The sequence below is a fragment of the Furipterus horrens genome, unplaced genomic scaffold, assembly GCF_987537825.1.
Source record: "Furipterus horrens unplaced genomic scaffold, mFurHor1.1.pri manual_scaffold_13, whole genome shotgun sequence".
Taxonomy (NCBI): Eukaryota; Metazoa; Chordata; class Mammalia; order Chiroptera; family Furipteridae; genus Furipterus; species Furipterus horrens.
This window is the reverse complement of record NW_028327183.1, coordinates 32,632,979-33,116,822: the sequence shown is the minus strand read 5'-3', so window position 1 is coordinate 33,116,822 and position 483,844 is coordinate 32,632,979. Positions and strand designations below refer to the sequence as shown.

General features: G+C 45.9%; 4 protein-coding genes and 3 long non-coding RNA genes across 22 annotated transcripts; 3 read left to right on the top strand and 4 right to left on the bottom strand.

The window, feature by feature from the left end:
• Window positions 1-1,698: 1,698 nt before the first annotated feature.
• LOC149994424 (uncharacterized) lies at window positions 1,699-14,756 on the bottom strand. Its single transcript, XR_016507702.1, has 2 exons — window positions 14,573-14,756; window positions 1,699-2,436 (listed from the first exon to the last, which is right to left on the bottom strand). It is a non-coding gene; the product is annotated as an uncharacterized LOC149994424 (long non-coding RNA).
• A 405-nt stretch (window positions 14,757-15,161) lies between these two features.
• Window positions 15,162-260,584, top strand: ANKRD11 (ankyrin repeat domain 11). Of its 4 annotated transcripts, none has more exons than XM_090260379.1 (13): window positions 15,162-15,261; window positions 101,541-101,624; window positions 207,207-207,351; window positions 225,530-225,668; window positions 237,285-237,455; window positions 237,654-237,857; window positions 239,476-239,618; window positions 241,961-242,108; window positions 242,579-249,177; window positions 253,394-253,492; window positions 253,578-253,721; window positions 256,664-256,756; window positions 259,630-260,584. In XM_090260379.1, exons 3-13 carry the CDS (start codon window positions 207,265-207,267, stop codon window positions 259,813-259,815), a joined length of 8,013 nt encoding a protein of 2,670 aa, XP_090116505.1. In that variant the 5' UTR covers window positions 15,162-15,261; window positions 101,541-101,624; window positions 207,207-207,264; the 3' UTR covers window positions 259,816-260,584. The 4 variants fall into 4 exon arrangements, with proteins under 4 accessions (XP_090116505.1, XP_090116504.1, XP_090116507.1 ...); XM_090260378.1 differs by having other exon boundaries at window positions 207,204-207,351; XM_090260381.1 differs by lacking the exons at window positions 15,162-15,261; window positions 101,541-101,624; window positions 207,207-207,351 and adding an exon at window positions 236,731-236,824 and having other exon boundaries at window positions 225,578-225,668.
• Window positions 234,835-283,870, bottom strand: LOC149994422 (uncharacterized). 2 transcript variants are annotated; one of them, XR_016507727.1, is made up of 3 exons: window positions 283,120-283,870; window positions 257,404-257,620; window positions 234,835-236,806 (listed from the first exon to the last, which is right to left on the bottom strand). It is a non-coding gene; the product is annotated as an uncharacterized LOC149994422 (long non-coding RNA). The 2 variants fall into 2 exon arrangements; XR_016507726.1 differs by having other exon boundaries at window positions 283,777-283,870.
• A 101-nt stretch (window positions 283,871-283,971) lies between these two features.
• Window positions 283,972-289,039, top strand: SLC22A31 (solute carrier family 22 member 31). 3 transcript variants are annotated; one of them, XM_090258978.1, is made up of 9 exons: window positions 283,972-284,417; window positions 285,981-286,084; window positions 286,179-286,333; window positions 286,636-286,804; window positions 287,009-287,154; window positions 287,251-287,359; window positions 287,482-287,696; window positions 288,105-288,216; window positions 288,692-289,039. In XM_090258978.1, exons 1-9 carry the CDS (start codon window positions 284,040-284,042, stop codon window positions 288,963-288,965), a joined length of 1,662 nt encoding a protein of 553 aa, XP_090115104.1. In that variant the 5' UTR covers window positions 283,972-284,039; the 3' UTR covers window positions 288,966-289,039. The 3 variants fall into 3 exon arrangements, with proteins under 3 accessions (XP_090115104.1, XP_090115105.1, XP_090115106.1); XM_090258980.1 differs by having other exon boundaries at window positions 283,974-284,051; XM_090258979.1 differs by lacking the exon at window positions 287,482-287,696 and having other exon boundaries at window positions 287,251-287,355.
• A 258-nt stretch (window positions 289,040-289,297) lies between these two features.
• CDH15 (cadherin 15) lies at window positions 289,298-310,244 on the bottom strand. The gene is made up of 14 exons (XM_090258981.1): window positions 310,121-310,244; window positions 303,137-303,295; window positions 302,794-302,949; window positions 301,528-301,672; window positions 295,982-296,142; window positions 294,999-295,127; window positions 294,428-294,613; window positions 293,357-293,610; window positions 292,553-292,695; window positions 292,151-292,387; window positions 291,668-291,907; window positions 291,399-291,535; window positions 291,023-291,190; window positions 289,298-290,012 (listed from the first exon to the last, which is right to left on the bottom strand). The coding sequence occupies exons 1-14, from the start codon at window positions 310,160-310,162 to the stop codon at window positions 289,812-289,814; spliced, it is 2,358 nt and encodes a 785-aa protein (XP_090115107.1). The 5' UTR covers window positions 310,163-310,244; the 3' UTR covers window positions 289,298-289,811.
• A 20,959-nt stretch (window positions 310,245-331,203) lies between these two features.
• On the bottom strand, window positions 331,204-408,184 carry ACSF3 (acyl-CoA synthetase family member 3). 10 transcript variants are annotated; one of them, XM_090261203.1, is made up of 11 exons: window positions 408,125-408,162; window positions 402,580-402,777; window positions 400,908-401,613; window positions 399,410-399,565; window positions 386,452-386,606; window positions 384,328-384,476; window positions 376,797-376,909; window positions 350,504-350,630; window positions 336,809-336,943; window positions 335,873-335,984; window positions 331,204-331,577 (listed from the first exon to the last, which is right to left on the bottom strand). In XM_090261203.1, the coding sequence occupies exons 3-11, from the start codon at window positions 401,571-401,573 to the stop codon at window positions 331,430-331,432; spliced, it is 1,761 nt and encodes a 586-aa protein (XP_090117329.1). In that variant the 5' UTR covers window positions 401,574-401,613; window positions 402,580-402,777; window positions 408,125-408,162; the 3' UTR covers window positions 331,204-331,429. The 10 variants fall into 10 exon arrangements, 5 of the variants coding, with proteins under 5 accessions (XP_090117329.1, XP_090117328.1, XP_090117330.1 ...); XR_016507872.1 differs by lacking the exons at window positions 402,580-402,777; window positions 408,125-408,162 and adding exons at window positions 335,510-335,634; window positions 405,845-406,237 and having other exon boundaries at window positions 331,512-331,577; XR_016507874.1 differs by lacking the exons at window positions 402,580-402,777; window positions 408,125-408,162 and adding exons at window positions 335,518-335,634; window positions 405,845-406,237 and having other exon boundaries at window positions 331,514-331,577.
• Window positions 408,185-438,256: 30,072 nt separating this feature from the next.
• On the top strand, window positions 438,257-475,605 carry LOC149994418 (uncharacterized). Its single transcript, XR_016507696.1, has 4 exons — window positions 438,257-438,585; window positions 471,662-471,821; window positions 472,414-472,533; window positions 474,447-475,605. It is a non-coding gene; the product is annotated as an uncharacterized LOC149994418 (long non-coding RNA).
• The last annotated feature ends 8,239 nt before the right edge of the window (window positions 475,606-483,844 follow it).

Here is a 483,844-nt window from a genome sequence, read left to right as displayed (position 1 = left end):
CTAGCGACCCGGCGCCGAGCCGCTGGTGGGGAGAGATAGGCTGCAGCAAGCTCCGGGCCATCGACTGGAGCGAGGAAGCCGAGGGTTAACAGGAGCAGACAGAGGGTCTTTACCAGGGGTGGGTTATGAGGAAGAACGTTGAGGAGGGTGCGGAGTAACCCCGGCGCCGGCAGAAGTCTGGAATCTTGCCCTACAGGTGTTTAATTTTGAGTATACAGCAGTCTTCTCAACTAGTTATTTTCTGGAGGCACGCTGACTCGTTTCTGAAAGTCATTCCCAGGCCAAGTGGGCAAGATCACCTCCCGGACACTAGAATCCACTCGCTGCACCCAGGGAACCAACAGAAGTCTTGTTTAATCCGCAACTCAGGCAGTGCACGTGGGAGGGCCTGACCTTGGCCGGCTCCTTCCTGACATTACCCACCCCTTTCCGGCCCACCTTAGCTCTGGTTGAATGCTTACTTCTGAGACTGCTGAGAGCTGAAAACCTTGTTAAGCAGGAAAAGCAAAAACTAAGGTGGATGTATTATAGAGGTAGGGTTATAGTGACATACTTGTTTCTGTGCTTTTCTGTATTCCCTGAATTCCTAAGGACGAATCATAATAACCGTCTTCCTGAGTGCTAACTAAGTGCCTGGCTCCATATCAAACACTCATTAATATCTATTTTACATATGAGGAACAGATTCAGAAAAATTTAAAGTAACCTGTCCGAAGTCACATCTAAGAACTAATGGCACAGAGTTCCAGAGCTGGGCTCACTGGTTTCTAGACCACTCACAATTATGCCTTAAGTATCACAAAGTAACAAGTATGACTAGTATATCCTTCCCCTCCCTAGGGACTTTTTTTTTCCCTTTAATTAAATGCCCTGATTATTGGTCTTTGGCTCTCTGGCAGCCACTGGTTTTGCAGAGGTTTTCATTTGTGTTTCGTTGGTGGAGCAAGCAACCACTAAACCCAGGACTGCCCCTGATTTATGTGACTGAACTGCCTTTCTTTTTGGTTCTCCCGTCCTCTTACAATTTTCCTTCACAGATAATCCATTCTCTCGTTTCCTCCTTCACTATTTTTTATTTTCCTGGTTAAATTATCCCACCCACTTTCTGCCATCCAGCTCTCTGTGTCCTGTCCTCACTTTCTCCCCATACCAGTCCTGTGACTGTAACCAGACTTTGACCAGAGTGGTTTTTTGTGCCTTATGGACACTGTGACAGGAAGTGACCAATCTTCCCACCCTCAGGCCTGTTCCCTCATCACCCAGTTCAGAGGATTTGTGATTCAAAGCCTCTAACAAACTTAAAGAGTATAAGATGCAATCTCACCAATATTGTTTGAAATAAAATTGTTACTGTGCTTCCACCTCTTTGCCTGGTGATTCATTTGTAAGCACTGCAGGGTGATGGCAGGAGGCCAGCCTCTGGGGAAAAAACACTGGCTGGCTTCTGTCTTTCTCGGCCTATGACTTTGAGCATGTTATTAACTTCTCCAAGCCTCAATTTTCCCATCAGTAAAATGGGGATGATAATTATCTGTCAAATGAGGCTAATACCAGCCTTGTGTCTCCCACTGGGTTGTTGTCAAAGTAAAATATAATTATAGTATGTGAAAGCAACTTGTGAACCAGGAAGGCATTCATATCCAGAAGTTATTCCTAGGATGTCGTGGGAAATGAGGTTCTGGGAAAACAGACTACTGATTCATTTATTCAAACATTTATTTAACATGTGCTTTGAAGGCTGGCTGTGTGCCAGGCCTCAGGTAAGTAGTAAATCATGACTTTGAACCCCACCCTGCTTCAGTCCCACCTCTGCAGGGGCCCAGAGCAGAGGCTCCTGTGCAATAGGGATTTCCTTTACAGATTCAGGTGCCCCATGCCCTGGACCTAAAGGAGAGGGCTCTGTAGGAGAGACTTGGCTCACAGGATCTAACTTGGCTCACAGGCCCTACTTCATCTCCCACCAGGACATCAGCCTCATTTTCCTCTCAGCCATTTCCGTCACTGCAATCTTTATTTATTTATTTATTTTTGGTACTTTACAACTTCTGTTTACTAATTCGTACTTCCTCAGTTCTGAACTCTGTTCATCAGGACACTTCAACGTGGCTTCCCTTAATCTTCTGAGAAGCAATCTCACAGTGAGCTGCCGGTTTTAGTCAGGGTATATCCTAGGTCTCTGCACTGCCTTCCTGATACCACAAGCCATTTGTTCTAGAATCAGTTTAAGATCCATGAGCAAAATGAGCCTCAGGAGTTGTGGAAGGGCCACCCTTTCAACCTGGGCTGCCTTAGGGGGAGAGGAGCAGAGAATGCATCTGTCTTACTCCTATCCTGAGAACTCCACCTTCTCTGTTCCTCTGCATGGTAGAGTCCTTGCTCAATATTAGCTGAAGGGCTTCAGGCAAGCTGCTCTTGGAACATCTGTTGGTGCCTTGCCTGTAAAATAGGAATAAGACCTCAGTATTCTGGAGACAGAAGTTGACCTTTTTGGGTTTAAGATCTAGTCTACCTTATCAATACCAGAACAAATAATTACTGGCTCCTTTCCAAATTAGTCAACTTGGCAGCAACTGAACTTCTAAACATTTTTTTAAAGCTCAGTTGCTCTCACACTTACCCTGGCCTTTGAAGCCCTTCGACTGTTGCACAATATAATTGCTGCACTGTAATCAGGAAGGTGAGCTCATCCTTCTAAGGCTAAGTCCCACAGCTTTGAATGATCTGGTCTACAACCAGTTATTTGCCAAATATTAGGGTGTCTTCCATAAAATATACTTCCTTGTGGAATGTTTGAGTAAACTTCTTTATCTCTGAATTTTGGTAAAGTTTGTTTTTGAACTAAAGATCTGTCTTAGGAAACTTTCTTCTCATATCACTTGTTAACTGGGTTTTACTCATCACATATGCAACAAGATTTCATAATCACAGATTTCATTCTTCTTGAAATGATGCAAATCTATTTCTACTAGCAAAAAAACCTGTACGGGAATTTGTATTTGACTAAATAGCTACGTGTTCCTCAATATTTCTTAAGACTATTTGGTGTGGGACTTTCGACAGATATTTAGGAGAGAGCTTGAAAGGGCAGGGTCTGTACCTTCTCAAAATTTTAACTCTCATACCTGTGGACAGTACTTATTGAATTCATTAATTTAACCACTTATTCTGTTGAGTGTATCAGCTATCCATCACTTTGCAACAAATTACCCTAAAACTTAGCAAGTTCAAACAAGAGTGTTTATCTTATACAGTTTCTGAGGGACAGGAATCGGGGAGTGGTTGACTGGCTAGTCCTGGCTGCTCAGGGTCTCTCATTTGGGTGCAGTTGAACTGACAGTGCTACAGTCATCTGAAGCTTGTCTAGCACTAGAGGATGGGCTTCCATGGTGAAACTCTCACCTGGCTCCTCACCCAGTGGACTCTCCATGGGGCTGCTCACATGACATGGTACCATGTGGCAGGGATGACCTAAGGGGGGAAGGAGTCATTGAGGGTCAGCTTGGAGGCTACTGACCATAGTGATGATTATAGAAGATATCTGCTGTTCAGACCTGCTTAGCAAAATTCCCCAGTCATGTGATCCCAATCTTTCACAGTGTCACATTAATGGCACATTAATTGGTTCAGGAATGGGAAAGTCAACTGTGGATTATAGAGTGGAGATACAGCCAATCAGATCATGGCTACAGCCCAGAGAGGTCCTTCCTTGGGACTTCTATTTGAAAATGGAGAAGGGACCTTGCTTTTGGGGTCATGGAATAGAAGGATAAATCCAGAGTGCTGCTGGCACCTTTCCCACCCCTGGGGAGAAAGTCAGCTATGATTGGAGTGAATTTGGTCCACATGGAAAGTAAAATAACCAAGGCTACAGGCAAGAATTGGAACAGCCCGTTCGAGTCCCTAGATCCAGTCACGGCAAATGGGATCCCTCTTCATTTCCTTGTTATGAGTCTACCCCCTTCTTATGAGGCAAGTTTACATTGGCTTTTCATCTGTTCAAGTTAGGGTTTGCCTGTCCAGGTCCATTAGCCACTGGGGAGTCACTGCTAAGCAGTGGTCTAGGGTTCCTTCTCAACTCCCCATTATGAGTTCAGAAGCCTCATCTAGGTTCAGCTACCAGTAAAGAAGGACCATGTCTGGGTGTCCAGTTTATAGCCTACGCCTAAAAGTTACTAGCCAGATAGCTCTCTGTCCCAGGTATAAGATATTTGTAGCAAGAAAGAGTTAGCTTGTCAGTATATGGTCTCCCAACAGTTTTCAGTTGAATGTGTCAATGTAGCCAAAAGGATTCTTCCCTATGCTTGCCTCTGGGATGTAGCCAGTAATCAGATTGGCTATATCTCCACTCTATAATCCACAGCTGGCAAATGTCGGCAGAGCTGCTCCATTTCAACATGTGGAACAGGGTATGCTGTCTCCCTAAAGGGAAACAGTCCTAGGCCTTTGTGCCTTTCCACTAAGGCACAGAGTATTCACCAGCTGGCTGGGCCTGGATCCTAGAGGTCTATGGTCATTATGTTTTTTTTTTGCAGCAAATCAGTGGTGGATCTGTCTCTGTAGAAGTTCCCATGAACCACATTGAATTTGGACAGCCACAGCATGGCAGGGAAAAAGACTCAGTGAAAAATGAGTGTTCACAGACATCCCTGCCTTTTCTGCCTACCTGCTAAAGAAAATCTTGCTTTGTCCATTTAGAACTTCCTACTCCCTGTCCTCAGAGACCGCTAATCCATTCCTGGATGTTTTGTAATGCAGAACAAAAAGAGAAAGGATAAAAATAAGTAAAAAGAAAGGAGACATGCAAAAGGATGGAGGAAAGACACACCAGAGCTGTTAAGGTCCCAAAGTAAAGATGATGGATAGAGTCGGAGAAGGAACGAAATGGACAGGGCAAAAGAATTTCATGGGGTGAGTTTTGGGGGAGATTGGTGAGAGGCTCCCAAAGCAATTACAGAGAATGAATGAAGAAGAACTAGAGAGAAAAGGAGATTTTTATTGAATAAAATGGAATTGTTTTTAACACATATTGACTATGTAGCCATGTCCTAGGTACTGCAGACACAGCAGTGAGGAAAATGATGCTTATCCTCGAGAAGCTTCCCTTCTAGTGACAGGGGAGAAACAAAAGTAAAATGAGTCAACAAAGCACATATGAGAGAAGATTGTAAGAGGTCACAGAGACAAAGCCTGAGGTAGGGTGGGGTCTGGGCAGGCTTTGCAGGGAAGGGGACTTTTTGAAAATTGTGGTAAAATATAGGTAACATACAATTTGCTATTTTGAAAGGGGACGTTAGAGCAGGAGTGAAGGGAAGAGTGTCTTCCCAGAACAACTGGGAATGTGCTGGGATGAGGGTCAGGTGTGGTGGAGGGAGTTTGGAGGAAGTGGGAAGGGCTGGAGTCAGGCATAAGCTGGAGTGGCCGATGGTGCTGGGTTCTGCTGCTATTGGTGGGACCCTGCCTTTGTGCTTGAAGTGGAGGGTGTGGAGGATTTTGAGCAAGGACTGATTGGTCTGTTGTAAAAGCATCATTTGGCCTGCTTCACAGCAAATAAAGTCAAGAGGTGGGGAAGGGGATAGCAGGAAGAGGCTGCAACAAGGCGAGAGAGAAAGGTCTGGATGGAGGTGATGTGGGGTGAGAGGAGCTGGTCTTTAGAGGCACAGGAAAGACTAGGTGGCTTCATGTTTACCCTGGTGGCTGGCTGCTTTGCAAGACCCACAGCCCCATGGAGACAAGGCCAGCTGGCCACAGTGTCAACAGGACATGACCACCCAGCCTGAGCACCCAGATAAGCCACCCTTTCTGACAGACTGGCCAGGAGCAGCAGCTACCAGGTTCAGGTCTCAGAGAACAATTTCAGGCACTGTCTCCTTTTCACTGTAATTCACAGGGTTGATTTGACAGAGGAAGAGGTGGCCACTTCTACATAGAATTCGAATCATAGATCACTTAAGCCACTCCCCCTGACCCCCCTGGAAAAACATACACACTAGCAGATCATGGCTAGGCACCAGGATCTCCCGTGGCACATTCAGCAGTTTTCCCCAGAGGATCCTGTGTTTCTAAAATTCATGGCCAGCTGTGGTTGGAGGAGGCTTGAGAACTCAGTGAGTTCAACTGGAGATGATTTGAAGACAGGATACTTTGGCTTTATACATGCTTAAAATCAAAGCATGCAGTTTGGGTTTTGCCATCTCCATCCCTGCTGTTTTGTTTTATTTTCACTTGAGAGTTTGTTACTTGGGCTCTAAGGCAATCCTATCTGAGGTTACAGTTGTGTAAACAGAGTAAATAAAACAAATCCTGTGGACTATGTTTACAGTCCTCTCTATTGCAGAAGGGAAGAACTGAAGCACATGTCTGGGAGGTCTAGGGAAAGAGGGTGAGGTAGCAGTTCCACTGGGGCCTGGTGAAGCCAGCTTTGCTGGCCAGCATGGGTGCTGTGCTGAGGATCACTGGAAGATGATTTGCAGTATTCAACACTAAAATGCAGGAGCGATCCAGGGCATTTCAATATGAACTTATATGAAATCTATCTTTTTATTTTCTGGATAGTTTAAAGTTGCAAATTAAAGCTCGGTTTAGTGACAAAATATGTTAAGTCCTATACTACTGAGCACCTGTGCTGTTCCCAGTATTATATTATAGTGTTGCAAAAGGTATATGCACTCATAAAATCCTGTCTCCAGACCAGGGACCAGGTGAAGCAGGAAGGTGTTAGCAGTTCTCAGGCTCTCTGCTCTAGGAAAGTGCTAGTGACTGATGTCCAGGTTCCTGAGCCTGGACCTGGACCAGGGTGCATCATCTCCCACAGCAAACCCATCACCAAAGGTCTCTGTTTCTTACCATCAGGTGCATAAGCGACACATGGGACAGCTCTACTGGCCACGTGCCAGCTCACAAAACAGTAAAGCCTGGCCATACTCTACCTTCACACACGATCTTTTACCATTTCCCCCAAACTCCCTACCACCCTACTAAGCTGAACCACTCTTCTCCTCCTCATTGAGTTGTCATGTGCCTACCACTTGGTTTAGTGACACATAACTTCCAGACCCCAGGGCCCTGTATCATCTTTTGAGAACAGCCATCCTTGCTGGCAGACAGCAGCCATGCCCTCCAAACTGCGGGAGCACTGTATCCATTCTCATGCCCATGCTTATCTGTGCTACAACCCTCACGACTCTCCAAAAAGCTAAGGTAACAATCTCTTTAGTTCTACAATAAGCTAGCACTCATGTATACTACATGCCAAAGACAGTTCTAACCAAGTAGGAGGTGTTAATCTGCATAAAAGTCCTACCAGGTAACTGATCTCATTTAGCCCCATTGCAGGTGCGGAAACTGACCCTGAATGGTGAGTATTTTTCCCAAGGTTACAGTCAGGGCAGAGGTGGTCCCAGAATGTATGCTATTGAAGACTGTGTTATCTTTGGAGAGTTGTGCATGGGGCTTTGTCTACAAAAAACTGAGTTCAGATTCCACAGCCATGGTCTTTTTATTTTAAAGGCTTTATTTATTTATTTTCAAAGACAGGGGAAGGGAAAGAGAAAGAGAGGGAGGGAAACATCAATGTGAAAGAGAAACATCAATCAGTTGCCTCTCATACTCCCCCAACCAAAAACCTGGCCCACAACCCCAGCATATGCCCTGACCAGGAATCGAACTGGCGACTTTTCAGTTTTCAGAGTGATGCCCAACCCACTAAACCACACCAGTCAGAGCTATAGCCATGATCTTATTGTTTAAGTATTAAATACAGATTACACATAATAAAAAATGTGTTTATGTTCATTGGGGATGAACCTTGGTATAATTGCCATTTAGGTGGTGCTGTGCTTCCACATTCACAGCTGCACAGCCTTTGGAGGCAGTAAGCCTGAGCAAATAGGTCACAAACCATTTCAGGACGACTTAAAAAATATTTTTTACTTATTGATTTTAGAGAAAAAAAAACATCTATTTGTTGTTCTACTTATTTATGCATTCATTGGTTGTTTCTTGTATGTGCCGTGACTGGGTATCAAACCTACAACCTTGGTATATCTGGATGAGGATCTAATCAACTGAGCTACCTGGCCAAGGCTAGTCTCAGGACGTCTTTAGCCTCATAAATATGTCAATCCTACCCAGGGGCCCTAAGAGCTTTTGTTTAAGTCAGTTGCAATCTACTTATATTTACCATGTTAATATCAAAACGGAGAAATGTCTAAAACATAAGATCACACATTCTTCAGTTGTCAGAGCTATAACATCATCCTATGTCATACAGCTACTGAAAAATTCCATGTACATTCCTGAGGAAAGTGAGTGAAACAGATTAAAGATTATCGCCTGTGAGCTTTATCTGCAGCTAAGACATCTTAAAGTACCTAGGGACAATTTGGAGAATATGTTTTTAACTCTTTACTGAATTCAGCATTAGTAAAAGGTTCTGAATTGACCATCCTGGAAAAAAAGCTTTGTAGTTACTCACAGAACTGGCACTAGCCAGAGGGCTGCTGTCCCAATCAGTGCTACCAGCAGAGCTCAGCTGGATTCTTAAGGCTAGGTTCCAGGGATGGAGAAGGGCAGAGGCTCTATGCTGGTAAATTTGTGGTTCCTTTGCAAACACAAGGAGAGGGGCTACAGATGGGTGTCTTGTTAACTCACTGAATATGCCCATCCACCAAAGTTTCTGGTATGTTTTACACTATTTACATAATCACAACATGGTGTTTCAAGTCCTCACTATTTGGACTGTGAGCATGTTTGAGAGATTTCTGTGTTTTTCTCTGCTTTAACAGTGTCCAGCACACAGAAGACACCCAAACATTTGTTGAATGTTATTCAGTTGAGTAAGGCCACCGCTTTTTGTAGGCCGAAATTCATTACAAAAAACACATTATGCAATATGATAACAGCCTTACTAGGAAAAAATGTTAGGAAGACTTATTTTAATTTCACTCTAATTGGATTTATGGTTATTTACTGTAATTAAAGAAAATAATACATCACATATTTATACTTTAAAATGGCATCAAAACTGGTAGAACTATAGGAAAACCCTGGGTACAGTTTTAACTATGGGGGTGGGTGGGTTTGGTGGTCCTAAGGTCACGGGCCTTAGGAATATATGAATCTTGTTTCATGCCACAGTTCCTCCGTCCCTTGATATTTGGGAGGGTGATATACCACAGAGCTATGGTAACTGGAAAGTGAAGCATGTAATAATTTATTGTGAAATGAGCTTGGGTTCCAAATTCTAGTGCTAAGAATACGTACTTGTGAGCTGGGGCTAGGCCCAAACCCAGATGTCAGTTCTCATCACACAGTCAGGAGGGAAGAGGCAGAAGAAGGTGGCCTGAACATGGGCCTGCTCTGGCCAATTCTGCCACTTTAGTAGAGAATTCTAAATATGTTAGAATTGCCATGAATGACTTAGACGACTGGTTCCTAAAGAAAGCAAAGTGGCTGGGCTGCCTCCTTTTTATTAGTGACATCTGGCTGTTCTGCAAGGGTGAGGAGAGCCCCATGCCCCATGAGATCTCAGCAAGCTCCATAATTCCTTCAGTCCACAGTAGAGGGGTAAGATAGGGGGAGTGGGTGTGTGGAGAGGTGCTTGGAGGGTCTTTGCTTAGGGCCAGAATGAAGTAGAACATATTGTTTCTTCTCTGCGAGGGCATAAAACACCACCCAGACACTGGACTTTTCTGGAGACACATGTAGCTTAAATTTATTTTTATTTTATTATTAAAAAAAATACTTTATTGATTTATTTTTAGAGGGAAGGGAAGGGACAGAGAAAGAGAGAGAAACATCAATTATTTGCCTTTTGCATGCTCCCAACTGGGGACCTGGCCTGCAATCCAGGTATGTGCCCTGACATGGAATACAACCGATGACCTTTCAGTTTGCAGGCAGGCACTCAATCCACTGAGCCACACCAGTCAGGGCATGTGTGGCTTACATTTAATCAACAATTAGCTTCTTTTGATTCTAGGGAACACAGAAGGTAAGAGAATGTAAGTTGCTTTGGCAGGAACTTGGTTTTGTTCACAGCTAAATCATCAGTTCCTAAATTTGTGCCTGACAAATTAGTAGGCCCTGAATAAATGTTTGCAGGATGAATCCAAGACCTTTGGTGGTGGGGGTGGGGGAGTGGAGTGAGCTACAATGAACACCGAATAAGCACAGGAACCCGTCAAGGCCAGGCCTCGCAGACTGGCCTGAGGGACATTCTGAAGTTGGAAGATAGCCCTTAGGTGCTGCTCTAGATCTCACTCCAGAGCTACAGAATCTCTGGATGGCCTCAGGTAACTAACTTCATTAAGGAAAACAGGCTTCCCAGAAAAGTATTGGAGAACCACCCCTTAGGGATCAAGATTAGGAATTTGTAAATCTGATTTTTTTTTTTTTTTTGTCCACACAATGTTTGATAAATTGATTGCTTTTTACTGAAATGTCCTATAAAAATTTAATTTCAAATATCTATGGAAAAACTGGAAGATGTGGCAAAGTTGGCTCTCTGGCAGCCCCATTCAATTCCCTTCCTGGCCCAGCAGACGCTGTTTGCCACCTGACGCCACTCTATCATCTTCCCCTTCACTACTTCCTCATTGCTCTTTCTGTTTCTCTTTCCTCTGGAACTATTGGGACAGCTTCCCACCTGGACTCTCATCATGTTCTTGCCCTTCACACTATTTCAGGAGCAATATTTTAAGACAGGACTCTGCTCCTGTACCTCCCGATGAAAGCCCTTTACTGGCTGGTGCTGCTCACAGGCTGAGAATCACTCAAGTGCCCTGCCCGCAAAGCCTTGCCTGGCCCTGCCCATTTCATCTCTGTTGCTGCCCTCCTACCTAGTGCCCTATATTGACCTATTACCCCATGGAGACCCAAGCATCTTGGACTTAACTGTACAAAACTAAATTCCCAGTTTTCAACCCAAACTTGTACCTCCCCAGGATCCTTCAGACTAATGTCAATTATATTCTGGACCCTTCTCTTTCTCATACAGCCCACAAAAATCTTGCCAACACTATCTTCAAAACACATCCCAGAGCTGAGTGTCTCGTAAGTCCAGATATCATTTACTACCTCACATCACCTTTTCTATGCTCTTGTCATCTACAGAGTGATCCTTTGATTCTTTAAACAGGAGGTCGGATCATGGTCCATCTCCTTGTGATCCTCCAGTGGCTTACCTTTCCACCCAGGGTGAAATCCCAACTCTGAGTCCTGACCCTCGCCCAGACACCTCCCTCAACTTGTCTACCCCAACTTGCTCTGTCGTTGTGGGGTGCCTTCCTGCTCCAACCTGGGTGCTCTTCCCCAAATCCACATGCCTTGCTTCCTCACTCCTGATTCTGCTCAAAGGTTATCTTAAGTTAGCACAACTCCCTCCATTACCCCATATTTAATACAGGCCTTAGCATGGTGCTGGACACACGTGGGTACTTAAGAAACCTTAAATATGTGTTGAATGAAAGAATGAAAGAGAAGCCAACATGCCTCTCTTCACCTTAAGGACATCACTTAGATTGCCCCTTTGCCCAGGGTGGTCCAACAAAAACCAAATGCAGCAGAGTGTCATTTAAAATTTCCTAGTAGCTTCCCTGGCTGGTGCGGCTTAGTGGATTGAGCACCAGCTTGTAAACCAAAGGTTGCTGGTTAGATTCCCAGTCAGGACAAGTGCCTGGGTTGCCTGCCAGATCTCCAGTTGTGGGTGTGTGAGAGGTAACCACACATTGATGTTTCTCTCCCTCTCTTTCTTCCTCCCTTCCCCTCTCTCTAAAAATAAATCAATAAAATCTTTAAAAAAATTAGCCCTGGCTGCTGTGGCTCAGTGGATTGAGCACTGGCCTGTGAACTGAAGGGTCTCTGGTTCGATTACAAGTCAGGGCCCATGCCTGGGTTGTGGGCCAGGTCCCCCATTAGGGGCATGTGAGAGGCAACCAACTGATGTTTCTCTCTCACATAAATGTTTCTCACTCTCTCTTTCGCCCTCCCTTCCCTCTGTCTGAAAATAAATAAATAAAATCATTTTAAAAATAAAAATTTCCTAGTAGCTATGATTAAAAAGAAACAGGTAAAATTAATTTCAACATTGTATTTTATTCAATTGTTCAAAAATATCATTTCCACATGTAATAAACACAAAAAATTTACTTATGAGATTTTAATTTTTTTCTTCTTGGACCTAAGTGTTCGAATATTCACAGCATATGTCAATTTGTGCTTGCCACATTTCCAATGCTACACTCATATGTGGTTAGGTGCTATCTCACTGTACACAAGACCTAGAATGCCCTCCCCACTGTATCTTAGTTATTTAACCCTTCCTCAACCTTCTGTCAGCAGCTCAAGTGCAAATGCCTTAGAAAAACCTTCTGCAGGCCACTTTCCAGACTAGACCTGATTTTCATTCATTGTTTTTTTACAACTCTGTATACTTCTCTTTCAAATCACTTTTCACAGCTTGTAACTAGGTTCTTCTGTTTATTTGATGAACGTGTTTTTCCTGCCTGGTAAAACATTACAGGCTGGTAGAGACTAGACCCTCTCCGTTCCTGTTGAATTCCCAGTCCTTGATATAGTGTCCAGTGGATAGCAGACACTCAATAACGTTAAAAAAAAATTTTAGAGAGAGGGGAAGGGAGGAAGGAAAAGAGAGAGAGAAACATGGGCGTGAGAGAGAAGCATCAATCGGTTGCCTCTGGAATGTGCCCGTACCAGGGACCAAACCTACAACCCAGGCATGTGCCCTGAGGGGGGGACTCAAACTGGTGATCTTTTGCTTCACTGGATGACACCCAACCAACTGAGCCACACTGCCCAGGGCTGAATAAACATTTTTGAATCAATTCATTAAATGACTTAATTCTTTCTCTTTATTTTGCATTTCTTTATCCTACAGCATACTTTTTAGTTAGAGCAGCGGTTTTCAACCTGTGGGTCGCGACCCCTTTGGAGGCTGAACGACCCTTTCACAGGGGTCACCTAAGACCATCAGAAAACACATATATAACTACATATTGTTTTTGTGATTAATCACTATGCTTTAATTATGTTCAATTTGTAACAATGAAAATACATCCAGCATATCAGATATTTAATTACGATTCATAACAGTAGCAAAATTACAGTTATGAAGTAGCAACGAAAATAATTTTATGGTTGGGGGGTCACCACAACATGAGGAACTGTATTAAAGGGTCGCGGCATTAGGAAGGTTGAGAACCACTGAGTTAGAGGTTCTGCTTCTGTAGAAGTTCATTTTGCTTTTACCTTTGTATATTTTCATATTCTTTCCAAGGCAAATTGCCCCCTCATTCATATTTCTGACTTAAATTTCTGGGGAGAGATTTGATTGGCTAAGGTCAGCATTTTTCACATTTTACCAAGGATGAGTATGGTTAGGGACAAAAAACAAACAAACAGAAAAACCCCAAAACAAAACAAAAAAATCCAAAGCAAACAAAAGCCCCCAAACAAAAAAACCTAGTTTCTAATTTCTTCTTATTTAAAACAGATTGATAAAATAGGTGGGTATGGTGCCTGGAGTCTAAATTTTTATCAATGTTACCAGGTAATTCTTTTTTTAAAAAATCCTCATCGGAGAATGTTTTCATTAATTTTACAGAGAGAGGAGGGGGAGGGTCACGGAGGGAGGGTGATAGGGAGCGAGGGGCGGGGAGGGGGTAGACAGAGAGAGAAAGAGACCTGGAGTCTAACCCACAACCTTTTGGTATGTGCGGGTTGGCGCTCCAACTGACTGTGCCACCTGGGCAGGGCAAATTTCTTTTTAATTAAAAAATTAATTAATTAATTTTAGTTTACTTTTTAAAAGATTATTTTGAGAGAGGGAGAGGGAGAAAGAGAAGGAGAGAAACCCAGGTATGTGCCTTGACCAGGGATCAAACCCACAACCTTGGCATACTAGGAAGATGCTCTAAGCAACTGAGCTGCCCTGCGAGTCCTCACCAGGTAATTCTTACAATGTGGCAAATATAGGTACTTTTGCCTCATCTTTTCATGGCTGCTCGCCAGCCTATGCATGGTTGCAGTTACTGTGAGGTGTCATCCCTCATCCAAGGAAATTACTGGTTTTAAGTGGAAAGAGCAGAATCTGGCTCACCAGAGGAGTCTGAAAGACTGGTTATAGCACAACTACTATTTCCACACTTTGCTAGGTGGCAAGGCCAGCACTTAATATGGTGCCAAACAGCCCTGGCCAGGTAGCTCAATTGATTAGAGCGTCTCCCATAGTCAAGGTTGTGGGTTTGATCTCCGATTACGCACATACAGGAATCAGGCAATGAATGCATAAATAAGCGGAACAACAAATTGATGTTTCTCTCTCAAAAAACAAACAAACAAAAAACCACAAGCAAACAAAACTAAGAGTGAGTCCTGACCCAGCCACAACCAAATCACCACCGCTCAACCCCATCGACCGCTCCGCGCTTTGCGGGCTCACAAGAATGAGTGAACTATGCATGGCTCCGCGGCAAGCAGTGCCGACACTTCTCTCAGGCTAGGACCAAAGGCCTCCAGTCCCAGTGGAGTGCGGGCTCGGGCTAAACAAACTCACATTCCGTCTTCCGGTTCCTTAAACACCCAGTCCTGGTTCTCCACAGTTCCTCGCGTCGCTTCCGGCACTTGGAAAGGCCAATTGTCACGTCCGAGAACTAAAAACCTACCCTCCCTGTTAGTGACTCAGGCAGCCAATACAGCTGCTTGCTACTCCAAAGTCCCGAGCGCCTGAACGCACGACCTTGACCAATCCGTCCCAGGACGTCCTTCTGGTCCCGCCCTAGGTCTGTCACAAAAAGCTGTCAATTGCACCGTCGCCCCTTCACCCCGCGCGCACTTCCTCCCTGACGTCGTGACGTTAGCAGCCCTTGCCCAGCGCAGCGGGCCAATGGCGGTGACGGATACGGCTGGCCAATGGGCGGTGGCGTCTCATGAGGCCGGCACCCGCCGCAGCCGCCGCGGGTCCCGGAGCCAGAGGCCGCCCGAGCGGGATCGCTATGGAGCGAGGGCCACAGGCGGGCAGGCGCCGCCGCAGAGCGCGCGGCCCAACGCCCCCTCAGTGAGCGCCCGAGCCGCTCCGGCGCCACCGAGCTCGGTCGCGCCCGAGGGGCCGTCTCGCCGGCCTCGGAGCCCGTGCCGCCTCCGCCGCCTTCCCGCGCGGGCCGCGGGCCGGGAGCCGGGTCGGGGCTGCATGGCCTCGCCTGCGCGCCGCCGCTGAGCCCGCGGAGCCGCGCCGCCTAGAGCCGGGTGAGAACTGCCGCCGGGGCGGGAGTCTGGTGGGCGCCAGATCGTGGGACGGTCTTGCGGCCTGCAGGCCTTCCCGGCCGGGCAGAGCATCTCGACGGGCTCTGGCGGGCCTGGGGTCAGAGAAGCTGTGAGGGGCCGACGGGGGCTTCGGGTGGGCCTGGGGACCTGGGGCAGCAGTGAAGGGCTGATGAGGGATTTTTAGCCGGGCCTGGAGTGTTTGGAGCAGCCCTGGGGGGCTGAGGGTGGGCTCCTGGTGAACCTGGGTGGCCCTGAGTAGTCGTGAGTGGCCGACGGGGTGCTTCGGGTGGGCCTGAGGGCCTGGGGCAGCCGTGAGTGGTTGATGGGGAGGTGTAGGCGAACCTGGGGGGTTGAGGAAGCCCTGAGGGGCCGTGGGTGGGCTCCGGGTGCGTCTAGGGGGCCCGGAGCAGCCATAAGAGGCCGGCGGGGGGCTTTGGGTGGACCTGGGGAGCTTGGGACAGCCCTGAGGGACTGAGGGTAGGCTACGGGTGTGCTGAGAGGCCCGGAGCAGCCATGAGGAGCCGACGCGGGGTTCCGGGCGGGTCTGTGGCTTCGGCGAGGGGCCGATGGGGGGGCTCCAGGAGAGCTTGGGGCAGCCGTGAGGGGCTGAGGGTGGCCTTGGGCGGTCCAGGGCAGTCGTGAGGGGATGAGGATGGGTTCCTGGCTGACTGGGGAGGCCCGCAGGGTCTAGGTAACAGTGAGTAGCTTTCGGGGGATCTCCAGGGCGGGCCCGGGGATCCGGCCAGCAGCGAGGGGTCTACGGCGTACTCCAGGGTGGGTTTGAGAGTCTTACGGATATTCCGGTTGGGCCTGGGGAAACCGTGAGGGGCCAACAGTGGGCCTGGGGCCCGGGCCGCCTGAGGGGCTGAGGGTGGGTTCCGGGGTGGGCCTGGGGGCCCGGAGGGAACCGTGAAGGACTGAGAGTGGGTTCCGGGGCGGGCCTAGGCAGCCATAAGGGGCCGACAGTGGGCCTGGGGGGCCTGGAGCAACCGTGAGGAGCTGATGGTGTTGGAGGTGGGGTTGGGGGGCTCAGGGCAGCCCTGAGAGGCTAAGGGGTGGGGTTCGGCGCCCGAGGCAGCTTTGAGGGCCTGTTGGGGGCCGCTGGGTGGGTCTGCGAGGCCCAGGCAGCTGTAAGGGACTAGGGTGGGCTCTGGGGGATCCAGGGCACTTGGAGAGCGTGGCGTCGACCTCTGACCCGCGGGAGGGGCGCCTTCACGGTAGCGGTGGTGGTTGTTATTCCCAGTGTCCCTATTATTATCGCTGTTTTGAAATGGGAGCTGGCGGGTTTCGGGCTCAGAGCCGGAGAGGGCGGGCGAGCCAAGGGCCTGGAGGGAAAGTAGGGGTGCCCGGGTTGCAGGAGGCGCGCGTGGGCTCGCAGAAGGGCAGGAATTCGGGGCAGCAGCTCTGGGGGTGTTGTTTGGGGGGAGGGTAGGCGGGACTGGGGGGCGGGTGGGAGGGAAGCAGTGGCGGCTGCAACAGCAGCCCTTGGCCTCCAGGAACAATGTGAGACGTTGCCTGAAATGTTAATTTCCGTTCCTCATTTCATCATCCCCTGGCAGGGCGGTGGGGGGGGGAGGGGTAGTGTGTGTGTGTACACCAGAGAGTGTGTGAGTGAGAGTGTTTGTGTGTGTGTGTGTGTGTGTGTGTGTGTAGTAGAGAGAGTTGAGTGAGAGTGTGTGTGTGTGTGTGTGTGTGTGTGTGTGTGTGTGTGTGTGGTTGGCCCTGCCTCGTGGAATCAGTCCCCTCTCAAAGAGGGATTGTGCTGTTAAAAATGTATCCCCGCCATCTTGGGGGGAGTCTTAATTTTTTGAAGTCTGCTCTGTTCCTGGTGCCCCATCAAGGCTTTCTGTTTCTGTTATATTTTTGGAAAGCCAGTCTTGTATCCCAGCTTCCAAGGAGTTTTGGAGGAGGTTTTTGGAAGACTAAGCTGGTCTAAGAGGGCCCTATGCTTTGAAAACCATCTTTTTTCCTAACATACTTAGGTTTCATGGTTTCTACAAGTTAGAGACATTTTATATCTGTTTGCAAGAACAGGGTGGTTTTGGAAATTTTTCTATAGAGAAATCAAATTTCAGGCCCTCTTGTATTGTGAATTTCCTAAAGTGTTTTAAGCAATATCCTTAACATTCCTTTTCAACTGAGTAAAAGTGTACATGGTTGTTGAATTGAAAAGCTTAGAATATCTTGGTCCTTTTGGTGGGATGATAAGATGAATTCAGCAAAACGATGTAAGATGATATTTCTTGTGGAAAAATGCCATTGAAACAGTTACTATTTTTGGTTTGTGCAAAACCAGTCAATGGCATAACTTGGATAGTTATAAATCAGAGACCCTGAGACTGTTTATTTGATGCCTTTGAGACCTTGATTTCTCTTAATAAAATGTTGGCCATCCTGGAAGACCTAGAGTTCTGTTTGTCTTTTTGAGAATGATTGCACAAATATTCTGGTATTACTTTGAAACTGTACTTAAAAAAAAGGAAAAACATCTTGCTCAACTTTGATTGTGACCCTGGAATTGGAGCTCTATCTTTGGTGTTTCTTCCCCCACCCTCCATTCAGCTGTTGTTCTCTTTCTGTAGTTTCACGCTTAAAAGCAGGATCTCATTTGATAGGCTGGGCCTCTTGAATGGAATGAGATGGGAGGAAACAAAGACCAAGTTGCTATGACATTTTTCTGTGTTCTTTGTGCATGCCTCTTGAGTTAGTTAAAAAGCTACCCAAAGATATTGCTAGATTTGATCCAAATTGGAAACTTTAAGGTTTTTTTTTCTGAAAAGTTTTTATTGTGGTAAAATATACATAACAAAATTTACCAGAAGTTAGTTTTTAAAGGTGTCATGTAATTCTGAATTCCTCATTTGCAGTTCTTACTTTGTGTCAGCTTTCTTACTTGGGTTGCCACTGTCAGATGTTTTTCTCTAGACCCTCTGTGGACCAGCCATGTTAATCACACTGCACCAGCAGTGTGCCTTTCATCTCTCTGAACCAGATGGGCTGCTTATGACTAGTGGCTGTCATGTTAGCTATAATTACAGTGTTGACGCAGTGACAAGTAGAACTTTCTACAAGTCAGGTTAAGGAATATTGAGACTATTTTTCAAGAATCCTTGTGTGCCTTGGGTTTTTAAGTATATTTCACATAGTAAGTTTGTGTTTCATCACATATCAGAAGAGTTTTTTTGCATAAGGACAATAAGCCCATGACCAATTAAATAACTTAGAGTGTCAATAAATTCTGGTTCAGAGCATAATCTGCATTTGTTGCCAAAAGAAGTGTTTTGATCTGTCTATAACCCTGTATAAGTCCCTTCATCGCTCAATGGTAAGTGTAATAGATGAGTTTCCCTCAATAGCAAGGTATTTGCTACTTAATAGGTGAAAATGATGATCTATTGCTTGTCTCACCACATGCTGTTCGTTTATTATTGCTGTTTAGTCAGTGCTCTGTGTGGATCGAGCTTGGATAGTTGATAAACTTTGTACAAAAATTGAATGAACTCAACATTATTGTCTTGAAGTGTTTTTAGTGTGTGTTCTTTTCATTTGAATTTCAAGTGGAATTTTTGTGCAGTTCAACTTTTCAGTTTTATCTTAAAGCTATGTACAAGAAGGGGTGTCAATCCTCAGTTCTTGGAACTGGCAGTTAGAGACAATCAACATATAAAGCCTTTTTAGGTTTAGGAAATGATCCATTTTAACAACTACTTTGTTAATTCTCATAAAGATGTTTCTGCTCCTAAGTGGCTCTTTTTTCTTATTGTTTGGTGGATCTTATTCATGCTATCTTTTAAGCCAGAACTAGACTCAGCCATGTACTTAAATATCTTTTTATATTTTTTTAGCATTTTTAAGAAAATGAATATTTATTGATTTTATAGAGAGAGGAAGAGGGAGGGGAGAGAGATATATCGATGTTGCCTCCTATATGCACCCCAACTTGGGATTGAACTCACAATCTAGGTATGCGCCCTGACTAGAAATTGAACCTGCGACCTTTTGGTGTATAGGGTGATGCTCCAACCAACTGAGCCACACTGGCCAGGGTCATATGCCTTATTTTTTCATGGCCTTGACTCCTGCAGATTTTTTGTATGGACCAGGGTTCTGATGAGTGTCCCTCCTTACCTCCCTTGCAAATCTCCCCCCACACCCCAAATCTCCAGAATAACTCCTGCATAATCTCTGGGTCTTAAATATTGCTTTCTCTTAGAGAGTCTTCTTAATCATCACTCCCAAGGAAAATGGCCACCACACCTTGTTACCGCCACATAGAACTTAACACAAGTGGTTAAATATGTAATGATTGGTTTACCCTGTCCCGATGATAGAAGGACTGTAAGCTTAATGATGATAGGGATAGTTTCTTTGGTCACCTAATGGCCCAGCCTAGGCATGACACTAGTTGTAGAATGTGCTCAAGAAATATTTCTTGAATTGTTTAAAGCCTATATAAGGAAGTATTTGAGTAATTTTGACAGGTGAAACTTAGTCATGAACTTTCATTTATTTGATTGACCAGGAATTATGCTATGTGCATATCAGCCATTTTCCCACTTGTTTTCATTAAAGTTTGCCTTTACAGTTTAGATAAAGGTATGGAACATGACTTTTAAAGCTGGCACACAACAAGAGATACAGGAAAATAATAAAGGAAAGTGAGTGCAATTTTAGTAGGACTGGTGCTTTTGGGGTCATAGTCCAAGTCTCACCGAGTGTATAGTTCGTTGCTGTTCCCGCTCATAGTACTTAGGTATTTTATCTAGAATTTTGAGCACTTGACCACATGTCATATAAATGGTGGTTTAGATTTCTAGTACTTGAAAGTTTTAGCATCTTATTGTTTGTTTATTTTTATACTTTCTGACTCACTCTATAAAAAAGTTCCTGGGTGTTGAGGCCAAAGCCTCCGTTTAAATATAAATTCCCCAGAATGGAGGTGGCCCCTTAACATTTCCCCTTCTTACAGTTTTATTATTTTAATAAAGAAAAACAACAACAATGTCTTTGGAGGGAAACATACCAAAATGGAATTGTGTGTTATATTTTCCCATTTATGTTTTACAAAAAAATAAACCATTATGTGACTGACAAAATGGCTGCTTTTGAAAAGACTAATTATGGGCATAATTTAGGTGATAGAGACTTGAGTTCTTCGTTTGGGTATAGTGAGTTGGATTTGTGTGACTTAACTTTTTCGGTAATAAGGGACAAGAGGAATTGGTTGTGGTTGAAACCACTTAAAGACACCATTCTCGAACTTGCTGGCTCTGTAAATACAGAGTTAAGTGAGTTTTCAGTGTGAAAGGACTGAAATTCCTCTTGCTGAGCCAAGGCTTCTTTGATGCTATGTGTCCTGATCCATCCTCATCCCTCCGCAGGCCAAAGTTGAGGTGGTTGTCAGGGGACCTATGTTACAGTGTCTGTACTGCCTGGCTGAGGGCAAGACCCAAGTTTCCATTTCTGCCGTTGGCATGTGTGCAATGAATTATTTATTATCCTGAAAATCTGTAGGCACTCCTTTTTCACTTGTAAAGAAACCAATGTGCACCTGTTTGCTGTATAAAATTGTTGGCCTTGACTCGACAAAATGTTTTTGACCAATTAGATCAAAGTTTTTTGTCAAGGTTAAATAAAATTCATAAAATTTTCTTCTTCCCCAATGACTTGTTTAGCTCTAAAAAAACTGACCTTTAAGAGTGGCTGGAATTGCAATTTAACTTGTAATACTAACTTTCAGGTTATTTTTTTCATCTAGATTTCTTTTCTCAGCGCATGGGTAATGTGTCCCTTCCTTCCCTCCCAGTGGTGGTCTTCAGACTGAGAATGCTAATATCCTGGTATAAAGAATATTTCCATATAATGAGAAGATTGCATAGGCTGCTTGGTTCATAAGCTTTTAGCTAAAGTTATAACTATTTTTTCCCCTCACTGCATTCATATACAGCAAAATAAAAAAACTTTCATTTAATTTTGGGCAATAATGTAAACTTGAGGTCATTATGGTTATACTGTCTCAACTTATCTCAAATAGAGAGGATGAGAGGAGCAGTGAGGAACCTTATTTCTCTTAAGTTAAGCCTTGCCAGTATGTACCACGTTTCTAAATGTGGTTTTACATCCTGTAAAACAGGAAGTAAAAATTAAAAAAAAAAAGAAACAAAAACAAAAAAACCCCAAAGCAACACTCTTGAAGGAATTAACTTTAAAAAAACTACTGAAATGCCTGGCTAATTAAAGGACGTGCAGAACACCTGAAAAGAAATAATTGCCTTTTTGGATGATTACAAAGAAGAAAACCTGGCCTTAAGGGGTCTGAAACGTTGAAGAACTTGCAGTATTAGGTTAATATTCTACAAGCTCTTGGGTGATTCTGATTTCAGGAAATTTGTATTTTTTATTTTATTTTATTTTTGAAAGATTTTATTTATTTATTTTTAGAGAGAGGGGGAGGGAGGGAGAAAGAGGGATAGAAACATCAATTTGTGGTTGCCTCTCGCTCGCCCCCAACCAGGGACCTGGTCCACAACCCAGGCATGTGCCCTGATGGGGAATCGAACCGGCGACCTTTTAGCATTCAGTCCACTGAGCTCCAGCAACCAGGGCTAAATCTTTTTTTGTTAGATTTTCATATAGTTTATTTTCTGATGGTTTTGGTTATTTATTTTTCAGATCTGGTTGTAATTCTTTCTGTGGTTGTTGAGGAGGTGAAGCTTGTCTACTACGCCTCTGTATTGACCTGGAGTCTCTTTAAGTAATTCTGAAGTAACATCAGCAATATCTCCCCAGCTCACAATACTTTTGTCTCTCCTTTAGAAACCCTGGAAGCCCCACTCCTCTCATGTCCATAACTGGACACTTGATCCCAGCTGGGCCAATGAAACTCTCACCCAGGATTTTGGGTTTGAACAGACAGCCTATCAATCTCAGTGGTGGGTGCAATGGATAGTGGGTAGATCTACCCGGTAGCTCCCCACAGCCCTGTCCTGTCATACGTTAATGGAAGTGAGAAAGCCGTCAATTCCACAAACATGTATAAGCTCTTCCTGTGGCTAGATCTGGGATCCAAGGATAATCTGATAGTATGCGTGATCTTGGCCTTCCAGAACTGCCATCTAGCCGAGGAGACAAGACATGCTTTCAAATCCTCGGTGCCATGCTGGAGAAACTATGCTAGTAACTGGGAGGGCTGAGACTGGCACTTCCCACTTGGACCTCAGTTTCTCCTTCTGGATAACAAAGTTCCTCTTCCAGTTCTACAGCCTGTGGTGCCAGGAATTGAGTCAGCTACGATCTTTACCTTAGACTTCCCAGGCTCCAGAACTTGAGTTTCAGTTATTCTCCCTGCAAAATGGGTATAATGATGTTCACTGCCATGGACCCTTTCCTCTAGTCTTAAAGCCAGCAATGTTGCATCTCTTTGTCCTTCCAAAGCCACGATCTCCTCCACTACTTTTGCTTCCATCTTCTACTTTTAAGGACCCATGTGGTTATATTGGGCCCACCTAGATAATCCAGGATACTCTCCCTGTCTGCTGATCAGTGACCTTAATTCCACCTGCACCTTGATTTTCTGTTGTTGTGTAATCTAAAGTATCCACAGGTTCCAGGGATTAGGATGTGGCCCTCTTTGGGGGCATTATTCTGCAGACCACACTGGGATTCCATGAATTTTGTCATAGCAGATGAGATTGAATCTGATCACTGTGCACCTGGCTTTGGTGCTTCACTTTGGTTTACCAGAATAGTCTTGACTCTTGGAAAGCCTCAGTGCCATCTGTCAGCCAGTGTTGTCTGGCATTGATGGGTCATCAGTGAGTATGGTGGAAAATACTCACCTTGGACACAGTTTTGTTTTGTGTAAAGACACTTATTTTGGAATAATTTTAGTTGCACAGAAAAGTTGCAAAAGTAGTGCAGAGTTCCATATTATATTCTTTATCCAGTTCTCTAATGTTAACCTCTTACATAACAGTGGTAAGGTTCTCCATGCTAAGAAATTAACATTAAACCCCAGACTTCATTTGGAATTCACCTGTTTTTTCTCCTCCATTCTTTTACTGTTCCCAGGATCCCACATCGTATTTAGTTGTGATGCCTCCTTACTGGCCTTCTGTCTGTAATAATAGTTTTCAGTTTTTCCTTGTTTTTCATGACCATGGCAGTTTTGAAGAGCATGATCTTTGTTATTTTAATGTCTTTGTAACCATTCACCCTTTTAGCACAGTTTTAAAGCATTGAATAGCTGACATCTGGCTTATCTTGACTATTTTTCCAAATGTAGACTGCTGTGTAGTGGAGGAAAAAATTTTGTCTTTTTGCAACTGGAATGAGTTATATATATATATATATTTTTTCAGATTTAATGTGTTTTATTGATTAAATTATTACATTTGTGCCAATTTCCCTTCCCTCTGCTCCCCTCCACCCGGTGGTCCCCCTCCCTCCAGTTGTCCCCCCCTTTTAGATTATGTCCATTAGTTGTGCATACAGTTCCTCCCAACCTCTCTCTGTCTATTCCATTCCCTCCTACCTTGATCCCCAATTCCTATATCATCTCCCTCCCTTTCCCCATTCCCCCTCCCTGTTGACCTCCCCCCAATATGCTTCCCGTACCCACAGTTCCTCTTCCACTCTCGTTGCCTATTTAGTTTGCCTTTGTTTCATCTCCCTAGCTTCTGTTTTTTTTTTAAACCAGTCCCTTTAACATCTCATATAACAGTGGTTTGGATCTAATGAACTCTTTCAGTTTTATTTTGTCCTGGAAACACTTTCTCTGTCCTTCTATTCTGAATGACAATTTCGCTGGATAGAGTATTCGTGGTTGTAGGTTTTGGATTTTCATTACTTTGAATATTTCTTGCCAGTCTCTTCTTGCCTGTAGGGTTTCCCTTGAGAAGTCAGCTGATAGTCTAATTGGGACCCCTTTGTACATTATTCTTTTCTTCTCTCTTGCTGCTTTTAGGATTCTCTCTTTATCTTTAATTTTTGACATTTTGATTATAATGTGTCTTGGAGTGGTTCTCCCTGGGTCCAGTCTCTTGGGAACTCTCCTTGCTTCCTGGACCTGCAGATCTATTCCCTTCCCCAAGTCTGGGAAGTTCTCCTTTATTATATTTTCACTCAATTTTTCAAGTTCTAGTTCATCTTCCTCATTCTCTGGCAAACCAATGATTCTTATGTTGGGCCTTTTATAGCTGTCCCAGAGGTTTCTGGTCCTTTCATTGTTGCTTCCCATTTCCTCTCGCTGCATTGGTTGACTGCTTGTTCCTTCTCCATATTCCAGTTTGTTGAAATGAACTCTGGATTTTATTTCCTTTCCTTCTGTCTCGTATGCGGTTTTGTTCCTTTCGTTATGAAAGTTTTTCGCTTCTTTCATATCTTTTTCCTGCTCTTTTGTGAATTCTGTAAGCCACCTGATAACAATGGCCCAGAACTGAGCCTCTGACAGGTTTCTTATCTGTTCATCTGTCAGGTTCTCTATCTGCTGCCTGGTGAGTTGTGTTACCGGTATTTCTATAGTTGCCTGCCTCATTTTGACAGATGCGTTTTGTTTTCTTGGGCTGGCTGTCGGGGGCAGTGCCTGTGTACGCGTCACAAATTAGCGACCGGCGCCTGCCTGTCCGAGACCTATTTCGCAGCCCTGTGGTGCTTTCTTTGGGGGCGGGGGTCCAAGATGGATTCACACAGTTATTCAGCTAGGAGACCGGGATCCGTCCTCCCGCCCCCCTGGGCCTCACTGTTCAAGGCGATGCGGCGGCCGCTCTCCCCAGCGCCGGAGTCGCGCAAGCCAGGGGCTTGCGCAGCCGGGATTCTTCTCCGCCCGCCGCTCCGGGTGCGACCGCAAACAGCACTGCCCACTTTAACTCTTACCTGCCCAAATGGCACCGCTGGTTTATAACTTCATATGTTGGACTTCCGTGTAGTTTTATTTTCTGGAATTTCTAGTTATCCTTTGTTTTGAAGTAGTTGTATTCCTCTCTAGTTGTAGAGGGAGACCTAGCGTGTCCGTCTAAGCCTCCATCTTGGCCCTGTGTCGAGTTATATATTTTATGGAGGGGGCTTCTAGGACTAGACAAACTTAAGCTTTTTCTTACTTATACTGATTTAGTTACATATTTATTGGTTGCTCACTGTGTGCAAGGCTGTGTTGTAGAGACAGATGACTGAGACATAGCCCTTCCCTGAGATTGGGGAGAAAGAGATGCACTTGGGTACTATGAAAAGAGGAGAGAAGGCGTTTCTGGCTCTACAATCTGGGCGATGTAATGGAGGAAGTACTATTTAAGAATTGGTACAATGTCAGTGTGCAGAGAGCAGGGTGAGGCCATTGTAGACTGGGAAGGCTCTGGACAAAGGCTGGGAGATGGGATGTAATGTGAGAATGTCAGCTAGACCTGTTTGAACATGGAGCCCATGAAAGATAATGATACCAGATAAAGCTAGAAAAATGGACTGGAGTCAAATTGTATGGGACTTGGAACGATGATGCTTGTACTTGGTCTCTTGGCCTGCTGAGGAGGAGGCATTACATTGCCTGAGGCAGGACATGATGTGTCAAGAGTCTTACAGTGGTGGACAGGCCAGATGAAAATCAGACTGGTGACTGGAAGGCTTTGCAGTATTCCAGTGCCTAAACTTGGGATGTCAAAAAAGGGGTGGCTTCTAGAAATATGGCAGAGAGAAGCATCTCAGGTTGGCACTGCTATGAAAGGAGATGAATGTAAGGTCATTGTTTTGTTTTCTAGTTTGTACTTTTACCCTCACCATTCTATGCTTTTAGATAATAGCAGGTTTAAAATGTGTCTCACTAGAGGCATTATTATAGAAGGTAGGAACTTGCTGAGAAAAAATGTAAAACAACCAGTTAGAAATGGATGAAGGGGTTTAAAATTTGCTGTAGGAATAGTACTTGAATTCAGATGAGTGGCAAAAATGCCCGTCCCAGAAAAGTGACTGAGGAGTGAAGTGCATATAAGAAAACCTGACCCCTATCAGCGAGGGAGGGATGTCTCAAGCAAGAGGAGGAGGATCTCGTGAGAAGAGCAGTGTGGGCTAACAGGTTCCTAAGAGGATCCAGGGAATCTTGAAATGGTGAGGGGACTCTTAAAAGTGGCCTGCATGGGCAAGTTGTAACAACGTAATGGTGTTTGCTAGCTAACATTTATATAAAAATGCTTGGAAATGAGAGGGTAAGTTGATTCAGAGTGGATAGAATGGGGCAAACAACTGATGAACAGGTAAAAAAATTTTTTGTATTTTTTTCCATTACCATTTAGTCACCTTATTACCCCCCACCCCCCCACTCCTGCAATCACTGCCACCGTTGTCCGTGTCCATGAACACCCCTGATCTTGTGATGCTTGCATTCTGGAGGGAGAAACGGGCAGCTTGGTTGGGAGAGGAAATGCTGTCTAGGGAAGTCAGGCAAGCAGACACCAAGAGCCTGGAAATTCCCAGATGGCAGTTTTTAGCTCAACAGACATTTAGATTGAACACCTCTTGTGTCCAAGACAGAATCTGGTCCTTGGTCTCAAGGAGTTTATTTTAGACAGTATAAACTGCATGTCAAGATAGTAGTGTTGGGTCCATATAGGAGGGGCTAAAGATTTTGGGGTCTGGAGAAGTAGTCTGCTGATGGAGGCTATGTGGAAGGAAGAACGGATATCTTGTTATTTGCCCAAATTCATAGTTAGGCTTATCTTGAACTTGTGTTTATTTTGTACCTCCATAGTTCTATGCATATATCAGTAGATAGCTAATTAATGTTTGCTTGAAAGATCAATCTTAAAAGTTAAAAAAATATGGCCTGAGAAATGAGTGCTACTTGGCAGGAAATACGTAATACTCTATACAAGAAACATGTAATACCTTAAGTCTGTGCCATACATATTAACTAGTGTGAGAGTTCGTGATTTGCCTCTAGTCAATAGAATGTAACCTTTATCCTCTATCATATCACCATTTGTCATGCCCTGTGATCCGAAGAATATTGTCCTTTGGCGTGTCTGTGGGCGGGCACTGGTAAAACTCAGGCTCCTGGCTTAGTTAGGGAGCCTTTGGTTGGTGGCTGTAGCTGATGGCTCTGCTGTCTATGGGGGCCCTGAATTGCATATAGTTTCATGGCAGATGTAGAAATAATTGGAAAACAAAAGTAAATGTTTTGGTCAGCCTGATCTTTACAGTGCCCAGTGCCAGGTGCACTTGAAGGGAGTTGCCTCAGGGCCAGGCCTGTGTGTGGTGCACTAACTTCCTTGTGTTTATTTATACTCTCACTCTTCACAGTTCTGCTAAATTCCTTTTGTTACCAACCCCTCCATAACATTAAAGCATTTTACCTTTCATTGGTTGACAACTGCTGTTTATCTGGAGGAGAGGACTAGTTGTACAGTTGTTACACTGTCACACTTCCAATTCAACCACTGTCCTTTCTTTTCTTTAAAATTGTCACCCAGGGATATGTTTTGATTTTAGAAAGAGAGGCGTGGGGTAGAGGAGGGGAGAGAACATCAATGTGAGAGAGAAACTTGGTGATCAGTCACCTCCTGCATATACCCCAACCAAGGTTGAATCCCCAACCTGTTGGTGCACGGGACAATGCTCCAACCGAGCAGTCCGGCCAGGGCAACCACTGACCTTTCTTGATTAGCAGCAGAGCACATTTATTTAGAAGCTACAGAGTAGTTCAGTCTAGATTTGTAAGTTACTGGCCCCTGAATTAGCTGATCACTGCATGGATACGGCAAAGGACTCAGGGAAAGTCTCAGGCAGGGGTCATGGCAACCACTGCACTTCTGTTTGAATTTTATAAAAATTTATTTGAGCCAAATAGAGTATCTGAGAGGTTGACTTGTTATTGTTTCTTTGTTCAGGATGCTTTAGAGGGCTATGCTTTCTTTTCTTTTATTATATTTTAATTTTTTTGACTTATTCTTTATTGTTTTTTTCGTTACCATTTAGTCCCCTCATTACAACTCCCCACGCCCCGCTGAGGGCTATGCTTTCAGTGAATTAGGTTACATAAAAATAATTTTAGCCCTGGCTGGTATGGCTCAGTGGATTGGGCTCCAGCCTGCGAATTGAAAGGTCGCTGGTTCCATTCCAGGTCACTGCACATGCCTGGGTCCCCAGTTGGGGGCATGCGTTTCTCTCCCTCTCTTTCTCACTCCCTTCCCCTCCCTCTAAAAGTAAATACAATTAAAAATATAAGATCAGTATGCTAATCAAGGCTATTTGGTTTCTTTTTAAAAAAATACCTATTTATTTTTAGAGAGGGAGAGAAACATCAATGCGCCAGAGCTACATTGATCAAGTTGTCTCTCACGCCCCGAAATGGGGACCTGGCCTGCTATCCAGACATGTGCCTTGACTGGGAATCAAACTGGCAGCCTTGCAGTTTGCAGGCTGGCACTTAATCCACTGAGCCACACCAGCCAGGCGGCTATTTGGTTTCTAAGTGTTTGCATTTACGGCTGAAGTCTGCCTGTCCTGGGCTTTTGGGTTTAAGGTGAAGGGAAATACTTTGTGTCCCTTTTCATCCTCACACTGTGCTCTTTTAATGGAGTTGTTTGCTGGCTACAGTCTATAAGAGATTTTAAACCATGGCATTTTAAATAATAGATACACAGGTACCAGATATATACTCCTGTGGTTCCAAGCTTTACTTGTTTTTTAAGATGATAGCTTTAGACCTTTTGGGGAATCTATAATTTGGTTGCCGGCATATAAAGGAAGGGAGGGGTTGAGATTCTAGCAAACAGAATAATATTAACATGTGTTTATTCTATGCATGGTCTGGAATGGGCATTTTAATACCCGCCCACAATTCCATTTATAAGGTTTGAGAATTGGAACTAGAACCTGTGTTTTTACCACCAATGTAAATATTTGTTATTGGTTGCTAAATTTCCTAAGTAGCTTTTACTGCTGAAATTGTATTTACTTTTGTCATCTAGTAAGATTTAGAGTTGATAGACAAATTAGACTTAGTTCATGTGATTTTTCCCCTGAATTAAATAAATTCAGTTTGACCTGGTAGCCTAGACCTTCATTATTAATAATTGATACAGTTTGATGATGTTGATTTCCATGAATAGATTCTTCTGGTATTGCCCACTGCATCTTGGGAGAAAAGGTCCTTCTTCAGCCAGTGATTCTCCCTGGCTCCCATCATAGGGGAGAGCATGCCAGTTTCCTTGCCTAAAGACTGCAGTGTATGGCAGATAGGTTCTGCCAGGTAGAGCATGGTATGGGTGAAGCAGTGGTTTTAGGTTTCATCCCCACATAGGCTTATTTCTCAAATGTTCCAATTTAATTAAGTAAAATAAAAATTATTTTTTGGAATGTAAAAGTCAAGTTTATTCCAGCCATTGGTGAATTTCTATTAATGTTTTATTGTTAAAGATTGTTATTATTTGTGTTCTTTCTCCTTGTTTCATGTACCTTTCGTTAATAAGTTCATGCACAGCAAAAGCAATCAGCAACAAACTGAAAAAGCCAACAATGAGAAAAAATATTGGCAAATCATGTATCTGACAGGAGCCAAAATATTCAAAATTATAAAGAAGTTATACAACTCTATAGCAAAAAAAAACAACCCAGTTAAAAAGTGGGCAAAGGACCTGAATAGACATTTCTCCAAAGAAGATACATGAAAGACCAACATGAAAAGATGTTCAACATCACTAGTCATTAGGGAAATGCAAATTAAAACCACAATGACATATTACCTCACACATTTTAGAATGGTTGTCATCAAAAAGATAAATGTTCTCTCAATTTCTTTGCATTTTAACTTTGGTAAAATCAGTTTTACAGTTTTATACAATAAATATAGTGCTTTTTAATTTGTGCTGTTACAGAAAGTTCTTTCCCAAATAAAGAGAAAATATTCAAAATGCTTTCTTTGATTTTTCATGTGTCCAAATTTTTGCATATATTAAAATTTTCAAAAATTTATTGATTTTGAAAGAGAGTTTTTGTTGTTGTTCCACCCATTTATGTATTCATTAATTGGTTCATATATGTGTGTTGCAGCCAATTGAGCCACCTGGCCAGGGCCTTACATGTATTTTTAAAAAAATTCTTCTGCAATATATTAAGTTTCCAACACAAAATATTTTTTATATTTCAATACTTTCCTCCAAACTTAAGAAATTTATAAAAATAGAATTTAAATGAGTGGGCAAATAAATATAACTTTAAATAAATTATGCAAATCATTCATTTGGGGGGAAAACAAATGCTTACCTCATGCTATTTATAAAAATGGATTTAACATGGATATTTGTGTATTAGGAAAATATTTTTATCAAGAAAATACAAACTACCAATGTAGCCCTTGATTCAAGGAACTAGTATAAATGACCCATGGGCATGAACAACGGGGTGGGATTGACTGGGAGATGGGAGAGGTGGGTGGGCAAGGGAGAGAGCAATGGGGGAAAAATGGAACAACAGTAATAGAAAAAAAAAATGTAGCCCTCGGATAAATACAAGGCAGATTATCTACACCCAGTTTGCTAACATTGAATTAAAGTGAAATAAATATAAAATAGCCTTCATCATCGTGATACAATATTGATACAGTATTTACATACTATTATCTATATCTACAACTGTGGAATCTTTTTTACTGTTTATGAAAGTTTCTCTAAAGGATTTGGTTATATTTGATTATCCTTACTAGGACTCAGCTATATCCCAAAGTAAGTTTTTTTTTTTTTTAAAGTATATTTTATTGATTATGTTGTTACAGTAATCCCAAGTTTTTTCCCTTTGCTCCCCTCTGCCCTGTACCACCCCCCCATTAGTTCATGTCCATGGGTCAAGCATATAAGTTCTTTGGCTTCACCCTTTCCTATATTATTCTTAACTTCCCCCTGTCTATTTTGTACCAACCAAATTGTGCTTCTAAATCCCATTTCTCCCCTGTCCCCCTCCCAGCTGATAACCCTTCAAATGATCCCAATGCCTATGATTCTGTTCCTATTCTGGTTTGCTTAGATGGGTTTTGCTTTTAGTTTTTAGATTCGGTTGTTGATAGTTGTGAGTTTGTTATCGTTTTAATGTTCATAATTTTGATCTTCTTTTTCTTAAGTGAGTCACGTTGACTATCCATATAATAGGGCTTGGTGATGATGAACTCCTTTAGCTTTACCTTGTCTGGGAAGCACTTTTATTTGCCCTTCCATTCTAAGTAATAGCTTTGCTAGATAGAGTAATCCCGGTTGTAGGTTCTTGCTTTTCATTACATTGACTACTTCTTGCCAGCCCCTTCTTGCCTGCAAAGTTTCTTTTGAGAAATCAGCTGTTAGTCTTATAGGCACCCCTTTGTAGGTAACTGCTTTTTTCTTGCTGCTTTTAAGATTCTCTCTTTATCTTTCCCCTTTGGCATTTTAATTATGATGTGTCTTGGTGTGTTCCTTTTTGGGTCTAGCTTGTTTGGGACTCTGCGCTTCCTGGACTTACATGTCTATTTCCTTCGCCAAATTTGGGAAGTTTTCCTTCATTATTTTTTCACATAAGCTTTCAATTTCTTGCTCTTCCTCTTCTTCTGGCACCCCTATGGTTCGGATGTTGGCACGTTTAAAGTTGTCCCAGAGGTTCCTAAGCCTCTCCTCATTTTTTTCAATTCTTGTTTCCTCATTCTGTACTAGTTGATTTTTTTTCTTCCTTATGTTCCAAATCATTGATTTGAACCTTGTTTTTCTTCCCTTCACCATTGGTTTTGTGTGGCTTTTCCTTCGTTTTATTTAGCATAGCCTTCACTTCTTCCATTGTGCATTTGCTGTACCTAAGTATATCTGTCAGGCCTGTGAGCATCTTTTATCACCAGTGTTTTGAATTCTGCATCTGTTAGGTTGGCTGTCTCCTCATCCCTTAGTTCTCTCACTGGAACCTTGATCTGTTTTCCCTTTTGGGCCATACTTCTCTCTCTCCTCATCTTGGCAGGCTCCTGTGTGTGTTTGCCTCTATGTCTTAGGTAGAGCTGTAGCACCTGTTATGTTGTAAGGGGCGGAGCCTTAGGGTTTTGTCAGGACAGGGTGACCTGTTTCACCACGTTGTGGCCCTGTATGTGGGGCAGGGGTCTGAGAGGAAACAATGCCGCTTTCTCAGCACTCGCCCCTTTTCCAGGCACCTCTCCCACTTCCGCACCAGAGTGTTGCCCCTCTAGTTGTTGCCCTGGCTGTCATTCCCAGAGTAGATGGGTCTGTGGACGTTCTAGTACCGTGGGGGCCCTTTTAAACAAGGGGACTCCGCTGAGAAACTGGCAGTTTCTTCCTCCGCCCCAGCCCCCTCTGGTTTTCACAGTCAGAAGCAATGAGGCTTTATTTTCTCTGGCATTAGGACCGGGAGCTGTGTGGTCTGGTCTGGTGCTGGGAGCGCTCCCCAGGTGTCCCTTCTGACTTTTTAAAACGTGTGACTGCGCTTTTTGCTTGCCTGCTGCTGCCACCACCACCACACCACATCATCTCTGCCCCTCTTACCTGTCTGGATGAGTATTTCTTCTTTATTCCTTTGTTTGTTGGACTTCCATGCAGCTCGATTTTTTGGAACTTCTGGTTGTCTTTAGTTTTGAGGTAGTTGTGTTTCTTAGTTGTGGAGGGAGACTCAGCATGTCTGTCTAGGTCTCCATCTTGACTGGAAGTCTCCAAAGCAAAATTTAAGAAAAAAAGATTTTGTTTGTTTAATTTTAGAGAAGCGGGAGAAAGAGAGGGAGAGAAAAGCCAACATGTTATCCATGTGTGGAGAGATTGCCTCTCGTATGCCTCCAGCTGGGGACCTGGCCCGTAACCCAGTCATGTGCCCTGACCAGGAATGAACTGGCGACCTTGGGTTCATGCCTTTGAGTTCTTAGACGGGCAGCACTCAATCCATTGAGCCATGCCAGCCAGGCCAAGATTTTTATTTGAATAAAACATGGCCCAGTCCTGGCCTGTGTGGCTCAGTTGGTTGGGCGCTGCCCTGCAAAGTGAAAGGTCTCTGGTTCTATTCCTGGTCAAGGCACATACCTTGGTTTCAGGATTAGTTCCCCAGTTGGGGCGCATGCGAGAGGCACCTACTTGATTTATGTTTTTGTCACTCATCGGTGTTTCTCTCCGTCTCTCTATCCCTCTCTAAAATAAAATCTTAAAAAATGACCCATGAGTTGAAATAACAAATACAGATTTACATTTATGATTAATATAAATATTAATTTATATTACATGTAGGTGTAATTTATATTACATGTAGGTGTCATGGAGGTGGAGGAGAAAATACAACACTATTTATCATGAGTTTAGTTCTCTTTTTTGCAACACAAATAGAACACAAGTGCTCCAACTGCTGTCCATTTCACTATGCACCACACACCTGGGCTTCCCTTGTCATGTGTCTTGAGGCTTTCACTGCCTCGTGCATCACATATTCAAAATTATTACATTTGTAGTAACATCCTCAGTGAATCAGGATCTCATAAACACCTAGATGGCAAGGGTAAAATGTGCAGTGCAAAACAAAAAGCTAAATGACGAAAGATGAGAATAAATGAACAGTGAAGATACACGTAAGAGGTTTCACTTTGGTGGCAATAAAATGCCAAGGAAAACAATTAGTAGTAGCCTTTTTTCCATCAAATGAATTTGTTATTTGTACATAATTACTGTGGGTGGGGGTATATAAAGGTGGCAGACTGATACAGTCCCGAGGGAGTGTAAATAACTACAACCTTTCAGAAGTCAATTTCAAGTCCACCCAAAATCTTCAAAATTGTTATAACCACAGAATAGACAAATGTTTAGTCCCTAGTGATGTAAATAAAAATAAAACGGAGAAAGTACATATCCTTCCTTTAGTAGAATCTTAATAAATGTAGAAGGAAGGATGGAAATAAAATACTAAATGGCAAACACACAAAAAGAAATAGATGCAAAGATGTAGAGATACACTGATGGTGGGAATTAAATTGGTGCAGCTACTATGGAAAACAGTGTGGAGGCTCTTTAAAAAATTAAAAACAGGTTTATAGTTATGAGTACATGAAACAGTTTATTCTTGTGTTAGTGTAATCATGACCTGTGTGTCTTTTCCATATGAGCAGTTGTAAACCTACTTTTGTCCACTCTTGTATGATCCAGCAATTCCACTTCTGGGAATAGTCAAAGGAAACAAAAACACTAACTCGAAAATATATCTGCACCCCCATGTTTATAGCAGCATTATTCTTAGTAGCCAAGACATGGAAATCATCTAATTGTTCATTTATGGTTGAATGGATAAAGGTGTTGCGGTATGTGCGCACACAATGGAATATTATCAGCTATAAAAGAGGAAATCACCATTTGTGACAACATGGATGGACCATGAAGACATTATACTAAATGAAATAAGTCAGAGTAAGACAAATACTATACGATCTCACTTATATGAGGAATCTAAAGCAAAACAAAGCAAAAAACAAAAAAACAAAAACCAAAAAACCCCCAAAACATCAAACTCAAAGAGATCAGATTTGTAGTAACCAGAGAGATGGAGGATGGAGGGAGGGGGAATTGGAGAAAGGGGGTTATAAGATGTGTACTTAAGTTGTAAGATAAATAAGTCCTAGGGATGTATTGTACAACATGATGACTGTAGCTAATACTGCTGTGTAGGAAAGTTAAGAGAGGAGATCCTAAGAGTTCTTATTACAAGGAGGACATTTTTTCCTCTTTTTTTCCTTTTGTTGTGTTTATATGAGAAGGTAGATGTTCGCCAAACTGCTATTGTGGCAGTCATTTCACAATAAATGTAAACCAAATATTCATGCTTTTTGCCTTAAACTTATACAGTGATGTAAGTCAATTACTTTTCAATAAGACTGGAAAAATTTTTCTTTTAAAATTACAAGGTTTTAACTAGTCGCTCACTCAGTACCAGAGTGCCATTTAAAATACTGCATGGGGTGGGGGGTGAGCATTGGGTTTCCCTCCTCCCTTGGAGGGTTTTGGCAACCTCTCCCTTTGACCACTAGGCTCCCTCCCCTGTCATTGTTTCTGGAGTGTTAATCTGTACATGCTATTGCTTTGAAAGGGAATTTAAAAGGTAAACACATGTCTGTTAAACTAAATTTATTCAAAGACCAGTATCAAATGCTGATTAATCAAGGGAAGTAGGTTTTTCAGGCTGCTTTAAATAGCCCTCAGTTTTATTAAAAGTAATTTCTGAGTAGTGAGGCATTTTTCAACATCAAGTCACATTTGTTTTATACAAAAAGCAAACCTGCCTTATAGTTAATGTTTTTCTAGTGGTTACACTTTCCTGAGATCCGTTATCTGATGCCCGAAACTCTTTCAGGACCATGATTCTCAAGGGACTGAGTGTTGGGTGGGAGACTCAGTGGAAACAGAGGACCACACTGTCCATGAGGTTATCAAAGGTGGAATATTTACCTGGTGTTGGGGTCGTTTTTATGTGAGGGCCCAAGTGTGTCACTGTAGATGGCTCATTTCGGGCACGTTTAGCTTTCCAGACTACCTCATCCTGAAAAATTTAGGAATAGTCAAAGTTTCATTCTGTTGCAGTGTGGTTCTTTGATGTTAGAGTTAGGGGAATAAGGAGTTTTTATAAATCATCAATAATTGTTTATGAGAAGTCTTAATGAGAAATGTCATAGGCAGACGCTGCCTGTTGTAGCTAGATGATGCAGGAAAGAGCTTGAGAATGGCTTTCCCGCAGCCAACACACGGAAGTGTGGCCTGAAGGGAGGGTAGCCTCCAGCTGGTGCATGACTGTTGAGCAAGGATGAAAGGAACATGTGGATGCTGTTTGACTGCTTATGTGAGTAGGAGATCCAGGTTGCTTCTGGAGGGCAGTCATTCTGTGAGACCTGAGACCTGATTTCTTTAGGATATTGTGCGCTGACATGGCTGGGGGAATGTTCATGTGTGGGACAGGGACATCACATTGTGTTGGTTAACATGTAGAGGTCTTTCTTTTCTACTGAGGTGCTTGGAATAGGATGTCTAATTTTTAGTTTGGCTTTATCTGCCAGTTTTTGTCTCTTCCCCCTTTTTTTTTTGTTGCCATCAGAGTGTCTGGTAGGTTGATTGTTTCTGTGTACATTCCGGTTTGTCAGACCCTGGCCTTAAATATAGGGTCCTCAAGTCATGGGGGTGCCAGCCAGCCCTGAGGGCCCTGTGTGTGTGTTGCTGCCAAAGTCCAAGTTCAGATGGCTGAGCAGGCCTACTGCTGCTTCTCTGCACTGGTCCTTTGTATCCTCACAAAGACTGAAGTTAGGAATTACGTATTCCTGAGAGTCAAACAAAACCAACTTACTAAGCATTATTCACATTAAGCCATTTTTTTCCTGTTTAATTTTTTTTTGGTTTCTATTGAAGCCATAATAAATAGGAAATAATTGATACCAATAAACAAATATGAGATCCAATTCTTAATAAAATCCTCAGACCGAAGATATGTTTTTTAAAATTGATTTTTATAGAAGAGAGGGAGAGAAAGAAACAGATAATGAGGGACAAACATGGATCAGCTGCTTTTAGTACATGCCCTGTCCAGGGATTGAATCTGCAACCTAGGTATGTGTCCTGACTGGGAATTGAACCCACAACCTTTTGGTGTATGGAATGATGCTCCAACCAACTGAGCCACTTGGCCAGAGCGCAGTCCAATTTTTAACATTTAAAACTTATCAGTCATTTAATATTTCCAAAGCTATTTTACTATGACCTATTTTTTTTCATGAAGTACAATTAATCATATCCAACGATATACTGTCACCTGTGTTCTGAACACCTGGTGGAGAAAGAGAACAGGTGTACATTAGGGACAGAGAAAGGTTGACTGGCCATATTCTCCCCATAGCTTCTCTAAGGCTCTGCCATTCAGTGGGGCCAGATCACAGGGTGATGAGGAAGAAAGGGGATCAATTTGAATCCTCATCAAGAAAATTTCATATTTCCTGTTCATAACTTAGCACTTATATCAGGCATGTCAGTTCAATGGAGGTATTTCCAGATGTAGTGGAAATAAGCTAGTTAAGAGAATGGTGATTCTTTTCTTAGAAAATATAATATCCATGTTTTCTAGGAATGCTTTTGAAAGTTTTTCATCACTGTGTTGATTTTGCCTTTTACTCGTTCATTTTTAGCTAGGGCCCTGTTTTTGTTGCAGAGTTGGGGATTGTGATCTTGAGTTATGTATTCATAAACTCTTCTGGTTTTTCTTTTTGTATTTTTTATTGTGATAAAATATAAATAACTTAAATGTTACCATTTCAACCACTTTTAAGTGTCCAAAATAGTGGCATTATTCACATTGTTGTAGAATCATCACTACTCTTTCTAGAACCTTTTTAACAGTAAAAAGAAACTGTACCCATTGAGTAAAAACTCTTCATCCCCCTCCCCTCAGCCCCTGGTAACCACCATTCTACTTTCTGTCTCTATGAATTAGATTACTCTAGGTATTTTGCAATGTTTGTCTTTTTTGTGTCTGGCTTATTTCACTTAGTATATTGTCCTCAAGGTTCATCCATGTTGTAGCAGAATTTTCTTCTTTTTTAAGGCTGAATAATACTCCATTGTATGTAAATACCAGTTTTATTTATCTCTTGATGGACACTGAGTTGTTTCCATGTTTTGGCTATCATGAATATAGTGTTGTGAACATGGGAGTGCAAATATTTGTTCAAGTTCCTGCTTTCAGTGCTTTTGGATGTAGACCCAGAAGTGGAATTGGTGGATCATATGGTAGTTTTATGCTTAACTTTTTGTGGAACTGCCAAACCTTTTTCTATAATGGCTGTACCAGTAACTTTAAAAAAAATTTTTTTAAGGAGCATTCATTTTTGACTTTTATTATAAAATAGAGAAAAGTAGACAGAATGGTAAAATGAGGACCCTGTCCTGTATGCATCATTTAAATTTAATAGTTAATGTTTTATCATACCCCCCCACCCCTTTTCTTTTGAAGTATTTAAAAAAAAATCCACAAAAACTTCAGTTGGGCCAGTTTCTTACACAGTCACACTACCTTTGTCACACTTAACAGAACAAACAATAATTTTCCTATATCTAATATCTAGTTTAAGGAGTAGTTCTAATAATTGATTTTGTAAGCATGTGCTGGTTTGGCTCAGTGGATTGAGCGTCGGCCTGCGAGCTAAGTGTCGCTGGTTCGATCTTCCAGTCAGGGCACATCAGAGAAGGAAAACTCTGATTCCAAAAAACCTCCGCTGTCTTGCGGCATACCTCTTCAGGGGAAAGGCTAAGGGAGTAAACCCCGACAGAAAATCCGGAGCCGGAGTCCCTAAGGCGGTTTGACATTGTAGTCAACACTGGCAACTCCTGCGGCGCACCTGAAGCCAAGCTGTATTGAACTCCGTCTTTCCCTTGGATCCTTCAGCTGCGAAGAGAGGGGGGGTCTGCTGCATGGGCAACAGCAGACCCTCCATATCACCCTGCCCAGGCTCTGTAGCTTCAGCTTCACTGGAGAGGACACTCCAGCGTCATCGCAAGATGTCGATTCAACACGGGAGGAGACAGATACCGTGTCACTCCCGAGTCGGACTGCACAGCCATTCTCGGCAGTGCAGATAGACTCTTAAGAAGCTACACCATCGTCTCTGAGGCTCTGTAGCTTCAGCTTCACTGGAGAGGACACTCCAGCATCATCGTAAGATGTCAATTCAACACGGGAGGAGACAGATACCGTGTCACTCCCGAGTCGGACTGCACAACCATTCTCGGCGGTGCAGATAGACACTTAAGAAGCTACACCATCGTCTCTCGAGACGGACGGCTGTCGCCGCCGCCGACGATTAGTCCAGTAAACTTGAGAGAAAAAAGCAATGTGTTTTTTTCCCTCCTTCAGTTAATTTTTAAGAATCCTAACCAGATGATATATTTTAATTGGTTTTAAAGCTTTTATTTATTTATTTTTAGAGATAGGGGAAGGAAGGGAGGGAGAAAGAGGGAGAGAAACATTGATCGGTTGCCTCTTGCACACATCCCAACTGGGGACTGGCATCGTAACCCAGGCATGTGCCCTGACTGGGAATGGAACCGGTGGGGGTTGCCTCCCATGCATGTCCTGGCCAGGGCTGGAACCCACAACTTAGGTGTGTACCCTGACCAGAATCAAACTCACAGCCTTTCGGTGTACAGGATGGTGCTTCAACCAGTTTAGCCACCTAGCCAGAGCCCTCCTTCAACTTTGTAGTATGAAGAATTTTAGAAATATGGAGAAGAAAAAGGAAAAGCACAGTGATCACTCATGTGACTACCATCTGGATTCAACCCTTGTTAACATTGTGCCATATTTGCTTTGGTTTCACGTGTGTATATGTTGTCTGGCAATTTGGAAGTAAGATATAGACCTCATGATACTCCATTTTATAGACATCTTCATAAAGTGATCGTCTTCTGTGAACTGCAGATCCGCATTGCACCTAAGAGAATCATATCCGTTAATTAAGTTCTTAATCAAACCCTGGCTGACCTAAGCGTGCCTTTTATTTGGTTGTCTTTAGTATCTTTTAATGTCAAGACATCCCTCCCACTTTTGTTTTTTCTTCATGAGTCCAGATCACTCATCTGAAGATGGGAGTGCATTCTTCAGTTGTCTGGCTTTTTCCAGGTTGTGTGGTTTAACTTGTTCCTGTGTTGCGTCTCCTGTAAACCAGAAGTTAGGTTGGAAGGATTGATTAGAGTTTTAGTAAACATTTTTACCTTGAGAGGTGAATTTTTTTGGTTCAGAGTATTCGCATAGTGACAGACCCATAGATTACTTCTGGGTTGCAGAGGGACATGTGTATCTTTATAGTGTAAGAGACTTGGTGGTCCCCATCTTAACCAAGAGATCAAACTGAGCATCACTAACACTGATTTACAGCATTATTTATAAAATATTCTTACATAATGTATATCCTTAGTCTGTGTTAATGAGCATATGCAATGATGAAACCTGCTTGGACCCTGGTTTGGAGGGAGGGAACAAAATTGTTTTTAAACATGTTGATGTTAGCCCTGACTAGTGTGGGTCACTTGGCTAGGCATGGTCCTGCAAAGCTAAAGGTCGCTGGTTTGATTCCTGGTCAGGGCACATGGCTGGGTTTTCGGTTTTGTCCCTGGTCACTGGGTGACGAGAGGCAACCAACTGATGTTTCTCGCCCTCTCTCTCACTCTAAAAAAATAAAAATACAATATTTAAAGAATGTTTATCTTAGTTATACCTCAATTAAAAATGTTTTGGAGACCTTTGGATACTTAAATATGAACTATAGCAGAAGATATTAGTCAGTATGTAATTGTTAATATGCTTAGGTGTGATAATAATTTTGTGGTTTTGTAGGAGATTATTCTTTGCTCCAGCAGTATCAACAGAGAGGAGATAATGTGAACCTGTGAGTCTGGGTGAGAGGCTGACCCATGTGCCTATGTACACTATGCTAGTTTGTAACCTTTTCTGCATTTCACATTTTAATGGAAAATGGAAAAATACTTTGTAGGTAATGCGTATATACTTCATTTTGCGATCTGTTCCCTTGGATGTAAATTTGACATGCTAAATTATTTCCCTCTATTGATAGATGAGACCAAGGAAGACCAAATAATTTTTTCTCACTTTGTTTCTTAAGCTATTTGTTTTCATTAACAGATGCTCATGAAATACTTTTACCCATTTTCCCCTTTTCCCCTTGACTAGTTCCAAGCCTAATGAGCTCCATGTATTATAGATTGACAGCTGTGTTTTGTGTGCTAGTCTGTGTACATGTGTGTGTGTGTGTTGTGTGTTCTCTGATACAGTGAGATGGGTCTGTCCAGACTCTGTAAGTCAGTATCATATCACAGCTTTTCTGATGCCTCCCAGAAAACCAGATTCATAGAGAAGTTAAGAGAGGATGTGGTTTGGGGGAGGAGGGAAGTCGTATACTTAATGTCTACTTTGCAGTGAGTGCATGAACACTAGGATTGTGGTTCCAAATTGAGTTAAAGACACTTAAAAATGTATATGTAAATGACTTAGGTCTGGCACTTTTATTATAGATGTAAGTCACTTGAATAGTAAAGATCTTAAGATTTGATAGATAAAAGTTGGCTAGCATTTTCAGATTCCTCCTTTGGACTATTAAGATTACGTGGTAATGTAGTAGATTGAGTCTGTTGTGATGACTAAAATTTTACATTCTCTTCACACAGTTCAATTTTATTTTGTTTTATCTTTATGCTTACTTTTTCTATAGAAAACAGTGATTTTCTTTGTGTTGGCTGGCATGGGAAGTCCTTGCTTCTGGTCCCCAGCTTTCTTTCCATACCTCAGGTGGCCTTTCAGGGATAGTCCCTACATGCATGTACAGCATAAGTGGTTTACACAAGTAGTAGATAATATGCTGCTTCATGATTTTCCATCATTGTGATATGAGTATGCCACAGCTTATGTAACTTGTCTGTTACTGATGGACATTTCCTTGTTTCCAGTGTTTTGCTGTGACAGAATAACATCCTTGTGCATACTTTTGGACAGGTATAAATATCTGTTGGTTATGTTTCTAGAATTGCTAGGTAAAAGGTTATGCATATTTTGATTTTGATTTTTCCAGATTGCTTTTGGTCGAGATTCTACTGGCTCACACTCACCAATGATGTGTGAATGCTTTTGATTTATTTTTAAAGACCATTTTGTCTGCTCTTGTTCTATGTATTTTGAAGTGGCCTTAGTCAGAAGCAGTAGAATTCTGATCTTTGGGAGAAGTGTCAAAATGGTTAGTCTTTTTTAATAGGTTTCACAAAGTGAGGGACTGGTGTTTGGGGTTGTATTTTATACAGCTTTCTCTATTTCCATGTAGAAAAAGCTGAAGAAGTTACTGGTTGAATAGTTTATATTATTAAATTTTGTTGCGATTTTAGTTTTTAATTTTGCATAGTAGCATTTGCACGTCAGCCTGGCAAATAACCCTTTTATTAGACTGTAGAGGAGCATACCCATGGTGAGTGCAGTGTTGTGAGGTTTGTCCCCTCTTAGTTTCAGTCATCTTCAAAGCCAGTGTAGACTTCCCAGCTGAAGCTCACCTGTGAGGTCTGGAAAAAGGGGAAGTGTCTCTTGGGCTGTATTTCCTCTGAGAGTGAAGGAGTTTCCAGAAGCACAGGTGGATTTGGAGGAGGAATACCAAGTCAAGGGAGATTGGTGGTGGGTCTTGTGTTTGAGAAGGGAGGGGCTGATGGTGGCTCTGACCTCTCTCCCACCTGTCTGCTGACTGGCAGCAGTCTTGGTGGAATTGGCAGGAATGAGGCGCGAGAGCCTCTTTCTGGAAGAACCAGTCACCCCAGTCAAGCTTGAGATCAGGGAGAAAAGTCTTTTTTTGGCAGCTCAGTCTCTGGGGCTTGAGGTCTAAATGTCTGTAGCTGCTGTTTGAAGAGCCGCGCCCCACTGAATCAAGACCTACCCACTTGCCCAGGCTGGTCAGAGGCAGGTGTGGGCTGTCGAAGTCCAGACAACTCTCCTGGTTTGGCCAGATTTGGGTTGTATTTCTTTCGTATGTTGATATATAAATAATACTTTTATTGTTACAAAGCAAATCAATTTATTGCTCTGTGAACCACCTAAGAATAGTAGACAATGTGAAATATTAATGTTCTTCCAGTGAAGAGTTCTGACTACCTTTTAAGGACAGTAATATTATCCTGATTGTGATGGGTTAGTAAGGTTTGTGACAAGTAAGAGTTAGCTTGAAGACACGGTCTTTTGAATTTGATTCCACTTCCTGAGAATGGGTAGATGGGCCTGAATTTGGTATTTTGACATGAAAAGATATTGGTTAAAATTATTTTGGCCTCAGAATTTGAATTATTGTTTTGCTCAGCCTTATTTATTTATTTATTTATTTGATTTATGATTGACTACTCATGGATGTGTATTTTAATAAAAATAATTCTGCTCTCCTGTTTTTATGTTCCTAATCTCCTTTCAGACTTCTGAGGGCATTTCTTGGCCTGTGTTGATATTAGAGCAGAGGTCAGAACTTTATTTTATTCATTTATTGACTTTAGAGAGGGGAAGGGGAGAGAGAGGGAGAAACATTGATTTGTTGTTACACTTATTTATGTATTTATTGGCTGATTCTTGTATGTGCTGTGACTGGGTATCGGACTCTCAACCTTGGTGTATTGGATGATGCTCCAAACAACTGGGCTACCTAGCCAGGGGCAGAACTTTGATTGAGTTTTATTTTTTTTAATTTTATTTCTTTTTTAGAGAGGGGAAGGAAGGGAGAAAGGAAGAGAAACATACATGTGAGTGTGAGTAAGAATCATCGACTGGTTGCCTCTAGTACATGCCACCACAACCCAGGCATGTACCCTGAGTGAGAAACAAACCAACGACCTTTCGGTTCGCAGGTGGGCGCTCAACCCACTGAGCCACACTGGTCAGGGCTGATTGATTGTAATTTTTACACTTACTGACTTCCTCTTGTATTTTTTGGCATTGTTTCTTACTTTAAAAATGGAGGATACAACCTACTTTATTTGCTAGTAATGTTTAGTGCTCATAAAATAGCTTTCAGACTTCTAGTATGAACAATATAAAATTATTTTAGAATTTAAGGAAAACTTGTTTGGATGGTGAGTAAATAATTAGTATTAATACTATTGATGTTGTCTGCCTAGTTTTTTATCAAAAAGCTTTTCCTGACTACAGCATTTCATTGTAATAAAGAATAATTTTCATGTAAAATTGGTTGCTTGATGTTTTCTTTCTGGTTGCTATAGAAACAGTTCAGTGTTGTAGAGAGTGCTAATCAAGTGCCAGGTTACCCAGGTTTCATCTGTAGCTCTCAGCAGCTGCAGCCTGGCTTTGTCGGGTGGGCCCCAAGTTGTCTCTTACTCCTTTTGGTCACAAGAGCATGAGGATCTGGATGATTAGAACAGTGTGATTTTCTTTCGTTCCAGCTGAAGTTCTGGAGCTTTTGTTCTTGGAGTGAGTGGTCATGAGTTTCCTCCAGTCTGTGAGTCTCTGTGCAACCCTGCTGGCTGTAGATGACCTTTACAGTCTCTCTGCCTGTCCTGTGAGCTTGTCTTCCAGGAAGCAATTAGGAGGGTCTGTTGAAAATTACTTCTTGAACATGAAATGTTAAAATTTGTCCTGAATTGTCAAAGTCCCCTCTGCCAATCCTTAATTGAGGTTTTCATCTCACTGTACCAGGAGGGCAGGAAGGGAGGGCAGGGATGGCCTTTCTCGCTGCTGAGGGGAGAAGAGACGATACCCAGTCACTTTTGTGTGGGACCACCAGCATGACCAGAGTGGAAGATTTAAGTTAGATTTCTTTTGTGAACTATATAGATCAGTGCATTTTAGTCTAGTATGTGCTTTTCTGGGGTTAGAGTTGGTGAGAGACTTTAACCTGGAAAAGGCATTCTTTTAAATTATAAAAAAAACTTGTAATATAGTAATTGTTGGAAGCTATGAAATCAGTTTTAAGGAGCTTGGTTTCAATGTGCTGGATGTAATCTCTTTGAGTAATAGATTGTAAAGAATTTAAGAGTTCTGATATTCTTCTATTGGACTTCACATATGAGAGGCCTGTGTACCTTTTAGCAGCCTGTATATAGCCAGTATTTGTGCTTGTACGGAGGAGTGCAGATGGGATATTTGTGTACCACTGCATAACAAATGACCACAAATCTGGCAGCTTAAAACACACATTTATTACCTTGCACTTTCTGTGGATCAGGAATCTGGCCCATCTTAGCTGAGTCCTCTGCTCAGGGCTGCACTTGGTTACAGTCCAGGTGTCTGTGGGAAGGAACTTTAGTCTCAGCAGAGGTTGGAATGGGGAGTGGTCTCCTTTTAAGCTCTCTCAGGTTGTTGGCAGAATTTATCTCCTTGTGGTTGTGAAGTCCTGTTTTGTTTTGTTTGTTTGTTTTTTTGCTGGCATTCACCTGGAGAATGTTCTTGGCTCCTAGAGGCCTCCTGCAGTTCCTTGCCATGTATTCTTCTCACAAGCCAGCAATGAGTCTTATGCTCCAGTCTGCTAAGACTGAGTCTCATATAATGCAGTCATGGGATTGCCACCACACCAGCTTTGCCACATGTTATGCAATCAAAGAAGAGATATACATTAAAAATTTTTTTTGTCACTCATGATTTTCTAGGCCTCCTAAGGTCTTACGGGTCAAGGCAGGGAGTGTTTTAGATCTTACTAGACCAGCAAGCTTTTTTATTTATAAGTTGATTTGAGAGAGAGAAAAAAAACATCAATTTGTTCCACTTATTTCTGCATTCATTGATTGGTTTTTAAACAATGTTAAATGTATTTTTAGAAAAGGAGGGAGAGAACCATTGGTGTGCGAAAGAGACTTCGATTGGTTGCCTCTTGCACAACCCCAACTGGGGGCCCTTCCCGCAACCCAGGCATGTACCCTGATGGGGAATCCCACTGAGTCACACCAGTTAGGGCAATTCTTTTTTTTTTTTTTAATTCTCACCCGAGAATATGTTTATTGATTTTCGATAGGAAGGGGAAGAAAGAGAAACTTCGATCGGTTGCCTCCCATATGCGCCCTGGGAATTGAACCTGCAAACTGGTATGTGGCCTGACCTGGAATTGAACGTTTTTTAGTTGCATGGTCAGTGCTCCAACCAGCTGAGCCACCTGGCCAGGACATTGGTTGATTCTCGTATGTGCCCTGACTGGGGATCAAACCTGTAACCTTGGTGTATTGGGATGACGCTTTAATGAACTGGACAACCCAGCCTGGGCCTCCATTGCCATATTTTGTTGGTTAAAAGCAAGTTACAGTTCCTGCACTACAGGGAAGGAAATTACATAAAAGTGTGGACCTTCAGAGGTCTGGTCGCTGGGATCCCCTTAGGGTCTGTCTGCCATCTGTGATGTCCATTGGAATGGGGTGCCCTTTAGAACTCTCATTCCCCGGATTCTGACAGACTTGGGGTGGCATCTCTCATCTCTCCCCTACTGCTCATCTATTGTCAATGCACTGTGGGACTACTGGATGTGAGGAGAATCAAGACTGAGCCACAGGTTGGGTGGAAAGAGGGCATGGATTGATAGCACATATGTTCTGCAACCTTATGGTGTTTACGCCAAAGCTTTGTGTTCTCAGGTGTCCTGCCTACCTTGTAAGTTTGTAGCGAAGATAGATGAGACAGTGGGTGTGGTCAGTGAGCCAGCTGGGCATGGTCTGTGGAATGCTAGTCTCTGAGCCAAGTGAAGTGCTGCTTCAGGCAGTGGATTGGCTCTTTGCAGGAGAAAGTATAGAATTGTCAGTTTGCTATAGCCTCTCCGACCTCCTGTTTCTCCAGCCTGGGCTCTATGGAGTGTATTGGACCTTTTGTGGGGGGTGTTATCTGAGGCCACTGTTCATTATGCCTCTTAAACATCTCACAGTCTGTCCATTATGTCTCTCCCCATTGTTACTCCCTTATGGCTGGTCGTCCTTTCCCTTTTAAGGCATCAGCGCCCTAACTGGTTCCTCACACTTCCACACAATTACCAAAATGATTTTTTAAAATGAAGTTCTGATTCTATTAATCTCTCCTTTAGAGGAGAATGCCATCTTCAGGTCTTAGGAGGTATGCTTTCTGCCTGGAGCTCCCTGCTCCCCACTTTCCCTTGGGGATGTCTACTCATTCTCAGACCTCAGCTTCCCAATGAGTCTTCTTTTTAGTTGTTGTTGTTGCACAGCTAATTTATTTGTCATTGTTGACATAGTACATGGGAGGTATCCAACACTAACTGATTAAATGCTTTAAAATTTTTTTCAGTTACAATTAACGTTCAGTATTGTTATATTAGCTTCAGGTGTACAGCATAGTGGTTAGACAATTATGTAAATTATGGAGTGATCCCCTGGATACTTCTAGTACCCACCTAGCACTGTATTTAATTATTATAATATTTATTATTAACTACATTTCCCGTGTAATACTATTTTGTAACTACCTATTTGTAATTCTTAATCCCTTTACCTTTTTCATCCAGTGCCCCAACTTCCCTCCCATCTGGCAACCCTCAGTTGCTTTCTGTATCTGTGAGTCTTTTTGTGTTGTTTGTTCGTTTATTTTGTTCTTCAGATTCCATGTTCAAGTGAAATCATACAGTATTTGTCTTTTTTCTCTCTTGACTTATTTCACTTAGTATGATACCCTCTAGGTCCATCCATGTTGTTTCAAATGGTAAGATTTTATTCTTTCGGCCAAGTAATATTGCATTGTATATGTGTATCACATTGTCTTTTTTTTTTTTTAATTTATTTATTTTTAGAGAGAGATGGGTAGGGAAGGGAGAAGGAGGGGAAGGGGAAGGAGAGGGAGAGGGAAAGAAACATTGATGTGTGAGAGATACATCAGTTGCTTGCCTCTCACATGCCCCGAACCGGGGACCTGGCCCCCAACCCAGGCATGTGCCCTGACTGGGAATCAAACTGGTCACCTTTTGGTTTGCAGGCCGGCACTCAATCCACTGAGCCACACCAGCCAGGGATCACACCATCTTTATCGGCTTGCCCCTTAATGGGCACTTGGGTTGCTTCTGTAAATTGGCTATTGTAAATAATGCTGCATTGAACAAAGGGGTGCATATATCTTTCCCTTTTTTTAAGTATATTTTATTGATTATGTTGTTACAGTAGTTCCAATTTTTTTTCCCCTTTACTCCCCTCTGCCAAGTACCTCAACTTCCCTCCAGTAATCCCACCCCACTTAGTTCGTGTCCATGGGTCGTGCATATAAGTTCTTTGGCTTCACTCTTTCCTGTATGATTCTTAACTTCCATATGTCTATTTTGTACCAACTGATTATGCTTCTTAATCCCTGCACCATTTCCCCATTTTTCCCCTTTCCCCCTCCCTGCTGATAACCTTCCAAATGATCCCCATACCTATGATTCTGTTCCTATTCTGGTTTGCTTAGTTGGTTTTTGTTTTTATTTTTTTAGATTCAGTTGTTGATAGTTGTGAGTTTGTTGTCATTTTACTGTTCATAATTTTGATTTCCTTTTTCTTAAGTCCCTTTGACATTTCATATAATAATGGCTTGGTGATGATGAACTCTTAGCTTTTACCTTGTCTGGGAAGCACTTTATCTGCCCTTCCATTCTAAATGATAGCTTTGCTGGATAGACTAATCTTGGTTGTAGGTCCTTGCTTTTCATCACATTGGATACTGCTTGCCAGAGTTCTTTGTTGCCTGCAAAGTGTCTTTTGAGAAATCAGCTGATAGTCTTATAGGCACCCCTCTGTAGGCAATTCTCTGCTTCTCTTGCTGCTTTTAGGATTCTCTCTCTATCTTGAAACTTTGGCATTTTAATCATGATGTGTCTTGGTGTCTTGGTGTCTCCTCTGGGTCCAGCTTGCCCGGGACTCTCCATGTCTGTTTCCTTTGCCAAATTTGAGAACTTTTCCTTCATTATTTTTTCATATAAGTTTCAGTTTCTTGCTCTTCCTCTTCTCCTTCTCGAATCCCTGTGATTCAGATGTTGGCACATTTAAAGTTGTCCCAGAGGTTCCCAAACCTCTCCTCATTTTTTTTCAATTCTTGTTTGCTCATTCTGTACTGGTTGACTTTTTTTCTTCCTTATGTTCCAAATCATTGATTTGAACCCTGGCTTTCTTCCCTTCACCATTGGTTTTGTGTGGATTTTCCTTTGTTTCATTTAGCATAGCCTTCACTTCACTTCTTCTCTCTCTTTTTTAAGAAATCTTTTGTTTTTATTGTATTTTCAAGTGGTTACAGTTTAGTTGCAAAGCTGTTTTATTTTTTAAATATTGTTTTTATTTATTTTTAGAGAGAGGAGAAGGGAGGGAAAAAGAGAGAAACATCAGTGCGTGGTTGCCTCTCATACACCCCCAGCTGGGGACCAGGCCTGCAACCCAGGCATGTGCCCTGACTGGAATCGAACTGGCGACCCTTTGGTTCACAGGCTGGTGCTCAATTCACTGAGCTACACCAGCCAGGGCTTCAGTTCTTCTCTTAATGTTTGCTATACTCAAGCATATCTGTCAAGCCTGTGAGCATCTATCACCAATGTTTGGAATTCTGCGTCTGTTAGGTTGGCTTTCTCCTCGTCACTTAGTTCTCCAACTGGAACCTTGATCTCTTCCCTGTTTGGGGCCATACTTCTCTGTCTCCTTATCTTGACAGGCTCCTGTGTTTGTTGCCTCTCTGTCTTAGGTAGAGCTGTCGCTCTGGTTATGTTGTAAGGGGTGGAGCCTTAGGGATTTGTCAGTATGGATTGACCTGTTTCACCATGTTGTTGTGCTATATCTAGGGGAGGGGTCTGAGAGGGAACAGTGCTGCTTGCCCAGCACTCGCCCCTTTTCCAGGCACTTCCCTCACTTCCGTGTGGGACTGGCGCCTCTCTAGCTGTTGCCTTGGCTGTTGTTCCCAGAATGGGTGGTCTGTGGATGTTCTAGGACCGTGGGGGCCCTTTAAACAAGCAGACTCTGCTGAGAGACTGGCAGTTTCTGCCTCCGCCCCATCCCCCACTGGTTTGCACACTCAGAAGCAATGAGGCTTGATTTTTCCCCAGTGCTGTGACCGTGAGCCGTGTGGTCTGGTGAGGAGCTGAGACCGCTGCTCCCCGGGTTTCCCTCCAGACTTTTTAAAACGTGTAAAACTATGTTTTCTGCTGACGTGCTGCTATCGCGGCAGCCACCACTGCTGCCGCCACCAGCAGATGGTGTCCTCTCTGCCCTGGCTCCGCCCCTCCTACTGTCTGAATGAGTATTTCTTCTTTATATCTTTGTTGGACTTCCATGCAGTTTGATTTTCTGGAGCTTCTGGTTGTTTCTAGTTTTGAGGTAGTTGTATTCCTTTAGTTATGGAGGGAGACGCAGCGTATCTGTTTACACCTCTATCTTGGCCGGAAGTCGTGGTGCATATATCTTTTTGAATTAGCGTTTTGGATTTCTCCTGATACATGCCCAGAAGTGGAATTGCTGGGTTCTACTTTTGACTTTTTGAGGAACCTCTATACTGTTTTCCATAGTGGTTTCACTACTTTGCAATCCCACCAACAGTGCACAAAGGTTCCGTTTTCACATTTTTGCCAGCTCTTTGTTGTTTTGTTGATTTATTGATGATAGCTGTTGACAGGTTTGAGTTGTTATCTGATTGTGGTTTTATTGTGTGTTTCCTTGATGACTAGTGATGTGGACCGTCTTTTCCTATCAGCCATCTGTATGTCCTCTTTGGACAAGTGTCTGTCAGGTCTCTGCCCATTTTTTAATTGGATTTTTTTTCTTTTTTTTTTTTTTGGTGTTCTATGAGTTTTTAAATAAATTTTGGCTATTAACCCCTTATCAAATGTATTACCCAGTGAGCCTTCTTAATCTTATGGTTTAGCGCCTTTGTTGCATGTGTCTTCTTTCTTCAGTTGACTAGATTCTCACCCTCTGTTTCCTTTCTGGTGGTAATTTATTGTTCTGTGTTAAAATTGTCCTTTACTTAGCTGTCTTTCCACTAAATGAAACTCAAATCTGTAAGCATCAAATACAAGGCTTGGCATGCTCATGGTGGATACCTAATAAAAGTGTCATTGTACATCACAGCCTTTAAATGGGGTGGAGAGGGATGTGACGCATATGTGACTCTGGTCACTCTAGTTACTGCATCTATCATCTGTGGCTGTCTTGACCCACCTGGCTTCGCATTTTCTTCAAGTGTCAGTAATTCTACTTATTTATTGCTGGATTTATTGTGTGATTCTGAAATGATTTCTTTCTTTTAGTAATTTTTCAGATCTCCTAAATATTGTACCTAACTTAGAGATATTGGTACCCTCTTCCCATCTTCGTGCAAAAATAAAAGCATAGGTGTCACCTGGATTTGGAACATGGAGAGCATATTCTTGCTTGTCTCCTGTTCTTCTGGTTATTTTCTTAGCTGTGTTTATGCCTGGAGTGTTCATTTGGCAGCTTTGTCATCAATTCTACAGAAGGTTCAGCCTTAGAAAAAGGATCGGATTTAGAAATCCCGAATGTTATGTTTCTGTCCTGGATCCCAATATTCTCTTCTGCTTGGTTTGGAGTAGCTGTATGAGAAGTAACCTGGATGTCAGAGCTGAGGGAGACCTTATTTGGATATTTGGCCTCTTGTTTTATTGAAATTAATCCTGTCAGTAGGAGCAATGATTTATGCCTGATAATTGGGAAACAGTGTTAATGATACTAAGTTTATTACTGAGGTACCTGTTGACAGAGAGTGAAAATAGCTTCTAAAAAATGAAAATAAAATGGCATTGTAGTCTGTCAAGGCTGCATTCACTAAACCTGGCCTGATTGATAGTGAGGAGACAAGTACAATACTTAAGATCAGTTGCTAGATGAGTGTTTTCCTTTCCCTTTTTTCTATGCAGTGTTTCATTTGAATTGAGAGCCTGATTTGGATAGTCATTCAGAACTTACATATCTTTATGATGGCTTCATTCATGACCTGAAGCTTTTGCCCAGAGCAGCTTCCAACAGAGAGCCACTTCTTGTTGGGCAACTGGGTGAGTTCTTGCTGCCTTGTGAAATTAAATTCATAGTTTTTCTTACCTTGCTTTAATCACCCCATTTGAAATTTGTATTCCTCAGGGGTATGAGGTCATGTTGCAGGGATTCATGTTAACTTTCTTTTAAGTTTTGTGTTTAGCTGCTCAAAGTCTGTGATATGGAAATTGTTAGAATGTCAAAATAGTATATAGTTTGGGCTTCAATGGTGCTTCTAAATGTAGGATATGTAGGAAATGTAGGATTGGTTTTCTATGCTTTCCTGAGATTTTTTCCTGGCTAATACTCTTTTTCTCCTAAATCTATCATATTAACCCATTTTCCCACCTGATTTAGCCTGGACACATGACGTTCATGGCTGCCTGTCCTCAACCTGGCTACTTACACACCCTGTCCTGAGAGTCGCTTGACTTCAATTGATGTGCATGCTTTCACTTTGCAGCATTCATACCACATGGCACATCCCTCCTTAGCCGTTTTCATATAGGGCAGGAATTGTAGAAAAGGTTATAAGCCTTAACCATGGGTAAATTACTTAATTTCTCTTCTATTTTCTTAAAAGAATTGGGATTATTCTCTGGCTAGGTAGCTCAGTTGGTTAGTGCTGTTCTGATATGCCAAGGTTGCAGGTTTGATTCCTGGTCAGGGCATGTATAAGAATCAACCAATGAATGTGTAAACAAGTGGAACTACAAATCAGTGTCTGTCTCTAACTCTCTCCCTCTCTTCCTCTGTAAAATGAATAAATTTAAAAAATTTTAGAAAAGAACTGGAGTTTTATCTGTCTCTTGTTGTTTTTGTCCTGATTAAACGAGCTATTGGCTATTAAGCAACTAGTACAGTGACTAGCACCTAAGTCCTAAATAATAATTATTTTCCGCCTTGCTTTCCTTGCCCAAGAGTAATGTTTGATTCCTGATAACTGCTGTTTTTTTTAACCAGCTTTATATTATTGGCATACAATAAACTGTACTTGTTAAAGTGTATAATTTGATAAATTTTGGAATATGCATATACTACAATACACTTAAGATAATTAACATATCTATCATACCCCTGAAGTATTTTTTTAGGACCTCTTTATAATCCCTTTCTCCCACCCTGCTTTTCCTTGCCCCAGTATGTTTTCTGTCAGTATAAGAATACTTTGCATTTTCTAGAATTTTATATAAAAGGGAGCCTTTTTCTTTCATTACTTAAAAAAAAAAAAAATGATTTTATTTATTTTTAGAAAGAGGGGGAGGGAGAGAGAGAGGGGAGAAGAGAAACATCGATTGGCTACCTCCTGCATTCACTTAGCCTGGGACCTGGCCTGCAACCCAGGCATGTGCCCTGACTGGGAATCAAACTGGTGACCTTTCAGTTTGCAGGTCAGCACTCAGTCCACTGAGCCAAACCAGCCAGGGCTCTCATTGCCTTTTTATATTTTAAAAACCAGTTGTCTGTGGATGGGCCTATTTCTGAACACTCCTCTACCCCTTTGTCTCTTGGTCTGTCTTTGGGCCATAATACAGTGGCATGATTACTTACTGTAGCTTTATAATAAGGCTTGATGTTCGGTGGTGGTAGCCCTTCAAGCTTGTTTTGGTTATTTTAGGTCTTTCTCATTTCCATATGAATTTTAGGATCAATATGTCACTTGCACACACACAAAAAAACCCCATAGGGATTTTGAGTAGGATTGTGTTGACTGTATGATAGAGGTGAAAAGAATTGATATGGTAACATACTGAGTTGTAAGGCCAGTGAACATGATGTATCTTTCTCTTGATTCAGGTGTATTGTGATCTCCCTCTACAGCGCTTCAAATTTCAATGTTGCAATCTTGCACATGTTTTGTCAGCTTTATTCATAAAGTACTTAATATTTTGATGATGCTGTAAATGATCTTGTTTCTTAAGTATTGATAATTTTTGTACTGGTATAGATGTCCATTTTTTAATTGATTTTGTATATAGTATTCCCTCACTTACCGTGGGTATTATGTTCTAGACACCCCCCCGCAATAGGTGAAAATCCGCGAAGTAATAACCTTACATTTATTTTGGTATTTATATATATTTTAAGGCTTTTTAAACCTTTCCCACACACTTAAAAACCATTCCCAGTCCCTTATTAACCTTTCCCACTCCCTTATTAACCTTTTCCACACTTTATAAACACTACTTATGTTCTTATATTCTACATTCTTAAACCTACTTATGTTCTTATATTCTACACTCTTAAATCTACGTAACTTTAACAAGATAAGTATACAGTAGCGCAAAATCCCATGATATACGAAAAGTCTACGATAAATAAACATAACATTTTTAAAAATCACATGATACAGTGAGGCCGCGATAAGTGAACCACGATATAGAGATGGACTACTGTACAACCATACTATTAAACTCATTTCTTTCTTTTTTTAAGTATATTTTATTGATTATGCTGTTACAGTTGTCCCAACTTTTTCCCTTTGCTCTCCTCCACTGAGTACTGCCCTTCGCTCCAGTAGTCCCACCCCCCATAGTTCATGTCCATGTGTCGTGCATGTAAGTTCTTTGGCTTCACCCTTTCCTATATAATTTTTAACATCCCCTGGTCTATTTTGTACCTTCCAATTATGCTTCTTTATCCTGCACCATTTTCCCCTTTCTCTCCTTTCTCCCTTCCACCTGATAACCCTCCAAATGATCCCCATACCTATGATTCTGTTCCTGTTCTGATTGTTTGCTTAGTGTGGTTTAGTTTTTATTTTTTAGGTTCTGTTTGTTGTCATTTTAATGTTAATTGTTTTGATTGTCTTTTTCTTAAATAAGTCCCTTTAACATTTCATATAATAATGGCTTGGTGATGATGAACTCCTTTAGCTTTACCTTGTCTGGGAAGCACTTTATCTGCCCTTCCATTCTAAATGATAGCTTTGCCGGATAGAGTAATTTTGGTTGTAGGTCCTTGCTTTTCATCACTTTGAATACTTCTTCTCAGTTCCTTCTTGCCTGCAAAGTTTCTTTTGAGAAATCAGCTGATCTTTTTATGGGAACCCCTTTGTAGGTAACTCTTCTTTCCTCTTGCTGCTGTTAAGATTTTTTATCTTGAACCTTTGGCATTTTAATTATGATGTGTCTTGGTGTGGTCTTCTTTGGGTCTAACTTCTTTGGGACTCCTTGCTTCCTGAACTTACGTCTCTTTCCTTCGCCAAATTTGGGAAGTTTTCCTTCATTTTTTCACATAAGTTTTCAATCTCTTGCTCTTCCTCTTTTCTTTCTGGCACCTCTATGCTTCAGATGTTGGCACGTTTACAATTATCCCAGAGGTTCCTAAGCTTCTCCTCGTTTTCTTCTATTCTTGTGTCTATTCTATTATGTACTGGTTGACTGTTTGTTTCTTCCTTATGTTCCAAATCGTTGATTTATACGCCAGCCTCCTCCTTTTCACCATTTGTTTCCCGTGGATTTTCCCCCATTTCACTTAGCATAGCCTTCTCTTCTGCGTTTGCCATACTCAGTCATGTCTGTCAAGTCTGAGCATCATTATCACCAGTGTTTTGTACTGTGTGTCTGTTAGGTTGGCTATCTCCTCGTTTGTTAGGTTGGTTGTCTCCTCATCACTTAGTTCTCCCACTGGAACCTTGATCTGCTCCCTCTTCTGAATACTTCTCTGACTCCTCAATTTGACAACCACCTGTGTTTGTCTCTGTGTCTTAGGTAGAGCTGTCACACCTGTTATGTTGTAAGGGGCAGAGCCTTAGGTGTTCATCAGTGCAGGGTGACCCATTTCACCAGGTTGTGGCACTGAATGTGGTTGAGGGGTCTGAGAGGGAACAATACCACTTGCTCAGCAGTCACCCCATTTCCAGCCACTTCTCCCACTTTCCATATGGGACTGGCACCCCTCTAGCTGTTGCCCTGTCTTTGGTTCCCAGGGTGTGTGGATCTGCGGATGTTCTGGGACTGTGGGGGCCCTCTAAACTAACGGACTCTGTTGAGAGATTGGTAGTTTCTTCTGCTGTCCCAACTCCCCACGGGTTTTTGCAGTCAGAAGCAGTGAGACTTTTATTTTCCTGGCGCTGGAACCATGAGCTGCGCGATCTGGTCTGGGGCTGGGATTGCTCCCCAAGTGTCTCTCCTGACTTTTATAATGTGTGACTGTGCTTTCTGCCCATTGACCATAGCCCCTGCCTGCTGCTGCTGGCATACCACATCCTCTCCACCCCAGCTCTGCCCCTCCTACCTGTCTGGATGAGTATTTCTTCTTTACATCTTTGTTTGTTGGACTTCCATGCAGTTTGGTTTTTCTGGTAGTTCTGGTTGTTTTTAGTTTTGAGGTAGTTGTATTCCTTCTTATGGTTGTGGAGGGAGGCGAAGCATGTCTCCCTACGCTTCCTTCTTGGCTAGAAGCCCCTAGACTCATTTTTTCTAGTTACTCTTTTTCTATATTCCATTGTATTTTTTTATGTGGATGATGATATTATTCACAAATGAGGTTAGATTTACTTTTTCCTTTCTCATCTGGGTATCTTTTTTTTTTCTTTTGCTCTAATTGTCCTGACTAGAATAGAGCTTCCAGTGCAAGCTCTAAAAAAGTGAGTTTGTCTGAGACTTATTTTTGGCTAGTAGTGGGAAAGCATCACTTTTTTACCATTTATTATGTTAGCTGTAGAGTTTTTATAGATGCAGTTTATTAGGTTGAGGAAATTTTTCTTTCAGGTTTGTTTTGATCAGGAATAGATACAAAAACTTATTGTATTTATTGAGTTGATCATATCATATATTGCTTTTTTGTTTGTAAGTATTTTGGATTACATTGATCCCCCACCCCCACCCCCCGAATATTAAACCAGTGTTATATTCTGGGGCTAAATCCCATTTGGTTTACTTGTTGCTTGGCTGGTTGATGTGGCGATTGGGCTGTATGTCTCTCATCCCCTAGCAGTTGGGCCTGGCTTCATCATGGCAGTGGTGGCTGCCATTTAGTGGAAGAGCAAAAGTAGCATCTCTATGATGTCCAGTCCCAGAGCTTTCAGCTTCACTTCTGCCTCATTTTGCCCATCAAAGCAAGTGTTAAAACCAGTCCAGGTTCCAGGTTTAAGGAATGAGAGAGATTCTACCAATTCAGCTTATGATGGGAATAGCTACAGAGTCACATAGTGTGAATAAAGGAGGGCAAGAATTTGTGCCTTGCTCACAGTCTGCTGTGGGGCACAGCCTTTTCAATAGCTTGCATCCAAATCCTCTCAGTTTTGCTGTAATTATTTATTCTAACACCTGTTTAGTCCTTTGCCTCGATTTTTCTTAACACTCACTAAATTAACAGATTCTGCCAGGTTTCATGATTACTTACAGTGTCTGAAGTCTTAAAAGAACATGGATAGTGAGGAACTCATTTGTTTTTTCTGAATTTAAAAACATGCAATATTATCCTATGATGTCTTGCTTGATGATGTATCTGTGTATGCATGCATGCGTCGATGATGGGCTGCACTATGTGAGTATGTGCACTGTTACCTCTAATCTGGTACCTGTTTTTTGATGACCGGTATTTATTGCTATCAGAATGTTAATTGAGGGACTTGTTTCAATAGTTCTAATAAGCTTAGGGAGCAGTTAAGCTTTTCATTTTTTCTTTTGGTGTTACTGTGATTTCCAAAATTTATTTAGTTTTTAGCCAATAATCTAATGTTTTTCAGGTACTGGTGTGGGTGGGTGGCAGGTGGAGCTGAGAGAGGACACACACTCTTGCCGTTCACAATGAAAGTTTTTGTCTTTGAAGTCTGCAGCAATCTTGACTTTGCTCTTTTCTTCTATATAGTTTGTTCTGCAGTTTTGTTAGACTTGAGTTATTTATCTGTGTCTGACCTGATCAGCTACTGGTATATCCATCTGTTTTCCAATGCAGTTATGGATTTATTTTTTTCAAAATGTTTGCCACTTTAAGAAATTGTAGACAAAGAAATAGATTCCACCATTATGATCTAATAGTATTAATGTTTTTGTAAACATAATTGTACTCTGGGCAGGAAGCACTTTTACCATATGTGTTTTGACTTGTAGAGAAGAAATGAATTTTTACTTCCTGTAGTGGTTGCTTTAGGCTGCATGGTATATATTGGGTTGGCCAAAATGTCCATTCAGTTTTTTTCTGTAAGATAAAAGACACATTTTTCCTTTTCACCAATAATTATTGATTTGGGTATTTTGACTATGTCAGCTGTCTCCCGCTATTGGCTTCTAGTGAGTAGAGACCAGGGGTGCTGCTAAACATCTTCCTCTGCATAAGACAACCCCACAACAAATAATTACATGGCTAAAACGTCTGTAGTACCAAGAAACTTTGCAAATCACTTTGACACGTTCTATCAGTCACAGAACCTTCTCCATACATTGCCCATATCCTTTTTTGCGTTTCAGTTGCATTTTTATTTTTCTTGAAAGAATAAAGAATATGCCAAAAATAGTGCATATGTTCTTTCATCTTCAATATTAAAATGGCTGCACAAAAATCCACTAATTTTGATTTTTTTAAATGCATGCTAATATGACAGCTGTCACAATACTTTCAAACAAAATTATTTTGAATGAAATTAAAGCACAACTAGAGCCATTGTATGGAAGTAATCTAAACAAACTTTTTGGCCAGCTCAATATCTTTAACTTACCGCAGCCTTCTTCAAAGTATACTGTATCTTGCACATATAGTTTAAAAAACTTTACGGTAGTAGTACTTGCATTTCTCCTCTCTGAGTCTTTGTGCTATTATTTGATACATCCTCTACATGTTATAAAATGCTAACTACATTATCATTTTTACTTTAAATGGTCAGTTTTCTTCTAAATATATTTAAATAATAAGCATGTTTTTAAAGATTTTATTTATTTATTTATTTTTAGAGGGATGGGAAGGGAGGGGGAAGGAGAGGGAGAGAACCATCAATGTGTGAGAGATGCATGTGCCCTGACAGGGAATTGAATCAACAACTGGTGACCTTTCCGTTTGCAGTCTGGTGCTCAATCCACTGAGCCTAGGTTTTTTTTTTTTTTTTAGGCTAGACTTGAAGAATTAAGGTAACCTACACCATGTGGTATAGTTAGCAGTTCTATAAATTTTAGGATAAAACTTGATAAATCTTTTAATAAAACTGGATAGTTTTTATTTTTGTGTTCTTCAATTCCTTTGTGTAAATACAGATTTCAACTACTATTTTCCTCCTCTCTTAAGGACTTACTTTAGTATTAGTTATAGTGGACTGCTGGCAATGGATTCTTTCAGCTTGTGTTATCTTAAAGTGTGTTTATTTTGTCTTTTGAAAGGTATTTTTGCTGAATAAAGAATTCCAGGTTGACCATTTTTTCTTTGAGTATTTCAGTCATGGTGCTCTACTGGGCTCTGACTTGGCATTGTTTCCAACTAGAAGTCTACTGTCATCTTTGCCCTCATACCTCTGTATTAATATGTATTTTTCTCTGAATTCTTTGAGGATGTTTAAGCTGTTTGATTTATGATGTAGCTTAGTGTAATTATTATGCTCAGGTTTTGTTGAACTTTATGAATCCCTGGGTTAATAATTTTCATCAGATTTGGAAAGTTTTTGCCCAATTTTTCTTCAAATAAGTTTTCTGTCTTTCCCTTTTCTCTTTTGGATACTCCACTTATATCAGATTGTTTAAAATTGTTGCACAGAACAATGATACCCTGTTCATTTTTTCTTTGTCTTTTCCCCCCTGTGTTTTATTTTGAATAATTTCTGTTTTTTCTCCAAATTCACTACCTCTTTTTTCTGTAATGTCTAATATGTCAAACATTATTATCTTGAAAAAAAAATTTTTTTTTTTTTTACTTCTCGCCAACATGGAGGCATAGATAGACACGCTGCATCTACCTCCACAACTAAGAAGGAATACAACTACCTCAAAACTAGAGACAACCAGAAGTTCCAGAAAATCAAACTGCATGGAAGTCCAGCAAACAAAGACATAAAGAAGAAATACTCATCCAGACAGATAGGAGGGGAGGAATCAGGGCGGAGAGGATGCGGTGTGGTGGTGGCAGCAGTTACACGTTTTCAAAAGTCAGGAGGGACACCTGGGGAGCGTTCCCAGCTCTTCACCGGACCTCACAGCTCACGGTCCCAGCACCAGGGAAAATCAGGCCTCATTGCTTCTGACTGTGCAGACCAGTAGGGGTTGGGGCAGAGACAGAAACTGCCGGTCTCAGCAGAATCCACTTGTTTAAAGGGCCCCCACGGTCCTAGAATGTCCGCAGACCCACCCACTCTGGGAATGATGGCCAGGGCAGCAGCTAGAGGGGTGCCAGTCTGGTGCGGAAGTGGGAGAGGTGCCTGGAAAAGGGGTGAATACTAGGCAGGTGGCATTGTTCCCTCTCAGGCCCCTCCTCCATATATAGTGCCACAACATGGTGAAACAGGTTGCCCTGTACTGACAAATCCCTAAGACTCCGCCCCTTACAATGTAACAGGAGCAATAGCTCTACCTGAGACACGGAGGCAAACAAACACAGGAGCCTGTCAGTATGAGGAAACAAAAGTATGGCCCAAAATGGGGAATGGATCAAGGTTCCAGTGGGAGAACTAAGCGACGAGGGGATAGCCATCCTAACAGATGAGGAGATAGACAACCTAACAGACGCAGAATTCAAAACACTGGTGATAAAGATGCTCACAGGCTTGACAGATAGGCTCGAGTACAGCAAACATAGAAGAAGTGAAGTTTGTGCTAAGTGAAATGAAGGAAAATCCACACAAAACCAATGGTGAAGGGAAGGAAACCGGGGTTCAAATCAATGATTTGGAACATAAGGAAGAAAAAAACAGTCAACCAGTGCAGAATGAGGAACTAAAAATTGAAAAAAAATGAGGAAAACTTCCCAAATGTTGCAAAAGAGATGGACATACAGGTCCAGGAAGCACGTAGGTTCCCGGGCGAGCTTGACCTAGAGGGGACAACACCAAGACATATCATGATTGAGATGCCAAAGTTGAAAGATAAAGACAGAGTCCTGGGGGCAGCGAGAGAGAGGCGCGAGAGTTGCTTCCAGGGGCCTGCCTATAGGACTATCAGCTGATTTCTCAAAAGAAACTGTGCAGGCAGGAAGGGACTGGCAAGCAGTATTCAATGTGATGAAAAGCAACCTACAACCAAGATTACTCTATCCAGCAAAGCTATCATTTGGAATGTAAGGGCAGATGAAGTGCTTCCCAGACAAGGTAAAGCTAAAGGAGTTCATCATCACCAAGCCATTATTATATGAAATGTCAAAGGGACTTATTTAAGAAAAAAAGATCAAAACTATGAACACTAAAATGACAACAAACTCACAGCTATCAACAACTGAATCTAAAAAATAAAAACAAATTCCAACTAAGCAAACCAGAATAGGAACAGAATCATAGGTATGGGGGTCATTTGGAGGGTTATCAGCTGGGAGGGGGGAGGGAGAGAAATGGGGAAATGGTGCAGGGACCAAGAAGCATAATCGGTTGGTACAAGATAGACAGATGTTAAGAATAATATAGGAAAGGGTGAAGCCCAAGAACTTACGTGCACGACCCATGGACATGAACAAAGTGGGTTGGGATTGCTGGAGGGAAGTGGGGTGCTGGGCAGAGCGGAGCAACGGGGAAAAAATTTGGAACTACTGTAACAACATAATAAAATATTCTTAAATTTTTTTAAATTTTATTTATTTTTAGAGAAAGAGGAAGGGAGGGAAGAGAGGAAGAGAAACATCAGTGTGTGGTTGCCTCTCACACACCACCAACCAGGGACACTCCTGCAACCCAGGCATGTGCCCTGATTGGGAATTGAACTGGCAACCCTCTGGTTCACAGGTTGGCACTCAATCCATTGAGCCACACCAGCCAGGCTGGTCTTGAAAATTTTTACCTCATATTTTGTAGTTTCAATTTTAAGAAGTTAATGATTTGAGTCCTTTTCACATTTTCCATGTGTCTAATTAGCATGCTCAGTGTTTAGTTTCTTGAATATATAGAAGCTTTCATGTTATTGTCTGTTAATTGTTTCATCTGTATCACTTCTGGTTGGTTGATTGCTTTTTCTCATTGTTGTTCATATTTTCCCCCCTTCTTTGTATGTCAAGTAATTTTTGATTTCATGCCAGACATTGTTAATTTTACCTGTTTGTTGATGGATATTTTTGTATTACTATAAATGTTCTTGGGCTTTGTTCTTGGATGTAGTTAAACTACTTTGAAACAGTTTGATATCCCCGCCTCAGCTCTTTGTTAGATGATATCAGAGCAGCATTTTGTCCAGGGATAGTTTCACAGATCTTTGGAATTCTTTCCTTGTGCAGTTCTCTCTTATTATGCTCTCCCTGCAAACTAGCTGCTTTGGCCTGCCTGGAATCCCAGCTTCATTCTCAAGTCTGGAAACTCTAGTTGGTAAGCTGTGACAGTTGGAAAGCTCACTTGGTCTAGTTTTCTTCTCTCAGGGATCACTTTGCTCATTGCTTGATGTCCAGTGTCTTGTAAACCATTGTTTCCTACTTTCTGTCCAGGTTTAAGAGGGGTAGGAATCCATTCCCTTTGTTGTATATTGGTCAAAGTGGAAGCTGGGATAGAAAATTTTCAAAAATTTGTTTTTCTTGAAAGCTCAGATTTTGTAATTGGTAACAAATACTGATAGTTGTTTACTTGAGTAACTATGGTTTGTTAGTTATTCATTTAAATAAAATTGAGGTTTTCCATAAAATTTCAACTCATACAGTTGAACAAGTGCTCTTTGTTTTGAGAACCATTTGTACACCCATCTCCAGTAGATGTATGCTTTATGCTCTCTTTGGTTTTGTCACAGAGTATTAACACAATATGTACTGTAGTGTTGAAGTATCATAAAATTAATTTTTACTGATTAATCCTGAACTGTCTTAAGTGACACGAACATTTAAAAATCATGATTTTGTGACAATAAAGAAGATGGTACTTAGGCTACGAGTGCTGAGGTGCCAGCACTTTTACCCTCCTTGCAAATGTAGACTCTGTGAAGAGGACAAGTTATTTCTTAGTATTTTATGACAATGGTTTTGGTCTCACAGGTCCTTCTTGGTACACTGCTTAATAGAGGCAGTAATTGGTGAAAATGAGTAAGTGCTGATGCTACAGTTTGGTGTTGGATGAATTTGAGATGTTTTAGGATATGGAAGATAACATTGTAGACCTATTTCCCTTTTGGGGAATTAATATCAAGTTTTGCTACCTTAGGTAAGACAAGTTTGGATGTTGTTTAAAAGAACGCTGTTGAAGAAGCAGCTACTTTGTAGCCAGCAGCTTTGGAGAGGATTAATGAAAGATGTCTGAACATGCCAGGGTACTATTTAGACTTCCAATGGAATTGTAAAATAAATGAAAGTACTGCAAATTCTTTTTTTGTTAATGTGCAATCTGTGTGTCCTAAAAAATGGCATCTGCATATCTCAGTCACAGAAAATATGTGCTAAAGTAATAAAGGACAGGAGTATATATTTTAAAGAAAACAACTGATTGAATTTTATTTTGAATAAACTTAAAAATTACATCATTTCAGAAACCTTTTTCTTTTGTTATCGCTGTTTTCCCTTGGCTACCCCTCAGCAGCGTGTCACTTGAGAACAAGATCCATTGGTGATGGGCTTTGTTTGAAGAAGGGAGGGTCTCGTTTAAGGCTCTGGTCAGTGTTCTTTCTGTGGTAAGAGCTCATTGTTAGGGAGAGCCTCTGGCTTTTAACTTGATCTGAATTTAACAGTTGTGTATGGTTTCTCATGGTCCATGAACTCTGTGTGTGTTTCTTTTTTATTTTATTTATTTATTTATCAGAGAGGGAGGGGAAGGGAGGGAGAGAGGGAGAGGAGCATCTACGTGCAAAGAGATGCATTGATCAGTTACCTCATGCACTCCCCCAGCTGGGGGCCCGGCCTGGCATGGCCCCCAAACCAGGCATGTACCCTGCCTGCTAATTGAACCAGCAACCTTTTGGTTCTCTGGCCAGCACTCTCTCCACTGAGCCACATCAGGTAGTCATTATGATAATCACTAATATACCTGTGATTGTTTTAGTGACATATAGGTATACTTTAGATAATAAAAATACCCATTCTGAAATCTATAGTTAGACAAATTTTGACAGTTGTGTTACCCCATATCAAAGTACCCATTTTGAAATCTACAGTTAGATAAATTTTGACCGTTGTGTTACCCCATGTAACCAACCAATAGCAAATTTTGATATAGAAAACTTCCAACACTCCAGGAAGTTTCTTTTTAGCGCTTAACCACCAGCTCCAACCCCACCCCAAGCAACTACTGATTTACTTTTTGTTATAGATTAGTTTTGCCTCTTTCAGAATTTCCTATGAATGAAATCACACAGATGTACTCTTAGTTTCATATCATTCCCACAGCAGGATATTTTTTTTGATTGAGATAAAACATGTAAAAATTTTACCATTTTAACCATTTTATAAAGTGTACAGTTCTCTGGCCTTTCATGTATTCACAGTGTTGTGCAACTAGTAATACTGTCTTTTTTAGAACATTTTTATTACCCCCAAAGGAAACTCTGTATCCATTAAACAGTCACTCCTTGTGCTCCCCTACCTTCCCTGGAGCCTCTCACAACCACTAATTTACTTTGGTTCTCTGTGGATTTGCCTATTCTGGACATTTAATATGTATGGAATCATGTAAGATTGTTCTTTAGCATTTAGCTTCTTTAACATAACAGGATATTTCTAGGGCTCACCCCTGTTGTAGCATGTATTGGAACTTCATTCCTTTTTCTGATAGAAAAATATTCCATTATATATATGTACGCATTTTGCTTCTCTCCTCATCTGCTGATAGACACGTGGGCTGCTTTCACTTTTTGGCTACGGTGAACACTGCTCCTATGCGTATAAGGTTTTGTTTGAACAACTTTGGGTATATACCTAGGAGTGAAATTGCTGGGTCATGTGATAGATAATTCTATGTTGGACTTTTTGATGAATCATTGAACTCTTGCACAGAAGTTTCACAGCTCTTCCCCGACAGTTGTATCTGCAAGTCAAGGTTCTTACACCTATGGATTGGTGTCCTGATGCTGGACTAAATGTTGGACTCATAGCCATTCCTTTTTCTTTCTTTCTTTTTTTTTTTTTCACTTGATGAGAAGAGAGAGAGAGAGAGAGAGAGAGAGAGAGTCATTGGTGTGAGAGAGATACATCATCTAGTGGTTGCCTTTCACATGCCGCTAACCAGGGATCAGTCCCACAATCCAGGCATGTGCCATGACTGGGAATCGAACCTACAACCTTTCCGTTTGCAGGGCCACACTCAATCCACTGAGCCACACTAGCCAGGGCTATGCTACGAGCAAGTTTAATGAATTATGAAATCAACCTAATAATTCAGTTTTAGAACATTTTTGTCACCTAGTAAGATCCTTCACACCCATGAACAGTTAATTCTTGTTTCTGTCCCTATCCCCAGGCAACAACTAGTCTGCTTTCTGCTTCTATAGATTTGCCTTTACAGAAAATTAAATTTTAAAATAAAAACACTTAAACACTATTAAAAGCAGCAGCACCATACCCACTTATCTAGCATATGAAGACACACTTTATCTTTGGTCGAGTAAAACTTTGGGTTCTGACATAGGCCGGGGGTTGGAAGACTTTCTGTAGAGGTCCAGATAGTAAATATTTTGGACTTTGCTGTTAACTTAGAAAATACCTGTGGGTATTTGGTAATAGAATGAGTAAACCAATTAGACTTTCTGTAGAAACCAAGATTAGACTCCACAGTAGCTACATTTCCATCAGTCATTTTGATGACTGATGTAAAGCAACTTACTGAATTTCTGGGTGATAATAAAGATAACTAGGACAGTAAAGCTAGAATTTAGGTTGTTCTGACAATTCAGAGCAATTAGGAATTGGGGAGTGCATCAATAGTAAGTTTTAGAAAAGAGTTTGGGCATGATAAGAAAGGATTTGGGTTTTGTAAGATTATAAGCAAACATGAGCAATGAGAATGAAAATGAGTGGGTTTTGGATGTAAAGTAAAACTTTTTAATTTGAAATACTGATCAGTTATTTTAAAGTGGAAGAACAAATGATTTCTAGACCATCAGGTGTGTGCTTGGTCCTGATGGCCTACCTCTTCTCTATTGGGGCACTGTTAGCATAAAAGTTGTCTTTACAACTAACTGCATTCAGACTTATTCCTGAATTGTTTCTGGGTCTTGAGGTTTTTTTTTTTTTCCCTTTTTTTAATCCTTACTTGAGGATATGTTTATTGATTTTTTTTAAAGTATATTTTATTGTTTATGCTGTTATAGTAGTCCCAATTTTTCCCCCTTTGTTCCCCCTGCCCAGTACCCCTTTCCCTCCAGCAGTCCCAACCCCATTAGTTCATGTCCATGTGTAGTGCATGTAAGTTCTTTGACTTCACCCATCCTGTAGTATTCTCAACATCCCCCTGTCTATTATATTGTTCCTATCAATTATTCTTCTTAATCCCTGCACCATTTCCCCCTTTCTCCCCTTCCCTTCCCAGCTGATAACCTTCCAAATGATCCCCATATCTATGATTCTGTTCCTATTCTGGTTTGCTTAGTTGGATTTTGATTTTATTTTTTAGATTCAGTTGTTGATAGTTGTGAGTTTATTGTCATTTTAATGTTCATAATTTTGATCTTCTTTTTCTTAAGTCCCTTTGACATTTCATATAAATAATAGCTTGGTGATGATGAGCTCCTTTAGCTTTACCTTGTCTGGGAAGCACTTTATCTGCCCTTCCATTCCGAGTGATAGCTTTGCTGGATAGAGTAATCTTGTTTGTAAGTCCTTGCTTTTCATCACCTTGAATACTTCTTGTCAGCCCCTTCTTGCCTGCAAAGTTTCTTTTGAGAAATCAGCTGATAATCTTATAGGCACCCCTGTGTAGGTGACTCTGCTTTTTTCTTGCTTTTAAGATTCTCTCGTTATCTTGAAACTTTGGCATTTTAATTATGATGTGTCTTGGTGTGTTCCTTTTTGGTCTAGCTTTTTTGGGACTCTGCATATTTCCTTCGCCAAATTTGGGGAGTCTTTCTTCATTCTTTTCTCACATAAGTTTTCAATTTCTTGCTCTTCCTGTTCTTCTGGCACTCCTCTATGATTTGGATGTTGGCATGTTTAAAGTTGTCCCAGAGGTTCCTAACCTCTCCTCATTTTTTTCAGTTCTTGTTTCCTCATTCTGTACTGGAGGACTGTTTATTTCCTTATTATGTTCTAAATCGTTGATTTGAACCCCGGTTTCCTTCCTATCACCATTGGATTTGTGTGGGTTTTCCTTCATTTCATTTAGCATAGCCTTCACTTTCTTCCCTTATGCGTTTGCCTTACTTAAGCATATCTGTCAGGCCTGTGAGCATCTTTATCACCAGTGTTTTAAACACAGCATCTGTTAGGTTAGCTATTTCCTCGTCACTTAGTTCTCCCACTGGAACCTTGATCCGTTCCCCCTTTTGGGCCATACCACTCTGTCTCCTCATCTTGACAGACTCCTGTGTGTGTTTGTTTCTGTGTAGTAGGTAGAGCTGTTGCTCCTGTTACCTTGTAAGGGGTGGAGCCTTAGGTATTTGTCAGTACAGAGCAACCCATTTCAGCATGTTGTCCCTGTGGTCTTTTCTTTATTTTACTTAGTGTAGCCTTTATTTCTTCCCTTATTGTTTTGCAGTCTTCAATGAGTTCTGTGAGCATCCTCATCACCAGTGTTTTGAACTCTACATGATAGGTTGGCTATCTCTGTTTTGCTTAGTTCTTTTCCTGGGGTTTTGTTTTATTCTTCATTTGGGCCATAATTCTTTGTCTCCTCAATTTGGCAGTCTCCTTGTGTTTGTTTCTGTGTATTACGTAGAGATGCTTTGACTCCCTGTCTTGGCACACCTATTAAGTTGTATGGGGCAGAGCCTTAGGTATTTGCCAGGGCTGGGCGACCTGCTTCACGACTTTTTGGCTCTGTATGTGGGGGAGGGGTTGGAGAGGGGACAGTGTTGTTTCCTGGCTGCTGGAGCTTTGTTCGGCACTTACCCCATTCCAGTCACTTCACCCCCTTCCCGAATCCTACTGGTTCCCTGGTGGTGGTTCCCAGAGTGTGTGGGTTTGTGTAAATTCTAGGACCATGCAGGCCCTTTAAAGGGATTTTCTCTACTGAAAGTCAATTCCTTCCATCAGTGGAACCCCCACTGGTTTTTACAACCAGAAGTTATGAGGCTTTATTTTCCTTGCTGGAACCTTGGGTTGTGCAGTCTGGCCTAAGGCCTGGATCACTGGCTTCCAAGGTATCCCTTTTGATTTTTATCCACCATACATGAATGTGGGAATGCCTGTTTTGCTGGCCACCGCCACCACACGGCATCCTCTTTGCTTCTGCTCCTCATCGCCTCCTTTCCTACCTGTCTGGATCAATATGGCTTCTTTAAATCCTTGGTTGTTGGACTTATATGCAGTTTGATTTTTCTGGCAGTTCTGGGTGTTTTTTGTTTTGAGGATAGTTGTGATCCGTTTTGTTGTTGTGCAAGGAGACGAAGTGTGTCTACCTATGCCTCCATCTTGACCTGAAGTCTGTTTATTGATTTTGAGAGAGAGAGAACCATCCACTGGAGAACCATCAATTGATTGTTTCCCATATGTGCCCAGACCAGGGATGGAACCACAACTTAATTAATAAATATGCCTGAGGACACTGCAACTAACTGAGCCAACTGGTCAGGGCCTGAGTCTTTTAAGTTTTTGTTTACCATTTTACAGAAGGAAAAATTTCTTTCTCCAGTTACAAAAGTACTGTGTTCTGAGAAACATTAAGGTTTTTTTTAGCAGGAAGTGGCAATCCACATGTATCTACCAACTGTGTAGAGTACTACTGTGATGGGTTTGTTGTATCTTCTTATGGAACCCTCAGTGCCTCTCCTAGGTGTATGAAAATAGGTGTGTCTGTATTTTAAAATAAAAATTTTAAAATTTGAATGGAAACTATATATTGTTTAGTTGTATGCTTTTCTCAGTCAGCATGTCCCAGACCTTTGGATGCTAAGACATACTGTTTTCTTTTTCTTATGTCCTCCTATTTTCATCACATCTTGAATTTCTAGGCATTCAACGGGGATATGATAATAGAATATAGAAGTTTCCCAGGATATTATTAAGAATAGGATGGGGGGTTTTCTTTGTTTTGTTTTTTAATGGATTTTAGGGATTGCAGTGTACCTGTGCCATGCCACCTGTGCTCTGGGTTTCTTCCTCCTCACTGCATGATATACCTCTCCACCGCTATCACTTTGCTTAGAGCCCCAGTAGTGGATTCCTCCGGGCCTGGAAGGTAGTAGGGGAAAGAGAAATGTTAATTATTGGTGCATTGACTCCTGCTTGCAGGCAGGGCTTATAGACCAGGAATTGGATACTTGAGGAGGCCTCCCGTAGCCCTTTGATCTTCCACCCCCACCTGACAGTTCCTGGAAAACAAACCATGGAGAATGACCACCTGCACTTTCCCAGATTGTGACCTCTTTGTATTTCCTTCATGTAGGAGTGTATTGGTGAAACATTTATAAAGAAGTTTTCGGTGAAAGGCTAAAGTGAAGTGATAACAGTATATATACTGGGATCAAACCCAAACTTCTGGGGTTCATTGTACCCCTCCCCCCATATATCATTTTATAACATTATGTTTCTGGGCCATGGACTTTATTTTTCCTTAATCCCTGCATTTCAATCTCGAGAGAATGTTTAGAGGACCTTGTATAAGCCAGTTTCCATTTTGTGACTAGTACCATGGGTTCCTCTGTGCTTTATTTAAGCCCTTCTGCATTAATGCAGTGTTGGGTAGGTTTTGGGTCAGTTGGTTATGTACTGTAGAATTGAGATATGCTTTCAAATTTTCTGAGGCTTCTTTAGGGGCAGAATTTAATTATATTCTTGGGTAGTTCAAATATTTTAACTTTTCCCTTCTGATAAGTTGTTGTCTTTAAGATATAAAGGAACTCCTGGAAGATTAAATGATAAACTAGATCAGTTTCTTATATAGCTGGATTTCTGTAAAAATACATCAGTAGTTATTCTGGGTACCTTCACTGATTCTGGCTGTCTAAAAGTAGAGCTTTTTGAGATGCGTACACTTCCTGTAGGTCCTTTAGCCTTAATCAGCATCCTTCCTTAGAACCCTGGATGATTTTCCTTTGAAGACAGCACAAGTTAGGATGATGTTTTGTGATTACTGTCAGCACAATAAGATGGCAGTAACAGTCAGTGAACTGGAGATAAATTATGTAGAACTAATAACGCTAGAGAACAAGAAAGTGATTCATGAAGTTAAAAAGTAGGTTTGACAAATCCTGAAGTCTGCTCATGGCCCTACTATATTTGTAATAAGCTTGAGTTTAAAGGCATATGTAGCAATGTGGTTTTCAGGTAGAATTTTAAATACCTAGAAATGACTTAAGCATGTCCCTTAGGTAGAATCTGGCTTCTGGAATTTTTGAGATTGCTTGGTAACAGGTAAGATGGGCTGGCTTAGTGCTCAGTTAAGCTCTCGGTGAGAGATCTGAGGTAATCAGATGTAGGAGACTTGGGAATAGAGGTAAAGAGGAAACAAATCAAGTCAGAATTGTTATACTGTATCGTTAGCTATTTTCCCTGTAACAGGGAGGGAAATAGGACACACTTAACAAATACATAAATGTTTACAAATTTTGGAGTCAGATGCTCCACATGGAAATAATTAAGCCTCTATAAGAAATTTAAGGCTAAAAAAAAATGCCATTTATTAGTCACACAATAAAGACATGGCAGGAATGACAAGGAGTCACATTGGGGCGTGCAGTGTTGTGGAAGGAGCAGGAACTGGTAACCAGGAGGACTGTACTACTTGGTTTGGCTCTGCCCTGTTCTTGTAACTTTGAACTTGTCACCTGTTCCTTTTATTTCGGTTCTTGACTAATCTTGCTCAGGAGACACTTGCAGTGCCTTAAAAGGTACACATGTCTCTTCAAGGATGAAAGAATGCAATATGTGTGTGAATATTTATGTGTAATATGTGTGTATAAATTTTTTTTTAAATAACCAATTTTAAAAGATTCTTGTTTACACTGGCACCATTATAGCTACCTTCCTTCCATTGTTGTGTTTCTATTCTTGGATTTTCTCTTTCGTTTATGCATTTGAAGCAACAAAGAATTGAAATAAGCTAGCTTATGATGGTTGATAGCTGCCTACAAGAACTAAAAATGGTGATATGGGCAAACTGAACATAAACAGATGGCGCATTAAGGCAGGACAGGGCAGTGCGTTTTGCTTGTGCTCACAGAGCAAGCCAGAGGTGGTGGGTGATGAGAGCACTTAGTTGGCTGCCGATGTGCTGAACTGCTAGCCCAGTAGCACCTAATCTTTAACTTTGCTTGTAAATGTTAAATTCATTGGATTTGTGCAGTTAAATGTTTGCTTTTGCCTTTAATAAGGTATACTTGAATATTATTTGGAAGATATTTTTGTATTTGTGCCATATTTAAGTTTTATATTTTTAATTACAACTTTTGGTTTAAACATTTAAGTAATATGACAGGCTAATTTTTTTTCTCTTGTTTTAAGATAATGAGATTTGTTTCAGATGCTACAGTAGGTTTGGTTAGGCCAAGACTTTGAATGCTTTGACAGCATTGGGAACTCATAGTGTGAATTCTTTTTTTTTTTTTTTCCTTCTAGGCCTAATTTTTTTTTAAAAATTTAATCTTTATTTTTTTTTCCCATTACCATTTAGTCCCTTTACACACCCCTTTCACCAGCAATTACCACACTGTTGTCCACGTCCATAAATCCTTTTGACTTAATTTAAAAAGAAATTAATCCTCACTTGAGAACATATTTATTGACTTTGAGAGAGTGAGAGAGACATAGACCTGCTGTCTCCCGCAACGTAGGTATATGCCTAGACAGGGATTGAATCTGCCACCTGGGTATGTGTCCTGACTGGGAATTGAACCCATGACCCTTTGATTTATGGGCCAATGCTCCAACCAACTGAGCCACACAGGCTAGGGCAACTTGTCCTTTTAAATTTTAAAGGAAGTATTTGATTTTATCTTTAGACTGAGTGTGTTAGTTTTGTGGTTGAGAACTCCTTAAAGAAACTTTCTCCTTTGTATATTCTATGGGAATATGCACATATTTGCTAATGTAACCTGTTCAGCTTAGTGTGCGTTTCTGTGCCGACTGCCTTCAAGGGTGAATGTGACAAGGTCATTCCCTCTTGGCAGGCAGCACCCAGTCCTGGTCACGGAACAGGTCTGTGCCATGGAGCTTTCCCTGGACTCATTCAGCAGGGGTGTCACGCCCACTGTGTATCTGACTCCATACCTCACTGTTGTGGCCACCGAGAAGAAAGGCACCGTTCTTGACCTGGAGGAACTGGCTGCCTGCCTGTGGAGACAGACTTGACAACAGACAGTGAGAAGTTTTGCGAAGGATTAGAAAGAGACTGGGCAGAACTGAGTCTTATAGGCGAGCATGAGCTTGCCATACTTGTGCAAACATGTGGTGATGGTGATTTGAATGGGTTGGGCACAGAGGCTTTTTTCTGTTGTGCAAGAGAATTTCAGCCCTCCATTCTGCTTTGCAGCTCTGGAACATGCTGTGAATTCTGCCAAAGTTGGAAGGTAGGCAGGGCCTGGGTATTCACATAAAGGAAATGGGAAGGCTCATAGGGGTTGCTTCCAAGTAGGGGTGAAGCTCTGGCTCTGAAGGTGAGGCAAATGGCGCATTTTAGGGTTATGTGTATGTATGGAAAATGGTTCTTATTTTCCATTATTATAGTACTCTTATGAAAGGGACTTTTTTTACTTAAACAAGTATACAATATTATGTTAAAATTATTTTTTCATTTAGACAAGTAAACAATGTTCCATTGAAGAAAATATATTATAGAAAATACTAGATAAATGATGGTAGTGAATGCATGATTATGGCAAAAGCTTAGGAATATAGTACCTAAATTAATGAGTTTGGCAAACATTGGCTGGTTGGGGCAATAGATATCACAGCAGAGCAAGTCTTGCCAGCTTCTTTTTAATTTAAGGAAATAGCATAGAAAACATAATGTATCATACATACCCTATGGAAATACTATCTCTGTATATTTTTGTTTTGTTTGGATGTGATATATTCTGGGCTAAGGTGTAAATTGTATTTCTCACCATGTATTGTGTTTAGAAAAGTATGGGAACTCCTAGCCTGAATGACCTTGAAAGGGACTTTCCACTTCTTGAGATTCTGGTTTGCTTTAATTTTTCAGCAAATATTTATTGAATGCCTACTTTGTGCCAGGCCCTGGGTTAGAATGCTGGGTATAGAAGTAAACCAGATACTCTTGGCCCTGGCCAGGTAGCTCGGTTGGTTAGAGCATTGACCTGATACACCAAGATTGTGGGTTTTCTCTATCAGGGCACATACAAGAATGAATCAACTATGGAACAACAAATTGATCTATTCCCCCCCCCCCCCCGCCCCGCCCCACTTCCTCCCTACCACCCTCTCTTCCTCTCTCTCCACCCACAGTCTGTCCCTCCCTCTCTTCCTCTGCCCCTCTCCCTTTTCCCTCCCCCCTCTAAAAGAAGAAAAAAAATAAAAGAAGTAAACCAGACACTGAAGCCCTGCCCTTAAGAAATTCTTTGCCTGAGGAAAAAAAGTTGATTTTAAAGAGAGATAGGAAGGGGGAGAGAGAGAAACATGGGTTTTATTGGTCCACTTATTTATACATTCATTGGTTGATTCTTGTGTGTGCCCCATCAGACCCCCTTTGGAAACAAGGCAAGGGCTGCTCTCCACTTTCGTCTCTCTGTCCCCATAGCTCATTCTTTGAAAAGATGCCTAACAAGGATTTCTTACTTTCTGTATGAAATGCAGTTGGAAAGAGGTCCTTTTAAAATTACTATGAAATTGTAAAAGCCTGTTCCTTAAGGCACTGGTTTAAAGTGGATCACTTTGAAAAACAAAACATTCTTTTTGCTGTTCACTTGTTAAAGAATGTGTGCTAAACTAATGCTTTCAAAAATCTTTCTTAAAAAATACACCTGTTTGTAATGGGTATTTTTGTTTCCCATAGTTGGAATAGCCTGGCAGTTTGGATGAAGTGGGGAGTATTCCCTGAGAGCTCAGGCACTGATCCCAGGAGGATATTTGGGGGGTTAAGGTTTGAGGATGGTAGTGGTACTTATGAAAGGTAGGACATTGCTTCCATGGGCAGGATCTTTTGGCTCCATGGAGATGGTCTCCTAGCTTCCCCAAAACCCAGAGAGGCTGCCTTGATGTGCCGAGTCAGTGCTGGGACTTGGACTATGGGCTGGTCTCCTTTGGAGCCTTCTGCTGATTGCCTCCCTTAATGACACCGTGTGTCCTTAGCTTTTCCTTTCATTGGTCAGAGGATCTCTACTGGCTGCTGTGTGGTGCATTTTTCCCACTTCCTGTTCAGTTGGATCATTGTATGTGCTCATGAGTTCAACCACAGAGGCAGTGTTCTTGTTGCCTGCCTCAGGTTGGAGGAGATGTGTCCTGGGAGATGTTCACCGCAGTTCATAGGTAGCCTGAAAAGGCAGCTGCAATCGAGGTGTGTATGTTGCAGAAGCTTCTGTAGGTCTGACTACACTTCTTTCTGATGTGAGCATTGACAGTAAACCTGGCATTCACATGACTCAGGTTGCAGAGCAAACCTGTGCCAAAGTCCCCTTATCTCTTCGCCTTATCTGCCAAGGGGAATGAGCATCAGATGGTGGAATCTCCCATGAGGAGGTGCTGTGAGGATTCAGTGAGATTGAATTGGTAAAGCACTTAACAAGAACCTACCACTGTAGCTGGTGTGATGTGTGTTTGTTACATAAACAGCTCTACTCCCTCCCCTCTACAATACTTGATTAATGCTACATCCAAGCAACCTGTTTTCTTTCTATAAACAAGCTACACAGATAAATTTTTAGCTTTGTGGGAAGGAATCAGCCGTTAATAGTTACCTCCGCTGAGCTGGACCTGCATTGGAGAGAAGGGGGTTCGGTACGCCTGGTCCTGTCCCTTGGAGGACAATAGAAACAGGCCTGTGAACTTCCCAGGATGGGTTGGTGCATGGAGATGCCATGTGGGTCTGAGTGGCTCAGGGTCCAGCAGGGTGGTGGTGCTGTGTGTGCCTGTCAGCCTTGGGGGCAGTGTCCTCTGTGGGTTCTTTGCTTTATTTAGATTCCCTTAAACTCCCAGCAGTCCAGCCCCTAATATACTTTCTGCAGAGACTGGAAGGTCTGTTGGTTGGTGCTTCATGTTCATGTTTTATTTGTTAGAGTTTCTAAAAGTAGCCTTTTATACTAGTAAGTCCTGAAGTGGTCCATTATAATTTTATATCCACCAGCCTTATTTTACTTTTCTTGTTTTTAGGATAAGAGGCAGTGGATTAAGTGTGATAACTTGTTGGTTCCTCTGGTGCTCTGATCTAATTGGATTTCAGGTGCAGTCCAGGGATTGACAGGGGTCCAGGGGAGGAACCAGTCGCAGTAAAGCTGCTAATGCTGACAGCTATTTCCATCCTGTGTCCCCTCCCCAAAAGTAGGCAGTCTGGAGAATGAGTGTTTTCTTGCTAATGCTCTTCCCAGCAAGTGTTTCATGCACAGGGAATTCCAGTAAGCAGCCACTTATTCAAAGTATTCTGGGCAGGGAAACTCTTCTTATTGATAAATTCTTTTGTTCACTGGTTTTTTGATATGGAGACTTTTTAGTAAAGTGTGTTGTTTATTTTGCTTGTAATTTTAAAAATTGAATGTAATATTTATCTGTTTTGAATCTTGTTACTATTTTATGCAGGAGCATAATATTTGTTTAACTACTTTCCTTGCTAAAACATCTCAATGAGTTATTCTTGATTTCAGATTTAAACTTTTCATCTACATTTGACTCAACCTTGGTGTTTGAATGTTTTACTCATGGGTAGCTCTTGATCCTTGGACTTCACTGCCCTGTTTAGCCTGACAGGGTGCTTTGTCCTGGTATATGTCTTGTACCTAGCCATTAACACATTGGCACAGGTTTTGTTCACACTGTCTTCCAGGGACAGATTTCTGTTTTTAAATTGGGTTCACTCTGTACCCATTTTGGCTCTTGGTCATTTCTTACATGTGTGCAAACTTGCTTCTTAACCTATCTGGGTAATAGGTCATTGCCTTTGCCCCCACTTCTTAATTTATCCCATTCATATATCTTTGCATGTAAAAAAGGGTGTTCCTAACTGATAAGTACAGTGTCCCTAATAAATTCATTTCTCTTGCTTGCAAAACCTGGTTGGAAGGGCCTAACAGGTGTGGTAGCCTCTGGGCAGGGTGGGTGTTGCTTAAAGAATTTTCCATGTGCAGGAGGCAGGTAGGGTGGCTGGCGTTCTTACCCACATGTGATGTTGACTCTCAAGGCAGTGCAGGGTGGTGCTGTGGAAGGATGTTTGTGTCAGGAATCAGAGCACTCTCTGTGTTTCTTACCTCCTCACTGACTGGAGGGCAGCTGATGCGCTTGATTGCAGGCTCCTGTTTGTTTTTGCTGACTAAGAACAAGTTAATTTCAAATACTTAACATTTGACAAATTTCTTGGCTAGAGGAAAAATTCATATTTATATTTCTCATGAAAGAGGTAGGGGGGCTGGATATTGTAGTGAAGTGCTCCGTGGCAGAGGGCCAGTTAGAAGTAAGTGATGGTCGTGCTGGAGGCTGGCCAGGCTGAAAGCTGGCCACCCCAGCGAGCGTGGGGGCTGTGATGGGGACTGGAGGCAGGAGTGAAAGTACCAACTTCTGTGCTGCTAAATTAACCTTTGGGGCAAGCCCAGGAAAGCTGCAGAGAGAATTCAGCAAAAGGGTGTCTCGCTGTAGAAATCTGGAACCTTATCAACATTCCTGGTGCACAGTGGGGAAGAAAGAATTGAACTAGCTATCTGCCTTTATAAGATTTAGGCTTCCTCCTTGTGCCACTCACAGATCTTTTTTCAGGAAATGAGTTTTAGAGGTGTAGAACCATCTGTAAATGACAATCCAACTGGTAAAACATTGATTTGTTTTGGCCTAAAACATAGAGAATACAGGAGACAGACAGACAGAGATGGAGACAGACACCCCCCCCCACCCCCCACCACCAAATAAAGGTGTCTGGACAAGCTGTTTCTAGAGAGAAGTTTCTAGAGTTTTCTGTGCCTAGGATCAGTTTGGAGAAATTTAATTTTTGTTAACAGACAGCTTTCTGAGATAGTTTCCAAAGCCATCTATCACATCCAAAAACATAGTTTCTGATTGTTTTAAAAAGTTGGAAACATTGTAGAATATATTGAAATTAAGTCCTTAGTGAGAAGAAAATAAACATTACCTGGCAGTTTCCACTTTATAGGGATTATAAGTGTTCCACCTTAAAGGGATTAGAAGAGGCAGCCTAGTGAGTCATGCTCTTCCTTTCCCCACTCCTGTGAAGCTGGTCTGGCGTCTGTCTTTTATGATTCTTGCATTCTGTAGTGTGCTCTTTGTATACACCAAGGTAATTTCAGACATGTCCAACTCTTACATACTGATGAATTAATGCTTATTTTTTAAGAAGTGTATTTCACAACCTGATATTGATTCCAATACAGGGATTTTTAAATTTTTTTATTTTCTGACTTTTAATTGGGAGTTTTTTTTAACTAGAACAGAATGTTTTTGAAATCTGCCAACAATTGCACTGTTAGTCTGAGATCTTGGATGACTTCAGGAAAGCTTATTTATTTATTTATTTATTTATTTATTTAAGGAAAGCTTTTTGCAAAGAGCATACAGGGAGGCAGCTCTCTGTGACTGGCTGTAATTGATTGGCACTTGGGATCACTATGGCAGTGCTAAGTTACATAGCTACATGTAGCTTCTATTTAATTATGCAGGGTAGGTTTAATTTTTTAGAATGAGTTTTGCACATCTTTGATATAATTCTGTTTTTGAAGAATGATTTTTTATGACTTTGCATTTGTTATTGGGTGGCGTAATACATTCTGACATTGTCTTAGTAAGATCTTAAAAATTAGTCTGTGTAATAGAGCCTGTTTTGAGAATTTCTTTAGCCTTTTCAGATTGAAAATTTATTTAAATATTTTAGGGATTTCTCCCCATAGGGATTTAAGCACTTGCATAGTGTAGGGAACTTTTATTTTGTTCCAACTATGCTCTAAACTGTCACTTTTGCTTCAACTTACATGGCCACACCAAGACTCCTACAAGGACACACTACAGCACTGTCACAGATATGCCTGTTATTGGCACCACATGGATTCCTTTTCTGCTCTAGCAAGAGTGGTGGAAGTGCCAGTGGGAACTCTCAGCTGTTCTCCCCCACCCCCTACCTTTCCCCCATGGATGTTTTTTTCTTTCTGGCCCCAGGCAGTTTCTTCAGTCCTCTGGATGGCTTTGCCCACAGGACTGCTTGGGTCAGACTTTTTTGGTCCCTTTGTTTGTGCTTGACAGTTTCCAGTTCTCTTTTTTTCGTAGTTCTGTTATTATTTACCCCTCCCTCATGGGAACAGTATTTTTATACTAATATATTTGTAAGATATTATTGTTTAATACTAGCACATTGAATTCTTTGAAGGAAGCCTGTTGATGTGAATCATTCCATTTCCCCTTGAAGAGCAGAGGGTAAAAAGAGGCAGGGAGAATGGTGTTGGAGAAAGAACACAAGACTGGAAGCCAGGATAGTTCTGTGTTTTAGACCTTGCTCCTAACATGCAGTGATGTCCTTCTGTGGCACTTAACTCTTTGTCACACTGCTTGAGAGTGAAGCCATAGTGGCTCAGGTTCCAAATCAAGGAAAAATGAAATAACGTCTGCTGTGGTAGTGTGTTCAGAAAGCTGTGCATGTAGTAGACGCGGAGCCTTTCCTTCTGGAGGTTGGCCCTGTGGTCTAGATCAGCACTTTTCAACCTTTTTCATCTCATAGCACACGTAAACTAATTACTAAAGTTCTGCAGCATACCCAAAAATATATTTTTTGATTTGACAAAAATAGTTATAATTTTGATTCATTCACACCTAAATGGCTTTGATGTGTTGACTGTTGTCATTTTTTATTTAACATTCTAAGGGAAAAGAGGTCAGTGCTCCTGACTGAATAGCCAGGTATTGCATGTTTTAAAAATTCTTGTGGCACAGCAGTATGCCGTGGCACCCTGGTTGAAAATCACTGCTCTAGACCCTAACTGAGCTGCTTGTTATTAGTGTTTAACTTAATTACCGGGTCCATATGTGATTATTTGGAATGAAAACATTTTTCATGTGTCTAAGGTTTACAGAGATTTGTTTAGAGCACCTTTGGTGTTGCATGCGAACTGTGTAGGTGCAGCTTAGAACAGGCTTTTTTTTTTGTTGATTGTGTGGTCATACTATCCTGGTTACTGAGGCTCTCATGTTTCAACATCTCCTTAACAATCACATTGCATTTTAGATAGATTTTCTCACCCACTTCTCTAAATCATTGTTTTACATGGAGAACTTTGTCACTTCCTTTTTCCCTTTGGTGCAGTTTTTAGCACTAAAAGGGTATATTTGATTTTATTTCTAGAAGTAAAATCATTAACTCAATGTTGCTGGCTTTTAAATTTGTATATATTTAGAGGTCGTATACATCTGTGCTTATGACTCATAAAGTTATTTATGCTTAAATGCTGTGTGTCTTTAAAAAAACTTTCTGGAGAACATCTATGAGGTACTTATCTTAGGAAAAATAATTAATGAAATATAAGCTACATTAAAAAAACACCTTTTCTGTTTATCAAAAACAGTGGGGCATACTGAACCTTCATTGCTGAGTAGGAAAGGTAAGAATTTCATTAAAATTGTGCATATAGTTGCATTTTGAACAACATGTCATGCATCAGGATAATATTCTGTTAGGATATTTACCTTTGAGAGGAATTGAATCCTTTTATTTAGAAGGGACCATGACCTGTTCTCCAGGACAGTGTTTTCTAAACTGTGGTTCATGACCCATTATGTCTTATTTAGGATAGTGTCTTATGTCTCCTGAAATTTTTGTACTTTGCCATTTACATGTAAGCCTTTAATCTGCCCAAAATTGATTTTTGTGCTGTGTGAGATAAAGAACTGATTGTTCATAGTTTTCCTTGTGGATACCAGTTTTCCATACGTCATCTACTGTGACTGTATTGTTCTTTGCTCACTGACCTGTAGTGCTACCTGTCATGAATCAGGACTCCTGCTTTGTGCCTGAGCTCTTGTGTGTCACACCATTGGTCACCTCATCTATTCTTGTGACACTCACCTGTCTTTATTATAGATGGTCCCTGACTTATGGTTTATGATTTTTCGACTTTATGATGGTGCAAAAGCAGTTACATTCAGTAGAAACTGTACTTTGAATTTTGACTTTTGATCTTTGATCTCTTCCTGGGCTAGTGACACTACTGTCCTGTGTTGCTGGCCAGCCCCAGTGAGCCACAGTTCCCAGTCAGCCACACAATCATGAGGGTAAATAACTAATACTCTACAGTGTATTGTGTTGTCAGCATTTTTTGGATATTATATTTTGTGTTTTCACATCCCTTCATGTCTACAAAACGCCCATCTGTGTCTCCTGATCCTGGTGAGAATAGAGGAAGGCAATTACTCTTGATATGAAACTCAAAACAGTTGCCCAGCTACGTGCTGATGTAAGTGCTCTGAGCATGTTTAAGGTAGGGTAGACTAAAGCTATGATGTTCAGTAGATTAGGTGTATTAAATGCATTATCAACTTCAGATATTTTCACCTTACGATGAGTTTATTAGGATGTCAGTCCAGGAACATCAGTATATGTTCTGCTGTTGCTGGTGTCTAGAAATGCAATGGACTTGTGTATATTTATTTTATATTTTGTAACTAGTAACTTTTCTTTCTACAGATGAGAAGACTAAGAAGGATACAGTTTAATAGAGTTATTAGAACATACCCAAGATCACTACCAGGACAGTGGCAGAGACAGAATTTTAACCAGTGCCCATCAGATTCCACAGTCACTGATCTTAGCCCCACACTGATCATCAGAAAAATTAAACTTGCTACTACTGCATAGGAGGTGCATTGGAGGGTGGGATTCACAGTGGCATCAGGAGCAGTAGAGGGCCATAGAAGTAGAGCAGACACCCTGAAGGTGTGGAGGTGTGGCCAGGACAGCGCAGCCTAAGAACAGAATGGGGAGTCAGGAAGGCCTGAGTCTGATGCGCTGAGTTTGGACAGCCAGTTGGACATACCTAGGTGTAGAGTAGGAGTGGGATCTCATGAGAGATCCAGCCTTGAGGTAGAAGATTTTGGGGCCGTTTGCTTAGAGATGACTGTGGCAGATTAGGGAGTGAGTGAGTCACCAAGTGAGAGATGGGCGGGGAGAGAAAAGCAGGAAAAAGGAAGAGATGAATAAGAAAAGACCTGTGTGGAGGAGGGGAGTGGGAGGAAGAAGGAGTAGGCCTGTTTGCCCTGCTGGTTCTTGGAAATAGATGAAGAAGTCAGGCATTAAGATAAGCAGTGTTCTATTCTGGGTGTATAATTGAAATCTTATTTTTTCAGCTTTTTTTGCTTTTCTGTCATTGGATATGTATGTATCATTTTAAAAAAGGATTTTTTTTTTTTTTTTTTTTTTTTCGAAAGAGGGGAAGGAAGGGAGAAAGAGGGAGAGAAACATCGACCTGTTGCTTCTCGCATATGCTCCAACCCGGGATCAGGCGCAGAACCCAGGCATGGGAATTGAACTGGCCACCTTTTACTTTGCAGGGCAATGCTCAACCAACTGAGTCACGCCGGTCAGGGCTATCCAACTTATTTTATAGGGAAAGAGTAATAATAATTTTGTCAAGGTGGGTAGTGAACCTGGATCAGTGATTATTAGATTTGCTGGGGAAGCATTTTAAAAAATAACATTTCTGTAGTCCTCACCCCCAGACGCACAGAATCTGAAGCATCTGTAGAGGGTAGGAATATGTAGAAGACAAGTCACGAGTGATTCAAGTCTGTGAAATATTGTGGGCATATTCTTCAGTGCCTATTTGCAGCTTGGGCGGCTTGTTTATATCTAATGGGTGGAATAGGCTGGGCAGTGGTAGGGGATAACACACAATAGAAGTGATGGTAGCTGGAAACTTTTGCATTTGGAGGCCAGTGTCCTGTTTTATCTCTTCTCTAAGATAGTTTGGTTAAAAACAAACAAACAATGAATGTTACTAATCTAACACATACAGTATATGTAGCTGTTTTTCAAGTGCCCTTTCACTGTTCCCTTATGTGGTCCTTATAGGCTGAGGGAAGATTGCATTCCCCTTTCTCTCCATATCTTGCTCTCTCTCTCTCTACCTCCCCTCCTCCTTATTTTTGAGGGAGATCTGTTAATTTGGGAGTTGAATCTTGCTTGAATTGGGACTAGTGAGCACTATTTCCCTTCTATTTGGTAAAAATGTATTTTGAAAGCTTTGTCAGTGGTAAGTAAGGTGGAGGAAATAAATGGGTTGTAACTTGGCATGCAGTTAAAAAGTGTTCCATTGCTGTCAGGAATTGGTGACTCTGGAAAGGAGAAAATGGACACTATTCATAGAAATGTATTCCTTTGTAGATGAGGTGGAATGAAAGGCTCTGAAGAACCAATATATTGTGCCAAAAATCTTGAATTACTTGGGGAACATTAGCTGACCAAGCCTGGCCACTCAGCTGGTGCTTGTGGTAGAACTCTGGATGGGGAGGGCTGCTTAATTCGTGTATTCTTAATTTCTAATTAATTTTTGTCTATAAACTATATTTATTTGAGGTGAATTTTTGCCTGTATCAAATAATGATTATAAGCTGGATGGATCGAAAGGGCAGAAATGCTCAGATGAAGGGAGGAGAGCTTTATTGGGACAGTGCTTCTCTATGAAGTGGCCTCATTTCTATGCTTGCTAATATCGTGGCTAGTTATGCATTGTCATGTTCTCTGAAGATTTGGGTTTTCCTCTGCTCTCTGTCTTATATGTGCATGTGTATTAGGTGATCAGGGTACAGTGTTGGCCTCTGAGATGAGATCCTTTACAAACTGGGAAGACAAGCTCAACGATTGTACTATTACAGCATGAGTTGGGAGGGGTGCATGGGAAAGGTTTCCTGAGTGTGGTGGTGACACAATATAAAACAAAACAATACATGTTCACTTTAGAAAATTTGAAAAATATTCACAGTATTGCCCTTGCTGGTGTGGCTCGGTTGGAGAGTCATCCCGTAACCAAAAGTTGCAGCTTTGATTCTCAATTAGGGCACACGCAGAGGTTGTGGGTTCAATCCCTGGTCCAGGTGCATAGGGGATGCAACCAATTGATGCTTCTCTCTCACATTGATGGTTCTCTCCCTTCTTCTCTCCCTCTCTCTAAAAGTAATGAAAAACTGTCCTCAAGTGAGGATAAAGAAAGAAATACAGTATTAAGGAAGAAAGTCAGCATCTGAGTGTGATGTTGAAGGATGAACAGCAGCTTGTCCACGTGGGTGGAGGGAGCCTCTTCCAAATGAAATTTGATCTTTTCAAGAACTGGAAAAATGAAATTGCTGAGGAGGCAATGCAGGACAGCATCATTCAAAGCCTGTGTTCCGCTACCTACCTTTTCCATTGGAGGGTTGCAACATCAGTGAGTTGTGAAATAACTTAGTGGGATGCACCCACAGTGAAAACCAACCAACACTAGCAGCCAATCTAGAATATAATAGAAAACATTGAGGTAACTCCCATGTAGGAAGTTTGTTCTTTGAAGCCTTTTCCTCAGTTACGTATTTGTATGCATGCGTGTACTGCATCGTGATATAAAATGTTTCTCTCTGTGGATTAGAAGTTTGAAAAACACTAATGGCTTCCTCGTTAGCCCAGAGACTATAGGTGAGAGTGAGGTGTAAATAAGAGGTGATTCAGATATGCCCCGGTCACATCTCAGCAGTGTGGGGAATGAGTTGGTTGGTGTGTGTGATTGGAAGTGGAGATAATTAAGTTGTTACGATAACGTAGCTGAAGAAATATTGAGGCTGAATTAGAGTAGTGGCAGTGGGGAGGAGAGAGTGATGTTTAGAAGCTGGAATTGATGGAACTTGTCAACTGGCTTTTGATCGACAGAGAAATGGGGACAGTGGGTTTCTGACTTGGAGGATTGTCTTGACAGTGGTACCCAGAACCAGGGCAGGAAATACAACGGTCAGACTTGAAGGTCTCATATGTGTTTATGGGCATGTCTCTGATATGGGTAGACTTTATGAGTTTCTTTGAGAGTTCTGAGTTGGAGACTGGAATTGGGATTTAACAGCATGGTTATTAAAGCCACAGAGGCAGATAAGATTGCCCAGGGATAGTGAAGGAAACCACGTTTAAGGAGCAGGTGTGGGGGAAGAGGTAGCCAGTGAAAGGAAGTGGAAGAAAAAGGAGTTAGCAAGAGAGACTGGAGTGTTATGAGGGAAACCTGGGAAAGAGAAGGGTAGCTGGTAGGATGACTACTGCTGAGAGGCCAAGTCAGGGATGAGTCTGTTATGTTCCTCCTGGTTTGATGGAGGATGGACTAATCAGACTTATCTCATCATAGCTGCCAGCATCATGTCAATATTTGGGATTGGGGTGGGCTTCGTCAGTTTTAGACTTAAAATGCTTTCTAGGGACTGTGTATGCACGGGAGGTGTGTATTGTGTGTGACTGCTGCATATACAGGCTCTAAAGCCTGTGTTTGATCCTGACTCGGAGGTAAATGATTCAACCTGTCAGAACCTGGTTTCTCATCAGAAAGATGGAGGTGATCCTGTTACGCTTAGGGTTGTTGAGAGGGTTAAATGAGATAGCGAATGGACATTGGTGCAGGTCTGTGGTGGGGACTTGTGGAGCTGGCAGGGGGCTCCCATTTGGTGCCAGGACCTTCCAGACACTTGGATGTGTCAGAGCTTACATACAGACAGTAAATAAATACATTATATATATATCAAGTTACACTGGCTTGGGCCAGCTTGCTTTTACTTCTGTACTTCACATTTGCTACTTGAGAGTTCTGTAAATAATTCTTAATAAAGAGGCAGACTTTGAGTGGCAGATCCTGGGCGGTGGGGGGGCTGTTAAAGGATATGTTGAAAGTTACTGGGAGGACAGAGTTGGCTGTAAACTGCCTGTCAGGAAAGCTTTGTTGATTAAGTGAAGACTTTGTGGAAAGGCTTGGATAGAGCTTAGGTTGACTTCACAGTGGGGTCACTTCTCTTTCTCAGCTTCTGCAACGACTCCCAATGGTTCCAATGCTCCATTCATGAAGCAAGAGAAAGTAGAGGTGGAAGAGTACAGTTATTGCTAATGAACATTATGAGTTCCAAATAGAAATTGGAAAAGATACCATATGTAAAATAAACTCCTGCCTCGGCCGGTGTGGCTTGTTGGTTGGGCATCATCCTGCAAAGCAAAAGGTCGTCAGTTCGATTCACAGTCAGGGCACAAGCCTAGCTTGCAGTCCCTGGGGTCCCTGGCTGGGGTGCATATAAGAGGCAACTGATTGATGTTCGTTTCTCTCTTTTCCCCTGTTTGCCGCTCTGTCTTAAAAAGAATAGCTTCCCTTTTGTTTGTCTTAAAGAAGGTTACAGTAATTTATTTGGTGATGTTTCATTCCAGTGTCTGGGCATCAGGATGCATTAGTGAAATTAGAGAATCAGTGCTTTGGTATAGTGGTCATACCCAGCAGGGCTGGAATAGAGCCTGCAGTGAGGAACACCTGTTAATAAGTCATTGATTGAACAGACACTTTTAAACATTGTCCTTATTACATGGAAACAGTACAGTTGCTACTAGAATGTCTGAACATCAGAGTTGAGAATTACTTGCTTAGCTACATTTAAGTTGTGTGATGTCAAAAGTTGTGCATCCTACCTGTTGTTGCCTCCTCCCTGCCTCCCACATTTACAGCTTACTCATCACATCTTAATTGTTAAACTGTACAAATAATTGCTGTGGATTTGCATTTCAAATGAAAAGAGCAGCACACCTTTAAGGAAAGTGATGTTATTATTTTTTTTTTTCAAATTTATTGGTTTGAGAAACATTATTTTTTTGTTACATATATCCATGCATTCACTTTTTTTAAATTTTATTTTTAAGTTTATTTTTTAAGTATATTTTATTGATTATGTTGTTACAGTAGTCCCATTTTTTCCCCCCTTTGCTCCCCACCACCCATCACCCAGTACCCCCCTTCCCTTCAGCAGTCCCACACCTCTTGGTTCATGTCCGTGGGTTGTGCATATAGGTTCTTTGGCCTGACCCTTCCTATATGATTCTTAACTTTCCCCTGTCTATTTTGAACCAACCAATTATGCCTCTTAATCCCTGGACCATTTTTCCGTTTCTGCCCCTTGCCCCTCCCAGCTGATTACCCTCCAAATGACCCCCACACCTATGATTCTGTTCCTATTCTGGTTTGCTTATCTGGATTTTGTTCTTTTTAGATTCAGTTGTTGATAGTTGTGAGTTTGTTGTCATATTTATGTTCATAGTTTGGATCTTTTTCTTAAATAAGTCCCTTTAACATTTCATATAATAGGGTCTAGATGATGGTGAACTCTAACTTTACGTTGTCTGGGAAGCACTTGATCTTCCCTTCCATTCTAAGTGATAGCTTTGCTGGATAGAGGAATCTTGGTTGAATCTTGGTTGTAGGTCCTTGCTTTTCATCACATAGACTACTTCTTGCCAGTCCCTACTTGCCTGCAAAGTTTCTTTTGAGAAATCAGCTGATGGTCTATATAGGCACCCCTTCGTAGGTAACTTTCTGCTTTTTTCTCGCTGCTTTTAAGATTCTCTCTTTATCTTTGACCTTTGGCATTTTAATTATGATGTGTCTTGGTGTGGTCCTCTTTGGGTCTAGCTTGTTTGGGACTCTGTGCTTACTGGATTTGTATGTCTATTTCCTTTGCCAAATTTGGGAAGTTTTATTACTTCATTGTTTTTTCACATAAGTTTTCAGTTTCTTGCTCTTCCTCTTCTCCTTCTGGCCACCCCTATGATTCAGATGTTGGCACGTTTAAAATTGTTCCAAAGGTTCCTAAGCCTCTCCTCATTTTTTTCAAGCCTTGTTTCCTCATTCTGTACTGGTTGACTTGTTCTTTTTTCTTTCTTATGTTCCAAATCATTGATCTCTGAACCCTGGTTTTCTTCCCTTTACCATTAGTTTTGTGTGGATTTTCCTTCCTTTCATTTAGCAGAGCCTTCACTTCTTCCCTTATGCATTTGCCATCCTCAAGCATATCTGTCAAACCTGTGAGCACCTTTATCACCAGTGTTTTGAACTCTACATCTGTTAGCTTGGCTATCTCCTCATCTCTTAGTTCTCCCACCTTGATCTGGAACTTTAATCTGTTCCCTCTTTTGGGCCATACCGCTCTGTCTCCTCTGTGTGTATGCCTCTATGTCTCAGGTAGAGCTGTCCCACCGGTTACATTGTTAAGGGGCAGAGCCTTAGGTATTTGTCAATATGGGTGACCCGTTTCACTACATTGTGGCCTGTATGTGGGGGAGAGGTCTGAGAGGGAACAATGCCGCCTGCCCAGCACTCGCCCCTTTTTCAGGCTCTTCTCCCACTTCCATATGGCATTGGTGCCCCTCTAGCTATTGGTCTGGCCGTTGTTCCCATAGTGGCTGGGTCTGTGGACGTTCAAGGACCATGGGGGCCCTTTAAACAAGCGAACTCTACTGAGAAACCAGCAGTTTCTTCCTCCGCCCCAACCCTCACTAGTTTTCAGTCAGAAGCAATGAGGCTTTATTTTCCCTGACATTGGAACTGTGAGCTGCGTGGTCTGGTCTGGTGCTGGGAGCGTTCCCCAGGTGTCCCTCCTGACTTTAAAACGTGTAACTGCGCTTTCCACTGGCCTGCCGCTGCCGCTACTGCACCGTGTCCTCTCTGTCCTGGCTCCGTCCCTCTTACCTGTCTGGATCAGTATTTCTTCTTTATATCTGTTTGTTGGACTTCCATGCAGCTGATTTTCTGGAACTTCTGATTGTCTCTAGTTTTGAGGTAGTTGTATTCCTTCTTAGTTGTGGAGGGAGACACAGGGTGTCTGTCTAGGCCTCCATCTTGGTTGGAAGTCCGTTGATTTATTCCTATATGTACCCTGACCAGGGATCACATCTGCAACTATTGGCGCATCAGCACAATGCTCCAACCAACTGAGTTACCTGGCTACGGCTATTATTAATTTTATTTTTAAATAATTTTTTACTTTTCAATTACTGTTGATGTACAATATTTTATTAATTTCAGGTGTACAACCCCATTATTAGACATTTATATAGCTTATGAAGTGATCACCCCGGTAAATCTAGTACCCATCTGACACCCTATATAGTTATTACAATATTATTGACTATATTCCCTATAATGTACTTTTCATCCCTGTGACTCTGTAACTATCAGTTTGTATTCCTTAATCCTTTCACCTTTTTCACTCATCTCTAACCCCTCTCTGACCTGGCAGTCATCAAAATGTTTTCTGTATCTGTTACTGTGTTTCTATGCTGCTTATTTGTTTATTTTGTTGTTTCAGATTCCACATGTAAGTGAATTTATATGGCATTTGTCTTTCTCTGTCTGATGCATTTCATTGAGCACAATAGCCTCTAGGTCCATCCATGTTGTTGCAGATGGCAAGATTTCATTTTTTTAATAGCTGAGTCATATTCCATTGAATGTATGTGCCACTTCTTTATCCGTTCATCTGTTGATGGACAACTAGGGTGTTTCCATATCTTGGCTATTGTAAATAATGTTGCAACAAATTCAGTTTAGTGTTTTGGGTTTCTTTGGATAAATACCCAGAAATGGAATTGCTGGGTCCTTCTTTGTCTCTTTTTATAGCCTTTGTTGTAATATCTCTGTCTGGTATAAGAATTGCTACGGCGGCTTTTTTGTTTGTTTCCATTTTCATGAAATATCTTTTTCTATCCCTTTACTTCCAGTCTGTGTGTGTCTTTCCATATGAATTGAGTGTCTTGTAGACTGCATATGTAAGGATCTTGTTTTGTTATCTGTTCAGCCATTCCATGTCTTTTGATTGGAGCATTTAATCCATTAGCTTTTTAAATTTTGATAGGTAATGAATTAATTGCCATTTTATCATTTTTAAAATCCTCACCTGAGTTTGTGTTTATTAATGTAAGAGAGACAGACAGAGAGACATCAATTGTATGTGCCCTGACCAGGGATCAAATCCATAGCCAGGGCTATTCATATTTTTTATCTTTTTTTTTTTTTTTTTTTTTTTTCCCCTTAAAGAAGACCCTGAAGAAGACTCTTTAAACCCTGACCTGTGTGGCTCAGTTGATTGGGTGTTGTCCTACAAAGCAAAAGGTTGCCAGTTCAATTCCTGCTCAGGACACATGCCTGGGTTGTGGGTTTGGTCCCCAAATGGGGACGTGCGAGAGACAGCCAACCGATATTTCTCTGTCACATTGATGTTTCTTTCCCTGTCTCCCGCCTTTCCTCCCTTCTCTCTAAAAGGATAAAATCTTGCCAAAAAAAAAAATATACTTTTTAACATTTCCTTTTGTGTGTGTCTGTGGTTTTATAACTTTATTTGAAAATCAGCAGTTAGTTTTCATCCACATTAACTATTTGTAGATTTTTGAAAAGTGATGACAGGATACACAGGTGACCAATGTATAGAGCTTGTTTGGTGAATCTTCATCCTCATTATGTTTTCTTTCTGGACAACCATGCCTGGATATGTTATGGAACATTTGTTATTCCTTTGGCCCAGACAGTTTTGTTGAGTCTCGTGTCAATGTGCACATCTAGAGTTCCTATCTCCTCCGTGGAAAAACTTCTGGATCTCTTTGCGTGCCCGAGGGGCACACTTCTTGAAACCATCTCCATGGCTGCGCTTATGAATGTTGATGGTGTACTCTCTGGTCACTACTTCATGGATGGCAGAATGGCCCGTCTCACCACCAGTCTTTGTGGAAGCCATTATGCCAGGCCCAAGTTGGAAAGAAAAACCCTTTGAAATTTCTTTTAATAATGGTTTGGTGGTGATAACTCCTTTACTGTAGTTCTGTTCTTGTTTGGGAAGTTCTTTATCTGTCCTTAGATTCTAAATGATAGCTGTGCTGGGTAGAATAATCTTGGTTGTAGGTTCTTGCTTTTGACAACTTTGAATATTTTATGTCAGTTCCTTCTGGCCTGCAAACTTTTTGTTGAGAAATCAGCTCACAGTCTGTGGGAGCTCCCTTGTAGATAATCAATAATTAACTGCTTTTCTCGTGCTGCTTTTAAGATTCTCTCTTTGTCTTTAACCTTTGGTATTTTATTATAATGTATCTTGGTGTGGGCCTCTTTGGGTTCATCTCGTTTGGGATTCTGTGCTTTCTGGTACCCTCGTGATACAAATGTTGGTATGCTTAAGGTTATCTCAGAGGCTCCTTTTTGTTTTCTTTTTCTTTTTGCTGTTTGATTGGGTGTTTTCTCCTTCCTTATCTTCCAAATTGCTAATTTGATTCTCTGCTTCATCTACTCTACTGTTGATTCCTTGTAATGTATTCTTCATTTCTGATTGGTTCTTTATGTTTTTTATATCTCCATTTTTATGTATCTCATCTCTTCATTGAAGTTCTAAGTTCCTCTACTGTTCCCCTAAGTTCATTGAGCATCCTTAGTCAGTGTTTTGATCTCTGCATCTGGTAGATTGCTTGTCTCCATTTTCTTTATTTCTTTTTCTGGAGTTTTGTTCTGTTCTTTCATTTGGCACATGTTTCTTTATCTCTTCATTTTGGCTACCTCACATTGTCTGTTTCTGTGTTTTAGGTAGAGCTGCTACATCTCCTGATCTTGGTAGAGTGGCCTTATGTAGTTAGTAGGTGTCTTGTAGGGCCCAGTCATTTAAGAGGGCCATTTCAGGCTTCCCTGTGGGGATTACAGCTGTTAATACTGGCCCGACCACTGTTCATGGAGCAGGACTCACTTCAGTGGGGCTCTGGTGCCTGCTGAGTCTGCCCTTTGTAGAGATGGTTGGGGGGTGCTTTGGTGTAGTCTGAAGCTGTTTGCTGGTGCACTGGCTCTGGGGCTTCCCGGTGTGAGAAATGCTCACAATAAAAACTGGGACACAGGACTTAAACAGGAAAGCGAGGCGTTTATTCGAGTCTGCAGAGCTGGGCGCACCCTCAGCCAGGAGAATGTGCACGCCAAGTAGACAAAGATGGCTGGTTTTATATTCTTAGCTTCCCCACCCTGAAATTGCCAACCTAAAGTGAAATTGATTAGCTTCCTGCCCTAATGCAATTAGGGCCTCCCCCGCCCCTCTCCTTCTTCCCTGCTTCTCCATTACTGGTTACTCCGGAGTTAATAATCTAATGCGATTATCTAAATGCCCCTATTGTGATTTCTGAATATGCTAATGCTGTCAACTCTCCTCTCAGAGACCCTTTAAGTACATTTGCCCTTTGTTATTACTGACTTTCTACTGGTTTGGGAGTCACTATGTCCTTGTTTCTTACAATTACCCTACCCTGTCTCTTTTGGAAAATTGACTACTCAAACCATTCTATTTATCCCTTCAAATTTGAGGAGGATTTCTTGACTTTCTTCCTCATAGTTAGGATTCCCCTTTGACCTCTAGGAGGAGGAGATTATGGAAAGTTGCTGGCATTTGTTTAATGCAATCTCAGTTAGTCTCTGAACCAGACCTCTGACGCATGGAATACAGCAACCTCTTAAAGCTGTGAGGACGCCTGCTACCACTACGAGGGATACAAGAGCTGATGAGATCATTTCTTTCCAGTTGCCAAACCGATTTTCTAACCATCCTGTTATGGGATTGTCAATACCTGAGTTTTCCGCTAGCTCATTTGCTAAGGTAGTTAGTCCCTGCAGAGCCTTAGTGATAGATCCATAAGGGGCTGTATTATTAGGGATAAGGGTGCAACACTGCCCCCCCCCCAGCATTGCACATACACCTCCCTTTTCTGCCAGCATCGTATTCAGTGCCATCCTGTTCTCCCAAGCCACTTGACTGATGGCATCTAATTGTTGAGCAAATTCCTTCTATAGCATTCCTACTATAATTGATAAACCTCTGTTGGTTATAATAAATATGGTTTATCCAATCAACATTTTTATTAATGGTCGACCACCAGAAGAGCGCTGACTCAAACCCTGTCGCTATCTGACTTCTAGCTTTAAACTCATCTGGAACTCCTCTGGGGACCCCAATGGTGTCAATATAGATATGAGGATCGAAGGATCCACCAGGCGCCATTGACCTCTTTTTCCTAACAGGGGCAGTCTGGATTGGTTTTGGAAATGCTAGGGTAGATGGGATAGCCAATTGAACCAGGGCACAGGTTCCACTCCACCCGTCAGGTAGGATTTTCCAGAGACTCCTCTGCCCACAATACCACCAGACCATCTGCTCTGGGGATTCAGAGGGGAATATAGTCGCCAGCCCCACTGTGAAGGTGGCTCGCATTTCTGGTATGAGTGCATGTTAGGAGTTCTTCCACAGGGGTACCCGAATTTGCTTCCCACCTAGAGAGGCAAGGATAATTCATGGGCCCTACTGAGTATGGAGGGAGGGATTGAGTCCCATTACTCCTTGTAGAGGGAAAGAGGAGAGACAAGCTTCTGCAGGTCTCATTTCCCCATGCATTCTCATCCTGGTAGAGAGCGAGCATACAGGCCATTCCCGAGGGGTCAGAATCCCAGCCTAGTGGAAATGGTACAACCTGTGCCTGGGGTCTCCCTGTGGTGCAAGCGTAACAGGTGCTTTTATTCAGGGATTTAACAGTAAATTTGACCCATTCTACCCAAGCATTTGCGTCTCCTTAGCCAGTCTCTATCTCTAAGGTTTGTCTGAGATCTAACACTTCAAAAACTTTTACATTGGCAGGATCATTCTGAGGCCTTTTCTGAGGTGTTTCTGAGGTCCGGGGCGGGGTGGGGAGGGGGAGTTAGATTTTCTAGGGAAGGAGTTGTGTTGCTAAGTGAAGACCTAGCCACCCTACTGGATTTATGCCAGATACATCAGCTCCTAGGCCGTAAACCCTGGTAGCCACATGGGGTTCCTGACTTAAGGTCTGTGGCTGGTTCAGTGTCAGAAGAAGAGGGTTGCACTGGAGAGGCTGGCAGTTTGGGGGAGGAGCTCCTTTGCTGAAAGTTATTTTAGGCAGGAGCAGTTTTACTCACTCAGGGGGAGCGGCTGTTTGCCCACTAGGGTTAGTTGTCCACCAAATGTCCTCCCATGTAGGACAAGGGCCGTTCCCTAAATATGTAAGAATTCCATTGTTTTCTAGATAGGGACAGAGATACTTCTCCTGGGATGACAAGCAGCGTTGACAAGTAAGGTACGCACAAGATGAAACTTGGCATGCATCAAACTTCAGAGTTTGGGGATTTTTACTTTCAGCTACATTAATAATTAGGGTTATTGGCCTGACCCAGCCCAGAGTGTCCTGGAAGGAGACGGTTATTCAGCAGAGCATTATAAAGGGCCCACATCCCCACCTGGGGAACATGACTTTTTTCCTGAGAGTTAACTTAAGAGGGTCCCTCCCCTGCTCTGAGGTTACTTCCCACTTAGCCTCTGCCTTTTCTTCTAGGGGTCCCTTTACCTAGTGTAATGAGTCTACCCATTTTAAGCAGTTCTCACGGCAGTCTCAGTGGTCAGGAGCACCTGGAATGGTCCTTCCCACTTGGACTGAAGTTTCTCTTCTCTCCAGGACTTGATCAGGACTTTGTCGCCAGGCTGGAAGCGGTGAACCGGGAACTCGAGTGGTGGGGCCTGGGCAAGGAGGCCTTTCACCTTGAGAGAGGCAAGGGTAGATGAAATAGCCAATATATATTTCTTTAAGAACTGATCCTTGGTCTCCAGGGTGGGTAGCTAAGTCCTCTCTCCTAGGAAAGGGAGTCCATATAGGAACTTGTAGGGTGTTATCCCAATATCCTTCCTAGGAGCTGTCCTGATCCTGAGGAGAGCCAATGGAAGACACTTGGTCCATGGTAACTTGGTCTCAAGATCAATTTAGCTCATTGTTTCTGTAGGGTTTAGTTCATGCGTTCTACTCGGCCTGAGGAAGGAGAGTGCCAGGGGATATGATATTCCCATTTGATGTCTAGACACTTCATAATACCCTTTAGCACTTGGGAGGTAAAATGACTCCCATCGTCTGAGTCAATATTTTCGACTAAGCCAAATCTGGGGATAATTTGTTCAAGGATTATTTTAACCACCTTGCTTCCTGTGGCTGATGGAAGTGGTAAGGCTTCCAGCCACCCAGAGAAATGATCTACTATAACTAAGAGAAATTTTTGATGACCCACCTTTGGCATTTCAGTAAAATCAACCTGAATGCTCTGGAAGGACCTGAGTCCTGGTGTCCTTCGCCCAGCTGGCATCTTTCGTACTGCCTGTTTGTTCACCTTCTGGCATATGAGGCAGCCATGGCAGATCTGCTTAGCTATACTGTAAATTCCAAATCCCCCATATTGTCTGAGGACCGTGTCACAGAGGGCCTGAGGTCCCCAATGGCTGCCTTGATGCAGTGTTATCATAATTTTCCTGAGGACCCACTTAGTCAGCATCTCCCTCCCATCTGGGAGTTTCCACTTCCTCTGTCACATCTTTCAAGGCTCCTATCTGAGTTAATCTCCTTATTTCCTCCAAGGAAAAGGTAGGAGCTATTGAAACAGGGGGAAGGCGGGGAACCAGGTAGAGGACTTTACTTTCTCCCTTTAACGCAGCCTGCTTTGCTGCATTATCGGCCAGCCTATTTGCTCTAGCTTCATATGATCCCCCAGTTTGATGCCCATTGATGTGGACTATAGTGACTTCTGCAGGGAGTAAGAGGCCATCCAGGACTGACTTGACTAGTCTTTCATGTACTAGTTCTTTTCCTCCTGCTATTTACTAGTCCTCGTTCTAGCTAAATTTTTCCAAAGGTGTGGGCTACCCCATAGGCGTACTTAGAGTCCAGATAGATGGTTCCTTCCTGATCCTTTAGTAATTTTAATGACTGCCCTAAAGCATAGAGTTCACATGTCTGTGCAGACCAATTATTAGACAGCCTCCCTCCCTCAGAAAGCGCTTGAGAGTCCCCATCAATAATGGCATATCTATCCATTATGCCTTTTCTCATTGATTACTCGGGAAGAGCCATTGATGAAGAGGGACTGTCCATCCTGTAAGGGCTTTTCTCTCAAATCTGATCTGACCTAGTATGGTATTCTATGACACCAAGGCAGTTATGCTCTAAAACCTCTTGAGTCCCCTCTTCCCCTGCCCAAAGGAAGCTAGCAGGGTTCAAACAACTTTTCCACAGACCTTCTGCAACATTCACAAACTTTCTAAATACCCTTTACTTCTTTAGATTTAACCATAACATATTTCCAATCCTTGTTCTTTTCCACATGTTGAAGGACTATACTCAAACTCAGTATCTGGCACCTGAAAGTTCCTAGATTTGCAGAGATATCCTGCAGCTTTTTGAAGTTCCTGCTTCTCCTCCTCTCTTCTAACATACACTTTCTGAGCTTTCCTGAGGAGTTTTTCAATTTCTCTAATTGGCCCATTCATCTACCTTCTGCAATTTCTTACACATATTTGGCCAGTTTCTGTTACAATGGTGACTTTTAAGAGTCCCTGTCCTATAGTATTTGCTGGATTTAGACCAGAATACTTCCTCATCTGGTCCTTGAGCTTCTGTAGGAATCTGATGGAGCTGTATTTCAAATGCCTTGGAGACATTCTGTGCTTGGGGAACGGACTCCCTGATTCCCCTGATGATGAGGCTCCTAAGGTCTCTCATTTGAGCCCTATCCTCCGGCCTGTTATTCCATTCAGGGTCTATACTGGGAAACTATTGTTAGGCCGGGACAATTCCCTGACCGGGAGGATGTTCCCTTTCCCATATCCTCATAGCAGCCCATCTGATTACTCCCTTTTCTTCCCCACTGAAGATGTCTAGTATAGACATTAATTCCGTCCACATGTATATGCTGGGTCCAAGGAACTGATCTAATTGTTCTGCCAATTGCTTCATATTGTGCTTGAAGTTTCTAACTTCAGTGCTTGTTGAAGGAGCATTTGACATATCTAATATGTCTGGACCCATGGAGACCTCCCTAAGGGGAAACATTGGCTGCTCTGAGGGAATGGGGAAGTTCTTTAGGTCTTGCTTACATTGTTCTAATTCCTTTCTTAATCTAGAATAAGCTCCCACCGGTGGGTGCCGTAGGTATCATGGGGGCAAATGCTGGTGGGGTATCTCCTAGGTGTTCCTGGCTTCTTCCGTCTGAACTGTCTGTCCGCGGTTCCTCCGCCCAGTTGGCCGCCGGCTGGCAAGGGCTATAAGGCAGTGTGAGACAGGACAGAGGGTTCCAGGCTTTATATTCTTTCTCTTTTACAGGGAAGAGACCTGCATATCTGCTGGTAGGTGGTGATCAGCAGAGAGCATATTCCCTTTCTTCCTTAAAAACTGATGCCTGGCCCTGGCTGCTGTGGCCCAGTGGATTGAGTGTCGGCCCGCGAACCAAGTGTCGCTGGTTCGATTTCCAGTCATGTTAGAAACAAGGACATAGTGACTCCCAAACTGGTAGAAAGACATTAGTAACAAAGGGCAAATGTAATTAGAGGATCTCTGAGAAGGGAGCTGACAGCACTGGCATATCTACAAACCGCAGAAGGGGCAATTAGATAACCAACCGTGTTAGATTGTAACTCCGGAGTAACCAGTAATGGAGAAATGGGGAAGGAGGGGAGGGGGAGTTTATTGCTCTCACTTTAGGGCGAGGAAGCTAATCAATTTCACTTTAGGGTGGCAATTTTAGGGTGGAGAAGATAATCACTTTAGGGTGGCAATTTCAGGGTAGGGAAGCTAAGACTCTAAAACCAGCCATCTTTGTCTACTTGGCACGCACATTCTCCTGGCTGTGAGGGTGCGCCCGGCTCTGCAGACTTATGAATAAAGGCCTCGCTTTACTGCTCAAGTCCTGTGTCCCAGTTTTTATTGTGAGCGTTTCTCACAGTCAGGACACATGACCAGGCCGCACGCCAGGTCCCCAACTGGGGGTATGAGTGAGAGGCAACCACACAGTGATGTCTCTCTCACTCTCTTTCTCCTTTCCCCTCTCTCCAAAAAGAAACAAACAATCCAAAAAAAAGCTGATGCCTGATCACTCACATATAAGACCAGGGCTTGACAAACCCAACATTCATCAGACCCAAATTGGGGCCAGAAGACAGATTTCCCCTAAATGGGTTCCTTTGGCCAAAGGAAACAACAGTAATTTACCATTGTCTGTTTTTCCTTGCTTTTGGTCCCGGGATCCTCTCCCCAGTGCTCTAACATTCTCCCAAATGGACTGTTGAGTGGAATGTCTGTGGGGCCTTCCTTGGCCCTACCCCTTTGAATTTCCCTAGGTCTAGAATTTCTATTTCCCATCCTCAGGTGATTCCTGTGGCTGAATCCGGCTGTGTTCTCAACCTCCTTCACCAGAGATCTATTGAACACAGACCCCGTGAGCTCAATCCCCCTATACCGGAGAACTTCTACCCACGCCCTGTATACTCAACCTCCCTTACTGGAAGTTTCTTGTATACAGTCCTGTGTGCTCAACCCTCTTACAAAGACTTTGCACACAGCCTTAGATGCTTTGTCTGCCTCTGGCCATTTTCCTCATGGGAGAACGGACCCAGCGGAGGGGCACTTGACACTTGCTTCGTGTCTAGAGACACGTACCAGCCACACACACACACAATTAGCTTCCCGAGGATGCCCAACCACCAAGGCAGTACTTAAATCCAATTTTCTTACCTTGGTCTGTACATGAGGTTGCGTGGTTGCCACGGTGTTTGCTTTTGTTTCCTGCTGTGTGGATCAACTGCTGTCCCGACATAAGTCTCCGGTTGTTTCCGGCCACTGTGAGGTGGGTGGATGGGCCCTGAGACAAGCAAGCCACCCAAACGTGGGTAGGACGCATCTTCCCGCCTCGGCTCAGAGCCCCTTCCTGCACTCAGGTGGAGGATTCCGGATGAGCCCCCAAATTGTGAGAAATGCTCACAATAAAAACCGGGACACAGGACTTGAGCAGCAAAGCCAGGCCTTTAGTCACAAGTCTGCAGAGTTAGGCGCACCCTTAGCCAGGAGAATGTGCGCGCAAAGCAGACAAAGAAAGCTGGTTTTATAGTAAAGTGCCCCACCCTAAAGTAAAATTGCCACTCTAAAGTGAAATTGATTAGCTTCCCCACCCTAAGGGGATTAGCTTCCCCCACACCTTTCCTTCTTCAGAGTTTCTCCATTACTGGTTTCAGAGTTACAATCTAACATGATTATCTAAATGCACCTATTGTGATTTGCAAATATGCTAATGTGTCAACTCCTTTGTCAGTGATCCTCTAATTACATTTGCCCTTCAGACCCTATAATTACATTTGCCCTTTGTTACTAATGACTTTCTACTGGTTTGGGAGTCACTATGTCCTTGTCTCTTACAGCAGCACCCCTGGTCTCTACCTACCCACAAGAAGCCAAGCCATTAGCGAGAGATAGCCAATATACCCAGAATATCCAAATTAATAGTTACTGGTGAAAATGAAAGATGTGTCTTTTATTTTACAGAAAAAACTGAATTGAAATTTTTTTTTTTTTTTTTTTTTTTTTTTTTGTATATTGATTCTGTATTCTGCAACCTTGCTCTGTTGCACTCATGGATTAGTTCTAATAGTTTTGTGTAAATTCTTTAGGGTTTACATCCTTTTTTAAAGGTGAATTTTCTAGCTGGACTACCAGTTTAGTTCATGCTTTATTTGTGTACCACTGATGGTAGGTTTTGATTTCCTGACTGTGTCCCTATGTGGATGGTATATTGCTTCTATTAAGTTATGTCATTATCAGTCTTGCCTTGGATTTTCAATGGGAGGGAATGTAGATCACTAGCAATGAATTTTGTGAATAAGACTTGTGAAGTCTGTGCTCCTTGGATTATAAATTTTGTAGAAATAAAACAGATGAGTGCTGTCAGAGGTTGCAAATAAGTAAACAGTTGTTCTGTAGGCACTTCATGCTAATGAAGGGAAATAGCCCAGCAGTGATTTCTGTTATCTTGTGTATTTCCAGTGTCCATGACCTTGATCATAAAATGGTGAGGCAACAGTGCACACTAGAGAGAGACAGACTACAATTTATTTATTTATTTATTTATTTGATTTTTTTGAGGTTTACCTTTAGAATGTGATGCTAATTTGGAATTCTATGAGTTTTGCTATGAGATGGAGATATTTGTAATTTGTTTCCTCACTTAGGGCCCAGGAAAAGTCATTTTATGCCTGTTAATCTGGATTTCACATGTGTGTGTTGTCTGAGAAACTGTTCCTTATTGTGGTTTATTAGATTGAGGGTGAGTTAGGGAGTCAGGGATCCTGTTAAGAGTTGTGGATTTACTTCCTCATTGAAGTTCAGCACTGATTAATATTTTATGGAGTCAGGACACTGGGTATCAGCCTGTCTTTTGTTAAACAGCAACCTGTTTCCCCTGTTTTTGTAGTCTGCTCCCAACCCCTTCCTCTAGTTTGATTTTGCATTTTAACCTCCTAATTTTCAGGAATTTTCAGTCTCTGTTCTGTAGTTACCCTTTTTAGGTTTTTCTTTGTAGCTATGCATCTTTATTTTTTAAATAATACTGTAGTATAAATTTTTCCCTTTTTTTACTGCAGTGTTATTGTGTTCATATGGCAAGTCTACAGTGGTCACTTGGTTTATTAGATTTCTTATGTACAGGAAGTTTCAGAGGCTTCTAAATAAAATCTTTTTAATTTTTTTTTTTAAGTTAAAAAAGTACTTATTTATTTTTAGAGACAGGGGAAGGGCGGGTGAAAGGGAGAGAAACATCAATATGGGAACGACACATGGATCGGTTGTCTCCCATACACCCCTCAACCCAATCGAATGGGCATCCCTTTGATTTGCAGGCCAGCACTCAGTCCACTGAGCCACACCAGCCAGGACAATAAAATCTTCTTTTATAGTTATTTTGCAAGATTGTATATTGTCATTTGTTTTTTTTGTTGTTGTTGTTTGTTTTTTTATATTAAATTTTCGGTTTACCTTCAAATTGTTGAAATTTCTACATTTTAATGTAAAAATATTTGGTGAACAAAAATAAAGGTTTTAGTTCTCTGTATACCCTTAAATTCTTAGTTGTGAATGGTAGAAATAAATCATTTCAGTTAATCACAAAATGGTAGAGTGACCAGTTGTGCAATTTAGGGACCAGGGATCAGCCTAGCTTTTATGTGATATGGTCCTTGCTTTGCTTTCTTCTCCACTCCCTGTCAGTGGCATTAGAGGGAGTTAGAGGTATACAGCCTTTGTCACTGTTGACCTTTTGGAATACTATAGTTAGTATATCGTATGAGCTGCAGGGGTTATTATGGTAAAAAAATATGAAAACCAGCTCTTTATCCCCTGTTCCAGCTGACCCTGCTTTACCTATGTTGTTGAAACTTGTGGGTGCACTTCCCAGTTAGTGTCCACCTCCTGCCCCTAAGAGGAAGCAGCACTCTTTTGAATTTTATATTTTATGATTATTTGCTTTTCATTGATGTTTTACTGTATACATAATAAATCCAATATATTGTTTCATGTTCTTTTGAAAGTCACAAATGTGTTCAATATAGTCTTGCAAGATCCTTTTTTCATTAATTTTACTGTATTTGAGATTCAGTTATGCTGACATGTGTAGTTGCAGTTCAGTTATTAATAAAGAGATTGTTTATGTCTGGACTCCTAGGTAAGGAGCCTCTGCTTCCTGAGCTTCAGCACTATGTGCTTGCCACCCCCTAGGCAACATTTCTTAATCACATTTACAAAATGTTCAGGCCCTCTTGGGGTTTGCCCTGATCTTCCTGCTTCCCCTGAGTTGTTTGGGAGAAACTCAAACGCATGTTAGGAGGCAGGAATCACATTTCTGAACTGGAGTCACTTGAAGCACTTTGGTCCTGAATTATAGTCCTTTTTCTTTCAGATTGGATTCCTAAATAGATTAAGGGAGAGATTGGGTGGAGTGGGTTAGATTAAGGGTGGTCAGGAATGTCTTGCTGGGAGGGACCTGTGAACAGACAGAATGTGAGCCGTGTGTGTGTAGGGGGAAGTGTCCAGTTAGTTGCCTTATAGAACAGTGTGGTGGTGGTGCGGTGAGGCAGGGCCTAGGGGGCTGTGGAAGGGAGAGAGGTCGGCCCTGAGGGTTTTGTGAGCCAAAGGGAGAGTTTGGATTCATTTTGAGTGTGAGGGAAAGTCTGCAGAGGATGCAAAATGCATAACTTTGGCAAAGGTTTAATAATTGTGAGGTGTCTATCAAACTCCATGTAAAGAGAAAAGTTTGTGATTGGTCCCTCCAGGGCCCCAGTCCTAGGTCCCATCTCAGGGGGGAATGACACTTGAGTGTTCTGTCTTCAACCTGTCCTTCCCAGCACTGCTTTCCTGGAAAAATTACTGAGAACAGAGAATAGTGTCCTAAAACAGATTGTCAGGTGTGAGCCTCTTTCCTGGGCTTTCCTCTCTCTTTGTAACCCAAAATGAGACAAACATCTTAAAAACTTTTTGCTTGTCCGGTTGTTAAGTGAAATGAAGCAAGGTAACAATAGAATAAATGGCTGGTCCAAATGGAGAGACAAATTGTAAACAGAATTGAAGTAGAAATGATTATTTACATGAAATAATTTTATTCTCTGTTTCAGAATATACACCGCACTGCTCTGGACACACCTCTATTGGATTTAATATACGGTCCTTATCAACATCGACTTTCAGCTATGGAATCGGTAAATATTTTATTGCATTGCCTCTCATCAGTTTGTGTTTTTCTTTCATTGGTTTGTAGAGAGGAGTGTCAAAATAATGGTTAAGTCTCCAACTTGGTTTTCTTCCACTTGATAGAGTTCTGGTTAAGTGTTTCTGAATTTTGTTCTGGATTTCACTTAGATGAGAGTGTTTCAATGATAGTGGTAATGAGCTCTGTGGAATGAATAAACAGAATTCCTGGTGTCCCAGTGAGGAATTCTGCAGAAAAATTAAACAGGTTAGTAGCTGGGCCTGAAGGAAGTTTGTTTCTTCTCAGCTTCCTTTATCTTATTTGTTTCATCTCCAAGTAGTCTGTAGGCTACCAGGACCCTGTGCTCACTCAGTTGTGCTCTCTGTGTCTTGCATTAACACTTTGCATGAAGGAGAGCTTTTCTAGTCTGAGAATTGTTGCTTCTCTTCTGGGAGAAGCAGTGAGGCCTGGCTGTGCTCTGGTCTGGTGTCCTGTGTATCTGGGCAGCCAGTAGCTGCTGGTAGTTTTCATAGCTACTTATGTGGTATTCCTAGAGGCTTGAAGCCTGGATGTGTATGTGTGTGTTCCATGGGTGAGGAATGGAATTTTTTTTCCTAGGTTGCCCTGACTCCTTGCCTCCTTCTCGGAATTACTGGCAGAATTTTTGGGAGGAGGGGTATCTGTTTCCTTAGAGACTCTGGTCTTGGGTCTGACCCAGCATTTGTTGCACCTGAACAAAGTGCTTCTTTGGGAGATGTCACATTGGCATAGACTTTATCTCTGATATGTGGATTGGTAACATTTGGAAAGAAAACTCTTTTGGCTCATTTTATGCCATGGCCAGGTGTTAAGTGTTTTTTAAGCACACAGTCCAAAAGTGTATTATATATTTTGTGTTCTTGTTCCTAGAAGACACGAAGGAAACCTTTTCTTATACTTCTTTGCAAGTGTTCTTAATCTACCAGAACCTGTCCTTTTATGTTAGCCATCAGTGAATCAGGCCACTTTGAAATGCACCAGGCTATTTTTGTTGACTTGACTGAACTATATATTTTTTAAGATTTTATTTATTTATTTTTAGAGAGGGGGTAAGGGCAGGAGAAAAAGAGGAAGAGAAACATTGATGTGTGAGAGAAACATCGATTGGCTGCCTCTCGCACATGTTCCAGCCGGGAACGGGGCCCACACCCCAGGCATGTGCCCTGACTGAGAGTCAAACTGGCGACCTTTTGCTTTGTGAAAGAATGCTCAACCCACTGAGCCGTTACTGGTCAAGGCTTAACTGAAGTATTTTCTTGGAAATGGGGACAAGGTTTGATGGAAAAGATATCTCTGACAGTAGGCCTAGAATTGTCTCCTCTTAATCTGCAGGATGATTAGCAGTTAGAATAAGGCATCCTAGCAGCGGGTGGTGGTGGTGGTGTTGATGACCAGGTAGGATGTGCATGTGGACTCAGTTTAGTTTTCATAGGTAGTGGCGCAGCCATTGAGAGACTAGGTCTAGAAGAGATCCACACCTGGAGTCTGAACTTTGCCTTTGTTTAGAAACTATAATATTGGCCTTAATTTGTAACAAGGAAAAACAAAATGCTGTTTAAATTAGGTTCTTAAGTATTTGGTGATTCCTGATTAAAGGAAAACAAGTTAACTTTTCACTGACAGATTCTTGGGTTGCCCTAATTGGTCTGGTGGATTAAGAGCAATGACTGTTAATGTTTAGAATTTTCTGACATTTGAAGAATTGGCTTTTTTTTACTGTAACCACAATAATAGTTCAAGGTGTCTAATGCCATTTATCACTTGAATGTACTATAAATATTTAGTTAATAAAAGATCTTCAGTGTTTGGATTAAATAAAGGTTCTTATTAACATGAGGTGCTGATGTGACTGCCCAGCAGATGGGTCTCCTCCTGGGTCAGTGACCCTGTTGTGTGAGAGCAGGGTTCAGGGGTCAAGGGCTGTAGCAGAATGTGCAGCTTACAGAGGTCTATCCTCTATGACCTTTCCTGGCATCAAAAGACAATTAAAAAAATAAAATTTTACAGTGTCTCTAATCTTTTATTTTTATTTATAGTCATTACTTTTACCTTTTATTTTGACCATTTAAGGTAGACTGAGTCATTTAGATTAAAATCAAAATTTTTATTTATTTATTTCATAGTTTTGTTAAAGCTCCTTTAGTGATTTTTGGGTGAATTATGGGTTGGTCCTGCTCTGAGATGTTCCAGGTGTGGCTCTGGTTGTCTACAGGGGTCTGTGGTGACTGGTACTAGCTTTGTGACCTGGGCTTGTATCTAATATTTTGAGCCTTGTTTCCTCCTCTACGAAGCAGCAATGATGATACCCATTAAAAAGGTTTCTTTAGAGATTAAGTGACACTGGTTATGGAAATATAGCTCCCATGAAAATATAGACTTTAAAGTAATTCCATTTAGTTTCGTTTTTGTTTTTTTAAACTCTAGCATAGAGTTCTAGTTTTAGCTAACAGCTGGTGTAATTCTCACTTTGTTAACATCTTTCTTGGTTTAAGCAGAAGGGGCAAGGCCTTTTCAGAGAAGTGATGAGATAGAAACAAATGGCTCTTACACACATTTCACCAAGTTTAGATGAGTGTAGATATGAGAGAGTGATTGAGGCCCGGCTACTGATGAAAATTGTTTTCTGGCACTGACTGACCTCCTAGATGGCATATATGAATGGTACATTCACACTTTATGTCAGAAATTTTGAATTATGTTTCCAGAAACAAAGTGGATTCTTTTGATTTTTTTAAGTATATTTTATTGATTATGTTGTTATAGTAATTTCAGTTTTTTTCCCTTAGTTCCCCTCTGCCCAGTACCCCCTTTCCCTTCAGCAATCCCACCCCCCTTAGTTCATGTCCTTGGGTCGTGCATATAAGTTCTTTGGCTTCACCGTTTCTTATATATATATATATATTTTTTTTTAATGTATATTTTATTGATTATGTTGTTACAGAAGTTCCGATTTTTTTACTCTTTGCTCCCCTCTGCCCAGTATTCCCCTTCCCTCGAGCAATCCCACCCCCCTTAGTTCATGTCCATGGGTCGTGCATATAAGTTCTTTGGCTTCACCCTTTCCTATATTATTCTTAACTTCCCCCTGTCTATTTTGTACCAACCGATTATACTTCTTAGTCCCTGCACCATTTCCCCATTTCTTCCCCTCCCCTCTCCCAGCTGATAACCATTCAAATGATCCCCTCACCTGTGATTCCGTTCCTATTCTGGTTTGCTTAGTTGGATTTTGTTCTTATTTTTTAGATTCAGTTTTTGATAGTTGAGACTTTTTTGTCATTTTAATGTTCATAATTTTCATCTTTTTCTTAAGTAAGTCCCTTTGACATTTCATATAATAATGGCTTGGTGATGATGAGCTCCTTTAGCTTTACCTTGTCTGGGAAGCACTTTATCTGCCCTTCCATTCTAAATGATAGCCTTGCTGGATAGAGTAATCTTGGTTGTAGGTCCTTGCTTTTCATTACCTTGAATACTTCTTGCCAGTCCCCTCTTGCTTGCACAATTTCTTTTGAGAAATCAGCTGATAATCTTATAGGCACTCCTTTGTAGGTAACTCTCTGCTTTTAATATTCTCTTTATCTTCACAACCTTTGGCGTTTTAATTATGATGTGTCTTTGTGTGTTCCTTTTTGGGTCTAGCTTGTTTGGGACTCTCTGTGCTTCCTGGACTTGTATGTCTATTTCCTTTGCCAAATATAGGGAGTTTTACTTCATTATTATCTCACATAAGTTTTCAATTTCTCGATCTTCCTCTTCTCCTTCTGGCACCCCTATGATTTAGATGTTGGCACGTTTAAAGTTGTCCCAGAGGTTTCTAAGCCTCCCCTCATTTTTTTCAATTCCTGTTTCCTCATTCTGTACTGGTTGACTGTTTTTTTCTTCCTTATGTTCCAAATCATTGATTTGAACCCCGGTTTCCTTCCCTTCACCATTGGTTTTGTGTGGATTTTCCTTCATTTCATTTAGCATAGCCTTCACTTCTTCCCTTATGCATTTGCCGTACTTAAGCATATCTGTCAAGCCTGTGAGCATCTTTATCATCAGTGTTTTGAACCCTGCACCTGTTATGTTGGCTGTGTCCTCATTTGTTAGGTTGGCTATCTTCTCATCGCTTAGTTCTCCTACTAGAACCTTGGTCCGCTCCCCCTTTCGGCCATACTTCTCTGTCTCCCCATCTTTACAGGCTCCTGTGTTTGTTTGCCTCTGTGTCATAGGTAGAGCTGTTGCTCCTGTTACGTTGTAAGGGGCGGGGCCTTAGGTTTTCTCGTCAATACAGGGCAACCTGTTTCACCACGTTGTGGCCCTGTATGTAGGTGAGGGATCTGAAAGGAAACAATGCTGCTTCCTTAGCACGTGCCCCTTTTCCAGGCACTTCTCCTTCTTTGTGTGGGACCGGTGCCTCTCTAGTTGTTGCCCTGGCTGTCGTTCTTAGAATGATGGGTTTGCAGATATTCTAGGACTGTGGGGCCCCTTTAAACAAGTGCACTCTGCTGAGAGACCGGCAGTTTCTTCCTCTGCCCCAACCCCCACTGGTTTTCACAGTCAGAAGCAATGAGACTTTATTTTCCCTGGAGCTGGGACTGTGAGCTACGTGATCTGGTCTGGAGCTGGGAACGCTCCCCACGTGTCCCTCCTGACTTTTTAAAATGTGTGACTGCGCTTTCCAGCAGCCTACTGCTGCCACCACAGCTGCCACCACGACATCCTCTCTGCCCCAGCTCTGCCCTCCTACCTGTCTGGATGAGTATTTTTTCTTTATATATTTGTTTGTTGAACTTCCATGCAACTCGATTTTATGGAACTTCTGGTTGTCTCTAGTTTTGAAGTAGTTGTGTTCCTTCTTAGTTGTGGAGGGAGATGTAGCGTGTCTGTCTAGGCTTCTATCTTGGCCGGAAGTCTTTAGTCCAAAGTGGTTTCTTAAAGTGGCATGTTATATTCAAAGAAATATACATCCCAGACTTTTGAGGGAGAAGTCTGTTTCTTCTTTGATATAATTAAAATTTTTTTTAACCAAAAAATAGTATTACCTCTCACTTCTCCACCAAGAAAACAACTGATAGAAAAGAAATACAATAAAAATACAGCTTAAGGTTTTAGGAATGAAACACATAAAAGAGTTTGCTCTCAAGATACAAACCACCAAGAATAAGAATGTATTTTCAAATTTTCTTGATTTAATAAATATAAAGAAAATTGTGTATGATTTGATTTGCAATAGGAATTCTATAAATTTAGAAGAGGGAGACTACCAGATATAGAATTAGTTATTTTAGTTAATACTTCATTATAATATGTCCCCAACAGTGTGAGTGCTTTGAATACTGTGGAGTATGAGTACCATGTTATTAAACTAATTTTCAAGTAAATGTATTAGAATCTAAAAAAAAAAGTGGCATGTTATAATGATAAAGGCAGTGTTATTTTTATGAAGAGGCTTAGATTTAATGGTTAATAGTTTTAATTGAATATCTCTATTTAAAATAGAAAACTGATCACTTTTTGACTTGCTGAAATGTTGAACTTGCAAGACATATGGAAGAGTGATGTTCGTAGTCTCTTGGTGTCCCTGGATGTGATTCTGAGCCAGAGCACTCTGAACAGGTTGTGCTCACTGTAGAGAGGTGTGCGGTACTGACGCTTAACCCTGTATCCCTGAGAGCTGGAGGAGGTCTTGTTAGCAACAGAACCAAGTCCTGCATGAGCACCAAGGTTGAAGGGGCCAGAGCGAGGGGGAGGGGTCCCGTCCTTGGCACCCTTCCTGACAAATAATGTTTTAAGCAGAGAGAGAAGCTTTCCATAAGCAGGTCTCCTTGCACCCGCTTGTATGGTAGGACTGGTGATTCTTCCCACCCCTGGTACTAGTTGGTCATTAGGTGCCTTCCTGGTTAGGCCATTTGCGGTTGCTGGCTGGATTGGATTTGCAGGTTGTAAGGAAATGTGTATGCCCCAATGCTAATTCATTTGCCTTTTTAACAAAGAAATTTTTTAAGGACTTAAAATTAGATAAAGCACACTTTGCTTCATTATCAAGGAGATATGCATAGCTTATTATGTCAGTATAATTTACTGAATTTTTTTAATATAATGAATTTTTATTGTATTTTAGGGTTCTGGGGGATATTCTTTGGCTATGTTCTCTTCAATTGCATGCAATGTAGAGAATATTAGATATCATTTAAATTAGGTTTCATTAAATCCATCTTTTTTGTTAATATAAAAATAGGCAATTGCGTTCACACTTTTCCCCAGAAGCTTTTGTTCCCCCAGCACATCCCTTATAGAACTTTGGTCCTCTTATTCTAAGATATTTGAATTGCTGGAGAGTTCACATGCTGCAGAAAGGGTTTGGAAAGTAGGCGCATCAGAGCACAAGGGAAACCTCATCCCAGCAGTGGGTAAGTGCTGTAAGTGCTGGCTGTTTGACTTTTCTTTCCGTCTAGATGTTTCTAGCTGGAATGAGCCTCTGGGCTCTGTTATCCCAACTACTTGGGGGTGGGAATATATATAGAGGTACCTGATGAGGACAGAGAAGGGTTTGTGGGCTGTTTGTAATCCCTCATTTGTTGGTTATAATATTGTTCTGTTTTCCTTTCATTGTTAACTATAGGGACTGTCATTGAACCATCAAATTTTAAAGCAAGCTAGAGTGATTTCTTCCATGTTTTATATTTGAGGGTGAAGAGATTTGCCTGTATCTTGACTTAGAGTAGATGTTCCATGAGTTCTTTTAAAATTGAGCTGACCGCAACTGCTGGAACAACACCTGAGACACATTTCCTTCCTGTGGTGCCTTGCTGAATGTAACTCAGGGAGGGAGGGCTGTGTGCAGCTTGAAAATGTTTTCTACAAGGAGTTTCATATGCAACCCACTTGATCTTGGTAGGAGGAAGGTGGTGGCAGGAGGAAGGCTGAGTGACAACAGGACGATGTCTGGTGATTGGCTGAGACAGTCAGGTGGTGCCTTCATGATGGGACTGCTGAGAATTTTAATCTTTTCTCCACTCTAGAATAGGTATCTTGATTGTTATTTTTGTTACCTAGTGGTAGAAGGGATTTAGGATATTCATAGTGTCCAGAAAAATGGGTGGTTATGGGTTTTGTAGTGTACACTATTCTGAATGTGAGGATGCTATGTTTGGTCCAGCCAGGTCAATCTGAACCATCTTAGTTGCCACAGAAGTTTCCCCCCTGCTGTGTAAGGGATACTAAAGATGGAGCTGAGTGCTGGCCAGGGTAGGAAGTCTGAAAGGGAAGCAGACCAGAAAGGTGGTTCAGTTCTTGGGCCTGTGATTGTACTAGCCAGTACCAGAGGTCAGGGAAGACAGATGGCCCTGGACATGTACACAGCATTTGCTGCAGCAATAGCATGGAGTCCTGAACCTTTGGCCAAGTGACTGCCACCCTTCCTCTGTATCTCACTTTCAGGAAACCAAGTGTGGAGGCTGGGTGGCCAGAACATGTTGACTTTGGCAGTGGGAGCTGCCATGTCTTGGCTCACAGTGTGATCTAGTATGTAAGGCTCTACTTAGAAACACAAATGCACACACATGCATGCGCACACACCATTTTCTTTCTCAACACTGACCTCTGGTTCTTCCTTATTACTTTCTGTTTAAGCTCAATCCCTGCCTTGGGGTTGGTTTGAAGCTCCTGTGGGCTCAGTGGATTCTCTGGCTGAGCAACAATAGAAAAAGAGGTAAAGAAGGGAAATGAAAAGGGTTCTTTGGAAATCAAATGTCAGTCTTTTTTAAAACCTTTTGACTTTGTTGACCTTTTGTTAAGGATAGTTAACTTTATTAGAAAAAATAAGGCCCAAGGCCCTTGTCCACAATCTGAGGAAGGTAGCAGGAAGGTAGCAGCCACTGTCTGGATACTGGGTATTTTTGGAGGGTAGGAAGGCAGAGAGCTTAGAGGGGTGAGTCAGGGGCAGTGTTTTCCTTCAGTGCCTGGTCTCTGTGGGAGCAGATGCTCGGTTGATGGAAGCCTTGGCTTGGTGGGGCATCTTACATCTGGTATGTGGGCCTAGAGACTCACACCACCATCTTTTATGAGTCTTCTCCTTTGTCTGTTTCCTTCATCTCCTGGATGTGGTCAGACTCTAAACTTATTCATTTTTTGTTAGTAGAAACCAGCATTCTAAACATTGCATCCTAGTGACTGACCCAGTGCCACCTTTAGAGACAGATGACCTCATGAGAATATCATGTGACGATAGGGTGACTGTACCCACACGACTAGGTTTCATGAAGTTCCTGTCTTCTGTTGAATTCTGCCCTGTAGCAGAATAGCAAACAGTGTTATACACTTAGACTGAAATTGAGAATTGAGCTGAAAGATGCCAGTTTAGATGTGACCAGATTTTATTAAAGAAACCCTACAAAATCCTAGGGCATTTTAGCATGGTAATGCCGTAATTTAAACTTCACTGTTATAATGAAAACTTCAATTAACATAAAAACCAATTCTTCTGTTCTTTTGAAAAGTTTACTGTCTTACCTCTCACCATGGACCCTCTACCCCCATGTATTTTCCATATGGAACTGGACAGAGCAGTACAGAGGATCCATAGGAACACTGGCTGCAGCATCTGGAGAAAGAATGGAGACAAGGTGTTGATAGAAGGTCTCTAACACAGTTGTTTGTGAATTGGATGCTGGAGTCGAATTTGGGCTTTATTGTAGCCCAGAGACTAGTCTAATACTATGATCTCATAGACAGTCTTTGAACCTTTGAATTTTATGGAGATGAACTAGGGGTAGACAAAGGTTTGCCATGTAGCCTGTTTCAAATATTGTGAGAATTACCAAAATGTGACAGAGACACGAGTGAACAGATGCTGTTGGAAAAATAGCACCAATAGACTTACTCAGTTCAAGGTTGCCATAAGCCTTCAGGTTATTTAAAAAATGTAGTATCTATGAAGTGCAATAAAATGATATATGCCAAGGAAAAAAAACAGTCAACTACTCTTGGGTTCATGGTGAAGCCTATTTTTTAAAAAATATGCTTTAATTATGCTGTTACAGTTGTCCCAATTTCTTTTCCCTTTGTTCCCCTCTACCCAGTTACCCCCCTTCTTCCAATTGTCCCCCTACCTTAGTCCATGCCCATTGGTTGTGCATATAGTTCTTCTCAACATCTTCCTGTCTACTCCACTCCCTCCTACTATGCTTCTTAATTCCTGTACCATCCCCCTCCTTTCCCCTCTTCCCCTTCCCCGCTGACCTCCCCCAATAATGTTCCTCATACCTATAATTCTTTTCTCACTCTCGTTGCCTACTTAGTCTGCCTTTGTTTCAATTCTCTGGCTTCTGTGTTCGTTGTTGTGACCAGACTGGAGCTCTGGGCCTCAATTTACCTATGTACTATGATTTATTTATTGGCTTCTTCCAAGCTGGCTCCCTTGCACTGAGCTTGGCTCCCTGAAACACACAGACCCTCCAGGAAGCCAGATCAGGAGAGACATGGTCTTAAACTTGGTTGGGACTTTCAGCCTCTGAGTTCTTGTAGGGTCATGTCAAGAACAGACAGGAGTGAGGCCACATAGTGATTCTATTTCCTTTGCCAAATTTGGGAAGTTATCTTTCATTGTTTTTTCACATAAGCTTTCAATTTCTTGCTCTTCCTCTTCTCCTTCTGGCACCCCTGTGATTTGGATGTTGGCACTTTTAAAGTTGTCCCAGAGGTTCCTAAGCCTCTCCTCATTTTTTTCAGTTCTTGTTTCCTCATTCTGTACTGGGTGACTTTTTTTTTCTTTCTTATGTTCCAAATCATTGATTTGAATCCAAGCTTCCTTCCCTTTACCATTGGTTTTTTGTGGGTTTTCCTTCATTTCATTTAGCATAGCCTTCACTTCTTCCCTGATTCGTTTACCGTACTTAACCCTTTGAGTGCCATGCGTAATTCAAAATTTGCATCAGCATGAGAAAAATTGTATCAGTATATAACCCGAGGTATAAAAAAAGAGAACAAAACATAAAAATATGAATTATTCCATTGTTATTTACATATATAGCCATTGAAAAGAGTCACTGGGAGTGACGCTGGCACTTTTGGGGAAATCTGTCAGGGTCACTCTGCAATGTTGGCATTCAAAGGGTTAAGCATATCTGTCAAGTCTTTGAGCATCTTAATCACTAGTGTCTTAAACTCTATGTCTGTTAGGTTGGCTATCTCCTCGTCACTTACTTCTCCCACTGGAACATTGATCCATTCCCTCTTTTGGGCCATACTTCTCTGTCTCCTCATCTTGACAGGCTCCTGTGTGTGTTTGCCTCTGTGTCTTAGGTAGAGCTGTCGTACCTGTTAACGTTGTAAGGGGTGGAGCCTTAGGTATTTGTCAGTAGAAGGCCACCCGTTTCACCACATCGTGGCGCTGTATGAGGGGGAGGGGTCTGAGAAGGAACAATGCCAAATGCTCAGCACTTTCCCCTTTTCCAGGTCCTTCTCCCTCCTTTGTATGGGACTGGTGTCCCTCTAGCTGCTGCCCTGGCCGTCATTCCCAGAGTGGGTGGGTCTGCAGACATTCTAGGATCATTTGGGCCCTTTAAACAAGTGGATTCTGCTGAGAGACTGGCAGTTTTCTTCCTCTGCCCCATCTCCCCAACTGGTTTTCACAGTCAGAAGCAATGGAGCTTTATTTTCCCCGGCGCTGGAACCATGAGTTGTGCGGTGTGGTCTGGGACTGGGAGTGCTCTCCAGGTGTCCCTCCTGCTTTTTAAAATATGTGACTGCGCTTTCTGCCGGCCTGCTGCTGCTGCTGCCACCACACCACATCCTCTCCACCCTGGCTCTGCCTCTCCTACCTGTCTGGATGAGTATTTCTTCTTTATATCTTTGTTGGACTTCCATGCAGCTGATTTTCTGGAACTTCTGATTGTCTCTAGTTTTGAGGTAGTTGTATTCCTTCTTAGTTGTGGAGGAAGACGCAGCGTGTCTGTCTAGGCCTCCATCTTGGCCTGTAGTCTTTCAGGACTCACTCTTGGTGGTGTGCACTGAAAGGGTTCATTATATTATCCTATAGAGTAGTTTCCAGAGAAGGAAAACTCTGACTCCAAAAAACCTCCGCTGCCTTGCGGCATACCTCTTCAGGGGAAAGGCTAAGGGAGTAAACCCCGACAGAAAATCCGGAGCCGGAGTCCCTAAGGCGGTTTGACGTTGTAGTCAACACCGGCAACTCATGCGGCGCACCTGAAGCCAAGCTGTATTGACTCCGTCTTTCCCTTGGACCCTTCAGCTGCGAAGAGAGGGGGGGTCTGCTGCATGGGCAACAGCAGACCCTCCATATCACCCTGCCCAGGCTCTGTAGCTTCAGCTTCACTGGAGAGGACACTCCAGCGTCATCGCAAGATGTCGATTCAACACGGGAGGAGACAGATACCGTGTCACTCCTGAGTTGGACTGCACAGCCATTCTCGGCGGTGCAGATAGACTCTTAAGAAGCTACACCATCGTCTCTCGAGACGGACGGCTGCCGACGACGACGAGAGTAGTTTCACTAACCTAAAAATCCTCTGTGCTCTACCCGTTCATTCCATCCCTTTAAATCCTGGCAATCGTTGATCTTTTTTACTGTTTCCATAGTTTTGTATTTTCCAAAATATTGGTTGGAATCCTTCAGTATTTCGCCTTTCATATGACTTCTTTCACTTAGTAAATACGCATTTAAGGTTCTTACATGTCTTTTCATGGCTTGACAGCTAATTTTTTCTTTTAGTGCTGAATAATATTCCATCACGTGGATGTCCCACAGTTTATCCATTCACCTACAACAGGTACAACAGAGCGTCTTGGATCACTTTCATTTGCCTCTCTGGTCCTCTCTGATGGAGAAACAAACAATAAACAAAGCCACTTGCTTACATCTGAACTCAGTTCTGACCTCTCTGTGAACTGCCTGGAAGAGAGGGGCTGTTCCTCCTGTAAGCTTATGTTGTGTTGTGCCTCCAGCTGGTTCCAAGAGCCCTGGACTGTGACAGGAGGACATTGCTCAGGAATGATGTAGCCCTCTCTTCAGGGAAAACCTGAAACACCTTGTGTGGAAACTATTCCCACAACACTTAGACACTGCAGAGTTGGTGATATGAGAGAGAGAGAGCGAGAGCTTGCATGAGTGAGCAGGATGGCCTTCAGCTGTAGTCTCTCTGGGGTGTCTGAGGGATGCATATCCAGTTCAGAGACGAGTGAGGCCCTTGCTGGGATTCCTGGGGAAATGTATACCACTGTGTCCAGCCAATGTGCCTTTTTTGCCCACACTTAATTTTTCTTTCAGAGACTAGACATTTTTTTTCTTTATTTTTATTTTTAATCCTCAGCTGAGGGGCGGAGAGAGAGGGAAAGAAACATCAATGTGTGAGAGAGAGATATTGACCGGTTGCCTCCTGCTTGCTTCCTTACCCAGGATCAAACCCGTAACCTAGTCATGAGCCCTGACTGGGGGTGGAACCTGCAACCTTTTGGTGTATGCAATGATACTGTAACCAACTGAGTCACCTGGCCTGAGCTAGACTAGTAATTCTTAACCTGTTTTTAGAACACTTAAAGTATATTGGGGATTTTTAGCTGTTTCAAAGTGTCATCAGATTCTTCAAATAATTTTTTTAAATTCTTATCCAAAGATATGTTTATTGATTTTGAGAGAGCGAGAGACAGAGACACAGAGAGAGAGAGAGAGAGATCAATTGGTTGCCTCTTGCCCTGGCTCGGGATTGAACCTGCAACCTAGGTATGTTCTCTGATCGGGGATCAAATCCGCACCTTTTGGTGTGCGGGACTGTGTTGCAACCAACTGGGCCACCTGTGCAGGGCTCCAAACACGGTTTAATTTTACTTACTAAGTCACCACACACAGGGCCTCATGACCCTTTTTGGTTAGTTTTGAAAGTGAGTTCTGCACACTATTCAGCAACAGAATTGCTGCTTAGGAGCCCTCGCCCCATCTTGTCCGACACTGGATCCTACCCAACAGTGTAAAAGTCCAGAGGCAAAGGACTGTCCTGGGCTGGTAGCCAACCAGCTTGGGAAGACTTGCAACTGGTGCATTCAGTCTGCTACTGCAGCTTACCCTCTAGGCTTTTATCCTTGTCTTGTGCATAACATGATTCTGGATCTTTTCATTTTGACGTTCAGGGGCCAGTACTGATTCTGAGTCTACAAAAGGAGGCTGTGAAATATGAAATAGAATGTCTTGCTGAGCCAAAGGGACAAAGTCCTGATCATGCCTCAGCTTGAGGAAAACAGGCCTCATGTGTACCTGTTCCCATTCTATTGGCTAACTGGACACACTCTGCTGGTCTTCACATATATCAGTCAGAGGTGACTTTATTTCCTTTTCCTAAAGAAGAATATGGATAGCAGAAAAGTCCACCCGGTGCAGCCTGCTTCCGTTCCTGTGGAACAACACTGTGCTGGGCATCTGGAGTTACTCCAGGAAGATGGTCAGAAAACCAACACTTCTTTGGGGGAGAAATGCTCAGATTTTGTATATGTATATCTTTCCTCTCTCCTCATTTAGTTGACAGCATTTATGGTAGGGTCCATGGAGCAGGCCACACAAATTGTCATGTGTGAGGTCTTGGCAGGGTCTGCGATGTAAGTGGGGTCCTGGACTAGCCATCTTTCTTGCCACACCCATGGGTCCTGGGCCCTGTCCTCATACTTTTTCATCTAAGGAACTCTTTATTGATTTTAGAGAGAGAGTGGAAGGGGGAGAGAGAGGAGAACAGGAGAAAGACATCTATTTGTCATCTTTTTTTGTTTTTTTGTTTTTTTTACAGTCTAGGATTTTACACCAGGTTTATTGAAGGAAGGGAGGGAAGGGGGTTGGAGGTAAGAGGAAAACTGGACCAAGTTGAAAGCCTGTAGGAGCAATGGAAGGGGGAAGGGGGATGGAGGAAGGGAGAAGGAAAGGGGCGAGGAGACCCCCCCTGGTCACCCAGCAGGACCCATAGGAATTGCCTCAAGAAAGACATCTATTTGATTGTTCCACTTATTCATTCATTGGTTGATTTTTTTTTTTTCCGCTTAAAAATTATTTTTATTTTTCGCCTTGACTGGTGTGGCTCAGTGGATTGAGTGCTGGCCTGTGAACCAAAGGGCCACTGATTTGATTCCCAGTCAGGGCACAAGCCTGGGTTGTGGGGCAGGTCCCCAGTTGGGGGCACACGAGAGGCAGCCACACATGGATGTTTCTCTCCCTCTCTTTATCTCTCCCTTCCCCTCTCTTTAAAAGTAAATAAAGTATTTTAAAAATATTTTTATTTCTCAGTTACAGTTGACATACATTATTAGTTTCAGGTGTACACCCCAGTGATTAGACATTACATAATGTGATCATCCCGATAAATCTTGCATTACACATAGTAGAATATTATTGATTATATTCTCTATGTTGTACTTTATGTCCCCATGACTATTTTGTAACTACCAATCTGTACTTCTCAGTTCCTTTACCTTTTTTTTTTAACCTGTCCCCCCAACCCCTGTTCCCCAATCTGGTAATTGTCAAAATGTTTTCTGTATCTGTGAGTCTATTTTTGTTTTTGGTTCTTCATATATTTTTCTTTTTAGATTCAGTTGTTGATTGACATGTATTTATATTGCCATTTTATTGTTCAAATTTTTTATCTTTTTTATTTTTTCTTAAGACCCTTTAACATTTCATATAATTCTGGTTTGGTGGTGATGAACTCCTTAGGAGGAACTGCTTGGGACTCCAGAAGTCCTGCGTCTCTCTCAGCCTCAATCCCCACTGTTGTTTTTTTTTTACAGCCAGAAGTTATGGGAACTTCTGTTCTTGTCACTGGAACCCTGGGCTGGGGAGCCTGGTATAGGGCTGGGACCCCTCTCTCCACAAGGGAAAACTCCACAGCCAAGATATCCCTCCCAATTTTCATCTACCACACGTGGGTACGGGACCAGTCCATTCTGCCTCTCCACACCCAGTCTTGATGTGGTTGGCTGCTGCTTTAATTCCCTAGTTGTAGGACTTCCATTTTGTTAGATTTCAGGCAGTTCTGAATGATAGTTGGTTTGTAGTTTAGTTGAATTTTGATGTGGTTGTAGGGGGAGGTAAGTATCACAGTTACTATGCCACCGTCTTGACTGGAAGACTGAACTTGTCAATTTTTACAGAAATGCATGCTGGGAATTGGGAAGACCTGACATCTTAAAAGTATTGAATGGTTTAACTCAGAAACAGAGTGTGTTCCTCCATTGGGTCTTCTTTAGTTTCTCTCTGCTCTGTTCTTTAATTTTTAGTGTATGGGTCACATCTTTTTTCAGGTTTATTTTTAAGTATTTTCATTTATTTTGATGGTATTATTTTTTAATTTAATTTATTTTTTATTGTATTTTTTTTTTCTATCACTGGTTGATTCTTATATGTGACCTGACTGGGGATCAAACCTGAAACCTTGGTGCATTGAGATGATCCTGCTTGGCTGGGGCTGAGGGACTCTTGTAAATATTGAGGAGTCCAAAGAGTTTTTGTTTATGTATATATATCTGTTGATAAAATGTTTATTTACTAATAAGAATAATAAACCCATTGCATATTACTCTGAAAGAACACATTTTTACTAAAAACTATTTTCCGAAACAAAAAATTGGCGATTGTCATACACTGTATTGCTTTGGCTAAAGTATCCAAAGAAAACATGTAGAAGAGTGTATTTGAACAGCTTCTTGACATAATTTGGAGATTTTCTTTACTACAACAGCAAAACACAACAAATGGTCACTTGGGGAAAGGTGAGTGGCAGCCTGGCTTTTCCTTTTCAGCTACCTCTAAACCTGCTGTCTTTCCTTGCATAGTGAGATAATCTTTCACAACTGTGTTTGGTTTCCTGAGTTATTTAGATCTTCCAGATGCTGATGTACTTACTTTACTATGACAGAAAATTACTTTTGTTTCTGTTGCCACCCTTTTCATCAGAAGAAACTTTAAGTCGCCAGAAGCTATCTGCTGACAGTGGAGAGTTTTTCAGAATTTTAATATCTGACTGAATGTTTGAATTTTAGTATTGACAAGTTAATGTCAGTTATTTTTGTTGAACTGATAATTTGATTTGTTCATTTTCCAGAAATGATCTGCCAGATATCCATGTCTGAATAATTGGAGTTTGTATATCAAGTCATTTTTTTACAGAAAAATTCTGTTTCCTGAAGTGGTGCTTTTGTTGGAGAGGACTGTTGTATTTAGTACAGAGTAGAAATGCTTAATGCACACTCTGTAATTTATCATAGGATATGAAAAATTATGCAAGGCTAGAGTTTAATGAAAATAACAAGTTATTGCTTCATCATGAAGATTGTTAAGCAAATTGAACCATCACCTTTGCATTATCAGTACAGATATCACCCCAGCTAAAAAGGAAGTGTTATTATGAAAAAAATTTCAAAAGAGTTGCAGGTATCCCCAAGGGTTCTTGGGCAACACTTTGGAAACAGCTGTACTAAGAGGAAAAAAAAAAATGAAGCTGAAAAAATTACGTCAGCCTAACTGCTTATGGATAACTAAACATTTTACAGCCTTAGGTGAATCTGATTGTGTCTGTTCCCTACCCCCAGTCTATAGGTCACAAATTTGTGTGCATTTTCAGAGGGGACCCTTGGCAGTGAGCACTCCTCTTGCAGTCATGGAAATGTAAAAAACTGGTTCCTATTTAAAGTGGGTCTATGCATCTGTCCTGAGTGTGTGCTCATACACTCAGCATATCCTCAATTGCAGATTGGCTCACTAGATGTTTGTCCTTCCTTTGATATTATTTTTGGTTGCCTAACCAGTAGCAAATGGGCTGAGCCCCACAGTGCGGGCTGGTTCTTGAATGATAGCCTGGTTTTAGGGTTGGGTAGGTTGTTGGGCAAGGTCCACCCCATTCCTCTGGCAATCAGCAGCCTTTCCTTGGGGCTCATCCAGTTTACTTGCTTGCATAATTCTTCCTTTTAAGAAGCTGCCTCAAAATTGATAGTGCATCTCATATTTTTAAGACTTTGAGTCTCTTAGATTATTTCAATTATGTTGTCTCTTGGCTCACTTTAATCTTGTCTTTATAGTTCAGCCTGGTCACATGATTTAAAAAATTGTCTTTGCTTTTCCAGATTTTACAGATCTTTTGAGATGATCCAGATTGCAGTGGCTTGAAATATATTATTATATATTTGCTAATTTGGAGAACTTTTTGAAGTTATGGAGTTCTGTATACTCAACTTTTACTAGTCATTAATTTGCTACCTCTGAATCGGCTGCAACGAGACCTTGAAACAGACTTCCTAATAAATGCTAGAGCTAATTTGCTTTAATGGGAAGTGAGGACTCTGGGTTTTTTCTTTCAATAACCTCTTTAGGCCATTTATTATGAAATTAAGACATACAGTCCTATAAGCATCTACTGGAGCTCTTCATCATATATGAAAATGATCTTTTTCAGGTTTTCTTGAGATGAGGAGGAGAAAATACTTTTCATTTTCTGTCAGAGGTATTTTCATATTAAGAGAAGTTTCTTGATTATTGAGAGTGGTATGGCAGGGTTGGAGGCCATTTGTTTTCCAGTTACTTGGAAGCCTGATTGGGATTGCAGTCTTAGGATATGCTACATTGTGGAGAGAACCAGTCTGAGAACTCTTGTCTTCTGTGGACCTTTTGACTTGCTCTCACCTCTGGATCGGATTGTTCACATAGCTGCCAAGTACTCTCTGTGGAGGTTCACTCTGCATCTGGGACATGGTGAAAGAGGCTGAAGAGGAGCAACCCTGTGAATTGCTAGCATTGCTGGGTTTGCTTATCCAATAGTGGGTCAGCAACACCTACTTCCATTTTTGACAGGTGATGTTTTTGAGCTGTCCTTATTTGTAGCCCTCAGAATTAAATCAATCTCTATTATAGGAACTTTCTTTGTGATTCTTTTTTGGCATACATTTTTAAAAATAGCTACTCATGTAAATCAAAATAATAATTCTCACTGTGTAATGTATTTCCTTCTGTTCAATAAATATTTACCACTTATGTACAAGATGCTGTGTTTCCAGGATGAAGAGTAATGGCTCCTGGAATGCTTACTGTTGGAAACAAGGACATAGTGACTCCCAAACCAGTAAAAAGTCATTGGTAACAAAGGGCAAATGTAATTAAAGGGTCTTAAGGGCAAATGTAATTAAAGGGTCTTAAGGGCAAATGTAATTAAAGAATCTCTGAGAAGGAAGTTGACAGCATTAGCATATTCACAAATCACAATAGGGGCATTTAAATGAACGAGTTAGATTGTAACTCTGGAGTATCCAGTCATGGAGAAACCGGGAAGAAGGAGAGGGGAGGGGAAGCTAGTTGCGTTAGGGCAGGGAAGCTAATCACTTTCACTTTAGGGTGGCAATTTCACTTTAGGGTGGGGCACTTTACTATAAAACCAGCTTTCTTTGTCTACTTGGGGCACACATTCTCCTGGCTGTGAGGGTGCGCCCAGCTCTGCAGACTCGTGAATAAAGGCCTCGCTTTACTGCTCAAGTCCTTTGTCCCAGTTTTTATTGTGAGCATTTCTCACATTACTGTCTGTCAGCATTGGGCCAGCTGCTTCACCTTTTGACCCTTTAAGATCCTCTGACCTAGGCGTTATTATTCCAATTACAGAAGAAACCTGGAAGTTTAAAGTTTGCGTGGGACTTCACTCCTGCAGACTGAGGGCATGCTCTTCACAAGGCCATGGTGTCACTTGTGAGCACAGGCGGATGAGGCTTGCCTTCTGCTCTTAAGGCACTTACAGTCTTGCAGTAAGATTCAGGGCCCACAGAGAGGTCAGCAAGATGCTCCCGTGAGAGGAAGTATGCAACGGGAAGGAGGAAGACTCCATGTCTCTGGAGGGTTGGGGTTGACAAATGCTCCACCAGGGCGCTAGCATTTGGGTGGGTTTTGACTAATAAGTAAATTAAGAACTAATGGCCATGGGGATTAAAAAGTAAATTTTGTGTTGTAAGAAATAAGGAGATAGTGACTTCCAAACCAGTAGAAAGTCATTAGTAACAAAGGGCAAATGTAATTAAAGGATATTAAGGGCAAATGTAATTAGAGGATCTCTGAGAAGAGAGTTGACAGCATTAGCATATTCACAAATCACAATAGGGGCATTTAGTAGAGGATCACGTTCCGGAGTAACCAGTAATGGAGAAACGGGGAAGGAGGGGAGGGGAAGGGGAGCTGATTGCTCTCACTTTAGGGGAGGAAGCTAATCAATTTCACTTTAGGGTGGCAATTTCAGGGTGGGGAAGCTAAGACTGTAAAACCAGCCATCTTTGTCTACTTGGCATCCACATTCTCCTGGCTGAGGGTGTGCCCGGCTCTGCAGACTCGTGACTAAAGGCCTCGCTTTACTGCTCAAGTCCTGTGTCCCGGTTTTTAATGTGAGCGTTTCTCACATAGGCAAAGTTGTATTGTGAGACTAAGGAGTGTTCTGAAAGGTGGTGAGCAGAAGAAGGTATTGGAAGAGGGATCGGGGCAGGAAGCTCAGTGAGACAGGCATGAGGCCTTGTCTCCATGGCTACCGTGGGATGGAGGGCTCCAAGGAGTGTGGGGTTTGGGAGGCTGGGCAACTAGATCCGTGGGGCATGGTGATTAGAAGGCTGGCAGTGTTTCTGTGGAGACAGGAGACAGAGAGAAGGCACTGATGGGAGAAGCTGTGGTTTGGGCACCAGTGGGAAGTGACTGGATACTCAAAAGGCAGCTGAGAGGGACATATAGGACTTAGGAGATAATTCAGGACAAGGAGTTTAGGCCTGCAGTCCCCCATTGGGGGAGGTGCGTGCGTACACATTCAATTTTTAGATTTAAGATAAAAAAACTAAGCATCTATAAAAACGATTTCTCCCATTGTAACACTAGTAGATTTCTTTGAATGGATAATGTGTTATTAGGTGATTTTCCTATTTTGGGAAATAAGGTGCCTTATGTTCGAATCTGTACATTATTACATATTTAAACCTCATAAGTATAACACACAGGCTTAATGTTACTTTTTCCTCATGCAATTTTAAGGTTTTTAAATGGTCTAATGAAACAATAACAATGATGTGTTTTAGACTAAAGCCTTCTCAGAAGAGCCCAGAATACCAAATTTAATTTCCAGATACTTGTGGTGAGGTTTAAGGAGTTTGAAGTCAATGTTATTTAGTAGCCATTTTTGTTTGAACTTGAAACACATCTTTAATCTTTTGTCAGCCACCCTGCCTCACCTCCTGTAAAATTAAGTTCCTTCAGTTTTGTGGTATAAGTGTGAGAAACGCTCACAATAAAAAAAACCGGTACACAGGACTTGAGCAGTAAAGCGAGGCCTTTATTCACGAGTCTGCAGAGCTGGGCGCACCCTCACAGCCAGTAGAATGTGTGCGCCAAGTAGACAAAGATGGCTGGTTTTATAGTCTTAGCTTCCCCACCCTGAAATTGCCACCCTAAAGTGAGAGTGATCAGCTCCCCGTCCCTAATGCAATTAGGTCCCCCCACCCCTCTCTCCATTACTGGTTACTCCGGAGTTACAATCTAACGAGGTTATCTAAATGCCCCTATTGTGATTTGAAATATGCCAATACTGTCAACTCCCTTCTCAGAGACCCTTTAATTACATTTGCCCTTTGTTATTGCTGATTTTGTGCTGGTTTGGGAGTCACTATGACCTTGTTTCCTACATAAGGAATGGGACCAAAGGAGCGAGAACACAACAGAATAAATGAATGCAAGGAGTGGAAAGGTTGCACTTTCCTCTTTGGCAAGTAGGACTGAATGGTGTTAAATCTTTGTCCCCTGAAATGCTGGAATCTATAGGTTTATTCTGGATCTTTCCTGGGCTGCTGTATCAGGAAGTTGAATGGATGGCTAACAGAGCTAACCCACCTCATACCCTTGTTATCGTGGCTCTGACGTTTAGGGGAAATCCTTTTTCTAATTCACTTGACAGATTTATGTGCCACCAAGAACAGTTTTTTCCAGACCAACATGGGTTATTAACAATCTCACTCCTCTTTCCCGATTACCCATTCCATGATACTGGCTTAAACCAGAAGGGTGAGGATTGGTTGCAGGATAGCAGGGAGAAGTTGTTGGGATGGATATGGACTTATGCTTGTCTGGTGCTTCAAAATAATTGTGAAAGTTCTTCAAAGTTGACATTGAAATGTTCTATGAATTAACTGGTTTTAAGGTTTATCAGTTTTAGGGGAGAGGAGTAACTTGATATTCAAGTGCAAATTGGGTGAAGTAAGCCATTGCTTAATTCAGATGATAGGCAAGATCACTGGTGGTGATTAGACACTGATTCACTCTCCAGAGTTTTTTTTAATTAGATAATGGGATTTGTTAAAATTTGTTCCCGGTACCCTTTTTTTTCCCTAACAGTGTTTGTTCAGAGAAAAGCAGCCTTGAGTTTTCTGTTTCAGAAGTTTGGTGATTAAGAAGCACAGGCTCTCGGTTTATTGGAGGCCCTGGACTTGGTACTCTCAATGAGCCTGTCCATATTGTTGGTTCATCTCTGTTAATGTGTGCTCTAGATTAAATATCAGCTCCTGCAGCTGTATTCTGAGGTACAGTCAAGACAGGTTTGTTTCTAATGCAGCCTGCCCAGTGTCAATGCTCAATAAATGTTGCCTGAATTAGGAACAGATCTCCTAAGCATCTTAGGCTGTGCTCCACTGCTTTTCTTTAGCTTAGAAAATGGACCAGGAGGTCCATTGTGAAGTGTTCAAAAAAGGGGGTAAAGTCTACCTTAAACCCATCATCCTGGCAATGTGTCTTATTAACTACCCTTCAGTGGTATGCAATCAGTATCCTTACTGACTTTCTGTGTACCTGTTCTATCAATTACAGTTAGTTCTTTGTGTCTATAGGTTCTGCATCTATGGATCCAACCAACCACACTCACCACAGATGGAAACTATTTAGGAAGAAAAAGTTGTTATTGTTAACAGGTACTATGTACTTAGGCCTATGATGGTTTCTCTATATTGAACATGTACAGACTTTTTTGTCATTATTTCCTAAACAATATAGTATAACAGCTATTTACATAGCATTTACATTGTATTAGGTATTATAAGTCATCTAGAGATAAGTTGAAGTATACAGGAGGATGTGTGTAGGTTACATGCAAATACTACTGCATTTTATATAAGGGACTCGAGCATCTGCAGATTTTGGTATCTGCGGGGAGTCCTGGAACTAATAATCCCTGAGGCTACTGAGGGACAACTGCTTTCAGAAAAGCGTATTGAAACATCTGATGATGTATGTGGTTTTGTGTATTTTTCCTGCAGCTTGGTTTTACTTCATGTATTTTGAAGCTCAATTACTAGGACTATAAGCACTTAAGAGTGTTACATCCTCTTCATAAATCTGCCTCTTTATTATTATGAAATGACCTTCTTATCCCTGATGATCTTCTTTGTTCTGCAGTCTGCTTTGATATTAAAAATAGCTACTCTTTCTTTTGACTAGTGTTACCATGATATATAGTTTTCATCTTTTTAAGTATAAACTATTTGTGTTTATATTTAAAGAGGATTCTTGTAGGCAGCCTGGAATTGGGGTATTGCTTTTTAAAGAATCCCAGTCTGACAATCTTTCCCTTTAAAAAAAAGAAATTATTTATTTGTTTGTTTATTTATTTTATTTTTAGAGAGAGGGGAAAGAGAGGAAGAGAAACATCACTGTGTGGTTGCCTCTCACTTGTGTCCCCAACTGGGGACCTGACATGCAACCTAGTCATGTGCCCTGACTGGGAATAGAACCAGCGACACTTGGTTCACAGGCCAATACTCAATCCACTGAGCCACAGCAGCCAGGGACTAATCTTTCCCTTTTAATGGGTATTTAGACCATTTACGTTTAGTGTGATTAGTGGTATGATTAAGTTTAAATCTGTTGCTGTATACCACTTTTATAGTATAAGAACCTTAAAATAATGTATATCCATATCTCCCTTACTAGTCTTTCTGCTTTTGTTTTTGTTTCAACAGTTGACTGTCTATAAAACAAAAAGTCTGATGTATCTGCCTGTACCATTGCCATTTCTGGTGCTCTTCATTTTTAATGTAGATTTTTATTTCTATTCAGTTATTTCCCTCTGGCTGAAGAACTCCGTTAGGATTTCTTGTAGTGCTCACAAGTTCTTTCAGTTTGTTTCTGAAAATTTTTTTATTTTAGTTGTGTATGTGTGAGTGTGTATATGGAATCACCTTTATTGAAATAATTCACGTATTTAAAGTGAATGATTTTTAGTGTATTCACATGGTCTTTGTTTTTGGAAGAATTTCAGTGGGTGTTGAACTTTAGGTAACAAGTACTTTTCTTTCAGTTCTTCACAGATGCTGCTCCCTGATTTTGTGCTCAGGTTGTTCCCATGAGAATCTGCTGTCATCCTTGTGTCTGTTCTTCTCTGTGTGGCCTTTCTCTTTGGCTGCTCTTTAAGATTTTCCTTTTATATCTGTGATGTACCTTGGTCCCTTTTTCTTCATGTTTCTTTAGCCTTGGGGTTCATCAAGCTCCTTGGATCTCCATGTTTATAGTTTTCATCAAAATTTGAAAACTTGAGGGCTTTATTGCTTCAGATATTGTTTCTGTCTCTCACCCCCTGTGGGAACTCCAGTCACACACATCTGTTCATTTGCTTGCAGTTGTCCCAGTTCACTGATGATGCTGCGTTCATCTTCTCTCACAATCATCTATTCTCTCTCTTCAGCTTAGGGTAGTGGAGTTCACTGATCTTGTCCTCTGAATTGCAGTGTGGTTTTCATCTTCCATGGTGTGTGTAGTTTTCACCTCTACAAATTCATACTTAACATGTCTCTAGTTAAGATTTTGCATATTGGGGAACTCAGTTCTAGTCACTGTGTAATGGCTGTGTCTGTGAATTTTGCCACCTGTGTTGATTCTGGGTTGGTTTCAATTGATTGATTTTTCTTATATGTTATATTTTCTTAATTTCATGCCTGGAGTTTTTTTCAATATACTTTTATTTTGGAAAAATTTTAGATTTACAGAAAAGTCGTAAAGTTAATAGAGAATTCCTGTGTATCTGTCATTCATCCTCCCCTGATTGCTGATGTCTTACTATACCATAGTACATTTGTTAAAACAAACCAGCATTGATTCATTACTATAAATTTTACTGCAGACTTTATTCATACGCAGTTCTCAGCGTCATCGCAAGATGTCGATTCAACACGGGAGGAGACAGATACCGTGTCACTCCTGAGTTGGACTGCACAGCCATTCTCGGCGGTGCAGATAGGCTCTTAAGAAGCTACACCATCGTCTCTCGAGACGGACGGCTGCCGACGACGACGAGAGTAGTTTCACTAACCTAAAAATCCTCTGTGCTATCTGATGCACCTTTTCTGTCCCAGGAGTCCATACAGCACACTCTACTACATTTAGTCATCCTGTCTCTTGTCTGGGACAGTGTTTCAGTCTTTCCTTGTCTTTTCTGACCTTGACAATTTTGAGGAACACCATCCAGGTATTTTGTAGGATATCCTTCATTTGGGTTTGTCTGATATTTTCTCCTTAAGACTGAGGTTTTGGTTTTGGAGGGAGATGACCACAGAGGTGAAGTGCCTTGTCATGACATCCTGTCAGGGTGTGGGTTGTCACCATGACATCTGGTGCTAACCTCAGCCATTTGGCGAAGGTCCCTACCCTGTGTATTTATTGTCCTTCTCTCCTTTTTAAAAAAGATTTTATTTATTTTTAGAGTGGAAGGAGGGAGAGAAGGAGAGAAACATCGACATATAAGAGAAACATTGATTGACTGCCCCTCACATGCCCCAAACCTGGGACTTGGCCTGCAACCCAGGCATGTGCCCTGATGGGGAATTCAATCAGCGACCTTTTGCTTTGGGGGATGACACCCAACCCACTGAGCCACACCGGTCAGGGCTACTGCCCCTTTTCATTCTCTGTCCTGCACTAAATCCAGAGCACATGTGAGGGGAAGGAGGGGGACTGTTTGTGGGGAAGATTCCTCTCTTCTACTCATTTCTTTGTTTAGTTTTTTATTTACATCAGTATAGGTTCATGTATACTTATTTTATACCATACATTTTTTCCACCTCTGTTTTGCTCTTATTGTTTCAGCTAACATACTTGGGAATATCTGGAAGCCGGACACTGATATTTCCCTCACTGAGCACTGCACAGTTCTGCATTTCTGTAAATTTTCCTGAGCTTTGCTGTGGGAAGCAGACTGCTCCTTTCAGGTCTTGCTCTTAAGGTTTGTGAAACAGATATGGTTTCCTCAGTTGTGAGCTAATGCTCCTCTGTCTAGGCCTTTCTGACCTTCCATCTGTGCCATGATCTGGCCGATGGAGCCTGGCACAAACTCCTGGTTCTCTACCTGCCTGTGGGTTTGTTCCTGCTCACTGAAGACCCAAGGGGACTTCTGCAGATCTCTGGATAATTTGATGGTGGGGGAGGGAGAGAGAACAGAGGATTGGGGTGGGGGGCAATGGAGATGTAGCATTCGGCCTTTTTAAGCATCTTGTGGGCTTTTTTATAACTCTGTATATGACAGATCTATGTGCAAAGTAGAAACTGCTTCCTCTGTATTTCATGTTATTTAAAAAATTTTTTTTCAGTTTATATTGTTAAAAAGTAACCCATTTAAGAGGACAAGGAAACATGACCCCATGCACAGAGTGGGTCCTGGGCCAGAGCAAGGAGGGTCAGACTGGAGTAAGGTCTTTGCAGTTGTTCACAGCATGGTGTCATAGGTGTTTGGAATTAGATAATTTTCTTGTGGTTACAATGTAATGTTGACATTAGGGGAAGCTGAGTAGAGGGTATATAGGAACTCTGAACTTTTTTTGCAACTTTTTTTTTTTTTAAGTTCAAGTAGAGTTTTTTTTATTGTAATTTTTCCATTACCATTTAGTCCCCTTGTACTCCTTCCCCTCTGCAATCACCACACACTGTTGTCCATGTCCATGAGTCATTTTTCGTTTTTGCTCAATCCCTCTACACTCATACCCGCCTCGCCCTTAGCTGTCATCCTGCTCTACATCTATGAGTCTGTCTCTATTTTGCTTGTCAGTTCCGTTTGTTCATTAGATTCTACATATGAGTGAAATCTTATGGCATTTATCTTACTCTCACTGGCTTATTTCACTTAGCATAATGTTCTCCAGGTCCATCCGTACTGTCAAAAAGGGTAAAATTTTCTTCTTTTATACTGCTGAGTAGTATTCCATTGTATAAATGCCCTGTAGTTGTTTTTTCCACTCATCTTCTGGTGGACACTTGGGCTGCTTCCAAGTCTTCGCTATTGTAAATAATGCTGCAATGAACATAGGGGTGCTTATGTTCTTTCAAATTTTGGGTTCCTTCAAATGTATGTATTCCCCAGAAGTGGGATCTCTGGGTCAAAAGGCAGATCCTTTTTTAATTTTTTAAGTTATCTCTATACTGCTTTCCACAGTGGCTGCACCAATCTGCATTCCCCTTTCTCCACATCCTTGCCAGCACTTATTGTTTGCCATTTATTGATAATAGCCATTCTGACAAACATTGTGGTTTTAATTTGCATTTCTCTGATGATTAGCGATGTTGAACATCTTTTCATATGTCTGCTGGTCCTCTGTATGTTCCCTTTGGAGAACTGTCTATTCAGGTCCTTTGCTTATTTTTTAATTGGTGGTTTTTTTGGTGTTGAGTTTTGTAAATTCTTTATGAATTTTGGATATTAAACCCCTTATCAGATATATCGGTGAATATGTTTTCTCATTTTGTGGGTTGTCCTTTTTATTTTGCAACTTTTATGTCAGCCTAAAATATCTTAAAACGTTTTTTAAGAAAGAATCCAGTAGATAAGTACAGTCTTCCCCTACCCCCCATCCCCACCCCAGTGGATGTTCACAATGTTTCACAAGATGAGTACAGATGAAATAGAAATTACGAAATCAGAAAGCACCCTTCTTTTTCCCTCTCACCACCACCCTGTCTCCTAGACAGGAGATGGCTCCCTCCACTGTGTTTATATTGCACTCGAATTACTCAGCAGAGTGAGTTTTGTTTTGTTTTTAACTTGGTGTTAACTCTTAGGGATCTTTTCTGCTGTATACTCTTCCTTAGTTGTGCTTTTGCTGTCTTAGTTCACCATCACCCTGTTGGTGATTGGCACTGTCTGCCTCTCCTGGGTGGCCACACTTATTTTTACATGTCCAGTGTACAGGCTTCATGTGCTCCCACACGTCTGGAATGCTGTTTGTTGGCTCTTTGCAGGGCCTTTAGGCCCTCCCCCTCTCCCATACACACACACACAGCAACTCTGTGGAGGGCTCTTGGCTCATGACTATAAGTGGCCTCAAGTTCTCAGAGGGCACTGGGAGGCCTGGTGTGGGATCCCCTCTTTCTTTCACCACAGATGCACATTATTGAGCCCTTGTTCCTTGACCTGGGATGCTCATGACACAGGGAGTAATTCTAATGCGTCTTGCTGATGCCTGGGGTGTGTGTTTCAGGCACACCATAATTAGTGATTAGACATCTACTTGCTTGCAGGTCAGTTAGTGATGGAATTAAGTTGTCAGGTTTCCATTTTATGAAGATGCTGTTTTAAAGTCAATGTAAAACTGAAAGTGACCCTGTGTGTGTTTTGGCTTTGTGTAGTCTTTGCTTTCAAGGCTATTATTTTCTTTAAAAAAGAAAATTGTAACTTGTGAAAGTATCTGCTTTCTCCACCTGCCAGAAGAGAATTTTACTAGGTCAGGATTTGCACTTATGTCACTACTTGTGTCCTGAAGGCTTCTTTTAGAAATACTGTTCCCTAATAGGTATCTTTTAAAATAAAGGGCCAGTGAGCCCATGTTGGCAGCCCTAAACTGCATCCCCTCTCCCCTTTTCCCACAGTTGCAACAGTCCTATAAAGAGAGACCATTCCCTGTGGTCTTCTGGGAGTCCTTATCTCTTCCTGAGAGCTGTGCTGTGTTCTCTGTTCTTAGCCATCACAGCTGAGAAAAGAGAGCCCCTTGCTCAGCAGTGAAGTATTGGTGAGCTGTTGTTTCCATGCAGCTATGTTGGCTGCACTTTTTCAGTGTTTCTGATCTGGAAGAACAAGTCTCTCATGAATAGGGGCAGCAGGGAGGAGCACGATAGGTTTTCTGGGACTGTCATGTCATTTAAAACCTGGTTGTACTGCTATAAGAAGAAAAGTTTACATGAATTGTCTATCATAATCATCAAACTTTTAAATATATGATTTTTTCTACATGAATTTTTATATTTAGGCATTATGTTAATAGAATATTTTGCAATACAGATTTTCTTATATTTGATTCACATTAAAAGTAGGTAAAACTGTTCAGTGTAAGTCCAGCATTATACTTCTTAATCGGTAAGAACTTTACTTGAAAAACCCTGGCAGCCGTTCTGTTTCTTTCATAGGCAAATATGACAAAACTAGTAATTGTTATTTTCCATGAAATTTGTTTAGATTGTGTTTCCTTTTTTAAAAAGATTTTTAATACTGATTGATTGATTGATTGATTGATTGATTGATTGACTTGGGAGGTGTGGGAGAAAGAGAGGAAGAGAAACATGGATGTATGACGGAAACATCAATTGGTTGCCTCTCATATGCACCGTGACCAGGGACCAAATCTGCAAGTTCTGTCTGGTTTTGGCTCAGAGTTAGGTTTGCAGACACATCCAGCAGTAGTGTCAGTCCCTTCCGTAAGCACTCCCTTTTTCAGGGTTTGGAGGGTGGAGTCTGGAATAAGCCTGAGCTCCTTGGGAAGAGAGTATTCTCTTTCCTGAAGGGAGTTTAGAATTCATAGATGATGTTTTAGATTCTTCTCTTGCCAGTTGCTTTTTCTCAAGGGCCTCCTTAAGTGCAAGCTGCAGATATGAAATGCCATCACATTTCACCTCTCAGCATGGACACTATATTGGGTGGTAGAGGCAGCTCTCCAGGGTCCAAAGGGAACCAGGCATGTTGCCCATTTGGTGCCAGCTTCTTGGCTTTCGTTTGTCTGGCTCTCCACCTGCTGCATTTGGATTCTGTATGACACTTGACCACCCACAGGGCTTCAGCTTGCTTTGGCCTTTAGACTCCAGCTGTTCTGGTGCTGCTTTGTTTCAGGGTGACTTAATTGACCTGTCAAGAGTCTGTATGGCATGACACTAGGTTTGGAAGCAGACAGAAATCAGCCCTTCAGAAAGAGTGTGTATGTAACGTAACATTGTTTTGTCCATGATGTTTTACCAGAGTTTGACAATATCTGTTGGAAGAATAGCGGCAGTTGATTTCTCCTCACTTTGTTGCTCAGTAAGCGGTTATGTGGGGGCTGTTGATGTCATCCCACAGTAGCTAGGAAGTCATGGCAGGAAGGAACTTTTGGATGTCCCTGGGAATCTTAAATCTCATCACTCTTGGTGGATTTTTATTGTCTTGCAACTTTCATCCACAAATTCAACATTTTCTTCTGTGGTTCTTCTCTATTTATATCCCAGGTAACCTTGGTGCCCATACCTATGTCTTGCTTCAGTGAGCACTACAGGCATCTTTTTTTGCCTTAGGTCATAGGTACTTATTTCCAGGTGGCAACAGGCTGCTGGTCATGGTTTAGCAGCTTCCTGGAGAGAGTACAAAGCCAATGGGCTGGTCTGAGAAGAAGAGCTTGTGATACCCTGTGTTCCTCTCACTAGGAGCTGTACAGGGGGGAGTTTACAGATGAATCCTGATGTTAGAGCATTTTCAGAGGTCGTCATTATGTGTTAATTATGTGGGTCGTGTCCCACTAGACAGTGAGTGACTGACAATATAACTCGTGTCCCTGAATGAGGTTCTATGAGACAAGAGGTAAACACTGTCTGTGGCACCTTGGGATGAATTCTTTAATTTTTGCTCTTCTGTTTTTAAACTGAACTGAATAATGGGGGAAAACACGTTAGGATTATGAGTCCTTGCAATTTTATAAATTAGTGTAGAACCATACATAGATTTGGGTAATCAGTCATATGTTTCAGTGTTAATTTAGGGAAAGTCTGCTCATGAGCAACATTGTACTATTTTTTTAAGATTTTATTTATTTTTAGAAAGAGCAGGGAGAGAAGAAACATCTATCGGTTGCCTCTCACATGCCCCCATTGGCCTGCAACCCAGGCATGTGCCCTGACTGGGAATTGAACAGGAGAGTTTTCAGTTCGCAGGCTGGTGCTTAATCCACTGAGTCCAACAGCCAGGGCACCATTTGTAATCTTAAATAGAGAGGTAGAGGATGTTGGTTTTTAAAAAGTAAGTTACAGAACAGTAGATCTCATTTTTGATGGAAAAATATGTTGTAATGTTTCACTGGAGACCTGGGTGGTAGGGATTTGCCTCTAGTTATTTTGTTTTTTACTTTAAATAATTTTATTTATTTTTAGAGAGAGGGCAAGAGACGGAAATAAAAATCGATGTGAGAGAAAAACATCAATTGGTTAACTGTACATACATGCCTCCAACTGGGGACTGAACCCAGAGTCCAGGCGTGTGCCTTGACTGGGAATCGAACCAGCAGCCCTTCATTTTGCAAGTTGATGCCCAAACCAGCTGAGCCACACCAGTCAGGGCTGTCTCTAGTTTTCTTTCTTTTTTTTTTTTTTTAATAATTTATTTATTTGTTTATTTTTTATTTTTAGAGAGAGGGGAAAGGAGAAAGAGAGGGAGAGAAACATCACTGTGTGGTTGCCTCTTACTTGCACCCCCAGCTGGGGACCTGACGTGTAACCTAGTCATGTGCCCTAACTGGAAATCGAACCAGCAACACTTGGCTCGCAGGCCAATACTCAATCCACTGAGCCACAGCAGCCAGGACTCTAGTTTTCTTATAGTGTGTTAGTATTATCTAAAATTTTTTACCATGAAAATGTACTGCTTTTGTTTTCACATTTCCTCTTCCTTTCTTCAAACCCCTTTCTCCAAGCCAAGCATAAGCTTCTAGTGTTGGTCCTGGGGTATGGGAGAATCTGAGTGAGGCCTGGGTTAATGTTTTACGTTGAATGTTTTTAGTAACTGTTTTAATAACTTTAAAAATAACTGACAGTAGTCCTGGCTGGTGTAGCTCTCGGTTGGAGCATTGTCCCATAACCGAAGGGTTGCATGTTTGATTCCTGGTCTGGGTACATACAGGAGGCAACCACATGATGTTCTCTTTCACATCGATGTTTCTCTGTCTCCCTTCCACTGTCTCTAAAAGCAATTAAAAAAAAAAAAAAAGATGTCTTTGGTTGAGAATAAAAAAACTGACAGAAGTTTGAAAAATCTAGACAAAAATGAGCAATTTAAATGGCATAGCTGGGGAAGAAAGTGGGACAACTGTAGTAGAAAAACAATAAATGAAAAAATAAATGGCATAGTTGAATAAATGTTTATTAAAAATTATACCTTTTTTTTGCTAGGTGGTAAGGTTGGGGATAAAATGTTTATTTCTAGATTTTGGGTAGCCTGACTGTCTAGTTTCAGGTACAGCAGGGGCTCCAGGGGAAGAGATGGATAAGAATAGATCTGTCCTGAGATGTGGGGATAAGGGGTTAAGGGTGTGAGAGTGGGCCTTTTCCTTCCCCAATCTGTTCCAGGGGCCCATCCCACTCCTTGCTTCCTCTGCCTTCTTCGGGCCTGTATGGTAATGCTGGTAAAGCTTTTTTACTTGAAGGATCTCTAGTGCCCTGGGAGGGAATAGAACAGATGTGATCTGAGCGCCATGGGAAGGCTGTGGTCCAGAGATCTTAAATGGCTGCACTGTAGTCAACAAGTGAATGACCTATAGCTGGCTGTCAGTTATGTTCTTAGAGATCTAATCTGGCCTTCTCTATCACATCCATTTGTGGGGCTAAAAATGTTCACTAAACATGATGATGTAAGTAAATTTAGTATATATATCTGACAAATCCTCCAGCCTGAATCCTCCAGCAGAACGACATTAATTTCTTGAGGTGAGAATTCTAAAGGTCCAGTTCTGTGGATCACATTTCCTAACAAGCCTGTTGGTAGGGTTGTCTGGGTTTGGGTTGTCTGGAGGCAGAGCTGTGTAGACCATCCTGGGGGGCTCTTCATTGTGTGTAATTTACAACCTGAGTCCATCTGGGTACATTCAGTAACAATTTACTGGTTCATGGAACTCTGTAATCAAGGGCAGAGGGTATAGGTTCAGGTGTAGCTTTCCCCTCTTGCTGAAAAGATTTCTTCCAATAGAGTCCTAGGCCCTGCTTCTTAGGCCAGCTGAGCATTCATGTTCACCTAGTACATGCGAAGGTAAAGGCACTGTGGAGATTCCAGGGGTCTGACTTGGAGCCTGTCCATGCTGCTCCCAGCATAGCAGCTCCCCTGGACAGCCTGCCCAGCATCTGCATGCTTTCCCTTGTTCAAGATGGAAGGTAGCACTCTCTTGAAAGGAGGGAGGATGCAGCATGGGAGGGTTCCAAAGTCTCCTGGAACACAGAGGGTTGAGATGGTTCTTAATGTGACCATCTCATTCCAGTCACCTTCAGTGAAGGATTAACTCTGTTTTTGTGTTGGAATATGTGTCATCTCATGTAAGTTATTTGCATAATTACAAAGTCATCTAGTCTGTTGTATAAATTAGAACATTTGCCGTAATTTGACTTTTTGTTGATGATTTGAGATTGGGGCTTTTACATTGTGAAAGCTATTGCTGCAACCTTTGGAGAGCAAGCCTAGACTGACAGGTGTTGTCATATTGGTAGTTTCTTGGTGTCTTTTCTTTGTGCAGGCTCCTCTCTGTTGCCTACCCCTACATTCACTTTTTGGATCAGTTGTTTACCACTTGCTCAGGGCCTGGGCACTGGGACCTGTCAGAACTTTGCCTGATGTGTTAGTGCAACAAGCTTTCCTCTGGACCACAGAATGTGGAGGACCCTTGAGGATGTGGGTGTAGCCAAGTGGTGCACTAGAGTAGTTTGCACAGACAATACCTGAAGGTTCATGGCACTTAGCCAACTTAAGAGAAAAGAAACTAAAAATGGCATCATCATTTTACAGTTGGGGTGCTAGTAATAAGATCTTTTTACAGTGAATTTCTTGGCAGAAAGAAATACACATTTATATTAGGACCTGAATTGAAGCTGGCGCAGTTTGGAGACGCAGAAATTAAGAATGTTTGGTGAGTAAAGATGAAGGTGTATGTTTTTGAAAGATGAGGGTTCAAAACTGTGAAATGGTAGGTTTCTGCAGCAGGTTATTTCTTTCTGACTTCTTCATTTTTCTGTATTTTCAAACACTTTTAATTGAAATTGTATTTCTTTGTAAATTATTGAAAACAATCAAATGGAGGTGACAGCCTCATTTGCCCTCCACCCCCACCCCAATTCTTCTTTAATCCTGAGAACACACAAGTCTACCACAAATTGAACCTAAACTGCTTCTTGTGGAGCTCTTGCATTTTATGAGAGAAGTGATAAAGCAGCACAGTTAAGAGTTCAAGGGGAACCCAGGAAATCCATTGGTACCTGTTAGCTGCACCAGCTGGGTTCTGGAAACTCGGCCAAGGTCTGGATGCACAGTCAGTTCATCCAAGCTGTGCCTCTTCAGTCTGGTGGCATACTAATCCCCATGTTCAGTTTTCAAGGCATATTGAAAGCCCTGTTAACTGTTTACACTTGATTTGAGCTTTAAAAATATTACATTACAGATTTTTTTTCCTCCCACCTAGAAACCAGTAGAAGGTCTATGTCAGAAATTCTTAGATTTTAAGAGATAAAATACTTGACTGTGCCTTGTTTGCTGGGATGCACACCAACCTCCTTCCATACTGTGCTGACTGCAGATGGCTTCTCCAGCAGCTTCATGGATAGAGCCGAGGCTGTCCTCACCTTCCCGTGACCAGTCAGGCTATCCAGACATGTTCTAGCTTCACGCATTTTTGGGCCAGTTTTTTTTAGGAACATTGGCGGGCACAGGTGACCCCATGTGCTGCCATGTGTGTCTTTCTGTTTGTTGGTCAATCTCAGGGAGTACCACTGTTCTCAGTTCTGCTGTCCAGATGCAGAGCAGCCTCTCGGATCCTGGGCTCAGCCACGGCTACAGGAGAACCCTTGAGGAGAACCCTTGATACTCTTAATTTGCCATCTCTGTCCTTTATAATGATCTGCTCTTTAAAGTACTTTCAGCTTTACAGAATTCTCCTCACTGCCAGTTCCCCCAATTCATCTCATAAGAACTGCAGGTAAGGAAAAAACAAACAAACAAACAAATGCCTGTGAATTTCTCCTTAATCTTTCAGACTCTGCCTGCATCTCCTCTCCTCTGTATTGCCTAGTTGTGCTTCTCACAGAAATGATTCCTAACTACAACAGTGTACCTGTGCATCAAGGTCTTTGACAGACATGGTTCCTACCATTTGCATGGGAAGTGGGGGGTACTCCTGTGAGAAATGCTCACAATAAAACCTGTGACACAGGACTTGAGCAGTAAAACGAGGCCTTTATTCACGAGTCTGCAGAGCCGGGCGCACCCTCACAGCCAGGAGAATGTGTGCGCCAAGTAGACAAAGGAAACTGGTTTTATAGTCTTAGCTTCCCCACCCTGAAATTGCCACCCTAAAATGATTATCTTCTCCACCCTAAAATTGCCACCCTAAAGTGATTATCTTCTTTGCCCTAAAGTGAGAGCGATTATCTTCCCCGCCCTAATGCAATTAGCTCCCCCTCCCCGCCCCTCCTTCCCCGTTTCTCCATTACTGGTTACAATCTAACACGGTTATCTAATTGCCCCTTCTGTGGTTTGTAGATATGCCAGTGCTGTCAGCTCCCTTCTCAGAGATCCTCTAATTACATTTGCCCTTTGTTACTAATGACTTTCTCCTGGTTTGTGAGTCACTGTGTCCTTGTTTCTAACACCCTGGGTGTTGAGGTCTATCCCCTCCTGTGGGCCAGGAGAAGTTCTTCGGGCTGTTAAATCCAAGCCCATTGTGTCATTATAACATTTGATGGAACGTAAGAGATCTGGTACGAGGGTGTGAAAACATCCTCAGTCATGTTAAGGCAAAGTCAGTTGTCTTTCATTGAAAGAAGAATCTTTAGTACTATGACATTTTAACTACAATTTTGAAAAACTCTTCCTTTGGCTTGCTAGAAAACTAATTGGAGACCCTAACTTGTAGTTTGTCATCATACTGCTCTTGCCTCACCAGAGGTTGTCATGGCCCCAGCTCTGGCAGCACAGTATGACCACGGTCTAGAGGTTGCTCAGACCACCACTCTCCTGGGTGAGGATGACGACCTGTGAGAAAGGGAAGATGGAGCCCAGCGTCAGAAGTCAGTTTTACAGACAACTGTCCCGTGATACTGTGAGAAACGCTCACAATAAAAACCGGGACACAGGACTTGAGCAATAAAGCGAGGCCTTTATTTAGGAGTCTGCAGAGCTGGGTGCACCCTCAGCCAGGAGAATGTGCACACCAAGTAGACAAAGATGGCTGGTTTTACAGTCTTAGCTTCCCCACCCTGAAATTGCCACCCTAAAGTGAGAGCGATTAGCTTCCCCTCCCCTCTCCTTCTTCCGTGTTTCTCCATGACTGGATACTCCGGAGTTACAGTCTAACACGTTCAACTAAATGCCCCTATTGTGATTTGTAGATATGCTAATGCTGTCAACTCCCTTCTCAGAGATCCTTTAATTACATTTGCCCTTTATTACTAATGACTTTTTACTGGTTTGGGAGTCACTATGTTCTTATTTCTTACAATATTAGTGGTGCAGTGTGTTTGCCACTTCATTGTATAGCTAAGCAGAACCTGTGCTTGATCTTTGGGATGCTGAAAGAGATGATAGGGCTTCAGAGTGAGTCTGGCAATTAAAAGATGCCTTTATTATTTTGAATCTGCATGTTTAGGCTCTTTTGAAACCAATTCTTCCCTTATTGGGTTTCAGCTATTAAGACTGCAGCATTTTCATCACAATATTCAGTGGTGAAACTTTGTTACTGTCATTCCCATTCCATTCCATTTAGAATCAGAATAAAGTTGTATTTCAAATATCTTTTTTAAAAAACGAGTCAATCAATGAATGCATAAATAAGTCGCACAACAAATCAATGTTTCTTTCTCCCTTTCTCTCTAAAAATCAGTAAGTTAGTTTGTTTTTTTTAAAGAAACAATTGGGGCTAAACACACTGTAATCAAGATGGTAGGCCTACATGTTGTTCTGTAGAGGAGCTTTTCTCATCTAAGTGGCTGCCTAAGAGGGTGGGCAGTGAACTGTCAGAAAATGACTTTCATGGAGCCCCTGAGACACAGCTGCTTTCTGACTACTTCACATATAAAGTTAGTTTCTATTTAGCCTTCCATTAGGGATATTCCAAACATTTACAATATTTGAAAGAATGCTGCCCTGTCTACTTTTTTTCAACAATTACCAATATTTTTTCAGTCTAGTTATATCTATTTCCTCTCCCGATTGTTTGTCGTTGTTTTCTCTTTTTAAACTTTTTAATTTTAGTATTTTAAAGTAAATCTCAAACCTTCTATCATTTTACCCGCACACATTTCAATAGTGTCTCTAATAGTTAAAGTCTTTGTTCTTCTAGCCATGGCTAGTTAAACCTCTGTTACTCATGATTCTGTCTCTGACTCTGTCCTTCTCAGACCTGCTGGCAGCCTTGCTGCAGGCGGACACAGTGGGTGCTCCAGAACAGGTGGCTCCCTCTGGGTGGGCCCGTTGCTCAGTCTTCCTGCAGATCCCTTTGACTCCTCTTATTGTCAGCTCCCTCACCCTTTCCATGGAGGATGTGTGGCTTTTTTCTAAGATTTTGAGTATTATAATATATGTTGCGGTATGCTTACTTGTTTTCCTCCTAAGGATGTAAACTCTCACGGTAATTTTTCATAGAGCTGAGTTTTTAAATATTTATTTGTATGAGAATCGGGTAGCATTATCAGTGGTCTTTGTGATCTTTCAGTTCACAATGGGAATCAGTAAGCAGGACCCTTGGTTTCAGTGTAGACACTCACTCCTGTCTGCATTCTTGAATTCATCTCTTCTTTGGGTCAACCTTTAGAGCTCTGGTAGGATTTTTTTTTTTTTTTAAGGGATTTTCAGTGAACCAGCCTTTGGCATTGTGTAGTGGACCTGTGTGTAGGATATGGGAATATCGATGCAGTTGCATACTGTTAGATATACTTTCTTTTCCAGTTAGCATACCTTCAGTTGAACATGATTCTTTGGTTTCCGTGGAAGAGCTTGCCATGAGTGTCACAGGTGGAGGAATGGGTCTGACAAGGCCATGTGACAGGGTGCTGGTTCTCCTTGAGCACTTGTAGTTTAGCCCTCTCCTTCTGCATCTTGGTGCCAGCTGTTAGTGCCTCAGTGTGGCTCTTGTCAGTCTGCACATACTTGGTCATCTTGGAGCACTCTCCCGGGGTTGGGGTGCACTGCCCTACCTCTTCCTTGCTACCAGAGAGAAGTTCTGCAGACTTAGATGGCACTGGATTTGTGCACTAACTTCCAGGAAACCTCTGCTTTGCAACGATCCTACTGGTGGGCTCACCTGGGCATGCTGTGTCTCACGTCATGAGGGGTGGCTGGATTCCAACTGTACCAAACTCTTAAAATTGACACTGGCAGTGTTAGTTTGTTTCTTGGAAATAGCTTGGTTTCATATGTTCAACCTGCCCTCTTTGTGACATGTGTCTTTCTTAAGTGAGTATTTTTGAAGGAACTTTGGGTAGAAATGGAAGTCAGTCTTTCTTCCTGGTACATCACAAAAATGCACAGGCACTGTGCTCTGTTCTTCTGTGGCAGTTTTTAATTTTCAGTGAGTCTCATTTGTCATGGAATAAGGTGGCCTGTTACATAATTACCAACTATATTTTTCTGAAATAGGGAAACTGAGGTGTAGAGCTGAGTCATACAGTCACAGCAAGCAGAGAGGTTGTCAACTCGTCCTTCTATGTTTGTGCAGAGCTGTGGGGTAAATAGGAGTGGGCTGGGGGGCCATGCAGGCTGTCTTAGGAGCCATGGGGCATTGCTGCCACACTTGGTGTAGTCTCTTTAACCCAAATCATTGAAACCTTACTTGAAATGATGGTCTTCTTGATTAAACCTCAGTGCTGCATTCGAGTTCTGCATGGAAGAAGGTGAACTCAGGTGAGTGCTCCTTGAAGGGGCCTCTGCTGTCATTCTCAGCTGGGGCCCTCTGGGCTTTGGATGGTTCATTTTCATTAGTGTAAGAAACAAGGGCATAGTGACTCCCAAACCAAGAGAAAGTCATTAGTAACAAAGGGAAAATGTAATTAGAGGATCTCTGAGAAGGGAGCTGACAGCACTGGCATATCTACAAACCACAGAAGGGGCAATTAGATAACCGTGTTAGATTGTAACTCCAGAGTAACCAGTAATGGAGAAACGGGGAAGAAGGAGAGGGGAGGGGGAGCTAATTGCGTTAGGGCGGGGAAGATAAATCATTTTAGGGCGGGAAGATAATCACTTTAGGGTGTCAATTTTAGGGGGGGAAAGATAATCACTTTAGGGTGGCAATTTCAAGGTGGGGAAGCTAAGACTATAAAACCGGTTTCCTTTGTCTACTTGGTGCGCACATTCTCCTGGCTGTGAGGGTGCGCCCGGCTCTGCAGACTCGTGAATAAAGGCCTCGCTTTACTGCTCAAGTCCTGTGTCCCGGTTTTTATTGTGAGCATTTCTCACATTAGTAGTAGGAGTCTTAGGAAAAGTGGAAATTGTGCTCAGGGTAGAAACTACCTCCTGGTCTTCTCTGTGCCTGGTTCAAGTAATTGGCTCCAAGGCTCCTGGGTATCCAATTGCAGGAGCCTTTTGCCATTTGCCTCACGTGGCAGTTGAGAGGTTTCAGGGGTCACTGCTGTAGAATCCACACTGGGTAGATGGTATTACTGAGGCTTCAGGGTGATGACAAGGGTGGCCCCGGAGAGGTGTTGGCTGGGCTGTATAGGACTCTGCATTGTTCCCTGGGCTGGGGTGCCCCACGGGATGCTTGCCTAACTCAGACTGTAAGATGAGACTTCTGGCTTGCATGGCGGTTCACCCCTCCTTCTGGAAACTTTTCTATGTGTGTTCCAGATCATACTTCCCTAGGACTGCTGTCATGACACACACTGGCTATCCCAGAACGTGTGGTCTCCTCAACCTGAGCTGAGGTGCCTGGGAAGAAAGAGCCATGCATACCCCAGTACACACAAGAATTCTTGGAAAGGAAAAGAAGTTGGTTTCCTAATTCTAGTCGACCTTTTTACCATGCCTGATTGAAATGGCTCATTTCTTCCCCTGCTGATCCTGACATACGAATCTAGAGAAGGTTTGCCCATGGTCGTGTGAGCATGGGCTGTGCCTGGGGGACAGGTCTCTCGCTCCTAGTCTCTCAGAGCTTTGGTCCTCAGCTGGGGGTGGGGGTTGAAATGGGCTGGCTCACCTGGTTTGTGTTTGTTGTTTTTCTTGAGATAGATGTAGATTCACATGCACTTATAAAAAATACAGACGGAGAGGCTTCCAGTCAAGATTGAGACATAGGTGGACATGCCTCACCTCCTCGCACAACCATTAAGTTTTACAACTATCTCAGAACAAAGAAAACAACCAGAACTGCCAGAAAATTGCACAGTATGGATACCAAGCAACCAACAATTTAAAGGGAAAGTGTTTATCTAGATGGGTAGGAGGGGTGGAGCTGGGGAGCTGGGGTGGCGAGGACATGTGTGGCAGAGGAGGTGGCAAGGCAGAGGCAGTGGCCAGCCGGCTGAAGTGGTCTCATGTTATAAAAGCCAGGAAGGACACCTGGGAAGCGATCCCAGCTCCAGTCTAGACCAGGCAGCTCACTGTTCCAGCACTGTGAAAATAAAGCCTCATTGCTTCTGGCTGTGAAAAGCAGAGAGGGTTGAGGCAGCGAAAGAAACTGCCTGTCTCTCAGGAGAGTCTGTTTAGAAGGGCCCCCAAGGTCCTAGAATGTCTGCAAACTCACCCATTCTGTGAACCATCATCAGGGCAACAGCTAGAAGGGTGCCAGTCACATATGGGAAGTGGTGAAGTGACTGGAAACGGGGCAAGTGACGAGTAAGCAGCATTGTTCCCTCTCTGACCCCTCTCCCACATACAGCCCCACAAAGCAGTGAACCGGGTCCACAAGCACTGACAAATACCTAAGGCTCCATCTCTTGCAACATAACAGGTGCAGCAGCTCTACCTAATACACAGAGGCAAACACAGGAAGGCTATTAAGTTGAGACAGGGAAATAGGGCCCAAATGAAAGAATAGATCAAAACTCTAGAAACTGAACTAAGTGAAAAGATCACCAACCTATCAGATGCAGAGTTCAAAACACTGGTAATAAGGATGCTCAGAGAAATGATTGAGTAAGGCCACAAAATAAAGAAAGAAGTGATGGTTATACAAAGTGAAATAAAGAAAAACATACAGAGGCCCAACAGTGTTGGGTAGGAAGCCGGGATTCAAATCAATAATTTAGAACATAAAGAAGAAATAAATATTATTCAACCAGAACCAAAGGAAGAAAGAAGAATTTAAAGAAATGAGGAGAGTTTAAGAAGACTTTGGGACATCTCCAAAAGTGCCAACATCTGAATAATAGGGGTACCAGAAGGAGAAGAGGAAGAGCAAGAAATTGAAAACGTGTGTGAATAAAATAATGGAGGAAAACTTTTCTAATGGGGCATACAAGCTCTGGAAGCACAGAGTCCCAAACAAGTTGGACCCAAAGAAGACCATACCAAGTCAAAGGCTAAAGAGAAAGAGAGAATCTTAAAAGCAGCAAGATAAAAGCAGAAAGTTACGTACAAAGGAGTTCCCTTAAGGCCATCCATTAGCTGATTTCTCAAAAGAAACTGCAGGCAAGAAGGGACTGGCAAGAAGTATTCAAAGTGATGAAAAGCAAAAACCTACAACCAAGACTACTCTATCCAGCAAACCTATCACTTAGAATGGAAGGGCAGGTAAAGTGCTTCCCAGACAAGGTAAAGCTAAAGGAGTTCATCATCACCAAGCCCTTATTATATGAAATGTTAAAGGGACTTATTTAAGAAAAAGAGAAGATCAAAACTATGAATAGTAAAATTACAACAAACTCACAACTATCAGAATCTAAAAAATAAAAACAAAATCCAACTAAGCAAACCACCAGAACAGGAACAGAATCATAGGTATGGGGATCATTTGGAGCGTTATCAGCTGGGAGGCGGGAGGGGAGAAAGAGTGAAGTGGTGCAGGGATTAAGAAGCATAATTGGTAGGAACAAAATAGAGGGACATTAAGAATAGTATGGGAAATGGAGAAGCCAAAGGACTTACATTACATGCAGGACCCATGGATATGAACAAAGGGGGGATTGCTGGAAGGGTTGGGGGTACTGGGCGGAGGAGCACAAAGGGGGAAAAATTGGACCAACTGTAATAGCATAGTCAATAAAATATACCTTAAAAAAAAAGAAGAAATACAGAGAGAGCCATGTACATTTTGCCTAACTTCTTTAATGGTAACATTCACAGCTGACCAATATCACAACCAGGATAAAATATCAGCATTGATAAAATCTTGATTGCCCAGATTTGCTCTCACTTAGTTTTTATGTATGTTTACTTCTGTACAACTTTATCACCTTTCTAGCTTCCTGTATTCAGCACCAAGTCAGGAGGCTAGAACAGTACTTTGACCACAAGGATTGCCCCTTTGATTTTTATAAGTTCCAGCACTAATCTCCTTTCTGTCTCTATGGATTTGCCTATCTTGGACGTTTCACAGAAGTGGATTTACACACTATGGGGCCTTTTGTGTCTGACATCTTCTTCTGAGCCTCGTATTTTCAAGGTTCATCCATGTAGGGTGTCAGTATTTTCATTCCTTTTATTTTTTTAATGTTTTATTAATTTTAGGGAGAAGGTAAGGGAGAGAGAAAGAGAGGGAAAGAAATATCAATGTATGGTTGCCTCCAGTGTGCCCCCAACTGGGGGGACCTGGCCTGCAACCTAGGCATGCGCCTGACTGGGAATTGAACCAGCAACCCTTCAATTTGGAGGCCAGCTCTCAGTCCATTGGTACACACCAGCCAGGACTCATTTCTTTTTATAGTTGAATGATATTTCATTTTGTAGATGGACCACATTTTGCTTATCCATCATCAGTTGATGGGCATCTGAATTGTTTCCTTTTTTGGTGATTATGAATAGTGTGGCTGTGACCATTTACATACAAGGTTTTCTGTGAATGTGTGCTTTTGTTTCTCTGAGGAATGGCTGTACAGCCTTTTTTTGTTTGTTTGTTTTGATTCAAGCTTTTGGATATGAGAGAATTTTATTTTCTCTTTTGAGAGAAGCTATTGAGGTTGGGGAGTTTGTGGCTTTGATCTTGAGTATGTGCCTGTTCTAGAGTAGGTTTCCAGGGCTGAGCTGATAGTGACTAGTCCATGCTGGGGACAGCCAGCTCCAGGCTCAAAGGAGGAAGAATAGACTCTTGGTGGGAGTGTTCCTTTCCCATTTGGGGCCCCCATCCTGATTGAAATTGCAAGTGACTATACAACTGTCTGCTTACCTTAAAGGGGAAAACAACAACAACAAAAAACAAGAGGACCTTCTGTTACAGTCTCACCACCTCCTTTTTCTGTGGTCTTTTATTGTGCTGTATTTTCCTTTAGAGGAGGAAATCAGTGTGAGAGCAAGAGAAAGTGCTACAAAGAAAAGCCTTGAAAATGCATTTGAATAAAGTATGGTGGAAGCTGGTTTGACTCAGGACTTATTGTTCAAACCACTAAACAGTGTAGGGATTGTGAACAAAACTAGAAACCAGGTAAATGCAGCCTCCTCAAATAGATAGTTTGATACAAAAATGGTTTCTTATAGAGCAGATATTTAAATTTGATGCTTTCTGTTGGATCCTGAGGAGGATTAATAACAAAGAGGCATGAGAACTTAACATACATATGTTAAATCTGTTTCCTCATATTTAATAAAACAAAAAGGGAATCTAACAGGGCTCTCTTTGCTTTTAATTACTGTTTTAATGTCATTTCCCTCGGCTATAACTGGTTTTAGTCCAAAATAGAGAGTGAACAGTGGTGAACAATGCGTATCTAAGAAGTATTTAAAAGCATGAACCCCTTTCTGAATCACTTTTCTTTGGGGCTTTTGGAGGTGGTGCCTGCCCACAGCAGTTCAGGACGGGACTCTGCCAGCAGTGGCTCAGGAGGGCAGCAGCACATATATCCGCATGGTCTCTGGACATAGTAGGGATGGCATATGTGGAACTTGACCCAGGGCTGTGAGCACACCACTGCTATGCCAGCTGGGTTGCTTTGGAGGCCTTTCCGATGGAGAATTTTTTGTTCCATGGAGGATTTCTGGAGGCCTCTAGAAAGCAGGTGGACCCCTCAGGCTGAGGAGGTGCCTGCAAGGAGGAAAAGGACTGAAGGCAGTCTCGAAGGCTCTGCAGTTGCAATGGGCAACTGCACATTAATGGGGATTGTTCGAAAGCTGAAGCTACATCTGGTTTCCTGGAGTTGCTTTGCTCACTAGTCTTAGGTTTGACTCCCTGGAAGCGGAAGTGAGCAGCCCCATGCTTGTTCTGTAGAGTAGGGGGCCCCAGGCGCTGTTGCCCATCAGCATTGAACCACTGCAGGCACCTGGGCACTCAAGAGTTGTGTTAGGTGTGGAGGAGACACATAGGCCTGTGTGATTTCACTGTTTCTGCACACAGTGATGGGCCTGCTCCTTGTTCTTGGAGGCAGCAGAGGGTAGACAGTGGGCATTGGGTGGAGGGGATTGAAAGAGAAGGGAGAAGGGCCACAGCAAGGAATTTGGGTTGCATGTTGGTTTGAGCACAGGCCAAGGGGCTGGCAAACTGTGATATGAATTTATATGACCAGATTGTTATGGGTGGTTTTCGCATTTAAAGAGTTGTTTACAACAACAAAGCCTGCAAAGGCCATAGAGTTTGCTTTCTGGTCCTTTCCAATCAGTCTCCTGGAACCAGGCTTGTTGTGCTCCATTGAGCTATGCTCCAAGGACTGGCTTTGTAAAACTGAAGTCCTGAGTTCTATCCCATAAGTGCCTTGCCTCTGACTAGAGTATTTCAGTCAACCGTTGGAAAATACAGGAAAGTTGTGAGTTAGGAGGGGTCTGCTGGTTGTAGGCAAGTTAAAGCTGATGTGTTATGAAGACAGGTTTCTGTTGAAAATTCTCCTCAGTGCCACCCTGGCATGTCTTTGTGGATACAAGCAGTTGTGAGCAGCCTGTATATGTAGTTGGCTCACGGCTCTTCACTTTCTCCAGTGAGCTTACCTGCTTCTCTCCTGTTAAAGCAAGCATGAGATACAAGAGCTTGTGAAAATTGCGAAAGCAAGTTTCAGAAAGTCCCATAGCCACTTCTGTATTGCAAAGTGTTTCTCTAGTGCAGTGAAGATTACCTGCCCTGACTGAGGGGCCCAGGAGAAACCCCCTCCTCTGTAAGGCTCAGCCCACCCTCTGGGCATTCTACAGCACCCAGCCTGGCGTCATAACCCAGATGCTCAGATATTCTTGATCTTCTTTCTGAACTGAAGAGTGGTTGTGTACTTTTTGTTTTGCATTTTCCCCATAAATAATCAGCTTTATGCTCTCTAACATTGAAACTCTGCGCAGGTCTTGCATGAACCTACTGAATTCTGATGGAAATATTAAGCAAGTGACAGTGGCTCTCTACATATAACATGAGGTGCTCTGGGGTTCACAAGTTTGTGTTATTATCAAGCGGAATCTGGGGTTTCTGAAGTTCCGTTTAGAGATCACATCTCCAAAAACCAGTTATCTGCTCTGGAACTTCCCCTCCCACCAAGTCTTTCAGCCACTTCAAGAATTCATCTCTCCAACCAGCCAACAAGACTGTCACCCTTGCTACTGTTTTCAAAGAATTGAATTAATAACCTCTTAGAAAGGATGACAAACAGTGTCTGTAATGGGGAGGTTTGGAAAAGTTTGGAAAAAATCTTGGAATGTGATTTCCATGCTAAAATTTTGAGAATTTACATAGTATTGTTCACTTTAATTCATACTAAAGGTTTGATTCATACTAAAGTGTTTCACAAGTATTCAGCATTTGGTTTTACCTTTTCCCTGGGCCATCTCCATGCCAAGCATTTTGAGTATAATAAGGAAGCACTGTGGTATAGTTGACAGGTGATTCTTTTTTTTATTTTATTTTTATTTTTTAAAAATTTATTGATTCTACAGATAGGAAGGAAAAGAGAGAATCATGATTTGTTGTTCCACTTATTTATACATTTATTGGTTGCTTCTTGTATGTGCCCTGACTGGGGATCAAATCCGCAACCTTGGTATATCGGGATGCATTCTAACCCACTGAGATACCTGGCCAGGACCAGGTGATGATGGGTGATTCTGATAAAGGCTTTTACTTAAGGAGCTACATAGGATTGTGTCACTTGAAGTACTGTTTGCAGTTTTACAAGGGGAACACTGGTATGCTTTAGGGCAAAATGGAGGAAGGGGGTTTGGGGAAGAAAAATGGTTCAAAGTTTAAATATGTGTTTGACCCTGGCTGGTTTGGTTCAGTGGATTGAGCGTCGGCCTGCGAGCTAAGTGTCGCTGGTTCGATCTTCCAGTCAGGGCACATCAGAGAAGGAAAACTCTGACTCCAAAAAACCTCCGCTGCCTTGCGGCATACCTCTTCAGGGGAAAGGCTAAGGGAGTAAACCCCGACAGAAAATCCGGAGCCGGAGTCCCTAAGGCGGTTTGACGTTGTAGTCAACACCGGCAACTCCTGTGGCGCACCTGAAGCCAAGCTGTATTGACTCCGTCTTTCCCTTGGACCCTTCAGCTGCGAAGAGAGGGGGGGTCTGCTGCATGGGCTACAGCAGACCCTCCATATCACCCTGCCCAGGCTCTGTAGCTTCAGCTTCACTGGAGAGGACACTCCAGCGTCATCGCAAGATGTCGATTCAACACGGGAGGAGACAGATACCGTGTCACTCCCGAGTTGGACTGCACAGCCATTCTCGGCGGTGCAGATAGACTCTTAAGAAACTACACCATCGTCTCTCGAGACGGACGGCTGCCGACGATACACAGTCTCCATTTTTTTTTTTTTTTTTTTTTTTTTTTTTTTTAAGTTGTGAAAAGTCTTATTACTTACATAAAAAGGCTTTCTGAGGATTTAAGGGCAGTTTCCCAAGGTGATCTGAAAATGGCTTGAGTGAGCCAAGAAAGGAGACTAACTTGAAGTTGTTGGTTTTTTAATTGACATTAGGATCTGAGACTAGGATGAGGGTCCTGGTGTGTGGGCAGGGGCTTGCATGGTTTGAATTTTATGTCAGAGCCAAAAGAGAAAATACCAAACTTTCTAATCAGCTATCCTAAATGTGGAGCTCAAGGGAGACTTAAGGCTTAATAGCTGTCATCAGCCAAACAACAAAAACTGAAGTCAGACTTCTTATTACTTTATGAAATACATTATGTCTCATTTACACTATTGGCATAGCCTTCCAATGAGTCTCGCTTCCTCTAATATATGAATCTTCCAGTCCATCTTTCCCCATCATGTCATGCTTGTACATTTGCAAATCTGATGATGCTATGACCATGTTCAAAGTTCTTCAGTGGTTCTGCATCCCTGAGCAGGAATTCTCATGGAGAGTTAGAGAACAGAATCTTGAAGGCAGAGGGTTACTCAAAGTGGTTCACCGTCTGGGTGAGCACCACTTCTTTGTAAGTTCATACATTGGACTTACATTTGTTTTCTGGAACTTCTGGTTATTTCTGGTTTTCCAGTAGTTGTATTCCTTCTTAGTTGTGGAGGGAGACGGAGTGTGTCAGTTTAGGCCTCCATCTTGGCTGGAAGTCTCCTCACATTCTCCATATTTTAAAGTAGATCTTAACCTGAATGACATGTATATTAGTTATTTATTGCTATGTAACAAAAACACCCCAAAATGTAATGTTTTTAAAACAACAATGATTTATTAAATCTTATAATTCTTATTTGGGTGGTTTTTCTGGAGTCACACCTGGAGTCGTGAGGTGACAGTAAGCTGGTGGATTGACTGAATCGTTTTCTGGTCTGGCCCAGACTTCCTTGTGTATGAGTGCAAGAAAGTTCTAGGAGGGCCTCTGGTGCCCAGATGCTAGGAAGGGTAGGCTCCCTCCTCAATGGAGGAGCTGGGGATCCTGTGGTCTGTTATCCAGTCCGCTTAGGGCATATTTGTGCAAGAATATGTCTAGTGTGCTTGGTATGTATAAGTAGTGAGTAAGGCTTGGTAAAAAGATTGCATCTGAATTTAATAGAATGAGAAGAAAATCTGGGTTGATTTCCCTAAATTCTGACACAGAATTATGAGTTACCGGTTTTTCACTTTAGAGTAGCAACTGATGTGTCACAGGAGGCACACTGGTGTGCTGCAGAAATTTTTAAAACAAGAGTACCTGACTATTTAGTCTGGGGCACAGACCTCTTTTCCCTTAGACTGTAAAATTTAAATAAAAAAGGAAGCACCAACACAACAATAGCCTTCTGGTGTGAATGAATCCAATTTTTACCTAATTTTTGACAGATCAGCAAAAAAGTATAGTTTTTGGTGTGCTGCAGAATTTTAGTATTTAGTTTATGTGTACCATGAGATGAAAAAGTTTGAAACTCGCTTTAGAGATTTCAAAACTTTGTCAGACTAACTCTTAGTGTTTGCCTGGTATTTAAGCATTAATAGCAAATTTGTATGCATTGTCAAATTAATGGGTGAATTTAGAGAATGCTTCAGATTATAGAGTGAATGAAAATATAGGAATGAAAAGTTATATATTTGTGACCTGAATTCTTTAGCCTGGAAATAGCAGTGTTTTCAAATACAGTAGTCTCCCTTACCTGCAGGGGATATGTTCATGACACTCAGTAGATGTCTGAAGCCTGGATAGTACTGAACCCTATAAACTGTTTTCTTCTCTACATATATATCTATGATAAAGTATAATTTATAAATTAGGCATAGTAAGAGATTGACAATAGAATAATTATAACAATGCTTTATAATAAAAGTTTATGTGAACTTGGTCTCCTCTCTCAAAATAGCTTATTGTACTGCACTCACCCTTCTTCTTTTGATAATGTGAGATATTCATTGCCTATGGGATGAGTGAAGTGAGGTGAATCATGTAGGCATCATGATGTAGTGTTAGGCTACTATACAGGTTACTTAAACAGAAGCACTGGGTTGCCACAACAGTTGAGCTGATAACCAAGATGGCTACAAAGTGACTAAGTGGCAGGTTGCATATCCAGTGTAGATTTGCTGGACAAAGGTATGATTCACATCCCAGGTGGGACAGAGCAGGAAGGCATGATATTTCATCATACTACTCCTAATGGTGTCAATTTAAAACTTATGAATTGTTTATTTCTGGACTATTCCTTTTAATATTTTCAGACCACAGTTGACCATATGGGGAACTGAAACCGTGGAAAGCAAAATTATGGATAAGGGGAAACTACTGTAAAATATCTATAGATATGTATTTCCAACTTGGATTTGGGTTACATTTACTGAGTATGTTTTATTCAGGCTTCAGTATTGTTTACATCATTGGTAACTATACATTTTAGATTTTGTTTTAAATAGATGGGTAGATACTGCCCCCAGGGTGCTGGGGCTGAGCCTTCTTGTGATGGGGCGTATCCCAAATGACGCCCTGTTGACCATTTCAGATTTTAGCAATAAGCAAAGCACATAACACTTTTTCATGTTTTTGTGATGCATAAATAAGCTGAACCAAACCTTCAGTTTTAGAGTTGAATTGTGACAAAGGTGGTTACTGGGCCTGAATGAGCAGCTCATTGCTCTGGGGTTTTGCTGACATGGAAAGAAGTATAGTCGGTAATTCTCCAGCAGTTCCTGTGCCCAAGCCAAAGAGGCCTTAGTCCTGAGTCACACCTGTGCCTGCTGTCCTGGGTGGGCCTCCTGGGAGTTCAGGAACAGAAATTCAGTGGAGTATTCCTGAGGAGTGCGCAGAGGTAGTGCTTTAGGATAACAGAGAGCTTTCCACCTGTCTGGAGCAGGTTTCACTTTGAGGAAGAATGGCAAGGCCAAGGGAGGCAGCCAGGATCAGGAATAAGGGGTCTTCATGGGGAAGTGGGGAAGTACTATAGCAGTATAGGCAGGGCCTAGTCTTCCAATAATCCACTCTGTGACATGGAAACAGAAAGGGGGTGCATTCTGCGGTGTGGATCTGGACAGGATCTGGACAGGAGCTGTGAGGAGCCCGTGACTCCCAAGAACCCATGGCAAATGGCAGGGCTGCAGCTGGAGTCCAGATACGAGGAGGCCGTGGTTGTGTGGAGGCTGGAACACCTTGCCTACAGCTGAGGGATTCATGCTGTGACTGAGCAGGATATTTTACTGCTTAGTTCTGTCTTGTGGGCACTCAGAGGAGTGCTGGGTGAGTCTAAATCTTTTCCTCTTCTCTTTGTGTAGCCCACAACATACACATGCACACACATGAAAAAGGAGACCCCTTGTATGATAGATGAAGTAGCTGTCCTAGAATGCTGTCATCGTTGACATGAATGTTGCCTTTGTATTCGGAAGGGACGTTAATTCTTGAAAGCATTAACATTGGATAATGCAGGTAATAAAAAAGGTCTGCAGGTCTTTAATCTTTTAAATATTTTAAGATTTAAGGTATATGATTTCAGAATTTCATCACATAACTTAAAAATCATCATGGAGGTATTTACCAGCTGATCAAACAATGTGGTGTTAATTTTGGAATCTATCACACTGTACAAGAATGTAGTGAATGCTATTTTATCTTTCTGCATCACTTTCATTCTAGTGTAGACAAAAATGCAAACATCTCACACCACTGGATATGGAAGATATATGAAGGTGCCTCTTGTGAAACTATATTCCAGTTTCAGGTTCTGAGAGGTGGACTATAGCCTTTGTGGTTGTAAAAGAAGCTAAAATGAGAAGTTTTTTATGTGTCATTAATAATTCTTGTGGCTGGCAACCAAGGCTGAGTCAAATTAGGACTAGCCAGAGCAGTCAAGACTGCTGGATCAAAATGAGGAGGCAGGAGTAGCCTGAGAAGCCCAAGGCTGCTGCCAGGCACAGGCTAGGTGGTCTCTGCTGGGCCTGAGGAAGTCAGCCTCTTGCTTCATAGGGAAGCATTGCTTAAGTGTTTATGGCATTTGAAGTATGGAAAATGACTTCTGTCGAAATTTTACTTGGTTTCCACTAAAAATAAAGCGGCGTTTTTTTCTTTAAAAATTTCATTAAATTTATTGAGGTAACATTGGTTAATAAAATTATATAGACTTAAAGTGTACAATTTTGTAATACCTCTTCTGTATATTGTATCGTGTGCTCACCACCCAAAATCGTCTTTCATTACCATATATTCCCTGCTTTCTATTCTTCTACCTTCCTTCATTCCCCTTTCCCTCTGGTAATCATTGTATTGTTGTCTGTGTTTATGAGCTTTGTCTTTTTTTTTTTTTTTGCTTAATCCCTTTATCTTTTTCACTTACTCCCCAGCCCCCTGCCCTCTGACAGCTGTCAGTCTGTTCTCTGGGTCTATGAGTCTGTTTCTATTTTGTTTGTTAGCTTTGTTTTGTTCTTAAAATTCACATATACGTGAAATCATAATGGTATTTGTCTTTCTCTGGCCGGTATTTGTCTTTCTCTGGCTGGCTTGTTTCACTTAGCAAATAATAGTCTTCAGGTCTGTCCATGCTGTCACAGCAGGTAAGATTTCTATCTCTTTTTCATGGCCAAATAGTACTCCATTGTGTAAATGTACTACAGTGTTTTTATCCACTCATTTATTAATGGATACGTTGGCTGGCTCCAAATCTTGGCTATTGTACATAATGGTATAATGAACATAGGGTTGCAAAAATAGGATTCTTGAGCTCTCTGCATTATTATTCTCTGAAGAATATTTATTTTTCTTCCTTCAGTAAGGCAGATTATTGACTAATCACTTTGAACCAGTGGATTTGTTTTTATACTTTTTAAGGGCAGGTCTGCTTTGGTTTTGCCCTTTTTCTTAGAGCAATTCTTTAATCTCGATCCTTTGCTTTAAAATTAAAAAAAATTTTTTTCAATGACAGTTGGCAAACAATATAGTACATAGACATTTATGTAAGTTACAAAGTGATCACCCTGGTAAGTTAAGTATTCATCTGATACTATACAAAGTTATTACAATATTATTGGCTATATTTCACATCCCCATGACTTTTTATAATTGGCAATTTGTACATCTTAATCCCTTCTCCCTTCTCACCCATCTCCCCAAACCCCTTCACATCTAGTAGTCACCAATTGTTCTCTATATCTGTGACTTCGTATCTCATTTGTTTGCTAATTTATTTTGTTTTTAACTTCCACATAAAGTGAAATTATACGGTATTTGTCTTTCTCTGACTTTTGTGGCATAATGCCCTCTAGGTCCATCCATGTTGGCGCAAATGGCAAGATTTCATTCTATTTTTATGGCTGAGTAATATTCCATTGTATATATGTACTACATCTTCTTTCTCTTTTCGCTTATGGATGGACACCTAAGTTGCTTCTAGCTCTTATAAATAATGCAGAAGCAGGTCATTAGATGAAGACATTGGCAGTGTTGCTTGAAGGATTTTGGAATGCTAAAATTTGAAGCATAAGAGAGCTTTGCTCAGTAAGTAACTGGCAATATGGACATAAAAGAAATTTGTTCTGAGTGAAGGACTTGGATTTTATAATTGTTGATAACCAGCTCCTTCTGCTTTGTGAATCATTCAGATATTGCTTTACAAATCAAAGGTGTGTGATGGTTGCTTTTGCTTGTGAAATTAGCACATTCCAAACTTGGGCATAGGCTCCCAAAGTTACTATTCTTTGCTTGTGTCGTATTTGATCCATGTGTAATATTATGGAAAGGTAGTTTATGAGACACAATAAAACATAGTTAATGGCATCTCTATCTTTATTGAACTATTTGTTATAGTCATTTTTACTAGCACAAGTTAAAATGGCTATGAATAAGATTACAGAATCTTAGGCAAAAAAAACACCACGAAAAGCAAAACACTAAAGCTAAAACTAAAACTTTAAATGAGACACGTGGAATTTACTACCATGAGGGGGATGGTATCCACTGACAGCCATATGGTCTAATCTCTGCCACAAGCCCCTGTCTCAGGTGCAGGGCACAGTATCTAAATTGTCTTTGAAGTTGGCTGCAAGCAGCACCCTGGGTTGGAATAGTTGAAACTCTCATGCTGTATAAAGGATAACATTTTGGTGTCATTCGGGCTATTCGGTTCTTCATTGTCTAAGGCCTCCATATCTTTTTCACCTTCAGCTCTAGAAGCATGACCCTCTGAGACATGACTTTTCAGGGTCTGTGAGGAATGAGTGTGCAGCATTTATAAAGCCACCTTCAGAGACACCCAGGCAAGGGCCTCCCAACAAGGATGCTCTGGAATCTGCTGGCTCTTTCCTTAAGAGAATGAAGTTCAGAGAACATATGTATAGATTTCCTGTTGTTCAGATAGCAAAATCGGCGAAAGGTCAAGTGTTTTGGTTTTATGTGTATTCTGTATTTTTCTTAACACCCATTTAATTTAAACAGAAGCTCTGAGTAAGGCCAAGGACCTTGAAGGGAAACCCTCACAGAGGTCATTTCCAGGTGTGTGATGATGAACCCAGCATGTCAATTCAGTACCAGAAACAAAGGCATTTGTCTGCATTGCTCCTTGCATTGTTGCTAAGCTGCCTACGTTTACCAACATAGAAACTTGCATAGATGATATGAAACTCCTGCCAGAGACGTGCAATTGCAACGTGGGTGTTGTAGAGAAAGAGCTCACCTAGCTACTCTGAGGATTAGTCCAGGCCATTCCCAGTGTTTGCTCTGCATGTGGCACATTTATCAAGGCCAGTTGGGGTGTGTGCTGCAGCCCTGTTCAGTAATAGTGGTCACTGCATTGACCTGTAATATTGGGTCAAAAATGGAACCTGATGCTTTGGTTTCTGCATTGTTAAAACTATGAAGAAAGTCAGTCTTCCCAGGACCCAAAGCTATAGATGTGGGCATTCCTGGAGGTGCTAGGGGAGGTACATAGGGTGCCCAGATGATGTGGCCCGGAAGGGCCTGTGGAGTCCCTGTGATTGTGAGAAGTGGGTGTAGTTTCATGAAAGGAAAAAGACCTATTCATAGGATAATTTTTAAAGCTAGGTTTTAGAAATCGAGTGTAGTAATTGCACCTGATTTGTGTTTTGAGGGACTTACTACTGTTCATTATTTTCATCCCAGTGTTCTTTCAAAAATAGAAAATAAAATAAAGGAAGAAAGGAAAGGAAAGATACACCTGAAAGGATCAGCCAGTGCTCTTGCCCCTCTTGTATGCTTCTGAGGGACCAGTAGAGTTGTACTGGTGTCCACCTGCAGGGACAGAAGATGGCCCTGCTGTACCAGGACTGGGGATGTCTGGCAACCTCCCCCTAGGGCTTCTCCCCTTGAATTCTCGTGGGCCTCAGCTTATACTTGTTTTGCCTTCTGACCTGTTGCTTACCCGCTGCCCCCCAGATCCCACACCAACAAACACAGGCACCCCTGCATGGCCATCACAGGCAGAAACCGTCTGCTACTTAGAGTTGGCCTTAGGCACTTCCCAGAGATTAGTCCAGAAGGGGCTGACCACAGTGCCATTGTTACTGTACATTCTTGAGCTCTGCCTTTCCCCAGCTTCTTTCAGGAGTCACCTTGGTGAGTATCTGGGGCCAGAGTGCCAGGTGTAGGTACAAGAAGGCCTTGCCTGGTGTGTGCTCCTGCTGAGAGGAAGCCAGGTCAGGAAAGGGCCATCCTGTGGGAGGAGGAAGACAGAGAGGAGAAGGCCTGAACAGGACAAGCTGGGATGACCAGTGATTTATGAATGACCCATGGTCATCCCATCTATTCTGTGTATATGAATTTGACCACTTTAAGTACCTCATGTAAGTGGAACCATACAGCATTTGGCTTTCTTGAGTTAATTTCACTCAGCATAGTGTCCTCAAGGTTTATCCATGTTGTAACATGTGTCAGAATTTCCTTCCTTTTTAAGGCTGACTAGTAAAATATTCCATTGTATGAATAGACCACATTTTCTTTATCCATTCATTCCTTGATGGACACTTGAGTTGTTTCCATATCTTGGCTATTGTGAATAATGTTGCTGTGAATATGGAAGTGCAAGTATCTTTTTGAAACCCTCCTTTTTTTTGTATGTGTACTCAGAAGTGGAATTTCTAGATCAAATGCTAATTCTGGGTTTAGTTTTTTGAGGAACTGCCATACCGTTTTCCACAATGGCTATATAATTTTATATTCTTAGCAGCTGTGCAGGAGGGTTCCAGTTACTCCATACCCTCTGCTGTTTTCTTCGTGTGAAGTGCCCAAGGCCACTGGCAGGTGTCGCCAAAATTATGCCATAGCTTCTTTTACAGAGCTAGCCATTTGAACCAACAGTAACTCCTTACTGCATCCTGATGCTGGTCTCATTCTGTTTTCTTCCACCTTCTCAAGCTTGTTACAAGCAAGGTCAACTGACATCCGTCTTCCTCCCTTCAGTCAATGAGGATCTATCATTGAGGAAACTGTTAATTTCTGAAACTTTCCACTTTACCCCCTTAATTAATAAAATGTCTCATTTTTTAAAATTGAATTTATTGGGGTGATGTTGGTTAATAAATATAGGTTTCAGGTGTACAATTCTATAATACATCATCTGTACATTGTATTGTGCTCACCACCCCAAGTCAAATGGCCTTCCATCATCATTTATCTCTACCTTATGCCCTTTTCTACCTCCCCCTTTTCCTCTGGTAATCACCATACTGTTGTCTGTGTTGAGAGAAAGAGAGAGAGAGGAGATTGCTTAATCCCTTCACCTTTTTCACCCAGCCTTGCAACCCCTTTCTCCTCTGAAAACTCAATTTGTTCTCTGTGAGTCTGTTTTTATTTTGTTAGTTTAATTTGTTTATTAGATTTCACATATGAGTGAAATCATATGGTACTTGTCTTTCCCTGACTGGTTTATTTCACTTAGCATAATTCTCTCTAGGTCCATTCATATTGTCACAAAATGGAAGATTTCCTCTTTTTTCACTGCCAAGTAGTATTCCATTGTGTAAATGTACCCCAGCTTTTTTACACAGTCATCTACTTCTGGTCACCTGGACTGTTTCCAAATCTTGGATATTGTAAATAATGCTGCATTGAATATATAGGGCTACATATATTCTTTTGAATTAGTGTTTCAGGTTTCTTTGGATAAATTCCCAGAAATGGAATCACTGGGTCATATTGCAGTTCCTTATTTATTTATCTGTCTGTCTTTATCTATCTATCTATCTATAAGTTATTTATGATCCTAACCTGAGGATATGTTTGATTTTAGAGAGGGAGGAAGGGAAAGAGGGAAAGGAAAGGGAGAAGAATGAGAGGAAGAAAGAGAAATATTGATATGAGGGAGAAACCAATTTGTTGCCTCCCATACGTGTCATGACCAGGAATCAAACCCATAACCTTTTGGTGTACAGGACAATGCTTCAACCAAGGCTGTTTTTAATTGTTTGAGGTAATGTCATACTCTTTGCATAGTAGGTTCACCAGTCTGCATTCCCACCAAGGTTCCCTCTCCACATCCTTGCCAGCTGTTGTTACTGATTTATTGATGGATAGCCATTCTGATAGGTGTAAAGTGATATCTCATTGTGGTTTTAATTTGTATTTCTCTGATGATTATCAACATTCAGCATCTTTTCATACATCTTATTTTTCCCATCTGTAGATCCTTTGCCTGTTTTTAATTGGATTGTTTGTATTTTTGGTGTTGAGTTTTATAAGTCCTTTATAAACTTTGAATATTAACACCTTATCAGATGTATCTCTGGCAAATATGTTTCTACATTCAGTGGCTTATCTTTGCATTTTGTTGATGGTTTTTTTCCCCATGAAAGCTTCATGAGAATTATTTATTTTTGAGAAAGTAAAGCTGTAAACATAGAATTAAATTATACGAATGTTAATAGCATTATTCATATTACATTTTAGTAAAAATGGGTGCTATATCATTGTTTTCTATTTCTTATCACTTGCTGATTAGGTGCTCTATGAATCTCTTGCTTTTACAGTTTTTTAAAAAATATATTTTATTGACTGTGCTATTACAGTTGTCCCAATTTTTCTCCCTTTGCCCCACTCCACCTGGTACGCCCATTCCCTCCAGCAGTCCCCTTTCATGTTTATGGGTCATGCATATAAATTCTTGGGCTATTCCACTTCCTGTACTGTTCTTAATATCCTCCTGTCTATTTTGTACCTACCAATTTGTACTTCTTAATCCCTGCACTTTTTCACTCATTCTCCCTTGTCCCCCTCCCAATAATCTCCATAGCTATGACTCTGTTTCTGTTCTGCTTGTTTGCTTAGTTTGTTTTTTAGATTCAATTGTTGATAGTTGGTGAATTGCCATTTTAGTGTTCGTTTTGATCTTCTTTTTCTTGTATAATTCCCTTTAACATTTCATATAATAAGGGCTTGGTGGTGATGATCTTTGGCTCTACCTTGTCTGGGAAGCACTTTATCTGCCCTTCCATTCTAAATGATAGCTTTGCTGGACAGAGTAATCTTGGTTGTAGGTCCTTCCTTTTCATCTCTTTGAATACTTCTTGTCAGTCCCTTCTAGCCTGCGAGGTTTCTTCTGAGAAATCAGCTGACGGTCTTATGGGATCCCCTTTGTAGGTAACTCTCTTCTTTTCTCTTGTTGCTTTTAAGATTCTCTCTTTGTTTTTAACCTTTGACATTTTAGTTATGATGTCTCTTGGTGTGGTCCATTATGGATGTGGATTGGTGTGCTCCTGTTTGGGACTCTGCTTCCTGGACTCGTATGTCTATTTTCTTCACCAAATTAGGGAATTTTTCTTTCATTTTTTCAAATACATTTTCAATTTTTTGCTCTTTTCTCTTTTATTTCTGGCATCCCTATGATTTGACTGTTGGTATGTTTGAAAATGTCCCAGAGGCTCCTTAGCCTTATTTCAGTTAGTGCAAACTTCATTTCTGCCTGGGTGGTTTTTTACGCTGTTGAAGTACCTAATGAGTTCCTTGAGCATCCTAATAACCAGTGTTTTGAACTCTGCTTCTGATAGATTGCTTATCTCCATTTCGTTTAGTTCTTCTGGAGTTTTTGTTCTGTTCTTTCATTTGGGTCATTTTTTTGATCTCCTTTTGGCAGCCTTCCTGTGTTTGTTTCTGTGTATTAGGTAGAGCTGCTATGACTCTGTGTCACAGTAGTGTGGCCTATTGCAGAAAAGTACACTGGTATGTTGGGTGGGTCATAGCCTTACGTAATCACCAGGGCAGGGCAACCCTGTTTCCTCTCTGTGGCTCTGTGTGGGGGAAGGCTCTGAGATGGGACAATGCCCCTGCTTAGCCTCTGGAGTTTTGTCTGGGAGGAAGCTGTTTCTGGCTCTCGCCCTGATGTCAGACACTCCTGTTTCTCCTTAAATGCCACTGGTGCCTTTCCAACTGTTGCCCTGGTGCTGAAGGCCCGAGGAAATGATTCTGCATTAAGTCCTAAGTTCATTGTGGGCCCTTTAAGAGGAGACTCCTGAGAATCCTGCAGTTTTTCCTGCTGCCCTAACCCCCACTGGTTTTTACAGCCAGAAGTTATGGGGACTGATCTTCCTGGTGCTGGAACTCTGGGCTGGGTGGTCTGGTGTGGGGCTGGGATCCCTCCCTCCTGATTTTTATCCACCACATGTGGGTGTGGAACGGCCTGTCCTGGGTCTCTGGGTTCCCGTGTCTCCACGTCTCCACCCCTCCTACTTGTGTGGATGAATGTGGCTTCTTTAATTCCTTGATTGTCAGACTTCTATACAGCTCGATTTTTTCATGATTCTGGGTGATATTTGTTTTGTAGTCTAGTTGTAATTTTTGCTGTGGTTGTGTGAGTATGTGAGCTGTGTTTACCTATACTTCCATCTTGACCAGAAGTTCTGTTGATGGTTTTTTTTGTTTGTTTTTTTTGTGGCTTGTTTTGTTTTTTGTTGTTTTTTTGTTTGTGTTTTGTTTTTTGCTGTGCAAAAACGTTTTAGTTTTACATGGTCTCATTTGTTTATTTTTTCCTCTGTTTTCCTTGCCTGAGGCGATATATCAGAAAAAAAAATATTGCCACCTGAAATGTCTCATTCTTTCCTGTCTATATTATAGGATTTTCATGGTTTTGATTCTAATATTTAAAGCCTTTAACCCCTTTTGAGTTTATTCTTGTGTATAATGTAAGAAAGTGGTCTAGTTTCTTTTTTTTTTTTTTTTTGCATGTATCTGTCCAATTTTCCCAACACCATTTATTGAACAGACTATTTTTATCCCATTTTATGTTTTTGCCTCTTTTGTCAACTAATTAATTGACCATAAAAGCTTGGGTTTATTTCTGGACTTGCTAGTCTATTTCATTGATATATATGTCTATTTTTATGCTAGTACCATGCTGTTTTGATTATGACCTTGTAGTGTAGTTTGATATCAAGTAGCATGGCTATTTCTCCACCTTTGTTCTTTTTCCTCAAGATTGCTGTAGCTATTTGGGATCTTTTGTGGTTCCACATAAATTTTTGTAATATCTGACCTAGTTCTGAAATACGCCATTGATATCTTGATAGAAATTGCATTGAATCTATAGATTGCTTTGGGTAATATGGAAAAAGGTGTCTCATTTGGACTTGTGGAGAATCAGTAGTGAATTTTTTTTTTTTTTAATTTTTTGATTTTGAGAGAAAGAGAGAGAGAGAAACACATCAACTTCTTGTTCCACTTCATTATTCAGTCATTGGTTGATTCTTGTATGTGCCCTGTCCATGAATCAGATCTGTAACCTTTCTGTATCAGAATGATGCTCTAACCAAATCAGCTACCTGGCCACAGTCGGCAATGAATAATTTTTAAAAACCCACAACAGATTGTGCATTGTTTGTAATCTATAAATACTATATCTTAAATGATAAGTTTCAGAAATTTGAGAATAAAAGAATGCTGTGCTTTGACAGTGAAAAGCAGCAGTTCATGGTAAGGTTTTCAGAATGCTTTCATAATCATTTATTTGCTGTCTCCACTATAATGTGAGACAGCCTTGAAGTATTAAAAGCTCATCACATATGCTTACATTCACGCCATCACTCTATCACTCCAGTGGATAGGAGTCATCTCACTTTGGGCCTGGCTCTTGGCCAGGACAGCTGATGCATTTTCCTGTGTGCCAACCCCCCCTCTGCTCTGGGCCAGCACTCGCCAATGACACTAGCTCTAGGGTTTGGATGATTTAGGCAGGAATTGAAGGCAGAGGCTTTTATCCCATTTCTTTTCTTTTTAAAAAAATTGTATTGGGGTGACATTGGTTAATAGGATCAAATAGGTTTCAAGTATACATTTCCGTGATACAAGATCTGTGTATTGCACTGTGTGCCCATCACCCAAAGTGAAATCATCTTCTGTCATTATGTATTAGACTCCTTTCACCCCCCTTCTGCCCCCTTCCCTCTGGCAACCAGCACACTGCTGTGTGTCCACAAGTTTCAGTTTTATATGGTTCTTAGCTTTTTCTGCCTGACTTATTTCATTTAGCATAATATTCTCAAAGTTTATCCATGTTATTACAAATGGCAGTATTTTGTCTTTTCTTATGGCTGAGTAGTATTCCATAGTGTATATGTACCACATCTTTATCCATTCCTCTATTGAAAGGCACTTTGATTGTCACCATGTCTTGGCCAACAGTGAGTAATGCTGCAGTGAACACAGGGGTGCATGTATCTTTGCAAATAAATGTTTTCAAGTTTTTAGGTAGATAATCCAGAAGAGGGATTGCTGGATCATATGGTAACTCTATTCTAAAATTTTTTGGGAACTGCCATACTGTTTTCCATTGTGGCTGTACCAGTCTGCATTCTCACCCAGCAGTGAATGAAGGTTCCCTTTTCTGTACAACTTCTCCAACACTTGTTATTACTGGTCTTGTAATAATAGCCATTCTAACATGTGTGAAGTAGTGTCTCATTGTAGTTTTGATTTCCATTTCCCTAAAGCTAATGAATTTAAACATCTTTTCAGGTCATCTGCCATTTTTAATTTTTCTTTTTAAATCCTTACCTGAGGACATGGTCATTGAGAAGGGGGTGAGGTGAGGAGAGAGAGGTCAGTTGCCTCCTGCACATGCCCCAACTGGGGATGGAACTGGCAACCCTTTGGTGTATGGACAGCACTCCAATCACCTGAGCCACCTGGCCAGGGCCAGGGCCCTCTGCCCAATTTTTAATTGGATTGTTTGTTTGGTGTTGAGTTATATGAGTTCTTTATATGAGTATATTTTGGATATTAACCCAGAGTTCCATTTCTTATGATATTGGAACATCACTTAACATTTTTGATCCTTGGTCTCCCTGACGACAAGATCAGAATAATCATGTTTCCTCTCTACTTATTTCATGGGGTTATTTAATGGTTCCACATCCTGTTAAGCAGAGCACAAGCACTTATTATAAATAGATGATTGCATGCTGAAGTCATTAGAGGAAGCTACTCGCTCGCGCCTTAGCGTATGTCTGTTTATTCTAAGATGAAGGAAAAATAAGCATCTTCCTTTTTATTTTGTTTATTAATGGAGCAAAGGCTTTGTTTTTAAATACCTTATTTTAATACAGAGATGCTGTGATTTAAAGGTCTGGTTTTGCGTTTATAGTGATGTTTGATGTCATAGCTAGTTAATTTTCAGAAGGAGAACATGAACCTTATACTGAATAGTTTTGAAATTTTTTACCGAGCCGTTAACCTTGATTAGGTCTTTCAGGCAAAACAGTCTGGCTAATGAAAAGTTTATCCCAGAAATGAGAATGCTGGCTCTTCCTTTTCGTGATTGCCATTGCTGTGGTTGCTCACGTGACTTTTGTCCTTGCAGGAACTCCTGTGGCCATTTGCCCATGTTCTGAAGGCCTGCTTTGGCTAAAAGTAAGTGGGGAGTTTAGCCAGTGGGTAGCGTCTGTGGCCACTTGCTCCTTCAGAACTGGCACTGGCGTGGAGGTCAGTGGCACTTCACACACAGCCAGTGGCCGTGGGCCCAGGAAGAACTGGTAACATTTAGATTTTTTTCTGATGTTTCAGTATTTTTTCCCAATGTTTCAGTTTTTCTTCTTGCATTCTAGTGAGTCTTTAGTCCCTCACTCTGTGAACTCTCCTTGGGGCTTTGAGAAATTCCCTTCCCTCCCCACATTCCCCTCCTGCCTTTAGGCTTTATCCTTCCTGAAGGAACTAGGAAAACAGAACTTGCCACATCATTCCCGACCATTTTATTGGAAGCACACTTTAATGATAGAATACCCACAGATGAAACAGATCTCTGATTTCTGCAGCCTTGAAGCAAGTGTCCCTGTCCGCTAGGAGCAGTCGGCTGCTTGGGCATATCTTCTTTTCTGCCCGACCTTGTGAGGGTTCCAGCATTTTTGGTGACAGATTGCTGGTGCAGGAGGCTGGCTGGCTTTTTACATGGTTTGTTCTGCTCAGTGAGATTACACTTGCTGAAATACTGATTTTCTTAAGCTCTTTATATTTGGAGACTTGTCTAATATTCATGAAGTCAATTCTGAGTGAGGAGGAAAAGGAGACTTTGCAAGTTCTAGGGTGAGATATTTGCTTCAACAAGATTTTTTTTCTTAATGCAAAATTTTTGTATCACACAGAGTCAATTTGTGAAGATGCCTACCTCAGAAGATTCAAGTGAGTCAAGGCATGTTTTTCAGCCACTCATGCAGTGAATTATTTAAAAGCAATAAGATGACATGGCTGGTAGACCTTGAGAGTGGGAATAGTAGTGGGGCTGTCTTGGCTCCCTGGTAGGGGTAACATGCCCACTGGATGGGGCTCCTGTCAGTCATTGCATACAAGGGACACAGAGCCTGTAGAGGTCTTCACTGCCCCAGGTCTGCCTGTGGTCTCCCTCCCTGGCGGCCTGGGGAGCATATGTTCAGCTGCAAGGACTTGATCTCTCTCTATCTCTCTCTTTTTTTTTTTTTTTTGGTGTCTCAGTACTGATGGCTGTGGTGTTGTGTTGGCTACGTGTCAGAGCATTAGGAATGTTACATTATATAAATATGTGACCAGGTCTGTTGCCTGAGACTGGTATACATTTGTAATGAACTTCTCGCCAGTGTTTCAGGTTCTCCCTTTGAGATACTCTATAGAGACAGGTAGAAGTTTCCTGTTTACTCTCTTTGTGTTGTAATTTTCCATCAGTGTTAGGTGAAGTAACTCAGACCCTATAAGGTTAATATTTAAATATTTAAGGTTTAATTATTCCATACTCTTTCTTCAAACATGGGATTTTAGAAATAATTCTGTTGTAATGGGCCCCTTTGCTTAAATGTGCCACTGAGTAGAAGAAACAGTGAATGAAAGAGGTCTGGGGGTTCATGAAGCAGTGTTGAAAGACATGTGCCTGCTGAGCTCTGTGTTATCAGTATTTGGCACAACTTGCACTATGTACGTGACATGTTAAATAAACTTGCTTAGCTAAGCTGAAGACATTCCTAGGGACAGCTATGTTGATGGGGTTTCTTAATGCCTTACTGGGTCATTTCGTGGACAAGGGCCAGCCACAGGATGCTTTTGTGCTGAGGAGTGGTGTGGCCAGAGCTGCAGTATGTGGTCTGGACGGGCTGGAGCAAGAGGAAGTGGCTGGAGCATAGGCCTTGCCATCCATGTGAGAGCTGTACACATGGCTGTGTTTGTTCTTTGCAGAGTAGCTCTTGTAACAGTGCAAGATCTTTCTTTACATGTCCCTCCCTGCCCATCCAGTGCCCTGCTTCCCACTGATCAGCAGGACAGAACAGTTGGTTGGGTCTTAGCTGCACATTTTTTCTAGGGGTCACACTGAGGTGTGCTGTGGAAGGGCTGTGCTGGTCTGGACACCTGCTGCTTATCCTGGCCTTGGGTGTAGTGCTTGCTTGGCTATCACAAGGCCCACTTCTGTTGATAAATTCTATCATTTACCCAGCAGTCCATCCCTAGGAAACCCTACTTCATGCTTTAAAAAATATATATAACAGCTTATCCCTGGCTGGTTAGAGCATCATCCTGATATATCAAGGTTGAGGGTTCAAGTCCTAGTCAGGGCACATACAAGAAGCAAGCAATGAATGTATAAATAAGTGGACCAACTAATCTCTTTCCTCTCCCTAAAAAAAAAAAAATTCAATAAATATAAAAATAACAGTTTTATTGTGATATAATTAACTCACCATACAGTTCAACCATTTAAAATGGTTTTTATTACATTCACAGACATGTGCAACCATCACTAGAGTAGAATTAATTTTAGAACATTTTCATCACCTCAGAAAGAAACCTGTTCCTTTCTGTTACTCTTCATTTTTCCCTCCCCAATCCTACGCAAACCACTCTCTATGGATTTGCATATTTTGGACATTTTGTATAGTGGAATCAAACACTACGTCACACTACAGGAAACCTGTGCACACGTGTATGTGCATATGTCAGGAATGCCCATGGTAGCATTGTTTGTAATGGTAAAAACACAAAAAGAACCCATATGTCCATAATTTAACTTACAGACATGTTAAAGGGGTTTTTATCAAATGTTTCATTTTAAAAGTTTGATATGGTTCTAGTTAAGTGAGACTGCATGTATACACATATGAGAGTTATTGCACACATTTTATTCCTAAGTACATATTTTATTCCTAAGTAATTCATTTTGGGGATGCTATTGTAATTGTGGTGTTGTTGTTGTTGTTGTTGTTTTAAATTTGAACTTCCTATTGTTTGTTGGTAGTACATAGAAATACAATTGATTTTTTAAAAATAGTGACCTGTCTTGCAACTTTGTTAAACTCACTTATAATAGTAGTGGTTTTTTTAAAAAGATTCCAGAGTTTTCTACATAGATGTTTATGTTGAATGTGAGTAAAGCCAGTTTTACTTTTTCTTCTCCATTCTGTATACCTTCCATTTCTTTTTCATGTCTTTTTGCACTAGGTAGGACCTGCAGTTCAGTACTGAATAAAAGTTTTGAGTCTTTCACAATTAATGTTACTTATCGAGTTTTAGTACCTTCTGTTTGTTTGACAGTTTTCATCTTTTCTTACTTTTTAAAAGTGTGAATGGGAGTAGAGTTTTGAGTTAAGCTTTTTGTTTTATCTATCAAAATGAAAATTTTTAAAAGTGCAATAGAGAAAAGTCAAAGGAACCAAAAGTTGTTTCTTTGAAAAGATAAAACTGAAAAATCTTTAGCCACATTTAATCAGAAAAAAGGACATGAAATTTCAATGTCTGGCACAAGAGAGAGAGAAAACATCACTATGATTCTATAGTTTAAAAAAAAGAAAGGCTAACAACTTTATACCAGTAAATTTGACAATTCAGATGAAATAGGCAAATTCCTTAAAAAACGCAAACTACCTAAGCTCAATGTAGAAGAAATAGATAACCTGAACAGGTCTGTATCCATTAAAGAAATTGAATTTTTAATTAAAATTCTTTACACAAAGAAACTTTCAGTACTAGGAGGCCTCGCTGGTGATTTCTATCATCCATTAAAGCATAGGTAATGTTAGTTGTACATAGGATTCTCCACAGCACAGGAGGGGACACATCCCACCTTGTTCTATAAGGCAGGATTGCCTTGATACCATAATTAGAGAAGGTTATGATGAAAAAGCAAAACTGTATGTTAACGCCCACATGAATATAGCTGTAAAATTCCTAACTTTGTAGCAAATTGAATTTAGCAATATAAAAAGATAAAACATCATGAGAACGTAGGCTTTGTATCTAAACATTTGATTTAACATTCAAAAATCAATCAGTGTAATGTAACATATTGACATAATAAACATTCCATATCCATTTATGATAAAAAATACTTTGCAAATTGAGAAAAAAGGGAACTTTCTCAGTCAGATAAAGGACATTTTAAGAAATACCTATAGGTGACTGCCATTGCATTTAGAGGTGAAAGAAATACTGAATACTCTTTCCCTAATATCAGTTATAAGGTGGACTCTTTTCTTCTTTTTAAAAATAACCTTTATTACTAAAGCAATACTCTGCATTTTAGAAAATTAGGAAATGATGATGAGGAAAAATAAAACATAAACATCACGTACTGCCTGCAGAAGAGATAGGTCTGTGTGTTCACATGTGTGCATGCAATGCATGTATGCACACGTGTGTGTACACATGTGACATGGGTCAGTTCAGTGGATTGCTCTGATTAAGCTATAGTGCTAGTGTGGTTATTGCTGTGAATTTGTAGATGTGTGTACAATCCATGATTATTGATTGGAGTAAGGCAGAGCATCCCAGGTAATATGGGTGACCTGATAATATATCTGTTTAAAGACCTTAAGAAAAACAGAGCTGAGGCTTTTACCCCAGAGCTTGCTTTGTCAATTTCAGACTTGATTGCCAGCCCTAACAATACTGTAAGCCAGCAATTTTCAACCAATGTGCCTCAAGAATTTTAAAAAAAATTTTTTAAATTTATTTTTAGAGAGAGGGGAAGGGAAGGAGAAAAGAGAGGGAGAGACATCTCTGTGAGAGAGAAACATCACTGACCTCTTTTCCCTTAGACTGTAAAATTAAAATGTGACAACAGCCAACACAATACCCGTCCATTGTGAATGAATCTAAACCATCCTTACTTTTTTTGGTCAGATCAATGAAAAATATTTTTTGATGTGCCACAGAATTTTAGTAATTAGTTTATGTGTGACATGAGATGGAAAAGGTTGAAAATTGCTGCTGTAATCCCGTTTCTTGCAATAAATTTCTTATCTATTGCCTGTTTAATATACATCAATGTCTCTGGTTAATTATTTACAGATATGCATATATAATATATATTTAATAATTTTATTAAACCTTAACCTTTTTTTTCATTCAGTGATTGACACCTTTTTGTTTTAGTAAGCTTCTATCTCCTCTAATGCCCCACCAGCATCTGGTCCATGAATTGCATATTGGTTACCTCCCTTAGGTCATTTTCATCCAGTACTAGACCTCTACTGACCTCAAAGCCCTCCCTTTCTCATTTTCATTATTGCTTTCCTGTTACATCATTTAGCTTGTTCTATATCATTTAGCTTGTCTATTTTATGGGTCATTTAAAATAAAAATTCATCCCTGGCTGATGTCGCTCAGTTGGTTGGAGTTCCGTCCCATGGACTGAAAGGTTGTGAGTTTGATCCCTGATCAGGACACATGTCTAGGTTGTGGGATCATCCCCAGTTAGGGCACGTGTGGGAGGAAGCCAAGTGATGTCTGTCTGTCTGTCTGTTTTTCTCTCCTTCCCTTCCTCCCTTCCTTCCTCTCTCTCTAAAAGCAATGAAAAAATGCCTTTGGGTGAGGATTAAAAAAAATAATAATAAAACAATAAAAATTCATCTTTGGCCAGCCTCTGTTGTATATTTGGGTTTTTTTGTTGTTTATTTTGCGTTTTTCATGGCCTTTTCCATCTATGCTTTTGGGTGTATTCTGATTTTTAAAGATTTATTTATTTGTTTATAGAGAGGGAAAGGGAGGGAGAAAGAGAGGGAAACATCAATGTATTGTTGCCTCTCGCACGCCCCCAGCTGGGGACCCGGTCTGCAACCCAGGCATGTGCCCTGACTCTGAACTGAGCTGACGACCCTTTGGTTCGCAGGCTGGTGCTCAATCCACTGAGCCACACCAGCCAGGGTTGACATTCTGATTTTTAAAACCTCTTTATTGAAATGCCTTTTGGAGATAGATTTCCCTCTAAGAACCTTTTTACTTGGATTTCCCAATTTACTGTGTAACAGTTTGTCATTCCCAATTTTGAAGATTTTTAATTCCCACTCTTAATTTCCTCTCTGACCCTTATACTTAGCAATGCATTTCTTTACCCTGGCTGGTTTGGCTCAGTGGATTGAGCGTCGGCCTGCGAGCTAAGTGTCGCTGGTTCGATCTTCCAGTCAGGGCACATCAGAGAAGGAAAACTCTGATTCCAAAAAACCTCCGCTGCCTTGCGGCATACCTCTTCAGGGGAAAGGCTAAGGGAGTAAACCCCGACAGAAAATCCGGAGCCGGAGTCCCTAAGGCGGTTTGACGTTGTAGTCAACACCGGCAACTCCTGTGGCGCACCTGAAGCCAAGCTGTATTGACTCCGTCTTTCCCTTGGATCCTTCAGCTGCGAAGAGAGGGGGAGTCTGCTGCATGGGCAACAGCAGACCCTCCATATCACCCTGCCCAGGCTCTGTAGCTTCAGCTTCACTGGAGAGGACACTCCAGCGTCATCGCAAGATGTCGATTCAACACGGGAGGAGACAGATACCGTGTCACTCCCGAGTCGGACTGCACAACCATTCTCGGCGGTGCAGATAGACTCTTAAGAAGCTACACCATCGTCTCTCGAGACGGACGGCTGCCGACTCGACTCGACTCTTAATCCTCAGATTTAAGGTGCTCATGGTCATCCCCTCCCCAATCTAAATTCAATTGTGGTGTAACAAGGGTCTTTAAGATATTCTAAAGTCTACTCCTGTGATTGTGTCTATGTCTATTTTTCCTGTTCTGTTCTGTAAAAAAAATATTTTTAAAATTCTAACCCAAGGATATGTTTTATTTTGTTTTTAAACTATTTTAGAGAGAGAGGAAGGTGGACAGTGAGAAACATCAATGTAAGAGTGTTACCAAGCAAAACAGTGCCCATTCACATGGTGCCTTGGTGTATGACCCAACAATTAATGTTGAGAAAAACAGGTCTTTGTTTACAATATTTCAGCCTTGGTGGAGCTGGGAGCACTTCAGCTCGGAGCTCTGTTCTCCCACGAGGCCCAGCACTTCCCTTGCTCCCCAAAAGGCTATAATCCAAAACCAAGCCAAACAGTTTCCCATTCCTTATCTGTCGGCCGTCTCCTTCAGGATCTCGGGTACGTTGTCATCAGCCTATGTGTAGTAGTCCAGAAAAGCACATGCTGTGTTATGTTGGATCCTGGTGAAGACCAGGAAAGGCACAAGTTCTAAGACTGTATCCTCTCCATATGTCCTAAGTTCCAAGAGTCCAAATAGAGTCTGGGTCTGCAAGGTGGAGTCCTTGATGGCTCTGGAGTCAGCTAGAGTGGACACGATCAAAGCAGCAGCATACCTGCTTTCTTACTAGCCCAGGTCACATGGCCAAATCCTACAAACTGCATAGCTATTTCTTCTCTATAGGCAGCAGGGCTGAATCCCCTTTCGTCTCACGGCTCCTTCCTCAGGGCTACTCCTTCTCTTCTACACTCACTCCGCCTGCATGGCCCTCTCCCATGGTGGGCCTGCTCTCCTACAAAGCTTCCTAGTTGCTAACCATGGCTCTCTTCCTGCACACTAAAGCTTGAAGCCAGTTCCCATCTACACCCTTTGTACGCCCTTTCAGACTGCGTGGCTTTTGTCTCTCACCTTTTATCCTCATAGCTCTCCCTAATTTTAAATGTTGACCCAGGGCACCACAGGTCATTGTTATTAACAGTACTTAAGCCTATCTATTGGCTGCCCTTTTGCCCTGGGCTGCAGCACAGCTATTATGTAGTTACCAACTTGCTATAGATATGCAATTAAAAGGTGTATTATCCCCTTTCCCCATCCCCAAAACCATGAGCTGTGGGAACTTTAGCTGTGGGGACTTTGGGGACCCTTCCTACTTGGTTACAAGAGTGAATCATTAATTGGTTGCTTCCCATTTGTGCCCCACCTGGGGGACGAACCAACAACCTGGGTATGTTCCTTGACCAGGAATCTGACCCGCAGCTTTTTGGTGTATGGGATGATGCTCCAACCAGCTAAGCCATCCAGCTAGTGCTGTTCCGTCAATTTTTGCTCTTTACTTTGAGCTATTGTGGGAGAGGAATTAAGTTTCCTCTAGCCTCAAGGTTCATTTGGCTGGTCTGATCATCAAATAGACATGAGACAGATTAGCAGGATAAAGTAACTAAATTTAATACAAACATATACGTGGGAACCCCACATACATGAGAGAGACTTTACGTGCATGTGAGGTCAGAGATAGAATGGATGGATTGAGGTATATAAGACATTGAGTAGGGATAAGTTTCAAAGGATCATTGCAGGACAATTTGAAGAATAGATGTTTAGTAAATAGAAGTTTGCCCTGCCATATTATTGTTGACAATATTTTATTATGGGCAAGGCCCCTTATTCAAGTTTTCTAGGTAGTTAAAGGGAGGGGCAGAATTTCTCTTGAGCCTGAAGCTAACATTGCCTTTAGCTCAAAGTAATTGCATACCCTGGAGATACATCTTGAGGAGTCTCATTATTCTATTATGTGGATAAATATTTGAAACCATCTAATCTCTCTGGTGAAAGGAACCTTTTGTTATGTTATAGGACTGACTTTATCTGGTATTGTGTTTTGTCTCAAGCCTGTATCCAATATTCATGCAATAACATCAGCTCTTCTCTTCAGTATTTACCTGGCATATCTTTTATTTCCTTTTCTCTATACCTTTCTAAATTTTTGTGTATTAGATATCCCTCCCTTATTCAGAGGTAGGTAGATTACTGTCTCCATTCCACTGTGACAGACTTTGTCTTTTACTGGATTTCTTAGTCCTTTTACTTTTGTACTTAATAAGCATTTAGTGCTAACATATTGTATTGGATTTTCTATTCCGACATCTTTTTTCTCTCCTTTTCTGCTTTTTAAGTTTTTAAAATTTTTTTTGATTTATTGTTTTTCTATTACAGTTGTCCTGCTTTTCCCCGCATTGCTCCCCCCCAGCCCACCCCCTCTCCCACAGCAGCTGCACCTTGTTGTCCATGTCCATGGGTCATTTATACCAGTTCTTTTACTAAATCCTTCCTCTACTTTACCCCCCTTCTCTCCTTTTTTTTAGATTTTAAAATATAAATTTGGAAATTAATATACTTTCTTTTTGTGGTCAACTTCAAAGTTAGAGTGATATGTGGCAAGCCAGCCTTTTCCTTACTTCCCTGGTGAATGTTCCCAGATTTTGAAACCTGTGTAAGATTTGAAGCAGTTTTTCATAAGGTTGTAGAGAATGATCTTAGCAACTTTTTAGACCGCCTGGACCCCCCAACTGTGCTTTTCTTCATGCTCCTTGTCCACTCTTATTATAATTATATTGCTTTATATATTTTTTCCTATGATTTTTATTTCTTTCAAACTATTCTTTTTACTGATATTTCCCATAAGAAGCCTCATAATGAAACCTGAGAAAATGCAGTTTGATGTTTACTCAATGAAGATAAAAATTTTCAAAGTTGTTCAGTTTCTCATTTCTATATTTGTTTTCCTTTTCATTTTTTTAAAAATCAAGAGCAGTGTTGCTACAAGAATCACCTTTCCTGCCCTTATATTTAACCCTAATACTTGTGAGCTCTCTCCCTGTTAGTGTGAAGGCCTCAGTCAAGTTTTCCCCAGGAGGGTGAGCCCTCACTCATGTTTGTTCTTACATCCCTGACCCTTAGTCCATCAGTGCTCTCTGTAAGAAACAAGGTCATAGTGACTCCCAAACCAGTAAAAAGTCATTAGTAACAAAGGGCAAATGTAATTAAAGGATCTCTGAGAAGAGAGTTGACAGCATTAGCATATCTACAAATCACAGTACAGGCATTTAAATGAACGTGTTAGATTGTACCCCAGTATCCAGTCATGGAGAAACGGGGAAGAAGGAGAGGGGTGGGGGAGCTAGTTGCCTTAGGGTGCGGAAGCTAATCACTCTCACTTTAGGGTGGCAATTTCAGGGTGGGGGAAACCAAAACTATAAAACCAGGTTCCTTTGTCTACTTGGGGCGCCCATTCTGGCTGTGAGGGTGTGCCCAGCTCTGCAGACTCGTGAATAAAGGCCTCGCTTTACTGCTGAAGTCCTGTGTCCCAGTTTTTATTGTGAGCATTTCTCACAATTTGGGGGCTCATCCGGGATCCTCCGCCTGTGTGCAGGAAGGGGCTCTGAGCTAAGGCAGGAAGACGCGTCCTACCGGCTTTTGGGTGGCCCGCTTGACCCAGGGCCCACCTACCTCAGTGTCCGGAAACAACCCGAGACTTCTTGTTGGGACAGCAGTGGATCGACGCAGGGGGAAACAAAAGCAAACACCGCGGCAACCAGGCAACCTCGTGCACGGGCCAAGGTAAGAAAATTGGACTTAAGTACTGCCTTGGTGGTTGGGCATCCTCGGGAAGCTGATTGTGTGTGTGGCTGGTACGAGTGTGGAGTGCCCCTCGGCTGGGTCCGTTGTCCTGTGAGGGAAACGGCCGGAGATGGACAAAGCATCTCGGGCTTGAGCACACAGGACTGTATACAAGAAACTTCCAGTAAGGGAGGTTGAGTATACAGGGCGTGGGTAGAAGTTCTCCGGTATAGGGGGATTGAGCTCACGGGGTCTGTGTTCAATAGATCTCTGGTGAAGGAGGTTGAGAACACAGCCGGATTCAGCCACAGGAATCAGCTGAGGATGGGAAATGGAAATTCTAGGCCTAGGGGTGGGGACCAAAAGTAAGGAAAAACAGACAATGGTAAATTATTGTTGTTTCCTTTGGCCAAAGGAAGCCATTTAGGGGAAATCTGTCTTCTAGCCCCGATTTGGGTCTGATGAATGTTGGGTTTGTCAAGCCCTGGTCTTATATGTGTGTTCAGCCTTTTTGGATTGTTTGTTTGTTTGTTTGTTTTTGGAGAGAGAAGAGAGGGGCATCGCTGTGTGGTTGCCTCTTGCTCGTGCCCCCAGTTGGGGACCTGGCGTGTGGCCTGGTTGTGTGCCCTGACTGGGAGTTGAACCAGCGACACTTGGTTCGCGGGCTGGTGCTGGGTCCACTGGGCCACAACAGCCAGGGCCAGGCATCAGCCTTCAAGGAAGAGAGGGAATATGCTCTCTGCTGATCACCACCTACCAGCAGATCCGCAGGTCTCTTCCCTGTAAAAAAGAAAAAGATAAGGCCTGGGACCTTCTGTCCTGTCTCCCACTGCCTTATAGCTCTGGCCAGCCGGCGGCCAACTGGGCAGAGGCACCGTGGACGGACAGTACAGATGGAAGAGGCCAGGAACACCTAGCAGATACCCCACCAGTATCAGCCCCCATGACACCTAAGGCGCTGGTGGGAACTTACTCTAAATTAAGAAAGGAATTGAAACAATGTAAGCAAGACCTAAAGAACTTCCCCATTCCCTCAGAGCAGCCGATGTTTCCCCTTAGGGAGGTCTCCATGGGTCCAGGACATATTAGATATGTCAAATGCTCCTTCAACAAGCACTGAAGTTAGAAACTTCAAGCACAATATGAAGCACTTGGTAGAGGACCCCTTTGAATTGGCAGAACAATTAGATCAGTTCCCCGAACCCAGCATATACATGTGGACGGAATTAACATTCATACTAGACATCTTCAGTGGGGAAGAGAAGGGAATGATCAGACGGGCTGCTATGAGGATATGGGAAAGGGAACATCCTCCCTGTCAGGGAATTGTCCCGGCCTAACAAAAATTTCCCAGTATAGACCCTGAATGGAATAACAGGCCGGAGGATAGGGCTCAAATAAAAGACCTTAGGAGCCTCGTCATCAGGGGAATCAAGGAGTCTGTTCCCCAAGCACAGGATGTCTCCAAGGCATTCGAAATACAGCTCCATCAGATCCCTGCAGAAGCTCAGGGACGAAATGAGGAAGTATTCTGGTCTAAATCCAGAGAATGCTGTAGGACAGGGACTCTTAAAAGTCACCATTGTAACAGAAACTGGCCAAATATTTGTAAGAAATTGCAAAAAGTAAATGAATGGGCCAATTAAAGCAACTGAAAAACTTCTCAGGAAAGCTCAGAAAGTGTATGTTAGAAGAGAGGAGGAGAAGCAGGAACTTCAAAAAGCTGCAGAATATCTCTGCAAATCTAGGAACTTTCAGGTGCCAGATACTGAGTTTGAGTGCAGTCCTTCACCATGTGGAAAAGAACAAGGATTGGAAGCATGTTATGGTTAAATCTAAAGCAGTAAAGGGTATTTAGAAAGTTTGTGAATGCTGCAGAAGGTCAAAGAAAAGTTGTAATGATAAAAAGGAAAGTTATGGAAGCTTTAAACCTGGGAAAAGGAAACCTCAGCTGCTTGTGTTCTGTTTATGCTCTGAATGGAAAAATTGAGGTTTCCCAGGGAAATTTTAAAACTTCACATAAAACGAAGGGAACCAGGAAAGGTGTAAGGCATGTAAATAAAAAGGTTGGTTAGAAATTTATAAAGGTTTTGAGAAGAAATTGTATGGTTTTAGTAATAGAAGGTATAATGCATAGAAATGCAGTTTTGAAGGACAAGGATTTTCCTTCACGGCTTTATATTTTTCTCCCTACCGGAACCCTCCAGTATTTGGCATTGTAAAGAAGTAAGAAGTGACATAAGGTTCCTTTGCATAAAACTAATAAGACCAGTTGCTAATGATGGTGATGTCAGCCGAGAGGCTTTGACTGGAATGTCATGCCTGAAGGAGGCATGCCTAGGCTAATGAAAGCCCATAAGGGAAAGGCCTAGCACCATGGTTGGTTGTGCGGTCCATGGCAATCTTTCTAGGGAAGAAACAGAGGTTGCTTCTCTGATAAATGGCTAGGAGGAAACTTAAGGCACAATGGAAAGCTTGAAGAACTTGTAAAAAGCATGGGTTTTACAGGCAAGGCCAGATGGCAGGTGTGTGGCTCAGCTTCTGCACCCAGAGGGCAGACTGAAGGTCAACCTGAAGGTTCTTTGTGTGAGTTCCAGCAAAGCAGACTTAAAAGATTTATGTGATCAATTGCTGCTCTTGTTGTGTTTATGCAAATGAACAAGCTAAATTAAAACTGGACTTAATGCAGTCCCTTTAATAACAAGGAGGGTAATCTCAAGGAGAAAAGTCGTGATTTGAGGAAAATCACAATGCTCAGTGGTAGACTATAAACTAGTGCAGCTAACTGTGTCTATAATGTTTATGTTAATTGAAAGTTTGTTTTCATTTGAAAGTTAAGCCAAGTCTGTGACATCAATAATGCTTAATTTACAGGCAAGAAGAATGTCAAATGCCTTGCAACTGGATGTCTTCCCAATAAGACAGTCTTGCAAATTTAGAGATTGGTTTGTGAATTGTGTTGTGTCAACATGTGTGTGTTCTTTCTGTTTTCATAGGGTATAAGCCTATGATCTCATTACCTGAGTGATTGTCTGTACATAGAAGCTGCACTTAAGAAGCCCATCTGCATTGCCGCCCCCTGAGACTCAACAGTTTGGCTGAACTAAGTGGTTGGGTTGGCGAAGTATGGGTTGGTCAGTGGGCTTCACTTTAAAACCGGTCTCTCTTTTGCCTAAAATAACTTTCAGCAAAGGAGCTCCTCCCCCAAACTGCCAGCCTCTCCCGTGCAAACCTCTTTTTCTGACACTGAACCAGCCACAGACCTTAAGTCAGGAACCCTATGTCTCTGCCAGAGTTTATGGCCTAGAAGCTGATGTATCTGGCATAAATCCAGTAGGGTGGCTAGGTCTTCACTTAGTGACAACTACTCCTTCCCTAGAAAATCTAACTTCTCTCAGCTACACCTCAGAAACACCTCAGAAAAGACTCCAGAATAATCCAGCCAAGGGAAAAGTTTTTAAGGTATTAGATCTCAGACAAACCTTAGAGATAGAGACTAGGTACAGAGACGCAAATGCTTGGGTAGAATGGGTCAAATTTACTGTTAAATCCCTGAATAAAAGCAACTGTTATGCTTGTACCACAGGGAGACCCCAGGCACAGGTCGTACCATTTCCACTAGGCTGGGACTCTGACCCCTCGGGAATGGCCTGTATGCTTGCTCTCTACCAGGATGAGAATGCATGGGGAAATGAGACTTGCAGAAGCTTGTTTCTCCTCTTTCCCTCTATAAGGAGTAATGGGACTCATTCCCTCCCTTCATACTCAGTGGGGCCCATGAATTACTCTTCCTGCCTCTCTAGGTGGGAAGGGAATTCGGGTACCCCTATGGGAGAACTCCTAACATGAACTCATACCAGATATACGAGCCACCTGCACAGCGGGGCCGGCGACTCTATTCCCCTCCGAATCCCCAGAACAGATGTCTGGTGGTATTGTGGGCAAAGGAGTCTCTGGAAAATCCTACCTGACAGGTGGAGTGGAACCTGTGCCCTGGCTCAATTGGCTATCCTATTTACCCTAGCATTTCCAAAACCGATCCAGACTGTCCTGTTAGGAAAAAGAGGTCAGTGGCGCCTGGTGGATCCTTTGATCGTCATATTTATATTGACACCATTGGGGTCCCCAGAGAAGTTCCATATGAGTTTGAAGCTAGAAATCAGATAGCAGCAGGGTTTGAGTCAGTGCTCTTCTGTTGATTGGATAAACTATATTTATTATAACCAGCAGAGGTTTATCAATTATAGTACGAATGCTATAGAAGGAATCGCTCAACAATTAGATGCCACCAGCCGAGTGGCTTGGGAGAACAGGATGGCACTGGATATGATGCTGGCAGAAAAGGGAGGTGTATGTGTAATGCTCGGCGGGTGGGGGCAGTGTTGCACCTTTATCCCTAATAATACAGCCCCTGATGAATCTATCTCTAAGGCTCTGCAGGGATTAACTACCTTAGCAAATAAGCTAGCAGAAAACTCAGGTATTGACAATCCCATAACAGGATGGTTAGAAAATCGGTTTGGCAACTGGAAAGGAATGATCTCATCAGCTCTGGGATCCCTTGTAGTGGTAGCAGGCATCCTCATAGCTTTAGGTTGTTGTATTATTCCATGTGTCAGAGGTTTAGTTCAGAGACTTAATTGAGACTGCACTGACTAAACAGATGCCAGCAACTTTTCATAATATCTTCCTGGAGGCCAAAGGGAATCCTAACCATAAGGAAGAAAGTCAAGAAATCCTCCTTAGATTTGAAGGGATAAATAGAATGGTTTTAGTACTCAATTTTCCAAAAGAGACGGGGGAGGGGGGGGTTGTAAGAAACAAGGTCCTAGTGACTTCCAAACCAGTAAAAAGTCATTAGTAACAAAGGGCAAATGTAATTAAAGGATCTCTGAGAAGGAAGTTGACAGCATTAGCATATCTACAAATCACAATACGGGCATTTAATTTAAATGAAGGAGTTAGATTGTACCTCTGGAGTATCCAGTCATGGAGAAACGGGGAAGAAGGAGAGGGGAGGGGGAGCTAGTTGCCTTAGGGTAGGGAAGCTAATCACTCTCACTTTAGGGTGGCAATTTCTGGTGGGGAAGCCAAAACTATAAAACCAGGTTCCTTTGTCTACTTGGGGCGCCCATTCTCCTGGCTGCGAGGGTGCGCCCGGCTCTGCGGACTCGTGAATAAAGGCCTCGCTTTACTGCTCAAGTTCTGTGTCCCAGTTTTTATTGTGAGCGTTTCTCACACTCTCTCAGAAGCATTCCCTCAGACACATACTTTGAGACCTTGAAGAAATTACCAAGAGTTTATCCTCAAAACTCTGAGGCCGCTTTTAGACAAGGGAAGTGTGAGAAATACTCACAATAATAACCGGGACACAGGACTTGAGCAGCAAAGCGAGGCGTTTATTCACGAGTCTGCAGAGTTGGGGGCACCCTCAGCCAGGAGCATGTGCACACCAAGTAGACAAAGAAAACTGGTTTTATAGTAATGTGATTAGCTTCCCCCCCCCCCCCCTTTTCTCCATTACTGGTTACTCCGGAGTTACAGTCTAACACGATTATCTAAAAGCCCCTTTTGTGATTTGTAAATATACTAATGCTGTCAACTCCCTTCTCCCATTTTCCCTTTGTCTGGTGATGACTGTCTTTCTACTGGTTTGGGAGTGACTATTTCCTTGTTTCTTACAATTCTCCCTGTCTTCTCTTGAGAAATTGACTACTCAAACCATTCTATCTATAGTTTATAGTCTACCACTGAGCATTGTGATTTTCCTCAAATCACGACTTTTCTCCTTGAGATTACCCTCCTTGTTATTAAAGGGACTGCATTAAGTCCAGTTTTAATTTAGCCTGTTCATTTGCATAAACACAACAAGAGCAGCAATTGATCACATAAATCTTTTAAGTCTGCTTTGCTGGAACTCACACAAAGAACCTTCAGGTTGACCTTCAGTCTGCCCTCTGGGTGCAGAAGCTGAGCCACACACCTGCCATCTGGTCTTGCCTGTAAAACCCATGCTTTTTACAAGTCCTTCAAGGTTTCCATTGTGCCTTAAGGTTTCTCCTAACCATCTTTAAGGAAAGCAACCTTCATTCCTTCCCTGGAAAGACTGCCATGAACCACACAACCAACCAAGGTGCCAGGCCTTTTTTTTTTTTTTTTTTTTAGCTTAAAAAGTCACGTCCAGTTCCTCAGGGCTTTCTGGTAACAACCAGAGCCTAACCATGTCTCCTTCAGGCATGTCATTCCAGTCAAAGTCTTGGTTGACAAAAAAAAAAAAAAAACACCATTATCAACTGGTCTTATTAGTTGTATGCAAAGGAACCTAATGCCATTACTTGCTCTTTCAAATTGTCAAATTCTGGAGGGATCCGGTAGGGAGAAAAATATACAGTGTGAAGGAAAATCCTTGTCCTTCTAAACTGCATTTTCATGCATTATACCTTCCATTACTAAAACCATACAATTTCTTTTCAAAACCTTTATAAACTTGTAACAAACCTTTTCATTTACATGCCTTACACTTCCCCTGGTTCCTTTTCTTTCATGTGAAGTTTTATATTTCCATTGGAAACCTCAGTTTTTCCTTTCAGAGCATAAACAGGGCAATAATTCAAAAGAAAGATAGCTAGGCTCTCTCTCTCCAATATGTCCACTGGCCTCCTAGAGAGACGTGCCTTTGGCAGAGACATGCTCACTTACCCAGGCTGGAGCACTCAGCAGCCCTGAATGACCCTTCCTGGATCCTGGGTGGCAAAAGGAATTTTTGCCAACTGGTTTACAGACAACCTTTCCTAGGTCTCATTGGTCAAAAACAGATGCAGAGAATTCCACAGCAGAACAAAGAAGGTACGCTTTTATAAAATCAGAACACAAGCAGCTGAGGTTTCATTTTCCCAGGTTTAAAACTTCCATAACTTTCCTTTTTATCATTACAACTTTTCTTTGACCTTCTGCAGCATTCACAGACTTTATAAATACTCTTTACTTCTTTTAGATTTAACCATAACATGCTTCCAATCCTTGTTCTTTTCCACATGGTGAAGGACTATACTCAAACTCAGTATCTGGGAGCTAAAAAGTTCTAGATTTGCAGAGATATTCTGCAGCTTTTTGAAGTCCCTGCTTCTCCTCCTCTCTTCTAACATACACTTTCTGAGCTTTCCTGAGGAGTTTTTCAATTGTTCTATCTGGTCCATTCATCTACCTTCTGCAATTTCTTACAAATATCTGGCCAGTTTCTATTACAACAGTGACTTTTAAGAGCCCCTGTCCTACAGTATTCACTGGATTTAGACCAGAATACTTCCTCACCTGGTCCCTGAGCTTCTGTAGGAATGCTGATGGAGTTGTATCTCGAATGCCTTAGAAACATTCTGTGCTTGGGGAACGGACTCCCTGATTCCCCTGATGATGAGGCTCCTAAGGTCTCTCTCATCTGAGCTCTATCCTCCGGCCTGTTATTCCATTCAGGGTCTATACTGGGAAACTATTGTTAGGCCGGGACAATTCCCTGACAGGGAGGATGTTCCCTTTCCCATATCCTCATAGCAGCCCGTCTGATCATTCCCTTCTCTTCCCCACTGAAGATGTCTAGTATGAATGTTAATTCCATCCACATGTATATGCTAGGTCCAGGGAACTGGTCTAGTTGTTCCACCAGTCCAACGGGGTCCTCTACCAAGTGCTTCATACTGTGCTTGAAATATCTAACTTCAGTGCTTGTTGAAGGAGCATTTGACTTATCCAATATGTCCTGGACCCATGGAGACCTCCCTAAGGGGAAACATCAGCTGCTTTGAGGGAATGGGGAAGTTCTTTAGGTGTTGCTTTCATTGTTCTAATTCCTCTCTTAATCTAGAATAAGCTCCCACCAGTGGGTGCCGTAGGTGTCATGGGGGCGGATACTGGTGGGGTATCTGCTAGGTGTTCCTGGCCTCTTCTGTCTTTACTGTATGTCCTGGTGCCTCTGCCCAGTTGGCTGCGCGGCTGGCCAGGGCCATAAGGTGGCGGGAGACAGGACAGAGGGTTCCAGGCTTTATCTTCTTTCCCTTTTACAGGGAAGAGACCTGCATATCTGCTGATAGGTGGTGATCAGCAGAGAGCATATTCCCTCTCTTCCTTAAAAACTGATGCCTGGAGCTGGCTGCTGTGGCCCAATGGATTGAGTGTCGACCTGAGAACCAAGTGTCGCCGGTCTGATTCCCAGCCAGGGCACTTGACCAGACCGCACACCAGGTCCCCAACTGGGGGCATGAGTGAGAGGCAACCACACAGTGATGTCTCTCTCCCTCTCTTTCTCCTTTCCCCTCTCTCCAAAAAGAAACAAACAAGCAAACAATCCAAAAAAAGGCTGATGCCTGATCACTCACATATAAGACCAGGGCTTGACAAACCCAATATTCATCAGACCCAAATTGGGGCCAGAAGACAGATTTCCCCTAAATGGGTTCCTTTGGCCAAAGGAAACAACAGTAATTTACCATTGTCTGTTTTTCCTTGCTTTTGGTCCCGGAATCCTCTCCCCAGTGCTCTAACATTCTCCCAGATGGACTGTTGAGTGGAATGTCTGTGGGGCCTTCCTTGGCCCCACCCCTTTGAATTTCCCTAGGCCTAGAATTTCTGTTTCCTATCCTCAGCTGATTCCTGTGGCTGAATGCAGTTGTGTTCTCAACCTCCTTTACCAGAGATCTATTGAACGCAGACCCCGTGAGCTCAGTCCCCCTATACTGGAGAACTTCTACCCACGCCCTGTATACTCAACCTCCCTTACTGGAAGTTTCTTGTATACAGTCCTGTGTGCTTAACCCTCTTACAGAGACTTTGGACACAGCCTTAGATGCTTTGTCCGTCTCTGGCCGTTTCCCTCATTGGAGAACGGACCCAGTGGATTGGGACTCCACACTCGATTTGTGTCTTGAGACACATCCCAGCCACACACACAGTCAGCTTCCCGAGGATGCCCAACCACTAAGGCAGTACTTAAGTCCAATTTTCTTATCTTGGACCGTGCACAAGGTTGCCTGGTTGCTGCGATGTTTGCTTTTGTTTCCCCCTGCGTTGATCCACTGCTGTCCCAACAAGAAGTCTCCGATCGTTTCCGGCCACTGTGAGGCGGGTGGGCCCTGGGTCAAGTGAGCCACCCAAAAGCCGGTAGGATGCGTCTTCCCGCTTTGGCTCAGAGCCCCTTCCTGCACACAGCCGGAGGATCCCAGATGAGCCCCCAAATTGTGAGAAATGCTCACAATAAAAACTGGGACACAGGACTTGAGCAGCAAAGCAAGGTGTTTATTCATGAGTCTGCAGAGTCGGCGCACCCTCAGCCAGTAGAATGTGCACGCCAAGTAGACTAAGAAAACTGGTTTTATAGTAATGTGATTAGCTCCCCCCCGCCCCCCATTTCTCCATTACTGGTTACTCTGGAGTTACAGTCTAACACGATTATCTAAATGCCCCTATTGTGATTTGTAAATACGCTAATGCTGTGAACTCCCTTCTCAGAGATCCTCTAATTACATTTGCCCTTGAGACCCTTTAATTACATTTACGGTTTGTTCCTAATGATTTTCTACTGGTTTGGGAGTCACTATTTCCTTGTTTCCTACAGTGGGAAGGTTAATAAGGGACTGGGAATGGTTTATAAGTGTGTGGGAAGGGTTTATAAAGCCTTAAAATATATATAAATACTGAAATAAATGTAAGGGTCCTACTTCGTGGATTTTCACCTGTTGCGTTGCGGGGGGTGGGGTGGGGGTGGGTCTAGAATGTAATACCCGCGATAAGTGAGGGAATACTGTACTTTGTGTTTTCTCGCTGGAGTGAAATTCTGAACCAGATTCATTCTCTAGCAGATGGTCAATCCAAGAGGAGACATTGGTATGTACACTTCTCCCTCCACTGTCAGTGTCCCCTACCCCTGCCCACATGTTTGGGAATGCCTGTGTACTCTGATTTTGTTAAAAAAAGATTTTATTTGTTTTTAGAGAGAGCAAAAGGGAGGGAGAAAGAAAAATATGGATGTGAGAGAGAAACATTGGTCAGTTGTCTCTGGAACACACTCCGACTGTGTGCTAAACCCACAACCCAGGCATGTGTCCCCACCAGGGATTGAACCATTTTGTAGAAGGACGCCTAACCACCTGAGTCACACCAGTCAGGGCTGTACTCTGATTTTTAATAACGTTAACATGAAATGACAAATCTGAATTTATTTTATTTGGAAAGAATTACACAGATGAAAAATTAAAATGTTGAAGTTTATAAATGTTGATTTGTATTTGTTGAGAAAGTTAGACATTATTTAAACAAAATGCACTTAGGTTTGCGAACAAACATGAGTACATAATTTTTATTAGTTTTGCATCCCAAGTTCAGAATTATAAAGTATCTTAGTGATGTCTTTTTCTGTACACCTGATGTAGGACTTCTCTTCTTTCACATCTTTGCTTTCTGCTAGTTTTTTGCTATTTAGGGGTAAATTGCTGCAGAAAGACACTGAATAGACAGGTCTGATATAGTAGACACCCTTATCCACAGGGGATGTGTTCCAAGACCTGCAATGGATGCCTGAAACTGTGAATAGTACCGAACCCTGTATATACTTTTTTTACTATACATACATGCCTGTGATAAACTTTAATTTATAAATTAGGCACAGTAAGAAATTAACAACAATAATAAAACAATGGTTATAGTAATTACTGTAGTAAAAGTTACGTGGATTTGGTCTCTCAAAATATCTTTTGTACTGTACTCACCTCTTTACTTAGAGGAAACACACTATGGTTTCTCTTTGGCATATCCAAATTGCCAGCATCACTACTCTTGGTCCTTGGGGCCATTATTAAGTAGTGTAAGCGTTACTTTGAACACAAGCACTGTAGTACATTGGCAGTTGAACTGATCACCATCGTGGCTGCTGAGCGACTAATGGCATGATTCATGTCCTCAGCAGCACAGTGCAAGATTTCATCACGCTACTAATAATGATGCTCAATTTAAAACTCATAAATTGTTTCTGGAATTTTCCTCAGAATAGTTTTGGACTGTGGTTGACCATGGGTAACAAACTGCAGAAAGCAAAACCTCTGATAAGGAGGGGCTACTGTATTCTATAAAAACAATTTCTCAGAACATTCTTTTAAATTAATTTTTATCGATTTTATTTTATTTTTATTATTTTTATTTGTTTTGAGAGAGAGAGAGAGAGAGAGAGAGGTAGACAGAAAGAGAAACTTCAGTTTGTTATTCCACTTATTTATGCATTCATTGGTTGATGCCTATATGTGCCCTGACCAGGGATTGAACCTGTGACCTTGGCATATGGGGATGATGCTTTAATCACTTGTGCTACCCAGCCAGGGCCTCTCAGAACATTTTTAACATGCAATTGTGTATTTCCTTGGACTATTTAATATTTAATTTTTTCAGTGTCCATAAATAGTGTTTTATTTGAGAACAGCCCCACTCATTCTTTTCAGGATATATTAGCTCCCTTTCAGCTACAACTGTAGAGTTTAAGTAATTGTGACTAGACTGTATGGCCTGCAAAGACTAAAATCCATAGGTCTTTACAGAAAAAGTTTGCTGACCCCTTAAAAACTACCAGTGTTCCTGTCCCATTTGGAAAGTCCTCGTACCCTCTGACGGGAGCATACTTGGTTTGAAGAGCGCTGGTCTAAAGTGAGGCCCTTGGGCAAGTCCTTCCTGTCCGTGGGCCTCAGTTTCCCCCGCTATAAAAGGGGGTTAGATGCAGTGAGCTTTGGGGACCTGCCTAGCAGGAGATCAAATCAATAACGGGATTTGGGGCTCCTGGAGGGCAATGACTGGGGTAGATGGGGACCCGGCTAGCGTGCACAGGGGTTTCCATCTCCGTGGGCGAACTCAGCACCCCAGGAGGCCCAGCTTTCCTGGGGAATTCCTGGAGGTGGTGGGCGGGTGCCGCCTATAAGGAGGGCCAATTAGGGACCGTGGCCACTAGCCTGTGCACCCTTTCTGGAATGCCTTACCATGGCCTCCGCCCGCCTCCTCACACTGCTGCTGCTCCTCCTCTTAGTATTAAATTTTAGTGACAACTGTATTGAGAAGTGTACCTGTAGGGGCCCATAAGTTGATTTTTACAACACGAAATATCAAATTTGTTTTTTCTCTTAAAAATGTCAGCTCAAGCTTGGGGATTTATTTTGCCTAGTTTTCTGTATAGTGCTTTCAAAAAATATTGTAGAAAGGAAACAAGGAAAAAGCATGTTTTTCTTTACATCATATGCTGGAAGAAGATTGAAGATAGGGTATGGACATTTATGATCCTTACTGATACAGTAGCTGGGTGTTACTATAAAATGTCAGTTTCTCTTCTGTTCAGTCATTCCTCACCCCCTTCTATTTCGCTCATGTCAGGCCATCTCTTTGCAAGTCTGGTCCAGAATACACCTATTTATACTATACTATACTATCACTGGTTTATCTTAGACTAAATGATTTTGTTCCAAGGTCTTGAAAGTCTCCAGGGAATTCCACGCTTCCTTCCACAAAGATGGGAAGTATGTTTTGACACTGATATCTTGGACTGTGTTTTTCTTTACCAGGAGCCCTGTGGTCTGGCCTTGACCTTCTCTGAGGGGCTGCTTTCCCCAGGCCGCAGGCCCTCCACACCATTTTCTCTTCTGTTGTGACTTCTTGGTTTGTGGAGCTGATCTATCTATCACTAGTGCCCAGGGCTTTGAAGCCAGGTGCTAAGTCACAGGAACCTTGGGATGGCTGGGCCTGAGAGGGGATCAGGTGGGAATAAGGAGATGGAGCCAGCCATCTGGGATTCAGCAAAGCGCAGATACTGGTGGGCTGCAAATGCTTCAGGATCATTGTTGTGTACCACACACTGCTATCTCATGGCCACTTCATATCCATAAAGGAGTTTGCACAAAGATAATTAAGGGCTTCATTTTGCTTTTTGTAGGTACATAATTTTGCACAGTGGTATATCCAGAGGATTAAAAGGACACTTGCATACATGGATTTGCTCTCCGCTGATACCATTGGTAGGATTTAAGGCATGGGTCAGGTACAGAGCGGGGAGGGGGGGGGGTCCCTTACTTTAAGTTGGAATTTTTGATGCTGTTATCCACTATTTACAGCTTTCACAAATCAACTGGTGTCACTGTACATATGTTTAGAGCCGTTGCTACAGTGATGAGCCTCAGTCTCACCACCCACACAGTCCTTCTGGAAGGTGGGGACACCTTGGTGGTGTCTGTTCAGAGTGTATCATGGGTGCATGCTGCAGATTGTCCTGTTTCAACTTATGTTTTCTTCTTCCTTTTAACTTGATTGCCTGTTTACCTAATAACTTAAAAGGAAAAATCCTGTGATGCATTTAATATGGAGAGAAACAGAATTCAAGCATTGTTATCATGTCTTCATGTCATGGTTGCAGCAGAACTTCATTGTTTTTAGTTGCTATTAACCTGTCTCATTCTCTTTCAAAACAGAACTGTGGCCTTTACCGTTGTGGCTTAGTTGATTGGGCGTCATTTTGCAAACGAGGTCATTGGTCAGATTCCTGGTTGGGGCATACGCTTAGGCTGCAGGTTCGGTCCCAGATTGGGGCACCTACGAGAGGCAACCGATCCTGATTTCGGTGTTTCTCACGTCAGTGTTTCTCTCCCTCTCTTCTCTCTAAAAATAAATAAGTAAAATCTTTAAAAAGAAACAGAACTGTAGACTTAGGCTTTAGATGTTCCTCAGTGTAAATCTCAATTTTTAAAAAATTTAGAATATTACATATAAACAGTATTAGTCATGTGACTTGGATTATGATTTATGGATTTTTTTCTGGGTTAAGGAAGTCATTTATATTACTCCTCTGGATTTGATGGTACATTTTTAGTCTGGAAGTTTAGATTTGGAAAGTAAAAGTGTTCTAGTGCTTCACTTGGGTGCTATCTAATATTCACTTGCTATGTTGCTGTATACTTTCAGGAAAAAAACAACAACTGTCTAAACCTTTTTTAAACCATGGACTCCCTTAAAATTGGATAAAAGCTATGAGTTCTCTCCTGAGGAAAATGCATACATTTTTTTCCTGTGTGATTTATGGAGTCTCAGAGCTCACTGGACTATTGTCCTCTTGTCTCAGCTCAGGTGTCCTTAAACTTTGTCCTTAAGATGTTTGCCCAGGAGAGCCTCATATTATCACTTGAGTTTATTGTGTGTATTTAAATGAAAGTTCTTGATTATGAACTCTTTTTTTTTTTTGTAGAATGTACTCTTGTTCCACAAAAGAGTCTCTTAACATGCAGAGTATCTTTTTCCCTTTTCCATCTACTCTCTCTTGATAATTTTACAACATGTTATATATCCTAATCAGAAGTTAAAGGGGGCATATCTGTGAATGACTACACAGTGTGAAGCTTCATTAGATTGTTAAAAGCATTTACAGTTACTTTCTTTCAGTTCTACTTCTAGTTGTAAACCTTAAAGGAAATTCTTAGGTATATAAGGTCTGTCCAGAAGTTATCCTGCCATGTAATATGAAAAATAGAGACATTTATTGAAGAAGATAGAAGAAACATTGTACATAGGGCAATGATACCTCAGCCCCCTTCAAAGTAGGCACCTTGGGACCTCACACAGTTTCCCAATCGCCATCGCTGCTCCATTGTATTTTCCTGAAGTTTATTGAAGGTCTGAAATCTCTTCCCTTTCAAAGGTGATTTTAGTTTTTGGAAAAGCCAGAAGATGCAGAGCACCAAATCTTGGCTGTAGTTGGGGGCGGGGGGGCGGGTGTTCGCTAACTCACCTGGGTGATTTGATGTTTCACAAAAAAACTTTGTACAAGACATGATGCATGAGTGGATGTGTTGTCATGATGAAGCTGCCAATCACCGCTTGCCCATAGCTACAGCCTTCTGAATCATCCGAATAGTTTCTGCGGAGGAATGTCCAAGCTTAATACAAAATTTGATGCAAATTTGTTGCTCTACTCATTCGTTTTGAATGTGACGGCCACACAGTACACATGCTCACTCAACGGTGTCTACTGCCCCCACTGACTAGTACAGTGAAGTTATATTGTTTATGCATGCACATTCCAGTCCACTCTCCTTGGCTGCCAGGTGACATTGATGTCATGCAAACTGTTTTCATTGTATAAACAATGGCTAGACTTTTTCTGAACAGACGTTGTGTATCTTTTGGGGTGGAGGCTACCGTACAACCCTACTGATGCTTTCTCAAGGTAAATGTATATTTTAATTTTTTTCTCTTTTTAAATTTAGATATAATTTAGACATGAATAAAACGCACAAGTTTTTAATGCACAGTTTGAATTTAAGTGTATACACTCATATGTAACTCCCACTTTCTTCAAGATATAGACCATTTCCATGGGTTCCTTTGCAGTCAGCCCACCTTCTTTGCTGAGTGTCTGTCACTGTAGTGTAGTATTGCCTGTCTAGGCCTTCACCTAAGCAGAATTGCACTGTATGCAAAGTGCATACACCCATCTATGTCTGGACTTTCCTTCAGCATTTCTCCCTGGGATTCATCCATGCTGATGTGTATACAATAATTCATTCTTATTGCTGGGTTGTCTCCCATGGTATGATCACTGCACAGCTTGCTTATCCATTGATCTATTGATGGACACTTGGAGTATTTGCACTTTATGGCTGTTATAAATAAAGCTGCTTTGCTTCCTTCCAAAGGAAGTAGGGTATTTGGGTAAATGTACAGTATTTGAAATATATTCTCTTAGTTAATGCCCTCTTGAATAATGAAAAATAATTTCTCTAGACATTTTGCTGTCTACCTAGGAGTAATCTTTTACTTGGTTTTGCAAACATGATCAGTCTGGGATTGAGGTTTTTGTTATGTCAGGCTGTGGTCAGTGCCTTTGTTGCATCCTGAGCTGATGATGCCAATGTCTTAGGAAATGGTGGGGTACAGGAGATCTGCCTGAGGTGTTCCTAAAGAAACAGGGAAGTCCTGTGGCATTGCAGGACTTTACACTCACCTCTTCAACATAGTCACTGCTACTCACCATGCTGTTGGCAGCCAGGAGACAGGCTGTGGCCTCCTGGGAGCAGTCTCTATGGCTCTTCAGCTTGTCAGCCTGTTTGCCTTAAATGTTCAGCCAAGTTCATGCCAGGCTCCATTCTGGTGAAGTGATGCAAGGCAAACCTGGAAGTATCACAACATTGTCAGGCACACCCCACTTTTGATTCTGCACCTTCTGTCTTCACAAAGGCAGGCTCAAATTTATTCTCTTAACCACAAGAACAGTAAAAGAAACATTCTTGTTGACCATCACAAACAGGTATTTAGACTGAAATATTTTGTCTGAAATTATTTAGTTCTGGTGTTTGTGAGACCTGTAGTTAAAAGAATATAGGGGATGGTGGGGAGAATGTTGATTTGTGCATATTGTCTATGAGCAATTACCCAGAATGTTCTTCTGGTCAAGTTCAAAGGTTAGGATCGAAAACTAGTGGCCACTGGATCTCTTCCCAGTTTTCATAAGTTACTGAGTCTAATGAGACTTTGGGTGATAGGCCAATTGATGGTGGCTTCATCATGGGTTTATTTCTGGATGATTTAGTTGTTTAACTAGTTAGGCTTGTTTTACTCCTAGAATCAACTTGGCAAATCTTGCAATTAAAAGAGGGAAACTACTTTTTTACACTGTTGATTAACCATAAGGAAAGCAAAGATTGTAGGTTTTTATTTTTTATTTTGGTAGCTTTTTTTCTACAAAAGGTCTTCCGTTTTAGAAAACTAAAGGAGTATTGTGAAGTCAGCATTTGTCAGTACCCTCTGTAGTAAACATATGGCTGTCTTGGTTTGGTTTTGTCCTGGGGGACATTGCTGTGCAGCACCGAGGGAAGGTCACGCAGGTTGCAGCCACTCAAAGCACATATGGACAAGGTGAGTGCCTTGGTGGTACTTGGAATATACAGGTGGATGTGCAGCGCTTCATGAGAGTGGTATGTTGTTGTGGAACTGCAGATGTGCCCACCCCATCCCAGTGGAGGATGTATCTGGGGGCCTCACCCACAGTGTGTGTCCTGAAAGTTAGATAGGTCTCAGCATCCAGTGGTGGACACGGAGAAGGGATGTGGCAACATTGATGCACCAGGAGGTCACTGATGGCCTTACTTAGTGTTTCCCGCATGCAACAGTGAGCTTGGGAAGGCAGGGATCTCACGCTCAGCAGGTGTGTCTTGCAGGCTGGGACTGGACACAGGGTTGAGCACAGGTCCAAACTTAGTTGGTAGGCTGAGAACAAAGGGAGGAGGATAAGTCATTACTTTGGCTTTGATGATTCAGGTTCTACTCTGGCTGGTGTTATGCACTGGGACACCTTCACTCTCCTAGCATTGGTCAAAGGCTGAGCTATAATTCTTTTTCTAATGTACTCTTAAGTCAGTATATAACTATTAAAATGAAGAAATGCGTGCCAACTGGAACCACTATGCCTGCACCCAGGGGAGCACAGCCATTATACAGAGCAGATGACTGACTGAGGGGTGCACGTGGTCAAACAGGAACACACGCATGCAAACAGGCAGCCACTCACACCAGGAAGATTATGTGGGCCCAGTAGGTTGATGTTAAATTTTTTAAAGCAGTTTTGACAAGGGTGTGGGGGAATTGGGTGCCCCATGTGCTCCTGATGCGGACATGCACAGGGCAACCTTACTGTAGATCACTTGGCAATATCATGTAAATCTGCCCCCTAACTGCCTGCTCATTTCTGCCAAGAGATTGGTGCAGGAATGTGGGCTTATAAATGGGGGATGACAACATGGATGAGGTGGCGAGACAGGAATGCTACCATGGGTCATGGCTGCAGAGCAAGACACTGAGAATCCTGGTTTCCTGAAATGCCCATGTGTTCAGAGCTGCCTGTGCCTGCACACTGGGCCAAGGCCAAAAAGGGAGGTGACATACACATTATCTTTGTTGTTGGAGCATATATTGTTCAACAGAATGAAAGATAATGAACATTGTGCAAGTGTCTTATAGCTGCCTAGGGAGGCCCAACACGTGTGGCACTTGCTGTGTCTGATCATGTGTGATCAGGAATCTGAGCTACTAGTTATGTCTCCTCCTTGTAACATTTAATGGGAGTGCTCTGCTTAATGTCTTAACCCTTTGTCTTTTGTTTTGACATTTGAATTTGCAGTTTTCTGTTTTTTGATATCTAAAATGTTGCATTTGTATGAAACCCTTTTATCATCTCTCCTTTGGTTTGTTCAGCCATGGAGTCATACCATCCTGGGGGTGGCACAAGAGTGTTGATGGTTGCACAGAGTGGAATGAACCTTGGGGGCATGTCAGTTATGTCCCCCAGGAGGACCTACTCCAGCAGGTGGCTTCTGTCCCCCTTTCCTTGGAAGGCACCTCTTGTGAATAAGGCACCTCATGTCTTGTGGAAATTCTTGGTTCCCATCATTGTTGCAGAGTCAGTAGTTATTGTCTGAACCTTGTAGGAACATGCAAGGAATTTTCCTTGCAAGGACCTGGAAATCCAGTCTTTAAGGGTTTGTGTTTATTCAACAAATGTTTCTTGTTGTTTTTTTTTAAGTTTATTTATTGATTTTAGAGAGAGACATCAATTTGTTGTTTTACTTATTTATGCATTCATTGGTTGATTCTTGTATGTGCCCTGACTAGGGATCATACCTGCAACCTTGGTATATTGGGATGATGCTATAAACAACCGAGCACCCAGCCAGGACGCAACAAATGTTTCTTGAGCGCCTATCCCAGCCAGGCTGCTTCAGGCTCTGGTGAAGGTAGTCATCAAAATAAACTCTTGCTCTTGCCTTAGCCCTGGGCCTTTATCAACCATGAAGACAATTGTTCTGAGTCTCCAGATCTCCTGTCTGTATGGTCACGTGGCTGAAAACTTATCAATAAAGTAACAGTTACAGCTTTTCAAACCAACTGGCAGGAAAAGTGTCTTAAGTTGAGTTTCCTGTGATGTTGGCCATCATTTCTTAACTTAAAAACTCTAATAAAAGATCTACCTGAGAGTCATCAGTCAGATTGAAGCATGTCCCATGTAGTGTCCTGCCACTAAGCTGTTGTTTGTCTGTTCATCACCCTCTAGAAGCATGATCCTAGAGAAAACTCAGGAGTGCTTCTTGGGTGAAATGACAAAACAAACATGAGAAGAGCAGCTCCAAGGTCTCACTCTCTATAGAAACTTGCTCCTGCTCTGTAGGCCCACAAGTAGGGTTTGCATATAGGGCCATCTCACCTCTGAGTCTGTATGTGTGAGGGACTTCACAAACAGGGCTGTACATCAAGGTGATGTCACCTCGTGTGTCCTGTCTCAGGGTACTGGGGTGGCACAGAGCTTTCAGAGGGGTGGTTTGGCAGGTAGGGTAGTGAGGGGGCCAATATGTCAAGTATTAGGTGCAGGGTCTTGGTGTGGAAGAACCAGTCTTATTTGAAGCTCCAGGGTGGCAGTGACCCCTGAATGCAAAGGCCTCATGTGCCAATGGTGGTGCAGTAAATGACAGCCACCTTCCCTGTGCATGAGGATGGGTTGCATGTTACATAAACCCCACCCGTGCAACCACCCAAAAGAAGACAGGGAATTGTGCTTCTCCCTGCCTCCATATTCACTTGTAGCACCATGGGAAATTTAACCACAGTGTGCTTTCATGGTGCCACCTGGTTCATCTGCTTTCCTGCTGGGAGACCTTTGGGCTCTTCGCAAGCTTGCATAATGCAGTGACATTGGTGGTCAATGCATACGTGTCAGTTGGGGGTGTCTAGAATGGTAGCTGCAGTGGAGCATGGGCAGAGCCTAATGCCCACCAGTCTTTGCTCCCAAATCAAGTCCTGGACTGTCCACCCTGGCCACTTCTCACAGGGATCCCATAGTTTGCTGAGTACCCAGCTAGGTGGCATGTCTGGTCCCTTTCTGTCAGCTATGGCTCTTTGCCAGCCTGCAGTTGGAAGTGGCAGGACCTCACTGTTTGGAGGATAAAAGTTATGAGAGGAGAATGAGTCCTCAGAGAAGGGGAGAGCACATGTGCTCACTGAGAGTTCCAGATAAAAAGGGTTTTTCCTTTTTTTTTTTTTTTTTTTTGAAGTATATTTTATTGATTATGTTGTTACAGTTGTCCCACTTTTTTCGCCTTTGCCCCCCTCTGCCCGGTACCTCCCTTCCCTCCAGCAACCCCCCCCCCACACACACACACACCTTAGTTTGTGTCTATGGGTCATGCATATAGGTTCTTTTGGCTTCTCCATTTACTATTCTTAACGTCTCCCTGTCTTATTTTGTACCTTCCAGTTATGCTGCTTGATCCTGGCACCTTTTCTCCATTTCTCCCCCTTCCCCCTCCCCACTGATAACCCTCCATATGATCTCCATATTTATGGTTCTGTTCCTGTTCTAGTTGTTTGATTAGTTTGTTTTTGTGTTTTTAGATTCATTTGTTAGTAGTTGGGAGTCTGTTGTCATTTACAAAGTCTTTTTTCAAGATAAGCACTTAAAACATCATATTCAGGGGTCACCATTCTCAGCTTCCCCTTCCCAGCTTGAGAGGTAGATGGTTAGTGAAGGATCCATCATTGATTGAGCTGTTAATATGAGAAGGGTTCATTTCCATATTTATAGATCAAGAAACTTAAATATATGACCACAAACACAGGATTCTTTACCAGTTAGGAAAGTGTTTCTGAAATGTCCTAACAGCATCCCATTGTGAGAAAAAACTCTGTCTCTGCCCTCAACATAGTGTACACACACACACGAGACATGTTCACCAAATAACTTTCTTCATGAGATGGTATATGTGGTCCATCTGCCCCCCGCCCCGCAGTATTGTCTGTCATGTGTTACTTTTATGAAAAAATGGCTGTTCAACATGCTAAAATTATTCTAGGATTGACCCTGCTTTGGAAACACCTTAGCAGGTGATCTACACCTGTATAACACAGTTTCCAAAGTTACTGTTTAGTTTTCACATCTATTTTTTGGTGAAATGTCTGTTCATGTCTTTGTCCAGTTTCTAGTTGGATTGTTTATTGTTGTTTTGATTATTTAGTCTACATACAAGTCCTTTGTCTGACATTTGATTTGCAGATATTTTCTGCCCAGTTGCAGCTTGTTTTTTTACCCTATAAACTAGGCCTTTCACAAATCAAAGTTTTTAATTTCATTGGGGGATATTTTTTTTAATTTTTATTTTTTGGCATTGTGCTTTTGGTGTCATGTCTGAGAACTCTTTACCTAGCTTAAGGTTTTGAAGATTTTCTCCTGTGTTTTTTCTAAAATTTTTATAGATTTTCTTAAGAGTTACACCTAAGCATTTCATTTTTATTCAGAGCAAATTGTAAATGGCATTGTGTTTTTATTTCATTGCAGCTTTGTGGAAATACAGGGGATTTTTGTGTGCTGATCTGGTATTTTGCAACCTTACTGAACTAATTTTAGAAGTTTTTGGTAAATTTCTTACAATTTTATAGATAGATAATCATGTCTTTACCAAATACCGTCATCACCCTCTGTATCTGCAGGTACCGCATCTGCAGATTCAATTAACCATAAATTGAAATATATTTGAAAAAAAGTTATATTGTTTCTGAAGTATACTGTGTAATGAAGCCTATCATAGTTGTTGCCTCTGTACTGAATGTGTACAGACTTTTTTTTTTCTTCTCATTCCCTAAGCAATACAGTATAACTACTACTTATATAACATTTACTTTGTATTAGGGTAATGTAAATAATCTAGAGATGATATACATACAGGAGGATGTGGGTAGGTTGTGTGCAAATACTGTACGCCATTTTATATAAGGGACTTGAGTATTCATGGATTTTCGTATACATTGGCTGGGGTGGGGAATGGTTCCTGGAACCAATTCCCTGTTGGATACTGTGGGACCACTGTAGAAAGTTTTACTATTTTCTTTCTTCCATCCTAATCTACATGCCTTTCATTTCTTTTTCTTGCCTTATTCCTCTGGCCAGTACTTCCAGTAATTTGCCCATTTAGCGGTGCTGGGAGCAGATATCATTGCTTTGTTCCCAGTCTTGGGGAGAAAACATTGTTTTTTTATTGTTAAGAATGTTGGCTAACTCTGTCTGCTGTGGCTCAGTGGATTGAGCGTCAGCCTACGAACCAAGTATCGCTGGTTTGATTCCCAGTCAGGGCACATGACTAGGTTACACGTCAGGTCCCCAGTTGGGGGCGCGAGTGAGAGGCAACCACACAGTGATGTTTCTCTCTCTTTCTCCTTTCCTCTCTCTCTAAAAATAAATAAACAAATAAATAGTTTTCTTTTAAAAAGAAATCCTGCTCTAAAGAAATGATTCAAAAAAAAAAAAAAAAAGGAATGTTGGCTATATTGAGGATATTTCCCTGTACTCCTGTTGTGCCAAGATTTTTTATCATGATTGTTGAATTTTGTTAAATACTTCTGCATCATTCGTAATAATTGTGTAATTTTTCTTTAGCCTCTTAAAATGGTGGATTGCATTGATTGAATTTTGAATGTTGAGCCAGGCTTGCATATTTAGTATTTGTTACCATAAGCATTGCTATACCTCCCTTTCTAATTGTCTTCTTTACTTGATGATAATATGGAAGTCCCTCCACAGTGATAGATTATTCCCCATTTTCCTGTTCCACAGTGTAGAAATTCCACATGACCTGAGTGGCCACCTGGTGGGTGGACTTTGTGTCCCAAGATCTCCCTAGGTAGTGTTGCAGTAAATTGCCCTGTGCCCACCTTTTCCTCTTTGTTTGTACATCTTGGGGGCAGATCTAGCAGTGGGACGGCTGGGTTACAGGGCGAGATGTACACGATACTTCAGGATACTCCATAGCCCCTTTCTTGAGGGCTGTCCTCTTCTGCATTCCCAGCAGGCATGCATGACTGTGCGTGGGTCCTCTTTCTGATCTTTCTCTCCACTTGTGTTTTTGTCTAGTCCTGGTTACCTCTCTCAGTTTATTTCTGTAAGGATCAGCCTTAGAAGATATCTTGGACTTAATCCATCCTTCATTCAGTGCTTCATAGCCATTACTATTTTTAGTTACTTGGTTTTGTGCCTTTCAGGAGTCTGTCTGCATGTCTCTGTCTTGCATCACGTTTAGTCTCTCTGTATCTCAGTTCCTTCTGTGTTTTAAATTATTTATTATTTGGGGGAGAGAGAAAGGGGGGGAAGAGAGAGAAATATCAATTTGTTGTTCCCACTTATTTATGCATTCATTGGTTAATACTCTGACTGGGGATCAAACCCACAACCTTGGCGTATCAGGACAACTCTATTAACCAACCTAGTTACCCAGATAGGACTCTTAATGGTTTTTTTCAGGCCTTCTTTACCTCCTACATTTTAGAGTTCTCTGTTTACCTTCAATTTATCAAGGTTTTCATTTTTCATTCTGTTCTGCAATTACAGTGGCTTGTGCGTAGATTGTGTTCACTCCAAATGTTGGGAAGCCTTGAACTGCTATCCCATTATGTCTGCATAACTACAGTTCTCAACAAGATCACATAGGGTAATGCGGCCACCATCCCTCCCAGGACTGGCACCACCTGAGAGAGACTAGCCCTGCAACAAGGTCAGAAAACCAATCTTCCATTTTCTAAACTCCTTCCATAGTATAGTGTGTACCACGTTTTGAATATACCCAGCGTTTTAAACCTTATTTATTGTGAAATGCAACATAACACCTAAAAGTCTGTAGAGTGAAATTGTACAATTCACTTATCGTGGAGAACACACAAGTGTACCCCTTCACTTAGAAACACCCTTTGGTCAGCCTCCCAGTCACTGTGCTCCAGCCCCCACCATTCTCCAGACTTCCGTGACAATCATGTCCTTATTTTTGTTATGTTTATGTCACCCAAGTATGCATTCCTAAATACTGTAGTTTAGTGTTTTTGGAAATTTATGCAAGTATATAATGTACTTTTTCCCCCTCAATATTATTTGTGAGACTCATTCAGGTTATTTGTGTATTGTCACTGCTGTATAGTATTCCATGTCATCATCACAGTATCATACTACCAGTGTGGGCCTCTTACATATGTTGCTGTGGTACAAATTCTTGTACCTGTGTCCTGGTGCGTTTGTGCTTGCATTGGGTTTGGATGTGTGCCCAGAAATGCTAGATTGTAGGATATGTATATGTTCAATCTGAGTGGATAGTGCCAGACTTGTTGCATTGGTTCACACTCCCATTAGAATGTATTAGCTTCTTTTGTTGTAGATCTTCCCTGATACCTGATACCGTATTTTGATTTTTGTTTTCATTTACTTGATTATTAAAGAAGTTGATAACTTTTCATCTACTTACTGGCTCATATCCCTTTGTGTATTAGATGGTTTGTCTTTTTTATATTGATTCATAGGAGCTCTTTATATATTTTTTGGATGAGCTGTTTGTCAGGTGCATGTGTAGGAAATATTCTGTCATTTTGTGGGAAGATGACCTTTAATGAACAAAACTTGTTTTCAGAGTGTCAGAATTTTCAGACTTTTCTGATTAAAAGAACTTTGTTTATCTTGAAATTGTGAAGCTGTTCTTCTATACTACTGTCTAGTAGTTGAATGGCTATGCCTTTTACATTTAGGTTTGTAATCTGTCTGTAATTGGTTTCTGGGTAATAGGGTAAGGTGGGAATCATGTCTAGTTTTTCCATATGGATATCTAGTTGTCCCAGAGCCTCAAGGACAAAACAATCTTGCGTGTCTTGTAGTCCCTCTGTGGTTATAAGTTTAGTGTCCAGTTATGGGCACTGGGTTGTTTCTGGTTCTGCTCTGTTGATCAGCACTTTGTCAATGTTGTGCTGTTTTAACACTGTTGCTTCAGCTTTTAAATAACTGGCTTTAATTTTAAGATTCTTTCAGTTTTAAGTATTTGCTTGAGTTTTTTATTTGTCTTTTTCTTTAAGACTTTTTTCTTGTGACAGTTCGGGTTTCTGTGCAGTAGTCATTTTATCACTTTCACATCACTGCTCTCCTAGTTTAGGTTTGTCCAAGTCTTGCTGCCCTTGTACTTGCAGAGGTCCCCAGATTTCTTGGGCTTTAGGATTAATGAGGACCTCACAGAGCTTTTGTTGTGTGGGTTATAGCTTTCAAATTATTGTATTAAAACATTGTCTTAAAAAGTATTACAGAAAAAATTTTAATATTTAGTTCTTTGAAAGTGTTACATATAAATATAAATAAACTTACTGAAAGGTAACTTTTACGAAAGAAGTCACAAAAGTTTAGTGAAAAAACTATTATTTAAATAAAAGACAGTTGGACACTGCTGCCTGTGTCTGTACTCATGTCTGTTGCATTCTGCTGTTTTGTTTAAAGCCTCTCACAGACATGTAGTAGGAAAGGGACACATTGGGAGCCTTCTCACATGCTTGTGGGTTCTACTTTGACAGGATTAGTAGCACAGGCTGTGAAAACCCTGTTGGTTCAGTGTTGGCACTGTAGTCTCATTGGTGTGTTCTGCACATGGATGGGTCTTTCCTTTGTGTGGTTTTGTAATATCCCATTTTGGCCATTTGGAAAATATTGGTTCACTGAATTATGCATGTATCTTTCAGATGTTGACATGTTTTATTACACATTATTTTAAAAAGTAACCTTTTTATTGGGAGGCAAACAAATACAGGAGAATTCCGACCATGGTGAAGGCCTAGACTAACCCCCACTGCGCTCCCCCCCCCCCCCAAAGTAACCTTTTTATAGCATTACCAATCTCATTAAAATGTCTTTAAGCATTGGGATGCTGTCAAGTTTTCCAAAATTCAGATTTTACTTGAAAGTTCAAATTTTATTGCCCCAGCTACTATTAATTTACCTTGAAGTGATAGGCTCAGTTTGTTCATTTTTGATAAAGTAACTGCCAGATACCCAGTTCTTAATAATAATAGTTTGCCGGAAAGAGTCTTTCAAGTAAAATTTGTGTTCCATGAAAATGCAGCCAGTTCAGCTATCAACTCACATATTTATAGAAGCTTTTCTTCAGAGAAGTGTTATGCTTTGATATGCAGCAGAAGTGCTTCACACATACTTCCATCTTGTCACAGTATTGGAAGGACAAGGATTCAAGGTTTACAGCTTAATAAAATTTATATTTTTTGCTACTTTATCAAGGAGAGTCATAGGTGGTAACACACTGGCTTGTTCTACAGGAACTGTGAAGAACTTAACTTTCTTCTGGAGCATGGTGTGTGCACCTTGGCACAGGCAGGTAGTTGGCTCTTGGCATTATTATGAAAATTGTTGGTCTCACAGACCCTCTCAAAAGGGTCCAATTGTTTTCAGGGCCCATAGACAACACAGAACTACTGCACTAGAGGGGAGCCAGGGTATGAAATGCCTCAGTGCTGTGGGCTGTCTGGTCTGCCTACCCTGACAGAGTCAAGACTTCTGAAGACCAGGGCTGCAATCTGGGCATGACTGAGGTCCAGTAAAACTTCATTCATTCATTCATTCATTTATTTGTTCATTCATTCATTTTCCTTAAAATATTTTAATTATTTATTTTCTGAGACGGGGAGGGAGAGAGAGAAAGAGGGAGGGAAAAACATCAATTGATTGCCTGTTGCATGCTCCCAACTAGAAACCTGGCCTGCAGCCCAGGCATGTGCCCTGACTGGAATCAAACCAGTGACTTTTTCGTTTGCAGGCTGGCACTCAAGCCATTGAGCCACACCAGCCAAGGCTGATGAGAATTCTGATGCAATCCAAATCTCACTCCCTTATGGGGACCTTGGTGCTGCTGATTACTGAAGGCTAGGCAAGGTTATGACTCAGTTCATTCCTACTGTGCACCCTCAGAATCTTTAACGAGGCTTGCCTTGGCTGTTCTCTGATTTCTTTGGTAATGTCTTTCACTTTTTAAGATGGTGGGCTTTGGATTGATTCTCTAGAACTTACATTTTATCTTATTTTTAAATTCCTGACCTTTTATTCTCTCTCCTTGAATTTTTCTGCTCTACTAATATCAAGATTGCTTCTAATCCTTTGTATCTTTTACTTCATTATTTTTTAAACCCTCACCTGAGGATATGTTTATTGATTTGAGAGAGAGAGAGAGAGAGAGAGAAATAGAGAACTATTGATTGATTGCTTCTTATACGCGCCCCAACTGGGGATTGAACCTGCAACCTTTATGGTGTACAGGATGGCGCTCCAACAAACTGAGCCACCTGGCCAGGGCTCCTTTGTTTCTGTTTTGTAGCACCTTGTTTTGTTCGCTATCTGTATCTCCTGCCATGTAAGTGGGGGTTCTCTGCATTCTCTGCACGCCTCCTGTGGTGTGTGTGCTTGTGCATGCTGGTCTTCCTCTCAGGCTGCCTATCTTCTTCCTGTGGTTGCAGTCCAGCCAGACAAGGTGCCCTGGAACCTAGTGGGTCTTCCTTGACCACTGTGTGTATATGTGGCCTGTAAAGGCAGCCAGGGCTGTTAACCCTGCGTCCTGTTTCACTGTGTCCTCCCTGGAAGAGCTGTTCCAGCTGGCTGGGTGCACAGGACCCCTAGTGCCTTTGGGAACTTGAACAGGACTTTCCCACTCAGATTCCAGCTCTGATCTATTTTACATGAGGCCAGTAAAAATGCATTCTGATTCCCCATAGTTTCTTGCTGTTAGCTTGATACTTAAGGGAGGATTGGACTAAAATTCGTAGAGTTTTTGCTAAGCTGCAGGCATTGAAGTAGGTAGTGCCTGTCACCTTCTTGCATTAGGTTTTTTATCTTGGATGAGCCTCTTTCACACATGCTGTGTCTCCTGCCCATAGACTTGCAGTGTGATGTTGTGTGTAAAGAAGGGAAGACAGTGTGATATTTAGGATGGTCAGCTTAGACAAAGGTCCTGAGTGTGTTCATGGGGATATGAGTGGGAGCTGGGTCTGCTGGCAGCTCTCACAGTTGAAGGCTGTTCAAAGTACTTTTGGGAAGCAACACACCTTGTCATCCTTGTCCAGAGGCCTCTTGTCACGTTTTTCCTGTCATCCCTTTGAATGATTGTCTCTCCAAGCCCAAAGATGCGAGGTCCCGTGACAGATGTGAGGAGATTTTGCCACAGGACACATGGAGTTTCCGTGGGCTATAGGCCACCTGCAGTGCATAGGTACATGGGTGGATGGCTTTTGCTACCCTATGTGACCATAGGTCAGGGGCCTGTCTGCAGGCAGTTGTTGGTTCTCTCCAGGCTAAATGGATTTTTGTTTGGGCTCTGACATGTCCCTGCTAGGTAATTGGCATATTTCTTGAGCCAACAAGAGAGGCACCATGCCTTGTTTTAGGGAATGTGACTCAGGAAATGTGACAGCGTTTCTTTTTAGAAAACTTACTCAACTCCGTACTGTTAGAAACAAGGACATAGTGACTCCCAAACCAGTAAAAAGTCATTAGTAACAAAGGGCAAATGTAATTAGAGGATCTCTGAGAAGGTAGCTGACAGCACTGGCATATCTACAAACCACAGAAGGGGCAATTAGATAACCGTGTTAGATTGTAACTCCGGAGTAACCAGTAACGGGGAAGAAGGAGAGGGGAGGGGGAGCTAATTGCGTTAGGGGGGGGGAGCTAATCGCTCTCACTTTAGGGCAAAAAAGATAATCACTTTAGGGTGGCAATTTCAGGGTGGGGAAGCTAAGACTATAAAACCAGTTTCCTTTGTCTACTTGGCGCGCACATTCTCCTGGCTGTGAGGGTGCGCCCAGCTCTGCAGACTCGTGAATAAAGGCCTCGCTTTACTGCTCAAGTCCTGTGTCCCAGTTTTTATTGTGAGCGTTTCTCACAGAACTCTCTTCAGTGCTTTCCTGAATGGTCTCTATGCCTGACAGCCTGTGAAGCTGGAACAGCTGCTGTTCAGTTTGGAGGTGTAGAAACAGGGCTTGTATCCAGCAGCTTATTCCTGCACAGGAGCTGGTCAGCGGCCAAAGCAGGGCTCAGGCCAACTGTGTTGTCTTCAGCTACCTTTGTACTGTGCTGCAGACATTTCCCAGGTGTTCAGCATCAAGTCTGTGTGTGTTCCCAGTGTGCTATGGAGTGCTTCATTTTAATGTGGACCAGAATGTTTCTGAGTTTACGATAGACTTTTTCTGTTACGGCAGATTCAGTGAGAATAACTCAGAGACAGTGGATAAGGAAAACAAAGGGTTTATTGCTGGTGGCTAGGCCAAGACCAAGTCTCCGAAGTGGCGCCAACCCCGAATGGGGTTTAGGGCAGGGTTTATATAGGGTGTTTTCGTTGGGAGGGAAAACGACCCTGGCAGAAAGTGGGGGTGGGGCATCTGCAGGTAGGTGTGTACGTGACATCTGGCAGCAACAGGGTCAAGGTTTACGGGGTTATCTTTAGTTGGCTGCTTAGCCGGATTCTCTGCAGGACAGACAGCTCTGCAAAAAGGCCAGATTCTCTGCAAGAGAAAAGCCTCAAAGAGGCAATTACTTAATGCTAGCAGCAGACACTTGCAAATTTTTACAGGCCTTAGGCAGTGGGGCCCTTAGGGGATGACTGGAATTCCTTACAAGGAATGGCTGAAGCACCTACACTTCTAATCCTGCAAGCAAGGAGATTTGAGCTGCACTTAAAAGTATTTTTGCACAGTGACTGCCTGGTCACCTCTAGGAAGAAGATGGATGGTCTTCCAGGGTGAGGCTTATTGGTCTCCCATTGGGTTGTGGTCAGCTGTGGAGCATGTTGATCAGAAAGCCCCATGGCCTGGGTTCAGACAGCCTCTGAACTGTGTAGAAGGGAGGATTGCCAGCCATGAAAACTATCTCCGCTGTGAGCAACTGTCAGGTGGTCCCAACCTCTTCCATTTAATAGTGAATGTCCAGCTTTGAGTTGGGGAGGTCTGGGCTTCACAGCAGTACGCAAGAGCCTGTCTCCTGACATGGCGAATCAGCCCCTCTAGGAGGCTTCACAGTGTTGACAGGAGTTGCTGCTGGTCTCACTTTGTCTTCATCATTCCCTTGGCTCGCATGGCCACTTCTGCAGCCAAGGGAGAGCGAACCAGGTAGAAGTGCACAAGCTGGTGTGGAGCTTCTGGGATGGTCAGGATGACCAAGCATATGAGTTTTTTTATTTCCATCTATTGGGTCAGCCAAAAAGTTCGTTATGTTTTTTCCATATAATGGATGGCTCTAGTAGTGCTTAGTTATCTTAACTTCACTCAAAACAATTTTGTTAGATTGTATTGTGCCAGCTGTCATATCAGCGTGCATTTTTTTAAAGAACATCAAAATTGGTGAATTTTTGTGCAGCCATTTTAATATTGAAGACAGAAGATACGCAACATTTTCAGAGTATTATGCTTTATTAAGAAAGGTAAAAACACAACTGAAACGCAAAGAAAAATTGCAGCGAATGAAAAAGGTTCTGTGACTGAACATATCGAGTGGTTTGTGAAGTTTATTGGTACTTTTGACATTTTGGCCAAGTAATTCTTTGCTGTGGGGCTCTCTTATGCACTGGAAGATGTTTAGCAGCCTGCTGGCTTCTACCTACGAGAAGCCAATAGCAGGAGATAGCTGACCTACTCAGAATATCCAAATCAGTAAAGTTACTGATGAAAATGAAAAAAATGTGTCTTTATTTTACAGAAAAAAACATAATGGACTTTTTGGCCAACCCAATAGTTTGTCATGAGAAAATAACAAAATTAGGCTTGATCCGGGAACTCACCAAATGGGTCATGTGAACAATGGGGTGGAGTGACTCATGCATCTAGCTCTCCTAGAAACTCAACTGGAATGTGTCCTGGCAGATCTGACTTCTGTCTCTTTGTCACTAACAGCCTTCCTGAACCTTATTTCAATGACTGCTCCTAAAGAGATGGGTCTAGTGTGCTGGGATGCTCACCAGGTCCTGGTTTTCCTAATTGGTACTGAATATTGAGGTGTTTGCAACAAGCATCATGCCCAAACACGAGGATCCTGGGAGTGAGGTGCATAGATGGTTTTGGCTGTCATCATGAAGGTGGGCTTGGGAAACATGTTACTGAAAACAGTATTTGGGATGACATTCCTGTCCCACCTGTGGTGTCTCCAATACTTGTAGGAGGAGTGGGGTAGAGTCTTGAGGTCAGTGGCCTTTTCAGGTGTGAGTGAGGCCCATGGGCCAGCACAGGGTATAGCATGCTTGGCCAGCTGCCAGCATGTAATAACCCTCAGGCTGTCCTGATGAGCTTTGGACCTGCCCTCACTCTGTGTTAGATCACACAGAATTAGCTGGTTGGTTGTTCACAAAATGAAAATACTGGCGAGTGTCTCCTGGTAGCAAGGGACAGATGCCTGTGGCAGAGGATCATGTGTCAAAGTCTAGGTCAGAGGAATTGGACCCAAAGACTTGCATCCTAAGGTTTCAGTGTTTTAATTTTAACACTAACAATGACAGCCTGCATTGGTGGACCACTTCATGGTAATACAGTACTCAGAAATAAGCAGTACACCTTTCAGGGCCACCAGTTTGTGGACTCAACCTGTACTTTGAAATGTCATCTCCGTCATGGGTCCTGGGCCATGGTGAGCAGAATTCTTTCCCAGTGTAGCTGGGTGTTATCTCAGAAGTCAAACTATTTATAATGCCAGCTTGTGAAACACCTCCCCCTCTGGTTTCTGAGGGCACTTCGAAAATGGAAGAAATCCTGAATGAGCAAGCTCAGAACTCATAATCACCCTTCCCCTGGCCCTGCAGCCTCTGTGGTTGTTTTAAAGATAATTACGCTTTGGAGCTTGGGGGTGTTGTTCTGGAAACATCATATTCTCTTCATGCTGTCTGGTAGCCCTTGTGCTGCCTTTCCCAGGACAAGGAGGTAGGAGTGGGAGGAGGCAGGTCTTCACAGGTCAGTTCAGGGGCCTCAAAATTCCATTTTCATTTGGGAGACCACAGCAGAGTGAATTCAGGGACACTGAATGAAATCAGTTGTTTGAAGAATGATGTGGTTGTCCATGTGCTCTCCTGGTCAAGATGGTGTGACGTGAGCAATGAGATCAGAGTCCAGGAACTATGGGGTCTGCACTGCAGCTGTTCCAGATGTTTTTCTGAACATATTCCACAGATTTCATGTGTTCACATCCAGGATCTGGAGGGTTGAATATCCCATGATTACTTTGCTCAGTTTTTCCATCATGACAGCAGGCAATCAGAATTTTTTTTTTTTAATGTAACTTCTGGATAATCTTTAAATTTGTACCTAAACATTGCTGATGAGTTTCTAGGCAGTACTAAGTTTTAATAGCCATTCCTGAGTCAGGTTCTAAGATGCCATTCCTCTAGGCTGAGATGTTCCAGTTCTGTAGGGGAAAATTAGAGACGTTAAGATTTTATATATTTATTTTTAGAAAGAGGGGAAGGGAGGGAGAAAGAGAGGGAGAGAAACACTGATGAGCTGCCTCCTACATGCCCCCAGCTGGGGACCTGGCATGCAACCCAGGTATGTGCCCTGACCAGGACTCAAACCGGCAACCTTTCGGTTTGTGGGACAACGCACAGCCCACTGAGCCACACCAGTCAGGGTGAGAACTCAGAATTCATAGTTTCAAGTTGAGATGGAAAATGTCATTTCTGGCTTTAGCCATGAGAGCATGTGGATGGAAATACCCTGTTGACCTGCATTGTGTGCTTGGGAAAGAAGTGAATAAAATTGGTCAGCTGTGTTCCTCTCACCAAAATAAATTTAGATCTATTCTTAGGTCAGTTAAGCACCAAGAGGATACTTTGTGAAATTTCATCAGTTAATATGAGAAAATTAAACAGGATCTCTAGAAGACATGGTGAAGGGCAGATCGATCTTCAGCACATAGGGAGCAGGAAGAGTAGGGAACTGCCATTTACAGAATGCTTTTGAACATGTGTTTCAAAAGCTACACTTCATACATAATAGGCTGTTTAATTCCAGGTGAGTTAATTATAAAAATTACTCATCCAAAATGGATAAGCACAAAGGCATGTGACTGGGAAAAGGAGATGAAACAGTGCATGTGATTTGGTTTGTATAGTGTTTTCTAACTCTGACAATGAAAATAACACACAAAAAGGAAGCTAGTGGCTTTTAGGAAGATGTATTTTTCTCTGTTCCTCCTGTTATGTGCAGCTAAAACTCTGGATGTCATGTATGGGACAAACATAGAAGGACTGGGAAGTGGAGAGAGAGGTGGCCTGTATTGTAGGAACGTCCATTCAGGTATGTCAGGTCAGGTCAGCGTGGCCACAGGCAGAGATGTGAAAGCAGGTTGATTCTTCACATAGGTCCCAGAGAGAGGTTACTGTTTGCCCTACAGAACCACCAGGGGAAGCACCAAGGTGGTCAGGAGCGAGAGGAAAGGCTTGGTTAAATTTTTGTTGGGGTTCCTGTAGGAAGGCAAGGCACGGCACAGCAGGGTGAGCAGTTTAGGACTGGCTAATTTGAGTAATTCTACAAACTGGGTTATAGGGTGTTCTGTATTGCCTGGTGGCTGGGATGATTTATGTTAGGGGAAATAATTTGCTTGTGTGTGGGATAAGGGTTGATTGGTAGTTTTGTGTATGAAAGGCATGCCCATTTCAGGAACCCTCTGCTTTTTTAAGAAAGGGCTAGTCCTGGGAAGAGCACTCTCCCAGGTAGCAAACTTTTTAAGGTGTCAACACATCAGAAATAAAAACATCATGAATACAGCATGTATGCCGGGATTTCCTGGGAAATGCTGGGGCTGGGGCTTCAGGCTCCTGTGCACTGTCTGGCTCAGTAGCTAAGAGTTGTCTGGCATTAAAGTTGCCTGGATGTTCTCTGAAAAGTCCTTCAGGGGCGTCACATTACTGCCTTCTGAACATTTTACTTGGGAGAAGTTGGTGAATTGGGTGTTCTTGGTGCTTTCTGAAAAGAATAATGATTCTCATCTGACCTTCTGTCTGGGGGCCAGTGTGGGAATTGAGCTGCTTTTCTATTTGGTGACTGGTGTTGAGGCCATGACCCAGAGGATGGTGGACGAGATCTGTGACCATGCCCATGTGGGAGGAAATGGTGGGGTGGGGTGGGGGACAAAGAGCATGTATGGTGCCCAAACCTAAAGAGCAGGGCCAGAGCTGCTGGAACCTAGCATGCAATCAGAGGTTCAGGTATTGGCCACCAGCGCCCAGAAGCATGGCCATCACCTTTGCAGGTTGATCCTTTCTATAGCTGAGAAGTGCTTCCTTGCCCCCACTGTGTTCTCCATAATGTAGTATAGACATTGTTCCTGCTGGTATTGACCAGCTGGGTAAGTGGTCTCTTCCTGGGTATTGGTCAGAAGATCTGGGCACTATGTTCATTTGGTTCGTTCTGTCACAAGTTTGAGATTGCCTCAGTTTTGTCTTGAGTTCAACACATTTTAACCCGCTTCCTCTCTTTTGAAGCAGACGGTTGATGACGAAGCGATGGCCGTATAAATGAAGATCAAGTAAGGGGAGAAGAACGATGCCCAAGAGTGGGTGTTCTAAAACACCACAGCAAGAAGAATTTTCTCTCAGCAACGACATGGTGGAGAAACAAACAGGGAAAAAGGTACCACTTGGCCCAGCACTTCTCTTCTTTTTTTTTCTCTTTTCTTTTTCTTCTCTTCTTTTTTTCCTCCTCACTTCATGTTCTTTCTGTGCTTCTCCTTGTCTTCCTCTTATCCTTACTCTCCTCTCCTCTTTACCCTCCTCATTTCTCATCCTCACTGCCTCTCATTCTTGCACTGCTCTCCTCCTCCCACTTACCTATCCTCAGCATATTCACTGTGTCTAAACAGGTATAAGGGCTGAGAATGTCACCTTTCCCGCAGCAGTCATGTGTTTTCTTGATCCTGTCTTTGTTGGGCCTCCCTCGGCAGCTTGCAGTGGAGAAGGCACAGTCAGACAGATGGGTGTGGAGAGTAGTGATCTTGCCAAAGAGGTCTTGCTTTGTTTCAAGGATGTGTTTATTATTTGGGGACCAAAGTTAATATTTAAGTAATAGGTTTATGTTTGAGATAACCTCAGTTTGGCCTCACGCTTCTGTCCCTCGGGGACCACAGGATTCCTCTCATGGTTTCAGTATGACCGAGTCTGACATTTAACCATATTTGAGTTATCCTGACTGAGTCCACTGCTGGATAGTTTAAATTCCAATTTGGCTTGTTCTCAATATGAATAGGAAAATAGAATGTAATTCTGAAATCCTTTTATCTTACTAATGTGCTGATAACACTGGGCTCTGGGGTATGCACTTTTTGTCCTACAGTGTGGGATGATACTGGGGTCTGGGACACACACTTCCTGTCTTTCCGTGTAGGGTGACAGTAGGCTCTGAGGAGTACACTTCCTGACCTGCAGTGTGGGGTGACACTGGGCTCTGAACAGAGTACACTTCATATTCTGAAGTATAGAGTGAACTTGACTTTTGGGTGTTTGCTTTCCGTCTTGCAGTGTGAGGCTACCCAGTGAGCATGGACTTGGAATCAGAAAATATCAAGCTCACACTTCGGGATGTGTCCCTTTATGACTGAGCAAGTCAGTTGCCTGCCCTGAGATTTGGTTTCCTAATCTTCACAGTATGAACAAGAGCATCTTGGGCAGTTGTAGTCAAGGTGGGATAACAGTGCTGGCCTGCTCATGGGGTGACCACCCTATCATTACCATTCTTGAATCCTGATGTTTCTTGTCTTCTTTCCCTGTCTCTTTAGATGTACATGTGGTAGGCCATACGTACTAACCAGTCTGAGTCTCAGCCCCAGGCCTCAGTGCTCATGGGTTACCTGTTAGAGCCCCATTACTAGTCCTTCAAGCTGCTTCTTCCTGCTTTCCCACCAGCCCCCCTCTGTCCTAACACTTGGGAATGAACAGAAGTTCTGGAACTGCTTCTTGCCCACTCTCTGACAGTGCTTCCTGCTGCTGTGTTAGTTCGTGCCAGCATCTCTGATGACACCCTGGGTTTGGTGGGGTGTGAGGTTAGCATGTTTTCCACATACGAAGATTAGCAAGGTTTAACATGAATTAGTTTGTGAACACAGACACACTTAGGTGCTCATCAGAATGACCAGGCAGGCCTCTGAGACCCTAATGTCTCGGCAGCTGTGCCCATGCATTTTATCCCGTTTGCTCTGTCCCTCAGTGCCTCTTGCTGTGTGCAGGAATAGGTGGGAGCTGCAGCATGGAGCTGCAGATAGGCTGAGACTTGAGCTTGGTCTGAGCACACATGGGGAGGTGCATGCATCTGTGAGGCCTATAGACAGTCTGGGTTCATGCTTCGGATGGAGGAGTGCTGCTACGCCCATGAGGAGATGCAGCCAGTGGGGCAGCGTGCCCTGGGAAACGTGGCAGCTCCCACTCTGGTGGTGAAGAATCCCGACTGTTGGGATGCTTTCACACAAATGGCCAGGCCACCCTTGATAGTGTCACAGTTCCCAGGTTTCTGTATGGATTTTCCTTGCAAGAGGATTCCGTAGCTGGGGTCACAGGATGAGGGAGAGACCCACCTGTCCCTCGCTCTTGTGCCAAAGGTCTGTGTAGCCGCCTCCCTCCTGATTTCTCTGCCTCTATGCTGGGTCCTTCAGAGCTCCAGACTGCTATCCCCACTGGACCAGATCTACACAAAGTGGAATTGTCCTGGGCCTGCCCAGAAGGACTTTTTACTCAAGGCCAAATTGGAGAAGGCACCCAGAGTCAGCGACCGCCTTGGAGATGCCAGTGCATGGGCCCTGTGGGCACCTAATGCAGGGCCTGCTGGCAGGCATCCTGTTCACTTAACACAGGGCTTGTTCTGGGCTGGTTTACACTGTGTTTCTTTTACTTGAGGAGAACAGAGACTCAAGTGGACTGAACTGTCTCTGGTATGGCTGGTTTGAGCAGCGTATACACACTTGCCTCAGGACGTGTGTGAATTTTTTATTTTTCTCAGTAAGGTAGCTTTGTGCTTCTTTTTAAATGACCCAAGAAGAAGCCAGACATTTTCTCCATGGAGACAGACAAATTCTAACACTAAAGATGCCACCTAATGGAGCTAAGACCTCAGTGCTACAGGAGATTTCTCAGCTTAAATGGCAATGAATAATAGAATGCCTGGGAAGATGCACCTGGTGGCAGTTGTAACTGGAAAGTGCCTTTCACCTTATGATGCAAGGATCTTGGGATGGGAGAGCTCAGAGGCACCAGTTCTGCTGTTGACGTGTGGCTGAATTTGTTCTGCTCTATTTTCTCTCATAAACTTTTCTTCAGCTACAGATCCATGTTACCAAGAGCAAAATATTTTTAGATTCTTGCAAAAGAATCGTGATATAAGTTACACATTTGTGAACAGTGGAGAAAGGGCCCACAGCTCTTGGCAAGAGTCCTCATGCCACATTTGGTCATTTCCTGGTGTTCTTTTGGCATGAGGTATTCCTACATGGACTCTTTGGGGAGTGTGGGCAGCTGCATTGCAGACAGGCTCTTCCTTGGGGCTTCTTCAGGATTCCACTCACAGCAGACCCCAGAATCCTGAGACTTCCAAACAGGAGGGAGCCTGAGAAGGAACCAGTTAACACCTTTGTTGTTGAGGGTATTCTGTGCAGAAAAGCCAAGGGCTGCTGTGACACCTGACCCCCAGGCCGGGCCTTCTCACACCAACCCTTCTCCCTGTGCTCATCACACACCACTCCAAGGAGACTACACAGTAGCTCAGGGTTACTCCAAGTTTACATGGTAATAAAGTTCATTTTCTTCTGTGCTAGACAAGTGGTTCTCAAACTGTATTCTTAAACCAGCACCATCAGTGTCACCTGGGAACCTCTTAGGAATGCACAAGGAATCAGAAAGGCTGAGGGTAGATGCCTGCCCTGTTTTAACAAGTCTTTCTAGGACATGGCAAGTGCTTGGGTCCAAGCACTGTACATGCACCATGCATGTCACAAGCTGTAACATCCAGTGTTTCCTTCACACTGTTCTTAGAGGAAACCCTGAAGTCTGGTCAGTAGATGTTATACTCATTCTTCTCAAAGGCCAGCAGGCCCATCTCTTCCTGAAGGGTGGGTCTCATCTTCAAAAGTGGCCTCGTCAGTGTTGTGGATGGGGCATGGTTGAAGTGGCCTTGGCTTATGGCTCCTTTGTACTATGGCTTTTATGGCAATTCTTGGGCAAGGCCTGTCATGAGCAAAGGAACATCCCCAAAAGGAGTCACCCACACACAGTTGTGTTTCTCCATAGTACCAGATTTACTAGGGGAGACCTCCCCTAGAGTCACATGCAGCTTACACACCAGTGGAGGGCCTTACACGACAGAGCAAGCAGAGCAAGATTTTGGCATGAAGTCCTGGTCACTGGCAGACACCGCAGATGCAGAGGCAGGAGTCCGTCTCAAGCCAGGTGGCTATAATGGAAGCACATGTATGGTGGAGTGGAAGTCTTAACAAGGCTCCGAGTGTGACATGTGGGCTAGTCAAGCTTGAGCATTGAATAGTCAGAGCTCTGAGTTCTTTTTAATTTTTTGAAATGTATTGATTGATTTTAGAGAGAGAGGAAGGGAGAGAGGAACATCAGTTGGTTGCCTCCCATACACGCCCCAACTGGAGATAATACCCACAACCTAGACATGTGCCCTGACCAGGACTCGAACCAGAAGCCTTTCAGTTTAAGGAACTATGCTCCAGCCAACTGAGCCATGCAGCCAGAGATGGAGTCCTTATCCAAGTATCCAGATTGTGGTTTGGGGTATTCTGGGCCACTCCAAAGCACATTCCTAATATCCCCCATTACCTCAGTTTTGACATACTTGATATAACTGTCATGGCTGACAGTGATTTCATATTGGATTGTCAAAAGCGTTCATTTAAAAGTCTGAATTAGGACAACTGTAACTGAAAAACAATAACATAATTTTTTTTTTTTTAAGTCTGCTTTACTCTTGCTCTATACAACGCCACAGTAAACAAAGTCTGCAGAGCTGTTGGTCTGACCCCATGCTCCTCCTGACACTGGGGATCCCTGGGAGTACCTGTTCTTACAAATCAAAAAGAAATCCACTGAAGAAAGAGTAAGAGTTTATGTCCTGATAATGGAATCAAAAAAATGATGATGGTGGGTAGGGTTTTCTTGGATTCCAGGCCCCTGAGAGTATTGGCTCTTTTAGACTTCAGATAAGTTCTGGTGGCAGCGAAGTCAGGTAATTGTCACAGATGCACTCCTGCAGTCTCTATTGCATGGAGAGTCTTGGCTGTTGGGATTTGTGTGTGTCTCTGTCTGTTTTGTGGGGCAGAGAAGTAAATAGAGAAGAACCACACATGAAATGAGACATACCAAGCTTGGGTCCCTTTTGGCTTCCAGACTGTCCTAGAGCTGGAAAGTCACAAGTTTCTGTTCACTTAGCCACAATGGATTCCCCAACTGCTGATTCAAATTGAGCAGCACCAGCCTGCCCTGCATCCACTCTGCTCCTTAAACTATGTGATCCTTCTCTGTATGTAGCATGTGCTCCTCTCTGACATACCTACATTTACTTGTCTTGTGATCCCCTCCCATAATAGTAAGCTCTTGGGAGGAGCCTTGTGTTCTCACAAAACTAGTGCAAATGCTGACATCCTCAGATGCTCAACTCAGATTTCACAATTGAAGGCAGGTCAGGCCTTTGAGAAGTAGGAGACACACAGATTGGAAAGGAAGGGGTAAAGTTTTTTTTCTTCACAGAGGACATGATCATCTACAGAGAAAATCCTAACAAATTTACACAAGACTTCTGGGCATGATGGAGATGTAGGTAGACATGCTTCGCCTCTATGCCACAACCAAAAGAAGGATTACATCTACTTCGAAACTAAAAACAACCAGAACTACCAGAAAATCACACTGCATGGAAATCCAGCAAACAAAGATAAAAAGAAGTAATACTTACCCAGACAGTAGGAGGAGTGGAGCCAGGGCAGAGAGAACACGGTGTGGTGGCAGTGGCAGTAGTAAGGCAGTGGCTGTGGTGGAGGAGGCAAGAGCAGTCTCACATTATAAAAGTCAGTAGGGACACCTGGGGAGTGATCCCAGCCCCATACCAGACTGCACAGCTCACAGTTTCAGTGCTGGGGAAAACAAAGCCACATTGCTCCTGACTCTTGAAAACCAGTGGGAGTTGGGGCGGTGGAAGAAACTGCCAGTCTCTCAGCAGAGTCTGTTTGTTTAGAGAGTCCACACAGTCTTAGAACATACGCAAACCCACCCACTCTGAGAACCATCCCCAGGAAAACAGCTAGAGGAGTGCCAGCCTATATGGGAAACGGGTGAAATGCCTGGAAAAGAGGCAAGTGCTGAGCAAGCAGTATTATTTACTCTCAGACACCTTCCCCATGTACAGCACCACAATGAGGTGAAAAGGGATGCCCTGCACTGACAAATACCTAAGGCTCTGCCTTTTACAACATAACAGGTGTGACAGCTCTAACTAAGACACAGAGGCAAACACAGTAGCCTGTCAAGTTGAGGAGACAGAAGTATGACCCAAAAGAGGGAACAGATCAAGGTTCTAGTGGGAGAACTAAGCGACGAAGAGATAGCCAACCTAACAGACACAGAGTTCAAAACACTGGTGATAACAGTGCCCGCACACACTTGACAGACATGCTTGAGAATGGCAAATGCAGAAGGGAAGAAAAGAAGGCTATGCCAAGTGAAATGAAGGAAAATCCAAACGAAACCAATGGTGAAGGGAAAGAAGCCAGGGTTCAAATCAGCAATTTGGAACATAAGAAAAAAACAGTCAGCCAGTACAAAATGAAGAAACAAGAATTGGAAAAAACACAGAGAGGCTTAGGAACCTCTGGGACAATTTAAATGTGCCAACATGAATCATAGGGGTGCCAGAAGAAGAGGAAGAGCAAGAAATTGAAAACTTATGTGAAAAAAATAATGAAGGAAAACTTCCCTGTTTTGGCAAAGGAAATAGACATACAAGTCCAGGAAGCTCAGAGAGTTCCTAACAAGCTAGACCCAAAGAAGACCACACCAACACACATCATAATTGAAATGTCAAAGGTGAAAGTTAAAGAGAGAATCTTAAAAGCAGAAGAGAGTTACCTACCAAGAGGTTTCTATAAGACTGTCCTCTGATTTCTCAAAAGAAACTTTGCAGGTAAGAAGGGACTGGCAAGAAGTATTCAGAGTAATGAAAAGCAAGGACCTACATCCAAGATTACTCTATCCGGCAAAGCTATCTTTTAGAATGAAATGGAAGATAAAGTACTTCCCAGACAAAGTAAAGCTAAAGGAGTTCATCATCACCAAGCCATATGTATGAAATGTTAGAGGGACTTATTTAAGAAAAAGAAAAGATCAAAACTATGAACATTAAAAGACAACAAACCCACAACTATCAACAAGTGAATTTAAAAAATAAAAACAAAAACAAACTAAGCAAAGAACCAGAATAGAAACAGAATCATAGGTATGGGGATCATTTGGAGGGTTATCAGCTGGGAGGGGGCGGGGGAGAAATGGGGAAATGGTGCAGGGACTAAGAAGCATAATTGGTAGGAAAAAAACAGCAGGATGTTAAGAATAGTATAGGAAATGGAGAAGCCAAAGAATTTACATGCACAACCCATGGACATGAACTAAGAGGGGTGGGATTGCTGGAGGGAAGGGGGGTACTGGGTAGAGGGGAGCAATGGGATAAAAAATTGCGCAACTATAACAGCATAATCAATAAAATGCACTTTTTAAAAAAGAAATCTATACAAAAGCTCTAAGAAAAAGAAGTGAGTGTAGCAAGGCTGCATAATACAGAGCCAGTATGCAAAGCATATTTCTAAATATTATGAAAATTTTTAAATATATTTATGGCAGTGTCAAAAATATGGCTGCTAAAGGATAAATTTGATGAAATGTGTAAGACCTGTATCCTGAAAGCTACAAACATTGCTGAGAGAAATTAGGCAGGCCTGGCAAATGGAGAGTTACACCATATTCATTTTTCAGAAAACTCTAAATATTATTTAGATACCAACTCCCCCCAAATTGATCTATAGATTCAACATAATGCCACTAAAAATTCTTGTAGTTTTTTAGCAGAAATTGATAAGCTGATTCCAAAGTTAATATGGAAATTCAAAGGACCTAGAATAATAAAAATGAGTTTGAAAAAGAAGAAAAGTGTTGGAGGACATAAACGAACTGATTTCAGTCCTTACTATAGAGCAGCGATTTCAACCTTTTTCATCTCATGGCACACATAAACTAATAACTAAAATTCTGCAGCACACTAAAAAAATATTTATATATATATTTTTTGCTATCTGAGAAAAAGTAGGTATAATTTTGATTCATTCCCACTGGACAGCAATTGAGTTGGCTGTTGTCATTTTTTTTATTTGACAATCTAAAGGAAAAGAGGTGAGATATTTCATGCTTTAAAAATTCTTATCGCACACTGGTCAATAATCGCTGCTGCAGATTTACAGTATTAAGATAGTGTAGTATTGGCCTAGTTCAGGCATATCAGTGAGTGGAACAGACCCCACATATGTATGGTCAATGCCTTTCAACAAAGATGCTGAGGCATCTCAGTTGGGAAAAGGATAGTCTTTTCAACAAATGGAGTTGGAAATATTTGATTGACATACTTACGCTGTTTTTAGTGGCTAATATAATTTTTGTTCTTATTGGATTCTTTTGCTGTTGGTTATTTATAGATGAAGTAGTTAACCATAGTTAAAGGTGAATGTGTCAAGTGGACCATGACTGTCTTCCAAACAGTACTATAGCTTTCTGTCCCCTTTGTGTAGAAAGCAGTGTGGTGGGGACTGCAAGCTGGACTTCCTTTCTTTGTACATGATGTGTGTGGAACCCCCTCCTCAAGTATATTGTGAGGATACGTGAGATGACAGTGGCCAACTGGGTCACCATCTGGTTGTCCATGCCAGCAGTTACCACCCAGACAGTTTTTATGGCATATCAAAGTCTGACATAGCAGTGGCTGATAAGGTTGAATTTGATGCTTTAAGAATATTCTATTAGCATTTAGGAAATGAAAAAATGTTGTAATACAGTATTGCCCTCACTTATCGCGGGTATTACATTCTAGACCCACCCACCCCCCGCGAAGTAGGAACCTAACATTTATTCTGCACTCTTAAACCTATGTAACTTTAACAATATACGTATATAATACCCCCAAATCCCACGATATAGCGAAAAATCTGCGATAAATTAGTATTTTTTAAAATCCCACTATAGAGTGAAGCCACGATAAGTGAACCACGATATAGAGGGAGTACTGTATTTCTCTCCCTCTTTTCACTCCCTTCCCCTATCTCTAAAAATAAGTAAAATATTTTAAAAATATATAAATGCACATAATATTATCTATTCCATTTTTAAAACTGGGAATAATCTCCATCCAGATAAAAATAGTCCAGCATTGCCAGTCTCCTGAGAGCCTTCCTGTGCAGTCTGAAGTAGCACTCCTGACCAAAGTGAATTCTCTTCTGACATCTATCACTGTAGACAAGTTTTTACTGTTGAGATTTAATGAGAAGAGCAGTAGTTCACCATTACATCTGATTTACAGGCTTTTTCTTAGCAGCAGTTCACTTCCTCTTGCTTTATACTATTCCATTGTATGAATGTTAAGCAACTTGTTTATTCATTCTTCTGTGACCATCTGGAGTTTTTGTAGTTTGGAATATAACAGTAATGACATTAACATATATGTACATTTAGTTTTTTCCACAGTGGTAGATATGGTTTAATAATTTGTCAAGCCCTGGCTGGTGTAGCTCAGTGGATTGAGTGCCAGCCTGTGAACCAAAGGGTTGCCAGTTCGATTCCCAATCATGGCACATGCAAGTCAGGTCCCCAGTTGGAGGTGTGCGAGAGGCAACCACCCACTGATGTTTCTCTCCCTCTTTTTCTCCTTCCTTTCCCCTCTCTCTAACAATAAATAAATAAAATCTTTAAAAAATAATTATTTGTCAAAGTTTACTATATCAGCTCTGTAGTCCTGAAAGCTGTGAGAGTTCAGGTTGACCCACGTTCTTGCTAACACTTGGGGTCAGTTTAATTTTAGTCATGATGATGGGTGTGTAGTGGTATCCCAAGGTTTTATTTGTATTTTTATGTTGTTTATTGGTCATGAAGATGCCATCCTGTATCATCTTCTAAAAGCTTTCAATCTGTGGGTTGTCTAAAATTAATTTTTGTTTTGTAGTATAACATAGGGGGTCAAGGTTTATTTTCTTCCTTTTGGATTTTACATGGTCATTGTTACATACTGAAAAGACCCCCACCCCACTCTGTTGTAGCAGGGCCTTTGTCACCAGCCAGGTGGGGTTCCAGCTTGTAGTCTTTGTTCTGAACCTTTGATACTTGGTCCAGGACCACCTGTTGTGATGACTGCAATTTTATGGTCTTCATCTCTGGTAGTTTAATTTGCTGAACTTTACTGTTTTTCAGAATTGTTTTTACTATTTTTGACTGTTTGCTTTTCCATGTATAGATAAATATATAGATATAGATTTGGAATAAGCTGGTTGATTTCCACAAAAAGCCTGCTGGGATTTTGACTGGATTGCCTTGAATGTAAAGATCAGTTTGGGAGAATTGCCATATTAACAATGTTGAGTTTTCCTACCATGAACATATCCCTCCGTTTTTGTCTTATATTATCTCTCAATAATGTTCTCTCAGATATAGAGGTCTTGAACATCTTTGGTTAGATTTATTCCTGTGTATTTGATGTCTTTTGATATTTTGTATAAGTGATTTTAATGTCATTTCCTAATTGTTTATAGTGAATAAAAATCAATTACTTCCTATATCTAACATCTTTAATTTACATACTATTTGAATCTTTAATTGTATATTCCTTTGGATTTTTCAGGTATACAGTCAATCATCTTAAGATTCATACTTTGTTATCCCTCAGGGGAATAAAAAGGTAAAAAAGAAATCAAGCCAAATCTGATTCCAGAGGGAATTTTATTTTTGTGGCCCAGAAGTGTCATGATATGATTATTGATGCATCAACATTGTTCCTTAGAGGTGTCACAGAAGACTCATCCATGTTGTTGCATGTACCAGTACTTTGATTGTTGTAGAATGCATTATTTCATTTATTACTACACTAGAATTAATGTATGCATTTGCCCATTATTTTTATTTTATTTTTTAACGTATATTTTATTGATTATGCTGTCACAGTTGTCCCAATTTCATTTCCCTTTGCTCCTGTCCGCCCAGTACCCCTCTTCCCTCCAGCAATCCCACCCCCCTTAGTTCATGTCAGTGGGTCATGCATGTAAGTTCCTTGGCTTCACCCTTTCCTATATTATTCTTAACTTCCCCCTGTCTATTTTGTTCCTTCCAATTATGCTTCTTAATCCCTTCACCATTCCTCTCTCTCCCCTTTCCCCCTCCCAGCTGATATCCCTCCAAATGATCCCCATACCTATGATTCTGTTCCTATTCTGGTGGTTTGCTTAGGTTATTTTTATAGGTTCTTTTGTTGATAATTGTAGTCATTTTAATGTTCATATTTTTTATCCTCTTTTTTTTTTTTCTGATGTTTTAAAGAAAAGATTTTATTACCCAGTAAATAAAAGTCTTCAAACGTATTTTCTACGTTATTTATTGTTAAGGTGATCAATGTTAAATAAAATATTTATTTTCATCCCTTGCTTCAATTCATGTCTTCTTGACCAATTCTCCTTCCCTCTAAAATGCCAAATGCCATACCTAAGGCAATAAAGTATTTTTAAGTACCACAGCTAAGAACTTGAATGTTCATTCATCTGCAGCTACCTATAATGCTTGTTACATGCAGTTGTACTCCTAGGGGTTTAGTCATCCTCTGTGGTAAGTTTTTTGGAAAACATTCATTATGACAACCTTCATTCATCTTCAACTCATAGCTCTGTTGCATCTGTCTGGGTGAGTATTTCTTCTTTATATCTTTTTTGCTGGAACTTCTGGTTGTTTCTAGTTTTGAAGTAGTTGTATTCCTTCTCGATTGTGGAGGGAGACGCAGTGTGTCTGTTTATGCCTCCATCTTGGCCAGAGGTCTGATCTTCTTTTTCTTAAATAAGTCCCTTTAACATTTCATATAATAGAGGATTGGTGATGATGAACTCTTTTAACTTCACCTTGTCTGGGAAGCACTTTCTCTTTCCTTCCATTCTAAGTGATAGCTTTGCTGGATAGAGTAATCCTGGTTGTACGTCCTTGCTTTTCATCACATTGAATTTGAATACTTCTTGCCAGTCCCTTCTTGCCTGAAAAGTGTCTTTTGAGAAATCAGCTGATAGTTTTATAGGAACCCCTTTGTAGGTAACTCTCTGCTTTTCTCTTGCTGCTTTTAAGATTCTCTCTTTATCTTGGACCTTTTATTTTTTTTAATTTTATTTTTATTGTTTTTCTATTACAGTTGTCCCACTTTTTCCCCCATTCCACCCCCCCCCCCAGCCTACCTCTTCTCCCACAGTCAATCCCCACCCCATTGTCCATGTCCATGGGTTATTTATACTAGTTCTTTTGCTAAACCCTTCCCTTACTTACCCCCTCTCTCCCCCTCCCCCTGATAACTGTTACTCTGTTTTTTGTTCAGTTTTGTTCACTTGTTTGTGTTGTTCATTAGTCTCCTGTATCAGGTGATATCATATGCTATTTTTCTTTCATTGCCTGGCTTATTTCGCTAAGCATAATTCTCTCTAGTTCTTCCATGATGTCACAAATGGCAGGAGTTCCTTCTTTCTTTCTGCTGCATAGTACTCCATTGTGTAAATGTACCACAGTTTTTTAATCCACTCATCTACAGATGGGCACTTAGGCTGTTTCCAGCACTTGGCTGTTGTAAACAGTGCTGCTATGAACATAGTGGTGCATAAGTTCTTCTGAATTGGTTTTCAAGATTCTTCGGGTATAATCCTAGCAGTGGAATCACTGGTTCAAAACACAGTTCCATTTTTAGTTTTTTGAGGAAATTCCTTACTGTTTTCCATAGTGGCTGCACCAGTCTGCATTCCCACCAACAGGGCAGTAGGGTTCCCTTTTCTCCAGCCATTCTGACTGATGTAAAGTGGCATCTCATTGTGGTTTTTATTTTCATCTCTCTGATGGCGAGTGATGTTGAGCATTCTTTCATATGCCTATGGATACTCTGTATATCCTTCTTGGAGAAGTGTTTGTTCAGGTCCTCTGTTGTCTTGAACCTTTGTCATTTCAATTACAATATGTCTTGGTGTAGTCCTCTTTGAGTCTTGCTTTTAGGGATTCTCTGCACATCCTGGACTTGTATGTCTTTCCTTCCCGAAATTAGGGAAGTTTTCCTTCATTATTTTTTCACATAAGTTTTCAATTTCTTGCTCTTCCTTTTCTCCTTCTGGCACCCCTATGATTCAATGTTGACATGTTTAAATTTGTCCGAGAGGTTCCTAAGCTCTTCTTTTTTTTTCAATTCTTGTTTCCTCATTCTATGCTGGTTGACTCTTTCTTTCTTTCTTATGTTCCAAATCATTGATTTGAACCCTGGCTTCCTTCCCTTCACCATTGGTTTTGTGTAGATTTTTCTTTGTTTCACTTAGCTTAGCCTTCTTTTCTTCCCTTTGTGTTTGCTGTACTCAAGCATATCTGTCAAGTATGTGAGCATTGTTATCACCAGTGTTTGAACTCTGCATTGATTAGGTTGGTTATCTTCTCGTCACCTAGTTCTCCCACTGGAACCTTGATCCATTCCCTCTTTTGGGCCATACTTCTCTGTCTCCTCAACTTGACAGGCTCCTGTGTTTGCCTGTGTCTTAGGTAGAGCTGTCATACCTATTATGTTGTAGGGGGCAGAGCCTTAGGGATTCGTCAGTGCAGGACAACCCATTTCACCACATTGTGGCACTACGTGTGGGGGAGAAGTCAGAGAGGGAACAGTGCCACTTCCTCAGCACTCACCCCTTTTACAGTCACTTCCCCCACTTCCCGTATATGACTGGTGTCCCTCTAGCTATTGCCCGGTGATGATTCTCAGAATGGGTGGGTTTGCAGACGTTCTAGGACTGTGGGGACCTCTAAATAAATGGACTCTGCTGAGAGACCAACAGTTTCTTCTGTCACCTCAGCCCCTACCGGTTTCCAGTCAGGAGCAATGTGGCTTTGTTTTCCCCAGCCCTGGAACTGTGATCTTCGCAGTCTGGTCTGGATCTGGGATTGCTCCCCAGGTGTCTCTACTGACTTTTATAATGTGTAACTGCGCTTTCTGCCAGCCGCAGCCACTGCCTTGCTGCTGCCACCTTTTCCACACTTCATCCTCTCTGCCCCAGCTTCGCCCCTCCTACCTGTCTGGATGAGTATTTCTTCTTTGTATCTTTGTTTGTGTGACTTCATGCAGCTTGAATTTCTAGAACTTCTGGTTGTCTCCAGTTCTTTTTTTGTTTTTTTTTTTTTAATATGTTTAATTGATTATGCTGTTACAGTTGTCCCAATTTCTTTTCCCTCTGCTCCCCTCCACCCAGTAATCCCCCTCCCTCCAGTTGTCCCTCCCTTTTAGTTGTTTGTGCATATAGTTCTTCTCAACCTCTTCCTGTCTACTCCACTCCCTCCTACTATGCTTCTTGATTCCTGTACCATCTCCGTCCCTTCCCCCTCCCCCCTCCCTGCTGACCTTCCCCCATAATGTTCCCCATACCTATAATTCTTTTTCCACTCTCGTTGCCTACTTAGTTTGCCTTTGTTTCAATTCCCTCGCTTCTGTTGTTGGTTGTTGTGATGCAGTTTTCATTTTAATGTTCATAATTTTGATCCTCCTTCTTCTAAACCAGTCCCTTTAACATCTCATATAATAGTGGTTTGGGTCTAATGAACTCCTTCAGTTTTACTTTGTCCTGGAAGCACTTTCTCTGCCCTTCTATCCTGAATGACAGCTTCACTGGATAGAGTATTCGTGGCTGTAGGTTTTTGATTTTCATTGCTTTGAATATTCCTTGCCAGTCCCTTCCTGCCTGCAGAGTCTCCTTTGAGAAATCAGCTGATAGTCTAATTGGGACCCCTTCGTACATAATTCTTTTCTTCTCTCTTGCTGCTTTTAAGATTCTCTTTATCTTTTAATTTTTGACAATTTGATTATAATGTGTCTTGGAGTGGTTCTCCCTCGGTCCAGTTTTTCTGGACCTGTAAGTCTATTTCCTTCCCCAAGTTCGGGAAGTTCTGCTTCATTATTTTTTCACATAATTTTTCAATTTCTAGTTCTTCTTCACCTTCTGGCAACCTTGTAATTCAGATGTTCACTCTCTTATAGCTGTCCCAGAGGTTTCTGAGCTTCTCATTTTCCTCATTTTTTTGTTTCCTCTTTATGCGCTGGTTGGCTGTTCCTTCCCTATGTTCCGATTTGTTGATTTGATCTCTGATTTTCATTTCCTCACCACTTGTCTCATATGTGTTTTCGTTCATTTCAGTATGACTAGCTTTCATTCCTTCCCCGTCTTGTTCCAAATCTTTTGTTAATTCTGTAAGCCACCTTATGACTATAGCTCTGAACTGAGCCTCAGAAAGATTTCCTATTTGCTCATCCATTAGGTCCCTCATCTGCTGCCTGGTGAGCTGCGTCACCGGGATTTCAATCATGGTCTATTTCATCCTGACAGTTTTCTATTTACCTTTGCTTCCTCGGTGGGCTGTAGGGGGTGGAGCCCCGTGCACTGGGTGACCAACGACCTTTTTCACTGCTCTGTGGTGCTTTGTGTGGGGGCAGGGGTTTAAGATGGATTCCTGCCATTACTCTCAGCTGAGAGACCGAGACCTGGAGCCTCCTTCCCCACGCCCTCTGGGCCTCACAGACCAAGGCAACGGGGGGTGGGGGAGTGGGGGTGGGAGTCTGCCTTCCTCAGCGTTGGAATTGCGAACTGCTGGGTCTCAACTGCAGCCGGGATTGCTCCCCTGACATTTCTCGCAGTCCCGCCCCTATCCCCACTGCTACTGCAGACAGCACAGCCCGACCTTTCGGTCCCGATTCCAATTTCGCCCCTGCTACCTGACCAGATTAGCACCGCTGGTTTATAACTTCATGTGTTGGGCTTCCGTGTAGTTTTATTTTCTGGGATTTCTGGTTATCTTTTGTTTTGAGGTAGTTGTATTCCTACCTAGTTGTGGAGAGAGACGCAGCATGCCTACCCACGCCTCCACCTTGGCTAGAAGTCCATTTACCTTTTACTAGGCAATTGTTTTCTTTCTCTCTCTTTCTTTTTCTTTCTTTTTTTTTCTTTCTCCCTCCCTCCCCTTCCTTTCCTCCTTCCCTCCCCTTTTCCTCCTTCCCTCCCTCCCTTCCCTCCCTCCTTTCCTTCCCTCTGTCCTTTCCCTTCCTTCCTTCCTTCCCTTTCTTCCCTCCCTTTCCTTTCTTCCTTTCCTTTCTTTTCTTTCTTTCTTTCCTTCTTTCTTTTTTATCATTATGAACAAAACTGCTGTGAACATGTGAGCAGATGCTCTTGTTTCATTAACTTCAAAGTGGTTTTGTCATTTCAGTCCCTTCAATACCACCTCAAATTCTAGTTTATCTGCCACATCCTTGTCAACATTTGATACTGTTAGTCTTTTTTTTTTTTTTTTTTTAAGTCCTCACTGGAGGATATGTTTATCAATTTAAGAGAGTGAAACATCAATCAGTTGTCTCCTATATGTGCCTTGACCGGGGATCAAACCCACAACCTAGGCAGTGCTCTGACTGGGAGTCAGACTACAGCCTTTTTTTGGTATGGGGCGACACTCCAACCAACTGACCAAACTGGCCAGGACAATACTATTAGTCTTTGTTATTTTAGCCACTCTAGTAGAAGTATTTAGATTTCCTTGTGGTTTTAATTTGCATTTTCCTAATGCAAAACAGCTTTCCAAATGTTAATTGGCTTTATGGATATTTTCTTTTGCAAAGTGCATACTCATATCTTTTGGCCATTTAAAAAATGTTTTGCTTTTCAATAGATGAGGTGATTACAGGCAGCCTTGCTGAGATGCCTCCCACCCCCCTTCTCAGGGCAACAGCCAGACTTTTGCACTTTAGCAGAAGTGTCCTGGGTCCCTTTTGTCAGGTAGAGGACTGTCCCTACCCCCATATGCTGAGACTTCATGTCAAGATTAGAATGGAATTTTATCACCGGCCTTTTCTGCAGCTGTTGAGATGATAGATGACATGATTTTCTTCATGTGGTGAATTACATTGATTTTTTAATTTCTTGCATTCCCAAATAAGTTTTATTATTTGTATGATCTTTCTAATATATCCATAGATCAGATTCAATAACTGGGCCAGGAATTTTCTTGGGGTGGTGGTGTGAATATGGCGTTTTTGCTAATGGGTTCCATTTTTCTCCCAGTTCTGTGGTGGTGGGTGCAGGTAGTAACAGGTGTGTCTGTGTCCTGACATCCCAGGTGCACTGTGGGGTGAGATGGCATGTCTAGCATCTGTGCAGCTCCACCTTCCAAGTGTCCTTACTCACTCCAGTAGTGCCTGTTGGCCCCTCTTTGTACTCCAGATGCCCTTGGAGCTGGCAGCATGTTCTTGCAGAGATCTTCCTGGTCTCTTGGGGTTGTCTCTCATTAACTACTAAGGTTAATGAATGCTGTGGCTGTCTGATCAAACTGGAGGACCATTTCGTCCACAGGAGGAGGGAATTCAGTGGTGTTCAGTGCTGGGAGGTAGCTCCTCCTGGGAGCATCCCTATCTAGGATGGTGCTGTCCACTGAGGGATTGGATCCAGGGTAACCAGCTGCTGTAGCTGGCAAAGCAGGGACTCCTGTCTCCACACAGTTCTTGCTTTGTCAACACACACACACACACACTGCATTTTGGGATTGGGCTGTTCTCCTCTTGTCTCCCTTATTTCCACATGTTGACCTCACCTCATGTGGTATAGCACTGCACGGTGAGCAGCTGACTTTATATGCCCGGTGTACACTAAGATCTCCATTTATCATCTTCAGCTGGGCACTGCTTTCCATTCCACAGGTGATGACACTGAGGCAGACACAGTGCTAGACTTGCCCAAAGTCCGCAAGCAGGTCAGGGTGGGGCTGGAATTTGGGCTTAAGAGTCCTTACCCTGCAGGACAGACCAACCCTGAGACTAGAGCCAGGAAGGGGATGATAAGGACATGTCCTACCTGCTCTCCAGCAAGCTCTGGCTTTGGGGTGGGCCATCTGCACTCAGATATGCAGCTGTGGGCTCTGCTTTGGGACTGATGCCTTGGTCTGCAAGATCTGTTCTGAAGGTAGTGTCACAGGCCTGTGTTGATGCCAGAGACAGGATGAGTACTGGGGGTCATTCGAGGCCATGTCGGACTATGCAGATGTCAGACAAAGGAGGAGGAAAACCCAGCCCGTTCATGGGAAGAGGGGAGTGTAGCCTCTAGAGGGATGGACACACTCCTGGCCTGGTCAGAAACCTAGGCAGGAAGGGTGTCTGGGCCCCTTTATTCCATAGGAAGAATTGATGGTAGAAATCAATATTCCACTTGTCCACAAATCTTTAAATCTTTTTAAGGCTCTTGTACCTCAATTTTGGGAAAACGAGTTTGGGGGCAACTGTATCTCAGAATACTCTGCTTTTTTCACACTCATGAGAATATTTGTTAGCCACAATTTCTCAAGACTCCTCTGCATTCAGGGGCCATGTGGGATCATGGACAGGGCTCAGCTGCAGATGCTTTAACTGGCACATAAATGAAACCATAGTGGATGTAAGGGTTTTGAGACTTTGATTTGGGAATGTTGTCTGAAAGTGTTACTTTCTTTTCTAGGATAAAGATAAAGTTTCTCTAACCAAGACTCCAAAGCTGGACCGCAGTGATGGAGGGAAGGAGGTGAGAGAGAGAGCAACCAAACGGAAGCTGCCCTTCACGGTGGGGGCCAATGGAGAGCAGAAGGACTCAGACACAGGTACCAGGAGCCCGGTGCAGCCTCTGCCCCTCCTGCTATCTTCTGTCCCCTTGCTCCCTTCTGACTGCCTCCAGGTCATCCTCACCTGGACCCTTCCCACGTCATACCTGCCAGACTCTTCTCTTCCACAGAAAGTGTCCTTGACCTCCATATTCCAGGGTCTGCTGACACTGGGCCCCACCTAGAAGGTGGTTCCAAACCCATTTGAGGAGTCCTGCTGGTGACCTAGGGGATGGCCCGGAGCAAGGCCTCATAGCTCCTTCTCCTCTTTACCTGATGTTCAGGGCTACTTGGAGATGATAGGAAAGATGAACATACAGAGAATTCATATAAGTGTACAAGGCAGAAATGCTCCCCCGGCCCCCACCATGCCCAGGGGTCCTCTCATTATGTGTTCAGTCATGAGGCTTTGAGGCTTTCAGGCATTCCAGGCTCTTGTTAATCCCCTGAAAGTTTTTCCTTGGAGGATTAACATGTTTTTCCCTCAGGGGTACAAAAACACATAAATTAAATTCAGTTATTTGAAAATAAAAGCCAAAGGGACCACTGAAAGCAGGACCCAGTGCAGTCTTTTTGTGAGTGCAGGTTGGCCCTGGGTGTGATCTTGTGTGTATGTGTGTCTGTATGTGAGTGTGTGCATGTATATGTGTGTGCATGTGTGAGTGTGTGCACACATGCACGGGAGTGTATGTGTATAAGCATGTGCCTGCACGTAAGTGTGTACATTGTGTGTGTGTTGTGTATGCATGCACATGCCTCTGTGCCTTCAAGTGTGTGTGTGTAAGAGGTTAATAATACTGAGTGTGTAAACTTTAAAGTTGGTACCATCTTAAACTGCTCACTGAGACCTGTGCTGTGTCCTGGCAATAACGCAGCCTCTGTCATGCTGACCCATACTCTCTTCCTCTTGATCCTGGTGTCCAGGGGCCTTCCCAGCCTTCTGATGATTGACTGCTCTGCAGACTTGCAAACCAGTGGCAGGCCAGGGGTATAAAGGACACTGAGCACTCAGAGCTGTGAGGGGGGCCTTGGCTTTCCCACAATGCAGCCATAGGACAAGGAGCCAAAGCCTTGCCAAGGATGAAGCATGGGTGGGGGCTTCCTGCATGTTGGGGATATGTATCAGGTACTGAAACAAGATAAACATGTAAGAAAATTGGGAGAAATAGCAGAGGGAGCAGCCTGAAAAAACTTTGTGTCAAAGCTTTTATTCACAAGGTCACAATTCCCTCACCCACACTGTCCTATGCAGGTACTCCTCAAGTGAGTGGGTTCATAGTAGCTGGGCAGAGACTTTGGTTAGTAAAAAGCCAATGAAATGGTTTGGTTTTGCCAGCTGGGATATGAGGAAGGTGGTTTGGCTCCATGGGGTCCTTCACAAAGACTGGACCAAGCCCATGGCTTCTGTCACTGAGCAAGTACATTGGGAATGGGCAGGGATGGGCGTGCTAGGGGAAGGGCCAATACTCCACAGAGCAGTAGAGGAAAGGCAGCATGTGGGTATGTGTGGACATGGGGGTTCGGCCAGAAGAAAGGGGTGCTCACAGGGATTCTGTGACTCGGGCTTTAGGTCCGGAGATCCGACCAGGCCTGATATCCTCTCCTGTTTTTGGTGTCCATACCAGTTGTAGTTGTGGAGGGTGTGCTGTATCTGTTGGTTATTGGCTGCCTGGATGCTGGGGGTATAAAGGTTGGCGTCAGACCTCTGGACCAGTCCTGTGAGTCCCCAGAGCCTTGCTTGCAGAGAGTGAAGGAGACAGTGTTAGAGCTTCCACCTCCTGAGAGAATGTGCTGCCTGAATAGCTGCATTCCTGCAGAGTGTGCCTAGGGGCGGATGTTCTTGGCTGACCACTGTCTGGTTGGTAGGATTTCTTTGAGGGCCCATTTTATTTATTTATTTATTTATTATTGAATTTATTGGGGTGACATTGTTAATAAAAATACATAGGTTTCAACGACCCATTTTATCTTAACAGTGGCTTCTTGGGTCCATGTGCTCCAGCATGCCTCACAGATAAGTCTGTTGATAGTTAGCATCTTCTTAGCAGGAGATGTACATACTGTTTCTCTTCAGGTGTCCAGAAGATTCTTGGGGCACTACAGGAATGCTCATGTTTACGCTCTGTGACTCAGGACCCAGGTGAGGGCAGGGAGGAAATTACCATGAGGTAGGAAAAAAGTGAAGAACATTTAGAAAATAGAATTTTCCAAGCAAGGTCTGTGTTATAAAAATCTAAATACAGCTAAAATAAAGTATTTGTTCTTCTATGTTTATTTTCTATTTGGGGGCTAATCTTAGTAACTTTCATATACATATGCTCTGATAATATGACAAAACTAGATTTTCCAGTGAGATGATTCTGGTGCATGGGTGTGTCAGATATCGCATGTATTAGGAGCCTCTAAAACTAGCTGATGTTTGTGTACCATGCACGGCAGTGGGAGGCCCTCTGCCCAGGCCCTGCTGGCCCTGCAAGCCCTGATTAGTTACCTGTTACTTGTCTTCTTCCCACTTGCACTTCCTGGTAAGCAGGATATGTTAGCTGGGGCATTAACTCTGCTCTAACTATAGGAGCATTTCTTGCTCAGAAATGGGGTGAGATAAGAGTGAGGCCATTTGTCTTGAGAGGCACAGACCTCTGGCAGGTGCTGCCCCCACTGCAGGTTTGTGCCAGAAGGAGAAGCCACATGGGAAAACTATTAACTCCGATGAGTGACTGAGATAGAATCTGGTCCCTTAGGTCTGAGGGAGGGTCCTCAGGAGTGACTTACCGGAAGGAACACTAGGTGCTAGGCTGCCCTGCATTCTGCTCCTGCATGTTCTTCCTGCGCCCTCTGCTGGGAAGATGTGATTTGGCACTCTCCACAAAGGGGGAACACAGCAGAAGACTCCAGAAGTTGAGGCTGAGTGGCAAATAGTGAGTTTCCTCATCTGTGCCCTGAGTGGACAGAAGCTGCTGAGCCTCCCCAAGAGACCACTGAGATGCCTAAGAACCTTCTTCTGTTTCCTAGATGGTCAGGAACTGCTGCATGTGACCTAGCCCACGGGAGGCCTGTCTGCAGCACTTAGGGCTGGGGGCGACTTGCCAAGAACAACACCCGTCTGTGGTAAAAGCTGGAAATACTCTGCACATCCAAACCCAATCAAAGGAAATTCACCCTGACATGGTTTGCCATTTTAGCTGCCTGCATAGCACCCTGGACAGCTCATGTTCAGGTGAATATGGACGCATGTCAGGAACTACTTACATGTCCTTTCAGAAGCTCTGGCCAGAGCGTGTCCCAGAGCCAGGTCTCTGTTACGGTTGGATGCAGGCGGCACGTGCTGCATCCTGGCCCCTCTGGCTTAGGGCTGAAGCAGGTCTAGCTATCTTTCTAGGAAAAACAAGCAGGCCACTCTAGTGGGACAGCCTTTCCCAAGCAGGGCATCTGAGGAGGCTCAGCCTGCCCGAGAGCCTGCTGCTGACTCACTGCTGGTTTTGGTGTAAAGCATTTTACCACTTAGAGTGTTCATGATGGCATTATATGATGCCACTGCTTCAAATTACACTGTTCTGTTTATTTTTTTATATGTTTAAATTTTTCCACAACTTGAAAAAATCTTAAATATTGTTCAGATTGATTTAGATGAATATCTACCCTCTTCAGGCTTCCTACATAAGCCTTTTAATCCATTATAGTTTTCCATCCATTAGTCTGAACATTAGCTTGCCATTTCCTACCTGGAACCACAGGTGGGCCCTGCTTGTTCTCAGAGGCCACACAGGCTTCCCCTCGAGAGCCTCTCTGCCAGAAGCATGAAGAACTGGCAACTGCCTAGTCTCAACACTCGAATGTGTTTTTGGAATGAGGAAAAATTAAAGTTTTCTTATTTTGCTTTTACCTTATGAATAATCTGAAATCTAGGGTGTGCTGAAATGTGAACGCATTCATTCAGTGTTCGAGGTTTGAGGACATTTACTGTGATCATGATCACCTTGGTTCTGTAAGATGGGAAAGTTACTGGCTGTTGTGACTTCTCAGGGGCTGTCCCTGTTTGAAAGAAAGACATTATCTCTGCCATCTGCAGAACTTCTTGGAACTCAACACCATGCCCTCCTGAGCACTGGAGGTGACTTTTGCATGATAATGAAGGGGTTTCTGCTCACTCACTGAGTTCTGGACTGTGGCAGCGGGAGAGCAAGGTGGTGCCATGGGAAATGGGCACCACTGTGAAACCTCTAGCTGTAAAGGGCACATGCCACCCACAGTGTGACCCTAGGAGCTCTCAGGATTTAGCTAATGCATTATAAGATTTCCAAAGCTAGAAGGACTGGGATAGGATGCTTTAGCCACATGCAGCAGTAAGTCCTGCCTCAGTCTACCTTGAGCACTTGATCACCTCCTGTCTCATGGTGGAGTTGAGAAGGACAAAGCCAGGCCCACTTCTCTGTGGCTCTCTTCTCTCACTGTGTGGCTAGACTTAGGTTCTGCCCATTTATGACCCACCACTACCGTGAAAAAGAGATGAATTTTGTTATACAGTAAAGAGATGGGATGCTACAGGGCAGAAAGTAAAGGGAGCCCAGTACCCATTCCTCTCATGATACTCAGAGATCAAGGGTAAAGACCCCATTTTTCTGAGGAACCACATTTGGTCACTCATAAAGAAGCATATATCCAAGTAAAATAGTTTCAAATAATTAAGAATTCCTTTGGTCAAGCTATTTCTCAATCATTTTTCCTCTCTAAACTTGAACTGTCTTTTTCTTATACAAAGATGAGTTTGGCCCAGCAAAGGAAGGAAGGTACTTTATATTTAAAATTTTCTATTTCCCTCAGTTGTAGAAAAGGTGTTAGGGCCCCTTACAGGTACACTCCAGCAGGTAGCCAGGCCCATGCTGTCAACATAGCATAGATGAATCGGCCCCATGACCACTCCAGCTTCAGTGATTTGCTGAGAGGACTCCCAGGTCCCCTCGTGTAGTCCTTCTCTTGACCATAACCAATTACAGTGACAGGACACAAAGCAAAGGCAACTTCTAGTCCTCCCCACAGAATCTCAGGATTCTTTACTTCCAAGAGTTGTGAGGACACTCAGGAGTGTAGTCAATCAGAGAAGGCCATAGAGGGGAGGCTCAAGGGGGACACACAAGCCTGTTTGGATGCATCCTGGTTAGACACTTAGACTTTCAGTGTATTTCTTAACTTCTCTGTTGCTCAGTGTTTTCATCTACAAATGTCTAAACCGCGAGGAGTTTGTGATAGTGACGTATGAAGCTGTGGGCGAGGGGGTCTCACAGTGAGCATTTCAGTCAGCTCTTGGGAGGAGTCTGCTTCAGGACATGGCCTCTCCACCTGTGTTGTTCCCAGGATTGCAGTTGAAGACCTGTGTAGGCAGGCCCAGGGACTAGTAGGATTGATGATATGGTTAGGCGTGGTTATAAGTTTGAATTCGTGACTTTTTAAGAAAATCCTCAGTGTACATTGGTATAGTGAAAGAGATGGGCAGTAGTTGGAAGACTGTTGTCTTGGCCCTTCATGCTGATATTACTTTCTTGTATTCTGGCTTGCTGGTCATGATAGCCTTCATTGAATTCCCATGAGCAGTCCAAACTGCACCCTTCTTGGAGGGAGACTAAGACCAGAGGAGAAGGGACCTACTGAGTCACACAGAGCCCCTCTTTTTAAAATGAGGGAAGATAGTAACTTCTAAAAAAGAAAAAGAAATTGATACAAATCAGGGAATCAGAAGGAGTAGCCAGTCACAACTGCAGCCTAAATATTAGACAGTGCTCTACCATGCTGGTTAAGCAGGAGAGCATTCTGCTGGAGACTGTGGGTCTTTCATCTTGCTGTGTTTGAAGAATTGGAGTGTAATGCTTAGGTAAACGTGACAATCCCTCACGCAACTCATTACCTGGCTTTTTTTTTTTTTTTTTTTTTTTTAAACTCATTACCTGATTGGATCATCTGTCTAGTGTGTGGACTGTCCATGAATCAGGCTTCTTGGTGGGAAGTACTGTGTTTCATGACTTTGAACATTAAGGCTAGGTCACATGTTTGATATGGAACGCATGCTCTTGAGGCCACGGAGACACAAGGAAGCTGTCAGGACATCAACTTCCCCAGTACTATATTACTCGACCTACTGAAGACCTAAATTTTACCTGACATCATAATGAACTTTGTGATTTCACAATAACACCTCTAAATGCTTTCCCATGCAATAGAGTCAAGATGGTATTGACATCTTAGGATTTTATGATGGGTCATAGAAATGACAGATTTCTCTGGGCAATTTGGTAGACTATGTCTCCTCAGAAACCCCGCTGCTGGAAAAGCCTAGGAATTAGAGATAGTGAGTGATAAACATAACAGATGAGTACCTGAAGTCCCTGCAGCTGAGAACAGTGAGAGTTGAGATTCATCTCTGCCCTGGCCACTGTCCTCAAGTCTGCTGGGGCGGCAGTGGACAGGCCAAGGACCTTAAAAGGTCAGGCCAATGAGAGCCACACCTGTAGACACTTCAGACCAGGCGGCACCATTCCCCAGTTAAGGCACTTGTCTCTTCCAGCTGGGGAGGGGCTTTTTGAGAAGTCTCCTCAGAGACTAACCTACCCTGCCCTCTCTGTAGGGCTGTCACTTACATATGTGCTACCTTATGCCATTGGAAATACCTTGTGCTTCCTCCAGTCCTAGATCAGAGACGGGCATCCGTGCACCTTCCTGGGACCCAGAGTTCAGACCAACATGAGTTCCCAGTCAGAACTACAGACCATGATGAAAAAACCCATCCTGAGAGAGTTTCAGCCCCAGGGACTTCATGCCTTTTGACGATTAGAGAATGTAATAAAAGAGAAAATTGAAAACATGAGCAAGGAACAGGACACTGTCAAAAAAGATCATGCACATTTTTTAAAAATATAAAATAGAACATATGGAAATGAAAATACCACTGAAATTAAAACTCAATAGACAGATTATATAGTTTATCAGATATAACATAAGAAAGAATTAGTGAATTGGGAGTTATAGCTAAAGAAATTGCCTAGACTGAGGCATGGAAAGAGAGACAGGAAACATGAAAGACGTTATCAGATGTACATGGGCAGGGGGGAAGGGACTGAGGCGCAATGTTAGCATCTAATCAAGGAGAGGAGTGAGGGTACTGGTGCTCGGAGAAGCCAGAGAACTTCTCATGTCTGTGAAACGGGAGTCCTCAGTTCAGGTAGCATAATGCATTATGCACAGGGGAAAATACTTAAACATATACGTATTTTGAACAGCACAGAAGAATTGTTAAAAGTGGCCAAGGAGAGGAGACATTGCCTACACATAGCAAGCCAACTCCCAATAATATTATGGAAGCCAGCACCACCCCACAAAACTGGATACTTCTGACTGGTTCTAATGGGCAAACCTTCCCCTAGATGCTCACTCTGTGTCCTTGCTGCCAGAATTCACTGTAATTCAGACAAGTCTTTTCTCTGGTAGATGCATCTAAGCTCAGTTGGGGAGGGAGACTCAGTTGCAGGGGGTGGGCTCTGGACACTGACCCCTGCACACAAAGGTCCCCCAGAAACACCTGCCCTTGGCAGCCCTTAGTTCCCTGGGAAAAGGCCCCATTCTAGTCAGACAGCTGCAGTAAAGAGTGCAGGAGTGTGTTCCAGAAGGGCTGGGATAAGGAGGAGAAAGGGCTTTAGTAGGAAACCCAGTGACGGCTTGGGGACGGTGTGGATTCTTGCATTTGCTACCTGGGTGACCACATACCAAGAAAGCCTAATAAAATGTTCACTGACTTCAGAAACTATAGGTGAATGTGCACAAGAATATAGGTACTGTAGGGATACAAGGTGCTGTCATATCACCTTGTCTTCCTAAGATGATACAAGGGAATTGCCCAAGCTCATGTGAAACCATTTTTCATTCATCAGCCTAAGAGGAATACCACAACTAACATTGGAATACCAGGAACACAGAAATAATGAGGAAGACAGCAGGCAGACTTGAGGGAACCGGAAGTAAGAATCCAGTGAGAAGGCAGCCCTGCTTTGGCTCTTGGGATCTTAAGCCCACCTGTTTCCCACCCATGTTTTCCGTTACTCTGCCTTCCCTGGAACTCTGTCTGTGTCACTGGCCCTCGGAGCTCTTAAAAGCATGTGGAAGTTGCAGACCACAGTCCCCACTCTACAACTCTACCCCGTCACCTCCAGTCTTAGCCTGGGGGCATTTCATTGACCATTGTGTTAGAACCATGCCCTTGACGCGCACTTGCTGCTTGGCTGTCACACAGAACTACCAGTTTTCTACTCTGCACTTAGCAAATGCCATTTGGAATTCATATAAGTTCTGCTTTGTTTCCGGTTGGATATTACAAACAAAAAATTAGAATGCCAAAAGAGGTTGCCAGTTACCCCAAATGTTCCTCCTCTTGCCCTGTACCCTGCATTGTACTTGGTGGTAGGGTGCTGACTGGAAGGGGCACATTGCCCATTTGGGGCAGGAGGAAGATTTTACAGGCCTCCCACCTCTGAGGGGTTAGTCTCACCTGGGTTGGCCCTTGCCAACAGGACACAGTGGGCTAAGGGGTCTAGAAGGGGTGTAGTGGGACTGCTTCTATAGCATGCAACAACAACCATTTGTGTGTGCCGGGCCTCAGCACCATTGCCTCATTGAGGCTGGGCAAGCATGGAGAGGCTCCCTTTTTATAGGCAGGGCTTCCACAGGCAATCCCTCCATCCTGAAACTCACAGCCTGCTCACACCCCTCTAGATACTGATAGCTTTGTGTGCTTGCAGAAAATATTCTGGCATTGAGAAATTGGCTTATTAGATCTGATAACATTTTAGGATTTTCCCTGTGTTAGGAAACATAAATATCCAAATTAAGCCCAGGAGGTCTCTGTGTGAGAAGGCTTCTCTCTTTAGCCACATTCGGGGGGAGAGTGTCTGCACCGTTCCTTCAGCATCATTGAGAATGCTTACAGCTCAGGGCCATGGGAGAGAGAGAAGACACAATCCTGCCTTTGCTGAAGCTCAGTGACAGCAGAAGCAGAGAGAAGGGGGTGGTATAGGGTGTGGTGTTGAAAGAAGAGGCACCAACACGCCACACATGGGCTATCTCCACATTCCACCTCTGACCTTTGTCCCTTCCTCAGAGTGTAGGCTGTGTGCCGTTGGGTTCTACTGTGCAGCTGGGGTCAAATTCTGTTGCTGCAGAAAACCCTCTTGATAAAAAGCCACAAATTCTCAGCCACCACTCTCAGGAAGTGTGGGGTGAGCTCCTGAAGGTCCCTCTCCCCCTCCTTGACTCCTGAAGAGTCCACTGCCTGTCCTGGCGCTTGAAGAGAGTGGCTCTGGTACCTTCTGCTTGGTTTCTCTGGCATCTTAAAGTCATTGTCACATTTATCCTGAAGACATCCCACTCAGACCCTGGCCTTACCTCCCCTGGCTCCACCCAGCATCCTCAGCATCTGCACATAGCAGAGAAGCAGCACTTTTACCTCTGAAGTTATTCGGTGTAATTAGCAAATGTCACCCACAATCAGGAGTTCTCTACACTGCTTTTCTCGGGTTCTGCTTTCATTCTCTTCCCACTGAGCTTCCTGTCTTCACAACTAGGTGAGGGGGAAGCAGTGGGCCTCTTGAACTGTGTATTCTTAATGGGGGCATGGTGAACTAAGAGGCTGGATGCTGAATGTTTGAGACCAAGCAGTGCTTCCTGGGAGATTGGGCAGGTTGTGGGGAGCATGCATGTGCCTTCCTTCTTCCTACAAGGGGATTGCAGTGGACACTGAGGACCCTGTGCTGGAAACACCTTTTCGGTGGTGGGGCATCACCACCCTGGTTGGTTTGTGCCTGTGGAGAACTGCCGAGGAGGTGGGTCTGGCCTTCCCACTGGTCTTTTTTCCATCGTTATTTGTACCTTTGCAATGGAAAGCTCCATCATCTTCTTTATCGGAATGTGTCACATAAGCAGCAAATGGCGAAGTGGGAAAACAGAGAGAAGGCAGGCAGAGCATGGGTGTGGGCAGAGATTGAAACACTAGCTGTGTAAGGCCGAGTGTTTAAATCAAGTGCCCAATTTGGATACCATGGCTTCCAGTCAGTTAGAAAGTGGGGTGTAGCTTCTTGGAACTTACTGGAGTTACTGGGCCAGAACTAGTCTGTCAGCCTGTGCAGAAGCTTCCTTGAAGGCCCTTGCTACTGGAATGTACCATGAGGCCCTACTGCTTGGAAAGGAGGTTGTAGGTAGAATGGGGGTGGTGCAGGTGCACTAAGCTACGGTCATCAACAGAAAGCATTTTTTCCTGGAATTTACTTCCTTTCTCTGACTTGCGCTTATGGATTGGTTTAAACTGTTGCTGGTGATGGTGACCTGCGGTGCCTGAGTTATCACCTCAGCACATGAGTCAGCATTCTTACCAAATCACTTTAGTTTTTAAAAAGGCAATTTAAAATGCTTAAAGAAATAGCAGTTTATGGCCTGAGGTGGTGAATAGTAAAAGGGATATTGTTCTGGGAGGGAGCGGACAAGGTGGATATGTGATCTGTTTAGTCATTGTTTCACAGACATCACCACCTCTCTTGGGTCAAGCCCCAGGCAGGGGCCAACTGAGTGACCTCAAAAGAGGGGCTCCTTGGATGTGCTGAGTGGGAATTAAGGAAAACACTTCTCAGAGGAGAGTTTCAGAGACCCACGTCTCTTTTTGGGCCTGCAGCTTTGCATCTGTGACCTAGAACACCCCGCAATATCTTGGCTCTGAACAGGGTCTCCACCCGAAAGCATGGGCTTGGGGGAGGTGCGATTCTGAGGCTCTTGATGGACCCCAGATTTCCCCTCAACAGGAGGACAAGGTGAAGGAAGAAGGCAGGCTTTTGGCTCCTGGAATTGGGGGTATCTTTTCTCTCCCTCAACCCCTGCTTTTAAAAGGAACAGCACATGCATTTCTGTTCAAGGTTGACAGGGTATTTTATAATGGGTGAGGTAGGTGGAGGATTTGCTTGTTATGAGGAGGCTGAGACGGGATGGCCGCGCTGTTCCATCGTGTCTTGTTAGTGCTCTGTGTTGATGCCTTTAGATGCCTCCAGCTCAGTCCATGTCGTGGTTCAAGGCGGGTTCGCTCCTCAAAGCGCCATGGCATGAAATGGAGGTGCCTAGAAGCAAGAAGAAAGGTACAGTACTGCAAGTCGGCCTTGATCTGTTTATGTATTTCTAAACTATGTTTGCCATTTTATGTCTGTACTGTTTGGAGGCGGGATGGGAAGGAGGACTTGAATTACAGAAGTGTGTATTTAATAGATGGAGACCTGTCCTGTCTGAGCCAGGACATTGGTGATCAACTGTCCCACCGCCTTGCACATAGTGGGTGGTCTGGGAGGCACCTGGAGCCGAGTAAATGGTTGGTGGGGGCCACAGCTTAGCAGGCTTCATTGGCTAATAACAAGGTGTTGGAATTGTGTCTCATGTTTACTGCTAGAAGAGGTGATGATGATGGGCAGCAGGAGTGCTGCCAGCTCTGTTCTTGCCCTTCCTGTGAGGTGGAAGGCAGAGGCTCTGAAATGCCAGCAAAGACTCTGGGTTCTGAGGACTCCATGGCATGAAATCTCCCCCCTCTCCTCCACCACTTCACAGAGAAGCAGGGTCCTGAGCGGAAGAGGATTAAGAAGGAGCCTGTCACCAGGAAGGCCGGGCTGCTGTTCGGCATGGGGCTGTCTGGAATCCGAGCCGGCTATCCCCTCTCTGAGCGCCAGCAGGTGGCTCTCCTCATGCAGATGACAGCAGAAGAGTCTGCAAACAGCCCAGGTGAGCCCCCAGGGTAGCTGTTTTTTGGGACTGGAGAGGCTGTCTACGTGGAGATGGATACTTAAGCAAAGGCATCCTCTTTCCCTTGTGAGGATGGCCCAGATTCTGGAGGTTTCCACAAAGCAGGGACACCCTCAGGCCCAGCCACACTCTCTCTACCCCTAGTAATGCACTCTCTGTCATTTCCTTGGCCTGCAGTAGATACAACACCAAAGCATCCCTCCCAATCGACAGTGTGTCAGAAGGGGACACCTAACTCTGCCTCAAAAACCAAAGATAAAGTGAATAAGAGAAACGAGAGGGGAGAGACCCGCCTGCATCGAGCTGCCATTCGGGGAGATGCCCGACGCATCAAGGAGCTCATCAGTGAGGGGGCGGATGTCAACGTCAAGGACTTTGCAGGTGAGAGCTCACAGCACCCAGGAGATGGTAGGGCAGAGGGACCCTGCAGCAAGTTAACAGGAGGGTGTGAGGCTGGCCTCCCCAGAGGTGTGGAGTCCTCTGGCCAAGTGTCATCATCCTGGCAGTAGTAGCCTTGCACCTGGGATTAGCATGGCAGGAGCAAGAGCCAGTCCTTGGGCCCATGTGGTTCTGTGGTCCATTCTAGGTGCATGGGGCAGACCCCACTCTTAACACCAGTATAATTTGCTGTTTCTGAGATGGAGGAATTAGTGTTTCTTGGAAAGTATTTCAAAATAAAACCATTTTGTTTTTCATTATTTTTAAGAGAATTGAGGAATTTTTACCTATTACTCTGCTGTGGTATATAAACCCCAATTCTTCACAAGAGGATTCATTCTTCCTGGCACCTCAGTTGGGGGAGGGGTGTATCTGGGATATTTAGGAAGAAGTTATGTTGCCCAGGGACACCTTCCCACCTCCCATGAAAGAAACATCACCCCACCACTCTCCTTTTAATATAAGACAAATAGCACACGTCTGTAACTTGACACAGGCTGAGGGAGGGCCCTGTTAATCCAGTTCAGTTATTCCTTTTTTGTATAAAATACTTCCATTATGCCATGATGCATCATCAACAGATTTGAGTTGTTTCTTAAAGGTGAATGAGAAGATAAGATCAGCAAAGCAGTCTTGATTCAGAGTACTAGGATTTTTTCTATTGCCCTAGTTGATACTTATCTGACCAAAACTTAACACCGTTTTTTTAAAAAAGCAATTTTCCTAAAGCAAGATTTTTTTTCAAAAATATCCATAACAGTTTTATTTTTTATAGCAGGAAACTGAAAATAACAAAAATGTCCATCAATAAGTTAATGCATAAAAAATTTGTGGTATATGCTATGCATATAATATTTCAGTAAAAATTCTAAAACACACACAAAGATTGTTATTCTAGTTGGATCATTAAAGTACTTCTTTAATTTTCAGATTTAATTTCTTTAATGTAACACATGACATTTTCCTATAATACATGACTTTATTTCTAGATCCCATTGCTTTGTTGTCTGTTTTGTTAGCACATTTTCCAGTACATAGTTACAATCTGCTTGCATTCAAAAATTTTTGTTGTACTAAATCAAGATTTTTTTCACAGCACCCGAATTTTGTGTCCAAAGGAGCAGGCCCTGTTTATACACTGCTGTGTGTGGCCACTCTACCTGGTGGCAGATAAGAGGCTCTCAGCTACCACCAGGAGATTCTCCCTGTGTGACTTTATAATGTTCTAAAATGGGAGTTTTTTCTCCCTATGTGTTGATGGATGAGCCAGGCTGAGGCCTCTCATGATGCTGTGTTCACCAGTCCTCCACCCTTTTTGCTCAGGATTAACTCTGCAAGTGGATAATCAATCTGTAGGGTTAACAAGCCAAATCTCCCTGAGCAAACAAGAGGCACCACAGTAAAGCACATTCAGGGTTTCCCTAGACCTCTATAGCCTTTCAGTTCAGAGCAACGCCTTCCAGGGCTTTGTCCTGTCATCAGCATCCTCAGAGTGTTGCCTTGAGACAGGGGTAACATTCCTGAGGATTAAATAACATATGTCCTAAGTGTCTGTTTCTAGGCTGGACAGCGCTGCATGAGGCATGTAACCGGGGCTACTACGACGTTGCCAAGCAGCTGCTAGCTGCGGGTGCAGAGGTGAACACCAAGGGCCTGGACGATGACACGCCCCTGCATGATGCTGCCAACAATGGGCACTACAAGGTGGGTCTCCCATCTGACTTCCATGTCATTCTGTAGCTCCGGTCTCTGTCTTCGTTGTCCTTCATGTTTGCTGGGTAACTGAGAAGTGAGTCTTCGCCCCTTGCCAGAGCTGTCCTCTGACTACCCCAGCTTTCTCATGCTGGGTCAGCCCCTAAATAGCCTCTTGCATTTCTGACAATCAGTATCGTCTTCAGTGTGTGTGAAAGGCTCCTGCTTTGGCCGTGCAGGTGTAGTTGGATTTTAGTAGATGAATGATCATACCCATAGGAAGGGGGACCCTGCTGGACCCTTTCCTTGTTCCTGTGGTCCTGTTAGACTAGGAAGGCCTCGACTAATGTGATCTGAGAGGTGTAGCCAGTTCAACAGCAGTGAGTATCCTACTGCATGGTTTCCCCTAAGAGTTCTCAGCCTCCTTGGGGAAATGACTGCCTCTAGGTCTGAAGTAGATGTATATGATGTACTTGGTGCATCTTGTGCTGCCAGAAAGCAGGGTGGCTGCAAAGATGAGGCGCTCTTGCTGTAGTCATCACCTGAGCCATCTTGAAGAGACTCCTGGCCAAAGATGGCAGAGTTGACCATGGTGAGGATGATGACACCAATAGACCAGAACGTGACGCGGCTATTGGAATTCATAATGTTCCTCATGGCAGCTCTGCCTGGTCACTTCTAGAAGGTACCAGGGAACCAGTAGTATCAAGAGTATGATGAATATTATTTGACAAGTCACTTCAAGGGAGAGAGATTGGGAGGGCATTTTGAATTAAAAGATTTCTGAGACAACTGGAGAAATCTGAACACTGATTATTTGATGTTAGTAATTCTAGTTAACTTTTTAGGTAAGATAATGGCTTTATAGTTTCTTGTTTTTTAAGGACCCTTTTAGAAAAATACACTGAAAAAATTAATAAAATGTCTGATTTGCTAAAAATACATGGAGGAATGGGCAGTGTGGGTGAAATGAGGTTGGCTGTGAGCTAGTAGGTGATAAAGTAGGGAGGAGGGGGGTCGTCACTTGAATCTGTGTACTTTTGTAATTGTTGTTTTAAAACTTTCTATTATGGAAACTACCAAAGACTGTGGAAACATGGTGAGGGAGGCAGAATAATGGCCCCCAAAGATATGTCCATCTGGATCCTGGAACCTGTGACATGTGACCTCTTACATATGGTAAGAGGACTGTAGGTGGGAGATGATCCTGGATTACCTGGGCTGACTCAGTGGCCTTCAAGGGTCCTGACAACAGAGACCCTTTTGCGGCCCGATCAGAGCTGCAAGCAGAGGCAGGAGGGAGAACATGAGGGAGACCTAACCTGCACTGCTGGCCTTAGAGTCAGGGGCCATGGCCAAGGAATGCAGTGGCCTCCAACAGCTGGGATAGCCCTCAGCTGGCAGACAGCAAGGACATGGAACCAGAGTTCCCCCACTGCAATGAACCCTACACTCATGGAAAGGAAGGAGCCGATACCACACATCAGCTGGGTCAGCGGGACTGATTATGGACTTCTGACTTCCAGGACTATAAGACGAAGGTGGTGGTGATTTGTTAGAGCAGCAATAGGAGACTGTCTTGATGAAGCAGTAGAAACTGTAACTACTAAATGAAAATTAGAGTATGTGAGTAACAAGAGTTTATATCAGCCGTTTTTAAAGATTCTTCGCATGCTCTACTCTGACTGGACTAAAGTTGAGACTGAATTTAATATTTTACTTGAGTTTAGTGAATCAGCTGTCTGAGCATATGAAGCACAGATTATAAACAGTTGAACAGAGCTGTTGAAATGTCACCTTGAGTGTTTCTGTCATTCATATGACCATCTTTACCCATGTAAAGTCAATCAAGAGATAATCTTATTTTCTAAAATAAATGAAAACATAAAATAAACCTACTTGCAGAAGCTTGGTCTGTTTCCTCTATTCTGTAAACCTCCCCCCCAACCCAATAAAAATCTTCCCCCTAAACTGCCAGAACCCTTTCATGACCACTGGTCCCTGCTGGATGGTAAGCTCTTTATTAGCAGGAGGGTAGCACCTGTGTGAGAAGATTCCGGGAAAGTGGTCAACTCTTCACGAGGGAGAAGGCCTTCTGTGGGAATTGGGACTATTCTACCTGTTAGAGAGCCTGAAAGGGATGCCAGGACTCCATTAGGGTCCTTCCTATGGAACAAGACATGGTCTAGAGACTATACCAGAAAGTGCTGTGCACACATCTTCTGGCCCTAAGTGTGGGGCTTTTCTGTTGTTAAGCTCAAGGTCCTCTAAACAAATTACAGTTTTACACAGGCACTATAGCACAGTCAGTGTTTCTCAGAACACATCCTCACACACCTACTACTGTCTTACAGGTGGTGAAGCTGCTGCTGCGATATGGAGGGAATCCTCAGCAGAGCAACCGAAAGGGCGAGACACCGCTGAAGGTGGCCAACTCCCCCACCATGGTGAACCTGCTGTTGGGCAAGGGCACCTACACATCCAGTGAGGAGAGCTCAACTGGTCAGTGGCTGGGCACCAGGCAATGAATGTTCAGGGTGGGGGCTGTGGGGTAGGATCAGGGTGTATGAGACTGTGGGGGACAGGCCTCCCAGTACTGCTATGATGTCAGAGGCAATGTTGGCTTTCATCTGCAGATCAGCACACTGGGTCCCAGGTTCCTAAACACCTGGCACTTAAAGGAACTTCTAGACTCTGAGGACCTGGTGTTTTAGTACCAAAAAGCCTGTAGGCTTATCCTAATATTCCATCTTGTCTGCACAAACCTCTCTCTGGTTTCCTTTGGCCCGTGGTTGGCCTCAAGAGTTCACTCAAGTGAAGTGTTTCTCTGGGGGTCTTCCCATCCCTTCCTAGGGGTGACCAAGTGCTTAGCGTGGTCTTTCTCCAGGTCACCTCTCCATACAGCTTTCCCCTGTCCATGTCTGCAGGTGTTTCGAACCTACCTCTGACATCTTTTTCCTTGTTTCCAACAGAGAGCTCAGAGGAGGAAGACGCCCCATCATTTGCACCTTCTAGTTCAGTTGATGGAAATAACACGGACTCTGAGTTTGAAAAAGGCCTAAAGCATAAGGCTAAGAATCCAGAGCCCCAGAAAACTGTGACCCCTGTCAAGGACGAGTATGAGTTTGATGAGGATGACGAACAGGACAGAGTTCCTCCAGTGGATGACAAACACTTACTGAAAAAGGAGTACAGGAAAGAGACTAAATCAAATAGTTTTATTTCTATACCCAAAATGGAAGTGAAAAGTTACACTAAAAATAATACGATTGCACCAAAGAAAGCTTCTCATCGCATCTTGTCAGACACCTCAGATGAGGAGGACATTAGTGTCACTGTGGGGACAGGAGAGAAGCTGAGACTCTCAGCACACACAATATTGCCCAGTAATAAAACACGAGAGCCTTCTAATTCCAAGCAGCAGAAGGAAAAAAATAAAGTGAAAAAGAAGCGAAAGAAAGAAACAAAAGGCAAAGAAGTGAGGTTTGGGAAAAGGAGTGACAAGTTCTGTTCCTCTGAGTCAGAGAGTGAGTCCTCAGAGAGTGACGAGGACGATGGGGACTCAGTGGGGAGCTCTGGCTGCCTCAAGGAATCCCCACTGGTGCTGAAGGACCCCTCCCTGTTTAGTTCCCTGTCTGCCTCCTCCACCTCGTCTCATGGGAGCTCCACCACCCAGAAGCATAACCCCAGCCACACAGACCAGCATGCCAAGCACTGGCGGACAGACAATTGGAAAACCATTTCTTCTCCTGCCTGGTCCGAGGTCAGTTCCTTATCAGACTCCACGAGAACGAGACTGACCAGCGAGTCTGACTGCTCCTCCGAGGGCTCCAGTGTAGAGTCACTGAAGCCAGTGAGGAAGAGGCAGGAGCATAGGAAGCGGGGCAGCCTGCAGAGCGCTCTGTCAGAGAAGAAGAGCTCCTTTCACTCCAGTGTGGATGGTGCCATTCCCAAGCTAGACAAGGAGGGAAAAGTGGTCAAGAAACATAAAACGAAACATAAACACAAAAACAAGGAAAAGGGGCTGTGTTCAGTTAGTCAGGAACTCAAATTGAAAAGTTTCACTTACGAATATGAGGACTCCAAGCAAAGGTCAGACAAAGCTATACTTTTAGACAATGACATTTCCACTGAAAGCAAGTTAAAAGTATTAAAGCATGAGAGAGACCACTTTAAGAAAGAAGAGAAGCTTAGCAAAATGAAGTCGGATGAAAAAGAATGGCTCTTTAAAGATGACATAATAAAGGTCTCCAAAGATGAAAAGTCACTCAAGAGAATCAAAGACACAAACAAAGACATAAGCAGGTCTTTCCGAGAAGAGAAGGACCGTTCAAATAAAGCAGAAAAGGAGAAATTAGTGAAGGAAAAGTCTCCAAAAGAGGAAAAACTGAGACTGTACAAAGAGGAAAGAAAGAAAAAGTCCAAGGACAGGCCCTCAAAATTAGAGAAAAAAAATGATTTTAAAGAAGACAAAATTTCAAAAGAGAAAGAAAAGACTTTCAAAGAAGATAAAGAAAAACCCAAAAAAGAAAAAATGTACAGGGAAGATTCTGCTTTTGATGAATATTGTAACAAAAGTCAGTTTCTGGAGAACGAAGACACCAAATTTAGCCTTTCTGACGATCAGCAAGATCGATGGTTTTCTGACTTGTCTGATTCGTCCTTTGATTTCAAAGGGGAAGACAGTTGGGATTCTCCAGTGACAGACTATAGGGACATTAAAAATGATTCTGTAGCCAGACTGATCTTGGAAACAGTAAAAGAGGACAGTAAGGAGAAGAAGCGGGAAAATAAAAAACGAGACTACAGTGAAAAACGAAGTGACAAAGATGTTTTCTTTAGAAAGAAAGACAGGGACTATCTGGATAAAAACTCTGAAAAGAGAAAAGACCAAAGTGAAAAACATAAAATTATATCCAGCTATCTCTCAGAAAAGGACAAAAAGAGGAGAGAGTCCGCTGAAGGTGGGCGAGACAGAAAGGACAGGGATTTGAGTGACATCTGCAGAGATAGGAAGGACACTCTGGAGAGTGCCAAGGAACGGAAAGAGGGCAGAGTGAAGGCCGAGGAGGCATACAGGGAGGACCTGAAGGAGTATGGCTGCGAAAGCGTATTCAAGGACAGGTCTGACTGTGACTTTGGGAAGGGTCTGGAGCCTTGGGAAAGGCACCATCCAGTGAGAGAGAAGAAAGACAGCCTTGAGAGGGAGAAAAAGGAGAAAATAAAATTAGAAAAATATAAAGATAAGTCCAGTGACAAAGATAAAAATGAAAAATCTATCCTTGAAAAATGTCAGAAGGACAAAGAATTTGAAAAATGTTTTAAAGAGAAAAAAGATACTAAAGAAAAACATAAAGATATACATAGCAAAGAGAAGGAAAGAAAAACATCTCTTGACCAAATTAAAGAAAAAAAGGAGAAGAGTTTCCCTGGAATTCTATCAGAAGACTTCTCTGAAAAAAAAGATGAAAAAAGAGGTAAAGAGAAAAGCTGGTATATTGCAGATATATTTACAGATGAAAGTGAAGATGAAAAAGATTATACAGCAAGTGGATTCAAAATTGGAGAGGCCAGTGAAGTGCAGAGGGTGGACAGCCTCCAGGAAAAAGATGACGGGAGGGAGCCATACCCCTCAGACAGACACCGAAAGCACTCTGCTGACAGGCAGCACTTGGAGAAGCAGAAAGATAAAGAATTCAAAGAAAAGAAAAAGGAAAAAGGAGCCACAGAAGGGGGGAAAGACAAGAAAGAAAAAGCCTTTGAAAAGCACAAAGAGAAGAAGGATAAAGAGTCTACAGAAAAATATAAGGACAGGAAAGACCGAACCTCAGTTGATTCTACTCAGGAAAAGAAAAACAAACAGAAGCCCTGCGAGAAGGTGGAGAAGAAGCCCTCTGCTGAAGACAAGGCCAAGAGCAGGCACAGGGAGAGACCAGACAAGGAGCACTGCAGAGAGAGGAAGGTGTCAAAAAGTGCCGAGGTGGAGAAGAGCCTGCTGGAAAAGTTAGAAGAAGAAGCTCTGCATGAATACAGGGAAGACTCCAACGACAAGATCAGTGAGGTGTCCTCCGACAGCTTCACGGACCGAGGGCAGGACCCAGGCCTGAGTACCCTCCTGGAGGTGTCCTTCACAGAGCCTCCAGAGGAGAGGGTCAAGGAGAACTGCCCACAGGAGAAGCTGAAGGAGAAAGAAAGGCACAGGCACTCTTCATCCTCATCCAAGAAAAGCCATGATCGAGAGAGAGTCAAGAAAGATAAGTCCGAGAAAAAAGAAAAGAGCGAGGACTACAAGGATGTTGGCAGCAGGAAGGACTCTAGCCAGTATGAAAAGGATTTCTTAGATGCTGATGCTTATGGTATTTCTTACAGTACGAAAACTGACATAGAAGACGAATTAGATAAAACTGCTGAACTGTTTTCTACTGAAAAGAAAGATAAAAATGATTCTGAAAGAGAACCTTCCAAGAAAATAGAAAAGGAACTAAAGCCTTATGGATCTAGTGCTATCAACATCCTAAAAGAGAGAAAGAGACGAGAGAAGCACCGAGAGAAGTGGAGAGATGAGAAGGAGAGGCACAGGGACAAGCATGGGGATGGGCTCCTGAGACATCACAAGGATGAGCACAAGCCAGCAGCCAAAGACAAGGACAGTCCTCAAAGTTCCTTTAAAGATAAGTCCAAGGATGAAAGCCTGAAACTCTCCGAGACCAAACTGAAGGAGAAATTCAAGGAAAATCTAGAGAAAGAAAAAGGTGACTCTGTAAAGATCAGCAATGGAAACGATAAGTTACCGCTGTCCAAGGACCCAGGCAAGAAAGATGTCAGGCCCAGAGAGAAGCTTCTGGGAGATGGTGATCTGATGATGACCAGCTTCGAGAGAATGCTCTCCCAGAAAGACCTGGAGATTGAGGAACGCCACAAACGGCACAAAGAAAGAATGAAACAGATGGAGAAGATGAGGCACAGGTCTGGAGACCCTAAGCTCAAGGAGAGGATGAAACCGGGTGAGGATATGCGGAAGAAGAGTCTGGATGTCCCTCCAAAGAAGCCACTGGGGCTGGACCCTGCCCTTAAAGACAAAAAGCTCAAGGAGTCAGCTCCTGCTCCTCCAGTCCCAGAGAATAAGCCTCACCCGGGACCAGCTGTGGATGCCAGAGACTGGTTGGCAGGACCTCATATGAAAGAGGTCTTGCCCGCTTCCCCCAGACCTGACCAGAACCGGCCCACTGGGGTGCCCACCCCTGCGTCTGTGGTGTCCGGCCCCAGCTACGAGGAGGCGATGCACACTCCCAGGACACCATCCTGCAGCACTGAGGACTACCCTGACCTCATATTTGACTGCACAGATCCTCCGCCAGTCTCCAGCACGGCCGCCAGTGCCTGCTCCCCCTCCTTCTTTGATAGATTCTCTGTGGCAGCGAGCGGAATTTCAGAAACCCCAAGCCAGACGCCTACGAGGCCTCTGTGCACAAACCTTTACCGTTCAGTCTCTGTCGATATCAGGAGGACTCCTGAAGAAGAATTCAGCATTGGGGACAAGCTGTTCAGACAGCAGAGTGTCCCTACCGCATCCAGTTATGACTCCCCAGGGCAGCACTTGGAGGACAAGGCCCCTGTGCCCTCAGGTCCCCCAGAGAAGTTTGCCTGCTTGTCTCCGGGGTACTACTCCCCAGACTATGGCATCTCTTCCCCCAAGGTGGACACTCTGCACTGCCCGTCCACAGCTGTGGTCACCACCACCCCCTCCCCAGAGGGTGCCTTCTCTGGTTTACAAGCAAAGTCCCCCACTTCGCACAGAGATGAACTGTTGGCCCCATCCATGGAGGGGGCCCTTCCCCCCGACTTGGGCATTCCCCTGGATGCCACAGAGGACCAGCAGGCCACCGCCGCCATCATCCCACCAGAGCCCAGCTACTTGGAGTCCCTGGATGAAGGCCCCTTCAACACTGTAATCACAGAGGAGCCAGTTGAGTGGGCTCATCCCACTGCCTCAGAGCAGGGCCTCTCTTCCAGCCTAATGGGGAGCACCCCTGAAAACCCTGTCAGCTGGCCAATGGGGTCAGACCTTATGCTTAAGTCTCCACAGAGATTTCCAGAGTCTCCAAAACATTTCTGCCCAGCCGAGTCCCTTCACTCTGCTGCCCCTGGGCCCTTTGGCACCACAGAGCCCCCTTACCCAGTCTCTGTCGCATACCCTCTGTCGGTCCCTGAGCCAGGACTGGAGGAAGTCAAAGATTCCTCAGTGGAAACAATCCCAGCCGCCATCTCCACTGCAGAAGAACCAGCCCCTTTCACACCTTCCTCCAGGCTGGAGTCCTTCTTCAGTAACTGCAAGTCGCTTTCTGAAGCACCCCCTGATGTGCCCCCAGAGCCTGCATGTATGACCACTGTGACTCAGGTGGAGGCTCTGGGACCTCTGGAAAATAACTTCCTGGAAAATGGCCACAGTCTGTCTGCTCTCAGCCAGGTGGAGCCAGTGCCCTGGCCTGATGCCTTTCCCAACTCCGAGGACGATCTGGACCTGGGGCCCTTCTCACTGCCAGAGCTTCCTCTGCAAACTAAAGATGTTTCTGATGTTGAAACAGAACCTGTAGAAGAGAGTCCTCTTGTTCCTCCAGAAAGTACCCCTGCAGGGGCCCCTGTGGTCCTGAACAGTGGGGATGTGGCTACATCAGCTGCTGAGGAACAGCTCCTGCTGCCTCCTGACCAGGCAGCTACCCGGCTCCCTGCTGAGCCAGAGCCCTCACCCTCAGAGGGGCCAGTGCCAGACATGATTCTGGAAGCTACAGTGGAAGCAGACGCTATGTTGGAGGGGAGGGCCCCTGAGGCCTCCGACCCCAGCCTGGGGCTCACACCAGCACCCCCAGAGCAGCGTCCATCAGTTAGTGGAGACGAGGCAGAGGGCCCAGACCCCTTGGCAGCATCCCACAGTACGCCTGAGCCCTCTGGGGATGGCCCTGCACAGGCACAGGTGATGAATGGGGCTGGCCTGCATGACAGTGCTGGGCTTGAGGGGCTTCCAGGAAGTGGCCAGCCTGAAACTGCAGAATCGGAACCTAGACCCACAGCTGAAGCCTCAAAGGCCCCCAAAGTGGAGGAGATCCCCCAGCGTATGACCAGGAACCGGGCTCAGATGCTGGCCAACCAGAACAAGCAGAGCTCACCTCCTTCTGAGAAGGAATCTGCTCCTGCCCCCACCCCCAGAGTGAAGGGTAGAGGCTCCGAGGAGGAGGACCCCCAGGCCCAGCACCCACGCAAACGCCGCTTCCAGCGCTCCAGCCAGCAGCTACAACAGCAGATGAACACGTCCACGCAGCAGACGCGGGAGGTGATCCAGCAGACGCTGGCTGCCATCGTCGATGCTATAAAGTTGGATGACATCGAGCCCTACCACAGTGACAGATCCAACCCATACTTTGAATACTTGCAAATCAGGAAGAAGATTGAGGAGAAGCGGAAGATCCTCTGCTACATCACCCCACAGGCGCCCCAGTGCTACGCTGAGTATGTCACCTACACAGGTTCCTACCTCCTAGACGGCAAACCGCTCAGCAAGCTGCACATCCCTGTGGTGAGTGCCAAGGTGGGGCCCCAGTCTGCAAGGGTGCGAGTCATCTGGGGTCAGAACCCTCTTTGCTGTGTGTGAATGCAAATGCCAAGCCATTGGAATGCCAGAGCTTGGGGTGGGTGTGGTGCCATCATGGGACCACCCTCCAACATAGAGGTCCATGTTGATAGTCCCTCTGGGTCAGGAGAACCACTTACTTTCCTCTGTCATTCATCATTTTTTCTATGTCAGTTCCCCATCCAGTGCCTGACTGGGTCACTGAGTGCCCACACCCTCTTGACAGTCACCAGTTCCCTGTGTGCTGTGGCCATGCCCCGCATACCTCCATCTGGAGCTAACACTAGTGCTGCTCAGTCCCTGGTTTCCCCAATATCCTCCTCACCTGGGACTGTGGCTGACCAAGGCCCCCACCTCCATGTCAGGTACTTCTGCACAGCAATCCCCCCTTTCTGTAGCTAGTGTCTCTTCTCAAACCCCCCCCTTTTTTTTTTCACATAAAGGTTCTTAGTTTATTAATCCTCTCATGAAAAATCTGTACAATCACCACAGATAAAGTCACTGAAGAACCTGGACTCCTTTTTGCCAGCACCAGCATTGGCCTTTGCAGTTCCTGACCTTTCTCATTCTGTTCTTGCGTTCTTTTCTGTTTTCTTGAGGTCCTCTCATACAGGCCATGTCTTGCAGGTCTATGTTTAGATTCATTTTTATTTGCATACTCCAAAGAATTATAAATCATGCCACAGCCAGTTGTCTTGCCGCCATCAAAATGGCTTCTGAAACCAAATACAAAAGTAAAACCTGGTGTGGTCTTATATATTTTGGCTAGGTTTTCTTGAACTTGTCCCATGGTGAAGGATGTCAATGACCATTTGTTTCCACTGAGGTAATCTGTTGTTGATCAACTTCCTGGTCCAAAGAGTTAACTGTCATTCATGATGGCAGCTGATCTTCAAGCAGTCAGGGAGAAAAAGCTCCTCTTAACTCGTTTTAATAGCCAAGGCCTCAGTGGGGATGTACGATCTGGCTCCAACCCCAGCCCCTCACCCTTGAACCACTCCACACCTTTTATCCTGGTTTCCAGTGACTCCTTCTTACTGACCTGAAGCCAGGCCTCAGCTCTTCTCACACAGGAGCCCTCAGTGACCCTGGCACCTTTGCTACCCCCTCAAAGCACACCCTTCTGTATGCTTCCAGGCTTCTATACTCAACAAGCCTATCCTCCGTCAGCACCCAACCTACCTCTCAACACTGTACCCGGGGCTTCCATCTCCTTTTATCCTGCCCCACTCCTATGATAGCTGATTCTCCACCTCAACCTTAAGACCGTGTCTTTGCAGATGTGACACATCTAATCCCCACCATGCACACCACCCTCCACCCTCATCCTCATGCCCGTGTCTAGGCAGTCAGCAAATCTGTTCGTACAGGACTCTGCAGGCCAGCACCTCCCATGTCACTGCTTGTGCCACTCCACCGTCTCACCTCAGCTGGCCCTGCTTCCCCTTGGCTACTGGGGTCTGTTCTCAGCACAGCAGGCAAGGAGGTCCTTTAACAGTGGGGCCAGCCCTCTACCCATCTCTGCCTTCCTCCTTGACCCTCAAGGAGCCCAGCCCACTGTCACCCCTAGATGTCACCTGTTCACACAGTGTGCAGTGGACTTACTTCATTTCTTTAACCATTCCACCGCCTTGAAGAAAAGCTAGAACTTCTGTTTGATTTGTCTCCAGTCACAGCTGTTGAATGAATGCCGGTCAGGATGAGCAGATTCCCCGGGGCCTGGGGAAGGCCCGAGCATGCAGCCCACACAGCCAGTCTTGGAGGGAACTTCCTGTCCCAAAGGAGTCATGTTGGATGCATGTGTTCTCTCAGACTTTGGTACTCCAGAAGTCAGTATATCTGCTGATTCTCCATCAGGCATAAAGCTCTGCCAACAAGGAGTGACACCCAGAGTCTTCTGAATGATGGGGTGTAGCTGTGAGAGCTGGGTTCAATGGCTGAGGCTGAGGCATAGGGGCACAGCCTCCAGGGCCACTGCCCTCCCCATTTAGCCCAGTAATTTGTTGCCAGGGAGCAAGGCTAGCTTTGAGCCCAGCGGGATGTCATCAGCATCACTCCCCCTTCTGTCACTCTAGGGAGGGGAGACTGAGGCAACCCTGCCCTTGTTCAGCCTGGGAGGATCCAGCTGCCTGGCTTCATCTGGATCACTAAATTCAGAAAAATCTGACCTAAGATTTGTTGTTTGGTGGACTTTTTGTTGTTTTGTTGTTTAAATTTTAGTTACTAAATAAGAGTACCACAACCACCATACAAAGTTTAGAAAATAAAGAAAACCGTAGAGGTCACTGTACTCCTACTACCCAGGGTTCACCCTGTCAGTGGTCTGTGCATCTCTACTTTTCTTTTACTGGACTCATGCCTTTCTAGGTGTTTTATTTACTGTTACCACATAATTGAGCACCTGGGTCAAGCAGAGGTCAAACTCTCCTGTATTTCTCACCAGGCCATAGGTGTGGAGCTCCCATCATGCCACCTGAGGCTAAGGCCTTCTTCCAGCAGCTTTGGCACCAGGTCTTGGTGCTTTCTCTTAAGGATCCAGAAGTGGTTTATCCCTAGGTGTGCCACTGTATTCATGCCTGCCCAACTGGTCCCACCTGTGGACAACCCAAGTAGTGTCAGAAAAGGGAGGCACACCAGGGCCCCGTGGGGCTGAGTCCTTTGAGGCCAAGAGGGGATGGAACAGGGCCTGATGGGTGACATGTGCCACTGAAGAAACCAGCTAAATGTTCTAATGTCTTATTTTGAGCTAATTTTAGAGTAACAGAGTTAAAAGCACAGAGTGTATGTGTGTCCTTCACTGGATCCTGAGATGTTGCATCTCCTCTTGGGTCATCCACCCCTTGTCTTCCTTGAAGGGCACAGTTTGGTGACACTTTTGAGGAATATTGACCAGTTGTTTGGTCTGATGTTTACGACTGGACTGAGGGACATGTTTTTCGTGAGAATTCACTGCTGTGATGTGAGGTCTTAGTGCATTGTGTCTGGTTCTTGTTGTCAGCAGCTATATCCTGGCAACAGTGGCCCAAGTCTTGTGTCCCCACTTTGTAGTTACTGTCTTTCCTTTCATAGTTGATAAATATCTTGAGCCCACTGATTTTGGTCTTCTTAGTGGATCTTGTCCACAGCAGTTATTCCTGTGATGTTGGCCTAATGCTGATGTTGTTTCCCCTCTCTTTATGTTTAATAATTGGAATTCTTCTGTAATCAAACATAAATCACTCTTACTTACTTCGTGTGCAAATCGTTCCAGCCTTGGCCATTAGGAGCTCCTTCAAGCTGCCCCATCTTTCTGAGCACACTGTTACTTTACAGCCCCACAACGTGTTCAGCCAAGCCCTGACATTAAACCACATGGTCCCATCTAATGGGAATGGTGTTTAGAAACCATGGCCTGGGTTCAAGAAGTGCTCACTGCCCTGGGTGACACAGCCAGGGGAGGTGTGTTACTCCATACCCCTTCATCTGTTCAACATTGAAATTTTGACTTCATCCTGTGCTTGCACCTTCCTTCTTTGAGAGGGACTTGGTGCTTCCTACTTCCTATGTGTTCACTGGCCTGTTCACTCCCAGTGTATGTGTCTCATTTCACAAGCACTGGCCCACCCGTGAAACGCCTACACTGGTTAGAAGATGACATCTGTGGGTGTTTCTTCAGGTCTTTTGCCTCATGATGTCTTTTCCAAAGTGACCCAGGTGTGTGCTCTCTTCCCCTATGATCCCCAGTAGGACAGTCAGGCTTTGTTGTTGTGTGTGTTCCATGTTGGCACCTGCATCTCCTTTGGTGTCAGGGTTTATTTTGGGGGACGTGAAACTTCAGTCTTAAGGAAACAGCCCTGGGTCCTCCTCCTTTCCTTGCCCCATCTGCTTGCTCCTCTACCATCTTTGTCATTTCTTCTTGCACGAAGAGTAGCAGTATAGACACTGTACTTTGCTTTTTACACTTCACACTGTCTCTGGAACTCATTCCCCCTCATTCTTTTCATAGCTGTGTAGTACTCCTTCAGGGCCAGAATCCATGCCATGTTCATTTACCTGCTCTCTTGTGTACAAGCATCTAGTTGTTACCTGGTGTGTCTGCATCTTCAGGACAGACTTGGTCAGTGTTGTTGGTGGAGATTCCCAACCCTCTACTAAACCCTCCTCTCGCCCTTTGTGATTGCAGATTGCACCCCCTCCCTCCCTGGCAGAGCCCCTAAAGGAACTTTTCAAGCAGCAGGAGGCCGTGAGGGGGAAGCTGCGACTACAGCACAGCATTGAGCGGGTAAGAAGAGGTCTCAGGTTGGGGGCCTGGGCTCAGAATATATCTTGCCCTGTTAGGATTGGCTCACATGGTTTCTGTCCTCCAGGAAAAATTGATTGTCTCCTGCGAGCAGGAGATCCTGCGGGTGCACTGCCGGGCAGCGAGGACCATCGCAAACCAGGCAGTGCCATTCAGTGCCTGCACCATGCTGCTGGACTCTGAGGTCTACAACATGCCTCTGGAAAGCCAGGTCAGTGGTCACCAAGGCTGTGCACTTACACTTGTCTCCCAAGAAGAGGTGGGCTTTCCAGGCTTTGGCTACACACAGACAGGAGTAGGAAACACCCACATCCCACAGACTACACTGATCATGTGAGCAGATCTGCCCCTGGGACAGGGGAGGCAGGGGTGCTCAAACAGCAGCACTTGTAATGCTGATGTCATGAGATGCTACATGGGCTCTTCAAGGGCCCGTTCCAGGGTCCTTATGGGCACAGGCTCTCAGATCATTGGGTTGGGCTGTGCCTCAGTTTCAGTCACTTGAGTTACTTAAATTTCTTCTAGAACATAGCTTAGGATGAGCAGCACCCAGAGCTGCTGCATAAATAACCTTCTGCAGCAAAAGCCCCATGGGAGGCTGTCATGGTGGGGACAGTGGTGGCCTTGCACCAGCATGGTGACAGTGGTAGCAGGCCTTGGAGTCAAGGGCCAAGCAAGAGGTGTGGGAACTTGGAGCTGCTTAGCATAGCAGTGTCACCCCTCCATGAGCACATGGGCCCTGGGGTCCTGTTAGAACTTAACAGATCGTCTGGTGCAGGCTGGACAGCAGAGCCCAGAGCACTGCCCATCTGCCCTCCAGCACAGCCCTGCCTTGTCCACTCCAATTAGTCATCCTGGCTCTCTTCACCCCCAGTGTTAGATTTGTCCCATGTGGTCATACACATGCTTACCCCACCCAGCATGACCTATCACTAAAACATTTGGGCATGGGCGTCCAGCCCCCATGGGCCTCCCTACCTCTGTCTGCTGGATTACAAGACTGTAGTTCAGTGGCTCTGCCTTCTGGCAGCCCCCAGCTTCAGGAGTTTTTACCTGCCTCTTGGCCTGTCCATGGACATGGCTAAGGTTTAAACTGGACACAGTAGGCTATCATGTCCCCCATTGTCCATCCTCAGCCTGGCTGTTTTTCTCCTACCTCCTGCTGCTGCCACACTCAGGCCTGGCCTCTGAGGCTGGCTGTCCTAGGTTTTACTCCCCATAATTTATTCTCTTCCCCAGGAACTGTGAATTTTTTAGAAACAACCCAGTGTACGTCATTCTGGGCCTGCCCTCTGCTTCTTTGCCCCATGCCCCTGCTCATGTGGATTTTCCCAAAACACTGTTGTTCTCTTGGTCCTCTCGTGCTGCCCCCTTCACTGTTCAGGCCTTGATGCCAGGTGCCCTAGTGACAGATGCTCCTCCTGGTCCCCTGGCTGGCATGAACTTTTGCTGTCAGGATCATGTGGACCCCTGGGGTTCTGAACAGCATTCCTAGGTTGGCTGTGGCTGTGTGGAAACATACAGTGGTTGAGTGATTTTCAGTTAAAATTTTTTTATTCGTGCATTAAGGATTTTCCATTCACTTAATGTATAGTCTTTAAGGATATATCTTTAAAAGTTTCCTCATTTAACATACTGTGTATCACAACAAATTTTTTCTAAAGCAGAACATTTAGTATAAATGACTTGGACAACAGGGCAGGGACTGACTGTGGGAGGCAGGGGTGGGGGGCAGTGGAGAGCAACAGGGGAAAAACTGGGACAACTGTAATAGAACAACAATAGAAAACAAATACAGTCTTAAAAAAATAAAGCAAAACATTTGTCAACAAACTATAAAACAAAGTACAGCATTCCCTCACTTATTATGGGTATTATGTTCTAGACCCCCCCTGCGATAGGTGAAAATCCGCAAAGTAGGCACCTTACATTTATTTTAGTATTTATGTATATTTTAAGGCTTTATAGACCCTTCCCACACACTTATAAACCATCCCCAGTCCCTTATTAACCTTTCCCACTCCCTTATTAACCTTTTCCACACTTTTATAAACACTATTTATGTTCTTAAACATATTCTACACTCTTAAACCTACGTAACTTTAACAACATACGTTTACAGTACCGCAAAATCCCGCGATATAGCGAAAAGTCCGCGACAAATAATTAAATATAATATTTTTTTAAATCCCGCGATACAGTGAAGCTGCGATACAGTGAAGCTGCGATAAGTGAACCGCGATATAGAGAAAGGACTACTGTATTTGTTTGGTGATAAACTGGATTACTTCAGGTTAGGTGTTTGAAAGTTTTACATCTAAAAGAAAAAGACAAGGAATCTGCTGATCTTTAAGGGATTTCCTGCATTCCTTCTGAATGTCAAAGGGCGTAGGCTGCAGTTTCTTCCCCTCAAATATGTTTGGTGGTGTGGGGCCTGGGCTCAGCCACCAGGTGGTCAGTCATGCATGTACCTGTGGCTGACTTTCACATGTTCTCCCTAACATGCTGATCATCCCAACAACCAGGGAGAGCCAGACAGCAGGAGTCTGTGAAAACTACCTGCTCCACTGTCTTCTGGTCCCTCCTAAGACATCCCTATTTGTAAACCACAGTCCATTGCAGCAAAGATACTACTGTATTTGAGGATGGTGACATCAAGGTAGCATTCCTACAGAGTGAAACCAGGAAGCTGGCCCTCAGCCACCTCAAGCCTCTGAGACATCCTTTACAAAGAAAAAGATCCTTTACAAAGAACACTACTTTTAATGTTCACAAACAGAAGAAGTTAAAACAGTGTGGCCTCCAAAAGCAGTGCAGGCCAGAGTCGGAGGGCTTCCCGATTGTTTTCTCCTTGGGCATCATAACAGACATGCAGACAGCCCTCATGGGAGGTCCCAAGTCACCCTGAGAACAGCTCCACCACAGGTAGTATCCAAATAGCCCTACAGCCTCCTAGGTGTGTATTACAAAAGCCATGTGGGGAGGAGGAGGACCAGGGGTTACACTGGTCTGTCCTTGAGCATGAGTGCGTGTAGATTCAGGAATGAGGTTGAAGCTTTTGTTCTTCACTTAGGAAGGAGGATTTTGAAGCACCTTCACTTTGCCTTCTCCCATGTTCCCCCATCAAATGCCCATATTTAATTTCTTCCCCAGGGTGATGAGAACAAGTCCGTGCGAGATCGGTTCAATGCACGCCAGTTCATCTCCTGGCTCCAGGATGTGGATGACAAGTACGATCGCATGAAGGTGAGGGCTCTATACTCCCTGCAAACTGCACCTGGGCTGGGAGCCACCAGGAGTCTACTGGGGCAGGGGGAGGTTGCTGCTGGGTCCCGTGTTTGGAGGTGACAGTTCCAGACTCTTTCCAAACCCAGGTCATACTTTCAGGGTCTCCCCACCCCCATGTTGCCTCCTTAGAGTATCTTCCCTCCTGTCCAGGTGTGCGGGGAGCAGCTCCTGTCACCAGCTGGCAGTCAGACCTCTGTGGGACCCCACCTTGAGCCCTCCTCAAAGGTCACAGCATACACCTATCACCAGTGCTCTGGACGTACTGACCAGTGCAGCAAGCCAGAGGATGGGTGGGAGATAGATTAGCAAGTAAGAAGCAAATCATTATCTTCAGTTGCTAGAGTTGCACATGGGGTCACTCATAAGAACCAGCCGTAAAACTTAAACAACAGTGTGCCAGCTAACATAATTAATGCACAAGTCAGCACAACCCCAGGAAGCTCCATGAGGCAGGGCTGAGTGGGCTGTGCCTACTGCTCTTCCCACTGAGAGCTACAGAGCTGATGCAGGGGAAGCCAAAGCTCCCCGATCCCAACCCTGTGATAACTGTACTTAGAGAGTAGGACAGTTGTTTCCAGGATGCCAACCTTAGCCGGGCCCCTTACCTCAGCAACCCATGCCCATGGTGCCACATGGAGTGGACAGAAAGCCCAGAGCAGAGAACAGTGAGCCCACGTGACATTTCAGGCCCCAGCGTCTCGTCACGATGCAGGTGCAGGTACAGCTGAGGTGAGGCCCATCTCCAAGGTGATGGTGCAGTCACACCATTGCTCTCTGTCCACCACCAGCCAGGCTTGAAGGGGGAGCCACAGGGAAAATTTTCTATAAAAAGAGAAATAATTTTTAACCACATTAAAATTAGGCCTTGTACACTAAAAATGCCACTAAGTCCAGTTTCCATAACATACAAAAGAACTTATAAACTAATAACAAAAAAGGTGGATAGAAACAAAGATGAGTGAAGGATATAGAGCCATTGCATGAAAGAGATAAAGCAGCTGCATCTTCATGAGTCCATGTTTTGTGTGACCGTTTATTTCAGAACCACAAACTAAACTAGATCCTATTTAGAAGAGAGACTGCCAGCCTCCCCTGCCTGTTCCTGCAGTCGGCACGCAGTTTTGTAGGGTAAACTATATCAAATTTCACAAGTGTTTTGGCCATCTAACTTAGCAAGTTCACTTCAATTGTTTAAAACTCAGGGATACGTAAAAAAAAAACTTCATTGGAATGAACAACCCAATAAAATGAAAACCCAGAAGCCCATCAATAATTCTGTGAATTAATGGAGTGTGGGAACATCTGAAGATTAGAATACTATAAAACATTTTCAATTAGGCAAACACAGCCTGACCTATGAGGTTATCTGAGCTGCTTAACGAAGAGGGTCCATCCTGAGGTTCACACACATGCCAGCATACATGTGTGAAGACAGTTTAGAGATATGGCTGCTACAATGTAGCACACAGTGGTTATTTCCAGAAGACGAAAGATAGCGGAAGATTTGTACTGTATTCCCCACACCATCAACACACTTTTTAAAGAATTATTTTAAAGCAAATTATGCATTGTGATATTCCATCCCAAATATTTACTTGTGTGCACATCTAAGAAAATAGGATTGTTACTGTACAGTCAGTGTATCATGGTCAAACTTTGTTAATCTAAAGTATGGTCTACTACCTGGACCATCTAAATCCCCTTTGTTCCCAAAATGTGTCCCACCCTGATCCACATGTGCTACATCTGGTTATGTCCCATTTCAGTAATCCAGTGATTCATTATTTCAGTTTTTAACTTTGTACCTACTTAATGGATTGAGCGTCGGCCTGCGAGCTAAGTGTCGCTGGTTCGATCTTCCAGTCAGGGCACATCAGAGAAGGAAAACTCTGATTCCAAAAAACCTCCGCTGCCTTGCGGCATACCTCTTCAGGGGAAAGGCTAAGGGAGTAAACCCCGACAGAAAATCCGGAGCCGGAGTCCCTAAGGCGGTTTGACGTTGTAGTCAACACCGGCAACTCCTGCGGCGCACCTGAAGCCAAGCTGTATTGACTCCGTCTTTCCCCTTGGACCCTTCAGCTGCGAAGAGAGGGGGGGTCTGCTGCATGGGCAACAGCAGACCCTCCATATCACCCTGCCCAGGCTCTGTAGCTTCAGCTCCACTGGAGAGGACACTCCAGCGTCATCGCAAGATGTCGATTCAACATGGGAGGAGACAGATACCGTGTCACTCCCGAGTTGGACTGCACAACCATTCTCGGCGGTGCAGATAGACTCTTAAGAAGCTACACCATCGTCTCTCGAGACGGACGGCTGCCGACGACCTACTTAATATGATTTATGTAATAATATACCCATAATGACTAAACACTTGAATACTAAACCGTAGATAACCCTTTTTAAAAATTAAGTGTACTTTTAAAAGACAACATTTCTATTATAAATGAAAATGAAATCAGTGTTACTGCTCATATAAAAGATAATTACAAAAGAAAAAGAAAATTAGTTGCAAATTCTAATCAGATGCTGTTGAGAAACACATGGAGGGTGGGTGCAACAGAGCAGGGTTCGACTCCTCATGTGGTCTGGTCAGGAAGACCGCTCGGAGGGCAGGATGAGAAGGCCAGGGGGCAGTGCTGTGGGCCATGCACAGGGGCAGGCCGTCCTGCGGCCAGAGCTTGGCGCCGCTCCCTCAACCCCATCCTCCCAGTGGGGATGGCAACAGGGTGAGTGGGCAGTGGGGGCCTAGGCCTAGTCCTCTTGCTTGTGCCCCACAGGGATAGGCTAGGGTCTTGCCTTCACTTCCCTCACCTGCTGTGCTTTCCATGCAGACATGTCTCCTGATGCGGCAGCAGCACGAGGCTGCGGCCCTCAACGCTGTGCAGAGAATGGAGTGGCAGCTGAAGGTCCAGGAGTTGGACCCCGCTGGGCATAAGTCCCTGTGTGTGAATGAGGTGCCCTCCTTCTATGTGCCCATGGTAGATGTCAACGACGACTTTGTGCTTCTGCCAGCCTGACACACACAGGACAGCCGCATAGGACACAAGCAAGGGCCACATGGGTCAGCCCAGCGCTGCTGCTGAGTCCAGGCAGTGGAAGGAGACCTTGTCCCTCAAGTAGGAACACCCAGGGAAAAACCTGCACTTTGCCCCCTGGAGCACAGGTTTTTTTATACCAGCTGCCAAGGGAGGACAAGGAGACCTCGGGGACATGGACACGGCGGCCTTGCGGTCTGTTTTCCAGCCAGCTGCACGGGCATTTCAGGAGCTGCAGAACGGATTGTTTTTTTAAAATTCTTGTTCCATTCTGATCAACTAAAGGAAATAAAATTAAGGCGTCCACTCCTCACAAACTGTGACCTTCGGGCCAGAGCAGGGAGAGTGCCATCCTGGCTGCAGTCCTATTGCCATGGAGCTGCTGATAGCCACAGGCCTCAGACTGGGGCTAGGACACTGTGCCGCCCACCTGCCTGCCACAGAGGGACACAGAGCCAGGACTCGCCAGTTGTGTTTTTAATGGAGTCAAATCCACGTGGTTTGTATATTTTTTCCTTTAATCTTGGGCATTTTGTTTCTCTTTCTGAGAACATAACTTGAAACACTACAGAGCCAATAATCATATAAAAAGTGTACCCGTAAACGCTGTACAGTTTTATACACATTCACAATGTACTTTTGCTGCCTTCTAGATAATTTATTTTGCAACACATTACTGCACAGTTGTAAATAACTTATGTACTGTAACATCACTTCAGTTATGTGTAAAGAAATAAATAAATTAATTAAATGCTCTTTGTACATGACAGTCCCCTCCGTGGGAGGGGCCAGTGTATAGGACTGTGAGATGAGGGGTCACTCCACTGGAGAACTCCACTCTCTTAAACTTTTTTCCTCCCAAATGATGAGCTCTTAATTTTGAAACAAATTATACAGTTGACCCTTGAACAACTAGTCAAAAATCTGAATATAACTTTTGACTCTCTCAAAACTTTACTGGACTACTATTGACCAGAAGCCTTACAGCTAACAGTTGATTAACACATATTTTGTGTCCTATGTGTATTATTATTGTATTCTTATAATAAAGCTAGAGAAAAGAAAATGTTAAGAAAACCAAATGGAAGAGACAATACATTTACAGCATTTATGGGGAAAAATGTACATATAAAGTGGACCTGTAGAGTTCAAACCCATGTTGCCAAGGGTCAACTGTATTTTCCCCTCCTTTCCTGCCCTTACTGGGAACTGGAGGGCTGTCCTCTGCTGCCCCAGGAGCTGCTCCACTCACGATGGGGAGGAGTTAGCTGGGGAGGTCTGGTGTTGGGAGCCATCAGCTCCTGCAAAATGCTGGGGCTTTCTCTGCTGAGGAGACTGAGGGCGCGGGGAACATAGAGAGGACCAGCCTTTGGCTGCCAGAAACGTAACAGCACGCTTGTGTCATCTGTCCCGAAGGGCCTGTCAGAAGTAGGAAGGAAACGAGCTGCTGCTGGAGCAGCAGGTTCTCTGGGCATTGTGGCCATGAAGAGACCACTGTCCAGGCCTAGCCAGCTCTCAGGACTTCCTGGTTATACCCGCTCCCTGTGCTGAGAAACTTCCACTTGGGGCTGAGTCTGCACTGCTAACAGTTTCTCCAGTGAGGCAGCAGCTGGTGTGGGGTTCCCAGTGTTAGCAGAAAACCAGCTCTAGCAGCAAGAGCTGGAGGTTTGAGCCCTGCACATCCCAGGAGGAGCTGGGCCTTGCACAGAGCACACAGGGCATTTTCACTCCATGCTCTCCAAGGACACCTGCAGGAATGGGTGAGAGCCAGCATGGTGGCTCCACGGTGCGCCAGATCTGTCTGTGGGTGCTCCCCAAAGTGGTATTTTCCCCTAGACCACCCTTACCCCATCCTGTCTACAACTCCTATTCTGACATCTGGCTTACAGAGAAGTGGCTTGCCCAACACCTGCAGTGCTGCAGGAAAGCATAGTGTGTGGTCGGGACAGGTCCAGGCAGCAGAGTCTGGGTAGACATTTTCCTCACTCGTGTCCTGGGATCCCTCACCCTCTTGTCCATGCTTCCTGTACCTGGTGGGGGCAGCAGGAGCTGTAGAAATGAGCCCACGTGCCCAGCTCTGCCTTTGTTCTGAGCACAATTCCTGGTGCCACATCTATGGCACAGCAGCCTGCCTGAAAGTATGCCACAGACTGGCCTGAGGTGGCCTGTGACCATCTCCTCCTCAGGACAAGCAGGATTCCTGGGCCTGCCCTGGGCTCTCCAGGAGGCAGTCCATGGGCAGGGCCTTGGTTTCCCCAAAGCACCTGGTGTGACCTTGCAGGGTCTGTTCCTAGAATAATGGGGATGCGGCGCCCCCTCTCTACAACTCTCTGATCTCCCCTTCATGCAAATCTCCAGGCTGGTCTTAACCACTTGTGTATCAGAAGGGGCACAGAGATGCCAGCAAAACTCCAATGTATTTTCCAGGCAAAAATTAGTTGTTTTTCTAATCATAGAACTTAGATCACAATAACACTTCTTGTAACCCCTGCTGCTTTTTTAAACAACATAAATTAACTTGGGCTCATTCCCATGGACATGCATTGACATCAGTAGCTTGAGGCCACAACAGTGAAAGTCCTGGAACCCCTAATCCCATGCATGTGCCAGCATGCACAGCATGGTGGGCATCATTGAGGTGCTCTGTCCCCCAGAGAACGTTTATAAATAAAGTTAAAAAAAAAAAAGGCTGTCTGGTTCTGCTCCCAGTGTTCATCTGTTGGGGCTTGAGGTATCAGTGCAGGTATTTTTAGAACACCCAGGAGTCCAGAGTTGTGTCTGGTCTGGAGATAACTGCTGATGGTCCCTGAGGTCTGTGCCTGCAGGTGTAGGTGTCAGGCTGCCTTCAGGAGCATCTGACGAGCTGGAGGAAGGCAGTGCTTGTACCATTAGCCCCCTGCTCCACACACCTGGAGCCACCCTGACTGCAGCCTGGGGACATAGCTCTGGCACAGATGGGTGCCAAATTCCTCACTGGTGAGAGGGTCCACCACCCCATAATTCAAGGCCTCTGCAGACACTTCCTGATCCCTTGGCCTTCAGAGGCTTCAGAACCTTATCAGTATCAAAAACAAACTAGAGAAACACCCAGCCCCCAGGTGTCCTGTCAGTCTAGACACAGGGTCCTTATGTCAAGAAAACTGGTGCCTTGTGCAGGGTAGCCCCCAGCTTAGATGAAAACAAAAGAAATGAAGATCTTTTCCCAACCTGCAGAAAAGAATCTGATAGCAAAAGAAAACCCAAATTTAGGTCTAGAAAATAAAAGTAAGCAAAAAGAAAAAGCTCAGTGTATAGATTAATATTAGAATGTTAAAGATACAGGGAACTTGAAGAGAGGTCAATATAAAGTATTCAATCTGATTACAAAGTGAAAAATAGACTTTTTAAAATGAACAGATCCTCAGGTACCTAGGGGACACAATGATCTAACATTCATGTCGTCGGAGTCCCACAAGAAGAAGAGAGAGGATGACGGTGAAAAAATCTTGAGAAAATAAAAGGCTGAAAAATGCCAAGTTAGGCAAAAATATAAACCTATATATTCATGAAGCTAAGCAAATCTAAAAGGATAAACTCAAAGAAATCAATACCTAAATAAATCAAACTACTGAATGCTAAAGAAATAGAAATGAACAATCTGAAAGGAAAATTACAAAAAATTTCATTAATAACAGCATCACAAAAATTAAAATACTTAGGAATTAACCAAGGAGGTGAAAGACTTAAGTACACTGAAAACCACAAACCACAGCTGAAAAAACATTAGACAAATAATGAAAATACGTTTCATGTTCATGGATTGGGAGACAATATCGTTAAGATGTCAATACTACACAAAGCAATATACAGATGCAATCCAATCCCTATTGAAATCCCAAGGACTTTTTCTTTCCCAGAAAAAGAATAACCTATTGTAAAATGTATATAAAATCTAAAGGGATCTCAAGATAGCCAAAACAATTTTGAAAAAGCTGGAGGACTCACGCTTCCTGATTTCAAAACTTACTACAAAAGTACAGTAAACACAGACATATAGACGAATGGAATAGAATAGAGAGCCCATGAATAAATCCTCACATATACGGTCAAATTATTTTTGACAAGGGGGCAATGACCATTCAATGGGGAATGGACAATCTTTTCAACAAACAGTGCTGGGAAAACTGAATATCCACATGCAAAAGAGTGAATTGGACCCATAATACCGTACATAAAAATTAGCCAGAGAAATGGCAATGCGAAAAGGACTTGGTCTGATCTTGCTAGTTCTGAAGAGAGAGAAGTGGAATAGAGAGCCAAGGAATACAGGTAGCCTCTAAAAAGAGGAAAAGGGAGAAAACAAATTCTCCCCTAGAGCCTCCAGAAAGGAATGCCACCCTAGAAACCTGGATTTTGCCCTGCGAAACCCTTTTCAGTCTTCCGATCTCCAAAAGGGTGACTCCAGAGCAATGGCAGCATGAGAAATCCCCTTGGTCTCTTCCCTTGAAGTTTCAACAACTCGAACTACTATGACTGCAAAGGATTCCCTGCTCAACCCACCAACATGCCTGAGAGATCTGTGCATTAAAACATCTAAAGGTGGGCAAGTGGGAACAAACGAGGGACAAAAGAAAGGAGAAGGGCCAAGATGATCCATGGATGCAACCCTGGAGCCAGGAGCTCACGGCGGGGCTCAGCCGGAGAGGGAAAGAATCTAGTTGTGGATGGTGCTCCCCTCAGCCAGGAAGAGCAACATTTGGTAGGCATTTCCATAGCAGTGAGCAGCACAAGCTGTGGCTGAGCCCAGAGACCTGGGCAAGGACATAGCACAGAAGTGCAGCTGCGGTTGTTGGGCAGTCAGTATTCCACACACACAAATATAGCCATGCATCCCTGCTGCCCCCTAGCCTCCCCAGAGCTCAACTCCCTTCACCCTTGCTGTCAGGCTATGGAATACATTATCCACAAACCCGAGAACTGGTACTACAGAATCACATTTTTCCCTGAGCAAAGGGTGCACTCTGTGACCGATCCTGGGTTTAGGGCACTGGGGGGAATCCCATAGAGGTACAAGGTCACCATTACTAGGAGGGCAAAACAAAGAAGCTGTTCACTTTCCACCCCCATGTAGTACAGCTACACTGACTGCAGCATCACTGGGATTTCACAGAGCTAAAAAAAACAAAAAACAAAAAATCTTGTGATTCAGTGCTACCTAGTGGAAAGGAATAGAAAGACCTCTTTGTATGAATCTGCTAGAGAAGTGCCACTCACATAGATGCCTAGGGAGAGAAGGGATCCATCAAATACCTGAATATCTGACATAGTAAGGCAACTCAGAAAAGAAAATGAATCTCCAGAAAACGTACTTAAAGACAGGAAGTATGACAGAAGTCAAGATTGCAGTTCTGAAAAATAACAAGAAGTGAGAAAATACAGACAGGCAATTTAATGCACTCAGAAGACAAATCAAAGAACAAAACGAGTACTTTACCAGAGAGATTGAAACTTTAAAAAAGTACCAAACAAATTCTGGAGATGAAGAGGTCAATAAAAGAGATCAAAATGAACTAGCAAGCACAGGAATTAAGAGCTGACCAGATGGAGGAAAGAATTAGTGATATCAAAGACAGAAATATAGACATGATGCAGAGGGAAGAAGAGAGTGACTTGAGCATATAAAAATGAAAGAACTCTATGAGAGCTATCTGACTCCATCATAAAGAGTAATATACGAGTAATAGGCATACCAGAGAAGAAGAGAGGGAGAATGAAACAAAGAGCCTATTGAAACAAATAGTTGATGAGAACTTCCCAAACCTATGGCAAGAGCTAGATCCTCAAATTCAAGAAGCAACAGAACACCTAGTTACCTCAATCCAAAGAGGCCTTCTTCAAGACACATTGTACTAAGACTGTCAAAAATTTATTTATTTTTTTATTTATTCATAGAGAGAGGGAAAAGGAGGGAGGAAGAGAGGAAGAGAAACATCACTATGTGGTTGCCTCTCACGCGCCCCCAACTGGGGACCTGACATGCAACCGACTCATGTGCCCTGACTGGGAATCGAACCAGCGACACTTGGTCCGCAGGCCGACGCTCAATCCACTGAGCCACAGCAGCCAGGGCTAAGACAGTCAAAAATTAATGATAAAGAATTATCAAGGCACCCAGGGAAAGAAGGAAGTGACCTACAAAGGAAAGCCCATCAAGTTTTCATCAGACTTCTCAGCAGAAACTCTACAAGCATGACGAGAGTGGAGTCAAATGTTCAAAGTACAGAAAGAAATTACCAGCCAAGAATAATATATCCAGCAAAGTTATCCTTTGAATATGAAAGAGAAATAGTGACTTTTCCTGACATCTGGAAGCTGAGGAAATTTATCACCAGAAGACCCCCATTACCAGAAATATGCAAGAGAGTTATTTGACTTGAAACAAAAACCAAAAGGTCACAAGACTACAAGTAAGATCAGCAACAAACTTATAGCACAAACAGGGACAATTTGTAAAGGAGGATGGAGATCAGACACATTTCAAAGAAAAAGGACGACTGTATATATGAAGCTTTCTTTTTCATAAATCTAATAATGGTACACACACACACACACAAAGAAAAAAAAAAAGGAACTTCCAGCCAAGATGCAGACATAGGTAGAAATGCTTCACCTCCTTGCACAACCATAAGAAGGATCACAACTAACCTCAAAAACAAAAAAACAGTACTGCCAGAAAATCAAACTGTATGGAAGTCCAACAACCAAATATTTAAAGGGGAAGTGTTCAACTAGATGGGTAGGAGGGGCAGAGCCAGGGAGCTGGGGTGGAGAGGACTCAGTGTGGCCGCAGTGGCAGTGCAGTAGATAGCAGTGGGAAGGCAAGTTGTGGCCAACCAGCTGAATGAGGGGTCCCACATTATAAAAGCCGGGAGGGACACCTGGGGAGAAATCCCAGTCACAGGCTAGACCACACACTGCTAACAGTTCCAGTGCCAGGAAAATAAAGCCTTGTTGCTTCTGGCTGTGAAAACCAGAGGGGATTGGGGCAGCAGAATAAACTGCCCAGCTCTCAGGGTAGTCTGTTAAGAGGGTCCCCATGGTCCTAAAACGTCTGCAAACCCACCCACTCTGGGAGCCATCAGCGGGGCAACAGCTAGAGGGATGCCAGTTGCATACGGGAAGCAGGTGAAGTGCCTGGAAAGGGGAAGAGTGCTGAGAAAGAGGCATTGTTCCCTCTCTGACCCCTCCCCCACATACAGAGCCACAAAACAGTGAACCCAGTCACCCGGCACTGAAAAATACCTAAGGCTCTGCCCCTTACAAAATAACAGGTGCAGCAGCTCTACCTAATTAATACACAGAGGCAAACACAGGAAGGCTGTCAAGTTGAGACAGGGAGGTTTGGCCAAAATGAAAGAACAGATGAAAACTCCAGAAATACTTAAACACTAGTAATAAGGATGCTCAAATTAATGATTGAGTAAGGCCACAAAATGAAGAAGAGAAAGTTATACGAAGTGAAATAAAGACAAATATACAGGGGACCAACGATGAGTAGGAAGCCAGGATTCAAATCAACAATTTAGAACATGAAGAAATAAATATCCCACTGTAACAAAATGAAGAAACCAGAATTTAAAAAAAAAAAAAAAAAAAAAAAGAGTTTAAGAAGACTCTGGGACATCTCCAAAAGTGCCAACATCCGAATCATAGGGATGCCAGAGGGAGAAGAGGAAGAGCAAAACATTGAAAACACACATGAAAAAATAATGAAGGAAAACTTCCCTAATGTGGGAAAGGAAACTGACATACAAGTCCAGGAAGCACAGAGAGTCCCAAACAAGCTAGACCCAAAGAGGACCACACCAAGACACATCATAATTAAAATGCGAAAGGCTAAAGAGAATCTTAAAAGCAGCAAGAGAAAAGCAGAGAATTACCTACAAAGGAGTTCCCATAAGACTGTCAGCTGATTTCTCAAAAGAAACTTTGTGGAGCCTACAACCAAGATCACTCTATCCAGCAAACCTATCATTCAGAATGGAAGGGCAGAGAAAGTGCTTCCCAGACAAGGTAAAGCTAAAGGACTTCATCATCACCAAGCCATTAAATGTTAAGGGACACATTTAAGAAACAGATAAAAACTATGAACAGTAAAATGACAACAAACACAGCTATCAACAAATGAATCTAAAAAACAAAAAACCTAAGCAAACAACTCTAACAGGAACAAAACCACAGGTTCAGAGATCATATGGGGAGGGGGGAAGGGGAGTATGGAGGGAAAGGTACGGGGATCAAGAAGTATAACTGGTAGGTACAAAATAAACAGGAGACGTTAAGAGTAGTATAGGGAATGGAGAAGCTAATGAACTTATATTATGACCCATGAACACAAACTAAGGGAGAGGGGCTATTGTTGGAGGGAAGGGAGGTATCAGGCAGAGGGGGGTAAAGGGGAAAACATTGGGATAACTGTAAAAGCATAATCAATAAAATATACTTTAAAAATGAAAGTTAAAACTATAATTACCATACAATCCCACAGTTCCACTTCTGGGTATATACCCAAAAGAAGTGAAAGCAAGGTCTTGTAGATGGGTCTTTGTACACCCATGTTTATATCAGCATTATTCACAATTGCTAAAGCGTGGAAGTAACCCAAGTGTCCACTGATGGATAACTGCATAAGCAAAATGTGGTACATACAGACAATGGAATTTTCTCCAGTCTTAAAAAGGAAAAAAATTCTGACACATGCAAACCTTAGGACATTAAGGTAAGTGAAATAAGCTAGTCACAAAAAGATTAATACTCTGTTATTCTACTGATATGAGGTTCTTAGAGTAGTCAAAATCACACAAACAGAAAAATACAATGGTGGTTGCCAAGGACTTAGAGGAGAATGAAGAGCTATTGTTTAGTAGGAACTGAGTTTTAGTTTTACAAGATGAAAAGAGTATGGGGATGGATAGTGATAATAGCTGCACAAGAACGTGAATACCACTGTATTTAATACCACTGGTTAAGGTGGTAAACTTTATTTCATGCATATTATCACACAATAAGGAAAAAGGAAGCCCTGGCCAGGTGGCTCAGTTGGTTGGAGCATTGTCCCAGACACCGAAAGGTTGTAGGTTCAGTCCCCAGTCAGGGCACATACCTAAGTTACAGGTTTGATCCCTGGTCAGGGTGCGTATGGGAGGCAACTGATCAATGTTTCTCTCTCTGTCATTCTCTCTCACTCTCTCTCAGATCAAGAAACACATCCTTGGGTGAGGATTAAAGGAAAGAAAAAAGAAAGAAAAACATAAAATAAAGACATTTATGTAATATAAAAGTAAAACTAATATCAAGCAGACCCACATTACAAGAAAAAAAGGAATCCTGAATTATAAATAAGGTTTATGAAGGGGAAAAAAAGAAAAAAGAAATCCTGCAGACAGAAAGAAAGTGATATCAGATATAATTCTGCACCTACATAAAGGAGTGAAAGTCTTTAGTACTGTTAACTACATGGTTAAAAAGATAAGATTTATTTCATATATTTCTTTAAAACAATTGCCTGTTAAAAAATATAACACAAATGTGAATTAGGGCACATGTAAAATAAAATGTATAACAATAGCATACACAAAAGTACGGAAGAAATGTAAGTATGCTACTGAAGGTACTTACATGTGAAATGGCATCCTATCACTTGCAGGTAGACTGTGGTAAGTTAAAGAGATACTAAAAACCCTAAAGCAAAGAAAAGAAGAAAACTAAAAATTTACAGCAACAAATATGACAACAATGAAAATAAAATGGAATCATGAAAAATAATTATTCCAAAGGCAGAAATGGGGAGGGGGGAAACAAAGAAGAGATGGGACAAGAAAAAGACAAATACCAAGGTGACAAAGTCAAACCTAACCATATAAAAAAATCACGTTAAGTGAGAATGTTCTGAACATCCCAACTAAAGGCAGAGACTGTCAAATTGGCTTGAAAATCAAGACCAATCTATATGCTGCCTATAAGAAATACACGAGCAGGTTAAAAGTAAAAATATGGAAGGAGATATACCGTACTAACACTATTCAAAAGAAAGCCAGAGATGATGGTATGGAGTTTACAGATCTATTCTTCTTTTAAATTATTTTTTAGTATATTTTATTCATTATGTTGTTACAGTAGTCCAAATTTTTCACCCTTTGCTCCCCTCTGCCCAATACCCCCTTCTCCCAGCAATCCCACCCCCCTTCATGTCCATGGGTCGTGCATGTAAGTTCTTTGGCTCCACCCTTTCCTATATTATTCTTAACTTTCCCCTATTTTGTACCAACCAATTACGCTTCTTAATCTCTGCACCATTTCCCCATTTCTCCCCCTTCTCCCTCCCAGCTGATATCCCTCCAAATGATCCCCATACCTATGATTCTGTTCCTATTCTGGTTTGCTTAGTTGGATTTTGTTTTTATTTTTTAGATTCAGTTGTTGATAGTTGTGAGTTTGTTGTCATTTTAGTGTTCATAGTTTTGATCTTCTTTTTCTTAAATAAGTCCCTTTAACATTTCATATAATAATGGATTGGTGATAATGAACTCTTTTAGCTTTACCTTGACTGGGAAGCACTTCATCTGCCCTTCCATTCTAAATGATAGCTTTTCATCACCTTGAATATTTCTTGCCAGTCCCTTCTTGCCTGCAAAGTTTCTTTTGAGAAATCAGCTAACAATCTTATACGCACCCCTTTGTAGGTAACTCTCTGCTTTTCTCTTGCTGCTTTTAAGGTTCTCTCTTTATCTTTCACCTTTGGCATTTTAATTATGATGTGTCTTGGTGTGGTCCTCTTTGGGTCTAGCTTGTTTGGGACTCTGTGCTTTCTGGATTTGTATGTCTATATCCTTTGCCAAATTTGGAGAGTTTCCCTTCATTATTTTTTTCACATAAGCTTTCAATTTCTTGCTCTTCCTCTTCTCCTTCTGACACCCCTATTATTCGGAGTTGGCACGTTTAAAGTTGTCCCAGAGGTTCCTAAGCCTCTCCTCATTTTTTTCAGTTCTTGTTTCCTCATTCTCTACTGGTTGACTGTTTTTTTTCTTTCTTATGTTCCAAATCACTGATTTGAACCCTGGTTTCTTTCCCTTCACCATTGGTTTTGTGTGGACTTTCCTTCGTTTCACTTAGCATAGCCTTCACTTCTTCCCTTATGTGTTTGCCATACTCAAGCATATCTGTCAAGCCTGTGAGCATCTTTATCACCAGTGTTTTGAACTCTGCATTCTGTTAGGTTGGCCATCTCCTCGTCTATTAGGTTGGCTATCTCCTCGTCGCTTAGTTCTCCCACTGGATCCTTGATCCGTTCCCTCTTTTGGGCCATACTTATCTGTCTCCTCATTCTGACAGGCTCCTGTGTTTGTCTCTGTGTCTTAGGTAGAGCTGTTGCTCCAGTTATGTTGTAAGGGGCGGAGCCTTAGGTATTCATCAGTACAGGGTGACCTGTTTCACCACATTGTGGCACTGTATGTGGGGGAGGAGTCAGAGAGGGAACAATACCCCGCTTGCTCATTACTTGCCCGTTTTCCAGGCACTTCTCCCACTTTCGTATGGGACTGGTGCCTCTCTAGCTGTTGCCCTGGTCATCATTCCCAGAGTGGGTGGGTCTGCGGACCTTCTAGGACCATGGGGGCGCTTTAAACAAGTGGACTCTGCTGAGAGACCAGCAGTTTCTTCCTCTGCGCCAACCCCCACTGGCTAGCACAGTCAGAAGCAATGAGGCTTGATTTTCCCCAGCGCTGGAACCGTGATCTTTGTGGTCTGGTGAGGAGCTGGGAACACTCCCCAGGTGTCCCTCCTGACTTTTTAAAATGTGTGACTGCGCTTTCCACCAGCCTGCTGTGGCCGCCACTGCTGTCACCACCACACAGCATCCTCTCTGCCCCGGCTCCGCCCCTCCTAATGGTCTGGATGAGTATTTCTTCTTTATATCTTTGTTTGTTGTACTTCCATGCAGTTCGATTTTCTGGAACTTCTGGTTGTCTCTGGTTCCTTCTTAGTTTTGGAGGGAGACGCAACATGTCTGTCTAGGCCTCCATTTGACTGGAAGTCCTATAGATCTATTTTTCTAAGTCAAAGAAAGTTTAAAAATTCAAAATTTCTTACCTGCAAAACTCACGAAATAGTTTATTTACAAGAAAAGAAAAATGAAAGCTATAATGGCTATTTTAATATCAAACAAGGTGAATTTCAGGAAATAAGCTCACTTCATAATGACAAAGGAGTCAGATAGTGACAATAACAACTGACAAAGCTATGCACCTAATAGCAATTTTTCAAAATACATGAAGCAGAAACTGATAAAATTGCAAGGAAAAATAGACAAATGCATAATTTCATCAAAGATTTGACTCTCTCTCTCAACAATAGAATAAGTAGGTATAAAATCAGCCAGGACAGTAAATCTGAACACTATCAAATAAACTAATCTAATTAACATTCATAGAACACTTCATACAACAAAAGAAGAATACATATTATTCTCAAGTACAGGGGACATTTACCAACATACACTATACTTTGGTCATAAAAGAAGTCTCAACAAATTCAAAGGATTCAAGTCACATAAAATATGTTTGCATTCATAATGGGATTAAACTACAAATCAATAAAAAAAGATCCTTTTAAAATCTCCAAGTATTTGGGAATTATATAATATGGTTCTTAAAACCCATGGATCAAAGAATAAATCAAATGGGAAATCCAAAAGCTGGTATTGGGTTGGCCAAAAAGTTTGTTTTGTTTTTTCCATATAATGAAAGAAACATTTTTTTCATTTTCACCAATAACTTTATTGTTTTGGATATTTTGAGTATGTCAGCTACCTCCCACGTGGTATAATGTTGACTGTTCTCCATTAATGTCTCTATTTAATCCCTATCAACTTCAACTGGTGTACCCAACTGTGGAGCATTGCCCAGTGAGAAATCTCTAGCACGAAACTTTGTAAACCACTTTTGACACGTTCGATCAGTCACAACACCTTCTTCAAACACTTCATACAAATCTTTTTTTGTTTCAGTTGCGTGTCTACCTTTCTTGAAATAACAAAGCATAATATGCCAAAAGTGTAGCTTATTTTCTTCCATCTTCAATATTAAAATGGCCACACAAAAATTCGCCAGTTTTGACAAGTTTTTTTAAATGCATGCTGATAAGACAGCTGTCACAATACAATCTAACAAAATTGCTTGTAATTAATTTAAACAACTAAGCACTACTAGAGCCATCTTACAGGAAAAATAACTTTTTGGCCAACCCAATACTTTGATAAGATCAGTAAAATTGGTCTCTAGCCAAACTTCCATAAAAATAGTAAAGACATACATTATCAATATCAGAATGAGGGGATGTTGTTAAACATCTTCCAGATATTAAAGAGATAATGAAGGAATGTATGAACAACTTCTATAGCAATAATCAACAACTTAGATGGAATGGACAAATTCCCTGAGATACAAATTACCAAAGCTCATCCATAAATAAAATGCATAACCTGAATACTTCCATAGCTATTAAAAACATTGTATGTGCCCTGGCTCGTGTGGCTCAGTGGATTGAGTGTCGGCCTGCAAACCAAAGTGTTGTCAGTTTGCTTTCCAGTCAGGGCACATGCCTGGGTTGTGGGCCGGGTCCCCAGTTGGGGGTGTGCTAGAGGCAACCACTCATTGATGTTTCTCTCCCTCTCTTTCTCCCTCCTTTTCCCACCTCTCTAAAAATAAATAAATAAAATCTTTAAAATTAAAAAAAATATATTGACTGTGTAGTTTAAATTTAATTTTACTTTGTTTTCAATTACAGTTGACATTTAATATTATATTAGTTTCAGTTTTACAGTACAGTAATTATATAATTTATGAAGTGATCCCCCCAATAAGTATAGTACCCATCTGGCACCATACATAGTTATCACAGTAATTTTTTTCATTTTTATTTATTTTTCTGGAGTCAGTTTTCATGATTCAATACATTAAGGAGAGATAAATAATGAGTACATTTTAAATATTTCAAATACAAATAAAAAACAGCTAAATAGGCACTCTGCTGAATTTCTCCCAAACAAATAAATGACTTTAGAACCCATCCAGAACATGTAATCTTTTTTTTCTTTTTCTTTTTTTTCATTTAATATTTTTCTATTAGTTTCAGGTGTACAGCATAGTGGTTAGACAAACATATACTTTACAAAGTGGTCCTCTGATATTTCCAGTATCCACCTGGCACCATACGTAACAATATTATTGACTATATTCCCCATGCTGTACTTTAATTTACATCCCTGTGAATGTGTACTTTTAAATATTTTCATTAAAAAAAAACAACTTCTAGTTCCTGATAGCTTCACTAGCAACCAATCGATGTTTCTCTTCCTCTCTTTCTCTCTTTCTCCTTCTCTTCCCCCCTCTCTCTCTCTCTTCAAAAACAAACAAACAAACAAAAAAACCTGAAAGAGTTTCTCATCAGTAACCTGCTTTCCAGAAATACAGGAGTCCTCAGCGTGAAATTGAAAGGACACGATATGGTAATTCAAAGCCATAAGTAAAAATAAGGAACACCTATGTCTCAGTCAACTTGGCTGCCATAACAAAATACCTTAAGCTGAGTAGTTTAAACAACATTTCTCTCACTTCTGGAAGCTGGGAAGTCCAAGATCAAGGTACCAGATTTGGTGAGGGCCACTTCCTGACTTGCAGACAGCCAATTTCTCATTGCATCCTCAAATGGCAGAGAGATAAAAAGAGATCTCTCTCTTATCTCTTCCTTTGAGGGCACTAATCTCATCACAAGGGCTCTACTCTCAAGACCTATTAATCTCCCAAAGGCTCCACCTCCACTGGTCCCTTCCAGCTTGCCCTGGTGCTGAATGCCAGGAGTGAGTCTGCGCAAGTCCTAAGTCCGTTGCAGGCCCTTTAAGAGGATTCTCCTGTGAATCCTGAGTTTCCTCTGAAGCCCCAACTCCCACTGGTTTTTACAGCTAGAACTTATGGGGACTTATCTTCCCCAAGCTGAAACCCTGGGCTGGGTAGTCTGGTCTGGGGCTGGGATCCCTCGCTCCCAAGGTCTCCCTCATGATTTGTATCCACCACTCGTGGATGTGGGACCAGCCGCTGTCCCGCATCTCTGCTCCTCTCTGCATCTCTGCACCCTTCCATGCCTCTCTGCACGTCCCCATATCTCCACCCCTCCTACCTGTCTGGATGAATGTGGCTTCTTTAAATCCTTGGTTGTCTGACTTCCATACAGCTCTATTTTCTGATGATTCTGGGTGATATTTCTTTTGTAGTCTAGTTGTAATTTTCGCTGTAGCTGTGTGAGGACTGAAGGCGTGTTTACTATGCCTCCATCTTAAGTGAAAGTCTTATATGCCTAGTTTTTTAAGTGCTTTTAATCATGCGATATGTTGAATTTTGTCAAATACTTTTCCTGCACTGATTGAGATGACTGTGTTTTTCCCCTCCCTACTAGTAATATGGTATATTACATTGGTTGATTTTTGTATGTTGAACCATCCTGATATTTCTGGGATAAATCCCATGTGATCATGTTGTAAAATCATTTTAATATGCTGCTAGATTCAGTTTGCTGGTATTTCCTCGAGGATAAAGAAATTCAGCAAAGTTGTAGGCTACAAGATCAGCATTTTAAAAATCACTTGTGTTTCTATGCACTAGCTATGAGCCATCTAAAAGGAAAGTTTACAAAATAATTCTACTTATAAGAGTATCAAAAAATAAAATAGGAATAAGTTCAATCAAGGCAGTATAAGACTTGTTTACCCAAAACCACAAAATGCTTCGGAAAGAAATTAAAGACAACCTAAATAAATGGAAAGACAACTTGTATTCAAGGATTGGGAGACTTAATATTGTTAAGATGATAATATTTCCCAAAACATTCTAGATATTCAAAGCAATCCCTACCAAAATCCCAAAAGGTTTATTTTATTTTTGCGGAAACAGAAAAAAACGACACTAAAATTCATATGGAAAGGCTAGTACCCCAAATAGCAAAAAAATAAAAAATAAAAAATCTTGAAAAAGAACAGAGTTGGAGGATTCACACTTCTCAATTTCAAAATGTACTACCAAGGTACAGTATTAAGACAGCATGGTACAGTATTCCCTCACTTATCACGGGTATTACGTTCTAGATCCGCCCCCGTGATAGATGAAAATCCACGAAGTAGGAACCTTACATTTATTTTAGTATTTATATATACTTTAAGGCTTTATAAACCCTTCCCACACACTTATAAACCATTCCCAGTCCCTTATTAACCTTTCCCACTCCCTTATTAACCTTTTCCACACTTTTATAAACACTACTTATGTTCTTAAACATATTCTGCACTCTTAAAACCTACGTAACTTTAACAACATACATATACAGTACCGCAAAATCCCACGATATAGCGAAAAATCCGCGATAATTAAATATAATATTTTTAAAAATCCCGCGATACAGTGAGGCAACAATAAGTGAGCCATGATATAGAGAGGGACTACTGTACTAGCATAAGGACAGATATATAGACCAATGGAATAAAATTGAGAGTCTAAATATTAACCATACAATTGCTTTCATCAAGAGTGCCAACATGGAGAGTAGACTTCCAGTCAAGATGGCGGCATAGGTAAACATGGCTCACCTCCTCATACAACCACATCAAAATTACAACTAAAATACAGAACAACCAACACTCAGAACCATCAGAAATTAAGTTGAATGGAAGTCTGACAACTACAGAATTAAAGAAACCTCATCCATCCAGACTGGTAGGAGTAGTGGAGACACATAAGGAGCTGGTCCCACATCCATGTGTGGTGGATAACAATTTGGGAGGTATATTTTGGGAGTGAGGAGTCCCAGCCCCAACCCAGGCCCCCCAGCCCAGGGTTCCAATGCTAGAAAGATAAGTCCCCATAACTGCTAGCTGCAAAAACCAGTGAAGACTGCGTCAGTGGAAGAAACTTCTGGAGTCCCAAGTAGTTCCTCTTAAAGAACCCACACATGGACTCACCCTCTCAGAGTTCTAGCATCGGGGTAGCAGCTTGAAGGGCACCAGTGGCATATGGGGAGGAATTGAAGTGTCTGGCATTAATGTGAGAGCTGGGGGACAGTTTTCTTGCAAACAGAAAGGTGGGCAGAGGCCATTGTTCCTTTTATCAACTCTCCCCCCATAGAGTCACAGAATCAGCAGGCAAGTGCCATATCTGAGACACCATCAACCTGGCTAACAGTGTTTGCCCAGCCCTCGAAGCACCCTGAGAGTCCATCCCACCCAACTTATGGGCCCACCCAAGCTGTTAACAGTGACTTTTCCATATAAATGGCTGGTCTTGGCTCCTTCACAACTTCCTAAATCCTCTCAAATAAACAACAGCCAGCCTCAGCTAGCCCCCATCCCCCATACCTCTTGCTAAGTGGACCCAGGCCTGGCACTAGCAGTAGCCAGCCTAGATTCACAGCTTGGCTTCACCTGGGAATCTCCAAGCCCAGCATAAGTAGCAGCCATCTCAGATTGCTTTATAGTTCATGCAGGGTGGCCTGGGGCAGAACACAGGTGGGGGCTGACCTTGGCCTATACCACCTGGGAAACCTCAGGGCCAGCACACCCAGTGGACAGCTATAGACCATGCTGGAGCAATGTCACCCTGTCCCTGCACAGCTGATCCTCCATGTAGGGCAGAGGCTGCTGGTCAGTGGTCACAGCCAGTCCTTGCAGCTGACTGGCCTGGGTAAATCCCTCCCACTGACCTGCCAACAGCAATCACGGCTCAACTACAAGAGAAGCATGTGCTCAGCCCACACAAAGGGCACACCTCAAGACCCAACTTGGATGACAGGGGAGGCTGTGCCACTGGGCCCTACAGGACAGCTAATACATTAGGCCACACTACCAAAACAGGGACTCATAGCAGCTCTACCTAACACATCGAAACAAACACAGGGAGGCTGCCAAAATGAGAAGACAAAGAAACATGGCCCAAATGAAAGAAAAAATCAAAACTCCAGAAAAAGAGCTAAACAAAATGGAGATAAGCAATCTCTCAGATGCAGAGTTCAAAACACTGGTTATAACGATGCTCAAAGAAGTAGTGAGGGTCTCAACAGCATAAAAAAGATCCAGTCAGAAATGAAGGATACACTAATTGAAATAAAGAATAATTTACACAGAAACAATAGATGAATGGATGAGGCTGAGAATCAGATAAATGATTTGGAACACAAAGGGGTGAGAAAAACAACCAGTCAGAACAAGAAGAAGAAATAAGAATCCAAAAAATGAGTACAGTGTAAGGAGCCTCTGGGACAACTGCAAGCATTCCAACATTTGCGTCATAGGGGTGCCAGAAGAAGAAAAGAAAGAGCAAGAAATTAGAAATCTATTTGAAAAATAATGAAAGAAAACCTCTCTAGTTTGGTGAAGAAAATAGACATGCAAATCCAGGAAACACAGAGAGTCCCAAACAAGATGGATGCAAAGAGGCCTACTCTGAGACACGTCATAATTAAAATGCCAAAGGTTAAAGAAAAAGACAGAATCTTAAAAGCAACAAGAGAAAAGTAGTTAGTTACCTACAGGGGAGTTCCCATAAGACTGTCAGCTATTTCTCAAAAGAAACTTTGCCGGCTAGAAGGGACTGGCAAGAAATATTCAAAGTCATGAAAAGCAGGGGGACCTACAGCCACGATTGCTCTACCCAGCAAAGATATCATTTAGAATCCAAGGCCTCAACAGCAAAAGATGCTCTTTACCTCCCAGACAAGAAAAAACTAAAGGAGTTCATCATTACCAAACCATTATATGAAATGTTAAAGGGGCTTATTTCAGAAAAAAAAGATTAAAAATATGATCAATAAAATGGCAAAAATACAAATCTATCAACAATTGAATCTAGAGTCTTGGGGACTTCGAAGCAACGGGGAGTGCAGTTTCAGGTGACAGCTAATAAGCTAAGTGATCAATGCATGGAAAAAGCTCTTGTTCCAGGAACTGGAGGTGTGACGCACCTCGACACCAGGAGACCAGAAGCAGTTCCACCCTTGTGCCTCAGGAGGCCTGCAGGCAACCAAGATGGTATCTGAGCCACTGTGCTCCAGAGTGACCACTGCCCAGGGCACAGAGACCACATCCTAGGACACAAAAGACCACCTCCCAGGACACAAAGACCACCCCCTAGCACACAAAGACCACTGCCCAGGGCATGGAGACCACCTCCCAGGACACAGAGACCACCTCCTAGGACACAAAGACCATCACCCAGGACACAAGGACAATCGCCCAGGACACAAGGACAACCGCCCAGGGCGCAGAGGAAAGAATGCTGCAGCTTTTATCTGATTAACCTTTTCCCTGAATTCCAAACTCCTTACCTACACTTTTCTTCTCCTTATCAAAAGGGCCTGTTTATAATGGAATTTAAGACGGTCTGTTAGGGTACAAAAGAAAAAAAAAAAAAAAAACCCACGAGAACAATTGAATCTAAAAACAAACTAAGCAAACAAGAAGAACAGAGGCAGAATCATGGATATGGAGAGGGTTTTGTTTTTGTTTTTTTAAATTAATTTATTTATTAATTTGTTTGTTTTTAGAGAGAGGGTAAAGGAGAAAGAGAGAGAGAGAAACATCACTGTGCAGTTGCCTCGCACTTGCGCCCCCACTGGGGACCTGACGTGCAACCTAGTCATGTGCCCTGACTGGGAATCGAACCAGCGACACTCAATCCACTGAGCCACAGCAGCCAGGTGGAGAGGGTTTTGATGGTTGTCAGATGAGAGGGGATTTGGGTGAGTGGGTGAAGAGGTGAGGGGATTAAGAAGTACCAATCGGTAGTTACAGTATAGCCATGGGATGTAAAAGTACAGCATAGGAAATGGAGTGGCCAAAGAACTTATATGGAGGTGCAGACAGACACGCTGCATCTCCCTCCACAATTAAGAAGGAATACAACTACCTCAAAACTAGAGACAACCAGAAGTTCCAGAAAATTGAACTGCATGGAAGTCCAACAAAGATACAAAGAAGAAATACTCATCCAGACAGGTAAGAGGGGCACAGAGAATGCGGTATGGTGGCGGCAGCAGATGTAGTGGCGGTGGCGGCAGGCCGGCAGAAAATGCAGTCACACATTTTAAAAAGTCGGGAGGGACACCTGGGTAGCATTCCCAGCCCCAGACCAGGCTACACAGCTCACGGTCCCAAGCACTGGGGAAAATAGAGCCTCACTGCTTCTGACTGTGCAGGCCGCTGGGTGGGGCAGAGGAGACTGCCGGTCTCTCGGCAGAGTCCACTTATTTGAAGGACCCTCACAGTTCTAGAATGTCTGCAGACCCACCCACTCTGGGAACTACAGCCAGGGCAACAGCTGGAGAGGTGCCTGGAAGAGGGGCAAGTGCTGAGCAGGCAGCATTGTTCCCTCTCAGACCCCTCCCCCACACATAGCTCCACAGCATGCTGAAACGGGTCACCCTGTACTGATGAATATCTAAGACTCTGCCTCTTACAACATAACAGGAGTGACAGCTTACCTGAGACACAGAGGCAAACACACACAGGAGCCTGTCAAGATGAGGAGACAGAGAAGTATGGCCCGAAAGAGGGAATGGATCAAGATTCCAGTGGGAGAACTAAGCAATGAGGAGATAGCCAACCTAACGGATGAGGAGATAGCCAGCCTAACAGACGCAGAGTTCAAAACACTGGTGATAAAGATGCTCACAGGCTTGACAGATATGCCTGAGTATGGCAAACGCATAAGGGAAGAAGTGAAGGCTATGCTAAGTGAAATGAAGGAAAGTCCACACAAAACCAATGGTGAAGGGAAAGAAACCAGGGTTCAAATCAATGATTTGGAACATAAGAAAGAAAAAAACAGTCAACCAGTACAGAATGAGGAAACAAGAACTAAAAAAAAATGAGGAGAGGCTTAGGAACTTCTGCGACAACTTTAAACGTGCCAACATCCGAATCACAGGAGTGCCAGAAGGAGAAGAGGAAGAGCGAGAAACTGAAAGCTTATGTGAAAAAAATAATGAAGGGAAACTTCCCAAATTTGGCAGAGGAAATAGACATACAAGTCCAGAAAGCATAGAGAGTCCCAAACAAGCTAGACCCAAAGAGGACCACACCAAAACGCATCATAATTAAAATGCCAAAGGTAAAAGATAAAGAGAGCAGCAAGAGAAAAGCAGAGAGTTACCTACAAAGGGGTGCGTATAAGATTGTTAGCTGATTTCTCAAAAGAAACTTTGCAGGCAAGAAGGGACTGGCAAGAAATATTCAAGGTGATGAAAAGCAAGGACCTACAACCAAGATTACTCTACCCAGCAAAGCTATCATTTAGAATGGAAGGGCAGATGAAGTGCTTCCCAGTCAAGGTAAAGCTAAAGGAGTTCATCATCACAAGCCATTATTATATGAAATGTTAAAGGGACTTATTTAAGAAAAAGAAGATCGAAACTATGAACACTAAAATGACAACAAACTCACAACTATCAACAGCTGAATCTAAAAAATAAAAACAAAATCCAACTAAGCAAACCAGAATAGGAACAGAATCATAGGTATGGGGATCATTTGGAGGGTTATCAGCTGGTGGGGAGAAGGGGGAGAAATGGCGAAATGGTGCAGAGATTAAGAAGCATAATCTTAAAAAACATTAAAAAAAAAAAAAAAAGAAGCATAATCAGTTGGTACAAAATAGACAGGGGGAAGTTAAGAATAATATAGGAAAGTGTGAAGCCAAAGAATTTATACGCACAACCCATGGACTGAACAGAGGGGGGTGGGATTGCTGAAGGGAAGAGGGGTACTGGGAAGAGGGGAGCAAAGGGGAAAGAAATTGGGACTACTGTAACAACATAATCAATAAAATATACTTTATAAAAACCTCTAAGTGTAAGAGGTGAAACTAAAATGCTCAGAAGGAAACACAGGTGTTGATCTTCATGATATTGGTAATGGTTTCTTACATATGACACCAAAAGCATGAGCATAAAGAAAAAAAACTGAACCTTATCAACATTAAAATCTTGTGAAAAGATTTTCTACTGGATGGCAGAAAATACTTACAAATCATATATCTGATAAAGCCTAGTATCCAGAATATGTAAAAAATTCTTAAAACTGAACAACAAAAAGGCATGTAGCCCAAGTAAAAAAGAACAAAAGTTTTGAACAGTTATTTCTCCAAAGATATATACATGGACAAGCACATGGAGATTTTTAACATCATTAGCCACTAAGGAAATGCACATAAGAACCACAATGAGATACTTCACATTCACTAGGATGAGTGCAGTTTGTGTGTGTGTGTGTGTGTGTGTGTGTGTGTGTGTGTTTAAGGGAAGATAAGTGTTGGCAAGTAGGTGGAGAAATTGGAATCTTGTGTATTGCTGTTGGGAATGTAAAATGGGCAGCCGTTGTGGAAAATTATTTGGTGGTTCCCAAAAAAGTTAAACATAGACTCACTACTTGACCCAGGAATTTCACTTCTATGCATACACCCAAAAGATCTGAAAACAGGTATTCAAACAAATACTTCTACAGTAGTAACTCCTCATTTAACATCATCCATAGGTTCTGCGGCTAAGCGAAATGACATATAATGAAAGCAGTTTTACCATAGGCTAATTGATATAAATAATAAGTTCCCACATTTCATTAACGTGTGACCAAATAATGTTATTGGAGAACTTGCTGTACACCAATGTTCATAGCACTATTCACACAGTAGGCAAAAAGTGGAAACAACCAAAATGTGCATCAACAGATGAATGGATAAACAAAATATGACAGGTCTACATGATGGAATATTACTCAGCCATAAAAAGGAATGAAGTCCTGACAGATACCGCAATGTAAGTAAACCTTGAAAACATTATTCTAAGTGAAAGAAACCAGACCCAAAAGACCACCATACTGTATGGCTAGTGGTTGGGGGAGTGGGACTTGGTGGGGGGGAGGGATAGGTACTGACTACTTAATGGATACCAGGTTTTCTTTTGTGGTGAAAATATTTTGAAATTTGATAAAGGTGGTGTTAGCATATTATGTGTATTTCACCTCAATAAAATAGTTTCAAAAAGCCAATAACATCCTTTGATGCAAAAACCATGCCATTTGGAAAATACAATGCAAATCCAGTCCCTTCACAAAGCAACAGAAAGTAAACTAGTTAGGAAATTTTAGGCATAATCTATAGGACCTACTGTAATTTTCCTCAGTGCGAAAAACAGAAGTTGAAAACAGATGCGACTTACTTTGTTCCTGGGTGGAAGCCTCCACTAGGGTGACGATGTCGGTGCCCCTACTTAATCCATAAACGCAACGCCATTATGAGCCAAGTTCACAAAAGGACTCAGAATTGGACAAAGTAACTGAAGCACGTTTTGCAAAATAATTACGATAATCCTCAAACTTCTGAGAACGCAGAGCACCAAGCAGGTTCTCTCCTCACTGGATACCACACTCCGCCGGGGCTGCAGCAACGGCGGCCACGCACACCGGCCGGGGCTGGACACGGGAGCAGGACGGTCCCAGCCATTTCCTCTCACGGCTGCAGCGCTGCGTCAAGCCGCCGGAGGGCAGTGGCAGCCCGGGCTCGGTAGGCCCGGCCCGAGGCCGGTGAGGGGTCCAAGATGCGTCTGACCCCCGACCCCCAGCCGCCCCACGGCCCTAGGGCTCTCAGACCAACGCTGGGACCCCTAGGCCTCAGAGAAGCTTGAGGGAGTGTCCGCCCGGATTCCGCGAGGACAGGCCTAGCCCGGCCTCCAGCGTAGCCCGGAAGCCACCCGGACCACGCACCCCAGAGCTCTCTCCGACAGGTCCCAGCGCTCGGACGCCCTGATGGCGATGCCCCAGCAGGTATCCCTCCACAATACCCGAGGCCCCAGGGTCCCAGGAACGAAGATCCTCACCTGCCTTGCCCTCTGGGGTCCCTCTCCTGGCTCCGCCCTCTGGCCTTAGCCTCTTCAGCCCCACCCTGCCCCCTTTCAAGATGCCCACCAGGGACCTGCTCCGCCCCTATAGCACCGCCCCTTAATGGCCACGCCCCCTAAGGCCCCTCCCCACCGTCTCCGTTTCCCCACCTGCCAACCGCGCCCATAAGGTCCTGCATGCAACCTGTCTCCTCCCGGCAGGTTCCGCGCCCTCAAGTTTCGCCCAGGCTCAGAGGCCGCGGATGGAGCCAGAGGTGCGGGTGATGCGTGCGGCAGGAGGCTTCGGCCGTGCCCGGCGCCTGCTGGCCGCCGCTTCGTGGCTGCCATGCGTGGTGCTGGGGCTGGCACTGTGCTCAGATTCGCTGCTCACCGCGCTGCCTGCGCATCACTGCCAGCCGGACCCTGCGCTGCTGCCCCCAGCGCTGCGCGCCCTGAGTGGGCCCGCGCTGCTCGATGCCAGCGTGCCACGCCTGGGCCCTGCGCGCGCCCCGAGCCCCTGCCTGCTCCTGCGCTACTCCGAGCCCACGCCCCGCGCCCACCCCAACGGCACGCGGTCCTGCACACGCGGCTGGCACTACGCGCTTCCCGCCGCAGGCCTGCTACGCAGCCCGGTCACCGAGGTTCGAGATTTGGGAGGACTGCCTGGGGTCTTCTACACCCTGCCCCCCACCTCTCTCCCCTCGTTCCTACACCCCTTTTTCTGTACCCTCATTCTTCTGTCCCCCGCCCTTCTTACCTCATTTCTCTGTTCCCCTTCCTTCGGTGCCTCTCTGCTCCCTCTTCTCTGTCCCCCTCCTTTCTCCCCCTTTTTCTAATCTACCCTCCTCTGTCTCCCTTCTCTGTTCCCTCTCTTTTCTCCCCCTTCCTCTGTCTCCTCTCCTCTGTCCTCCTTTCTCCCCCTTTCCTCCGTTCCCCTTTCCCTCCCCCCTTGCCCTCTGTCCTTGCTCTACTGAGACAAATGGCGCAGCTGATGCCCAGTTTATCAGATTGTCAGGCCTAATGGCAGAGTATGAGGGCCAAGGGCTGCCAAGGTGGGTAAGCAGCCTGGGGGAGGAGGAGGGGGAGTCAAGCTGAAGCCATGACCAGCCAGGTAAGTGCCAAGAGTTCACTTCAGTGCCTTGAACGTTTTGAGCAACCTGTAGCTCTGGGCTATGCCGAGACTGGGTTTCCAAAACAGAAGGTCTTCAATCAAGGGAGCAATACAACAGTCAGTTCGATTTGTGAAAGGCAGACCTCCCACCTGTGAGGCGTTTGCAGGTTGGACTAGAGGCAGGGGCACCCAAGGAAGCAACTCAGGGGTCTGGGTGGGAAGAAATAGGGAGGGGCAGCTGGTACCTTTTGTCCCATCCTCAGGCCTGCCTCCTTTTGGCAGCCTCAGTCCCACAGCTGCACCCCCCAGCCCTGGGAGGAGTGGCCCCAGTGTGGAAACTGGAGCAAGGTTCCACATCCCTGCCAGGTCTGCCTGGGGCCCTCTAACCGGCAGAGCTTCTCTTCTCCCACCCATTCTGTTCCAACACATACCTGCCCTCCTGTTAGTGTGCAGATCAATCAGTGCTCCACCAGCTTTCACAAGTGGTTGGATTTTAAAATAAAAACTCTGACATAGTGTTACCCCATCCAGTATGTTAACCTTGTAAGAAAAAAGACACAGGTCCTTGGAAGGGAAGGTGGGGAGATTTGGCAAAACTGAGGTCAAGGACCCTTGACCAGGAAAACCAGGTGAACACAGCCCTGCACTCTATTCCGGGAATTGCTCTTGAAGTGAGTAGAGCAGGGGAGAAGTGAGGGTGAGGCCCTGGGGGCCCTGCTCACAGCAGGTAGAAACTAAGATCAGCTGAAGTCCAGGCTCTGAGGGAGAGTGAGGGCTGGAGGGGTGGGGAGGTGAAACTCCATCCAGAGAAAACGGAAACCAGACTTGAGCTCCATGTGGGTACTCTGGGGATCCCAGGTCATTACCCACTGGATGCTCAGACTAGGTAGTGTTTCAATTCCATGTGAAGCCCACCAGAATCAGGAGACCACACTGTGCAACTTTAAGGCGATCCCTTGCCCTCTCTGTGCCTCAGTGTCCCCAGGGAGGAATAAAAGCAGGATGTCTAGGGCCCCCTCCCAGCCTGACAATCTGGGGACTTCAGCAAGGTGTGGGGGCCTAGCTGGATGACAGGTGATGGTGTCCCCTGCAGTGGAACCTCGTGTGCGAGGATGGCTGGAAGGTGCCACTGGAACAGACGAGTCACCTTCTGGGCTGCCTGTTGGGCTGTGTCATCCTGGGCATGGGCTGTGACCGGTGAGGTGCTCCCCCCCCTTGAACCCCTCAGGGCCCCACTAAACTCCTGAGCTATCCTGACCTGCATCCTTATGTGTCCCCCACTGCCCACCAGGTTTGGTCGTCGGGTTGTGTTTTTGGCCTCCCTGGTGCTGGCCACAGGCCTGGGGGCTGCTGAGGCCCTGGCTGCCAGCTTTCCTGCCCTGCTGGCCCTGCGGCTGCTTCATGGAGGGGCTTTGGCAGGGGCCTTCCTAGCCCTCTACGTGGCTCGTGAGTACCATGGGGGACTGCAGAGGGGCACCCACTCAGGCTAGGCCTCTGACCCCACTGAAGGAGGATGTCAGTGGCATGGGAGGACTCTCTACTCCTGTTGAGGGCTCTTCTCAAGAAGATGGGTGGGTACTGTTTGCTTTGTGAGCTCTGCTGTTTGCGGGCAGGCTCAGGTGCTGGAGTGGGCAGTGAATTGGCCTCAGATGTCCAGCTCCTGGACAGGTCAGCAGTTGGTCCCCACAGCCCTGGACAGAGCAGCCCTTTCTAGAGGACTTCGCTTCAGGCCTGCTGTGTCTGCTCAGGCCTGGAGCTGTGCGACCCCCTGCACCGCCTGATGTTCTCTGTGGGGGCCGGCCTCTTCTCTGTGGTGGGCACTCTGCTGTTGCCTGGCTTGGCCCTGCTCGCACAGGACTGGCGCCTTCTGCAGGGGCTGAGCGCCCTAGCAACAGGACTCCTACTGCTCTTCTGGGGGTAAGTGTGGCGGGAGACAGGCCAGTGGCCTCCATGGAGGCCACATATGTCACTTTCCTCAGCACCTCCATGCAGCACCAGGCACATGGGTGTGGGACAGAGACATGGAAAACCACTTGATATCCTGACCCTGGGTCCAGGGAGAAAGGGCCCCTGTTATCCCTGTGGGGAGGATCTGAAGGCATCCTCACCCCATCCCTGCAGGTTCCCAGCCCTGTTCCCTGAGTCTCCCTGCTGGCTGCTGGCCACAGGGCAGTTGGCCCAAGCCAGGAAGATCTTATGGCACTTCGCTGAAGCCAGCGGCGTGGACCCTGAGAACAGTCCTGAGGAGGAGAGCTCCCTGGCTATGGGTAATGCACCAGCCAGGAGAAGGGAAGCCTGGATGCTGGAGGAGGAGAGTTGTCACCCCTACATATGCACCCCCTCATGTTTTCTCCTGTCCATAGAGCTGGATGTGCTGTCTGCAGGGAGCCCACAACCCCAGCACCACTGGGTCCTAGAGCTCCGGCACACCCGCATCACCTGGAGGAATGGACTCATCCTGGGCTTCAGTTCGTGAGGAGGGGAGGGTATGGGTGGGCTAAGAGAGAGGGACTTGTGCCTCGCCCCCTGTGGGGGTTCAGTCCCCAGAGTCCCCAGGTCTGGCTGAATCTATAGCTTTGCCCTGTGCCTCCTAGGTTGGTCGGTGGGGGCATCAGAGCCAGCTTCCTCCAAAGACTGGCCCCTCATGAGGCGGCCTTCTATGGGCCTTACTTCCTCGGGGCTGGCCTGGAGGTGGCAGCAACTGTCTTCCTGCTGTTGACCGCGGATCGCTGGGGGCGCCGCCTAGTCCTGCTGCTGAGCACCTTGGTCATGGGCCTGGCATCCCTGCTGCTTCTTTCAGGGGTCCAGTGTGAGTGTGGGGCTCTGCAGGTTAACAGGACCATCCCGTTTGGCTGAGGTCAGCCTGATGGGATGGGGAGAGCCCTGGGATCGGCCCCCTCCTGGGGTCACAAGAGAGAAGCGTGGTGTGTTGGGATGAGACCGCTGTTCTTTTACGTTGCTCATCTTCTCACTGTGCACTCAGGAAAACCAAGGCCCAAAGAGTTAAGGGGCTAAAAGGATCTATGTGAAGGGGCTAAATAGAAGGGTCTGGTCTGGACAGGGGCAGCCTGGAACACCTGATGCCAGACTCAGAGTGCAGGTGCTGGGGTGGAAGGTTGGTTGGGGCAGGCCCAGCAGGACCCCTGAGATGTGCGTGAGGGGAGGCCCTGAGCAGCCTGGTGTGGGCAGTGAGGGGTCCCTCTCTCTTCATCCCCAGACCTGCCGGGCTGGACCGTGCTGTCCCTCTCTGTCCTGGGGCTCCTGGCCTCCTGGGCTGTGTCCATCCTCAGCAGCCTCTTTGGGGCTGAGATCTTTCCCACAGTGATCAGGTGAGCTTCAGGCTGCCCAGCCACATAGCAAGACACAGGGTCCTACCAGCCCAGCCCCAGAGCCCTCTTGGGATCAGATACCCCTGTTTCCATTCCATCACAGCCAGAGTTCAGACTGTCTTTTCCTGTGTGACACAGGGTACACTGGTGTAGAAAGGCCTGGACCACAGCTCAGGAATGGAGGGGCAGAAATGAGACAGCCCCCAGAGAGGGTAGAATTTCAGGGGAAATTTTGTTTTCCAGTTTTCTAATGAAAAGAACAAAACTTGTTCCAGGGCAGGGAAAAGCTTTTTCACAAAACTGTTTTCAGTTTCATTTACCTGGAGCCCCCACACCTCTGGCTCTGCTGGGGGCTGGCCCCTCCCTGGCATTGGACCTCCCTGGGAGCACTGAGTCACAGGCTGTGTCTACCTGTCCAGCTGTTGGGGAGGGTGGCCACCCACCCAGGCTGCCCACACTGTACCCTCTCCTGCAGGGCATCAGGGCTGGGCCTTGTGCTGGGTGCCGGGTTCCTGGGCCAGGCAGCTGCCCCCCTTGCTGACATGCAAGGCCGGCGGGGCTTCTTCCTGCAACACGTGGTTTTCGCCTCTTTCGCCATCCTCGCCCTGCTGTGTGTCCTGCTGCTGCCTGAGAGCCGTGGCCGGGGGCTGCCCCAGTCGCTGGAGGATGCGGACTGCCTGCGCCGATCACCACTCCTCCGGGGCCGCCCCCGCCAGGACCACCTGCCCCTGTTGCCACCCTCCCACTGACAGGCCCAGACACCGCTATTTCAGGAGGGGTGACTCTGGCTGGACAGACACACCTCCCCTCAGATGGCCACATGTCAGTGTGGGCAGAGGGGTCTCAGAGAGGAGCTGTGGGGTCAGTGTAAAGCAGGAGGCCCCTGTCGGGCCCCTTGTTCCTGGGGGCCCTGCCCCCCACCACCACATGTGAAGGATAAAGGCATCCATGAAACTTGGCATCCTCACTGGTTCTTCCCTCAGACCCCATCCTGGGGCTGGAGGGGGCTCCCCACTCCAGGTTCCACAAAGCAAGGGGGCCTGCAGCCCCTCCCACTGCCCCACTGTCAGGGGCCAGCCCCCTGCTGCCACTCTGGCAGGACTAGGGTGGAGCGAGGCCTTGCAGGGCATTGTGCAGACCCAGCCCTGGAGAGACAGCACATTTTTAATTCACATTTGTCGGAGAGCTACTTCCTTCCACGCAAAGATGAGACCTGCACGGGGGAGGCAGAGCTGGGGATGAGGGTGGCTGCTCCCCCATTGCAGGCAACTCAGAGCAGTGCAGTTGGGCCCTCAGGGCAGGAGGGGCACTTGCTCCCCACAGCTCTGCCCCAGGCTCTGGGTGCTGCTGGGGGACTCCATACGCCCCTGGGAGAAGCAGGCTGCCCAAAGGCCCCTAGGCGTGGGGCCAGATGCCCGTAGCCACCTCCATACAAGCCAGCTGGTCCTCCAAGCTACACAGCCAGCTGTTGGCATGTCCGGTCAGACCCCCATGGTCAGGCTGCCCATCCTGGTAAGCGTGTCCACCCTCTGTCCAGGTGGCTGTGCCCTCAGCAGTGTGGGTGCAGAAAGCTCACGTCCCTGTTCTGAGTGGCCTTAGAGGGGGCCATACAAGTCGGCCAGCCGGGCGAAACGAGGGCCCCAGTCCTGGAGGCAGCTGTAGTCTTGGTCCTCATCACCCAGACTGGATAGGATGGAGCTCAGTGTCCCTGCCATGGACCCATCCCCTTCATAGTCATAGATGAGAGCCGTATCATAGGGCGGGACGCTGAGGTCATTGTCTGCAGCTTCCAAGCCCTACAGAGAAGCCCCAGGAGTTCAGAGCCCTTGCACACACAGCCCAACTGCCGCACAGGGTGAGGTCAACCCAAGGTATGGCACCAGGAAGGGACAGAGGAAGTCTGAGGGTAACCAGGGTCTCAGGGAGCAGCCCTGAATGTGTGGACATCATTGGGAGCCCCAGTCCCAGTATTCAGATTTGAACAGAAGGTTCCCTCTGGGCGGCCTTCCTTCCTTGGGCCCAGCCCTCTCAGAAGATTGTGTTCTGCCTGAGGCTTACAAACACCCCATCTGGGAGAACAACTGTTCTGCCTGTTAAAGGTTTGGCAAATGGTCTGTTGCCTCTGCCTGTGCTTGTCACCTTGTCTACGCACACATCGGCTCCTGCGGGGTTGCAGACCTAACCGGGACCTGCAGCTGGGTCTGCCCCTCTCCAGGCATCTGCCAGGCCTTCTCTGAGCCAGGGCACTAAGTCCATGGGCAGGTGTGGCACCTGGCACGCTACTGTGAAGTGTCTGCACGCTCCTCACTCAATTTGATTTCCCATGTTCTGGGCACCTCCAGTGTTGACCTCAGCAGGTCAGTGACGCTGTGTCCAGAGGAGCTACTATGGACACTTGGGTTTCGCTGGCAGCTGCATATCTACCCACGGGAGTAATTAAGTTTCCTCTGCCAGTGCTTGGTGGACAGCGCTGCAGGGAAGGCTCCAACCAACCCCAGCTCAACTAGACTCACTGTGCTCCTGTGCAGGGGTTCAGCAGCCTCCTCTTGCTGTGGGCTCTAGTACTTACAGCCCTCTGCTCTCTCAGCCTCACTCAGCTCTCAGGTCTTCAGGAGCTTCCTAAAACCTCAGCCAGGATTCCCCAGTAGTGACCCTACTCCCCGCAACTGCATTCATACAAAGGTATACAGAGGCACCTGTACGTGCTGTGCATGCATGGGTATATGTGTGCATGTTTGTGCACGCACATAGGTGTGCATGCATGTACATGTGTGCCCCCTGCCCTCCCCGCCCCTGGGGGACCTACGTCATTGATGAAGTCTGCCATGTCTGCAGGGCTGGTGGGCAGTGCGCGGGATGGTGGGGGGCGCACTCGGCTGAACGGGGCATCACGGCGCAGTGGTGGCCGTCCCAGAGGGGTGTTCAGGGCTGCCAACTTGGATGGGTGGCGCAGCTGGCTGATGTCATAGGCATCCTGCAGACAAAGTGTGTGGACTTAAGCCTAGATGGATGACAGGGTGGGGGTTCTATCCTAGGCACCTTCCTGAGATGGCACGATGGGCTTGGGGTAGGGAGAGGATCTAGGGAGGCCCCTGCCCTTGGAGCCTAGGTGCCGGCTCACAATTCTTCCCACAGCTTCACATTCTGAACCACCATGCCCCTCACCCCACCCCTGCACTTACCTGGTCTTCCTCCCCACCCCCTTGCTCATCATAGTTGAGGATGTTGTCCCTGAGGTCGTCCTGTAGTCCCTGCAGAAGCCCCTTGTCCCACGACGGCTGCCGCAACTGCGTGAGGAGGGCCACTGGCAGGACAAGCACTGCCAGTGCAGGAGGACAGGGTGAGGTTGGTGCTAGGTGTGGCTGTGTGGGGGTGTGGCAGCGGGGAGGGGTGGGGAGTGTCCGGAGGCTCCAGGGTCTGAGGTCAGGGGTCTCAGGGCATGGGCACTCACAGAGCAGCAGGATGACGCTGGCCAGCACAATGACCAGGGCGCCCAGACTGATGCCCGTGCCCCTTGCCCTCAGTGCAGTGGCCCCCTGCAGGCAGGCACCGTCCTGGCCACAGTGGCACACAGTCACATTCAGGGGCTGCTCGCGCTGCTGTGGCGGGTGCCCCGAGTCCCGGAGCAGCAGGCTGAGGCGGTGCAGCCCCTCCTGGACCTGGTGCCGCAACCGCAGGCGTGCGTGGCTCACTGTGGAGGGCATGGAGGTCAACAGGGTCCTCCTGGGATGGCCACGTCCCCTCTGTGCCCCATGGGGATCATGAGATGCTGACCTGTTTCCTATCTGCCCACTAAGTGTGATAACTAATCCCCTCCCCCCATCCCCTGAGGGTGCATTGAAGTGAGAACCAGCAGAACTATGTCATGAATCTTGAGTGCCCCTCTGGGTCCCAGGTCTCTACCCCCAGGGTTGGGGTAGGGGTTGGAGCTCACTGTTAATCTGGCTGAGGCTCCAGTTCCCGGCCAGCTCTGGAAACCTGGGGCTCAGCAGGAAGTGGAAAGGGGCCCCGTGGGGGGGCAGGTCCTCATCTGTGGCACCCAGGAGAAGGCCAGAGCCCTGGTCTGGCTCACTGCACAGGCTTCCAGATGGTGGGGACAGCTCAGGGGCATGGTCATTGACCTCCAGGATCTCAATGGACAGGGTCCCGGTGGCCGTGCGGGGCGGGGAGGCTGCAAACAAAAGAGGCCTGGTGGGCTTCTTGCCTCTGTCAGAGCCCACTGCCTCTCCTGTAAGTCTGCTCAGTGGAGGACCTGGCTCTCAGCCCTTGGGCAGCAGCAGGGACTCCCAGCCTGGGTTGGAGAGCCATGGAGCCCAGGCAGCGATTCAGTGCTCACCATCATCATGGGCCAGGATGATGGCCCTGTACCAGCCATCCTTGAGGAAGGGGGAGGCCGGACTGAGCACACGCTGGGTCTGGACCCAGCCTGTGGCTCTATCCACTTGCAGCCAGTCCTCAGGGTCATAGTCCTTGGAGTAGCTGTCAACCAAGGAGGAAGGAAGGGAACAGGATGGTTCTGAGCTCCATGGGACCCACTAGAGCTGTGGTCACATACCAACATACAGATATACATCCCCCATACACATATGCACCCCCCACACACACACACACTAGCCTTTGAGGCCCTAATCTCTGTTATTTTCTATCCTAATCCACAGATCAGGAAACTGAGGCTCAGGAAGGCAGGTGAGCTCACAAGGGCCCTGTGGTGACTGAGTGGCACAACACAGCATCATTTTGATAGGATTCCACCCATGGGCACTGTGGAGACAGACACAGATACACAGCACCACAGCTGGGGGTGGAATCTAAGGGCTAGTCCCATGGGAGCAACGCTCGCCAGAATGAACTGGGCTGGACTCCCAGGGGCTAGTCAGGAGAGACTGTGGTGGTGTCAGTATGTGCTGACTGGAGCCCAATCCTGCCCTGTGGAACAAGGTCACACATGGGTCTCAAGTCCCTGGACCGCCAGGGACATACACAGACAGATAAGCCCTCCACCCTCTGACCAAGGTCTTGATGGGAACCCTCAGGGCCCAGGGGCTGGGTGCTCTCAGCTGTGCTCCTGGCCCTGGCAGGGAAATGGAGGAATGGGGCTATTAGATCCCTTGGCCTCACCCCCAGGGCCCCCGGAGGGCACCTGAGCCTCTGCAGCTGCTGTGTGTCGGGGTCTCGGGCAGAGAAGGTGGCCACAGGGGTTCCCGGGGCTACCCCCTCAGCCAGGCTAGTCCTCAGTGGGTTCTCCTGGAACACCGGCGCCTCATTGACATCCTGCACCTGGACGCTGACTCGGGCCTGGTCCCGCTCTGCCCTGTGGGCAGCTGCCTGCAGGGGCGCCTCGTTCTGCACCACCACTTTGAGGTCGTACTGGTCACAACTCTCATAGTCGAGGGGCTGTGGGGAGGAAGCAGAGATGGTAGCCTGCTCAGGACTCTGGGCCCCCTTCATGATTGGCCTCCCAGAGGAAGGTGTGGCTGGGAGGCCTCTGCCTTGTGCTGCTGCCCCTGGATCTGTCCTCAGAGCCCCCACTGTGCTTTTCCTTTATAGCCTTGGAAAAAATAAAAATTATACAGGACAAAAAAGGCACAAAGGATAATGTAGAAATGATAAGTGACACTCATAGCTCAAAACGAATGTGTTGGGTGTTGTGTGGTCAGTTTTATATGTCGCTTGGCTGGGCAGTCCTCCCCAGCAACTCACACAAACACTTATCTGGGTATTGCTGGAAGGTAGCTGGTAGCTGTGGTTAAATTAACTTCTACCACCTGGGTGAGCCTCATCCATAGTTGAAAGTCTTTAAGAGCAAAACTGAGATTTCTGAGGAAGACAGAATTCTGCCTTGAGACTGCAGGACCAGCTCACAGGTGCCAGCTCACCCTACACATCTTGGGCCCCCGCAATGGCGCGAGCCAATTTCTTGCCATAAATATTTTCATATCTCAATACGTATGTGTACACATTTTTCCTACTGTCTCACAACTGACACAGGTACAGTCTGTAGTCACACACAATTATATACATAAGGTGGCAGCAGCACGCTGTACATAACATGCTTGTCAGGGGGCCCTGTTGTCCTGTGGTCAGCCTGCCCTGAGTCAGCAGTCCCAGTGTTTCCCGGGGCTCCAAACTGTCCCAGGGCATGAGGTGAGGCTTCCTCCTCAGCTCTGCTCACAGCGATACCCCGGCTGGGGGAGCTGGGCATCCTGCTCACCTTCACCACAGACAGTACGCCCTCGTTGGTCTTGAGGTCTGTACGGATAGCAAAATGCCCATCAGGGTCGCCCTCCAGGATGGTGAACCTGGCCGCCCAGTTCGGGGAACCTGGCAGATCCTTGTCCTCCACCTCCAGCCGTCCCACGTCGACTCCACTCGTAGCCTCTGGGACCTCCATGAAGAACTGTGAGAGCCCACCCCCATTACCTGCCAGGGTTGCCAGGGGCAGGGACACCTTCCTTTGCCCCTCCCAGGTTGGTTTGTTTTTAGAGTCACCACCTGCCCAGGGGCCCATGAGCCCTCTCCATGGGCTCAGCTGCACAAGGGCTTGGGGGAGACACAGGGATTCTGGGCTGCTTCTCCCAAGGCCCCTCTCTGCTCCTTCTGATGGTTTACTGCTCATGAGCACCACCTCTGTTGTCCCCAACTCTTATCTCTGTGCTACCTGTGCAGGCCTCATGCTCCAAAGCACCTAGTCTCACACCCTCCACAAAGCCCTGGTCCCCACTGGGCCTGGGGAGGGAAGGACAGTAGAGTAGGGGCTGGTGGGGTGGGGACAGGGGTGGCACCTCATCCCTGGTGAACCCAGGGGCATTGTCATTGACATCCTCGAGGGTGATGATGGCTGAAGCGGTGGCGGTCAGGCCATCTCCAGACATGTCTGCCACTTGCAGTGTCAGATTGTACATGGCGACCACCTGGGGGATGGCAACAGGGGGTCAGGAGACAGAGAGGTCACAGAGCCAGGCAAGGAGCAGGACACTTGCGGACTCAGCCCACACAAGAGATCCTGGTGGGTGGCAGAGGCCCCATGTGGCCCCAAGACCCTGCCTGACCCCAAGCTCTGGGGCAAAATGTGATGCCTGGCCTCTCAGGGTCCAATGGCACCACTGTCAGTCCTAGACTCTGCGCCAGCCTAGGAGTGGGCGAGAGGCCAGATAAGCATTTACAGAGCACCTACTGCAGCTGGGTGCTGAGGGCCACCAACGAGCCAGGTCCCTGCCATAGCAGGGGGGCGGAGGGGAAATGATGATCACCTAACACTGCCAGTGACCAGACAGAGCCACACAAGTGGCTGTGAAGAAACCAAGAAGGGCTTCCTGGAGGTGCTGACACAAGCCTGGCAGTGACAGCAGCAGGGGTCCTGACACAGGGTGGCTATCACTTCAGAGCATGAGTGGTCACTGTGGGGCCCAAGAGGTAACAAGCCCGACTGCATAGTGGGCAATGGGCATTTTGGGCAGAAAAAACTCTGAGTGTGTGTCAGGGCCAGGCACTGTGCTGAGGGCCTTTCATACCCTCTCCCGACCTAACACACAACTACCCATGAGGCAGCAGCCCAGGGCCCAGAGCCACTGTGAGCATTTGCAGCAACTGGGGCCCCCCTTCCACTGTAGGGGGGAGAGTCGCTGAGCAAGTCGGGGTCAGAGGGCCTGACTCTGAATGAGCTGCCCCTGTCCACCCAAGCGCCAACAAGGCGGGCAAAGACTGATCAAATGTGACACCGGTTCCCCTGTTCCCAGCTTCCAAAGCTGAGTGGTAGCGGCCTCACCTCGCGGTCCAGGCCCACTTGCACTGTGCGAATCTCCCCCGTATGCTCATCGATGCTGAAGAGCTGCGGACTGCCCTGCTCCAGGATGGAGTACCGCAGGGCTGCATTGTCTGTTTCTGGGTCGTCAGCATCAGTGGCCTCAGCTTTGGTCACAAAGGTGCCTGGGAAGGGGGGGAACATGTGGGTAAGACACCCGTGGGTGTCTACTCCTAAGTTCCACTCCTCTGTGGCCTGCCATGCCAGGTCAAGCCTCCCTCCCAACCTTAGGCCTTTGCAGACTAGTATGTCCAGGCATTTTGCCTGTGTTGTAGGTAGGGGAGGAAGCAGTAGTGTATGATACAGGATACCTACATTTCCCACAAGACACTGAGGCAGCCCGGCAGGGGCTGAGAGGACGGGGTCAGACTAGGCAGCCAGCAGGAGAACCTGAGGCTGGCCCTGAACTCCCGCTGCTTGGGAGACAGAGGATGTGCCAGCACCCTGAGCAGGTGCTGTCCTCAGCCCCACCTACAGAGAGGAGCAGTGGCCAGGGCTAAACCTGTGCTCTGGGGCAAATAAGTCACCGAATCTCAGGAAGGGGTGGGGGATATAAATGAGCCAGGAGTCTCCTCAAGGCCTGTCCCCACACGCATTTCCCATCTGGTGAGATTTAGGCCTGACTGTCATATGGTAGAAAGCCAAATGGAAAAAGGCAGAAAAATGATGGAATTAGAAAACCACGTTTCGCAGCTGTCAGAATAACACTGGATTTAGGTGAGAACCATCAGTGAATGCTAAGACTGGTGGGTGGAAGTTTGAAGAGTAACAGGATATTTGCACAGTCTCAAAGTACCTTCCACAAGCTACCTATTAACTACAAAGGCAAAAACAGAAAAATCACAGCGGAAAAGCCTAGCAGACACTCCCTTCACTAAACGGATCAAAGTCAGCATCTCCAGGAATGGGACGTGTGTGCCTCCTGATATGATGCACTGGGGAGGATGCGGAATCACCTCTGTGGGAGTCCCACCGAAACTGCAAAGCCCAAATCCAACCACACAGACCCACATTCAGAGACAACCTTCAAAATAGTTGCTTAAAGGCTTCAGGATGTCAGCATCATGATTAAGGAGGTGAAAGACTTGTACAGTGAAAACTACAAAACATTGCTAAAAGAAAGTAAAGAAGACAAATAAATAGGAACACATCCCATGTTCATGGATTAGAAGACTTAATACTGTTAAAATATCAGTACTACCCAAAGTGACCTACAGATTCAATGCAATCTCCATCAAAATCCCAAGGATGCCCTGACCACTGCGGCTCAGTTGGTTGGGATCGTCCTGCAAAACAAAAGGTCTACAGTTCAATTCCTGGTCAGGGCACATGCCTAGGTTGCGGGTCGCATGTGAGAGGAAACCAATCAATGTTTCTCTCACTTCCCTTCTTTCTAAAAAAAAAAGTAATAATAATTAATTTTTTAAAATCCCAAGGACATTTTTTTTTCATATACAGAAAAACCATTCTAAAATTCATATGGAATCTCAGGGAAACCCAAATAGCCAAAACAATCTTGAAAAAGAACAAAACTAGAGGGCTCACATTTTCTAATTTTAAAACTTGCTCCAAAGGTACAATAATTAATACAGTGTGGGACTGCCATAAAGACAGACATATAGACCAATGGAATAGAATAGAGAGGCCACAAGTTAATCCTCACATATACGGTCAAATTATTTTTGACAAGGAAGCAATGACCATTCAATAGGGAAAGAACAGTCTTCTCAACAAACAGTGCTGGGAAAACTGGATATCCACATGCAAGAGAGTGAACTGGACCCCTACTTACCTAATATATATACATTTATATATATAAACTCAAAATGGGTCAAAGACCTAAATGTAAGGCCTAAAACTATAAAACTCTCAGAAGATAACAGGGGAAAAGCTTCATGACCCTGGACTTGGCAATAATTTCTTGGACATGACACCAAAGGCACAGCAACAAAGAAAAAAGAAACAAAGTGGACTTCATAAAAATTAAAGTTTTGTTCATCAAAAGACACAATTGAGCAAAAACATAACCGTAGAATGGAAGAAAATATTTGCAATCATATGTCTGGTAAGGATTACTATCCAAAGTACAAAGAGAATGCCTAAAAATTCAACAACAAATAAATTCATTTTACTCAAAAAAGAGTAAAAACTTGAATAGACACTTCTCCAAAGAAAACATACAATGGTCAATAAGCATATGAAAAGATGATCAACATCACTAATCATTAGGGAAATGAAAATAAAAACTACAATGAGATACCACCTTACTCCCGTAAGGCTGGGTACTCTCCAAAAAGCAGAAAATAAGTGCTGGCAGGGATGTGGAGAATCTGGAACCCTTGTGCCTGTCGGTGGGAACATAAAAATAGGGCAGTCACTATGGAGAACAGTATGGTGGTCATTCAAAAAGTTAAAAAAGAGAACTACCATATAACCCAGAAATTCCACTTCTGAGGATATACCCAAAGAATTGAAAGCAAGGTCTCTAAGATATAGTTGTACATCCATGTTCATAGCAGCATTATTCACAACAGCTAACACATGGAAGCAACTCAAGTTTCCATCAATAGATGAATGGACAAGTAAAATGTGTTCCCTACATACAATGGAGTATTATTCAGCCTTTAAAAAGGAAGGAAATTCTGTCCTGGTTGGTGCGGCTCAGCTAGTTGGAGCATCATCCAGTGGACCAAAAGGTCACGGGTTCAATTCCCAGTCAGGGCACATGCCTAGGTTGCGGGTTTGGTCCCTGTCGGGGTGCATGCAAAAGGCAACCAATTGATGTTTCTCTTTCGTATCAGTGTCCCTCCCTCTCTCTCCCCCACCACTTCCCTTTTCTCTGAAAATCTGTAAGCATGTCCTCGGGTGAGGATTTTAACAAAAGGAAGGAAAACATGCTACAACATGGATGTCCATTCTGGTAAGTGAAATAAGCCAGTCAGACAAATACTGTAGGATTCCACTCATATTAAGCACCTTGTCAATTCATAGAAATGGAAAGTAGACAAGTGGTTGCCAGGGGCTGAGAAGGAGGAAATGGGGAGTCGGTGTTTAATGGGAACAGAGTTTTGGTTTGGGAAGATGCAAAGAGCTACGGTGATGGATGGTGGTAATGTGTGCACGACATTATGAATGTGATTCATAAGGCTGAACCTAATGGCTATGGAATGTTCCAGACAGAGGAGGAATGAGGAAGCCTGGTGAGCGGAGGCGGAAAGAGATCATCAGTCCCACCTGGATGAGAACAAGTGCATAATCCACAAAATAGTACTTATTTTGAGTTCATCAGACTGGTGAGGGCACAAGGCAACCTGATAAACAGGAATCCGGGATGGGACCAGCCTCTTCGGGGACAGGAGAGGCAGAGGCCTCCCCATCTGGTGGAGCAAGGCAGGAAGAGAGGAGGTAAAATGGATCAGACGCTCAAAGGCAGAGGGCAGGCTAACATGAATCTCATGGTCCTGGGAGCCCTGACCCAGGGGCTCTGTGCCCTTTTGTCAGTCCTTGTCCCAGGCCCCTTCTAAGTGCTCGCTGAGAAAGACAGCGCAGGAGGCGGCGCAGGAGGGCACCTGTGGCTCTGGCTGGCAGGGTCTGCCTAGCTTGGGGTGAGCAGGAGGACTGGCAAGGCCAAGTGGTGCTCTGTACTGTTCTCAATTACAGGGTGATGATGGGGTTGCTGGTGGAGAAAAGGACTTTGCCTTGAGCAGGAGGAAAGGAAGCTTGCCTTTGGGGGAGGGGGCCGAAACCCTGAACAAGCCCCATCCCAGAGGCTAAAGTGCACAGGGACCACATATAACTGAGACCCCTGCCCCCACAAGGAGCCTTGTCTGGGTACCATGCAACAGCAGTCACCCTGGCAGAGGGTAGGAGCGTGTGGAGAGACCCCTGTGTGCATGGGCACACAGGGCCTGCCGAAGTCACAAATACTGAGAGAAGCCCCAAGAAGCTGCAGCAACAGAGGCGAGGCTGGCCCAGCTACAAATGACACCTGCCCACTACCCACTTCCCCAAGTGGGGGCATCCCCCCCAATTTGCAGGCATTCGCTGTTTACCTCCATCTCTGCTGTACTTTTACACACAGATCTATCCTCAAAGATCAAGCAGCCATCACAACAGAACTCTGAAAGAACTAAGATCAGTGTGTGAAAGGCTCTAATGGAAAAGGTGGGCAACACACGTGAACAGATGGGGAATTCAGAGGACATATGGGGACTAGAAGAAGAGGCAGGGGTTTCTTTTGCTCTAAAAGGCATTATTGGACTAACTGAAATGGAATAAGGTCTGTAGATGAGATATTAGTGTCAATATTAACTTCCTGATTTTGATAATTGTACTGTGGCTAATAAGAATGTATACACTGAAGGCATCAGGTCTACAACCAGCATTCAGGAAGGAAGGAAGGGAGGGAGGGAAGGAGGGAGGAAAGAAGGAAGGGAGGGAGGGAGGGAGGAAAGAAGGAAGGGAGGGAGGGAAGAAGGAAAGAAGGGAGGGAAGGAGGGAGGGAGGGAAAGTTAAAGCAAACATGATACACATCACATCTCTGTGAAGGGTGTACAGGAATTCTTGACAACTTTTCGTCAAAATAAAAAGTTAAAAGTAGAAGAAGTATAATCTTTTCAAATCATGAAAAACAGAAAAGTGGGATGAAATAAAATAAACATGCATGACAAAGGAGGGCACACCTCTTCCACGAATCAGTGCTCTCCTGTCTGAAGCACAGGACTTGCCTGGGATTTGACCAAGCCCCTGGGAGCAGGATGGAAAAGAAGGAGGGAATCGTTCTCTACCATGAAATCTGTCTGCCTTGGAACAGACTCAGACAAATAACTCTGTTTTGTAAAGACTCATAAAGGACAAAGGGTTGTGTTTTGTTTGTGATCAAAATGCAAAATTGAGAAGCAACAAGCCCTGGCCAGGTAGCTCAGTTAGAGTGTCCTCCCCGTATGCCATGGTTGTGGGTTTGATCCCCAGTCAGGACGTGTACAAGAAACAACCAATGAATGCATAAATAAGTGGAACAACAAATTGATGTTTCTCTCTCTGTCTCTTAAAAAAAAAAGAAAGAAAAGGCAACAACAGGGCATGACTGCTTAATGGGCATAGGGTTTCCTTTTGGGGGGATGAAAATGGTCTGAAACTAGATAAGGTGTCAGCTGCACAACATTGTGAATGTACTAAATGCTACTGAAGTGTTCATTTTAAACGGTTAATCTTATGTGAATTTCACCTCAGTCTAAAAGAAGCAGCAGCAGCCAGAGCTTTGCCATCCATAGAACTTCTTATTGCATTTTTGGAGATATGGGGGTATGAAATTTATACTGAAATAGGAAGAGACTTGAGTTGACTTGTGGAAATTCCATCTGTACTGGAAATTTTACTTGTCTTCAGACTCTTTGAAGGACCTCTGAGATTCTTGCTAAAGGGAAATCCTGGACTTCTAACCTACCCAGAGCCCCGCGGTGGCGGTTCCCCAGGAACGGGTGGGCAGGGTGGCCAGGCTCCCACCTCACCTGGCACAGCGCCCTCCAGCACGTGGCCAGTGAACACCTCTTGCCGGAAGACAGGCCTGTTGTCATTCTGATCCACAACCACAATCTCCAGGTCTGTGGGTTCCTCCAGGGTGGATCCTCCGAGGTCCAGAGCAAAGGCCCTTAGCTATTCAAGTGGAGAGCAAGGACCAGCACTGTGATCCCCAAATGTCCATGGTTCCCACAAGGGCAATGCAAAAGCGACAGCAAGTGCAGACTTTGTGTTTGCTGGAAACACCAACTTAAACAGATGAGAAACAGTATAGGGGTGGGGCATGTGCTGCAGCACATGGAACTTCCTCTCAAGAGGAGACGGGATTTCTCGCATCGGGCAGGGTGATCATCATGCTCCCTTCTTGCACTGGTCACCAGGAAGCCTGCAGCTAAGTGTGACTGAAATAACGCCCTCACTAGTATTCCTGGTCTCTCCCTTTTTCTGTACAGTTTTGGCTCCTCTTAAAGTTTATTTTAATTCCTCTGTACACATGAAATTTTTAATTAAACCACTTCTTATCCTTTTGGAGGATATGGCCATGGTATAATTTCTAGGTAAAGACATACTCTCTAATAACTTTCTGTGTAAGGAAACCAAGAGTTGGTTCTTGGAGTCTTAAGGAAGATTCAGGGCACACAAAGGCAGAGGCGGAGGCCCCTTCCCCAAGGCAGGTTCAAACGGGCATTTTGGACAGGACAGGCCGAGGGCAGGCAGGTTACTCTGCAGGGGACTCAGATGAGGTCCCTGGCCCCTCCTCGGCCTCTTGCCTACCTGGCTCCTCATCTTCCTCTCCACTGCCTTTTCACACACCCCTTCAAGGGGTGGGTCGTGGTGTCTTCCTTGGGTCCCACCCCCCAGGAATCAATGGCCCCTGCTGGCAGGCTTTGGCAATTCTGTGGGATCCTTCCAGCGTCCCATCCCCACTAAACGTAGCCAGGTGGGGCGAGAACCGACTGTCAAGGGGTCCCCAATACGGGGTGATACTTTCCTGGGGAGGCAACGCCTGCCCTTGTTGCAGGCTGCCCAGTCCTCCGGTCAGAACTAAGCTGCTCCTCCATGGGCCTCAGTCTGCTCCTTTGTTAAGTGGGGATAAAACATCTGCTTCCCTCGTCCCCGCCTCTGCTCTCCCAATTAAGGATGCCAGATCTTGCCTGAGAAGCGACCCAATTAAGGATGCCAGATCTTGCCTGAGAAGCGATTTGGCCTAACGTGCCCACAGGGGAACTAGAGTCTGGTGCGGGGAGGGGCCCTACCCTGAAGCGGTCTGTCTTCTCCCGGTCCAGCATGGCATTCAGGAACACCTTGCCTGTGAACTTGTCAATGGAGAACACGCCCCGGGGCTCCTCATCCACACCAGGCCCCTGGATGCTGTAGATGACTCCGCCCAGCTGCTGCTTGTCGGACTTGATCTGACAGGGCAGGAAATGGGCTGGGGGAGGGGTCCTGAAAGGAGAGGTCCCTCCCTTCTCTGCCGCCTCGGCCCCTCCCCTGGCTCGGCCTGGGCCCCAAGGGCGTCCCAATCCTAAAGCGCATGCCATCGGGGACCCGCCAGGACAACCAGCCCCAGCTCTGCCCACTGTAGCCGCTTGCCCTCACCTGCACCAGCGGGTAGGGGAGGCGCTTGTGGTTCTCGGACACACTGATGGGGGGGATGACCCAGGCTCTGCGAACGCGGCCCAGCGCAGGCGCCCGCCGCCAGGGCAACAGGGTGCTGGGCGTCTTCAGCCTGGGGACCCCCAGTGAAAGGCCCAGGCTCTGCATCAAGGACACAAAGAGCTGTCACACAGCCACACCGCCAGTGAGCGGAGAGCAGGCAGTACTGAGTGAGAGCTACTCCCCTCCGGTGACAGGTGGGTGAACTCCCCGCCCTGGAGGGCAAGGGGCACCTTGCTCCACATCAGAACCCTGAGCTCACAGCCCTGGGAGGCCCCAGCAGCCACATCCCCAAGCCTGGAGCCCCCAAAGCTCAGCGTTTGTCTCTTGCCCTCTCCTGGGAGCCCCAGAGGCCAGGAACCAGACGTTGTCACAGGCCCTGGATGACTGGGGGCAGGGGGTTGTCCCTTATCTCACCTTCCTGAGGGACAAACATCTCCCCACCATGTGGCTCAGGGTCTAGGGCCTGGGAGGCATGGTACACGGGGTGGGGGTGGGTGGAGGTGGGGTGGGGTGGGGTGGAGTGTGGAGAACCTGGGACTTGGAGAGGAGGCCTTGGAGGGATCAAGTTTTGAGTAATGGGAACAACAGCTGGCCCAGCTGGGGCCCCTCCCCAGGGATGACCCTTGTGGTGAAGAATGTGGATAAAGGGGTGGGAGGTGGTGGACAAGAGAGGCGGGAGCCTGGGAACACTGCTGCCCGCTCCACATGGCTGGATCTGTGGGAGGTGGAGGGGTGGGGCCTCCTGCCTGCAGGCTGAGGGCAGTGGGGGGGTGACATGTGGCCGCCCCAGGCCTTGTCACGGCTTGGATTCTTGAGGATTGGTTGAGTTCAATGAGACCAACGCTTTTGTCAGAAGAGGCCCAGAGACAGGAAGGGGTCACCAGAGGGACCAGCCTGTGCTGTTTTTCTCTGGCAACTGTGGAACAAGGTGCCATTTCCACACCAATACCTTAGTTCCTAGCACCTAGGAGCCCTTGGGCCCGCTCCTCCAGCCTAATCCATATGTCCAGCCGTGTGCGATGCCCTCACTCAGGTCACAGCGCCCAGTCTGTGGGGCTGCAGAGGAGGTCGTGGAGCACTCTACCCCATGGTGAGGGGCACGTAGGGGGGCCAGCATGGGAGAGGGGCTAAAACTCTCCCAGACCCACCACCAACTCTCTGTCGCCACAGATAGCCCTCCTATGAGTCATGGGCAAACTCATCCCACACTTTCCAGGACGGCCCTGGCTTACACATGAGGTCCCTGCACTGGTTCCTCAACCAGGTGCTGGCTGGCCTGAGTGTGGGGTCTGGCAAGGAGGCACCGGGGGCCCCTCATGCTCCTCAAACCATGGTCGAGGCCCACGCTGGTGCAGCTCTTGGAAAGGCTATGGGAGGGTGCGTTCCTCACATTCTCCTGCAGCTAAACCCAGCTGGGACCCAGCAGGTGATGGAGCCTCCCTGCCCCCCACAGGCCCTAACAGCCCTTATCCTGGTCCTGCCAGGCTCTGTGCCCCCAGGGATGGCCCTTGGAGCTGTCTGTTCCCATCCAGGGTCCCCTGGGCCCTTCTGAAGGGGGCTCTTTTCTAGTCAAGGTAGACCAGGTGGCTCCCAGGCCCTTAAAGCCCCATACCAGCTGCTTGGTCCTGCCGACTTCCACTTTCTCTCCCTTCCGGCCATGGAGTCTATGGAGGGGAAGAAGGCTGGGGTGGGCTGGTGGCCTCAAGGGAGTAGGGGGCAGTGTGTGGTGAGTAGGGGTGCTTAGAGGTAGGGGCAGAAGGCTGCTGTGCTATGTGATTCTCTCATTTCCACTCCCCTCCGTCGCCTCCCCCTTCTGCCCAGGCCTTGTTCTCTGGGCTCAGGGCTGGGCACAGTGGGTCCTCAGACACCTTGGTGACAGAATGGTAGTAACATCCAAATGAAAGCTGACGACCTCTCTGATGGTCCCAGGCCATCTCCCCAGTTTTGGAGTCCTCCTCCCACTGCCTCGCCTAAAGTGCCAGGGGCATGTCACCTGCAGGGCCTTGAGTCCAGGTAGCAGTTTATAGAAAGAACCAGGCGGCTGGCCAGCCCTGCACTCCCTGCAGCCCGACAGATGGCAGCCCTGGCCTCTGAGCCTGCCTGGGTCTTCTTGCCAAAACCACCTGGGCACAAGCCACTTCCAGGTTGGCCTGGTGTTCCCACCAAGCGGAGACCTGCTCTGCCTTTGTCACCATGCTAGTGGGGACAGTATCTCTGTTTTGAGCATCTGTGGGCAGCACCAAGCTCACATCCTGCCTTGCTCCTTGCCTTTCCCTCCCTCCTCTTTCCCATGCCCTCTCTCAGCCCTCACAGCCCCTAGGAATGGTGGTAATCACTTCATTTCACAGTTCCCTGGAGCAAGGCTCAGAGAGGCTGGGCTACCATTTGCTCAAGGCCACAAAGCCAGAACACAGCTGAGCTGGGAGCCATAGGAAACCTCCATGACTCAGAGGAGCAGGCTCTGAACAAAGCCCAGTGCTTACATCAGTGCCTGCCCTGCCCTGACTTCCACATGGGGTAAGGGCTGGACAGGGAGTGGGGCACAATCCACTGGTGCTCCTTGACCTCAGGATCTTAGAGGGACACTGGGGACCACACTCCGCCCTGTCCAGCTGCTGCCACACTTGGGCTACCTCCGCCGCCCCCACTCAGCCCACCACAGAGCCTATGTCTGCTCCCTTCTGCCAGCGGCCTGTACTGACACTCCAGGACGCCCACCAGCATGGCGTAGGGTCAGTATGGTGGAGGCAGAGCCTGGGAGTCCTGGGCCCCAGTCTGTCTGTGGCCCAAGTTCAAGAGGTCAGCAGAAGCCACAGAGCCTTGGCAGAGGACCGTGGCCCAGATCAGAGGCTGCGGTGGGTGGGGTGGCTGGGCTGGACTTCCGGAGCTCAGGAGCACTTCTCAGTTTGTCCTTTATCCTCCCACCATCTCGTTCCCAGAACATGTGGCTGGCGGGGGGAAGGAGTCGCCTAGGGATTGTGGGACAAAGCCACATGGACAAAGCCAGCTCACACAGCCCCCCAGCATGCGGGCAACACCCTTGAGCAACATGTGCTCATAAATGCCACCCACCTTGCTGTCTCCCATGTCAAGCCAGAACCAACGGGTATTGTGGACCCACTGCCCTCGAATGGGTGCCCAACGACACCCCCATGGTCACCCTTGGCCTGCCCTTAACCAAGAACCTGAGAGGACACTCTGGAAGCCCTAGAGACACCAGGGTCCCTCACTGGGGTCTGCCCAGCACTGGCACCCAACTGAAGGGCTGCCAAGTAGTGAAGCTCCCACTATGCACAGAGGGAGCACTTGCTACGGCCTCCTGCAGAGGTTGGAGTAGTGCTGCCCAACCCAGACCCAGTCAAGGGCCCTGGGCCTGTGAGCAGCTGGCCACCTGATTCCCTGATGTTTCTCTGGCCTCAGGGAAGTCCCCATCCCACAGGACTGGTGATCATGCCTCCTCCCTGGTCAGACAACACGGGGAACATGAAGCACTTAACACAGGCCAGGATTTCAAAAGCTGACCAATGCAAGACTCACAGGGCGGGGAGGGGGAGCATTGTTAAAATAGGGATTCCATGAGCTTACCCCAGCCCTAGTAAATTAGAGCACACAGGTGGTCCGGAACCCTGCATGATCCCTGGAAACATTGGGGAAAACGGGCAGGCACTGGGCTGAAAGGTGGGACTTAGGGTCAAACAGCCCTGATGGGGCTCTGGCCCTACAGGCAAGTCCCTCCACATCCCAGGGGCTCTGTGTGTGGGTTGACACCAGGGCCTGTGGTAAGGGCCAGACAGAGCATGTGGTGGGTGCTGGATAAGTATATCACTGCCAACTTTTCTGTTCAGAAGAAATGGAGAGAAAGTGCCCGTCCTGCCGGTGGGCCTGGGGCAGGCTGCAGGGCTCTCTGCGTCTCTCCATCAGCCCAGGTGGGTTCAGAACGAGGAATTATAAGTCACGGCCCCTCTCCCAGGAGCATGGGAAGAAAGCTGAGCATGTGGCTGGATGCTCACCACCCTAGAAAGGGAGGCTAGTGACTAGGGAAGCAGGGTGGAAAGTGAGGAGACACCCTGCCTCCTGCCTCTCTTGGCACTGGGTCCTCTAGTGGCTCCCTGGTGAAAGGCGAGCAGGGGACCTGGGCTTGGGCAGGATGTTTGCTGATTGGGGTCCACCTCCCCAGAGCCCTGTCCACAGCTGTGCATCTTGGTTGGATAAAGAGGAGCAAGCATTTTCTATTCCACCTCCTCCTGGTGTACTTGGGCAAACCTGAGAAAATATGGATGCAGCAGCAGCTTGGGGAAGGGGTTCTGGGTATAGGGCCATCCCTCCAACAGTGCCTCAGCCCTGGGTTTTTCAGATTCCAAGAACCAGGCAGGAGGCCTATAGCCTGGTGGAGCCTGGGTTTGGGGAGAGGCCAGGTGCCGTGAAGGGCAAGAATCCCTGTTCTGGACTCCCCACAAGCTTCTGGGGCCTGAGCCCCTTCCCCCAAGGCTGGAATCCAGGCCACCTCATTCCTGGATGGCCTGGCAAGCATCAGGCATGCCAGGAATGGACCAGCTGTCTGCCTGGCCCATAGCAGCCCCTGTGCTCCCCTCCAGCTGCTGTAGGCTTCAGGGAAGGAATGAAGATGGCCAGGCAAAGGGCCGTGGGAAGGGCAGCCCTTTCCTCTGCTTGTACCCCCTACTATGGCAAACTGCCACCATGATCCTGCCATCCTGCCCACCTCGGAGAGCCAGTGGTCCAGGAGCCGACTTCCCCCTCTGCCTCTGTTACCGTTACCCATCACCCTAATGTGTGGCGACAGCCCCCACCTGTGCTGGAGGAGGTGGGTATATCTGCTGTGGGTGCCATCTTGTTCCAGGCACTTTCCCACATTGCCCCCTGGGGGTCTTCACACTTTACAAAGCCCCCCAGGAGAGTGGCTGAGTCCCCATCTTCCTTCCAGAAACCATGTGGCTCACTAGCCAAACGCAGGCTTGGGGTCCCTCCCAGCAGGGCATGAGTCTGTCCTGATTCGTCCATGCTACCCCAATCCCTTTGCCAGTCCCAGGTAGGGTACAGTCCCAGAGTAAACTCAGCTCCTGGAGACACTGTGGGCAGAGGGAGAGGGTGACAAAGGTCAGTCCTGAAAATATACACTCAAAGCCCCCTGTTTGAGATTTTAGAGACACAGACGGGATGGGTGAGCCTCATCCAAGGCAATGGATCTGCACTGTCCGGTCTCCAGCCCCAAGCCACCCCACCCCCATCCCCCAGCCCTGTTGGGCCTGGGGCCGGCCTGCCTTGGGGGTTCATAGAGGTGGAGGAAAGTGTCCAAGGGCTGCCACAGGACCCTGAGGCTGCACAGGAGAGGACTAATGTTGGAAAGCTGAGCTGGGTGGGGGAGGGGCGGGCTGGTCCCCTCCCTCCCCTCACAATGGAACTAATTTGAGTGCTGAGTGCTGGAACTTGAGCAGCCAGGCCCCCACTGCTGGTCCCTCACCCGGACCTGAATCCCACAGCTGTCTGGAGATGGGGGATTCTGCAGTATCCCTGGGGGTGGGGTGGAGGGGAGGAATCGGAGAGGTTTCTACTCCCCTCCCCTGCAGCAGAGCGAAAGGAGGGCAGTCCCAGATCCAGAGGACCACCTGCAGGAATGTGCCTGCGCTATAGGGGTGGGGTGCTGGGGCAGAAATGCTGTTCCTGGGTCAAGTGGAAAGGGAGAGTGGCAGGCATTGAGGCATTTGGGCCTTAAGGTGGGTGGCCTCCCGGCAGAGGGCTGGAAGGATACAGGCTGTGGGCAGCTAGGCCATGCTGGGCTGAAGTGACTGCTGCATGCTGAGCCCACCGGACATGGCAGCTGAGGCCTAGGCACTGGGACACTGTCTCTGAGGGGGACAAGGGGAGGGCACAAAGACAGGGGAGGAGGTGGCTGGAGCAGGGGTGCTAGGTGCCCTGAGGGGCCAGCTGCTGTGGAGGGTCTGGCTGGCCGGGACCTGGTCAGCTGCCAGGCTGAAACCTGAGCTGGCCAGCCAGAGCTTGGAGGTCTGTGGGAATTAGGGGAATTCAGGAAGCCCCTGTGGTGGGTGTCTGGGAGCCTGCCTCTCATCAGCATCTGGTGCTGCTTGATGGGCCTGGAACTACAATAGCAACCAATGATTCCACACTGTGACCATTGCCTGGCCTTTGGCCTGTGACCCTGGCTCAGCCCAGTCCTCTGAAAGCAGAAGGCCACTGAGGCCACAGGCTCTGTTCCTGGGCACAGCCTAGTGCCTGCTCAGCAGCCTAGGGCATGAGGAGATGTGGCCCTACCCGGGGGGTGCCCATGGGAGGGCAGAAGGGGGCAGCCTGTGCTTCCTTCTACCCATCCTGCTCCCATGTTGGGGAGGCTGGAGGAGCAGCAGGGTTGTGGCGGGTGGTGGGCTTTGTGCTGGACTTGGCTTCCCTGGGCACCGGACACTCCCAAGGGCCAGCGAGTTCCTGGAGGGTGAAGCATGGAGCTGCCCCAGCTGGCAGGGCTCATGGAGCAGGGCTCAGACTTCTCCCTAAACTAGTTAGCAACTCAGCAGGGTTGAGAAATCTGGCCTCCCAGCTCCTCTAGCTGGGGTTGCTCCTGCCGCTGCTTCGCGCGCTCTCCCGGCCTTTACTGCAACACTGAGGCTAAGGGGCACACCTCAGAGGGAGGGGCTGTCCCGCTAGGTGATCTCCTGGCAATCGCCCAGCTTAACTCCCAGTCCGGTCCAGGCGGAGGAAGTAACACCCGCCTCTGGACCCCCCTCACTCAGGGGCACAGAGCGCTTTGGACAATGCTGCCTCACCCAGGACCCTCAGCTCACCGGCCCCCAAACGCACCCAGGGCCAGTAGTCCCCGGGAGGCCGGGCGCCCTACCCTAAGAGGCTGTCAGGCAGCGTAGGGGTCAGGGACCCTGCGCGGCGCCCATGCCTTACCTGGGCCAGGAGCCAGAGGGCGAGGAGGAGCGTGGTGTCCATGGGGCCACGGGCTGAGTGACCGCCGGCGGGCAGAGCTGCGCCTGCTGCTCGGATAGAGAGAGCCCCGCTGAGTGACAGCACAAGTGCGCGGGCGGAGAGACAGAGAGAGTGACTGCACGTGGGCGGGGCGGGGCCTGGTGTTGAAGGACAGCACAAGTGTGCGGTCTGGGGGCCCAGTGAGTGACAGCACGTGTGTGTGTGGGCGGGGCGGGGGCGGGGCCTGGTGCTGAGTGGCAGCACAAGAGTGCGGGCGGGGCCGGGAGGGGGCCAAGCGAGTGACAGCGTGTGTGCTGAATGGGCCGGGGGCGGGGGGGGGGGTGGCGCGCCAGGACTAAGTGACAGCAAGTGTGCGGGGGTGGGAGGCTGGGTTGATTGACAGCACAGTGCTGGGCAAAAGAGTGCGGTCAAGAATGAGTTACAGCTCTGTGTGGGTGGGCCGGGGAGGGCGGGGCCTTGACTGAGCTACAGCAATGTGTGGGTCGGGTTGGGTTGGTCCAAGGGCTAAGTGACAGGACATGTGCACCGGGGTTGAGGGGCCGAGCCAGTGACAGCTCTTGAGAGGCCTCCGAGCGGGGCTGGTGGCTGGTTCCGGCCGGCCGGGTATCAGGCAGCTTTCCTGGGATTCTCCGCTCCCAGGGTCAGATGGTGGAACCAAGCCTGTCAGAAAAGGCAGTGGTCGATGGGGTTGAGCTAGGATACCAGAGTGGATTCACTCACTGATTTTTTTTCTTTTCTGGTCTGGAAACTCACCAGGCACACTCCTGCCTCAGGGGCCCTTGCACTGGCTGTTCCCTTTGCCTGGAATGCTCTTCCCTGCTCTCCCTTAGATTTGCTGCTCACTGCCTCGGGGCTTTGTCTAATGGCACTTCCTCACCACCCTATTAGACATTGTCACCACCCATCACAGGTAACTCACATCATTAATTACATTTGCAAAATTTGTTCACTGTCTGTGGTGGAGCTCTCCTGGGGCCAGGTTATTCCCTGCTGACCCCCAAGGCTAGCACACAGAGAGCCAGGCACAAATCCAGCCCTCCCCACTCTAGCAAGAAGCCCCTCCTTCCTACTCTGGTCTTGGTCCTCCTCTGTTGGCGGTTCCTTGGTTAAGATCTTTGGATCTCCAAAAACCCTGCATGCCTGTGGTGCAGATGCACTATCTCTCCCAGGCCCAGCATGCGGTAAGGGGCAGGGAGAGAGAAGGAGGGGAGGAAGGACCCTGCCGCTGACATGCATCCTGAGGAGCAGGAGCAGTGGGGAGTGGGGCTGCTGACCAGCCCTGGTCCTAGTCTGGGGAGCCTCCGTCTGGGTCTTCTCTGTCGCAGGAGTAGGCAGGAGCCTCTTGCTTTTCCCTCCAGATTGCTGGTCTGCCAAGCAGGTGCAGCACCATCTGTGCCCTTGGCCTGCTTGGAAGGAGGCCAGGCTGCCTGGGGGAGGCTTTGGCAATAACTGTGTCCCTGGCACTCACTGCTCCAAGGTGGGAAGCAGGGAGCCCCTTCCATCTCCAGGTTCTGAAGTCCTGGGATTAGGAAGCAGAGACTGGGGACCACCATTCTGCCTCTGAGGTTAAGGACCCCAAACATGGGTGGATAAGCCCTCTGAGTGCTTTGGGTTTCTGCCTCATGTTACTCACGTAGGAGTGGGCGTAGGGGTGGGGAGTGAGGTGGCTGAGCTATCCAGACAGAGGCAGCCCTTGTTCCCTTGGGTAACCTCTCCACACGAGTGGAGAGAGACAGCCCTCTGATATCCTTTCTTCTCTATCTTGCTGCTTTTCCATTCTTCCTCTGCCTTGTTCTCGTCCATCTGTCTTCCACCCAACAACCTCCCCTGGGATGTGGGGGTTGCCAAGGTGGAGGGTAAGCTGAGTCTGGTCATGGGTGAGCCCCAAGTGCAGGGAGAGGCCACTGGGGAAAGGGTGCAGTGCTCAGGCTGAGGCAGACAACCCAGGCAAGGAACCCTCCCCTGTCCTGGGCCAGCCAGGTCAATCCTCTCCACCAGCCTCAGTTTCCTCTTTGTCAAGAGAAGGGTTGGGTTCCATTAGCCAGGAGGTCCTATCGAACTGATGCACACTGATCCACCCCAAACCACAAAGAGACAGTTTCCCGTTGTGACCAATCCTTTAGGCTCCCCTGCCTACACTCTGGGCCGCCCCTCCTTTTCCAGCTCTGTAGCCTCCCTCAGACTTTGCGGGCTGTCAACCCACAGCTCAACTCCCCCCTTCCTCACCCCAAAGCTGCCCTAGGTTCAGGGCACTGAGATCATGCCCAGGAGGAAGGGATGTGTCTGAGCCTTCGGACCACTGGGCTTGGTGCTGAGGGTCAGGCGGTGGGCAGGGCACACAAGTGGGCTGGCCCGAAATTTGGGGTCACCTCCTTCCCCAGGTGGGGTGGTGGGGAGCCATATTCTTAAATTCACTATACATGATCTGGTGGTGCTGAACCCTGGAGTTGCCGGGGGCTGGACCTGAGCAGAGCTGGAGTTGTGAAGCCCCTGCATCCACCAGAGTCCTGATGAAGGTCAGGGTTGCTCCCACCCCCGTTCTCCCAGATGACCCCTCTTGGGCAGTGCCCCTTTGGTTTTAGGCACAGGGACAGGGGTTGGGCAGGACTGGCCTCACCTACCCACCAGGACCTGAGTTTGGTCAGGGCTCACACAGACAGGGTGCATTGGGTACCTGCCCACTTGCCTAAGGGGGTGCACTTCTGAACTGGCAGGAGGCAGGTTGGGGGTGTGCAGAACCCACAGAGGCCCAGAGGGCAGCTCTTGTTCACTGGTGGAAGGCAGGGGGCCAGGGTGGCCAGGGACCAACCCTGGGGCCTCATCTTCATGATAAAAGGGGGGCACTGACTGCTTTCAGCAGACAAGTGAAGCCATTATAACTTTAGAATAATCATGTAATTATTTCAGAATAATACTGCAGTCATACAATGAAATACAAATTATTATTATGAAGGCTTATATAAAACAGTATACAAATGTATAACATACACCCATCCACAGTCTTATGAAGCAGGGCCTGTCTCTCTGTGCAGGTAAGGACATGGCAGCTTAGCAGGCGCTGGACAGATGGCCAAACATGTGTATGCCCTGAAGCCAGAACCTGTGAAAATGTCACCTTCCATGGCAAAGGGACCTTGAGGTGGGAGATGAGCTAATGCAATCACAGAAGCCCTTAAAAGCAGAGAGCGATTGGCCGGTGGCCGAGACATTTGGCAACAGGGTGAAACCAGAGAGATTTGAGGTGCGTGAGGGACCAACACATGGGCGCTGGCTCTGAGGTGCAGGGGCCATGGGCTGGGGACCTCTGGAAGCTGAGAATGGCTCTTCCAACAGCTAGAGGCAATGGGACCTTGGTCCTACAATTGCAAGAAACTGGATTCTGCCAAGGACCTGAATGAGTTTGCAGCAGACTTCACCCCCATCCTCACGGTTCTGGGGACAAGCCAGTGCAGCTGACACTGTGTCTTTAGCTTCTGTGACCAGGAACAGACCACTTGATCCAGCCCACGTAGACTCCCACTCAGACCTAATGAAATGAAACAATGAGATGATCAATCTACGTTGTTTCAGCCACTGAATCTGTAGTAACTTGTTCTGGTGGCCAGAATTTACGAGCACTCAGGTTGGGTAACTCAGCAGTGCCAGCTGGTGTTAACCAAGCGTGGGCTTGGCTCCTGGCACTGGGACAGCATTGTGACCGCACTGCCCCAGCCCACCAGGGGCTCTGCTGGTACACAGGTCCACTTTGTGAGTGAGAGTCGGTTAGGCTTGCGTGGCAAGGGGACAGCCAGGTGTAAACCAAGTTCTTTGGGCTGCACCAAGGGACACCTGCCCACCCAGGGTTCAGTTGCCAGGTAGTGGGTGGGGGCCTCAAGCAACGGTGGACACAGAGAGGAGGGGGAGCATGTCCGGGTGTCAGAAGGTAGTGGATGAGGCAGAGACGATCCTGGCACGAGGTGCTGGCCTGGGCAGAGGACAGGCACCTTGTGGACATGAGCTGGGGTGTCTGAGGTCATCCCGGTGAAGGTGCCTGGTGAGCAGTTGCACATGACCATAGTGAAGGCCACAAGGGCCTTCCTGAGGCCAAGACACTGCTCTCGCCCCACACGTGACTGGTCCCTTTGGGGCCCTCATTTTACAGGCAAGCACCTGGAAGCTTGGGGAGACCAGTATGAGGAGAACCTGGCCTGGAACCTAGGCCCACTGGCTGCAGGGCCCATCCCTTCCCATATTTGAACCTGGTCTGGAGGTTGGGAGAGAGGCTGAGCGGAGGCAGGTTTTCACTTCCTTCTTCCCTCCTCTTTTCTGTCCTCCCTCCTTCCCACAGTCCCTCTGTGCCAGACCCTTTCCAGGCTCTGGAGCTTCAGTGCTGAGGAAAGTCCTTGTAGGGCCACCAACAAACCCCAGTTTGGTGACACAGTGTAAGTGTGCTCTCAGTGAAGCCAGGTAAACATGTCGGAAGACGGGTGAGGAGTTGTGGGGGGATGAAGGGGTGGGACAGATCTGGAAGTGTCCCGACCCCTGCCTAGGGCTCCTGACCTGGATGGACAGTGAGGCCCTACAGAGAGCTTCTCAGCCTTTAAATGCGTCCCAGGGTCAGAGAGGATGGCAAGGTGGGCTGGAGCGTTGGGCATCGCGGAGATATCAGGGGTGTGTGTGAGCCAGGATGGTGGCTCTTGGACCCAGTGCCTGGTCTGGGGTGCAGGGGTGTCACTGCCCCGGTCCAGTCCTTGCCCGCCCTCTGGCAACCACAGGGCACGGTGCAGGCAGAGGCCTCCTTGCAAGGCCCAAGTCCAAGTGAGGTTGAGGGGGTCTTGTCATTGTCAGAAGCCCAATGACACCCTCAAACAAATGCAGAATAGTCATTCTAAACTACTCTTTTACTCTTGAGTGCTCAAAAAATATGGATGGACAGACAGCAGATAGAAGCCAACAGGTGCTGATGCAACATGACCCTTGGTACTAGTTCTATAGGAAGCTGGGCCAGAAGGACCCTGGACTGCCGGCTCTGTCCTGGACTCCCTCCGGGGCTTCCCCCGACCTTCAAGCTCCCATTTGCCGGGACAGTCTCCTGTTCTGCTGAGCAGTCGCCTGCCCGCAGCCCTGACACGGGGACTGAGAACGTGGCCAGTGGCCAGTGGCCAGGTTCTCCTGCGTCTGTGGGGCGACAGCCCCAGGCAGGCGTGGCCCCGGTGCTGGGGGCGGGGCTCAGCCACCGTGGCAGGGCAGGGTGGGGGAGGGCCCGGTTCCAGTGGCTCTGGCCATGCTCGCTGGCGTCGGCAGAGGGCAGTGTGGTTCCAGGGAAGCCAGGTGGAGGCGGCAGGGATGTTGGTTGGGCTGGAGGGGAGGGAGGCTGTAGCCCGGTCCTCGCTCTTGCAGGGCTTGAGCTTAGGGGGCAGCTGAGAGGTGTGGTGGGCCCTTCTCACCCCTAACCTGGACACTCCTGCCCCCTACACACTCCTCCGGAAATGCCGCCACCACCTCTTAAGGTGAAGGGTCCCCCCCAACCCCCGCCAAGGACCCTTGTTTTCCCAAATGAGATCAAGGGGCTGCTGGCCACAGGGTCAGCACTGACTCCTACGTACATCCACACCAGAGAGGATCTTGGCCAGCCAGATCCTCTGAAGGCCCTGGCCGGTGGAAGCAGCTCCCCCGAGGTCTTACCCTGGCCCTGCAGCTGGCCTGGCCCCCTCCCCAGGGCTGGCTCTCATGTGCTGGGACAGCTGGGGAACAACCAGGCCAGCAGGGGCTCTGGGAGACATGGCCCCTTCCAGTGGCACTGTCATGGGCCAAGCCAGGGCAGCCCAGACCCGGCCTTGGCAAGGAGGGCTGGGGGACCAGCAAGGTTCAGGGGAGGAGGCCTAGCCACAGCGATAGCCAGCGTGCAGGTAGGGCCAGGTGGCGGGGACCCCAGAAAACAGAGGCCTGGCTCCTGTAAGTCGTAAGAGCCACCTTGAGACAGTTTTGGCGGAAAAACTCTCACCAAGTTGTGCCAGGGGGCCACCATGCACCCGAGACCCCAGGACAGGGGTGCAGGCCCCATGTCCTTTATATGCAGTGCCTCAGGGTGCTGTGGACCCAGGAGAGGGGGTGGTGTGGGCGGTTGCCTTCTGAGCTGGGCAGGAGGGTGTGGAGGGCAGGGCCCCAGGTGAGATGTTGGGGGAAGTGGGGGGGGGGGTGGGACAAAGCAGCGTGAGAGCCCCCTCAGGGGTGCACACCAGGCAGGGCCTCCATCCCCAGCCACTTCGCTCCCTGGCAGCCTGTGTCTGGAGCCCCGGCAGGAATGGTCCCAGCCTGGCTTCACACACAGAGCAGGCATGGAGAGAATGTTCTTGAGGGATCAGGGGGCACTCTGCTCCCAAAGCCACCTGGGCCCTGGCAGCTCTCAGTTCCTTGGAGTGGCCTCAGTGAGCTTGTTTCCTGCATTGTCACAACACGCGTCACCTCGTAGGGCCCTTGGTGCACAGCCCAGGCTGGGGAGGGACTATGTCAGGAGGAAGCTGGTGGGATTGGGTTCCAGGCAAATGAAGACACTTGGTGGCTGGTCCTCCAGGCCTGGGGGGCGGGGAGGCCAGGGTCTGTCTCCTTGGCACTGGGGGCTGCGGGGCATGGGTTCCCTCTCTTGCCTCACTGTTCTCCCCACAACTGCCTGGAGAAGCTGCCAGCACAGCGGCATGTTGGCACATCCTCAGTCAGAGGAGTGAGGCCAAGAGAGGGGGTGGAGGGGGTGTGGCAGGGGAGGGGAGACTGCAGGGGGTATGTGGTGCAGAGTGGGGAGGGCGCCAGGAGTGTGGGGGTCCCTAAGTCAGCACAGGCAGTGACGCCCCTGCCCACCCTCAGCCCGCTCCACTGGGCACCAGCACCATTGTCTTTCAATCAATATCAAGTGGACTGGTGACAGATTTGGGAGCGAAGAATGCCAAACAGCCGTATAAATCACATTAATGACCATTCAGATGAAATCAATTGCTGTAATGGAATCAATTTAGTCTGATGACATTGTGACTGCACTTCATCTCGCCCTCCATTCTGGGGCCACTGGTGGGAGGTGGGCTGTTCACCCAGGGGCAGGGTCTCTGTGGAGTTGCTGTGTTGCCTTCTCCAGTGACAGGGCCCAGGAGGAAGGTATGGGGTACAGGAGCCACAGGGGCCTCAGGGGCCTTGAGCTCTCCCTGCTGGCCTTTTTCTTCCAGATAAACTTGGCCAGAAAGGCCTGGAGATGCTGTGCCCAGGCCAGTGCAAGAGCTGGTAGATGGCACAGAAGCCCAGGCAACACTGAGCTGCACCTGGCTAATGGCCTCCTCACCCCTCTTTGGAGAGAATCAGCATGGTTCAGCCATTCTTCTTGTTCCTGATGCTCCTTGCTCTCTCCTGAATGTTGGGAGTGGAGACCTTCCCTCAGAAGTGTCTAGTGGGTGTCCAGGCTGTGCCCAATGCCCTCTGGTGCAAGCTTGAAACCCTGTCTTCCCCTCCTCTCTGTCCCACCCACTCCTCTTCCTGTACTTCCATCCAGGCTGCTGAGCTGGAAGCCTGTACTATACAGACTCCTCCATCTGCCCCTCAGAGCCAGCAGGCCCCTCCTGGCTCCTCCCTCCTGTCAATTAGTGGCCCTCTGAGGCCTGTGACTTCTGATTGTGCTCTGATCCTGCCCCTGCACCAGGCTCTCTTGTTTACCCCTAGCCCCCTCCCCATTCCAGAGAGGACCCAGCTTTCATTTCAGGGCACCACTTCTCCTTACCCCCCCGCAGGCATCTTGTTCTCCCCAGCTAAGGGGGGGTGTGGCCAGCTGGGATCCAGCAGACATCTCCACTGTGCCTTGTCCCCCAGAGTGAGGCTCCCTGGGGCAGGACTGTACTTATGTCTAGTTAATCCTGGGTTGAATGAGATACTGTACCTGACAGATATGCATGCATTCCTGGTGGGTACAGGAGGGGACTTCTGCAGACAAAGAATTAGGACTTCGCGGAGTGCCTCTGTGACGTTCTCCCTTCACAGTGATGGTGTGAATGTGGGCTGATTGGCCAGGCCACTGGCAGCCTCCACCTTCACCTGGAGGAAAGGTGTGGTGGGGCTGACCCTCGGTCCTGCCCTGGTCAGCAATTCCATTCATGCCTGGAATGAAGTTGCAGGAGGTAGCCCAAGGCTCTGTGACTGCTGACAAAGGCAATAGTCAAAATGCTCTAGAGAGCTTGTCACACTAGCTCATATCAACAAGATGAAACAGCACTAACAGGGTTCAATAAATACCGAGGCTTCATTGAGATGTGAACACATGAGGTGGGATGCTGAGGGTCTGACCTGGCTGACATCTGCACATAAGTGAGGCTGAGTTCAGTGACTCCAAGTGCAGTGTGAACCCAGAGCAGTCTGGCTGCTGGAGGAGGAGTTTCTGCAGCTGCATTGACAGAAGGTGTGTTCCCAGCAGGGCCGAGCGCACTTCCCTTGTGACTTTCTCTAGAAGGAACATCTTCACCCAGAGAACACTCAGGTAATGGGAGAGTCCAGGGGTCCAGGGGGGTGCACAGGAACCAGCTGCTTGTTTGAGTGAGGCAGAGTTTCCACCTGTGTAGACACGTTGTCGGGTCAGGACAAGAAAACCTTAAGAGCACCAGAGGGAAAAGACCAATGAACATGAAAGCCATGGAGGTCAAGATGCCAAGAAGCAGTGGTGTGGAGGAAATGGCTCACATCTCGTACCAGACTGCCTATCATTCAAGAGTGAGGGAAAAATAAAGACTCAGGGATGCAAAGGTTGATTGAGTTCCCCACTCAGATGCTTTTAAGAGAACTATTACAAAGCATTCTCTATTAAGATGAAATCTGGTGAGCCAAGAAGTCGATAAAATGTCAGTAAACTTACCGCTTGACTGTAAAAACAAAGCCTATTAATTTTTGTCCCCCAAGCAAAAAAAAAAAAAAAAAAAAAAAAAATTTAAAGATATGCCAAGATTGCTCTGGCTGGTGTGGCTCAGGGGATCACATGCCAGCCTGTGAGCCCAGGGGTCGCTAGTTCGGTTCCCAGCTGGGGCATGTGCCTGGGTTGCAGGCCTGGTCCCTGGTTGGGAGCACTTGAGAGCCAACCAATTGTTTCTCTTGCACATAGATGTTTCTCCCTCTCTCTCTCCCTCCCTTTCCCTTTTTATCAAAAATAAGTAAATAAAATCTTAAAAAAAAAAAAGAAAAGGAAGGTATACCTAGCTGGTAGGGGGACAGGTATTGGGAGGAAGGTAACAGTATGCTGCAGCCTTGTCCTGCCATGGGCAGCCAGGTGCCGCCTAACCATAAACTTGGTTGGAAGAAGAACTATAGACTTTATAGTATGTATCTAAAAATTTTAAGAGTTCTCAAAGAACAGAAATTTAACTTATATAATTTCATAATAATCAAAGAGAAAAAGATCGAGAAGATTATCCCACAAAAAAGAAGGAAAAAAAAAAAAGCAAAAATCTACAAGTTGGTAGGTAGAAAATGCAACATAAGATTGCAGAAATAAGTCTCAATACATCGGTAACCACCATAAATGGGCTGCATCAGACCTGGTTATGCCGCTTATGAGACACTGAAACACCCCACACTGAGAGACAGATGACGGAAGACTGCCACGACCAACCACTGAAATGTGAGTCCCAGAAGCAGGAATGGCAATGTTAACCTCAGGCAAATATAATTTAAGGAAAACACATGAATGGGGTAAAGAGAGATGCTAAATAACATCCACCAAAAAATATAATAATCAAGTATAATATGGGCCTAAGGACATAATGTTGAAATATATCAAGGGAAACTGAGAGAATGATGAGGAAAAGGAGCCACTGTACATGGTGGGGATTTGAACAGGCCTCTACCGAGGGGTCAGGCAGGCCCGAGCGCTGCGGCACAGGTGCACTGAAATAACGGAATTAACAAATTTCATCTAACAGATTCTTTTCAGTCTCTCGACTCTGAAACAAAACCCAGCTGCACAGGACACAAAGGCGCCTCAGATTTCAAAGAACTGAAATCACATGGCCTGCGTTCTTGTGGAATTACATGGAGGAGGAAAATGGCGGCTTGAAAATGTGCTCCTATGTTAAGAGATGAAATCAAGTGTTTGGGACTGGTGGCACCTGTGGACCTGAGATGTATTTATGAGAGTAAGCCAGATAGAAGCCAGTGAGGGAGGGTCAACCAAAGCCACTGGGAAAGGAAGAATGGTGACCAGAAGTTCATGAAACAAAAGAAACACAGTGACGATTAGCAAACAAAACAGAAAGTTAAATAGACAAATGTAGCAAGATTGATGAGGAAGACACCGAGCGCTGGGGCAACAGGAGTGTAATTACAGGCAGGACAGAGGTTCTAGGTCGTAAGAGAAGACTGGGCACAACTTCATACCAATAAATCTGAAAGCTAGATGAAGTATATGGTTTTTATAGAAGATACATGTAATCAAAAGGACTCATGAAGAAGTGACAATTTTGAATAAACTAGTAACCATTAAAGAGGGGGAATCGGTAATCAAAGACACCACGCTCATGAAAAGACAGCAGGCCTGGATGCACTCGGGGCCACTTGACCCCTCTTCCCCAACTTCAAAATCATAAATAAAATGCAGGCCCAACCCTGGCTGGTGGGGCTCAGTTGGTTGGAGCGTTTTTCCATAAACCTAAAGGTCGTGGGCTCGATTCCTCGTCAGGTTGCAGGATCGGTCCCTGGTTGGGGCACATACAGGAGGCAACCAATCGATGGTTCTCTCTCACATCAATGTCTCTCTTTCTCTCTCTGTCTCCCTGTCCCTTCCTCTCTCTCTAAAAGCAATGAAAAAATGCCCTCTGGTGAGGATAAAATTTTTTTTTAAATGCAGGCCTAAGTCCTGCACCCAAACACCTTGGGTGAGAAAGGTGCTGGAATTCAGAATTTTTCAGATGTTTCAAAGGAGAGTTTGTCACATAATGTGTTATTCCCTAGGGATCTGCAGCCACTGCACAAATACTGACATAGCCTCATGTCCCTTCTGCTCAGGTCTGTCGCTCTCTTGCTCCATTCAGGCTGCTGTGAGAGAATGACGGGGCGGTTTACAAACAACAGACACTGATTTCTCACAGTTCTGGAGGTGGAAGTCCAAGGTGTGGACTCCAGCCAATTTGCCATCTGGTGAGGGCATCCTGGTTCATAGACTGTATCTTCTTGCTGTGTCTTGGGGTCCCTTTTTTTTAAAAAAAATAAATCTGGCTGAAAGGTTACAAGGGATAGCAATTTTATTTTTTTTAAAAAGGTTACTTTATTTTTATTTTTTATTTTAGTTATCTGTTTTTGGAGAGAGGGGAAAGGAGAAAGAGAGGGAGAGAAACATCACTGTGCAGTTGCCTCTCATGCGCCCCCAACTGGGGACCTGGTGTGCAACCTAGTCATGTGCCCTGACTGGGAATCGAACCAGTGACACTTGGTTCGCAGGCCGACGCTCAATCCACTGAGCTACAGCAGTCAGGGCTTAAGGGCACTAATTCTTTCATGGTGGCCCTACCCACACAATCTGACTGTCTCCCAAAGTCCCCACCTCTTAACACCATCACATTGGGGGTTAGGTCTCAAAATATGAGTTTTTAGGGAACGCAGATATTTAGTCCATAGTATCTGTCAAATGGGTTTACCACAAACATAAAAAATAAGACCCAAAACAAAAACTTTGGTTTTCAGAGTTTTGATTTTGGAATGGTAGATAAGAAACTACGGTGCTAGATCAATAATTGTATTAAACAGGGTCTAATTCAGCTCCCCACACCCCATAAGTAGGATTTATCTCAGGAGCACAAGTGTAATGTCAGAAAATAATCCACATTAACACATTAAAGACAGAAAGGAAAAAATTTCAGTAAAAATTTTCACTCATTCACAAAACATCTTAGCAAGTCGGAGCAGCACTGTGTGAGCTGATCTGAGTCAGGGCATCCACCTGCACCTACCCTCAGAATTAGACATGTCCCTGGAGGCGTCCGCCCATCTTCCTTCTAGTTTTTATTTTACTGGAGATTTCAGCAGTGCAGTTAGAGGAGAAAAGAAAGAAACTGGAAGGCTAAGAATTGTAAAGGAGGAGAGAGAGCTATGCTAATAGGCAGATGTTGATAACCTTCAAGAAATTCACAAATTCAGCAAGGCTGCAGGCGGGAAATCAACACACACCATTTCAATAACCAATTAAAAATGAAATAAAAATGCCATGCAGATCTCCAACAAAAAGCACAGAGCCCCTCTCTGGGACTAAACCTCTTGGAGGAAGTGTACAATTATAACAAAGAACATGGTAGAGCTGGGTCTTGTTCGTAGACCGAAGGATGTGGTTTGTAAAGATGTCAAGTCTTGACAGATTAAGCTATAAATTTAATCATCTCCAATGAAATTTCCAATGAGATTTTTTAAATAGGAACTTTAAGCAACTCTTAAAATTCTGATGGAAGAGCTAAGGGCAAAGAGGAGCCAAGACTATTTTGAGAAAGGAGATGGGAATGGGTGTCTTGTCCTCACAAACACTGAGACTTAGAATGTGAGCAGGGAGTATCGGCAGCCTAGAAGAGAGCAGGTGGAACAGGGCAGGAGGTGCAGGCAGAGCACGTGACTGCCTGGCAGACAGCAGAGGCTGAATGCAGTTCAGTTGGGGGAGACTGAAGATTCCGTAGCTGGGAGCATTTGCTATTCCATGTTGGAAAACTCAGGGCTCTTTACGCCACAGAGATGTGAAAATTAATTTTTAGTGAATTAAGAGCTTAAATGAGAAAAGAAAAGCTTTGTAATTTTTTGAAGAACATATGGAAACATATATTTAAGAGCTTAGAGTAGGAAAGGCTTTTATAGGCAAGAAAAACTCAGACCATAAAAAACATTAATGCATTTGAATACATTAAGAAATTTAAATTATGCATATTGTAGATATCATTAAATGAAGTAAAAGGCAAACCATATACCCAACGCATAATAAAAAAAAATTACCAACAACCAATAGGAAATGGGCAAAGAACAGGAACAGGCAATTCAGAAAATAAGAAACGCAAATGGCCAATAAACACATTCAAATTATTTCTTTTAACTAGTAATTATGGAAATGCAAATTAAAACAAAGAAATTCCATTCCACACCCTGCACAGTGGCAGAAACTAAAAGTCTGAGTGTCCATGTCGGCATGGAAGTGAGATCGGAGTCTCACGTGTGCTGGAGAGCATCTGCATAGGCACAGCTTCTTTGGAAAGAATGGGGTCTGGTGCCGGCTGCTGCCAGCTCCCAGCATGTCCCCAAGCTCTCCTTGAGCCTGTCTGGCTGTCACTGGCCAGCAGATCTATGCAACCTATGGACATTTATGTGTCCATGCATGTTCACACACATGTCTATGCATGCACAGCACACACACAGCATGTTTGTGTGGCAGTGTGCATGCATGCACATGCATGTAGCGCACACAAGGCATTCGTGTCCGTGTGTGCGCGCCCATAATTCTGTTTCCGAGTGCATGTATGCATGCGCAGATGAGTATATATGCCTGTGCATGTGTGCATGCATGTCCATATGTGTTGTGCATATGTGTACATTCATTGTATGTCTGAGTCCATGTGCATGTGCACACATGTACATTCATGCAGAGGCAACCAATGCAGCTGGTGCAGTGTCCCACCTCCTTTCTAAGGAGTGGCTCTTCCCTGTCATGGCAGTGCTAACGGGAGTGTCAGGAATGTCGCTGATGCATTAAGGATGCTCCTGCTTGTTGTCGTTGTTGTTTTAATGGTTTTATTGCTTGGTGGTGAGGAAAGGGCTGGCAGGCTGGAATGAAGTAGATTGTAGGCTTAATGGCCCGTAGCCATTACAGAGTAATTGAATGGCTGTGTACATATGATCAGACTGTCAATGGGCGACGTGCCCTGCAAGCTAATGATGAGAGGGGCTGCTGGGTGGGCACAGTTTGGTCTTGGGAGAGACCCTGGGGTGGGCAAGGAATGTAGAGATGTGCTGGGGTCAAGCCCTGCACCTGACAGCATATTCCCACATATGTGGGTCATGCCAGAAGGCAAGCATGCAGACCCACAAACATGGTTGCCCATGTGCATGTGCCTACTCTCTTACACACACACACATCGCACATGTTACACCCTCATGTGAAGCCCCATGCACCAGCAGATGCAGAGTGATGGTGTCTTTGGAGAGGCCTGAGGAAGATGCTTGTGCCTGTTTGGGCTGAGGGCTCAGTGTACCTAGGGTCAGAGGTGAGAGGCTGTCAATTCGCCTGCCCGTGGGTCACAGTCCTGGCAAAGGCCGACTGGCCACCTGCCCAGTCCCAGGCTGTATGTCCTCAGGAGAGAACAGGGAGGCTGCCGCGCGGAAGCCATGAGCAGGGAGGCTGCGGCCAGGTGGGAGCTGCCCTCCTGTGTCTGCTCTGCGCTCTGATGTGGCTGTGTTGCAGGAGGAGCCTCTGCCCCTCAGACCTGGGCTGGCCCTGCTTGCCCAGGCCCTGAGCCCCCTGCCCTGTCCTGGGCTCCTGCTCCTGTGCCCCAGTTCTGGGGCAGCCCCTGCTGGCCTGGCACCCAGGCTCCACATTTCCCTTCATGGAGAGGACCCTGAAAACCACCCGACAGCAGCCGAGGGCCAAGAAAGAAAACCCCCTTTGCCAAGCTTGCAGTCTGTCCTGGGAGCTTGGAGGAACCTTCCGGATGTGATTTTTACTGAATCCTTCTCCTGCCCTTGGGCATGGGCACCCTTGACTCTGTCTTCACAGACAGGCTCTGAGAGGAACATGGTCAGCATGAGGGTGTCAGGGTGCAACCTCAGGCTCTGGCCACCAGAGGAATTGTCCCCAGCTTGGGACATGAAAGAGAGAAGGGAAGGGGTCTATAAGGGGGCTATGCAAGGATGACAGTGGGACCTCCCAACCTCGCCCTGGATGAGCCAGGCTCTCCCTGCTATGCCCTGGAGACCCCTTGCCCCAACCCCTCTGTGTCTCTACCAGATGCCCCTCTACAAGCATGGGCCCATTTCCCATTTTCTTCATCTCTCGAGGGAACATTACCTGTGAGCTTGTGAAGGATGCTTCAGTTTACCCCTTGAGGAAGAGGCCTCATGGCCACACGTCTCGACACCCCAGGATGCTGGTTGGAGAGAACACAGGAGCCACAGAGAAGTCCCCTGGACTGGGTTCCAAAAGAACCCTTCAACAGCCCCCGTTTCCATCCCCTTGAAGTGCCAGCTAACGGGAGATGAGTGCGAGGCACAGAGACATGGAAAATGTTTAACACTCACCACATGCCTGGAGACAGTTCTCTCCCAGCCTGGAGGGAGAAGGCCAGCGCCGTCTCTCGTGGCTAAAATCAGGTGCCGCAGGGCTGGTTCCTCCTGGAGGCTCCGGGAGAGAACCTGTTTCCTCATTTTTTCTGGCTTCTTGTCCCTTGGCCCCTCCCTCCAACATCCAAGCTGGCAATGGTCTCTCAAGTGTCACCCCGTCACCCTGACTCTGGCCTCCAAATGTTAGGACTCTGTGATGACACCGGGCCCACCCAGAGACCCAGGATCAGCCCATTTTAAGACTCCTTTGCCTCATGAGGTAACATATCCACAGGCCCAGTCTCAGGGACCAGGAGGGGCCCTCACTGGTGGTCCCAGCATCTGAGGGCGGCTGGGGGACCCACAGGGACCTGGCAGAGGTGGGCCCAGGCTCCTTTGGGACAGTGCTGTTTGTAGCTTCCACAGCTCTGGATGAGGTTCCTACCTGGGAAGACTGAACCAGGCCACCCCAGGGATAGGCGGCCACCACCAGGCAGGCCAGGGGCCAACTCCCTCTTCTTTGATGCACCTGTGCCGGGCTCCTCCCCCTGCCAAACACGTCTCCAGCATGCAGCTACCTCGTGCATCCAGCTGCTGCTCCTGATCTCCTGTCCAGCCTCTTCTCCCGGATCCCAGCACGCAGAATAACGCAGGGGCTTGCTGGCTTCATCCAGGCCTGCGCCCTGGGCCATGCTGCCCCTCCACCTTCTAGGGCTGCCCAAGCCCACCTGCCAAGGCCAGCTCAAACAGTGCTTCCTTTGAGTCATCCTGAGGGTGTGTCTGCCGCCTGTGCAGTGCCCACCGTGCACATTGGTATGGCCCCGTCAGTGGCTTGGTTGAGCTATTCATGTGTCTGACCTCATGCAACCCTTGGACAGAGGTGCTGAAGGTAGAAGAACCAGGGCTTTGGGCCCAGACAGCCTGGGCTGCTTCACAGCCTTTCTATTCCTGAGGCCCTGCGACAGTCGCTCCCCTCACTGGCCCTCAGTTTTCTCTTCTGTAAAATGGGCACTCCCCTTGAGGTGCCCACCCGAATGGCCCCTGTGGCCAGGAGAGTAGCTGGTCCCATCAGGTATGTGGACATCTTGGGGTCTGGAGTGGGACCCCCATGCCCCTATCCCTCTTATTCAGGCAGGTGGGAGCCCCTCTCCAGCTTGCAGTGGAGCTCAGGCAGGCTCCCCAGGGTGAGGCAGGTGGTCCAGCCCCGCCCTGCAGTCATCCATCTCCCAGATTTATTAATGGCTGTGTCAGTGCTGCGCAGGATGCCTGCGGCTGTCTGCAGTGATGGATCACGAAGCATCTCTGCTGCTATTTATTCTCCAGTGACCTTGTCCCCCCATTGTTGCATGCGTAAGAGTTATGAATGTGGGACATGATAATTTGATATTGATCTATTTCATGAGCTAAGAATTTACTGCATCCTTGATGTTGTAACAAAGGATACACTTGACTCTTGCAGGCAGAATAAAGGACCACTCTGACCACTGCTCACAACCCAGTGGGAAGGGACAGCCAGCCCCGCAGGACCCAAGGGTCTTGGTGAAGTGTGGGCTGCTCTGGCTCAGAAAGATTCTAGAAGGGTCACCAAGCAGCCATAACAATGCACATAGGACCACAATGACAAAGGCGACCTTGAGCAATTGACCAGAGATGTGGAGAGGCCCCACTGCAACCACTGAGGACACAGGGACAGGGGACAGGGGCTGAATGCACAGGATGGGGTAGGGGGACTATGGGGGTGGGGAGGGGAAGGGGGCTGAGGAGGGTTGAGGGGTAATGGGGAATTCTAGGGGTGCTGTGGGGAACTCTGACACAGCTGTGTCCGGCTCAGGAAGTGGAGGAGGGGCAGGAAGAGGTGGGCGTGGCAGGGGTGGCCAGGTGCCCAGGGGTCCTCAGAGGGAGGTCTCAACACAGGACCTTTTTAAGAACTGAGCTGTAATTTTCAAATTTACTGTTTAGTGCTGGAATCTGTCTTCACAACTTTTTAAATGTAAAAACTCAGCATAAAACAGGAGACGAGCTTGGATTTCAGAGTTTAAGGTGATTCCAGGGACTCTTAGAAATCTGTCTCATAATCTTGGTCCCACTCAGCCCCAAAACTTGGGGGTTGTCACAGAGCATGTATGTGAGCACAGGTATGCATGCAGGGATGCCCATGAGCACAAATGTATACAGATTGCAAACACGCTTATGTATGCAGATGTATGGGCATGTGTGAGAGCACACCTATGCATGCAAGTGTGTGAACACAGGCATATGTGTGTGGGCATTGTGAGTGCACATATGCATGCAGGTGCACGAACACATGTGGGCATGCGTGTGAGGACACATACATGCAGGTATGTGGTATGTGTGAGCACACATATGTATGCAGGGGTTATGTGTGTGTGTGTGTGCACCTGGAGGCAGTATCTTTTATTCGTGGTTGGTTAAAGTCAGCCTGGCACTGTACCTATTTTTATACAGTTGTCTCATCTAAAACTGGGCGCTGTGCCCTGGCCAGGTGGCTCAGTTGGTTGGAGCATTGTCCTGTATACCAAAAGGGTGTGTGTTCAAACCCTGGTCAGGGCACATATCAATACTTAGGCTGTGGATTCAATCCTTGGTTGAGGAGCGTATGGGAAGCAACTGATCAATGTTTCTCTCTCACATTGACGTCTCTCTCCCTTCCTCTCTCTAAAAATCAATAAAAAACGTGTCCTCGGGTGAGGATTTAAAATAAATTTTAAAAACTGAGTACCGAGCTGCCGTTTTCTGTATGATAGTCTCCAACGGACTGGAGCAGGACTATCTCCAGAGTCGCCTTCACAGACAGGAACCCCAGCTATAGAGCCACATGACTTGGCCCTCACGGCGCTCGCTGGGCCCTCTCTCTTCAAGCAGAGAGACATGGAATTTTGCTCCCCGGGGGCCCTGGGCTGCCAGTGGGTCCTAGTACCACCTGTGTTGGCTGGGGACCAGGGTGGCAGGTACTCTGCTTATGGACACCACTGAAGAGTTCGATGCTGGTCCTGGGGCCCAGTGCTGAGGAGCCTGTTCTTGGCTGGGTGTCCGCACCTGTGACATTTCCTGCTGTTTCCCCAGCTCTGGGAGGGACTCAGGAGAAAGGTTCCAGGGGAAACCTGGCCCAGGCAAGGATGATTTAGGTTCCAAGTGTGAAGGTGGCAGGGTGAGACACGTGCCCCCCCCCCCCCACGGGACGTGAACACAGTGGCTGTGGGCTCGCTGCAGGCCTGGGTGCACTCCTGACCACTGGGACCCTCATGCCCTGGGTATGGCAGCAGGGCCAGCATGGCGATCAAAGATCTGAGCAGTGGTGATGGCTGGGTGGACACAGCAGCGCCTGGTGGCCTGGTGCCGGGGCAGTGGGTGCTGGTGACCCCAACGGCTGGAGCTCTGTGCCTGCCCTGACATGCTGCTATGGCCTCCTCTAGGGAGCCAGGGGGGCTGGGGAGCTCCTAGGTGGGAGACTGTGTGGTGTCGCCAGCCCCCAGACTTAACTTCTGAGGAAGCAAAGCCCTCAGTCCTTGGTCAGGACCCGAAGAGCCCAGAGGAAACACCAGCCTCAGATCACAGATCAGAGAAACTGGGCAGGGAGGGTATGGCCTGAGTGCTGGGGTGGAGGTGGGGCTGGGAAGTTTTGGCCCCGACATTTCTGTGGCCGTTTCGTCTGTCTCCCTTGGGGGTCTCTTACCTTGTCTGGCCTGCGTACACAGATGCTGGCCACTCATGAGTACACGTCCAGAAGGAGGGACATGGTAGAACCCGGGGACCAGTTGAGCCAGGTGTGTTCCCTCCATGTGGGATCCTGAGGGACCCTGAAGGCACAGGCTGGCCTTCCTTCTGCTCAGAGGAGGCAGCCTGTCTGAGCAGCAGCCCCACCAGGAGCCCTGGGTATTTCAGGCTGCCTGTCAACAAGCCCAGACCCAGCTCGGCCCCTCCTAGTGAGCTGCAGGCAGATGGGCTGTCACAGCTCAGCTCCCAGGTGCCTGCTCCCCAGTGGGTGGGGCTGCTCCAGGTGTGTGTACAGGGGAGAGGGGGCATTTTCAGCCAAGAGGAAACTCTGGAAGCCTTGTGACCCTCAGTCACATTGACTTAACAAGTGGAGCATAGGGTTCTCTGTCCTTAGAGACACCTGTTCCAAGGACAAATCATCCTTCTGTAGTCTTGCTGTTAGCTGAATATGACTGTTATTTTTTTAAAGTAACTTGAGACAGACTATAGCATAAAGCAAATAATTATGTAAACATTTTGAGGAATCAAAATTTTCAGTATCAAGACATACAGTGTCAAGTCACAGGGATTAAGCAAAGGCCTGCAGCATGGAACTGGATGTTCTCGGTAGCATGTGGTTACATGGTTCCCTAGTCCCCACAGGGCCAAAGGACAATGGGAAGCCCAGGTGTCCACTGTGGTGTTGAGGGCTGCAGAGAGGCCAGCTGTGGGCACAGCGGCTGAGCCCTCGAGGGTGGCCTGCTTGGTAGGTGGGTGACCAGCATGCGCACCCAGACCGCAGGCAGGAGGGGGTGCGGAGCTGGATGTTCCTTCGAGTCCACGCCACACCCAGGGCCAGGTCTTAGGGGTTCACAGGCCACACGTGGCATGGGGGTGGGGAGAGTGGTCCACGCCCTTCTCCCCTCACCACCTACAGCCTCTCAACAACGCACAACGCCCCTGTAGGGGCCAGCGGGGGTGGGGGTGGGGCTCCTCCAGCCTCTGGCTCTCATGGTTTGCTGCTCTTTCAGACCCACTTCAGAGACAGGCGAAGCCAGATTCCTGCTGTGCTATGAGTGCCATTTCCCACCAGTTTGAGGCAGAGGAGCCACTCTGGTCTGTGGTAAACTCTCAGAAGCCTCTGGGTTCTCTCCTCAGAGTGCACAAGGGCACCCAGGTGTCTGCAGCAATGCCAAGAGCGGGAAAGTGGGAATGCTGACTCATGACTAGCTCTTCAGGGGTCTGGGGGTAGGGTGGGCCTGGGCCCGTCTAGGGGGTAGTGAAAGGGGTGCTGTGGGGGGATCTGGGAAGGACAAGGTGGCATTTAGACAAAGACTGAAAGGAGAGTTGGGGGTGCAGGGGTGTGTGGAGGGAGCAGCATGGAGGGTGTGGAGCTTAGGGCCAAGGCGGAGCCGCTGCAGGGCCATTGGAGGGCAGCCTCTGGCGGCCCAGCGGGTTTGGGCTCCACAGAACAATCGGTACAACAGTGGAGGTGAGTAGTTCTGACAGCCACCACGTGGCCACAGAGACTAAAATACTGACTACCTGGTCCATCCCAGAAGTTTGCAGTCTCGTAGTCTAGAAGTTTCCCTTTGTGGGGTCTGAGTGTTTGCATGCAGCTGCCTGGCAGAGGGATCAGGCACTCGGCTTCCCTGGCCCTCTGGTCACTTGAGCTTTGTCCCCACGGTGGTCGGCTTGGCCCTGAAAGCCTATGTGAGCCTCTGCCAGGCTCCCTGGAGCATAACGATGCCACTCTCGTGATGGGGACTGTCTGCCACACAGGGAAATCCCAGGGAGGACAGAGGAGATGATGGCATGCCCAAACCCCCTCACCTGGACACCCAGACCCATCCTCAGGGTGGGCTCCTCAGAACAGTCAGGGTTCAATCAGAAGGCTCTGTAGGGGGTTGCAGGTCATGTGGGGCAGCGACATGGGCAGCGACAGTGGGAGGCTCCCTGCGTTGTGACGCGCAGGTGCGTACAGACAAGCGCATTATTTGCACCTGGAGCACAGCCCCCATGCAGGCCCTGGGAAGACAGCACAGCACAGGCGGTCTTTTCTCTGTCAAACTTTACTGAATTCCCTCTGGAGACCTCATCCCTGGGGGACACTTGGACCACCCTGGGACCTGCCCAGCAACCTCAGAGCACAAGGGGCCAGACAAGGGTATGGGTGTGACTACAAGGATGGGGCAGGGGAGGCTTCTTGCTGTGATCTCATTCCGTCAGGCCTGACTCTGTTCTATGATATGGTGGTTTAGGTTCAAAGCAGATGATGGCTCATGGGTGCCTGGCCTCCGGCGCTCCCTGGCTGTGCGGGTAGAACTGCCTGACAAGGTCCCTCTTGTTGATCTTCCCCATCTGGTTCCTTGGGATTTCCTCCACCAGCAGGAGCTCTGAGGGCACGGCGTACGGGGCCAGGACTCCTCTGCAGAGACAAGTGTGGCCTGAGTGGTAGGAACTCTGGGCCCAGAAGGCATCCACCTCACGACCCAGGAGCCCAGCCACATCTGTGCCTGTCTAGGAGGGTGCCCTGCTCTAGGACACACTAATACAGAGACGCCCCTCTGCCCACCAGGATGGGGCGGGGCCAGGTCTCCTGGGGCTGCAGAGAGCCAGCCCCACACTGCAGCCTGGCCACTGCAGCAGCCTTGGCCAGATGGGAAGAGGCAGTAGCTTCCCCACACCAGGGCCCAGCACCCAAGCAGCATGAGCACTGGTCCACTCCTGTGAGGGGGACCCCCTTCCATATGTTCTCCCATGTGGGACCACATGCTGGGATACCACACCCATGGGCTTTGCTCTAGAACTCATCCTTAGGCTATGGGCCCACGAACTTTCTCCTGAGGCCTTTTCTGGGCAGAGAAGAGCTGCCTGCTCCCTGCTGACAGCCACACAGGGGGCCACATGCCCCTTGGTAAGGAAACTGCAGAAGCACAGGCTGCCTCTTGTGGTGGTAGTTCCTGGCCTCCTGGGCCACAGGGCTCCACCCTCTGGGGCTGCTGACAATGACCCTCAGGCCAGGCCGGAGTGATGTAGACACTGGGGTGCAGGACACGTGGCCTCCCAGTGCCTGCCCAGGGCCAACAGGAGCATGTGGTCCCCTGGTCTGTTGCTGCGGGGAAGCCCTGGCCATTGAGAATGAGTTGTAGCAAGGAGCTGGCAGTGGGGGTGGGAGAGAAACCCCAAATCTTACCTAAGCAGCCAGGTGCCTATGAATAAACATGAGCTTAATCGCCCTTGTACACTGGGTCCATCTGCCCACAAGCAGAAAGCATCAGTGATGTGGCCCGGAACACACTGTTACCTCAAGCCAGCTTCTGCCATAAACAGACTGCTATAGGCCAAAGGCTCTGGTGCGGCTCCCACTCCAGGGTGCTCGGGGTGCAGGTGGCTGTTGGCTCATGAGGAGGCAGTGCCACCACCTGTGGTCCTGGCCAGGACTGCCCACGAGGGTTGGGAGGACGTGTGGGGCTGGACTTTGCTGGAACAAGCCACCAGGATTGGCCTGGTGACCCTGACAGTGCAGTATGGTGAACCCCCTAAGGCGCAACACCCCCATCTGCTCCTGGAACGTAGCTGCCCACTGCTTTGCAGCCTGGCTGCCAAAATTTGGTGTCTCCAGTGGTATCTGGGTGGCATGCCGCGCTCTCCCCATGCCCCCGCTTCCCTTCACCATGCCAGCACTGAGCTGGGTGGCAGGGCCTAGAGCAAAAGGATCCAAAATGATGACAGATTCCTAAGATGAACAATGCAGGTGAGACGGGAGTGGGGCACCATTTCCCAAGAACTAAAAGAAAAACCAGTCAATCTAGAATCCCATGTCCAGAGAAAGTATCTTTCAAGAATGAAGGAGAAACTAAAGGCATTTTTAGATGTGCAGAGGCTGAGAGTTCCTTACCAGCAGACATGCACCGGATGGGAGGTGTGTGCAGGCAGGAGGAAGCGCTGCCGACAGAACCGGGAGTGAACTGAGGCAGCACGAGCACCAGAAACGGGAGACAGATACCAGTTCCCTATTACTGAATTCTCTTTAGGAGACAGACATTTGAATAAAAATAAAAGAATGCAGTCTGGGTGTGGAACAAATATCACAGTGGATGCACAGCAACGGCAGTACACAGGCTGTCTGCGTGAAGCAGCTGATGTCACCATGGGAAGGAGACCATGGTTAAGTCAGAGATTCACATTATAAACTCTAACTTAGCAACCACTAAAAAAGGGAACAAAAGCCACAAAAATAAAAAATGATCAAAAAGCATTGTGAAGAGCGCAGGTGTGAAATCTGCAGACCCTGCCATTTCCAAGAACAGTGGTCCTTTTGGGAAGGAGACCTGTGAGCGGGGCCTGTTTTCCTGTAAGGGCCGTAGCTCAGCCACTGGTCTAATAGGAAGCTCTTGGAATTGCTGCTTCAAGGCCAAGTGAGATCTCGGGCAGGAATCCAGCAAAGCTGAGTTGTTTGTTAAGAGCAAGTTTCCCCGTGAAAAAATCCACACGGAGAATGGAGGTTTCACTAACGCCTCCCACACCCACCTCCTCGGAGGAGGGACGGTGGGGCACATCTGGGACAGGCCTTTAGCCACCGCTCATTACTCGTCATGGCCTGATCAGATGATGACGCTGACGATTCTCCCGGGTGAGTAAGTCCCATGGGGATCATGTCTACTTGGCGGCTGGGGGGATGGAAGGGTGGTAGTTGTGTGTCCCTAGGCCCCGCACACGTGGTGGTGGTACCAGCTCTGTGGTCTTGCTCACACCCTCGAGGAGATACACTGCCTGAGCCAGGGCTGCCGGCTCCCCTGGGACTCCTTCAGTGTGGGCAAGGAAGACAGCCCTTTACCTGGGGAGCAGAGAGATTGAGGGGGTGGCAAGTATCTTCAGAAATGAAAACAAGGGCAGTAAAAGGGAAAACATTATTTTAAAAAATTGTTTAAAAAGACCCCAAATGGCAGTGAACATGACATGGGAAGAAACGTCCCAAAGAGCCGGAGTGTGGCCCCACCTCCACCCCCCACGCACACAAGGGACACAGAGGGTGGCTCCGAAAGGAAGACCCTCTTCTCCCTCCATGGGGTGGGCAGCCTTTGTGTAGTCCCCACTGACTACCCAACTGGAGAGCACAAAGGCCCAGGTGCCTGCCTCAGTCTGACCCAGCCCTCATGGAGACACACGACCGGCTAGCCAACTGCTCTGCCGGGTCCTGCCCTCCAGGAGCATCTCCCAGAGCACCCCTAAAGCCTCTGCAGATAGTGCCCGTTTCAGCCTTCTCACACCCACGGCCACAAGCCAGGGCCCTCAGTGCAGGACCCTGAGCTGGCCGCCTGAGCTGACGCTTAGAGATACAGAGCTGAGCACAGAGCGAGGAGGAGCAGAGACCGACCCTGGGCGTGCAGGGCGCCTGCCCGAGGTTCATGGGAGACTGTAGACTTGGACCCGAAACTCTCTGGGAGCTCTCAGGGCAGGACACACACACACACACACACGCACGCATGTACGCACGCACGCATGCGCGCGCGTACATATGTAATTGTTAACAGAGTAATTGTTTAATCAATGCAGTTTCTTCTCTTTTGTTAAACGGCAGTGCTCCAACTGTGCTTCTGCCAATCCCAGGGAATCTAATCGCCCAGCTGTGCTGCCCCTGCTGAAACAAGGATTCCTACTGTTTGTGAAATCACGTTGGACAAGCCAAAAATATCTTTAGCACCGAGAAGGAGGCAAGTTGGGTTGGAGGCGGGTGTGCGGGGAGAGGGGATAGAAAGGAGGAAATTCTTGGATTTAAGGTAAAGAACTTCGGGGGATTACTAGCAGCCTCCTTTCTGAGCTCACAGGGATGCTGCTCCATGGTTCCATCAGACCCCCCCCTCCTTGTCCTCTCCTGTCCAGCCTTTGACAAGGATGGGGCAGGAGGTTCCGCTTCAGCCCCGAGACTGACCACTGAACTCTTCGGGCACAGGGAAGGGGCCTGTGCGCCTTGGGACACAGAGAAACCAGGGCAGGTGGCAGAGGGGATCTTGGGGGAGGGTTCAGGGTTAGGCAGAGGCAAAGCAGCCAGGATGCGGGGTGAGGGAGGGACAGGGACTGTGCTGCTGTGGGAGGCTCCCTTACAGAAAGTGGGGAGCTCTGGCCTTGGGTGGGCAGTGAGCACCCAAGGGGCACGTAAAAAGGCCCCGTGCTAAGTGCCATGGTTCAGAGCACAGCTGAGGGGCGGGCACCGTGGCTGAGGTGGGGGAGGCGAAGGAAGGGCCTCAGAGCTGGCTCACACCAGTGCCCTGGGGCCACGCTGGATGCTCTGGATCTGGGCTCGAGGTTAACCAGCCATTGCCCTGACAATACTCCTAAACCTGGGAGAGAACTTACTGGCTCACCAGAGGGGGCCCCATCCAGGAATACATGTTTTTGGCACCTCAGAACCTTTCTCCGAGCCTCAGATCTGAGTCGTATGACTGGGCGTGGGGGCTCCTATTTCCGCCAGTGTCACAGCCCTGCGGTGACGGGCATGAATGGGCTCTGTGTCTGCTGCCGCCATCAGGACAGAACCTCCCTGGAGCCCTTTGCCGGGACCTTCCAAGCCCCTCTTAAGACGGACAGCAAGGCCCCAGACCCCCACCCACACCTCCCCCAGACCACAGGACAGCACACACCCTGCCCACCCACTCCTCTGCGCCGGGTTAGTTCCCACCTCACCCATCCCTGCCCCCGGCCCCTGCCTCCGGCCCTTACCTGGCCCACTCTTTGAGCTCCCTGTGGGACAATGAGTGTCCCTCTTGAAGTGTCACCACTGCGGTAACCCGCTGGCCCCACGTCATGTCTGGAACGCCAATCACAGCCACGTCTGGGGACGGAAACAGGGTGGGATAACTTAAACACCAAATTATCACTGCCGGCTCAAGAGTAGCCAGGAACATCCAGGAAACTCCAGGGACATGAGGTTCCTGGACTAAGTCCTCGGAAACAGCCACCCTGCAGCCTTAGGGAGTGTAGGGGTCTTGCTGGGGATGGATAAGGACAGGCTCCCCACCGTGTCTCCATGGGACCGGTCTGCTCACCATTCCTGCCCTCCTCCTGCACTGTCTGTGGGGCAGTGTCTGAATAAAAGGGCTGCGGATAACTAGAAACACAGAACACTTTGCCCGCAGCCCTATGGGCCCCCACGGACTAGCTGTGGGGAGCGCCCTGGTGAGACGGCTGGGCCTGCATCCACAGGAGCTGTCTCTGCCATCCCAGGGGCTTTACCGCCTGGGACCCCAGGTCAAGAGGCCTGGGTGGAGCCCACACTTCCTTGACCAGCACCCACCCTCCGTCCTGCCCAGGCCAGTGGCTCACCTGTCACTCCCAAGCATGGGCTCACTGCCACACCCTTGCTCAGGGGCTAACTGGAGCATCTAGCATCCCCATTAGGCCTAGAACCAACAGTGGCGTGGGGCAGGTGGACCTGACCTGTGGCGTGGGGCAGGCGGACTTGAACGTGGTGTGCAGTGCTAGATCCTAACTGTGACGTGGCTCAGGCAAACTCCCACTGTGCGGTGTCCTAAGGTTGGATAACCTGGTCCCTGTTTCATCACTAATCAAACAGGAGAACACAGCGGGCACATTCCCGAGACAGCGGGTCTGGGACAAGAGCAGCTGGACTGAGCCGGCAGCGCCACGGCCACTCACCCCTGATGCTCGGGTGGGCCAGCAGCAGCCGCTCCACCTCCAGTGCGCTGACCTTGTAGCCACCGCTCTTGATAATGTCCACTGACGTGCGCCCCCGGATCCAGTAGCTGCCATCCTTGAACATAGCTGTGTCGCCTGAGAAAAGGGGCTCTGGTCACCGGAGCACGCTGGGGCCATGGCTCAGCGTGTGCCGGTCCCTATGCCTGCAGAGACAGGCACAGAGGACACGTGTCCATGGGTGGGGAGCAGTGAGTGCCTGCATCCGTGAGCATCACACAATTGGTACGCTGCCCGCATGGGGGGCAATTTGGGGACAAGGCAGCAAGGGCAAGGCTCGATGGCTTTGACCTCAATCTGTGATGCTGACGCCAGAACAGCCCTCTCTGGTTGTGTCCCTATGCGGCACGATGGCTGGGGTCCGCACTGTCACTACCCAGTGCCCTACTGCTGTCTCTCAAGTCCATGGAAATAGAGGAAACGAGAATCGGCTGCCTCCCAATGTCCACTGTGGGGTTCTAGCGACGGCAGGGCCCTGTGAGGGCTGGGTATCACTGCGCCCCTTTCCTGACGGGGTGCTCCTGGGCCACATGTAGTGCCATGTGGGTCTCCGACAGGAGGAAAAAGATGTCCTGATCCTTTAGCTGACTACCTGCTTTCCCACCTTGCTTCTCTTGGGCGTCACCCTGGCAGGAGTCCTCCCCTGCTACGGACCCAGTGTCCTTTCTCAGACATCACCTAAGATGAGAGGGGGGTGGGATGGGGCATCGAGGGCGTGGTGAGGCGGGCTGTAAGTACACACACGTGTCAGTGTATACACACGTATGTGGCATGTGCACATGGGACACCCCATCTCGCCCTCTGCAAGCAGGGCTGTTTCACCCGTCTGCTCTCACACCTTACACTTTATGCTGGGTTATTAGCTGAAATAAATCATAAATATTTCATTATATATCATGCCGTCCGACACAGGAAGGAGCCATCCATCACTTCACCACTCCTTGAGACCTGCCGCAGCGCGGGGCGCTCTCCAGTCTATTAAACAAGATGGATGGGTGTGCTGACGGGCTGCTGGCTTATTTATAGTGCAGCAGGAAGGCCAGGCTCCAAGAGCACAGGGCGGCGAGTTTGGTGGTTCTCTCTCCTGCGCTGACAGGAAGCACAAGAACTGAGAGGCTTTAGAAAGCTGTGTGGTGGTGCCGGGCCAGCCTGAAGGTGCAGGCATGAAGTGTCAGGAGTGGGCTGAGGGGACCCATGAGGACACAGCCTGTTCTAAGTCCATAAGGCCTATGCGGCCTCTCTCCCATTCCTGCTGAGCAGCCCTGGCTCCGGCTGTGTCCTCTGTACTGCACAGATGTACAGTCTTCTAGTGGTTTCCTGACTGCCAGCTGCCCATCATTCAAATGCAGAGAATGGCCCCAGTCCAGGCTATCACATCCATGCACTGCCCAGGGTGAGGCCATGCTGGCATTCAGCTCCCTCCAGTGGCTCCCTGACCCCAAACCCGCCGGCTTCCATGAGCGCAGGGACCCAGCAGAGTGAGGTGTTGCGGGCTGCTCTGGGCTCTCTCTGCCTCTGACCCTGGTCTTGCTGGAAAGCACCCCCCTCCACTGCCCATACAAGGCAGAGATGGTGTCTGGGCCTCTGTCCGTGTGACCTGAACCCTCTCTGAGCTGCTCTCAGCCCTGCTGTGTTAATGCACTTAAATCAGGGTGCGAGCCCCTGCAGCAGCACCGACACTGGCCACCCCGCAGCCCTTGGCCCTGTCTCCTCACCCCCAGGGTATGAAGATGGCGCCCTGCCTGCAATATTCTAGCACTCCATCTGCCGCCTCCCCTCACTTCTGCCCTATTCAGACATCACTTCTCCAGCACCTCCAGGTGTGCCCTTCCCGCAGACCAGCTCATGGTGGACCACGGCTTCCTTTAGCACCTGCCTCCTGTCACCAGTGTGACGAAGAGCACTGAGAACTAGGATCTCCTCCGAGGAAGGTCAGGCACTGAAATGGCAGGGATGGTGCTGGAGACATATGGAAGTTGTATCATGGAGAGATCTGGGGACTTATGTACCACATGGGGATAGATGCACATGAGGGAGAACCCTGGTCACTTATTCGGATCCTTGTCAGGCAAAAACAAGGTTATCACAATGGTGTCCTGATCACCCTGGATTACCCAGTGGGCCTCAAATGTGACCCCGTAAGTCCTTAAAAGAGGGAGGCAGAGGCGGCTGTGGAAGGATGAAGCAGAGGCTGGTGACCAGCCAAAGCCTGAACACCTGCAGCCCAGGAGCTGGAAGAGACAGAAAGGATCCTCCCCTACAGCCTCTGGAGGAGTGTCACCCTGCAACACCTGAATTTCTGACTTCTGGTTTCTAGAACCGGTGGGGGCTGGGTGGATAGATTCCTGTTGTTTGAATTCCCTAGTTAGTGGTCAGTGGTCACAGAGGCCCCAGGACACCCCCACCAGGTGAGGAGCTGTGCTCTGTGTCCCGAGACAGTTGAGCTCTGGCAGCATTTGCTAGATGGTCGGATGTAGAGGCAGGGCAGCCCAGCCTTGTGGACTGTGGTCTCGAGGGGAAGCAGTAGGTGAAGTGGAGGCAGGGTTGGGGCATGCAACACCCTGTGGGAGCAGGAGCGAGGCTGTGAGGACGATGGGGTGGGCAATACAGGATGTGCCCCGACACTCTTTGCTGAGAGCCCTGGAGGCCATGGGAAGGTCTGCCACAGGGTAAAGGGATAACATTTGCACCTGAAAGCTCCTTCCCACTGCACTGTGGAAACTGCACCTGGCCTGTGGCTGCAGCCATGCCCAGATGGGAGACAGGACGGGTGGGACAGCAGGCAGAGTGAGGGGCGGGGAGCAGGACAGGACTGGATGGGGGCCAACAGGCGAGGGCAGAAGGAGTCTGAGCTCCTTGGCCCAATCTCATGGGTGAGGTGCACTGAGGGCCTTGGGGAGAGCTGTCTAGAGACATGTGTGCAGGCATAACGAGGGTGGGCACGAAACCTGGGGATCAAAGGTGGTCACCTAGGAAAGACACTGAGCAAGAAGAACCGAAGAACCGCAAACAGTTCTGAGAAAGACTGTCTCATAAGGACCCTCTGGGACTTGGGCTGGGTCTCCTAGCTGCAGAAAAGCTGCACAGACAGCCTTACCATCAGTGTCTTCAGGAAGTGCCTGGCAGGGACCCCCACCTCTCAGAGTCCTTTGGGAATGGCTGTGGCCAACGAGTGATGGGTGTGAGGCCCACCCAGCCTAGAGCTCCTGGAGCGTCCTCAATGTCATCACGCTGGCCGCTCACCGGGGAGAGGGGCAGAGGGAGAGGCAGAGGGAACCAGCCTGCGGTCAGTGGGTCAAAGGGGAGCACATAGGAGGGATCTAGAGGACAAGGCCTGGGGCTGCTGCTTTCAGAAATGTGAAGATCATGGGACCATCCCGGAAGGAGGTGCGACTGTGGGATGAAGGGCCAGGGAGAGGGGAGGAAAAGACTCGGGGAATTCTGGCTTCGAGGGGCCCTGGAGAGAGTTAGGGCTAGGCTCTAGGAAGGTGAGAGGGGGCCAAGTTGGGGCACCCTCCTTCTCTGGAGTGAGGGCAATTGGAGAGAGTGGGGGGAACAAGGGGTGAGAATGGAGGGTCTGTGGAGTGCAGGGTCTACCAGATGCCAGTGTAGAATCATTCTGCTCTCTAGGGGCCCCCTGAGGACCTGGCTGGACTTGGGGGGCAGGATGATCAGGCAACATACCTGGGGGGCATGCTCAGAATTGAGGCAAGGCCCACATGGCTACTTGATGCTCTGAAAATTAAGAGACCCTGAACACCCCTCAACAATTCCCTTGGATGCTGCCTGAAACTGGAGCTAAACCCCAGCAGAGTGTGGCCTTCGGCTGAGCTCCAAGAGCCCCTGACCCACAGGCAGTCCTCCCCTGAGGGCGAACTTGTCTACAGGCCGGTGACACTTGCACTCAGTGGTGTTGATGCAGTGGTTTCAGGAAAAGGAGTGCTCGGTGGGGAGAATGCTGCACAGAAGCAAGCTGGCTGAGTGCTGCGCCTGCTGGCAGCGCCCACGGTGTCACCCCTAGTGTCCCCCGAGCACTGCAGAGCTGAGTGCACAGTGGAGCAGGACAAGGTGAGCCTCCATCAGCTCCTGCTGTGGGCCTGAAAGCACCCGCACTGGGCAGGGCCCAGGAGAGGAATTAAGGACGAAAGCAAGTCTCCTAGCCCCTGAAAAGCCCAGGGCAAACCAACAAAGAAACAAAGAAACAAACAAACAACCGAGGAAGCGTGGCAGGGAATTTCTGCAGTGCTCTGAGGCGAGACAGTCCTCCTAGAGGCCTCTGCGTAGCCACACTGTGAGACAGGGCAGACCCACCTGGATGAAAGGGCGTGAGGCCACACGGTGCCCTGGCGACCGTGCCAGAAGCACTGACGAGCAGCACCTCCAGGCGCACGTGGGGCCCTGAGAGTGCCCGCCAGGCCCTTGCCTGCTGCAGCCTGCAGTGGATGGTGCTGGGCACTGGGAGGCCTGCACACTCACCCAGGGAACTCGGCCTTTCTGCTGAGACTGCCCCCACCCGTGTGAGACGCTGCGGAGGGCGGGTAACCACCACTGCTGGCCCACCCACCTCACCTGGGAGACCAGCTGGCCGGTCTGTGGCCAGTGCCCAGCTCTGCTCCTGATAAATGTGGGTCAAGCCCATTGGGTGCAAGTAAATGCCCTGTCTGTGGGCAGGGGCCTCCAGTATCGTGTGGCTCAGGCCTGCTCCACAGCATGTGCTGCAAGTCTCTGACAAGGTTACTGAGCAGCCATGTCCCCAGGGGCCTGAGCAGGCAAGAGGAGGCTGGCCCCAGGGATGTGCATCCCAGGGAACAGTGCTGAGGATAAAGGCCAATCCCCAAAGGTCATATTTATATGGTTCCATTTCTATGATGTCCCTAAAAGACAGAGAATGATGGTGGCCAGGGTTTAAGGCGCAGTCAGTAGAGGGGAAGAGGCTCAACGCCACAAAGCTGCAGCGCAAGAGAGCCTTGTGGTGACAAAAATGCTCTTATTGAGGTGGTGGTCGTTACATGGCTCCTCACACACAATAAGGGGGCAGGGAGCTGAACACACGCACCTGCCTGTGTGCACACCAGAGCATGTGGAGCTGCGGGACCTGAGTGAGCCTGGGAACTGGCTTTGGTGACGTGCCTGTTACGTGGGACACTGCCACCTGGGGAAGTTGGCCGAAGATGCAAAGACCTCTCTGCACATTACTTGCGCCCTCTTATGAATCTGTATTTCAAAATAAAACGTTTTAAGAACTTGCTGCTTGGTTTATGGAGAAATTACCCTTCCAAAACTCCAGGAGAGCACACCCTACCCCATGGGCTCACCCCTATGCAAGTCACTTGCAGCTTCTGCTGCACATAATTAAGCAATAATCTTTTAAAGGAAGAATTTTTATTAACCAAATTTACGACTGAGAAATAAGTGTCACAAATGTGGGAAACAGCCTATCAGAATGCTAATTAGATGCCGCTGATCAGGCTGGGACTCTTCCTCGGGTGTTAGTGCCCTTCCTGGGAACACCTGTTCTGCTTATCCCGAGGGAGAGCCCCGCTCTTGCCCTGCCCCTCAGCCTGTCTGGGGCACTGTCAGGCCCTGCGGCCCTGGCACGTTCACAACATCGCAGGAGCCATGGCTCCCTCGGCAGGGCTGTGCAGGTGACCCTGAGTCACCTCTTCCCTCAGTGAAGTGCTGACGCCCCATGGCCTCCCTTCCTGGAGGATGTGTGCACATGCCTAGGGGAACGCTGACTAGGTAAGGCCACCACTTGACCCAGCAACTGCACTAGAGTTGCACATTCCACTGAGGCATGCTGAGGGCAGACCCAGAGCGTCATTGCAGCTGACTGGAAAGAGTGTCAGTGCCAGCTCCGTGTCCTTCTTGAGGCACCAGGCTTGTGTGTCAGGGAACGTGGCAGCCATCCATCAGCAAGAGGCTGTGCCTGAATTCCTACGGCAGCTGGATCAAGATACTTGTCTTTACAACAAAGCCAGCTGATAGGTGGTCAGCTGAGCTCCACACTTGCCTCAGGGAGGTTCCTGGGATACCCGGCACTTGGGGGTGGCAGTTCTTCACCTGGAGCATGTGCACGCATGCAGTGGGCCCTGACGGCCAGGAAGCCATGTGCTGGCCCTCAAGGTGGTCACCATCACATGGCTACTGGCTGTCCCACATCGGAATCCTTGTCCACCTGGCTGCTTTGGAATTCCTTTCTAGGCATACAGGAGAAGACTTCCCAAGGCCCACAGATGAAATCCCAAGTTCCTGATGTGCCCACTGGGCCCTGCTGGCACCAGGCCTTTCACAAAGCAGAGGGGAGACTCTAGGGTGGAATCCTCCAATGCACAGTATTTCTCCAGCTCTGAACCAGTGCTGTATCCCTTCCTGCTTTGCACATGTAGCGGGAGGCTGTTTCCTTCTCAAAGGCCTCCGGACACCTGCTTGTTTTGCCTGCTCTCCGTGTGGCTTGTGATTTCTGACTTCTCAGTGCAGAGTCATTGGATGAGCATCAGCGAGGGTGAGGACCCTCCCTATGTCCTTTAGGGCTCCACCGCATCCTCAGGGTCTGGTACATGGAAGCCAAATACAGTCTCAACAGAGCAACAGACAGAGGTCAGCCCCATGGAGAGGGTCGTGTTGCTGAGGGGGAGCTTCAAACAAAAAGACCCTAAACAAATCAACAACTTTCACTTTATGTAACAACATATTTATCACAATGCACTGATTCTGAAATCAGTCACCTACCTCCTGGCTCTGACGCCTGCCTGCAATCAGAGGGTGAACATCACAGTGGTGCTGTACAGAGCTCAGGCACGTGGGTTTGCAGCAGGATTATGCACTGCTCTCCAACCAATGCCACTTCGTGTCTCTGCTTTAACCTATAATTGAAAATGAACCTCCCCATACTCAAGAGGCCAATTTTCTGGCTGTGTGGGTGAACCATGGGCAGTAGGCCTGGCCTTACCCATATGTGGTCCTTGGATGAAGTGCTTCCAGCTGGGCGAGAGTCCTGACCCTACAGTGACATGGGAATAGCACAGTCCCTGTCCTGATAAGGATCCTGAGCTCCTGATGGGGGGATGCCAGCACCCTACATGCTGTGTCCCTAGCTGTGCAGAAAGCTAGGGCAGGAGAATGAAGACACAAAGTGGAGGAGACCCAGACCCGCTCTTACGGTGGTCATGGAGCATCCTGCATTTGTTTGAGCTCTTGGTCCTTGAAGAAACCAGGGGAGCTGCAGAGCACTGCTGTCAGGCCCTGATGCTCCGCCCTGAAGCCCCTTGTGTGTCCACTCAGTCTCAACTCTGTCTACAGGTCACCCACCAGGGTGGGCAATGGTGCTGCTATCCTGGGGGCTCCAGAGACAGGTGCCCGTGGCATGAGAGGAGCTGCTGCCACCTGTGTGCCACGCAGAGACTCTGGCAGCTGCTGTTCCGACCCACTCCTGAGGGACAGAGACCAAGGGAGACAGCAGAAGGAAATGAAGACATGATAACTTCCAGGAGCAGAAACCTCATGAAATGGCCAGGGAGAAATGGTAGAGTGAACATGAGGTCTCTCCTTCTTGAAACAAAATCAACAGTAGCTTTCCTAAGGCACCAAATTTTAAACAGGGAGCATAAGAAAGGAGATTATGTTTAACAAAAATATTGGAAGCTGGAAAGCAGATGAACTAGTGGTCAAGAACGACAGAGACTTCACAACATTGAGCCCTGTGAAGGTGTGGAGAGAGGATGCTGATTTACACCAAAGGCTCAGGCAGAGCCCTAGGGGAGGCAGAGGAGAGGGGACCGACGGACCGAAAGTGAGAAGCAGGTGGGGCCTGGCCTCACAGCATGGTGACAGCTCGTTCTCTGGGGACGGAGGGTCCTGGATGGCCAGGCAGGAGGAGGTGGCCTGTGAGTGTCCGGGGCTCAGCTGCCCCACCCACCCTCCTCACTCTACGCCACCAGAGGTCACTGGGTATCAGAGAGGAGAAAATCAGCCATTCAATTCCCAGAACTACAGGACATGGATTCCAGAGAGCTAGCACGCGGAGGGAGGTCGAAGCACCCATAGTGCATGGCCCGTCGGACTGCAGGGCTCTGGGGACAAAGACTCTCTAGGGCTCCACAGAGAGGAAGGTCATGCAGCACCAGGAATGACATGGCTGAAGCTGGCAGCAAACATGGAAGCTAGAAACCAGTAAAGGGACAATTTCTAACCCAGAATTCTGTACCCAGCCAACCAGAGTGAAGACACTGCCAGACATGTATCCACTCTCAGGAGGCTCCTGGGGATGTGGCCCGACCTGAGGAGCAGAGAGGAGCGGAGAGGAGAGGAGAGAGAAGCCATGAGCGTAGGAACAGGAGGTCTAGCCTGGAGGGAGGAGGGCAGCGAAGGCAAGGGAGGCCCAGGTGGGAGCCGTGTGCTGATGGGGAGGTGATAGCTCCGCTGAGGGCAGCAGGACACAGAGCGGGGTTCTTCTAAGGAGGGAGTGTGGCAACACGTGCCTGTACTGTGGAGCTGCTCAGGGATGCAGACGTAGGTGATGAAAAAACAGGCCCTTCCTGACCTGGGGAAACGAGAGCCACGGCTCCCACACAGCTCAGGTCTGAACGAATGTGCAGGGCCTCACACTGCAGACACTGCACACGAACTGCTGACAATAGTGCTGCGGGGACACCGGGGTCGACGGTCTCAGGAGTCATTTGGGACCCAGAGATCAATACCGAAGAAACAGCTAAAAAGTCTTGGGGTATAATGGTTATTATTTCCAAGCTGGTGAAACCAGTGGTGTCTTGGAGCCATGAAAAACGAAAACTTAAAAACATTTACCCTCTGCCCAGAGGTCTAGAACTGACCAGTGCAGAAAAAGAAAGGGCCAGAGGAACAGCACTGAGGCCCAGCAGCAGCTGAATGCGGCAGAGCTCAACACACGACAGGCAACAGGGTGGTTCGTGCAGGGCAACATGTGCCGTGACATCGCTGCGTCACTCCACACGAAAGCCAGGTCCAGGTGGATTGAAGACTGAACTTCATGAAAGCTAAGGCTGACACGTTTTAGAAGGAAATATGGGAGAGGATCTTTATGACCACTGGGAGCAAAGGATTTTTATGTGACATAACAAAAGAAGCACTCACAAAGGAGATGGCTGCCAGACAGGACTGCACTACAACAAAAGCTTCTGCACACAAGAGGTGCCAGCAACAAAGGGGACCACGTGTGCCATAGCAGGGCTCAGCCTCGAGCAGTCATGGAAACCCAGGACAGCTGCAGACGGAACAGCCACTGACACCAAGTGTCTTTGGAACAGGGGCCCTGCCTTCCGGGGAAAAGCAAGACTCATATATGAAATGCTCCCTCTTGGTCACCCAGATGTGAAGGCTGTGACGACCTGCAGTTACATGTGCTATCACACTCACTAACATGAGTCATTGGGGTCCCTACATTTCAACACTTTGCCTAATTCCTAGCTATGATTTATTGGTCAAAATAAAAGTACTCCTGGTCGGAGAAATGTATCAAAGCTCAGAGCAGCCATGAGTAAGCTGTCCTGGCAAAATGTGAGTGGAGCAAATGTCACTCCTGAGTGCTATTTTGAGGCCTCCTTAACATGAGAAGGTTTAAACTTCAGTGTAGAATTTAAAAACAATTTACACTTGTCTGTGTTTATAAGAGTAACAAAGCTTATTGAGGAAATACAGAAAGGAGAGAAAACAGAGGAAGACATTAAAATCATTCAGTGATAACAAGAGTCAGTGTTCTCTGCTTCGCATAAACAAACCCAAACATGCCCACACATGACACCCCCCACACACGTGTACATGACACACACCAATAGGGTTCTCTTGTGTCATTATTCTTCAAAACATGGTTACTAAGGTCTCACGTTATTCTGCTGTTTGGATGGATCATAATGTATATACCATCCCCCAACAGTGAGAAAGTGATTCCAACTTCTCACATCATAAATAATTCTGCCACAGACATCTTTGTGCATCCATTTTTGACCACCTCTGATTATTTTCTTTAAACAGATTCCTGAGAACACTCTTGACATAGAGTCCCACCAGTGTGGGGGAGCATAGGCCTTATAGCACTGAGTGTCAGCTTTTTAAGAATCTTTGCCAATTTGGTTGAAAGGATTCGGTCTTTGTTTCCATGTTTATCGCTTTCATCACTAGGAAGTGAAACATCTTCCGTATGTCTGGCCAGCTGCACTTCCTTTCTGTGACCTGCCTGTCATCTTTGCTCGAGGCTGATCGGGCTCTGTGAGTGATTCCCTGGGCTGCGCAGGCAGCCCTCACTCATGACGACAGTGGCCCCTTATAGAATTTCCGTGCTCACCGAGGCTGCGAACCTTGGGCAGCCCAGCCAGTCCACGTCAGGGTGCTCTCTTCTGCTGTTCCACTGGTTAGTCATTTCCTTAAATAGCTTTTAATGTTTGTCTCTGATAATAATATCATGTGCTCATTGTAGAAGAAAAAAGGAAAAGACATCACCAGTCACTCTGGTAATGTGCTGGTGATTTTCCTATGGTTCTTTCTTCCAGTTACCTAAATACCTTCTACACATTTCTCTAAAATTAGGTGAACATAGTTTACTGTTTACTCTGGAACTTTCCAAAATTAAACAGTGTATGACGCGTACCCTTTGAAGTAAGTCAGCAAGGCCATTTTTGTTCCCTCATATTCAGTTATCAGTTTCTTTCAAATGACAAAACTGCTCAGGGCAAAAGCATCAAGAAGACAGTAGGAGCTACAGTGTTTGCTCAGCTCTGTCCCATGTCCTTATCACCATCCAGTGTCCCCATGTCTGTCTTGTATCCTCATCTCTGTGTTCTCATGTGCACCATGTGTCCTCATGTTTGTGTCCTTACCCTTATGCCCTCAACTCCAACGGCAAGGTCAATGTAAAACTCCAAGGTTGCCGGAGTCCTAGACCACCTGTCCCCTTGCACTCGGTCCACACTGGTGCCTGTGGCTGTTGACCAGCCTCTCTGAGGGTGTGGCATTGCTCAGGTGGAACTCAAGAGAGTTAGAAGTTGCTGTGGCTGTCCGGGAAGTGTCTTGGGGGAGACCTTTGATTTCTTCCCTGAGAGGTGGCCAGGAGCCCTGGGGGCTTGCAAGGAGCTCCCCACCGTTCTCCTTGGCAGAATAGGGCTGCGGGGAAGAAGGCAGACACACACAGGGCAGAGAGGGCTGAAGTGGCTGGAATTGAAGTGGCTGGCCTGTCTTCTGACATCCAGACATGGGAGGCCACTGAAGAGGAGCTGGCTGACCCAGCCCTTCTCCAGCTCTGGGCAGAATCTGCATGGCAGGAAGGGCTGGCCAGGGAAAGGGTTAAGTTTAATTTATCCTGATTTCTATTTAATATCATGCTCTCCCCGCAGGAGCCTGCAGCTGTGAGCTGATTGCACGCTCTCATTATGCAGTCTGTATCGCTAATGGCCTGTGACAAAGGCATGCGGCTTCCAGGCCTCACCCCCGAGAGCCAATTAAACACACATACTCCCTTCCTGTTTGCAGTGCATTACAATGAAATTAAACTGAATTTCAAAATCATTTTCTCCTAAAGACATCTCTTTACAATAATTAATGCATTCTATTCCTTTTCAACTGAAATATTCATCAGGAGCAGTGACTGAAATGTTCCAATGCTGACGGCCTCACATTTTGCACTGCTGCCGCCCTAGCGCTCAGTCAGCTATTGGCAAAATCCACAGGGTTTTGGTTCCTGTGCTTTTAAAGAAAAAAAACCTGCAGCTTTTTATCAGAATTTTAAAATAAAAGAAGATGGCTACAAAGTAAATCAGGTTTCCAAATCAGGACTACTCAGAGGGATGCATAAAAAGCACAATTAGTTAAAAAAGTAATATTTCCTAAATTCTGCATTTGAAGGATGATAACACACAGAGGTTCGTTTCCACCAGACTGACATGTATTATTGCAGATGTTTACAGAGGTTAAACCAGACGGGCATGTATTAATATATTGACAACGTCTTGTCATGGGCAGGACAGGAGGGCCCAAAACAGGTAACCTCGATCCTGGGTCCCCAGCCAGGGGTCTTCTGCTGACCAGAGCCCCAGATTCTCCTGTCAGGGTTTCTGAGGCACTGGCTTCTGTTCTGAGGGCTGACAGACACCCAATCTGCAAACCCTTCAGAACCCTCCACAAATCTGCTTTCTGCCCAGCGTCAAGGGACCAGGTGGACGGGGTACTGCCAGGAGATATACTGCCAGGGTGCATGAGAGAAAAAGTCATTGATGGTTGGGATCACCAAGTCCAGCCCTAAGTGCCACCTGCATGGGGGCAAAAAGGGGGCCATTTGATACCTCCCAGAAGGACTCTATCTGTCCCTTCTCCTTTAAGTCCCCATTCGATGGGCCCACACAGCGCCCCCTGCTCTGTCACTTGATGACCTCAGCAACAGATTGGAGAGCGGACACAGGATTCGTCCCCTACAAATCCATGCTGACCTGAGCCTGGTGAGATGACATGTGTGAGTGTCAGTCCCAAGCAGCACAGGCAATGGGGCCACCGGGTTACCGGGCTAAGGGCCACGGCCATCTTCTCCACGCCCTCCCTCAGTCAGATTCGCACAGTGACCCCGACTGCATCCCCCACCCCCACCCCACCTGAGGGTGGCCTTCTTTCTCCTGAGCACTTACTTCTTCCCCCAGAAGAGCAGAGATTAAGGCACATTTCTGATTATGGACCACATATGACGACATGTGAAAACGTCCTTCTTTTTCGAAGATATTGCCTTGAGATTATTATGAACTAATGGGTGTTCAGCACAAACGTTTCAGAACTACAAATAGACAGAAAGAAAAGAAGAAGCCACCCAGAATCCCCCCACCTAGATGTAGGGAGCTGATGCTCTGGTGCGTGGTCTAGATGAGCACGCACACCAGGGAATCAATGCAGCTGCAAACCTAACTCTCCCAGTATCAGCAGAGTCAACTGTTGGGCAGAAGGAGGTGGGGGAGGAGCGCGCACAGAGCGTTGGGGGCGGGGACACAGGCTCCTTTGAGCAAGCTCGGTGCAGGTCCCAGGTGAGGGGAGGCCGGCATGGGGGCCCTACCAGTGCATTCCAGCAGTGCAGCCTTCTCCTGCCCAGGCCATGGGGTCCCAGGTTCTGGCAATGGGTTTATACTTGCTCGAGTGGGCAGGTGACACAGAGCGCAGACTTTAGTAGGGAACAGGGAAATGAATGTCCCACACCCAAAATAGATCAGTCTATCAAAACAATTCTAATCCTGAGTGGGGGAGGGGAATATTTACAAAGCATGATGGGCTAAGGAGGGTAAGTGGGAGGAGGTGAGGAGGCTTTCTGACTTAAGAGTGCAGTGGTGACGGGAAGGGGGGCGTCCTGACCCAAGAGGGGCAACAGGACCACCAGGCAGGGGCTGCTAGCCCTCCTGAGGGTTGTGGCCTCAGGAGCCTCCTTCTAGAGGCTGGCAGGGGGCAGAGGTGCTGGGTGGGGGATGCAGCCAGGAGCATAAGAGACACAAAGAACACCCCCCAGGCCCTGACTCTGCCCTTGACAGAAGATTCTGGGGTGTCCAGGTGTGGTCACAACCTGGAGCAGCCAAGTTACGCTCCCTTCCCTTCCCCTCAGCACCCCCTCCTCCAGTGCCTCTTCCTTCTCTGCCCCCTTACCTGTTTTAAACCAGCCATCGGAGGTGAACGCTTTCTTTGTTTCTTCTGGTTTGTCCCAATATTCCCGGAAAACAGAGGGTCCCCTGACCAAGAGCTCCCCTTCCTTCTCCTTCAAGCCTGGGGTCACCTGTGGTGCAGGTGAGAAACATGTGCATCAGAGCAACACCTCCCAGGATGGGGTCTCCACCTGCCTTCCCTGCGTCCTGCCCAACCTGAGGACCAACGCTTTTCTGAAATCAAACACTTTGTGGAAATGGTTGAGAAGCACAGCTTTCAATGCAAACTTAATCATGCCAGGCTGCTTGCTGAGCTCGCCTTGCCTGGGGCAGGGCTGTGGGCCAGCTCTTCCCCTGAAACAGCTTCATCCTATAGATTAGAAGGTGTGAGCAAGTGGCCAGGTCTCAGAACATGAGCCTGGCTGGATTAGCTGCCTGTCCACTTCTAAAAGCCATGCTCCTGGCTTCCCATGGAATCCTGTGTTCAAGGCATTTCTAGGACAAACCACGGGCAGGAAAAGCAAGCAGCTGCCTGCACCCTGCCTGCAGCTATGGAGGGGCTCCAAGTTGTAGCACCTGCTGGAGAGCCCTCTGGAGGGCGTTACTTTGCTTGGTGAGAAGGAAGCTGACAGAGCAGTCAACAGAGCAAGGGCAGCTCCAGGAGGAAGACCTGGGTGCCAGGAGGGAGTGGCACTGGAATTCCAGTGGTTGTGGAAAGCTGGGAATTTTGGTGTTTCTCCAATGTGATCGCAGTGAAGGGCAGGAGCGAGGCTGGGTTTTATAAGGAGCTGAGCAGGGGCTTCTGTGGTGCCAGGCAGACCAGGTGCAGAGGAGGCCCCTGTGAGGTCACAGGTGCATTTCGGTGGTAAGTCACTGCTGGCTTAGTTGGAGAACTCAACACTCCTCACACTTAGTAACAGACCTAGTAGCCAGAAAACCAGCAAGGCTGTGGAAGAACTCAACTACACCATTGACCATCTGCATCTGATTGACATTTGCACTCCAACCCAAACCAGCAGAACATTCGCCAAGCAAGACCATATATTTAGTGCCATATAACATATCTTAACAAATTTACAAAAACTGAAATCACATCAAGCATGTTTTCTGACTATAAGCCAGAAATCAATAACAGAAAAAATGCTAAACACTTGGAAAATAAATACCACACTTATAAATAATCCATGAGTCAAAGAGGGAGTCTTAGGGAAAATTAGAAAATATTTTGAACTGAATGAAAATGAAAATATAGTACAACATATCAACATTGGGGGAGACACAGCAAAAGCAATGCTTAGAGGAAAATTTGTATCATTAAATGCACATATTAGAAGAGAGAAAAGGCCTCAAACCAATAACGTAAAAGTTTCACTTTAAGAAACAAGAAGTTCAATTGGTAGTGGGAGCAGAGAGCAGACCCCGGAGCCCTGAGCAGTCCCACCGCTGCTGCTGGCCTGGTTACCACCACAACCGGAGGAGCCACAGCTGCTGCGGCCAGCCCAGTCACCATCACCGCAACCATGAGCAGCGAGGCCAAGATCCAGCAGCTGCCCGCTGCCCCCACCCTCAGCGCTGCTGACACCAAGCCTGGCCCATGAGCACCAAGGCAGGGAGCAATGGTCCTGGTGGCCTCACATCGGCAGCACCTTCTGGTGGGGACAAAAAGATCACAACAGCGAAGGTTTTGGAAACAGTAAAATGGTTCAATGTAAAAAATACATATGGTTTCAACAACAGAAATGACACCAAGGAAGATGTATTTGTTTATCAGACTGCCATAAAGAATAACCCAGGAGGGACTTCCGACCAAGATGGAGGCGTAGACAGACACGCTGTGTCTCCCTCCACAACTAAGAAGGAATACAACTACTTCAAAACTAGAAACAACCAGAAGTTCCAGAAATTCAAACTGCATGGAAGTCCAGCAAACAAAGATATATAGAAGAAATACTCATCCAGACAGATGAAAAAATGTCCTCAAAGGGAACTACTTTGCTGATGTGGAAGAGGTGAAACAAAAAGTGGCAGAAGCACTAAAAGGCACCAAAATCAAATGCAGATGTAAAGACCAAAGGTAAAGCCGCAATCTTGAACCACAACATAGAAACTGCATATTGAAGATGGCAGAGAAGTGGTATAGGAGTCTGCCTGGTCCCTTATAATTACGGAGCCACAACTGCAACCTGGTCTGCCTTCCTAGCATTTAATGTGTGAAACAAATAAACCTTAATCTTGCTTTAATCACACACACACGCACACACACACACACAAAGAATAACCCAGAAAGTACCTTTGTAGTGTAGGAGATGGGGAGACTGGAATTTGATGTTGAAGGAAGCAGGGTGTGAAGGCAGCAAATGTTACAGGCCCCTGTGGCAGTAAATATGCAGCAGACCATAACCATTATAGATGTTACCCACAGCACATGGATCCTCCACGCAATTACCAGCAGAATTACCAGAACAGTGAGAGTGGGCAAAAAATGAGGGATCGTAGAGCGCTCCCGAAGGCCAGGCCCAACAGCACCAATCCTGCTGCAGGCGACAGCTCCCACCTTACTACATGTGGAGACCCTGTGAGCACCGGCCATAGTGGTTCACCTCTCCTGGTCAGGGAGAAGTGATGGAGGGTGCTGACAACCAGGGTGCAGGAGAACAAGGTAGACAGTGAGACAGAATCTGTATTGGGGCTATACTCCACAATTTCAAAGGGGGCCTCCTCACCAAAGACAGCCTAGAGAGGACGGCAAAGTAGAAGATAAGGAAAATCAAGGAGGTGTGAGACCCAAGGTCAGTAGTCACCTCAACATCTGTACCCCTACAAGTTCAATTACTGATGCAGATGCCCCCAAAACCACAAGATGGCAAAGAGTCAAAAGCAGCCGATCCACTAGCAAGAATTTGTCCACTCCCAAGGCTGAGCCAGGTGGGGCCTGAGGAAATTCTGGCTTACCATCTCTATCATCATCCGGTTTTGTCCTCCAACAGAAGAAATGAATATCAAATCCCAGCATTAAGAAATGAACAAAAGTTTGTAGCTGAAGACCTTAAGTGCTTGCTTTGTGCCTGATGACCAGACAACTAGAACCATCTGAATTATCTAAGCAGCACAGGGTTTTTTATTACTTTTATCTAAAGATGTCTCTTTTTGATAATGACAATTTTTTTGGAAGCCTGTTTTTTTCTCAATACACCTTTAAAGGTTTTTAAATTGCTTCATATCTGGTCAAGCTGAGATTTTTAAAGACCTCATTTTTAATTTTTTTTAAATATGTCTCATTGATTATGCTGTTACAGTTGTCCCAATTTCTTTTCCCTTTGCTCTCCTCCACCCAGTGACCCTCCTCCCTCCAGCTGTCCCCGTTTTAGTCCATGCCCATTGGTTGTGCATATAGTCCTTCTCAACATCTTCCTCTCTACTCCACTCCCTCCTACTATGTTTCTTAATTCCTGCATCATCTCCCTCCCTTTCCCCCCTTCCCCCTCCCTGCTGACCTCCCCCCAATATGTTCCCCATACCTACAGTTCTTTTTCCACTCTCGTTGCCTACTTAGTTTGCCTTTGTTTCAGTTCCCTCGCTTCTGTTGTTGGTTGTTGTGATACAGTTTTCATTTTAATGCTCATAGTTTTGATCCCCCTTCTTCTAAACAAGTCCCTTTAACATTTCATATAACAGTGGTTTGGATCTGATGAACTCCTTCAGTGTTACTTTGTCCTGGAAGCACTTTCTCTGCCCTTCTATTCTGAATGACAGCTTCGCTGGATAGAATAATCGTAGTTGTAGGTTTTTGCTTTTCATTGCTTTGAATATTTCTTGCCAGTCCCTTCTTGCCTGCAGAGTTTCTTTAGAGAAATCAGCTGATAGTCTTATTGGGACGCCTTTGTACATAATTCTCTTCTTTTCTCTTGCTGCTTTTAAGATTCTCTCTTTATCCTTAATTTTTGACATTTTGATTATAATGTGTCTTGGAGTCGTTCTTCCTGGGTCCAGTTGTTTTGGAACTCTCTGTGCTTCCTGAACATGTAAGTCTATTTCCTTCCCCAAGTTCTGGAAGTTGTGCTTCATTATTTTTTGACATAATTTTTCAATTTCTAGATCTTCTTCTTCACCTTCTGGCAACCCTATAATTCTAATGTTTGTTCACTTATAGCTGTCCCAGAGGTTTCTGAGCCTCTGCTCATATTCCTCACTTTTTGTTTCCTCTTTCAGCACTGGTTGACTATTTGTTCCTTCCCTATGTTCCGATTTGTTGATTTGACCCCTGGTTTTCTTTCCCTCACCACTTGTTTCGTATGTGTTTTTGTTCATTTCAGCAGGACTAGCTTGTTTAAGATCTGCTGTTAGGTCTGTTAGCATTGTTATAACCAAAGCTCTGAACTGTGCCTCAGAAAGATTTCCTATCTGTTGCTTTGTTAGATTAGATATTTGCTGTCTGGTCAGCTGCATCACCGGGATCTCTATCATAATCTGTGCCATCCTGACAGTTTTTTGTCTACCTTTGCTTCCTGGGCAGGGCTGTCATACCTCCTATGCTATAGGGGGCAGAGCCCTGTGCACTCGTCACAACTGGGTGACCCTTCCCACCACGTTGTGGTGTTTTCTGTGGGGGTGGGGGTCCAAAATGAATTCCTGATGTTCACTCTCCGCTGAGAGACAGGGAGCCTCCTCCTCTGTCCCCACACTCTCTGGGCCTCACAGTCCAAGGCAATGGGGGTCTGCCTTCCCCAGTGTTGGAATCACAAGCTGATAGGTCTGGTCTGCAGCCAGGGGTGCTCCCCAGGTACTTCTTGCCTTCCCTTAAATATGAGTGTCTGTGCTTACCGCTATCCCACCGCTGTCGCCGCTGCTGCCACCACCAGCACAGCTTGACCTCTCCGCCCCGGTTTCACCCCTCCTACCTATCTGTACGAGCACCACTGCTTTATAACTTTACATGTTGGACTTCCATTTATTTTCTGGAACTCCTGGTTATTTCTGGATTTGTGGTAGGTGTATTCCTTCTTAGTTGTAGAGGGAGATGGAGTATGTCAGTCTAGGCCTCCATATTGGGTGGAAGTCTCCTTGTGTCTCATTTTTAATTTTTAATAAGAGTTTACAACTTCATATTTTCAAATAAGTCAACAAACTCCAAGCACTTGTTAATAAAGGTCTTAAATAATTGTCTGTGTGTAAAAAAAAAGAAAAAGAAAAGAAACTAGGAAAAGAGAAAAAATGTTAAGCAAACAGAAAAAAAAAACCAATAAAGATAAGACAGAAACTAAGATTGAAATGAGAAAAGCAGTAAAGGAAATTTAATAAATCCGAAAGCTAGTTTTTGAAGAAAGATGGGAAGAAAAAAAAGGCAAACTTCTGGCAAGAATAACAAAGAAAAAAGAAATAGAAGATACATATGATCAGTATGATCAACAGGAAGGTGTCACTTCAGATTCTACATATATTAAAAGGTTAACAAGGGAATTCTATGAAAAACTACGCACATAAATTCAGCAACTTAAATGGGCCAATTCCTTTAAAAAATCACAATCTAACAAAACTTACCTGAAATACGTAAATGACTTGAATAGTCCTGTAATGATTAAAAAAGTTGAATTCAGTTAAAATCTTAAAGAAGAAGAAAACCCTTCTAGACTCAAATAGTAATTTGAGTAATTTGGCAATTCTATCAAACATTAAAAAATATATACATTAAGTCTAATTATGTACAGATTCTTCCAAAAATAGAAGAAGAGGGAATACGTCCCAACTCATTTTATGATGCCAGCATTACTGATACCCAAATCAGACAAAAAAGTACAAGGAAACTACAGATCAAAATCCCACGTGAATATCGATGCAAAAATCCTTAACAAAATGTTAACTAATCAAATCTAGCACTATATAAATTAATTGATACACCACAAACAAGTTGGGTTTGTCCTGGGAATGCAAGGCTGGTTCAATATTAGAAATCAATCAATATAATCCCAAATTAGCCTAATGAAGAAAAATCAATTGATGCAGAAAAAAGCATTAAAAAACATACAACAGGCTTTCCAGTCAAGATGGTGGTGTAGGTAAACACAGTACTTGCCTTCTCTCACAACCACATCAACATTACACCTGAGCTACAAAATAACCATCATTCAGAACTGCCTGAAATCAAGCTGGAATGAAAGTCCTACAACTATGGAGTTAAAGAAGAAACCACATTGAGACTAGTCGGAGGGGCAAGGACACAGAAAAGGCTGGTTTCACACTCACGTGTGGTGCATAAAAATTGGGAGGGATATCTCAGCGGCAGAGGTCCCCCCTGAGGAGTGAGGGGTCCCAGCCCCAGCCCAGGGTTCCAGTGCCAGGAAGAGAAGTACCCATAACTTCTGGCTGTGAGAGCCGCAGGGATTGAGGCCGAGGAAGACGATGGCTTCTGGAGTCCCAGGCCATTCCTCTTAAAGGGCCTGATCTCCACTTACTCAGATTCACTCCCTCTGAGCTCTAGTGTTGGGGCAGCAGCTTGAAAGGCATCAGAGATAAATGGGGAGGACGGGAATAATTTGGCATCAGGGTGAGAGCTGGAGGGGAAACTTTATCCCAGACAGAAGTGCTGGTGGAAGCCATTGTTCCTTTGATGAGCCCTCAGAGCCAGCAGGCAGGCACCATATCTGAGACTCCATCAACGTGGCTCACACTGTTTGCCCCAGCCTGGTGATTCCCTGAGGCTCCACCTCATCCAACTTTCAGGCTTTTATCAGTGGCTTTTCCGTATGAATGGCTGGTCTTGGGTCATGCTTCAGTCCTAAGTTCTCTCAAACAAGCAGCATCTAGCCTCAGCATGCCCCATACCTCTTACTAAGTGGCCCCAGGCCAGGCACTTGCAGCAGCAGGCCTCAGTTCACAGCTTGGCCTTGCCTAAGTATCTCCAACCCCAGCACAAATAGCAACCATCTGCAGATTGCTTTGCAGCTAATGCCAGGTGGCCATGGGAAAACACAGATGATAGCAGACCTTGGCCTGAACCTCCCGCGAAGCCTCAGAGCCTGTGCATCCAGTGGAAAGCTTCAGACACGTTGAAGTACCACCATCCAACCACCTCAAGCAACACACTTAAGGGATGGACTCAGCAGGCACCAGAGCCCTGCTGAAGTTACGTCCTGTGCTGTGGGGTGGACCTCTGCACAGCTGATCCTCCAAAATAGTCAGAGAACAGCAGTCAGTGTTCACAGCCACTACTTGCAGCAGATCAGCCTAGGTAAATCCCTCCTATTAACCTGCTAACAGCAATCAAGGCTCAACTATAAGAGGAGGGTGCACACAGCTCACACAGTGCAGTGGGCATATCTTGAGTACCAGCTTGGGTGACAGGGAAGGCTGTCATTGGACCCTATAGGACAGTACATATTAGGCCACTCTGCCAAGCTTGGGAGAGGTAGCTGCTCTACCTAATAAGAGGGGGGACCCCCCCAAAAGCGGAATTTATTAAAAAATGTATATTATTCTTACAGGTTTAAACTTCAGTCATCACCCTCAAAGTACTCTCCATTTGGTGCAATACACCTATTGAGACATTTTTTCCATTGCTCAAAATAGTTTTTGAACTCATGAATTTTGATGCCTTTTATTGCTTCTGCCATTTTTAGTTTCACCTCCTTCTACATTGGCTAAACATTTCCCTTGGAGGACTTTTTCATCTGGGGAAACATAAAAAAAGTTGCTTGAGACGAGATTGGGTGAATAGGGAGGGTGGGGTACAGTCAAAGAACATGTATAAATGACCCATGGACATGGACAACAACAGGGTGGGGATTGGCTGTGGGAGAAGGGGTGGGCAGGGTGGGGGGAGCAATGGGGAAAAAAGTGGGACAACCGTAATAGAAAAACAAACAAACAAAATTTTTAGTGGAAAAAAAAAATAAAAGCAAATAAATAAATAAATAAATGAGCCAGCACCCCCCGCCCCCCCCAAAAAACTTCACATGTAGGAAAGTGAACAAAAGAAAGTATAAAGCGTGGAAATGCAATTTTGGCGAATATTAGAAGGACAAGGATTTTCCTTGTTAATAAAGGTTTTGTTAACCAAGACTTTGACTGGAATGTCATGCCTAAAGAAGGCATGCTTGGGCTCTGGTTGTTACCAAAAGGCCCTGAGGAACTGGGATTGACTTTCAAAGGTAATAAAAGCCCACGAGAAAAAAGGCCTGGTACCTTGTTTGGCTGAAGCCAAACACAGCCTCTCACAACACCAACTGGTACATGGATACAGATGGGTTCCTAGAACACTCACCTAGTGGAGAAAGCCTATACTACAAGCGGCCTGCCCTCGTACAGAGAAACAAACACCAGGAGGCTGCCAAAATGAGGAGACAAAGAAATACGGCCCAAATTAAAGAACAGAACAAAACTCTGAAAAAAAAAGATCTAAACAAAATGGAGTCAAGCAATCTACTAGATGCAGAATTCAAAACACTGGTTATAGGATGCTCAATGAACTTAGTGAGAGCCTCAACAGTATAAAAAAGAACTAGTCAGAAATGATGGGTACAGTAATTGAAATGAAGAATAATTTACAGGGAATTAACAGTAGAGTGGATGTAGCCAAGAATCAAGTCAGTGATTTGGAATATAAGGAAGCAAAAAATACCCAATCAGAAAAGCAAAAAGCAAAAATAATCCAAAAATTCTGAGGAGAGTGTAAGGAGCTTCTAGGACAATTTCAAGCATACCTACATTTGCATTACGGAGATGTTGGAAGGAGACAAGAGAGAGCAGGATATTGAAAACCTATCTGAAAAAATAATGAGAGAAAACTTCCCTAACTTGGTGAGAGAATAGACATAAAAGTCCAGGAACCAGAGTCCCAAACAAGATGAACCCAAAGAGGCCCACACCCAAACACATCATAATTAAAATGCAAAATGTTAAAGACAAAGAGAGAATCTTAAAAGCAGCAAGAGAAAAGCAGTTAGTTACCTACAAGGGAATTCCCATAATACTGTCAGCTGATTTATCAAAAGAAACTTTATAGGCCAGAAAGGATTGGCAAGAAATATTCAAAGTGATGAAAAGCAAGAACTTACAACCAAGATTAGCCCACCCAGCAGAGTTATCAGTTAGAATTGAAGGACAGATAAAAAGCTAAAGGAGTTCATCACTACCAAACCAGTATTATGAAATGTTAAAGGGTCTTCTTTAGAAGATAAAAAATATGAATAATAAAATGGTAATAAATACATATCTATCAACAATTGAATCTAAAAAACAAAATAAATGAACAGACAGTACAGAAACAAAATCACAGATACAGAGGACGTTGACAGATGGGAAGGGCATTTAGGGATGGGTGAAAAGGGTAAAAAGATTAAGAAGTACTAATTGGTTGTTGCAGAAGAGTCATGGAGATGTGAAGTACAGCATAAGGAATATAGTCAATAAGAGTCTCATAACTATGTATAGTGTCAGATGGGTGCGAGCCTTATCGTGATGATCACTTATTATGTAATGTCTAATCACTGGGGTGTATACCTAAAACTAATATAATAATGTATGTCGACTGTAATTGAAAATAAAAAATGATTTAAAAAGTAGAGTGAAAAAAATAAAAATGTACAACACCCATTCATGATAAAAACTCTCAGCATATCATAAATAGAATAAAATCTACAAAAACCTACAGCTAATGTCATGCTTAAGAGTGAAAGACCAAATACTTTCTCCATAAGATCCCAAACCAGACATGTTACTATTTGTCATCATACTGGAAATGCTAGTCAGGGCTATAAGGCAAGAAAAAGAAATAAAAGGCATGCAGACTAGAAAGGAAGAACTAAAGCTGTTTCTATTTGCAAAAAACATTGATGTATGTAGAGAATCCAAGAAATCTACAAAATCTCATAAAACTAGTAAGTGAATTTCTGAACAGGGTTACTAAAGGACATGAAGTCAAACACTATAATCAATTATATTTTTATATATTAGCAACGAACAATTAGAAATAAACAAAAACTCTACACTTACAAAAGTTGAAAAAGAGGAGGCAAGGGAGGAAGAAAGAAGGAGGAGATAAGAGAAAATACTTAGGTATAAATCTAAAAGAACATGTGTAGGTTCTCTATGCCAACCCCCAAACACATATGGCCCAACACAGACATAAGAAATGGAGAGACATACTGTGTTCATGGATTGGAAGACTCATCATACTAAAGATATTAATTCTCTCCAAGTTGATTTATATATTTAATGCAATTTTGATCAAGATTCCAAAAGGATTTTTTAAAAATGTTTTATTGATTATGCTGCTACAGTTTTCCCAATTTCTTTTCCCCCGGCCCCCCTCCACCCAATGACCCCCCTCCTTCCAGTTGTCCCCTCCTTTTAGTCCATGTCCATTGGTTGTACATACAGTTCTTCTCAACCTCTTCCTGTCTACTCCATTCCCTCCTACTATGCTTCTTAATTCCTGCATCATCTCCCTCCCTTTCCTGCTTCCCCATCTCCGCTGACTTCCCCCCAATATGTTCCCCATACCTATAATTCTTTTCCCATTCTCGTTGCCTACTTAGTTTGCCTTTGTTTCAGTTCCCTCGCTTCTGTTGTTGGTTGTTGTGATAGTTTTCATTTTAATGTTCATAGTTTTGATCCCCCTTCTTCTAAACAACTCCCTTTAACATCTCATATAATAACAGTGGTTTGAATCTGATGAACTCCTTCAGTTTTACTTTATCCTGGAAGCACTTTCTCTGCCCTTCTATTCTGAATGACAGCTTCACTGGATAGAATAATCGTAGTTGTAGGTTTTTGATTTTCATTGCTTTGAATATTTCTTGCCAGTCCCCTCCTGCCTGCGGAGTCTCCTTTGAGAAATCAGTTGACAGTCTAATTGGGATCCCTTTGTACATAATCCTTTTCTTTTCTCTTGCTGTTTTTAAGATTCTCTCTTTAATTTTTGACATTTTGATTATAATGTGTCTTGGAGTCGTTCTCCCTGGGTCCAGTTGTTTTAGAACTCTCTGTGCTTCCTGGACATGTAAGTCTACTTCCTTCCCCAAGTTCTGGAAGTTGTGCTTCATTATTTTTTGACATAATTTTTCAATTTCTAGATCTTCTTCTTCACCTTCTGGCAACCCTATAATTCTAATGTTTGTTCACTTATAGCTGTCCCAGAGGTTTCTGAGACTCTCCTCGTATTCCTCACTTTTTGTTTCCTCTTTCTGCGCTGGTTGACTGTTTGTTCCTTCCCTATGTTCCGATTTGTTGATTTGATCCCTGGTTTTCATTTCCTCACCACTTGTCTCGTATGTGTTTTCGTTCATTTCAGCAGGACTAGCTTTCATTCCTTCCCTGTCTTATTCAACATCTTTTGTTAATTCTGTAAGCTGCCTTATGACTATAGCTCTGAACTGAACCTCAGAAAGATTTTCTATTTGTTCATTGGTTAATTCCCGTATTTGCTTTTTGGTTAGCAGCATGGTTGGTATTTCAACCATTATTCCTGCCATCCTGACTGTTTTTGTTAATCTTTCCTTCTTGGGTGGGGCTGTCATACTTCCTATGCTATCAAGTGCAGAGCCCCATGCGCTCATCACAACCCAGCGACCCTTCTCAACACACTGTGGCACTTTGTGTGGGGGTGGGGATCCAAGATGGATTCCTGCTGTTACTCTCCGCTGAGAGACCAGGAGCCTCTTCCTCCGTCCCCATGCCCTCTGGGCCTCACAATCTGAGGCAATGGGGGTCTGCCTTCCCCAGCGTTAGAATCATAAGATGACAGGTCTCGACTGCAGCCGGGACTGCTCCCCTAGCTTTTCTCGCAGTTCCGCCACTGTTGCTGCTGCTGCCGCCAACAGCACAGCTTGACCTCTCCGCCCCAGTTTCGCCCCTCCTACCCATCTGGACAAGAACCACTTGTTTATAACTTCATATGTTGGACTTCCATGTAGTTTTATTTTCTGGAACTTCTGGTTATTTCTGGTTTTGCAGTAGTTGTAGTCCTTCTTAGTTGTGGAGGGAGACAGAACATGGCAGTCTAAGTCTCCATCTTGGCCATAAGTCCTGGAGTCTCTTAGGATTTTTTTTAAATAGATACACACTATTTACAAAATTGGTATGGGCAGGCAAAAGGACTAGAATAACAAAAACAACTATGAACAAGAATGAAGTTAGTGGAATAACACTGCAATTTAGTAACTTACTATAAAGTTATAGCAGTCAAGACTGTGGTATTGGCAGAGGAACAGGCACACAGATCAATGGGGGAGAATATATAACCTATATATAGACCTGTTCAAATATGTATAATCTATTGTGACAAAGTTGCAACAGCAACTCAATAAAGAAAGTGTAGTCTTCTTAAATATTATTTGAACAACTGGATAATCATATGCAAAAAAGTAATCTCCACTTAAACCTTACATATTATGGAAAAACTCAAGTTGCATCATGGATATAAATATAAACTGTAAAACTATAAAACTCAGAAGAAAGCTTGGAGAAAACTTTTGTGACCTGAAGTTAGAAAAGGAGTTATTAGAGATAACAACAAAAGTATGATCCATAAACGGAGAAAAAAGATAAATTAGATTTCATCAAAATTTAAAAAAAATTGCTCTATGAAATAAAAGAAAATGAAAAGACAAGCCACGGACTGGGAGAAAATATTTACAAATATGTCCAACAGAGATGACTCAAAACTCAACAGTAAGAAAATATACAACCTGAGGGGAAGGCGGCAGGGCAAGGAGCACAGGAATCTGTCTCCCTACTTGGGCAGAATCTGTCTGATGTAACTACTTTGGAACTGCAGAGTCTGTTGAAGGCTGGCAACTTCCAGGGGAAGGCTTCAACGGTAAACTGCAGTTAATTTTGGTCATTTTCAGTTCTTAGTACAGTAGTGTCTATCCATCTTCTACTGCACCCCAGGCCAGGCAGCTGTGCATGTATCCCTGGAGCAGCACACACACAGCTGGGGAGCCAGAGTGAGCAGAGAGGACCCTGTCCTCCAAATGTCCAAATGCTGATCGCTGACTCTGATCACAGAGGTGTGGGCACAGAGGCAGCCGTCCATGCCGTTGCACCTCCCTGTGTTGTTGCAAGTTCCTCCCCCACCAGATGAAGAGACCTTTCCAGAACTTAAAGGACTGGTGCCCCACCCCCTTCATTTTTCACTTGAGCCAGACATTAAAATTAGCACATTCAAAAACAACTGAATTCCGCCCTGGCTGCTGTGGCTTAGTGGATTGAGCGTCGGCCTGTGAGCCAAGTGTCGCTGGTTCAATTCCCAGTCAGGGCACATGAATAGGTTGCATGTCAGGTCCTCAGCTGGGGGCGTGAGTGAGAGGCAACCACACAGTGATGTTTCTCTCCCTCTCTTTCTCCTTTCCCCTCTCTCTAAAAATAAAATAAATAAACAAAACAAAACAAATTAAAAAAACAACAACTGAATTTATGGGAGTAATCAGAAAATGACTGCACATGACGAAGGAGAGGTTCAGAAAAGACATAAGAAGACCTAATTTTACATCTCAGCACAGAAACAGCCTATAACAATCAATATATAAAAATAATAAACAAAAACAATAAGAAAACCCAGCAAACCCTGGGGAAGGAGGAGAATCTGATTCCTTTGTTACCACATTATTAGATCCAAATGCCCAATATTCAACAAAAATCACAAGGCATACAAAGCAACAGAGAAGTCTGGCTCATTTAAAGGCAAAAATAATCAACAGAAACTGTCGCTGAAAAAGACTTACTGGAAGATAGATATATTAGACAGAGACTTTAAAACAGCTGTCTTAATGATGCTGAAAGACCTAAAGGAAAATGTGGAGGAAGTCAAAAAACAATGTATGAACAAAATGGAAATATCAGTTGAGAAAAAACTTCAAAAAAAAAAAATTCTGAAGCTGAAAAGTGAAATGAAAAACTAACTTGACAGTTTCAAAGGCAGATGTGAGTAGGCAGAAGAAAGAATCAGCAAATTTGAACATAAGACAATGGAAATTATTGAGTTGAGGAATAAAAAGAAAATAAGACTGAAGAAAAACAAACAGAGCTTAAGGTACCTGTGGGACACCATCAAGCAGACTGACATATACACTGGGGGAGTCCCAGAAGAGAGAGATTTATTTGAAAAAAATAGAGACTTACTTAAAAACTTCCCATATTTGATGAAATACATGAATATAAATATCCAAGAAGTTCAAGAAATTCCAAATAAGATGAACTAAAAAAGTCCCACACAAGACACATTTATAATCAAATTTCAAAAGACAAAGAGAGAATCTTGAAAACAGCAAGAAAGAAGCATCATCACATACAAGGGATCGTGAATAAGATAATCATCAGATTTCTCATCAGAAAACTTTGGAAGCCAGAAGGCAGTACATTGATATATTCAACATGCTAAAAGAAAAGAAAAGAAAAGAAAAGAAAACAAAACAAAACAAAAAACCAACTCTGTCAACCAAGAATCCTATATCCAGTAAACTGTCCTTCAAAAGCAAGGGAAAAATTAAGACATTCCCAGATAAACAAAAGCTGAGGGAGTTGGTGACTACTAGACCTGCCCTGCAGCAAATGTTCACTGGAGTCCTGCAGATGAAAAGAAAGGATACTAGATAGTAACCTGAAGCTGTATGGAGACATTAAGATCTCAATAAAGGTTAACACATGAGCAATTATAATAGCTAGTATTATTATAACAATGGTTTGTAATTGCACTTTTTGTGTTTTACATGATTTTAAGAGACTAACACTTTTAAAGAAAAAATAAATTACCACTCTAAAAACTAGTATTACAAACTTTGGTTTGTAACTCCAAATCTTGTTGCCTACATCATTTTAGTAGACTAGTACATTTTAAATAATTAGTTTATGTTTTGGGGCACATGGTGTATAGAGATGTAATTTTGTGATATCAACAACTGAAAGAGGTGAGGTGGGAGCAGTAAAGGAGCAGAATGTTTGTATGTTATTGAAGTTAAGCTGTTATCAATTCAAATTAGTGTTATAACTTTAGGATATTAAATGTAACCCTTGTGATAACCATAAAGAAATTATAAAACGTACACAAAAAGAAATGAGAAAGGAGTTAAATATTTCCTACAAGAAATCAACTAAACACAAAAGAAGACAGTAATGCAGGAAATACAGGACATAAAAAGGTATAAGGCATATAGGAAACAAAAAGCACATGACAAAGTCCCTCCTTATCAGTAATTACTTTAAATATAAATGGATTAAACTCTCCCCAATCAAAATATAGCTATTGGCAGAGTGGATAAAAACAAACATCCAACAAAGAGGCCCACACCCAAACACATCATAATTAAAACACAAAAACTTAAAGATATATAGAGAATCTTAAAAGCAGCAAGAGAAAAGCCATTAGTTACCTACAAGGGAGCTCCCATAATGCTGTCAGTTGATTTCTCAACAGAAATCTTGCAGGCCAGAGGGATTGACAAGAAATATTCAAAGCGATGAAAGGCAAGTACCTACAACCAAGATTACTCTACCCAGCAAAGCTACCATTTAGATAAGAAAAAGCTAAAGGAGTTTATCACCACCAAACCAGTATGACATGAAATGCTAAAAGGTCTTCTTTAAGAAGAAGAAGAAAATAAAAAATATGAACAATAAAATGGAAAGAAATACATAGTTATCAAATACTGAATCTTAAAAAATAAACAAGCAGAACAGAAACAGAGAACATTTTAATGGTTGCCAGATGGGAGGGGTGTTTAGGGTATGGGTGAAAAAGGTGAAGGGATTAAGAAATACAAATTGGTTGTTACAGAATAGTCATGGGATGTAAAGTACAGCATAGAGAATATATTCGATAATATTCTAATAACTTTCTCTGGTGTCAGATGGGTGCAAGATTTGTTTGAATGACCATTTAGTAAGTTATGTAATGTCTAATCACGGGTGTGTACACCTGAAACTGATATAATAATGTATGTCAAATGTAATTTAAAAATTTTTTAAATGATTTAATTTTTTAAAAAATGACCCAATGATATGCTATCTATAAGAGACTCACTTGGAACCCAAAGATAGATGGATTCAAAGTGAAAGGATGGAGAGAGACATTCCATATAAATAGTAACCAAACAGAATAGGGTAGCTATACTAATATCAAACAAAATTATTTTAAATCAATAAAGGTTATGAGAGACTTCTGGCCAAGATGGAGGTGTAGACAGACACGCTACATCTCCCTCCACAACTAAGAAGGAATACAACTACCTCAAAACCAGAAACAACCAGAAATTCCAGAAAATCAAACTGCATGGAAGTCCAGCAAACAAGGATATAAAGAAGAAATACTCATCCAGACAGGTAGGAGGGGCGGAGAGGACTCGGTGTGGTGGCAGCAGCAGTGGCGGCAGCAGCAGGCCGGCAGAAAGTGCAGTCACACGTTTTAAAAAGTCAGGAGGGACACCTGGGGAGCACTCCCAGCCCCTCACGGGACCTCATAGCTCATGGTCCCAGCACCAGGGAAAAATCAAGCTTCATTGCTTCTGACTGTGCAGACCAGTGAGGGTTGGGGTGGAGGAGGAGGCTGCTGGTTTCTTAGCAGAGTCCACTTGTTTAAAGGGCCCTCACGGTCCTAGAATGTCCGCAGACCCACCCACTCTGGGGACAACGGCCAGGGAAGCAGATAGAGGGGTGCCAGTCCGGTGCGGAAGTGCGAGAGGTGCCTGGAAAAGGGGCGAGTGCTGGGCAGGTGTCATTGTTTCCTCTCGGACCCCTCCCCCACATACAGCGCCACAACGTGGTGAAACAGGTCGCCCTGTACTGATGAATCCCTAAGGCTCCACCCCTTACAATGTAACAGGAGCGACAGCTCTATTTGGGATGTGGAGGCAAACAAACATAGGAGTCTGTCACAATGAGGAGACAGAGAGTATGGCCCAAAATGGGGAACAGATCAAGGTTTCACTGGGAGAACTAAGCGACAAGGAGATAGCCAACCTAACAGATGAGGAGACAGATAACGTAACAGACACAGAATTCAAAACACTGGTGATAAAGATGCTCACAGGCTTGAAAGATATGCTTGAGTATGGCAAACACATAAGAGAAGAAGTGAAGGCTATGCCAAGTGAAACGAAGGAAAATCCACACAAAACAAATGGTGAAGGGAAGGAAACCAGTGTTCAAATCAATGATTTGGAACATAAGGAAAAAAGAAGCAGTCAACCAGTGCAGAATGAGGAAGCAAGAATTGAAAAAAATGAGGAAAACTTCCCAAATTTTGCGAAGGAGATGGACATACAGATCCAGGAAGCACAAAGGGTCCCAGGTGAGCTGGACCCAGAGGGGACCGCACCAACACGCATCATGACTGAGATGCAAAAGGCGAAAGATAAAGACAGAGTCCTGGGGGCATCAAGAGAGAGGCGGAGAATTGCCAACAGGGGGCTGCCTATAGGACTATCAGCTGATTTCTCAGAGGACACTTTGCAGGCAGGTAGGGACTGGCAAGCAGTATTCAATGTGATGAAAGGCAACCTGCAACCAGGACTACTCTATCCAGCAAAGCTATCATTTGGAATGGAAGGGCAGATGAAGTGCTTCCCAGACAAGGTAAAGCTAAAGGAGTTCATCATCACCAAGCCATTATTATATGAAATGTCAAAGGGACTTATTTAAGAAAAAGAAGATCAAAACTATGAACATTAAAATGACAACAAACTCACAACTATCAACAACTGAATCTAAAAAAAAAAAAAAAAATCCAACTAAGCAAACCAGAATAGGAACAAAATCATAGGTATGGAGATCATTTGGAGGGTTATCAGCTGGGTGGGAGACAGGGGAGAAATGGGGATATGATGCAGGGATTAAGAAGCATAATTGGTAGGTACAAAATAGATAGGGGGAAGTTAAGAATAATATAGGAAAGTGTGAAGCCAAAGAACTTATATGCACGACACATAGACATGAACTAAGGGGGGGGGTGGGATTGCTGGAGGGAAGGGCGGTACTGGGCGGAGGGGAGCAAAGGGGAAAAACATTGGAACTACTGTAACAACATAATCAATAAAATATACTTAAAAAAATTAACATCAAAACAATAAAATAAAAAAATAAAGGTTATGAGAAACAAGAAAGTTATATATTAATAAAAGGTTGAATACAATAAGATATAATAATTACAAACATTTACACATCAAAATATATGAAGCAAAAATTGACAGAATTGAAGGAAGCAATGGACAATTCTACCTAAATTCCTTTCTAAGTTAGAAATCAGTAACTGGAGGAGAAAGTCCTCAGACCTTGCCCTGGGTCTCCCCCAGCCTGGGTGCCTTTCAGAGGCCTCTTATGTCACACAGTTACTGTTTTGTCAGTTTAAGTATTCTTGGTATTAAATGTTACCTGTTTAGATCTCTGTGTGGTTTGTCTCATGACTGGATCCAGATTCTACCCACTGTGTGTTACTTTACAGACAGAACCGTCCCACTACATGCTGTGGTCACGCCAGCTCCTGCCGTCTCTGGACCCTCTCTATATTCCTCCATTTGTGTTGCACCGCAAAGTTCAGACCCAGCAAAGTCATGCCCTGCCCTTGTCTCCATGGCCCCGTGCACACTGACCATATACAAGCTGGTCTGTGTGGTGGGTAGAGCTCATGAAGTCAGGGAGGGCTTCCTGCCCACACCCCAGCATTTGGTCCTCCATTTCTGATTACACACAGTAAGAAAAAATATTTATGATCTTATTCCAGGCAAGTTGCATGACATGAAGAGATACTAATTCTATTAATTCTGAGGGGCATTTTTTTACACTTGGCATCTCTGAAACCAGGCAGTGTCTCACCATAAATGGTGACTTGGATTTGGTGACTGAGGATGACTGTTATCTGTGGACGTTTCACTGACACTGACCAGCCCTCAAGTCCAGCTGCCAGCACCCAGGCTCTGTGGCCACAGACACGCAGAGAGCAAAGCTGGGGTCCTCTGGAACCGAAACCACCTCTCTTTCAACTGGAGTCCCTCAAATACCATTCAATCCCATTCAACACTTAATCTGAGTCCTTTCTTACGTTCACCTGATGCATCTACCACGGCATAAATACCATAAAGACAGGCAGATTCTCTGATCCTAACTTTTGTATAGATTTGCCAAGGGAGTCTTCCGTCTATAGAAAACAAATATCAAGAAACTAAAATATGTCATCATTTTCTTTATGCCAAAAAGCACAAGGCATTTTCATTTCTTGGGGGAGAGGGGAAAAATGAGCTACATGTGCCCAATAAATATTTGCTTATGTCATACTAACTCACTGGACACACCTTGACAGTAAGGTCAGTGTAATTTCGGTGGCTGACATAAATTTTAGAGACAAGGGTATAATGGAATATCAAGAGTGAAGATAAACCAGGAGAAGGAGAACAGTGGGAGAATACTACCACAGAGAAATGAGAAATAAACCAAATTAGCATATAAAAACAAATGCTGTTTTTAACTAAAATCTGTCACTCACATCACTGAGCCGCACTCAGAGCCAGACCCCTGCAGGGGTTTCTGCTGGGATTCCTCAGAACCACTCAGAGCTGACACCCACAACCGCTAGGATGAGGAGCAGGGCTGGGTGGGTGGTCAGTGGGGCCCACTCCCCATGCTCTGGGGATCCCAGCTGTTCCTGAGGGTGCTTTTGGGTATAGGTGGGATGGGGCACACCGCCAGACCCTGGGTGCCCGGCAGTCTCACTTGACTTCATGCCACACCTGCCCTCCTCGGAGCAGTGAAAGTCTGGGCTCTGTTCACAGGGGATTCGCCATCTTTGTGCCAGTAGGAACAGCATGTGACTAAGGCCACACGCCCGCACACAAGTACCTCTCCACTTCACTATGAGCAGGGCCACACCTGAGAGCTGCCGGCAAGAAAATCAACACTTCCTCATCTGAAGCAGCCAGAATCCCACTTTCAAAGACTGCAGTGTCTGCTCCAACTCTGAACCACGCTCCACTGGCCTAGTGACCTGCTGGTAGCTGCACTGTCCTTTTCTCTGTCAGTGGCAAGTGTGGCTGGAAAGCCCTCAGGCGGAACCCCTGACACCTGTTTGATTCATGAGAAGATGGCGCTGCCATCTCTGGTGGAGGGCATGCTAGAAGGTGCTGGAATCCAGGCAGGGGAGCAGGGGTAGGACACATGGCAGAGGGCCTGTCCACAAGGGCCCTTCCTTGACTGTGGCTTCTGCTGTGTCCTGATGGAGGGCCGCCCAGCCCAGCATTGCTCGGTGCTTAGGCCAGAAAGAACTGGTCATCCCTGTAGGGATGAGCCAATGGGAGGAAGGTGGGACTTCTTGTCTTGCATTTCAGAGCACGCTTTTAAAGGGTATTTGGGGGCAAGCTCTGGTTGACAGCCGGAGAAGAGGGCAGCTGAGCGCTCACAGGCATTCATCGGCCATATCACAGTGCCAAATAGATGCTCTTTTCCATGTGAGGTTCCCCCTTTAGGGTCCTGTTGCCTTCCACCTGGCCCTTGATAGAGGTGGCAACCCCACCACAGCCCAAGAGGCAAGGAACTGTCTGCTGTTTGTCTGAAGTAAGTGCCCCTGGGCGTGCAGCACTGTTACCATCGTGGGGCAGAGTGTGTCCAGGCCCCACCATGGGTCACATGTAGCCGTTGGTGGCACAGGCAGTGACAGATGGCAGTGACAGGGGAGAGGACTGGAAATGCTGGTGGTGTGGGAAGGAGAGGCAGCAGAGCAGTCTACTGTCCAGTGACAGCCTGCATATGGATAAACTATGAGATAATTAATTTTTAAAGAGGAATAAAAAGAAGCAGAGCTCATAGCCACTGTCCTGCTGTAGCCCATGCATAACTCACACGGGTCTCTGCGTCCTCAGTGAGAGAAGATGATTCTGTGTAAAGGCCTGCCTACCCTGTGTGTTAAGTACACTGTGAAGCCCTTTATCTGCTGATGGACCATTGTTGCTGGCTGGTGCTTGGTGCTCATGTAAGCCAGCAATTTCAAAAAATTTAATAAATAAATAAATAAATAAATAAATAAATAGACAGTGTGCGATGTGCAGAGTTTACAGGCGAGAGCCAGCTGGAGGCTGCAGCACATGAAAGATGCATCGTAGCAAACAAAGCCGTGCACGCATTAACCCAGCCCAGCAGGGAGATAGCAGCCAGAGGAAACTGTGAAGGTGGAACTACTTCAAATGGTGCCAGAGAACCTTCCCGTGGGGGAGGGGGAGGATACCCGCTCTTCCAGTGCCTGAAGTCCCACTGAAGTTGCAAGACTCAGGAAGTGCTGGCAGCAGAGCCACAGATAGCTGGGACAACTGAACCCCCTAGGCTGCTGCTGGTCACGGCCACGGCAGCCACATACACTTGGGGACATGGCGACACGATGGTGTCACTGCATGACAACCCACAGCGAGAGCCCAGACTGTGCTCTGTGGAGCACACAAGTGACTTTACCACACACCAAGGACAACTGAGTCACCCTCCCATATCCACCCCTACCCTGCCCCAGCGCAGGATGTACAGCTACTGGGTGATGTGGGCCCATGAGAACCCCTTGCCCTGGGCCCGCAGGAGCCAACAGGGACCCTCCTGTGGTCTGGGAAGTACTGCACGGCCCAGCTGCCCCTCTGCTCTGGCAGGGCTCCCATCCTCCCAGGGGCTCCCCTTTTCAGGGCAGAGGCCCAAGAGCCCCAGCCATTTACTTCTGATTCTCAGTGGTAGTTTCCAGCCAGAGAGGCACTGGGTGCTCCCAGGCTGCATAGGCCTGAGGGACACCCACCCTGCACTGCATTTGCCATGATGGGCGCCATTGCTGCTGACACCTGTCTGCTGATCCTGGCAGCAACATGGGGCTTGGTGCCTGGCCCAGAGGGATCTCCTCATGTGGATGAAAGAAGGAAGGAGTGGATAGAAGCTGAGGCCACAGTGCCCACAGCAGGTTGGCTCCAGGGAGATTCTCAACAAAGATGTCCTCCCTGAACCTCCAGGTTCTACACTCATTATCACCCGGCGGCGCACTTCTGTTCAGTTGGCACTTTTCTCTTTGATAAACACTACCTGTGCGGACATCATGCCTATCAGCCAAGTGTAAGGGCCTGGTGACAATGTGGCTAAGGAGGAGGCATTTCCAAGTTCAAGACTTGCCCTCAGGACAGGCCGAGGAGATACCTGTCCCAGACTGAGCCTGCAGCGGAGGCTCCCTTATTCCCCTCCTGTCTCCACGGCCCCTCAGAGCCTCTACTACCCTGGAGCCCCTGCCCAGGAGTGCTTCCTTCTCCCTGATTGTTGAGCGCTCTGGGATGGGCTGCTGCCTTTTTCTATTTTAAGCGAGTTTCAGTGCACAGCTCTCTGTAGACTGAAACCATTAAAAATGAGAGAGGAGCTTTCAGATGGCCGGCTGCTTGCCACCACAGGTGCGAGTTAGTTAAACTGTATTGGAATTTAGGAGGGAGATGCTCCCCACCCCCACCCCTTCTCTCTAGCAGCATCTCTACCACTTCTGGTAGAACAGGTGCAGTGGAGGCCGTGCCGTCAGGTGATCAGCACCTGGTGGAGGCGGCACAGTCATGGATGATGCTGCCTGTGCCGCTAACAGCTAATGAATTCACAAACCCCCACCATTCCTCTCTCTGCTGGGACCTCCTGATGGAGCAGTATCCCTGGAACCTGCACCCCAGCCTGCACTGTCTACCGGCCATCCTGACCTGGCACACAGGCTGAGCATCCATCAGGAGAGGCAGCCATCAAATTCAGGGAGGGCTGGTGACCTGGAATAAGTGCGAGACCATGAGGAAGCAGGGGTTGGGGGGAGTGGCGTAGGGCACAGGTTGAGAGCCAGAGAAGGATCCACAGGGTGGGTGTGGCTGACCACCCTGGACCAGCAGGGCAGAGGCAAAAGCCTTGTCAGAAGGTGGTTAGGGATCGACAGCAATGGCTCAGGACCCTTAGGGTGGCAGTGGAAGAGCAAGGCTGTGTCTAGAGGTCATCACATCTGGGAACAGAGGCTGAGAGAGTGAGAACTTAGTGAGGGCCCAGGTAAGTTTCTCTTGGATAAACAGAATACCTACTTTAAAATATATATATATTTTATTGATTATGCTGTTACAGTTGTCCCACTTTCATCTCCCTTTGCCCCCCACTGCCCAGTACCCCCCCTCCCTCCAGCAATCCCACTCCCCTGAGTTCATGTCCATGGGTTGTGCACGTAAGTTCTTTGGCTTCTCCATTTCCTATACTGTTCTTAACATCCCCCTGTCTACTTTGTACCTACCAGTTATGCTTCTTGATCCCAGCACCTTTTCCCTCACTCTCCCTGCTGATAACCTTCCAAATGATCCCCATATCTATGATTCTGTTCCTGTTCTGCTTGTTTGCTTAGTTTGTTTTTTTAGATTCAGTTGTTGATAGTTGTGAACTTTTTGCCATTTTAATGTTCATAGTTTTGATCTTCCTTTTTTTCTTAAATAAGTCCCTTTAACATTTCATATAATAATGGCTTGGTGATGATGAATTCCTTTAGATTTACCTTGTCTGGAAGACACTTTATTTGCCTTTCTATTCTAAATAACAGCTTTGTTAGAGAGAATAATCTTGATTTCAGGTCTTCGCTTTTCATCACTTTGAATATTTCTTGCCAGTCCCTTCTTGCATGCAAAGTTTCGTTTGAGAAATCACCTGACAGTCTTGCAGGTAACTCTCTGCTTTTAAGATTCTCTCTTTATCTTTCACGTTTGGCATTTTAATTATGATATGTCTTGGTGTGGTCCTCTTTGGGTCCAACTTGTTTGGGGCTCTCTGTGCTCCCTGGACTTGTATGTCTTTCCTTTACCAAATTAGAGAAGTTTTCTTTCATTATTTTTCAAATAAGTTTTCAGTTTCACTCTCTTATTCTTTTCCTTCTGGCATCCCTATGATTCGGATGCTGGTATGTTTTGAGATGTCCCAGAGGCACCTTATACTGTCCTTGTTTTTTTTGAATTCTTTTTTCTTCTTCATGTTCTGATTGAATGCTTTTTCCTTCCTTGTGTTCCAAACTGTTGATTTAATTCTCATCTTCATCCTTTCCATTGTTGGTTTCCTGTAGATTTTTCTTTATCTCACTTAGTGTAACCTTCATTTCTTCCTTTATGTTGTTGCCATATTCAATGAGTTCTTTGAGCATCCTGATCACCAGTATTTTGAACTCTGCATCTGATAGGTTGGCTATCTCCATTTTGTTTAGTTCTTTTTCTGGGGTTTTGTTCTGTTCTTCCATTTTGGGCCTTATTTCTTTGCCTCCTCAACTTGGCAGCCTCCCTGTGTTTGTTTCTGTGTATTAGGAAGAGCTACTTTGAATCCCTGTCTTAGTAGCGTGGAGTATTGTAGAAAAGGCACCTGTAAATTGTGTGGGGTGGATGCTTAGGTAATTGTCAGTGCGGGGCAAGCTGCTTCACTGGTTTGTGCCTGTGTGTGGGAAACCCGCTCGAAGATGAGACAATGCCACTGCCTGGCTTCTGAAGATTTGTCTGTCACGTGCCCTTTGCAACTGGGGCCCTTTCACCTGTTGCCCTGGTGCTGAATCCCAGAGGGGGTGAGTCTGTGTATGTTTTAAGTCCGTGTGGGCCCTTTAAGTTGAGTCTCCTGAAAATCAGCAGTTTCTTCCACTGCCCCAAGCCCCACTTGTTTTTACAGCTAGAAGTTATGGGGATTTATATTCCTTGCGCTGGAACCCTTGGCTAGATCGCTTGTTCCCAAGGTATCCCTCCCTCTTTTTATTCACCACATGTGAATGTGGGACCACCTGTTCTGCCGCTGCCCCATCTCCATGTCACACTGTGTCTTCTCACCTTTCTACCGACCTCCACATCTCCACGCCTCCTACCTGTCTGGATGGATGTGGCTTCTTTAAATCTTTGGTTGTCGGACTTCCATACAGCTCTATTTTCTGTTGGTTCTGAGTTTTGTTTTGAGAACTAGCTGTAATTCTTTCTGTGGTTGTGTAAGGAGGCGAAACATGTTTACTTATGCCTCTGTCTTGACCAGAAGTCCAGAATACCTACTTTTTGATGTCATTCTGAAAATGTTCATAAAATTACATCTAAAAGCATCCAAGTTGGTGCTTGTTTCAGTAGCATGTATACTAAAAGTATCCAAGTTCCACCTATTTGTTCAACAACAATCTTCTCAATGCTCCCATTTCAGATGTGGAAACCGGGGCCACAGAGCATGGCCTGTACCCAGCCCTTCCTTGCACAGGTGAGGTGCAGAGCTGGGCAACTGACCAGCCCAACGGTGCTCATAAAGAAAGAAAAGCTAGAATAAGGACCCACCACTGCCATCTTTTGAAACCTCTGAGTAACAGAAATCAATCACATGTGATGTCTGATATGGATAACAGCAATAGAAAAGATCATTTCCTTTTAAATCACAATTCCATTTCCCACTAACTCCTAAACTTTTCTGGACTCTCCTTCACTTATGACCAGCACATCTGTAGCTATTAAAATCTTCACTGAGGGGGCTGACTGGGCAGGCGGGCTGGTGGCTGGGCGGGTGGCGGCGGCGGCGGCGGCGGCCTCTGGGCAGTAGAGGGGGCTCCGGGGCTGAGTCTTGTGTCTACCGGCTGCGGAGGCAGTACCATGGGCACGGGGTAGAGGGGCAAGTTGGCCACCGCCGCCGCCGGGGGTGGTGGGAGAGCCGCTACGGGGGAGGGGGTGGGTGGGGGAGGGAGGGGCGGGCAGCTGCTCGGCCCCGGGCAAAAAAAAAAATCTTCACTAAAATGAGACAATAGAATTGTCTATTCCTTTCTTCTTCACCTTTGTAAATTTTAGAATAATGTAGAAACTAAGAGAGCTATGAGTGATTTCAGTATTAGTGGGTAACCTTAATTCACAGGATTCTGTGAATCTGCCCAAAGAGCCTTAGCGAGGCTGCTGGAGTAGCCACACTGTCCCTGGAAGTTTGTGACAACTCTGAGTGGGCACCAGGGTCCTGCCACCACAGAATTTTTAACCAGATCCCACCTACAACGACTTCTGTTTCAACTTGGGCTGTCCTTAGCCAATGTTGTCATGACCCACACTGAAGCAATACCAGTGCTCAGGGAGCCTAGGGAGAAGCCAGATGGAGCACTAGAGGCTGGAGCATAGCTGGGCTTTGTTTGCCTTCTTACACTGTTCACGTGGTGGGCAGTGCCTGGAAACACCAGCGGGTACCCTTGGTAAACACCAGCCAGCATCTCCATCCTCTAGGAGGGCCATCCCTGCACAGTGGGGACCCCCAACCTCTAAGTGGCCTGCTGGGTGGTCATGACCATGCAATATCCACATGCCACCAGTGAAAAAGTGACTCACCTTGGTGTCATTCTCATTTCCTTCCACGTGGAGGATATAGGGGCAGCCCTCCTTCTGTGGGTTTTCTGAGACAATTCGCACCTCAACACCTGGCAGTGGGGTCCCCACAGAACCTGCAAGGAGAGGAAAAACATGAGAGAAAGAAGATGGGGTAAGAGGGATTCGGAAGGAGAGGGCTGCACACCTGAGGCACTCAGATCCTGCCTGGACATCACTCATAGAGAAGACCTGAGAGCATGGGGCCCCACCCGGTGCAGCAGGTGCCCACTCTGCCACAGCAGTGTGAGGCTCAGCTCCGAATGTTCCAGAAAGCCTTCAACTAATTTTAGGAAGGCCTCCCAACACCCAGAGCAGGATGCTGGGATGGCTTCCACTTGAACTCCAGCACTTGGCTGAGCAGTAAGGGCACTGAAGTGCAGCTGCCCAGAAAAGGTCCCAAGAGGCACCAATGTTAAAAGCTGGGCGGTGAGCAAGGATTCTCATAGCAGGGGATAATATCACTGGCATTCTGGTTCATTTATTAGGCACCCATGGTTTGTTCAGTGTCTTCATCTCACCTGAAGGCTCCAGCATGGTGGGCCAGCTTACAATCATACTTTAAACCTCCTAAGGTGAGGGAGGTGGCTTGAACGTGCCCCACACCACTGCAAATAATGACTAAGGCATGACAGAGGCCCCAGGACCAAACTCCCAGGGGCTATGAGAATTCATCTTAAGGTTTCAGGCCTTTATGGTAATTGCTGGAATCAATGAGGATTTGTCAGGAGATGAATGTCCCTGGAAGCCAGATCAGTAAACCCTCTGCAATTTACTTAGTGTCCTGCACCCAAACTCTTTAGAAGGCTTATGACATCAGTCTTGTTTGCTAGAACAGCACCGCCTTGTCCTCAGCCTGAGGTCCTGGGGTGAGGTCTGGGCCCTATCACTCTGGTGAGCTCTCTGTGTCCTGGAGGCCTGGTCCTTCAACTCTGGTTAGAAATCTGTGTCATGTCCCAGCTGGAAGCAGACAGACCAGCATCCTCCCATCTTTTTTCTTCCTTTGCTTCCAACAATTTTTCAAATTAAAGTGAAGTCCATATAAGATATATTGATCATTATAAAGTGGCAATTTGGTGGCATTTAGCACATTCACAGTGTTGTGCAATCATCCTCATCATCTAGTTCCAGAACTTCTCATCACCCCACAGGAAGCCTGTGCCCATGAGCTGTCACTCCCCACCCCACCCCCATCCCATCGCAGTAACCACTGATCCACTTTCCGTCTCTATGGATTTGCCTGCACTGGACATTTCATATAAAAGGAATCATAAGACACATGTCCTCCTACCTCTTCTTGGTGGTACACATACTTGGAGCCAGTGGCCACATAACCATTAGGGCACTCAAGACTCAAGAGAGCCAGAAGCAGAGCCATTTCATCTCCAGTGAGGAGATAAGACTGGAGACCAGAGACAAGGACTAGTTTGTGAATGGGAGGTGGGTCCAAGCCCAGCACCCTCTGACCTTACGATGGTTCTCCTGCTGACGGCTCAGCCTGACCCTGGGTGCAGTCAAGACCAGCTGCCATTCTGCACACTCTAAATTCGATTTCCAGTTCACCTCAAGGTCATTATCTTTTCTAGATTAAATAATCCCTTTCTTTGTTGACCTCTCTTTTCACTGACAAGTTCAACTTCTATCGTTAATGCTGCTCCTCCCTGGACCTCACGGTTTGATGAGGACTGACAGAGATGCTGGCAGAGCAACCAGCCAAGGCTACAGCCCTAACACCTGGGACACCCACCTGGGCCAGGGGTCCAAGGTCTCCAGATGCTCCCAATTACTCATGTTTTATGGTCAAACTTCACTAGGCTGACCTTGGTTTTAGCCCTTAGTGACTTGAGAGTTGGTCGTAATTTACGATAAGTGTGTGTGTAAAAGTCACAGAACAAAGGCTTCAAGGGAGAAACTGGGCAGATGATGTGCAGAAGAGAAAGGCCGTGTGTGAGAGGCAGGGCTAAGGCCACAGGCAGGAGGACACTCAGACAGGCTACACTGGCCCGGTGCCCCCGGCACTGCCACAGGCCCTGTGGAGTCGACAATGCTCTTGAAATAAGATGTTTCTTGCTGCTTGAACAGGGTGATGTAGTGCTGAGCAGGGTGATTAGCCTGAATAAAAAGAAAACATCAAATACTGGAAATTGATTGATTACCCTCTGAGACTGGTCAGATATGATTTCTTCAAGTACCTGCCAGAGCTAAAGAGTTCCACAAACATACTGTAAGTAATCAGGCAGAATGTGATTATTTCATCAGGAGGCACTTCATCAACTGAAGTACAGAATCTGAAGCAGGACCAACCATCTCACTCAGAAATAAAAGCCTGCTCCTCATTTCCTTCCTTTCGAGGAGCCCGTCTCAGCAGCAGTGTGACGCGTGCTCAGGTTGGACCAAGCGCTCTCACACAGTGACACCTGCTCAAGTGTGAGCCTGGGCTCACCTCCCCAGAAGAAATGAAGCAGAGGCTCCATCCAAGTCCTGGGACCGCAGAGATATGTGTGTGGACACGGTGTCCTCCTGGGTCTGCCCAGGAGGCCCCCAGGCAGGGGAGGTGTATGGCCACCCCATGCCATGCCTGATCATCTGCAGTAGCTGTTGGGGGATCATGTGGAGAAGGTTAAGGGCTTGGTTCCACAAGACTGCCCCCCACCTTCAGTGGGTCACTTCAGTGACTGCCAGTTGCAAGTAGTGTTACCCACAGCTGTTGTCCAACTTGATTACAAATCGGAGATACCCCCAATCTCTTTCCCGGAGTTCAATAATTTGCTAGAGTGGTTCATAGAACCCAGAGAAACAGCTTACTTACTAAAAGACCAGTTTGTTATAAAAGATACAACCTCTGTGTGGCCAGATGGAAGAGATGCCTAGGGCAGACATGGGGCAAGGGGCTTCAGGCTTCCATGCCTTCCAGGTACACCAGCCTCCCAGCACCTCCTTGTGTTCATTAGAGACTCCACTGTGCAGGCATGATTGATTAAATCATTGACCACTGGTAATTAGTTCAACCTCCAGCCCCTCTGCCCTCCCAGGTGGTCAGGGTGGGACTGAATTCCAACCCGCCAATCACCTGGTTGGTTCCCCTGGCAACCAGGCCCCATCCTTAGGGATTTTCCAAAAGTCACTAATAATACAAACTCAGGTGTGGTTGAAAGAGGCTTGTTATAAATTAAAAAATAAAAAAGAAGACACTTATGACTTAGGAAATTCAAGGGTTTTAGGTTGTGCCAGGAATGGTAACAGAGACCAAATATTAGATTTCTTATCAGAAGAGGGACCTATGGCCTTCCTTCTCAAATGCAAAAAAGACTAGCCTCCCCACCCACAACCCTCCACCTTTCAATCTACTAATTTCTTCTTTGAATATTTTTTAAAAGGAAGAAACCAGCCCCCACCATACACACTCTTCCTGTTCCTCTCTGTTCTGTTTAGTAAGGCCTCCTCTTCCCTCTCAAAGTGAATGTTATAAACTGTTAATGTTACAGAAACAGGGGAGTCCAAAAATCCCCAGAGTTTGCTGCTGGGGGATGGGGAGAAGGAAGCAGCTTTCAGAATGCCTCCACATGCCTGAGGCTGGTGGCCAATGTCTTTCTTATGCAAAATGGCTTTAATGCATCCAAAGCCTCAGGTAGATGGGAGGAGTCTTGAACCAGGGGATGGTATGGATAAAGCACACAGAGCCTGCGTGGGTTTCTGTGAATGGTCAGAACTGTTTGCAACGCCCACTGCGGCAGAGGACGCAGTCAGGGATATATAAGCAGCTGTGGACATTTTGGCTCTCGCTCGCGCGCTTGCTCTCGTGGTCTCGTTCTCTCGCTCTCTGTGTGCTCCCTCCACGTGGCTTGGTGAAGGGGCCTTCTCCATGTGGCTTGGTGAAGGGGTCTCCAGGCTGCTTTAAGAGGCTCTCGCCATGCAGTTCTGAGAAGGAGAGCAGATCCATTCGGTTTGCAGGAAGAAGGCAGTTTGCAAGGAGGCTGAGAATCCAGGCGGTTCTGCATTGAGAGCTGGAGGGCACCACAGCACAGAAAGGACCTCCCCAATCAGATTGAATGATTGGCAGCTGCTGGTAAAGCTGAACTGTGTTTGGAAAGTAGGGAAATGGTTTCTCTAACTTTCCTAAAACTAGCCTGGTTTGGAAGGGGGGGAGGCCAGGATATGTGTTTGTGGGTGTTTTAAAGAGCATAAGACTTAACAACAGAAATCCGCAAATAACTAAATCTATATAACTGTTAAATAAACAATTCTTTTTCTTTTCACTAAACTCTGGTATGGAGAGTTAAAATTTTGGCGGCGGGCAATCGGGCCCCTAACTAAAGAGCCCATGGGTTTGTTTTCAACTGGAGCAGCCCAGGGGTTCTGTAACATTAAGATCTATAATGAAAGTGCTGACAGAATCTTAATTAACCATGGTGTCACAAGCACAACAATAGAGTTAAGCTCTCAAGGCAGAGACAATGACTTGAGTATCACAGCCCTGTTGACATGTAAAAGTGAGGTCTACACAGAAAAGAGACTGAAGACAGGGGTGGGGTACCCCTCAAGGTCTGGAAACACCCCTATGCCACCCCTGAGGTAGCCCTGGAGCAGCAGGATCAACCGGGCAATGGCCACCCTCCTAGAACCACGTGGACAGCGCCCCCTCCTAGAACCACGTGGATAATGCCCCCTCCTGGCACCACGTGGACAGTGCCCCCTCCTAGCATCACGTGGTCTCTTCCTAGCACCACGTGGACAGTGCTGTGCTCCATGCATCCATCTGGGCAGCAGCGCTGGCCACAGTCAGAAGTGGGGTGTCATTCTGCCATCTCTCTTTAAAACAGTTGTCTGCTCTTCCTAGATAACTTTAATTGGCCTACAGCTCAGTCCAGCATCTGGGGCATGAGGCTGCTCTGCAGAGAGTCCCAAGAGGATGGAAACAGGCCGATAAGGTCCTGGTGCTCCTGTCAACGCTCCAAGGAGTCCCACTGCAGGGGCCATTAGCGCCTCTGATCTCAACCTCCAATTAGAGTGTCATTAGGCCCAGCAGCACTTAGCCATGAATTATTCATATTCTTTCATGGTAACCGCATGGGACATAGGGAATGAACAATAGGATCCGACCCAGAGCTTAGCACGTGGCAAACATTCACCCTCATGCAGCACGCCCCTCCTTTGAGGCTGACCTTGCCCCTCTGTGCCCCACTCAGGTTTGGAGCACCTTTAAATAAGCCCTGGTGGTCATTCAAATGACCATGGGAGCAATGTTCAGAGGCTGTGAAGGCAGCAGAAAGGAAGGGCCCTTCAGAAACAAACCTCACACTGGGAGGCATGGGAAAACCAGGGGAGGTAGCACGGCTGTGTCCCAAGTATGAAGGGCACACAGGCCAGGGCTCCAACACAAGTTCACAGCCTCCAGCTGGAATGAGCCCCCGCCCAGGAGTCACAGCACACAGAGAAGACTTAACAGGGCTCGAAGGAAACTTCCCCAACTGGATTGCTGCAGAAATGATGCTCAGAAATGATGTTTTAGGGGTTTTCATGTAACACTTTTGAATTTAAGGTTGAGGGCTACTTTATTTACTTTTTTGCAAACCAAGAAACCAGCACTGCACTCAGCTGTTATAGGCTTGCTTTACAGATGAGAAAAGAACCACAGATATTTGATTCCAGTGCAGAGAAGAGACTACAGCCGGCCCACGTTCTGATGTTGCACACGCTGTCTTAGAGGCCTGAGTAAGAGCTGTAGCCGTAATTTAGATTCAGGAATTTCTGCCCAGTAAACCTTGGGTTTCAGAGGCTTTGGGTTCTGCATTCCCAGGGGGAACTGGAGGCCAAGGCAGCTGGGGACCCTCTTGGTGTACCGTGTACCTCTGTCTGGGGCAGCTGCTTCCCTGGTTCCTCTACCACTGCGGGTGAGCCTCCGGCTGGGCCTCTAAACCTCTGACCTGCACTTTAACACCTGTCTGCAGAGTCTCTGCGTCTCCTTCATGCAAACAATTCCCACATTTCCTTCCTACAGATGGTCCCCAGACTGCCCTTTGCTTATCTCTCCTGTCCTGGCTCCTGGTCTTGGCTTCTTGGCCTGTGTCCGCTCTTGTTATTAAGGCCCAGAAGTCTCTTGTCCATTTTTTTGCCCCTTCTCTCTTCCTTCAGCCTGGGCTATCTGCTGTGCTGCTGTGCTCCAGCAAAGTGGGCATCCCTGTCTAATGGTGTGAATGTCTGACCGGTCACATACCCACTCTGTGACCTTGGGCAGGTTACATGATTTCTCAAAGCCTCAGTCTCCTCGACTGTCAGTGGGTAAGGTCATCCCTATATAAGGGGCTGTTCTGGAGACAGCCTGGCAGCTTCTTATAAAGTGGAGCACAGACCTGCCTTCTGACCCAGCAGACCCACTCTAAGGTTCTTACCCATGAGAAATAAAGACAGATGCTCACACAAAAATCTGCACACCCACGTTGACAACAACTTTGCTGGTAACTATCCAGAACCAGACGTAACCCAATGTCTTTCAGCTGGTAAACAGGTTAATAAATAGTGACTTGTCCACAACGAGCCCTATATGGCAACGGAAAGGGACATGTGATGACACAGACAAGTCGCAGATACATCCTGCTAAGTGAGAAAAGCCAGACCCAAACAGCCTTGTCCTATAGGATTCATTTATATGACATTCTAGAAACAACAATTACAGGAAGTGAAAACAGGTAGGTGCCTGCCTGGCCCAGGGATGGAGAAGGTGCTGACCACACAAGAAAGGGAAAGGCTGTGAGGTGACTAAACCCTCTGTCTTGAGTGTGATGGTAGCTACATGACTACTCACACAACTGAACGTGAGAGGTGAAAATTCACTCTATGTACAAGATAAATGGATGTAAAGATATAATTATAAATGTAGGTTTATTTTACTTTTACTTCTAATGAGATATCAGTGTGTTCTGGACACATGAAAGGTGAGTTCTCCTGAGGACTAGACAAGGGCCAAGAACAGAACAGAGCATGTTCCCATCTCAGGCCTTGGGCTCTGTTTGAAGAGTCCCTGTACAAGACCCAGGATGTACAGGTCTATTTAAATGAAAGTCAGAGTAAAACATCTTAGAGAAGGCTGGACAGGAAGACCAAAAACAAGAATCTCTGTCTAGAGTAGCAGGTCATCCAGATGTGTACAGGTCGCTCAGCACAGGTGGTAGATCCTCTCCCCCTCTCCCCACATACCTGTCACATCTCCTGCTGCCACTGGCCTTGTGTGCTCAGGGCACCTGGATAGGAGGCTCTTACCAGCGGCCATCTTGGTCTGGACATAAGCAGCACCGCACTCTAGTAGGCACTCTGATGAGCACATGGGTTCTGGTAGTTCCCAGTCTACCCACCTGTCCCCCAGATAACTTGGAAAAGACACTGGTATAAATAACACCTTTCCATCCTACACTTACCTGGCCACTTGGGATAAAGTGAGTGCTCAGAAGGAACAGGCCGTGGCCACCTGGCCAATGCCCCGAGAAGCCCCTGTGTATACCTGGCAAGCGAGCTGCTGCAGTCAGTGGGTTGGACAGGGCCATGCCGATCTCCGTCATCCCGTACCTCTCCAGCAGAGTGTGGCCTGTGATCTGCTTCCACTTCTCTAGCACAGGCAGCGGCAGGGCAGCTGATCCCGATACCATCAACCTACCCGGCAAATCAGAGGCAACCTTAGCTTCTGAGATGACACCAATGTTCAACACAATAAACATCATCATTTAAAAATTAATGATTAAAAAAACCCACAGTTGGGGGATAAGATTTAACTTTATTCTTTGAAAAGAATTTGTTAGGTATACTTTAGAATATAAATAGGTCTTCAAAAGGAATGAGTAATCAAGGTAAAAGAAAAAATTAATTTTAGGGTCTTTGGTGGCACTCTTTGCAAATTTTATGCTCTTCATAAACAATCCTAAATAACAGTAATAGTAAGATAATTACTACAGAATTTAGATTATGGGTAAAATGCTACCAGGTCTGAAGGGTAAAGGGGCAGGAGACATTTCATAGCTGAGGGATGTATGTAGAGGTTCTTCACACTGTCTTGTGCTTAAGGGGCTCATGATGGTGACAATGACATTTATGTAACACCTGAGAGCTCCCAACTACTCTGGTATACACCATGTCACTTAAGCATTACGTGTAGAAAGAAAGAGGTTTTTGGTTCTAGTTTGGACTAGAGAAGAACCAACTGCTGTGTTCCCTCACAAGGGTATATGACTCACAAGGACTCACCCCACTGCGAGCCTAAACAGGGGAGGTCTCAGAGCCTCTGTTACCTGGGAATCACCCTGGTTTACTTTCTCTCTCTGATAATATTCCTGCCATAGGTTCTGTAGGGTTGGGTACAATGTGCTCCTATCCCACTTTTGCATTGGTGGCTGAGCCCTGGATACCTCCATCACAGCTGCCCAACCCCACAATGGCTTGGGAGAGGGTGGGCCATTAGGTGATGGGTAGCAGGTAACATCAGACAAGGGCTATAGTTTCACCAAAACGTCTTTACAGAAGAGGAGCAAAGGAATGTGGGAGCAAAATCATAACAATACCAAATATTTGTCTTGGAAAATCTAGAATTCTCTTAGGGAAACAAAGGTGCCCTTCTTGGTTTCTTAAGGACTAGGAATCAGGTGCACGGAGTGGGCCAGAGGTCACAGAAACACACATACATACACATTGGAATTTTAAATTCAAATCTGTCTAGCAGCTCGCTCACTGTGGTGTTGAAAGGTTGTGCTTGCCACAGACATAGCTTGTCGTGTCTTACTGGTGACATGTGTCTACTGGACCTGTGAAAACTCACCAAGCTACCCACTGAGGTGTGCCCTCTAAGTGGGTCACGCTTCAGTATAACAGGGAGAGGAGCCGGCAGTGACTACAAGTTCGTAAGAGAGTGCAGCGTGCTTCATGCCCCTGAAGAGCTCAAAAGACTTGGCGCACCTCTGTCAGGAGAGATGTGACAGGGCCCCCCCGCAGGGAGGGCTCCAAAGCCACAGACTGGTGGAGAGAAATGATACAGCAGGAGCTGGGGAAGGCATGTAAACGTGGGGTCAGAAAGAATGGGAGCAAAACAGTCAGTTCACTGTCCTCACCCTCATTCTCTGAACTGCCACAAGACAGACAAAGATAGACAGAGAGAGGAAGATGAATAGAATACAGATAGAGGTATACATGCAGATCGAGCTACAGAAAGACAGGACAGAGAGACAGATATAGAATACACATAGATATATAGACAATGTTGATATAAATGTGTAAATGTATATATATATTTTAAAGATTTTATTTATTTACTTTTAGAGAGGGGAATTATTTATTTATTTTTAGAGAGGGGAAGGGAGACAGAAAGGGAGGGAGAGAAACATCGGTGTGCAAGAGATACATTGATTGATTGCTTCTTGCACCCCCCAATGGAGGACCTGGCCTGGAATCCAGGCATGTGCCCCGACCAGGAATCAAACCAGCAACCCTTTGGTTCGCAGGCCAACACTCAATCCACTGAGCCACACCAGGCAGGGCAAAATGTATAAATGTATATTTTAAAGGAAATGGAAAATACTGCTTAGCAGGACTGATTTATTAGAAATAAGTTATATTTGATGATATATATGCTTTCATTTACCTGATCTTTTCTTCACAAACTGCACGCACAAAATCCTGGACATGAGGCTGAGTAAAATGCTTGTCATAATAATCCATCAACTTGGTGTATATTGTAGGCACTGCCATAAACACATTAATCCGTGGAGTCTCAGAACTTAAGAACTTTTCCCAAACCTAGAAAGAACAGAGGAAGTGCATAGCAAAGATTAAAAGACATGCACACATGTACGGACACCTCCAGTTCCGGGAACAGTGCTCTCAATGGAGGCCTCTTCTTTTCGGAAGAAGTAGTGTCTGTAAGTAGCTCTCGTCTTAAAAGCCATCTCACTTTTATGGAATGACAATGTCTCTGGCCATTCCCATAGAAATCACCCTGTGCTGGGGACACTTGTGTCTGGCCTTTGGAGTGAACCATGAGGAGGGAGATGGTCGAGAGAGAAGTGCAGAGAGACAAGGTCTGGCCTTGGATCTGCCATCAGGCGATATGTGGCACCTCAGACTTCTCCAAGTGGCCACTGGTGAGCCTGAAAGTTAGCACAGTGCCTGGCACAAACAAGCATGTTACATGTTGAACAGATGACATTGTTTCATTGTCTAAATTAAGTGAATTTTGTATTTTAATCTGTAATAAATATTTGTCTTAATATAAAGATGCTTCAAGTTCTTACCAGGTTAAGCGCTTGTGTGTTACTCTTAATCTTCAAGAAAAGCTGGCATGTTATGCTCATTCTGCAGTTCTCTCCACCACAGCATCACCGTGTAAGCCCACAGTCAGGGAGGAGAGCAGCGAGCTCATGAGGCTGGGAGCCCAGTACACCGAACGCACACAGAGCTCATCCCTAAGGCACTGAAACTTGGGATAAATGGAAACTAAGGCTGCAGTCCAACCCCAACCCATCCCAGTTCCTAACTGGATGGCAGTAATTAGCTCTTTGCCTTAGCTGCTACACAAAGGAAAGGCTTCTCTGGGGAAAATAATATTCTTTTAAAGACAATGACTGTCATCTCTCCACCCCCAAATTACAAAGCATGTAATAAGGAAACAGAAAAATATTACCCATGATTAAGGGTCAATAAAAGCAGACCCTCCAGAAGATACAGATTTTGGAATTAGCTGACAAGGAATTTAAAATAACTACAATAAATAGGCTAAGGAATTTAGAAGACAAATGCACAATATGAGGGATAATCAAGGATTTCACCAGAGAAGTAGAATTTCAAAAAAGAACCTTTATAATATTAAAAAATATATTATCTGAAATTAAGACTTCACTGGGTAGACTTAACAGACTAGATGCAGCAGAAAAAAAGCCCTGCCCTGTGTGGTTCAGTTGGTTGGAGCATTGTTCCACACACCAAAAGGCTGTGGGTTTGATTCTCAGTCAGAGCACATACCTAGCCTAGGTTCGATCCCCAGTTTTGAGGCACCTATGGGAGGTAACCGATTGATATTTCTAACATCTATGTTTTCCCCCACCCCACACTTCCTCATGCTCTAAAATCAATAAATATGTCCTCCAGTGAGGATTCTTTTTAAAAATGAAGAAGTGAAACATTAGTCAAGGGAAACAGGAGTCTATAAACTGTAGAATAGACAAGAAAGAAAAGAAAAAGAGAATAGAGTGTGAGCCATGTGTGGGACAACATGAAACAATCTAACATACTCTAACTATAGTCCTAGAGGAGGAAAAGAGAGAAGAGCTAAACAAATGGAGAGATACTCCATGTCCATGGAATGAAAGACACAATATTGTTAAGACGGCAATTCACCATAAACTGAGCTACAGCTTGAAGGCATTCCTCCCCAAATCCCAGCAAGCTGCTTTGCAGAAATGGACAAGCTGACTCTACAATTTACATGGAAAGGCAAAGGACCCAGAGGAGTTAAAACAAATGTGGAAAGAATAAAGGTGGATTCATACTTCCCACTCCAAAGCTTACTCTAAAGCAACAGTGATCAATGGAACAGATGAATGTTCAGCAATCAACCAATACATTGATGGCCAATTCATTTTTGACAATGGAGCCAAGTCACTTCAATGGGATAAAGAATAATCTTTTCAACCAACTGGTGAGACTACTGAAATCCACATGCAAAAAGACGAATTTTAGACTCTTACCTCCCCATACAAAAAAATTAACCGAAAGAGGATCAGAGGCCTAAATGCATGGGCTAAAAACTACAAAACTTCTAGGAAAAAACATACGAGAAACTTTTCATAAACTTTGGTTAGGCAAAGATTTCTTAGATATGGTACCAAACAGCATGATCTATGAAATTTAAAAACTGATGGAACAGATTTTATCAAATTAAAAACATGTGTGTTCCAAAAGATACCATTAAGAAAATTAAAAGACAAGCCAGACTAGGAGAAAATATTTGCAAACTATATATCTGATAAAGAACTTATATCCAGAATCTGTAAAGATCCCCTAAAACTCACAGTAAGAAGAAAAATAACCAGTCCTGGCCAGTGTGGCTCAATTAGTTGGAGTGTCATCCCGTGACCCAGGGTTGTGGGTTCGATTCCCAGTCAGGGCACATACCTAGGTTTCAGGTTCAATCCCTGGTCCGGGTGTGTGCAATCTCCAGTCTGGGTGTATATGATTCCCAGTCTGGGCATGTATGGGAGGCAACCAGTCAATGTTTCTCTGTCACATCAATGTCTTCCTCTCTCCCTTCCTCTCTCCCTTCCTCTCTCTCTAAAAGCAATGAAAAAAAAAAAGTTCTTAGGTGAGATAAATAAATAAATAAATAAATGGGCCAAGATCTGAATAGACAGTTCACCAAAGAAGATCTATGGATGCAAACAAGACCATGAGAAAATGCTCAACATCATTATTCATTAGGGAAATTCAAATTAAAACCACAATGAGATACTTTATATCCAGTATAATAATAATTTTTTAAAAACCAATAAACAAGTGTTGGTGAAGACGTACAGAAAATGCACCATTCATATACTGCTGGCAAGAATGTAAACAATATAGCATTTTGGAAAACAGTTTGGTAGTTTCCTAAAACATTAAGCATAACTTGACTACAGAGTCCAGTAACTGTACTCCTACACATCTATATAAGGTAAATGAAAACATGTCCATACAAGGATCTGTATGCAAGTGTCCAGAGCAGCAATATTCTTAATAAACAAAAACTGGAAGTAATCCAAATGCCCATCAAATGGTAAATAGGTGAAAAAAATGTGGGACAGCCACACATGTGATGCTATTTGGGAACAAAAGGAACAAACTACTGATACCCACGGTACAATATGGATGAAATACAAAGATGTTTTGCAGAATGAAGGAAGCCAGACACAAAAGACTACATATTATATGATTCCATTTATACACAAGGTCCAGAAAAGGAAAATCTACAGAGACAGAAGGCTGATAGTGGTGGCTGCCAGGGGCTGGGTGTGGGAGTAGGACTTGAGATAATGGTTACATAACTATTTAAATCATTCACGATAGATGAGTTTTATGGTATGTGAATTACATCTGGAAATCTACATCCTCCGAAAAGGGAAAATGCAGTAAGAACATTTCAGTGAAACAAGCTGAGAGAATCTGTCATTAGTAGAGCTATACTATAAGAACTAGCAAAAGAAGTTCTTCAAGCTGGAGGGAAACGACCCAAGAGGGAAGCACAGACCTGAAGGAACAAATGAAAAGCACCAGAAAAAGAAATACATGGGCTATTTTTAAAATAATTTAAGGACTTGTGACTGTTTAAAGCAATAATAATGGTAATGTATCATGAAGCTAAAGGAAGGAAATAATAAAGAAGTTAATGGAATACAAAGCATAGGTACATTAGGGAAAATCAACAAAGTTGGTTCTTTGGAGAGATTAATAAAATTGATAAACCTCTAAAACAAGAATGATCAAGAAAAGGAATGAAACACAAACTACAATATCAGACACTTAAAGGAGACATCACTACAAATCCTAGATACATTAAAAAGATGAGAGAAATTATAAACTACTGCATGTAAATAAATCTGACAATTTTGACAAAATAAACAACTTCCTTTAAAAACAAAAATAATGAAAACTGGCACAAGAAACAAAAAATAAAATAACAGAAGTACTATACCTATAAAAGAACCTGACTTCTTAATTTAAAACCTTCCTGGAGAAGTTCAGTCTACATAGCTTCAAGAGTGAATTCTACCAAATATGTAAGGAAAGGGTAGTTTCAGCTTTACACACACGCTCCCAGAGACAGAAAAAGGGAAGCACAGCCAAACTCCTTTCAGAAGTGAGCATATCCTCATACACAAGCCTAGCAAGGACACCACAAGAAAACAACAGATCTATGTTCCTCATAAACACAGATGCAAAACCCATAAAAAATATTAGCAAAACAAGCCAAGCAATCTATAAAAAGAATAACACATCATAACAAAGAAGGTTTATTGAAAGGTCACAAGATCAGGAAATTAGAAACATTAAAAACTTTAACCAGTATAACTATAACCACATGAACAGAAGGGGGAAAACTCTACATGAGCACCTCCACAGATAAAGAAAAATGATTTGCCCTGGCTGGTGTGGCTCAGTGGATTAAGCACCGGCCTGCGAACCAAAGGGTCACTGGTTCAATTCCTGGTCAGGGCACATGCTGGGGTTGCGGGGTGGGTCCCTGGTTGGGGTACATGTGAGAGGCAAAACCACACATTGATGTTTCTCTCCCTCTCTTTCTCCTTCCTTTTCCCTCTCTCTAAAAATAAATAAAGAAATCTTTTTTTAAAAAATGATTTAATACTATTCAACCCACTCTACAATAAAAACACACTACAGACAATATCTACAAAATACCACAGTTAATATCAGACTTCATTGTAAAATATAATGCTTTCCCAAAGACTGAGAAGTCAGCGATGATGTCCACCATTACCATTCTCAATTTAGATTTATCAAAATTAAAAATTCTCTTTATCAAAGGACGGTTAAAAAAGTAAAACAATAAGCCAGAAACTGGGGGAAAGATTCACAAAACCTATTTCTGACCTTTTTTCCTCCAGAATATATAAAGAACACCTACAGATTAATAATAAAAGGAAACACTGCCCAATTAATAAATGGATAAAAGACTTAAAGAGGCATTTTACATTAGAAAATCTATGAACAACCAATAACTACATGAAAAGTGCTCAACATCATTAGTCATCAGAGAAATGCAAGTTTTAATGACAAGGAGGCAGCATTACACACCCGCTAGGATGACCGAAGTTTAAAAATCCTGATACTGCCTGGTGCCAGCAAAGGCATGAGCACCGACAGGCTCACATGCTGACAGCAGGACAGGATGGACAGCCACCTTGGAAACGGTTCAGTAGTTTCTTATAAAGTTACACACACAACTCTATGGTCCAGTGATGCTACCCCTGGGTATTTACCCAAAAGAAATGAAAACAAACACCTGCAAAAAGGCTTACATGAGAATGTTCCGAGCAGCTCTATTCATAAGGCCAAAAATGTAAACAACCCAAACATCCATCAACAGGAGAATAGATGAACAACAGTGGGTAGTTGATGATAAAAAGGAATAAATTGCTGACACATGCAACACGGATAAATCTCAAAAATATTATGCTCAGCGGAAGAAGTGAGATAAACGCTATGGTTCTATTACAGGTGCAGTTCAAGAGCAGATAAACCAACTTAGAGCAATAAACATCAGAAGAGGTGGCTGCCGCTGGTGGGAGGAAGACTGGAAGGAGTTGTGAGAAAACTTCGGGGGTTTGGGAATGTCTTATAACCAAAGCTGGGTGTGTGTTGCACAGATGTATTCATCAAAACATACTAAACCACACACTTAGATCTGTGCATTTCACTTCACCTCAATACAAGGAAATGAAAACACACCCACCTGAGTGGCCAAAACTGACAAAACTACCTGCGGGTAGGATGTGGCTAAGTATAGCACTCACACTCTGCTCGTGGAAGTATAAACCACGTAACTACTTTGGAGAATCGTTCGTCTGTTCAGCCAAAACTAAGTATATGTCCAGCCCAGATGGTATCTAGCAAAGCAGGCATAGATCGAAGACAAATGTCCACAGAAAGAGCTGTATGAGAGTGTATATAGCAGCTTTATTCATAATATCCCCAAATTGGAAACAAGGCAATGTCCTTCAATAGCTGAATGGATAAACTGTGGCCTTTCATACAACACAGCAACACAAAAGAACCAATTACAACTGATGTAAGAAAAAAATCTTACAATAGTATGACGAGCTCCAAAGCACAAAAGAACACATACTGTCAAGTCCATTTACATGAGGAACATGTAAAACTTGTAAAACTAACCTCTGGTGACATAAGCCAGACTAGTGCTACCTCTGGGTGTATGGAGGTGTGGGGTGCTGATGAGAAAGAAGAGCATGAAAGAACATTCTGGGATGATGTGAATGTCCTCTATCTTTATCTGGGTGGTAACTGCTACACAGATGTATACACAGATATAAATGGATCAGCTGTATTCTTAATTTATATACATTTACTTACATAAATTACACCTCAATTAAAATAAAAGAAGCCATGACAACATTTCCCATTTTATAAGCCCCAGTGAAATTAATGGCTCTAGGTAGTAAGCACCAGTTAGTGCTGATATCACAAGAGACAAGGAGGTAAATGTGTCCCCATTAGACCTCTCAAGTCTCCTTCCTATCAAAACAAAACAAAACAAAAACCCCAAATCTTATCATGCCTTCGGATCAAATTACTGATTTTCAGAAAACACATGTTAAATGACACCACAGGGATGCAATCCACAAAACCAGACTGTGGGAGAGTCTACAGGACACCCAGCCTGACTTCTTACGCCAACAGAAAATGCAAGGAAGAGACCAAGGGGAAACCTGCATGTGAAGCAACAGAAGCAGCATATATCAACCATGCTCAAGGCAGGAATTAATTAGATCTAATTCTAACAAACTTAAAAACTGAGGGGTCATCGATAGTGTTAGTATTGATGGTAATATGTGATATCAAGTGATTCTTGCTCATTACCTCATCATGCTGTTAACTCTAAGAAAAAAAGTGTCTCTACCTTTTAGAGATGCTAAAACATGATGTCTGGGATTTGTTTGAAAATAATCATAAGCTGAGAAAAGATGTTTCTAGATGAAACAAGAATGGCTCTGAATTAATTGTTCTTGAAGCTGGGTGATGGCAAATGGGTGTTCATTTCTCTTGTAGATATCTGAAACATCACATAACTTAAACAGTTTTAGGACTACAATGAAAAGAGGGGTTAGATGGGGTTATCTCTCTAAGGGCCCTTAAAACTCATATTCTATAATTCTTTACAGGCAAAGAAGTGAGCTAATATTATTTATGAAAAAAAATATTAACAAGTCATGTTAAATGGAATGACTGAGGGAGTTCATGTATGTTAACACCAATCCAATTTCTCCATTGCTGAGTAGATAGGAAATCAGTGTGTAAAGAAATGAGAAGTGGAGTTTTTCTTTTTAATGTGGTCATGGAGTACCCTTCCCTACAATTATACTTCTTCCTATGCTGAGTAGAGAGGAAATAAAACCTAATGGCTCAGAATCACTGCATACTAAGCAGTGGTCCAGCAGTGAGAACAAAGCGCTGGAAATCCAGGCCTTAGCAAATCCACTGACAGGCTGCCCTCACTGCCCCAGGAGCGGCTGTGACCTTGACCAAGCTTTTCAGCTTCCATCCTTTCACCACATGATATTAATTTGAACTGAATCCCTCAGGTCCCTTCCAAGCTCTGAAATGCAGATTTGCTGGAAATTCTGTGTGGCATCCTATTGTATCTCCCACTGACTTATAAAGAATTGCAGATCAGCGGCCACCTGTCACCAGGAAAGGCATGAGTCCTGGGAGGAGAATGGCCAAGGGGACATACTAGACACCACTCAGGCTTCCTGAGAGTATCAATATCCTGATCTAGTTGAGAAGGAGCAGCCTCGGGGCCCCCATCTCCTTCTCACCCATTGTGGCTTTCAGAGGTGAGCAGCTGGGTTGTGTTTAGTGTGGCTGACCCATGTGTAGACCTTGCCACCACCAAGTCCGGGCAACAACACCTTAGCCTGGTCCTTACTCCAATCACCAAGGGCTCGGCTGTTACCATGAGCACTTGGACTAGAGGGCACAAAATGGTAGAGAATTGAACTGCACATGCCCCAGGTGAGACATGTGCTCTGGCATGAGAGGAGGGAGGACAGGCCTTGTGAGCCCTCCATCCACTCTGGGGACCTGTGGTCCTGGCCAGGCCTCCTCCACCAGCCACACACGTGGTCCCACCCAGACTTCCCACAGGGGGCTAAAGGAAGGATGGAGCACAGTCGGCCAAATGAAGGATGTTAACTGGTCCTTGGTCATCGATGCAGACATCTGACTCTGGCACAGAGACATCCACCCGAGCCTTGCATGCAGCTGGAAAGGCCTCGCCATTCTTAGGTTCACCCAAATCAGCAAAGAGGGCAGCTTCTATACTGAAGCAGATAGTTAGAACAGCAGCACTCCTCCTCCAGCTGTTGCAACACATAGTAACTGAAAAATCATAGCTCTGAGGGCTCCCTCTCTAGGCCCCGCATTTCACTAGTGAAAACGCTTCTGCCTGCTCTGATGTGAGCTGTCACAGCAAGACCAAACAGCAGTTCCCAAATCAGGCTGCAGGCGGTCGGAGTCCTGCCAGACCTCGGATGTGAGGGGCCCAGGCACCTCTTTTACTTAACATCTTCCCAGTGTGACCCTGATGTGCAGCCAGGACTGAAAACCCGGGGCCATATCTGAACCAGCAGTACTGCCAGGCCAAGCAAAAGCAAGGACAGGACTGGTTGCAGGTGAGAGACTGCAATACACACTTAACCTGCCTCAAGCAAGAACCCCCACAGATGAAACCACCAGCTACTTCTTGGTAATTCTACACAACACACAGGAAGGGGTTCTTGTTGTTTTTAAGGTGGTCTGGTCAAAATCTGGCAACAAGGAAGGATACTCCATAACGAAGGACCAGAGATGGGAAAACAGCTGCCGGTCTGGCTCCTAAGGCCTGTGAGCACCTCCTGCCCTAGTGACCCCCACACTGTGGAGCAGATCTGAGGTGTGAGCACCCCATGCTCTAGTGACCCCCACACTGTGGAGCAGATCTGAGGTGTGAGCACCCCATGCCCTAGTGACCCCCACACTGTGGAGCAGATCTGAGGTGTGAGCACCTCCTGACCTGGTGACCCTCACACTGTGGAGCAGATTTGAGCTGTGCTTCACTTCCCCAAATTCTGCCTGTACCTTGATACACCCATTGCCTGAAATCACCCCTCACCACCTACCCACTTAAATGAGATCCAGTTTCTCAGATCCCAGAATGAACTTTGTCTGGGGTCACAGGAAAGGATGTCCTGGGCAGGGGTATGCTGGCCCCAAGAGAACGCTCTGGTGGTTCCCCCAGCTGCCTGTGGGCAGAGCCCCTGCCCTTGAGCAGGTACCCAGCAGGTCAACAGAGGAGTGCGCACCAGCCCCACGGTCCTGCTCTGATTTAGTGCTGCTGCTGCTGCTGCTGCTGAATCCCAAGGAAGTCGGCCAGAGCACAGTCTTCTGAGACAAGAAATCGATCGAAACTCTCGACAGCTCATCAACAGTCAGACTTTGTTTCTCAGGGGTGACAACACGCAGTTCACCCATCCATCTTCCTGTCTTTCCTCCGAGTCACTGTCACCTCATCAGTCAGCCTCGCAGGATGTGACAGCCTGTCACCCCACTGCTGGCATGCGTTTTGTTCAGCAGGACGACCTGAGGACCTCGGATCTACGACTTAAGCACCACTGCACGCTTCTGGTCATCCCATACCACTGCTTTACACAAATTTCTTAAATACAAGCTTAAACAAACCCCCAAATTTAATAATACTAGCATAAGTTTCTAAATTCACAAAATTCTGAATCTTGGGATTACAATCTTTTATCAACCACCACATCAAATTTGTTTCAATATTTAGCTCTGCTGCACAGTGCCAAGAACCTTGAAGGTCTGAACTGCCCTGCTGGCTTCTTGTCCCCAAAACCTTCACAGGAGAAAGGAGCATCCTAATGACAGACAACAGCCGTCCCTGCTTAGAGCGGGGCAGGCTTGTGTTTAAGGCACCCATGTGCTCCCAGGACCCTAGGTGGGGCCCCTGTGGAGAGGTGGGAGAATGCCCAAGAGGCCAAAGAATACACAAAACCTGGTGCTCTGGGGACAGATACGAAACCCCTGTAGGTTTTTTCCCTGTTGGGTGCTTACTTGTCCCAAATGCATTCTCATTTTCACAACACCTTAGCTACACAGATATATATTCAACAAAGTCAGTTCCATCAAGCTTTAAACCAGCAAGAGCTCTTCAGAGGGTGGAACTCCAGGGACGACAGATGGGGCCTCCCGCACGCAAATGAGGCTTTCTGCCATGTCTCCATGTGAACTCTCCACAGTCGACGACACTGACTAGCCTATCCATGCATCACACCATCCATTGCCACAGGCCATGAGCACAAGAGGTCAGATCCTGCTGTCCTGGCTTTTATAAATGTGCACGAACCCAGAGCTTCGCAGAGAAGTTTATCACTTTAAGGGACTATGGTAATAAATTTTAAGTTGACAATCATGTTACATTGTATCTACTTATGTTTTGTTTCAGAGAAGTTGATACAGTAAAACTTGATTAAACAAATAACCTCTCCCCTAAGTGATTTAAGGGAGTTTGTCTCCATGTGCCCATTGCACAAATCCAGCCTGTCATGATAAATAAAGCAAGACAGTCTGTAGAGTGGGGTAGGAACCTGCCGCCCCCCAGCGTGTCCTCAGGGTCCACACGGCCAGTGGAGAAGCGAGAGGCCCAGGAGCCCATGCATCACACTGATCACCATCATTCACTACCACTCACACCCTCTGTGCCCTAGGCGCTGGGGACACACTGCGAACTGAAGGGAACCCTGTGTCCTCAGTGTCCTTCTAGGGGAGGAGATGATTCTGCAGGGCTTCAAGGTTGGTAAGTGCTATGATAAACAGGGCAGGGGCAGGGCAAGGATGGCGCAGGGGAGGGGCGGCGGCAGTGTTGAGTGAGCAAAGTAACAGAGGTGAACAAACCGAGGACCGCCGAGGGTCAGCAGGAATAGAGGGCTGATGAAGTGGGCGTGTGGAGTGTGTGGAAAGCAGGGCAGCCAGTGCAGCTGGAGCAAAATGGTGGGCTTCGGAGAGGTGAGAAGGGGACAAGGCCTGGCTTTGCCAGGAGGAAGACCAGCCACGCTTCTTCCCTGCTTTTCTTTCCCGTCCCTGGGACTCTGTGTTTGGGAAAGGTAAGACCTGCTGTGCCGGTCACACAACACATCCCTGCCAGGTCTACTGGGAATTTATGTCACTCTTCAAGCAGACTAGGAAGTGAGGACCCTGGCAATGTCTACTTGAGAAGTCCGTCACCGACTGGGGCTCGGCCACTGAGTTCCTGATCCGGGCTTTCTGGGACTCCGAGTCAGGGTGAGGACCTGCTCTCCCTGTTTACAGGGAGTCTAGAGACTCAGCTCTCCCTCCTTTTCCCCTACAATCAGCCAGCACTGGAGTGTGGGCAGAAGAAACCCACAAGCAGAGCTCTGGCTCCTGAGAAACCTGGGTGGAGCAGAGTGGGCTGTGCTGCGAGAGCCATGGGCCGTAACTTACACCAGGACGAGGCTTCCCCGTGCCATCTCGGTTGGGAGAGGCCCTCCGAGTGAGTGGAGTAGTAGGGGGTCTTGAAGAGCCCAAAGTACTGCTGCATTCTTCTACACAAGCTGCCTGAGGTGAGTCTTTTCTCACATCGCCCCGTGGCTATACCCACTTGCCCTAGCAGTCACTCCCTGCTAAGCACACAGCAGCCTCAGATGCTGCCCCCACAGCCCCCAATCCAGCCAGCCCCTTCCTCCCTTCGGTGCAGAGATCTGGGGGTAGGAGGAAGCAGTGCTGAGAATCACAGATTTGGAAGGGCCCTCAGTCAGAGCCCCACAAGGGAAATGGGGTGGGGGAATCAGCTTGATCCCTGGGCCAGTAGGCCACGTGTAGGCCTTTATCCTTGAAAGCAGACTGTGCCTCAGCACCCTGCCCTGAAAGGCATCTTTAAGCCTCAGACTCTTTATTCACCTAAAAACATTAAGAGTCCTGCAGCTGAAACATAAAACATAAAAAGATGAAGGCAGAGCTTGGTGACTGAAGGAGGAGGGAAGGAAGTCCCAGAGCCCTGCCCGCTAGCCCCCATCCCAGAGCTGTGCCTGGGCTCTTAGGACAGGGTTTGCAAGGCTCCAAGGGAAAGCTGCATGCCAGGTCACAAGTGTCAAGTGGCAAGGTCAGGTCCCAGGCCCTTTCCCCTTTAAAACTGTGCTCTGCTGTGCTCTGTGCCATGGCTCTTTGTGGCTGTGCTTCACTCCCGCATCCCTCTCCACATGGCCACAACCACCTGCCCTCTGCAGCCTCACAGCATGTTGGGAAAGAGCAACGTGCTGAAAGGGGATAAGCAGGGAAACTAATAAAGGGTCCCTAGCTGGACTGTCTGTTGCACAACTGCTAAAAGCCAGGGTAGTTGACTAAAGAATGGTCCCAAAATGTCCTCATCTTCAGGGATGTGGTACCTCATGTTGCAAAAGGGACTTTGCAGAGTTAAGAATCTTGAGATGAGGAGGTTGCCCTAGATATCTGGGTGGGCCCAGTGTGATCATGAGGTCCTTATTGAAGAAACAAGAACAGATTCTCCATTTGAGCCTCCAGACAGCATCAGCGGCCTGCCTACCCCTTGATTTTAGCTCCGTAAGACTCATTTTGGACCTCTGACTGTAAGAGAATAAATTTGGGCTGTTTAAGCCCCCAGATTGGGATGATTTGTTATCACTGCAACAGAAAACTTGCACTCCTGGCAAAGTCTACACCAGAGGAAGGTACCTGGTCCTCAGGCAACCAATCTGGCCACACAGAGCTCATCCCCAACTTACCAGCTGGGCGCTGAACTCCGGTAGCATCACACAGGTGGCTCCCACCCAGAGTGGACAGAGCAGCTTGTTGACCACACCGTGGACGTGGTGCAGTGGTAGGACATGAAGGATCACATCGTCTTTTGTCCATGCCCACTTGTGGACCAGCCCGGTCACCTGCAGGACAACAGAAGAGCCTTAGACAGGAAGGAAGCCACCACACAGATGGAGGAACAGAGGGGACCTCCCCACCTGAGAGGAGGAGGAGGGAGAGGAAGCCTTATTCTTTTTCACCCCATCCTTAATGGCATCTACAGGAGATGATAATGACATGATGAGGGTCTGACTGAGGGTCTATGGTTTCCCTGCCTGCCCCTATGTTGGAGAACAGAGTTGCACAGTCAAGGGCTTTAGTCAGTTCAAAAGGGTCTTCAATTTGATGTCCCATTGCTTCCCCCCAGGCGGTAAGAGGTGCAATTTCAGCTCTGACAGGCCCTGGGACTTGTGGCCTCACCAGAGGCCAGTGTGTCTCCAGCTGCACAGCCTCTGAGGCCTGTCTGAGCTCTCTGCTGCTTCCAGCGCCATCCTCACTGCAGCTCAACTGCGAAGCAGCCCAGAGCTGGGTGTTCTGGGCATAGCCTCAGCTTTCACTGAGCAGTGTGAGACTCACCCGTTTGAATCATCTGAAGTCACCACTGAGCACACTGTCCTGCATTCTTCAGTGACCACTATGTGCAAACTCATGAAAGATAATCACTCCCTTTAGAAATACATGTAGTCAAGAGATGGTCTCTCCAGATGAAAAGTATGTCTCCTCTAGGAGGTAAAGGTCATCTATCAATTGCACTTCCTTGCAGCCGGCCTGGCTTCAGTTTACCACTGACTTACGGGACTGAGTTGGTCTAAAAGTCCTTCCTCTTGTAGTTTGGGCTTCTGTTTTATTTTACTGCTCCTACTATATAATAGTCTTTGCTGTGCATTGAAGAGGTTTTTTTTGGAAGGAAGAAAGGTAGAAAATTATAGATAAATAACGTGGCTGGGAAGTTTTGCAAAGATGGTAATTAAGGCTACAGAACACAAAAATAATACCCAAGACATGGGCACATATGAGTTCCTGCTTTCAGGTTTCACAAATAAGCCCCCATTTTAGGTGTTGATCACACACCCTGATACCTGCTTTATGGTTCATCTCTGAAGACCACCTTAATATCATGTCTAGTGGCCCGATCTGTCCCTCCCATGCCACACAGCCCTGGGAAGCCCCTCGACTGGTCTGTAAAGTACTCTGTACTTAAGTGCTGCGTCCCACCGGCCCTTTCCCAGGCACTGTCCTACATGGTTTAGTGGCACTGCTGGTGACATGGCACCGTGACCCTTTAATACTGCATGCTTCAGGTGGGGTTGGTAGGATGGTGAATGGCCCTACAGAAAAGTAAATGAACACACAGCCCCCGCCGTGCCCCAGTGGCCATGCTATAACTGACCCCTCCCAACAGTGGTGGCCCTCGCAAGCACTCACCACAGCCCTGATGTTGTGATGGGTGCTCAGGACGCCCTTGGGTCTCCCTGTGGTCCCACTGGTGTAGATGATCATGGCGCCCCGGTCTCTCCAGTCCCGCTCCGGCACCTCCCCCTCTCTGTGCTCCTCAGTTGCACCACTGTAGACGGCAGATGGGAGAGGCAGAAGTGGGACCCCTAGCTTCCTGGCCACTGGACTCAGGAGTTCTATGTACTCCTGGCCAGCAAGGACCACAGAGCTCCGGGAGTCCTGGATGAAGTACTCCAGGTCAGCCTGGGGGTGCTTTCTGTAGAGAGGAACGGCAATGCCACCGCTCATCCATGAGGCCCACTGCGCAACCACGTAGGAGACGTCATTGGAGCACAGAAAGGTGATCCTCTCCTCCTGGAGGTCCTGGCTGGCACACTCGCGGAGCCTGCAGATCTCCTGGGACAGGGAGAGGCTGCGGCAGTAAAGGTCCTTGTATGTGTGGCAGCCGTGCTGGTCAATGAGGGCAACTCTGTCTCCAAAGGCCAGTGCGCGGGTGAACACTGGGGCGCTCTTATCAGAGCGGGCTGGCAGGGCCACGTGCAGAGGGCGGCTTCCTCCATGTCTTAAGGGAGCCAGCTGGCGGGAGGCCACTGTACAGACCAGGCGCCGGAAGGACATCACCACGTGGGGCGGCATAGCATCGGACAAACATCCACTTGGTTTCCCTGGGGCAAGGCTGGAAGAGGAAGAGAGCATCACGTGTTACTGAGGCCCACCCCCTCCTAACTCCCCCACAGAAGATTTAAAATTCCCAACCAGAACAAGCTGGCTTAACTCCCCATCACGAGATAATACCCTAAGTGAGCAATGCCGGTTCTCACAACATACCACCTTTGGAATTTAAATGTCCATCATTTAGTCTCATTAGTGTAAGGATTTCAAAAACAAACAGGAGTCTGAAACAATGAACTAAACTAGGTAAAACTGAGGAGGAGCATATAGAATTCAATGTATTTGTGGGGAGGAGAAAAATTCCCCTTTCCCTCCTCTGATTCTTTTGGCTAGATGGATAATCAAATGAACAAGACATAGACTGAGAAGAGAAAATCAAATTTAATCTCATGTGCACCCAAGTCCCACAAGTATGACAAAGTCAGAGACCCCACATACATAGGAGATTCAAAGACAGAAAAGGAAAATGAGGCACATATGACATTCTGAGCTAAGGATAAGGTAAGGGTCCTTGGGGCTTCTGAGGAGGCGAAGGTCATTGCAGGATGATAAGAAAAGCAGAGGGTCAGTAATTAGAAGTTTACCCTGCCATATAGGTAGGTCAAAAAGGTTATATCTGAAAATCCCTTCTTATGGGCAAGTAGCAAATTCAAATTCCTCTACAGATAGTTAAGAGGCGTGGGGCTGGGGTGATAGTTTTTCTTGAGTCCACAGAGTCTCAGTTGCTTTTAGCTCAAAATAATCCACATACCACTTAAGGCAAATTCTGAATAATAGTTTTTAAAAATCTGAGTCTGGAAAAAGACTCACTAAGAGGGATAAATACTAAGGGCCATCAAGCAAATGTTCTCTCCATCAGCAGGCAAGGCCGGGGGACTCCAGGGATCCCACAGACTCAGGGCTTGATTCTGCTCTCAAATGTTTCCCAAATGGTGAATATCTGGAAACTTGGTGACATACAAGGTCTTACCTAAAGCAAGTTCACATGTCTGAAGAATGTCAGTCTGTTGTTTTAAGCTGAAAATTCCTCCTTCTAATGACCAAAATCATCAGCAAGAAAGGAGAACTCGCTGGGAGAAGCTGTGACCAGCTGACTTTCAACTAGAATTCTTTGGAGTCAGAGAGAAAAGTGACCTGGGAAGGACCTCCATCAGTTCAAAGCGCCTGCCTACAAGAGCAAGCCTGACTTTGGGCTCACGTTCCGCTCTGGGACACTTCCCCCACAGTGACAGTCCCGTAAGTGAGCTCACACTTTCCAAATTGCTTCTGCACTGGTGGCTCATTTCAAGAGGTCAGGAGCCCGCCTGCTACCCTGGACTCCTTACCAGCAGTGTAATTGGAAACCGGTCCCTCCCAGTGCCAGTGCAGTCTGTTAAGGTCAATAGCCGTTTGCTCTAGTCTGAAACCACCAACTTCACAGCTCCTTCAGCAATCATTCCTCCCCACTGGAGCCTCTGGAGCTAAGGAAAGTCTCTCTCTATTCCTCCCTCCCCAAGTGCCTTGTGGCCTCTGCTCTCCTCTCGGCTTCCACTGTGACTTGGGGTCAGAGCAGTGTAGTGTCTACGACAGGGAGCTGAGGAGTGGACCAGCTGAGGTGTTCCTGAAGGGTGGTGGCAGGCACAGGGACCCCAGAGGGTGCTTCTGAATGCCAGGGGCTGACAGGATGCCTTCCAATGGGCCACCCAGCAACATTATAGAATAAAAGCTATAAATCTCATTGCCCTTTCCAAAAGACCCTGAAAAGCAAGGCCAGGAGCCACCCAGCAGTTGGCCCTGCCCAGCAGCAGGAGGCCCAGGCTGCCCCAAGGCAGGCACTGCCTCCCTCAGAGTTCTACTGCTGCTCTGTGGGACCCGTCTCTCCTGTGCTCAGCACAGTCTCCCTGACAAACCTTCACTTTTCTCTTTTATTAACTTGCTACAGGGAGGAAACAAATGTGCTCATTATATGTATGTACTAAACAGTTTTGTTCTCTGTTCTTAATTTACAAAACAGATTATACACAACACTTTATAACTACCTAAAAACACAAACTCTAAAACAATAAAAACGGCCAGGGCTGAGCTATGCTTTATACTGACACACTCAGTGTGTGGAATGGCCTGTCAGTCTCCTTGGCTGGCTTCTCCTGCAGCCAAGGACTCCCGCTAAGTCTCTCAGCCTGGCCAGGAAGGGAACAGCTCGAGCCTCACTGCCAGGTGGGAGATCTGACACCCCAGAGACACCCCTCACCATCCACAGCTGGATGCTCCCAGGTCCTGTGCAAATATTCCTTAGGGCTCCAGAGCCTTTAACAAAATTCATTTCCAAATACACTTGCCCACCCTGTTTCTAGATGAAAGAGGCCATTTATCAAAAGCCCAAGAGTGTTCTAGGGCTTCTCTGTGCTCTTCCCTCCACACATGGTTCAGAGGCGGGTTCACATCTGGTTTTACACCCTAGCTTTCCGTTACTATAAAAAACCTGACATATTAAAGAGAACAACTAGGCTTGACCAGAGAAAACAAAAAGTGTAATAAAGATGAGATATGCCAGTTTCAGAAAGAAAGCAAGGCAGCAAAAAGCATACCAGGGCACCTTTAACATGTTTTCTCTTGACTTCTAGAATACTCATCTCTATTTGCTTTGGGGGTCGGGTGGAATGGGGACAGGGATGGGGGACTAGAACAAAGAAAATCTGCCAACAGAAAACATACTACGGAGTATTTCTGGGTCACTTTCTTGCTGATGAGAGCACAAGAGATGTTCTTGTTTGAAGTGACGGTACTTCCTGAGGTGCTAAAAGCAGACGCTCTGGCAGCCAGATGCTGCTCACAAGGTAGATGGGTGGGCCAATGAGCTAGGAAGCGACTGCTTCTCCCATGCCTCTCCCCAGGAGGCCTGAGAGAGGTGTTAGATGCAATGCCACACTTGCAGCCATCAAAATCAACATGACTCTCCTTTCCTCAAGGCCTCCTCTCTGGGGTCTTAGAGAACAGGCACCTCCCATTTCTGCCTCATTCCCCTGGGGTACCAGGAGCTGCACCAAGCTGGGGGAACAGGCCAGTCGGGACAAGATGGAAAACTGGAAAACAGGGCTGACCCACTCTTCCTCCTGGGCCTGGGGCCTTGGTTAAGGTCAGGTGTGTGTGTGTAAAGGCACTGTGGGCTGTGAGTGGCTGCAGGGAGCAGTCATAGCAACAACTCCAAGGGAACTTAGAGGCCACATAGTAACAGGTGAAGCAGTGATCCAAACCCAGGCCCAGCTAGTCCCACACGTCTGTCATACCCTAAGTGGTGAGGAGCCTCAGTGATGGAGAAGCATCAGTGATGGGAGCTGCACTGAGAGTGTTACGGAGACAGTCAGTGGGAGCACCAAGGAGTCTCCCTCATTGGCCAAGATGGCAGCGGGGGGGGGGGGGGGGGGGGCTCTTACACTGAGAGCTAGAAATGAATGGATAGGGCCCTTTGTTCCATGGTTGTACTTTAAAATGCACCCTAAGAAAAATCAGAGATGAACATTAAGATGCAGGTATGATATGTTCACTGCAATGTTATTTATAATATTGAAAAACTAGAACTAAACCAAGTGGTCCAGAAGAGGTCTGGGAAAATCAGGGCATATACACGTGAGGTGTTGGGGTTACAGCCCAACTGTGGGTGGTACGAGCTGACTGGGAGAGGCTCCCATAATACTGCCAATGGAAAAACGATGGTCAGAGTTAAAAAGAAGATTCGAGGTAAACACCCAGATGTTCACAAGGTTACAGGGCTGCAGGTGACTTTTGTTTTCTTCTTAGCGCTTCTTAATTTTCTCCAACTTTTCTGCAATGAGCATGTAAGACTTTTGCTATCAGATTTAAAAAATCTATTAAATGTCATTTATTTTTTAAAAATGGAGATGTTGCAACTTCAGCAATAATTTTTTCTTTTACACAAAAAGAAACAAAATCACAAAAACATGGGCTCTGGACATGATGGAGCTATTGGGTGTTTGTACCTATAGCTTTTTAATTTCTCAAAATGATAAAGTAAATAAAAATGATATAATAGCATTCTTCCTTTGATTAAAGTACTGGTTCATAAAAGGACTATCCAGACATTGAAAAAGTAAATTTTGACAAAAGAGGCTCAAATACATGCTGTGCTAACACCTAACACCAATTAAGTCACTTATCTGCAGCAGCAAGAGACCTGGGTGTCCCCCACCCCGCATCTCCTGCCATTAAGTCTCTGAGTGTCTGGGAGGTGGCAATACCTGGCTGGGTTCTGCATTGGGTTGGGCGTGAGCCAGACAGACACAGTCCTGGCCTCGAAGCAGAGTGCTCCTGAAGGCAGGCCCTCCTGGGAGAAGCAGTATAGCTTCTCAGGGTGAGAAGGAGCCAGTCAAGCAAATGGGCAGAGGAGACTCAGATGGCAGCTGTGACTGTGCTCATACCTGGGTGTTTGTGGAAAAGATGCTGAGAAGCGGCCCTGCACGGTACTCTCCATGGAGCCTCACAACAAAAGTCACTTTTACTTTTGGGAAATATTGCCAGAGTATCCTCTAGAGAGGTTGTGCTAATTTACTCTCCCACCAAGCACATAGGAGCATGGGGCTGCCACCTCTTCAAAATAGTTTTTATGTCCCTCAGGTATGTGACACTGAAACACTCCATCATAATTCTTTCAATATATAGCCAAAATCTTCAAAGTCTTGTGCATCAGGGCCCGCTTTGAACAAGTAAAAAAAAATAAATTGATTTGGGAAGATGACTGTGTCATGAACACTCCAGGTCCGGAAAGACCAGCAGCTCCCTTAGGAAGAGAGCCCCCACCTTCCAACCACAAGGCCTCCTTTGGTCACGAGGCTCCCCATCATTGCCAGAGACACAGCTGCCACCATGTAAATGCAATTTGACCATGGGTTTTCCCTGTTTCAATTAACAAACTTCATAAAACTGCTCTTAGCACCCTAACCAATCTGAGATAACCAATGTCACCATGCATCGATGTGAAAGCACAGAAACGTGCATCCTGGTGAGCCAGGACAGCCTCTTCCTAGTGGATATGCTGTCCTCAGATTCCTCTGGGAAGCAGGAGTCCATCCAGAAATACGGTAGACACCACGGGTGTTATAACCATCCAGACTCTCGGGTCAGACCACCAGGGAACAAGGACTTCTCAGAATCCTCACCCAACACCAGGAAGTTTACATCTTTTGGTTAAGAGGTCAGATTTTAGAGCTAACACGGCCTCAGGCTGGGAACATCCTCCTTTCTTTCTAGTTTTCTTCACTTGTCTAAGCCTTCAATTCTCCATCTACAGATAAAGTAATAACAAGACCTGCACACAGAGTTCTGTGAGAATGATCTGGCACACACCAAGGGGGAATCAAATGGAGCTTCATGACAAATAATACTTGATAAGAATGATACTTGCATTCAAATGAAGGTGGCTGGTTTCAAAATGAATAAAATGGCACCTGACTGATTAACATCCCCCTGACCCTGAATTTAAAGCGGACCCCAAGGACTTGGATTGCACTCTCCCTGCGGTTTGGGGGAGGTTGTTCTCAAAGTCATATTTTTAGGTAACAGACATTCACATTGCATTCATGAGTACTACATTCAAATTAAATAACCGAAAGGGAAAAACACACACTTAAACCCCTATCCATATTAGCAAGTAAAATACTATTTTAAAAATGCCACCTGGAGGGGTAAAATTTACTATCCCAGGTCCACAGTTTAATCCACTGATTCCATCTGCTCCAAAGAGGGGCTCTGGGATATGAGGTGAGAGCAAGGAAGCCTCATTTTACAACAATCACAGCAGGGACTGCAAAAGATCATTAGACTGTCATGTTTCATTGCAGGAACTTCCTAGGCCACCCTGAAGCCCACTGGTAAACCTCTGCTCCTGGGCCCAGTTTTGTAGCCCCCTGACCACCGGACGTCCATACCTAATCCCAAACCACAAATATCTCCCCTCCCCAGCGGGTAATCAACAACTCCCCAAACACGTGACTCCTGTTCCCTCATCATAAGTTCTCATCCTCACCCTTTTTGGCAAACTCCAAATCATCCTTCAAAGCCCAGCTTAATATCACCTCCTCTTTAAGGTCTGCCCTCTCTCCGGAAAGCTGCCTGCTCACAAGGCCTTCTAAACACCTGCACTTACATATTGCCATGTTTGTTTACAGATGAACCTGACTGCAGGTAGTTCAAGGATGATTCCTGCAGGCCCAATGCGAACGGAATGGATTTTAGACACAAAAGATCAAGTTTTCCTCTAACAACAGCTAAACATAGACTCTACTAACTCCAACAACCTTCCGGGACCACTGCGTGGACAGGGACCTGCTCCCCTCCGCCCCGTCTCCGCAGCACCGGCAAAGGGCAGGTTCCCTCCATGTGACAAGGGCACCTGCGGCCACAAAGGAGCAGGAAGGGGGTGGGGCTGGGACTCGGAGCCAGTAGCCGGAGCAGCCGCAGGCTCGGCCGGACATCTGTGGGGCTGGGGGAGCGTGACCAGGCGCCGGGGCCGCGAGCTCTACCTCGGCAAGTGCGATTTCTCGCTCCTCCTCCGCCCGCCGGCTCGGAACCGGAACCGCGGCTGCGCGTGTACCCCACGTCCGGCCCTCAAGCTCATCCCCCGGCGCGGTGCGGCGCCGTGGCGACGGGTTCCGGGCGTGAACGTTCCCCCTGGTACCCCGCGTGCGACCCAGGTGCGTCCGGAGTGAGGCAGGGGGAGCGAGGGGGTATTTGGTTTTAATCTCACTTAATATCCCGATTGGACAGCGCAGCTCTAGACCAAAGCGTCTCAGAATTACAACTTACAGCGTGCTGCTTAAAATTCATCTTGGCCCCCACCCCTCCCTGGGGTTAGGAGAGCCTGTGGGTCAGCTGGCTCCCTGGGTATTTTAGAGGACTTGGAGCCTGGATACTGACTCTCAGCTAGGTTGACAGATGTTTTAACTTCCAGTACAGCAAAAGAAAAGGTTTACTGCCAGACACAAAAGTTCATTCAGTTGGCTGAAACGTGTTATTTTTCTTCTAAAATAAAAATAACGCTTTGACAGCTAGGGCAAATTACCTGTAGAAGCGCATACACAGAGTTTGTAGCAAATATCTTTTCTCGGTGCCCCTTTTCTTCCCTGGTGATGATTGTTGAGGAGGCAGCTGACCTGTCCTTGGAGAGCCCCAGAGATCCCTCAAGAGCCTAAGGATGGTTTTCTTGGGAGAAAAAGAGCTGGATCTCAGGGAAGGTTGTGGCATTGAAATGGGCCCAAACTTGAACTGCTAGGTGTCATGCCCAAGAGATGAGTCTGTTTGTCTGTCATAAATCAACAGGATGCTCTAAGAAAGAACTTCCCGGTGACATAAAGGGACTGTTGGAGACTAAGAATGCAATAGTCCAAGTAAAGAAGAGATGAAAAATCTCCTAGAAATAGAATAAAAATACTAAAAGATGGAAAACAGGGAAAGAAAGAAAAGCAAATGGGCCTGTCCAGGAGATCCAATACAAAAAATATAGTAGTTTTAAAAAGGGAGAGCAGAGAAGATAGAGGGGAGAGAAATCATCAAACAAATTGAAGAAAATGAGCAGAACTAAGGGACATGAGTTTCTGGGCTGAGGACCACAGAGTGTCTGGTACACTGAGGAAAAGTGAGCCCACAGCAACTGAGCAAATAGCATCAGAATATTTCAGAACACCAGGATATGGAAGATCTTAAACTGCATGCCCAACATCTCACTTGATGTACACGAGTCTAATACCTAACGTGGCCCTACCTGAACTCAGGACCCTCCCTGTTATGGACTGAAAGTTTGTGTCTCCCTAAATTCATATGATGAAATCTAACCCTCAATGCAATGGTGTTAGGAGGAGCTTAAGTCATGAGGGCAGAGATACCATGAATGGGACTAGTGCCTTCATAAAAGAGACCACAGGGAACTCCCATGTCCCTTCTGCCGTGTGAGGATGACACAGGAAAAAGATGGCCATCTAGGAAGAAGCAGCTCTCACCAGACAGTGAATCTGCTGGTGCCTTGATCTTGGACTTCCAGCCTCCAGAACTGTGAGAAAAAAAGTCTGCTGTTTATAAACCACCCCATCTGTAGTATGTGTTACAGCAGACTGAATGGACTGAGAGAGTTCCCTAAGCAGTTGCTCACAGCCTCCCCATCTCATCCATTCATCCATGGGGCTCAGTCATACAGATTCCTCTCCTTCCTTCCTGCCTCAGATTCAGTCTTGTTGGCCTTTTCTTCAAAATCTTTCCAAACCAGCCACTTCCCATCATCTCCACTGGAACCACCCCAAGGGGCCCTGGAAAACCTTTGTTTCACACCCAGATTACTAAAATAGCCTCCTCCTGGTCTCTGTAATTGCCACCCTCCTCAGTCTATTCCTAGCATAGCAGCTGGAGTAGTCCAGTTAAAACCTGGGTCAAATTCTAGCTTGCTCACTGACCCTGTCTCCTATACACAGGAACAGTCATCCTCAGGAAGGCAACATTGGTGGAACATCTGGTGTGTCTGCTGTACTGAGAGGAAGGTTGAAAAATTGAGGGATAGTTTAGACATAGAAGAGAGATAAATATATACATAGAAAACAGATCAAGAAAAAAGTGAGACAATGATGAAATACTGGGAAAACAAGATGTGCAGCAAAGGCAATGCAATCATGTTGTTTTAGGGGCTCCATTCCCAATAATGCTCATAGAATGACAATAATGTAAACATTTATAATGTAAACATTAACATGCAAACATGGGTGTTGATCTAACTCAACTTATGATAGACTCTGGGAAGGAGGGATGGGGACACAGGAAGGGTGTGGTGGGGTGGTTCCGGATTGTCCATCACAGGAGCAAACAAATTGAAAGGGAGGACCAAAGAGGCTATTTAGGCCCATGGAGACAAATATTAAAAGAATCGCTTCCAAGTTGGTGCCTCTGGCAATTTGGGAGGGGAGGGTGGTTTCTTACACTGTGTAGATCTATGGCTGTGTGTAAAAAAATAAAAGTTAGATTAGACTTTGAAATAAATTTTAAGGGGGACAGGACAAAAGAGTGCTTCAAGGATGTCCATGTAGCTGTAGCTCCTCTCAGCCATCAGGCAGCCCCTGCCAGGTACCACACCCTCAGCTACACTCTGGTTCCCCAAACATTTTAAGAGAATTTCAAGGATTTGCTTTCCACCGGACTCACAATGGGAAGAGAAACCAGATTACCGTATACACGCAAATCCGATCATCATGCCTCCAACTTCCACTGAGTAATATAGGACTTATACAGCCTCTTCTTGGCCTCCCAGAAGTTCATGAGACAGACAGGCAGCTGTCTGTGCAGGTGAAATGTGTCCCCAAGCCTATGCCAGGCACAGGCATTTAGACAGAGCCCTTGCCCTCCTGTAGCTCACATGCTCATGGGGGAGAGAAGAAAAGTGAATAAATAGACAAATAAACAAGTAATATGCCATGTGATGAGGTTATGGACTGAATGTTTCTGTCCTTCCAAATTCACATGTTGAAACTCAACCCTTTAACAGGATGGTCTTTAGGAGGCAATTAGGAATGGATGTGGTCATGAGGGTTGAAGCCTCAGGATGAGATGAGTGGCCATATAAGAGTCATGAGAGAGCTTGTTTCCTCTCTTCTGTCTACCATGTGAGGACACAGCTTGGAGATGACATCTATAGGCCAGGAAGTGGGCTCTCATCAGACACCAGATCTGCTGGCACCTCCCTCTTAGATTTCCAGCCTCGAAGGCTCTGAGAATTAAGTATCTTTTGTTTAAGCCCAGCAGTTCGTGGCATTTTGTTTTGGCCACCTAGCTGATGAAGAGAGAGGAGAAGTGCTCTGAAGGGAAATCAAGCCAGGCAAGGTGATGGAGAAGGCTTTCAGGCACAGAGGACCCAGGGCCCACCCGAGGAGGGGCATCCATTGGAGCAGGGACCTGAGGGCAGCGAAGCCATGACCCATGGCACTCCTTGGGAAGGGCTGCATTGTATCCACTGCACAAATGAGGAAACTGAGGCTCAGAGAAATTATGTCATATGTCTATGCTCACACTCTTGCCAAGTTTCAGAGCTGGGATTGGACCCCAGAACTCCATGTACTGTCTTCCTGCTACATGCCTCTCACCTTTTCGTGGCTGTGAGGCCAAACAAACAGAAACGAGTGCCCCTGAGCTTAAATTTAAACTGTCCTCACACAATGCTAGACCAACCCCTTTCATAAAGAATGAATCATTTCCACAAGCTGTAGCCTTGGAGGTGTTTGTGGCGGTTTTATTTATTACAGCCACAAACCAGGAAACAACCTAAATATCCTACTGTAGGCTTAGTAAATTAGGAGAGAGCAGAATATGAGAGATAAACATAGTCATTAAAAAGATAATTGTGAAGTTATATAGAAAGACTAGAATTGCTTATAGCTCTCTGTGGTTGAATAAAAATAGCATAAAATAATTTCCTAAATTCTGCAATTTAAAAATAAGGATGCAAAATTCTGTGTTCACTAGGATTTCCCACTATGTACTCGAACAAGTTCTAAAAGGATAGCATGAAAGATAGAAGTAGTTGTCTTCCCAAGAACAAACTCCAAGATCTCTGCTAGCTCTGCCTCATAAATCTATGTATTCTCCCCACCAGCTACATGTGTGGTCAGGGGCTGGCATGGCCTCAGGGGCCCTTCAACTTGGTGGGGAGCTGGCCTTGCATGTAAAGTGCTGAAAGCTGTCTTGCACCTCTTCAGCTTAGAGCTAGGAGGTCCTTGTCATCCAGAAGGAGAGGGGCTCACTGGGCTGAGCTCCTCACTGTCCCTGAACCCCTCCAGAGAGGGTCACATCTGTTCAGAACCTGAGCTGCATTTGGATCTGACCCTTGGAGGAGAAGTGCCCTCGGGAGGGAGCCTTGCATGGGTGTGGCATCCGCACTGCTGTGTGGCACTGGCCTCACAGTTCTGCAGCTGCTTCCAGCTGGGAGCCCCCCCTCCCCCCAAATAGAAGGAGCGCTGTTGGTGGCTGACTGATCTCATTGATTAAAGGGGATAATGACAGCACCCACCTCAGGTCCCAGCATAATCCTGCTGTGAGGATTAAGGAGACAGGACACTTAAAGCTGTTCAGACATATTAATCAACATCCTTATGGCCAGTCCCTCAAACAGAGCATCCAGAGCAGCCATTGGTAAATGGATACTGAGGAACAGGGATGGCTTCTCTGGAGGTAGACAAGAGTGGCTGCAGCCTGTGCATGGGTTGGATGGCTCCCACTTGCCCCTGTAACTTGGGCAGAGCTTCGGTGCAGCTCAGCCTCACCCTGCGGACCCCCAACGCATACTACCAACCCAAAACCTTTCCCAGAGGGAGTTCTTGCAACTGGAACATCCTGGGAACTGGCACAGAGGAGGGTAGGAATTCCCTCATCCTTCTCTCAATTCCATTTACACCTCCAGCTTAATGAGCCCAAACTGCTGGGGGTGCCTGGGTCACACCTTTTCACTTGATTAGAGCAAAACACAAATCTGGCTGGCAGCAGTTTCCTCACAAAGGGAGCTTCTGCAAACTGTGAACACGTTACCTTCCTGCTGCAGGCTCTCACACTGCTAAAGGAGGAGGGATTTGATGGCGCTGAGTCAGCTCTGGAAGCACTTAAGGTTTTCTAACCAGCTGCCTGGGGTGGCAGTACAGACCCCAGTGCTGGAGTCAGGCAACACCTGGGTTCTGACCCTACCTGTGACTGCCAGTCTCCAAGATGGCCACAGTGGATACTGCCTCCTGGTATCTGTGCCCACATGTAGTCCCATCACAACTGAATACGACTGATTGTATCAACAACAGGGTTTTGAGGAATGGTGAGTAGCTTCTGGGTGAGTGTATAGAAGACATTAAGTTTCCTTTTGGCTCTCTCTAGGACCACACGCTCTGGAGGGACCAGCTGCCACCTTGTGAGGACACTCAAGAGGCACAGTGGAGAGCCCTCATTGGGAGGAACTGAAGTCTCCTGCCCACCTTAGAAGCAGCTCCTGCAGCCCCAACTGAGCCTTCAGATGAGACCGCAGCTCCTGCTGACATTCTAGCTGCAACCCCTCAAGAGGGCCTGAGCTGGAACCACCCAGGTGAGTGAGGTTGTGCCCAAAGTCCTGACCCACAGAAACTGTGAGATAATAAGTATTTGTTATTTTAAGCCACTAAATTTTGAGGTAATTTGAATATAGCAATAGAGAACTAATACATTGCTTCTAAAGTTATAGCTGTGTCATTTGGGGCAAATTTATCTCTCTGAGTCTTGGTTTCTCACCTGAAGGATGCCTACCTCTGATGGATGTTTAAAAAAAATGAGATTAAAGTTCTCAGCATAGTAACCTGGGATCTAGCAAATGCTGAATAAATAATCGCTATTATAATAAAACATCTATATAAACATCTATGTGATCAGATAGGAAAGGATCCGGAAGATCTAGGTTCAGACAGGTAGGTTCAAGGAAGGTTTTGTGGACAAAACAACATTTGAATTGATCCTTGATGGATAAGCATGATTTGCACATGGGAAGAGGGGAAGAGAGGGCAGGCAGGGCCCGCTGTGGACAGTTCATGCTTAGTGGAAACTTGGGGCTTGAAGAGTTACGATGGGAGACAAGACTATAAAGGCTGGTTGGCGTCAGATTGGAGTATTTGAGTGCTGGAATTAAAAAGCCTAGAATTTTCTTTGTAGGAAGTGGAAAGCCACTGGAGGGTTCTAAGTCAGCCATGGGAAGCTGGAGGGAACCCCAAGGTGTGGCACTTCATGGCAAGGCCACACTGGTCCTTGTGGTTTTTCCCTGCACATGGGAGGTACTCAGAGAGCCTGAACTTGGTCTTCTGCACCAGTGTTCCTCACTGTCTGCCACCCCAAGGACCCCAGGGCTCTTTCTGTGGGTCCATGAGGTCAAAACCAGCTGCATGTTAACACTAAGGCATCATTTGCATTGTCCACAAATTGGCCTTTGCTCTGATGGTGCAGATGCAAAGATGACAAAACTGCAGCTCTCTGAGCTCAGTCAAGGCCACAGCCCTGAGCTGTACTCACAGTCACTGTGTCTTTCACACTCAGACTTACAAAGAAATGCTGCTTCCCCTGAGACAGTCCTTGATGAGACAGCTAAATGACCATTTACATTAAATCTCAACCCTCAGTAATCACCTTTTAAAATATATTCTGTGACAAAATAGGAAGTGCCCATAAACTTGCTCTGGTGGTTAATTTTATATGTCAACCTGACTGGGCCCAGGGATGCCCAGATGGGTGGTAAACTTTTTTTCTAGGGTCTCTGTGAGGGCCTCTGTGAGGGTCTCTCAGGAAGAGATTAGTATTTGAATCAGTAGACTGAGTAAGGAAGATATGCCCTTGCCAAGGCGGGTGGGCCTCATCCCTTCCAGTGGGGCCCTGAACAGAGCGATAGACAGAAGGCCGAATGCCCTCCGAGCTGGGCTGTCCATGCTCTCCTACCCCCTTTACATCAGAGCTCCTGATCGTTGGGCCTTCAGACTTGGACTGAATTATACCACCGGCTTACCTGGTTCTCCAAGTTGAAGGTGGCAGATTGTGAGACTTCTCAGCTTCCATAAATGTATGTACGGCATGCACACATATGTACGACCATGCACAACCATGTAAGGACACCCATGTGTACGGGCACACATGCACACACATGCATGTGTTGGTGCACTTATGTGTACCAGTACACACTTAACAGGGACAGCTGTGAGCCTCTCCCCATTTTTTTCCAACTGCCTTTTCCTTTTCTGCCCACATCAAGGCAGGATTATAGAACCTGATCAGAGCATCTGCCCACCTGGACTGGGGGAAAGTCCTATACCTGCCCCGTACTTTCCAGGCTCAGCCCTGTTGGCATCTTGCAAAGGGCCTGAGCACCACCAGATTTTCGTGTCTTTACCTAGAGCCACGCGAACCATGGGAACCAGGCCCTGGGGCTGACCTCCCTCCTGGAGGTGTGATAAAAAAGGCTGACCATTCAGGACTGACACAGCAGATGCAGGTGCCAAGGGCAAGGCCCACAGGGATGCAGCAGCCCCGTGCACAGGCGTGCTATGGCCCCAGCCCCCTGCTAGCAACACCTCCCTCCATGGAGCCCAGAGAGGTGAAACTGTACCAGTGTCTCCGGACCACACAGCGCTGGCTTCTTGCACACGGCACAGCAGCTAGTTTTGGAAGTGCTTGAAGAGTGGCCCTCACCCTGGCTGGTGAGGCTCACTTGGTTGGAGTGTTGTCCTATAAACTGAAATTTTGCAGGTTCGATTCCCAGCCAGGGCACACGACTAGGTTGCAGGTTTGGTCCCTGGTTGGGGCATGTACGAGGGGGCATGCAAGAAACGCAACCAATTGATGTTTCTCTCCCACATCGATGTTTCTCCCTCACATCGATGTTTCTCCATCCCCCTTCCCTTTCCCTCTTTCTAAAATCAATAAGTATGTCCTCCAGTCAGGATTAAAAAAAAAAAGAGTGGTCCCAACCCATGCCAGCCATGCTGATTGGAATGCAGGTACTACTTCAGCAACTACTTGTGGCTAGTTTTCTGGCAACTGAAAACTGAACTTGTTTCCAAATCCTTCTTCCTCCTACTGTGCTTCTCCTCTTCCTCAGGCCCTCTATCCTTCCTCTGCTGTCACCCCCAAGTGTCCCCACTCACCCCCATCACATCTCACATGCCTCTCACTGCACAGGGCCATATGTATCCACTGAGGCAGACATAGTGTCTTCTTCAAGGGCCCCCGGCTGAGGCCCTGTCTTCCTCGTGGTGCTGGGGTCCCTAAGTACTTTTTACCCTCAAGAGAAGGGACAGTTGGTGCCGCAGGGGAGGGTACCTGAGGCCCCCGAGGAATCCAGAAGTGGGTCTTGAGAAAGGAAACCTTGGAAAGTTGCAAAGCTCTTTCTGAACCAAGGAAGACCTGGACTTTACTGGGGAAACATGGAGCCAGTGAACAGAAGGAAGTTCCTGTGAATCTCAGCGTGTGCGAACCAGATGGCCCCTGAGCCCCAGAGATGAAGAGAACGTGTCCTCACTTGGCACTTTCCAGTTTACAGAGCTCATTTCCAGATGCTGAGCCACTTGAATCGATCGTCACAGCATTCAGAATTACAGCCAGCTCCCAAGGGTGTGCCAGGAAGGGGTGTGGGGTCTACCTGGGCATGGTCACAGATCCTATGAGCCAAAGTCTGGCTGAGTGTGGAGTGCCTGAGAAGTAAGGTGATCATGCATTCATTCTTCCCCTCAACCAGCATGTGGGGGCAGGGAGGGAGGATGAAAATGTGTTGGCAGCTATGTGTGCTCTCTGTTCTTGACTTTGAGCACGGAAGATTTCACAACACGAGTCCAGGTAATTTTGAGAGTACGTTTATTAAAGCTGGGGACAGGGACACAAAGGAAGGGCTTAAGATAGAAGAGGCAAGATCATATCAACAGGAGTGAGCCTAGGCAGAGCTGCCTTGGCCCTTTGGAAGGAAAGTCAGAGGCAGAAGAAGTGAGCCAGCAGGGCTGTATGGACTCAGGAGACGAGTTACGGAGGCAAAAGGAGGGCCCTTGGAGAAAGGAAGCAAAGATTTGTGCCTTAGGAACGAAGCAGCGGGGAGTGGGGGGTGGGGTGGCCCAGACCTGCTCTAGAGGGAGGAGGGAGCACATACACTGGGCCCTTTGTCTTAAGAAATTTTATGTTTCCTAAAGGCAGGAATTTTAGGAGAGGTCTCAGGGGGGGATCTTAATAGAATGTTCATCAGCTTTCTAGGTGTGTCCTTTCAGGTCTGTGATCTCTCCTGATTGGTTGGTGCTAGGGTAGGTGGTCATTGGTCATTGCATCTGGTCCTAATGTCAGTCATGGTGTTGGTGCATCTGGTTTTGCTGATTTTCTGGGCCTGGTGCTGAAACACAACTGAGGTCTAGAAGTTATCTCTAGTTTGACTGAAACTCTGTCTCTGTGGTCAACAGAGTCAAGGCCTTGTTCCTAAGATCACTTGATACCCTTCAGAACCTCACTGTCCTGAAGGCTTAAGGCTTAAGGGAAGGAGTGACTGCATGAGTGAGGGAGGCAGGAGAGTCAATGTGCTGGATGAGGCCGGTTTCAATCATCCACTATCTCAGTTTCCCCATTCCATTCACCAAGGAATTTTCCTGGCTTCTTACTATTCTGCCTCAGATGGAAATGGGGTAACCTGGGGGGTAGAATAGATGATAGGCCCAGAGGTGGGTCAGGCCCTGGGAAACCATCTCACCTACAGTATGCTTTCGGGATGCCTGTGCCCAACTGCTGAGGGGTGCCCACCCACCAGAGTTGGGTCAGAGTGTCCCAGGGCCCCTCGGTCAGGAGCTGGGGACAAAGGGAATGAACTACCGAGGGAGGGAGAGGTGCATTAAATCCAGTGAGGTGAAACCTTGAAGATAAAATGGAACAACTGTTATCAAAAAGTAAAAATGATCCTAGGAAGGAGTGGGGAGGCCCCAGTAAAATGGAATCAGGGCCGCGGGAAGAGGCTAGTGCCTCTGCTGCTTTAGAATGGGGTGGGAAACAGAAGGGGGTGCTCCCTCTCTTTTTTGGCATGTTTCTCCCTACATCCAGGGTTCCTGGAATCTCTGAAACTGGGGGTGTATACAGAGCCAACTGCCAAATGGATCTGTGCATGTCAATGTGGGCTCCCGCCCTGGGCTGTGGTCCAAGGGAGGGGTTGTACAGAGCCCTGCAGATCCCTTTCCTTCTTCCTTCTCTCTCACTCTGATCACTCAGACGTCCTCTGGCAGGTCTTGGCACAGCAGAAGGGGGTGGGCGAGGAGTCCAGGGAAGTGAGGTGGAGTGTGTGGGGCCTGTGGGCAGGCAAGGCTAATCTGTGTGATCTTTAGTTGTCCTGGCAGGTGAGCCAGACCATATCACCTGAACAGCTGGGCACCTGGACACCTGAACAACCCTTTCTCCTGCCATCAAACATGAGCTGAGAGCTCCAGGAGGGGAACAGCAGCCAAGGGGTACATCAATGAGGCCACACTGCTTCAGGTCCAGGAATTCCTGAGGTTGCCCAGGGCAGAGCCATGGGGCTAAGAGCCTGGAGAGCTTGCCTGAGCACTGGGTTTAACCCCAAATCCCCAGAGTGTGCTTACTGTCAGGAAAATGAGAGGCTTGGGAAGATTCCAGAAGGTTTCATGGCCCAGCTCTGCCACAATCTGGACCGAGCAGGAGGCTCTGGAGGGGGTCCTGCTTGGCTTAGGTGCACATTCCAGGCTTAGCATGGGCGTAGGACCAGAGGGGAGCTTTGCACAGAGGCCTGCCTGGCCCCTCGGCAACCCCAGCCGCCCATTGCAAAGGCTCGGGCCATGAGGAGGCCTGTTGACAGAGCTACTGGCCCAGACTGCATTCAACACGCTTGCTGGGACCTACCCTCACATCCGCATCCTGGGGACTGGATTCAGCCTCTAGTCCAGTCTCCTCTACTGTTCTATCGGAATGATTTTTGAAGTCAGGTCACTTTGGGCTCAATGCTGCATTTCCAGGCCCAGCAGAGAATCTTTGGAAGAAGCTGGTCGTGCTCTGTTTAGGCTTCTCCAGAGGCAGCCTTGGGGTGGGGACAAGGTGGCCCTAGGCCCAGTCCCAGCACCTGCCTGCTCCTGGCTCCACAGCAGGTGTGGGCTGTTCTAGTGGCAGGAAGCAGCCGGCAGAGAGCAGTGGGTGGAGGGGCTGCTATGCACTGGGCCTGGAACTTCCACAGCCTGCTTCTTGCAGCCACCCCCCACCCCCTGCAGGCTCCCTACAAAGCCATTCCAGAAACACTTCTCTATCCTTGTGCTTTTCATTTACATGCTCCCAGAGACATTTGCATACCTAGTAGGGCATCTGGCTTTAATCAGAATGACAGCTGGGCAGTCTCGGCCCTTTACCTTGAGCCCTTCTGGGATGGGCTCCATGCCAGCCAGACTGTAGCACAATTGTCCTGTCCTTGTACCCCTCCAGTCACCCCTCTGGGCTCCTCTGAGCCTCAGCCTCTCTTCCTGGAGTACAGGAGGTGGAACCAGAAGGTCCCATGCCCTCCCAGGGCCCTTCCTGTGGAGGACCTTGTCCTATCCCCCTAGATGAAAGTTGCTGCCCTTGGGTTACCTGCAGTAGGGAGAGAGCACATGAGCCAGCTAGCCCCTGGGCACCCTTTATTGTCACAGACTCAGGGTCAAGTTGATTCTTGGCCCAGGAGAAAGTCATCCAGGGAGATGGGGTGGGGGAGTACTTGGAGGCTGTGTGCGGAGACTGCTGGGCCACTGACTGTCCAGGGCAATATGGGAAGGGCCCTTGGGGAACTGGAGAAGACACAGGACAGGCAAGGTAGGGGGACAATGATGATGAGAGTGACAATAATGACAAGAGTGACAAAGGTGTCGAGGGTAGTACATCAACCTCTAATTCCAAGTCTGCACAGGCCAAGTGATTTCACAAAACCACCCGTGCAAACTTCTCAAACCCACAGAAGGGACTTCTACAGTTGAGGAAAGTTGAGAGACTGGCAGAGTCCAGTGCCTGGCAGACGTTCCTCATAAAGGTGACACAGGGGTACCATTGCATTAAAGTCCAGTCCAGCCCCATGAGCAAAGGCTGGAGGACAGGCTTATCCCTGGAAGGGGGTGGAGGGAAGGTGTCTGCATAAAGGACCAGATGGCCTCAGGCATCAAAAGATATGGAAGCATCCCCTGGACAAGGGAGGGGCAGCAAAGGAGAGATGTGGGTGTTGGGTCCTGGCTCCATCACTCACTGCTCATACCTCATTGAGCCTCAGTCTGCTGGTCTGTAAAATGGGTCCAATGTGGCACCAGTTGCCCAGTGGTGGGAAGACTGGATGAGAACCTCTGAGCGAGGGAGGCCTGATAGACATTGTTTCTGTCTTTCCTTTATCTCTATCAAGTGGAGGCCAACTGGAAAGGAGAAGTTCAGGAAGGAGCCAGCCAGCAGGGGTGCAGTGCCCACCTGATTCCCAGCATCCTAGAGCAGATGACACAGGTGTCCCACTCCTGTCCTAATTGATCCTCTGGATAGGAAAGCAACAGGATAGGTGGCCATGGGCCTCTCTGGAGGCTGTGCCCTCCCTGCTTTAGCTACAAGATTCATGGGGAGATCCTCCCCCCAAAAAGCTAGACAAGCCTCCCATTGAATGAGCCTCCTCTGGGCCAGCTCTCCATCCTCGATGAGCATGCTGCCCCATTTTACAGATGCAGACACAGGCTCAGAGACTTCTAGCAGCTTTCCCAAGGCCACACAGCAAGCCCACAGTAGAGCAGGATCAAGCTCAGACACCCCAGGGAAGGTCTGGCCACTGCTCCTGGTATGTTCAGAACATGAAGCAGACACCTAATGTGCTCTACAAATATTTGCAGATGGTGGCAATAAGGCGAGTAGGGTGTGCCCATGTCCACGTGCAGAGGAAAGAGGACCTCCAAAGGCACTGGGTCAGGCCAGAGCTGCAAATCTGATCAAACCCAGCTGTGGAGGCAGTTTATTTGATCAGCACAACGATTACATCTTAAAAGTGTGATTTTCTTTGGGTGGGGTGTGACATACTTCCCGCATCCCCACTCACCTACTGGTTTGTACCTGGCTGTGCCCTCCTTTGACTGTCACTGCTCCTGGTAGGTGGCTGGTGTGTGTGGGGACAGTGGCCAGGTATGAGGGATGGGCAACCTCCTGTTATCTGCCCGTCCCTGACTTAGCCAATTTCACACACCAGCATCTTGAGACACAGCGACATAGTCACTGTAGAAAGGGACCTTAACCAGCTTTCTCATAAGCAGACATACAAGTGCCACAAGAGCAAGCTGTGAGGGCTGCCTGAGTTGAGTTGGGAGCTGCAGCTGTGAGCAGGAGGGATATCCCAAAGGACTTCAGACTAGCAGGGAGTTCTCCAAATCCCCACTCGGGGGACCAGCTCTGATCTCCTGTCCAGCTAGGCTACAAGAGACCAGGAGGTAACCAGTTAGCTCCAACTGACCAAGCGGGGACCTGGATTCTGTGCTGGCTCCATAGCCTTCTCTTGGGCCTCAGTTTCCCTTATGCTGGAACATGGGGTTGGATGAAATCCACCGTTTACATTTTTAGCACATCTCTCTCTACAAACCATGTTCCCTCCAAAAAATATTTTACATAGAAGCTCAATATTCACTTATTCCAAATAATATTGACCAGAAATATGTAAACTGGACAATTGGAATTCCAGGGACCTGGGGTAGGGCTAGTGGTTTTGCTTGGTCACCCTCAAGGCAGCCTTTGAGGGGCTCACAGAACCTTCATTCTCTAGGGAGCCCAGTTTGGGAATGCTTACACTGGGTCACACATCAGACCCTCTCAGTTTGGCCTGGGAACGTGTCGTGGTCCAAGCTCCCCACAGGGGCTGGGGGCTGCTCAGCAGCAAGCCCCGAGTGCTTGGCAAAGCTCAAGAGGTCCAAGTTTGGTTCACATTCTGCTGTCAAAATCTTGAAATGCTTCATACTTTTTAAACAAGTGGCCCAAACTTTCATTTTCAATGGGCCCCACAGATGATGTAGCTTGTCCTGCCTCTAGGCCTCAGTTTTCTCATCTGCAGAAGGGGGCTGTGCTGAATGACATGTGCTGGGCACTGGGTAAAGGGCACGGTGCAGGCACGTTGCCACATAGACCCTCTGCAGCACGCTGCTCACGGGGAAGCCTGGGGCGTGGAAGCCATGCATGTGCACAGGTGCCCTGCTGACCCGGCTGCAGAATCACCTCTCCCTCTGGCAGGTGGGTTGGTTGTCAGCCATGTGTCAGCAGGCTGGGCAGAGTGGGGCCCCTTTCCCATACTCCTGAAGTGCAGCCCTTTTAGACCCTATGCTGAGGATATCCAGAGTCCAACCAGCTACCTGGGCTGAACACCAGCCCCCACGTCTTCCTTGAAAATCCACCTGGTGGACCTTACTGGCCCTCACCCAGAAGCCTAGCAATTTCACTGCTCAGTCCTGGGTGGGTGGTTGGGTGGGTGGGGGCGCTACAGGTGGAACATCCCTGCGCCCACACACTGCATGCATCAGTTCAGGTGCAGCTGGACTGGGCCAGTCTCCAAGAGCCCACCGAGCAAGATGGGGCTGGCTACCAGTACATGGGGTCGGCTGGGACCGCCCCTCTGCTCTCATAGGCCTGGGCTGTTACAGGAGCGGGTGGTCCCTCCCCAGGGCTAACAGCAACAGAAGAGACATGCTGGAGGAGGACCCGCCAGGGGCTCCAAACCAGGCCCTGGGTCTGGGACACCCTCCTCAGGCCACCGGACAGAGTGAACATGTGATTAGCAAAGCAAGTGGCTCATCTGCACATGCCTTCAAATTTATGGAACCTCCAAGAAGCAATGACCTTGCCTGAGGCTGAGCCCTTTCACAGGCCATCCTTAGAACTCTCCGGGATAATCCTACAAACTCCTGCAGCTCCCTGGTCTTCCTAGGCACTGGAAGGAGGGCCAATAGTCCAGATAGAAAACTCTTCTGTGAGATGTGAGGCCTGGTCTTAGTCAGGGGACTATGGACAAGCACTCACTCTCTCTGGGTCACCAGGAGCCCTTCTGGCTCATCACCATGGAGCAAAGGCCGGGGACTGGCTCCCTGCAGACTGGCTGTTTAGGGGACATTGGTAGAGCCTCTGGGGTCTCGGCTATCCGTCCAACCAGAGGTCAACTTGCCCAGGCCTTGGGACCTCGACCCTGCTGAAGGGAGGGGCTGAGCCCTGGGCCCTGGAGGCCAGTGGAGTCTTGGCTCTGGTCTGCAGGCAAAAGAAGCCACTGGAAAATATTTGAGTGGGTGTCTTAGGAATAATAGTGGTGAGAGTGTATGGTGCTCATGCTTGAAGGTTTGTAAAGCTTAGAGGGTCAGGTGTAACGGACACAGAGAAGATACTTGCTTAATAAACACTTTCTCCTTGAATCACCACATGGCCTCCCCAAGAGAGTTCACTCATGGAGAAAAGAAAAGAGAGGATTCCCGCAGCCCTGAACTGATGCTTGTGCAGGGCGGGGGAGGGACAGGAGCTAGCATGGGGAGCACCGCAGATGGACCGGCTGTGTTAGGGACCTCCATTCCGAAGTTCAGAGGTAAACACAGGCAGTCAATGGGTGGCAGGTCTTGGACTCCAATTGTCATCTTCCCAAGGCCAAATTAGGGACCCGGTGGGGCCAGCTAGACTCCTTGGTGGCAAAGGGCTCTTGCTTTCCTGCAGAGCACCTGAGACCCCAGCTATTGGCCATTGCCCACCCCCGCACCTACAGGAAGCAGTGATGACAGGACTGAGCTGTGGTGGCTCATGGGGCTCTGGGCTTGGGGGTGGGGTGGAGTCAGGGATTTGGCTCCTATAGTGAAGCAGCAAGATGCAGAGTTGCTGGGGCTCAGAGGGAGCTGGGGGTTGGCCCGAGTCCCCCGGGCTCCTCTGTGCTACTCCTCCACCCCCAGAGTCCTCACTGAGCTGACCACCTGGGCACCCTAGGTCAGAGTCAGGGCCTTTGGGTGGTCTCCTTTCCCAGCAGGCCCCAGGTGCCCCTGGGTGACACTTGGCCCCAGCCTGTGGCCAGCTGTCCTGCTGTCTCATGATCCAGGGTGGGTAGGCCATGTAGGGTCACGAGCTCAGCTTGATTGCAGGCCAGCCCACGTTTCCGGGGCCCCACTGTGTGTTTAACAGAGCTGGCTATGCTGCTGGGAAACTCCCGTGAGCTGGGCCCTCCCCGTGCCCAGTCTCCCTTCCTCTTTCCTCTGGTCTGACCTAGCTGGACCACACCTGGGGACCATGGCTTGCTGCCTGTGCCTTCCCTTCTCTCAGCGTCCACCCACCCAGGTCTCCCTCCAGGGGCTCTATGGACACCCCAGCACTCCAAGGACTCAAGAGCCAGCAGCCTCTTCCCACAAGGAAGGGATGTGGGGTGAAGGTCTCTTGAGACCTCTGCACCACTCCAGGTAGAGAAAGGAGACCCAGACCATGGGGAACACCTGTCTCCAGCCACGCAGCCAGCGAGTAGCCCCACAGTGACCCATCTTCAGACAGTGTTGGGCCTGAAGTGGCTGTCATGCTTGCTGGGTAAGGCCGCATGCACCTGCTGCTCAGAGAGGAGAATGATGCCTAGGTCGAGGAGGTGAGACAGGGACTGGGCCACCACACACCGCCTAGCCTCCCAACCCCGCTTCCCACCTTCCCTTACTTGGCTGGGCTTCCTTCCTGAAACCAGAGAGCCACCATCATCTCCAGCCCTTGGGCCAGTGGTCCTAACCCAGTGGGGCTGGTCCAGAAGACCCAGGAGATGACCCTGTAGGGCCAGGTGTCCTGGCTTTGTGCTTGAGTCAATGCACAGCTGCCAGGGACACACTTACACTGAAGATGCTTACAGACTCAGAGTCCCCACCTCCTCCAGGACCAACCTTGAGACCCAGCCACCACCCACAGTCCTTCCTGGACACATTCAATGTCCACCCCTTTGAAGCTAAAACCCAGAACTGACTGCCACTCTTCAGGAAGCTTCAGATGAGCTCAGAGTAGGGTGATGCCCTCCCTTCCTCTCAGGCTTTTTCTTGTGAGGACACCTACAGCCCAGTATTTTCAGCCTCTCTCCAGAGCATTGGTCCGCCTCCCTAGGGACGTACTCAGGGACCCTTCCTCTCTTTAGCTCCCAAAAAGCCCACTCCTTCCCTGGACTCTGCAGACCAGGACTGGCCCAAACCCACTCAGGTTGCTCTGTCATTGTGGCTTCAGTGACCACACAGAGGGGACTCTTTTGTCCTTCTTGTCCGACTACCTGTGTCCACGGAACTCCCCACCGTGCCCACCTCTGGGGCTTTCTATGCGCTGGACTCCAGGGCCTCCTCCTGAGTCCTGTCACAGCCTCCTCTCCCCACAGCCCACCAACCCATTACTTACAGTTGCCCAGGCTCTGTGCCCTGTGTCTGGGTGGGAGAGGCAGGAGGGCGGGTTGTAAAGGGGCGCAAAAGGAAACAAGAAAATGAACGTGTTCAGTGCCCTGGCTGTGGTGATGGTTTGGTGACTGAATGCATATAGGAAAACTTAAATCGTACATTTTAAATATGTGCGGTTGATCACATGTCAATAATATCTCACTAGCACTGTTTAAAGAATGGTGTTTGCGTCCTGGAGAGCAGACCTGAAGAATATGCTAAATGCCATAAGAATGACTGTAAGAGAGAGGCAGAGGATGCACAGGGCAGCACACAGCTCCTGCACGGGTGGCTGACCTTCCTGGAACAGTCAAGAGCAGGTGAAACAGAAGCAATGATCTGTGATGTGATAGAAGGAAACTTTCCCCATCTAAAGAAGGGGTGGCTCACCTTGCATCTGTGAAATAATGAAAGAAAGGAAAAACAAAACAAAACCTTAGATGATTCTCAGAGGGAAAAGAATATTTTAAATGTTGAGCTTAAAAAGATAATTCTGTTAACTTCCAGGTTGAAAACTTTTAAAATATTACATTAAATTCATCACTTTCTTACAATAATAAATTCTGAAGACATCAGAGCAATACAATTAGAGTTCTGAGAGAAAATGATTCTGATTCAAGATTTTATGTAAAACTACGGTGTTATCCTGTGTGGTGTTAGCACAAAGATGTTCTTAATTATGCTAAAAATCAGAAATCATTCCACAGGTGAACCACAATCTAAAAACAAAATGAACTGGGGCAGGCGGACTCCATAAGAATAAGGAAGTGGTAGTATTGAAGACCATCTGAGAGGAAAAGAAATTAAAAATAGAAGGAAATCCAAATAATCATTGTAGTGTGGATAAAAAACAGGATACAAGTGCCATAAGTAATTTTAAAAGAAAATTGAATATATTAAAACAAATAATATCAATTGAGCCTTCCTTTTCCTAATATGCTCATAACGATAAGGAAGGGTGGACTCAGGTCACAGCAAGAGCATCCATAACTGATAGAGCTACTTAGAAAAATAATTGGAGGTCCACTATGTTCTTAAAAGTCAGGTAACTACATGATAATTTAAAATAGGAAGAATGTCTATGAAGAAACTCATGAAAATAAATAAAGTATAGTCTATTTACCAATAGTTAGAAAATGAAGGAAGCAGCAAACATGTGGGCATATGCATGTGTATGTACACACACTCTCTCTCTCTCTCTCTCTCTCACACACACACACACACACACACACACACAAAACAAACATGGAACGACAGCCCTAAGATGACAGGAATAATAAATACATCACTGATTTGTGTGACAATGAATATAAATACGTTTGACTCATTTTTTAAAAAGACAAAGCCTCTCAAATTTGGTAAAAAGTGAAAACCTACCTGAAATCTATAAGAAAATATCTAAAAGAAAGCAAATCAGAAAGATTAAAATGTATAACTTAGAAATGCAGGCCAGGAAATTCAAACAGAAAGAAATGAAAGTTTCAGTCAGTGTTAAAAGCGGAATTATACACACAAAGTTTAAAATAAGGTAAAAGAGATATATTCTTATTGGTGAAGGGTATAAAATATAGTAAAATCATAACCACTTAAAACCAGTGTTCATTAATATTTAAAGATACTCATTAATATTTATTAAACAATGAGTTGCATAGACCACATACCCAGTGTTTGACAATCCAGAAGGCAGAGTCCCCAAACCATCACAAATAAACTGTTTTCAACATTTTCTAGTCCTTAAGGCAACTTCTTAAATGAAACTTTTTATTTTGAGATCATTATAGATTCACATGCAGCTGTGAGAAATAATACAGAGAGACTCCATGTGGTCTTTATTGTTTTTCCCAGTGGTTCCATGTTGCAAAACTGTAGTATGATGTCACAATGGGATATTGACATTGATGCAGTCAAGACTAGAACATTCCCACCCCAGGAGAACTCATGCTGCCCTTCAGCCTCCCTCTCACTCCAACCTTCTCCTTCACCCCTGGCAGCCACTTAGTCTGTTCTCCATAATTTTGTCATTTCAAGAATGATATACAAGTGGAATCATGCAGTATGTGACCTTTTAAGACTAGCGCTTCTTCACTCAGCTTAATTCTCTCGTGGTCCATTCGAGTTGTTGGGTACATCTATTGGTGGTTCCTTTTATTGCACTGGTGCAGACAGACCACAGTTGGTTTAACCTTTCACCTATCGAAAGACATATGTGTTGTTCCCATTTTTGATGATTACAAGTAAAGCTACTATGAAAGCTGCTATGAACACAGGTTTTAGTGTGAACATAAGTTTTCATTTCTCTGGGATAAATCCCCGAGGGTGCAATGCTGGTTCATATGGAAGTTGCATGTTTGTTTTATAAGAAACTGCCAAACCGTTTTCCTGAGAGGCTGTACCATTTGACATTCCCAGTAGCATTGTCTGAGAGATCCAAGCTTTTCCCCATTCTCACCAACATTTGGTGTGCTCGTTATGTTTTATTTCAACCATCCTGAGATATGTATAGTGAAATGTGACTTTTGTTTTAATTTTCATTTCCCTAAGGCTAATGATGTTGAACACATTTTCATGTGCTTATTTGGGTTGTCCTCTTTTGTCTGTTCATGTCTTTTTTTCCCATTTTCTAATTAGTTTGTTTCACAGTTTCGTGTCTTGGGAGTTTTCTATATATTCTATATACTTGTGGTTTGCAAGTGTTCCGTCCAGTGTGTAGCTTGCCTTTCCATCCTCTTACCAAAGTATTCCACAGAGAAAAAGCTTTTAATTTTGATGAGGTTCAATTTATCCATTTTTCCCATCTATGGATCATACTTCTAGTGTCATCTCTAAGAATGAAAATGCTCAGGAATCCCTAAGATATTTTTTCCCCTGTGTTTCTTCTAAAAATTGAATAGTTTTACATATTACATTTAAGCCTGTGTTTCATTTTGAGATTTTTAAAATTCTGATAACATAAAATTTATCATTTTAGAGTACACAATTTAATGGCATTAAGCACATTCATGATGTTCTGCAATCTTCACTACGAACCAGTTCTAGTACTTTTTTAAATCATTTCAAGTATAAACTCCGTGTCTATTAAGCAGTTACATTCCCCCCAATTCCCTTCTACCCCAGCCCCTGGCAGCCACAGATATGCTATCTGCCCCTATGAATTTGCCTATTCTAAATATATTTTGAGTGTAAAATATAAAAGTTAGGCCAATGTATATATGTGTGTATATAATGTGTGTATATATATATATATATATATATATATATATATATGGGTGTCTAATTGCTCCAGCTCCATTTGTTGTAAAGGCTGTTCTTCCTCCATTGAATTGCTCTTATACCTTTTTCAAAAATCAGTTGAGCATATTTGTGTGGGTCTATTTCTGGGTTCTCTATTCTGTTCTATTGATTTATGATCTATCTGTCCACCAACATCATGGTCTCTTGATTCTGTAGCTGCAAATTAGGCTTTAATATCAGGTAGAATATTTCTGCCCTGGCTTCGCCCCTCCTACCCGTCTGGATGAGCACCACCTTTATATAACTTCATATGTTGAACTTCCATGTAGCTTTATTTTCTGGAACTTCTGGTTATTTCTGGTTTTGTGGTAGTTGTAGTCCTTCTTAGTTGTTGAGGGAGATGGAGCATGTCAGACTAGGCTTCCATCTTGGCCAGAAGTCCCTTGTTGATTTTTTGAATGTTGAACCAGCCTTGCATAGGTGGAATGAGTTCTGCTTGGTTATGATGCTTAATTATTTTTATGTGTTGTTGGATTTGATTGGCTAGTATTTTGTTGAAAATTTTTGTATCTAAGTTCATGAGAGATATTAATTGGAAAGTATTCCTTCTTCTTCTGTTTTCTGGAAGAGTTTGAGAGGATTTAAATGCTTGATAGACTTTTCCAGTGAATGCACCTGGGACTCGGAAATTTATTTTGGAGGAGCTTTAAAGCTATGAACTAGATTTTTTGCATGGTTGTATGGCTATTCAAATTGTCTGTTTCGTCTTGGTTGAGTTTTGGTAGTGTGTGCTTTTCAAGGAACTAGCCCATTTCTTCTATGTTGTCAAATGTTTGAATGTAAAGTTTTTGTATTGTTTCTTTTTTTCAGTACCCACCAGAGGATATGTTTATTGATTTTTAGAGTGAGAAAGATTGAGAGAGAGAGAGGAGGGAGATAGACAGACAGACAGACATGGATGTGAGAGAGAAACATTGATCAATTGCTTCCCACACAAGCCCCGACTGGGGATTGAACCAACAACCTTGGTATATGCCCTGACCAGGAATCTAACTGGCATAGGATGATGTTCCAACCAACTGAGCCACTTGGCCAGGGCTTGTTTGTATTATTTCTTGGTTATCTCTTTAATGGCTGCAGTTCTGTAGTGGTATTCCCTGGTACATTGCTGATATTGGCAATTTCAGTATTCTTTCATATTCAGTTTTGTCAATCTTGCTAGAGTTTTATCCATTTTACAATAATAAACTTTTATGTGAAAATAACAGTGCTAAAATATATAAGGCAAAATTTGTTTGAAAAAAATGTAAAAAATAATGATGGATAGGATAGCAGTAGTGATGTATATATACTTTTCTCAATTTTTGACTAATCAAATTAGCGAAAAAATAGATATAGAGGAACTGAGAAATATTATTAATTAAGTTAATTAAGTAGATCTAAATTTAAACTCTGTACCCTACAATCAGGAAACACATTCTTTACAAGTTCTCTTGTAGCAAGTACTAAAACAAATCACATTTTAGATAATAAAGAGGGCCCTGGTTTTTAGGGTGACCAGCTCATTCCAGTCTGTCTGACACTAAAGAACTTACATCCTGAAAAGCTCCTCAGTCCCAGGAAAACCAGGTTGGATGGACAAACCAGATATTGTTCAGGCAGAATTCAGAGACCACAATACATTAACACTTTTTTTTTAATTTAAATATTTTATTGTTTATACTGTTACAGTAGTCCCAATTTTCCCTCTTTGTCCCCCTCCCCCCAGCACTCCCCCCACACCCACAGTCAATCCCAACATCATTGTCCATGTCTATGGGTCTTGCATATATGTTTTTTAACTAATCCCTTCCCCTTCTTTCAACCAGTCCCCACCTGCCACCTCCCCTCTTACAGCTGTCAGTCTGTTCCATGGATCTATGCCTCTGGTTCTGTTTTGCTCCTTAGCTTATTTTGTTTATTAGGTTCCACTTATAAGTGAGATCATATGGCATTTGTCTTTTACTAACTGACTTATTTCACTTAGCATAATAGTCTCCACTTCCATTCATGCTGTCACAAAAGATAAGAATTCCTTCTTTTTTAATGCTGCATAGTATTCCATTGTGCCACAGTTTTTTTTTATCTGCTCATCTGTTGACGGGTATTCGGGTTGTTTCCATATCTCAACTACTATAAACAGCGCTGCTATGAACATAGGGGTAAGTTCTTTTGAATTGGTGTTTTGGGATTCTTAGGATATAGTCTCAACAGTGGAATCACTGGGTCAAAAGGAAGTTTCATTTTTAATTTTTTTTGAGGAAATTTCTTACTACTTTCCACAGTGGCTGCACCAGTCTGCATTCCCATCAAGAGTGAACATTGTAAATTAATAATCAAAAGTTTGTTATAATTCCCGACTGGAATTTAAAACATAACCTAATTGACTACCTTAACAAAAAGAAAATGAAAACTAATTACAAAATATCTAGAAAAAAATGAAATGCCTAGATTTCTATACTTATAGGATATAGTTCAAGTTAGACTGAAAGACATAGTAGTGGCTTAAAACATTTTCATTATTAAATGTGGGGCAAAAGGCATCTAAATTAAAAGTTAGAAAAGAGAAAATAAACCCAAGCAAAATAGAAGAAATAAATAAATAAAACATAAAAAATAAATTAGGAGACAGAAAGTCATATTGATAGATGCAGCTGTCTGATTGAGAAATTGACTAAACAAACAAACAATCAAATAGTTTAACTTTTACTTAATCTAATCCAGAAAATAAGAAACTGGGGCACAAAGTGCAGAATAAGAAAGAGGGTATAACTACCAATTAAGAGGTTAAAAATCACAAGAGAATATGCATAATTCTATCTTAATATATTCTAAAATATTATTGAATTGCATAGTTTTGTAGATATAGAAAGAAGTAGAAAGTCCAAACACACCATGAAGAAACTGAAAAAAGAATCAGAAGTTACTACAGGAGGGCACTGGGCTCAGAAGCTTTCACAGGCAAGTAATTCTAATTAAGGAAAATCGATTCCTGATTTATTTTACGAAGATAGCATAATCCTGATATCAAGACCAAACGAACAAAAAAGGAGGAAACCACAGACTGCTCTTACTATGGATATAAACCTAACAAACTGGAAATAAATACTAGAAACTGAATCTAGCAGTCTAGTAAAGAACACTGTAGCGTGACCAAATATGGCTCACTCAGAAATTCAAGCATAGTTCAATATTAGGAAATCTATTTAAATAATGCAAATAATTCATTGTATTAACACACCAAAGATAACATTAGATAACATTATCGTTCATTACTTCTTTTGGTTTGGGGGAAGGAGGATGTGATTGTTTATTATTTTGTAACTTTTTATTTTGAAGTAATTTCAAACTTACAGACAATTTAGAGGAATTGTATGAAGAATGTCTACATACCTTTCACCCAGTTTCCCCAATTGTTAATATTTTACTATGTTTCTTTATCAGTTTTTCTCAACATAAACTTATTATCATGTTTTTTTGAACATTGAGAGTAAGTTGCAGACATGATGCTCCTTTAACCCTAGACACTTCCATGTAACATCCTTTCTTAAGGAAAAGTAACGACCTTCTTAGTAAACTTCCAGCATAGATGTGATTGCAGAACCAATACATGACAGGCAAGTACAAAACTTTCTTGACGGGCATAAAATAAGGCTTGAATGAAGAGTCACACCCAACCTGCAAAAGAGGTGACCTCGCTGCCGCCGCCTGCACTGTGCGGCACAGGCATGCCTGGGTAGGCACGCACAGCCTGGGCGCCTGGAGCCTGCTCAGACCAGCTTGGGATAGCTGGTGGAGTCCATTTCTTCCGTCTCCAAGTTCAGTGACATCATGTTGGGGGTTGAAATCAGCCGCAGTGAGAGGACTCACACCAGGAACTGGCAAATGCTGCCAAGCAGCGTTTCGATGTTTTTTGTTTTGGAGGGCTTGCTTACCAGCATGCTACCGCAATCCAGCTCACAGAAACCAGTGCACACATGTGCACATACAACCTTAAAACCCAGCTGGGAGATCCCATGTGGCCCTACCCATGGAGGTAGGAGCAGGGGGCCGGGGTGCTGGGAGTGTGTCAAAATCAGACTGCCTGGGCTTGGAATGCATGTCTGCCACTCACTGAGTCTCTAAGCCTCCATTCGCTTATCTGTAGACAGCACACTAATTTTCAGGGATGTTAGGAGCACTGACTGCAGGTAAAGCCCACCTGGGGTGGGGGTGGCATGGCTGGCCCATGGTGAGTGCCCCACAGATGTTAACTGTCATCCTTCCAGGAGCTAGTGCTGTCATGCCTACCCTGTGCCTCTTGTCAACCCTGTGTGTCACCAAGCAGGTCTCAGTACAGGCCCTGAGGAGAACCTTATAGGCCTCACCCAGGCCAGCCCTGGGCAGCCACATTGAGATGCCTTCCCAGAAGGCAGGGAGATCACCGTCAGCAGACAACTCTGTCCCCATAGCTACTTCGATTGGGGTCTATGAGGGGTGGGAGCTCCATGAATGGGGACGGTCCACCCTGTCTGGGAACTCTCCCTCCTCTGACTGATTCCATATCCACCTGCCACCCACTGTTCACCTGGGGAACAGTTAGAGCAGAACTTAAGGCCCTTCCACTCACAGAGCTGCCATTCTAGAGGGGGACAGTTAGCAAAGAACATGAGTAAGTACAGCAAAAAATCAAACAGGGTGGAGGTGCGGGGTTGACCGTGCGTGATGTACATAGGAGGCTCCTCCGGGAAGGTGTTGCTGCAAAGCGGGCATTTTAGCAGAGAACTGGAGCAAGTAAGGGGAGCCATGCAGATTTCTGGACGAGGACTCTTTGAGGCAGTTGGAACATGAGCAAAGGCCCTGGATGAGGCAAGAGCTGGGAGTGTGCTTTCCAGGAAGAGCATGGAGACCCAAGTGGCTGCAGGAGAGAGGACAGGTCAGGGGAAGGAATGCCTGCAGTTAGTCTTGATCACTACTGTAGTTGGCACTCCCTCAAGTCTTTCAGGGAAAACTGTCAGTCCCAGAATTTTGATGTATGCAAATGAACCATATGCAAATTAACCTGGACCTAGCCTCTCCCATAGGAAATGATAATTGTCTTTGCTCCTTCTCAGAAGAAATGTTGATGGACCTAGCATGATATATTGACTGACCTGGTGGGGGAAAAGCAGGGAGATGTAAATAACCTGCCGAATGTGTTGATGGGTAAACTCACCCTACCCAAAATGTATGTTCGGAAAGGTGTGGAGACAGTACCTGCAGATGCACTAGCAGGCGATTCCTCTGAGCCTGCGTGAGTGACCAGGAATCTCCGCTCCTCTTCTTTTCCCCCTACCCTCTTCTCTCTTTTCATTTTCCCCTTCCCCCTTTTCTTCTTCCGCTGGTTCTTGAATTGGTCTGGGAGTTTTCTCTTTTCTCCAATCCCTTCTTCATCTTCCCTTAGTAAAGCTGCTATAAAATCCTAGGCTGTTCTCCAGGTGATTTCTCAGAGCAAGGCTACCTGACAAAAACCATGACAGAAATAAACACAAGATCACAAAGCCATAAAGGCTATGTGGACTGGTGTTCTCCCACCCTGTCTGGGGTGAGAGAGATGGGAACACACATCAAGACCCTGGGGAGCAGCACCTCACCCCAATGCGTTGCTGCTCACACCCAGCACAGGGCTAGACGAGTCAACCCCCGAGATCTCTTCCAATGTCTGGGGCTCCAATGGTGAAAAGGGGCAAAGGGTGAAAGTCTGGGACCCCAATGGTTAAAAGGGGCAAAGGATGAAAAGGAAGACACAGGCACACTGTCCACTTGCTCACCCACGGATGCACACACTCCAAGGCATGCCTGTGCATGCTCACGAGAGCACGTGGCAGGCAGGCAGGCACACCCCTCCCAGCGCATCCAGCACTTAGATGTGGAAACAAGGGTTTTCACCGCAGAGTCCTCCTCACCTAGCCTGTGAGGAGTACTGTCATTATCTGCTGGGAGAAACCGAGGCACTAAAGGTTACAAAAGGTGCAATGTCACAAGGCTGCAGCTTAGAGAAGCTGGATCTGGATGGAGGCTGTTGGTCAGCATGTCTCTGTGTGTGCAGTCACCAGACAGAGTGCAGATGGCCCCTTCCCACTTGCTTCCCAGTTCTGTGCCTGCACAACCCCAGGGCCAGGGTGGCTGCAGAGCTGTGAGCAGCAGGCCAGCCAGGGCGCCCTGGGGAATGCCTCTCGTGCAGTCCGACTACCGGAAGAATCCCCTCCGCCAAGGTGGCACCTGGCCAGGTTTCTGAGGGCCAAAGGAGGCACCCCTGTCTGGGGAGGAGCTGTGGGTGAGAGGCACTTGGTACCCACTTGGTAGCCTCTAAAGGCATGCACCCGCTGGCTCAGACAGCTGCTGTGGCCAGTCCTGCCGGCAGCCCCCGTGATGGATGAGGCACGAGCTTCTCCAGCAGCAGGGCGCTGACCCCAGCTGGTGGTCCTCTGTCTCAGCCCATCTGTCAGGGTGACAGGTGGATCCCAAGGGGACTGGGGGCTGGGCACGTGTGGGGGAGGCTGCACCACCAGCAGGCTCACACACAGGCATCCCAAGGGGGCAGAGCTTGGGGTCATTCCGTACTTGGTGTAGCTCTGTGGTCAGATCGTGGCTGCCCTCCCCCAACCCCGCCCTAAGCATGGTCAGCCCAAGTTCACTGGATGCCTGGTGTTTTATTGCTCTATGCCCACATTGGCTCTCCCCAGCTCCGTGGTCAGTGGGTTCCTTTTCTTTCATCTTAGCAGGATGTTCTGCTGCCGTCCATCCTTCGCTTCTACACGGATTGAGGATGGGAAGGGGTGCAGGGAGAGGGGAGACCTGCCCCAGTCCTGGCCCCCACTACCACAGCCAGACAGCAGGTGTCCCCTCCCGGTAGAGTGCAGCTGCGGCCCTGGCCTTGGGTGCTGCAGCCCCGGGAGTGTTTCCAGCACCATCATGTGCCTGCAGAATTCAGGAAGCAGAGCTGGGGGCAGGGCGGTGATGGGGGGTGGACTGGCGTGGGATGACAATCCCAACCCCAACTGCATTCACACATGGGAAGTGTGAAGCCCTCCCATCCCTTAAGCCACACTCAGAGCCCTTCTCAGGGCACTGAGCATCCTCTGTTTCTAGAAATGCTTCTATTCTCATTCAGATGAGTCTGGCCCCGTCCCAGCTAGTCCAGAGGGTGGCTAAGCTGGATGGAGCCTGGGCCAGGCCCAGCACCCCGAGACGACAAGCCCTTCACCTGTGCAGAAGGAGAGCACAGGAGCCTACAAGGATAAGGTGCCTGGGCCACTTAAAAAGGAGACACATCAGCCACAAAAAAAAAAATGAAGAAAGCTCAGACACAGGCCGCAGCGTGGACGAGCTGCGAAAACCCCACGCCAGAGAGGGAAGCTGCATGTGGATGATTCCACGGACATGGATACCCAGAGCATGGAAATCCATAGACAGCAAGCTGGTCCGTGGTGGCCGGGGCTCTGGAGGGAGTGACGGGGGCTGGGGATGGAGCTCCTTTTGGGATGATAGAAGTGCTGTGGAATGAGGAGGTGGTGGGAGACCAATACTGAATGTGCTAGATGACACTGAATTGTGCACTTTCAAATGGTGTCAATGGTGTGTATTTTACCACAATTTTTCAAAAAAGGAATGGTCAGGGAAGACACCCTCCCCCCCCAAAAAAAGAAGCATGTGCGAGAACCTGGAATGAAGGGACATTGGGCCCTTTGAAGGAGGAGCATCTAGAAATAGCTGGTACCTCAGCAGGAGCTGCCAGAATGTTCCAGAAGCAGCGAGGAGGCAGCGTGGAGAAAGGGGGCCCAGTGGGTTCAGGGAGGCAGTAGGTGGAAGGGGCTTCAGGGAGGCAAGGCTGCGAGGTCTTTGCCCCAGGTGGGGCAATTCCTTCTAGAACCTCCTCCAGCCTGGGCAAACCCTACAGAAAGGAAGGTCTAGTTGCCTAGAGGTCAGAGGTTGTCCTTGGGGGGGTCACCCTAGAGCCTAAATGCCAGTTATGACCAGGAGCAGCTGGAGCTTGGGTGGGCATTGACTCTGGGTTGAAAATTAGAACTTCCCCTGAAGTCACTGGGCCTCAGCCCCATGGGAGCATGAGCACTTCAAGGGGTTTTGAAGCTAATTAAGGTTGTCAAGTCCTTAGAGTAATTGGTAAGAAAAAAAATTAATACCCAGAAAAGCAAAATGATGCTGAAGACAGAGGCTCACAAGAGGCTTCAACCGGCCGGAGCTCAGCGGTCCATCAGCCACCCCTTCCTATCACAGCTAAGGGGAGGTGTTCAGGTGAGGCCATCTGGATCAGGTGAGTTGACTTGGAGTGGCCTTTAACCCAGAGCCAAGCTGGCCTCGGTGTTTCCAAATGGACCACAAGCCAAATGGCCCAGGCCAGACCCTGAGAGGACCCCTTACACCTGTCCTCTGGCTGTGTCCACATCCTGCCTCCCTCCCACCTGCATCTGAAAGGATGTTGGTTGCCTGCCAGGCTCATGGGAGATTTGGCAAGGGGACCTGCAAGCAGGGTTGTTTTTCCTGGATGATGGGAAGGAAGAAAATGGGAAGTCTGTGGAATGGCCACTCCTGGGGTCACCCAGGCCCCTCCTTCTGGCTCCACCTTGAGGCACACTACTTTTGTTCAGAGCATAGAGGAGCAAGGGAGGGGCCACTTGACAAGTGCATCTGCCCCCAATCTTCCTCCATCCTTGGAATCAGCCACTCCCTGCTCCAGGGACCTGGCAGGGGGTGGGATCACCCATCGGGATTGTATAAGCAAGGGAGAGGGTGCTAATGGCTTTGAGCAGACAGCTGGCACCATCCACCTGATGTCCTCCCAGCTGGAGCTCTGACCAAGGCCTCTGCCTGCATCTCTGTCTTGGCCTGAGGTTGGCCTTGACCCTCATGTCCACTTGGGACCCTGCTCTGATCCCTCAGGTAGACTCTGCCGCTACCCTACAGCCAGTCTGTGTATCACAGCACAAGGGTGTTTCCTCACAGCTAGCGTGTTTAATCACGTCCCCAGTTAGACTGCCAGCTCCAGGAGGCCAAGCCCATGTCCACCTAGTTGGCCACGCAGCACGTGGCCAGCAGTGGGCACTCCATAAATAAACACACCTTAGGGAAGGGGCGGGAACAACAAGGCTTAAGCTGGCAGCTGGGCAGGGGGCCAGGGTGGCTGGGGCCAGGGCAGGCAGAAGCACCAGGCCGGTGATAAGGTGGACCCAATCAGGAGGCTCCGAAGTACGACATGAATGTGAAGTTCTTACGTAAGAGGAGGGTGATGGGAGCGGAAGGGACGGGCTTGGGGCTGGGGTTTCCACCGCTCAGCAGCCTGGCTCTGCCGCCGCCCGCTTCTGGGCTTTCTTGGCTGGGGCTGCTCCTGACAGAAGGGATGCATGTTGTCGGGGGCGGGGGGCTTGGCATGTGTGTGTGTGTGCATGTGCGAGTGTGTGTGTGTGTTTAAAATACAAAAAAAAAAAAGAAGAAGAAGAAGAAGCGTGGCTACACCCAGCTGCGAGAGGCTGGCCGGGCTCTGTCCGTGCCAGTTGCCTCTGAGCTGGCACCGTGGGGACAGGAGGAGGGAGAGGTGAGAGCGGCTGCGAAGGGAAGATGGACGCTTGCCATAGACGAGCAGCGGGCTGGGTGCCTCCTGGGTGCCCGCGGACTCACGGGGCCAAAACTCACAAACAAAAACCACAGAAAATCGCTGGCAGCCCATCCTAGGGAGGTGGCAGCCGCCTGGCAGCAGAAGCATGCAGGACCCGGCTGGGAGCAGGTGGACAATGGCGACCAGTGAGGCACAGGTAACAACTGACTGGCACTCACCGGGCAGGTGGTTGGGTCTCGGCCTGGGTGTGGGTGACATGGCACAGCAGCCTGCAAGGGATGGCTGTGTCCAGCGGGGTCCTGGGCCAGTAGGTTCAACCCTCTCACCCTCTGGCTCCCTGAACACTGCCATGGGCACAGGAGATGGTCCACCGCCCTGGGGCCTGTGTTGTCCAAGTGTGGTGGCCAGAAGTCCTTCAGGTGGCACCGGAACCATTCCTGCACAGAGGAAATAAAGCAGGGCTGGCTGGCTCGGTGTGGGCAGCACCGGGATTTAAGGGGACAGCAGCCACATCCAGGAGCCCTGGCCCGGCAGTGCCTCTGCCCCTGGTGCTTGGCCCCCACCTTCTAGGGTCTTGTGGCTGTGTCACCTTTACCCCATCCCTGCTGGCTCTTAGGGCAAGGTCGTCCTGCCCCATTTTTGGAATGGTGTCCCCAAACCGTCCTTGAATGTCTGTCTGTTTCTTCTTGCAGTCCAACCCAGGGTCTCAGGTGGGGATGGGAAAAGGGTTGGAGGGTGACACCTGGAGGGGCTGGGAGATCCCAGGAGGAGCATCTTACTTCCCTCCCTCCCATCTGCCCAGAGCCCTGCAGCCTGGCTTGGCACCGCTGTGCCTGTGTGCAGACCAATGGGACCACAGCCAAACATGGCCATCAGAGGGAGCTCAGGCGGCTGTGCCAAGAAGCCCAGCTGCCGAGGGCATGGGGGCAAGCTGCCCGAGTGGGGAGGGGCCGTGCATGGCGGTGGTCGTGGTGGGGGTTGTTCCTAGGACAAAGCCCTGCTGGGCAGAAAGGGCCAAGGCAGCGGGAGAGACTGTGTGGGCTTTTTGCCTGTCAGGAGGTGGTGGCAGGAGGGTTCGTGTGGAGTGCTGCCAGCCACGGTGTCCAGCCACCCTTCCCACGGCAAGATCTATGGTGAAGGTGGGAGGGAGCCTCCAAGCACATTGGGCAAAAAGTACAGGGACTTATGCCTTAGGCTGGGGGCACAGGACCAGAGGGACACCATTGCCACTTGGAGGACTCTGGGCTTGATGCTGTGCTGTGTGATGCTCAGGGCAGCCAGAGTAGATTCAGAAAGAAGGTACCGCACAAGGGGGTCTGGGGCACAGGGCAGGGAAGGATGCGGGCATGGGCCCATGGGGCCTGTGTCCTGGGCAGTAGGCGGTACTAGCTCTGCCAGGTAGGAAGGCGTTTGGGCTATGAGAGCATGAAGACCAAGGAGCCTAGCCCTAGGAGGCCAGTGAGGAGCTTCCAAGGTCTTGGCTGGCTGAAGGGGAGCACTGTGGGGGTGATCCAGTGCTGAGGGACATGGGGAACACAGGATTTGGAATTAGGTAGGCGGAGATGGAACAAGAGGTGCTTTGGAGCTTCAGGCAAGGCTCAGACCATGGCAGAGGCCCAGGCGCAAGACTGCTCGGGCAGAGAGCAGGGGCTCAGTGATGGGCCGTTCCCCCTGACCAGCAGGTAGTGGGGCTTCTGAAGACGGTGCCCAGGCCCAGCCTGGACAGCCCCTGGAAGCCAGTGTGATGGCTCTGGGTGCTGGCCAGGAGTTGAGTTTGGGGTCTGCACACAAGAGGGCAACCTAAGGATTCAGAGCCTTGGCTTGGTTGGCTGTGAGGTGGGCAGGCACCCCTCATTGTGTAGGCTGGTGTGGACCAGGAGGGTCCTGTGGATTGTGTCCTGGCACTGGTGCAGGTTTGCACAGGTCTTTGAGGTTGGGGGCTGCTTCCATGCCCAGCCCTTAGGCCTCGCCATCATTGGCTCCGACACACCCACTAGCAGGATAGGTGCTGCCCTGTTCCAGGTGAGCACCCAACAGGGGATTTTAGACACATCAGGGTCATGGGCAGTGGTGACTGTCCACTGTATTTCTAGCAATAGGAGGCAGGAAACCGCCAACCACAGCCTTCTTCCACAGGCCAATGCATATCAAGTCCGGGTGGGCTCCTCTGCCTCCCTAGGCTGTCCCTGGTCCCAGTCTTGCCCCAGCCTGTAGCCTTGTCTGAAAATTCAGACCCCAGGCCTTCTTCCCCCAGCAGCTCTGACCTGGCCGTGGGTCTGGGTGGGGAGAGTAGGCAGAAGAAGCCATGGTGTAGGGGAACCAGGGAGCTGACCCACGACCACCCACCCCCACAGCCTTGCCCACAGCTCCCCCCTCCCCTACTGACAGGTCTTTGTCCCCAGAACTGGGGTGGATGACCCGAGCCAGTGTGGTGACAGGGAGAGAGCTGTCCGCAGTAGCGGAGGCCAGCAACCCCTCATACCACCTCTGAATTTCACAGTCCTGCTTCCTGCATGGCTCCCAGCTCCCTGGAGAGACCCACCAGATGTTCCACAACCGCCACATTGCTTCCCTAATGAAATATTCATGAAGCCTTTCTGCCTCTTCACAGAAAAGCCTCTGCAGCTCCCACACCTCCAAGAGGGTCCTGGGAATGAGCAGACACCTACCATCCCCATCCACCCTGTCCTCTCCAAACCTTGGTCACCCTGTGTGGGGTGTGCGGCCCAGCAAGAAAGGGATCCATAGCTTCCAATGGCCCCCAATTCACACCAACAGGACCTAACCCACAGCCTACCAAAGTCCCTCCTGCTGTATGGTGGCCAGAAACTCTTACTGACACTTCAGTTACCTGGTACCCATCCATCCATCTATGCATCCATTCATCTGTCCATACGGTATCAGCTGAAAGCCTACTATGTGCCATCTCTGTACATGGAGATTGGGCTCCAAAATGTCAAGTGAAATGGACCGGCCATGCTCTAGTCATGCTGGGCATCCCCCAGAACCTTTCAAAGTCCATGGAGAACCCCAGGCACTGACTTCCCAGTGGCCAGCTCAGGTGTTCCCCCTCCCCTAGGCTCCAAAAATGCAATGGATAGGATCTCAGTGGCTGTGCCCCCTCCCGAGCCATGCCTATAGGGAGTGTGTACAGGAAGGCAGGAAGCTGTGAATGAGGACTGGCACTGGGGCCAGCTGGGTTAGGGGCCTTGGTGGGGTCACTTCTCCAGGCCCCCTGACTGTGCAAACTGCTCCTACATGTGGGCCAGGTGCTCCACATGTGCACATCCCAGCCTGGGGTGAGGTGGGCTGCTGTGCCTGGCCGCCCAGCCCCCTTGTCCTGCTGTGGTGCCCTACAAAATGGGAGCACTAACTGGCTGCTGCGGCTCTAGGGCCAAGCCCTGCTGTCAATGCCTGCGGGTGGCCATTGAAGAGCCACCTGCCTGGGTGAGCCCTGGGCAGGTGCATCCCTGATGGCTCTGAGGCTGGCTGCCTGCACCGTCCTGTTTGGCCCCACCCTGGTCCTTCAGCCAGCACTTTTGGACCTCTGCTCAGTCAGTGACTGAACCCGGGTGCCTTACCCTTCTCTCCTTGAATCTGACTCATGCTCCAATATGTCACAATGATCCTTCCATCTTGTGGATCCATGGTGTGTGTCTTTTCAGGAAGGTGAGATTCAGTCTGTCCTCGTTTTTGGGTTAATGGAGGAGAGGGTGGGGCTGAACAGAGAGGAGAGGAAGGTGAGGGGGCACACCCAGGGCTCAGGTGGCAGCTACACACCCACTGTGCAACTTGACACCCATGTCCACTTAAGGCTCCGTTCCAGTCGGGACAGGGATGGTGATGAAGGGATGGAGGGGCACAGAAAGAGCATGAAACCTTCCATGTGTATGGGGGGCAGTGCTGATGCTGAGCGCACAGCTTGGGGCCGGCCAGGCCCAGTTCAAACCCCAGCTCTGTGCTGGCTGCGTGAGCTTTGTTCCCTCTGATCCTCCACTTGCTCATCTGTAAAATGGTCCCAGTCACACTAGAGTTCATGGAAGGATGACTCAGCTTGGTGCCTAGCCCGAATTGCCCTCAGGAAATGCCAGCAGGCAGTGACCAGGCTCCATTCGGCCAGAGCTGGCCCCTGACATCGGCTGTCCTGGGTCTACACAACCCCTTGGCCACCTTGTTCTCCAGGTCCACCCTCAGCGAGGACAGGGAGCCTGGGCCCAGAGGAATCTTCTAGTTAAGCTGCTTTTGGGAACCACTGATGCTGTTGGCAGGAAGAGGGACTCGGAACCCTTGAGCTCTATGCCAGACCACCCTTTCCTGAGGGGCCATCGAGGCTGCCCAGCGTTCCTGCAGGGAGTGTTGACTCTTGTTGGGGGGATGGGGTGTTGTGTGTGAGCTTCCAGGCACTGCCTTGCTCTGGACCCCCACACCTGGTGTCTCGGGGAGCTTGGGAGGAGGGAAAGGGGCCCGTCGATGTTTCTTACCTAGAGACGGTCCTTCCTTCACTTGGTCACTGTGCTCATCCAGGGCCTCCCTGGTCTGAAGGGGGCTGTGGGGACAGAAGCTACCCCTGAGATCCCCATAGGGGGCAGGGAAGCTCAGTGAGGCCCGCTGTGTGTGGGTCCATGAGACCCTGGACTCTGGTCCATAGGTGGTGGCCACAGGGAAGCCCAAGTCCTGCCCCCTAGGATTCCCCGGGTGACATGTGTCCCTTGGGTGCTCTCAGGGAGTCTGCCCGCTCTAGGAGACTCTGCCCAGGATCAGAACCAGGGCTTGTTAACTGCCTGCTCTGACCTTGGTAATTGTCGCCTGGAGCGACAAGATAAAAACTCCCTAACAGTGCCACTGACTGAGAGTCGAACTTGAGCTTTGCCTCAGTGGTTTTGTCTAGCTGTCTGGGAGGCAGGGGCAAGGGCTCCATATTGGAGGCTCAGAGAGGTCCAGTTACCTCCCCAAGTCCACAAAGCTGGACAGTGCAGGAATGAAGAGGGCTGGAGGTGGCAGGCCTGGAGCCCATGGTGTCGGCACCGGCATGGGCAGACAGGAGCTGGGACCCTCCCCCAGGAAGGCTCCCCAGAGCTGGACCCCAGACCTCCAAAGATCATAGTCCAAGGATCCAGCATCAGTGCCCTCCCTTTGCAAGTGGTGGGCTTCGGGGAGCCACCCCCCCCCCAGCCCCAGCAGCCTCTCTCTTGCGCTGCTGGTGAGGTAATAAGCTATGCATGTAGTGTAGAAATAGAATATGTTCTGCAGAACAAATGGTGTTAATTTGCAGCATGCTCTGCAGCCTGGTGTTACCGAGCGCCTAGAGGGCGGGGGCAGCAGCTGCGCCAGAATTAACAGCCGTGTGCAGTGAATTAGTGGGGCCATGCATCACCCTCAGAGGCACAAAGCACCCCAAACCCTGGCTCAGGCAGACCTGCACCTCCCAGGAGGAGGCTAGTTCCTGGGAGGCAAGAAGAGCGGCTTTCTGGCCCCTCTCCCCTCCTGGAGGCCCCTCTCAGAGTGGTCAGTGCCCACTGTTGAGCCCACCCAACAGCACCACTGTGGTCTGGTGTGGGATCAGGGGTGTGGCCTGGTGTAGCTGGCCTTTGGATCCCTTCCTCCAGAACCCATGTCACACCTGGTGGCATCAAACAGGGAGGGCAGCCTTGTCCTTTTTTAATGGCTGATCACCAGTTGGACTTCAGAAATGAATTCGGTGCTTGGATACTGTACTCTTAGTCTCCCTCTTCCCGGTGGCTTCGACTGACACCCCACCTCCTCTTTCCTTTGTCACTCTAGGTTTGAGCTTCTGGGCCACTCCCAAGACCTTCCCCATAAGGCCCAGTTAACCCTTCTGCCTATTTGTCTTATTTATTTATTACTCACGGTTGCTGCTCAGAGCTGCAGGTCCTTATTGATCCAGAGTGATGTTGTCTGCTCCGAGGTGCCCAGCTTCTCCTGGGCAATCCATCTTCCCCGGTTCACCCCTCCTGCCCCCCCCCCCATTTGTCTGACTCATGACTGTCTGCCTTAGGTGTGAGGGGGAAGCTGGATCACACACCACAGCTTTGTGAGACGCAGCCACTTTATTGAATTCAATGGATACTTAATGTCACCCATCCACCCCTGTTGGGCTGGTCACTGGTGGGGCGTCTGTGCTTCTGCTCACCTTCCTGACCCTCCTAACTCTGGAAATCTAGGCTATTTCTGGGACAGGTAGAAAGAAGGCAGGTGCATAGGGCAGATGGGTTTGCCTGCCCTGATTATTCTCACTGGACCCGAGGGATCAAGAAGCCCATGACATGCAGAATTGGGGGCGTCTTTGCCTTCTGGTCTTGCTTTTGCTTTATCCCTCCCTTCCCTTCTCTGTGAGAGGAGGGTCATTCTGGAATTGTACATCCCTCGGAACCCAACCCTGCTCTTTTTCCTGAGGTCAGTGCTGGGCCCCCAGAGGCCTTCTGCAGTGTTGATGGACAGGTGGACATGTTCATTAACAGAAACCTGGGCTCAGAACTTTACACAAGAAGGAGTTTTAGAGACCATCTAGTTCAGCTGTCCTATAGCTCAGATGGGGGAAACAGGCCAGCATAGAAGATGCCTCATTCTCTGTGGCTACAAATGTGTCCAGCAGAATCAGGCACCAAAACAGTCATCTCACAGGCTGCTTCGTGGGCAGAGCCTTGATGTGCTGAGCTGAGCGCCAGGTGCCATGGTTGTTAGAGTCCAGCACAAGGCGCTGTTTTGCGGGGGCTTGGAGACAAGTTGGGGAGACCCTCTCAGACGCCAAGACATTAAACCTCATGTTGAACAAGAATACATGCAGCATCATAAGGCTTCTCAGGAGAAGTGGGCTGGGGAATGGGGGGAAGGGACAGAGGCTTGGGCTGGGCCTCTTGGTCTGGAGCGTGGCCCAGTGTGGGTGACTGAGGTGGAGGTGGGGAGGGCACTTGTGGGATGGTCCCCTGTGAGCAAGGCTGTGACAGGCATGTGGGAGGAGGAGGCTACAAGGATGGGTCAGGAGGTTTGGGACTGACAGGCAGAAAGCCTGGGCTTCATGGGCAGAGGAAGGACAGGGCCCTTTAAGAAAAGAGAGAGACACAGTATGTGTGTGTTGCGGGGTGGGGGGAGGCTGACCCATCTTTAGCTCCCAAGCCTGACTGCTTCCTGCTGACACCATCCACCACTGATGCCCAGGCGGTCTTTGTTCCCTCCTCTTCCCTGCTGTTCCAACTGACACTTTACAGGGAAACCTTTTGGAATGAAATTTAACCTAGAACCACAATATATAAAACAGCTTATGAGAGGTGCACCACTGAGAGGGAGTTGGAGGTGAGGGTTTCACATGTTCAGCCAATCCCTGCCTATCCCACATGAAGGCCTCTGGGGGCAGCTTCAGCCCTCATCCAACACAGCACGAAACCACTGTCCCAGACCTGGTCCCACAGAGCTGACCGCCCAGCCGTCCTCCAGGCCGCTGTCGGGTCCTGACCGCAGGCACCGTTGGGATCTTGTTTGCAGAGAGGAATGTGTGGTCTGGCTAGTGGGGAAGTGGGATGGTCCTCAGGGTCTCCCCTTGCAGGGGCCAGAGTGTCAAGGGGACCCTGTATGCCCTTCCTGAGTCTGGGTTACTGGTGGTCACTGCTGAATCACATCTGCCGGGCACATGGGAGTGGCTCTGGATGTACCAGAAGGGTCATGCTCGAATGTCAGTTCCACCTTTTTACAATCGTTTCAGCATCCTCTTAGCTCTGAGAAACGCAGCCTGCTCGTTTGAATGCGTAATTAGCTGAGCAGTCTACCTCGCTAATTTCAAGGCAGGGGAAGGGAGTAGGAGGGGGTGTAGGAATTTGCATATTAATTTAGCCAAGGGAGAGAAAAATTGTTTACCACTTCCTTCTCCAGCGGCTCACAGAGGACTTAACTCTTTCCTGTGTGCTGTTTGGAGCCTCGGAAAGAGCGTGTGTTGAGGGCACATGCAACCCACCCAGAGCCTCCTAGCTCTCCCAGGCTTCCTGCTGGGTCTCACCCCCCAGGATGGCTGGCAGCCCCCCTTTCTTTGCAGGGTCCACATGGGGGCACCTCTGGGGCCAGATGATACAGGCACTGGGAATAAATCTGCTAATGACTCCAGACTGCTCTCCTCAGCTGACCCTTACTAATGGTTTTCAAGGATTGGAGATACCTGTGTCCTCTTAGCCTCCACATTATCTTCCTCTATTTATTTATTCCACCACCTCTGCAGCACATCAAATCCAGTTTCAGCACAGTGCTAGGGGCTGTGAGGGTACTCATGAATGTCCTCCCCCTGCCCCAAGGTGGGCCAGCAGAAGGTTAGGCACTACTGAGAGCCCTCTGATTTCAAAGAGAAAGATGAGCTTCTGCTGGAGTGGTCAAGGTAGGCTTTTTGGAGGAGGCAGTATTTGCCCTTGGCCTTATAGGAGGATTATTCTTGCTGGCAGGGAAGGATGTCTCTTTCAGTGATGGAGCTGTCAAGAGGAAGTGCCTGGGAGGCAGAGGGCACACAGAACTGTCTGGAGACCTGAATTCTTTGTTCTGACCAGATCCAAGGCTCTGGTGTCTCAGAAGCTGGAAAGGTTTGTGAAAGGCCACTGATGACAGATTCAGCAAGATGTGTTCCCAGGCAAACAACTAAACCATTCTGAGCCTTTGTCTAGTTTGCCAGGCGGATAACGATAATTTTGAGGATTGTTGCAGGATAGAATAATACACTATGAAATGTTTGCCACAGTTGTCATGGACTGTGTCTTCAGGCAATGCCACCACATGCTGCGGTTGAGATTTCCACTCACTAGGACAGCAGTGGCTGCTTAGAAAAGGTACGCTGCCTCACAGTGATGCAGGCAGCTCTGTTTCCCCAGGGACAGCTTTGAACGGCAACAATGTTTCCAGCCGAAGGCCTGATCTTCACCAAGGCAGACATGAAGACAGGCACCGTATTTCATCCCCCCAGGGTCTGGTGAGGATCAGATGAGGTGAACTTCAGGGAGCCCACCCATGCCCGCCCCACACATGGTGATCTGGATAAAAGCTGCCCATTGCCCAGTGCCTGACAGCAACTAAGAGCACATGCTACATGTGGGACAACAAAAACCATTTTCTAAAGTGCAAAGACACACCGAAACCACAGCTGGCCACACAGCATTTCACCTTCTCTAGAATCGAGACGATGTACCCACAGCAGGAAGTAGCCAGGAGGGGGCTGGAAGGCAGCTGGTGTGGCACCCTGAGAACCCATGTGGGCTGTGGGCATGAACCACAAGACATGGGAGGCTCTGGAAGAAGACGTCCAAATAGACGGCTACCAGAGTCCGCAGGGCAGAGTGCAGCCAGGCCAGCTACCTGCGCTCTTGAAGACTCAGTTTATCTGCAACACCAAAGGCCTCATCTTTCCTGACCCAGGACTGACATCACTAATCAATCACAGTGCCTCTCCCACAGGCCCCAGAGATTCCAGGAGTTGCTCCTTACTACCTGAGTTAGATGAGCTCCAAACACCCCCTCTCAGGGCTAGTCTACACCCCACATGCAAGTCACTGAGGAGCCTGAGTGTCTGCCAGCATTGAAGGTCTGGGCCACAGACCCATGGACATCCTGCTCCCTCCAAGCTTTCTTGCGGTTGCCGGACCTGCTGGGAGCTAGCAAATCATTATCTTTTGGTCTGCAACCTGGCAGGCTGGCCTCTCACACCAGATGTGAAATCTGCCCAACATGTTGCCGCTCTCCTGGTTCAGCAGCACATTGTGACCAAGAGCATAGGCTTGGGGTCAGAGACCCGGGTTCTGGAAAGCCTGGGCTCTGCCACAGCCATCCCCTGCCGAGATGGGATGCCTATCACAGGATTACGTATGCTCCTGGCACATAGCACATGCTCAGTGAAGTCAGTGCCAGTGGGCATTAACAAACATGCTCAACCAACAAAGGTGACAATGAAGAGCTGATGAACCACCAACAGTCCATGACGTGGGACACAGGGACAGGCACCTCCCAGCATGTGAGGCCTGAGGACATGGAGATGGGGCAGGGGTAGGAAAAGAGGGTGAAGGAAACATGGGGGCTGGTCCGGCACTTGGGAGCTGCAGGCAGGAAGGAGTAGTGGCAGAACCAGAGCTGTTGGCTGTAGTAAAAGGAGGAGGGCTGGCACATGAGAGGTGGCCCCGGACCACTGGCCACACAGCAGCAGGCAACAAGGTACCCCAGAGCCAGTGGGAATGAGTCGGAGCTGGACAAGTCCTGGATCCCCTCAACCTGGCAGGCCCTCAGCATAGACCTCTCTGCTGGGGGCGGGAGAGGACACACGGAGATGGGAGGGACAGCCACTACAGAGCCCCTATATACCCAGTCAGGTTGCCAAGGTGTGTGCCTGACTTGTAGGAGAAACTGAGGCACCACAGGGAAATTTGCCCAGAGTACACGGCCAGTGCACCTCCTTGCCCCACCTCCCTGGTCCCTCCAGGTGTCACCCGGCAGGGGCTCTGGGAGAGGGCTAGTGCTCTGGAGAACTCTCAGGGCACAGCCCGGGAGCCTGGCGGATGCAGAGACAGACTGGCCGCTCTCCCGCCCCAGGCTGGGAAAGTGACGGAAGGGAACCTGGAAAGGCTGAAATCACTGCTGCAGCTGGTAGAGGGGCGGGAAGAAAGCCCAGCCACGCACCCAGTCTTGTCCAGGCCAGCATCACCACCCCTCATCCCCTGCTTTCAGCAAAGGAAGGCGAGGAGGCCCAGAGTCAGCAGGTGGCGCCCACAGGGCTTTGCAGGGTGGTCCTGGCCATCCTCATGGAGTTCCCAAAAACACCTGCTAAGGAAGCAGGTTCTGGGCCCACTGAGGCCCAGCAAGTCCAGGCCCACTTTCATGGTCCCACTGCCTGATCGTTGGGTCTGAGAGTGATTCCCTCAAACCCCATGTGTGGTAATAGCCTCCCACTCCTGTACCTCTTCCTTCAAGGAACCTGTGAGATGCAATAGCAATGGACTCAAAAGCTGATCCGCAGGCAGAGGTGAGGGACTGTCGGTGGGAGAGGGAAGCCAGGGGGCACAGACCCCTAAGCATGCAGACACAGACTTCAAGGAACTGTGACTGGTTGGGTAGGTGCTGCCCAGCAGTGGAGTGGGAGCAGCTTCCGTGGTTCCCTGCCATCCCCCCTCATCCAAGGGAGCCAGGATGGCTCCTTTGTCTTGCTCCATGGGTGATGTGGGCTGGGTCTGGAGGTAATCTGTCTGCTTCCTGCAGCTGGCTGTCAGCTCACATCTGCGAACCAGCTTCATTTTCATTGTCATTAAAAACCCCAGGTCTGACAGGTAGAGAAAATCCAACATAAAAACAACCACCCAGGGACCAACTAAAGCTCCAGGGGGAGCCTGGCTTCCAGCCCAGGGCCAAGCCCCTTTGGGAGACAAGGTGGAGAGACTCCTCTACCCCCCATTGTTCTGGGGTATGCTGGGAAGCTAAACAGGTGTTGGCCTGCCATCAGCACAGCAGGACCAAAGAAGAGACACAGAGAAAAGGCAGAGAGAGGCGATGGAGGAGGAGGAGCGTGAACACAGGCAATGACTTGTCCTGGGCCTCACCTGCACATCACACAAGACACTGGACCTGGCCCTTGCGGTCAGAGGTCGTGTACTTCTGCCACAGTCAAAAGGCTAAAACCCATCTGTCCTTGAGGCTTTCTGAGCTCCTGATCTTCTGGGCAGGGGAGGTGTACATGTTGGGGGGTGGTCCATGAGGACCCTGGGGAAAAACCTGGCATATCCCTCCCTGGGTACTAGAGAAGGCCCGGTGACCCCACCAGGCCACATGGCACTGGGGAAACTGATGCAGATCACAAGGACAGATGCCAGTTTTATTTCTTGAAATTTCTCCATCACTTGGGCAAGCCACTTGTCCCATCTGAACTTCCGGGGCCGCAACTGTAGATTGTGGTAGGTGGGCACATTGAAGGGTGTCGGGCCCTGGCCTGCGTGGTGAGACTGGCCCTGCAAATTGCCCAGCGGTCCTGTGCTTGCTTCATTCCACCAGGCCCTGGGTTGCAGCAATGCACTTAACTCTTGGGGGAGCCTGCCACCATCTCTTTCTCTCATGGGGTCAACGTGCACACAGGACGCTGATCCTTAGGTCACAAATTTGGGAAGTAGGTCCTCAGCACTCACCGCCCTGAAGCCTTCCCTCTGCAATCGGACAGGAGCATCAGGCCTCAGGCATTCTCTGCTGCTGTACTCGCTCTGGCTGGAGCTGCCTGTAGCCTGGGTGAGGCCAGCCCCAAGGAGAGCCCAGGGACAGGCTGAGATCCTGCTGTCTGGGGTTCTCCATGTGTGCTGGTGCTCATGCAGTTGTCAACATCTGGAAAAAGTTCATAGAGGGCTTGGGAGGATGTGATACTCCCAGCCTGGCCAACCCAGCCAGGCCCTTACCACTTGGGAACAGGAAGACCTTCGTAAGGCCAGGACCACCCACCCTCAGAGCCGAGGCAGCGCGGGAGCTAAGGAGTTGGCATGTGTAGGGTTAACCACTGATTATAGCTTTGTCTCTGCATCGGGTGCATAATGTGTTCATTTGCATACTGCAGTGTGCGCTCAATTAAAATGAACTTTTAATTTCTTCTAAGTAAATTACTTCTTGCTGGTACGTGACGCGCACAAATGTCAGAATAATGGGAGAGCCTTAATGAGCTGGGGAATGGAGCGGGGTGGGGGCTGCTGGGAATAACCCCAGGAACATACATGTCTACAGACACACACACATGGATGGACGCACAGACCCATGACCCAACTGGAACACTCATTCCTCCACACGTAGCCTACCCACAGCTCAGCCTCAAGTGGGGGCACAGCCATGTGCATACACCTTTACAGGCTCCCACCCATGAATGGACACAGACACACAGACACATCCTTCACCAGCCTCAACCTCCCTTTCTGCTGCTTCTTATTTAGCTTATAAGTAAGGATGTAAGCCTAGAAGGGTTGAAACAATGAAACAATCAAGGGTAACAAAGAGGTGAGGCTATTTTCCTGTCCAGGGACTAGAGGGAGCCCAGGGCTGCACTGGGGAGAGCGGGCGAGCCCCTGCCTGCTGGCCCATGTAGCAAACATCACCCCATGGGCAGCTAGGAGCTGGAGCCGGAGCCCTGATCGCCGTTGTCCCTTCTTCTGTAGCACCTGAGTGAGGTAGGTGGCATGACTCCCGCTGAACAACAGTGGAAACTGAGACTCTGAGAGGTGATGTAATCTTGGGCCACACAGTTCTATCCTTTGAGAGGGATGCACGGGGACTGGCTTCTCTGCCCTCTCCTCTCCTCCCCACCAGGAACCAAGGTCAGGAATGGGGAGGTAGCATCAACCCTCTGCTGGGCGGGCAGGGATAAGAGGCTGTAAGAGAGGAAGCCAATCGATGCTCCTAGTTCCCAGGCCCCTTGGCCTAGCTTGGTATTATTTCAGCACCTTGGAGAGGACCAGAAACTACCTGGCGCTCAGATCCCAGGCAGGGCAGGGGTGCAGAGGAGTGGTGGTAAGAGGCCTAAGCCCTGAAAATGGGCAGGGCTGGGGCCATGAAAGGCCTGAGGCTTGGTCACAGTCAGGACTTGAGTTACTAGGAGAGTGTCAGGAGAGGTTCCAGCTTCTGCCCAGGGTCCTGTATGAGATCCATCCCTGTCCAGAGGAGGCAGAAGACAGGGCATTAGTCCACATGGCCCTGCGATCAAGCCTCAGTTTCAGCCCCCATGAGCTGAATGGCTCTGGACAAATCATGGAGCCCCTCCACCACCCAGCTGTCTACTCTGCATGTGCCTTGGTCTCCCTGGTGCCTTGTTTAATCCCTGACCTGTGCTGTGACGAGGCCACTACTGGGTGACTCTGCAACCAGCAACCACCCTTTGGAACTGAGCTGGTGCCACTGCTGGATGCCTGCAGAGACACTGCTCAGATGCTCCATGGACAAGTGCCCCCTGGACGCCAAGGTGTGAGTCTTGGGAAGGCTAATCTTCTCAGCCTCCTCAGGGCCTGGAAGGATCAAAAGAGAACCAGTGACATTGTAATGAATCTCAGGATGTGCAGACATGGCTCCCACGAGGACAGAGCAGAAGCAGGAGCCTGCAGACATGAGCCCTGGGACTGCAGTGCACCTAGTGGTGTTTGAAGAGGCTCATGACCCTGTGGGGAGCGGCACAGACATCACCGACAATGCGGGGTGAGCACCCGCTCTTCAGAAAGTGGTCAAGGAGGGCTTCCTGGATGAGAATGAGGACTCGCCTGGGGAACACGGGGGCTGAATGACCCAGGTCGCGGAGGGTTTGTGTCCAGGTGAGTTAGGGTGAGATGGAGGTGGTAACTAAGGGTGCCCCAGGGAGAGGCACACATAGGTGGGAGTGGTGCATGAGGGGCATGAGGGCAGTGTTTGGTCTCAGGGACATGCACCAGAGTGCCTCAAAAGGATGTGCTGGGGATGACCAAGCTGAAGAAGGTGATGGGAAGGCTTAGAGTCATAGAGAGGCCACATAAAGTGGGGGGCAGTGCCCTGGAGGTCCAAGGCTCAGATTGGAACTCCCAAGTTGGTCTGTGAGGTGATTCCTCAGCAAGGGTTGGGGGTTACACTGGTAAGGTGGCAGGTGCCACATTTACAAATTCTTTATTATTTGCAGATTAGGGGAGGCCATGAAGGCAGCCAGAGGGAAGGGCAGAGCTCTCCAGGGCCATGGCTCCTTCCTCTGATGTAGGCAGATGGAAAGCCTGCCTACCCCTCATTGAGAGATAGGTAAACCATCACAACCATCCAAACTGAGTGGCAACTCGCTGTTGCCAGACTTGCGTGATCTGGCTTCCCTGCCTTTGTTCACAGGGCCTTTGCTCCTAGATGTTTCTGGCCTACCCCACCTGCCTGACTGAACCCCCAGAACCAGCTGAACTTCTGTCCCCTCCCCTAGAGCGTATTCCTCTCCCTCTGATCTGCCATGAAGCAATATCACACCATGCCGATGGTCCTGAGTGATTGTGCCCCTGTAGTCAGAGGACAGCTGCCACAGTGGTGGAGCAGGGACACTGCAGGACAAGAGGCTGCACCCAGCTGTGTGTGCATCTCTCCCACGCTGAGGACAGCAGTGTCCTTCTTGGGCTGTTGTGATAGCAGAGGGTTTGAGCTGGAATCCTGACCAGCTGGACAGTACCTTTAAGCCTCTGCCTCCTCCTTTGTGGGAGGGGCATTTCTCCTCCTGCTCATCCGAGCACCTGTGCCTTTAAGAGGAGGAATTCCGCACCCCCACCAATCTCTTTCTTCCCTGTTTTTCATGCCAGTCTTTCTCCCTGGATAGTTTCTGACAATTACCACTTCTCTGGCAGCTGGGGTGTGCTGTGTGTGTGCGTGTGTGTGTGCGCGTGTGCGTGTGTGCATGTCTATCTGTGCACATGAGGTGACTGAGCCCAGCTTTCCCCCATTGCTGAAATTTACATTGAACCACAAATTAATTTCATAATTTTTTCCTCTCTAATTATGCCAACATCTGCTGCAAAGCCAAGCTGTGCACATGCATTTTAATATTCTCTCCCCCTCCTCTCCTCCTCACAGCATTGCTGTCTGTCTCTGCACTGAACTTTTCAATAATTATCGCCAAGAGAAGATCTTGACTTCTATTTCTCTTGCCTTTTGGGAGGGGGAAGAGAGAGGAAAGGTGGGGGGTGAGGAGGGTGGAGAGAAAGAGGATGAGGAGAACAGAAAGAATGCATGAGAGAGAAAGAGGAATAGGGGGAGAAAAAAAATAAAGGATAAGGGAAAAAAGAAAATGAGGAGAGGGGAGGGTAGAGGGGAAAAGGGGGAGGGGGAGGGGAGAGAGGGAAGGGAAGAGAAGAGGAGGGGAGAGAGATTGGCAAGTTAATAAACAGGTCTGCACATCAGTGTCTCTGGGAGCCAGAGCCCTGGGGTGGGGATGGAGGGGTGGCTGACAGTCGATTTCTTTGTTGCTGCAGGAGGAGAGGGTGGGTCTGAAGGGAGAGAAAAAGAGGAAAGGACAAAATTGGAGGGAAAAAGGAGAAAAGGGAGAGAAGAAATTGTAGGTGGAATAGGGAGTGGGGTGGGGAGCGGGGAAGGCCAGGGAGTGCAGTGTGGGAGGGGTGCATGTTTGCAGGCACACCAGCAGCCCAAGAGCACAGCCACCCTGGGGCAAGGGACATACCGAGGGGAACATGTGGCTCTGTCTGTTCCTCTCTTATTGACAAGCATAGTCAAAACAAAGTTGTTTTTCATGATCACAAACAGAGCCAGACAAAGTTGTGGGGACCCACCCTTTCTCAACATTTTTCCAGGAGGGTTGACCACTGCCATGCAGGGTGCACTTGACCTTCGTGCTGCTGTCTTGGGGTGACCTGGGGACTTCACTGTGAGACATCCTGTCATGTCCCCAAGGAGAGCTAGTCACGCATTAGTATGTGGGCACTCACACCTGGCAGGTGTTTCCCCATGTGCACCACCACCCACCCACCACCCTTTCCTCCCATCCTGTGCCCTCATCATACCCAGACTCCACCACCTGCTCAACAGTATTGTCAAGACTCAGGGGGCCAGGGCAGCTCCCCACATGATTCCTCTCCATCTGAACTCAGAGTGAGTGTGTGCACATGTGTGCACCCATGTGTGTTCATGTGTGCACCCATGTGTGTTCATGTGTGCACCCATGTGTGTTCATGTGTGAGTATGCATACATACCTATATGCACTGTGCACATGCATATAAGTATGGGATTGTGAGCTCATGTTGTGAGAATGTGTGCACATATGTGTAACTGTGAACAGGTATGAGTGGGCATGCATGTGTGCATGTACATGTGTATGAGTGTGTGGAAATGTGTGCACATTTGTGTATTTGTCAAAATGAGTGTACATGTGTGAGAATGTGCATGCATTGTGAGTGTGCATAGAGGCACAGGAGAGTGTGAGCATGTATGCATATGCATATGCATGTACATAAGTATGCATGCATATGTGTGCTGGTATGAGCATGTGAACATGAATGTGTGCATGTATATGTGGCCACTGTGCATTTAGATGTACATGTGTACGTGTGTGAGTGTGCAAGCACCTGTGTGCATTGAAGTGTAAGCGCACACATGTGGAAGAGTATATACATAAGGTAATGCATATACATATACATGCACTTGCATGCATGACAGTAGGTACACATGTATTTGTATGTGTGCATATGTGCATTTGTGCCAGTGAGTATGTGTACATGTGTGCATATGCAAGCATGTGGGTGGAGTTATGGCTGCATATTCATCTCTGGTGAGCCCTGTAGTGTGGGGATGGACACCCAAAGAGAGACAGTGCACAATAGAGCACTCGGTGAAAGTCAGGAGGCTGCATTTTGCCCCAGCTCAGCTGGCTTAACTGTGAGAACTCAGGCAAGACATGGCTTGTCTGTGAGACTTAGTCTCTCCAGCTGTCCAGTAAGAGGAACACATCTGTCTGTGCACATGGAGTACCTGCACACAGTAGGTATTCCCCAAAATGTGTTGAATGAAGAATTGTAAACTTCTGCTTCTTTTCTGTGCCCTTGGGTCTGGCCTCAGCTTGAGGACAGCAGGTTGGCATTCAGTGAGTGGATCTTCCCTGTCTGTCTCTTGCCCCCCCACCCCCGACCCAGGCCTACCTTCTCCTCCCCACCCCCATGGCCCCTTGCTGTAAGAGCTCCCAGCGCTCCCCCTGCCTCCTAGCTCCTTCTTCCTCCAGCCGTGGTGGCTAGAGTGATGCACACAGTTGACCACGCTACCCTGCTTTAAAGCTTTCCATGGTTCCTCACTGCCATTGGATTAAGTCCATTCTCCTTATTCTGGCACGTGAATCCCTCGCCCCAACTCCTTGGCAAGCCCACATGTGCACCCCAGACATTGCCCTCTTGGGGTCTCTCCCTGGCCCACTCATGCTCTTCCTGCTTCTCTTCCTTGGTGGTTTTACAACCAAGCTCTGGCCTCCCTTCTTCTAGAAGACCTTCCATGCCCTTAGCAGGCTGGATGAGGCCCCTCTGTGGAACTCCAAAGACCTTGCAGGGTCCCTAGGTAGCCGTCACTTTTTAAACAAAATCTTCACCTGAGGATATGTTCATTGATTTTAGAGACAGAGGAAGGGAGAGAGAGGGAGAGGAACATCGATGCGAGAGAAACAGTGACAGGGTTGCCTCTTGTATGTACCCCAACTGGGGACTGAACCTGAAAACTAGCAATTTCTTTCTGTCTTTTTTTTTTTTTTTTTTTTTTTTTTTTGGTGTACAGGACAACGTTCCAACCAACTGAGCCACTCAGTGAGAGTGAAATCACTTATTTTTTCCTTTATTTCTCCCATCTCACCTTAGTCTCAGAGACTTTTGAGGACAAAGCATTTTATCTCTAGCCCCAGAGCCTCACACACAACTTGATGTTTAATAATTTTTGTTAAATGATGAATAAATGAATGACATAACTGAAAAACATCACCAAACCTCCCTGGGTCCAATACCTCACATAAAAAATGAATGGGTTGGCTCTCATGTAGCCAAGGACTCTCAACCTCACTCTTTTGAATGTCTGCTCTGAGAGGTCAGCGGTAGAGGAAGAACAGTTTCCTCTGCTTTAGCAATACTTAAATAAACCTACATTTATTGATGCTACAATGTGCCAGACACTGTGAAGGGTTTTTACAGAGTACTGTGGAGAGACCCTGACTTCCCAGGTGCTCACTGTCCAGAAGGAGATGCACAAACAGCTACCTAAGATCCCTGAGAGAATGTGATAAGGTTCAGTGTGGGGACTTGTCCACCCCAAAGGGATCAGGGCAAAAGTAGCTGATGACAGAGCATCTGAATGGGAACCAGAGGAATGCGAGGGGCTCTGACAGAACTGGGGCGTTTTCAGAAAGGACATTACAAATGGAAGGCAATAGGTTGCAAAAGTAAATAGTGGGTTTCTGTTTCTGGCCATGATGAAAACAGTGGGCATCGGATTTACCCTCCTGCTATGAATAACTGTCGAACTGGACAAAATGTGTGCTACAAATGTTTTCAGGCATTATGCAACAGCTAGCTCTCCACGTTCACTCCAGCTTTCTGCCTGGAAGCCCTTCCCAAACCAGCACAAGGACAGAGCTCCAACATAGTGCAGCAGTCTCAACAGTAGAGGAAACACAGGTGGAAGTCAGGGTTCCGAGGTGTCTGCAATTTGCAGAGGACAGGAAGTAGGAAGCTGCGTAAAGGAGGCCCAGAAATCTGCACAGGTGTTCCCTGAGTCTTTGCATCATAAGCTGTGCATGACGAGGCGGGACTCCACAAGACCTGGCAGAGAGGCACTGGGAGTGGCGATTTGACTGGAGAGTCTGAAGTTGATGCAGGGCTGGGAGACACTGTGCAGGCCAAACCACACTGAATATCTCAGAGCTCCGAAGTAGAGCTCCTCTAGCCCTAGTGTAAGGATTGCTTGAGATCTTGCCCTGACAAAGCCCCAAACCGAGCTCTGACAGATCAGACCAAGCTTCTAGTAAACTCTCTACTGGAACAAAACATAACACTCTTTAAAGAGCACAATACAATCCAGACTCAACAATATAGGGCTGACAATGCCCATCATACAATTAAAAAAAAAACAAAAAACTAACTATTCCAAGAAGCAGCAAAATTTAACCAGAAAATAAAAAGAAACTCTGGTCAATAAAACAGACCCACAGAAAACACAGATGTTGAAATTACAAAAAGAAGACTTAAAACAAAATAAAAATGTGAGTGAAGAGATGGGAACTCTGGGAGAGTTAGGATAATTGAATGAAAACTTTGTAACTGAAAAAAACAGAATCTGAAATGAAAATCTCACTGGGTAAGTCTAACAGCCATTTAAAGTATGGAAGAAATAATTTGTGAACTTGAAGATGGACCCATAAAACATATCCAAATTTAAGCACAGAGAAAAAAAGAGCCTTTTAAAAAACTAACAAAGACCCTCAGTGATCTGTGGGGCAATATGAAGCAGTCTGTGTGTATATATAATTTAAAGCCATGAAGGAGAAGAAAGAGAATGGGCAGAAAAAATATTTGAAGAAATAATAACTGATAATTTTCCAAATTTGATGAAAAATATCAACCCACAAATCAATCAAATCTAAGCACAAACATTAAAAAAAAACAAAACCATACTGAGGAACACCTTAAAACCAAAGACAGAGAGGCCACTTTAAAAGCTGCCAGAGAAACAGACACATCACAAGGGAACGAAGATGAGAAGAAACACAGCTGACTACTTTGCGTGACAGACTACAGCAGAAAGACACCTGTGAGAACAAAACAGTGAACCTAAAACTCTATGTAGTACAAAAAGGTCCTTCAAAAATGAAGTTATCCCTGACCGGGGTGGCTCAGTTGGTTTGATCTTAACCCACAACACGAAAGGTTGATTGTTCAATTCCCGGTCAGGGCGCATACCTGGGTTGCAGGTTCAGTCCCCAGTCAGGACATGCATGAGAGACGACCAATCACTGTTTTTCTCTCACATCAATGTTTCTCTTCCTCTCTTTCTCCATCCCTCCCCCCGCCTTAAAAAAGTGCAATACAGGTATTTTCAATATATCAGGAAGGCAAAAACAGTCATAAATGAGGATGCACTTGATAGGAGCTTCAAAATATGTAAAGCAAAAACTAACAGATCTAATGGGAGACAAATCCATAATTATGATTGGAGGTTTTAACACTCCTCTCTCAGTAATTGATCGAATACATAGAAAAAAATCAGCAAGGATATAAACACTATCAAACAACATGACCTGATTAACATTACAGGGTGCTCCACACAACAAGAGCAGAACACACACATATATTGTCAAATACACATGGAGTATTTACCATAAAATGTCTTAGTAAATAGAAAGAATTAAAATCATACAAGATATGTTCTTTAATTGTAGTTGGAAATCAATTACACTAAGATATCTGTAAAAGTCTCTCAAATGTTTGAAAATTAAACAGAAAACATTTAAGTAACCCTTAAGTAAAATAAATCACAAAGAAAATTAGATAATATTTTGAACTAAATACTAATGAAAGCATGTAATATTAAAACGTGTGTGCTGTAGCCAAAGTAGTGCTTAAAGTAAAAAGTATAGCGCTAAATGCTTGTAATAAAAAAGACTAATGGTTTTAAATAAAACTTCTAAGCTTCCACCTTGAAAATCTAGAAAAAAGATGAGCAAATTAAGTTCAAAAGATGAGAAAGGATATAATAAAGAGCAGAAGTCAATGAAATAGAAATTGAACAAACAATAGAAAAAATTAAAAACCCAGAAAGTTAGTTCTTTGAAAGATTCATAAAATTAACTCCTAGCTAGATTACAGAGACAGAGACAGACAGAGAGAGAGAGAGAGAGAGAGAGAGAGAGAGAGAGATTTCCAGTATAAGCAATGAAAGATAGGACATCACCACAGATCCTATAGACATTAAAAGGGAAAAAAGAGAATATTACAAACAATTTTAATGCCAATAAATTTGACAACTAGGGTAAATGAACAAATCCCTTGAAGAAAAGAAATTACCAAACTGACACAAGAAGAAATAGAAGTTCTGAAAAGACATATATATGATAACAAAATGAATTTATAATTACCACCCCATCCACACACAGAAAAAGGTGGGAGCCATTTGTTCCCAGGAAGCGTGAGTCATGGGTTTTGCTGAAGAAGAAAACTGTGGAAAGGTTAATGCACATGTGCTATCGATGACAGGAGTCATAATGCCACCTAGCTTTTCTCCTGTGTCTGCTTTAGGCACAACACCAGGTGATTTATCCAACCATTTCTCACTCTCAGAGGAGAGTTTGCAGATGAGAAGATAAGAGACTTCGAGGGGTTCCATTTCTTGCCGAAGTCACACAGGAGGTGGCAGAGCTCTCTCCAAGTGCCCATGGCAAGGAGTGTACACGGAGCTGGCTTCCCACATTATTTCCTTCTCATTCCCAGCCTTTGAGACAAAGGACAAAGGTCCCTGAGAGCTTTGGAATCAATCTATGTTTCCAAAGTGACATCTTTCAGACAACATCCCTGCTTGCCCTCTGGACTTAGTGTCTTATAACTCTTTCAGAACATGTGCCCCTGGAGATCAGAGGCTCCATTTTATTAATACATTAGTAATAAAACAGAAATATAAATGTGCGTGTGCACACACACACACACACACACATATAGTAACCATAAAATTTATCCTCCAAGCCAAGACACTTGGAGAGTGGAAGGAGGTTCTCCTGATAGTTATGTCTGGAAGACAGGCACAGACCAGGGCTGACCTGAAAAAACAAGAATGAATGGCTGACCTTACCAGGAGGTGTGAGAGCATCCTTGCTCTCAGGATCTCACTGTAATACAGTAACTTATATTGACAGTCCCATACTTACTTTACAGCTTGCCCTGTGCTCCCAAGCCTGCCCACCACCCAGGGAAGCAGGTGACATAATTATTATTCCTGCTTCAGGCAAGTTAATTGATTTTCTTGAGGTCAGAGAAAGGAGACCCATTCCAGGCCTTTAATGGCTTTCCAATGAGAGCTCCTTCTTCTCCTGCCATTTCCTGAAAAACTTAGCATACAAACATAAATCTATAGCTAACATATATTTCTTGCCTCCCTTTTTGCCTTCGGTTCCAGGAAGTTCAGAATAAAACTTCAGACTGATGTGGAGTACAATAATTTATGTAATTAACCTGCTACTTCTGTTTGCACAATTCTATTATTTCCTTGCATGTCCCAAACTCCTTTTGGAACCCAATGGGGTACATGTCATAAATAATATTTTTAAAGGAGCCAGTGTGACTGCACAGGTGGACTGCACATTCACTAACTAGTCCTGTCAAACACCAAGTCTCCTGGAAAGTGCCTTCCTGGGATGTGTCCACACCGCCAGCCCTCCTCTCCGGAGCAACCTTGAGCCAGCATTCCAGAGGAACCCTAACCCTCACCTTGGGGAGGTGATGGGTGTTTCTGGTGCTGTGAACAGAGCACTAGCTTTGGAGTCAGGCGAGCCTCCCTGGACTCAGTTCCCCGCAGAGCCATCTCTACAGAGTGCCAGATCCATGAGCAAAGGAATTCATGGCACACGAAGCCATAAGCCTGTCCAGGGACAGTGCTGGCTCTGTGGCTCTGCCCAGCCCCTGCTCTGACCCCTCCACTGGCATTGCCTTTGCCCAACATCCCCCTTACAGAGGACCAACATCATCAGTGAAGCCCTTCAATTCCCACCCAAAATCCAGCACCCAGCTGACCAGCCTCCCTACTCTTGAAACATGTTGCATGGGACCTCCACCACAGCTCAGGTGTCATTCTGCCTGGACCCTGGTGAGCTGGGAACTTGCCCATGCCCTGGACAGCCACACAGGGACCCCACACACTATGGAAGGTCTTGAAGCTGGGTCTCCTCAGGGTCCCAGGATGTGGGTGGACCAGGCCCAGCTTCTAAGAACTGAGACCGTGGAGTGAGGCTGCTGCTCACATGGTGAGGACACAGAGACACCTGCAGACTGGTTGATGAGTCCCTGGACTGGTCTGGGACAGTGAGGACCTGAGAACTGCCTCCAGAGGCCGCCTCCCACTGCTTGCCTCCTCACACCCCCTCCTCAGATGTTTGCTATTTTGTTATTGTTGTTAATTCCTTGCCAGGTGGAACCCGGCACTGTGGGGCTTAATTAAGCTCAGCCAGCTGTTGCCAGACATGGAAATGTGATGCGTGGAGGAGCCAGCCTCAAGCAGTGGTGGGTGGTGGTGGGGGCAGAGAAGCGGGTGGGGCCTCGGAGGCTCTGGGAGACCAGTAGCCCCAAGGCCACAATGAATAGGGTCTGAATTTAGGGGACAGGAGGCTGGGCTGCCAGAGGGGGCTTCTGGGCAAGTCCAAGGATGTAGGTGAACCAGGCCCAGCTGCCACCCCAAACCCTGTTGACGCATAGACCTTGTTCCTAAGAACTAAAACCCTACAGGACAGAGGAAGACTTTGCAGGGGGAGCTCCTGTGCAGGAGAACAATTGCCAAGGCCCAGCACCAAGGCTGTGCTGCCAAGACACTGGACAGCAGCCCCCAGAGAGCGCAAGGTGTGGTGTGTGGATGCATGTGTGTGTGGATGTGTGGTGTGGTATTTATACATGTATATGGGATGTGTGTGTGGTGTGCATGTGTCTGTGTATTTACACATATGGTGTGGTATATATGGTGTGAATGTGTAGTGTGTGAGTGTATGCTCATATGTGGTATGTACATGGGGAGACGTACATATATATATATGTGTGAGTGTGTGTCTGTATATGATATGGTGTGTATGTGTATCTATGGTATGTAGTGTTCATGGTGTGTATGTGTGTGTATTGTGTGTGTATGAGACTCTGTTCACTTGCCCTGGAGATAGTCACGCTTCATGATTTTGCTTGATACTAGGGCCTGTCCAACCTCTGTGAAAACAGCTAGTTAGTGGGGCCTCATTTGCATCCAGAAAGCTAGCTGCAAGGGAGTCCAAAACCAGATGTTAGCTTTTCAGCCTCTCCAAATAGAAAAATGGTGGAATGGTGGTCAAGAGGGCAGATAACAATATCTTCCCCAGTCTACCTTATGATGGCTCAAAAGCCATCTTTTATTCAGACATGAACTTCCAAATAACAATAGCAGCCAAGCATGCTCCCAACTAGCCCAATTCAACTTTCCTGTGTACAAGTGAGAAGATGCTCACACTCTCTCGAACATCCAAGACTTTATGCTATATTCTCCCAAATGACCTATAACAAGATAATATCAAAATAAATTTGAAATACACATGCCCTTTGATCCACCAACTCCACCTTCAGGAATTCGCCTCTAATATGCTTTCCCAGGGCATACAACATGTTTGTGGAGGCAGAGGACTGAGAACACCACAAACATCATTGCCAAAGAATGATTATGGATTAAATACAACAAAAAGCTCACGTTCAAGGTGATTGTGGAAACAGAACTAGACATGTCAAAGGAAAAATGACAAGTCACACAGCTGGGTTCCACCGTGGGGTTCTCAGTACTGGCTGAATACTGACATTATCTGAACAGTTGAAAACACACAATAACTCCTGCCTCAGACACTCCTGGGATGAGCTTGGAAATTCTGGGGGCAGGTGGGCTCCTTTCCCTTGGTAAGTGTGATGTGCAGTGAGAATGGGACTCACTGTTTTATAGCTGCTGCCATATGGGCAGGTACAGGATGTAAGATACGGTAGGTAGCTCTCACATTCACATTCTCACTTGGGTATCATACAATCACACACACTCTAGCTCATACAGGTATCACATGATCATACAAACTTGCATACTTACATTCACACACTTGAGCGTCATGTGATATCACATGGTCACGTAGATACTTGTCTGTGCAAAGCTGTCTCCAAAAGTGTGTGGGGAAAGAGATCCTGAAGTGGGGATCAAGGGGATGTTTTGGGGGCTGCCTTATAGTGCTGGGCATTTGGCTTTTGTTGTTATTTTTGTTGGCACTTATTCTCCATTTAACATTAACTTTAAAAAATAAAAACAGTGCCTTCTGCAGGCACTGCCCTCCCTCCACACCAGAATGGATTTCCGGTCAACATTGACCTTGGGATATTATTTGAGGGCTGCCAGTCCCCCTCAGCACCCTCACTATGGGGCTTCCATCTCAGCCCCTGGGACTAGGAGCTTGTCATGTGAAGGGCCATATGCTTCTCTGGGTGTGCAAATGATCCTGGCAGAAGCCGATCCCTCTGTGGCCTGTCCTGCTAATGGCCCTGAACAATTCAGTCTCACTGACGCAGGCCTGCTCTGGGCTGGGCTCTGGGGAGACAGCCTCATGGAACTCAGCCCGGAATTTAATCCCCACCTGGCAGACAGCTGTGGCCCCACCTGATAATGGATGTTTCAGAGTAGGAACGTGTCTGGATTCCTGAGAAAGCCCATTCCAGCAAGATGGTTCCTACCCAGGCTCTCAGACACAGAAGGCATCATTGCTTTCCTCACCCTGACCCTGGGCACAGGCTGCCACCAGAGGCCCCTCCCCAGCTGTCATCCCAGTGCTGCAGACTCCTGTGCAGCCTTGGGCCAGGCTTCCTCTCTGGACTGCGGGTTAATCCTCCCTGATCAGAGGGCACTGGACTAGGGCCACCAGCCACTAGAATTGCCTGGGGCTTATTATAAATGCAGAGTCCCCAAGATCCTCCAGCCAGAATGGATTGAGTCCACGAAAATCTATATTCAACAAGCACCCAGGTGGCTCTGATGTCACAAGTGTGAAGGTCACAAACTCAGATGGTCTGGAGACAGCCCTGAGTAAATGCATTTCAGTTGATTTCTTGGCTTTTGGGGAAGAGTAGAACTCATCAGGCACCCCAAAGGGAGAAGGGAGAAGGGGCAACATGGAGGTGACCCAGGAAACAGGAGAGGACATCAGGGGTCAGGACGAGGAGAGTGAAGCACAGGCCCCTCAGAGGCATTGTGGGTGCGTGGTCTCCTTTGTTCCACTGTGAAAGTCCAGCTGCTGAGCACTGGGAAGGCTGCCAAGACAGCGTGGAGGTGGGCTGAGTGTTCAACGGAAAAGTAGACGAAAACAGCAGCCGTCCAAGAGTCCCTAGAAGTCCCCTCATGCTTTGCTTTTAATTGGATTTCATTATTTTCCAGTTAATTGCATTTTTAAAAGCTTTCCCCAGTGGCTTCCTGATCTGAGGATCTCTCCACTTCTCTGTGGGCTGGAGGTTTAGCCTGGGCTGGGATGAAGAGACAGATCCTGGACTGCCACGGGTCACTGTGGTCCCACCAAATCTCCTTGGGGATGTGGGAGGGGCCCTGGGGCTGAGGGCAGTGGAGGTGGGACGTAGGGTACCCCAGTCCCTGGCCCAGACATTTGCTGAGGGGCCTCCTCACTCACAGGTCACAGGCACAGCAATGAGATGCCTGGGGCGTCCTCCTGGGGTTCCAGCTCACACTTGGGGTGCTGTGTCTTCTCCCTCACCATGTTACAGCCTCCTTTCCTTCAGACAACAACCCTAAGAAACTGTTTAACAAGATGTCAAGCTTACCTTGCCATCACAAATCCACATATATTTGCACACCTGTGTATGCATGAGGGGAACACAAAACCCCGAAATTTTTTATTAAAAATGTGTATTTATTTTTACCTATTTAAACTTTAGTCACTTTCAAAGTACAGTAGTCCCTCTCTATATCGTGGTTCGCTTATTGCAGCCTCAATGTATCGTGGGATTTTAAAAAATATTATATTTAATTATTTGTCGCGGGTTTTTCACTATATCATGGGATTTTGCGGTACTGTATACGTATGTTAATAAAGTTACGTAGGTTTAAGAGTGTAGAATATGTTTAAGAACATAAATAGTGTTTATAAAAGTGTGAAAAAGGTTAATAAGGGAGTGAGAAAGGTTAATAAGGGACTGGGAATGGTTTATAAGTGCGTGGGAGGGGTTTATAAAGCCTTAAAATATAAATAAATACTAAAATAAATGTAAGGTTCCTACTTCGCAGATTTTCACCTATCGCGGGTATGTGTGTGTGTAGAACATAATACCCATGATAAGTGAGGGATCACTGTACTCTCCATCTGATGCCCTACACCTTTCGAGACTTTTTTTCTTACTGCTCATAATAGTTTTTGAACTCGTTGATTTTGATGCCTTTTAGTGCTTCTGCCATTTTTTGTTTCACCTCTTCCACATCAGCAAAACATTTCCCTTTGAGTACTTTTTTCATCCAGGGAAACAAAAAGAAGTTGCTCAAAGCAAGATCAGGTGAATAGGGAGTGTGGGGCACCAGGGTCATGCTATTTTTTGGTCAAAAACTGCTGAACGCTTAGCACAGTGTGGGCAGGTGCGCTCATAAATCACCCATCATGAAATGGGGAAATGAGTTGAAAGAGTCTTCAAAAAATTCACTGAAGCCGAACACCACCTCTCACAACAACGCCAGCTGGTGCACTGATACAGATGGGTTCCTAGAACACTCACCTAGCAGGGAAGCCTGTACTACAAGAAGCCCGTCTTCCAGAAGATAATTCTGAATACATATATCTATACATCCCTAACAACATATGTACACATATGCACATATACACCATGGGTCTGCTTCTCTGGCTGAGCTCTGTTGGATTCTTGCACAGACCTGCTTGGGGACCCACAAGTAGAGCATATGGGGAGAAAAATCGTGGCAGGTAACCTCATGAGAAATATCCTCCTTAGGAACCAGGATTATTGAAAAATGACATTAACACAGGAATTCCTCTTCTCTTCTGGAGACATGTCAGTGAAAGCATGGCCCCTTGTCTGATTCTCAGCCCATCCCTGTCTTTGTCTCTGTCTCTCTCTGCCACTGTCTCTCTGTGTCTCTCTTTCTCTCCTGCTCTCTTTCTGGTTCTCTTTCTCTCCTCTACTCTCCCATCCTTCCTGACACTTCCTTGCCTCTCACTTGGCTCAGGCTGCCTGGGAAAGGTTGGCCGGGGTCAGGGTCCCAGGGTAAGGCAACAACACCTCCCACAAGACTGTGGTTCAGCACCATGGCCAGGAGTTCTAGAAGGACCTCTGCCCCCAGACATTTTACACCATGCTGGGCCCCACACCCCTGTCATCACCACCCAGGGCTGCCTTTATTTGCTTGTCATTCCTTGGGCCAGCCCAGCCAGTACAACAGAAGCAGCTGTGACCCCTTCTGTGCTTAACTGCCACACATGTTAGCTCATTAAATCCCCATAACTGTCTGTAAGGTCAGCACTATTATGCCCATTTTGCAGATGAGAAAATTGAGGTTCAGAGCAGGAAATGACTGGCCCAGAGTCCCACAGCTTGAAAGAGGAGGATATAGGGGTCACACTAACCACACAGGACCCTCCTCCCCAGTTTATGTATCTTCCTTGCAAGACTTAGAGAAAGATGGTAGGATGCTAGCCAATTCTAGATGCCAGCTCATCCACCAACAGCCTACATTTGGGCACACTGGGGCCACCAATCCATCAGAGCCACATCTTGTAGAGGAGGTGGGTCTGTCTCAGAACCACATGGACTGTGCCAGCCACAGCCCAGCCTGTGATGGGGAGTAGGGGAAGGGCAGAGGGACAGCCATAGTTCCCCATGCCCACTGGGTACCCACTCTCAAGAGAGACCCTTCTATTATAATTCTCATTAATGATTATTAATGATTGCTGATATTTGCCCAGAGCTTTCTGCTGACTAGGAGCTCTGGATCTGGGTGAGTTGGCATTTGCTTATGAATGAAGCCAGATGCAGAAGCAGAGCAGCCTCCAGGGAGGTGAGAGATGGCGCTGGCAGTCGGCTGGATGAGGAGCAGCTACAAAGATGAGCTCTGGGAAAAACAGCCAGAGCTGGCCAGAGGGCAGTGGCCCTAACATGCAGGGTCCAATGCTTCCAAGGACGTGGGGGGTCTTCACAACCACCACGTGTGCCCCGAGAGTTAGGGGAATTGGGAATTTGGCTGTTCTTATGTCCTGTGATTTCTGAAACATTTCCTCTGGGTGTTCTGTAAACTTTCCTTGGAATGTGCCTGCTGATATTGACTCAGCCAGGATGCCTTGTCGCCCCATCTGCCCTGGGATCCAGAAGGCGGGGGAGTAGAGAAGTGCCGCTGGAGGGTCTGACAGCAGCAGTGCCCAGCTCCACGGGTGCACCCTGCTTACCTCTCCCAGTGTCCTTGTTGGGAGGTCCCCAGGGTTATGCGCATTCACAGACGAGGAAACAGAGGTTCAGAGAGGAGAGGGCGCCTCACTGGCTCCATCCAACCAGGAGCATGGAGCCAGCTGACCACGGGCAGTGAACCTCCCTTCACATCAGTCTCCTTAGCTGTGGAATGGATGTGATAGGAGCGCCCCTCTCAGAGTTGCTGTGAATGTCGACGAGTGAGTGTGTAAAGTAAAAGAAGAGTGAGAGTGGCTAGCGAGCAGTGTCAGTGTCCTTACACTCACACAGTGTCCCCAAAACCAAAGTTTCACAAACGCTGCTTACTTTCTCCATGTGCAACGCATACTAATAGTTTTAAAAATATTGGTCTTAACCCACAAGTTTGTCTCGAAGACTACACTGCTAAAAAGCCTTGCTGCTGCCATTGGAAGAACCTCACCTGGAAGAAGAGCGCCCCTGGGGACAGAGTCTGGGACCCACCGGCTGCTGTCCGAGATCCTATCTGCTCAGCCGGGGGTCTTGGCACTTCGTTTTGGAAAAAGGAGATCCTCCCTCTTCCCTTTGTCCACTCCATGGAAACCCGGTGATGACAGGTTTGGCAGAAGGATCCAGGAGGCAGAACATGGAGAGAAGCACGAGCAGGGAGGGGACGATGGGGGACGGAAGCAGCCCCGGAGGAGCTGTGCCACGCGGCTTCAGCATCTTTTCTTTAGGTGCCAGCGAGTAAAGCCACTTGTCCACTGATTCAACAGCTGTCACTGCGGCTGGAATTCAGCCAGTGCTCACAGACGTGGAGATGCTCTAGTGCTCTGCCCTACCCCTTTGTCCCTTGGCTTTTCAGTGCACAACAGCCAGGCATTCACCTGTCAGTTTACCTGGCCGCTGGAGTCCACCTGAAAGCTTGCTTCTGGGGTAGCCTGAACCAAGATGGTTGAGCATGAGCTGTGTGCTGGGGTGCTGTGTGCTGGGGAGCAGTTACCATGTATATTAGGGTGTTGTGTGCTGGGGTGCATACAGTATGTCAGGGTGCTATGTGTCATGGTGCACTTAGTATGTCGGGGTGCTGTGTGCCAGGGTGCTATGTGCTGGGGTGCAGGCAGTATGTCAAGGTGCTGTATGCATAGCTATGGAATGCTGGGATGTCAGGTGTCCCGGAGGAGCTGAATGTGTTTTTGTATTGCTATTGGGAAAAGCCCTCCAGAGTCTTCTATGGCCTGAATGCTGGTTTGTCTGGCCCACCTGTCTGCTCACTTTCTCTTTCTCTCTCTACTGCAGCCACCCCACCTCATGAGACCTCCTCAGGGCCTCTGCACAAGCCTGTGCCTCTACCTGCAGGTCCTTTCCTTCCTCTTGCCATTTGTCCAAGCCCAGACTGTCTGAGGACATGGCATTTGAGCAGAGGCTCGAAGTGGGTGAAGGAAGGAGCTGAATCTGCAGGAAGAGGACTCTGAAGAGGCAGCATAGCACGTGCAAAGGGCCGGTTGGTGCAGGTCAAGCCTGATCTCAAATAAAACAAGAACACCGGAGGCTAGGAGGGGAGGCCAGGGCCTCGGGTCAAGGGGTAGGGGCTTGGGCTTTTCAGTGATATGGGAGTCATGGAGGGATCCAAGCAGAATGGCCCAGCTTGACCCTCGTTACATTCCTTACTTTCCCTTTGTAATTTGTTTGTGTGGTTGTTTGTTCAGCCTTTGTCTCTGTCAGCGGGTAGACAGCTCAGGAGGAAAAGGCCACACCCCACACACAAAGGACTCAGAAGGGTGAGGCTGGCCCCAGCCCCACCCGTGCTCTGCAGCGTCCCTGTGCCAAAGTCAAGCCATTTATTCCAAATCACAGCAGCCCCCAAAGACCCTGGTTGGGATGCCACTCAGCCACCTCCCCTGATAGGGGTGACCTCCGTCAGGTGTCTGAACTGCCACCCCACCACCACCATCACCAGTCCTGGTCCCTCCACCTGAATCTGGAAACTTCACTTCCAAGTGAAGCTGGAGACATGGGAACAATGGCCAGGGAGGGGTGGGAAGGAAAAAAAGTGAGGAAGTGTCAAGCTCTTGATGGCGGTGCTCTAAACTCTGTACTTTCCACAGCATTTAAATGCCTGCAAGCAGATTAATAAGGTCTCGGTCACAGCAGCAGCAGTCTATATTTAATCTATCTGGAACGCCAGTTGGTCGGACCGTGTGAATATTGATGGCCGGGAGGGATTGAGGACAGGCAGCCTGGCACCGGCTTTATCTCTCCGGCGCAGGCGGCCTGGCCCTTATCAGGCCGGCCCGGCTGCTGCAGCTGCGTCTTCAAGGGCCTGCACGCCGCCTCCCGCTGCCTGCTTTGTAATCAGAAGAGAAGAAGTTGCTGCCTTGATATTTCCATTTTTATCTCTTTTATTTACTTCATTTTAATGTCTTTCAGGGAATATCTTCTTTGCACCAAGGCAAGGCAAGGCTGATGGTCCCCTACATCTTTCTGCAGCCCCTGCCCCTTGGCCAGGCTGGGACAAGGGGGACGAGGGGGGAGGAATGGGGTGAGGGGCTCCTTCCATGCATGCCCTCCTTGCTCTCAATCTCCCCCTTTCTCCAAGTCCCTGACGCCTCTCTGCTGTCTGCCTTTTGCTTCCCTCTTTTTGTAGGTTCTTTCCCAAATGATTCACACTCTCCAGCTCCAAGCACCAGCCCCTGCCCTTCAACACCCCTCATCTACATCTTGAATTCCCAGCCCAGCCCTGATGATGAGGGATTAATGACAAGGAGCCTTAACCCACAGCCCTGGAAGGTGATCCCAGGAGCTGGGGCAGCTCCTCTGTTCCTAAGAGGAGCCTGTCACGGTTGAGGAACAGGCGGGTTCAAGCCTCTTGCCCTCCACCACCTCCACAGATCTGGGGGAGCAGTGATTATCTCCTTTCCCACTTGAGGAAGCTGAGGTTCCGAGAGGTTATCAGTCACAGTCACCTTGCTCAGCACTGGCAACTCCTGACAGAGAGAGGAATTGCCAAGCAGCCAGGCCCGTGGAGACAGTCTCCATCTAGTGTGGGGCCGGCGCCGAGGTCTGCTCGCCTGGCCTGCGTCTCCTCCCTCATCTGGGAAGCCGGACAGTCATACCCCCTTACACAGCAAACAAAGACAATGTGGGAAGCAGCTCATTGGAAGGTCCCAGCATGCAGGAGGACAAAGAGGGTCCTTCTCTTCTGTGTCTCTGGTTTAGTGTCATCAGTGCCCCTCTAGTAGATTGAATAGAATTTCCCAAAAAGACATGTCCATATTCCAACGCCCAGAACCCGTAAATGTGACCTTGTTTGGAGGAAGGGTCTTTGCAGTTGCGATTAAGTGAAGAATCTTGAGATGAGGTCATCCTGGATTAGGGTGGCCCCAAATCCATTGACTAAAGTTTTTATAAGAGAAGAGAAAGATTTAGAGACACAGAGAGAGGCTGGGTGAGGATGAGGGCAGAGGTTGGACAGATGCAGCCACAAGCCAAGGAATGCGTGAGGCTTCCAGCAGCTGGAAGAGGCAGGAAGTCAGAGCCTCTGGAGGGAGCACTGCTCTGTGACACCTGGATTTTAGACACTGCCTCCAGAACTGGAAGGGAACAGATTCTGGTTGTTTTAAGCCTCCTGTCTGATGTCACAGCAGCCCTAGGACACTTCTACCATCCCCCACCTGGCTGAGAGCCCCTCGCAGGCATGGATGGCAGTGTCCTGACCAACTGCAAAGCCACAGCCACAGCCTGGTGCCTGCTACCGCAAGGATGCTCAGTGAAAGTTTGTGGAACAAGTGAAGGAACCCAAGGGTAAGCATCAGGTCTGAGTACACAAGAGCTCTGGTGACTGAGAATCCACGCACAAAAGGTTACGGTGCTGAGCTCAAGAAACCCAAAGGCAACAGGACAGCATGCTCCCCCTACCAAGTCCCACGTCACCCACATTTCCAGCTCCTCACATCAGGGGGACATGTGCCATCTCGGGGTCCCACTTCCTCCCTAGAGATGCCTAGGTGCTGGCTCCAGAGATCTGAGCAGCCTCTGTTCGAGTCACTGAGTGGGGGCCAGCTGCATGCGTGGGGTGTGGTTCTCTATTCATATGGACATTGCTGTTAGTGGAAAATGAATTTTGGGGAGTAATTTGCTCTGGCAGCAAGCCTAGGCTGCCCTGACTAACACAGCGGCTGTCCTCCAGGACTTCGCATTCCGCATGTTTGTGGGAGTGGGCCCCATCCGCAGGATGCAGGAGACTTCTTGCATCTTCTTCACAAACAGTGTGACAACCAGAGGCCGCCCCAGGAAGGGATTGGAATGGAAATGGCTACAGTTGATCTAAAAAGCAGAAATCAGAGTGTCCGTGGGGAGGGCCGCTGTGTGCCATTTGGGATGTGTTATTTTCCAGATTTCACGCTGAAGAACAGAAAGGCTAGACGCTGGTGGGGATCAATGTGGTTTCTGTCACTAAAAAGAGAAAGGTCAAGGCTGGAAATGATGCATTGCCTCACTGCTGGGAGCCGCAGAGGTACTTGGCTAAGCTGTTGTTCCCACCAGCCGCCTGAGGAGACCACACAGCATGGGGTCATTCCCTGCCCCCTGCCCTCCGCCCCCTACCCCACCCCCCAACCCAGGCCTGCCTATCGCCAAGACCCCACCCCCCACCCCCGTGCACTGCCGGACCGGGCATGGGGGTTAGGTATATGAGGGCCACTCTCATGGGGCCTCCGGTGATTGCATCTGGGAGGGGGTCGGGGGAGGTGGGATACTCAGACGTGATCAGAGCAAGAAAAAAGCACTCAGGATGGAGGGGAAGGACCCCCATGAGGATGGGCGTAGGAAATATTTGGGCCTCAGACTCAGGTGTCCCTGGGAGAAGGAGGAACAAACATTTGAGGGGTTGTCCATCTGTCTAGAATGGCAGACACATAAAGGAGAAAGCAGGGTGAGAAATGAGTATTCCTGGGTTAACCCACAGGGGTCCCAGCGAGGAGGCCAAAGTGGGAGATCTGGGGGAGCTGCCCTGCCCCTACCTAGATTCCTCGTTCCTACACACATGGGTCCACATCAGCAGGGCACTGGGTGGCAGGAGGAGCAAGTACAGCAGGCCCAGGATACCGGGCTCAGAGGAGGTGGGGGCTGGAAAAGCCTGGAGGAAACTAAAGGACGTCCAGGTCACACAGGGCAGTGACAGCCCAGCCAGGGCAGGCCTCCCAGAGCCCAGCAAGGGTGTTGATGGGTAGATGACAGCCCCCAAGATTGCACCACCAGCTGTCACCCCACTTCCTCACAACCAGCACAAGCAGACACTGCCATCACCCCATCGTGCAGCCAGAAACACTGGGGCCAACAGTTGGAAGGTGCCCATCAGTCAGGACAAGGCAGAGCACAGAGGCAGTCCTCCTGCTCCCAGAGCAAGGCCAGGGCCCCTCTACAATTAGAGGCCACTAGACCACCAAATGAAAAGCCCTCATTAACTAATAAAAAGTGCTTGCACTCTGTTGTCACATAATTAGTGGGAGCCAGGACTTTAATTAAGCTCTGTCTAACTTGCAGGAAGCCACAATCACAACTCCAGAGAGGCCAGGGGTGGGCAGCCCACAGCCTCACCCACCTACCTCTGCCTCAGCCAAGCCCCTCATCTTTGCACCCTCTCCCCAACGAACGGCCTCCCACCAAAGATGGGAGCATACCTGGGGGGGCTTCTCCCTCTCTTCCAGCCAGGATATAGACTCAGCCCTGGTCAGTCTTCTATGATTTGGGGTTTTTGCTCTTCCAGCTGAACCTAAACCTGCCTGACCCTCCTTGGAGCCCTCCCACCACCTCCCTTCCCACCCACCCATCCCCTCTCAGCCTCCCACCGTGCCCTTTACCCCAAGCCCCCACAGATGGCCCTTTCCTTCCCACCACACCCTGTTTGATCCCAGGGCCCTCCCTGGCTAACTAAATCTCTATCTGCCCCTCACGCCATAAACCAACCACACTTCTGACCTTTCCAACTTTCCTTTCTGCCTGGCAGGCCAGGAAGACAATGTTAGACCCTGGCCTCCTGCCCCAGTCTTTCCCCCACATCCAGCCTCCAGTCCTAGTTTCTGCCTACAGTAGTCAGGCCTCAGGGTTTCCACCTACAATCACCTCTTGGGTTAACCCAGACGCGTGGTCTCTGGGGCCTGAGCCCAGAACAGGTCCATGTGGCCACCCACCTGGTCCACCCAAACACCTCTGGACCCAGAGCTGTGAGAGTCAAAGACATTTCAAGCCACCCAGTTCATGGTCCTTCGTTACAGCAGATCCAGGACACTCTTTCAGTGGGCAAGGTAGCCCAGGCCGGGCTATGGGCCACCCCTCTCAGCACATGGGGCACAGACACTGGGATGTGATGAGTGAGACCCAGTGCTCAGAGTGGGGGGTGGCAGCGCCTGCACTGTCATTTTCACAAAGGTGCCAAGGAACTCCATAAGGAAAGGAGGCCTCCTTAACAACCACCGGAATGACTGGAGCCTGTCCAGGGAAGCGGTCACCTGAGCCCGGCACTGTCAGAGGAGGCTCACGCAAAATGGGTCAGAGCTGACAGCGTGGGACTTCTGGAAGTAAACGCCGGCGGAAGACCTACCAGCGACCACTCCTTAGTTAGGGCACAAAAGCACTCACCGTGGAAGAAAAAACAATGAATCAAACTTCATCAAAAGTAAAGCTCTCTGCTTTACTTGTACTCATCAAAGACACCACTAGGAAAATGAAAAGGCAAACCAAGGGGGAAGTAAACCCAGTACATACATACAACGAAGAACTTGTATTGATAATTTTTATAAAGAACTCTTAAAGCTCCATAATAAAATACAAACAACCCAATATAAAATGGCCCTAAAACTAAGACACTTCAGTAAAGAAAGATGTAATAATGGCCAATAAGCTCATAAAAAGAGGCTCAACATCACTAGTCATCAGCGAAATACCAGTTAAAACATTAATAGACCAATGCTCCACGACTACTTGAAAAACTGAAATTTAAAAGAAAAATAAAACTGATGATATCAGATGGTGAGGATATGAAGCTACTTGAACTCTCCTATGTGCCGGTGGGAACGTAAAACTAGGTAAGCCACTTGAGAAAAGTTTGAAATTTTCTTATAAAAGTAAATATACCTGTGATATAACCAGCAACTCTACCCACAAGGATAGATCTGAAAGAAATTAAAATGTACACCTACAAATGTCTTGTGCACAAATATTCATAGCAGCCCCATTCATTTATAATATTAAAAAACTGGAAACAACACAAGATGCATCAACAGACGAATGGATAAACGCAAGGTGCTGTGTTCAAACGCTGAACTACTGCTCAGCAACAACATAGCAATGCATCTCTAAAAATGGTGATGCTCCCAGGCAGCCACATACAAGTGAACATGGTATGATGCTGTTCATGCAAAGTTCCAGAAAGGATGAAAGTAATCTTATAATGATAGAAATTAGACCAACGATTGATTTTAAGGAGGTACAAAGTGATGCAGATGGTTTCTATCTTGACTAGAGAAATGAACGCAGAGCTTCACATGTTAAACTCTGTATTTAAAATGTGTGCTTTTGACTGTATAGAAATTACACTGAAATAAAGTTGATTTTAACAAGTGTCAGTGCAACATGGAGGAAGCGCATACTGCTTGGTGTATTCGTCAGCTTTGCTGTGACAAATGACTCCTAAGCTTTGTGGCTTTCAACCACACACCCTTCTTGCTCACATTATGTGTTGGCAGCAACAGGTTGGCTGAGGCTGTTCTCACTCTGGGTCACAGAACCAACCTCACAGGTGACATTCATTTCTCACATAAAGAGATACAAGTGAGCTGGGGGTGGAAACCCTTAGCAACTCCTGAAGCAGCTGCTCAGATGTGGCAAACATCAGTCCCCCCACATCCCACTGGCCAAAATGCCATGTGGCCATGCCTGACAGAAGGCAGAATGAACCCAACTCCCCAGAGATGGCAGGGATGAGCTGTAATCCTGTCCAGGGAAAACCAGGGAGCAAGTCATTAAAGATGTACCATCTGCCGTCTGGGATGCCAGCAAAGGCCTCCAAGGACTCTGAGCTAGGACTGGGAGGCCAGGTGAGGAGGGGACACGGGCAGTCCAAGAGAGCAGAGGTCCCTAGAGCTGAGAGAATGAAGGGGCTGGTGGCTTGGGAACAATGATCATCGCTGCACTTAATGAGCTCTACATGCCCCAGCCCTTGCTGGGCACAGGACATATTTTAACTTCTAGATTCTCACACAGCCACACAGGATGGGCACTGCCTGGAGGATCTAGAAGCACAGATCACAGGACCTGCCTGAAGGTTTGCAGTGAGCAGAACGGCCTGTGTGAGGCCAGGTAGCCTGGCATCAAGGCTCATGCTCCACTGCTGGTTCTTGGGGTGTGGACAGCAGAGGTGAGGCTGTGGCCACCCCTGGGGCTGGCAGGCCATGTTGCCATCCTCCTCCTCTGCCAGGAATGTGCTGGGATGCACTAGGCCAGCAGAGAGCCAGCCCCTCGTTGCCCAGCCCGCTGCCAGCCGAGCAAGCTGCCAGGCCGGCAGCTGTGAGCCAGGATGCTGGAGGCCGGGGGGCATCACTTCCCATCTGCCTACTCTCCCAGGTGGCACCTATTTTTAGAGCCAAGGATTCAAAGCTGTGGGGTGGGCTCAGGCTCTGCAGGTGGGGTGCCCGCCCCAGGGGAGCTCAGTTGGGGCCACCAGCCAAGAAGCCAGCAGTCTGAAGAGGGCACCCTGCCAGTCCTGGCTGTCCCTTCTCCTAAGCCTACTGTCTGCATTCCCTGGACTTCCTTCTTCCTTTCTCTCTGGCAACACCTTTTCCACCTGGCCGTCAGGACACTCCACTCCCCAGCTGTCCCCACAGCCCCTCTGCTGGCCTCTATAACTTAGGAAAGTCCAGGCTCGATCTTTGGGTCTCTTCCCTCTCGTTTTCACCTTCTTCCTGCATGGCTTAGATTCCACCTTCCCCCAGCAACTCCTTCATGCATAGGACCAGAGTGTCTCTGAGCTCCATGGCTGCAGCCGGGCCATCTCATCAACGGGCACCTGCAACTGAACATGCAGGCGAGCTCCCGACCCTCCTCCCCCAGCCCATCTCTCTGTGCAGCCCACCCTCCCACACACCTCCGTGTCATCCTAACCCCTCATGCTCCCCACACCCACCTGCCAGCTTTACCTTCACCAGCCCCTCCCTGGCACCCCTGGGTCCAGGCCACCATCAGCTCTTGTGGGATTTTCACTCCCCTCATCCCAGTTTGATCAGTCCCTCCACCCTGGTGACAGCCTCACCCTTGCAAGGCCCTGTGGCTCTGCATGACCTCTGACCCCACCTTCTACCCCCCCCCCCACTTCAGCCACGATCGATGGCCCCATTGCCATGAACACCAAACTACCCCCTGCCCCAGGTCCTTTGTGTCTTCTGTCTGGTCCACTTCCTCCTTCACCTTCACGTCTTTGCTCTAATGTCTGCTCCTCTGGGAATCATCCCAGCCAAGCCCCCTCCATCCCCTGCACTCCCGCATCCCACTTCCCTTCCTGGCTGCAATTTTCTCCATGAGTTCATCACCCACTAGCAGAGTATAAATCCCACTTGCTTGTTTTGCTTATTGTCTGTCTCCCATCATGGGGATTTGTGTCCCTTTTGCTCACACTGTGTCCCCACTCCCTAGAACAGTGCCTGACACACAATAGGTGCTCAGTGAACCCTAATTGAGTTACTTACAATTATGCAGACTTGGGGGAGAGGAGACAGATGCACTAGAAAGGTTATTTCTGAATGGGGGTGGGGTCAGATGCTCAGGTAGAGGCACCTTGGGTGTGTCCTACGCAGAGGAAGATACCGGGTTGGATGCAGCCAGACACTCCACCTCCCACAAGACCAGGCAGGTCCTCCAAGTTGGTGGCTGATTCCAGACTTGCCCACCTTTCACTTCTGGCTCAGAAAGTAATGAGGGCAGACCCCAGCCTGCCTAACCCCATGGGGGCTCCTGGTCCAGCGAGGAGCCAGGGGGTTTGGCTGACACATGCTGGAATGCTGGGGGCCGGGCAGGATCAGACCCTGAGGCTGAAGGACAGAGGGAGGTGGGATGACAGAGTTAATCAATATGAATGCGGCTCCATGACACAAGATTGTCACCCTGGCAAGAACTCCAGAAGGCAGTCGGTGTTCCTCCAGCCAGGATGGTGCTGGGAAGAAGGGAAAAAGGGAAGCTGCCCCAAGTGCAGAGCATTACACCTGGTGTGTGGTTGGTGCAGAAAAGCATCAAAGACCCTGAGAGAGGGCCAATGAAGCCAAGGACACTGGGTGCAGTGACAAAGAAGGCACGGGAGGAGGGGGGGTGGGGGACACCAGGACCCAGGAGAAGCTCAGTGACAGCTGTTCTCTGTGGGCCAGGTAGCTGGAGGAGATGGTGCCCAGAACTGGCCTCCCCACTAGCTACAGAGACCATAGGAGCCAAAATAACAGAGGGCAGGTGGGCAGCTGGTGATGCAATGGGCACAAGTCGAAGTGGCAGGTGGGGCTCGGCTGCAGAGATCCGTGGAGGTTAATGGATAAGGGTGCCTAACAGGTGTTGCTAATTCATGAGGCCAGGGTGCTGAGAGCAGCCACCCTCTTCCCAAATAAGCACTGCTCCTCTGCCCAGTTCTCAAAGCTGAGCTAGTTTCAGACACAGAAGCCACTGACAGGAGGAGAACAGGGCCCAGCGAGGAAGGCCCTGCCACGCTGCAGCGAGTACATCCACTTGAATCCTGTAGGCCTCCCCACAGGCCATCGACTGAGTGTCCATTCATTGAGGAAAGCGTGCACCTACCTGAGGGTCATTGGAGCAGGGCCCCAAGTAGTACCTGTGCCCTGTGAGAGTGCGGCCATGTGGGGGCCTGCTGGTCATCTTCCTGGCCGCTGAATGTGTAACTGCGTTAACACACTTGGGAGGCACAGAGTCCTCACATTGGTTCCTAGCGAGGCAGGCCAAGTGGAAGTCTCTACATTTTCAGTCCCACACCCCACAAAACAGTAAGTCAAAGACAACACCATTTTCAGGGAATAGCAGAGATTCGTGTCACCCCTAAAGACTTAGAGAATACAGGGGGTGGCCCTGTCTTACCCCCATTTAACCCCCTAGTCTGGTCCCCACAAAAGCCAGATTGTCAATAGCAGATAACAGTGGACTACACACGTTTAAGCAAGTGGCCCAGGTTGTAGAAAATGTGCCAGCTGTGGCATCTTTGCTGCGTAACATCTATGCAGCTCCCACCTAACGTGGTGAGCAAACACTCACCTAGCAAGTGAAGATGCTTTTCATCCCATCAGGAAAAAGGGTCTGCAGGTGTGGACAGCAGTGTGCATTTCAGATCTGCCCCAGAACCATTGTAAATCTCCAGCCCACTGTCTATTTCATCTGGATACCCAGCAGAACATCACAGTGGTCCCTAGAGCAGAGACACTGGACTAACTGGGCCAGATGAGCAAGAAGCACATTGGAGGCTTGGGTAAGATTCATGCACCCCAGGAAGTGGAGATAAGTCATGCAAAGATTTGAGGGTGCACTATGTCAGTGAAAAAATGCAAGGATCAAGTTGTCTGGGTTGTGCCAGAATGTTGCCTCCAGAGTGAAGAACAAATAATTTCATCTTATACATCCCACCACTCAAAAGTAGGGGTTGGTCAGGCACAGGGAGATTTGGAGGCAGCATACTTGATAAAAGTGCTTCAGTGCTGGGACCATGGTCCAGGGACATAAATGCTGCGAGCTTTCAGAAGCCCAGGCAGGGAAGGGCTCCGCAGCAGGTCCAGGCTGTGGTATAAGCAGTCCTGCCACTGACCATCTGGTCTGGCATGTCCTGCAGCCCAGGGCATCTGTGGTGAGAAAAGACATTGCATGGCATCCATGGAAAACTCCAGCAGGAGAACCAAAATGCAGACGCCAAGGGTTCTGGAGCAAGGGCATGCCCTCTGCAGCAGGGAACTCTATCCCACTCAAAATGAAACTCCCACATGCAGCCAGGTCTTGAAAAGACCAAACAACTAACCAGGTATAGCAAGTGACAGGTGCAGCCAGAGCTTTCCATCGTAAGCAAGGCTGTGTCAGCCCCACCAAGTCCTAAGGCCAGTGCCATCCATCATCCAATGGAAGTGATATAACCAGGACTGGCTACATGCAGACAGCTGCGTGAGGAAGCAGGCCTCCCACATCACCCACCGCACCCCTTTCTCAGTGTACATCTGTGGCTACATGGGGGACTGTTATGATCACCTGACAGGGGCAGCTCTCAGTTGGGTCATTCCAGGGTGTTGCTCTAAGGTGATAGTGGCAAGCTGCTGCCCTACAGCCCCACTAGGGAGTCACCTTCAAAGACAGTGGTGAGCAGAATCCTCCCAGGTCAGGTCTTGAATGGTACACTTAGTCATTCACTTAGGATGGTGAAAGGACCGGCTCAGGATAAGAATAAGCATAAAATCCTGGCTGCTGTGGCTCAGTGGATTGAGTGTTGGCCTGCGAACCAAGTGTCACTGGTCCCATTCCCAGTCAGGGCACATGACTAAGGTTGCACATCAGGTCCCCAGTTGGGGGCGCATGAGAGGCAACCACCCAGTGATGTTTCTCTCCCTCTCTTTCTCTCCTTTCCCCTCTCTCTAAAAATAAACAAACAAACAAATAAAATTGGGGGAAAATATCTTTAAAAAAAATAAAAGAAGAAGCATAAAATCATGGGCAGTGGACAATGACCTGGCCTTGAAGGAGAAAGATTGGAAACTGGAGTCTAGGGTAAGACATGTGGATGGACATATGGGGGTGGGTACTAGGTCTGAGATTGTGTCATCCTGTCTGTAATGTGTCCTTTGTTTTTTATTTATTTACTTATTTATTTTTGGCTACTTTCATGATTTTCTTTAGCTTTCAACAGTTAGACTATGATATACCCATGTCTGACTTTCTCTCTGTTTATTCTGTCTGAGGTTCACTGAACTTCTCGGGTCTGTAAATTGATGCTTCTTATTAAATTTAGGAAAGTTTTCACTGTTATTTGTTTAAATATTTTTATGCCCAATTTCTATCTCCTTCTATTCTGAGACTCCAATTACAAATGTATTAGAGTTTTATATTGATCTATAGATCACTATACTCTGTTCCTTTTTTCAGTGTTTCTCCAAAATCATTATTCTTTAGAAGAGATTATTTCTGTTGCTCTATCTTCAAGTTCATGAATCCTTTCCTCTATGGTTTCTCATCTAATGTTTATTCTAGTTCATGAATTTTTAAATTTCAGATATGTAATTTTTAGCTCTAGAATTTCTATGTGCTTCTTTTTTAGTTTTTATTTTTCTGCTGGGAAATTCCGTTGTTCCCTCATTATGAACATCTTTTTTTTTAAAAAGCATTTTAACACATTTGTAATAGCTGCTTTGAAGTCATCATTTACTAAGTCTAATATCTGGGTCATATGCATGCCTACTACTACTAACAATTTTTCTACTGACTCTGGGTTAAATTTTGCTATTTCTTCATATGTCCAGTTATCTTGTTATTGTATTCTCAGTATTGTGGATAGTGCATTATAGAGACTTTGGACTCATTTTTTTCCTTTCAAGAGTAATCCGTCCCGCTTCATCTTTTCCTTCCCTCTCTGGTTGTAATTGAGCGTTTTATAGATTCATTTTATCTTCTCTCTTGGCATTTCAATTCTACTTTAAAAAAAAATTAGTAGTTTTAGAGTTCACCAGATAGATTTTTAAAAAGATTTTATTTATTTTTAGAGAGAGGGGAAGAGAAGGAGAGGAACATCAATGTGTGGTTGCCTCTCACACACCCCCAACTGGGGACCTGGTCCACAACCCAGGCATGTACCTTGACTGGGAATCGAACTGGCAACTCTTTGGTTTGCAGGCCGGCACTCAATCCACTGAGCCACACCTGCCAGGGCTCCCATGTATGTTTTAAACTAACCTAAACCACCTTCAAATAACATTATATTGTTTTTTGTGTATTGCTACCTCATGTAGTGTATTTCAAATTTCTCCCTTTCTTCCCTTGTGACATTGCTGTCATTCACTTTACTGATCAATAATACTATAATTACCCAACACATTATTAGTATTATTGCTTTACAGAGTTCTTATAGACTTATTACAAATGAGAAAAATAGGCCCTGGCCAGGTAGCTCAGTTGGTTAGAGTGTTGTCCCAATACACCAAGATTACTGGTTTTACCAATTTTATCCCTGGTCAAGGCACATACAAGAATCAACCAATAAATGCATAAATGAGTGGAACAACAAGACTTGATGTTTCTGTCTCTCTTTCTCTCTCTCTCTTTCTGTCTCTCTATAAATTAATAAATAAAAAAAAATTATAAAAATAAAAGATTTTATTTTACCTTCATTTATTTCTTCTTTGATACTTTTTTTCTTTCTGTACACCCAAGTTTCTGACCTATATAATTTTCATTCTTCCTAAGCACTTATTTTAACACTTCTGATGATGAAGTCCCTCAGTTTTTACTTGTCTAAAAAGTCTCTATTTTTCATTCACCTTGAAGGATAATTTCACTGACTTCTAGGCTGGTGATTTTCTTCACTAAACACTTGAAATATTTCACCCTACTCTGTTCCTGCGTGTATGGATTCTAACAAGAAATTCCCATTTACCATTGTTCTTCCATAGATGAGGTTCCCCCTCTGGCTTCTTTCAAGGCTTTTTCTGTCTTTGTTTTTTTGCAATTTGAATATAATATGCCTAAATGTGCATTTTGTTGTTGTTGTTGTTGTTGTTGTGTTGTTTTTATCCTGCCTGGTGTTCTCTGAGCTTCCAGGACCTGTGGTTTGGTGTCTGTCATTAATTTTGGAAAGTTGTTGTCCAATATTACTGCAAATATTTCTCTATTTTCTCTTGCTTTTCCTCTGGGATTCTAGTTATGTGTACACTACAGCACTTGATGTTGTCCCATGGTTCTTGAATTTTTTTTTCTCTTTTTGTTTTAGTTGAAGAATTTTCTGGTCACCTACCTTCAACTTCATTGACTATCCTCAGCCTGTTGAATCTGCTAACAAGCCTGTGGAAGACATTCTTCATTTCTGTTATGGTGTTGATTTCTAGCATTTTTTAAATTTTCTTTTGTTTGTTTGTTTGTTCATTTTTTAGTTTGCATATCTCTGCTCACATTACATATCTGTTTTTGCATGTTGACCACTTTTCCTAGCGGTTTCCTTAACATAGTAATTATAGTTATTTTAAATTCCCTGTGTGAGATGAGAGTTACAGCACCTCTGTCATGTTTGAGACTGATTTGGTGCCTGCTTGGTCTCTTCAGACTGTGCTTTTTCTTGCCTTTTGGCCAGCCTTCCGATTTTTTAAATGTTTTTATTATTTTTATTTTATGCTGGATTGACCATAGTTCCAGAACTTTTGGCATATGTGGAAAGGTTCTAATATGAACATCAGGAGACAAGGGCAGAGAAGCAGACAAGTACCCTCAGGGGACCCTGCAAACCTCGTGCTGCTTTTGTGCCCCGTCTTAAAGGAGAGAATACAGCTGCCATGCCCAAGAAGAGCCTGGTATTCCCTCAACCAGGCAAGCTGCCAGGCAGGAGAGATGCTCATCAAGAGTGAGGGTGTCCAGAGTGGGTGGTGTCAGCCATGGGCCCAGGATCAGACACAGTGGTTGTTAAGTCCTCCACTTCTCTTAAGCCTTTCTCAGAAAACATGCCCAGCCACAATTCTGGAGAAGTTTTCCTCAGGCAGGGCAAATTTCCTATAAAAAACAGTGGATTCACTAGCTCAAGGGGTGGATACTCTGTGTTCCCCTAAACC

Excerpts from the sequence above, each read along its gene's own strand:
- ACSF3 (XM_090261200.1), bottom strand. Across the intron at positions 376,910-384,327 it reads TGCAGCAGCTCGCTTGCCAG|GTTCTGTGGGGACCCCACTG; the intron begins GTATACACAGGG and ends CTCTCCTTGCAG. Across the intron at positions 350,631-376,796 it reads GAAATGAGAATGACACCAAG|GTGACCCCAGGCTTGAAGGA; the intron begins GTGAGTCACTTT and ends CCTGCACCACAG.
- SLC22A31 (XM_090258978.1), top strand. The coding sequence starts at position 284,040 with ATGGAGCCAGAGGTGCGGGTGATGCGTGCGGCAGGAGGCTTCGGCCGT. Across the intron at positions 287,697-288,104 it reads GCTTCTTTCAGGGGTCCAGT|ACCTGCCGGGCTGGACCGTG; the intron begins GTGAGTGTGGGG and ends CTTCATCCCCAG. Across the intron at positions 288,217-288,691 it reads ATCTTTCCCACAGTGATCAG|GGCATCAGGGCTGGGCCTTG; the intron begins GTGAGCTTCAGG and ends CCTCTCCTGCAG.
- CDH15 (XM_090258981.1), bottom strand. The coding sequence starts at position 310,162 with ATGGACACCACGCTCCTCCTCGCCCTCTGGCTCCTGGCCCAG. Across the intron at positions 294,614-294,998 it reads CTGGGTTCACCAGGGATGAG|TTCTTCATGGAGGTCCCAGA; the intron begins GTGCCACCCCTG and ends GGGCTCTCACAG. Across the intron at positions 291,536-291,667 it reads CAGCGTCATCCTGCTGCTCT|TGCTTGTCCTGCCAGTGGCC; the intron begins GTGAGTGCCCAT and ends CTGCACTGGCAG.
- ANKRD11 (XM_090260379.1), top strand. The coding sequence starts at position 207,265 with ATGCCCAAGAGTGGGTGTTCTAAAACACCACAGCAAGAAGAATTTTCT. Across the intron at positions 237,858-239,475 it reads CAACGTCAAGGACTTTGCAG|GCTGGACAGCGCTGCATGAG; the intron begins GTGAGAGCTCAC and ends GTCTGTTTCTAG. Across the intron at positions 249,178-253,393 it reads GCAAGCTGCACATCCCTGTG|ATTGCACCCCCTCCCTCCCT; the intron begins GTGAGTGCCAAG and ends TTGTGATTGCAG.